The 502923-nt window shown below is 28.5% G+C and overlaps 14 protein-coding genes across 23 annotated transcripts; 4 read left to right on the top strand and 10 right to left on the bottom strand.

Moving 5' to 3' along the window:
- Positions 1-8405: 8405 nt before the first annotated feature.
- On the bottom strand, positions 8406-10696 carry LOC123301442 (chymotrypsin-like elastase family member 2B). Its single transcript, XM_044884180.1, has 3 exons — positions 10638-10696; positions 9658-9860; positions 8406-9082 (listed from the first exon to the last, which is right to left on the bottom strand). Exons 1-3 carry the CDS (start codon positions 10684-10686, stop codon positions 8537-8539), a joined length of 798 nt encoding a protein of 265 aa, XP_044740115.1. The 5' UTR covers positions 10687-10696; the 3' UTR covers positions 8406-8536.
- Positions 10697-15837: 5141 nt separating this feature from the next.
- Positions 15838-290396, bottom strand: LOC123299724 (unconventional myosin-XVIIIa). 4 transcript variants are annotated; one of them, XM_044882037.1, is made up of 23 exons: positions 290257-290396; positions 239523-239797; positions 231353-232354; positions 197207-197341; positions 124070-124315; positions 123583-123759; positions 122300-122969; positions 121699-121975; positions 120812-121106; positions 120261-120559; positions 119674-119848; positions 119412-119594; positions 118017-118268; positions 46119-46267; positions 41866-41989; positions 37698-37787; positions 20872-21234; positions 20112-20706; positions 19513-19766; positions 19031-19419; positions 18389-18574; positions 18004-18321; positions 15838-15962 (listed from the first exon to the last, which is right to left on the bottom strand). In XM_044882037.1, exons 2-23 carry the CDS (start codon positions 239685-239687, stop codon positions 15911-15913), a joined length of 6396 nt encoding a protein of 2131 aa, XP_044737972.1. In that variant the 5' UTR covers positions 239688-239797; positions 290257-290396; the 3' UTR covers positions 15838-15910. The 4 variants fall into 4 exon arrangements, with proteins under 4 accessions (XP_044737972.1, XP_044737973.1, XP_044737974.1 ...); XM_044882038.1 differs by lacking the exons at positions 239523-239797; positions 290257-290396 and adding an exon at positions 234561-234590; XM_044882039.1 differs by lacking the exons at positions 197207-197341; positions 231353-232354; positions 239523-239797; positions 290257-290396 and adding an exon at positions 173333-173582.
- Positions 79369-81070, top strand: LOC123299730. The gene is made up of 5 exons (XM_044882052.1): positions 79369-79493; positions 79586-79648; positions 80147-80251; positions 80526-80609; positions 80897-81070. Exons 1-5 carry the CDS (start codon positions 79425-79427, stop codon positions 81011-81013), a joined length of 438 nt encoding a protein of 145 aa, XP_044737987.1. The 5' UTR covers positions 79369-79424; the 3' UTR covers positions 81014-81070.
- LOC123299725 (interleukin enhancer-binding factor 2 homolog) lies at positions 197519-199264 on the top strand. The gene is made up of 3 exons (XM_044882041.1): positions 197519-197626; positions 197815-198107; positions 198177-199264. Exons 2-3 carry the CDS (start codon positions 197817-197819, stop codon positions 199065-199067), a joined length of 1182 nt encoding a protein of 393 aa, XP_044737976.1. The 5' UTR covers positions 197519-197626; positions 197815-197816; the 3' UTR covers positions 199068-199264.
- A 4068-nt stretch (positions 290397-294464) lies between the features above and the next one.
- LOC123299731 (probable fatty acid-binding protein) lies at positions 294465-331743 on the bottom strand. Of its 3 annotated transcripts, none has more exons than XM_044882053.1 (3): positions 331616-331743; positions 297268-297545; positions 294465-294634 (listed from the first exon to the last, which is right to left on the bottom strand). In XM_044882053.1, exons 1-3 carry the CDS (start codon positions 331695-331697, stop codon positions 294581-294583), a joined length of 414 nt encoding a protein of 137 aa, XP_044737988.1. In that variant the 5' UTR covers positions 331698-331743; the 3' UTR covers positions 294465-294580. The 3 variants fall into 3 exon arrangements, with proteins under 3 accessions (XP_044737988.1, XP_044737989.1, XP_044737990.1); XM_044882054.1 differs by lacking the exon at positions 331616-331743 and adding an exon at positions 326794-327100; XM_044882055.1 differs by lacking the exon at positions 331616-331743 and adding an exon at positions 304869-305063.
- An 18101-nt stretch (positions 331744-349844) lies between these two features.
- On the top strand, positions 349845-372170 carry LOC123301144 (calcium-binding protein LPS1-alpha-like). The gene is made up of 12 exons (XM_044883878.1): positions 349845-350286; positions 358449-358698; positions 363334-363477; positions 363729-363935; positions 364004-364060; positions 364305-364384; positions 369869-369931; positions 370197-370464; positions 370612-370755; positions 371059-371265; positions 371766-371822; positions 372112-372170. Exons 1-12 carry the CDS (start codon positions 350284-350286, stop codon positions 372168-372170), a joined length of 1539 nt encoding a protein of 512 aa, XP_044739813.1. The 5' UTR covers positions 349845-350283.
- On the top strand, positions 353062-355098 carry LOC123300274 (aurora kinase C-like). Its single transcript, XM_044882819.1, has 2 exons — positions 353062-353485; positions 354494-355098. Exons 1-2 carry the CDS (start codon positions 353062-353064, stop codon positions 355081-355083), a joined length of 1014 nt encoding a protein of 337 aa, XP_044738754.1. The 3' UTR covers positions 355084-355098.
- A 367-nt stretch (positions 372171-372537) lies between the features above and the next one.
- Positions 372538-378148, bottom strand: LOC123299727 (peptidoglycan-recognition protein LB-like). 4 transcript variants are annotated; one of them, XM_044882046.1, is made up of 4 exons: positions 378007-378148; positions 373757-374086; positions 373096-373310; positions 372538-373021 (listed from the first exon to the last, which is right to left on the bottom strand). In XM_044882046.1, the coding sequence occupies exons 1-4, from the start codon at positions 378029-378031 to the stop codon at positions 372884-372886; spliced, it is 708 nt and encodes a 235-aa protein (XP_044737981.1). In that variant the 5' UTR covers positions 378032-378148; the 3' UTR covers positions 372538-372883. The 4 variants fall into 4 exon arrangements, with proteins under 4 accessions (XP_044737981.1, XP_044737980.1, XP_044737979.1 ...); XM_044882045.1 differs by lacking the exon at positions 378007-378148 and adding an exon at positions 377118-377259 and having other exon boundaries at positions 372539-373021; XM_044882044.1 differs by lacking the exon at positions 378007-378148 and adding an exon at positions 376349-376469 and having other exon boundaries at positions 372540-373021.
- Positions 378149-382595: 4447 nt separating this feature from the next.
- Positions 382596-388697, bottom strand: LOC123299728 (peptidoglycan-recognition protein LB-like). 2 transcript variants are annotated; one of them, XM_044882049.1, is made up of 4 exons: positions 388615-388697; positions 385220-385398; positions 384493-384643; positions 382596-383987 (listed from the first exon to the last, which is right to left on the bottom strand). In XM_044882049.1, the coding sequence occupies exons 2-4, from the start codon at positions 385385-385387 to the stop codon at positions 383806-383808; spliced, it is 501 nt and encodes a 166-aa protein (XP_044737984.1). In that variant the 5' UTR covers positions 385388-385398; positions 388615-388697; the 3' UTR covers positions 382596-383805. The 2 variants fall into 2 exon arrangements, with proteins under 2 accessions (XP_044737984.1, XP_044737983.1); XM_044882048.1 differs by lacking the exon at positions 388615-388697 and adding an exon at positions 386112-386245.
- A 3494-nt stretch (positions 388698-392191) lies between these two features.
- On the bottom strand, positions 392192-394886 carry LOC123299729 (peptidoglycan-recognition protein LB-like). Its single transcript, XM_044882050.1, has 4 exons — positions 394869-394886; positions 393574-393761; positions 392939-393089; positions 392192-392513 (listed from the first exon to the last, which is right to left on the bottom strand). The coding sequence occupies exons 2-4, from the start codon at positions 393679-393681 to the stop codon at positions 392320-392322; spliced, it is 453 nt and encodes a 150-aa protein (XP_044737985.1). The 5' UTR covers positions 393682-393761; positions 394869-394886; the 3' UTR covers positions 392192-392319.
- A 28166-nt stretch (positions 394887-423052) lies between these two features.
- LOC123299726 (chymotrypsin-1-like) lies at positions 423053-424198 on the bottom strand. The gene is made up of 3 exons (XM_044882043.1): positions 424131-424198; positions 423855-424048; positions 423053-423618 (listed from the first exon to the last, which is right to left on the bottom strand). Exons 1-3 carry the CDS (start codon positions 424183-424185, stop codon positions 423091-423093), a joined length of 777 nt encoding a protein of 258 aa, XP_044737978.1. The 5' UTR covers positions 424186-424198; the 3' UTR covers positions 423053-423090.
- A 684-nt stretch (positions 424199-424882) lies between these two features.
- Positions 424883-434989, bottom strand: LOC123301143 (granzyme K-like). The gene is made up of 4 exons (XM_044883877.1): positions 434800-434989; positions 432900-433123; positions 432075-432531; positions 424883-424905 (listed from the first exon to the last, which is right to left on the bottom strand). The coding sequence occupies exons 1-4, from the start codon at positions 434987-434989 to the stop codon at positions 424883-424885; spliced, it is 894 nt and encodes a 297-aa protein (XP_044739812.1).
- Positions 434990-436106: 1117 nt separating this feature from the next.
- Positions 436107-438054, bottom strand: LOC123301142 (chymotrypsin-like). Its single transcript, XM_044883876.1, has 2 exons — positions 437932-438054; positions 436107-436679 (listed from the first exon to the last, which is right to left on the bottom strand). Exons 1-2 carry the CDS (start codon positions 438025-438027, stop codon positions 436107-436109), a joined length of 669 nt encoding a protein of 222 aa, XP_044739811.1. The 5' UTR covers positions 438028-438054.
- Positions 438055-486974: 48920 nt separating this feature from the next.
- On the bottom strand, positions 486975-489311 carry LOC123301141 (putative uncharacterized protein DDB_G0277255). Its single transcript, XM_044883875.1, has 3 exons — positions 489233-489311; positions 488799-489061; positions 486975-488606 (listed from the first exon to the last, which is right to left on the bottom strand). Exons 1-3 carry the CDS (start codon positions 489309-489311, stop codon positions 486975-486977), a joined length of 1974 nt encoding a protein of 657 aa, XP_044739810.1.
- Positions 489312-502923: the final 13612 nt, after the last annotated feature.

Raw genomic sequence — 502923 nt, 5'->3', positions numbered from 1 at the left:
TTATCAATTAATTAATTATTTAGTAAAGGTAAGCATTAAGTTAATTATGTGTATACTAAAAATCCGGATGGCTGTGTGTGTAGAGCACTAGGCTTTAAAACCAAGGTACGCTGGTTCGTATATTGGTGTGGTTAACATTTTTACTTTTAAATTAAACTTGAAAATTTTTCCTGATGTTAAAAATTTTCCACTCTTTTTATACTTTAAATTATCTATATAACCCGCCCACTTGCTATAAATTACGTCAATTATACATAGGTCATAAATCACTATTCTGTCGGGGTGGGAATTTAAAGAAGACTGTTAATGAGTTTCCCTATGCCCTTGTCATAATCATATGTACATATATACTTATTATATGTATTAGTAAGTGTAAGTATATGTATTAGACAAGGACGCAGGGGAACTTACTGGCAGTCTTTTCTCTCGCTTTGTATATCGCATCCACTTACGGGCTAGCGTTCGCTGTCTTTTTATTTCTATGGTTTACTTAGTAGTATTTATAAGAAAATTTTTTTAAAGGAATGTTCAAAAATTAACGCAAGAAGTTCGAATCAGACGTTAATCTTGGGACACCCTTTATTATTATACCATGTATATATGAAATATACATAGTATATTAAGTTTCGTCCCAAGTTTGTAACGCTTAAAAATATTGATGCCACGAACAAAATTTTGGTATAGGTGTTCATAGAATCACCTAATTAATCCATTTCCGGTTGTCCGTCCGTCCGTCCGTCTGTGGACACGATAACTCAAAAACGAAAAAAGATATCGATTTGAAATTTTTACAGCGTACTTAGGACGTAAAAAGTCAGGTCAAGTTCGTAAATGAGCATCATAGGTCAATTGGGTCTTGGGTCCGTAGGACCCATCTTGTAAACCGTTAGAGATAGAACAAAAATTTAAATGTAAAAAATGTTGCTTATAAAAAAATAAAAAACTTTTGTTTGAAACATTTTTTTGTATACATCACTGTTTACCCACGAGGGCGTTAATTAGGTGCAAATTTTATAGTATGTTATAATATAGGAATATCAAAGTGAATATCTTTTGTTATTTACGTGACGTCAAAAAAAACAATTTAACCAAGGTTTAAGGCGAAATTAGATTCATTTTCCTATTTTACTATTTATAATTTCAAAAACAACTCTTTGAGTAAATATGGTTTTTTCAGAATCGTAGGAACTGTTTTATCAAACCACATTTTAAGGAAAACGATTAAAAGTTTTTATCTGAGTATATTATTAATATATACTTGATTTCGTTAAAATCGCAACAATTACAACACATCTAAGTCACATAAACACTCATCACATGTAATGATAATCATTTTATTAATCATTTACAGTAGAAAAAAAAATTATTAATCATGTGAAATCTGTAAGAAAACTTTTCATACAAGAGACAGTTTTACAACAACATAAATGTAGTAAAACCGAGGAAAAACCTGATATTTGTAATAGAACATTTTATAATAGAAGCAAAAAATTCTTAATAAATAGGGTCTATGAATAGTTATTACTACACTGTATCCGAATGACTTAATGTGTTTCGGTTTAGAAGGATGTGTTGTCGGTTTATACTTATTCGGTTTTCTCACTCAAATCCCGGATAAGTATAAACTTTAATTTTTTTTTTAATGAATTTATTAATATGATTTTTTGCAAATCAATTAAATTAATTTGAATACGCATTTATTTTGGAATAAGTTAAATTTATTTATTCATTAGGTTAATATAATTTTCTCACTGATATTACCTTTTTAAATTGTATGTATATATATCGGGTCATATGGCGAAGTGGTAAGCGAGTTCGACTCGTAGTACCAAGATCGTGGGTTCGAAACCCACAAAAGTACAAAATTTTTTTTTTCCCTACATTATTAATTTAAGTTTGTGTAACAATCCCGCAGGTGTTTTAGTCACTCAAAGTTTTTCATTAGGTTTGTACAGCTTTATCACCGATAATGTCTCTTGATATTGTTTCATCATATAAGAGGTGTCGCAGCTCGGTGTTAAGCGAGTGCGACTCGTAGATCGAAGGTCTATGGTTCAAAGCTCGGGCAAATAAAAATTTTAAATTTTTTCTCTACATTTCATGTTCTGATTTATTCAAATTAATTTCATTAATTTAAATGCGTGTTAAATTCCGCGCTTTTTTCGGGTGTGGTCAATCAAAATTATTCATTAGGTCAGTAGTGTTTCATCGTTCATAGTGGTTAGTTGGTTACATTTGTGCTTTGTGTTTCACCTTCATTTGACTTCCAAACGTCAAATTTCATTTTCGAATTTGTTTCTGAGTAAGTTTTTGTTTTAATTTACATTTTTCTAATTCTTTTTTTGTACATTGTAAAATTCTATATTATATTTAATTTGTTTCACATTTTGTCCAAATACTTTTTTACACAAAACTTTTAATATTAATTTAAAAAAATTATGTTTGAATCATTTGTTTATTTTTTCCAATTGAAATCACATTCTAGAATTAGTTGTTTTATTATTAGTGATTGACTACAAGTATTTTTATTTGATTTCAAAATTTTTCGAGCTTGCGTTTATTCCCAAGAGATTCAATCTCATTTATACAAAATTTATTTATAATAAATATAACAAAATGAATATGTACTATGGTTCGATAAAATTTTTTGACGTTAGTGTTATTTTAGATGTAGAGTTTACTAATAAACACACAGTTTTAATCTTAATAATTATAATTTTTATTTAAAGGCGTTCATTCATCAACCTGTTTTGCTATGTGCGTTTATATGGAAACAGTATTTAAATTTGAAATAATTTTGAAATTTTATTAAAATTTTTAATAATTACTAACTGATAAAAGTTTCAAGTATAGTTATCGATATAATTTTTGAGAAATATCGATTTATATTTTCCATTTAAACCTATGTTAAAGATTAATTTTTGTCACTTTTTGAATTTAAAATTTAACATTAATTACGTTTCGATTAATTTATATAATTGTATATTTTTTCTTTCTTAAATCATTTAAACTTTTTTATCATCATAATTATTTTTATTTATCTACTTACAAGTCTCATGAATGTACGTCCTTAAATGAATAACTAAATATCTCTACAATCACTTGAACATTCATAATATTAATGAAATGTTTTAATATTATTGTTTTCATCAACAACTCCGTTACTAAATATCGAAAAAAATTCTATCAAAATAATAAATAAAACTAAACTTGTATTCAATTGATTTCAACTCTCCGCTCAATTCAAACAAAACAGATTCCTATGGACTTAGCAAATTTGTGAAATTTTTGATTTGATAAACCTTTGGTACAAATATCAGCCAGTTCATTTTTTGTAGGTATATAATCAATTTTTTTTTAAATTCTGATCGAATGAAATGTTATTTAAGTTCACGTACATGCGTGAACCTGTTTTGCTACGTGCGTTCATAGGGAAACAGTATGTAACTTTTAAAGAATTTTAAATTAATAGAAATTTTTTTGAAATTCTATTAAAAGTTTAAATAATTATTACCTGGTAAAAGCTTGTAAAAAAAAGTATTGGTATCGATATAATTTTAGAAAAATATCGTATTTATATTTTCCATTTAGTCCCATATTAAATCTTACTTTTAGTCAATTTTTTAAACTTAAAATTCAATGAAAATAATTCGATAACAGGTTTTTTTTCTTGTCTTAAATCATAGAAAATCATTTAAACTATCGCATTACCATATTGTTTTTTATTTCTCTACTATTATCGTTGACGCATGTACGCCCTTCAATTATTTGGAAATAATATATTTTGAAAATCTAAAAAACAGAATATTGCTGCATTAGCTAGCTGCGGTTTGTAAAATAAATGTTTTAATATTATCGTTAAACCAGTAATTTTTGAGGATAATCAATCAAGTATTCAATAAGTTAAGAATTGGGAAAGTAAAAGAAGTAAACATATTGGCATTAAATACCATTTCATTCGATCAGAATTAAAAAAAGATAATTTAAAAATTGAACATATACCTACAGAGAATCAATTGGCTGATATTTGTACATACACTAATAATAAAATTATTTTTAATTATTTTAATTATTTATCACTAAAATATATTTATTCATTAGGTTGGTCCAGTTTTACATCAAGTCGTGTGGCAGAGAGTATAGTGAGTCCTACTCCTCTTACACAGGTATGGAGTTCAAAATCCAGGTAAGTAAAATTTTTATTTTTATTTTCTAAATCTCATGTGATAATTTATTCTTAGTAATATAATTAATTTGAGTGTGTGTTTTACTATTCACTATGAATAGCTTATTTATTTGACATTTATCTATTCCCTTCATTTGAATTCCAAATCTTAAATTTCATTTTTGGGTTTGTTTCTAAGTAAGTTTATGTTAATAAAGGTAAATTAAGATTAAATGAGCCATCTTTAATTGTTTATGCATAAATATTATTGCAAATTAAGCAATTTTTAACTTTTATGCCCAGAGATATTTTTGTTTTTTTTCAATTTATTTTACTCTAAATATCAGTTCATTAATTTAAATTTGTAAAATCGGTCTGCCCTATATCCTGAGAAGCGACGTTGACTAACTAAGGTTAGTATGATGTTTCTCAGGAAAAACTCGTTCGATTTTTGCATGTGTTATAACACTATGAGAAATTGTGTAGTCAAAAATCAATTTTTTCTCGTTATGTCTGTCTATAAGCCAAGCGCCTCGATAGGGGATTGTATCAACTCATGATGACGTTGAGACGGAACTTGCAACGTGCGCAGTCATCACTTAAAGTGAGTTAGGTATATCTAGACAGATAATGTACGGAAAAAATGATCTTGATTGCATGGATTTTTCGCTTGTGTTATAGCCTGTGATATATTGGATTGGTTTCATTCTGGGGTAAGTCTACTTATAACTGGGTTGAAAAATTGCCTAATTTTTCTTTTTAAATTTTTTTTATTTTCTTTTTTAAATATATTATTTTAAATTTGTAAATTCGGTCTGCCCTAAATTCTGAGAAGCGACGTTGACTAACTAAGGTTAGTATGATGTTTCTCAGGAAACACTCGTTCGATTTGTTGCATGTGTTATAACACTATGAGAAATTGTGTAGTCAAAAATCAATTTTTTCTCGTTATGTCTGTCTATAAGCCAAGCGCCTCGATAGGGGATTGTATCAACTCATGATGACGTTGAGACGGAACTTGCAACGTGCGCAGTCATCACTTAAAGTGAGTTAGGTATATCTAGACAGATAATGTACGGAAAAAATGATCTTGATTGCATGGATTTTTCGCCTGTGTTATTGCCTGTGATATTTTGGATTGGTTTCATTCTGGGGTAAGTCTACTTATAACTAGGTTGATATGGTTAAGTCAAATGGACCTTCAGAAATATTTATGCATAAAGGTTATTGTAAATTAAGCAATTTTTATTTATTCCTTTTCTTTTTAAAATAATTGAATTTTTTTCCAGAGATATTTATGCTTTTTCATCTCCGACATTGTCATTTGTATAATTCTGTGTTTGTGACTTGTAAAATTCATATCCTATCCTAGAATTATCTTTTTTTATCATATCCTATCCTAGAACTTTCTTTAATTGTTTATGCATAAATATTATTGCAAATTAAGCAATTTTTAACTTTTATGCCCAGAGATATTTTTGTTTTTTTTTCAATTTATTTTACTCTAAATATCAGTTCATTAATTTAAATTTGTAAAATCGGTCTGCCCTATATCCTGAGAAGCGACGTTGACTAACTAAGGTTAGTATGATGTTTCTCAGGAAAAACTCGTTCGATTTTTGCATGTGTTATAACACTATGAGAAATTGTGTAGTCAAAAATCAATTTTTTCTCGTTATGTCTGTCTATAAGCCAAGCGCCTCGATAGGGGATTGTATCAACTCATGATGACGTTGAGACGGAACTTGCAACGTGCGCAGTCATCACTTAAAGTGAGTTAGGTATATCTAGACAGATAATGTACGGAAAAAATGATCTTGATTGCATGGATTTTTCGCCTGTGTTATTGCCTGTGATATTTTGGATTGGTTTCATTCTGGGGTAAGTCTACTTATAACTAGGTTGATATGGTTAAGTCAAATGGACCTTCAGAAATATTTATGCATAAAGGTTATTGTAAATAAAGCAATTTTTATTTATTCCTTTTCCTTTTAAAATAATTGAATTTTTTTCCAGGGATATTTATGTTTTTTTTATCTCTTTCTTATATTTTAGGAATACCTGTCCTGTAATTTTTTTTTAGGAATTGCGATAATGTTATCCAATTTGTCATGTTCCGGTCACGACAAATTGGATGATTATTTATCTTTCTCTTCTGTTTAAATGTAACCGGATGCACTTAAACAGAAGGAAAAGATCGTGGATTAGGCCTATAGGGGATACCACGTAAAAAAAAACGCGCTGATGTATCCTACCTCAATGGTAGTGTGGAAATGGATACAAAATTTTTTTTAACGATTCTCTTTTACAGAGGAAATTTTGGAATACAAATGACACTCTTGACTAAGAAAATATTACAGAATATTCTGTATTTATTAGAAAAAAATTCATTGAAAATTGAAAAGTACGAAGAAAGCGGAATATTGTAGAATGTTATGGAAATTTTGAGGAAAATTGATACCTCTGAAAATTTTACTAAATAGGGGATCGGACTAAATTTTTTTTATCATTTCAGATGAAGAATTCTCACTTTACGAATGGACAAGTGAAAATGTTTACTAGTATGCAAGATATGAACGTTATTCTGACGTTATTCAGTTAAATATGTCAGATATGTATGTATGTGAAATGTGACAGAGTTATCAACACTGCCTATACATGGTATTTCAACAATTAACTCAGTCAATTGTTTGTTTTCACTTGTTATTATTAATATTTTGTATAAAAACTCTAATAAGAAAAGAATCTCTATTAATTTGTTTTATGAAAATGTACAATATGATTTTTCATGAAAATTTAAAAAATTTATTTTTTTTTGTTATAAATTAATAAAAACCGTTATATATTTTAAATTTTGTTTTATTTTTTAAATTTTCTGTCCTATTTTTTCTTTCAGAACAAAATTATCAATTAATTAATAAGGTAGGTAAGTATTAAGTTAATTATATAATTATAAATAATCCGGATGGCTGTGTGTGTATGGCACTTGCCTCTAAACCCAAGGTACGTTGGTTCGTATCCTGGTATGGTTAACATTTTTACTTTTAAATTTTCCCTGATGTTAAAATTTTCCACTCTTTTTATAGTTTAAATTATCTTTATAACCCGCCCTCTTGCTATAAATTACGTCAGTTATACATATGTCATAAATCACTATTCTGTCAGGGGGCGGCAATTTAAATGATCATAAATATCTCTTTAAAATCATGTTCTCTTGCTACAAAATGTTAAAAATATGTACAAAATGGCTTGGTTATGCTAAAATAAGATACTTTCTAATAGGAGAACATGTCATATAGTATATCTCACTCATATTCTCCTATTACAAAATATTAAAATTTGTATTTATAAAATTAAAAAATCGCTCTATAAGACTAAAATTTGAAATTTTGTAACAGAAGAACATGTTATATATTTTATCCCACTTTCTTATAAACATATTCGCCTATTTATTTTGCTTGCTTTTTTGTTGTACATGCTAACTTATTCATTCTTGTTAAATGAAATTCAATAAGATTTTGTAATAGGAGAACATGTTATTTTACAAAAAAAAAATTAATTATGTTAGTCCCACTTTCCTACTTATGTCATAAATGTCATAAATCACTTTTCTTTCAGGGGGTGGGAATTAAAATAACATAAAATATACCTCGCTCTCTTACTTATTTGTCGCTTTTGGTTCTCATAACAATTATGTAAAAAAATAATAACTGATTTAATTAAAAATTAATCGGGACAGTGATAGTTTCGAACCGAGGTGTTCTCTATCTGGAGGCGACTAGGCTAGCCACTACTCCTCCTTTGACATACCATACATATCAATAATGTAATATATATACCTTTTACTCATTTTTTTTCAATAAACTTAACTATAAATAAATTGTAGTAATATTTTGTTAAAAATGTATGTTCTGTTTGATATTCCTGAAATCGATGTAAAGGATAAAAGATAAAGGTAGGTAGAGGTAGATATAATATTGAATAATAATAATTAAACCAGAAAAATTGATAAAAACGATATTTTATTATATATATTTGTACATATTTTACCTAAAATAAATATGAATGAATAATAGTTATTTTTATAAAATCGTTTTTCGGGATAAATAAAAATCATTTTAAATCATTTTTTTAATCAGTTTTTGTTAAGTTTTATTACGTGGAAGCCTTCTATCGATAAATAAAGTAGATGGCTTTAATGGTTCACTTAAAACAACGAGGAATCATTTTACCCTGCGGGATCATAATACGTAGCACTTGCCCCTACCTCAAATTTTATGTTAAATTGGACCAGGCGATCTATAATTGTATACTTAATTCTATTCCTCTAGCACCCGAATTAGATGGCATTAAAATACATTATAAAAATTTTTATTTTCTTATTGTATTTTCTATCCAGTTAGCATAGGGTTGATAACTAAGTTTGATATAGACGGAATAGTAAAATTTTTGTGATATTCCATTCTTGTGTAAGTGTACTCTTTGACTAGTGTGAGCTATTCCAATCAAAGTTTCAACTCCGTTAATCTCCATCGTCATTGGCCCGCCATTGTTGAGTATAAAACTAAATTGATTGTTTGCATCCAAATCAATACATAAATTATCACCATCACAAAAGCCGTTGGTATCTGAAGTAACTACTTTTAAACGAAGAACTCGTAAATTATCGGATAAATTCTTTCCCACTCTTTCGCCTTCCCAACCATAAGCTGTGACAGTCTCACCATCATAACTGCGATCTGTATATTGTATTCGTATTGGATTATAGCCTTTAGGAGCGTGTTCTAATTTTAATAGAGCTATATTTATACCAGTATTATATCTTGCGTCTATTTGTGGATATAATAAATATTCAGAGACTCTTATAAACTCCCCATTTCTAAAATCGTGGTTGCCACCAATGCTTACCATAATATTCTAAATAACACATTAAATAGTCATTAATTGAAGAATTAGTCTTTAGATGAACATAATTCAAGAAAAAGTGGCGTACTAATTATCCGATTTAGTCTAACTGCTTTTAAACAAATGAATCAACTAGATTTCTGGCAGAGACAAAAATGCTTCTTCAATAATGAGAAATTTTTTAAGGCAAGATATACACATCGAAATAAACTCTAAAGCCATTTTAATGGGCGAAATGTATTGATTTATGTATTCATTTCTTATCAAATTAAAAGAGAATTACCACACTTTTGGGAGACGTTCAGCAAGAATATGAGATATTTTGAAAAAGGTAAGGAGAAAGGCTCTTTTCGTAATTCACAGAGATTGTGCTCCTTATCTCTACCCTCCATAATTGATACAAAATTACAAACATTGTGTGAAAACTCAAATAAATAATATATTGACACGATACAAAAGTTTTAAATATCTAGTAGCGCTGAATTATGTTCTGCACGCAACCAATAGAAAACTTGATAATTGATTTTTGTTTAAATTTTCAATAATTAGAGTGTAATCTCATTATAAATATAAAATGATATCCTTACTTCACTCTTTAATTCAAGATTGTAAATTCCACAATGCCTCGCCGTTAAAATCCAATTTGATGCAATTAAACTTCCTTCACAACTCTCCCAAGGCCCAGTCTCTTGACTATAATCAAGGAGTATTCTTGCTAACCATGGGTAATTTCTATTCGCTCTCCAACCATTATCAACATATGTATTATTGATTGAGAAACCCATTAAAACTAATAATTTTATCATAACAGACAATTTTATTACAAAATTTTAGTAATAGAGTTGGCGTTAATTTTCTAGAATTATTTTTGAACGCAAGGACTAAAAACTTCCCAACCAATTCCTCTATAGTCGACAAACTCAACTCAATCAACTCGTAATTACAACAAGACTCTGTGTCTATTTTTTTCGATTACCCCCTAGTCTTCAAAGCCATACATAGAGACTCAATACTATTTATTCTATATGAAACATATCATAAAAATTATATTTTAACTTTATTTTAACAAATACACATCAACGTATTTGATTGAATGAAAATTTTGTTTTGTTTCCGAAACTTTACGGGCCTCGCTCTCGCATATTGGAGATCAGGAAACCAGAAACATATCAAAATATGTTCAGGATGATCAGATCTATCCTATAGCATGTGATTTCTTTTTAATTCGACGAGTATATAGCCTATAGGTAAGATCACATACAGCCAGCCGTGTGCGTCCTCCTTTTTAAATGCCTCGTCAGCTTAAACTTAATTGATTTACTTTTTGTCGGAAGTTAATAAGGAGATGATCGGCTCTCTTCTGTAGTTTGACACTTTGAAAACTACCAACAATCATAACTTAAGTGTAATAACACTACGATCACAACTTAAGTAGTGCAGTCCTCTCAATATCAACTTTGCTCAATGTTGTCGAACTATAGCTAGTAACTTTCCCGGGACAAATTTTTAGCTATGATAATATAATTCCAGAAAATGTATGCCAGGCACTAGGGATATTTCTACTTACATGAAAAAACACTAATAAGAATTATAAATAATATTTGAATTAGATACATCTTTATTTCTTCAAACTTATATTGACCCAAAGCTAAATTTACCAAAAAAAATCACAACTTCAATATTTATTTATTTACAATTTTTAATTGAACTAAAATCAATACCTATTAATAATTAGTCAAAATTATTATTGTTTTCTTTTTTAAATATTTAGGTAATTAGTGCTTAATCAAAATTCTGAAAAAAAATAGGCCTTCAGACAACTATGAAATTATATAGAAAATTACGAAACCGTGCCTACCTTTTTTAATCCTTTACGTCTTAAGAAAACAAATTTATTGAAAAAAGGAGAGTAAAAGGTTTGTATATTTCAATATTGATAATTATAACATGTCAATGGTGGAGTAATGGCTAGCCTAGTCGCCTCCGGCTAATGGGTACCTCGGTTCGTATCTGGCAATGTCCCGATTAATTTTTAATTAAATAACTTATTATGCTGGGGATAATTTCATTTTTTTATGACGGAGGTATATTTAATGTTATTTTAATTCCCACCCCCTGACAGAAGAGTGATTTATGACATAAGTAGGAAAGTGGGACTAACATAATTAATTTTTTTTGTGAAATAACATATTCTCCTATTACAAAATCTTATTAAATTTCATTTAACAAGAATAAGAAGTTAGCATGTACAACAAAAAAGCAAGCAAAAAAAGTATTTTTTTAATATTTTGTAATAGGCGAATATGTTATAAGAAAGTAGGATAAAATATATAACATGTTCTTCTGTTACAAAATTTCAAATTTTAGTCTTAACGACCGATTTTTTAATTTTATTAATACAAATTTTTAATATTTTGTAATAGGAGAATATGACTGAGATATACTAGATGACATGTTCTCCTATTAGAAAGTATCTTATTTTAGCATAACCAAGCAATTTAGCTCCGCGATCTTAGCACCTCATGTGCGGAATTTCGATTGACCAATTATACCATCTGAAAGGTCAGAAATTGGTCATAAAAGGTCAGTTGGTCTCATTAATTGGTCAGCATCAGAAAATTTTTTATTAAAGATTGAAAAAACTCCACCTATGCGCGATCGGGAAGCATTCGCTGATAATTGCTCAGCTAATATAAATTAATTGGTCAGTTTAATTTTATATTCAAAAAATAATATAATTTCGAAAAAATTTTCAATTTTTTCAACATTTGTACTAGGAGAACATAAGTGGGAATTAGTAGTTCCTGATAAGGAGAAAGGTGAGTAAGTGTTTTCACCCCGAAAGTCTAAAATTTTATTTTGGCAGAAAGTTATTGGTCTGCCCACTAGAGGTCACACTCACCAAACACGGGTGTGCAGACCACTAACTTTCTGACTTACGAGGTGACAACAATTACCTTGCTATCAGGTACTACTTATTCCGTCCGTCCTTGATGTTCTCCTAGTAGAAATGTGAAAAAAATTGAAGTTTTTGAACGAAAAAAAACTAATTTTTTCATCATTTACTAGGCAAACATGCTGTGGTGGAAATTTAAAAAAAAATGAAAATAAAAATCAGATTTTGCTTAAAAGATTTAATGAACTTTTTTTTAATATATGTCCTCACCTAGTTTCGAACCAAGGGACTTTTTATGCGAAGTCAGATACGCTAACCATTATACCATTAGGGCTCTGTTATTCGTATTAATAAATAATTATATTCATATTTTCGACTTTCTTAAATTATAACAAAAAGTAAAACTCATTTTGGGAAAATTTTGAGTAGTATTATTACAAAAAAAAATGGCAAACGAAGTTTGAAATACTTACCTATCGTGAAGTTCGAAATACTTACCTATTTTTAACTGAAATAATATTGTATAGCTACAGAGAGATGGGGAAAAATAAAATAAAAACAGGGTTTGAGTTTTCAACTTTATTTAAATGAAATCAAAATACATAAAAACTATTTACGAATTACTTGCACATAATTCCATATAATTAATTTCATCTTAAAAAAATTTTTTTGCATCAACTTTTTTTTTACAAACCAAATACCACACAAAGATAAAATGAAAATCCAAAAAGAATATTACGTATTTACAATCCAACTTCTTTATCTCACCTATATTTTATAAGAATTTGTTTGTACCTTTACTAAAAAAAAATTAGTTAGTTAATTAATAATTTTGTTCTGAAAGGAAAAATGGGATAGAATAAAATAAAACAAAATTTAAAATATATAACGATATTTATTTATTTATATTAATTTGAAAACGTTATCCCGAAAATTGATTTTTTACTATATAAAATAACCATTATTATTATTCATTCAAATTTTTTATAGATTTATGACATAATTTATAGCAAGAGGGCGGGTTATATAGATAATTTAAACTATAAAAATAGTGGAAAATTTTTAACATCAGGAAAAATTAATTTAATTTAAAACCAAAAATGTTAATCACACCAGGACACGAACCAGAGTACCATGTTTACATAAGCAAGTGCTATACCCACACAACCACCAGGCTTATTAATATACATATATACCTACCTTTACTAAATAAGTAATTAATTGATAATTTTGTTCTGAAAGGAAAATAATAGGATAAAAAATTTAAAAAATAAAACAAAATTTAGAATACATAACAATTTTTATTTATTTATAGCAAAAAAATTGTAAAATTTCATAAAAAAAATTAACAGAGATTCTTCTTTTTTTATTAGTTTTTGTACAAAATAAGTAAAATTTTTATAATTTATAATTATAATTTAAGTTTATATACTTACATGCATGTTGCTTTTACCGTCGCCATTAGTCCTTAGCATCGAAAAAGCATTTGACAAGATGTGATACCACAGACTCACCCACAAACTTTACAGATATAACATATTCCTCACCTAACTTTCTATTGGTAACATAATTTCTTATGGGTTCTCAAAACTATATCCATTGTTTATAAAAATGCTAAGCTTTGTTTAAAATAAGCAATATTTTTCAGCGTGAAGGTATCCAATGTATCAGGTCAACATTACCTCTAAAGTCCAGTTATGTATAAACGATCTAAGGTTTTTACAATTTTAACTAAGTTTTACAATTTATCAACAGGTAATGTTGACCCAGTTGACCTAAGACGAGGATACATATATGAACGTAAAATATTATGCTCTTTAAAACTATGAGTTAAGTTGATTTAAAACCAAATAACTTTTGTAAAGACCTTTTTCTATTGCTTGTCTTTGTTCTGAGAGAATTGTCCAATCCGGTAATTAGCACTCCGTATATTTTTAATGTTAAAAGACTTAAGATGTGTAAAAAATTCTGGAATATGAAAAAAAAACTACGAAATATGAATAACAATACGTTTTTTATTTTTTTAAATGAATCCACAACATATATATTAAATATCAATAAAATATGAATATTAATTATCATCTAAAAAAATTTAATATAATACAATTAAAAATTATACAAATAAAAATGATTTACAAATGACTTAATCTCGCATTATATAAAAAAATTATTTTTAAATATTACAATTATTACTTTTTTTATATTATATTTAATTATTTTTTATATTAATTATTATATGAATAATTATGTAAAATAATAATGTACTTATTAATTATTATTTTTGTTTTTGTTCTGATTTTGTATACAAAAAAAATTGATAATATAATTAATTAATTAACAAATATTTACTGCCGTAATTAATTATATTTATTTTATAAAATAAAATAAATAAACTCATTTTACTAATCAGTTGTTTTTTTTAAGCCTTTATTTAAATAATCTAGATTTATTTATTTTATTTTATCATTTATTATTTTTAAATAATTTCTACTTCAAAATATTTGAAGCGCCTAATGATTGAGTTATTTTTTAATACTAACAATAAGGAAATTGTTTTTTTTTATATATTCAAAATTATACAAACATTTTTTGGCTAATTAATGAATGATTTTGTAATCTTGAGCGAATTAAATTACCTTTTAAGCAAATTTATTGATGTAAAATTTTGTTAACAAGTAAAATAAGTACGATTAACTTAAAAACCGCTGACAGCATGTATAAAATTGCTGATTTGGTTAAGTACACGGGCGGTTATAACTGAGTGGAAATTGTTTTAGTATGTCAATTATTATACAGGTAATACTTTGCAAAGTACGCCAATAAACCAGAAAATAAAATAATATAGTAAATGCCAAATTCATGGAGACCTTTTAGTTCAAAATTTTTTGGAGTGGTTTAATTTTTTATAGAAAATTGTTTTGCTAAAAGATAACTAGGGAAAAAGATGCCATTTTAATCAAAAACAGCTTTACTACTTTGAGTTGAATAATTTTGGCATTCAAATAATCATGTTAAATAAAAAGGGTACTCTTAAAAGTACTTCTTTTATTAAAAAAAGATAAACTACAGCAAATGAGTATCTAAAATATATTTTATCTCTTTCTACGTGTATTGTTTTGACTTAGCCAATAAAAAATCTTTGATTTTGTATAAAAATATATATTTCTTGAAAATTTTAAGCATTTTAACTAGATCTGTGAAAATGCACTCCTCTAATAACACAAACAGAGGAGGGTTTTCCCATAATTTTACTTTGAATTTGGTATTTACTCTCAAAAAGCAAGTTGCCTCCATAAAAGCATTATATTTATAGAATAATGCGTAATGGAAAAGCATTTTAAATGATAACAAACGTAGCTCAGGCTTGATATATGCAAAAATACCGCACGTTCAATGCCAATCCTTCCTTTGTCCCATTAAATTTCGAAAAGCAAATTTAATGGGACATTCATTATTCTAGATATGGTTAAAAAAATTTTTTTAAATCAAAATAAAACATAATTGTTGATTACATGAATCTACATTAAAATATCAGCGATAATTAATTTATTGTTTTAAAGAATATATCATCGGAAAAAAATAAATAATTTTTCATAGATTCAGAAAAGAATAAGAAAAGATTTACGTATTTAACAAAATTAAAAACATATTTTTAAATATTTGCCTAATTTTTTTTACTTTGAAAAACTATAAATTGATTTATAATTATCAATATTTAGATTACAGTTATCATCCTTCTTTAAGTCAATAATTTTTTTATCATCATTCGATTTTAGAGTACTTTTCTTTTAAATAATCGCAATAAACTAATAATCATTATATTTTGTCTAAATTTAAAAATTAGATATGTTTACAAAATGAATAATTTTAATTTAAATAAAATTGTTAAAGTCTTTCTCTTTTTTATATCACTTTTTTTAGGCAGTTCTTTCTACATCTTTTTTTTATGCGAACGAATCTTCTGGTGTACCCACTCTGAGCCTTTTCTCATTTGATCTATAAAAGAAAGAAACTACTCATTTTGAGAATACATTTTGTTAGTAATAAAAAGCGCAAGCGTTAGAATTGAGGATTTAGTGAATTTTATTAATTTGAAAGTTATAACAAAAATTAAAAAAATCAACAAATCCGACTGCGTTAAATAAAAACACAGCACAAAAAATTATAGGGAAGATTTGAGCCGATCTAGATTTAAATGGGCCCCGACTGTTCGAGTCGCTATGTCTAAACTATACTGAACTTTTTTTTTATTTTCAGTTTTTATTTAACGCAGCCAGGTATTTTGATTTTTTTAATTTATTTTTTTATTTTACACTTCTTAGTTAGGATTTTAAACGCCGACTTTCAGTTTCAGCCTATGTGTGTATTCTTGGTACTTTGTGGCGCTCTAGAGACCAAAAACTTGGTCCGATTTTAATGATTCTTACATCAATCGATTTGTCTATTTAATACCTATTCAATGATATCCCAATAACATAGTTCGTCGACTTTAATTTGTTCCTTTTTCACAATATGGCGTCTGGATGCCAAATTAATGCCATCTTTAGTGGTACTCGCAAGATTAAGTCGAATCGATTGACGTAAGAATCATCGAAATCGGCAGACGTGTTTGGTCTCTATAGTGCGTAAAGGAACACACATATACAGACTTATAAACACATTACCACTCCCTTGCGTCATGACGCCGGTAAAAATAACGGGTATATTTTACGCAAAAGTACGCTCAGTATAAGACGGATACCGACACACGTGTAAACCAATATTAGATTGCCAACTTTAACTGGACAAAATGTATACTTAGATACGAACTGTCTCAAAATTTATCCGTTCCATATTTGCTAATGAAAATGAATTTAATAAACCATTGTGAATTCCTGATTATTTCAGCTTCCGTACCCAGTTTTAAGCGTCAAACGACTGAACCTTACTCATATATGATAATCGCTTATTGAAAAGTATAAAAGTTTTTAATTTTTATTGGTATTTTTATCAATTTTTGAGTTAATTCACTCAGGAAATAACGGATTTAGGAATCAATAAAAAAAAATTACTTTGAACCCTTTATTATTGTTGTTTTTCAATAGTGAATTCAAGAGCGATTTTTAAATATTAACTGATATTTCATACAAAAGAGACCATACTAGCACAAGGTCACTAGAAATATATTACGTGAAGAATTAATGCACATGATAAATTTTTTTTAAAGTGAAAGAAGACTACAAAGCCCCTGAAGAAATATTATCCCAGTAAGAATCTCATTGCAAAAATATCATTATTTATTATTTTTGTGTGCATATATGTACACAAAAATCACTTAAAATATCGAGACGATAGAAAAAAATTTGTTTAGGATTTATAAAAACTATAACGAAAGTTTAGCGAAGTAAGTAGGCATCTTCATAAGAAATTCAACAGTTTTAAATCGATTTCCGAAGGCAAAATTGGGGAAGATTCTATTATAAAGATATTTTTGCAATTGATTTTTGATAAAGCAACCTCTTTTAATAATAAAGAATGACTACAGCATTTCCTAAATGCTAAAATCTTTCCAAGCCTACTAGACCGTGGGACACCAGTGTTTTTTTTAAATAATGAATACCTATTTCAAACTTCGTGATTGAATTTGTCGGACACTATAGCTATGATCACTTGATAACATTAATAATTACTTAAGTACGTTCGAGGTGGTTGACGTGCCCATCGGTGCAAGTGACCATATTGTCCGACAAATTCCCTGTTGCGTTTTTTCCAGAACGATAACTCAAATATGACTTCGTCATGCTCATTTGAAAACGCAGCCTATTCGAAAAAAATCGTAGAGGAAAACTCGAGGTAGACTCATTAAAAGGAAGCCCTCACGAAGTTTCAAATATGTATTTATTATTTAAAAAAACTCGTGGTATCCCACGGTCTATATACTACGGTTTTATAATTTTGAATTACTGATGGTTATAAAATTCAGTAAAAACAATTGATTGAAAATTATAAAAACTGTACTTGCTTAAAATCAATAAATAAAGCACTGAGCATTACTCACCTTGGACTAGTATCAAGATGTAAAGACGATCGATCAGGTTTGGTTGGACTTAGTTTATGATTTGCTAAAAATGTATCAATACTTTCATCCGAACTATAACTGTCATTATCACTATCAGAATGATCCGATATTGTATCTTCAAGTTCACCTTGAATAGCCGCTTGTAAGTCATCAATTCTTTGTAATGCTAATCGTAAATCAGCACGTGCTGCTACTGTTTCTGCTTCTGATGATTCTAATTTCTTTTCTAGTTCTTTACGTTTTTGTAATGATTCATTTTCACGTGTTGCTAACGCTGTATGTTCCTCACGTAGCTCTCTGTAAATTTAAAACGAAATTAGAAGTTTTAACAAAACTTTCTATTCTTGTAAAATTAATAACAAACCTTAAACTTCTTTGTAGTTTTCTTAAGTTATCTTGTGCTTGTGCTTCTTTAGTTCTGGCATGTGCTAAATCTGTTTGTAATTTATCGGTGGCTTCTTTTAATCGTGTAATTTGAACCTCTAATCGAGCACGTGTTGTTTGTTCGAATTCTAATTTTGATTCTAATTCTTTTGCTCTTAATTCCATTCTGCAAAGATAAATAGTTAATTAATATATTTTTAATTAAGCATACCAACCCAGGTGGCTCAATTGGTTAAGGCACAAGCAAACGACTACCGTTCTCGACATATATCATGAATTATGGAACAAAGATTATACAAGGGAAAGATTCTTCAATTCTCTTATCGATTCTAAAATTAGGGTTAGCAGGTTGAATCACTTTTTTTATTCAAGGATGATTTCTTTACTTTGAATATAACTTTTTACAGTACATTATTTACTCTTTACATCTTCACACACAAGTCCTAAAATTTTCTTTTTTCATATAAATTGAGTAGCAAACGCAGCTCTGGATGTAATTCAACACACGTTGTCGAGATCAAATTTACGACCAATAGCGTTCTGTGACAGCTGTGTATCAATCTGTATCCACAGCCATGATAATTACATGTGATACAAATTCGTATAATTTAAAAATTCTTACCGTTTCGCCTGAGCACTAGATGAAGGATCGCCCAATGTTTCCATTGCTTCTAATTTCATAGTTAATTCAGCCAGTTGTTCTTTCAAACTATTTCGTTCAGCTTCAATATCAGAATTAATTGATATTTGTTCTTGTAATGCCATTTGTTCTGTTGATAATTGTTGCACGGTTGCACGATATTTCTTTAATACTTCGGCTAATTCTTCTTCATTCTCTTCAAGTTGTGTTCTTAAGTCTGTACGTTCTCTATTTGCAATATTTGCTCGTTCTTCAGCCTCAGCTTTTTGTCGATGGGCATCATCCAATTGTGACTGTACATCTGACAATTCACCTTCGAGTGTTTGTTTCGCTTTTACGGCTGCAGCACGAGCACATTCTAAGTCATCAAGCTGTAGAAAAGAAATAAAATTTTAAACAAAAGTTGCTTTTGAATTATATGACACATTTTCCGAGTTAAAAAAATATGAAATACATTTATTTACCTGATTCCTCAATTGTCGAATAACAGCTTTACCAGGATTATCAGCCTTATTACGTTCGAGCATTGTTTGTGCATCACGTAATAATGCTTTTGTTCGTCGGAGATCACGTTTCAATCTCTGCAACAAAGCTTCATCACCTTGTCGTTCTGTTCGTCCAGCCTCTGCGGTTTCTGCTAATCTTCGTTCTAATGAATGTTTTTCTCGCAACAATAATGTTCTCTCCTCATGTTCATTTTCCAATTGTGCTTCCAAAGCTATAAAACAGCAAAAAGGAAATTATATTATTTGGAAAATTTACATTTAATTGTCGTTTTTGTTTTGTGACCCTTTGTTTGTGTTATGAAATTAATTGCATAACAGAAAGGCAGATCATTCATTGACTTTTCCATATGTTTCAATATGTTAAAACGAACCGATAAACTGAAAATCCTATCACCGTTGAGGTTAAAAGATCACTTGGTTTGAAAAACGAAATGTTCTACTTTATAAAAGCTGTAAGTCCGGTAATATAGCAGTAAACTTGAATTTTTGTTTATTTCTTTTTATATGAAATACACAAAATTTAGGCAAAAGAAGTTTAAGAGCTAAGTAGTTATTACCTTTAACTTTTTTCTGAGCATTACACCGTACTTCTTCGAGCTCATCATCACGTTGTTGTGCTTCACGACGAGACTCTTTGCGTTGCTGTTCCAAAGACATTTCCAATCGAACTTTCGCTTGTTCTAACATTTGAACTTGACCAGCTAAATCATCCAATTCTTCCTCTTGTTCATGTACACGACGTTCAGCATCTTGTTTCTGCTTACGTAACGTAGTAACTTCATCATCAGATTTTCCACCAAATGTTATGTCATTATATTCTTGTTGTAATGAGTTCAATCGTTCTTCTTTTAATTCTAATTCTAAGCGTACATCAGCTAAATTACTTTCTAGAGTATATTTTTCCGCCAATAAAATGTCCTTTTCACGACTTAATCGATCTTTTTGTTGCTTTTCTTGACGTACTTCGTCTTGTAATAATTGGGTTTCTGAATCGAATTTTCGTTGCTTTTTCTCAAGTAAATTATTTCTAGCATTTTGTTCTTCAATTAATAATCGTAAGTCATTCATTTCTGACGTTAATTTTTGTACTTTACGTTTCCATTGTCCAACAACTTGCCGCTGTTCTTCGACTTCCTCATATGCGTCAGATAACTAAAAGAAACAATAAACGAGAAATTACTTTTCGGTATTGAAGATAAAGATGAGTCTCTCATGCTACCGCTTCGCGTTTGTTTAAATATTTAAAACTTTACTGGCGGTACTGCTGTAAGAAAAAACATTTTTGGGCAAATATAGACATCGGTTATTAAAACATACCTTTTTCTCTAATTGTTTTTTCAAACCAACAAGTTGTTCCAAATCATCTTCATGCTGTTGTTGCAATCGCCTTCGTGTAAATTCTAGTTCTCTGACAGCTCGTTCATATTTTGCTTTATACACACTAGTATCACCTTCACCTTCTTCATCTTCTTCCGAAATGACACCATTAATATCAGATCGTGCATATAACAATTCCATTTCTAAGCGTTCCGATGTCTGTTGCAATGTTTTATTTTTATTTTGTACTTCAGACAATTCACGTTCTAATCGAATTCTTTCTGACGTTTCAGCATCTAAACGTTCTGCAGCTAACGTTGCCGTTGAATGTTCCTCAGCTAAATCTGCAGTCATTTCGCTTAACTGAAATCAGAAGAAAATAATAATTAATGTAATGTTATAATCAATGGAGAGTATGATCCATAGAGATCAGATAAACTACTTCCTAGTTAAGTAAATTATTGTATTCATTGGACAAATTATAGTAAAACTTATTTTCTAAAACTTTGGTAATGGTAAATATTCTCATTTAGCTGTTTTTCCTTGTTCAAACCCCTCCCCGTTTTTGTAACCTAATTTAAAGTAAAAAATTTCAAAGATCTCACTATCTATCCAAAAAGGGTAAAAATATTGTTAACATATACTTAAATACTTAAACAATTATTATTTTAATTTTCCGGGTGAATACAATAATTTTCTGTCAGAAATTAAAAAGAAGTATGAATTTAATCTTAATAACCTCATCACATTCAGAAAATACGTCATCGGTGAAAAAATCTCGTACAGTTGAATTAGAACGAGATCTTGCTAAAGAATTCGATTTGCCAAGACTATTCGAACGATCTTTACTAAATAGCGTGTATCCCTTAATAGCAATATTTGCAGCACTTTTAGAACGCCCTAAAATACGACGTTGTTCTTCAGATTTTGGAAATGAATCTTCATCGTCCCCACGATGTCCCAGATTTTTCCACTCATCCATAACATGATCGGTACGATTTAAAAATTCCGATATTTTTGTACTCAAATAATTTGATGCTGTTGTCGCATCCATATGTGCGGCTGTAGTTTTAACATTTTGACGCATTTGAGATTTGCATCCGATGACAAAACTTAAATTTGCATCAAAAATTACTGGTGATGGTTCTCTTTGCCGTAAATCATCTAAGTTTATTTTCGTTGGTTCCTGTGGGAATATTCGCCTTGGCGTGGCTGAACTATTCGAATTTCGTGAATATGTTAGAGATTGACTTCGTGATGCTCGTGAAAGTGATGGCGAGCAGGAACGAGATACGCTACTCGCACGTGAATTCGAAATTGATGGAGATGGCGAACGGGAAATTAATAGACGACCAGTTGTTACTTTTTCTTCGTGTGATTGCGGTGATTTTATTCGAGGTATCGGTGAAGTACAACCACTTCTTAATGGCCGAGTTTGTAAAACAGCTGCAATTTTTTGTGTTGATTCAGGTAAATTTTGTAACGGTGCTGTAAACGCTTTTTTTATTGGTCTTGACTTTCTAGTTACAGGCGCTACAGGTGGTAATTGATAGTTCGCTGTTAAATGCGATTTAGCTGTATCGTAATTAGAGCTTGTTAAAGTTGATTGCGATTCATAATTTGAAGTTGTCATTGTATCATTCGAACTTAGAGACGATAATGATGGCGAAGTTTGCAATGTAGAGGATGATCCATAATTTGAATCAATCGATCCTTGTCGTATTTTGATTTTTTTGGTTCGTGTTGTACTAGAATCTTTTATTGGACTTATTGATTTACTTTTTGATTTTTTATCACTTTCTAATAAATTATCACAGGCAGATTTATTTAGATTTTCTTTACTTAAACTATTTTTCCCATTTAATAATTTTGAAGAAACATTTGTCCCTGAAATGTTCTCACCATTTTGATGAGTTTTTGAACTATTTTGAAGTAAATTTGTATTTTCTTTGTTTTCGCTTGAGTTTCCAATTAATTTTGATATAGTTTCTTCACTAATTTTATTTGTTTTAATTTGTCGTTCGCTAATTTTGGTTTCGCATATTTCTAATGGACTTAATTTCGCTGTGGATTCTTCAATTTTTTGTGTTCCATTTACCGTTATAGTCGAATTTTTCCTTTTCGTTACTTCCAAACTAGACCCATTTGATTGATTCGTCTGAATATTTGATTTAATTTCAGTTGCTTTAATTTCTTCTTTGCTGCCTCTTTTTGTTGAAGATGACGTTGACTTGGATGCAGATTCAGCAACTTTTTGATTTCCATTTTCTTGCAATATCAAATTCTGGCTTGTTCCATTCACTGTCGATTTAGATTTCACTTTTTCAATAGCCGTTTCAGATTTCAAGTTGATTGTGGAGACATTCGACTGTTTTGTTTCAAAATTTGAACTTTTTTCGGTAGTTTTAATTTCTCCTTGACTGCCTCTTTTTGAAATATAATTTGATTGGGATGTTGATTCTTCAATTTTTTGTATTCCATTTTCTTTCGAAACCAAATTCTGGTTACGTGATATTCCATTAACCGAAGATGTTGTCGATTTTATTTCTTCAACAGCCGTAGTATTTTCGATTTTAGAAGCAGAACCGTTTAACTGTTTCGTTTCAAAATTCGAGCTCTTTTCAATAATCGACTGAATTTCTTCTTTACCGTCTCTTTTTGAAACCGAAACTAATTTGGAATTGGATACTTCAGTTTTTTGTATTCCATTTTCTTTCGATACTAGCTTCTGATTACTTGATATTCCATTCACTGTTGATGTAGATTTTATTTCTTTAATATTCGTTTTCGAATCCAAACAATTTTTATTTTCTATTTTCGAAACGGAACCATTTATTGATTTATTTTCAATTTTTAAATCAGTTATGCTTTTTTCAATTTTTTGTATTCCATTTTCTTTCGTTGTCAAATTTGGTTTTGTCTCAATGGTAGAAGGAATATCTTTACCTTTGGATACTGCTTCCAAACTAGTTTTACTTTCTAGTTTGGAAGGCGATCCAATTAATTGATTTGTTTCAAAATTGCTTTCTAAAGTTGACTTAATTTCTCCATTACTGTTCCTTTTTGTAATCGAAATTGATTTCGAAGAAGTCTTTTCAATTTTATCACTTCCATTTGATACTATCGTTTTTATTTCCTTGCCAGTAGTTGATTCCAAAATTATGGTAGAACTGTTTGACTGTTTCGTTTCAAAGTTAGAATTCTTTTCGATTCTAGACTTGGATTCTATTTTATCACCTAAATTTGTTGTGCAATCTTCAATTTTTTGTATCGAATTCTTTTGTATTCCGTTTACGACTGCCGTTGAGCTTACTTCTTTAATTTTCGCAGTTGATTCCAAAACAGTTTTATTTTCGACTGATGAACCGTTTAGTTGTGGACTATTCTTGGATTTAATTTCTTTTTGTTTTGTATAATCAACTTGAATATTTTTTACCGTTGTTTTTAAATCATTCGAATTTTCCAAATTTTGTTTGGATTCTAGTTTCTCGTGAATAGAACTTTTTCTTTCGATTTTTGTCTCAACACTTTCACTTTTGTTAATTCCATTTTCCAAGTTTTGTTTGGGAGTATCAGTAGCTTTACTAACAACATCCCCACAATCACTATTAATTAAACTATTAACTAAACCACTCGTATTTTTCGTTTCTACATTATTATTTTGTTCTTTCGATTTTTTTGATAGTCCGTTTCCCATTTTTGCTTCATAATTTTTCGTCGTCGAATTCACTTCCGTTTCATTTTTTGTAACAAATTTATTACCCATTAAGGGTGTAATTTTCTTTACAACTGGTTTTGGTTTTTCAACACTATCACTTTTTTGTGCAAATATTGCTGGTATTTTTAATGAAGATACTTTTGAAACTTTATTCCCCGATAAAGGTGGTGGCATTTTATTAACTAATTAATTTTAACTTAAATTATAAAAAATGCATTTTAATTGGCAGTGTCGATATGTTTACAAATTTTGAAATATTATTGAAAAACAAAATTTTTGTTGACAATTTATTTTTAAAATGTCAAAACACTACAGTTTTAGTTTTTATTAAATCCATTTTTTTATTATTGCCAGTTTCGTGACCGGTTTTTGAATAAGTTATTATTATAATAATAAAAGTATTGTATTTTAAGAGGCGCTTCTTTCAGCGAGTGTTGGATGTTGTTAATAGTTGAAACGGAAACTAGAACTGACGATAATTTTAACATTTTAAAATACATTGAGTTAAGTAAGATGAAATTGGATTCTATTTTTATCATTTGCTGTTTTTGCTTTGCATTATAAACGTTATATGATTGTTGTGTATTTTTAAAAACGAGTTTTCTTTTAAGACACTAAATGTACACTTAAAAAATATTAAATATGAATAAATTATGAATTTATGATGTTAACTGTTTCCTATGTTAATGGAATTCACGTATTTTGTGATAAAAATATTGATTGTTGAAAATGTTATGAAAGTTTTAGACTTTTATAGCACATATTTCTTGCATCAACTCTCAATTAATTTTTCATTATTGAATTTGATAAAAAGAGTTTGATTTAAGATTTTTATATTCATTCCGTGCCAAAAGTGGTAAATTTCGCAAGAACTACTAAAATATTGAATTCCAAAAAATATCAACAACTCAAGCTAGGTTTCATTTTGTCACCTCAGCGTAACAAGATCCAATTCGATTTTATTTTACGTCTACTAATGTTGAATTGTCGTAATATGTTGGATTGATGGATTGATATGTGACATGTGTACCAACCGTTATTTTTTCAACAGGTAGCCTTTATCATTTCAAAATAATTACAAGGAAATCTTGATTTCAATATTTTTAATCCCTATACTTCAAATTATTCACTTGTTAGTAACAACCCTTCTTAAAAATGGATCCCTTAAAAATTTATATTGTGAGATAATTTATTAGGGTTGGGTATCTCATTTGACTTGGCTAGGTCAGGTCACAAAGTATATTTTATTCAAACGACTTTTATTATTATGATGCAATCATTTTTGCTTTCAGCAATCAAAAAAATACGAATTAGATGTAAGTTATGGGAACATATAGCGCATGATTAGTACAATTACATAAAATAAAAATTGTCAAGTGGACGGGATTTAAAAAATTTAAGTCATTTTTGTTCAGAAATGCTAAATTGCAAATATTTACGAAAATACGTATAAATATAAAACGTAATTAGTTTAAATAACATAAAATCCTTAATCTAAACTAATATTATAAAGACGAAATATTTGATTTTTTGCTTGTTTGTAATGGATAAGCTCAAAAACTACTGGACCGATTTTAAAAATTATTTCCCCAATATAAAGAAAGCTATAATATCAGCGAGTAACATGAAAAAATTAAAACCCATTAAGAACACAAGAGGGAATAAGTGAGGGCAAGGAAATAAGGGCTATAACAATGTTAAAAATAATACTTATTAAACTGTTTTAACTCAATAAGCATTTAGATTGCAGAATTATATTTGCAATCAAAACTTTATTGGGTAAAAATTGCCCAAAATTTATATGTTTTGTCACTTTGGAGGAAGCAAATGATTTATTGAATTTTACTTATCAAACACAGATATGGGCTAATAAGTTTCAGTTGATCAGATCTTTCTTTGAGGGAATGAAAATACAGTAAGGGAAGATATCCTATAATGACCCCCGTGAGAAAATGTAATTTATAGCTTAACTATCCTAGATGTATAATAATATAAACTAGATGTATATATATATATATATCTATACATATATAGATATATGTATAACGTCGAAATATTTTTGGTTTCTTTATTCAAGTGTTGCAATATTGGCATTCCAATTTCTTTTGACTTGTTCAAATTTTTAGCACTATTCAATATTTCTCAAAAGGGATCGTTTTACTGACCTTGTAAGAATAGGCGGGTTCCAAACAGTTCAAATAAAATATTAATTGTTCTTTTACATTGCATCAACGATTAGTATAAAAACAAAAATCACTGGTAAAATAATCTAAATCTATTGCAATTTTACACACGAAATAGGGATCATTTTAACGTATATAATGGTAATCATTTTACTTGTAACGACATTTTTTAATATCGCCTGAACTTATTATACTTCTATCACAATGTATTAAAAAATAAGGATTAAATTTTTTTTTAAAATCAACCTGTTTGAAATAATATTTATCTATATTTTCACAATTAATGAGAAATTTGTAACCAGCGGTTAAGTCGAACTCCTGCCTTTTAAATATCCTTTTACCTAACCTGACATAAACACCTCGAACACAAGAAATTGGGCCTAAAAATGAAGTTAGTAGTTGCCAAGAGTTTCTAGATTATATCATAGAAGTCTAGCTTACGCTGTGCATAATGCTCAAACATAAAAAAAAAACTTAGTTCAATGATCTTAATTGAACGAAAAAATTAATTATCTGTGAATAGTGCCCGGATATTTTTTTATTTATAGTTGAGAGACGACAATTAAATTTTGTTTATCTTTTTTGATATTAGAATTTGAAATAAAAAAGCCCTATTAACTGGCGCTGTAGAAATGACCATTTGATGGTTTTTGTTTTTATTTAAAGAAAAAAAAATTATGATTATTTTAACACTGGACCATCGCCAATTGTTGCAATTCATATTTTAAAAGATAATATTTTATATAGTTTTAGTTTCGCATCGTTTACATGAAATTCATTCTTTTTGTAACGGTGTACTACACTTAAGTGTAGAGAATAAAGGATAGTTTTATTGCTCTTCAAGAACACCAACCTTTTGTGTCTACACTTAGTGTAGTACACCGTGGCAAAAAGAACGTATTTAAGTTAAATGTTGAAATATACTTTTGAAAGTAATAAATATTATTGTGAATGTTTTGATTTGTTATTGATTTGTAGGCATTAAATTTTCATAAATAGATATTTGTTGCGTGTTTAAAATTTAGGGCAATTGGACTAAAATAATACGGGAACCGTCTATTATTATTAAAATGGATGGATGCAATATACAGTGTGTCCGATAAATCCTTATCCACCCTTTAACAAAAGAGTATTTTTTTGAAGGTTACAAATGATAAAATTTAACAAAATTGTAATTGACCTCAAAGTGGCGGATGGGGGGTCTCCAAAAAGAATTTGAAATTGACTTCACTCTCGATTTTTGAGGAATATTTTGTACAAAATGTTTCTAGCAACACTTATTTGAGCCAGGAATTTGATATTAATACTCCACTTTGCGGCTTTTGCTTTGGCAATGTGTATGAAAACGGCCTAAAGTCTAAGCTACTAGTATATAATAATTGTAAAGAAACTCAATGCATCCAAAATTCAAGTAGGAAATCAAAATCGAAATTATATAATTGAAACAATGAATTTATTTTAACAATAATTTATTTTTGGCGGCATTATAATATTATTCAATCAATAATGATTATGAATTTTCAAAAAAAAAGAAGTAGTCTAATGTAAATTGCGGAAAAGACAAATGACAAGCATTTTAGATGTATGTTTCGTTCGACAGATTGTTGGGCGTTTGTTGCTATTTATTGTATAAGTTGGATAGTTGCCAATTTTGATGCACAGCACTGTATTATAGGTTTACACCACAGGCCAGAACAGTCAAAACTACATTTCAATAATATATTTAAAAAATTTGTTTTAAGTAAATACAAAACTATATTGTAAATGATTCGATAGTTGTAAGTTTTTTTAAAATTCCGAAAGATAAAACCAGAAAGTTGGGAGATAGTGAAATTGATTTAACTATACCACCGAATTATAATACTGTTCGATAATTTCGATGTATAGTAAACTCAGTTTTTCTATCTTTCTATTTCAAGTAATCTAAAATAAAAGCTGCTCAGAATTGTCGAATTTATCTGCATATGAAACAAATAATCAAAAAATATCATTTTTTACTGAACTCTGAAGAATTTATGTTAATATCGGGAGTCAGGAGAGACTACACAATTTCGAGCGGACAAATCTGCAGAGGTGGCAACCCTAAACTAATAAAAAGTTTTCATATGAAGGTAGTACAAGCGCCAAGGCAATTTTAGATTTAGAGTTGAAATTATTTGTACCTTATTTTCAACTGTGATGATGAATTTTGTTATAACTTCATGAATGTAGACGAAAAATAAGAATAAAACTTTTCGATATCTGCCATGGTTTTCTAAATAACGAAAGCTAACTTCCCACTGAGCTGGTGGTTTCAAATTTTGAGTATAGAACTGGTCCAATGGCTGAAGCTCATATTTAATGGTTTTTTCGACGGAATTAGCTTGGATGAACTTTTGAGTGAGCATGTACATTATAAAAGCACACTTTCAAATTAATATGGTTTGTTCTATAACACTCATACGAACATTTTGAGCCAGACCCCATAAAAATCATATTGTTCCATAGATAGCAACCTTTTGGTCTATAATTTTTTACAGTAAATACTCTTGATAATTAACAAGTGAAAACAAAACAATGAACTGAGTTAATTGTTGAAACACCATGTATAGACAGTGTTGATGACGCAATCGTTTGTGTAATTGACGTCATGTAAGTAAAGAAAGATATCCACTCTTAGGTTGCCACACATTCATAACTGATATTCCCATATAATACATACTATAAAATTTGCACATAATTTGCGCACTCCTGGGTAAGCAGTGATGTTTACAAAAAATTGTTCAAGCAAAAGTTGTTTATTTTTTTATAAGGAATATTTTTTACATTTAAACTTTTGTTATATCTCTAACGGTTTACAAGGTGGGTCCTACAGATCCAAGACCCAATTGACCTATGTTGCTCATTTACGACCTCACTTTTTACGTCCTAAGCACGCTATAAAAATTTCAGCTTGATATCTCTTTTCGTTTTTGAATTATCGTGATGACAAACGGACAGACGGCAGACGACAGACAGACAGACAGACAACCGTAAATTGACTAGTTAGGTGATTTTATGAACACCTATACCAAAATTTTGTTCATAGCAACAATATTTCTAAGCGTTACAAACTTGGGACTAAACTTAGTATACCTGTGTATTTTTTATATACATGGTATAAAAATGATTCTTGATTTTAGTCTACGATTCCTAAAAATGTATATGAACTACCAACAAAAGCGGGAGAGCTCGATTTGAAAATAGTTTATAAAATGAAGCACGATTGACTTTTTGTTCCGCATACAATTATGACAATAAGGATGCCAAATTACAATCTTTTCTCTTACATGAATACTAATCCTAATGAATTAAATATATAATTCTAATAAATTTTGTGAGATCCCTCATCTATTTTATTGCAACACAAAATTTTTTTAAAAGTAGCCAATACAACAACGATTTGATAATGAAATTAGAATGTTGATTATGCCGCCAAAATATTTTTGATAGGAAATAGTTTTGGTTACATAAAACTTTTAGATAGTTTTTAATTTCATTGGACTTTATATTTAATGAATGTCTCGGATGAAGAAAATATAAAGTTTCAAAATAAACAAGCCAAGGCGGTTATGACCTTTAAAATTCAGATTTATAGTTTGCTGATCTATGATGCATTCGAACCTCTCTCCAACGACCTTCGATACAGCTCATAAGCCTGTATTTTCACATAACTAAAAACTTTAAACAAGAAGATTTATAAAAGCAAATGAAAGACTTCGAATTTGGACTGCTAATTTAATTAATTTTTTTTAGCTATCCAGCCAAAAATTAAATAGAAAAAAAATTGACTTTCTGAATAACATATTTTAAAGAATGGCCTTGAAACAAATTATTTTTACAAAAGTTGATTTGATGTCATTTATAAATGCCAACATGTGAAATTTTTCGATGTTAAAAATACAGAATTTTTTCTTAGATAATGACGATTAGATGATACAAAAAATTTTGCTTATAAAAAAATGTAAACATGCTGTTTAGAAAAGCATCTTATTGTTAGAATTACTAAAATAAAATGACTAATTAAAAAAATATTCGCCAGCATATAATTGACAAAACTTAATGAGCCTTATCAAAAATTTGCAATAAATACGTATTGTTTGAAAGCAAATTTATTTACTATATCATTCTACTGTACGAATTCGGTTATCTTATATATTACGCGAGCATTCTTCTAGGTCCAATCAAAAGCGTATAAGATATAGAAAAAGCCTGGAAATTAAAACAATTTCTGTTTGAAAATTTTCTACAAAAACTGCAATGTATAGACAGAAATTGAATAAAATTGAAGTACTTATCGTGAACTTCTTTGACAAGAAGTTTCAGACACATGCAATAAAAAAAAATTTGACATCGTAATGACGTCAATAAGTACTTGTTTTTGTACCTAATTTGAAGGTCAAAGTTCAGTATTAAATTTTATTAAAAAAGCAATTAAGAGACATCATATTATTATACCAACTAACTTTTCATAATTATTCATTTAATTGAATATTCTAATCACGTGTCCAGTAAATTTAATTAAATAAAATTATATACTTAAAAGAGGGTCAAAGTATGTTTATAACAATTTTCTTTTCTCTAATAATGTCAGTTTTATTTATTAAAAATATGGTTACCATAAATAATTTGAATTATAGGTATTCTTTGTTGAATTATACTTTGATATAATTACAGAGTGGAGCAGAGAAGTGTGCGATTTTGAAAGTGCTATATACAAAAACCTAACAATTTACCCCATTTGTTTTTAAACCATTTAAAAATAAATTTAAAAATATTCAAACACTAAATAAAATTAATTAAGTTAGAAATAAGTGGAATTTAACAACTTGCGACTTTTTCTTCTGAGTAAACCTACAAAAAAGAGAGATAATGAGCGAAACTGTATCATATTAACCCACCATCAACAGTTGAAGCACTGTAAGTAATGAAACTGGATAAACCCTGTGACATGTGATTACTGGTCGCCTGTCATAATCGCCTGGATATATGCGCTTGAATGAAAGTCATCTCTTACTCGAACTATTATTGGAACTCAGTTGTACTTAGTTTATTTTCTTAAATGCTTTTATATAATTTACTTAAAATAAAATTTATAATTCATTTGAAAATACAATTAATGAAATTTTTTACATGTGTTTTAAGATGGCAAAAAAATTGATAAAATTATTAGATTTGTTTTACAGTCTTTTCAAAATTGCACAATTCTCTGCCCCATTCTGTATATGATGGCTTTATTGGCTTTTAATTGATTTGCTTCAATAATAAATAAAACAAAATTGTATGTACAGAAATATCTGACCGAAATTTTAAGTCGTTGCGTTGATAGAATACAAATTGTTACTGTATTGAAATTCTTTTATAGTAAACTGTTAGTAGGTTAAAACGGTTTATAATTATTATTGTTTATGCAAGATGAAAGAAAAATTTTCAATTATGGATTTATTTCGAAGTAGTTAAATTTAATGATTAATGAATTCGTTAAGTTCGTGTCTTAAAATTTAATAAAAATTAGTAATGCAAGGATTTCAAATTCTGCAAGGATTGAATTGCGTTTATGCATTTAAATACTTTTGGCAAAACGAGCTTAGTATTTCTATAGGTGGTCAAAAATAGGAGAGAAAACAAATTGTTCCTTATAAAAAAAACAAACCTTTTTTGAAACTGAATACCTTAAGAGTTGCCTATCTGTCTTTCTGTGACAGCATCGTATGAACCGATAATAATTTTTGTTTTTTTGAAAAGTAATTTAAGAAGCATTCTTAGCTATGTTTCAAACAAATCGGTTCAGTTTAAAGAGAGCTACAAGGAAAAAATCGCATTTGTCGGAGTTTTTATATTTTGTAAATTTCACTTGTATTTTCGGTAATAAATTTGAAGGTTTGATAGAGTATTTAGAAAATTTTAGTATAATTAATATTAGCTCAAGAATTGTGATTTGAAAAAGTCTATAAGTTGAGTTCAATGTTTTTAATTTAAAAATTTAATGTGTGTAAATTTAAATATGTACAATTTATTCACAGTTTACAATTAAAAAAATTGATTATTTATAATTGAAATGCATTAAAGTAGTCCGGCTGTTGTGTAGTCAACTATGTAGTCAATTAGGCAATTTAGGCAATTTTTATGATGTAAATTTTAATAACGAAATAATTCAAAATTGTCCCTAGCAAGAGGCCCCAAAACTGTGTTTATTGTGATCAAGGCACTTTGAACTATCATTTACCGCAAGGGAGCGTCCATAAAGCACGTAGCCTGGTCAAGAGGGGAGGGAGTGAGTTTGAACGCTACGCTGAGCCACGTAACGGGGGGAGGAGGTAAAAGCAAAGCTACGTAGTTTTCTTCAAATGAAAACTTTTTGGGTAAAAAAATTTATAATTTTTAAATAATTCTATTTGAAACACAGATGCTAATTTTTGAGAAGGAATTATGAATAAAATAATGAATTGTTAATAAATTAATTTATTTGAGAGTGTATTTAAGTATATTTATTTAATTAATGTATACTAGAAAATATTGTGTCAAAAAACCACGTCCCAACAGGGAGAAGGGAATGGTTGCAGAAAAAGCTACGTTAGGCTACATGAAGGTAGGGAGGGGTCTAAGAAGGGCTAAAATATGACCACGTGGTTTATGGACGTTCCCCAAAAAAAATGAATGAACATTCACCGTTAGCGAATACAAAAAACGATGCAGAACCCCGCAAACTTTTGAAATTCGATATTTCGAGCGGAAATTATATATCGGACAATAAATGACTTGTATTTGCTTAAATATTAGAGGGGAGGGGCAGAAATATCCCTTTCTTCCCCCTTGAATTAATAAAAACAAAATTAATTCTAAATGAAAATTACTTCCAATGTTCATTATTTTTAGTCTTTTTTAACTAGCCTATTAACTTCAATTTAAAATTTATAATAATATTCATAAAATATTTAAAAAATTATCATTTCGTGTAGTATGAATAAAAAATTTTGGCAAGCATAAATATAGTTCACGATGGATTTACATTACAATTCCGTAATAAAAACATTTAATATATCATCAAAATTAAAATAAGATATGTTACTTAAAAAAAGACTATACTTTTTAAACATTCTTAAATGAAAGTAGAAAAATTTTCATGTTTATAAAATTAATAAAAACGAAATTAATTTTATCAAAATGATTCATAATTGAATTAATAATAGTATTTGAATACAATACTTGAATCCGTGGGTGTATTTTTTTATTATACAATAGACACAGATAAAATTTTTTTTGCTTATCTGGTTCTTGAAATGTATGATTAGTTAAAAAAATATTGTTTTTTTTTTTTCGTCATAACTGTGTGAAAATAAAATGAATTTAAAAACAAAATTTTGTGTTTGAAGAAATTTGAATTTGTTCCAATATCTTAACTTAACAAATTAAACTAATTTTCTACATAATTTTTAAAAGCTTTGTAATATGTTGTTTTTATTACTCTTTAAAATTAATGTCACATAATGTACATTTTCATTTAATTTGAAATTATAGTTTTTCGAAAAATTTCAACAATTAGAAAAGGCGCATTAGTTTTAAATTTACTCAAAAGACAAGTTTATTTTGAATCCCGGTTCTTTATTGAGCATTCAAATTGGTTAGGTTCACTTTAATACCCATGTTTAATAACTAAAAAAAAATGATATAATTTCTAAACCTCGAGTTTTATAAGCAATAGCCAGAATTTTGAATAGTTCTGCTCAGATTTTTAAGAGTAAGATCAAATTAATATTTATATAAACTATTTCTATTTTGTAGTTTCCGCAAGGAGAAAGTTAGAAAAATCCTTTTACATTGTAACAAGACAATTTTTACTACTAGTTACATCAAACACCAACTTTTGTACAAAATTAGAGTTACAGAACTCTTAATTTGTTAAAAGAAATTTTTAGAACTAGAAAAATATGATTTAGATCTGCACAAATCGGAAGTAGATAGCTGTACGATCTTCTATAAGTTCACTACAATTACAAGCTCATTGCTTAATCAATAGTAAGCAGTCTTCGAATGAAATTAATAGCATTAAGGGCGTTCTTCGGAAAATTCGTTTTCTTAGAAACATCATGAAAACGTCAATATGCAATAATGATAAAGTTTGCATTTGTAATTATCTTAGGAATAAATATATTTAAATTTTTATCTCTATCATTTTTATCAAAATTATCAACAATACCCCGTTTTTGGGTTGCATTGAAATTGATATGTCTCTTAAAAAATTACCATGTCCCAGGCAGGGACTTTAGACTTCTATGGTATTCCCTTTTTTGCCGTGGGTTAGAAAAGAATAAATTATTCTACTTTAATAATAAAACTAACTAAAGTGTCAAAATGTTTCATAAAATTCAATTTATCATAAAAATAGAATATAATGAAAAAATTGGCATCATCAATTTAAAATGAATAGCAGTTACATATGACGCCAATACTTGACGCCAACAAATAATTAACCCTGAATACTTCCGTTAAAGACAGAAAATGAATCATTTTTAATTCTAGTCGGTAATATCAGTTCTAGGCGTTTCATCGTTCTTGTTCTCTAAACAAAAATTTAATTCATTTTTCTTAAAAACAGAGGTCTAGAGATAATCATAGTTTGAAAATAAAAAATTTTTAAATGTAATTAAGGAATATACAGAATGTTCGATTTACATCTAGGCATATAACTATCACGAGTATGACAGAATACATTCGTTAATCAATGCATCTAAGTGAGAGGTATTATATACATGTGTTGAAGCTTCGATATGCCTTGAGATAGTTGTAAGATTTCTTAACGCATGTACTCGTGATATTTATATGCTTAGTAAATCGAACAGAAAATTTATATTTAAATCGAACATTCTGTATATTTCTTTCCTAGACTTTGTAATAGTAAAGTATTTTCATAGTTATTGATTTCTCTTTCAGGGGGAAAATTATTAACTGTGCAACAAGCTGAAAAATGGTGAATTTTCATTGAGGATGATTGAAAATGAGGATAATTGGATAAAAAAATTCCGCGTAAAAAAGAGAGAAACAGAAATACAAAGTGTTCAATTGAAAAAAAATATTGACGTCTTTTAAAATTTTATACAAATTATTTGTTTATAATTTCTTTAAACATATTTATTTCTAAATTATTGGAATCAGATCATAAGTAATTTTTGCAATATGACATTCATATTAAATGTTCAAGGCCACATTCGAAAAACAGAATACGCTTTCAACATTTTCAAACGACACAGATGTTTTTTATTGAGTAACAAAAATATTAAAAATTTCCTGATTTCCACTTAATTATTTGGTTTAAATTATAAAAATATTGAGAAAAGTTATTTTAGGTAAATTAATTTTAGGAACATATATTTTCAGAAAATTCATCAATTTACAGGTGATTAAACTGAGGCATGATAGTGGTCACGTAGAATTCAAGATAGAATTGAAAATATAGAACTAAAAGCTACAGGGCCGGATTTAGGAGAGGGCATTCGGAGAAACTGCTCCGGAGCCTTCACAAAAGAGGAACCCTCATAATATAGCGACTTTTTACTGTATTTTCGATACACGTTAACGCTATAATTAAATTTCAGACAATTCTTGTTTTGCTCGATTAAAATAAAATTCTTCATTTTATTTGAAAAATAATTAGGGGCCACGGGGCCTCCAAGCCTTCAAATCCGGTCCTTAGAAGCTATATAAAAATGTGACTGATTCGTTGTCTTCAAAAGACGAAAAGACATTCTACCAAAAGACAAAATTCTAAAATTCGACCAAAATTTCGGAATTTTCTTTGTGTAGGCGTATGAACCAAAAATTTTGTTGCAAACTGTGGGTGTGCAGAAATTATTATGCCAAAATCGGGCACAGCAATGATTCTGCATGAATACATTTTACTCATATAGTATTTTTCATAGGTAAAATATCGACTGTAATGAGATATTCAATTTTACGTAGGCTCTCGAATTATTTCGTTAATATACAAAAATTTGCCAAAATGAAGACTACAGTTTATACACTTTTTCGACTTTTTCGTTTTTGATGAATTTTTGTTATATCTTTTTCTTTGACAGTTAATATTTCGTAAACTAAAAGGTGGGCATGGGACTGGCTCTTCGTTTTGAAATTTTGTGTACTTAACATCATAAAAATTAACTATTATAAAATTAATTTTTAAACTTGTCTATTGTCCCAACCACCTTAAACAATTTTTTTTTGAGTAGTTTTACTATTTTTGTTTATTTTTGGATAAATAACCAGTTAGCCTAACAAACACAAAATTTGTATAATGTTTCGATAGAGGCCACGATAATAAAAAGAAATTATATTATACTAGCCATTATTCGTCCACTTCGCTGGGCAACTCTAACTTTATTTACAATTATCACAAAATTTTCCCCTCGTTCTCTTAGTCCCCATAAAGTCGTCCCTTACTAAAATGATCTCGAAAAATAAGTTTGCCCTGGGGTCGTTTTGATTGCGATATGGTCTTTGAGATGACTTCCACCTTAAGCCTCAGAGATTTCTACGCTTGGATGTTTACATGAATATGGGAACGATATGGGTGTATCGTAATATAGCAAAGAACCATCGTCTCGATAAAATATAAATTGTGTGAATAAATCTCGATCGATCAAGTCGTTTAGAAGTTACTGCACGATTACAAACGGACGCACCAATGATTATAAAGATTTGAAAGAAATATGTATTTTGAATAACAAACTAATAAAAACATATTAGTGCAATGTTTTTCAAATTCAACTGCATTTTATTATTTATTTTCAATGAAAGTTATTCGAATTTATTAGTTTGAAACATTTCCAAAAATGTCAAAGACGTTTAACTTAAAATATTGATTCAATAAATCAACATTTCAATATAAAGTTTAAATAAAAAAAAGTACTGACCTTTGCTTCAAGTTTGTCATTATCGTGTTTCAGTGTTGTTCGTTCAGCTTCAAGTTTTTCAACTTTTGCACGTAAAACTTCTAGTTCCTCCTGAAAATAAATTTTTTATTAATAAGGTACGCTAGATATGAAATTTTAGGAATAATATGGATTCTAATTATACTTTATTGTGTCTTAAAATACTAAAATTTAACTTTGGATTCATGTTTTGTTTAATTATGTGTCAAAAAAATTCAATGTTGATAATATTATGATGTTTGTGTTTATTTTTACCACAAAAATATTGTGGTTCTAATTTTTTTGTAACAGGCTAGAATTCAAAGCAAAATACTATTTTGTAGTTTGGAATTACGTTAACGAGATAGTAATTAACGTTTGTAACTTTGAAAGCTTCTGAATTAATATTAATTAAATTGAAATTTTGATTACATGCAAAACTTAAAATAAAATTTACTACAATCTTCTTAGCAGTTTTTTTCTTTTAACTAAATGTTTAAAGAGATATACGTTTGAACTTCTAATAAAAATTAAAAAAAAAAATTTTTTTGTCGACAAATTTTTAATTTACTATCTTAGAACATTGAACGCGAATATTCCCGTAATAATAAACTTGAAACAAGAGATAAATTGTAGTAAATTTTATTTTCTATAATTATATTGCTTATTATAAATATGATCCCAAATGCATGTAATTCGAGTTTGCACAATCCCAGGATATACGCATAAGTTTTGGAAGCCAAATTACCTCGAAAGTTTTGCTCTTTTTTCAGTTTTTTAGCTTGCAAAAAAGAAGCGATACGTTGGACGGAAAATATCAAATATCATGAGATATTTCCTCGGTTTCCAACCTTTGATTTCGTCTATACCACTGAACCGAATTTTAAGTTTTAGATGTTCATTCGATTCAGAATTTGATCTTTTTAATATTGAATGGGATGACATTTTCTGTCCGACGTACCATTTCCTTGCTGAGAAAAATAGCAAAAATTTCGCTGTCATTTGGCTTTCAAAGGTTATACACACTTTCTGGAATTACGCAAAGTTGGATTACACGCATTTAGGATCGAATCAAGGTATTAAAATGATTTTCAGCTTACTGGAAAAATTAGAACTCTTCGAAAAATTTTAGTTTGATTTGCCTAATGGTACACAGAACTCAAAAACTACAGCGTATCTTCTTCGAATTTTAGCCTCTTTATCATTTTCGAAATGCGCATATTAAAACAGGATGGTCTTATTCATAACAGTAGCACGTTTATCAAATGGATGATAACTGAATAATTATGACAATTTATCAATCAATTATAGCCGAGAAAGTGCCGTTTTCTAGATACAGGGTGTTTAATTTTCGGAAGAAAAAATATTTTGGTGAAAATTATCAAAAACCTTCTTAAAAAAGTAAATTTTAACAGTAAATATTTGGGACATTATGTGAAAAATTTCCATTGTTGGTTCTAAGCAGTGTTTTTAGCTATATTCATAATAATATCCTTTATTGTTCTAAAATTCCAACAACCTGTTTCTAGAAAAGGACCCTTTTCCGACAATAAGACATTGAGATATTGTTATTATTTTCCAGCTGTTAGAACTTGGATCAACGTTTTTGTATATCGTCGTGGAAATATAAATTATGTTAATAAATCTTAATTATGTTAACCTCATTGATCATAAAAGTTTTTACTGATAATAAAATTTAATAGTATTGCAATAATATTTCTGATGGGAAATACCTATCATTTTTTAAACTCAAAAATAAAGCAAAATTTTAATAACATTTTTCTCAATAATGTTACTTGTTAAAAAAAATTCAAATTTTTAAAATTAAATTGAATAAAATTTATGATTTAATTAACAAACTTGAATGTTTGTAAATAAACAAACCTAATTTTTCATGTTTATAAAACATTAAAAAATAAAAAGAATAAATAAATAATTAAATCAATTTCTTAAAAAGATATTCAATAGTGAAATTTAATTTCGTGAATGAATGTCTGTCTTGATGAGAAATCTGAACTAATTAATTCATAATTATCAATTAATGAGAAACAATGTCGTATATAAAAAATATTGGATATTGTTGACAGTTTATGAAATAAGTATGCTTACAAGTCATGAATACCGATTCATAAATGAATGTTTAAATTAGCCTTATTAAATTTATTTAATGCTATAAAAAATTTGTCTGATAAAATAAAAATTTTTGGAGCAAAAAGATTTTGAAATATATTGTAACTGAACGCGTGTTATGGTATATTGAGCAATATTTTCTACTAGAAAGCATGTTTGATCTCTTTGGAGTACATAAAAAGATATTGTACGACATTCATTTGTTTTATAAATATAACAATAATTCCAAATATAACAATAATTTTAACTACATTATATTTTCGTTATTTTTTTTAATTTTTAGTACATATTAATTTGTTTTGGAAAAGTTTTTCTTTTGAAGTCGGCTTTTCTTTTTGTTAAAAGTTTTTTTTACTTTGTGATTTTAAGTGAATCTGCAGTACACTAACTAATTTGTCACTAAAAAAAGAATAATCGAAATCGGTTGGCGTGATATTGAGTTATTCATCCTCTTGTCGTGCATACTTAATGCAAATTTAAGACTTTTATGGTTTTCTCATAGTTGCCGTTGTCAGAACTGAATCAAAATGAAATGGGACCACACGGAAAGTACCAGCTTTCAAATAGGTAAAGAAAAAAATCGGTTCACTCAGTCAAAAGTTCTGAGGTAACACACATAAAAAAAATACAGTCGAATTGATAACTTCCTCCTTTTTTGTTTGAAGTCGGTTAAAAATGGCATGTTAATAATCCGTTCACGGGGGGGGGGGTTGTTTGAAAGCCCGACCCCCCACACCAACCCCCGGAAATACGCCATTGCATTTGAGAAAAGTATTTATGGGTAGTAAAAAGTTTTTCTCTGTTTTGATTAATTTGTAATTTTTTAATAGATATTAATTGTTTTGTCTACTTACTAGAAAAAATAAACGATAAAAACTATTATTTTTTAAAAATAATTCACTATTTTTTAGTTTTAGAGAAGTATTAAAAAACAAACAGTTAATAAAACCAAAAGTACAAAGAATATTTTAAATTGACAATTAAATAACAAAATACAAATTTCATGGCTGATTAATAAGAAAGACATTATTAATTATCACATGGTTGATGGTTAGTTGACGTATAAAATGTTTTTTAAACCACAATATTATAAACTAAGTATAATTGTAGGTGACAATGTCACAGTTTTTTTTATTTATCAAGCAAATAACAGAAATAGTTAAGGTAGTATGAGAACAGTTGTTAGTTACTAGATTTAGCTTGATTTTTTTCCAAAATGACAGGCGTTTTAAAGTGGAAAAGCAGGAAACATTCTGCTCTTTTAAATACTGAAGATAGATAGATAGTTCCTAATGAAAAATGCGAAATTTCTATTCGGTTATAGGCGTTAGGTAACACAGGAGGGGTAAGAAGTAGCTCATGTTCGTAGGTGAGTTATTTTTGGTAAAAGAACAGATAATTTTTGTTACTTTATCAAGAATAAGGCTGCAATATAAATTTTCTACTATCTCTTATGAACATAAACTATTTTACTGCCCATTGCGTTATGAAACACCTTCGACCACATGAAATTTGGCATTCCGCACTATCTCTATTTTTAGTGTTCAATAGGGCAGTCTAAAATATTTCGATTTTGAGGAATTTTGAGTAAATTTAACTTTAGTTACAATTTTAGCTTTCCATATTCATTAAATTTCGTCGAATTCGTTGATTTGCTTTTGAATTGGAAACGATAGTTTTTTAAGTTAGGAAAAAATTTGAAACCACAAAAATAATATTAATAACTTTTTTGGAAACATTTTGCAGCAAACTTAAACGATTAACAAAGTGCATGTATTTATTAATACAGAAAAAAAACACAATTAATTTAATAAGAATAATTTAATGTAGCTAAAGAATAAAACGGTTTTTGCGATTACAATGAACCCGTCTTCGATTCCTGGCAGATGTACATAATTTTTCCTATCAATTAAAATTATATTTAACTCATAATATACAGATTTTTAATAGTCTAAATTTTGAGTTTTATGGTAATAAATTACAATTTTTATTAATAAATTAGCTACCTTAATAAATCAAAATATACAATAAATGTACTCACCGTTTTCTTTTTGAGTTCCTCTTCTGTACGATGAACATTTAACAGTGGCGTAACTCGAACAAGAAGTCTCCACCATGGCCAGTCTCGTACCGCCATAAAGGCCTTCACGTTCCGTTGAATACATCTGTAAATAAAATATAAATAAGTTATTGATATTATTTTAATAAATAATACATCAGTGTGGTATCGAATTACAATAATATTTCTTTTATTGATAAATGCAATGCTTATATATATAATTGTTGTTTGTTCAACTCACGCTTACGCTATACTTACCTTGTTTCTAATGCTGCCAGAGTACGAATTAGAAGTGACAATTGAATTACAATATTTAAATAAGTAAAATATGAATACAGCAATTAAAATTAAATAATAGGAGCAGAAGGGAATGCAATTATTTATTTTCACGTAACAAACAAAGATACCTGAAGGGTCTGTATGGAAAATTCTTAGCATGCTTTAACTAGATTTCCCGTCCCGCAAAAACTAGATTTCTGTGTAACTAAAAATATTTTCAAATTTTACGAGTTAATTCCTGCAGTGAAATACAGTAGAGTCTCGATAATTGTGACTCCATAGAACCATGGGTATTCCGATTACTCAGAATGTAAAGAAAAATTCATTAAAAATAAAATAAAGCATGGCAAAAACACGAATGGAATGTATGTATTTAAGCGAGTTTGTACGCACAGAATTAAACACATGTTTTTGAGACGTTATTGTGTTCTTAGAATCATAAAAATGAATCAAATTTATAGATGTATATACAAACAAAAAATATCATTTTTGAATGATTGGTAGAGTAGAGAACGTTCAGTTATCGAGTGTTTACCGATTTACCAAATATTGAGACTCTACTGTATTGATTAAAAATAACTAAAAATAATCTGAAACTGAAGAAAAATATTGAAATAAAGTTCGAAAATTTGATATATGCGTTACAAGGAGGATTCGATACTGTTTTTAGAAGTTAGGCTATGATTGTTTAAAATATCGAGCGATCTCACTGACGATGACTACATTGTAGCCGAAATTCCTATTTTAAACACAAGCAAGGTCCGGTATGAATTTGAAATTTGATTTCAAACACCCAAAGTTTTTATTAATTATCTCTGATAATAATTTAATATTATTCTGTCATTTCAGAGCCAGAATTTTGTCTGGGACTAGAACTTTATTTAGGAAAATATATAACATAAATTTCGTATACCCTAAGAAATAAAAAATATCAAAGTAAAATTAGTTCAATCCGACTTTGACAGCCTGGTTCATAGATACAAGTTCAACCTGATTCAAATTTAATAAGGAAAAACTAATTTCAGAGGTTGGTGAACTTTTGTAATTTGTAAATTGGACTTCATTCAGAATTTTTTAAATTATGAACTATGATGGTGATTGAACTTAGATTTTCACAGGCATAATGTTCTAAGAAGCTTTAAGAGAGATAGAGGGTGGAGGGGGGTTCAAATAGAAGGAAAACTATACCATCTTCTGCTCTCTTAAGATTGAAATAGTGAAAATAGTGAACTACAAAATAGTGATTTGTGATACTTTTCACTGTTTCGTTTTTAGAGAGAAGTGTGTCTATTTGGCGTAATATTTGCCTTCAGAGAAAAATCACTGGAATGTTTATTTTAATTGGAATAACTTATCTAACAAGGTGAGTGAAATTTTATAACACACGGACTATTTTTAGAACTTTATAGGCTTAACATTTAAAACAGAGAAAGTTATAATATTCAGTTTGATTAATAACCAACCTTGAATTTCATTTGAAAAATCAGGTTAAAGTTAAAAGAAGCCATTATTTAAAAAATAATAAAAAAAATCATTATTATTACGCCTTGAACTTAAATTACATCTTTGTAAACAATAATATTATTATTATTTAATTAAATTACAGCTCAGCTCCATGTAATAACTATTTATTTGTAATTATTAGAATATTAAATTAAACGTATTATTAAGTAGGTTTCCAATCGTTCGTGTCAGTTATAGATAGTTATAGTTACATGGTTGATGTGATGGTCAATATTGATACAAATCTGTAATACTTTGTATTTACATGGTGTATTCTTTTATTCTAGCGAAACGGAAAATTCTTTTAAAAACTCTGATTATGTCACAAAGCCTTTCCATTCTCATTTCATAAGTAAATCCATAAAAATCAAAGATAATTTTTTCATTAGAAGTTCCATTCAGATATCCATAAATAAGGTCATATTTCCCCTAATTAAATGCTTCTTATTATTATGTTTTTGACAAAATCGGAGTCGATGTTGTCAAACTTTGGTGGTGCCTCCTCAAAAACTGCTAAAATATATGATTTTGCGATTAAAAAAAGGGAAGAGGTCAGGCTAGTAAGTTGACACTTCCTAAAGACATTTTTTTGACACTAACTCTATCTTTAATCTACCTACAGACTTTCCACACTTGAGCTCATTTCCAAGGAGGTGCAAAAATTTAAAAACAGCAAAAATCCATGATTTTTCTTGCTAAAAATTTAAAAAGTGATAATGGAAAGTTCAGCTCATCCAAAAGTTTTTTTCCTGGGAATCAATCATCTCTTGATAAATGCAGATACCACTCAACGCATTTATACCATGAATAAAAGTAATATATATCAAGGTATACTAAGTTTTAGTCTCTATAGATTTTAATGCTTAAAAATATTGATGCTACGAACAAAATTTTGATATAGGTATTCATAACTTAATTAGTTTATTTCGGGTAATCTGTCTGTCTGTGAAAACGATAACTCAAAAACGAAAAAAGATTTCAAACTGAAATTTTTATAACGTGTTCAGGACAAAAAAGGGGGCCGAGCTTGTAAATGAGCAACAAAGGTCAATTGGGTTGTAAGCCGTTAGAGATAGAACAAAAGTTTACAGTATAAAAAATGTTCCTCATAAAATTAACAACTTTTGTTTGAAACATTTTTTAGTAAACATCAATGTTTACAGTGTAGTCGCAAATTGTAGGTGTGATATTTATGTTTGTGTAATGGAGCAGTGTAATCAACACTGTCTATACATGGTATTTAAACAATTAACTCAGTCAATTATTAGTTTTTGCTTGTTTAATGTTAAATTTTACATTACCATAAAAGTTATTTCGTACTTTTTAGTAAACATGTTAATAATATGCGTTTTTTTGTTTTTCTGAAGTATATTTTTATTTTGTATTTAGCCTCCAATAAATTGCGAACACAATACATGTTACATTTAACTTGATTCAATAATCACGATTCTAATCGTTTATCTCTTGCAGAATCTAACAGTTTAATGACAATATAAAAACAAAATCAAAGGAAGTCCTATGATTCTTTTTCATTTTTTATCACATAAATTTTGATTTATAACATAAATTGACATACTTAATAAATAAAATAGAAAAATGCAAATTGTTTTTTAATGAGTTATAAATATTTATAAAAATTAAATGCAATTTAATGAAATCAGTGACTCTTGAAAATTGTTTTATATATTTCATATTTTAAATGCTCCACAATTGAATTCATGCCTATAAATTAACCTAAAAATCTTATTTTACTGCGAAGATTTATTATATTTTATAATAAATAGTATTGATTTGACTAGTTTTACTTAATTATGATCATTTTCCATTCTTCAAAATTATCTGATAATTAAAGATTTTTATAGGTCCGGATTTAGAAATTTGCCGCCCTTGGCTGTTGTGAAATTACCGCGTCAAGCCAGTTGATTTTCGGTGGGCAAATACATTGATAATGACATCACAATCTAAAGACATGTTTATAAAAAAATTTGACATTGTTATCTATTTTCAAATTAAATTTCTGACGACAGATCGTTTTTAACAAAGGACTAAATTAGTTCAATTGCTTATAGTGCTAGATTTAAAAAATTTTGACACAAAAATATATTACTCTTATGTAGTTACTTCTTCTAGATTTCGCTAGCTCAACACCAACTAGTACGAGTGGGTGTGCGCGTACACCTTTGATATGTACCTCAATTGCATGAACCAAAAAGGTTAAGAAACTATGTCATGAATTCAGTGTCGTCCTGCTAAATGTCCTAATTGCACATTTCTGAAACTTCCTGCCTACCCCTTATTTGTTGAATTCTTATGTTTTGGAAAACTTTCATGGATACCAAAATAGAATTGAACCGTATAATTATAAATTATCTTAAAATAAAAAATAGCCTCAGTAGCCCCGAATGACGGTACTTTAATAGTTTAAATTGAAATTAACAATTTTTTACACTTACCGTACAGCTGTCTCTTGTAATCGTCGTTTTTGTAGTCGTTTTCTCGCTAAATATCCACGGCAATGTGCTTGTAAATGAATAACACGTCCAGTTAGTAATGAATCCCGTTGAGCTTCTAAATGTGCAAGTGTTCCTGGCCTGAAGAATATCTAAAAATAAACAAGACACCATATTAATAATGTTTATTTACAATAAAAATTATATTTAATTACTTAAGTAATGGAATTATATAATTTTATTCAAAACTTCCGTTATTACTAGTTAGTTATATTAGCTAAAAAAAACTAGTAATTCCACATTTCACATAATGCAGAAGTTCAAAATAATATTATTTAGATGTATATAAAGAAAGTAATCATGTAATTTATTTTTAATTCATAATTAATTTAAGGTTATTCAACCAATAATTATTTTTGCCACAAGAAGAGGCGAGACGATCAAAGTTTTTTATCTCGTTTTATCTCGACGCTTAATGCGTTTATTCTTGCCAAATTATTGAGTTTAGATGTATGGATATCAATACACGGTAAACTTTTCTCGAATTTTATGCATTAACTTGAATGTATTTTCTTTGGCAATCTAGGATGGCTAGAATGTCTGTGGGATTGACTGGATACTAGCGAAGTAGGTAAAATAGGGAAATTTTAGATTGTTTCATACCTAATGCGAGAAATGGAGGCGGTAAATTAATACTAGTGACGAGCAAGAGAAGTATTATAACCATATTTTTTATAAATTTGTTTGCCTTACACATTTACTTGTGTTTTGGTCTTCATGTATGCAGTGCTTTATTTGTCTTTATTCTTTATAATCTTTGTCGGTCAAACTGCACAGACGTAACGACCAGAAAGTTTCATCGTAACGTAGGTATGAGCCGACATTATTCTTAGTATTATATACATTTGCAACGTAAAGACTAAATATTTAAAGAATACCAAAGTAGATAGCTTTAAGATAACGATACTCAAATATTTTCTAATTTTGATCTAGGTCAGAAATCGTAAGAGGCAGTTTTAAGTTTACGATGTATCGAAAATATGTCAAAGTAAAAAAACAAGGCCATGTATTTGTAATTTATTTCAGCACAATTTAAGGACGTTGCTAACCTACTTTTTCTTACAGGTAAATTTAATACTTAAGTAGAAAATAAAAGCTTACTTTGGAAAGCTTGATCGATAAGGAAATGTTCATCTATTCTCAATTGGTAGCAGAAAGGTTAAAAATGGGTAAGTATTATGGTTAAAAATTAAAACAGTAGTAATATGAGAAAAAATCTCCTAAAAATAGATCCTTATTTTTGTTAAAAAGGAGAAAATAATGAAAAAGTTTGCTAAAAAGTTATCTTTTTAGTGTTAATAATAACACACATTAATTAATTCAATTAAAATTTATAAACTTGCATAAAAATATTTGTACAAATATTTAGAGCATTTTCAAAAATAATAAATTAATCGAAAATCAAGTTAATGTTATTACCACCGACAGCAATATATTTTCAAATATATGGTATTTAAATAAAAATTTGTTTTTTTATTTTTTATTAAAATATAAGCTTGTTGTTAGCTGTAGAATAATTTTGCAGATTATTATAAATACCATGGTAAAAAATTCTAACCGTAAAAATAATACCGATTTTCAATGCATTTTTAGTGCGTCAAATAAATAATTTTTAAAACAAATTGCTTTTAAATGTATATTAGAACTGTTAACAAAATTAATAATAATGTCATAATAAACACGAATAACTAACTATAAATAATTTAAAACTACATTAAAAAGGTAAAGTATAACGCAAACCTAACCTTTTTTTAACTAACGGTATATTTTTGTTTAAAAATACTATTTATTGATATTAATTAAGTAATAGTTAATATATTATAAATATTTATTCTATTTAAAATAAATTATTATTAATTTATTAATTTTCTTTTATTCATATAATGATTGAGTGTTCGGAAAATCAATATAAAATATCCAAAAAGAAAAATGTGTTAGATTTTCAAGAATGATTTGAATTGTTCGAAAAGAATCCAGAGTGTTTCAGAGTATTAAAAAATGTTATGGAATGTTCTACATTCATTGCTAGACTTATATAGTTTTTTAGATCTTTTTTAGATCAAATCATTTTGCGAATTTATGAGCTTGACCTGAATGTATGAATGTAATTTTCTAATTCAATTTTCATTCTCTTTCGGATGTCAGAAATGTCTGGGTATTTTGTACTGTTAAGTATATCAAAAATCGTTGAATGGTGGAGGCTACGTGAAGACATATGTTTGTTTGTTTAATGGTGGAGGCTACGGGAAGACATATGTTTAATATGATCGGTGGGTGGCTTTTAGTCTAAGATTTTAAATTTTATTTTTTTTTCAAAACTAAGAAAACTCGTTTTATTAACATAATAATTTAAAATTCAATCTTTTAATCCACAAGATGATAAAGCATTTCTTTTTTTTAGTTTTTTAAAACTTTGTTTTATTCAAACTGTTTCATTTTTAAATATTATGTTTAATCATCTATTTCGTTCAAACAATAGCCGATTTAATCGTGGAAACAATTACATATTTCAACCATAGAAGAACATGTAATTCGATTTTTTATGCGTTCAATACTTTTGCTTGAATAAAGATTTATTTTTCGTGATATCATGTTAACAATATATATGTTTTCATTGAAGAAAACATCAAAAGTTATTCTAAAATGTTTAAAATGATGAAAAATACCATTTGCAGGAATTCTAAATGACTTTTATTGAGGACAATTCAATTACATAAATATTGTAATTAATAAAACTAATAATATTAATTTCTTTTCTGCAATCAAAGATAATTATTTATTATCGTTATTATTTATTTATTAATAATTATGGACAGAAAAGTAAATTTTTACTTTCTTTATAAGAAATCAAACTCTTTACTGGGAACTAGGTAGTTATTTAGTATTCAATTATAAATTTGCTATTATATTTGCATATAAAATAAGTTTTGCAAATTTTAATTATGTTTGTAAAAATTAAAATTAATAAATAGTTTGAGATGATGTATAAAATATTTAAAAAAAATTAGTGTCTGTTTACCAATGAAAAACAGACAAAAAGGACTTTATTAACTTTGAATTTATCAATTTTATTTGATAGGTACACTGAAAAAAAATTCTTAATATCAATATGAGGTTATCTATGAATGTGATAAAACTGCCGTACGGGGTTGAGACGTGAAGTTGACACAAACGCATGAGTTGTTTCCATAAAAGTAATATACTGACTAACAAATTTCAAATATTGTTGTTTTGAAATGCAACATAGTTTGAAATAACCTTTTTTTTATTGGTTTTAGCACTTATACTCATAAATATTATAACAAAATAGTGATGTGATTGACATAACCACATGAGTAGGTTTATTAATTTTATTTAAAAGAAAATTATATTTCTTTGGGTCAAACTTGAACCTGCGACCTATGGATTACTATTGATATTAGTGTCTTAAGTCCACTGCTGTACCAACCACCGATGGTTATTATACATGTATAAAAAAATACTCTCTGTAAATTAGTAACAACAATCTTCATGTAGTTGAGACAACCACATATAGCCTAGACATGTCAGGTATGTGCTCGTAGTAACCAAATCCCTTTTATTCATTTTATTTTAATTCACCTATTCTCTTTATTTGCATGCATATATATTCCAACTAAGTACAAATTTATTTTTCATCAATAAAATCCATGACTTTAAAATCAATCTCTTCATAGAAATAATGATTGTGTTTATTTAACTTCAGTGATTTTGTATCAATGAATTCATATTTTAAATTCAATCCCATTGTATTGTAAATATAAATATTTAACTGTACTTGTTCCAATCATTAGGAAATTGTTTGAAAGTATTTTTACTACATTTTATATGAAACGGCCAACTTCGGGATGAGGTTGTCATTATTTTAATTTTTTTCAGTGTAGTACACGTTTTATTTAAATTTAGTTGAGCTATAGTAATTTATAAAGTACATGAAATGTTGTAATTTATGAAAACAAAAATATATTAAAAAAAACACGGATGTTGTGAATTATAGGCGGGTCTTTAACAAAATTGATTAGTACCATTAAACTTAACTCAATAATTATTATTCTAATTTAATTATTATGGAGTAGTAGCAACCAAAATAGGATATATACGTTTAAAATGTAATCAATCTACTATAATTTTAATTAATTATAAATCTTAATTACATAGAAGATTTATTTATATGTACAAATTATTTAAGTTGAAATAATATTTTTTTTTACACATTTCCTTAATTGGAAATGTCGTTAAATACATGATTTCTAGAAAGTATAAGTTTAAGTATAAGTGAGATTAATTATATTTACCCTGCATAATGTTTGTAATTGATTGTTCTTGAAACTAAGGTAGAAAATGAGTATGTTTTCGACCCGATATTTTTGTAAATTTTAGTTGCAAAATAAGTTTATTATCCGGAGCAATTGTAGTCGGTATCTTAAATATAGACGGAACGGAACTAAGCGTTTAATCTAAAAATTAACCAGATTTTCATTTTTTTTAAAGTTAATGGAAGATCTAGTGCGAATCTATTACCTAATCAAAAAATACTTGCATATACAGTAGGTACATATTGGCCCAACCAAAAAATTTCTGGTCCTGTCTGGTGCAAAAATGTCTGGTGCAATTGAATGACCTTTCATTTAAATTGTGTTTATAGAACTGAGCATTAAAATAATTATAGATATATGAAATGTCAAAATTATTTAAAACATCAGAAAACCACGTACTATATCTTTGTGTGGTCATTTAATTTTGAATATAATCAAATTTCCAGGTGTGTCGAATTACTATTTACGTGTGTATGGACGTCTGTAATCACGTGACCGAAGTAAATTGTTAACATTGTAGAATATACGCAATAAGATAAACAAAATTGTTTTTATTTTACTCGTAGATCCTAAGAAATGCAAAAACCTTGAACTCGCCAATGAAGAGTTTATGTAGATTATTCATTTTTTGAAAATAATATTTTAGTTGCTTGCACAGGCGTATCTGAACTCTGGTCTATCAAAAGATGAGTGGAATATTTTTGCAAAGAAAACATTTTCGTAGTTTTTATTCAACATTTTGATTACCTGGCTAAGAAACATTCAATCAAATGTGTTAAATGACTCCTTCCTTAGGGAAGTAATTTAATCTCTCAAAATGTAATCTCCATTTTGCAGAAAGAACCATATGCTTTTATTTAGAATTTATGCGAAAGAGAAACCTTCATATTATGTGAAGGAATAAGTGGCGCTGTCAAAGACTGTATCGATTCTGCGTGAACCAGTATCACGCCTTAAACCCCTTCATTTAAGCAATGATTTTACCGCGAGACAAGTGTATTCCCAAGGCTATTTGGTTAGAAGTGGACCCCCCAACCCACTCTTATGACAAGCAATTCAAAGAAATTATTTTGCAAAAATAAAATATTGATTCATGTGAATTAAATTTTGCATTGAATTCTGGTATTATTAACATAATTTAAAAGTAATTAACTTACTTAATTTTATTATTCCAAATTCCATTACATTATGAAAAAAATAAATTATAAATTAGATTATTGAAACGGATATGTTATCCTAATAATTTCCTGTATTTTTTTTTCTTTTTTGCATTGGATATTATTCATTCATTGTAAACTACTTAATTATGTGTAACTAGTTTTGAACTTTAAATGAATAATAATTGAAAAATGTTGCATTTTAATGAAATGTAATGTCAAATTTACAGTATTGTATACTTTCAATCGTAAAAATTGATCCTATATGACTTTAAAAAACAGTTTGAATCGATTTTGATTTTTTTGATTTTGTTTGAAAGGTAATGAAAACTTTGAATATGATTTTGACCCCTTTCAAAATGTCATATTAACTCGAAATTTGACATACATATCAAGGATCGATGACAATACAATAATTTAATAAGTTTATTTGATTATCGTGATCAGCATTTTCAGGATTAACGATTGCCATATCTGAAAATGTATACATTTATTTGCGCTCCCACCATATTTTATAGTGAATTTTTGATAAATAAATAATAATCTTAAAACTAAAACACACAAAATAAATAATAGTTTAAAAAACTAAAAAACAAGCTTTTGTAACTAGTTGAACTAAAAAGTAGAAAATAATCTACATAGATAAGCAACACAGGACTTTTTGTCTTAAAATTTTGTAAGGGCTGCTTTTGCATTTGGTCTGAAAAATTTAGGGACTCCCCATATAATGTGCACTTTATTTTAAAAGTTTAGACTTTATTTAATGAATTTTTCGTTTATTATTTACCTGATGAGAAAAATGTAAAAGCAAATGTCGAATAAAATGCAAATAAAATAGTTGATGTCTTTGCAGTATAGGTACATTTAAAAATCTAATTTAAAAGACTGAGATGACTTTCGTTTAATTTTTTAATAACAATTTTTATATCAGTTGAAATAATTATTAAAGAGAAAATTTTTATTATTACAATATAACAACAAAAACTACTTAATGATCTTTAACAAAAGAATCGACAGACTGAAAATAACTAGACACCACAGGCACGATTTTATTTTATTCAATAAAACAATTTTAATTTTACTTTCTCATTTTAACTTAATTTGGAGATTTTTAAACAAAAATCATGAAATTTTTATTATTCGACGATTGTGTAAAGTACAAAATTATAAAATGGAAGTATCTTTTTTAATTGACCGTAAAACTAACGCTGCTTGTGTGGAAATTTGATACTTCTTTGTAAATTGAAAGCCTTCAATTTCAAGACACGAAATTTTAATACCAACTCTCAATGAATTGATGAATATTGATGAGTGAAGAATATTGTGCCTAGTTTATCCTAGGGAGTGAAAAAATACGTAAATTTTTATTGAGATTTGTCAACTATTTTAATATTTATTTTAAATTGTGTGGTTTTAATTTCTATTAATTTTGATGACTAAAAGAATTAAAAAAAGCAGTTTTCAGGAAATATGATTCATTTACTTTTGTATATGATTGAAAATATTATATTATTATTAAACATTAAAGAGAATAGTAATATTAATATAACGCTTAATTCTAAAGCCATATTCACACTATCATTTCAATTACTTTGTATTCTATGCAATTATTTGTATACCGTTCCCAATATACTAAAAATCTGCGGAAGTCTTCCAATTGTTATCAATTATTACTCCACGCAGAAAAATGGAAAAAAAGAAAAAAGTAGCTTGATTTCCCAAACAGTTTTTGAAAGAGTTCGGACAAATCGAACAGCCTGAATCATATGGAAGAATGTGGAAGCACTACGAAAAGAGAGTTTTTGCGTTTTAAAAGGTGGTAAAATATTTATTCCGTATAAAATAATCTGTATGTTTTCACAAATTCATTCACGAATTCGGAGTCACTCTTTATGTCAAGAGCATGTAATGCCATTTTTGAGTTAACGTCTTAACGTGAAGATAGATACTGACTCTTAAAAATGGATTAATTTGTCGTTTTATGAATACTTGTATACATTTTTTGGTGATCAACATTTCTGATTCTAATGAGTACAAAGTTTGGACTACATATTTCTGTATTATTAGGCTACTATTAAGCAATACAAAAAATTCCATGATAATAAATATCTCGATTATGTCTCCAACTTTTGTCAAGAGGAAGCACTTTTTGGTAGTCATCAACAATTTTTGGCAGGCTTTCTGAAAATAATGTCTGTTGGTGTAGGCGCAGGGAAACATAGCAAAATGAAATTAATATTTTGCTTTGCAGGATAGTAAATATAGTTTTTAAAACAGCTGAAACATATTTTATTTGGGTAGTTGGATGGAAGTACAGTTTTGTTTTCACCAGCAACAAAGTTTAAAATAAAAATTAAAAATATACTTGCTTCTGTATATGTAATTCATGTCAAAAATGTTATCGTTGAAAACAATAGAATTGTTTTTAAAAAATATTAATTATAATCATAAAATAATATTCAAAATATGTTTTATAATATATAAATATTATTATTATTTATAAAACGTGTTGAAAAGTTCATTTTAAAATTTATTCAATGTCTATAACACCAAACGATATATTTATACGTATGAGTATTTATTGCATACCAAAGTTTATTGTACGCGGCTGCCTACTTTCTATAAAGGTACCTAATAAATTTCCTCATTCAATTCTGATTCAAAAAATACAATTTTTTTTGTGAAATGACTTTTGGTGTTGAAGTTGTTGTTGTAATTCAAGTAGTCCATTAGCGCAGGAATTTATTCAAATCTTGACAATATTTTAAGGTTAGATATTTCACTTTCTACAGAGTTTCATACAATAATGTACAAGTTCTTCTTAAATATTTTGTTAATTTTCCTTAAGGAGTCTGTCAATTTAAAACTTAAATTAAAAAGGTGCAAGCATTCAGAGTCATTCATTTTTTGCTGGGAGAATGATACCTGGAAAGAAAGAAACAAGTCCAGCAAGTAGTTTACATAGTGCCTTTAATAATCGGGGCCCACTATTGGGAAGATTTGAGCCGTTCTAAATTTTAATGGGCCCCGACTATTCAAGTGAATATGAAAACTACTGGGCTTGTTTCTTTCTTTTAAGAATTAATTTAACGCAGTCGGATTTTTTATTTTTTATTTTATTTTAGACTTTTTAGTGTCCCAGCACTTTTAGTGTCCCAACGATTGAAATTCGAGAAATTATGGTCTTATACGAGTTTCTTTCTATCAATGTTCGAGTATTTTGTGCCAAGCCAAACAGAGATTTATGGGGGTCAAAAACCTCAAATCTGAGTGGAGGAATACTTTGAGTTATGAAGTAGTCTTATGCACTGACATGAAAAACAGGTCATAATTTGGCCAAATAGTACATGTTTTTACCGCCCAACGTGTACTGTTTGGTTATTGTACAATACTATGTGTACATACATTTCTCCGTTTTGAATTGAAATAGAGGTTAATTTTTCAACTATTGCCAAAAATTCAAAATTTTGAATCAACTTTTCCTATTTTAGAGCTATATACACATTCCTTGGGAGATTAAAAGCCAATTGTAATTATGGTTAAATGGTTCAAAAATATTATTTTCGAAATTCCTTTTTTGACATATTTGTAAATATGTAAATGTGTCATAAAAGGAAACAAATCAAAATTGAAGTAACAAAAAACTGAAAAATATAGTAACACTATCCTAAAGATCAACACGTTCCAAAATAAGACTCAATAAAGCAGTCTACCAAAGAAGACCAATAAATCTTATTGGACTTAAATGTTCTAAGAAGAAACTTGGTTATAAAAATAAAAATTCGTTTACCTTCGCCTTTATTTCATCAATTTTGTTCGGCTTTAAGCTAACTTTAACATTATCCGTAACGTCTTTTTTCACATCAACAACAATACTAGTTTTTTCATTATCACTGATTCTGGATACGTCAAGATCATTACACTCTATCAACGATTCATCACTAGCACTACTAGTTTTACGTTTAGGTACCGGAATTTCCACTTCTTCATCCTCACAATCTAGTTCATTTTCATTCGAAATATTTCCCGAATCTTCGGAACAACGATCATCGTCAGTTTGATTATAATGATTTTTCACAAATTCGACAAAATTCTTATCCGTATTCTCTTCAGTTTTACTTTCGAGAGCTGTCAAAATAATTCCATCATCACGGACATCAGGTTTTTGAATTGATTCAGAAGATAATTGTGTTAAATTATCGAGAGTGATAACATTTGCTGATGTGTTTATTAACTGTTTATCACTTAATTGAGAACAATCGTTAAATTTGATTATCTCATAATTTTCTTTGCCTTTCTTTAATAGAAAATCAACTTTATTTTGTGTATCGATAATTTTCTTTGCTATTTTCTTTGATTCTTCTTGTTTCTTTATCATGTACGCACTTTTCAATCCAAATATATTATTTTTCTTTTTATCATTTTCCTCAAACTTTTGCACGGAATTCATCACAACACTACTATTTTTACGTTTTGTAACGGCTTCTTTAATTTTAATCGCTGGTTCAGTTTTTTTACTCACACCAGTTAAGGATTGTTTCTTTAATAATGCAAAACTTGTTACATTTTTTGTATCTTGAATATTATTCGCCGGCCTCTTATTATTGTTATTATTATCAATATTTTTTTGTTTTGTATAAGTTAATCGCCGTTGTAAAGCACTATTTACACCATTCAATTGTTCAACCTTTTTGAGTATCCGATTACCCGTTGTTATACATTTATCCAAAGTTTGTGTTTCGAGCGTGGTTTGATGTAAATCATTTGCAACAGAACGAATTTTACGTAGATTGTCGTTAATACCATGATTAACTTTTGAAACAGTGTCTCGTAATTGTTCTAAATTTACAGATGATTTATTAGTTGAGGCACATCCTAATTTTGGACGATCTACTAAATGATTTAGACCGATAGGAGTGCTTGGACTAAATGTCTTATTTAGAGGTGACGATTTTATTGGTATTCTACTAGGAGTTAATCGTTTTGAAGATACATCAAATGAACTTTTTGCTCGAGTCATGGTCGATGAATTTATTGGAGGAACCTTTGTGGAAGTTGTACTTTTGGTTTGATTTTGATTATCAAACATTTTTCGTACTTCTGCTACTTTATTATTCTTTTTTGTTTCAGATGTCGGTGATGATTTAGCTGCTGACGATGATTTCATTTCAGTTGTTTTAGTTGATAATGGTAATTTAGCTGGTGGCGATGGTTTTATGTTAGATGTTTGAGATGATTTTGTATCGGTTTTTATTGATTTCTCAGTTTTAACGAAAATACTTAAATCAATCATACTTTTTGTTTTAATTAAATCAATATCATTTTGTAAACTCTTACAATTCCGTTCTAAGTCTTGGGTTAATACTTCAGGAGGTGAATTTTGGGATGGATTTGGATCCGATACAGTCTTTTTTAATATACATTTCGATTCAATAATACTACATGACTTAGTTTTTTGTAATTTAGGGCGTGATGAATTCTTATTCGTAGTTTTTTGTTCCTTATATTCATCTAATATTTTATCAAAATTATCAATCACAATTTTTAATTTATTATCGTTAACTGTTGCTTTTGTACGAATTGTATCGTAATTCGTAGATCCAGGCACTTCGACAACAGTGACGTTTGTTTTTGTATCGGCTAAATTTTCATCTAAACTATCGTAACCACTATCGATTTTCATTTGAACATTTTCATAGACATGTTGATCATGATCGGGATGAGTTTGATGTAGAATTACATCCGGTTTTGGTGATTTAGTTATTGGAACGTTTTCGTAAATATTTCGTGATGTTTTTCGTGGCGTTACTTCGGGTGTGTTCGGTTTTGTTGTAGTCAGCCATGATTTTTTTAGTTTTTGTAATTTTGTTGTATCTTTATTTAATGTATATTTTGCAGATGGCATTTTTTAAATTTGTTTGATATCCTAGATTTTATATGGATAAATGAGTGATTTAGTACAGTAAAAATAATCTTTTTAGAGGTAAAATCAGTTATTGAAGTTATCCACTAGTACCGTATAATAAAATATTACAAAGTGAATTATTCAAAATTATTTAAAGTCGCACGGTTTTTTTAAAGCAAAAAAATTATCTGGATGGCAGGTACTCTCTTAGTCGTAGGGCGTAAAAATAGAAATGTAAGTTTCCAGAATTATTATTTAAGTAATTAATCGATTTCCGACTGGATACGTAACTTTTATTCATATTTATTAACTAAAAATAATGCAACTTATATTGTCTAAATAATAAATACAAATTCTCTCTTATAATTATGAATTTATATCAAAATATAAACGAAAGCTAATTTTGAGTTTGTGTTAACAAAATTTGTTTAAATATCTTAAATATCCAATTTTAAATAGTAAATTACACAAAAATTACGTGTCTGCTCTTAAACAAAAAAATTTTGATTGATTCACTTTTTATTAACAACATAGTAAAAATGTATATGTTTCTTTACAGTCTGATAGCGGCTGTATAGGAAAATCTTTTCATACCACTAAAGGAATGTATCTTTTAGGTTTGTAGCAAAATACTCGAGAAGTGAGTGTCCAATTGATTCTTTGCCAAAAACATTTTTTAATTATTTGTTAATTTTGGGTTTTAATATTTATAAAAAATACTTTTATCTAATTTTTTTATTAGCCCAAATAAAAGCACCTTTCATAGTAAAACAATAAGCAGAAACAGTTGCTTATTTCAATTTAAAAGACACAATAATCTTATATTTCTAAGAAATATGGGGATTTGGGAAAAAATAGACTCGGAAAAAAAATTCCTGTAATAGTCCCATTTTTTACGCAAGGGCTAAAAACTTCAGAACCCAATTAACTCCTCTATAGTCAACAAACTCAACTCAACCAACTCCTAATTACAACAATGCTCCGGGTCTATAAAATTTTCGATCTAATTTTTCCCGGTTTATTTTTCGTTTTTTTCGACAATTATAGATTTAGTAGACTAGTAGACTTTTAAGGATATTATTATTACAAGTATTATTCCAAAAACAAAGTGTTTTTCGAAGAATTTACACTTTTAGCGTAAGTTACTGATAATTCACTTTTCACTCGTTTCAAGCTAAGATATTGGATCAAAAATCTATGCAATTCTGATGCAATATATCCAATAATCAAATCTATAATGAAATTTTAAAATACGCTTCAAAATAGTTATGTAACTTTTGGTGGAAACGATGATAAATAATAATTTTTTTAGATCTGAATTAGAATCACGTATATTTTTCGAGTATTTGGTTACAAAATTAAAAAAGCTTGTAATTTCAGTAAGCAGAATAAAATTTACTGTACTATTTTCACATATGAACAACCATCACTAAGTTGTTTTCCGTCGAGATCTATTAAATAGTCAGAATTTAACTCGTCCAAAAATCACGTATAACATATACAAAATTGCAAATAATATATGCGCTGTATCTGACATGTTTTTTCGCACTCAACACTATTTATTATAATCCCGTTTCCGTAATTTTAACACAACATTAAAAACAACCGTCCAAAATTATTCGTTGATCGAATTGGATGAATTAACAATAACACTTAGCACAAAACACGCACCGTGTACAACACCGGTGATTATTGGGTAGTTATTACACACATGCATGTGACGATTATTGTGGAGAGTATGTTGTGGTATCATATTCAAGTTCAGTGTTGTTTGTTTGGGTTTTGTTACTGGTAGGAGTAATGTGTTATTATTGAAGAAGAAGGTGGCTTTCCAATCATGAAGATTTCCTTTCCTACTCTTACATTCATATGTTGTTATATGTCTGTATTACTTACACATATTAAAAACTATACTTATACAGTCATTTATGGATGACGCGAAGAGACGCGACTCTCAACAGTACACTTTACCATTCACCTGTGTGTAAGGTAAATCTTTGGTTTTAGTCCAAGAATCTAGGTTTGAAAATGGATATACAAGGTGTTTGTGAACAGACGACGCTCAATAATCAAAGGGATGGATGAGTGCGGCGAAACAAATAGTTGGGTATAAGGAACATATAAGTTAAAAGCCTCCTTGAAAACAGGCGCCGGAGACTTAGTGCATGGTTTCAGATCTGTGCTGAAGAATTTATGTTTTCGAAAAAATGTTATCAACAAAAGTTGATCGTATTTTTGTGAAAAACATGTTTGTAACTTAGGCTCTAACCGTTTTCAAACAGATCTCCCTCTCTCTCTATCTCTAACAAAATTTTAAATAAATCCAAGACTAAGTAAGAGACAGAACAAAATTTTATAAAAACTTCGAATAGGGCGGTTTTCCAGACACATGTGCCTTATACCAAAAATACTTGTTTCGCTAATCTTACTATTCCGTTGATTATTGACCATTTCACATTCCAGAGTCACTAATTTTTCCATACAGTGATATAGAGATTCAAATTTCAATCAGAAATTTCGCCTAGTAAAAAATTATGTCCTATGTATCATGCGCACAATAAAATTGCAACACTAGCACAATGAACCAAATATCTAAAAGAAAACATTGATGCCCCCTTTTTTGAGGAGTAGTTGGGGGTTTTAATCAGTTTTTAACAACTGTGCAACTGTGCAATTGTGCATATTTTTGTTTTTTTACGACTTTCTAGCTTCAAAATTGGTCGAGATATGTCAATTTAAAAAAGAAATTTTTTTGCTCTTTCAATCAAATGAAAAAATATCAATCTTGTAAACCGTTAGAGATAAAACAAAAGTTTAAATATAAAAGTTATTCCTTATAAATAAATTAAAAACTTTTATTTGAATCATTGTTTCGTAAACATCACTGTTTATCCGTGAGGAATAGGAAAAAACTTAGGAAAAAACTTTGTCCATTTTCTCTAAAATTATTTTTGTGTGTTGAAAATTTTCAGGTCAACTTCAACTAGCGGTTTTATGAAACAATCCAGAACAACAACAAAAAATTCCGGAAAATACTTTCAAAATTTTTGAAAATGTTATAAATCCTCTCATTTTGCCTCTTTGTATATGACGGTTGAAAATAAAGTTATGAAGAAAAACTAGTGCTATGAAGGAAATTTTATTTATAACATGCTTATACAATAAAAACGATAAATAATTTCCACCAATTTAAACATAAAACCCTTTCCATGTATGTGGCTATAAAAACTTGAAAATAATAATAATGTAATTCACCAGGTGGTAAGACAATTTTTATCTTTGACTCTTAGTCTATTATACAACGTATATGTATAAAGGTAGGTGCTATTGGTATCAGAAGCAGGTTCTTCTTAGCTTTATAAAGAAAGTGCATCTTTTTCAAGAGAAAAAAAGTGTACTTATAATACACCTACCCATAAAAATAATATTATAACAATTCAAGTTTGCAATCTGATTTTAAAGTGGTTTCTGTTTGAGTTGATTGCTTTCAACTTTTGTTTCAATTTTTTTTGTTAGTAGTAGATGCTGGACAATCTCTATACAAGATGATTACAACCAAATGTATTGTAGTTTGGTCTTTGATTCTGATCGAAAATCAATATTACAGTAATAACTTATTATTACAAGATATTACCGTATGACTACATTTTGGAGCCTGTTCTTAACAAAAATTTTTTTCAAATATTTAAAGGTTGAATCTCATTACACTTAGCTTTCAACCACAAAAATAACAGTAGAGTAATGGAGGTGAAAAAATTGGTAGAGTTTTAAAGTGAGCAGAGCTTTCGCCAATCAAACCTCTAGAACAGGCATGGGCGAGTTATTTTAAGTCGAAGTCACCATTATTATTATGTGACATAAAGTTTATTGTGTGTCTCTTTATCTAAATCCGCATTGCTCGTAGAGGAGGAAGCGAGACGGGCATAAGACTTTTCTACCTATCTCAGTTTCTCTAATAGTAATGAGATAGGTTGAAAAAAAATGTTGTCTCTCTGTCTTACTCGTATTTTTGGTTGTCACTGTCTTACTCGTATTTTTGTTACAGAAGTATGAGGGACTACTCTAAGTCACGTTTGCCCATGCCTGCTCTAGAAGACCAGATAGAGATAAGTAAGCAAGACAAAATTTGTTGATTGCGTCATAGCTTAATTGTTTATAAATTGTGACCGAATATTGGTAGAATACGACAAAGCAAATTACTGAAGCCTTGTCTGAACATGGCAAGTGGTATCCAGAAAACTGTGCTATCCGGTAGAGTCTCCATAACAGGGAATCGAAAACCATACTTACTGTAGCTAATGAAATGGGGAAAACCACTATGTATCCTGTGTTGTCTCAGTCTTGAATAACAGAAAGTCTCAGAAAAAGACGTGGTCAAAATAATAACAGAGATTAGGAGAGCTTTTCTAGAAATGTTCCAAAATAAAGATTTTAATGAAGTTAAACGTGTCATAGCATACAAGGAAGGTCGAGTATTCTTACATGATAGCCAGTCTCCAAACGAGTACAGGTGTTTGGATATGTAATAAAATTTTGCGAAAGAAGTTAAAATAGAAAAATGATTTTAAGTTGGACAAAAATGAATACGCAGATACAAATGCAAATTATACCAAATGATTAAAAGTGTAATCTGCTACAGAATTTATTATTATTATAAGAAAATTTTTATAGCTTCCCACAAATTGTAAAGTATTTCATAAATATATTTTAAACAACACAATACTACATTGAAATAAGTATTTCTTATATTTTAGTTATAAATAAAACAAGAACATTTTCGTGATTTGTTTGACTTTTAATTTGACGATTTTTAGTAACAAATTGAAAGTGTTCGTATGTTGATAATCTTGTTATAAATATATTGCATGATTTATAATGATATTATGGTAATCCATTTTAAATATGAAATTACATTTACATTTTCATATAGTAAAATAATTTTTAATATTTCAAAGACATGCATTTTGTTTGAACTTTCAAATTGCAACAATGTTTGCATGATTTTGTGAATTCTATATTTTTATAATGATTTGAATAAAAATAGTTTATGAAATACAAAGTCAAATTTAAATGTGTTCAGTGTTAAATAAAAATTGATCAATTCGATTGAAGCAAAAAAATTGTTTAATTTCCTGGGAAGTGCTAAATTTTTAATAATAGAATTTGAATTTTGATCTGAAATTTTAAAAAATATATTTATTTTTCAAACATTATGACTGAAATCTCTTTTGGTTCGTAAAAAATTTTGAGTCAAAATTTTTATAAAAAAAGTGAGGTTTCTATTTTGAGAATAGATGATTTTCAATTTTTGCTTGACTATAGTATAAATAGACCCTTCTTAGCAGCAGAAGTGTGTCAAAAAAATGTGTAATTTAAGCTAGTACGAGCGCCAAGACAAGTTTAGACTTGTGATTGAAATTATTTGTACCTTATTTTCCACTTTAATGATAAATTTTGTTATAACTTCATGAATGTAGACGAAAAATGGCAATAAAATTTTTCGATATTTGTTTGCCTTGATTTTCTAAATATTGAAAGCTAAATAATTAAATAAAGTTTTCGATTTTCAATATTTTGAAAATTACTCCAGATATCGAAAAATTGAATTCTTAATTTTCGTTTTATATTGTCAAGTTATAATTTAATTCACCATCAAAATTGAAAAAATATATTTTTTTAATTTGTGTCTCCACTATCGTACTCATATACATCCTTAATTAATCGGGCAAAACGGTTTTTTTTTTGTTTTCAATAATTTATTAAGATTTTAAATTTAAATATTTTTCTTTTAATTTCCATCGACTACTGTTTTCCCATAAAACCAATGATAAATAGGCCTACTTTCGAAAGTCATTTATTTATTTAAATAATCGGGCAAATTCCCTTAAAATTTCCAGTTTTGATGTAAACTTAGTACAACTTCATACAAAAATATCAAGCCTTTTATCCAAAATTGCCCTGGCGCTCGTAATAAGCTAGTACAAGGAAGTGATACATATATCCACCAGATTTTTACCTATAAATTTCAATTTTAGAGGTAAGAAATTTCAAATTTTTAATTTTATTATGTATAAATTATAATTTTAGCTAATAAAACGTCCAACAAAATTGGCAAGAAATCCATGTGCACTGAACACAAAATAAACGAGATAATCAAAATCGCATTATATAAAAATATTCTCACAAAATTAGAATAAAAATAGATAATTTTATCTATAAATACTATTACCATAAAATGTATAAATAGGCAAAGTTAATGAACCATACAACAAACTGTTAAATTGGTTATAAAACCACAAAATTATTTACTGTTTATAAAACAATATTATCAAATTTTGTATATTTATAATAAAAAATAGTAATCAAGAGCTGTTGTGTTTTTTTTCCTAGATGTTTTAGTTTTTTATCGTATAACTAATAATATATTTTAAATTAATCACATAATAATTACAAATATTTAATGTTTGTTAAGTTGATTACTTTTAATTAACAGACATCAAAATAAAGAGGTTAGCAATTGGCCTTTATCCATTTCTTGACATATGTATGCTGGGATATATGATTATTATTTATTAATATAGCAAAATCCAGACTTGTTTAAACGATTCAAGAACTTTCTTTCTTTCTTTGGAATGATATAAATCTTGCACTTGATATAATGCATTAATTAACTCTGGATGCGCGCTAGTGAAGCAATCGAACTTTTGCAAGCAAATTAAAATTAAGGTGGTCGTCTTTGTACAATATTGTAAAAATAGTGTACTACATTATACAGCAGTGGGATGTACGTATAGATATGCTTAGCACACTCAAATAAGTATTAATTTTAACATGCTTTTAACTCGAATGCCCATTTATCACGTATTCTGTATGATAATAGCATGATAATAAACATCTGTAGTTCTGTATATCTTCTTATACTCTAAATATAATTGTTTCTGTCAACAAAACTTTTAAAAAACTTTGAGTAATTATATCTCAAGAATGAAACTGTCAATAGTTTTGGTTTTTTTTTAGACTCACATGCACAAATTCATGAATGTTCAGTTAGTTTTTTGAAAATATCTTAAAACTAGTTTTTTTTATAATTAAAAAATTTCTTAAAAACACAACAAAATGCAACCTTTCCTATGCTCTCCATGTTAATTATCCGAGCTTACTAATTGTTTTTAACTCGAGTTAGAGACGGTCAATCGACTTCAAATTTTGGTTAATGTATTACCTATTATATTCCTAATAAGTATACACAAATTTAGAATTTTTTTTCGATATGCCCATAGCAAGACAACAAGCTTAAATTACTCAAAAAGAAAATCACATTTTGTATTCACAAGAAAAAATAAATGTTTCTTCTAGTTCACAATAAATTAGAGTTAGTATTTGTACTTAACATTTGTTGTTTTTGAAATAGGTGATTTTTGTTAAAAAAGTTCTTATTTCCATTACCATTTTTAATTTAATGAATATAATTTTTTTTGCTTTATATTATATGTTATAATGTAAAATTAGTGCAGTAATAATAGTTTTATTGTTTGCTAATTTTGTTTGAAATAACTGTAAAAATTAATTATTATACATTAAAACTATTATTTGTATTATTTGTACCTAAGTTTACCTCTAATTGATCGTTATATCGTTAAAAAAAATTCCCTAGGCAGAAAATATCTAGGATAGGTTCAGTATAGCGGGAGGAGGTTCAGTATAGCGGTAGAGTTGTCTCTAACAATTATATTATGCTTTAAAAAACATAATATAATAAGTTTAAAAATTGCTTAACTTGACTTCTACGCTAATGCCAGATTATTTTAGATTCGAATGATAATTGGAAAATAGGCAATAAATAATTACTTAAAAAATTTAAAAAAAAAAAAACTAAAATGGCTTTATTTTTCTGTTTTCTGAAATGCTTTTACAAATTTTGATATTGTAGCCGAAATCGCTTTCATTCACCGGCTAATGATTTACATATACTAAACTTTTTTAGGATTGAATTTGCGCCATATTTCTACGGAAAAATCAAGGCAGCCTTTTAATTCATTATTATGAATGCTTGTAAAAAAATGTAGGTTAATAGGAATTTTTAAAATTAGAAAATTCATGAAATATAAAATTGCTTAGATAAATTTAACTATCATGCGAATAAATTAATCATAAAAAAGGTGTTAAACCCACATATTCTATAATAATCATACTGGTAATTAGAGATGCTAAAAATAAATAATGATAATTAAAAAGTTACTTCTAATATACATGAAAAAATGAAAAAAACCCCGACACCGAATCAGGTCTGATAGACTCTTCATGGTATCGTAGGCCTTAAACGAATGTTCTTAGCTAAAATTCAAGAAAATTTACTCGGATGTTTGAAGTTCATCACCTTTTTTCTATTTGTTATCGGGTACGGAACCCTTTTAATCGAACTTGAAACATAGGAAAGAACACTCTTTTAATCAAATTACCTTACAAACACAAAAAAAAAATTAAAATAGATTAATGCGTTTGGGAGGTACGATGGTACAGACAGACACATCAAACTTATAGCAGCCCTCTTTGTTAGTCAACGGTTAAAAACCAATAACTTGTTCGTATACATTGACAGATTTAATACGATTTTTTCATTTAAATTTGCGATGGTTTTTAGTATTGCTTGACGAAAATCACTTTAACTGTTTAAATAACGAATATAGATGGACATTTTGTTATACTTACAATAAAAATAAATATAGTTTAAAAAAACTAAAAAACACGCTTGTTGCTTGTTCTAAGTATATATGTATATAGTAGTATGGTTATCGGTAGTATAATAAATGTATATAACTGATGATGTCCTATGCGTGTGTATGATACTAGAGAGTTACATACAAACATACAAAGTTACATACATTTATACAGGTGAAGCTAAAAAAATCGTGTTAAAAAAGTATACACAAATGTCTGCTTTCAAATTTTGATAACGGTAAGAGATAGAAAATTTAATTCTCGCTTTGCATTCCGCTAATCTTGTATTTTCCTAGTGAATTGTATGTATTTAAGGGGATTATTTCTCTCACGAATCAAAAAGCAAGTTGATTTTAGAACTTTCTAGGGAAAAAATTTAATAATATTTCAAACAATAATTTCGATAATAAAATTAATGGTTATTATTTTTTTTGGAAGAAAAAATTGGTTAATTTTATAATCACCCATGTAATATTTATTAAATTATATTTAATAATTTTGTTTTATTACTCATTTTTTTTGCATATATAATAAAAAGAGAAAATATTATTAACTGATTGTGAGAGACTAATGAAGTATATATATTTTTGTGTAATTTTTTGTGTAAATTATTGAATTTCACTTTTATAATTTGATTATATAACATCATATGACGTATAGCAATTATAGAAGGAAGGTGATCTATGGATTAATATAATTGTAAAACCACAAACTTGTATTGATTATTGTATAGATGAATGTATAGATCAGAACAGGTCAATAAACTTCTCTCATCTAGACATAATCTTTTTATTATATGTTTATAAAATTAGTTTTATTGCATATTAAAACTAAATTTTATTTCAAAGAATATTTTGTGTAATGAAACTTGCTTTAAGATGATGGTGCTAAAACCCAAACAAGATGCGAAATGCAGACATTGCCGAACCCAGTTATGTGTGCTATCACACAGAGAGCTTTAGAAAAGTGTTGAAAATTGGGGTGCGAAAATAAATACCAAAAACTGCTTAAGTTCAACTGCCCCACTGCCTGAAGCCTTGGATTAATTACAGATAATCAAGCATAGAGACTAGTTTTGGTAGTAGTTTTCATCAATCAAATTTCCACCGTCGCAACATAAATTAATTGAATAAAGAGTTGTGATGGGCTAGAGTAGCGCATGATGTATGCATAAAAGAGGTGTACGTACTCAGCCTCTCAAAATGATTGAGAAACTGAAGTTATCAGCAGAAACGTGATATCATAATGAGCCTAAGTGGGTCCCTCTTGGACAGCCAATATAACCCAATCTTGCCTAACCTAATTAGGATCAGACATGTCATTTAATTTCAAATTTAAGCTTGTTTCTATCATTGATCGTCTGCATTCAAGTATCAACGTTCGCCACGCTCTCAATCGAAAATTATCTGTCACAAAACATCGATTAAATTAAAATGACATAAAATCTTCGCAAAAAAAATCAAATATTAAACGGAATATATGAGGAATTACAAATGATTGAGGATGTCTTAAAATGGTGGGAGCGCAAGTAAATACATACATTAAACATATCCCATAAGAATATTCCCAGAACCCGTAACATAATCATATTAATTAATTTCGTTTAATTTGAGTGTATTTTGTAGAGTCGAGAGCATTTTAAGGTCAGATGCAATAAATCCTGTAACCCAAAGAGTTCATGGCAGAAACTGTTATTAATCTGATCATAAAATAATGTGTACATTTACTAACTGTATAATTATAATTATAATTTTTTTATTACTGACACATAGTAAAAATAAAAAACTATACCTTTCACAGGTACAACAATATTTAAAGTCTTAATTTTAGCCGTATAAAGCCATATATTATAATTTTTATTAATAACAGGGCACATATCGCTTTTGAGTTTGTAAATAATGACTGAGTGTATTTCTCTTTTTGAATTAACTAAAAAAGTGCTAGAAGTAAAATATATTACGCATATTCATACAGCCTTTGTCGTTATTCAAATTTTAGCATAAGAGTCGATAGGCAAAAAGAAAAAATCAATTTTTCCGCGGTTAAAGAAGGTAAACCATTAAATTTTATACAATCGTTAGTTGTTAAAAAAAGTTTGGTCCATGACTTACGTGAACGGGAGATTCTAAAAAATTTCATATATATTTACTACCGAAGCAAACCTCACATGTAATCACATAAATTGTGATCAATTTTGCGATATGATGAGGAGAGAGAAAACTGAAAGTGAGTTCCCTACTCAGTGAGTATCATTGGCTACATATTGTTTACATTATTGGAGAGACACAAAATCTCTACGACAGTTAATGCCATAGAATATTATACATAGAGAACGCAATGTGTCCTTCTCTATTGTACATGTCATTGGGTAGATATTGCATCATATGATTATGACATATGACTATGACAAGGACACAGGTATACTAACTGGCAGTCTTTTCTTTCATTCATCCTATCGCATCCACTTACAGGCTAGCAGATCCCTCGTGTTCTCTTTACATAAAATTCTATGGTTTGGAGTTTATTATTTATTGCATCTGTATTTCATGTTATAAAGTTGAAGATTAGAAGAATTGCGCTCAGTAGTTTTTAGGATACTGAAAACCGACTAGAACATCTCATCTACAATACTTGTTTTTTTAAACATGTTTTGACTAAACATTATTTTTACATGTGAAATACAAAAAAATAAATGTTATTACAGGTACCTTGATCGTTGTATTTCGATATAACCTATGCTATCTGTATTATATTATGTTGTGTATAGTTTTTATGTACCTGCATATATTAATGCATAATATATTATGTATGTACGAGTATAGTTCAAAGATTATAATAAAGGAAATTAGATTTATGCTAATGGTGCCCAAAAAAAAATTCATTGGTAACACAGATACATAATAATGCGATTATTACATATTGGAAATATTAGGCTTTTTGGATAACATCACCACTTTAATGGATTAAAAAATTCGTAAAATGGAATTATTTTTTAAGTGTCTAAACAATAATTTTTAGGAGTCCTTAACTATGCATGTAATTCAATATAGACAAACTGTTCTTTTAAAAAAATTCCAACTATTTATTTCAGAAAAGGATTGGAATATGCTAAAACGATAAAATAAATATCGGTTTTCTTTATCCGGGAATGGAAATATATGTAGTATTATTTCTAAAGGCGTCTTCTAGGTCAAGCGGTAGCCCGTAACCACCATTTTTTCTAAAGGAACTACCTTTTTTTGTAACAGATTCTGATTCTTTGCCTTAAAACAAAGGCTATTTTGTTTTTATTTAATACATAGATAATAGACAAGTAACAACTACAGCGCGTATATGAAAGCTGTTGGCCCGCTGAACAGAGCGGACCGTAAGTACGAAAAATATAATTTTTCATTGGCGTGACTGTGTAGATCGATCTCGATATCATTTTCATGTCGTTGATTTCACCGATATTTACGTGCTGGCTAATTATTTACTGAACCTATATAAAACAAGAGATGTTATATTTAAGGTAGAATATCCGTAAATCCACATTCGATAGAATGTAATTGCATTTTGGATAGTTACGAAGAATAACAATCCCCTTGACAATTGCTAGAACACAAATTTTTGATATCATAGTTGGAACTTTTTGTATTGGTTAAATATACCAGTTGACTAAAAGTGACACACTTTATATCAAGAGTTAAAATCTTTTCTACAAATTTTGTTCAAAATCAAAATATTAATACATTTTTTATGTTGAATTTCCTGATTTCAAGGAAGCGGTTCTTGCTCGTTTCATTAAATAGATAAGCAAAGTAACAACAACTTATATACATGTATGGAGTAGCGTCTGTATTGAGTATGTGTACATATAGTATGTCTAAGTATTACATACAAAAACGCGACTGCTGTCACAAATAGTGCATATTGAGTATAAACTTGACTATAATGGACATACTACCTTAAGTTTATTCTACATGCAACTTGTTTTAATTAAGCAAGGAGTTCAAAAGTTTATAATGGAAAACCATTTATAGCAAGATAAATCTTTGTAAATAATAAAAATATAACGATACCAAATTATTTAAGCGGAGATTTTTTTCATTGCAGAATCATCATCTTACCTGTAATGAAAAAAAAAATTAATTACTTGAAATTCAGTAAACGCCTCTTTAAGAAAATTAATAAATTAAGAAATTAAAAAACAATTTTATCAAGTTGAATACGACATGTAATTAATTCTTTGATGAATATCGAATTAAGTAGTGGCTATTACATACTCGTATGGTTAAAATAAGTGAATAACAATATATCAATAACACTAGTTTAAATGGCCTTTACAACCCAATTAAAAGTTCTTAATTATTGTTTATTTAGGCAAGAGTTACCCAGAAAAATATATAAAAATATTTACTCATTTAAAAATGAATTCCCTCCATAACATTGGTGAATCTGCTGATGATCACTAAAGTAAGACGATTTTACAAATTTCAAAAAACACCTAAGAAACCCACTTTTTATCTTGGCTCGCAACAGGGAATTAAAAATAATGAGGATATGCACTTTATAAGGAATTTACAAAGTTCTGATCTGATTATATTTTCAAAAGAGAGAATGAATAACCTTTTTTTGAAAATATTAACTGTCAGATCAGAACTGATCAGAACTTTGTAGACACTTTTTATGCTATATTTTAACTCAATTTAAAGAAGATATTTTTGTTTCCAATGAATTGAAAAACGTTAATTTAAAGTTACCTTGCACAGGGTAGTTGAAAACAATGATTTGATTGAAAAAAAAAACGACTGACGTGATGGAATATTTCTACTAATACTTGTCGATTTAAGGAAACCATATTATTTATATCAATTTTTTTCGGAGTATATAAAATATTTTTTATCACACTCTCTAGATTTTAAGATATAGAAATATCCAATTGAAAAGGATAAATTATATGATTCGTCATTTTTTCAGCCAACTTTGAACAATAAAATAATAATAAAAAGCCCGATGACCTAGAAATTTTTTGTGATTTTTTTAAACTTTGTTAATAAAAAAATGTATTTATTTATTGAAATCCGTAGTATTATTCAATCCTTGCATATCTCCTTAAGCGTGGATAAAAAAATATTTGGTCCACGCTAAAAATTTTTGAACAGTATTATTTTAAATACTATGTATATGTTATATTATTTTATAAACAAACTTTACAGTTATGTATTAAATGAATACATACATATATTGAAGCATATATTAAATGCAGAATACCGATGAATGTGAGTGTGTTCTGGTTTAAATAAAAAAAAAAAATTAAATTACGCTTTTAAAATGATAAAAAAAATAATGTAATATGTTCAATACTTTGATTTTATAATAACAGTAATAGATTTTTCTCGACAAAAAATACCTTGGTTTGGTATTATATGTAAATCATATTCATTAATCTTCTTTAGGGTTGTGTGAGCAACGTAGAAACTTTCAGTAGAAGGTGTGAATTCGAAAAATTTGAGAAATTATGAGCGATTATTTAAATAAATTATTGACTTCAAATGTAGGCAGTTAATTTTGACCGTAGAAAGCGAAAAAAACTAATTTATCAAAAGTCAAGGACAAAAGAAAGAAATAAGAAATTAATAAAAAACCGTGTCGACTGACGTCTTTATTTAGGATCATTATTAAAGTAATTTTCAGGTACAAAACTTAAAAAAACAATTATATTTTGAATTATGACGTTGAATCATTATTTTTCAAATTAGCATAATTAATTATTTTATTTAGAAATCGAAGATTAAATTATTCAGCCATCAATCTTCGGTATTTCAAAAATTAAGCCAGATCGCAAAATTTTATTCCTACTTTAAGTCTAAATTCATCAAGTTTTAAGAAAATTCATCATTAAAGCAGTTTGATCCTTAACTTAATCTGTATCTATTATTGCTCTTATTTTCTTAATAAAATGGATAAGTTCGTGCTCGGCCTTACTTCTCTGGTAAAAATTATATTTAAAAAAAAACCATTTTTAGACTTTTGTTTCCAAATTTCCCGTGACATTCGTCTAAGGTGAACAATTAGCTATTTGATATATTTTGACTACGGACAAACAAAAACAAAACTCAAATTGCAACAAAACTGCAACAAAAACTAAAACAAAACTGGAACTGTAATAGTCATTGGCTAATACATTACCAGTCTCCAAAAAGTTTGTAAAAGTGCAGTTTGGTTTTTTCGACTCGAGTTTCAGATTTGTTTTTGTTTACCCGTTGAGTGGAAAACCGTCATTTTATGGCAATATAATCGTCAAAAATGCGCGATTCCCCTACTTCAAAGTTTGAAATCTTCAAGGGAAAACATATGGCTAGATGGTGCACCCTATATTATGATATGCGTACAGCATATACAATCAAAATCTGTAATTAAAGAGACCAACAATTGTAGTCGTTATAACCGAAATGTACACTTTTATAATTAAGTGAAAGTATCTTGGTTGGTTAAAGCGTAAGCCTAGGGTAGTGGGTTCCATTCCCACAGTCACAACAAAAATTAATTTAATTAACAGTTGTGATAGGCTGGTGTAGTGCATGGTATATGCATGAAAGAGATGCATTCAGCCATAAATGAGGAGCTGATAAATGAAATTATCACTGGAAAAGGTGGTAAAACACATATATGCTATGACAATGGGCCCTATGGCCAAAGTGTGTCCTTTGTGGACAGCCAATTTATAAGTAAACGAGGTCGAAAATAAAGTTAATAAGGTTGAAAATATAGCTTATAAGGTTCAAAATAGTGTGTTATGACGCTGTTTTGTTTAACTGAAAAATAAATGTAGTTAACAAAGGTATAAATGAGTTGGTCGTTATTGCCAATATGACAGCTTTTAATTCCAAAGAATGTTGGTGGCTATATACGTATATTTACTTATATCCGATGTTGTTATAGCTGATACATTACATAGAAATTCGATTGGGACCGTTCTATTTCTAATGTCATTAAAACTGGTTTTGTAAACATTCAATTATTAAAAACACAAAAATTCCCGTAAATATTCTCTAGTTTGTCTATTAACATTCGTCATTGTCATTCATCTACGTTTATGACAGAACTATAAAAAAGTGACATCAATTGAAAGGTGTAAATGTAATTGAAAAGATTCATTGACTATAAACACGTATATATATATACCTACCTTATTACTATTGATCGATTGACAATCATGTGATTTATCATTTTTTATAATATAACATTATTGATTAATCAGTTAAATAATGGTGAATCTAACTGATTTATTTTATTTTATATAATATATAATTTCCTGTTTGTGTATGTATGTGTTGCGGGAATGACCTAACCTATCCTAGTAAGTCATTCATACAAATAAAATAACATGATAAATAAATAAATAAATAAACAAACAGAATTACATTTCAAATGCACAAAACAAGATAATCTAATCACTCCTTTAATTTATTACTTTCATACCTTTATAAAACACTTTGTGTAAAATAATACGTGATGTATTGATGTGTAAAAATGCCACGTAAAATGTGGGTAGTATATGAAAGATGTGAACAGTTTTGAAATGAGAAATGACACGAAATGTTTCTAAATGGAAAACAATCGCGCAGTGGAGTGTTTATATCTTTCTGGCCAAAATATAATGGTCATTTTTATGCTCAAAATTGATTCAAAAGACTATTTATATGCAAAAATACCTTTTATTTATCAATAATTAAAAAAAAATTTTAGTCATCTTTTTTTTCAAGTTTTAAATTTATTTTGCTTCTGAGACACTTTTGTCATATCTATGCTTGCTTTTGTTTCCACGCAACGTGATTCTGGAGTTATAAGTTGCAAAGTTTCAATGGAAAACTGCTTGCTACTTTTTTTTTTACTTTTGCCTTAAGCTATCTTAATCTATTCATATCTTAGCCTTAAAAGTAAAGGCACAATTTTGGTAATGTCGTCGACTGGTTTTTTCAGAGTACCATTCATTTATCATTTCTACTCTTTAAATATTTCGTGGATACTCTCATGTTGGTCCTAGTCTTTTGTCCCTTAGAAATTGGAACCATTTGATATTAGAAACCTGAAGGGGAAACCTTCTTATTAAACGTCTTACTTATTCAACTCTGAAGATAACACTAAACTACTTTTTGTATAGGAATCTTTTAAGAAAAAGCATCAATTTTCAAATAAATATAAAAAAAAACTTTTGGCTCGTAGCTGGATATTTTATAATAACCTTGACTTTGACACCGTGACTATTAAATTTAAAGGTAATTTAAAAATCAATCTTTGCTTATAAGTGATAAGGGATGTAGGAATGATTGAGAGTCAAAATCACCGCTAAGTCTCGTTTACTCTGCAACTTTTTTATCTAACTTTTTTTCGAAAATGATTATTTCTCGAATTAATTTGGAGTCCAGAACCATCGGTAATTTAAAAATCAATTTTTGCTTATAAGTAATAAGGGATGTAAGAATGATTGAGAGTCAAAACCACCGCTAAGTCTCGTTTAACTCTGCAACTTTTTTATCTAACTTTTTTTCGAAAATGATTATTTCTTGAATTAATTTGGAGTCCAGTACCCTCGGTAATTTAAAAATCAATTTTTGCTTATAAGTAATAAGGGATGTAGGAATGATTGAGAGTCAAAATCACCGTTAAGTTTCACTCTTTTAACTCTGCAACTTTTTTATCTAACTTTTGTTTCGAAAATGATTATTTCTCTAATTAATTTGGAGTCTAGTATCCTCCATAATGGTCTTTTAGAAATTGACTTTTGAAACAAGTCTTCATCATTCTTTCCAAAGAAGTTCTACATTATACTTTCTACTTTGTTAGAAAGAGAGCGTCTCACAGGATAATTTTCTCAGGGAAAAAGCTGTTTCAACTAAATATTTCACTATAACTTGATGAAATCCAGGAAAGACATACATTTTTTTATAATCAAATCTATACTTTAAAACTTGTACTTCAGATCTCGACAGAATCTCACATTTTCTAGCTCAACAGATATAATTCTTCCGCAAGCCTTATTCAATATAACTTGTTCTAATTGTATTTTCAATTGATTCTACTTTGTTTTATGTATGAATGTTGCATGAAGATCTGTATCTAGACTTTATTCTTTTTTAAATACTTACACACCATTTATGTAAACTTGAGTGAAATGTACTTACACATTGCTGTTACTGTTACAAAATGTTCAAGCTAGTACATATTATTTCCTTTAATTTTGCCTTTTTAAATTAAAGAAATTACTATGAATGATAACATTTTTTATCCAATCAAATCAATACTACTTTGATAGTTTGTATTGTGGTACAGTAAATCTGGCATTTTGACTGGAAAAAATTACAATACTGACTCTGAGGTTATAGATCGTTAAGGGGGCATGTAAATAACTTAAAAAAAAATTAAGAGAATTTTTCGTTCCGCTGTTTTTGAGAAAATCCAAAAAAATGGGAAAAAAAAATTTGGAATGCGTTTTTCTCGGAATCTATTGGTTTAAGGGAAAAGTTTTTCAAATAAAAAATGTAGAAGACACTGTCAGCTACATTTTATGTCATTGGAGCAACGTCATACGAGTTAAATTACAAAAAGTAAGTGGCGTTAAAGTATCAAAAAAAGGGTTTTCCACGGTTTTCATTAAAAAAAAATGATTTTTTTGTAAAAGTGTAAATAAAAAAGTTGTTTGACTCAAAATTAGCTTCAACTTTTATTTAAACAATTTTTTTGTAAAACTTACCGTTTTTGAAATACAGCTTGCTAAAAAATCTGAAAGTTAAGTTTTTTAAAATTTTGAAAAGGAGTACTTGATTTCCTTTTTATTTTCTTGGTTTATTTTAAACATACATTGTTTTACTATGGCTCGGAAACGGTAAGTTTTTCATAAAAATTGTTTAAATAAAAGTTGAAGCTAATTTTGAGTCAAACAACTTTCTCATTTACACTTTTACAAAAACATCATTTTTTCTTAATGAAAATCGTGAAAAACCCTTTTTTGATACTTTAACGCCACCTGCTTTTTGTAATTTAACTCGTATGACGTTGCTCCAATGACATAAAATGTAGCTGACAATGTCTTCTACATTTTTTTTTTGAAAAACTTTTCCCTTAAACCAATAGATTCCGAGAAAAACGCATTCCAAATTTTTTTTCCCATTTTTTTGGATTTTCTCAAAAACAGCGGAACGAAAAATTCTCTTAATTTTTTTTAAAGTTATTTACATGCCCCCCTAACGATCTATAACCTCAGAGTCAGTATTGTAATTTTTTCCAGGTCCGGCCTTTTTTTCGTCTATATTGACTGAATCATTGTATTTCTTTAGATTTTATTCTTGCTAAGAAAGTTATAGTCTTGCTAAGAAAGTCAGGCACGGTAATTCTTGGAAAATGCACTCCGCAAAAATAAAAACACACAAAGTTACAGGCATGTAACTTTGTTATACTTGGTATGGAATGTATATTAATTTAACTTTTAACTTTTTAAAAACGATAAGAATCATCAAATCAAATTAAATTTATGATTTGTTATTCGGAGGCAAAAAGGACGGGTATAGTTAGGTAACATTGACCCATCCCGGACATATCAATCAATTTTAAAGATCGTGTGCCAAATTACTTCAAAAGTAACAAAAATTTAATGATCAAGAGTGGTAATGAAAATTAAATGAAAACAATATTTTAAATGGATTGGAAAGAAAACAATTGAATAGTTTATTTTGAGCTTTAGCTTATAGCAATAGCAAAACCTCAAATACATTTTAGAAAATGTAAAGTATGTTGGCAACATCATTAAAAACAAATGAATAAATCAAAATATATATACAAAATCAATGAAATGAATAATTGTTAAGATTAATTATTTTAATTTTTTTTATCTCTCTGATGAGAAGACGTCTATAATATTAAAAATATCAGACATATTATAAAATATTATAGTCCAAGGCACCATTACAGTAATTGACTTCATAAACGGGAAAACGTTTTAAACGAACTGCTTGTGCAAATATTTTAAAGAATTATTAAATGTTATTAAAATAATTGAGATTTAAATAGTGCAGGAAATAGTTTTTAGAAATTGTGACATTATTTTCAAAAAGAGACTGTAGAAAAACCATAGCTTGGAAAAGTAGATGAAAGTCCGAAGTTCAGATTTCGGTTAAGAATCTTAAAAAATGTGACCCATCACCTTTTATAACTGTGCAAAATTTTTAAATTAAAATTCATCTTAAATGCGCTGCCTGTATATAAAAAGGCACAATGTGTTTAATATAGCAAAAGCTATCAAAATCATCTTGAGAAGAAGTTTGGTTACAAAATTAAAAGTCACATATTAGATATTATACAGTATCATTTATATTGCAGTGTGTACAAAACAGCCGTGATGACTGAAAATCGGGATCGATTCCGGGCCATTGTGGAATTTTTTCACTTCTGTCTGTTTTTTTGAAAATTCATTAGCCAACTTTGTTAAAATATTGTTAAAATTATGTAATATGAAAAAAAAAACTCAACACTTGACATCGGGATTCGAGCCATGAACCTTGTTATATAATGAAAATTATTTTAATGTGTTTTATGACGTATATACCACTGTCTTGGGAGCTTGGACTTTAAACAATTATTGTTCGTTTCGGTACAATAATAATGATGTTGAGTTTGTTTGTTGTTGGTTTGGTTCAAAGTAGGACATATTAGTTAGTAAATACAATACAAAACCAGGTGAATGATGATAAAAATGCTCCTCTATGCTCTTCATACATTATTATAATAATTTAAGCGATTCATTGCTTATTCAAGATTGTTTCATACAAACAAAAAACAACTTAGCTCGATCGATATAACTTTTGTTTAAATGTTCAATATACTTACTTATGTTTTTAATACAATGTATATTCGATAAAATTTACACTTTCATTACATGAAATGCTTATTTTGGATGCTTTTTATAAATATTGAATTCTGTCTTTATAAATAGAACGGGACAAAACAAAGTCCGTTTGCAAGTTCTTGCTTTTATTTTATTTCAATGCTTCGACAATTTAGCTGTGTGTTCAGATTCGAATAATTCACAAAATTTACGATTTGTTCAAATTATGATCATGTATTGTATACTCATAACTATCGACCAAATAACATGGGTTTTAAGTTAGACTAAGTTCAAAATTTTAAATAAATAAATTTTCTTATTATAGGTATACAGAAACGTACCGTACAGTTTTTCACCTTATTTATAAGTCCAAAAATTTGTGTGGATTCAGACCTTAGATCTAACAACAAGTTCTAGCCCGGCAAATTTTTAATTGCCCCACCAGTTTAAAATTTATTAGTAATCTACTATCTTTCATAATCTAATAATAAAATAACCAACTCTCCGACACTGTCGTGTTCAATAAAGCGATGTATGCCGCCCTATACTTTAAAATTTTCCAAATGCAGACTACAAACATTCCTCCGTTGAGTTACAGATAATATATATAGTGTCGAATAATTAGTTATCTTCTTATTAATGAAAGAACGTATTTAATTCATTATTTTCAAACTGGCAGGGAGTTTTTCAAATTTTTCTGAAACCAGAATCCTACAAAATCCTAAGACCTACATCCACAAAAATGTTACAATAAATGTAAAAAATTGTTAAAATAAGTCCTAAAAATTAACGGAAGCTTTATAAGTATTACAATTAAAAGAAAGAATGAAAAAAAGTTCATAAAAACTTTAAAATTCATAAAATATCATTGGAAGTTTGCATATAATAAAGTATCTGGTTTTAAGCTTTTATCGAATTTTTAGAGTTTCATTTGAATAAACTAGGTATATCCATTTGAACGCAAAACATTACGTCGTTAATTCTTTATATTTTTAAGTAAGGTCTTGTATCAGTATAATTATCCGAAGAAGATAATTTACCCAGCTACCATTTAGTTTCTAATCAAATTATTATCAACATCAATCAAATTTTTCCAAAAAACCAAAAATTGTTTTCGTAGGCTGACACGAATACCTTTTAGATGATTTTCGAGTAAAGTCACGTATATTTTTATATAAAAGAAAAAAATTTAACGCATTAATTCATACATTCAATTGAAACTAATTTAATTATTATTAACAATAACAAAAACTAACCTATTTTAATTTAAAAATGGCATTCAAATTTGCTTGTGTTTCATTGTTTGTATGTGTAATTGCTTGTAGCAGCATTTTATCAAAGGTAAGTTTTATTACACTAAGTCAACAATATTTGCATAAATAAATGCATTATTGCATTTAAAAAGTGAATTAAAATTTATGTATTATTTTCAGGCTAGTCCATTAAGTTATTTGAGAGAAAATGACCAAGGATTAGGATCTGGTTTCCCATTCCAGGTAAATATAATTAGACCGACCTTTCCTATTTTGCATTTAAATATAACATATTTTTTTGAAACGTTTAAATATAATGGAGTAAACAATAGTGTACCATTTTCAAAACACATTTTATTTTTAGTAATTTTCAAAAAGTGCGAAAATGTGATTTTTAATTTGACTGGATACAACATATATGTAAAATACCAAACTTTTATTGTGAAAAAATTTAATTTTTTATTAAATGTTATTAATTTCTCGTCAACCTTGGTAGCTTAGTTGGTTAAAGCGTAACCAATTCGGTTCGCGGTATGCCAAAGGGTAGCGGGTTCGATTCCCGACAACAAAACGTCACAACAAAAATTAATTTAATGAATAGTTATGATGGGCTGGCGTAGGTTTGGAAGAAATTTTACCTGAGTGAGATTCGAACACACAAACTTAGCCATTCTAATCTAGCTACCCAACAAATGTCTTCGAATAAATAGCTAATCGAAATTTTTTTATACACATTTTTAGAATCAACCTTCACTCACTTATCTTAATGATAATAATGGAGTCAATCAAGTACAACAAATTTTACCATTCCAAAACATTGGCTTCCCAAATGGATTGATTTATCCCGTAAGTATATTTAAATTCAATTGATTGTATAGAAGAAACATTTAAAAGAGCAAAAATTTATGGAAACGTTACTAACTTTTTATAGATTTTGAAAAAGTTTATAAATTAAAACTCATCATCATTAAGAGGCTGAAAAAGTCTTAAATAAAAACGAAACGTTTAGCAAAGAACTGATGTTATTTTACTTGTCTCTTTTAACTTTTGCACTCAGCATATCTAATTACGGACATTTTCGATAGTACAATATGTAGTAATTTTATTAATTTTTTTCTAGAATAATGTTGCTAGCACAAATATCATCAATAATGTGAACAGCGTCAATGGCATTAACACATTACCAATTGTTCAATATCCACAAGTGAGTTTCGTGACATTCTAAACTCACAAAAATTCAATTAATCTTATTAACTAAATTGAGTCGTAATTCCACTTAAAAATGTTATGGAAAAAAAAAATGACATGTCTCAGTCTATACGAACATTTTCAAACTGTTTTAAATAATTATGTTCAAGTTTGAAAATTGTCGTATTAGTCACATGTAAATTTTTTTAAAATAAAATTTTAAATGAAATCAAATCAATTTAATTAATTCCATACACTTTCTGCAAAGAAAAAGCTTACTACATTATTTAAATTTATTTATAGAATTTAATCCAACCAGCCATTGTTGGAGGATATCAAAATCAAAATCAAATAACAAATACACAATCCGCTCCAGTCCAAATTAATTATGGTGGTGCTTCAAACTATGGACTTTTCTAATAAAAATTATATATTTTTGACAAATGTAAATTTGTTGATCAAGAATAAAAATATTTATTTCAAAATTTAATTTTTATATATTATTATATTTCCCATATTTGCAAAGACCTAACCTTTTTTATTCCAAAAAACACGTGACCTACGAAGAAATGAAACAACTTTGAATGTGTAAGATGAGACTACCTTTTTATTCACCAAAATTAACTTAAGTATCGCTTTTTGATTGTGGCGAAAAAAACTATCGCATATTATTACAATACGTTGGAAACAAAAAATACTCGGATAAAAACGTCATTTTTATGGTTGTTTGGTACACAAAGTAGAGAAAAAAAAAGAAGTTATTATCGTGACTTGATTTTACCCTTCTTAGTTCACTGCCATGTATTCTGTACTAAGTTTGAACATACATTACTTACAGCAATAATCAGTCTCAACCAGCCAGACATGTTCATAACAAAGGAACACATAATACATTTTAAGCTAGTTTGGTTCTACGTCAAATCGACAATCAAATAATAGTCAGATAAAGGAATACATAAAATAGCCATTCTTAGGGATTCCTCAATGATAAGTTCGATTATGATGATTTTTTTTTCAAAATGATTCTTTTTTTATATTATTTCAAATCAGAAACATTTTAGATGGGAGAAATAATTTGGAGGGGGGATAGGCAATATTGCGACTGATATATAGACGCCCAGCCTGAATCGCTAATGATAGAAGTTTGGAATTTCGAGAAAATATTGATTTTATGCTGTAGGTGTCACATAAGAAAAATTTTTCGAAATTCATCCCCTAAGAAGGTGAAATGGTGGATGAAAGTTTGTATGAAAATATATAGACCGTCATTTTTTAATTCGGTTATGTAATGAACTCAAAAATGTCGGTTTATATATATTTTCAAACAAACTTTCAGGTCGGGAAATTTGAGGATATAGGTCGTTGTGGTTTCTCGTTCTTTATCGAGTAATATTGTTAAACTTATCATCAAATTTCGTCATTATCCCTGATAAAATATATGTTCAGAGAAAGTTCACGTGGTCAATTTTCACAAAATATGCTTATTTAAAGTTACTATACCAAACTTCCCAGAGTAAACTATTTGAAACGAAATAAATTATAAATCATTGGTTTTGTTTTGTGTTTTATTTATTTTAAAATAAAACGTTAATTAACAATATGTATATGTAAGTATATTTATTATCTTTTACCTTTAATGCAACTTTGCAATTGCAAAACTGTTTCTGTTGAACTGTTATCAACTAGTTCATCAATTTGTTATTAATTAAAAATTTAATAGAAAATCACACAAGTCATTAATATCAAACATTTATACATAATGAGTTCACAATTTGTTGTTGTAAGAAAAAATTACCATATTTATTAGTTATGAAAATTATAGGCCTAGAACCATGTGTAGTATTTGACAGTCATTTCTGAATGAATCGAAATTTGTCAAGCTTTCTCTCTCAAAGGATCTGACAATCCACCATGCTTTATTGAGTGTCAAGGAAAAAAAAATTTTTTATTTAATTATTAGTTTACTTGAATGTTGTCCTGAAGACGCCAACGAATAAGTATTCATCAAAATTCAGTTTGCCACGAAATGAAATTAAATAATCAAAGAGAAGACCACTATGAAATCTATGTGAATTTCATCAAAATTTCGCTTGCCAATGGAAATTGTTTGGCAAAACCAATCAGATTGTCAGATTTCCAACTGCCAGAAGTCAAATACGACGCCTGCTGTAATTATATAAGTTACACAGGGTGTTCTGTTATTGATAGCAGAAAATTATACCAGTAAATTAAGCTTATCAAGACAAATGGAAAAGCTCTTTATCAAATTTCGATCTGAGGCCTGATTCGGGAGATGTGGCTATGGGAAAAATAGGAAGATTTATGAATTCACACACTTCATTCAAATTCATTAAATTAGTAGGTGTCACTTTAGAATATAGAGGGGATAATCATAAAACAATGATTGTAAATTGATTTAATTGGGTAACAAATACTAAAAAAATATTTTTTTTGTCTTAATTTATAAAGAAAATAAAAAATAATACATATTTATCAAATTATTTAAACAATACAGAGATACTTTAATGTGGGAGATATCAAATTATATATTAACATGATAAGGGGGAATTAAATTGTGTAAAACATAACATACATATTACTAATGCGCATTTAACCTTTAATTATCCACTCTCAGATGCAAGACACACCTATCCTATAAGTTCAAATAAGGTCAGATATATCCAAAATTTAGCCTACTTAAAATAAACTCTCAAATTTGTTGCCAGCTCGCGTACCGGTTGAAGTTCATTTATATTTTACTTTCCCACCGCTCCAACAAAATTATATAATTGAAACAAAATAAACAACTAAAGAAAAGTCATTATTTTTAAGCAATTCGAAGCCATTACTAAAAAGAAATTGTTAATGATTTTCATTAATGTAAGAAAATAAACAGTATAGTCGTTATACTAACAATTATCTTTCTCCAAAAATTACTTCTGGTTATATAGCCGAGAATGGTACTACATACGTGCGCATTTCATATTCGTATATTACAGTTAATTAGGTAGGTATCCACTGAAAAATTTTAAAACATAATTAAAGTATTAATTGAATTCTTTAATACTGCACGACAACAATGGAAAGGTAAACTTATGTGATATGTACCGAACTAATATGTAAGTATTGCCTACATACAGGCACATACATACTTACATACGAATTAAAAATAAAATTTATTTGTTATACAGGGTGTCCCAAAATTAAGGCAAGATTTGTTTTTAACCTAATTTATACGATAAAGACTTGACAATTTAAATACTTTAAAATTAATTATTTAAATAAATAAATGACTTCAAAAGTAGACATATTTAACATTGGTTTTATGGTAAAACGATAGATGGATGATATGTTTTCATAGATTTCTTTCTCCAAAATTAGTCGATGGAAATTAAAAATAACTATTTAAATTAAACTATTTAAGGATGTATGAGCACGGCAGTGGGGACACAAATTTAAAAATATTTATATTTTCAATTTTGATGGTGAATTTACAACATAATTGACAATACTTGGCAATATAAAACGAGAAGTAAGATTAAAATTTTTCGATATTTGGAGTAATTTTCAAAATATCGAAAAATTTTGTTCGTATTTTTCGTCTACATTCATGAAGTTATAACAAAATTTATCATCAAAATTGAAAATAACGTACAAAAAATTTAAACCACAAGTCTAACCTTGCCTTGGCGCTCGTACTAACAAAGAAAAAATAAACCGCTATTGAATTATTTCCATGGAATATTATACATTTAAAAAGTGACAAAAGCAAGGTGATACATGGGACTAAATGGAAAATATAAATCGATGTTTCTCAAAAATTATATCGATAAATATACTTGAAACATTTATTAGTTAATAACTATTATCTAAATCTTCAGAATTTCACAAAATTTTTCAATTTTTTATGCATTCTAAATTATTTAAAGTTTACATTCTGTTCTTCATTACCTAACACGCATAGCAGAACAGGGTGGTATAATAACGTCTTTAAACCTCATAATATTAAATTAAAAATTTAGAGAAACGCCCGACATAAAATCAAGACTAATCGATTCGTTTGTGCCTTGTGGGATCTTAGCTACCAAACGGATAAACCGATTTTGAATACTTTTTTTTTTGTAAGGATATTTGATCGACATTATTTCAAAAAAATATCTTCACCTTTTTGAAAATCATCGCCTCTGTTATTATTGTTTACCCTAAACTCGCATTTAAAACATAGTTTTTCATAAGCCTTTTTTTATACAAAGCTTTCTCCTGGAAGGGACTTTTTTCATACTTTTTTTAACTTAAACAATTGGTGATAACTTTTGTTTCAGCTTGTATTTTTCTTTGTCCAATATAATTTAATAACGATAGAATGTATAAATGTTAGGTATGTACGTAAGTTTTATATACTAAAGTCTCATTGCCAAGGTTTCCTTTAAAAGTTTAAACAATCAAAAACATACGTGATTCTATGTGAGTTTCTAATCGGATTTTTATATAAAAAAAATAGTTATACACATACAAATTCATTATATTTATGTGATTATTATCAAATTATTAGTTACAAACTTTACAATTGTTATTCGTTTCAGAAAAAATTTTAGGATACAGTATGGTACGAAAGTTGGCAGTGTTTTCGAGAGTTATTTTAAGACGGCTGATTTTTTTTTTTGAAATTAGGTAAGGATGCAATAAGAACGTCTTCAGAAAATTAGTTAACGCAACCTATAAGCGATTGCGTACTTGGAAACTTGTTTAACCTAAATATTTAGCAAATACACTTATGTTTTAGAAACATGTTTTTCGTTAAAACTGAATATTTATTTAATCACTATGAGTTGCATAGTCAAGATCATTCTGAATGTTCCACTTTGTTTTTCATCTCGCTAAATTAAAACTAAAATAACAAGTGATAAACTTTGGATAAATAATATCTAATTAAAACTAAACAAGTGTGATTATGACTATCTAATCGAGGGTTATGTATCACATATTTGAAAAAAACAAATAGCATTTCATTTTATGCTATCCCAGACTGGGAACCTGTGTTAATTTATTTAGGGGATAATAAAAATAAATATAAAAATTGTAAATAAATAAATATACAAATTTTTATTATATTTTACAGAAAATTGTTATGATTAAAAGGACCCCGCAATATTAGATAGGAAAATGATCAAAAAATCTCAGTGTAGCTTCGAACGATCAAAGCTACACAAACATTATATTTAAAGTACCTATATGACTAGGAGAAAGGTTTTCTGTGAAAATTTTTCAAACCTCCAAAATGTTCTTCGGATCGTTCTGATCAAACGCTGTCACGGCTACAAAATTTTTAACGGGTAGTTTTCTAGCTACGAGCAATCATAGCTACACATGCATTACTGTTATATAGCCCGTAGCTCGTAACTACTCGTTAAAAAATTTTGTGGCCGTGAGATCTTTTGATCAAAATGATCCAAAAACATTTTAAGGTGGGTTAGAAAAAGTTTCACAGAAACCTAATTTCCTATCTAATATTGCGGAGACCTTTTCGAATATTCATTCTAGATTTTACGTTCGTTCTAAAAACGTATTAATTCAAAGAAAAACTACAAACGATTTTTTATAATTATTCTTTTAAGGTTTGAATAGATTTTTTCCTTCATTTTCTACACGGTAAGAAATTTATGGAATGTACTACAATGATGGTATGGTATAGACACAGAGACTATAGTAAATATCTATATTAGTAGAAGTAATATTTAAGTTTTGAATTGCGCTATCCACCAGAATTTTTGTGGGTATCGCCAATCAGTATGGGTCTGACACCCATACTGCATTGACTTGATCGCCATAACTATTGCTAATGTTACTATTTCCCCAATAGTCAAATCAGTATGGCGTTCACACTGATACTGACACAGTGATACACTCAAAAAATTTCTTACCGTATATAAATTAATAAGTAAAAGAATAATTTTCTCTTAGATAATTTTCGTTATAAAAGTATTGACACAGGAATCATTTTTAAAAACGAGAGATTGCATACCTGTAGTCACGCGAGCAATACCGCGACCAAAACGAAGACTTGAGTGTATTAGTCTAACAGTACAGAATCCTAATAAAACAAATTAAGGTTTAGATATTAATAATTAATTGATTTTATATAGATATAATATTTTGATTTGATATTTTTGTCTCTCATAAACCATCTGTTGTATGTATCTGTCAGCCAGTCCATCTATTCCATCGATTTACTTAATAAAATTCATAAAAATATTAAATGAATGTATTTAATAATAACCAGTTTATTGCCGATATAATCAGATTCACATAATATTATTACAGTTATAAAATTTATTTATTAAGTCCATATTTATGGAAACCCAATTAATTTTGTTAAATAATTTGTTTTTTTCATTTCAATATGTATCTACTTAATTATTAATAAACATGGTGAGAAAATAATTTAAGTTATACTCAAAGAGCCAGGCCATTTTTAGTAAAATGGAATTACAACTCATCGATTTTGTTTGTAGACACCGTTTTTATTTGTCGGGTTAATTTTTTTGGTGCCATCCGATTGAATTATAGCTAATCCATAAAGTCGGAGCCTCTCTTTAAACTCAGCCTCTCTTTAAATTTAAACTTTGTTTTTTATTCATTGGCTTTTTAGTTTGCTTTCACTTCTTCTTCAGGGAAATTTAGGAGCACCTTTACGTTAAAATACATCTACCTTATTTTATAAAAAACAGTTTTCTTTCTCTCATTTTGGCAGAACACTGTTTCCCTGCTAAATGATAGATTTCGCCATTCCGCTCTTCATTGAGTCTCAATAAAGTAGGTGGGTGGCATTTAGATGCTCACTCTAAACGAAATTATACATAACTTTAAGAAAGAATTGCTTTACGAATTACGATTTCTTGATATTCAAAATAAAATTTGATCACAATAGTGCGATTGATATTCATGAAGTTTCCAATGGTAGATCAGAATACTATGGAGCACGAATAATGACACTGTTTCAATCTAAATCTAGAGTTGTACAAGAGAAAGTTAAAACGACATTTTCAACCAAGTAGGTTAAATATCGTCAGTTTGTTGTTTATGGCCGAACCAAAATAAAATTGCAGTCACATATCTCTCCCTTAAAAAACTGTACCCTATCAGAATATTTCTCAAAGCTTTCTGCGGGTACCATCACGAGGTACTATAGCAGACTTTCGCCATAAATTCGCTAGAAAAGTATTACCATTTTCTTAATTTCTATAACTAGGTATTTTGACAGCTGTTTAATAGTGATATTTTGAAGATAAAAGAAGCTCTGGAAATAATTAAACTTCTTAAAACGAAAAGGTAGTGTTATCGTGCCTGGTAAAGTCATAAAGCCAATTTTTGCTATCAGTACCTACTGAGATCCGTGTAGAATTAATACATAATGCCTACCTTAAATATTTTATCGTTTCATACATTTCGTAGTAGAATATCTAAGCTTTAAAAGCTAAAAGGGATTTGTTTCCAAACTATCCTCCAAACTAGAAATAAATATCAATTGGAGTACTCTATTAGAAAAATCTATTAGAAAATTGGAAATCATTTAAATTGTGAATTGACAAAAGCGTTAAATGGAAAATTAATTTTTCAATATCTTATCCACGAGGTTAATTCGTTACTCAATTTATTACTCATTTTCAAAACTGAGGAAAGCTCGATTACATTGTTGAAGACTGTTTTGTACGAATTACGTTGAATTTCGTTCTAAGGATCATATCATATATGCTTAGGGTAGCGGGTTCGATTTCCACCGTCGTAACAAAATTAATTTAATTAATAGTTGTGATGGGCTGGTGTAGTGGATGGTATATGCATGAAGTAGGTGCACTCAGCCTTTGAAATTGAGGAGCTGATAAATGAAATTATCAGGGGAAAGGTTTTAAAACACATATATGGTATCACAATATGGGCTCTATAGCCTAAGTCTGTCCTTCGAGGACAGCCAACAATATAAACTAACCTAACCTTTCTAAATGCTTTTGATTTAACCCAACTAAAAAGACAACAAATTTAAAACACTTGAATAAATATAATTAACATTGAAATATAAAATTTTTTGATAAAAATCTTGACATTCTAAAATACGTATACTTATTTTAAATTGTAACAATTTAACAAGTTTAAATAATGTATGCATGATTTTAAGAAATTGCCAAGAAAATTATTTCACAACTCGTGAACTCATGTCAAACAACTTACTTGTATAAAGTATCAAGTAAGTAACGTTGTGTGAATGTTATGTTTTACACTTGAATAACCTAAATTTCAATATCATTTTGGCAATAATACTAAATACATGATCTTGTGTGTACAAAAAATTATTTTTATGGAGCATTAAAAGTCCTCCGCTTTTGTAAATGCTTATTGCGTGTATTTGATCATACTTTAAATTTCAATGGAGATTTCTTTGATACATTTTTCCAAAAAAACTATGATGTAATACACCCACTAGACTTCTATGTACAACATCTGCCTACAGTTTGTTAAAATTTCATTACATCTGTTGTATATCTTAATCTTCTTAAAAAGACGACCGTAAAGTTTTCATCAGCGTTTTCAAAGAGTAAGCACGACTACAGAAACTATTGTTTATTTTCACTCAGAAAGGACTGAATATGACCGACTCTTTCAATACCTGCCTGAATGAAAGCCTGAATACATTTTTAGAATTATTTTCAACAATTCAAAAATTTGTTTAGACATGGTTGTAAGTATAACAGCCCTTGAAGTAACAATAATACCGAGCAAGGATATTGATGAAACTTAACGGCAAATTTTAATTTGAGCTAGAGCTTTAAATTGTGGAATATAAGTTTTTTTGTTTGTTTTTCCAATAAGAGAATAAATCAAGTGTAAAAATTTTTTTAACCGACACTCGGTAAAATGGCGGGTGCCATACCAAAAACGCCAAAAATTGCATTTTTAGTGTGCTGGACTATATCTTTTCTTTCGAGAATAAAATTATCATTCAATTCAATTTTTAGTTTGTACCGAGATTAAAAACATATCGTGCCACGGGATATATAAGAACTAGGGCGACACATATTTGAAAGCTTTTAATTAATGTCACATGTATGTACGTGTGCCCTAGAATTTTTCAATCAAAATTTGATGCGCTTCCTGGGTTTCGATTGAGCTGAAATTTTGCATGTATATACATTTTTATATAGTAAATATGATCGGATTTTCCCATCGCTTCCACCATAATTGATATACATACATTTTTTTTAAATTTTAAATAAAAATACTTACGAAAAAGGAGAAACTTTCATTGTACTAAAACAAAAATTTTCTTATAAGGTTCTTACTTGACTATTTATAATAGCTGAAGTGTGAGGGACTCTTAGGAAAAAATATTTTTTATTTTTTAGTACAATAAAATCATGATCCTTAAAAAATATTTAGATTTAAATATTAAATCATAACTTTAATAATAAATAAATATCACAAGATTGAAAATCAGCTGCGGTGAGAAATGTTTTATATCTGCAAGCCTCAATTCAAGCAAAAGGAAAGTCAAAAATTTTTATAAAGTGTTTGTTGGCTCTTGTTATTATTTTGAACATGGAGGTAATAATCATTTCATCAAACAAAATTAGATATTTTTATACATAATAAATAATGTCAATCATAAAACAAATTATTATGAAAATAAACTGTTTGAAATTTTGATGGATGATAGTGGGTTTTTATTAATAAAAACTTATTAAATATTAATAAAAATCAATAATTTTAGGTAATATATTCTATAATAGAAAATTTCGTTACGAAATCTTTATTTTTAATCATAACACAAATCTAAAAACAAATTCTGATTCACAGTTCTGCAAAAACAGCTTCATGGGATATTTGTATAGCTTCATGGGATATTTTTGGTAAATTACATATTAATTAAGGCAATGAATCGAAAAATAATATCCAGTTCGTTCTATCACATCAGATTTTTCTGCAAAATTTATTAAAAAATGTCCAAGAGATGATACCGACTTACAAGAAGATCTCGAAATCTAGCATAGCATAACAGTCTTCATTTTCTCTCTCCCACAATTGAGCATAGCCCCTATTTTCCTCTTGAAATGCTCGAATTCAAATGAGTTTTGCAAAAAAAACTAGCGTAATAGAAGTTTTTTAACATATTACCAAATGTCAGTAGGTAAAAATCTGTAAAAAGCGGTTAAACAATCTTGTGATTTTTTTAGTAATTTAGTTTAATATAATCAATATTATATTAAACTAATCGCTTCATGGATTTCGAGGAAGCGATGGAAATCTATAGTATGGGGATTCAAAATTATCCGTCACAAATTAACAGCGTTAGAAATGAAATTTTTTAATGCACTAGTGTCAACTAAGAAATTAATGAAATGAAACAGAATAAAATAAAATAAAAACTACATACTGTCATAAAAATTATTTTTAAATAAATAAATCAACGTGTGCAGAATCTCGAATTAAATTCTAAAGCATGTAATGTGATTTGTTAACACAAAATTAAACTGTATAAAGTTATTCTAAGATTATTTATTTAATATAAGTTATTTCATTAAGAATGTCCGAACTTTAAACTTAAATATGTTATATATAAAATGACGTATCTTAAAAATTTTATTTTTTATTTGAAAGAGACAAACACTTTTTAGGAGAGAAGAGGTCACATCCCAAAATCTAAAATATTAAAACGCGAAATTTATACGACCTTATACGGTTTATACGACTTGATGTTAATTTTATTATCTTGAATGGAAATTTAAAAAAATTTGAAAATGCTGTTTAATTTAATTATTTCTAATTGAAAAATGTGACAAAGGCGGGAGGGGTGAATAAGTTACCTGCAGCCTAAATAGCGTTGCCGGTTATAATAAAATTTTCAGTGTAATTTTCTATGCTATTGTACTTGTACTTGTACATTCTATTGTACTTGTGGGATTACATTCCTAAATAATTTCTATTGTAATAAATCTATTATCTCATTTTATAAGCTTATACAATTTTTTGTTTAAGCTTATAAAATGCCACTAAATATACTTAAAAAAGAAAAAAATTTCCAATATATCTCTTGTAGGTAAGTACAACTTGGTTAATGGTTAATTTACGTTTAACCTTTGGACACTCTTAATGACAAACTCTTTATTCACGTTAAAAATGAACACAGAAAACACACGCATATTTATTTGTATAAAATAATTAATTCTTTGCATGTCATTCACTATTATAATATTTATTTTATAGTTAAGGATCATTTCTTATCATAATTATTAAAGAATATGATTTAATTTCTATTGCAGAAAATTAATCATATTACTTTTGTATCATTACGTTACACTGTGTGTGTGTGTTTGTCTGTAAGTATAAACTTTCTTTAAGGACTTTAATAATTTTCACTTAAGTGAAATTATTAACTACGTGTAATATTTTTTCTATAGTTAATTATTTTCTCATGTATCATATAATTTTAGTGATTTTCAAGTTTTCTATTTGAAACTATCAAAATAAAAAACATTTGGCATACAAAAGTAGGAATAAATAATGGATTGGAAACAGTTATGCTTGATTGTCGCTGTAATGAAATAAAAAATTAGTAAACATTAAACTTAATCAAGAGTTAAGCCAATAGAGTTTAATTTTTGATTTGGCCATATACAACTTTATAAATCGACGATTGGCTCTAAGGTTTTATACTACCATAAATACCAAAACTATTTGGCTGAAAATGGATGCATCGTTATAACTCTCCCTTGTGTTTGTTTGTGATATTACAAATTTTATTATCTTCTACTAAAAAAGTCATTTTCATCAGTCATGGGCGAATTATTTTAAGTCGAAGTCACCATTGTTATAACTTTATTTTGTGTCTCAAAGACGAGGAAGCGAGAGGGGTATACGACTTTTCTACCTATCTCAGTTTCTCTGATAGTAATGAGTTATATAGAAAAAAAATTTGTCTCTCTGCCCTACTTGTATTTTAGGTTGCCACTGTCTTACTCGTATTTTAGGTTACAAGTCCGAGGGACTTCTGTAAGTCCCGTTTGCTCATGCCTGGTTTTCATGCTAAAATCTTTTTATGGAGCTTTATAATAGTCTGAGATGGTTTCCAGAAACCAATAAAATATTCTATTATGTGAACAAGAATATATTTTATTTTTCTCGTCCAAAAAATTCCAAATCTCGTCCAAAAAATTAAATTCCTTAAATTTGAAATTTTGAACTAAAATATAAAGATTTTTCCAGTCCCCCAATACTCCATTCTATTAAAATAATAACAATAATGAATTAAATTTTCAATTGGTTTTTGTGACTGGTGAGGTGATAATACAAGTCGACTATCATTCAAGAGATAATTTCAGGGGGGCCATACCATGATCTACGTTTAGTTTATTACATACCAAGTTATTCACCTTGGGGTAAAACACATTTGTCCTTTCATCAATTTTATTTGTAGTTCATATACATATTACTGTGAAATTACAAGAGCCCTTTATTATGAAAAAAGAGATATTCTAAAAGATTTTAAAAACTAATTAAATTTTATTGAAATATTTTATTTCGATGAAGCTATTAAAATATCATTTTTGTAAGTTGATTACAAAATGTTTTACTAATTATAATAAAAATTGTCGTAAAATAAATTAAATTAAATTTTATTACTAAACACGAAAATGTGATACTAAAAAGTAACGAGCTCAATACACAGCTTCGTTAAAATATTTAGCAATTTAATTTTTTTGGAAAAGCCTTAAAAGATCTTTCGCAAGCTTTTCTCGGAAATGCCATGATCCTTAATAATTTCTTAATTTTTCTTACTGTCAACAAACTCATTCGTGACAATAAAAACAAATTTTTAAAGAGTAAAAGGAATATAGATGCTTTATATGCTTTATACACTGACCATCACTTTTAAGTTGGGCAAAAGTTTTTGATCAACAATATGCATGAAATATATACATGCTATCTTTAAGAAAAGCTTTGCGATTGTATTGTGAGGTTTAAATTTTAAAAAATAGCAACGAAATACTTAGGTTTCGATGTTGTAAACGAATAACTTAAAGGTGGGTTCAATGAAGAGAAAATAAAATGAAACAAAGCATTCATTATTTGATTAAAACCAGCCTCGAACTTCTTTGCAAAATAGTTGGTACAAATGTCGATAACTTACGACGGAAAACTATCACATTACGAATTATGAAACCAAAGTTAATTCGCAGAAAATTCTGTTTTTTTTTCAATCCAGTATTTTCTTGCATGATGATGAGGTAACTTAGATGGGAAGGAATTGTCTAATAGTAATTCAGTTTAGTTTTAAATCCAATAAATTTCTATACTTTTCTGTATTAAAAATTAGTCATTTGTTTCAATGCAAAAAACAAGAAGTTATTTATAGAAACTATATTCACTGCCCTGCGCCTACACCATCCCAGAATTGTTTTCTTTAAAGATCTCAGAAAATTATTAATCATTAGAAATAAGAGACTTTGGTTTGAAATGTAAATGAATGTAAATGTAAATGAATTTTCAATCTTCTTAAATGATCCTTCGGGAAAAAATTACATTTAAATCTGTATATTCTAGTCTACGCAATAAAACTGATAAAGCAATTTTACGAAATTTCCATATCTAATTAATATTAAAATTGATTTTATGAGCTAATAAAAACAGATAATAATTTTTTAGAAGTAGTTTTGATACACCATTCTGATTATTACAACATTTTATGTATTAATATAAAAATAATTTTTAGCCGTATTTTTAATGTAAATATAAACTTATGCACTGTATCCTGGTCAACGGGGATAGTCGATGGTGTTTTATAAAACTTTTTTGTAGCCCCTATCATACTAAATATTTTTTTTTTTCATGATACTTTCGGGCATATACAGCAACACCCCTTATTTCAAATGAACTTAAATTCGAAATATAACGTTGTTTACGAAGCAGGTAAATGCGATCGATGTTATTAATCTGTTGATTTCAGCAATTTTCAGTGAATTTCCAGGGGGGAAACCAGCTTTTTTGACATTTTTTAAAGACTTTGCGCACATGCAGAACCCCTCCAAATTGAGCTATGGGATAGAAAATCGGTATATAATTTAGAAAATCAGTATCAAGTAAGATTTGATGGTTTCAACTACCCAGGCTTCTCCGCCCTTTATATTATGCCGAAATATCATTGAATATTGAGTTGTGCTTTGCTCAATTCTACAGCCTTTCTAAATTTATCTAATTTAAAATCTGTATGAAGGTTGTTACCCCACCCCTTTATTAATGTCCTAAATTAATCATGAATTTCACCAATTATTAAAACTTTGGACACCTTTATATTCTCACAAAACATGAAAAATGAAAAGAAAATATGACCTTTGTGGTCGAGCCCTGTTGCTCATGAGTTTTTTATTTATAATTGTGAATGAACAACTAGAAATAGAGGAAGGTTAGGTGACAACTTTGCTGCATTTCCAAGTTTAGATTTTGCACCGTTTTAATAAATTATATATTCAGTTCAAATACACGAAGTGTGCCCACGTAACATCACTTCTCTATATGTTCTGATAAGCTTATTTATTATATTTTATAGTAGCCAACAATTAATTTTGTCTATTGGTAAATGTAGAACTTATCCTAGAAGTCTAATTAAATTAGCAATTCAAGTGCAGGTGTCAAAATTGTTGAAATTATGACACGTCATTACCAACAGAATTTTTATTAATGGGTCGATGTTTTTTCGGTGAAAGGATTCGAAAGCGATAGGAAGCCAACCAAGGTCGTCCTTCACATTTAAATTTTTCCAAATGAAAATTTTAATCTGTAACTGAGGGTGTAGTAAGAATTTATTTTTAGCAGATTAATTTCAAAGAAACTTTTTGAATATTTTTCAGAAATGTTTCAGAATATTTCATAATACACTCATCAAGATACTAAGTAAGAAGCAAAGAATATCGGTGGACGGCAAAGATGCAGGAGCATGACAAAGCGTTTTAAAAAATAATTATAAGATAGGTACACAACGGATTATTGTAAAATCCGGGAAATCATACTTCGAAAAAATTTCATTTCTTCATTATTTCTAATAGGGGTTAATCCTGATATCGAATTTCCTATAAAAATGTAAAACTAGACTTGATACCTTGACAAAATTTGAAAGTTATTATAAATTGGTTAAAAAATGAAGAAGTTATAAGCAATCAAAGATTAAATTCAAAGGTTTTATATGTAATCTTTATGGCGATACCCCCGTATGACGTCAATAGGGGATATCTTTTTCTTTGTTTAATAATAAATTTAACTCTTCCAGATCATACAGACTTGAAACACGCACTTGAAACATAGCTAAGAACACACTCCATTAAACTACCTCTAAAACTACGATGTGTCAGACAGACACACATAGCGGCCACTACTTATATCACCCTTTTTTAGTTCGGGGGTTAAAAATGATACTTTCAAGATCACACCCACCATCTTGCTAAATAAAATTCACTAATTTCGTAAAGTGACTAAAATAAACAGGTGCATAGTTACTCAAGTGATACCTGTTTAATAGACATAGACTATATAAACACTGAATGCATATGAGACGAGTTCAATAACTTTGTATATACTTTTAATATAATAATATATTTTGTTGTATAGATATATTATAAAGCTTTTCTATAAATGTGACGCTGACTGTGTGTCCGTTCCGTTATTAATATAATATAGGTGCCTTTATTTTTTACACGTTTTTATATGAATGTATTATGTATGTACACATTTGATATTATTTTAATACGTTACAACATGTAATTTTATTATTATTTTCATTTAACCATGCTAAATATTTTATTACGAAATGGTAAACCCGTTGAAAAATCATTAATTTTATTTACTCTATGGTTATTTTAATCCCCGGTAAAATAAATGAACAGTGAAATGACTTAATTTCTGGTTTGACTGATTCCAAAAGCGATAAACGTAAAGACAATATATTCAGTCATTTCAAAATTTTCATCTTTTTCTTAATAAGCGTTAAAGAACTTCATATGAAAGATAGCGAAGATCAATAATGTCAATATTTCTAAGTAGCACAAAATTAGACACATATTTTCGTAAGGAAATGTTAGTAAATCTTTGTTTTTTTTCTTTTACTTTTTATCAGATCGCTTTATTGTCTACTTGTTGTTTAGTAAAAATCATGTATTACAATTAAGATACTTCCGGTGATGGATTTACAGAAAAAGGCCCAGTGGGCAAAATCTCCCTAGGAGAACAAAAACTATAATTTCAGCTCCCCCCTTATCGAATTTTGTGCTGTACTATCTAGTTTTTATCGAAAGTAATAGGTAAGTTTGAAGAAATTAATTTGTAGAAAATACATTTATTTAATTTATTGGGCACTGAAGGACGCTTCATTCCTTTTTATACCAAGTATATTCACATTTTTTTGAATCCTCTATGGGGGGAGGGGGCAGTGGGGAAAATGCTCCTTTTCCACCCAATAAAATTCCCAATAAGAACTGGAAAACGCAGGATAATGCTTCCAGCATATTTTTTTATGCCTCTTTAAGTTTTTATCGCACTAAAATGAGATTGAAGGAATTAAAAAACTTATTTTTTACGTTTTGGTGAAAAAACTTTACTCTCCCGTTTTTCCCAATATATTCGATATATAACTTTTATTTTCTACCTCCCGAATCAAAAAGAGAAGTGTTATAAGTTTGACCACCATGTGTGTCTGCCTGTGGAATCGTAGCTCCGAAACGGATGAAATGATTCTGATTTTTTTGTTTTGTTTGAAAGGGAATTTAATGGAGAGTGTTCTTAGCTATGTTTCAAGTGCGAGGTTAGGACGAAAAGAGGGTATTATTAGCTATTTAAACATTTTTAAACATTTTGTCTGAAAATATACAGCAGGAATAAAACCAATAAATTGATTCGTACAAATAGATTATTTTCAATCTTTTAGTTTTTGAAATATAAGAAATAATGCACATTGAGGATCAAGCATCGAACAAAATGCAAAATTATCCGAGAGATTGTTTTGTTTATACTGTTTTGTATACATATAAAATTGCTTCTACTGTTTCTTTCTTTAAATAATAATATTTAATGGTCAACGAAGAATTATTTTTATAACATAAAATAAATTTATTAGCACTGTATGCTCGGTTTTTAATAAGTATTATTATATTGAAACACAAAAAGTATTGGTGTCAAATTGAAAAAAGCTTCGAGTTAAGTTAAAAAAATTTATTTAGAAATCGAATATTTTATCTTACCCAAATAGTGTAACCGCAAAGAACAACTTGAAAAAGTTACTAACCTGAAAATAAAAAAAAGAAATTAAAATACAATTCATTCAAGAAACTCAAAACTGTTTCTAAAATTGGCTACATCAAACATTTTTGCCTTAACTATTTTATCAAAAACCTTGTATGTACTGCATTATTATAACTTTCAAAAAAATGAAAGAAAAGTTGAATTTTGAAATTGATTCTTTACAATATTTTGTGTTCTTGAGAAAGAAACGTCTAGACATTAGCAAACATTTATTCTTCGCTCATAGATAACTATCAGACATATATCCACGTCATTTTAGACAATTAAAACTAGAATTTTGATTTATATAAAGAAAATAATTCAAAAATAATAATTTCACTTCATAAAAATAAATTCGATGTCAAATCATTGGAAGTTTACTTTCTAATAAAAAAATAGACAAAAAACCAGCTTATTACTGGTTAATGCATTTCTTTTGTAATATTTTGATATCCAAACAATGTACAATATATAATTATGTATAATTTTTATTATCAAATAATATCGACTAGTTTAATTAGACAGGCAGCTATCAACAAAAACTTTGTGTCGAGCAAATAGTATGTATCAGAGTTTTTACAAGCTTTTATTTAAATTAAATCTTACAACTGAATTTTAAAGCAAAGTTTTCCTCAACGGATTCAAATTTTGCAAACACGTTAAGTTTGGATGAAACATGGTAAGCTAAGTGAAGTCACTCTAAATAAATATGAAGTATTAGTTAGTTTTATGCAGGCCCATGATATGGGTATCATCCAATGAAAGAGTTGGCTGAGAAGAATACTAATAGCATATGTAAATCGGATTTACAACAATTTTCCAATTTTAATTTAAATTAAATTTATTATTAACTAGCTTTATAGCCTCAACCTCTCTTCAGCCAACTTATCCCCCTTCAATAACACTCGAATGAATTGTTTTTCACAGCTTAAATATATGCACAGTTTTCAATTATATTAAGTGTGAAATAGTCATAATTCATTTGGTATGTCAGAAATAAGATGGCCATGAATTGTTTGACATTTACTAATTTAAATTTTTACAGAAATCTTTAATTTATGGTTCAAGATAATGATCATAGATGGTGCAGTAAAATGTCAGATTAAATTTCATTTTTTAATTTTCTTTTAAATATATTTTTATAGCTAATGTGTTATTCTGATTCTGATGAGCTATATTTTTGTACAGTCTCATTCTAATCCATTCGGTAGTTTTTGCATGAAAGCGTTACAAACAAACCAACAAATAAACGTTAGTACTATAACATTTATAATATATAGGGATTAAGACGTTACGCGCTAATGAGATTTAGTACTTCGTTAATGAGCTGAATTACGAATAAGTAATATAAATAATTGTTTCTTGTGAGACATTGTTTCTTTTGAGAGAGAGGGGGCACAACAACGATATGCAAATTGAAAATTCAATCGGCATACAATTTTTATTAGTAGCTCTTGGTCTATGTACAAGATTGTGAAATTTATTATTAATAAATTGAATATTTAAACAAATAATAATTTGTAGCAATTTTAAATATCCCACGAAAACAAAAGATTAAAATTTTATATTCAATTTAATGGATGAGAAATAATATTTGTTTAAATACTTATTGATATTGAATGATTGACATTTATTACAATCATTTGCCTTTTATTAATACCATAATCGAAATGGCACAAATCATCTAAGCTCTTACATACAAAATTAGTTCCGCTAACAATACAATTCAAAAAATTTATTGCCGAAGGAAAACAGGCCCTTTTCTACTGGGCGCTCTGGGCAAGTGACCAGGGCCCCACAATAGACGAAGTTCCCAACCATCCCTCAAAAAAATCATTCTTTGCAGCCACCGTTCTTTTCCACATATTAAGTACAAGATACAATGACAAAATGATTGATTGGCAATGCGATTTGTGAAGCTTCTATTTCCAGCCTTATGAAGTATTAGTATTATGTATTGAAAGAAATTAGATTTCTCAAGTAAAAATTTTCTTTTCAATAATAATCGATTTGGAAATAATCGATTTTTCTACAATAAAGCGATTTGTTTACCTATTATTTGAGAGAATGCCTGCTTTTTTTCTTTTGCATATGTTACGATTAGTGTGATAAATTTTAATTTATTAATAACTATCTATCAATAATGATAATTACCAAAAATCGAGAAAAAATTTAGAGGTTAATCACTTTTATTGGTAATTTGTCGATCGGTTGGGCGGGTTGCCAATTGCAGACAAAAAAATAAATCGATTGAGATGTTAAAATCGATTGTCTTGTGAAAAATGATTTTTAATCGATTATTTTCATAATCGATTATTTTTTCAAGATGCAGATGCATGAAAAGAAACAAGTGGCTAAATAATCCAAGTTTACGATATCCAAGTGCAATTAAATAAAAAATAATGATAATTAAAATGATTATTAACTTTTCAAAAATAGATTAAAAAAGACACAAATCATATATTTTATATCCACTTTTCTTTTCATTATATTATTCTAACGCTAAGAAAATATCTTTAAAATGAAATTGAATAAGAGTCATATAACTTATTTTTTAATGTCCATAAGATAAATAAAATATGATAGTTAAAGCTATCAACATATGTATACATAGCACGTTGCGTTAATGTTGATGGGAAAAAGAAGACATTGTGCATAGAATTCTATTAACGAAACCACAATACAGGTGTTAAATGCATACACACATCTTCTCAAAGAGCAGCATCATCACTCTTTAAACAGAAGTAATTACATCTTTTCTATATTATTTTTATTCTTATTTTACTATGAGACTGTCTAGTTATTTTATTTGTTTCTTTTTTTATAGAAACCCACGTAAAGATATTAAAACATACACAAAGGTTGAATATATATCTATATCTTCCTTATTCAAGTACTAACTCTTGTGTTCGAAGTATTGCTTAGCCTCTTGAAAAATAACACCCAACTGTAAATGCTTTAAATCATTGTTTGCATTTTCTGAAGGAATCTTAACTTTTGGAAGCCAAAATTTGTGTACTTTTCCGGTAATTAAAAAAAATCGTGTATCCAACAAAAAATTTTTTTTGAAAGAAATTTTGCCTCTAATTGTAGGTTCGGTCAGAGTGGCTGTCCTGGGATGGGATACACTAGGACCATGAATCATTTGAACCTGTTTGATAACAGCAGGAGTGCTTTGACGTCAATCGACTTTCGGTCGGAGAGGTCGTCAAACAAGGGCTGGATCAAGTCAGTTCATCTCCTCATGGCAAGAGCTGGACATCGATTCCTCCTTCTCCTCACTGTGGCAGCTTTTGCAATAATCATGATACACTGTCAGGCCCAAGCATTCAGCGTGCCTGCCACCTAGCTAGTGTCCTGTAGAAGCCGCAACAATTTTGCTAATAGAGGTCCATGCAATTGATATAAGATCTTCGGAACGCCTAGGATTGTACTCAGACCATATCTGTATTCTAATACCACAAGTACGTTCCTCCCTTCATCTATGATTGACATTTTTTAAGATATCCTCTTTGAGGGGCAACTTGCAGCTCGCAAATGGAACTCCCGGCAGCATTGTGCCATTTCTAGCAAGCTCGTCAGCTTCACAATTTCCCGAAATGTCTCTGTGCCCAGGTACCCTCACCAGGTTTACCTTCATTTGTTACGCCAGCTTGTTTAGGGACGTTCGGCAGTCCAGTGCTACCATTGAAGTACGGTAGACTTAGCTGAAGGATTTTAGCGCTGCTTGGCTATCGGTGAAAATAGCAATTACGCTGCACAACAGAGTGTTCTGTCTTATACATTTACATACCTCATATCTCTAATAGTTTTAGTCTTTTCAAGTACATATTATTCACATTTGTTTAGTTATTCGAGTTTAATGATTATTTAAGTTACCTATATTTAACTGAATTATACTCTTAATTTAAATTTTAGCTCTTTAAAGCTAACTCAATTTAGACTGGGCCTTACAAACAAATAGAATAGATAATATAACATATTTATGCATACGTAATATTTTTTATTCTCTTTGTTTGTAAGGTCCAGCATAAATTGAGCTAGCCCTATCACTTACTGCGTTGTAGTTTATAAAAACTTAAGAAGGATATCGCTATGGTGTCCAGAATTTAATGAAAATAAGACTAAAAGCAGAAGATATGATGGTACAGCATAAGGCAAATGGAAGTAGGAAGCATAGGGGAACAATTTCCGGATAATACCGATATAGGCTTGTAATTCATGCACGAAGTCGCGAGCGTCAACTACTTTATTAAAAGTCAATACTCGTCGAGAGGTCACTTGCCTTGTTTAAAATTTACTTTTTGAATATTTGGAAAGAAATTAATTTACCTGAAAACATGATAATACTTAAAAGAAAAACATCTATTACATTATAATTAAATAAGTATTTAATTACTAAATAATAGTTAAGTTTCCAAAATAAGCAATGAATAATATTAATTATAAAACATATTAATAATTATTAATGATACACCTTCCTGTTTAAAAAATGAAAGTGAATAGCAACAGCAGATAAACAACAAACAAAAACAAGATAGTCAGTCTGATCTGGTCACAAGAATTAAGTAGCTAATAAGAGAGAATAATAAAAATCCATGGGGAAAAGATCTTTTAAAAAAAAAACATGGTCAATGAACTTGAAATTCAAGTAATACAAAAAAAAAAACCTTTAATAAGATTATTTAATAATAATACTCTCTCATATCCTCTAAAATGTAGTTTTGATTTCCGATTATGATTATTTTTTGTTTTGTTCACAGACAGTTTCAATAATTATTATGAAATAAATATAAAGTTTAATGCTGTAATTATGTTTATTATAATTGTTTAAAATTGTCATAATTCTATATTTTTTATTGTTTTAAATTTATTGTTCTTAATATTTAATGTCGTTGCTTAGTAGGTGAAAAGGAAGTCTTCCTAGAATCGATTTATATCACTTTTAAATAGCTTAAAATAAAAAGTTATAAACATATACAGGGTGTTCGTTTTTAATCGATTATGGTTATTAGCTCGTTTTGTAGTTATCCAATGAAAAATAGCTTTAAGAAAAGTTGCAAGGCTTGGTGAGGGGCATCATGTTCTGCCATCAGATTGGACATAGTTTTCCGAATAGCTTTAATAGTCAATTTAGATCCTTAAATATAAGAGATAGAATAACACTTTAAATTAGAAAGTTGATCCTCATAAAAAAAACTGACATTTCTTATTTAAAACATTTTTTCGAAAATCGCTATCTTTCGGAGGAAATGCGACTTAAAATTATGTCATTGTTGCAATTAATCGAAAGAAATCACGCTTAAAGTTTATCGATAGTTGTAGGTCGTTTTATCGATAATGCCATATTTTTAAGTCGCATTTACTCCGAAATTACCGTTTAGAATCTAAATTGACTATTAAAGCAACCCGAAGAACTAGGTTCAATCTGATGTCAGAACATGAGTACCCCCATCAAACTCTGTAAATTTTGTTAAATACAAAATGAACTATTATCCATAATATATTAAAATGGCCCAACCTATATGCTTATTACGAAAAAAAAAAGCTTTAAAGCGCAATGCTTAGTTTCAGAGATACACATCTAAGAATTTGAAAACTAAAAATATTTTTTTTCAGCAGTCGATATCCCTGCTAATTCCAAAACATTTACCTTTAACCGTAATATTGTAAAACGAACTAGTAATTAATCACAAAAATTGAAGGACATTATTTAAACACCCAACCTTTTGGCCCAGTTGGTTAAGTTCCCAGTAAAGGAAGCGGGTTTAATTCTCGCCGTCACAGCAAAAATTAATTTAATTAACGATTGTGATGAATGTAGTGCATGGTACTTATATGTATTAAAAAAGTCTCAGCCTCTCAAAATAATTGAGGAGTTGAGGAAGGACAGGAAGGAGAAACAACTGAGGAAGAAGGAACAGTCAGTAAAAAAGGTGATAAAACACAAACAGGGTATCACATTGGGCCTTTGCCCATAAAGTGAATGTCTGCAAAAAAAAAAAAAAAAAAAAATTGAGCATAGTATCTATGAAATTATAAATCATACTCAACGAATTGGTATTAAGGTTCTACACTCAACGAAGGGCTATCGAAATTTTATAATTTTTTTATCTCGAAACAACATATATTCCTGCACTATGGTTGGTTTAAATATTCATGGAAGTTTTGTGATGTCCACATCACACAAACTAGACAATAATAATAAATTGATGTCTTCCAATATCAATATTATTAAAAATAAAACAAACCACACCTATATTATTAAACTTTTTTTGTGTGTAAAAAATACAACAAACAACTTTTTAAGAGTAATGTTTTGTAATTTTTTTTTCATTTATTCTTACTTACTACTATTATTAATGCCAGATTATTATATAGTAGGTATAGTATTCTTGGCGCCTTCAGCTATGTCAATTTCAAACTATATTCTCATAAATATTTAACAGTCTAAAGTATACTCATATTCAAATATATTTTCTTAATATTATTGTTTTTAAAATTGGCAATTAATTAACTAAATTTCTTAAAAGATAGTTTTTAGTATATCCTGTCTTTTGCCAAGATTCATATCTGCACTCACTTTCTTTTAAAAATTTTAGTGGGCCTTCTATTATATATGTATATATAACTTGAGGCATAAAAAATATAAATTAAATTGGGCGTTTTAGAGATTCAAAATTTATATTTTTATTACAATAAGTTTTCTCTATTGTTCGAATAATAATTTCACGATAACTTCAGCTGGCAAAAAACAGTTCAGTACAGTTTTTTATGGGAAGGATTTTCTGGCAAGAAAAATGCGTTTTGAAAATTAAATAAAACGGGAATATTTTAAATATGAGCTTGAATAATCGAAAATTCAACTTATGGCAATTATGCAAATAATACAACTTCATTCAAATTTCCACTATAAATTCATTGTCGCAACAAAACCATGACTTTACCAAAAGTAAATTTGACTATTTTTTTCTTACAAACTTCGAATTTTTATATAACTTTCGCATAATAACCAAGCGTTTTTTAAGCGTATATTTTGTTATGATGAATTGCAAAGCTGCTCTGAAAAGAAATAACATCTACTGACATTACTGACTTTAAATTTTGCTACATTGAAATTTTAAGGATCTGCTATTTATAAACCCAATACTTCGATATTCTAAGCAAATTTGAACAGAAAAACAAATAGAAATAAATATTTCTGAGTGATACAAATTTTTGACAAAATTGCAGATTTCGCAAATATAATTTTTGTTGGTACTGGCCAAGAGTTTTAAAGTTGTAAGGATATTAAAGATTTTTTTATTTTAAAAAACTATATTCGATTTAAAAAAATAAATTTTTCATGAAGTAAGAGTTTAACATTACTCGAGAAAATGATTCCAAATGACAGTTAGATAAGTATGGCACGAAATAAGTATGCAGAATTATACTATTTTCGAGCCCACATGCCAAAATCTAAATAAAAAATAATACTTGGATCATTATCATAAATTGTTTACATGTTTTTTTAACAATATTTCCTTTCTTTTGCAATTTGTAAAGTTTAGTTTTTGAAACCTACTACATTACACGAGACAAGAATTAATTCAACGGGTTTTAGCGAATAAATTTAAAATAACTTTTTTTAATGTAATATTTTCTAAATTAATTATTAATAGGTATTAAAAATTATATCGTTAACTAGTTATTATTATGTTTTGATAAAGCTATTAAATCTTGTTATATATATTTTTATTATTAATATTAATTAATTTTTATATTAAATGTTTTTATTACTGATATCAATCAATAATTTTATTAATAATTGTAAAATGTTTTAATTAAATGTAGTATTTTTCATAATTAATATTATTTATGTGGATGGGGTAAACTTGGAAATATGACATGAAAATGTCACTTAACATTATTTATTTATTTTATAGGGATCTATAAATGCAAGCGAAAACCCACACGATAAGGTGCGCTTGATCTAAGCCCTGCCCGTCCTTAATTAACGTATTATCTTTGAAATAATTCATCATATTTCTAGATTTTAAATCACAGAGCTTTCTAGTTAAGGGGGATCCAATTTTTGAAGCTTCGTTCATTCGAAGAGAAAGAATATTTGAAACTTCTAGTCTAAAAGGCCTATCGAGATAAGGCAATTTTTTTAAAACTGAGCTTCAAGAGGAAAATTTATATGATAAGCTTTTAAGATTTTGGAAGTTTGGTTTTTGAAACATCGGCGCGGATTACGAAATTTTGGGTTCTTTTTCCCATATTTGATTTCTTTTAATTATTCGTATCTCAAGTATAAAATTTCACTTTGAATGGGTCTATGATGATTTTTTATTTTCAATACCATCTTTTTAAACTTTTATGGTTTATTAAAAAAGTTTTTTTAATAATGCTTCTAGTTTTATTTTGTACACAACTCAAAAAACCACCTTTACCTATTTTTGTAAAGTATTCAATTAAAAAACTTATTATATCAATTTACAATTTATTAATAAAAAGTGCAAAAAATGCAGTTAAAAATTTATTCACTAGAATGTAATCTCTACTAATAAAAACGAACGCCACCGCGTATCTCATTGTGCTGTTTGCGTTAATCGGAAACAGCTTATTTGATTGGGAGTTTCACGGGAAGGTTCAATTCTTTCTTGATCGTAATTTAGAGTATTGCTAAGGTGCATTTTTAAAACGATGAAATACAACTTAAAAAAATCAATCGAGCGCAAGAAGTTTTTAAGTTTTTATCAATACTACCGCAAAGAGATAATAATCTATTAATTGTAATTGAATGTTATTTTTGAATAAAAGTATATTAATAGGTCAATTAACTCTTTTAAAATATGATGATTTGCCGAAATCAATAACACATTGAACCAAAATCTATTATTCTTAAGCAGATCAATTGATTTTAAAATAGAAGAAGTTATTAATAAATTTTGATAAAAAAAAATTAATAAACTCATTTGTTTGAATTACGTGTACGAATTATTATTATTTTATTATGTCTATTCAAACGCTGACGTAAGTTTTTATGTCGTCTCATATAAAACATCTAAAACTTTAATTACCATGGAAATAAATTTTCTTTGAAGGTACTTGTCAATATATTTTAATGCCAATACAGAATACTCCTTTAATGAACAACGAAAAATAAAATTATGAAATTCAAGCAAATGATGAGATTAATAAAGAATTACCAGAATTATCTGTTTTTGGATTTTAATAACTAAAACAACACCCCATATTCTACGTCACTATTACAGAAATTTTTTCCGGGTCTATTTCCTAATCCATCGGATTATTTTAAAGACATTTTAGAGAGACCCTGTATAATAAGAAAACATTATCGTGATAGCGTGTATTTAGGCACATCGTTTTTTTAAATCTAAATCAGCAATTATTTTTGTATAAAATATTTATTTGTTTCTCATAGGTGCGGCACGGACGGTTATAATATGTAATTAAAAATATATATACATTACGCACTTTCATTTCTAAAACATTTTGTCAGATATCAATCAATATAAATAATAATAATATTAAATAGTTCATTTCAAATAATCTAACACTCGGAGGTAATCATTAATCAGTTTTTTTTTTGTTAACTTTATGATCGAAAGTTATGATCCTTATCCCGAAAATTTAAGTCATTTAATGACATTCATATTGTAGTTTAATGTACATTGATGTACACTCACTGTCAGAAAAAGTGCCACAGTTAAAACATTCTAAGCGCTCACTGTCAGAAAAAGTGCCACAGTTAAAACATTCTAAGCGTACGCATCATATGTTATGTTATAATAGTAACACTTAGAATGTTTTAAAACGAGCATTTTTTGTGACATTGAGTATACTATTCACTGTTTTGTCGGAACCAAAAAAAACCCAAAGATAAATAAATTTAAATTCATTAACGTACAATATGGGAGGGGGGTAGCTTAAGTAATTACTGCCTAAAACCCCTTGTTGATTGTTTGCAACAAAAAAGCATACCTTATTTTGCTCAGTAAAATTTTTAAAACGATTTAAATTACAAAAAAACATCGAGAGGTGTCGTGGTACACTCGATAGGAACTATATTCCTTTCGTACCTTGATACATTATAAATGTAGCGCTTACTTTTTTCATTTACAAAATATTTTTCTGAAAATTTAAGGTATTAATTTTAGAAGTCAGTTTGATTCTTTAAGAAATTTAATTGCATAGCTACTTTTAGTTTTTACTGTATGAAATAATTATAGTATTAATTTAAAAAAGATATTCTTCTGATTTGGTAGTCACCCCAATATGTGAGTACATTAAAAATTGCATTGTACTTACTTTAAATTATCTCTGTTTTCTTTAACTTCTGATAACTTCCAATTTTTTTAAATGATAAAATATAAAATTTTGACAATAAAAACAAATTGACTGTTATAAAAAGATTTTTGCATTTTTTCTAAATTCATGGCAACCTGAATCGATTAAGAAGTTTTAGTTTCCTAGGTAACCTAAATGTCGACTTTTGGCGTCTGTTGCAGTTTTTTTGGTTTTAACTCCCAACCAGCAAACAAATATCGTGCGATAAGGAACATAGTTCCAATTAACCATAGAAGTTGAGTCCAACCAAGAAAACTTTTCTTGTGGTAAACAATTTTTTAAATCAAAATTTTATACTTTAAATTCTCTTCGTTTATTGATGCAGAAATCGTGGGAAGAAATTTACTAATTACTAAAACCCTTCGTGTTTTCTACCAAATTTTTATGACTTTGATAAAAATATATACAAATTTAAGTCTTGAAACCAGAAAGTTATTAATCTGGTTTCTCAATTTCATATACACCACGACTTGTTTTATTTGTAACGGTATAAATAACAATTGACACCATGTTAGTTGTAAAGGATTGTTATCAATTCTAAATAAGTAGCAAAACAAAATGTTATTCACATGGTTGGTCTGTTATAGTTTAAAATAGTATGATTAACTGCTTTACATTCCAATAATAAATATTTTACAAATTTTATATTAACAAATTACATTTAAATGAAAATACTATACAAAGAATTTGTTAAATATTCATGGTGGAATTGTAACAATTTGGAAGTCAAACACGGCCATCTTTTCATAATGCTGTGATAAAAGGTGGTATAGTTAATTACAATATTTCTCTGACTCAATTTTGAAAAAATTTCTCCGGGGTCTTTTAATTTGAATAGAAAAGTAAATTAGGCGGACTATATTATTTTACCTAATCAAAACTGCTGAAGGTAAATGCGGCAATTATCACTCTTTAGGATCCCAAGTGTCTCAAGTATACGAATTAATCAAAAGATTTAGTTTCTTATTTTTTGCATACTCAATCCCCCTCAAAACCCAGATCTGACTTAATTATTAAAAATGTTTAACACTTTCTACTTATTTTTTTAAATTTCTTTGAAAGTATAGCCTACTAATTGTAATAAAGTATTAAATATCCAAAAATCACTTTAATTGATTCATGGGAAAATTAAAATATTGATTATTTTTGTCAATAAAAAGAAATGATTCTTGTCAAAGAAAAAAAAACGATTCATAAGAAAATTGATCATGAATTGTAAAAGACATTCTAGGAAGCATGACTTTAATCAAAAATCCAATTACTAGAACAAGTCATTATTAAAGAAATGAACAATAAATAGTTTGATTTATTGACAATTTAAAAGTATAAAAAAAGATTTTATCTCTTCTAATCTTTTAAATATATACTTCTAAATCTATACAATTTATATTTTAACTAATAAAAGTAATTTTTTTTTATATAAATTTCGATTTATTTATTCATAAATACGATTAGAATATGGGAATAAGTTTATTGAAATGATTGATTGTATAAGAAAAAAGAAATTTTGACGAACTATTGTTTATCTAAAGTTTCATTTTTAGTAAAATTATTTTTATCTTTAAAATTATTATTTTATTAACTCACTTTTCTAAGCGATTCTTTTTTGGTAAAGCAAAATAAAGGGACACGTTACTTTAGGGTAAATTTTTTTATTAAATCAACTTTTGAAAGCAGAGGTAGTCCATATTTTACAAATGAGTTGCTTCTATAGAATTTTTAGGCAATTCATCATATTATCAATCTTTCTTTAAGTCTAATATTCACAAGCAAGATAATTAAATTGCAAAAATTGCCAAAAACGCTGTTGACAATAGACTAATAGATAAAATAATAAGATAGTGAAATGAACAGAAATTATTTTCTACAAATTTTACTTCCTTTTTTTTCTTCGCATACTAATACTTGCAGCGTTACTTCCCGATTTTGCTAGTTAGGACTTTCAAATTTCAAAAATTATGATAAAATTCTTTATTTTTAAGAAAATTATGAATGCTATGTTAAGTCAAAGATGCATAGCATGCAGTAAGTATTGTTTAAATAATTTTTCACTTTGAGCATAAGTAATGTTGAAAAAGAAGCACTACAATGTCTCTGAATATATTAAAATACACTCGAAAAGTAACAATGGGAGCGAGGGGAAAATGTACAGATATAGCAAATTATTCTAGAAATTTTGGAATGAGAAACTTAAATTTTTGAGAGAGGTTCAAAGAGAACAAAGCCTTAAAGTCAAAAATGAGTATTCAAACGATAAATGCAAGTTATTTTGAAATATGATGCAAAAAGTTTTACAAAGTTTTTAAAACTTTTAAGAAGCCTCTATAACCATATCTTACAGTCCAAGGATGTACGAGCACCAAGGCATAAATAAAAAGCTTGACTTTTTTATATGAAGTTGGACTAAGTCTAAATCAATTCAGAAATTTTAAAGGGGGTGAGGGAGTGGTTGCCTGATTATTTAAAAAACTTCAAAAGTAGACATATTTAACATTGGTTTTATGCTAAAACGGTAGATCGATGATATTTTTTCAATGATTTCTGAAAAACTAGTCGGTGGAAATTAACAAGAGTAATTTTCACATATCTAAAGTAATTTTCAAAATATCGAAAATATTATTTAGCTTTCAATATTTCGAAAAACCACGGCAGATATCGAAAAATTTCATTTTTATTTTTCGTCTACATTCATGAAGTTATAACAAAATTTGTCATCAAAGTTGAAAATAAGGTACAAATAATTTCAAACCTAAATCTGAAATTGCCTTGGTGCTTGTACTGCCTTAAAGTGAATATTCCTTAAACCGATTATTTAAGCCAAAGACCAAATGTTCTAAAAATCTTTGAAAGTAATCCATGCAACGTCGGGTAACTTTACGTGTAGTATTTTATTAATTAATAATAGAAAATTTCTAAGCACGGCATAAGGATGGTAAAAACAAGTACATAAATAATAAATAATGATTACATTAATTTCTCACCCACATGATAAATGGGTGTAGGCAGTAAGTATTTAATTTGCTCGATAGACTAGAACTATCTTGCAGAATCATTATATTTCAGAGAAAGTATTATTAAAAATTATATCGAATTAAACGACTTTGTTGTGAATGAAGATGATAATAAATTAAAATGTAAAATAATACATTTATAATATAAACAGTTCATTAACTGCAAAAAAATACAGACTGAGCTGTGTATGCAACGAGTGACTGTAATATAGATCATTGTTTTCATAAATGCTTTTTACAGAACACTTTAAAAGATTAATCTTTTATTTCCCATCCAAAATACTCCCAAAATTTAATACAATTCATAATCATTCCCATTTCGATCCTAATTAATTACTTGAAAGTCAACTCTACTGTCTCGGTTAAAGCGTTAACTAATTCAGCACACAATATACCCAGGATACTGGATAAATTAATTGTTGTGATTGGCTGGTGTAGTACATGTTAAGCATGAATAAGGCTCAAAACAACTCAGAAGATGATATCTATATCTATACATATAAAATGCTTTGTCCTGAATGGCTTACTGACGGATCAACGCACAGTCTAAACCGCTGATTGTAGAGATCTAAAACTTGGAGGGAGTGTTATTTATATGAAAATATTCTTTATTTTCACCTCCTAAGAAGCTGAAAACAGAGGCAAAGTTTGTATGGGACAACGTAGTTCCTTGATCCAATCTACTTCAAATTTTACAAAAACATTCTTTAACAGAATTGATGGAAAACGTGTTACTGAAACTCATCGCCTAACTAGGTTAAAAAGGGATAGAAAATTATTTTGTTATTTAAAAGTTATTTTAACAATACTCCTTTCAGAGCTTTTGATTTAAATTACAAGCTATAACGCAGTGGTCTTTGTTTTTTAAGTTGAAATTACCCCCAGCGAAGCGGTGGATAACTGCTAATAATAAATGAAAAATATGGTAAAATTTCTTTTCTGGCTTCCGTGTGAGAGTTGACACACAACCTACTTCTTTTTAATTACTTGAAAAAGTTTCCTCCCTCACTTTTAGAAAGGATCATTGCAAACGGAGCTCAATGACATCTAAGTCACAATCAGAATTCTCTCTTGAAAATCGATAGGACTTTCTCTTATTTTAGGCCAGTAAAAATTAATTTAGATTTAAATTGGAAATAATTCAGGTCTTTTTTTCTTTTTTAAAGTTAAAAGTAGTTCAATTAAAAATTGTATATGTAATAACGAAACCTTCGAAGCAACTAAAGTTCATTTTAATCAATTTGTTTTATTTTTCTGGAAATATTAGTTGGAAAATTGACTTGACACCATTTCATTTCAGTGAATGGAGAGTAGAAATTTGTCATCTGCCAATATTATGGAGAGATCTTCGCTTATTCTGAATAAAACGAGGAGATAATTTTTTTAAATTAAATATGTGAGTTATTTTTAGGCATTTCTTTTAAAGTAGGTGGGTCTTCTACTGTGTATTCTTGCCAGCTCACTTTTTTAGAGCTTTTTCTATAAGGATTGTGTAGGGTTTTCTTCTTCATGTTTGTCAGATGATTTTAATTTCTTTCAGCCTTGTAATAATGCCTTCCTTATAACAAGTAATATTAATTTTCAATCATACGATGATAATAAAAATTATACAAGAGTACCGAAATGACGAATTGAGTAAGCCGTTTAAAGACTGTTTGAGTACTGTTTTGTTGGACATAATCGCATAAATTGTATAAATCGTCTATATAAATTAATCCAAATAAAATATTTTATTTATCTAAAACTGGATGAACAAGTTCATGATCTCTGTTTGTCTGTTCTGTTCAATGTTTTTATATACAAACAACAAATAAGTATAAGTAATAATATCAAACAAACATATAATACCTTAAGATATATTTTAACTTAAAACAGTAGAAATCAATCTGTGTGGTAGTAAAGTAATATTATTTTAATTATATTGCAATTATAAAATAATAATAAAATGACTATCACACAATGAGAGAGTTTTTATATTATTTATATTAATTTTAATTGAAAATTTTCCGATATATGAATATTTTATTTATGTATCAGATGAATAACCCGTCGAATTACCATCGATGACGTTCTTTCTTATCATGGAATTTTATACCCTAAGCGAACCGAAGGCTATCATTATCTGTTATCAAATATTATAAATTTTAATCTCAATTAATTTGAAGAAGCATTATTTAATATTAATATGCGCTGGGTGCAAGTGCAACAGACTGTTTGAATTGACGAAACGATAGTTCATCTGGGAGTGTTTGAAATTGACATTTCGCAATGGGGATACATATTCATATTGTATGTAATTGTCAACATTTATTCAATCGAAAGATGCTCCTCCGCTAGAATATTGTCAAAAAATTTTGGATTATATGAACTAAAATTGTGCCAAAAGAGATTTCACACTAATATTATAAATGCGAAAATAACTATGCCTGCCTGTCTGTATGTTACGCAATCACGCCTAAACTGCTAAACCGATTTAAATGAAATTTGGTAAAGAGATCGAGCCTGAGAAAGGACATATGCTACTTTTTAATGCGATAAAAGGGCTGTAAGGGATTGAAATAGGGGATGCAAGTTTGTATGGAAATTACTTCATTTTTAAAACTAGAAGCTTGAAACTTATTTTTTAGGCTTTTGATTAGGTAGATATCAATAAATATTACATTCAAAGTTTATGAAAATTTTACTCTAAAGAGGGTGAAAATAGGGGATCAACATTTTTTGTGTTCGCAAAAAGCCTACGGTCAACAGCATTCAAGATATAGGTGTAGGTACTAGGTACTCAACCGATTTGAAATATTATTGTACGTAAAGAAATCTTCATTATCAGCGAATAATATGCGCTGTTTTAAAAAAAATAGGATTCGGCACCAAAATAAATCGACGAAATTGTGAACAAAAAGAGGATAAGTGACGGCACATGAAGTGAAGGTTATAACACAATAATCTTTGTTTTTAAAATGGAAGTTGCCCAGCGAGGCAGGTAGTTCACAGCTAGTACTTCTAATATAGTTGTTTTAGTTACAACCACAATAGTCTACTTTATAGTTGCCTTGTTCACACTATTCTTTCCGTACCCCCTCCAATAAAATAATCGTGTTTGATTATTTTTAATTTTTCATGTGGTGAATAATTTTCAATTTTTTTAGACTTATATTAGTTTACCATAAAGATGATAATATTTCTGTCGGATTTTAAATTTAAAAACAGAGATTTAAGACATCGGACATTCAAGATAATGATATTTGTATTTGATGATTATGAGACGGAATATGTCATTCATTTTAATGTTACAAGAGAAGTAAAAGTTCCTTTCAGCAACAATTACCGCCTTATATTGATTTAACGATGTTTTTAACAACCCTACCTGTATAATCAACAAAAAATAACTGTCACTAAAAGTGATATTCTAAAGAATACTATCTTTAAAGAAAGTTAATAAGAAAAAGATTCTTTTTAATGATTGAATGTAATTTATAAGATATTAGAAAAAAGTCCTAGCCTGCAACAAATTGAATCAGAATTACTTTAAATTAGTCTCTCATTTTTTATTTTACACCTTTTATACATATTATCTGTCATGTTTTTCAAAATAAATTTAATTTATCGTTAGAATATTCACTTTGGATTATCAGATATTGATTTGATTCCTTCAAGTCGCTCAAAAAGATCCAAGAAGTTTCTCGATATTTCCAAAAAAAAAATTTTGTGCCATTCGTTTATGTTTATTGTTACACTTTTTCATCAATCACAAGTACTTTAATTTCATGAATTTAATAATACTGGGGGTTTCGAAAAATCGATCTAGCTAAGGTTTTATTTTTAGAAAATATCGTTTTATCCGTGTTTTCAGAAAAACAGAAACTTCAACTGCAAAATATGACTCTTCCTGACATCTATTTTCGAGTATACACACTGTACGTGGTTCGCTTTTTAAGTATTGTATAATGTGAAGTCCGTGTGCCTTTGTCAGTTTTGGTTGATAAAAGCTATTGTGATATCTATGTATATCGTGCTTTAACAAAATAAAGTACATTACGGGGACATTCAAATCGGTACTAACGTTTTAAACAGTTGTTATATTAGTGATAAAATTTGTGTCTTCTTAACTAAAAAAATACCCAGCACAGCTCGATCATCAAGATACTTTCATTAATAATTAAATAATGAGCCTATGACTCAACTAAAAAAAGGTTTTGTTCAGAAATAATGATTGCATCAGAAATTGTAAATTTGTAAGGACGATATTATTTTAATAAAACTTTGGAGATTTTTTCCCCCAAAACCGTGTAGTCAATCAATAATTAATAAACTTCTATGGATAATGAATCCTAAAATTTTGGTTATTTATTTTAAATTTTGACATCTATCATTTTAGGTATCAATCTTTGATCATGCAAAAATTTCAAAACATCGGTATTATTTTGAAAATCGGTAGCGAACCTCCTTAAAGCATCTCATAAAACATGCTATATTTGCAATTCTTTATTTTATTTATAATGAAATTTTCCATACAATCACAGTAAGGGGAAGCTTCATGCTTTTTATTGAATCCCGATTAAATTTAATACTAGCCAAACAAGGATTCAGGGAAAACAACAAAATTGGTCAGCTACAGGTCAAGAAATAAAAATGGTTTGTAAACCTCTCTTGCAGAAAATGAATCCTGTGATTTTCTGAGAAAGCTTTGCAAAAAGGTTTGTCTCATAACCGGGACCAGACATAACTTAGCTCAAATAATTGTTGAATGAATTTTTTCGCTGCATAAAAATTGCCTTATACTTATAACACATTAAGATTCAATTATTGACAATCCAAACAACGCAATATTTATTTTAATACATAATAATAATATAATAAAATATTTGCATTTATTTCTTTTGTATAAAGAGAAATTTTTTTTTACCAATTATAAATACAAATAAAAATTTTAAAACAGCTTTAAGGCACATAAACATGTGTAATAAATTTCACTTTCGGTATTGGTTTGGCAAATAATTTTTTTTAAATAAATAATCATGTTTAATATAATGTAAGCGACATAAGTTAATCATGATAAACAGATAAATATCTTATATTTTACATAATGTTTAATTTTTTTTTAAATTATGAATAATTGACTGGCCAGACGATTCAACTCTCGTTTTTTAATAAAGAATTTTGCATCAGATGTTTTATATAGTGAACTGTATGATATATACAGGATTTTTCAGTAAGATTAAATCGTCCAGGGCCGGATTAACCATAGCGAGGCCCCTATGCATTGCAAGTCTCGGGGACCCTTTCACCTGTTTGAGAATCATCAGCTTTTTGAAGTTGATGAAGAGACGTGAGTAAAATGAGACGCGGTTATTTTAATTTTAATTTAATTCTTGTAAAGGTTGTTGTCTCGCCATGGGTATATCGACAGAAAATTCTAATCAAGTGTATACTTATTCAGAATATAGTAATGCATTTATCATAAAAATTTGAAGTCGATTGACCGTTTCTTATTCGGGATAAATTCAATTAAAGTTCGGATAATTCACATGGTGAGCATAGAGAAGTTTGTGTTTTGCTGTGTTTTTAAAAAGTTTTTTAATTCCAGAAAAAAAGTAGATTTAAAAGTTATTTTCAAAAAATTAACTGAGCATTCTTGTATTTGTTTTGAGTTAAAAAAAAAATTATTGACCGTTTCATTCTTGAGATACTAGATGAAAGGTTCTCATACACAATATTAACTTTTAATCTCTGGTTTAAAAAGTGTGAGTCAAATTTTCACAAAACTTATTATTTTATTTCTTGAAATTTGACTAATATCTATTAATTACTAATATCTATTATATATTATTTCTGTTTATATTTTTTCAACGAGATACCCCTTAAAATCCTCAAAATCCAATTTTCATGAAAACATTGTTTTAAGCTAATCTGAACCCTTCGAAAACGATGCCCTTGATAAGACTTGCTTCAATTCATCGTTCTTGAGATGTCAACTAAAGGGTGTTTAAATTCAAAATCTAAGGGATTGTTGGACTAATATTTTGTAATACTATTTGAATCTGGTAATTTTATGCTGAAAAATCACTGCTTTTTTGCATTTTTTTTATCTACTAATGTCGCAAAACCTATCTTATCAATGAAATATCAATTATTTAGCCCAACTGTTAATAGTTTCTATAAGATTCCATCCCACGAAAAAAATATGAACAAATAAAAAAATTTGAAGGAATTGGATTAGCCTAAACTTCACGAAAGAAAATATTAGAGATATTTAGTTTCATTTGCAATATTATTCACAATGCCACCAAGTAATCGCTTGTTTAACATCGAGTATCAATCGCATATAAAAAACCAAATGTCGAATACGCATCTTCATTTAACTACTCACAAATCAGAAAATTTAACAGTACCGCTTTTAATTACTACAATGCGCGGAAAAACGTAAGTAATTCTAACCTGTTATATATACAAATCTAGCCAACAATAGGCCTTGATAGGTAGGGATATTGCAAGATTGTAAATATGAAATCAATTGTATGCTTTGAAGAGGGTGCCATATGGATTTTTCACCCGAAGGTTTAAAGAACCTTTTAGGTGCATGCATACATACAATTTTAGACGTGGTAAATCGCTAATTAGCGAGTAAATTTTCTCTAGAATTTGGTTTTATTCGCGAATTAGTATTATACATAAAATAGGAATTGAAGCCTTAATCATTCTACGTGGATTTTTTAACAATAGGTATAAAAAAAAAAACCTACCTGACTTAAACCAACTCGATAACTCATATGATCGATATCCACTTGAAGTAACATATCTTCAACAGCTTTACGCTCATCCAATACTCCATTCGTTGTATTTATTTCATTCAATGAATTTTGTTGTTCTGGTGTTGGTGTTGTACAAATTGGTGCTAATAAACTAAATCGACGACGGAATTCAGATAATGGTAAATTTTCTGGAAATCCTTGTTTGTATAAGCGTGTTGCTTCCAATATCTGACTGCCACGTAACTGAAATAATAATTTATATTTTTAAAATCAAGTAAATTGCTTTTATTTGTGTTACATTTATTTGTTATTTAGCATAAAATTAATGGCACATAAAATCTATTCAAAGAATTCATGTATTTGGAGTTTTGAAACAATTGCATAATGGTAAGTATATTACTTTATTAAAATAACAACATTTATGGTTTTTAAAATTTGGATATAACTTCAAATTATGTTGATTCTAGTCTCGCCAAACACACATTTGGGTACTCTAAAAAGACAACTTTATATTTTTGTTATTTTTCTATTAATGCCACGCAGTCATATTTTAATTATTCATAAAATTGTTGAAAATGTTCCACAAAATTGTTTTTCAGGCGCAAAATCAAAAACATTTTCGCCTTTTTTCAAATAAATATAGGGTTCAGCGTCAGTGATCAACGAAACCAAATAAAAGTAGGAGCATAAAAGGTATAAAATTATCAATAACCCCTAAAATAGTCATTAAATTTTCATATTCGCCCCACTAAACAATTTTGTAAACTAAAGTGATCAGCGTTCATTATAAATGTACTGCGAAATTTAAGTAGTGATGGATACCAAAAGGCCAAAACAAGGCTCATTTGACCATTTTTATCTTACACACTTAGGATTGAACTTTGCTCTGTGTCTTACACATTGATTTATGTCCTTTTGTAATTAACTGATTCTGCCTAGTATACTTGGTGTTGAACTTTGACCTTGCTCTTACACATATGGAAGATCAAACAATACATGCAAGACCAAGATCAATGATTAAGACAAAGATTCTAGTCAAATATAGTCTTGGTATTGGTATTGTTCTTGGTCTCGCTCTACTAAACTAAATTTAAGCACACTAAGTTTAAACGACCTAACATTATTTTTTTTCAATTAAATTGTAATAAGATTTCATAGTCTCATCCACTCGAACCAACGAGACTAACGTGGAGGGTTCTCTTTCTTAAAGACTTTTCAATCGAATACGAGTTAGCTCATATATTCCCAGATAATTCACCGGTCTGACATTCGCCTCACAAGCTATATTTAATAAAATTTTATGTAGAAAAATACCATAATGGATAAATCAGGCACCTTATACGTATAATTAGATAAAAATAAATAAATAAAATTTCAAATATTTACCTGTGATCTTATTAAGGGTAAATTAATTAAAGAATCATCAGCTTGACCACCAATAGATCGAACTGAAAGTAATGCTGTACGACTTTCGCACATTCCAGCACTGTGTTGTGGTAAAAAACAATGCACAAAACGTAATTTGGTTCTGCGTAATGTCTCAATAAGCCCATCAACGGTGAATTTAACCTTCAAGGAAAAAAAATGTGTAAATTTAATAAAATAATTTTTGTTATTAATTAGCATGCTAGTAAAAAAATTAACATACTTGTAAACAAATTGATTTTCTTTTAATTGCGGCTGTTCCAGCAGTAAATGTTCTACGTATACTTGAAGCTCGTCGTAATGATTGTGCTCCTTCAATACCACATACTGAGCCGCTCATATTTATACTTGATGGTCCCAGACCTCGTACTGCCACAAATAACTTACTTATTTCTTCCCTAAAATAATAAAAATAACAAAATAATTGTAATTGCTGAAATTGTCTGAGAAATAATATCCTTTTAAGAAATTAAGTATATTTATTAGAATAAATGTTGGAAACAATTACCAATAAAAATTTTTTCCAAAAGTGAAATTCGATTTTTTATGTAAGTACGTGCATTCTATAACATTAGTCTGGCTTCTGCACAGGAATCATTCAAGTAGGGGGAGGGGGTGTTCAAACTTTTGTTCATAATGTTAGGTCATAAAGAAATTTTAATTTTCGTCGACTCAGTTGTCACGAAAATCGTGCAAAATTGAAGAGAGAGAGAAATCTCTATTAATTCAAGTTTTAAACAACCAAAAATATTTTCTCTATCAACGTTCTTGGTCACATAAGGCATTTAAAATTTCAAAATAATATCTTACTTATTGCTCTCTTGAAGTACAGTAACTGCTGCTCTAGCAACAGGATTTTCTCGACTAGATTTAAGCCATCCATTTGCTGTATACAAAACTGGATTCGTTCCTTGTAAATGTTGTAAAATAAATTGATTAAATCCAGGTGCTTTACGTAACAATAGTTGATGATCCCGATCACCATAATGCGTAAATAAACGTTCCATAAATGATTCATCTGTAGAACCAGGATAAATGGCTTCCTCATCTAAGAGCCATAAAAATCCTCTTCGATCAGCATCATTAATATCCGTTTGTGAACTACGAATCTACAAATAAAATAATTTTAGAAATCATAATAATTTTTAGCATACATATTGAAAACGTATTCACTTGCTGTGTGACAAATAGCAAAGTAAATCGTACACAAAGAGACGACTTATTCCGCAGGACCAACTCATTTTAGTTTTGTATTGCCTGATTGAGCGGAAAAACGTTTCCTTCCCACTAAGGTGGGTAATTAACAATTTTGTGCACTTGTTTCACAAAATAACATTACAAATTTTAATGAAAATATTTACCATTGTATTTTGGGCAGTTTTATCTAATAAACTGACCATTGGTCCAGGATTTATTAAATTTTCATGTTCAGCTTCTCCCTCGAAATTATACTCAATATGTTCTTGTACATATCGATCTTTGGGTGCCACTAGGGTTGTATGGTAAAATAATAATTGTAATCTCTCTTGTAAATAATTATGACACAAATCTTCGAATGTTGCACCACTTTGGCGACCACATGTAGCTGGATTTTGAAAACCGGGTGTGTCAATTAATAAAATTGATGATACTGTATGAACTGAGGCCGAAATTTGTCTGAAAAATGATAAAAAATTCATCAGTATTTAAATTTAAATTAAATTAAATGTAAAGAATAAATATCTTCAACGTATTGTGATAAAAGATCACAGAACGTTTGAATTCGTTTGTTCTATCTCTTTTTGTTTCTAGTTTAAGAAAATTATTACTGGAAAACAAGTGTGAAGATGACTGAAATCTTCTCTGAGATAAACAGGAATCCTGTCTTCATATATATATCTAAGAAGTTTTTTTCTTGTTTTAAGTTTTTTTTAAAATTTAGAATCGAACATTAAATATCTCAAATTTTCAGGATTGAGGTATCGAGGTCAAAATAACCTAACATAATAGTTATTAAAGTTTCAAATCCATAACCTCTTTTACATTCCACAATTTACATAATACCCACTATTGCTTATTTTAAAAAATTGGTCAATTTTGCAAGTTCTTTTAATAACTCAAATATCCAGAAATGTATATTACTACACGATATAGATTTTTATATAGTTTCTGACTCGTTCAAATAATAATATTTCGAATTGATAACATCATACTAAATTTGGCAAAGTGATACGATAAAATTTATTCTATTTAAAAATGAAAAACATACTTATTAATTAAAGCCGCTACACAATTAAATACTTCAGCATATAATCCAACTAAAAATCCTTCTAAGGCATCATATCCTACAACACTGCCTTCAAAACCACGATCTGTTGGTGAAGGCGTTCGGAATGGTACTCGTGGTGCACTTGGCGTAACCATACCACCGGATGCTAAACCAAATATTATACGTGATAATTCTTCAACAGTTGTACCCAATAAATGTGCTGCTCTTTGCGCTGATTGAGGATTTGCAAATTGATATCGTGAATTTGAAGATCCAGCTAAAAATAAAGTCAATATATTAGAAATGATTTTAGCTTTACTCTCTAAAACAGATAATTTTGAAAGACTGTGCCAGATTTAAATGGATAATTTATTTTCTCGCTCGTAGATACAAAAATACTAAAAAGTATACAAAAGAGTAATATAAAATTTGAAGCTGGGAATGAAAATCTCTTGGATAATTTAATTTCTAAGTACATCCAACAATTTTCTCGGTTTTGAATTATGCTCTCTGTAAGATTAGAGCAACAAAAATCTTTCTTGCAGGATTGGAACATTACTAGATCCCATTTGATCGTCATCTGTGCATTTAAAATATTTACCTTTTACAGCGCCAGCACTTCCTAAATGATAAACAGCCGCAAGGCAAGACCAAATAATTTTTTGTTCCTGCGCTGTTATTCCTAGAGCTGTAAAAGCACTACACACTCTTGTGAATTCTGATTGTGCTCTCTGTTTATCTTCGTGTTTTTGAAGAGGTGTTATAAAAACATTTCCTTCATTCGATGATAACGAATCCAAAAATAATTCTTTCCTAAGTACACCTTCAACTCCAGCTAACATTCTATACATTATATGGAATGTTGGATCTGCAGTTTCCAATCGACGTGCAACCCGTGATCGTTCTAATAATAATATTTGGATACTAGCGGATGCAATTACACCAGATTGGTCAAAATCCAAACTAAATATTTGTGTAAATCGTGTTGCATTTTGATTCATTGGTGTTTTTGTATTACCAAAATTTTCTAATATTGTCCAAATGTGATTTAATTTGTCAACTGTAATCACTTTGTTTAATGAACCAGCTGCTAATGCTAAATAATGTAAGGAATGTCGAAAATTGCATGTCTTTCCGGAACCAGATCGTCCTAAAAATACTAATGACTGATCACGACGAGATGAGAGCATATTTTTATATGCGGATTGTGCCATTGAATAAATATGTGGTGGCATATCTTCAGTTTTACAACCTTTGAACATAGAAACAACCTAAAACAAATATCAGAGTTTAAAAAAAATCTTATATGCAATAAGCTAATTTTTATACCGAATTCGTAAGAATAACAATTTTTGAATAAGAGTACGATCAATATTATCCAGAGAGGAAATACCAGAACAGCATAAGTTTTATTTAAATTGGATTGGCAACTAGGTTAAACGATAATTATATAGTGCATTTTTCAAAGTGCTGTATATAAAGTGGCTTCCGTAAATAATTTTTCTCAAGGAATTATTATGGTTCTCGAAATATTTCTCCCACTTCTGGTTGTTCACATTGAAACATATTTAAAATTTTGAATCGGGCGGAAAATGTCAACTTTCATCCGGTTTTGCTAAACGAAATTGCCGCGAAGTTGAAGGAGGCAGTATAACACAATGACGCTGCACAAGAGTTAGTAAATAATAATTTTTGGTTCTTGGGATATTAAATTTCAAAACCACTTTAATCTCGAGACACTACGATACTTCAACCTTAGGACAAGCGGACAAACGTGAAACTTCTCTCATTTAAGGCATGAGATGGTTAATTATTTTAATCTGCGTTTATTGATTTAGACAAGCTAATAAGAAATAGTGATGTATATACTTGCTTGATACTTACTTTTTCTGAATAAATAGCAAGGGGCGCCATTGGATTAATAACAATCATATGTGGACCAGCATATGTATGAATTAAATTACTAGCATATCTTTGTCGCAATAAATGTAAAACACTTGATTCATTTAGGTAACGTAAATGTGCAATATCTTCAGCTCTGTCCAAACTTGGTGGATTTGCCTAGAAAAGAATGATAAAAATTATAAAATTTATATTACGATGTATGAGTATCAGAAAATATTCAGCCAAAATTTTTTTTTTGCGGATAATTAAACTGTTTGAAAACTTAAATTTGGTTCGTTTATTAATTTAAAAAAAAAAAATGTTCAAAGATTTTAATCAATCGACTGAAAAGTTTTGTTGCACTCTAACAAAAAGTGATAAATAAATCATATTTTCTGGATTCTTCAACGAACATTCCCCACCAAAATCCAAAAAAAAACTTTTGCCGAACACCTACGACACTCGTAGATACAATAATGATACATACTTTTTCAAGATCATCTTCATCCACTTGTAGAACTTCACCAGAATCATCCAATCGTATTGATATCTTTCCAGATTGTACATCAATACCACCATTTGTACCGTTTCCATTTGTCGTTGTATTGCCATTACCATTTGCATAATGTGATGCAGCTCGTCGGCATCCAGTAAATCCTGTACGATGTACTAACCATAAACGTTCAGAATCTAACCAGGCACGTTCGGATGCAACTTGTTCTTCAGACTTTGCCTGTAAAACAAATAAAAACACAACTTTTAATTAATTTGTTTATGTTTACTTAAATTTATCATACAAATTAATTATCTCGTAAAACGGAGTTCATGTCTCTGATTTCAATGAAATTTAAGTAATTTTGGTCTAAAAATCACGAAATTTTCAATTGACCACATAGAGAAAAACAAGAATAGCTCCATTCACCATTATTGCAAGAAGGTGGAAATTGTATTTAAAAAGATTAAAGAAGAGTCTTGATAAAAGGGCGTTTAAACAATTTTATCGTTATAAGAACTTCTTGCATCTTTAAAATTTTACGAGTTACATCTTTTTTAATAACGTTCCTCCAAGGAAGTTTCCAAGAGGTGATGAATTTGATCGAAATGCGAAAATTATGGGACACTATATAGAAAAGGCAAAAACTTTGTTTTTCGACCAAAACGTAGTGCACTAAAGTAAAACTTATCCCGTATGGCTAAAGATGTATATCGGATATTGTAATAGGGGTTGTTTTATAAAATATAGGTAATATAACACCATTGCGGGTCGTTATGGTTTAAGAGATCTACTTGTTTGTTTTAAATTGTTTATCATTTTCATAAAATGAATTCATAATATTCTTTCTATTTGTAATTCGATATGAATGTTAAAGTTTGAAGCGTACATGATTCAATTGTATAAACATTTAACGTATTTTTTATTTAAAACATATTTTTCTTATTTGTACGTTTTTTGAATGAAATATTTTTATATTAATTTATACCACACAAATACAAATAGTATACTCTTACTCAGTCATCAATACCTAATCAATATTTTACAATACTTTGATTATATTGTTTAAAAAGACAATGAGAATATTATTAGATTCCATTCATAGTTATTTTAACGGAAAATAGATTTTTATAATATTCGGAGATAAGCAAGCATATTTGGCAGTAGCGGATTTAAGGGATGGTAGGGGAGCCATTGCCCACTGGGCCCTCGAAATAGGACTGCAAAAAGGGACCCGTAGTGCATTTACGAAGACTAAAATAAAAGGGGAAAATCCAATTTGTGTAAAAGTGACATGGTGGCACGAAGTTCATTAACAAGGGAAAAGACAAATTTGTAGGTAAGGGCACCACAAGGGAGGGAGGGCAACAAGTTCATCAACGAAGACTAAAAAATTGCCCTGTTAATAGATTTTGCCCACTGGACATTTCCCCTTAAATCCGCCACTGATATTTGGCATATTTCACTTTTTGGACAAAGTTTCACTTTTTGACTTTGAAATTATTATCATAATATCCAGTCAAATCTAAAATATAAATTTGTATCATTTGAGATACGTCTTGTTCATCCTTCTCTTGAATCGACAATCTCAAATTCAAAAGTGTATAATGTTGATATAATGTTTAAAATAGAATAAAAATCTTTTTAAAGATACGCCCTTTTATCAAGACACTTCTTTAACCTTTTTAAATACAATTTTCTCCTTCTAGCAATAATAGTGAATGGAGCTATTCTTGCCCTTCTCTACATTCTATTTACCATGAAACAAAATAACAACCATGACAAAACGAAATTTTCAAATTAAATAATTATGTAGCGTTATTAAAAAATTGACAAGAACAATAAATCATTTTAATAGGTTTATTAGTGACTTGATTAATTGGTAAAATCAATTTTTTCATTAATCTATTAATCATATAAATATTAATCAAACTATGTATAATGTTTCTAATATGATATGCATTTTTCATATATTGAATGTATAAATAATAAATAAATTATAACTTGTTTGAAATACTAGATATAATTAAAAAATTGACATTGTTTACATGAAAGAGGCTGGTGAGCCATTCACGGATAGATAATAGATAACAGATTTAATTATGATATCGATAATTTTTAATTAATTAAAATGAAATTTGTCCGTGAATAATCGATAGAAGAAAAGAAAATTAGTGACACCCGTAGAATAATCTAAGTAAAAAAATTAATCAAAGTAAAGTACATACTATACAAGAAAACATCGTTTAAACTGTTGTCGTTTACAGATAGCGATTTCCTCTTTAAGTTAACTAAAATTTGTATAATACATAATTTGTAGCATTTTTTTGAATAAACAAACTTAAAAAAAACTTTTTATAGTTAAAAACAAAAGAGTAATTTAAGTTTGTGTTTTTGATATGTTAAAAATCTTTTTTAATTACGAAAGTTCTCAGCATTTTTTAAAACCAAACGTGTTTGTTAAAACGTACGTAATGAATTCATTAAATGCTTAAAATAATAAAACTCATTGGAAATGTACACAGGAATTATGTGTTCAAATTAGTTTATACCGAATGAGTGGTAAAATAATGCAAAAAAAAATTACAGATTATGTAGAATCCATCAAAATAAGAAGAAAATTTTACAAGAAAATGATGCCGTAAACATTGTGTAGTCGAGGAATGTCTATTTTTAAAGTGTAATAAGTTTGACCGCTATGTGTGTCTGCGTGTCAGTCTGCCTGTGGTTCCGTAACGCCTAAATGGATAAATCGGTTTGATTTTTTTTGTTTCTTTTGAGGCAATTTAATGGGGAGTGTTCTTAGCTATGTTTCCAGTGCGATTTTCGGGTGCCGTACCCGAAACAGCTAAAAAGTAGACGTTAATCTTAAAAATCGGTCAGTTTGGAGAAGGCTTTATGGAAAAAGTTAATTTAATGGAGAGTCTTCTTAGATACGTTCTTCGATATTTCGAAACTTCTATTTATCTCTTTAACTAGAAGTTCGCAGATACAGACACTGATTCGTGGATCTATTTGGGCTTTTCAGAAAAATAAAATAAAAAGTTATATATACCAAACTATCAAAATTCAACCGAGTTTTTCATTATCAATATTATCCGAACACCCGGTATTTATTTCAAAAGACAATATCGACATGAATTGTTAAAATTTTTTTGCTCATTAAAAGATGATATCCATTTAGCAACAGAAATTCCATTTATTGAAGTAAATGTAATAAATACTATTGTTCTTGGATAAGTGTGGAGATCATTGACATTTCGAATATAATTTAAGAAGTTTCAGTTGAGATCACTTATCTTATCTACCTGAAGAATTTCAAGAAAAATGTTGTTGTATTTCATTTCTTACAAACTTTTTATTATTAACAAACAATAAGTGTCAATAAAATGTTGTTAACAATATTTATAAACATCTTTAAATCTCTTGTTATCTTGCATAATTTATCTTTTAATATTGTGCAGAATTTTAAATTGGAATATTTATTTTTGGATGGTAAATAATTTCCTAGAAAGGAGTTTTAATTTTTAATTTAAGTAAAAGCAAGTTCCAAATAACATTTATAATTTCATTTTGATGAAATTGTAGTTTTAATTTTGATTTTATTTATTCTATTTTAATTTTAAGCCATGTTTCCAGGACAAGTTGATTTTTGTGAAAACGGGTGTGACAGAAATGAGATTTTTTTTCATTAATTTTTGTTGGCAGAATTGTATTGTTTTAGTAAGAAAAGTTTTTACAAATTTTTATGGATTATTTTAAATGTGGATTTATAAAAAATTAAAGATTATAATTTTTATGATAATTTTTACATAAAATCAAAAATCAATTAAGATTATTTCAACATAGTCTTTGTTTTAAATTTCAGATTTATAAATGTACGTAAGAATGTACGTAAATCAAATTGATAAATATATGATTCTAATTATTTTAATTACCCGACTGTCAAAGAGTGTTTAAGTATTTATGTTTGTATGAATGTATGTATGTTTGTATGTATTTACGTATATTTGTTTGTCAATTTCTTTATTACCTTGTATCTTCAAAACGGCTTGGTGGACTTCGACAGGTAAGGTATCGTTATATTCGTCTTAAAAACCGAAGTGTCCATAGATAGGTGTTTAAAAAAAGACAAAATTGCGATTTTTTGGTGCAAAATAGAAATACGTTAATATAAAACTAAAATTAACCAAACCTATCGAGTAGGGTATCAAAAGAAAGGAAATTAAAAGTAGAATACAAAAATATATGTATAAGTAACAGGTTTAAATTTAATAAGCAATAATCAATTGGTTAAAAAAGTTTTAATATAATAGAATAAGAGGGTTTCTTTTTAGTACCAGGACACTAAAAAGTCTAAAATAAAATAAATCAAAAAATATCAAAAACCCGACTGCGTAAAATAAAATCTGAAAAGAAAGAAACAAGACCAGTAGTTTACCTATCAAGTTTTACAGTCGGATACAATTATACTCTAGAATCGACTCAAATTTCCTCAATAATGGGCCCCGAAAGTTAAAGTTGCTATGTCAACTACTAGACTTGTTTCTTTCTTTCAGATTTTATTCAACGCAGCCGGGTTTTTTGAATTTCTTAATTATTTATTTATTTAAGAAGTTAAACAATGAATTTGTATCGTAATTTTCTATTTATATACAAATTGCACTGCCAGACGTTGCTTGGAAAGTTCTACAAGTTTCTAGGACATTCAATCCAACCACGCACTACAAAACTTGATGGCTGGTTGGGAAGAAAAGTCATAAAATCCTTAAATAACTAAATAGATTTTATAAAATGTAGCTAGCAAACCATCCAGATTTGACCACTTTTTATGTTACAACCTTGGATTCAACTAAACCGTTTATTAAAAGCTATGATGGCATTTATCTGTTTATGTGTCTTTCATGTTAATTATAAGTCTACTTTTCTTTTCGAAGGTAAAAATGAAAGATCAAGAAGGAATGTTCAGAATATTATTAAGATTTCATTAAATAATATATACAAAATCTTCCAAGCTCATGATAATTAAATCATTTTACCTAAAGACTCTACCGAATGGTAGACCTTTTGTAACTTATTTATTCTTCTCATTCAGATTGTTATCTACAAATTGAGTAATTTGTATGATTCAAATGTATTTTATTTGTTAATACGTGAATTTACTTTTAATGCAAATCTTACTACTTATAGGTGATGAAGAGTTCTTTTTAAAAATATCTGCACACAATCTGATTGCCAATGCACTTTTAATAAGATGAAAACGAACATATAACAAATAACTATGAGAACAACATGCAGAAGCCATGTCACATTGATAGATGGATGGACAGACGAAATTCTAAGAATATAAAAGTGAATATCACTTAAAAACATTTTACAAAAAGATATTGAATCAAAATAAGACAACATTAAAAATAAATTATTATATTATTTATATTTTGATATGTAACTCTTTAGCATACTTACAATGTGATTAAAAAATAAAAAGATTATATAACCAAGTTTTTGAGCTTTTAATACTTGTAACCCAACATTTGTTTTCAATTTTATTCCTAGATATAAAGGCTATGCACATTTTTTTGGAATAATTGTAACAGATCGAAAATTAGAAAAGGCATAGTCCTTAAAATATTATAAAAAGCTTCTATTACTAGGAATAAAGCTGTTGTTCGAAAGTAAGAATGACGCTCATTGTTTTTTTTTCGCTTATTTCGCCCATTGATATTTTGTGGTGATATGTCCATAAAATAATTATTGAAATCTTTGTATTATTTACCGAGATAGTTTTTCGAAATAGTGAAGATTTGAACAAGTGAATTACGTCAGTTTAGTTCTTCTATGGATTTTTATTCTGCTCGGACTCTTACATCAATGTTTTTAAGTCATTGTGAGGTTTGTAGAAGTAATGCGTATTTTTGTAAAGAATATTATTTAGGGATTAATTTTAAATCAAAATTTAACAAATAAACTTTACACCAGCACCAAAAAGCTTAAATCTTACTAAATATCTGCAGATGGCGTTAATTTTAATACATTTTCTTATGAGCAATTTAAAAAGTTTTATCAATTACCTAATTCATACTAAAAGTCGAAAATAAATAAATAATATCGTGTCATGTAAAAGATAGTGTAATATTATTTTCTAAGGTGCGTTCCTTGATGAACAAATGATTCATCCATCATTGAATATCTGTTAGCTAATTAATTACTTCGTGCTTTTAAAATGTTAATTATATACATCTTATTGATTAATCTTATTGATTAAAATAAATTATTAAGCAAATTAAATTCCAATTAGAAAAACTAATGAATCATTAAAACGTATTTATTAAACTTCCGATTGAATAAATTTGCATAAAACATATTTTACGAAATTTTGAGATTTAAATGATTAAAACATCGTGGTTATATTGATTTTAATATCGATATTTGATTTTTGAGTGGAATTTCGAATTATTTTTTTGTTAGCTGGTTCTTTTAGCGCGTCAATTAAAATTTTAGAATGTTTCTGTACATTTTGTATACTTGGTTACTTGAATGAAGCGAATAGCAACAAAAAATATAAAAATTATTAAAATAAAATAATTAATTATTTACAGATAATATACAGTTGGTAAAATTACATTAGTAATGCTTTATAAAACGTCTAGACATTTTAAATATGACGGATATTTAACGAGCAAATTTATATTTAAATTTAACAATAATTCACAGGAACAAAATAAATTAAAATTTCATTAAAATCATGGTAATTCATCTTTTTAGTCCACAGGCGTACCATTTTAATCATTGGCTTTTTGTATACGTGTTTTTGTATCTTAGTGGTTAGCAACTAGCAAAAAAAATTTCGGAAGCTGTAAGCTTTTCACAGGTTTCGAAAATTTTTGATAAAGGAATTCCTTCGCCTCCAAGCTCCAAACGATATAAATGTTTTTGTTAGTATCATAGAAAGATGATCCTGAGTGTCAGTTGACCGCCTTCTTAAAAATTGCAATTAAATCTGCATACGAACACCCTGTTATATTGAAGTTCGAAAAATTGATTATTCATTTGTTATTCGATTATATTTCTGTTAGAATAACAAAAAAAAAACGAATCGCTTTCAATTTGAAATTTGGAAACATAAAGAACACATTTACAAAATCTCAAGGTCGACGTTATCAGTAAGTTTTTTGGACGTAGGTAAAAAGAGTAATAAAAGAATGTTACACCTTTCATTAGGCTCCAAAGCACATAGTTATATGCTGAAATTCGTTCGCGTTTTATTAAAAGGTTAAAAGTTTCTACCAGGCAGATTTTCTTGTCAAAAATATTTCTGTAATTTTAAAGTAACTATTGTAACTATAGTTGCAAGAGGCAAAATGTTTGAAATAAGGACGTGCGACCTGGGTTGCCAGAGCGTCTTAAAATAAACACAATAAAAAAAGGACGTGATCCTTCAGGAAGAGCACTTTTTGTTTTTTAGCATTATTTTAGAAATATTCTTCTAATTAAGCTTGCAAATCTACCATTATCTTACGACTTTAAAATTTTGTAGTCTCTTGCGACCTATATAGGTATTTTTTATTCATAACAATAATTAATTATTCTATAAAAATAATATTTAAATGTATGTTGCAAAATTATAAATCAGAATAATTTATGTTGAAATATATAAAATCATGTAAATAATATAAAACATATTTAAACCAATTAGTAAATAAAAATTTCATTAAATATAAAATAAATAAATTATAGTACAGCAAATATGCTAATTTTACATTGAAAAATTAGAAAATTTTAAGAATACAGCTAGAGATTTACAGAATACAGTTAAAATTCTCAATAAAATTATTGAAAAACTCCTTTCTATAATTTTTTCATTTTTTTAAATTTTGGTGGTATAAATAGAATTATCGATATTGCAGAAGGTATATGGAAATGCATGTCAGTTCCTATATTGATACTTTGCTTTTTCTATGCTTTTTATTTCATTCTAGTGATTTTAAAGTCAATCCAACTAAAAAGAGAATATAGTTTTTCTCAAATCTTTCATGGACAAATATCGCGTTAACCTGTAATTATTACGAACATTTGCCTATTAGCCGAAATATAATTTTTCTTCAAAAGTTTCTGAAATAATTCCGGAATAACATATCGTGTTCGTCCGGTTTCCAAAACAAGCACTCCGGTCACAAAGTGTGATGGCGTTTTGACCGAAGTGTTTACTAAGTCACACTACGGTCCATGTCCTATATTAACCACTAAATTACGGTCATCATCATCTTCTTAGAAAAATCGAGAATTGATGAAGAGATTCGAGTGTGTACTAATTTTTACCAAGAGGATGTATATTGTTACTGGATTAAACTGATTAAGAGTAATATATAATATCCAAAAACGTGATTCAAACTATCAACAGAATAATACAAATAATCAAACAGAACAATTGCATTATAATAAATATAAGTTTTGTTTTTTATCTATTAAAAAACAATGTTTATTCTAGGCGCTCAAACACTTATTTCATTGCATTCTAGCCTGAATTTTTATTAAAACCAAATTAATATTTACATATTCCGAATAAATTTCCTATGCTTTTATGGTTTTTGAAAATAACTTCTACACAAAAAGTAAGTATGTAGCAGGTTATAGAGAAATTTAAAAAGATAGAAATCTGGAATATATTTTTGGTGGTCCTGAAGTAATGGCAGGACTTTATCAAACTTAGACAATGTTAAAATTTTTGTTTAATACAATTAAATCCAAGAAAGCTTACTTTTCTAGACACAGGATGTTGGAATTTTGAAATATTTTTGTGAATATTGCTAAAACGCCTGCTAAGAAATTAAAAATTTGACACTATGAGCTAAGAAGGGTGATAAATTACGAAAATCAGGGGTGGAAATATGAGTGTGCCTGTGTCATCACAATGTTTCGAGAATTTTGCCGATTGTCAAAATTAAATATCCTTTTATTCTACAACTTTAACGGCCTTGAAAATAACGCTTTCCTAGCTATAAGTGTATTGAAAAATTGACATTATTTTAACGTTATTTACAATTTGGTGAACTTCGACTGCTAGCAGGGACCCCCCTTTAGAATTGACTCGAAAATTCTTTTTATGATTTCTCTCTAATAAATGGTAGTCTAATTAACTTTGTCTTGGATAAATTTATCAGGTTTGTAGGGATTTTCACCCAAATGTTTTTCTTTATATTCAACTTGAATTGGGCTAGATATTAGTAATGTCTAAATAACTCGAAAGTTTATCTTTTTTCCTTGTCTTTTTATATATTGGAGTAAAGACTTTATACAGAGTATATCCTAGGTAAGTACAAAAAGATTATATAGCATAATCTTGAGCCAATTTTAAGAAAAAAAGTTTCACAAAAATAACTATTTTTATTCAGACGTTTATTTTAATAAATTGAAAACAGCATGAAAAGTGAAAAAAGCATAAAATCGAAAATGTACTAACATTAGTCCATATCTTAATAAGTCTTACCAATTTGTCCCAATGATAACAACTTTATAATACAAATTACAAAATACATTGAATATAACAAACATCATTTTATTAGAATTCTTGTCAACAGTTTATGAAGATTTAAAATTAATTTAAGTGCATATTCTACTTAAATTTATAAATATTTTTAAATTAATTGAATGTTGCAGGCATACAAAAATTCTGGAATATTCTTAAATTGTAACAAAATCGCCATTGGTTGTTGATTTGAGAACTAAATAACTATAGTCGATCATCAGAAGGGTTTTGGACGACATAATTACAATGAAAAAATAAACCCAAGAAATTAGATGAATTTGTTATAACCATGGTCCATGCGAGTTAATCAAAAGCTTTTGAAACTATTACTTAATATTTTCTCAAATTTCTTTGTATATTTAGGCACTCGGTAAGGAAGAACACTGATAAAATTTTTCAATTTCTCTGATCTATCTACAACCTTTATCATTGCTGGATTTGGGATTTGGCTGCTAGTAGGCACTAGAGATGTCCCTCCTACTTCATTTCACGTATTCTTAACGTCTTCCCTTTTTTAACACGCTTTTATTAACTTCATACGGATGCTTGTATGTTTGTATGTTAGTATAATTATTATGTAACGGAAACTTTGAACACGATTTTGATCCCCTTCAAAACCTCGGATTAATAATTTCTTTAAATTCAAATGTAATTTTATCGTAAAAAAACGTGGTGTTCTTTTAAAATATTTTATAATGACTTCCCTTTTACAAAAATCTGTCTGTATAATATTTACAATAACTGAAATTTAACACCCCACGCTTTTTAACGATAATTTTATATCTTTTTGTTCAGATAGTTACAAAACCGTGTTTTTTAGTTTTTAATTTGCACGTTTATTTAAGTCTCCGGAATACACGGTATTATTTATCTGCAACACCAAAATCATACGTCATTCACTCATACGTCCATTTTCTTACATCCACCGTACTATTTCAAATATTGGCCCCATCAAACGCTCTTAAATCTATAATTTTGACGGCCCTCAAATTTGCGTAGTAGACATGAGCCTACCGGTAAAGCCAGTGCTGGCTTTCACATAAGGTGTTAAAAACCATACATGAGTACAATGCTACCACGATGTTTTATCATGGATCTAGACAAAAGATTATTTTTCTAAATTTCTTTACTCTTCTGACGTTAATTGTATAATATGTGTATATTGAACGTAGCCTAATGGTTATGAAGAACTCAAACCGGTTAAAATCATTATTATAAATATGCACAGGTATTAGGTATAGATTATATTATTTTTAATAAATAAAACACGTCTATAAATATTTCAAAAATTTTATATAAAATGACAAAAAAATATAGTTTTAGTGTAAAAAAAAATTGTTAAAACTATTTATTAAAACGAATATATGTGTGAACCAATGTTGTTTGTAGAATACATATTATTTTGTTAAAGCTTATGATTGAACTGCTCAAATTATTTTATAGCAACAAGTGAGCAATTCATTTTAGCCTACGAGTGCGAAAATTTTTGACTAAAAGTCATTTGACTAATTAAAAATGATTCATAAAATAACACTAGAATACTAAATTGGAAAACTTGATTGTAACCTCATTCACTTAAGGGGTTATATTCAGTTAGAATTTTCAAAGAATCGATTTTTATACCATGTATATGAAATATACCAAGGTATACTAAGTTGAGTCCCAAGTTTGTAACGCTTAAAAATATTGATGCTGTCTGTCGTCTGTCCGTCTGTCATCACGATTACTCAAAAAAGAAAAGAGATATCAAGCTGAAATTTTTAAATCGAGTTGAGGACGTAAAAAGTGAGATCGAGTTTGTAAATGAGCAACATAGGTCAATTGAGTCCTGGGACCGTAGGCCCCATCTTGTAAACCGTTAGAGATAAAACAAAATTTTAAGTGTAAAAAATGTTCCTTATAAAAAAATAAACAACTTTTGTTGGACACACTTTTTCGTAAACATCACTGTTTACCCGTGAGAGCGCATATTATGCGAAAATTTTAGTATTATATGAGTATATCAGTTATATGTGTGACATGTAGGTATTTCTGTAAACACATTTTTGTATATAAAGACATTCTGTAGTATATTTAGTTTATCATTGTACGAAGCCGGGACGGGTCGCTAGTTTTTATACAAAACCCGATAAAGAAAATGAATCTACTCTCAAAAATTGATGTTTCTTATGAAAATTCTTAACAAATATAAGTAGATTTTTAACGGGATTAATCCAAGGTTTAATAAAAGTATGACAAAACACATAAACAAGAGATTCGTTTTACCAATGTAAGTATTTTCTATAATTATTATGTAAATAAAAATATGTTTACAATAAAAACAATTATAAAGTAGGTGTTTAAACTTCTTTACAAAATTAAAGATAAAATCAATTACTATAAGAATATTTCTAGTATATAAATAAATATTTTACAACTCTTCGTGTAAATGATTTGATAATTTTTATAAAAGTATTTAAAATAACCTTTTTTTTTTCTTTGCATACAAAAATATTAAATATACTTACAAGATTTACAATAATTTTATTAATGCTATTTAATTTAAATATTTATTGGTAATAAATTATTGTAAAATTATTTTATAGCGTTATTTAATAATACCAAATCATGAGAAAATTTTACCAGAAAAAAATTTTTAATACTAATAATATTTAAAATATTATTTAGGCACTAAATAAACAAGGGTTCCGTTTATTAAAAAGCTAAACATTTTCACTGCACCAACACCAAAAGACAATATTTTAAGCCCTAATCCATACTCTGTCGCCGAGTATGATATAGCTAAACTTAATAAGGCACTCGCGTTCAATTTCCCTTTTACAATAATATGTTTAAGAAAAATATGTAATCAAATTGGCTTTTTTATCAAAGTCAGGTTGGGCAACGCCAAAGTTTTAAGAACAAACAAATCAAGTCTGAATTTCCTCACCCCCTCTTGTACTTGTTTTATCTCCTGAACTGAAAACTATCGTAAAAGTAAGACTAATAAATTCCATATAATCACTTTTGTTGAATTAAGCACAGTATTATTGAGTTTAAGTTTTATACGAAGGTCCTCAAACTTAATAGGACCTAGGATCACTATATGGCCACAAAAAAACGAGAGGTTAGCGTCAGTAACTATTTAAACAGCCTGAGTCTGATTTGATCATAATTGTTTTTTTACTAACAGAATACGGATTGATATTCGCATTAACATGAATAAACAATACACTAAACGCTTGATTTTGATTGTGAATGAACACAATGAAAGCATTTTGAAATAAATCTATCATTTTATGATTATAAAATATGATTTTGCATATTATATAGGTAAATCTATGTATACACATTTATACACACCTAAAAAAACATTAAATAAATACCAGAAATGCATAATTTAAGTTAATTGTAGACATTGACAAAACGTTTTGTATTTGATTTGTTTATTACCACAAATATAAGATATTTATCTATTTAAACTTTATTAGTTTTTTGTATCGAACAATGTAGTTTATAGTTTATACATTTGGAATATTCTCTTTAGTATCCCTATTCCCAACGCTTGTTCACAGGCAATGTCCCAGAAATTGCACAAAAAGACTGGCAGTATCAATTTTTACAGTAGAGGGATGTTATAGGGTGGTCGAAATTTGTTATTTGTTAGTTCTACACGGTAAGAAATTCTTGGCGCTTACTATTTATACTGGAATGGTATAGAGACATGTAGACATAATATGATATAGAAACATATAGCATGGCTGCTATCCACCAGATGTATTATGAGCCTAACGCCCGGCCGCCATAAGTATTGCTAATGTAACTATTCCCTCTGCAATACAGTATACAATATGGCGTCCATACCGATACTGACATAGTGATATCCACAAAAAACTATGTTTCTTACCGTGTAAGTGAATTATATCTGAATTTAACTATTAATGTTGACTTTTAGGCGTTCAGTTCAATTGAAAGTAGTGATCTTAAATAGAGATCAAAGAAAATAGTGATCTTTAATCGTATGACTTTGCTTCTAGTTCAGAAAGCAAGAGAATAAAACTGTAATTACAATAAAAGTTGTAATGAACAGAGTTGGGAATCTACCATGGTTACGTACATCATACCTACTTACGAAAAAGAAGCTAAAAGTTTATTTCTAAGCGTGGAAATCAATTCGAGAGTTTCTACAGCAAAAGGTAATATCAAAAGCATCCTTTACTGAAATATATCCTCGCAGAGTATGACAAACTCAAAAAAATCTCTGTAATATAAATTCGTTGAGAAGGCACAGAAAACTTCATAATACCTTATTTGCAGACCACTAGGTGATCCGTAGGGATCATCTTCGATTTATTTTGGAAAGACATTAGATACTATGATAAATTGAGATACTATGGAAATAGTCTGAATTGAGCTGCAGTTTAGGTGGAAAAATAAAGAAATTCGAAACACTCAAGATAGAATGTGAGTTGTTTACAGAAATATTATCTACATAATCTTCAGATTCCGCATAAAAATCGCTCTATTTCTTAAGAGAGGGAATCATGATATGATTAAAAGGAACTCCCTTGCACCAATTACCTACATTGGGTACAATAGATATTTCATGTCGTAATTCCATCACTCCTGTACTTTTTTCGTTCCTTTATCAAATGGATTGACAAGGTAAAGATAAACTTTTGTACTTATATTCGAAGCGTTCAAATTAGTCTAAATTACGATTGTATTATTGTCATTTCAACGGGTTTAGTTTTACAATATGCTAGATATTTATTACTTAGTAAAAGATTGATAGGTGATTTTATATAAAAGGTATTTTATTATTTCTAAATACATGCAAATGTCAATATTTTAAAATATTATAATAACGACATACTTTATTATTTATTATGTGTAAAGCAATCAATTTTGTGTTCATTCCAATCGAATATGTATGTAATAGTATGCTGGTAAAATTTTATGGAAATCAAATTATTCAAATATGTTTTGCCATAATAGTTAAGCCTAAATAGTAAATTATAACATCGTATTATTTTAATCATGAACTAAAACTAGAAAATTATTATCTTAATCCAGAACTAAAAGTGACTCAAACTTCTTGGATAGAAACTCGATTTTTAGGGTTTAAACCATGGATTAAAAGTCCATATATATACTTTGGATACGTATACTTGAAAAAGCTTCACATCGCAAGAACTAATAGAAATGTAGCAACTCAAATAAAAATTATTTACGATTTTAGGATCTCAGCTTGAACTATTACAATTGTATGATTGTATATAATGATACCACCAAAAAAGCGTGTCCATATTTTAGAAAAGAACTTCCTTCTACTTATTTGAAAATGAAAATCTACCGCCTTATATGCATCCACAAGTATTATAAAAACACGGAAACTTTAATGGATTTACAAATAGGCTGATGAATCGTTTGAATATTCATGTGACTGATTATAACTGTACACAATAATATCGTAAGAAGTCATCTAAATCTCGTCATATATGAGTATATTACTGTCGGTAATTGACCTTCCGGTCTGTTATTGTTTTTATAAACAATTAAATACAGAAATAGTACCTATATTATGCATATTGTAATAATATTGATTTAAATAAACATAATAAAACTGCACTTGTGTGTCATTCATGTGTGTGTACGAATACATTTTACATTTCTACAGGACGTATGAGGAACTTTCCTCTGACAATGAGTGCCAACACTTGCAAGAGAAGAGACGAAGATACGGAGGAAACCAGATTTGTCTCTGGATTCATAGTTCTTGTTTACCGATGGAGAATTAAAAATGAGAAATCGAAAGATCTGTGCTCTGAAAATCTCATTTAAAAATTGATGCAAGCTGATTCGAAACATTAGATGTATTTGTACAGCCTCAAAAAAGTTAACTGTAAGCTCGGTAAAAGATAAAATAAAGAGGATACCAGATTTGCTTCTGGATTCATAGTTCTTGTTTACCGATGTAGAATTAAAAATGAGAAATCGAAGGATCTGCGCTCTGAAAATCTCATTTAAAATTGATGCAAGCTGACTCGAAACATAAGATGTATTTGTACAGCCTAAAAAAAGTGAACTGTAAGCTCGGTAAAAGATAAGATAAAGACTAAAAGATAAAAGATGAGATAAAAGACAGCGGAAAATTTAGGGAAATTTGTTAACAGACTCCAATTCCCTTAACCACAAAGTAATCATATGCTTGATTAACTATAAGGAGACCTAAGAAAATTATCATCCTTAGAACTAGGTACAAATTTTTTACTATTTAAAAGTAAACTGATTTGAGGCTTGGTTGATAACTACAGCTCTCGTCCTTTTTGGACGTATTGTGTTGTGACTGTTATATTACAGATCATCAGATGAGACACGATTTTTATGAAATTTAATTGACTTTTAAACACTCCTAACATAGTTTTTCAATCGAAAAGTGTTCATAACTATTTTTAATTAACTTAATTTCAAAAATTTTTTTCCATGATCGGTTTTTTGAAGGCAAGTCTACACCATTATTTTCGTAATTAAATTATCTTTCTTACCTATATTAACTTACCTGTTCATATAGTATGAATAGATCTACACAATTTGTTAATCAATCGAAATTGATATCAGAAGAAAGATAATTTAATTACGAAAATAATGGTATAGACTTTCCTGAAAAATAACCGTTCATGAAAAAGGTGATTAAAAGTAATTTAATTAAAAATAGCCATGAATACCATTTTAATGAAATAAAAATCAATAAAATTTCACAAAAAAACCGTCAATTAGATCAAAATACTGATGCACTCGGTAATAAAATACCATTAAACAATCAACACCAATCAAGCCTAATGTTGAATTTTATTATTATGAATGAGTGTAGTGATTAAAATAATGTATTCTGAAAATAACTTCCTTACGTTTTGGTATTATCCATTTGTAATTTTTAAAATCCTTTGACACATGGGCATTAAAATTTGAACTGATTTATATACAATCTATTTTTATAAACTTATTTAGGAAAAACATATTTTAAAACAAGTTGTCAAAATTAAGTAACTTAAATTATAGGTACTTTTAAAAAACTTACAAAGTAAAAATTGATTTATTTTAAACAACGGTGGTTCTGAAGCCGGAAAAGTGTGGTACAAGTGGTTTCCTTGCACCATAAGCGCCCTCGTAAAGAAAATTGAAAATGCACATTTCAATTTTTAAATATTTTACATTTTATTTGACATCTTTTTTGGCTGTTTTATTAACAATTAAGGCGATTAAGATAAATAAAGAATAAGTATTTTATCTTATGGAACGCGGCGATACAATAGAATTTCGATTCTTTAGGCACACTAAGTGCGATAATGAACTATGTTACGATCGGAGAATGAGTGAGAAAGAAGTTCTTATCTCGAGGGCATAGGTAAAGCATATTTTAGTCATACTTGACTGAATATGTTTTCGTTGGGTCGGTCTTTGAAAGCCTGTTACAAATTCCATAGCATCTCCATTTGAAAATTAACTTTAAGCATAGAGTACATAATTTTCCTGTTTTATATACACGGATATACAAAAAAATTTCTTAAGTAAGTCTTATATTTACCACAAACAAATTTTCAAATAAGAAAATAACTTAATTACTTACGTGTAAATAATGACTATTCAAAGTATAATTTCAAATACATAATGGTTTATAACTAGAAGCATTTTATTACTAAAACCTATGATTACTTTTTATTATAAATAAAATAGTAAGTAATAAATCTTTATAATAAGAAACGACAAATTTTTACATCATGATTTTAACTCTTATTAAACATACAATTGTGTGATGGTTTGATATAAAATTCTATTGGGTTTTTCTCCTGTAACTGTAAGAAAAACATATGCACGTGCTAACGATTTATTGCATAAACTAAATAAATAAATTAAAATTTTTTGATAGAAAGTTATTATTGTCTTCCTGAAAATGGGTAATATGGTTTTTATGATTTATGCATTTTGAGATTTTGTGTTGTCTGTAATGTTAACACCCGTCCAAAAATATTACATAAATTCGCTGAAAATTTTTATAACTTCTTGAAACCTTAATTTTAAAGCAAACATAACTAAAAATGCTAAAACATATTTTGATGCTTTGGACGATAAAAAAGCGTGCTTGTTAAGTAAAATGAAAATATTTGACATACGTTATGAAAAAAAAGATTTTACGATTATTATTAATTATTAATCAACTCATTTTATCAATTATTTTTTCATAGAGGTTAAGATTTTAATGTTTTTAAACACAATATTTGGAAACAGCATAACATGTAAAGTTTAGAATTTCGATATTCGTTTTTTTACTAGAATAGAAATATTTATTTAAAGCAAAGTTGTAAAAAATAAACTTTACTATAATTATCAATGTTAGTTATAGCTAATTTTCAATTTTTTCATTTGTTGTAATCAATCAAGTCCATAAAAACATAATCTTATATTCGTGCACTATTATTAGTGTAAAATACTAAGACATTCTACTTATACATATAAAAATTATGGACACTACGGTAATTGCCTGATGTCAAATTTTCTATATTACCCATAAAAATGTAAAACTAGACTTAATTCCATAACAAAATTGGAAAGTGAAATTAAAATCGATAAAAAAACGAAAACATTAGAAGCATTCAAAGATTGTTGCCCATTTCTTTTTAGCAAATGGTTTTATATGTAATCTTTGATGTGATACTCATCAATGACATCACTAAACTAAATCATCCTCTTTGTTTAATTAGGAATTTTAATCGTTCCTATGTTGCCTACTACTAAAGATTTTCAAGCACAGACTTTTCTGCCCATCTAGTGAGAATCCTTCACCTGAAGTGATAAATAAAATTTAGCAAACATACCTGGTATCAAAAATTCGTCATAAATTTATTTAGAAAAGTATCTATTTTTTTTCATCCGCGGTATACCTCCTGCATGCTAATTACACACATTTTGGTTATTAATATGCCATTCCACAAATGAAACTTCCCGAAATTTTATTAAATACATATAATAGACCTTAAACAGACAATTAATTATTAGTCTGGGCTCTGAAAGTCATATCTTTTACAGTTTGTTTTATATATCGTAATTAAAATAGTAACGTCCTATACACATATGTTTTTTTTATATATACAATACAAACTTTTAAAAATAAAACACATTCGCTTTAATTGAAAATATTTATTTTGAATAATCAGCTGTTGTGTTCGAATTTAAATTACTTATTTTTAAAATTATCTTTTGTTCTACTGTTCTCTGATGATTACGAAATATCTATGTTAAATGCAAGATCAATCAATTGTTGTGGCAACACGCATATTGGTCGATTAACATGAAACATTAGAACAAATATGCTATGACATGAACAATATTTATTATTTTAGATGCTTTGGGCGGTAAACGCAACAACGTTTATTGAGAATAAATTTAAGTATCTATGTATGTATTTATACATACACCCTTCTTTGGTATTTTACTTTTTTCGGACGTGTACAAATAAAATTGGAGTCTTTTCACCATGAATCTTATTAAGGTGATTGAAAAAATACAGTATTGTAAAAAAGTTTTGGTTTATTGCACGGTACATACATATAAACCCAATACATACTTTGTAGTCAAGTAATAAGTTATTTTTAGCTGTACAATACCACGCAATTACAAAAATATATAATATATTGTGTGCAATTGATGCTTATAAATTTGATAATATAGATATCGCTCTTCAATCATCAATACTCTAACTATAGTCGTCTCTGTTCATCAAATGATGGATCTTTGATAAACTCATAATTAAATTAAAATTTTGTTTTTATATCATCGGCAACCTTATATTTTTTTGGTATTATTATAAACTACAAGATTGTCTAAATATTTTAGATAGTTCACACTCTCTAGATTTTTTGATATAGAAATATCCAATTGAAAAGGATAACCTATATGATTCATCATTTTTTCAACCAACTTTGAACGATAAAATAATAATAAAAAACCCGATGGCCTATAAACTTTTTGTGATTTTTGGAAACTTTGTTAATAAAAAAATGTATTTATAAAGTTTTACTGAAATCCCTAGTATTCTTCAATCCTTGCAAATCTCTTTAAAGTCAATTAAAATACGATTAGCAATTTTTATAAAAAACAACCTGAATAAAAATTGTAGAGTTTGATGGGGGACATCATGTTCTGGCACCAGATTCTCTATCCGAAAACCTTTTTCTTTAAATTTCTTTAATACTCAATTTAGATCCTAAACGGTAAGAGATAAAATAACACTTTAAATTAGAACACACATGTGATTAGTTGTGACTTTTGAGACAACATTTGTAATATCAAAATAAAGGTTTGTACAAATATTTAGCTTATTCCGTTACATTTCGAGGTTGGCCCCTTTTCTTGACTAAGATGATCGGGTTTCAAGTTAATTTTGTCATCACCAAATCACTATATCATAGATATTAATGGCATATAAAGCTACTTAATTATATATCCAAAAAGTATTTCAATAATATTATGTATTCATCAAATCGTCATGATCACATATGTGAGCACATGCTGAGATGCCTATTTACATAAATCTACATAAACTTTATTGTTTTAATTATTGTTGTTTTAAATCTATATAAAGTATTAATACTGTGTTTTATGGAATTTAGAATAATGTTGAATTACGTAATTCTATACGTTACAGTCAAGGATATGTCAATGACGATTTCTTGTCGTGAATATATAATTTTTATTTAAAAATAGTTTTGAAAAATACAGAGAGATGCGTTAGTAGATACACATTGAAATACCAAGAAAACATTCGAAAATAAAATAACATCCTAAAAAAACTGCACGTTGAAGGGATTATAGTACAATTGCACTGAAGAGATTACAGTACAATTAAAAAAATTAATCAATAATTTCAAAATTTGACAATTGCTCTACGATAAGCCCAAGAAAACATATTACTGTTGAAAACGCCACCAGATAATATAAGACTAGCAGTAAAACATAATTGTTCTTAAAATGTTTGTCTTAAATATGATTTAAATGTTGTTGGATCAGTAACGGGCGTCTGTGGCACGATTTAAGAAAAGTCCCTGTGTATTATAAATGTTAAAGTAAGGCTGTTTGTGTGTTTGTTTGTTACGCTTTCACGCAAAAACTACAGAATCGATTTCAGTGAAACTGTACAAAAATATAGCTCATACACTAGACTATAACGTATATAAGCTATAGTGTAACATATAAGCTGTAATGTATTAAGATATAAAAAAAAAAAAAGAAAAAATTAAATTTAGTCACTGAATTTAGTCTATGAACATCATTTTGAACCTCAAATTAAAGATTTCTGTAAAAATGGCGAACGAGTTACAATTCATGGCCACCTGTTCTGATACATTCAATGAATCAAAAATATATAACATTAAAAAAAATTGAAATCTATAGATTTATTTTATCTGTGTAAAAAAATCCGGACCCTATTTCGTGGGTTATGGAAGGAAGATAAGCGAAAGCAAGAGAGGTGGAGGCTATAATGCGGTGGTCTTTGCTTTAAAGCCCACCGAAGCGGGAGGGTATCAAGGTAGTTGATAATAAAAAACAATGAAATGATTTTTAAATTTTGAATAGAGTCAACTTTAAGTGGCCATTAAAGAAAATTATTTAGATAATCGAATTGAATTTGACAAAGCCTTCGGTTTCATGATATCGAAGAAGTTTCCAAAGTATCCATTTCAATATCGTGTTAATATAACAGGATATTTTGATTTCTGTTATAAAGTAACCAACTTTATTTCGAAGACACAAGAAATTCTTGCAAGAAGTTTGATCAAACTTTAGCAGGTTTGCATTGAAATACTGTTTATTATAAATAATTTAGTTTTCTTTTAATTGTTCGATGTCACCGGGAAATGAATCAAATCTAGTTCGCAGAAGATATATTTTCTTACACACTTATAAAATCGTTTTTTTCAATCCATTCAATCCTTTCCATAAATATTTCTTGATCATCGAACAAAGCATTCTGACATTAAATTTATAGACACTAATAAACATAAAAATCTTGATGTCCTTCTAAAATTCAGTTAAAAAAGAACCATCCTCATTAATTTAGTGATGACCATTTCAATAAAAGTTACCAATGTCTCTTCAAATATAGCAGTAACATGTTAGTTATTTTTACAATAATCATGAATTATATTTTACTATTTTTACAACATGAGAATAACTTGTTTGATTTAAAAATAGATATATTAATTGTAATAAATTCTAATAAAACCAGCCCGGTAACCAGGTGGGTGCCAAAGGGGCATTGCTCTCTGGATTTAATTTAAAAAAAAAACGAGATAGTAAATGGTAGGTACGTAGGAAATAGACATTGGATTAAGCAAGCTGGATATAAATAAAGGACCAGGGCCCATTTAGGTTATTAATTATATCAAGGACTGAAATTAATCTATTTTCCAGATCGGATCTGGAAAAAGTTTATTCTACAAAAATTTTCATAACTGGAGACCCCTTTTTCGAAAGGTCTGGAGCGATATAAAAGTAACAAATACAAAAATGATTTTGTCCTACAGCCAACAAAACAGAGAGTTAGTTGCTCTTTACTTTGAAAATAACAATATTTTAGCTATCGGGCAACGAATAACTCGTTCCTTCGAGTGTCGGACAAAACTTATGACTCAATTATATTCTTATTTCCTTAACGGATATACATTAATTTTAAGCTTGTCTTACAATTAATATTTTCGGGGTCTACTAAAAGAAAACTGTTTGGTAATTAGCAAGAGTTACTAGATGCGTCATTGACAAAATAAATTGAAATTTTTGTCCTTGACAACGTGAGTCAAAATATATACTGGCCCTAAGTCTAATAAAGATATTTCCTTCGACAAATTTTTGTACTATTTTCATCTCAAAATATTATATTTCTTTCAAAGCTTTGGTTAATGGTTTAAATGAACACTTAGAAAACTGAAATAATGTACGGTATTTTATACTTTTTCCCATAAATTATACTTATTTTTAGTACCAAAAGTATTTAAAGAATTTGGGAATACTGTGTTTATATTTAAAAACTGTGTAATGTCGCGTAATGTCCTACGGAATTTAGTGCACTGATTTACTCGAAAATATTTTTGAATTCTTGAGGAATTCTATTAAGTCAGTTGGGTACAATTAAGTACATTCTTTAATGCTAAATATTCTGTTCAAATTAAAATACATTTACTCTTTACACGATTAACAAAATAATTACATTCATGTGATAAATAATCTAGCTATAGATAAAATTGATGTTTCATTTCGAAATTATAATAATGAATAATTTTACTGAAAAATATACTTTTTAAGCAAATAATTATAATTATAACTAAAAGTTGAAATCGGGTATTAAATAAATAATAGTTTAAAAACACTAAAAAGCAAACTTTTGTAACTAACTGAGCTCAAAGGAAGAAAATAATTTCTTTAAATTCAAAAAAATAATTTTATTGTAAAAAAGTGTGGGGTGCTAAATTTTAATTATTGTAAATATTTTATAAACAGATATTGATAAAAGTAAAGCCATTATAAAATATCTTAAAAATCACTCTACGTTTTTTAACGATAAAATGACTTTTTTTAATTTAAAAAAACTTATTTTCTAACTTTTAGTTCAGGTAGTAACAAAAGCATGTTTTTAAGATTTTTTAAACTATTATTTTTTGTTTTTTTAGTTTTTTAGACTACTATTATTTATTTGTCAAAAATTCAGTATAAAATATGGTGGGAGCGCAAATAAATGTATATATTTACAGATATTGAAATCGTTAATTCTAAAAATCCTGATCAGAAAAATCAAAAACACTTGAATTATTGTATTGTCAATGAAGCAAATAAAAGCGTGTTAAAAAAAAAAAAGAATTTGGATCTAAGATTTACCATTTACAAAACTGTCACAAATTTAATTACTTTATACCAATTTATTCTAAAAGTTAACCAGTCAGCAATTTATAAAAACAAAGAGAATTCGACCGTTGATGAAAAATGTCATCAAGTTAGCGTATTTTCCAATCAACGTTTTTAAGGGATACAAACATGAAAAATGGTTTACAGATCTTTTATTTGGATTTTTTACTATTTCGATTCTATTTTTATTTCAAATATTGTTAAAAATTAACTAATCCAAAAACTGCCACACTTTTAATTCCTCGAACGTAATCATTTAATTGATTTGATTATGTTAACTATTTGGGTGAAGCTGTAGCAATGATTATCAATATTACACCTCAGTTATATAATTAGTTATTTTACAGTAAAACCTTGAATAAAATTTGCAATAAAAGTAAATAAAAACTACAATAAAAAAATCTTCTTTACCGCTTGTAATTTATTATAAGAACTATAGATTATGTATATATTAGAATATAGTAGGCGATAAATATGCAAAAAATTAGAGAATCAAATCTATATGAGTCAACTTAAGGTATTTCCAGCATGAATGGCCTTGGCGACAGATTTGGCTTTTTTTTCACAAACTCAGAATAATGTTAGCTGTGAGATCCAAAATTTTTGGTCGGTTAGATCGTAAGATAATCAGTTGCATAGTTCGCAATTTTCCATTCAAAGCAGGTAAAATTTATTGGCCTCCCAGCTATTTTTACGATATGAAAAAATTCTCTCGAAAGGAATGTTTTTAGAATAAAAAGTAGCTTCAAGTCATTTTGTTTTCGAGATAATCATTTTGACGTAAATTGGTCCAAATTGGAAACGTAGGCATAATTATCTCGTGTTTTAAACGGTCGAAAATTCTGAAACTTTTGGATTTAACAATAAGCTCTATTAAGATCTTTTTAAATTCTCGTTAAATTCTATTAAAAAATTTTTTTACCATAGTTTTAGCATAGGAACGGCAAATACCACGCTAGAAATATCTTTACTGAACTTATTGTTTTTTGTTGTAAATGTAAAGGCTTTTTAACTGATGACGGCGAATACATGTTGATTCTGTATATGTATACTCAGTGTCACAAAAAATGCTCGTTTTAAAACATTCTAAGTGTTACTATTATAACATAACATATAATGAGTACGCTTAGAATGTTTTAACTGTGGCACTTTTTTTGACAGTGAGTGTACCTCAGTCAGTTGTCGAGACGATAAATTGCCGTGTGGATTAGATATCGATGGATCAACTGTCGTGGATTATATTGTTCTTGTTCTCACTTTTAACACCCCGAAACGTCGAGCATTTAATAAGTCTTTGTAAATGTTTGAACTGCTTCATACCGGCTAGAGCCCCTCAACCAATTGCAACAAATAATAATGAATTTAAAATGTATGATTCATCGTTTAATTTACAAACAATATTCTTTTACATGCAATTAAATGTACAGATGTTGATTGTGTACATAGATTTAATAATTCTATTCAATAAAAAATTCATAAAGTGAATGTATTGAATAATAAGGGAAAAAAAAAATTTTCTTTGCAAAATAATAAGAAAGAATAATAAAATTTAATATTTTATTATTATAAAAAAAAAAAGAAAAACAATATTTTGGATTTTAAATTTTTTATTCGATTCAAAAATATTATCAAACAGAATTCAGTTGCTTTTCCATGGTATTGGAAGTTAATTAAATTATTCTGTGAAGTTTGCTTATATTAAAGTCAAAATATATTCGCCGTCATCAATTAAAATGCCGTAACACCAAAAAACTAAAAACAGTAAATAAGAAAACAAATTTCTTAATCAGCATAAAATTTTGGTTTTTTGAAATACTTTAAATGTGTAAAAGTTGATTTTATATCCAAAACCATGTATTAATATTGTAATAATTAATCATCTTTATAAAAAATTTATTTACGACCATTATCCAAAATGATCTGAAACTGGAACTTGGATCAACATTTACAACATAACTGATCATTTTTTAAACAGATTTGGAAATGCTAAAAAAGTGTTTGTAAAATGGTTTGCAGTTCAATTATAATCTTTTAAATTATCACGGCAGTATTGAAATAAGAAACTGGTCAAAAGGTCTTGCATTTATTGTAAACCGTCTATTTATTTTAGACCTCTGGCTGTGGGAGTGCAAATTATTTCTACGTTTTGGTTTTCCAATGAAATTTGCAGTTTTTTTTGTCATTAAAAACATAGCTGCAGTTTATTCAGTTGGATAAATCTATCAGATAATAAATTCGGAAAATTTTGGGACATGGCTAATTTTTCGCTTTCGTTACATCTTTTTTTAGAATTGCAACTCAAATCCTTCATTTTTCGAAAAGTTATCAGAGATGGTTAAAAAAGTTATCAGTAAATATGAGGCTACTGGGATTTTCTTGAGATTTTGAGGTTACTTTGCTATGTTCAGGGTTCGATAGTAAGTAAAGTCGATCAATAGAAGCAGAACTATTCAAAAAAAACGTCACCAAACAATATAGAGATAAAAAGCGCGTGCAGAACGTCGTGAGGACCGTTTCGGAACCCGGTAACTCCTTTTCTGTATTTTTTCAACAAAAGAAACCTATTTAAAAAAAAATTTGTCATTGCCTAAAATTTATCGAATTTATTATCAAAATCCGGTAGATTTATCCAACTATAAGAAAATTATCAATATACACTCGGGTGCACCTTGAACGTAGCTTTGAAAATTCTTGCATGTTCCGAATTTTGCTACAAGTTTTTTCGTAGCATGCCAACTTTCGATGGTTGTATGTAGAAATTTGCAACTTTTGTACTCATAAAACAAGATTCCAATCTTTGCACCTTGTTGCATAACATAAAAATTAATTTCGTACTGCTAACTTCACAAGCATATTTATTTGAATAATATTTATTAACTGAATAGATTATTAAAATAAGTATCGAACTTTGTTTATAAATAAAATGAAGTAGGAAGTACGCAATATAACAACATATTATAAGAACAATAATTATTACTTAAGTTAAGCGTTTTATAATTGAAAATAATTTTAAAAGTACATTTATGTTGTGTTTCAAGAATATAAATATTTATTTAAATAATAATTATATTAATCTAATTTAAAATGTTTATTATATTATATGGTGATTTATCATAATAATTTGCATAGCATGTGTGTTTGAAAATTTTTGATACAGTAGAAATTAAGTTCAATTCCTAGTTTATACCATTTGTTGTCTTCTTATTCTTCAAGCTTTTGGTGCAGACCAACCGAAGCAGAAACGAATGCTTTAAGAAGCAGTTTAGGGAAAGGCGTGTACTTACAAATTTATATGGAAATGGCTTCATATTTACCAACGTTACTTACCTGAAACAAAATGAAAAGAATTTAAAATTTATAAAATTAAGAAAAGTGTTGAATTAAGAAACAAAAAAAATACGAATATATGAAAAGGGAAATTATTCCTTAACCACCGGTTGTAGATATTAGAGTCGGCTAAATTAATACTTGAGTAAAAATACCGGCGCCGGGAATACTAATGTGTGCATTCATATGAAAGTAAGGTTGTTTGTTTGTTTGTTATGTCTTCACGCAAAAAACTACTGAATGGATTTGAATAGAACTGTACAATAATATAGCTCATACATCAGATTAACACATGAGTTATAATTTATAAAGATATATTCAAAAAAATAAAATCTTTAGTCTTGACATTTCACATCGCCGTCTATGAGAATCATTTTGAACCATGATTTAAAGATTTCTGAATTAAAAAAAAACTTTCAACAAAAAGAAAAACTTTTTCAAAACAAATTAATATGCACTAAAAAGTAAAAAAATAACGATAATAAAATGTAGTTAAACTTATTGTTATTTTTGGAGTTGGTTTCAGCCAAGGAAACAACTCTGACAGAACAGTTTGCTACATTAGCTTTGGCTGACACCGACTCCAAAAATAACAATAATTTTAACTATATTATCGTTACTTTTTTACTTTTTAGTGCATATTAATATGTTTTGGAAAAGTTTTTCTTTTGAAGTCGGTTTTCTTTTTGTTAAAAGTTTTTTGTTTTTATTGTGATTTTTAGTGAATGTATACTAACTAATTTGTCACTAAAAAAAGAATCATCGAAATCGGTTGGCGTGATATTGAGTTATTTGTCCTCCTGTCGTGCATACTAAATGCAAATTTAAGAATTTTATGGTTTTCTCATAAATGCCGTTGTAAGAATTCGGCCAAAATGAAATGGGACCACACTGAAAGCACCAGCGAATGATAACCTCCTCCTTTTTGTTTGAAGTCAGTTAAAAATGATGAAAGAGATACAATTCATGGCCACCTGTTCTGATACCCACAATGAATCAAGATGATTACATTTTTTAAGAAAATTGAAATCTGTACATATATTTTACCTGTGTAAAACAATCCCTACTCCTATTTCGGAGGCCTTTACTCTTAAGCCCAACGAATTGGGTGGGTATCAAGCTAATACACTTATAATTTCTATATGGGTGAAGGTAAGTACAAGAGATAAATCGAATTAGAAAACAATCTGTATATTAAAATATATAACCCATAAAATATAAAATGCACAATAAACGCGCACTAATAATAACAATATAATGGGTGCGTAGGTTATTATGCAAAGACAAAAAAATTATATACAAACAGTTAAAAACGGTAACACAAGAATGAATAAAATTATAACTAATACCATTATTTTTATTTTTTTAAATATTGAATGTAGATCAATGCATAATTCTTTACTCTTCTTATTATATTAATCCCAGTCAGACCATACACATTTTTATGATGCTACCATCTGATTAAAACTTGGATCTTATGGGATGGGATTACTCTCGTTTTGTCTACATATATCACAGCTTATTAGCGAATTGCCGAAGGAAATGGAGCTATAATAATAATAATAATAGCCTTTCTTTTCCGAATTGTAGGTCATTTTTTAAAAATTTATACATATATCTCTATATTCGGTGTGCCTTTAAGGATAGGCCTCCTCCAACTGTCTCCACTGTGTTCAGTTTCCTGCAACTCTTGTCCAATAAGGACCCAAATTGAGGCGTATTTCATCTTCTCATTATTATTGGGCGTGGAATAAATTAAAAGTTTAAGAGATTTTAAATTCTATCAAATGTGTCGAATAAATTATATATTAATTTTTTAATTACATAGATTGAAACATATTAAAGAAATTACAGATCTTAAAATTTTGGAAAAAAATAGATGATATGAGTGAAAGGGTTTATCTATTAATTTAACAAGACAGCTCCAACGACGATTCCATTTGAAAAACATATTTAAATATTAACGAAAATATATGAAATCTAGAGTGATATCCACCCGCTTCGCTGAGTTTAAAAGTAAAGATTGATGAAGATTGCTCTCGCTTATTTCCTTTCTATAACACTCGATATAATGGTAAGGATTGCTTTACACAGGTAACATATATGAATGGTTTTCTATTTTTTTAAATGTATAATAGTAATTATTCATTGAGTATATCAGAAAAGATGGCTGTAAAATATTTTATATTGACTATTTTTACAGAAATCTGTAATTCATGGTAATGCCACATGACAACTTTTACAAAAATCTGTATTTTATATGGTAATGTCAAATTAAATTAATTAAAAATTTTTTTTATTAATATATCTTTATAAATCATATCTCATGTGTTATTCTGAAGTATGAGCTATATTGCTGTTTTAGCGTGAAAGCGTAACAAACAAACAAACAAACAAACATGCTTACTTTCGCATTTATAATATATAGAGATAGAGATTGACTATTCTTTCTTCATCGAATCACCGAAACTAGAGCATGGGAATATACTCATAATTTACAGGAAACCTAAACATTCTTAATTGTTTCAAATCCGGGGAAAAGGAAAATATTTTTGGATATTTTTCCATTTTAATTTTATTTATCACAATGAGTTCTACAGCATGAATTCCTTATATTTATTTAAGTTACACTAATAATATATTCAGTATATATATTATTATAATTAATGTTAATTATTAATAAAAAAAATTTATAATACATATAATTTGTATCTGTAATTTTATAATATTTTTCGTAATATTATTAATGAATCGTTTGTGATTGTAATGGAAATTATTGGTTGGGAAAGTTTTATCTATTGTTTTTTGGTTTATATAATTAAATAATTGTTTTATAAATTAGTTATTATTATCTGCTATCTGCTTAAATCTTTGTTATATATTGTTATTTCATTAGAATTATTATGATTTTTAAATCAATAAAGAACAATTACTTTAATTGATTTGCAAATTAATGTAGATTTTTGACATCATATGGTGACATCTTTCTAAGGTAGCTTTCTATGACTCAGTCCAAGTACAAATTTTTAACTTTGTTAACAAATCAGAAAATGGCAGAAGATTGTGTATTTTTCCTTTACCTATTATTCTTATTAGTCACGCACATGAGCTAGCTTTCAGCCCCAAACGCAACAAGTCCACGTCTGTAAGACGACAGGCTTCAATATTTTGAAAACTTGGCTTGATATCGGATATTTTTTACAAAAAAAAAATTATAGCCAAATTCTTCATGGAAACCTGGAAATTGTAAATACAAGTCAATGCCTATTTTCTAGGAAACCGTATAAAATAACGTTTTATAAGAATCAATCCAAGGAATTTAAGTCCAATGTTAAGGATATATGCAAGGATTGAATAATACTAGGGATTTCAATAAAACTTTATAATTACATTTTTTGATTAACAAAGTTTCCAATAATCACAAAAAGTTTATAGGCCATCGAGTTTTTTATTATTATTTTATCGTTCAAAGTTGGCTGAAAAAATGATGAATCATATATGATATCCTTTTCAATTGGATATTTCTATATCAAAAAATCTAGAGAGTGTGATAAAAAAACTATCTAAAATATTTGGACAATCTTGTAGTTTATAATAATACCATAAAAATATAAGGTTGTCGATGATATAAAAACAACATTTTAATTTAATTCTGAATTCATTGAAGATCCATCATTTGGTGAACAGAGACGACTATAGTTAGAGTATTGATGATTGAAGAGCGATATCTATATTATCAAATTTATAAGCGTAGTATTGTCAAGCTAAAAATAACTCATTAATTGACCACAAAGCATGTATTTGGATTATATGTATGTACCGTGCAATAAACCAAAACTTTTTTACAATACTGTAGGTTTGCAATCACCTTAAACCGTTTCTTGTCAATTTTATAAATATTCTAGACTATTCACTAAAACACAATAAAGACAAATGTAGACTAATGAATTGAATTGATAAAAATAAATCAAAATAAATATAAAAATTGGGTGTGGTGTAGTGTTTTCAATGTGAACACATTTCAATTACGAACAAAGATTTTAATCTTATGTGACAAAATAATAAATTGTTATTATTTTTGACTAATGTTTATAACCTGACATGACGGTCTTTATAGACACGACCAAAAAGAAAAAGTCTTTTATTATACACATTTAAATTTATATATTCAAAATCAATTTAGTGGTTGGTCATTTCTTAATGCTTGCATTGTTTGGGCAGAAATTAAAAGAAAGTCTACAGAAACTTTTTTATTATCCTAATCATTTTCTGATTTGGATTTAGGCAACGATTTTCTAAATCTGAAAATCGTGTTTTAAGTATGTTTATTGAAAAGCGATCCGGCCCAACTCCGCATGGCTGCAAACGAAATTTTAATAAGGATGTACTGTACATATAAACATTTCGGAAAATTTTGGAAAATATTATCTATGTGATCGTGAAAACCACTTCCAAATCTGTTATGTGATTCGAAAGAAGTCTGCAGATAAACAGATAGACAGACAGTGTTATAAGTTTGACCGCTTTGTGCGTGTCTGTCTGTGTATTTGTTGCATCGTAGCAGCGCCTAAACGGGTGAACTTATTTTGGTTTTTTTTTGTATCGTTTAAAAGATAATTTAATGGTGACTGTTCTTAGTTATGTTTCAAATGCGAGTTTCAAAATAGGTTCAGTTTTGAGAAGAATGTTTCAAGTGCAAGTGCATTTCCATACCAAAAAAATTTAAATGATCCAAAAAGATCATCGAAAAAAAAAACATAATATTCTTTATCAATTAATCATCCTCTTATGCGTCGTTGATGAAAAATTCATATCGATTCTCTCTATGGTTTAGGAGAAATTAATCATCAAAGTCAGTGTTTTTCGAAAAATAGTTTTTCATTTGTATGCAAAGTTCTTAATTTTGGTTTGATTTTAAAGCTTCAAGATTCAAGAAAACTACTATCATAGATTCAAGAAAATTTTTAAAATTAATGTAAAACAAGTGAAAACAAACAATTGACTGAGTTAATTGTTAAAATACCATTTATAGACAGTTTTGATTAGGCAATCGTTTGTTTTTGGACGTCACGTAAATAAAGAAAGATTTCCACTCTTGAATAGACGTAACACACACACGTAACTGATATTCCCATATTAACACATAATACAAAATTTTCACCTAATTAGCGCCCTCGTGGGTAAACAGTGATGTTTACAAGAAAATGTTTCAAACAAAAGTTGTTTATTTATAAGGAACATTTTTTACATTTAAACATTTGTTCTATCTCTAACAGTTTACAAGATGGGTCCTACGGATCCAAGACCCAATTGACTTATGTTGCTCATTTACGAACTCGACCTCACTTTTTACGTCCTCAGTACGCTTTAAAAATTTCAGCTTAATATCTCTTTTCGTTTTTGAGTAATCGTGATGACAGACGGACAGACTACAGACGACAGACGACAGACAGGCAGACATACGGAAATGGACTAATTAGGTGATTCTATGAACAGCTACACCAAATTTTGTTCGTAGCATCAATATTTTTAAGCGTTACAAACTTGGGACTAAACTTAATATACTATGTATATTTCATATACATGGTATAAAAATTATTGATAATTCCAAATAAACAATAGAAATAACATTATTTACAATAATTATAAAATTTATGATAACCATATGTCATAAATTAATTTACGTTATACATAAATCTTACAACATTAAGACATATAAAATTATTACCTATAGATAGAGACACCAACTTTATATAATATATGATTCAAACTTGACCCGATTTTAATTGAACATATGTAATTTAATTTTTTTATTTTTAATAGCATAATAATATTGTTTAATATTTTTTGTTCACTGCAAAATTAAAAAAAAAGTGTATTGAGAAAAAAAAAAATTAATTAACACTTTTTCAATCAATGCTAATTTAAAATGTAAACAAAATATCTGTCAATGACCTTAGTCTTAGTTCTATGCTAACTTTCTCACGTTTTGTAACAGAACTGTTTATATTTCTTGTAAATATTAACACAAATGTAAACGTCTTCAATAGCAAAAATTACATAATTCAATAACATAAATCATATAAAAACACATACACTAATCCAAAATATTAATAGAACAAAATTTTTACACAAAAGTTCAAACAGTTGTAATTTTAAATCCAGAAGGGTTAATTTTGCTTAAAAAGCGATTATCTTTGGTTCAAAAAGCTCATTAAAAAATTTAATTCATATCAAATTTAGGTATAACATTTTTCTCTGAAAAAAGCGGCAAGGAGTGATAAAAATTTTGGAGTAATAGATTCCAAAACTAGAAAGTACAAGTTTTCAAAAGATTTATTGAGATTCCAAATTTTTTGGTTTTTCGCAGAGATACAGCTGTTGGAAATTTAGTTAAAACTTTTTGTACAAATTTTATTCCTTTAATACTTTAGAGGAGTATTTTTGATAAACAGAGTTTGTAGTCCATTCAATTCCGATATAATCAATTTTTACTATATTTGCTGGAGGTAATTTCTAACATATTGTAGAACTTGACATGAAAAAAAGTTTTCCAACCATAGTTGCTGATATATATTACATTCTATGGTTTATTTGATTTCTATATAGGTATAGAAGTCGCTTTGCACTGACTAACAGAGAATCAGCAGAGAGCAAAAACTACTCATGATAGAAATATAAATTAGGAATTCCTTGTAGTGAGTACGATGTATGTAGATACTACAAGTAAATTTGCAAAGCACAATGCTCCAAAGTATGGGGCATTGCATATCGTTATTGACTTTACAACAAAGTCTGTGTGTATCGTTTTCTCGAAACGAAGTATTAGCCCCATATTTCTACTTCGTTTTCGTAATTTATCACCATAAGTATTTAATCATGAAAGATCCTTAACTTATACTGTCAAATTTCATGTGTTTTGACAATATTCACAAAAATAACGTTTTTCCTTTAAAATTTCGACAGCTCATATCTAGAAAAGGATGCTTTCCCTACTGTAAGTCTATTATAAACCAATTGATGAATTATACATTTACAAAAAGAAAACAAAAAAAAAAAAAAAAAAAACAAAATTAATAACGAACTACTTCAAGAAAAAAAATTAAGTTAAACATTAAGAAAGAAGTTATTGATTTAATTTTACACAAATCTAATATTTATTCTAATATTTTATATCTAACACTATATAATTACATTTTACAATAAACGTGATATTTATTAATTCTTCACACATTCTAACACCTATAATTATTTAAAGGCATACATACATAATATCATAAGAATATAGATGATTATTAATATCTATTATGTTCCTCCATGACTTTTTATTTTAAAATTATGCAATAATTTGTTATAATTGAATACTAGGTGTTTGTTGTAGGCTGTATCGTATCAAATTAAAATATCAACTACTACTTTAATACTTACTGAATACAAAATAGAACACGCGAAAAATACTTAAGTTAACAAGCTGTTCATGTAAGTGGGACCCTAATGGTCCACAAATTTCCCAAATGATTAAATTTAATTGTGTGTGTGTTTAATTTAATACAGCAAATTCGAGTTCGCGATCACCTTCTTTCATTCACGAGAAAATGTGAACGAAAAAATATCCCCAAACATATACAAACACCAGTGCACTCAGACTTCCATATAAAAGTGGTGATAAAACGAAGTGTGAAACGTAACCATATGTTAAAAATTGTGTTCTTCTAAAGAACTTCCTTATACAAGTTGAAAAAACTACGTGAAATGAAACTCAGTCTTTGATCATACTTTGAATTTTTTAAATGTAAAGCCTTTTCATAAGCAGGGCTCAATTAAATTCGCAGCATAAAACATCGAAATATCAATTTACCTACACTCAAAAAAGCAGGATGTCCGGTCGTATTGAAGTAACGGTTCTAGTGCTATTTGAATTTGTACTGCAAAGTATGTTTTTATGGTGGAAACGCAGAGAAGAGGCATATTGTATAATTATATTATATTATAAAATACATATTGTTTATTATTCCCGGTAACTCCACCTAATCATTTGATTCCTTAAAACAAGGATAAGAGGTAAGTCTGGTAAGTTTTATAAATAAGATAATTGAAGTTTTAACTATTGAATGTCAAGCTTAGGGCAATCAAATTTTTCGAATGGTGTTTTTCGATTATTATATGCTTGTCGTATATGTTAAAATAATTTCATTGTCAACACAATACGAGAGAATAATGGTAGAAACCCTGTCATTTTTTCACGTATTATATTGTCAAATGATTTTCTTAACATATAAAACAGGAAAAAAATCGCCGAAAATATGAAAATCAAAACACTTGACTCAAGCCACGGTTTAAAAAAAAATTATCCTAAAAACCAAACTTACCTTTAAAAATTTTCCAAAAAGGTAGGTAAAACGAATCAATGATTTTCACTTTCTTTTTGGAGAAGTGTCACACTTTCCGAATTGGGTTGCCATCAAATAAGGCATCAGAAATATCAATATTTAACAAAATCGGAACTATTGGCAATTTTCAACTAAATTGGAGTCATATTTTCATATAGAAGTACTTGGAAATTAAAGGTTACAGTGTAGCTGTATGGCGCTGCAATATCGATCTATTTATACAATGAACAAGCCGGAAAAAAGTGTCGATAGTGGAAAAGTTGAGAAACAGCACCGATTTTCATTCAACTTTTTGTAACGTGTTAAAAGGACCCAAAAGAATATTTAGAGAACTTAGCCTATTCATAGAGAAGCCGCATCGGGGGGCATACGTAGCTCAAAAATTTTTTGAAACGCTTATTTTAGCTTATAAGTGTCATCTAGTAGGTGTTTTTGCTCACTCTCTACAAATCTGTAATTGTTACTGAAAAATGGTGATTCGATCCACTTATATAATTTAATATATAAATATTATATGAGAATTAATATATATATTTTTAAAATTGTGCTTCATCTGAAATTATTACTACGGACCACAATGATTATAAAACACTAATGTAGAACGTCAATACATAATAATTACAGTTTTCCGTAAAATATATTTGTCATACTAAAAAAGAGAACTCACGAAAGCCGTAAGGCAGACGTTTTCGTTATTTGTCGACATGTAGTCATTACTATAATTGTTTAAAAAGAATAATAATTACTCTCATTCATAAAATAGCAAATCCCACGCCATGTAATTGCTAAAAGAAAGAAATTGGAATTATTATATTACAATATTTTCCTATAGAGAATTGTGATTTTAGGTTACACTTTATTTCTAAGACGTGGAAAAGGTATTAAAAAGCAAGTAAGTATTAAATATAACACAAATTAAACCGTTGCGGAACATTCAATAAATGAGACTTATGGCTGTATATTTATGGATGACTTGAAATAAAAGTTAAAGAATTGAAATAAATCCTGCATTTTTGACATTTTTTCGCCATATTAGGACGTTTAGGATTTTACAAGGACGTTTTCTGATATTTCCCATACAATTCAAAGTATTTTGTCCCTTCTAGTGGGATAGAAATCATATAGAAGTAGACAGAGTTTTGGGAGGACGGAAAAATTTTTTTTGTTTTGCCATTAACTGCCATAACAATAAAGTAACTTCAATTACAAACTGTAATAATACAGTCAGGCGATCAAAGTACCTACACATTGTATGTTTAGTTCACAACTGATCGAAGAAGTCTCGATCTTAAACGAATAAAGGAAAAGCGTAATGGCGAGGCGTATAACTAATAATAATTACAGGATTTATCTATTAGATATTACAATGCTTGAATCACACAAAGCTCAGATTGGTCCCATAATGAAAACCTTGGCATACACATGTAGGAAAACATTGTCCTTGCCACAAAATATATGAATTTAAAACTCATTGTTTGAAGAGATTAAATTTTAATAATTGGAATCAAAAAAATTGATTAAGACCAACTACTGTTACAATAAACCAACAAAATATAATTGTTTATTTATGTTAATTTCCTATGATAATTGTATATGATTACTTTGTTTATAGAAATCAAACTAATTATTATTGATTACTACTTATTGGTTAATTTACATATGTAGGTTTTGTTGATTTTACATTATAGGATAGAGTCTCGTACCATGAAGATAATGTACCTTGAATCACACCTCAATTTCTGGATTGCAAAGATATTGTTCTTAATGAGAACATAAGATCTCTATGAAGTCAAAGTTTAATTGCCATTCGGCAAGGTATATGGCCGAGAAATGTGTGCATTTCAGGTGGGATAAACAATTTGGCAACGTAGAATTGAGGGAATTGAGTTAAAAAATACGCACAGTTATGTACCTAGGATATAACAACGTCCTGAATCAGTGATCACTGAACACCATACATTTTAAATCTTCTGTTATAGATCACCAGATATGAAGTCGTTTCCTAGAGTGCTTGAGTGCCTTATCATCATCTCACTATCAATCATTTGGGGTGATCCAAGGTATGGTAATTATGATTCATGATACGTTATGGTCTTGTATTGTGGACCACATATTAATAAAACAAGTTGTAATTCAAGGTACAACAGTCTCCCATTAACATTACAAATATTTATAAAAAAAAATTGTATGTACTGAAAATATAAGCAATAAATTAATTTAATATATTGTAAATATTTTTCCTACACATTTTATTCATTTTTTCTATTCTCAAGGTAATTTCCCAATAAAAATTCATCAGGTAGTAAGAACTTGTAAAATATGAACAGCTGCAGTGGCATCTACAATTAGATTTTTTCAATAAAAATGCTATAAATTTTTTTATTAACAATTTAGTTTAATTTGTTTAGTTTTGATTTTCAAACTTATGAATTTTAATTGAAATTGAAATTTTAATATTTAAAATGTAATTAATTTTCTTGGATAAAATGTAAAATTTCAAAGATATAAATAGCTATCTATGGCATTAAATCTTAAAGTCTTTAGAATACATCTATTTTACAATCTTATGTATCATTTACTATTTACTAATTTATCTATGATAATATTTTTATGTAAAAATAATTTTTAAGGTAATTCGACCTGGAGTGATAATCAAAAAATAAAATAAATACTGCATCAATATACTACAGAGCTCAATGTTAGCGAACAAATCATTTAGCAAAATAAAATTATTCAGAAGGTTAGTAAAATTTAATTTTATGCATCTTGCAAAGGAGTTTAAAATGGCGAGTGTAAAATATTTTCAAATGAGTTATGAGAACGGTTTATTTTTGTCCCCCGACACAAAAATAGGGGTTTTATAACATAGTAATAAAGGTGTGTATCTGTGTGTCTGACTGTGGTATCGTAGCTCCTAAACGAATGAATCGTTTTTATTTGGTTGTTTTGTTTGAAAGGTGACTTGATCGAGAGTGGTCTTAGTTATCAAGAAAATTGGTTTAGTTTGGATAGCGTTACATGGAAAAAGCCACATTAGTCAGGGGATTTGAAAATTTCACTTGTAACTATAACTACTGCCAATTTCGTTCATCCTTTTATAACACGTTTTTATTAGCTTGGTATGTGTCTATGTAACGGAATCTTTGAACGTGATTTTCACCCACTTCAGAAGGTCGAATTGAATTGACTCTTCGCACACTTATTAAGGATCGATGGCAATAAAATAATTTAATCGATTATCCTGATTAGGATCTTCAGGATTAACGATTATTTAAAAAAATCTTTGATGGTGGAAGCGCAGATAATATTAGTGAAAAAGCTTGAACTTTTTTTGAAGTGTTTTTAATTTATGGTATCATTTCACACATGATAATTAATTTAATAAAATCACGACCACCTTAATAGATATTGATTATTCCATTAATTTTAAAATTTTCTCCTACGAAACTGTAATGCATAAATTATCAATTAATTCCGGTTTTTTGTAATAAAAATTTAACATATTTATTGCATTCAAAAAATGGCTACTAAAAAAATTAACCTGCTGACAAAAAATAAACAACTATTTTAATGCATATTTAAAAAAAATTAAAAAGTTGTTCTCCAACTGAGAGCAAAAAAAATAAGTTGCTTGTATAAAAATTTTCTTGTACTTGGCACTCACTTTTAAATAAACGATAAATTCACAAGGTCTTTATTTGAACTTGGATAAAAACTCCATATTTTAAGAAAATATTTTCCAGTCTCCAAAAATGTGAGAAAACTTTGAATGAACTGTGCTCACAATTAAGTGCCACGTTGTACAATTTTAGTTTGCTCAGATGTTCATCAAAAAGTTAAGAGTTTTTTTTTAATGATTTATTAAGATTTTAGTTATTTTGTAATTTTTTTTACTTTAAAAGGTAAAACTTGAACTATAAAAATTATTCATATATTATAATATTATAAATAAACAATTAAGAAAAAACCATAATTAAAATATCATTTTTATAAAACGTAAATTTAATAAACATTAAAGTTTAATATTTGAATAAATTATTTATATAATAAATATATATTTAATTTTAAAATGTTTATATTTATTTATGAAATAGATAAATTTAACAATTTTATCAGTTAAAATATTTTATATATTAGCCATTTCGTATACCTACTTATTAATAAATACATTACGAGATCTATGTAAGAGTAAAAGTCTGGTATGAGAGCCACAAAACTTCCATGTACACAGCTACAATACATATAATGTTCTGTATTTATTTCTTTCATCAAACAACCGTTGTCTTGGAAACATTAATTTTTGCATTAAGTGAAATTTACAAAATTTAAACAACTCCCGACAAAATTTTCGGGTACGGAACCCTAAACTCGCATTTGAAACATATCTAAGAACACTCTTCATTAAATTGCCTTTTTCCTTAAAGCCTTTTCCTAACTGAGTCGATTTGACAGATCATCGACAATTTTTAGTTTTTTCGGATACGGAACCCCAAATTCGCACTTGAAAAATAGCTTTAAAAAAATTTTCCATTAAATTTACTTTCAAACAAAATCAAAAAAATTAAAATCGGTTCACCCGTTTAGGCGCTACGATGCCACAGGCAGGCACACACACACACATAGCGGTAGAACTTAGTAACACCCCTTTTTTTAGTTCGGGGGTTCAAAGAACTATAAATTTGAAGATTTTTATTTAAAATACCAACCAAATTGTAAAATAGTTTAAAATTTCAAGCTTGAACATTAGCCTGGCAGAAGCATTATAATCAAAATGACTCTTTTTTTGCAAAATACGAGATGTAGAAACATTTCATAATGACTTAATGAGAAGCGTTATCTTGCAAACAAAAGATTAATTCGATAACAGATCATAAGAAGCGATTTTCAAATGTTTATCACTTCGTTGCTCATAGAGCCAGCTTTAGCGCGGAAATATGAGTTCTATATCTTAAAAATTATATTATTTTCATACAATGAGATCATCGTTTATGTAAAATTATTGCCTATATGTTGAAGTATATTAATTTTTTATTTTATAATTTTACTATATAAATAATGAAATCGCAGTCTGAAAACTCTCATATCAAACGATATAATGAAAAGATAAAAAAAATTCTGCGTGTGATTTATTTGACTAAAAATCCAAATCCTCCTAATTACGACTGAATTGTATGGAGGTAAAACATTAACAAATATATTTTAAAAATAACATAGATAATGTTATTTTTTATTTATAATAATGTATATTTCCTTGTGTCAATTAATTAAATAAATTAAGAAATATATAATTTGTTATAAAATTTTGTAGATAAATAAATAATAAATACATGGTATTTGTAATTAATAATTTCGTATAATTATAATGAGAATTTACTGTTAAATGTACATGGGTACTCATAATGTACCCGTTTAGATTTTTTTATATTACGTAACAGACCAGCGATCACAATCACCAAAAAAAAAAAAAAAACAGCAAAATTATAATTCACTGAGCATATGAGCATTTTAGAAAAATAAGAAGGATTATACTCTGATTAATTTAAAAAGTGCTTACGAAATTTAAAAACCTCCGACAAATTTTTTTCTATCTAAAAACATTCTCTCTTCAATTGCTTTTTCCTTTAAAGTCTTTTCCAAATTACATTTCAAACGATAAAAAAATCGAAATAGGTTCATCCGCTTAGGCGCTACGGTGCCACAGACAGACATACAGACAGACACACACACATAGTGGTCAAACTTATAACACCCCTTTTTTTTAGTTTCATATAAAATTGATTTTGGAAAACCAAGTACTTGCTCGAAGGTGTTCAATTCAATAAAAGTTCATCCAATATTGGGAGAATTATTTTCTCGACAATCGTTGGTTTAAAATGGAACTACAATAAAAAGCTTATAATATTGTTTTCAGCAGGCTTTGAATAAGTGGTAGGATATTAAACCATAGTATTTATACATAATATATAATAAACCATAGTAATTTATACTTAATAAAGCAAAGCCAACTCTTTGAATGGTCTAGTCATTCTGTAGATCACTGCTTAAGACTTATCAGCCCGTTTATGACTGCCAGGCTGCTTAACGTCAAAAGTGATTTTCTCAATACCTTTTTACCTAACACGTAGTATGGAACTGTGTAAGGTATCGTGAATGGATCAAACTTTATTAATAAATATTTGATTTTTTTTCAATTGTATCAAAATAAATTATTTACATTGCAAAAATTTCAATATTCATTTTAATAATTTACTCATCATTAATCAACAAGTAATGAAATTTTTATACCATGTATATAAAATATACCAAGGTATACTAAGTTTAGTCCCAAGTTTGTAACGCTTAAAAACAATAACGGCACGAACAAAATTTTGTTATAGGTGTTCATAAAATCACCTAATTAGTCCATTTCCGGTTGTCTGTTTATCGTCTGTCCGTCTGTCATCACGATTACTCAAAAACGAAAGGAGATCTCAAGTTGATATTTTTATAGCGTGCTGAAGACGTAAAAAGTGAGGTCGAGTTCGTATATGAGCAACATAGGTCAATTGGGTCTTAGGTCCGTAGGAGACACTCGTTTAAATATCAAAAATGTTCCTTATAAAAGAATAAACAACTTTTGTTTGAAACATTTTTTCGTAAACATCACTGTTTACCCTTGAGAGCGCATATTATGCGCAAATTGTAGTATTATATGGGAATATCAGTTATGTATGTGTGACTTGTATGTATGTGTAATGTGACTGGGTAATCAATACTGTTTATACATGGTACTTGAACAATTAACTCAGTCAATTTTTTGTTTTCACTCGTTTTTATAAAGTATAGTTATCCTGCTATCACGAGTGCGATCGATTTATTATTATTATTATTTATTAATATATGAATAATAAAATCAGTAAATTTTATAAATGTTATTAATAATAACGCCCTACTGTTTTTGAGACCAGTTTATTAATGTTTTTCTATTTCATAAAACAAACAAAAAATTAAATTAAAATTTAAAATATAAATAAAAAAAAAAACTATAATATTGATTTATTTATTGTAAATCCTTAACATGTATGATATTAATAATATAAAGAGGAGGTATTATGATCGTTATTACAAAGTTGCATCTTCTTCGTCTTGATAAAAACAGGTTCGTATTTTAAACAGTTTATGAATGGATTTATTTTCAATGTCTTGTCCTTTATAGCGTAAAACCAACAAAATTGAGAAAAAAAAAGCATTATTTATGTTCGCGAATCGTGTATTAAAAAAAGTAAAATTTGCAAAATTAAAAAAAAAATCTTCAACGAAGAACAAGTCTGAAATTTATTTATTTAAAAATTTTAATTTATATTTAAAATTATTTATTAATTTTTTCATGGGAGCGCAAAAAAGTAATAAGTTGTGGAATTTTCAATATACAGGGTGGTCCAATTTATAACAAGAGAACTTCAGGAAATGGTAGATAACGTTAAAATAATCATAATTGATCATGATTGCCATTTTTTCTAGATAGAAGTAGTTGAATTGTTGTTATTTTGTTGAAATTTTGGCAAAAACAATGCCATTTTTGAAAATATTACAAAACACAATGAACTTTGATCTATATAATCTTTTTTAACATATACCGGAGATTAAGCCCCAATATTTTTATTAACCCCCGAACTAAAAAAAGGGGTGTTATAAGTTTGACCGCTATGTGTGTGTGTCTGCGTGTTTGCTTGTCTGTGGCATCGTAGCGCCTGAACAGATGAACTGATTTTAATTTTTTTGGTTTCATTTGAATGGTAATTTAACGGAGTGTTCTTAGCTATGTTTTCCGAAAAAACTAAAAAATTTGCGATGATATTCAAAATCGATTCAGTTTGAAAAAGGAATGACATATAAATAATTACTGTGGAAATTAATGGTCAAATAAACCTGGTTCAATTCATTTCGAAAAGTGAAATGGTAAACTAATTAGGTAATTTAAAGCAATAATTCAAAAGAACAAAATCAAATATTTCAATTTCATTTAAAATATTTCCAAAAATTTGTCCCAAAAATGATAGCTCTCAAGTATCCTTTTCATCTCATCTAATTTCCTTGACACTTTGATATTGATCTAAGAAGGAATGTTTTAAGTTGAAAGTGTTTATCTGTGCGTCTGTGTGTTTCTCAGGGGCATCGTAGCCCCTAAACGGTCGAACCGACTCAATTGAGAACATTTTATAGCAAAGTTTCCAAAAATCGGTAACAAGGAATAAATCTTATTTGTCGGGGGTTTTTTAAATTTTGTAAATTTCACTTGTCATATAAAAAATTATCGATACTTCTATGACAAACTAAATTATGACTCCAATCCTGTGAAAAGCAATTAACTATCACACAAATAATAAAATAATTAAACATGGCGGGATGACATAGTAAAAAGTAAATTTAAATTAATTTTGTTAATTTATCTTAAATGATTGAATTCTTCCTTTTATATGTTTTAAAGACGACTTCTACGTTTAACGTACGTGTAATTGTAAATAAAATAAAAATTAAAGTAATTATTATTTCAGAACTATATATATTGAAGAAATTTTTCAATCAATAAAATAATAATAACGACACGAGGTCAACATGCTCAATAAAAGGAGGCTTCTCACTCACATCTTAAACTCAGACGCCGCCATAAGCCTACGGCAAAGTCAACACCACAGATATATACAATATATGCTACATACATAGTTTTATATTTTACAAGTTAACAAGACACAGTCTCAATATTATAAATTCAACCATTTACGGTTTTAAATTTATATTCATACTTGATTTTATTTATAAAATATATATTTCTACTTCCATTATCGTTAACTAGCGGGATGGTATGCCTGCCTTATATGTAATAATGCAAGCTGCGATATAAGTAATTCAGGATAAAGCTTTGAATTAAGTAATACAGAACTAACTGGGTTGTCCATCTATCTAGATTTGATAGGGAGACTCTAGAAACCGCCTCTAGATATTAACATAAATCCTCCAAACAGTTCAAGTTAATTCGACAGTTCCTAACAGCTTTTATTTCCAATTAGTTGAAAAATATTTATTGAAATTTTAAATATTGGAAAAACTGGATATAAAAAATATCGTACAGTTTATGATTCGGTGATATACTTATTAATTTTACTATTTCCCGACTTTCTGGTTCATCTATCATCCCGACTATTCGAAACTTTGAAGTGACAACCTTACTGTAAGTTCTAATATCTTCGAGGACATTGTGTTATTAAAAAAAAGTTGTTCACCACCTATTCTCATTGTTATATTCGATTCAGGGTTAGGATATATTTTGATAGTTAAATTTATTAAGAACGTAAATTTTAGAGACTATCACATCTAACAACATTTTCCACTACGAATTCTTAGCCAAAGATTCATCTTTCAGGTGCCAGCACCTGAAAACAAATTCAGAATTGCCTCTTTTTAATATGTTCGACAAAGGATCACATCCCAATCTTGCAAATGTCAGTCAATGCAAGTAATTTTTGCATTTATTATTCAATTATCATCTTATTTGAATATCGTTTTCAATGGACGGATCAATTTTAGGTTTGTCATCCAATGAAATATTATTCGCATTCCCTAAGAGTCACGAATAAAAGAATTTTCGTAGAGGTAAAAGTTCTCAGATACGAATTTAAAACAGCATCTAAAAGCTTACTTAATCAAATTAGTTGGTATAATATACCCTCCAAATCATCCCCAGAATTGAGAAGACAAGGTCATATTGCACATGATTATTTAAACGATTTGAGTATGTAAGGTTTAATTTAAATAAAGTTCGCCTTATGATCGAAAAATTCGAACATATTTGATTATGTCTCTAAATTTTTTTACTGGTAACAACTACATCTCGTCAATAGCTCCCAAACCACATAAAAGAATATCGGTTGACACACAGAGAAGACAAAAATGCTCAACAATTTTGTCTTTACCCATGCCTATATAAGTTACAGTTAGATTTTTACTTACGAAAGTATTTGAAAATGTATTTCCTTCATGTCTGACATAATTACTTACCTGAAAATAAAGAAAATTATACATAAATTTATTGATCTTAAGGAATACTTATAAATATCAGGTATTAATAAAACATTCTTATAAAAAGATGTAGAACCAACTGTAACCGCTTCCATGTATATATGAAATATATCAAGGTATATTAAGTTTAGTCCAAAGTTTGTAACGCTTAAAAATATTGATGCTAAAAAAATTTTGATATAGGTGTTCAAAAAATCACCTAATTAGTCCATTTTTGGTCATCTGCCCGTCTTTCTGTCAACACGATAACTCAAAAACGAAAAATGATATCAAGCTGAAATTTTTACAGCGTGCTCAGGACATAAAAAGTGAGGTCGAGTTCGTAAATGGGCAACATCAATGTACGTTGGACCCATCTTTTAAACCGTTAGCAATAGAATAAAAGAAAACAACTTTTGTTTGAAACATTTTTTCGTAAACATCACTGCTTACCCGTGAGGGTGCAAATTAGGCGCAAATTATACATATAGTATGTATTATATCTATGGGAATATCAGTTATGTATGTGTGACATGTATGTATGTGTAATGTGACAGGGTAATCAACACTATACATAGTATTTCAACAATTAACTCAGTCAATTGTCTGTTTTCACTTGTTATATTTAATAATATATAAGTATTTTTGAGTATTATAAGAAAATTTGTCGAAAATAGTTCTAATTTTTATCACAAAACGATAGAAACCTTTTTTAAAATTAAATGGTAGAATAATGGTAGTAATATGATTAATCATTTTAATTTCAATGAGAATAATATGTCTTTGAATTTGAACTTTTATATGTAAATAAATAAATTAAAAAAAGTAAAAATAAAAAATAAAATATAGAACAAATTTACTTAAAATTTTAGTAAGAACAACATTTTTATATTAATATTGTGAATAACAAGTTTTTGTCGTACTTACTGCATACACTTATGTACTATTACATACAGTTATCAAATGTATTTATGCAAAGGTGATTGAGTGATTTATGAGAATCATTTATCATCGTATGTTATTTTTAATTTTAAATAAGGTATTTATTACAAAATATTGACATGAGCCTCGCACGACCTCTATATCTAGGATCCGTATGCAAAAGAGTATAAATCAAAAATTCGTTAAATAAAGTTATTTCACATCTTTAATATATGAACCTTAACTTTCATTAATTTTTAGATAGAGTCTAATCATTTAAATCCGAGATCAAATGTCAACTGCGAGGAAAGAAATAAAATAATTATTACTTCTAAGATCTTAGAGGGTTAAAAAAGCTTACTTTAAGAAAAAGTCAATTGTTTGTTTTCACTTGTTGATAATGAGTTTGTTTGAGCAAAAAATATTTAACTTGAAGATGTCATGTTCAAAATTATATAGAAAATAGTTTACGTTGAAAGTAAAAAAGTACAATTTTTGTAGACAGAGGTAAAATGTACGTTACAAAGAGTTTATGAAAAATGTACACTTAAGAAAAATAAAAATATTTGAATGATTTTTATATAATGAATGAATTCTGAATATGATGATTTCAACCTTGAAAGTTTTAAAAGAACAATATAATATTATGTTTTTAATATTATTTATATGGTATGATAGTGGTTATTGTAGTAATTCAGTGGAGATAGCACACACATTAATATTGATTTACGATGGAAGATGGAGAATATTCAATTATATTTTATAATTAATAATTTATTGAAAAATTTCTCATTTATCAAATGATAATTGACAAGTTTGTTAAAATCATATTAGATAATTAACGCTTGAAATTATCTCTGATTTCGCCTTTTCAACCTAAACAATTTCATGAAAAATAGACCTAGTATTCTGGATTTGGTGTAACGATAAAGCACATTCATTTATAATAATATTAATTACGAATTTTATAAACCGATTTCAAACAAAAAAGGGGGAGGTTATCAATTTGACTGTATTTTTTTTAAATGTGTGTTAGCTCAGAACTTTTGACTGGGTGAACACACGATTTCGATGATTCTTCTTTTAGTGACAAATTAGTCAGTGTATACTTCAGATTCACTAAAAATCACAAAATAAAATAAATTTTAACAAAAAAAAACTGACTTCAAAAGAAAAACTTTTATAAAACAAATTAATATGCACTAAAAAGTAAAAAAATAACGATCAAATAATGTAGTTAAAATTATTGTTATTTTTGAGTCGGTGTCAGCCAAAGAAACAACTCTGACAGAATGTCTCCAAGGCAGAATTTCGGAGCCTGTATTCATGATTACCACAAGATATGTCTTATTGTTTGAACAACAATGCATTTCCATTTCACAACAAAGACGAGATTAGATCCACAACTCGTTAATTTTTAAGTACACATTAAGATGTTATTTTTATTTACTTTTACAAATTTTAATTACTCTTTCTGTTTAATATGGGCAAAACGCCAATTTCAAATTACATTTTTTTATATTTGATTAATTAAAATACATTTGATAAAATTACTCTCTACAAACGTGTATTTTCAATTAAAATGTTTTGAATGCAAATTAATTTTATTAGTTTATTATTGAATGCAAAATAAATAAAAAAAACTTGATAGAATTGAACTAAATTTTTCAATTTGCATATCTGTAATTTATATGTTTTTTATCCAAATACAGAAGTTATTTACAAAGCAAATGTTATCTAAATACACGAATTACTTAAAAGTAATTAACAATTTCTGGAATACCTTGTCAATTAATTTTATTTTATTTCACTTTTCTTTGACGAGGCTTTATATATATTTTTGGGATCATCATATAAAGGAATTTATGATACCTAAGGGTCAACGCGTATTGATGGAACAAAACGTACAGTACACAATGATAAAGAAAATATCCAAAATACACTAAAAAAGCCAAAGTTTGGCCGACGATCATATTTTCTCTATTTATAGGAATATAAATTTAAAATTTTGCAAAATCATGAGTGATGGGTATTTTGCCAAGCGTCAGAGATGGTTAAAGATATCGAAAACAAGTGGAAACAATTGATTGAGTTAGTTGTTGAAATACCACGCATAGACAGTGTTGATTTCTCTATCACATTACGCATACATACATGCACATACATAACTGATATTTCCATATAATACATACTATACAATTAACGCCTAATTTGCGCCCTCACGGGTAAACAGTGATGTTTACGAAAAAATGTTTCAAACAAAAGTTGTTTATTTTTTTATAAGGAACATTTTTTACATTTAATCTCTGATCTCTTACGGTATACAAGATGGATCCTACGGACAAAAACCCACTTGAACTATGTTGCTCATTTACGAACTCGACCTCAATTTTTACGTCCTGAGTACGATGTAAAAATTTCAGCTTGATATCTTTTTTCGTTTTTGAGTTATCGTATTGACTTAGTATACCATGCATATTACATATATGCATGGTATAAAAATTATTAGAAAAAGTTGCTTAGAAAATTTTTTAAAATTATTTCATTATTTTGGCACACACTCATAATTATTACAAGTTTATTGAAATATTTGAATACATAAAACAATTAAATTACCAATTTGTCCAATTTTTACAATCTATAGCACACTAGTTATAAAAGTTTATAACTAGTTTGCTATGAATTGTAAAAACTGGACAAATTGATATTTTGATAGTGTTATATATTCAAATATTTCAATAAGTAATTAATTTACATTTAAAAATATTAATTAGGCAATTTCGTCACTTATTTTTACAATATCTAAAGCAATAAGTTCAATTAATTATTATTTTTCAGTCATTTTAATTTGACATTTACTATACTATTTACATGTATACAATTGAAAACGCACGATTTATTGCAAACTTTATAAGATAACAGCGCTGCAATTTAGCTGTCGCCTCCACCTGATTTGCTCCCTGTCAATACTGTATAGGGCGAAAGTTATTCTTGCTGTGTGAAAAAGACAAAAATTTTGTTTTTACGATAAAAATAGGTAAGAGGGAACTTGAAATAGCAGGAAATTCCATAGTTCGGGTTTTAAAAGCTATATAATTTTAAAAAAATGCGTTTATTACTTACTTCCATACAATCTGCTTGATCTTCTGAAACGATTCCATTAGCTTTCAATAAATTAAAATCTCTTAACAACGAATCATAACTCCAACTACAATTCACTTTTTGATTCATTGCTAGATCCATTAATTGTGTCCATGAAATTGTTTGCACATTATTCGAAAATTTACGCTTATTCAATTTATTCCGGAAACTATTATTTGTACTTAATTTACGATTTAATGGCGGATGTATCGGTGGCGGATGACTATTAATTTTCGGTGAAACTTTACGAACAATTTTTGGTTTTGTAATTGGTTTATTATTATTTTTAATTAAATTATCTTTAATTGATTCCTCTGAACTATTAATATCTGAATTATGATTAATTGCTTCAATGACAATCACACCATTCTTTAAATGACGACCACCATTTGCTAAAGAATTTGGTGATACGGTTGATTTAAATGGTGGCCTTTGTTCTAAAACTTTACGTAATGACTCACGACGTTTATTTTTAATTTTCTTCGATGTTCCATTATTCTCCACAGTTTTAATCGCTGTGCTACCATTTTGATGTATTTTCGCAGTCTTCAAATTTGTCGCTCGTGTGGCTGTATTATTTAATTTCGTGGCTTTATTCTTGATACCTTCAATCATTGAATCGTTATCTTCTGTATCACTCATACCATCATAAGAACTAATACTTGGTGAATGTTTATGGCCACTAGTTGGTGTCACAGACTTATTTTCTGGCGTTGTATTATAATTACCAGTACCATGGACTTTTCCTTTGCATGAGCGATGTTGTAAAGGGGAAAATTTATTACGTAAATTGTTACCCGCCACTAACGAACCACCACGTAAAGATTGTTCAAATGCTCGTAGGTTGGACATTTTTCACTTTTTTAATAATTTAATGTTTTAATTCGAAATCATTTTAAGGTAGTTCTATATTCGAAATAAAAAATGTTTTATAGTTAGCTTTTTTTACTTCGAATGGCTTAAAACTAATAAATTTGTAAATAATTAAAAAATTAATTTAAAGTTTTGTGCAACTCAGCGTTATGAAATTTATTGTGTTTATGACCATAAGTAAGCAGATGAAATAAAAAAATTACCCAGGAATAATGGGATATCTATGACAAAAATAGCCAATGACAATAATAATCATAACAAAATTAATGACGAAAATTACTTGAAATTTCATAAAAAATTTTTTATGGTTATATTTTTGTTTGGGTTTATTACCATAGCTTTATTTGGCATGAATTACCCTTACTTGGGTTATTTTACTATTGAGTTTTGTCATTTGCTGGCATTCTTGGTCATAGTACTTTTGGCGAAATTTTTAAAGTGTGTTTTAAGAACGAGGAAAAATCAAATTACAGTTCCAGAATGGGTAATTTTTTCTCAAGTTGTTAAGTGGTTTTCTAATTTTTTACAAATTTATCTTAATTGTGTTTATGGACCCTCCTACTAAATAAAAACTACACAATAATCACTTAATCACAATAATCACTTAATCAACTTCAATATAAAGCAATTAAATATATGTTACTTAACATGTTATTTAAAAAAATTATTATTTACAAAGATGTTTGATTAATCAAACCCTTAGAGGATTTTTAGTGATCCGTACCAATACAAAAATAAATATTGATTTCAGGTTGAATTCAAACCATGAAATTCAATTTTTTCCTTCGATTTTCAACGTTGTGTTCAATTTTAAGAAATTTTTTTTTGAAGATTTTTTATGCAGGCTGTTTATGTTAAAGACAATTATTGATAGCACAATATTTCAAAAGGCAGGCATAAAAAAATTGTCGAAATACGAAAATCTAAACCCAAAATCTAAAAACTTGATTTTCTAAATATTCGATATTTGAGTCGCAGCTGACGTCAAATTTTTCAATATTAACAAAGTTACCTTTACCAATCCTACAAATGGCAGAAACAGAAGATAATAAAAATGTATTACTATGGACTCACGGTCTACAAGCCCATATGATATATTTTATCAGAGATCTATTACAGCTCCAAAACCTTTAAACGTCGACATAAAAAGTTCACAAAAGTCATGAGCAACAGAAAAGTGGTAGATAGAGAATGCAATTCTAAGACGTTTAATGTTTTTCGATATCGATACAATTTCGAAATCCTTAATGATTTCTCGATTAAATTGAACATAGTACAGTCGTATAAAATTGATCATTTAACCAATATTATTGCAATATCTATTTATTTAAAAAAAAAGTAAACAAACAAAAATTGCTATCCACAATAATTTATATACCTCTCAATTGAAAATACCTGCTGGTATCATAATAAATGTGTCTATATTTTATGATTCAATTTTTTTCTTTTCATTTGATAACCAAAGTATTGAGTAACCAAAGTTAGTCGATTATAGGTTCGAATTTGAAAAATGATTACAATTTCATTGTAATGACTACTTAAGGTACTAACCCTGAAATACTATAAATAATATTCAGCACTTCTTTGTAGAATTTTAATTCTGACTTAACTGCATATTTTAAAGTGACGTGGAAAGTGCAAATTATGATCATATCAAAAAATGCCCAACAGTAAATTGTGAACAAACAAAATTAAATATTATTTCCAGGCATATAATTAAGTTTTTGTTATCTTTTAGAAGAAAACAGGATTGATATTAATTATACATGCATACATTATTATTTATAAATTATTTTGGATTATTTTTCAAAGGTGTAACAACTATATCTTAAAAATGATTATTTGAAATGATCTAATTTATGTATATTCATTCTATAGTGCAATTTGTGTTAATTCCATCGCTACAGGCCACTTACGAATAATTTAAACTATCTTATAAATGATTTAAAAATTTAAATTCGTTTTGATTAATTTGCAAAAGGTTTACGAACGGCTAAATATGCAGAAGTATAAAAAAAATTTAGTTTATTCGCGTAGTTGTCTGAGTTGAAAAAACTTCGATATATCAATTTTGTGAATCATCAACAAAGAACGGTTAAATCAAAAAAATTTACCTTAAAATCCAAGCTAAACAATGTTTAAACAGGCACAAATTTAAAATGTCAGTACAGTCTCGCTAATAGGGCACTATTAAAAACCAAAGCGTGCCGGATCATTGAAATTTTCGGATTATTTAAACATTTCGGTATTTTTTTTTTTAATAAAATTCGATTTCCGGAGAGTACCGGATTATTGTACAAGTGCTGGATCAGTAAGGTTGTATTGTATTTGAATTAACATATATTATTTACTTATATATAGATTAGGATATTCAGAGTTAAAGCAAGAAGTAAAAAAAAATTTCAAAAGAAGCATTTAAATAGTGACAAAAAACAATTAAAAAATTTCTAATAAGTAGTTAGAATTGGATGGGATTTTATTTCAAAATTTTTTTGTATTTATCACAAAATTTAAACTACGCATTTATGTTATATCATCTCAAATAATGCTTAAGCATCAAAAATATTTCATTAAACTTGTAAAGAAAACTGATACTTGTACATCTGTATATTTTTTCTTCACACTTACAGTGTGTGCAAAAATTGCTTTAATTGCATTATTGCATAATATATCCCTTTTACTAATATCGTAATATTTATATATGATAGGAATTAATTTTAGCATAGAGTATATTTAAAATTTCGAACTTTGTCCTAAAGTGTAATTAATATATATAATCTGTTTAAAAAAAATTCAACAACTCATTTTCCATTCTCCGTTATGAACATTATATTTTCGATATTCTTTTAAGTGTCAAATTAACAAATGAAAATAAACAATTGACTGAGTTAATTGTTGAAATATCCTTTAAAGAAAGTGTTGAACGTCAGTGCTTGCATCATTCATTGTCAGTCATTTCATTCATTTGGTTTTCGAAAATTAAGAAAGAATTTTCTATAATTTTTTTTTCATCTTTCGAGAATGTTCCACAAGACCACTAGTTGAAGCTATCATCATATTTTCAATTCTCTATATTTTATAGTTTTGTAGAAACTGAACTAATATCGGGTAAATAGTGATGTTTACGAAAAAATGTTTCAAACAAAAGATTGATTTTAGTTACATTTTTTAAACTTTTGTTCTATCTCTAAAGGATTACAAGATGTGACCTACAGACCCAAGACCCAATTGATCTATGTTGCTCATTAACGAACTCAAACTTACTTTTTACGCCCTGAGCACGCCAACATTTCAGCTTGATATCTCTTTTCGGTTTTGAATTATCGTGCCGACATACAGACGGACAACTGGAAATGGGCACATTAGGTGATTTTGTGAACACATAGACCCAAATTTTGTTCGGATCATGAATATTTCTAAGCGTTACAAACTTGGGACTACAATTAATAAATCTTGATATATATTTAATATATACAGGGTATAATAAGAGTTAAAACTTAGATTCATTTGTGATCGAAACATTAATTTTATAAATAGCAAAAGCTAGCAAATGAAAAATATCTTGAAAATATTTGTAAAAACTATTTTTTACAGCTAATATCATTCAATTCCAGACCACTGATTCCAAATTGTGCAGATATAGGCTGGTATCGCAATGTAATCAGTTCAGTTAGAAAAAAAACTGATTGACTGCCCTGCGCCAACACCAACACATGAAAAATCTGTAAGTCAAGTTTGGCTCATAATCAATATATTCTGGCACATTAGACGATAATAGAAATTTTCTTTCGTAAAATGAGCTGTGCAATCTTAGATTGTCTATTTGAAAATTCTAAATTTACCCACTATATCAGAGAAAAATAAAGTCGGGCTAATTTTAACCCCAATAAAAAGGTTAAAAATGTTTCATAATTTTCAATTGAAATTTTAACTCCAATAAAAAGGTTAAAAATGTCTCAAAATTCTCAATTGGACACAATTTTCTTACTTTTTTGTAATAAATTCATATCTGTTTAAAATAAAACGATTAAAATGGATATTTCTAAACATTAAAAAAGTTCATGTGTGAGAATTGTAATCACCCAAAAAATTTGAAACAGATAAACTACTTAATTTATAAATATGTTGAAAGTAAAATCAAATCCAAACATTGATAAAATATAACAACAAAAATTATAAATAATTTCACGCTACCATAAATAGTCTACATTTAAAAACATAAACACTTTTTATCCAAACAACACATTAAATATATTATTGAATTATGTAACAATATGTGTTCATACATGATTACATCATCGCTCTTACTCGTAAATTGCATCATATATAAACATAATAATGCCCTTTTATTATTAAAATGTATATTATTAAAGATAATATAATTACAATGTATACAAATATACTTTTTTTTTAGAAGAAAGCCTTTTGGATACATTTACATGAGTACTAATATTTATACCATGTATATGAAATATATACAAGGTATATTAAGTTTGGTCCCAAGTTTGAAAAGCTTTGAAAATATTGATGCTACAAACAAGTTTGGTACAAGTGTTCATAAAATCACCTAATTAGTCCGTTTTCGGTTGTCTGTCCGTCTATCCGTCTGTCTGTCAACACAATAACTCAAATACCAAAAGAGATATCCAATTGAAATTTTTAAAGCGCGCTTAGAACGTAAAAAGTATGGTTGAGTTCGTAAATGAGCAACATAAGTCAATTGGATCTTGTAAACCGTTAGAAATAGAAAAAAAAATTAAATTAAATGTAAAAAAATGTTCTTTATAAACAAATAAGCAACTTTTGTTTGAAAATTTTTTTTGTAAACATCACTGTTCACCCGCGAGGGCGCAAATTAGATGCAAATTGTTTAGTATGTATTATATGGGAATATCAATTACATGTGTGTGGCTATCTAAGAGTGGATATCTTTCTTTATTTACATGACGTAAAAAAAACAAATAATTGGGTCATCAACACTGTCTATACATGGTATTTCAACAATTAGCTCAGTCAATTGTATGTTTTCACTTGTTTTAATAAATATTATGGATGCTTATAATAAGTTATTTTATTCATTAACATTAATTGTTTTAAGATTCATTTATTGACATAGTTAGAATTATTAGGTCAATAGTTTTTATGGTTACGGTAATCACCTTGAACGTTATTAGTTCATTTGATATATCTTAAGTAATGAACAAAATTGAGATATTGTACAGATTACATATTAGGTATATGTAATAATTACAAATTGTATCAAGTTGATATGTTTTATAAAATCATGATTCGCAAAATTTGCTGTCATTATACCCATTTAGAAACAGTTTAAGGCATAAAAGCTATGAATAATATCATGTAAAGAAAACTGAAAACATGCAAGAAGAAAATTTACTTGCTATTTTAATACAAGCTGTATTGGGAAAAATGTTTTCTACTCAAATTAAATAAATCATAGATGAGGAGGCGGTGCAAAGCTATCAACAATGCAATATTTATGTATTTGTACTAATCCTTTCCCTTTATATTATAAATGTGAAAGTAAGGTTGTTTGTTATGCTTTCACGCAAAAACCATTGAATGAATTTGAATGAAACTGTACAATAATATAGCTCATACATAAAACTAACACATGAGGTATAATTTATAAAGATTAGAAAAATTAAATTTAGTCTAAGACATTTCACTACGCCATCTTGAACTCACCACCACCATAGCACATTTTAAACTCTAAATTAAAGATTTTTGTAAAAATGGTAACGAGATACAACTCAGAGTCACCTGTTCTGATACACTCAATAAATCAAGACTATATATTATATGTCTTTTTTTTATTGTTGTCTGTACACAAAATTTATCTGTGTAAAACAATCTCTACCCCTTTTTCGAATGTTATGGAAGGTATACAATTGAGAGCAAGAAAGGTTAAGGCTATAACGCGTTTGTCTTTATTTTTAAGGGTATCAAACTAGTCCGTATATATAAATTTTAAAATACACCGAGAATAAGTAACTTAACTGCGAGTCTATTATTCTGTCAAAAATTTCTAGTGGAAAGGATCTCACCCAAACGATATACAGAAGTTCATTCAAATTGAAATTCAATTTATTCATTCTTTTTTAAACAATACAATATTGTACAGAACATGTCATAGGGAAAAAGAAAGGAAGAGGATAGGAAAAGAGAGGATAGGGAAAAAGAAAGGAAGGGGAAGATATGCAGCTATGGCGGACTTTGTTAGGAACTATCCCAGCATTAACCTCATGCAAACCTAATGGAAAATCATAGAAAACCATAGGTAGGATAGCCGGCATCTGATACTAAAAGATCAAATGCCTCCCGAATATCACTCATAGTGTGATTCTAGTATATTTTGACTTTTTGTTTGTCTCATCGATCAACTATATATGTGGAGACTGGCCCTCACATAATGATTTCGTTATCGATTCTGATCCTGAGTACACCTAAAGTCGACGGAGTCCAGTTTCCTGGCACTCCTTGGTAAAAGGGATATTCTCTACACCGGGAATAAAGTCCTCAAAAATGCATAGATTCGATAAAATCGCAATCATTATGTGTTACAACGATCGTAAGGAGATCCTCAACAGCTGTAGTGGATTATACTATTTGAATATTATTGGATTTCATATTTTACTATAAATACTTTTATAGTAATAATAACATATCTATTATTTACGTAATAGATAGTTATTTATTTATAAAATTAACTGTCTCATTTATGTTATAAAATGTGTACTTATTATATATATGTATATATATATATATATATATATATATATATATATATATATATATATATATATATATATATATATATATATATATGTATATATATATTTTTTGAAAAATAACTCATCTTAAATAATATTAGTATAAAGAAAATGTCTTCGCATAAAAGAACATGAATTGTAAATAAATATATCATCAAATCGCTCGCAGTTATTATTGTATCTATTAAGTATGATATATTAAGGAAGTTACATTGGTATCAAATGTTAAAAATAAAATGACACAACTTATATAAAAATAAGTAAGACATTCCAAATTCTTCTTGAAGCAGAAACAATCAATTTCATCGCTTCAAACTAGAAATGCGACTGGAGTCAAGTATATGCACTACACCCATCACAACTATTAATTAAATTAATTTTATTGCGACCGCGGGAATCGAACCCGCTACCCTCAGCATACCGCGGACGGATTGGTTACGCCTTAACCAACTGAGCTATAGGGCGACTTCATACTCGTAAGAATTCATAGAAAAAATTGTGGATACAAACATTTTAAATATCTTCACTAAATTAGCAATATCAATTATTAATTAATATGAAATAAAATTAAAATAAATTTTTGTGGCGTAGGTCACAAAGTCTTGCTTCATTTAATAAAAATCAAACTATACCTCTGACGATCAATTTATTCGTTCATTAATATAGTCAACAATTTAAACATAATTTATATTACTTAATTCGTTAAAAACATGTTTAGAACTCATGGGATCCACCTTAATATGTTTTTTTAAGGTTTATTATGATTTATGATTTTAGAAAGTGTAGTTATTTGTCATCAATGTTCAATAATATAAAAAACAATTACAGAAATTAATATTAATTATTATATGTATGCCTTTTTATATTATTATAAAGGAAGATATTAATTTATTTAAGTATCTACTTATTCATTATAATACAGGTGATTTGCAATTTCAATATAATTCAGGCAATTATTTATTTTTATTTGCCTAGGGTTCCGTATAAATAAATATCTAGAAATCAGTTTCATAAAGAATTAAAGCCGACTTGTATAAAGTTAAAGTTGCTCTTACAATTAAATCGACTTAATACTGGTTTTAAACAAATGCGCATTTTAAAATGTTTTCTTAACGTCTCAAATGTTAATTAGTTGAGGCAACTTGGCAGTCCTTGAAATAGAACATGAATAATTAAATAAAACTGGATAAAATGACCATTACTTAATTACTTAAAGATAACTTTAATTATTTTAATACATAGCAGTATGAAAAGCTTATTTAAACAGTGTTTTAAAATGTTAAATAATGATTCACAACAACAAATATACGAAATGGGCCACTTTGATGCAAGAATAACGCAGATTAGATGTTAGAATAGCAAGAAAAAAATTATATTTATCAAAAATGAAAATTTTCGCATCTAATGACGCACTTTCCATTTGCACAGGATAGATATATTTATATATACTTTATTTTTTGGAAAATAATGAAGATCGAACGGTTACTCGGCAGTTAGTTTTAAGGCATATATCACCTAAAGTAGAAGACATGGAATTTCAACAAAATAGTTAAAACGTTAGATCTTTAACGTGAAAAATTCAGAGGTTATATTCATTTGACATTCCAAGCATGCTCAAGCTTTATTTTACGTTTTGTTAATATCAATCTGTCACCCAGAATTTGTGACTTGACGCCATTATTTTTCGGGCTAGTCCATTTTTGAAATGTATCTATGCAAACAAGTTTCAAATGCTGGAGTATCATCCATCAAAGATTCTTCAAAACTGTAGATTTAAATCGCCTCAGGCGGAATTATGAAAGATAATTAATGACAGCAGAAAATATTCAATTAATAAAGGAAAATGTGAGAGTAAAATGAACTTCTTCGTTCTCAAAATAATAAAAAAGAAAACTGCTCAACTAGCTATTAGTTTTTTATTCAAAATACCTAGTTTTTTATTCAAAATTTTAACAGTCATCAATGAATATCGAGCTACTACTGCTATTTTTTTTCCGGAGGGTACAGGGTCTGTTAAAAGGTTAAATTTTCACGTGCCATGATGGCATCCTAAAAAGGTAAATTTTGAACTATCACGATCGCCGCCAGAATAATAATATACCAATAACCAGGAAACAATATTACGACCAACAGTAGTTTGTTTAAAATACATTTTATGTAATATTATTAAATATATCCTTTACATTTACATAATGTAATTACTATAAAACATTTAATTAGTTCTTTTTAAATAAAAATTATTATTACATATCATGAAATCCTTGTGGTTTTAAAAATTGAAAGAAAACACTACACGTGTGAGTATGAGAGTTAATAAACCACAAACTGAAGAGGGTCAAACCAAAAAGCTAATTTATATGATAATATTTAATTAATTAATTTTTTATATTTTATTTATATAATTTGTTATTTTAATATATTAAATCAAGGTAATTACTTCCTGTAATTTCACATTTAGAACCACTCCAGAATGGAGTGTGTACCGACCACCTTCGATACCCTTTGATTGCTTTCAACCCTTTAAAAATTAAAGATCACAAATGACTGATGATGGACAAGACTAAGAGACATTAAGTCTTGGTCCTGATGTAACAAATTTTACTTAGTTACACCTTCTTATTTTCCAAAACTTTAAAGAGAAACAAAAAGTCCATTTCAGCAAGAACAAAAGTTTGAATTTTAAACTCGAAATATGTTATTGTACAAATTTCTACATTTAAAGTATTTACAGTAAACTATTAGTTTATGTTACTGTAAATTCGTTTCAAATGAGACTGTACAGTAATGAAACATAAATCACTTGTAAGTGAAATAAAATTCGTAGTAGCAGAGTCTGATGAAAAGAAGAGCATGTTCTTGATACATAATATAGGTCTCTGGTCTTGGCCTTACAAGCTAATTTTGGTCGTTACTACACATGATCATATTTAAAATGTCTATCTCTTTGAAAGCAACGATACCAGCCACGAAGACAGACAAAATATTTTATATCTCCTTGTCCATCTAAATTAATGTTAACAATAACGAAAAAATTCATTTAAAATTTTCAAATGCTATTCCAAATAATCTTAAAACATATTTTTATTTCTTTTTGAACATTATAAATGGTTTGTTTCCACTATTAAAAGATAAAAATATTTCACAATAAAAACTATAATAAATATCTTTGAAAATATTTAAATTTGAAAAAATATTATACTATAAAATAGTTTATTATCAAAACTGTCAAAATTAATTACCTCCAGCACTAAATCCTTTTTTATAATTTGCCACGATAAATAACGGATTGTCAGATAAATTATTAATTATGGAATTTTATTGCAAACGCCTATAATTTATGCATTAACAAAAATTTGCTGAATCACTACCCAAAATTATATCCAATCTATGGCTTTTTTTTAGATAATTAAATAATAATTTATGGTTTTTATATGTATTGACAGTGATATCCACTCCCCCTGTACATTTGCAAAATTCATTGAACTTAAATAGACTTTGAAATAGCTTTTTCGATTATTTTTTTTTGATATCTGGCTTGTTTTTCAGTGATTCACAGTCCGCATAAAAATCAGTTATATTTCGATAATTTTAATCGTTCCAGACGATTTATTTTTAAAGAATACCACACATTTTATATGAAAATATTGGCACATTGTCTGATCAACAATATCAAATCAACCTATCGATTGATTATAGTATCTACTATATTGCACAGTAACTGACTGCCTAAAAGACATCGAATTTTGAGGTATTATATGTGAAAAGTACGGTCCGAAATTCGATGATGTGCATAGTTTATTGCCGTTGCCCGACCTACTATTAAATATTGCAAAATAAGCAATATCTATACCTATTGTAAAACAATCAATAACTTTACTTAATTGTAGTACTAATTATACCTAAAATAATGAACCGAAAGAAGAAAAAGATAAGAGAAGAGAAAACGATCACAGCACAAAATGAAATGACGTTGTGGACGTCGAAAATATGGAGGCAGAGAAGTTTTTCCACCAGTAAGCATTAATAATTGGAATCGACATAAGCTTCAAAACTGAATTTTTTTAAGAATCCTCGAACATTTTATCACTACCAGTATAATCTTATCTGGAAGACTTCTTTTGTTTTTCTAATTTTGAATATGGAAAAAGAAAATTTGAAGCCCGAGATCTTTTATTTTATAATTTGTTTGAGGTAAAGTGGCCTTGGTTATTTTGGACAGTCCATTTTAAATTTTGGAACAAGAAGTTGGACTAGCTCACACAAAGCAAAGTATCTAAAATCTTCTTACTCCTTATTAATTTTGTACTCTACGGAACAAAATAATGGAACAGTTTTCTATATTTGGTGAAGGTGCAAGTACATATTTAAATAAATATATATCTATTTTTGAAAGAGGGTAAATTCACTTGAAATCCTGAAAAATTAACATCTAACTCAAGATCACAAAATAACTAACACAAAAACATGATTTAAGTCAAACATTTCATAAATCACATGATTAATGGAAAAATTACCAAAGGGAAAACGTAATTAATCCTCAATTAAATATCAGACTTTAATTTTAAATAATAACATATCATTTATAAAACAATTATCACGTGTAATCAGTAATCAGTTTCTCCCCAGGCAAATATTACGTCAGACCTGCACTCCCAAAGACGTGATAGTATTTTCTTCGTTGGAAATTAGATTCCTTTTATCTTAATATGTCGAAATTTTACTCCTTTGTGGAAAAGAGTACTTTTGATTTAGTCATTTAGAACAAGTTGATCATTTTGTGGGCGTGCAGGCAAATCCCTCAGAAATTGAAAAAAATAAAATATTTTTCTTAAAATCGAATATGGCATTTTTAGTTTTCCAAGAACTTTTATTTCAAAAACTAAGCTTCTAGAGAAAAAATCACAAGAGTGTTTTTTTGCTTAAAACTGAAAACAATGGTCAAAATTCATCATCAGTACATAAGCAATAGCTTAACATTTCTTTAGACCATTCACTAAGAAATTTCAGTGTAATAAGATTTAAGCTAGGATTTTCTCAGAGACTCGTTACTTAACGGCCCTAATTTAATAGTAACGCATTGAATGTAAACGTAAATAGAGATAAAGCATTTACAAAATTTTTGTTGCTAATTAAAACCGTTTTAATTGACAAGAAAATATCATTTGTCAGTGTGATACTTCTTGTTTACTTCTTTGTTCAATGAGTTGCTCTTATATTACGGCCGTTAAAAAGCACCACCGGACTCCCAGCAAACAAAAAATTTAGATATTTATAACATTTAACTCAAGTAACGTATAATTTTAATTGCTTTAAAGAAAAATTGAAGAAGATTGAAAGTCTTCATAAATCACATGATTAATGGAAAACTTACAGAATGAAAAAACAAATAATCCCCAATTAAATATCAAACTTAAATCTTAAAAAATAAAAACGACACACAATCATTTATAAAACAATAATAATTAAATGTATTCACTAATTACACATAATTAAAATGACACTCTATATGATAACAATAAGGTGATTTTATAGAAACAAACAGTATTGTTACACGAGATTTTTAAATTAAATATTGACACTCGCACCGAGATCTCGCGTTAATCAACACAACAAACACATCAGAACAACAGAATGCATACAATTAACAAACTTTAGATGGGTACCAACTAACTACCTATTCCACTCAACAGTTGATTTCAAACTGCCTTGGTATTGTATTCATGTAGTGTGTATATGGATATATGGAGATATTGAATATAATTTTGTTTTGCTGGAGGAATCACCTCCAGTGTTCTTGAACATTGTTTCTGTCTATCCTCTGTAGCGTGGATGCACTAGATACAGAATGATCAAAAATAATAAATCCAAAAATTCATCTCCAAAATTTGCATTTTCGATATAGACAAATTGAATAATTAATAGCCCGACGGACGGTGCTTTGCCTCTTTCAAGAAAATATTCTGATTGTCAAATGATAAATATAAGTTAAGACTCAAGAAGTTCGTCTAAAAACTTTATTTTCTCATGTTATTGATATTTTGAAGGATTTTTCATATCTCGTAAAAATAGTGGGAATTATCATAGTATTTTTGAGAATTATTTCGCTGATACGATATGCTTCATTATCATCTTTCATAGTCGCATAAAGTATAAATAAATATCATTATTATAGATGCGGTAAAAAAAATGGTGGAAGCGCAATTAAATTATGCAGGATATATTCCTTATTAAGGTCTCTGCATTTATATGCGCTCCCACCATTATTTTACAATTATTGGAATAAAAAATATGTTACTTTTTACAACTATCGAATTTTTTAAGAATTCAAACTGTTCATGAAATAAGTTGTTAGTTAAAGTTTCATGAAGTTAGTTGTAAGAGAACTGCAGATTTACGAAGAGTCATGCGTTTTATTTTAAACATCAGTATACATGGTGTAATGGTTTTTCTTTCCTTCACCACACTTATTTGTCTATTAAGAAGGTAGCTTCTCTTGGTTGCTGTTTTAAGATATGAATAGGTATTTACAGTTTTAATAGAAGCTAAACAAAGTTTTATATATTTCAAAATATTAAGACAAATTGTTTTTTTAGCCCGTAATCAAAAATCAAAAAATACTTTTGAGATACCAAGTATGTAGATACTGAGCACTTTAAACAGTTGTTATATTATTCAACATTTTATTGTTGCAATGTATCAAAAATTTATAATATTTTAAAAAATCCATGTATGGATGAGAAAATATCCAGCTTTAAGTCGGTATAGTGTTCTGTTTTAATCCCTAGAAAGAATTATCTTTACAAGTACAACTAACTACATAACTCACAAATATATTGAGCATATCTAAACATTGGTGGTCTAAATATAAATAAAAACTTTAAATAAGTTTGTCAAACTTTAAATAAATTAAATTTATCGAAATAATTCTAACAGTTTTGTGTTGTCCTATAAAAAGCGAATAATACAATTTTTTGCAGTTGAAAAAGTTGGAGTTGACAAATTGTACCTAAGACTTATTTTTAATACTAATTTGATTCCGAACTGAAGGATAAATTATTTCAATACCGCCTTAGATAAATGTGGTACTAAATCTATAAAAGATATCTACAATCAGTTAATAGATGACCTTATTTTTATCTAATTGTTTAGGAATCAATAAAATTATAAATATCCATTAATTACAATATTAATGAAGAATTTTAAGCAATAAAATTGGAAATCGAAGCTCATAAAAAATAATTTCGACGATTTTTTGTATTTATTTTAGTTGTCACTTATAGTTATAATCTGACACTTACCGTTTATACTGTCTTAGCACCAATTTGAATAAACGGTATATTAAAAATTAATAATCTATAATTCTATACAATTAAATATTGAAAAGATTAAAAGAATAATTGTAATTAATTTAAAACATACTAACATAAATTTAAAATATTATAGTAAATGATTACTCTGTCAAATTTGAAAAATAAAATCGAGGACCTTTGCAAAAAAAAACGTTTTCGACAATTTCATTATAGCTTCGCTGATTTTGAAAGATATGTCAAAACTACGATATTTTATGGAAAATTTGAGAAGCTACAGCTTTAGAACCCTTTTAAATTTTTAATTGATAATTTTAAGCCCAAAGGTTAGCTGGCTCATTTTAATAATTTTATCAGTGCTGCCTCATGTATTAATTAATTTCTACACAAACAATGAAAAACCATTGACCTACAAGAATGACGCAAAACGCAGATTGTGAGTTTCTAGTTCATCGATACCCTCAAACAATGACCTCTCTCATCACAAAAAACAAGAAATCATGCAAGAAAAGAGTATGCAGTTATATCTAAACTAGGAAACATAACAATATTAAAATACCCATTTTTATTCACATTCTAAAAAAAGCCTGACGTAATCTTTGTGATACGGTTTAGTACACTTGACTTTTTTTTACATGAATGGGTGTTAAGTTTGCACCAAAGTAATCCGCCAACGCAGAATTTTTCTATTGCATTCATAAAAATAATTTTTTTACTACACATAGACGCCTCCACATTTGATATTAAATCAATCAATTCATATTTAATTAGTTAGTTTTAAGGTTATGGTTTAATTATACATGTTTATTATGAATAAAAGTGACGATATAGGAATTAGTTCTTTTATATGAATACGCAACTTTATTGGTTCTTTTATTTCAATACACGAATTTATTTTTCGTATCTATATAATAATAATAATAATAATAATGTGGTTTAATTTCCCATTCTGTGGCATATGCCTTATAACAGAGTCCACCCACATCATTATGTGTTATCTATATTTATTTAACTACATCGGTATATATACAACTACATTTTATGATGTGGGTGGAATCGGTTACTTCGTTCTTATCCAAGCGACGACAATGTGATCAATTCTGCAACCCCATTAATTATAATCTGTTCACACTACCGCTGCCTTGATTCGAACCCGCAACCTCCCAGTCAGTAGCCAAAAGGTCAAAGAATAACGCCTTAGACCACGGTGCCGGTTGTATTTTGAAGCACCGATGGTATACAATTAAGAGGAATCAAATAAAAGTTTCAAATTTTTTTATAATTTTTATCTCTTGTAATTTTTTTCCATTTTTTTATAAAGCTAAAACGTTTTAATAAAAATTTATCTGCATAGTACATCATTTTATTATACCAAGAAATTATTGTAAATTAAAAACATATATTATTGTTAAAAAAATAAAATAAATTGTTAAACAGCTTTGTGAGATATTTCTCGTTAAAATCATAATTGATTTTACTAGTAAAACTATATCCGTTAAAGGAAATTCTTTTACAAATTATTTTAAAATCATGTTTAAATAATAAAATTAATTATTCAATAAAAAAAAATTTGCATTTATAATATCACTCAACAGAAAAATATTTATGTCCTACAAAGTTCACCAATACAACAAATATTATACAACTTTATAGTTTTACTTTTGAAAACAAGTAAAATTTACAAAATTGAAAAAACTCCCGACAAATTTTTCGCTTACGGAACCCTAAACTCGCATTTAAAACATATCTAAGAACACTCTCTAATAATATTACCCTTTTCCTTGAAATCTTTTTCAAACTGAGCCGATTTTTAGTTTTTTCGGGTACGGAATCAATTCCCTCAATTCTCACTTGAGACATAGCTAAGTACACTCTCCATTAAATTACCTTTCAAACAAAACCAAAAAAATCAGTTCATCCGTTTAGGCGCTACGACAGACCACAGACAGACAGACACACACACATAGCGGTCAAACTTATAACACCCCTTTTTTTTTAGTTCGGGGGTCAATATTTTTAGATGCATTTTTTAGAAAGAATTTACCAAAAACTGTAATTTTCATTTAGTGGCAACATAAATATAGTTTAAATAACTTATTGAAATGTCACACCGAGAAGAACCTAAGTATTTTGAAAAGTGAAAAAACGCTGAAGTAAATGTCTTAAATCTAGTCGACTTTGAAGAAAACGATTGAATAAAGATTCTGTTATTAAATAATCCCCGGTTATTTCTTGACAGAGAAACATTTACACTTATTAATGTAAACAAATGGATGCAATATTTTTCGCTTTAAGAATTTACATTTTCTTAAAAATCAAAGTAAACTGATTAAAACATTCAAGTGAAAACTAATTATGTGCCTTAAGTGTGGAGACAGACATACACAATTAACTAGTCTTATTTAAAAATTGCACTTAGAAACATAATAAAATTGAAAATAAAATCAATTAAATACATATTATATTTTAAAATTAATTAATTGTTTTAATTTAAAGATATTTAAAATGTAATTTATATGATTAAAAATTCATGGAAAAGGATGGGTCTCATTTTATAATTATATTTTTAATTTCTAAGAATTATAGTGGTGTTTATGTAAGACCTATGTCTTTATATAGCAGCTATTTGTTCAAATAGTAATTTTGTTTTCGAAATTATTTTCATAAAATCCATATATGTAGTTTTAGAGGCATCATTTTATTATAAGTTCTTTTTTTAATTTATACTTCGTATATAATAAAATCATTATTGCTGCGCTGGGCAAGTCGATAAATTGGAAAATTGGCAAGAAGATTTTTATACTGGACAAAAATAATATTAATTTAGTAGTTCAAACTTTACAGAAAAAAATGCAACAGGAAAAAAGTAAATATTTATATTTAGGAATAATCATGATAAAAGACAAACGTATTCCAGATGTAATTTGATATCTACAAAATTAATTTTTAATAAAAAATACAATTCTTTTTTAAGGTAGTTTTCTCGAGACATCTGATTAATAAAGATATTTTATATTATTTACTTTCATTCATAGTACATTTATCCAAGGCACATACAAACATAATACGCACACACAAACATTAGAAGATAATTTTACTTTTAATTGATCAATAGACTTTGCATTTGTAAAAATGCTTCAATTCAAAAGTTTGTAAAAAGTTGCATTTTTGTTTTTTTCGACAAGAGTTTGTTTTGCTTTTGTTCGTTCGCTTAGTGAAAAACCGGCATTATTGATCGAATGCAAGATCAAGGAAATCCATAGTTACATATTACTTTGGTTACGCTAACAAACAGTTACGCTCAGAAAGTAGTTTTCAAGACGTCAATCAAGTTATTGTTATTTCTTCTCCACATTTCAGCATTCAAATTTAAGAGCAACCTCCTGCAAATGCAATAATTAAATACATAGCTAACACACAAAGTTCTCTCTTAACAACTTTTTACAAAATAATTTAAATATCAGATGACATAGAAAATCGATTAAATTAGAAAAAAAATTATAAGTAGATACGATTATTTAATTTCCTATTCCCTAACGATCATATCTTATCTGGATTGATTAATAACAGTGTGTTTTTTCAAAAAAAGGGCACAAACACTTAAGATCCGATGCAAATAATATTTATAATATATGATGGCGTAGCGAATGAACTACCTTATTTTTAGATTAAAACAATGTAAAATATTTATAAAAAAACATAAATATGTAATTATGTTGTTAAAAATACAGATTGAATATTATTGAACTAATTATAAATGAATATATTATACCTGTCAATTCTATTTATTAAAAAATATTGAATAATATTATTTGATATGTAAAATGTCCTTGATAACTCCAACGGATTTTCTACTTATTATATGATGTACAAATAAATTACTAAACAATTCCGTTTTATAATTTTGGTACCTACCATGTGTTTATACTACACGAAATCATAGCATTTTAATATCCCGTCGAAACACGTGGAAAATCAATCCAAGGGTATCGTAATAATTGAAGTAAAAACAATTTCGTTGGAATCATCGAATTTTTGAGAGGACACCGTTTATGGCTCTCATAGTATCTACTTTCATACTTACGATTGTCAGAACACTACCAAAATACTTCTTTTTTATAAAACACTATGTATAAGTTAAAATTTAAAAAAATGATTTATTTAAGGATTTAAAAAATTTCATATGTGGCTGACAAAATATTTTATTGAATTCAAACCAACATTGTCTCGCAAAAAAATTTATACAATATTTCACAACATTTTATTGTTGTTATTTAACAAAAAGGCTTGGCTAACGAATTTTTTTAAATATATTTATTTATAATACTTAATTAGCATATCGTTAGTAAAGATTAGATGAAACAAGTGGATAGAATTTTGAACTTTTATGAATAATTATTATGAAAAAACCGGTTAAGTGTGAACTATTGAGTGCCATGGGTATGTTTGAACAACATTCTGTAGGCATAATTCGTAGTTGAAGAATCTTTAATAATTTAGGTAATCACTGATAAGGTAATTAAATAAGAAAGAATCTGCCAAAAAATAAGTAGCTCCATTTAAACAAACAGAAATTTATACAAATAAATTCAATCCCCCCTCCACTATATGTAAAGACGGTTAAAATTAAAACATCTATCGTCTTTTTTAAGATAATTAATTATAATATGCATAATCATACAATTAATCAGCTGTACTGTGATCATTGATAAATAATATGAGACATTTAATAATAAATAAACATAGATTTTTAAACGACCCACACCTAAACTTTCACCTTAAATTATTATATGATATATTGACTTTATGCGAAATAAATACCTATCTATATACACTAAAAGGTCACAATTATTCATCATTTTTAAGTAAGTTTTAATATTTAATATCTAGCGGTTTAACGAACAAAAATTTAACTAAAGTTTTCAAAATAATTAACTGACAGAATTTCAAATCACCTATCTCAGCGGTGTTGTACTTGATATTTAAAATAATTTTCATCGCGAGTAAGATTTTTCTCAAAATTAAAATTTTAATAATCGTTTGTAAAATAATTAACTGCATTGCAAACAAGTTCTAAATTACTAGGTTGTATACATTTAAAAAGCCAAAAGTTGTATATAATTATTATACACAATGTTCGATTTACATCTAGGCATATAACTATCACGAGTATGACAGAATACATGCGTTAAGCAATGCATATAAGTTAGAGGTATTTTATACATGTGTTGACCCCCACTCTCTGGAGGCACACAACAGAAGAACTGTCGTACAGCTTAAGGGACATCGAGGCCACAATACAAGTCACTTTTGCAATTTCATATAACACCTATAATACCTCTTACTTAGATGCATTGGTTAACGCATGTACTCTGTCATACTCGTGATATTTATATGCCTAGATGTAAATCGAACATTGTGTATATAAAAATTATGTTATAGTATATTTAAAAGGCCGACTGTTACAATTTGATTAAATAATACGAAGCTCGCTATTTGTCTCGACGAAACTGTATTACAAGAATATTGACAAAAAAGATTGGACTTTTAACTGAGAATACAGCTACAATTGCTACTTAGATCTAAATATCAAAACAGAAATCATACCAAAATTCATACAAAAAGCATATTTCTAGGAGTTCTAACAGAACGTTCAACAAGAATATATGTTCAAAAGAAATGTGTATTAAAAACTTGACCACTTCACGAAGTTATTCTTCAGGAAGTATGAGGATTACTTTTGATTCACCTTGTAAATCATACTCTTGAATAATGTTTATTAAGAAACTAAATAAAAATAAATCATAGTTTTGACAAAATAAAAAAATATTTATTGTAAAATACTGATTGTAAGTAAATAGGTGTTACACAAAAATAAATGTGTGGGATTTGTTGATTTCCATACAGGAAATATCTATGAAATGAAACAAAAATATGTATTCCAATATTTTTTCGAAACAAAGTTGAAAATACCCACAATAGAATTGTACAGGATGTCAACAGGATCAATTTTTGTGCATTTGCGAATTGCAATAACGGTTGTCAGACTTCACCACTTTTTTTTCGTAAAATATCACTTTTATCGTTTTCAAAAATATTTTTAATTTTGAAAAAGCGCGATTTGTTTGGTGTTTTCCCAACTTTAACCCTGCACCTAATCTTATGGGATATCGAACAAATTTGCTAATATTGCGAGATTTTGTAAATCTTGGCATCCTGATCAATAGCCTCAATGGGCACGGCGGTCCAAATTCATACGTTTTTGAGTTATTTACGCTGGAATGTCAATAATCACTGTTTGTTTTAACTTAGTGTATGATTTCCGCAAGGGTAAAAATATATACTTTTACACAGTGATTATTCACATTTTAATCAAAAAAGCATACATTTATGTCGTCCTCATCAAGACGCAGATCTTCAAAATGGCAATAAGATCAAATTTGACAGAGACCCCAATTCCTTAAGATTAGATTTCATCTAAGTTTCAAGGCAAAAAATAAATACCTACGCTTTTCAAATGAACTTCTTCAAAATATTGTACGATACATTAAAAAATGGATTTTCTGAGTAAGAAGAAATTGATTGACATACCATACTGATACTGCGACTGCAACGTTCGTTTACTTAAAATGATAACACGAAAATTTGATTCATTTTGGTATTGAACGACGAGTTTTTGAAGTATTAATCGATATTTCCCGAGAAAAGGCCAATTGTATACGTTTTTAAGCGAAAAAACTACGATTCTAATAGTCAAATAAACCTGGTTTTTACTTCATTTTTGGGCAAAAAACTCTGGAAAACTATTTATCTAAATTTCCGATTTTCTCTATATCGGAGGCAACCAAAATCCCAGTATTTTTGCATTTTTTTAAGGTCTTTTGAAAAGAAAGTCAAAAAAGCCAAATATTTTTTTGTTTTGGAATTGGATGTAACTATTAGAAAAACAGACTGATTTTGATCCAAAATCGCGTAGATAACGACTGGAGTAAGATTTCGGCTACATATACTAGTATTACTTTCCAATTATCTAAAATACTTGACTTATTTCCCTTTGCAGCGAAAAACATTTTCTTGAATGCCTGTCTCTAGATCCACAATTCATGATAGCATAGCTTTTCTTGCCACTTGCACTCAACTCTCCTCAATGCTAATTGAAATTGAGGACCATGTTCTCTCAAGCATTTTTCCTGCAAGCAATTTTGTTAAGCAAGACATGCTCTCTCAAGAAGAAGGCATATTCACTATGTAGGATCACCTAATGTTTGAACTATATGTTCAAATAGATATGGAGGTGTTCGATTTGTTGGTGAAAATATTATTAAGGTCTCTTATTTCATTTCAAGTCTAATCTTTGTTATTTATTACCATCAATAAAATACATATCACACCTTTATGTTATTATTTAAATGTCAGTTATGTTTAAATAATAAGAGTGCAATAAATATATTTTTACTCTGCATTATAATATAATCACTAAATAAATAATTTTTGAACATATTTGGACCAGGCGCGCAAAAAAACTATTTATTTCCGAGCAATAATCAGTGCTGGTGCGCTTCTTCATCCTTATAAACATATTATTTTCAAATTAAATAACTTTCATTGAAAATTATTTACGAAGTTTTCTATTATATTTTACCAAGTGTTTGTATCATTCATGATAGAAAAGTTAAAAATGAGACACCATTTTGGGGTAATTAATCTAGCATATAATCGAAAAAAAAAGTTACTTGATACAAAAGATACATCTTTTGTTCTATTTTTAACGAGTCTTGAAACGATACATGCAACAAAATACATTGGGAGACATTTCCGAGGTTTACGAAGATAAAAATTGTTAGTCCCTAATAAAGAACATTTTCTTTTCCTCAATATAATAGTTTTTATTTACAAGAATTTTTAGAGAACAATTATCCTGATTTCTTTTAGATATTTAGTTTGGCAGTTATTGGAAACGACACAATTTTTTATTTTGAAGCGTATGTCTGACGATGCAGTAATTGATAATTTATTCATTTCTTAATTGAACGAATGATGGAGTAGTTAGTTCTAAGTGTTTCCGAAATTGAAAAAATCAAGCATATCGAGATTATAAAGATCATGCTTTTAACAATTAATCAAAGACTCTAAAAACTTTTTCTCTTGAATGAAAGAAAGACAAATAAAAATTTTGTCACAAAATATTAAACAGTCCACAAAATATTAATCAAACAATAACTACTGAATGAAATGAATGAAAAACAATACAAAATGAATTCAAATCACTTTTTGTAAACATTTGTACCAAAAATGCTAGTGCCTGAATTAAAAATTGCGCTGATGAGCCGTATCTCGATATCTTTTTCGGAGCTTATGTTTCAAAAATTTACAAGAAAAATATTTAATAAATAACTATGTTTACAAGAATAAAATATCTTTCAAGTTTAAATTTATATTAAAGTATATACTATATACATAACGTTAATGTAATAACAATAGCCTATACGACGGTATGTTTTGTTAAAAATAATACAACTATATAAGTATTTTGTAAATCAAAAAATTGTAATTGGTAAGAAAGATCATTATATTTAGACTGTTTCTATTTCTTAATAGACTTGAAGATAAATAGATCTAATTGAAGATAATTAGATAAAATTCCTCCTTAATTGTAAGTAAATGATGTACTTTATCTACAATTTAGACAATTTATTAAATACTGACAAAAATAGTTGTGTTTACTACACCGGAACGGTGATTATTCAGGTAATGAGACGCGAATATTAGTTTACTTAAGATATAGTAAAAATATATTTTATTTATGTATTTATAAAAGGAAGCCAAAAAATATAATTTAATTGCACATTAATCATAAATTTATCGAGGTGTGGTAATTCACTTACCGTAGTTTGTTTAAATCGTCGACTACCAGAACGTCGAAGTGTTCCACATCGAATATTACTATCGTCTAATTCAACATGACGACCATCGACTCCCGAACGTCGACTTAATTCTGATAATTCTGCTACTGGTTGTACCTAAAATGAAAAGAAAAGAAATATTAGACTAAATAAAATTTATTTAAAAAAATACTACAGTAATGTTGTTAAATTTGAATGTAGTTTTATAAAATACGAATAGATGTCACACTAGGTACGTTGCACATACATATTCTAAAATCCCTCTATGAAATTTAAAATGAACTACAATCGACACATTGATAATTCCGGTTGCCGTTCAACTACAGCGTTGAATGTGATTGAAGACAAACGAGACTCCATTATTGTATATCGGCGTTGTTTTTTACTTATAAGTGAAAAAAGGTAGGAATTGTGATTAAATTTGCTACATTTAAGTGATTAAAACCAATTTTTGTTATGTAATTATATTTTAGTTGTATATGAATTAGTAAATCACGTAAATTTTACAACTAAAAACCGGCATAACCTAATATTTTTTTGTAAAATGAAGTGTTATATTTAGTATTATAATTTATATTTTTCGATTTTAGATATGGCTCGTGGAAGTGGTAGAAATATGGGACGGGGTGGACGAATGAATCGTGGTCAATATAAACCAAAACCTTATGTACCTCGACATCCGTTTGATTTGACATTATGTGAAGCTAATTTTCCAAAATGTCGACCACAACCAGACGAATCCGCATTTACTCAAGCTTTGTTAAAACGTAATGCTGATTTAACACCAACAGCAGCTGAACAGACAGCGATATTAAATTTAGTCACAAAAATTCAACAAGTTTTTGATAACTTGGTCGTAGCTCCAGGAAATTTCAATGCTTGTGTAAGTAATAATAAAAAACATTTCATTTGATGACGTCATTTTTAAAAATTATTTATTTTAAATTTGTAGCAATTAGAACAAGTGCGTCAAGTTGGATCCTTCAAGAAAGGTACCATGGTCACCGGCCATAATGTCGCTGATATTGTCGTAATCTTAAAAACACTACCAACAAAAGAAGCTGTTGAAGCTTTGGGTCATAAAATCCAAGAAGATTTACGCGTACTTTTAAAAAATGAACCAACAACAAAACCCGAAACCATTCTTCATACGGTTACCGAACGTGGTCTCGAAATTCGTAATAGTGCAGCTTGTGTTCAAGTATTAATTACAACTGTGCCCGCAAATTTACGTAAATTAGATCCAGAATTGCATCTAGATCAGAAAGTTATGCAAGGGCATTTAGCAGCAATTCGTCACAGTTGTTGGTTTGAAGAAAATGCACATCATTCTTCCATAAAAGTATTAATTCGATTATTACGTGATTTACGAAACCGTTTCGATGGATTTGCACCCATGACTCCATGGATGCTAGATTTATTAGCTCATAACGCAATTATGAATAATCCAAGCCGACAAGCTTTACCCATTAACGCAGCATTCCGTAGAGTATTCCAATTATTGTCATCCGGTTTATTCTTGCCAGGATCGGCTGGTATTTCTGATCCTTGCGAACCAGGAAATTTACGAGTTCACACAGCCATGACCTTAGAACAACAAGACGTATGTTGTCTAACAGCTCAAACATTATTACGAATCTTGAGTCACGGCGGTTATAAACATATTTTGGGTCTAGAAGGTAATTCTATGATTGCTAAGGAAATGTCAGTTTGGGATGGCGTTGTTGTCTCACCTTTAGATAAAGCTTATGAAAAACCTCCAGAAAAGAAAGAGGGCGAAGAGGAAGTTGATGAAGAAATGGAAGCAGATCCAGTTGATGAAAGCATGGAAACAACGGAGTAATTTCATTTTTTCTATTATGTATTGCCTAAGTTTATGTATTTTATTTAATTAATAATAAGATAATTTTTTTTAGTTTTTATTTTTATTGGAAGTAGACTCCGAAAAATTTAAATGTATTTTGTGTAGTAATTGTGTATGAATGTACAGAAGTCAATTTATAAACCATTTTTCTTTAATAAAAAAATTTTTATTTAGAATTTTTTAGTTATTATTATTTTCATTTCACAAAATTATTTCTTGCATACTTGTATCCTACTATATTTCATTCATTTCCACCGTAAATTTTAACTTATTTGCCCAACTTTTTTTTTCGACGAAAAGAAAAGTCGAAGATTATAGTTGCATAAAAGTATTCTCACCAAATTTCCAATATAGCGTATCAAGTTCGAGTATTCTAAAACGTAAGATTTTTATTAAAATCCATTTGTTTGATAAATGCTCAATGTGTTTGATTTTATTGTTGGATTAAAATGTGGGTTCCCATTCGTTATTCAGTTTGTATTCGATTCACCGATTTCACCCAAAATCTTGGTCCATTGAGAATCCTGAATGAGCAGGATGCCAATCGATACTTGGAGAAGATTCTTTTTGTCTAATTGTGTTGTTAAAATAATTTCGTAAAGAAAAATGTAAAGTTTTTAGATATAGAATGTGAATTAAAATATAGTTTTATTTATCAGTCATAGATGACACTAGGTTGTTTTTGGCTGAATTTTGATATCTTTCTTTTTAAAATTAATATGATTAAACAAATTATTTTGGTTTTGCCATTGCCACCATGTCAATAAATTCTCTACAACTGAATGAAAATAAAATATGGGCACTTTTTTACATACCATAAAATTTTCATTTCAATTGGACTAAAATTGAGGGCTCTACCGAATGCTTATTATATTGAAATAACGGCTTTTTACAACGTTTTTAATTGTTAATTCAGTTTAATTTTTGTAAAACTAAAAAATAGTTCAAAATAAGGCCCTAGTTCGTATTTTGTTGTTCCCCTAAATCAACAAAAACCCGAAGATGTTCGGATTAAAGACTAGAGCATAGTATTTTTTGTAACAAATTCATAGCGTTTTTGTTATAAAATACAAATTTTTCCCAAAAGTGGTCATCTTTTTACAACAAGTAGTTCGCCCAAAAAATATTTTATCGTTATTAACGCTCTTTTCAAAATGAACTTTGTGAAAATTACAGCTTTATTGCATCCAGTTCTTCAATTTCCACACCTATTGCTTTGGGCACATTATTATCAACTACCCTGCTAAAAAAGTCCAATCGACATTTTTTGGCTACTGCTTCATCCGACCACACCGCATCAGAAATTCTGACCAGATCGGCGCTGTGTAAGTGTGAATTTTTCGGATGATGTGAAGAAAATTTCTGGTAGTGTAAATAAAATGATATTTTTGAGATTCTAATTTTTAAGCACACGATTCTGAATTCATGAGAAGCCAAAGTAAAATATTCTACAGGAATTCACACACCAAGTATTACTTTACGTAAACTAAAAAATATTACATTAAAATTTAATTATTCAGTCAGCGTTGACCTATATTCTTTTTAATTAACCTCAATTTTATTCTTTTCTTTTATCAAATCTAGGTTGTGGTTAGTACATCCTACCGGAAATATTATTACATAGTCTATAGATAAGTCCGAAAAAAGTGTATTTCTCTATTTAAAATCTACTTAGCTGAGTAAAATATTACAATTCTTATTATCTTGTGGTTTTAATATTAAAAGACTGGTTTACATGTAGGGCCGGTTTTGTCTTTATGTTTATTCCAAAATAAAAGTTTATGGACCAATATCAGTCCATTAGTTTCCTTACAAAATGTACCTATCCTGGTTATGAAAAAAGTTCAAACACATCTAGAAAAATCTTTATTATAAATTCTAGAAACATCTATTTAGAACTTAAAAAAACGATATATCTTAATTTGCCGTAATTTCATTAAAACAGAAGAAAAAATTTCACACATACTCAGTATGTACAAGACATTTGAACAATTAATTATGTTAAAAGTGATATTTTTATACCCTGCCCGCCTATCCTGTGAACACGATAGCTCAAAAACAAAAAGAGATATCAAGCTGAAATTTGTATAGCATGCTTAAGACGTAAAAATGAGTTACAATACGTAAATGAGCAACAAATAAACAACTTTTGTTTGAAACATTTTTTCATAAACATAATTGATTACCCGTTAGGGCGCAAATTTGGTACCCCTTTTCTCCAAAACTATAAAATATAGGGAGTTCAAAATTTGCAAGTAGCTTCAGCTAGTGGTTTTGTGAAAGAAAATTATAGAAAAACTTTTGAAAATTTGCCGCCATAATTCTGTTGATTTTTTAAACTTTTCTAATTTAATCAAATATAATGAAAGCACTGACATTCAACACTTGTTATACAGGGTATTTCAACAATTAACTTTGTCAATTGATTGTTTTCACTGTTTTTTTATTACTTTGTGGTTACTTCGTGGCTCTTACATTACATGATTGGCGTCTGAATTAATCTGAATTTAGGACAATGGACAAAAAAACTCACAATTTTTATAACTTAATTCTTTCACAAAACAATTGAGTGTTAATATAAAAAAATAAGTGCAGTAATAAATGAAGAAATTGGTTTAATTTGACGCATTACTGCACTAATAAAATAAAATATAATCATTAATTGACTAATAAGAAGTTAATTCTAATTAAAATGTTATCAAATTGAAAGTAATAAACTCTAAATAACGGTTTTTTTGCAAGTACAACAAAAAGAAACATTCAATTAAAACATTATTAATACATGTCGGAATTAAATTCAGTTTGATTACCATGTTAAAAATTTGATGTGGGTACCTCATGACTTCTTTGTACGCTTGTAAAATAGTCAGAATGAATTCAGAGAAAATCAAAATGGATATTTCTATTGAAATATGAAAATAGAAAATTTTCGATATTGGTTTTACAAAGAAGTATGGAAGGTGCACCATGGACAATTAGATGTTGCAAGAGTTCTAATTCCAAAATTTGTACAAGCTTTTTCGAATGCTTTTTGAGTTAGATATGTGAATAACCGAAAGATTTCGAAATTTTTACATACTAGCAAGAATTAAACAGGTGCGTATCTAGATGATAAAATAGCTCTAATTACATTATAGTCTAAAGGGAAGGATTCACTAGTTGTGCATGATAGTACACTCTGTGTCACGAAAAATGCACGTGTTACATCATTCTAAGTGTTAGAACTATAACATTAGGTGGGAATCACATATAATGTTGTAGTTATAACACTTAGAATGGTTTAAGTTTTGCGTTTAATTTGACTTAAAGGTACCTATCTCTAAATTAAAATAAATGCAAAACCTTAACTGTTCTAAGTGTTATTACTATAACATTAAATGTGATTCACATATACATAGAATGATATAACACGTGCATTCTAAACCCTCGAACCAAAAAAAGAGTCCTGTATCCTTGAAGAAAATTACAAAAGTGGGGAAAAATTTTTTTGTCTCAGATTTAGAAAAAAAATTTTGTAGGGTAATTTTGTCTAAAAATCGTTTTAATTTATTGGGCGAGTAATTTTAGGTATTCCCCAAAACCGTATACGAGGTCCCGGAGCAATTTCTGTTAATATCTCCGAAACTGTCGTTCAGTCGCAAAATGGACTAGATTACGGTTAAGAAGAGTTAAATAAAATAGAAATCCTTTTCCGTAGGGCTACAATAAAAACGCCTTGCTGATCAAAAAAACTGAAAGACACTAGACAGATAGTATGTTATTTGAGCCATATTTTAAGCGGAAACCTAAAAATATTCTTTATGTAAAAAGAATTACAATAAACTCATTTGTTATTCAAACACAAAACTTATTTAATAAATTCATATTTAATATTCAAACCATTTCACTTAGACTGCAGGCAGGCGGACGTTTAGTAGAAATTTCATTACCATCTCTAATGTTTCTTGGAATTATTTTAATATTAAGGCAGGTAAAAACAAAATATTAAAGATTTCTGAATAATGGTTACTGATACCGAAAACCATGTAAAATAAACGTCATCAAAAGACATGTATACTGGATATTTTAATTTGACAGAAAAAATTTTAAAGTTTATTGTTTAGAAAAATAAAGCATATTCCGACTCGATTTATCCTTCTAAGCACAAACATTGGGTATCCGTAACTAGTGTTGCTTCGAGATGAGAGTAGCATGTCTTTTGTATTACTTCAACTTGTAAAAATTTCCATAATTCCCTTGTCTTTGATGGTACCGCAATAAGTAATCATAATCCCGTGTTAGTATATATTGCCTTAATATTTAAATAAAACATTTTGAACACTTTAATGAGTTAAATATGTCACGAAATTTGTAATATTTTATTTCAGATCGTGATTCGTCTGTACATAGTTTCATCATCATATTTATTTTCTATTTATATATATTCCATCAAAACTTGCCACATCAGTGGCCATTACAAGCATTTTTTTCTTTTACCTGTATTATAACACACGTAAAAGGTTACATAATTTCATTAGGTATTTACGTTAAAAATCTTATCTTAAAGTTTTTAGGACATCTAAAGCTATTTTCATCAAACTCATAATCGAAAGTAATTGAAGAAGTAATATCTTTAAATATCTGAAAAATATCTATATAATATTTGAAAAGGGCACTGCAGTTCAATTCAAATTAAACATATTAAATTTTAATAAAATTCGTAAATGGTACGCTCAAAATAATTTTCGTAATTTTATTCATTTATTCCAAGAGTGTACTCCTTAGAAACTCGTTTAAAAAATCGTATCTCTAGTTTACAAGAAAACTCTACTTTGAGATAATTTTGATCCCCCAAAATATATGTCGCTTGTAAAAAAATATGAAATTTATTTTTTTAAATAGGCCAGTAGTACGTTCAAACGAATGGGATTTTCGTAAATTATGGGTTAAAATGGCCCTATACAATGATTTTCATATGATTTGTAAATACAAATTTAATTTTTATTCATATTTATTTAACGAGGTTGTACAATAAAATTCCTTAAAAATTCTGACAAAATTTTTAACAATTAAGGTGTCTGCTTTCCTACAGTATTGTAAATAAGTTTTGGTTTATTGCATGGTACATACATATAAACCAAATACATGCTTTGTAGTCAAATAATGTGTTACTTTTAGATTTACAAAACCACGCAACTACAAAAATATATAATATATTGTGTGCAAATGATGCTTATAAATTTGATAATATACATATCGCTCTTCAATCATCAATACTCTAACTATAGTCGTCTCTTTTCATCAAATGATGGATCTTCGATGAACTCATAATTAAATTAAAATTTTGTTTTTATATATCATCGGTAACGTTATATTTTTATGATATTACATATAAACTACAAGATTGCCTAAATATTTTAGATAGTTTTATCACACTTTCTAGATTTTTTGATATAGAAATATCCAATTGAAAAGGAGAGCCTATATTCATTCATAATTTTTTCAGCCAACTTTGAAGGATAAAATAAAAAGCCCGATGACCTAGAAATTTTTTGTGATTTTTGGAAACTTTGTTAATCAAAAAATGTATTTATAAATAGGATTGTTTCCAATTTCCAATTTTATTTCTACAATCCTAATTATGGAGATCCACAAAGTAAAGCTCTCTACAAACAATTAATGTATTTATAAAGTTTATTGAAATCCCTAGTATTATTCAATCCTTGTATATCTCCCTATTTACCTAGTAAGTATTTAATATAATCTGAAACATATATACCAAAAATTATGTGCCAGCGTATTACTCATAAATACAAACAAGTTTCCACTTGCATTAGCAAAATTTTCTTTTCTAAATAAATGTATTTTCAAAACTGAAATATACCTAAATACTATAATTATTGCAAATTATGACTAATTCCAAGGAGAAAAGTGAAGTTTGTACGCAAATAGTGTTTTAATAAATGAGTAAGTATGCGCTTTTGGTAAACTATCTCCAATTGATTATTATTCGCCTTGGCATTTAATTGATAGGTATGCCAATAGTTTACAGAATGTACATACAGTATGAGTATAACAGAATGGTTCTAAAAAAGTATCATCCTACAAAAGGTTGCAAATTAGTATTTCAAATTAATTTAATTTCCACAGCTTAACTTTCAGTTCTTCAGCTCCATAACTACCATACCTATTTAGATCGTCGGATCTCGAAGATACTTACCCGTACTATCAAATTTAATCACCATTAGGTAAGTGTTTCAAAAAAGTTCTAGAAAAATTAAGAGGTGATTCACATATACAATCTTTTTTAAGTTGACATATATGCTTAAAATTCGATAAATAACCTTTATCTTACGCAGACATTAAACTTGACCTAAATCCGTGCGTTTTTTGTGACACAGAGGCGTACCTATACATGTAGTTTGAGTATAAATATGTCAGTTTCCAATTGTTAGTCAAATTTTAGTACAGATACATATTTTTTCGTGTAAATTGAAATTTCTACTGGCTTATTCTTTTAAGTCTTTTAGTTAATTTACTTTTTCTTAACACGCTTATATTAGCTTCACCTGTATGTACGTATGTTTGTATGTCTGTATGTAACTCTCTAATATCATACCCATGCATATAAGACATCATTAGTTATATACATTTATTATACTACCGATAACGATACTATACATATATACTTGGAACAAGCAACAAGCGTGTTTTTTAGTTTTTTTATACTATATTCTTATTTTTTTCTTGCCTAGTTCAAATACAGCTTAAACGATGATTCTTATTTCACTTCAGTACTCTAACATAACAATAGTTTTCTTTACTAATTGTACAATGGATTCTTCAACGAGTTTTATCTATTAATAATAAATTAATAATAATAATACATTCGTGCGTCAGTCATTTTAATAAAAAAACAGTTGCAAGTAATCGTATTAAATTAACGATTTGCTTGGTATTAGTAGAGTTGTACACCTTCACCACGATATTCAATTTATTAATAATAATATTATTTATATATTGTAAATGAATTTTGAGGCTTGGTTTTGTATACTTTTTAACCTCTATATACTGAACTAAGAGCAGGAATAGCTGAAAAATGCAGCTAATTTATTATAGAGTGCAATTCAGAAAATTTTTGGACAAGACTGATTTGAACTTTTCATGAGAATAATAATATTAATATTATTTATTTTTCGATTCAACAAGTTTCTGACAAATCTTAGGGAAGCGAGCAATCACTTACTGCTGTATGAAAGGTACATTGATTCTGCGACTACTGCTTTATCCAGCAAACTCTATGGTCTAAGTGTGTCCCATCCCAGGACAGCCACTCTAACCTAACCTAATCTATCCAACGGCGACATAACGCTGTTCAAGATTGTCACAAAAATTTTACGATAAAAAAAATCTTCTTAATAAGGACGTTCATTGAAACTTAGTATACAGGGCAATTATTGCCAAAAAAATGTAAAAATGGTGTCTTTTTCACGATTGGATGAATCGTTAGTGAGATATCACCGAAATTCCTTTTCGAAATATACTCATTTAATCGTCAGTCAAATGAGGTAGATTTTTATGTTTTATGCGTCCACAAGAAGCTAAATAATCCAAAGACACGGAATTTGGTTGATTTTGCGATTGAACTACAAGTTCCCGAAGTATCAAATGAAGAAATTATTCCAAGATATCACTCCTTGTTTACGAATTTAGTCAATATCTCAGAAACAACTAGCCCAATCGTTTTAGCGATCCAATTTTTATATTTTAAGGATCAATACTATTCTGGAAAATTATTTTTTATCCAAATCTGGGAACATTTCCGATTTTTAACAATTTTCTCAAGGGGTAATGTTATTTAAGGAGGGAAAAATATTTTCATCGAGTAACCCGATACACTGATTTTAAACTTGTGCGAATTAAAAATGACAAATGCAGACAGAATTGCTATAAATTACTTTAAACAGACGTTCTTTGTACATGGAGGCTGCATTATTGTTCAGACCAGATTTTTTAAATTTACATATTTTACTTTGTCTACAAATATAGGTAGTTACGTAATACATTCTCTATCTATCTAAAGTTTATTCTACGACAAACCCAAGAATATTTTATCTACAATCTTTTTGTTATTAATTATATTTTATTTTATTTTAAATTTTTTGATTATACAATATTTTAGCTTCATTGATAAAGCAAGCTAACCTATTTAGATACTAAATTCATTGTAATTTTGATATTGCCACGCGACTCTTTGACAAATGTTTTATTCGTCCGGTTTTTGTCTGTTATGACACTGTATTAGTAAATGTTACTATTTATAATATTTAGAATATAATTTGCATTCTATAAAAATTTATTATTTGATTTTGAAATTTGCCACGAGATATTTAATATTAAGATGTAGATGTGATAAATACATTGATATTAAATAGTTTTTAAATGTAATAAAATAGTTATGGCAGAGTTATCGAAAAAATTTCTACCAGTTAATGTCATGGTTGTGCTATACGCTTTTGGAAGGATGTTCCTTTTCATTCGCCCGGCGGGTGGACCGACCGACACTTAATTTATATTTTATTATTTTAAAATATTAATATTATTCTCAATAAGGCCATAATCTAGTGGCTTCGATGTAAGGTTAGATTGAGTTGAAGGGTTCGTTCGGTAACGCCATATTTTTGGAGGCTAAAACTCTCCATCTCTCTTAACGTTTCATTTTAAAACATTTCCAGCTTTTAGGAAAGCTTATTTTTCTCTAAATATTCATTTACGTCGCTTGTTTCAAACCATTTGGAAAATTTAAGATTTTAAACCCCGGTTGTCCAGTGCCGGGCATTTACACAGAAGGTGTTCTTTTACCTTCGTTGAAATCTCTGCAGAAGGGATAATTTTGAGATACATTGTAAATTGTTATTTGAGAAACCATTTAAAAAATATGAAGCATAAGGAAATTAGTTTACACATCAAAACACTTCCGTATCTATTTTTAAGTTTGAAATATAATACATTCATTGATATTGTATTAATAGGTAATCAAAATAAAATATTTATAAACATTTTTTATAAGACTCATTGTTCGTGTAATCGATAATATAGGTATTATTAAGGAGTTTAGTGACAAACGACAGCAACAATAAACTTTATTAAAATTAAACTTAATGATAAAATTAATGATTTCTATAAATTGATTTCTCTGGCTCCTTAAACGCGGCAGTAATTTTGCTAATCTACTCTATGAAGTCCTATACATTGACTATCATTTAAGGTACAAATAATGCGTATCCGAGTGGGCAAATAGCGATAGGTCCTCTATAATTATAGGTTAAAGATGGTTTGACATGATCTTCCTGAATAAAAACTTTTTTTGTGTTCGCCAATTGGTAAATGCACATTTATGTTCACGAACCGGTTTCTGAAATAGAATTTGGCGTGGATCATTCTATTCTTCTTGTACAAAACAGAATGGTGAAAAACATTTTTTTTTTTTTACCGGTGGCGTCTTGACATTCCGAATAAAACAGTCGGCAATCCCATTGCGTATTGGGTGAAAATTAGACAAAAAAATCACTCCATTTACAGGATCGAAATACCTTGATAAATTATCATTAAAAACTTCTGACAAAGAAGTTTTGAGTGGAATCGCCTTAATACAACGTGAAAAACAATCAAAGATAGTGGAGATTTATTTGAGAACTTCAATAAGCTTAGGGGATCGGATTAAATTTTTTTATCACTTCAGGTGAATTCTCATTGGACGTGCAGAAAAGTGAAGTTGGTTTTTAAAAATCTTTTCTAGTATGCAAGATATGAACGTTTAAAATTCATAATAAAACAAAGAAGAAGATACCCAATAGTGACGTCATACGTGGGTATCGCCATAGAGATTATATATAAAACTTTTTTTTGCTAAAAGAAGGGTAACCTTTAAATGAAATCTTTGATTGCTAATAATTTGTTCGTTTTTTAATCAATTTAAATTTCACTTTCAAATTTTGTCATGGTATCTCAAGTCTATTTTCACATTCTTATGGGTAATATGGCCAATTCGACATCACGATGACCCCCTATTAAAGTTATATAATCGAAAAAGAAATCAAACTTTTATAGTAGCATGAAACTCCTTAACTATGAATGCTAGTTTCATTAGATATTCATTTATTTTAAAAATGTGTGGTTTGTTCGTTCGTTTCCAAACAGTGGTTTCATATTATAACTATAAGGTTAATTATATAAAGTCAACAGATTAAAATAATTAAATATTTATGAATTTATGGTTTTAAAGAATCCTACTAAATTATTTATATCGTATTAATCTTTTTTAAATCAAAGTGTATAGGATGGCTCCCGGAATATAAATTTTCTGTTAACAAAAATGGTGCTAAGATTTTGAAAGAAGTGATATATTTTTTAACGATATACAACTTTGGATAGTTAATAATTTATTTACAATAAAATTAGAGCGCTTGTTTATAATTTGGATTATAATATTTACGATTTAAACACTGATTTTGGTTAAAATTGCATTGAAACACTGCGTCTGTTGTAATTTAAATTTCATTACCGATTGGAGTATAAATAAAAATGATTAAGCTATTCCCGCGACCAACCAGTATCTTAAATTGTGGAACAAGTTAAATAAATTTGCATGGAGTAATATTGAAAAATTATGTTTTTATAAAAAGAATTTATCTGCAAAATAATATCATATTTTTATAATTTCCCGCATACATAAACTTAATTTTATACATTTTTGCAAAATGTCTCCTGCATAGAGGACTACTTACAATGAACTTCCCAAAATGTGGTTATGACGTGATATACGTTTTTTTTTTGTATATTAAAAAAAATTTTAATTGAGACTAACAAACTTTGAAAGTCAAAATAAATATGACCCTACTACTACAGTGAAACTTGTGAATACTTTTTCAAATATGAAGTTTGATTTGCGTAACAAATTTTGTGTCAAAATAAACCGCCCCAAATTTTTTTCGGATGTAGCAATTATCTAGAATTTTTCATAAATAATTTAATGTTGGGCAATAAAATTGTTTATTTTAGCCCTATACAATTATACATAAATAATTTTTTTTTAATTTGTCGAATTGGGTTTGCCATAAACATAAGTTTTATTATTTTTAATAAATTTTTCATTGCTGAGATTGCTGAGAAGATTATAGATTGGCAGGTTGAACACCCACATCTATTGTTTCCACGGGGCTACGCAAACATTAGTTGGAAGTTCGAGAAGGAAACTATGAAAAAATCTCACAAGCGTAGCTAGCTAAAACGTACAACGTCAGTTTGATGATTTAACGGATTCGTTAGTTCGAAATTATATCTGTTATCAGTGCCACAGCCAACTTTCACTGTAAGGCTTTTTACATAAAGAACTCATAACGAATTTAACTTGATTTTGATTGGTATATTCTCATAAAATAAATATTATTCACAATGAAATGATTTAAAAATAACAAATATTAAGAAAAAATATAAATAAATAAAATAGTGACGTCAACATCTGTAAATAATCGGAAGAAAAAAACAAACGTTTGCCCACATGTTGGATCACACATAAAATTTAGAAACACCCTCTAAAAATAACTTCAATTCTAATAAATTAAAATACAAAGTAAAAGAGTGGTGATGATTTTATTGAGTGTATCTGACTACATTCATAATAATAGATTTAATTTTATTAATATTCATAATTTTATTTTTAACATGAGAACATTTCTTTATTCAATAGTAGCAGTTACTCGATCGCTTCGCTGGACCTCTCTTGCCCTTACTTATTCCCCCATCCACAATATTCAAAATATATGCTACATTTTAATTATAAAACCATATTATTTTTATTTTAAATCGAAATTGTCCAGCGAAACGGACGGATATCTTTATAAATTTTTGTCTATGTGTTATTCGGATGTATGAGCTATATTATTGTTTTATAAAAATTCATTCAGTAGTTTTTGTGTGAAAGAGTAACAAACATCCAGACATCCATTTTCACAAAATTTTACGAATAGATAGAAGATAGATACGTCATGTTGATTGATTTAAGATATTACCTCCATATATACACACAAAACAAAAGTTGATATTGGTAGCGAGAAAAATAAATTTCTTAAGTAGTCAAATACTTACGTATTAAGTATTGAAATCGCTTACTGAAGAGAAATATTTGCTTGTTAGTAAAACAAAACAGTTAAATAAACTGGCTTACTTCAATCCATGTAATTTTTTTATTGTGTATAAATACGACTTATATATATACTTGAATATCTAATCCTAGGTTGGCCACAAAATGATCGGGTTCTTAGTTGGCTAATTTGCTGCCTTCAGTGTTAGTTCTGCTCATCACTAAACGAATGGAATAAATATTTCACATTGCTACCTGCATGTGGAGGTCACAGGAGGATTGCAATTTTATAATAAATACAACAAAGTGTTTTTTAAATTTTACAATATTATAGTCAAAACATATTAAGAAATGATATTAGATTGCCCTAATTCTAAATGTGGGTTCCATAAATTTAATTGTCACAAGCAAAATTTCTTCACAAAATGTATATTTTGAAGACATATAATTTATTTCACTTAAGTAAAACTTTATTTCCTGAAAACTAAATTTAGATTAAATTATTTAATAAAAATTATATCATAATTTAAAATAACCGTAACCGTGTAGAAAAGGAAAGAGAAATTTTCAATTTACAAAAATAACAGTTACTGTTTATTAGGATTTGATATTAATTTTGGCAAATGGCCATATGTAATGGATTGTCAAATATTTAAAATTGTCAAAATGATTTTCGTTTGAGATACAAAGTTGTAGTTTATTCAATTCTGGAAATAGAGATAATCTCAATTTCTCCAGTAGAAGGAAACTTTATTTATTCCACCAAAAGTTTATTGTATTTTCTGTTATAAAATTTAAGAAAATAAATACATTTTTTGATTAACAAAGTTTCCAAAAATCACAAAAAATTCCTAGGTCACCGGGATTTATATTATTATTTTATCGTTCAAAGTTGGCTGAAAAAATAATGAATCATATAGGTCATCCTTTTCAATTGGATATTCCTATATCGAAAAATCTAGAGAGTGTGATAAAACTATCTAAATAGATTTTTTAGATTATTTAGATAATCTTGTAGTTTATAATAATACCATAAAAATATAAGGTTGTCGATGATATATAAACAAAATTTTAATTTAATTTTGAGTTCATCGAAGATCCATCATTTGATGAACAGAGACGACTATAGTTAGAGTATTGATGATTGAAGAGCGATATCTATATTATCAAATTTGTAAGCATCACTTGCACAAAATATCTTATATATTTTTGTAGTTGCGTGGTATTGTAAAGCTAAAAATAACTCATTACTTGACTTAACTTGGCAAAGCATGTATTTGGTTTATATGTATGTACCGTGCAATAAACCAAAACTTTTTTACAATACCGTAGGTTTACATTCACCTCATCAAACTCCTACTTTACGAGTAGGGGTTCAACTTTCTACTCAATCAGGAAATATGCATCTTGATTTTTAAACGCAATATTTACACCAAAAAGGTAAACAAACATACAAGAAAGCTTGTACAAAAAGAAAAAAAGCTGGATTAAAATCGGTAATTTAAAATATTTCTTTTTTTATTTGCATTTTTCGTCGGTTCTATTTTTTGTAAAAATAATTTATATTCAAAACTATTTAATACCTTTGTGTTTTATTAAAATTAAATTTCAGCTATAAAACATTTATATCTCATACATATTTTTTAATTTACAATGATTGGAAATGATTTAAATTATCATCAATTAATTGAAAACTTGTGTAAAAATAAATGATTCTACTTATACATTTTGTAGTATAGTCCAATCATCTTACGGTTTCACCTCGGAATCTAATGAAACAAGCTGAATTTGTGTACAAACCTTCATTTTGATAGTACAAATGTTGTCTCAAAAGTCACATATGGTCACGCGTGCGTCGATATATATTCAAGAAGTTTCGAAAATCAGTTTTTTGTGAATATCTCGTTTCTTTTGCCTTCAATCGTATCAACATTTATTATAAACATTGTAAAAGTTAAAATTTTCTACAAAATTTGTCTGAAGCTTTTTATGTACGTTGAGCCGTTTTTGAAATGGAGGACGCAGAAGATGGTGCGCTCAGCTTAACGTACTTCAATGCTGGGTCAATATTTATAAATATATAATTATTTAAGTAGTATTTAGTGAATAAATAAGGATAAAAAGGGCATAATAGACTGGGATTCACGATTGAACCTGTCGACTATACGGTTTTTTCACTTAATGATCGATTAAATACTACTTGAATAATTATTTAATCCCTTATATTTATAAATATTGACCCAGCACTGAAGCACGTTAAGCTGAGCGCACCATCTTCTGCTCCCTCTATTTCAAAAACGGTTCAACTTACAAAAAAAAGTTTCAGACACAATTTGTAGAAAATTTTATGCTCTACAACTTTTACTACTGAATTTTAATACGATTGAAGGCGAAATAAACGGAGTATTCACAAAAAACTGATTTTCGCGACCTCTGACCTTGAATATCTAAGGACGCGCACATGTGACCATATGTGACTTTTGAGACAACATTTTTATTATCAAAATAAAGGTTTGTACAAAAATTCAGATTATTGCGTTAGATTCCGAGGTTGACCAATTATTTTGACTAAGATGATCGGGTTAGTAGTTAGTTATACGCAGATTGTATTTATGAATTATGTAGGTAATTATTTTTAGTATAAATGAAGAAGTTATTTCTCTATGTGCGCTAGATAAATATTAATACTTACTTTAACTAGCATATATTTATAGCTATTACCTGTAAATATATTATTAATAAAGAGTATTTAAAGGTATTTATACTTGAAACGTGTTTCTTGAAATAAATATTAAAACAATTATATGTATATAAATAAATACACATATACATATTTTATTAGTGAAATTAATCAATTAAATTTCACAATAAATATGTGTAACTTCTTTTTAGGGTTCTGTACTCTGGAAATAGTTCAATTCGTGACTAAATAGTGAATTGCTTATTGCTTACTTTCTGAACGGTTAGTTTATCCTATTGATTACTTTTTCGTTTATTGATACTGCCTCTCTCTACTCACAATCGCTAGCTTACTTTCACAATTATGGTTAATTTTGAATCAAAATTCTTGCTATTAAAAATGTACGAGGGAATTTTTGAATAAAAAGCTTGATTTTTTTATATGAAGTTGGAATGAGTTTAAATCAATTCTGAAAATTTTAGGGAAGATTTCCCGATTATTTAAATAAATAATTACTTCAAAAGTAGGCATATTTAACATTGGTATTATGGGAAACCGGTACATGGATGATATGTTTTCATAGATTTCTCCAAAACTAGTCGGTGGAAATTAAAAAAAAACTATTTAAATTTAAGTTAAAGCCGTAATAAATTATTGAAAACAAAAAAAAAACCCCGTTGGTTCGACAGATTCAAGATGTATGAGTACGGTCGTGGGGACACAAATTTAAATGGTAAATTATGTTATAACTTTACAATATAAGACGAAAAGTAAGAATAAAAGTTTTTAATATCTGGAGTAATTTTCAAAATATTGAAAATTTTAATTTTAATTATTTACCTTTCGATAGTTCGAAAACCAAGACAGATATCGAAAAATGGTATTCTTATTTTTCGTCTACATTCATGAAGTTATAACAAAATACATCATTAAAGTTGCAAATAGGATACAATTAATTTCAAACACTGTTCTAAACTTGCCTTGGCGCTAGTACTACCTTAAGATAATAATAATACCCTGCGGTAAAAAAAATTATTTTAAAATTCTTTCTTAATCTACGAAAATCGAAAACTATAGGTCATCAATTTATAGTTTTTGCATGACGAGAGTGTGTAAGACTTTTAGGCTGAACATGCCATAAGGATCATCGATATTATCACGATCTATTTCTTCATTCAATCCATTTTTGTACCCGGAACTGAAAATGACACTAAAAGCATATACATTATCACTTTATGTTTGTTATTGTACGTATCAAAACGACCTCTAAAAGCTCCCCTGAAATTTAGAATAAAAAGATATGTAAAGCCCCAAACTGATTGAATAAAATTGGCTCCATTATTAAATTCGTAAATGTTTACAATAATTATTGGATATCTTGCTGAAATACATATTTACTAGCCACGGACTCCTACTGTATTTGTGTTCCGGTATTCACTTGACTATGTTTGCTATAATATTGATTGCACTTATATAGTTTTAATTTAATTGATATTGAACTAATTAACTTATTTTTATCATTAGTTTTAAATGTATTTTATCCAAATGGCCACATTTTTATGGTAGAGGATGTTATTATAAGATGGCCGATTTGACAGGAGGCAATTTTTTTTTGAGATTGTTTTGCCATTACATAATGAATAGAAGCAAGCCAGAGCAACGCTTGCAAATTGTTGAAATTTTTTATTTTAACAAAATAATTGTATGATACTTTATGAAATTTTTTATTAATTTTACGCAACGGACCTTCAAACTTTCTTATCTAACACCATTAAATTATTTTCCAAAATTATATTAAAACATTAATGATCTTAAATTATCTTTTCAACAATTGAAAACAAACAATTGACTGAGTTAATTTTTGAAACATCATGTAGTAGAGACAGTGTTGATTACTCTGTTACAATACACATATATACATGTCACAAACATATAACTGATATACCCATAACCCATATAATACATATCATACAAATTGCACATAATTTGCTCTCTCACGGGTAAACAGTGATGTTTACGAAAAAATGATTCAAAGAAAAGTTGTTTATCTATATATATAAAAAGAGAGTGTTTGTTTGTATGTCCCCGATTTTCCCTAAAACTAACCATTGACCTTCGGTAGGGGATTATGTCATTGGGTAGCCCTTAGGCTCCCATTGTGAATAAGGGAGTTTGGTGGGGGTGGAATTAAAAATGATCTAGGAATTCATAGAAAATAGATTAAAAAAATAGTTCTAATAGTACAATAGGCCCCACTGTCAATAGTACAATTTTCACTAGATGGCGCTACTGGCGCAAATGTCTTTCGATTTTTCTCGAAAATTCTGGAATGTTCCATGGATTTCTATCGAATTTTCTAGAATTTTCTCGAACATTCTGGAATGTTCTATGGATTTCTATCGAATTTTCAAAGAACTTTCTCGAATGTTGTATGGATTTTTATTGAATTTTATCAAACTTTCTCGAACAATCTGGAATGTTCCATGGGTTTCTGTCGAATTTTCTAGAATTTTCTCGAACATTATGGAATGTTCTATGGATTTCTATCGAATTTTCTAGAATTTTCTCCAACATTCTGGAATGTTCTATGGATTTCTATCGAATTTTCTAGAACTTTCTCGAATATTCTGGAATGTTCCATGGGTTTCTATCGATCTTTCCCTTACTTTTCCGTACACACAGAGAGTGTAGACATAATATTGGGATCGGCCAAAAAAATCTTACTGTTCCGTACACACAGAGAGAATTAAAAAAAAAGTCTTTCATTTAACAATTTTGATATTTAAATGTGCAAAAACAACCCAGCGAAGCGGGTTTAACAGCTAGTTTTGTTATAAGGAACATTTAAACTTTTGTTCATTAAAAACTTTTGTTCTATCTCTAACGGTTTACAAGATGGGTCCTACGGATTCAAGACCCAATTGACCTATGTTGCTCATTTACTCACTTTTTACGTCTTTACGTCTTATTTCATACACATGATATATATAATAAAGCCAGTTTCCTTGCTATTAAAAATATGTTTCTTAGTTTTACTTTTAAGGACTGAGTTTCTAAGAAAACAATTACGAAAATTCTTAAGAGGTCTTTAAAGTAAAATTCAAAACAGGGCGGTAAATGAGATAATATTTTTAATATTAATCTACACATACAACATAAGCACATAAATCATATCTTTTGGTTGTCCAAGTTCCTAATTTATTAGACAACCGTTTTGAATATACATAATAATTTAACTATTATATAATTCAATGAAATGACTTTAGGTACTACTGATAAATGACTTAAGCGCGTGTAATTGATTTAAAATGAGATCGCTTTTGACAACATAGACTCCTACTCAAAAATCTAACTAACAAGACCGTTCGCATCTAATAATTTAATTCAGTTCATGTTTTTGTTTTGTTTATAAAACTTTTTATATTTCTTTTCATTTATGCTATTCAAAATTTACAATATAACATCTCAATAGTGCCCGATCGAAGCACAACGGCTTCGCCCACCTTCGGTCAAACATGAATTCAGACCGAAGCCGAAGGTTTCTAGCAAACGTCGGAATTGAACGAACTGTTCTAAATGTTCTTATTTTGAAATAAATTTCAAGGTAATTTTTTTTAATCATCTTTAGTTTGACTTCTAACTCAACTTCTAGAGATCATAATCTCTAGATCAACTTTAATATTAAAGTTTTAAAATCATGATTTTAAACCTTCGGCTTCGACCCGGCTTCGTCTTTGGTCGAAGGTTGTGGCGATAGCCGATTAATCTGCTTTGGCTTCGGCTTCGGTCAAAAATCGACCTTCGGTCGGACACTACGTCTCAATTGGGAGACCTTGTACTAAATAGAGCAAATAAAAATATTATATTTTTGGATCATGCAAAAAAATAAAACCGCAGAATAAATTCTGATCCTTTGAATATTTTTTGAAAAAATAAATAGTTTCTTATGCGAAATTTTAGCCGATCGTAGGGGTTATATTACGAAAAGGGCCACAAAAGTAGCTCTTAATTGAGTTTTTTCTGGTAAGGCCAAATTATATAACTGAGACCACATAATAATAGACCGCACATCGAATAAGGAACCATCTTGATTTTTAGTATTCAAGGGAGCGGGCTGTTTTCTGTCGTCCTAATTATTTGACTCGCCGGATCTATATATCAAATAAAATATTATGTTCATTACATGCATAATAAATTACCTACTGTTCTAAAGTAATTAAAATCTGATGTATTTTATATTTATTAAATCGTTTTATTTTATATGGAAATGAAATGCCTCTGTTTTTATAGGTACATTCTCTGTACAAAAAAATACTAGTTGCAACAAAAAATGATTTTCTTAGTAATACGCAAAAAATTTGGTAAACAACATTATGGCGCAGAAGTCTTAATTGAAAGTTAAATACAGATTAGCGAAAAGAGAAACAAAAATGCCCGAAGAAAATAAATTCGTAAAACGTTGGAAAAACAGTTCGTTTGTATTTTGACGTTACTACGCCACGAACATAGCATACTTTGCCAAGATAACTTTTCTAATCTGTGAATTCGTTTCTATATTTTTAACTCCCGAACTAAACAAAGGGGATGTTATAAGTTCGACCGCTATGTGTGTCTGCATGTCTGTGGCATCGTAGCGCCTATACGGATGGACCGATTTTAATTTTTTTGGTTTTGTTTGAAAGGTAATTTAACGGAGAGTGTTCTTATATATGGTTTCAAGTGAGAGTTTGGGTTCCGTAACCGAAAAATTTGTCGGGTGTTTTTTTTTTTTTTAATATTGTACATTTCACTTGTATTCATTTTAATTAAAAAATATTTAATTATATTTCGCTTTTAAAAAAGTTTTCTTGGAGAAGTTAGAAGTTCAATATTATTTATGATAAAGAATTAATACAAAAATTGATATTATAATTTAATTCAACAGCCCAATTGAAAATACCAGTTGAAATTGTTTTTACGTACGCCCCTGTTTCAATAGAAATATTCATTATGAGACTGTTCTTGAATTCACTTAGATTAGATTATAAACGTACCTACAAGGAGGTCATTTGGTGTCGATGTCAGATTTTTTCGATATTACTGAATTAGCTCATACAATATTTATTTAAATGACGAGCCCTCTGGGTATATTACGGTATTTGCATATAAAAATCAATAGTGACTAATCCATGCAACAATCCAAACCTCTACTGTAAATTGAATGCACCAACATTGGAAGTTAGACCATTATTTATAAATATTATTACAAAAATATTATAATAAATTTTAATGATCACTTTGTTGACATATTAAATAAATGTGTGTAACTTTCCTTAGTTAGTTTTTAATTACTTTATTATCATTTAAATATTTTAAAACCGTTAAACAGCGCAAGGTGTATAGGATACTTACATAAGAAAATTAGTGAAGGTTTTATTCAATGAAAAAATTTAAAAACTTTAAGGTTTTTTGTTTAAAACATTTCATATTTTCCCAAGAAAATCATAATTTATAATCTATTCACACCTTTACTATATTATTTTGTAAAATCTCTATTATAAATGTGAGGATGTTTGTTTGTTTGTTACGCTTTCACGCAAAAACTAATGAATGGATTTGAATGAAACTTAACAATAATATAGCTTATACACCAGAATAGCACATGTGATATAATTTATAAAGATATATTCAAAATGAAAATTTTTTAATTAAATTTAATCTGAAATTTTAAAATAGTAAATGTAAAAAATTGGCCATCTTTTCTGATAAGCTGAATGAATAAAGGGGGAATAGTGAGAGCAATGGAGGTGAGGGTTATAACACGGCGGTCTTTACCAATCTCTATTTTAAACCGAGCGAAGCGGGCGGGTATCAACCTAGTAAAAATATGAGTGTATGAAAAAAAACACTGCACACCTAATTCGTAAATCTGTTTATTGACTTAGTAAATGTTTAAAAATATTTAATACAAATATGTCACATGTTTATATTACATGGAACGAAAATAGCTCTAGTTTAAACGATTAGCAAATATGATTAAAAAACTAACAGTACAAATACAGACTCAAGAGACTTCCAAGAGTAATAATGATTAATTTTATTCAAGTATACTTCATTGTGATAAACGAATAATCCGGTGAATTTAAGTATAAAAACGTTCAGATTTTAAAACAAATCGAATTAAAGTATATTCGTTTTGAATTAGTCTCAGAAGGTACCTGGGGCAACGGTATCCTCGTTGCCTCCTGGAATTTTCAATGAGACCAATTTCGTAAGGATATTCTTGTTCAGCGACCCCAGAGTTTGGACTAATTATATGACGCTCTTACGAATCGAATGTCGAAAACCGCATTCAAATCCGACTTACTGCTCAAATTTTTCTAACTTTATTCTTTCGTATCTTCGTCCAAATACTAAAATTCACATATTAACTGGACTAAAAAATAGTGAATAATAATAAATATTTATTTATTTTGCATACAACAAATTGAGATCACACATCTTTTTGGTAAACAAAAGAGTTCTTTCTGGTGTGTTACACTATCTGAGTCATCAGTGCATTCAATGTAAATAAATATACAAAAATATTATATTATGAATAGTTTGCGATTTTGTTACACTATCCACCAAAAAAACTGAGCTAAGTTGATATAAAACCAGAAGGAAAATAATTTTTTTGGGCTATTTACTGGTATTTTTACCCGACGCAAAGGATTGGTAATGTGTCATCAGTCAATCAGTCTGTATGTGTGTTCCTATATGGCACACTAGAGACCAAACACGTGGGCCGATTTACATGATTCAGACATCAATCGATTTGTCTCAGCATGGCGAGTGCTGCTTAATGAAAGCTTATTGCAGTAATGAAAGTTCAATATGGCGACCACCAGACGCCATTTTGTGAACAAATGTATGCGTGTTCCTATGTGGCACACTGGAGACTTCAACTGCTACTGAAGATATGGCAGTAATGAAAATTCAATATGGCGGCCACTAGAATCCATAATATGAAAATAATGTGTAGGTGTTAATATGTGGTGCAATAGAGACCAAACGCATGGGTCGATTTCGATGACTCTTACGTCAATCAATTTGTTTTAACCTGGCAAGTACTACTAAAGATAAGGTAATAATGACAATTCAAAAAGATGACCACCAGACGCCATATTGAATTTTTTATTATGCTTACTACATTTCTTTGGATAATATGAAATTCAGTTCAGTTTTAATATGTAGAACTGTACAAAAACATCTTTAAATATATTCAACGTGTTTGTTTCCATAAACAATATAATAAATAATACTCTCACTAGTGCACACAAGACACCTATTACTATTTACTTACTATCTGTATCTAAGTAATGAAAACTGATACTTATTGACATACAAAAGCAAAGTTACTTTAACTATTGTTCTATTGTGGCCAAAGGTGAGTTTTCAATATACAGTAGTGTATTATAATGTGTACTTTAAACAGAAATAAATCTATAAACCTTCCATCGTGAGCCAAGACGTCTAAGTACAGTCCAACGCAGTACTGCTAGATTATTTCGAACAAAAAACGATATATGCCACCTTAAATAAACGGTTGATTCGGTAAAAATACGATAGAATCTTTACCGAATTAAAAAATTCATAATTCGCAAAATTAATGCTATAAAATTACAATAGGTAGAGGCTAAGCATGGTTCTTTATTATTATAAAGATAGATTACGAAAAAACAGTATGATTTATATGAAAAAATGGAAGATCAGGCAACACTGGTCGAGCAAACACAATTGCATGTATTGAATGATGATGCCGTGCCAGACATGGATACCATGTCTTCGGTCAAGAACTTTTTACAATTATTTACATGTAAATAATAGCCATTTATAAAGGCAAAAATACACACTACACCTAGATTTGATAGAATTTGAAGGAACTCGAGCAAATAGACCTGTCTTAATATATTCGCTCTACAGTTTACTTAGAGCACGTAAGGTAAAGATAAGTGATTTCAATGTACATAGAAGTAAGAATATCTAGTTACATTAATCTTGCAAAATTTAGAATAACGATTAGAGAAACTTCTCTATATGATATGTCAGGAGAACTCTCTTCTGTTCAAGCTAGAGAAAAGTACGGCCAAATCTAGGTTTATTGCACACAGCTCCCAAAGGCTGTTTGTTTGAGAAAAACCCGCTCTAGCTAGAAAAAATCTAGCTATGTATTTTTAGATTAACAGGTACTTACTAAGTACTAATTAATAAACGAATTTGTCACAACCGGCGTTTGAACCAGATAATTACAATAAGGTCAAACGCTTAGCGGAACATCTACTCGTTTGAACACTTTTACGCTCTCCCATATATTATAAAAATTTAAAAAATAATCAACAACAAACTTATTTATTTAGTTTTAGCCAAGATGGAGACAAAATCTGGCAAACAAAAATTTATGATTCATTGGATCTGAATATTAAGATAAAATAGTCTAATTCTTATCGAACGTCCATTCTAACGTGAAGCTTTGCAAATCAAATATTTGATTTGTTATCTTATAAGTTTTTAAGTTTACATCTGACTTTGAATTGAATACCTAATCGATCGCTGCGTTCTTATAATTTCCCATAACCAAAGTCATGACCCCCAGTTAATTGTAGTTAGAAAGAAATGATCAAAAACTATTTTTTTAAATATATACTAAAATATGAATTTTATATAAAAAGTTTATTGATAGAATAATATTCAATCAATAACATATAATTAGAAGGAAAAAAGCAAACACAAATTTAGAAATTATAACGGTATGAATGGAACAAAATACATGATTACACAACACTGCGTTTACTGTAAATAAAACACACACTACAATAGTATTAAAAACCACCACCCACGAAATATTGATTATTCTCTTAATTGTGGCGTCTAGTATTTTATATTATTATTAATAAAAGATACTTTAAAGGTCGTTGATCATGCATGCAAGCATATGTTTATAAGTAGTACGTGTATACATATGTATAGGCATATAAGACATTTTATAATGCAGTGCATTCACTAATAAACACCTTCTGCATATTTCAGAAAAAATATTGTGAATAGGCGTATGGATAAAGCGGCAAAAATATTTCAATTTATGTGTAACCATAATTATGGAGGTTGCACTTTATAACAGAAAGAAGCTTGCTAGAAATTCACAAGGCTTTCGGACATCAATAGGCATCTTGGAGCTCTGTTTGAGAATTGCAAGCTGCTACAGAATGAGGATATCTTAAGTGAGGTCAATTTAAGATTGAGGGAGGAAATATCTAGTACTCCAAGACAGATACGGTGGGCGTACAATCGATGGCGTTCCGAAGATCTTATCTCGCTTCAAAGGGCCGCTATAAGCACAATCGTTGCCTCTATTATGGGACACTGGCTAGGCAGCAGGCATGCTGAACAAGGGGGCCTACTAGTGCATCATGATTATTGCAAGAGCTGTCACAGTGAGGAGGAAGAGTCTTTCTTTGGCTTTCACTGACCTGAAGTGCGTATACGTCAAAGCACTCTTGCTGTTCTGATAAATCTCCAAATAGTTCATGGAGTAGTAACCGGTGATGGGGCAGCTCTCTTTTTAATATCACAACGGACCCTATGGGCTAAATGCGTCCTATCCCAGGACAGCCACTCTAACCTAACCTAATAGAAAAATTTATCGTCGATTCTAAACCTCTTGTGCTGGCTCAAGGATAATTCAGGACCACGAGATTGCGAGACACCACAACACTGCAAAAATGCTCATCCTTAAGTTAGAATCTCATATTTAAGTTGTTAAAAATTTATGACGGCGATAATCATTTTTTTTTTCTTTTTATTTGGGAACATTTGTATAACTAGAACAATCTACAGTGCTAGACCATTGTAGATTGAAAGAGTGAATAAAGCTGAGATTTGAATATAGATGATTTAATGGTGAGCTTCAAGCTATAATTCAGAAATGTCTAATGAATTATATACTTTATAGTCTGAACTTATGCTTAAGTTTCGGTTTTGGGCAGTTTGTTTGGGATATAGATTTATGTAAACTTTAATTGAGAAATATCCCTATATATTTGTGTGATGGGGAAGTCGATGTATAATTTCCAATGTGTGTTTATTAAAAATTATATAAAATAGAAGCCAAAATTTTTCAGTCAGTTGAAAATGTAGTCTTTTAACAAATTTTAGTACTTTTGTCTCTTTTTATACACACAACTGATATTACAAAATTCTATTTTGTACAAAGTTTTTATATTTGAACAATGAGGGGGCAGAGCAAACATTTAATATTGGTTTAAAAATTAAGGATTATTTCACAATTACCGAACCCTAAAAGAACACTCCCTCGTATAAGTAGATATAGTAGATAATTAGTGTCCTAATGACTACCATATATCCAGATATTAACAATAATAGTATTTTATTTAATTGCAGTATAATACTTAATTGTCTTTGCAACATTGAAAACAGAATTTTATGAAAAAAATGTCAATTAATATGAGTCATACTCACACTGTTTAAATTTATATAAAAATAAAGAACGTATCTTTGATGCCGGACAACGAACAATCTCATAGGACTTTGCCGGAAATAAAATTTATCAATAATTGTTGGTAAAAGTGAAGTTATTGATTCGTTTACAATAATATTTAATTCAGTTTTTACTCACGTGTAAATGATCAGAATTCTTACAGTAAATTATTGTCGGGATGCCGAAGTGTTATAGAAGAGGCAAGCGAGAAATCGGAAACAATTAAACTAGAGGATCATTAGAGTGGATGTTGGGATGCTGTAGAATTAAATAAGAGTAAAAGAAAAGACAGATACTGTTATTTGTACCAGATATATATTAATAAATGTAGTTTAGGCGCCTGCAAAATAGCACAAGCATACTTTGTTCGGTTTGCGGCAATTGAAATACTTTCGTAAATAAAAATTCCACTCGATTAATTTAATTAAAAGAATGTAAGTACAACATTAGCAGCAATGTTAGATCAGTATACAAGGTCAAACCGTTGTAATTTTTTTACAAAATATTAGTTATACAGAATAATTACATCCATAATTATAAGAAATATTTAATAAGTTTATAAGTTTAATGCTTTAAAATTTTATATTCGACATTTCATGAAAAAAATTTGTTTTGAAAAGTATAACCAAGTTAATTTTACACAATCTGATGCTCTGATTTTTTCTCTATTTCAGAAATACAAGGCTCTATTTCTCTATTTCGGAATATTAGGCTTAGATAAACTGGCAATTTTGTGTACAATCTAGGGCAGAGATTCGAAAATTTGTTTTGCTTATCTGACACTTCCCACCCCTCCAATAGGCACACACATTTTCTCCGATAGCCCATTGAAAAAAAACTATCTCCTTCGCTTGTTTTTCTTTAGCTAATATGTACTGTCTAAAATTGCCAATATTCCCACCCAGATCTTTCAAATTTTGAATGTTTTTGCTTATTTGGTAAATCCAGTCTTGCTTATGTTATAGACCTACATGTTTCTATAATTTTTTTGAAACAACTCCATTCTAAGCCTCCAATATTAACAAAAGAATTTTATCTCTTCCGCAATCCACTTAAGTCTAGAGCGTTCACAAGGTAGCATTAACGCCCAATTCTGGAAAAATTGTCCCAGGGCTTTCCGTAATGACCATGTTTAGAATAATATAAAAAATAAAATTCCAAGTTATTATTACCTCAGTTGGTATGGCTTATTATGTTACAATGTGTTCAGTAGAAATTTTGAGTATCCAATGGCTAGAACTTTATAAATGCAAGAGTAACAGAAAAAAACCACGTTCTTTTTTCTGCCACTTCCATATTTACTAAAAGTCGAAAATTTGGTCTTGTAATTAATCATATTTTAGCATTTTTATGCTTAATAAAAAAAAGAAGTTTATTTTGATTTAATCAGACCCGGATAAAGCGTGGGGTTAAGGGACTCCACCAATTCAATGTAGCTTGATAAATTTTTAGTTTCAAGAGTGATATTTTTAACGATAAAGCTATATTTCTACTCTATTCTTATAATAAAGAACTGTTATTACAAAGATTGCAGTTTTGTTGAAGAATGTTTACTTAATTATTAAATTTAATATACTTTTTATTAAAGATTAAAAAATCATAAAAATAAACACATTTAACATTAAAATATGGTGTTAATTGAATTCAAGAATTAATAAAACGAACATAATTTAAAATAAAAATTACTACTGTTTGCATTTTTAGCTTAGTTTACAGTGGCACATGACACATGAAAATTGATCAAAAGTTACATACAGACAATACCAGCAGCAGAGTTGTTTTAGCTAGATTCAGAGGCCACGTATAAATACTATCTCTTTAGGCAGAGTTATTAAACCGGTGAGTAAGAAATAAATACCTCAGGCTTAGGGAGCACATTAATTTTTAACTAGAGTTACTAATGGTATAGTATATATGAACCTTAACATAAAGATCCTCTAATCTACGAACTCTTATATGTTCTACCACCCAAAATAAAATGCAAAGATTCTGGCTAAATATACGGAAAGAAGAAAGAATCAAAAATATAGACATCATATATGAGAAATCATAGAGAAGTTAAAGTTCAAATGGGCTAGTCATGTTATAAGAACAGCTGAAAGCAAGTGGAGCAATAAAGTAACACAATGGATATTCTTCAATAAAAACCGGCGAAGCCAAAATAAAAGTTGGGCAGACAAAATCAGAGAAATATGCGGTAGCCTTTGGACAAGAGATGCGAAAAAAAAACCAAATGGAGAGAAATGGTTAAAAAAACCTAGGGTTGGAATATCTCATGATAATATACCAGCCTTCACAGAAGGAGGTCTCTGTTCTAAATAGAGTGCCGCAGGGCTTTATTATTATTACAGAATTTCAACGACCAATTATGAATTTCAGTCTTTTAGTGCTTTAATTGTTGGTCGTGGGTTATCCTGGAACAGTTTCTCTCTCTCTCTCTCCAGATACTCTCCTCTTTAGATTAAGTAATAATGGCTACCTCCGATTAACTTACTTAATTAACTTTATTTAGATTAACTTACTTAATCAAATTTGAACTACTTAAAAGGTCAAATTAGGTAATTTTTGAAATGATGGATTTGGATTTACACCGTTTTCAAAATCGAACACTTCCCTGCTCTAACTTGCATCATACAATTTTATTGGTCGGTTACATTGAAGATTATACGAAAACAAAAAAAATTCGTAAAAAAAGTAAAAGCCCAAATATAATGCAACTATTCTGACCCATATACGAAGATCAGAAAAAGTCGGTAAATGAGATACGTAACTCGAAATTAATAAGAAAATTTTCGAATTTCGCACCACTATATTCTAGATTAATGTAGATATTTCACGCTTTAAACAATAATTTACTTTCTTACAACAAATACAACAATTATAATCATATACTTTTATTCTATTATTTAAGATGAGCAACGAAACGTGAATCATTTAAAAACATGCTTGTTATAAAGACAACAGACTATTATTTTCATAACAACGCAACGCGCAAAAAATAATAAACATACAATAATTTTTTATTGCAAAGAAGAAAAATAAATATTTGCAACAAAGTTGCAAATTAATGATACTCCAGTGAATGTACCTCAAAACTCATGCCAAAATCCACATCGGAGGCGATGCATCCAATTACGTACTTAAAAGCAAATTTCAACAGACGCGAACTGTTTCAGTAGGCTCTAGTAGATTGTTGGAGCACCATTCGGTGTTCCATTTTTTCGTTTCTACCTGGAGAGCAAAGGAGTTTTCCGGTGCCGGAACGATCCGCACGACCTTCTGCGCGCGGTTTTGGGACAATTTATCTCTACTTTGTTTTCTTTAGTGATACTTTCTTGAATATCTCTACTTCTATTGTTCTGCACCGACCTTGTCTGCTATCGAACTCTGAACATAACAAAATAACCTTAAATCTAAAGAAAACGGCGATAAACTCATATATTCAACTTTCTCTGATAACTTTTCGAAAAATGAAAGAATTGAGTTGATATTTTGAAGAAATATGTAACTTTCATAAGTAAGTTGTATTTGCAATCATTGGGTTATTATATTTTCTATCTATTACTATAGCTTTTTTTCGTGTCATTCATTCAATCGCAATGAAGTGGTGAACACCTTAGCCTTGCACTCAAGATGCGAAAACGTTTTATCAAATCAACATTGAAGCACTAAAAATTGGATCCGGCAAAATATGGTTAAAATCCCACAAAACTAGGAATAATTTCAAGACCCACCTCTAAAAATCCCTACATCTATAGGCATACCTCATATGTTTACAGTTAAAATTCATAAGGAATTAATTAAACTTAATCTGGATTTTTACTTAAAAAAACAATATAATTTACTTCAATTAATTTACATTATCTTTATTTCCTTAAATGTTTGTTTATTTAGTTTAATTACGTTAAAAAGATAATTCGGAAAAATTGATAATAGTATAGAAATTGATGGATTTATGTTTACAGCGTTTTAAAATTATACCTCTCTATGCCCTACGGTGTATCGATAATTGTTTAATCAATAATTAGCTGTTTTAATTAAAATTATATGATAAAATACATGGATTTACTGACGGGTGATGAGTTTTGATACAAGTGAAATTTACAAAATTTAAAAAACCCTCTACATATTTTTCTGGTACAGAACCCTAAACTCGCACTTGAAACATAGCATGGAACAGACAGAGAGACAGGCCGACAGACACACATAGCGGTCAAACTTATAACACCCCTTTTATTTAGTTCGGGAGTTCAAAAAGGATAAAAACAAGAATTTTGCAAATTTTGCTTGTTTAAAAAATGGATGATATTGCGTTATTAGATTTAAATTATGTACCTACTAAAATTAAAAATAATTGTGATATCAATACAAAATGTATTTTTTAAATTTAAAACTATATCGCATTAGACATTATAATTTCATATTCATTTAATAATACAACAATTAATGATAATTAATATCTAAATGATTGTAATTTGTGGGAAGTATTTTAATGAATAGCATATATTTATTTATAGACAATAATAGATAAATATGTTAAAAAAAATGTGTTAGTTCAATTACAATTTTTTTTATTCTTTTGCACATTATTCACACTTATGAGAGAAAGTAAAAGTTGTTTTATAATATAATTTTTTTTTTTTTATATATATTTCAATTTTTTTTTTATAATAATGTTTGTAAATATTTTATTGCTGTTTGATTGGAGATTATGGAGATATTAAATCATTCAGAAACCAAAAAATTACAACATCTTACCAATAATAATAAAATTATGTAATAGATGAATAGTTTATATGCATTCAATATTTTAAATTTCTCTCTACTTAATTTTAAAAATTGACTCAAATCATATTTAAGAAATCCGTTTCATACGAGTAAAGTTCATGTTGAATACTCGACATTCGATAAATCTGGATCTCAGAACTGCGAATTAAAGCGTAGATTTTAGGATCTTCCCACAAAGATAGCTATGGGATACAGATGAACAGATGTAGCACTCAAATTTTAGAAAATCATTTAATTTTTGAATAAAACAATTAGATTTTTTTAAATGCTTGTAGGTGATAGTAACACTATTTTTAACCTCCGAATCAAAAAGGGGGTGTTACAAGTTTAACCGCTATGTGTGTGTGTGTGTGTGTCTGTCTGCCTACCGCCTAAACGAATGAACCGATTTTGATTTTTTTGATTCCTTTCAAAAGTAATTTAATGGAGAATGTTCTTAGCTATGTTTCAAGTGCGAGTTTAGAGTTCCGTACCCGAAACAACTAAAAAACAGGCGATGACCTTCAAGATCGGTTCAGTTTGAATAAAAGAAAGAAAAAGATAATTTAATGTTGTTGGATATGTCGTAAGCGCGAGTTTGTGATTCCGAATACGAAATATTTGTCGGTTTTTTGTTTTAATTTTGTAAATTTATCTTGTTAGATACATGGGTTAGACGCCCCAGATTGGTGGTATTTGATAATTAGGTAAACATTGGATATAGAAAATTCAATTGCGAATTTAATTCAATTCAATGATGAATTTAATTTTAAGTTTATTGATAAACAAAAAATTTTTATAAAATGGTATTAAATTCATATGAATAAAAAGCTTGGTTTTTGGGTAAATGAGTTTTTGGTTAAGATAATTTTTTTGCAATCTTCAAATGAACTATCTATAATATTATCCCTATTTTGTAAATTTTTTAAGATAGGCATATACACAATGAAAGTTTTTCAGGGTAGAAAAGATTCAATGTTCTAATATACGTCAGCAAATTTATTGGTGGTATAGTTTTTATTGGACTCTAATAGTCATTTTAGCATTCCAAAGAGAATTTTTTTGTACCTCAACCTATTGGGTCAGTTTTTTTTTTTAAATGTCCAGAAAGGTCCATATATCAAAATCTACATCGAACTTCTTCCCGCAAGAAAGTTTGGTCATTGCTATGGGCCAAATAGGGCCAATCATTAGAATCCTTTTCTGAGGTGTTCTTAGAAAATTTTAAAACCTTGAAAGTATGGGGTCGGGAACGTATATCCGGGGGTTTTCGGGGTCGCTGATCACTATTCCGAAGTCAGAATTTCGATAAAACCACGCTGGTCTAAAATTGCATTCTGTGAATATTCAAGATAATGGGTCAAAAATATACTCAGGTGTTTTTGGGATCACTGATCACAATTCCAAAGTTAGGATAGGGGATATACTCCCCCCTCTTGGGGTTCTTTGAACTTTGCTGGCCTAACACTGCAATTTTCTGTAAATATTCAACAAAATGGACCAAGTATACTCGGGGGTTTTTGGGGTCGCTGATGAGAATTCTGAAATCAGAATTCCGATTTAACCCTACTGGGGCAATATAAACATTACAAGATCCTATATCTTTCTTGTGTTTATTGTGGAGTGACAAGCCTAAATGACTGTGATATAACGTCAAAACTAATTTTTATTTTTATTTATTATTGTTTTTAAGTAAAAATATTTATTGAAATTATAATAACCATGTTTAGGTAGTTGTAACTATAATAAAATTATTTTGTTATACATTCTTAAGATTATAAATAAACTTCTAAAATTATTGGTTTAATAACTTATTATCAGCGGAGTATCGGACTGTTACCTTGGTTAAATTGGATACTTAAATTTATTTCCCCTTGAAATACCAGGCCAACTTTTAAAAAATTTTCCTTTAATTTTCACACTTACATTGTTGAAAGTTCTAAAATTATTTAAATCCAATCGAGCTTTAAATCATTCCGATTAATTATTGCTCTCTTATCTATAGAGCTTAAACACCGTATAACGATACAAATTGAACGTACGTTTTATTGAACATGAATGTCGTGATTTTTGGCTAAATTTAACGCCTATAATGTAACATAATCGTAAAATTTATGGTTCTCGAATTGTCATAAATGTTAAAATTAACTAAAGCTAATATTTATTAAAAAAATTATTACCTTAACTGTAACAGAATCCTTTGAACTTTTAATTAAGTCAATAATTTCTTCACGTGTTTTATCATCAACATTAACACCATTCACTTCTAACAACCGATCACCCGGTAACAAACCAGTTTCATTATTATTTTGCACAATGGCACCCGGTTCAGCGAAAATCACCGCTTTCATAACAACACCACTTTCATTCACATTACGTTCGACAATCATAGCACGTCGTAATGAAAAACCGAAATCATTTCGAGGTGCTGGTTGCCGTTGTATTGTTAACGTCCGCGGTTTCGGTAACACTAACGGCACTATATTTGGTAAGGGTAAATTCATATCATCAAAATTAGCAGTTCGTGTCCATCGATGAAAACCTTGTGATTCACCCACAGGACTCAAACTAAACGGAGGTGTTGCAAATGAGGAATTTGTTGTTGTATCGGTTAAACTATCTACACTGGGGGATGTTGAAGTGATTACTAATAAATTATTTGTCAAATTTTTGGAGCCGTTTGTTAATTCGCCATTGTTGCCGCCATGTTGGGATGAATGATGTAGATTTTGATTGGTTGGCGTTGCTGGAACATTTTGGTATGCAATTACTTCATTTTGTAATGTATTTCTGATTAAATTATTCATTCCAATTATATCGTTATTACTATGACTTCCATTTTGGATTGAATGAAATGTGGATGAGTCAATGGTAATGCTTGTACGAGGGCCTTTTAATATGCCACGTTTTGGTGGACGCGGTGGAACTGGAGGTAATTGTTTTGGTTGTTGTTGATTTGGATTATTTGTTAATGAGTTAAGACTGGCTTCAGAACTATCCGATTGTGTTAAACCATCTGCAGTGCGTATCCAAGTGGATGTACTACCGCTACCAGGTGATCCAGGTGGTTGGATATCACGTTCTAAACTTGCCAAGAATGATGCTGTATAGTCTGCCGTAATACCCGACGGCAGTTTCTCTTTTTCTTTTCGTCTGCCTCGTATTTTTAATGAACGTCGTACCTGAAAAAGAAAAAAAAATGGTTAATAGACTAGAAAATAAGAGAGGGAATTCGCCTTTTTTACTATGTTCGGTGTCTGTGTAACAGTTTATGCCATTAACTTAAAGAATCTTAAAAAAATGTAATTAGATAAAATGCACTAAATGTAAAAAAATGTAATAATATATGTATGGTTGGATCCAATTAGGTATCTGACAAATGCTTGAAATTTCGACACTGGCCTTTTTATAAAAACATTAATAATTTCCTGCCCTAAGAACTTGACTAAGAATTTTATACCAATAAATAGACAAAACCTTTAAGAATATTCAAAATATCTTTTAAGGTACTTTGATACCAAAAATATGAAAATGGTTTGAAATTTTCTTGATCAATTAATCATCCTTTTTTATGCCTTTTGTGAAAAATTCATATCAATTCTCTGAACGGTTTTGGAGAAATTAACTATCAAAGTCAGTTTTTATTAAAAAAAAAATTTTTATACACAGTTCTTAATTTTCGTATGATTTTAAAACTTAAAAAACTTGAGGAATATTAAAAAATTTTTTTTATGAAAATGGTAAAACATTTTTAAACTTACCACCATGTAAAAAGGGCTGTTTTTAATAATTAATTTCTCGTAAACCCTACAGAGAATCGACTTGAAATTTATACAGAACGCGTATTAAATACTCATTAATTGACACATGAAATTGCAGTTTTTTGGTAACATTTTTCTTTGGTATCGAAACACCTTATGTAGGTATACTCATCGTCACAAAATTTGCACGGTTTTTACCATTCTTATTGATATTACTATAACAGTACATGTAGCTATATCACTTAGAATGATAAAACCTGTGCAAATGTGACGCAGAGCATACGTTATGATACATTCCAAAAAATATTAAGTGAGTATCATGAAGACTAGCACCAAGAATTGAGAGCGGCAAAAATTCACTCAGTGGTTTCCAAATTAGGGAATCTGGGTTAAATTTAATCCAGAAAAATGTTTAGCTGTAATGTGACGCAGTTTGGTACTTTTTTTCCAACAATATGCTTGTATTTACCAAATTCTACCTTAAACAAAAGCTACAAGCAAAAATCAAAGAGGTTATCAACCCAGTCGCCATTTATAATAATATAAATAATAGATTTGCTGATTCAGATAACATTGAAATTTCGCAAAATTAAGACATACGTTTTAGAAATTATTTAAAGTACTCGTTTCGTCTTGCGATGCAAAAACGGACGACCAAATAAGTCAACGTGTCTTCAGTATTGTAATGTTTATGTTTACTACTTGTAAACTGTCTACTAAACGTCGGTCATAAGAGGTTATCTCAATTCGTGGGAATTCTGTTAATGATAAATGAGTTCAGACTCTATTGTTAGTAGATTTTAGTTTCAAACATTCATTGCGAAGGTCCGTTGATATTGTCTTCCGTAATTCATGTATTCTGACCATTTTAAAATAACAAAAAAACTAAATTACGCCTACTAATTATAGGCCCGTTATTTTCAACACAAACCATTATTTTTCTAAAAACGCTAAGATTTTGAATTAGCGCTTGTGTGTTTCTGGACTTGCTGGTCTTATTTTACTGTCAGAGTTAGCAGTTTTCTGTAATGTTGCTACATTTGCGATGATGAGTGTACGATTATTTTCAACCAATAATTATTGAGCTTTCGGTAGTGAAAAATAAATTACGAAATTTGATAAAAATTAAAATTTATGTAGAAATATACTTAAATATTCTTATTTTAAGTCATAAAAACACATTATTGTTTTATTATATTAAAATTAAAAGTCGTTATTATTAATCTGTATTCTCGTGACCTAAAACATGAGCCGTCAGGATGTGACATCATATAGATTACAATGAAATGAACCCACTCGTGAGTGTGTTAGTTATGAAGTCATACCCCCTCTGAACTATAGACTAATACTAGAATAACCTATTAGCGCTTAGTAGTACAGACTAACAACTGTGTGATTTTCTTTCATATTTATCACACACCATTCGGACACACCTACACGCAGGAAAAGTCACCCAGTTTATTACGCATAATTCAACATAAACTAGATCACACATACACTAATAACTACAATCACATCACAAACACTTTATTACGCAGACTCCCTTCGATAGTTTTCACTCGTAAAAAATTTTGAATGTTATAATTACTATGACAAGTTTTTGTTGGTTATAAAAATCATAATTTACCTTTTTTAACAATGTTTTCTTACAAACATTCAAATAATCCATACTATCATTTCCAAACAAACATAATTATTGGATTTGAATGATTTTTACACGTCTTCTTAATTGGATAAAGTCAAATAAATGTGAAAAACGTATAAAAGTAATAAGGAAATAAATAAAAATACACTGATATGATTAAAGTATAAAGATCCAGTAAAAAACATAATATTAAAATGAATACAAACAAAAAAATTACTGACACAATATCACACACATATGATATATTACAATTTTAATCCAATAAATAATTACTGAAAATAAATAGAATTAATAAAGTTCGATTAGTTGTGAGTTGTTACATAACTGAAGGTTATTCGATTTTAAAACTACTGATCAAATTCACCAGAAAACTTAAGCATTTTCCAAATTGAACCAATTTTGAGGATTATCGCCCTTTTTTACTTTTTTTCGGCTACGGAACCCTAAACTCGCACTTGAAACATAGCTATGAACATCCTCCATTACAGTACTTTTCAAACGAAACAAAAAAAACAATATCGGTTAATCGGTTTAGGTGCTACGATACCACAGACAGATAAACAGGCAGACAGACAGACACACACACACACATAGGGGCCAAACTTATAACACCCCTTTTGTTTAGTTCGGGAGTTAGAAACTACCAACTTTTGTTCGAAAACTTTTATTGAAAATCCAACAGATTTTGTAAAAATTAGAAATAGGTTGCTAATTGACGCCTGTACTTATAAACGCCTGTTCTTAATACTAAAATGCTTATTGTGGAGTACCCTATCAGCCACCTACATTGGCAATTTATTCTTATAAACCGTTTAATCAAATGAAGAGCTGTGGTGACGCGACGTACAAATCAAACTACGAAAATGGAAATTGGTGGTTTATATCTTCCATTAGTCGTAAATACCAAGACGATATAACTAGAAAAGCCGATTGAGAAAAGGCCACCATTGTAAACAACTGAAGAAGAACTTTAGTATGAGTTATCGGAAATCCAATTTACTATAAATTCAATAGGATGTGTCTGCAAGGATAGTGGTACATATTTCTGTCAGTGAGTTTTTGGAGCCAAAAACTAAAAAGGATAAATAAATATATCACCATTTGTAAAATATACATGAAAACATACGTGAAAACTTAAAGTAATATTTTTTACTGAGTATTTTTTTTTTTATAAAAAATATTGAGATAGCTGTCTCCATTTGTTGTTTGTTTGTCGAATAACCTTAATGAAATAAATCACAAATCAAATATCATCATAAATAAACACATCGATTTTAACTGTTTCACAATAATTCACAACACAATAAAATAGTTAAAATTGGTAAGGTAATTCGAAATAATATTTTATAATGAAAATCAAAAACACATGTGAACTACAACACACTTTAAATGGCTTTTGTTTGTTTATATTTGATAAAAGCGAGGTAAGCAAAAAAAATTTTTTAAATACCATTGATACGTTTTAATGTTTTATTATATTTCGACAAGCACAGACCGGCTTTGAGTATTCAAAAGCCGGCAAGCAAACTTTTAACTACTTGATACCGGTAAGTGTATGTTTTTATGATTCCTCGTTCCTTTAAAATCTCCAATTATCCCTATTCGTGTGATTCACTTGAAAAAAGACCGTAGAGATCCGAAAGACAAAATATCCACTAGTTCAAAAACGTACTGAAATATGCAGATGTACTATTGATAAATGGTAAGGAATCAGCTGGTCTAAATTGGAACTACTGAAAAAGCGCTCCATTTCCTGTTTAATAGTACAAATTTTTATCACCAGTTGGTGGATTTGTGTGATTTGAATTTCAATATTTGTATTGGCCCTAAAAAATGGTAAGTACTGCCATCTGGTGATCGTAACTACTGAATTCGGGTCTGTTTCTGATTTTAATAAATACGATTTTCTATCGCTAGTTGGCGAGTTGCAACTCCCAGTTATGCACTTTGTAATTCCCAGTTATCAATAGGTTTTTGAATACTCAATACCGGTCAACAGCTCTAAATGGTGGTAGGTATGTAAAATTCTAATTTTATTTATATGAGCATTCCTTGTTGATAGCATTATCACTAATTATAATAATTTATATCCATTTTATTTTTATTATACATGTATCATTATATGAATGATTTCATTTATAATTTAGATTAAGTAATAATCCAATTATAATCACTTTATTATTATTATTTTTACCTTCTTTATGGTGAAGGACATACTCCCCAACTTGGAAACGCTGTCCTTAAACATTACTTGCTTTACTAACTTGTCAGACAGACTATTCTAAACCATCATAGAGTTGTTCTCAAAGTGGGGATAATACTTGTGGACGTGTAGGAGATGACAGAATTTCTCAAACCCGTTTATTTAAGTAATTATATTTAAATTTTATCACATCATTTAAAATTAGGCCTATATTCTTAAGAAGCTCAAATTTACCATATAATTAGAAAAATTCAAAATATGAAGGGACATCAGGGAGTATAAAATCAGATGAATCCCTCTGCTGCCAAAACTGTTCCTCTGTTCCCAACAGGGATGATATGTTTTTAAAATGACATTGCAGCCAAATTTTAAATAGCAGGGCTAGGGGATGTTAAAATACACGCTTCGACAACCTTTGAATTAAATTTGTCCCAATTTTCTAGATTAATTTTTTGTATTATATAAATATGTATTTTGACAACTAAGCAGTCATCATCAGTATGAATTAGCTAACCGTAATTACTTTTATTGTGTATGTTACTCGATGCTAATTTGGTGGCCGACTGCAAAGTGATTAACAGCATTGGGGTACCTTTTGTGGTACTCTTTTGGAATTCAATCCGGTAATTGTTGTTTTCTTATTTCTCAATTGTTGAATTCGTTCAAATGAAAAAAAATTATGTTCGTATCTCAAATGTGTTTTTTATTTAGCATTAAACACCTATAGCACTTATTGAGAACGCTGTACTTATAGGAAAGATTTCATCTCGAGTGGCTAATTTTATGCAAATTATTTGAATAAAAATTTTTATCTGGGTCTTATAAGATGCTCATCAAATTAGTTCTCAATGGCCCTCAAACAAGTTGCAAACTCGTTTTTAGGTTAAAGTTCTAAACTATAATCAATACAAATAGTACAGGTTGTTAACAAAGTTACCACTTAAGGTAGTACTATCGGTAATAGACTGCATTCAGAATTTAATGGAACTTGGCTTAGTTGTACATTATTATATCATAATTAACCAGTTAAATTTTTAGGAGCTTTCAGGGAAGTTTCATTAAATTCTGAATGCAAAGTCTATTTATATCTTTTTTAAGGACTTATAAGAGCTAATGAATATGAATTATCGTCAAAGAATAGAAAATTGACTTCTTATCAACAAACAGATTAAAACATATTTTTAATACTTAAATAACTAAACAACAAATTGAAAATTGTTAAAGCAAAGAGGAAAGTTTTATGACGTAATAATAATAATGAAGCCTTTGTAGAAAAATAATAAAAAAAAACTACTAGAACATTTTACTACTTTGTACATAGGTACTATGTAAAATGTTAACTATTGTACATCATGATAATCATTTATATAATGTCCTGTACTACAGTTTGTTCAAATCTAAAAGTGTTCATTTTACATAAGTTATCTCATGTTTAAAAAACAACAATGATCAGTAATAGGCAGCCGGACGCACCATCTCTGTACATTTCAATCCAAATCATTTTTAACCACCGAATCAAAAAAGGGGTGATATAAGTATGACCGCTTTGTGTGTCTGTCTGTCGGTATGGGACCGATTGAGATATTTTTTTGTTTCGTTTGAAAGGTAATTTAATAGGAAGTGTTCTTAGCTGTGTTTAAAGTGCGAGTTTAGGGTTCCGTACCCGAAAAAATTAAAAAATCGGCGATGATCCTCAAAATCGGTTCAGTTTGGGAAGGCTCGAAGAAAAAAGATAATTTAATGAAAAATGTTCTTAGATACGTTTCAAATGCGAGTTTAAGGTTCCGTACCCGAAAGATTTCTCTGGTTTTGTTGTTGTTGTAAATTTCACTTGTATCTCTTAGTTATCCATTTGCTATCTTATTCAGGTTGAGTGAGCACTGTTTGACCAAAGCTCTAATTGAAGATTGTTATAACATACTACACAAAATTTTATTAATTATTTTACGATTGCATGAACATGAAATGAACGGCTATGAGACCCTCGACAACAGAGAAAAATTACCAAATATTACGAAATCTTAGGTAAATCCGTAGCTTTTCTTGTCAATAATTTTATTTATCGTATATTCCAAAGATCAATATTTTTACACCAGTATTTATCAATTTATTATTCAATAAATATGTTTTCTTTTTTGCTAATTTTCACTTTCTTCTTTCAGAAGAACGTAAATGTGCGATAACGAAATAAAGTGAATCAAATTTCTTTCCTAAATTTTACCGCATGCAATTGTCGATGTACCGAAGAGCGCACTAATCGAAGGTTTTCTGCATTTATATTTAGCACCGCAAGAATGTTTTCTTGAAAATGATACACAAGTTAAATGAGAATGTTCAGGGATCATAAGATTAGAGTTTTAACCAAATTTCTTAAATTTGCCATACAAAAAATAATATGAGCAGGTTGTAAAGAAGTGTAAGTCATATGACTCTTCTAGATCTCCAAAAATTATATTTTCGGGAAAAGTATTTAGGAGCAAAAACTAAAAATGGTTGAGAATGAATTTTAATGCCCAAAAACAATCGTATGGAAATTGTTGACCGTAACCCTTACTCATATTTTGAATATTGTGCTTTTGTGTGTTGGTAAATAAAATACCGCCATTTTAAAATTGAAGCAAAGTTGAGTTTGTTTGTAATTTTATATACCTGTTGTATCAGTTTTCTTTTTAAATTAAATAATTCGAAAACAAAATAATGATTTTAGATTAAAACAAATAGTACGATTATATGTAACTTACTTCGTCTAGCCTGAGTAATTCTTCAGCAGACATACTACCCCGATCACGTTTCTGTTTTTCCTTCCGTTCCTTTTTTTCACGTTTCCGGCGTTCTTTATCTTCTCTGTCACGCTCAGTAGAAGCCCCCGAACCACCACCAACACCTTTCTTCATAAAGTTGAACATAATAGAAGGAGTTGTGTGGATTGTGAGTGTTACAACAAAGACGATTCGGTATAGTTGTGGATGATATACACAAAAGTCTGTAGACCGAGAATCGTTGATGCTACTCGTTACTGTAAAAAAAGAACAAAAGATACAATATTACATGCTGATATCAAGCTTTTTTTTAAATTACCATTTTATAATTAATGCCCGGATTATTTCAATATGCTTGGGTAGTACGAAATATAATAATTAAGTATCATGTAGTAAAAACTAACTTATTTAAAAAAAAAAAGTTCATGGTATAGTAAATTATTAGCTCTTTTAGGCTTGCAAATCATAGCTGCCTTAGCCTATCCTATAGCTATCGTATTTAAACCAAGCAAGTGTTTTTTTCATAAATTTACTTTTTAAGCGTATTTCATCGATTTCATTAATGAACAAATCCTGCTTCATAAATTATTTTAAATTTTTTTCAATATTACTTAAATCTACAAAACTCACAAGGTTTTTTTTTTGGAACTATGTTCCTGAACGCACATTATAGTTCTGATTTGTTTACTGGTTGGAAGATAAAACTTAAAAATTTTTTTATAAAGACAGTAAATCCGATCTTCATTATGATATAGAGATAATTACTGAAAAGAATAATTATTCCTTTTCATCTGACATTTCATAATAAATAGAGCATTTGTAACAAATGTTTTATTGTTAATTAAAAAAAAAATTACCTAAATGATATTTTTTACCTCATTTACAACAAGACTGTATTATATTCCAACATCTAATAAAAAATTAACACCGACATTTTGTTTTACTTTGTAAAATAGTTGAGCACGATTGATCACTCGAATAGAGCAATTCAAGGCTTCGAAAATGTGGCTCTTTTCTATTCGACTGCTTCAGAAGATGAGGAATCAAAAAATGAGAAAAAAAAATGAAAAATATCATATCCGATTATTTTTTGAGCGGAAATCCAATGATGACCTTGGATTTGACCTTTAAAAGATCCACAAAGCTACAGTGAATAAAAAATCGATTTTTTAAATGAGATTCCCCTTTTTTATTCCAGATTTACCTTGACCATGATCCCCAAGATTAAAGTTATTTTTGAAATGACAACCCCTCACAACCACCATCTCCGACATATCTTTCGACGGGGAATCCAAGGGAGACCTTGGATTTGGCCTTGAACATTACCTTAAAGCTACCAAAAATCGATTTTTCAAATGGGAACCTCTATTTTTTATTGCGGATTTGGAAAGAGCTGAATATTGTCAAAATATGACTTTGACAATAACCTTCAAGGTTATTCTAGAACAAAGATCTTATTTTATGGGAAACTTCAAGGCAAGAGAAACAATCTAAATATGTTATACAAAGTATCAAATGGAATTCTTTTGGGTGATTAATAAAAAAAAATTGTTAATACTGCCTCCTTAAAAGATTAAAATTAAAATAATAAAAAAAGGTAAATAAAGTCAACTTCGTAATTTTCAACGAGCGGAAAAAATAAAGAATACACTAAAGAATCTAAAATAGTCAACCCTTAGACACTGAAAATATGCACCTGAACGCTTTTAATCTCAATGAACTATACAATCCTTCGGTTGCATTTAGGTTATTTCAGTACATATTTGATCCTGTTAGCTTTTTTGATTTTCTAACTTATTTTTACCATATTCCATTTAAGTTTTATTCGACATATCGTTGCTAATATTTTATAATGATCAGAAAATGAAATGTAAAGATTTATTCTTGATAATATCTACTCGTGACTGTGTCATTAAGCCACTTACAGGATCAAACAATATAATTCAATCCTGATTCTCAGATAAAGATTAATGTTATTGTAATATCTTGCCATATTTATGAGCATAAGCTGAGATTAATAAAAAATAATTAATAGATAAAATAAATTTAAAAGTATGTTATTAATAACATTCTCTTGAATTATTGATAATAAATAATTTTTTTAGAGAATAAATCCGTGCATTCAATAACAAAGACGCATATATGTATGTTTATTTAGATAAATTTAAAAGTTGAAGAAACTCATTTATCGGTGTTAAAATTACAATAATTCCATTCGAGTGTTTATTTATTGTATAGGAATCATAAATATATATAAATTCATTATTTTCGTGAGTGTACAATGTGCGACCTTCTCGTTTACCTATCTTAAAATATTCCATAAGTTGTACACAGATAAAGTGTTGAAAATAGTTAAATTAGGAATATTTTCATAATTTAAATAATAATTCGTATATTTTCTATCGTTTCCGATAAGTTAGCTTTAACAAAATTCTCCAAACGGTACTGGACTTTGGTATAATATACTCATTCAACTTGATTAGTTAGACCGTAAGATGATGACAGATGATGGTGCCTCATTTTCTAAGTGGAGACTGAAATTTATTCAAGTTTTGATCAAAATGAAAATATATTTGTGAGGTTTCTGCGTGGCTAATAAAGCAGTATAAGATGTGAAAACGATATCAATAAATGTTGTTAGTTTTAAAAGGATTTAAATAATCAAATGATTCTGTAAGGAATCATGGCAATTTTCTGCGTTATAGAATTTTCAACCAATCGAAGATATAAAAGTGAATACCATGAAGTAAACAAAATTTATAGGGATAAGGTTTTCGAAAAGTCAAATACCATTAAAGATCCGAAAAATATATAATTAATTTTTCGTTATGTTATCCACATGGATGCAAATCATAGCACTGTCAAATTTTTATTATTTTGAAAATAAGGCACTCAAACGTCTCCCTCAGATGATCCAACTCGATGTCTTGATGGGGGTCAGTCAAATAAATAGAAGTAGATCCAGAATACATTTTCTGGAATAGTATCTTCTTCTCAAAATTTGTCTCGTCGAAATTATTAGATAGTTCAACAATACTGAGCAAGAGCGGTATTGAGAGAGTTGCATTTCTTTTAATTGCTCCCTAAGCTTAAAATAGGTAAATATTTGCTGCCTTTATTATTTTAACTAGAATACAATCGACTCTCTTATCGATTTAGGCCTGACACTTAACAAAGAAGAGTGTCTGTTGTCCGACACTTCGAAAATTTGATTGCGACTAGAACAAAATTTGATGAAAATTTTGATAAACAAGTTTTTATGCTATGATAATTAAATATTAAGACGATTGCAACTATAAATATTTTACAAACTCCATTTATTTATGTCAATTTCATTTTTATTAATTCTGTGGTTATACAAAAATGTATTATGCAAATACACTTATAGGTCAGTAAGAATATTAAATGTTGTTTACTTTTAATAATTTCAATTTTAGATTAAGGAGTGTTTTGCACGACGCTTGAAGCAACTTATTATTTTATGTAACATCTTTCAAATTCATTGTTTTAATCTAATAATAATCGAGGTTGATCTTTCATTCAATTTGATTGTGTAGGTAGATTCTTCTTAACTTTCAGGAAGGCGAGTATGGGATTATTTACTTATCATAACAATAAGTAATTTCTTGCACTAAAAAGTGATTTACTAAGTTTGATAAAATACTGTATACCTAAGTGATTACATAAAAATTTGAAAAACATTTTCATACTTTCTCAAGAGCGATGCTTAATTAAGTCATCAGCTCAATTAGTACTACAATTACGAAAATTCACTACAAATGTTAAGACTTTTCGCGTAATCCAGTAAAAAACAATTTTATGAAAAATTCCCATATCAGTTTTTTTTTTAAATTCCTATATATTATAAATGTGAAAGTAAGTTTATTTGCTAGGTTGTTTGTGAATCTTTCACGGAATAACTACTGAATTAAATCTCTAAGACTCTACAATAATATAGCTCGTACATGAGCCTAATACATGATAATTTGTAAAGTTATACTTAAAATATAAATAAACTAGCGGCCCCGACGGACGTTGTCCCGTAAAAACGTAACTCCAATTCATGAATACCTATACTACGTTTAGCCTGTCCGCTAAACCCATCCCGCTAAACCCCAATTTAACTCCTATTTATTGGAGTGGCCTGACCTTCGACCTTTGGCCTGACCTTTGATAGTAGAGCTCGCTGCGCTCGCATATGGCTCTAATAAATGCCTATTGACAATACCTGAATACTATTAAAAATACATAGTACACATAGTATACATAATGTGATATGATTTATATGCGCTCCCACCATTTAATGAAATTTCATTTTTTTGGTACGGAGCCCTCAAAAACAGTTGTACTGGACCAAATTGTAAATCTAAACCATCCTCGAATCCCCTTGAACTCACACAAAACATTTCATCGAAATCGGTCCAGCCGTCTAGGAGGAGTTCAGTCACATACACACACACACAAGAAATATATATATTAAGATATGTACATCATTTTGAATCATAAATTAAAGATTTCTGTAAAAATACAATTTATGGCCATCTCTTGTGATATACTCAATGAATTAAGACTATTTTAGATTTAATAAAAATAAATTGAAAACTGTAGAAATATTTTACCAATGTAAAACAATCCTTATCCCTATTTCGAGTGTTATGGAATAACATATAAGTGATCTTTGCCAGTGTTTACTTTTAAATCCAGCGAAGCGGGTGGGTATCAAGATGGTATATAATAAATCATTGTATAATCGACCAAGCCAATTCTGAAAAACGTACAATAATTTTTTTCACACTTAGATAGATGATGGTTTTAATTTAACAAGTGAAATTTATAAAATTAAAAAAACCCTGGCTCATTTTTCGGATACGGAACCCTAAACTAACACTTGAAACATATCTAAGGAGACTCTTCATTAAATTCCAGTCTCTGAAATTGAGGAATTGATAAATGAAATTTACCAACGGAAAGGTGGTAAAACACATATATGATATCACAATGGGCTCTATAGCCTAAGTGTGTCCTTCGTGGACAGCCATTCTAACCTAACCTAAGCTAACCTAACCTCCATTAAATTACCATTTTTCTAAAACCGCCTTTAAAACTGAGCCGCTTTTTAAGATCAACGTTCATTTTTTGGTCTTATCGAATACGGAAGTCTAAACTCGCACTTGAAACATAATTAAAAACACTCTCCATTAAATTACCTTTCAAATAAAAAAAAAACAAACAAAATCGGTTCATCCGCTTAAGCGCTACGATGCAACAGACATAGAGATAGACAGACAAACAGGCAGACACACACACATAGCGGTTATACTTATAACACCCATTTTATTTCGGGGATTAAAACTAAAACTGAACACTCGATAAAGTGGAAATCAGAACATTACAGCAGCGACTTAAATTTGATTTCAGTATAAGGGAAAGAATAATTAAATAATAATAGAATAATTGAAGAATGGTGGAAATATCGTTTTTACTCGAGTAGATGTTACAGCAGGCTCTAATTTCTATAAAGCAATTCGAATTCTGATATTTTCCTATTCGACATACCTAGACAGACTTTAAAAAAATACTTTGATGTTTCTATCTACGAAATATCTTGAATATGTTTCGCTTGTCAAAATAAAACACACTTTGCATACATAAATAATATACCTATTCATCATAATAGTAACACGTGAAGTACATGATAATAAAACTACACCAAGAGCGTGAATTCTTTCACAATTTACATCAAAGAAAACGAAACGAAGAACAGTTAACGATGCTGGTTTACATCATGTTACTTTATACATCGGAAAATCTAAACATAGTGTATTTAATTAAGTCTGCTAGACGCACTCTTTAATCATATAAAACCAATTCAATGAAGATGCTAAATTATTTATTATTTTAGTAAACTCATAAAACGATTAAACCAATAACCGACTAGTGACTTTATTTTTAATTCAGGTTTCTTTACTTCCTTGTACAAAGTCACGGTTGTAGTATAATCGCGAAAAAATTCGGTATTGATTGCCAACTAGGCTATTTAAGCTATTTTGACTAGTTTTGGCGTGACAACTGTATACTCAGTGTCACAAAAAATGCATGTAATCCGTGCTAATAACAATACTTTATCCAATGCAATCCGTATATTTTTTGTGGCACTGAGTATACATAAGTGCACAGCTGGATCTGTTCCTTTTATTATTACAATAAAAACAAAACTTGCTCGTAATCGGTGCAATTTTATGTTATTTCATAATAAATATCCTGATCAAACCAAACGTAATGTACGCACATATTGGGTTGACTACTAAATCAGAAGAATGTCTTTTTTAAACTAATATTACAATTATTTGATACGGTAAAATTGTAAAAGCAGATAAAAAATTAAATTCTTTGAAGAATCAAACAAGTATTTGACTTCTAAAAGTAATACCTTAAATTTTCAGAATATCTTGTAAATAAAAAAAGTAAGCGCTACATTTATAATGTAACAAGGTACGAAAGGAATATAGTTCATACCGTGTGTCTACGACATCAATAGTTTTTATTATTATTTTGGCTTGAACACCCACTTTCTAATTTTCAAAGTTAACCGACAAGGATGTCGGTTGATTTTAGTACCTATCGACTCCAAATAAATAACCTACGATTTGATGTTCATTTATGTAGCTGTTAAAGAGTTTCTTCCCTTTCCCTCAGAGGATTTTCTTCTCTTGTTACTTTGCCTCACTTTTAGAGAAAACGAATCCAAAACTTTAAGTCACTTCTACAGTTTTTTTTTTTTTTATTAATACGTTTGTTACAGTTTATGGGTATTTAAAATAATGATATGCAAAAATTAAATAGCATTTTATTATTAAAACTTGATATTTAAAGTTGAATTACAACAATTTTGTTCTTGTTTACATATTTTTTATTTTAATATTCACCGTTACATGATACATCAATTGACTTACTGATCGACTTTTTGTTTTTTATTTTTTACTTTTTTAGTTTATTATTTTTTTTATTGGAGTAGTATTTACATTCGATTCATAAAATAAAAATTAATTTTAATTAGCCCATTCACTGCTAAAAACAAGATATCGAGATTGTAAGCATTGTAAGCATCTGTATCTAAACTGCCAGTTACGAGAAATCTTGTTTGCACTACGAGTTTAAGATTATAATATCTGCGATGGAGAAATTTTATTTTACGAATTTGATTCTGTTATAAAAAATATTGTGATTAAAAAGATTATTGTTAGCCTGTTATACCTGATTAAGACATCTTATGACTTCCTTATACACTTGACTTAACTTAAAAATGAATAGGGTATTCTACTATTTTTGAAAAAGTACCTCAAAATGTGGATTTTGCTAATAAAAAGCCACAAAAAATTTATTTCGGAAAAATACACACGCTTTCTTGCCAAGAACTTAAATTAAATTTTAAACTTTTTTAAACTGTCAAAAATGCGGGCATCCAATTTGATGACGTAATATCGGTGTCATTATACGAAATAACACAAATAAGTTTGACAGATATATTCATAGACGTCTGATTATAATAAATATAAATACTTATTATCTATTGATATATTATACCCAGCTGTCTACACTGAACTAACTAATGGTCTATGGCTCATACCGATATGACATCGCAGCAGGGCTTGCACACGTTTTAGGTTACATGATATACAGTTTAAAAATTACGATTTTTAATTTTAATATTTTAAAAGAAAAATGTGCTTTTATGACTCGAAATCAGAATATTTAAGTATATTTTTACATAAATTTTAACTTTTTTCAAATTTCATAATTTTTTTTTGACTAACGATAATACTCTATTTAGGGACCGTTGAAATGGATATATCTCAAATATGCAAGTTTTAAAATGGAGGTGCATGGCTAGATGTTACAACAGCCCTTAACCCAAAATTTGTACATTATACAGAATGTCTCGCCAAATGTGGTAAATAAATTAAGGAATGATTCACTAGTCATTTCCGACGTAACCTCCACGATTAATCCTTTCGCAAGAACAAAACTTTAAAAAAGTATATCGAACAGAAGACGTTTATAAAGAAATTGAATTTCCGATGATTGAACCGATGACCCTCAACTTGAAAAGAAATTTATATTTTAATATCTAATGTGATATCAAACGTAATTATTTTTGTCCCATTTTCTGTTGTTTAAAGATCTCACACAAAAATGACACGTTACTTGTTGATATTCTCTTGAGATGAGAAAAATGTCAAAGTTCAAAATAACAAACAGAAGAAATAATAAAATATACTTATAACAATAAAACTTATTATTATTTAAACATTAAAATATAAATACCTTATTATTATTAAATTGAAATTTTTCAACAAACGTAATTAAGTAAATATCTGTATAATTTTATATCAAGAATTGTGATTACAAGAAATAAAGAGACGGATTTATTTCTAAACTTTTTTATAGTTATGCTTAGAATATTAAATTCAGGGACAGTCTCAACTCTTGGTATGTGCGGTTTTTTTTTTCAATTCCCTTCAATTTTAATATAATGGTTTCCTCTAAGATTTCTCTAGAAAATAATTGGTACTTCTCCCTATCTTAACTTTTTTAGAGAAGTTAGTTTTTTAAGAAATTTCATCTTAACTTTTTTAGAGAAGTTAATGTAAATTCAATAAAGTTAAGGTATTGACTTGTGGAAGCATTAACCCTTACAGTTCGCTCCTATAAATTTTCAAAGTTGTCCTTATTTAACACGTTGCTTGCGTTACTGATGATATGATAGTAGACTTACTGCCCTAATGCAACTGATATTTAATGCAGTGTCTTTTTCTCTTTCTAAGATATCGCGTTGTTATTCATTCCGATAGAAATATCTTAAGTGTATAGCATTGATGATTTCATAGTACAACCCTGATTATTTTATAAACCACATCAAGTACCTAAGTATGATGTTTATTTATCCCTATATGTTATAAATGTGAAAGTAAGGATGTTCACTTGTTTTTTACGCTTTCACGCAAAAACTAACGAATGGTTTTTAATGAAACTGTTCAGCAATATAGCTCATATATCAAAATAACACATTAGCTATAATTTATAAAGATATATTATAAAAATTAAATTTAATCTGACATTTACTATTTCAAATTTTTACAGAAATCTTAAATTTATGGTTCAAAATGATCATAGATTTAGAAGATCTATGATCATCATTTTGACCCATACATTAACGATATTTTGTAAAAATTTAATATTGTAAATGTCAAACAATTCATGGGCATATTTTTTCTGATATACTCGATGAATTATGACTTTTTTACAAAAAAAAAAAAAAAATTGAAAACTGTGAATATCTTTTAGCTGCGTAAAACAATCCCTTCAAGTGGAGGCTATAAAGCGGTAGTTTTTACTTTTGAGTCCATCGAAGCTGGCGGGTATCAAGCTTGTAATGTATAAATGTTACTTTCTCATCCATGATTGTAACTTGGCTCTCTCAAATTGTCAAACAAGTACACATGTATAATTTTCAGAATACACAGTGACAAATAATTTATCATAAATGACAATTCAATTTATATAAATCAATAAATCATTCAATAATTGATGGTTTATAAGATATGTTAATTGGGGCCATCAAAATAACTGTTAATTTTTCTGACCTTTTACGAAGTTTACCAAAAATTATCTAACATATATGTTAAAAAAAATTTTTTTTCAGTCGTAGCCCCGATAAGAACAGTGATTTTAAATCTCCAATATTTTTCAAAAAACGTTGAAGAGGACCAACTTTGAGAAAATAGTGTGAATAATACATCCTCAAAAGCTTTCCGCGTATAACAATCAGTATGTGTGCGAGATATCAAATTGCTACAAAACGAAAAGGCAGATAATTTCAGATGCGGATATAGCATTAAATTAAAAGGGGGGGGGGTGTCTAACACTGAAGAAACAGATTTATTCTGGTAGAAGCCGTGAACGTTTTCACTTTTGTTTGGGAGGTTCTAAAAACTACGCGGTTCTAAAACTTTCCTTCACATCATTATCCATTTTTTTTGTTTCAGAAAATTATAATTTCTAAGTAGGTCTCTGATGATCTCTATTTTTTCGGATCTTTTTATGAGGGCTACATCTTGGTATATACTAATAAAAGTCCTAAGTTTCCTTTCTTCAAAGACATGGAAAATTAAAAAACATTGGCTATTTTTATCGAGTTTGAATCCCTAAATTTTGTGCCTGCCTAGTAAAAGTTAACTGGCGAACTAGAAACGAGAAAACCTTGACCTGTCATCATCTTATTAATCTATAAATAATAGGTCCAAACCTAAAACCATGAAAATATTTGTCCTTATTTTAAGTTGACATTGAAGATTTTTTAACTGTTTCAAATTAATTTAAACAAATCTCATAATGCATGATGCATTATGAAATTTTTTAGATGTGTCCAATTGTTTCCGTTTGATTATAATAAAAAAAGACAAAAAAAATCAATGATTAAAATTCAAGGTTTCGTAAAAGTAAACAAATAGTTTAGTAAAATACGGTAACTAATTTTCTCTGTTATACAATAATATCTGTAGTAGATTCCAACTGTGCCAATTAGTGGTTTTTTAATGGCATGTAATATGGGTATTAAAGTCTTTCAATAAAGCTACCGCACGTATTTGTTCATAAATTATTTAGTGTATCAACACTTAATTTAGCTTATAAATACTAATTAACTAATAAATACTAAAACTGTTGTGTGTATCTCCAATATTGTAGTAAATAAATTCCCAAACTTAATCCTCAAAGAGTAAGTAATTTCGAGTACGGGCCAATATAAGTGCTTCTATATTATGCTCGATAAGAATTTGATTAACCGTTAAAAGATTACTCTCCTAATTCTGTATATCTATCTATGTGAACCGAAGGCAGGACAATGGTTACATCTTTTTGTTAAATCAACGACCGAGATGAAATATGACATATAAAGTTTTGTACGTAAAAGGCGTATTATTAAAACACTTTAAGGCCTTAGAAATGTAAGATAAGCCATTTCTATGTATGAAAATCGACACTAATAATGTTGTGATATTTATATGTTTATTGTTTTCGCTAGTTTCGAAAATTGTTAATTCAAATTTACGGGAAAACTGACGGGATCATGGGTTCATGATGAAAGACGGTCATGAGATGGGTTATTGTATAAAAATTATTGGCAGTCTGTCTTGTTTTGTACATCAGTCTATCACAACTCAAAAATTCAGTAGTATGAAATTGTTTATACAGGGTGTTTGAATAACTCCATTAGGATTTAATTATTATACTAATAACTGTACATACTCATTATGTAAATAAGGTTTCGTAAAACGAAACAACAAACAAAAAGAAAGAATATAAGGAAGTGTATCATATTCGTAGCACAATATATATAAAAGAAAATATGCATAAAATTAAAAGACAATCATTCATCTTATGAAATATAAATAAAATTGTATTTATATGTGATATCAGGGCTGGCAACGTCACGAAAAAGTAAATTTCAATACCTATGGGTTTTGGATATTTCTTTTTTCATTGATATTAGGATGTAGTATGCCTGATAACGGATGCGTTTACTGATAATTGTAGATTTTAAAACCATTTTAAGGTATTTCCAGCATGGTATTTGCAGTTTCTATGTTAAAGCAATGGTACAATTTTTTTTTCGACAGAATTTAACGAAAAATTAAATTTAAGAATTTAATAATGCTTACTATTAATTCCCAAAGTTTCAGAAATTTTGACCGTTTAAAATGGGAAATAATTATGCCAACGTCCCAATTTCGATCAATTTACGTCAAAATTAATATCTCGAAAGTGAAAATTAATTTCTAAATTTTTTTTTTAGAATTTTATTGTATAAACATTTTTTTCTACTTTTTCTTCAATATATAATAATATCATAAAAAATAGTTGGAGAGACCGGACATTTTACATGCTTTAAATGGGACATGACCCTCAAAATCGCGAACTTTGTCTTTAAATATCTCGCGATCTAAACGGTCAAAAATTATGAAATTTTAGGAATTCATAAATAAAGCTATTATAAACCCGAGAAAAAAAATTCGGCCAAATCTGTCGAAAAGTGATTTCATGCTGGTACTACCTTAAGACAATTTTTTAAAATCTTTTTTTTTCAGGTCGTTATACTACTTAATATACATTATAACTATAACTGCCAGATTATTTTGTTGCCCTTATCCAATCTTACTACGGCTGTAATTTTTATGTTTTCATTTTATAATCAAATAATATAATTTTAATTTACCAGGCAGGCCACAGCCTTCGTCCCTGTGTACTTTCAATAAGAGAAGAAATATCGGAAATTCATTCGTCTTAAAAATGACTCTTAAAAACGCTGCCAGCGATTTGATACGAGACAATATTTTATTTGCTTAATGCACTTGAAAATACCTAATACTAAAAGTAATATTGATTGCAAATGAGAGGCTAGGTTGGTTGATTTACGTATGTTGGGACGTGCTTTTCTATAATGATTATATAAATATTTCATTTATTTTTATTAATATATTTCACTTTTTCTGTTTACTCTGTATATTATTGTTATATGTTTTTTTTTTAATATTTAAAACTGTTTATTATTTTTAGCGTTGGTTGTATGGCAGCATTCATTACAGTTCAATGTCTTGTGCATAAAATTCAAAAGAAGTATGGTTTATCTTTATTTGTAGCGGAGTAATCCCTTATAACGCAGTCATTTACATTCGACTAACGTTCACCAATCTACAAATCTTAATCGAAATCAAAATGCAAAAAAAAAATCATGAACTGCATGCGCAGAACACCGGGCAGAAATTTTCTGCATTTTCAAAATATTTGTTTTTTGAAAACGCATAAACACAAATTGAAAGCGAGGATTAAATCTCCATCGCCATACAATGATACAGATACCTTGTATCTAGCTACAATCCCTACCTCTATATATTATAATTGTGAAACTAAGGATGTTTGTTTGTGTGTTTGTTACGCTTTCACTACACCATCTATGAGCATCATTTTGAACGATAAATTAAAATTTTCTGTAATAATTTTGAACAAGATACAATTCATGGCCACCTGTTCCGATTCACTCAATGAATCAAGACTAAATAACATTTAAAAACCTGTGTAAAATAATCCTTACTCCTATTTCGAGTATTATGTTAGGGGGATAAGTGAGAGCAAGAAGGATGAAGGTCATCGAAGTGGGTGCGTATCAAGCTAGGAAATTTAAATATAGAATAAAACGAGGCTAATAGCTTGGAAAAATGTACCACCGATACTGAAAGCCGATTGAAAGCCAATATATCGATCTAGCGATCACTATTATAAATAAGAAATTAGAAAGGTAGAAAGTAAAATTAGATGAACTGTTAAAAAGTACTAACAAACTCTATCAGGTAGTATTATTAACCCACGAAACCGAGTGCAAGATTTCGGGAATATATTTAAAAGATTAGGTTTCGTAATCTTGATGTAGATTACCGCCAATAAATACGTTGCAGATTCTGTAATCATAAAAGAAAGAAATTTATAAAAGTGTTTAAGCAGAAAATTTTCATAAATCTGTTCATTCATTTATGTATAAATGGCGGTATGTTTAAAGAAATATCTTAAGAATACTATTAGGATTCTTATTTCATTTTTAAAATCATAAATACATATTTTAGAAGTATCATTGAGCTAGAAACCTAAATATGTAATCGAGCAATGAAAAATACCATAATATTTTACTTTCAAACATTCAAGAACTTAACCATCCGATCTTGTGTATATTATTGATATCATTAAAATTAATTAAAAACAACAGCGGCTATACTAACTAACACTCTAGACGGTAGTAATTAGTGTTATTAAATCAATATGTTTAAGCATCTGTTAATTATTTGAAAAATAGGCGTAGAGTAAAAATTTATTTACATGTTTTTCATTTCAATATAAACGTCAAGGTAGTACTATCGGTAATAGACTTTGCATTCAGAATTTAATGAAACTTGGCATAGTTGTCCATTATTATATCATAATAAACCAGTTAAATTTTTAGGGACCTTGCGTGTGTGGCCTTCAGAGAACTACAAAATAACAATAGAACTGCGTAGGGGCCTTCAGAGAACTACAAAAATTTTTAAGATACAAATTTTTTGTCACATTTTAAGGAAAAACGTAAATTTACTGCTTTTTCAGATGAAAGAGCTTTTAAAACAAAACGCTCTGGGAATGCTCAAAATCAAGCAAGACAATGGCAAGACCTGCTTGTAATGGAGGATATAGTGTTTGGGGGATATACCAATAAATAAATAATTAGGTACAAAGCGCATGTAGGTATAATTATGGAAACAAAATTTTCTATTTTCTCTTAAAATTCAAATGCCTCAGTAATACGGTTCCTTGCAATTCCCCGTTTGCTTCGTTTCTATCTATAGAAACAATAACCAGGTGAAAGTGAAGGGGTAAAGTTTACTCTCTTCTAAAGAAGTTTCCTCAGAAACATATATTTTTGCAGATAATGAATTATATCAATTTGAAAAAAAGTAAGGAAATTTAGAACAGTTGTTCTGAAAAAACTATCGATTTCAGAATATTATCGATTAAAGGGGAGGTATTTTTAATGCATTTTTATGTATTTGTTATCCTAAAATAATTAAAAACTCGTATAGTTTTACTTGATTATAATAATTGTATTTGTATACACAATTTCATTGTTAGTTTATTAGATAATAAAAGTTTATATTAGTAGATATATAATACAGGGTGGCGAACTAAAACGGAAACTTTTGTTAAATTGTACTGCAAGTAGTAAAATTGAATCAAGTCGACGATTTTACAATCCTTTTGAGATATTGATTCCCTCACATAATGCTAATAAGACAATAGGCCTCCAGCCCTATTAATTTTAACAGATACCATAAGTTTCTGAAAACAGCGACGATTTTTAATTAATTAACGACGAGTGTGGCATCTACATCTATTTTCACAGTTATGTGAACAAAAGAAAAAGCTTACAATAAACATACAATTTATGCATTTTTTTTTTGGCGGTTCGCCCTGTTTCCACGTTAGAAATATAAAACAGACACATACAAATAATAGAGACAGATCATTCAATTGAATTAAATAATCAAACATTAACTGTTTTTTATTATCAAATAATTGATGTAGCCCAATTTCGTAATTTAAATATCACTTTACAACAAATACAAATTCATTAGTTTTAATTTATAATAAATTCTAATCAGCATAGACAAAGCAATGCAAAAGTAGATCAAGCGCAGTTTATGAAGTCGTTTATATGGCGCAAAAACTAATTCTTTCTTTCAAATTGCCCGATGCTCTTATATTTTATTGACCTTTCATTTATAACTACCAAAATAAGTTTCGTTATAATTTTTCTGGCCATTAAAATAATTTTTTTATGAGAAAAATGAATATCGAATTGATGTACAAACGTCAATTAACTCGTGCAACACTTTCTCCGAGCAGTTTTAAATAATTTGAAACCCATTTGTGTGACGCTTCTTTAAGTTGATAGCTGAGAAAAGTAGCGTCTTTTCAACCAAACGCAGACTCAGTCGACCGAAATGTTTGTTGAATGTTTTTTTTCAACAGATCATTGCTTCAAAGGATTGATACGAGTATTTTCGTAAACGGAGACCAATAAAAAAGACAGCATATTTTTTCTTTTAAAAAGGGCTTAACATTTACACAGGGTATTACTTTTGTAATACCTTGTACTTGCACACAAAAATATCCAATTTAATTGTAGTATGTTTCAATAGGAATGCCAAATAATTTTAAACATTTCAATAATTGCCGATTCTCAAACGTTTCAAATACAAAATTATAAAATTGAAAAGATACTTTTTTATTGAAACTACAATTAATTTTTTTAATAAAATGTAATTAGCACTATTTGTAATAATTTGAAAGTTAATGACTCTGGGACATAAAATTCGATAAATTTAACTTTTTTTATATTCTAATAAAAACAATTGCACACACAAAATCAAAGTATGTACAATATTTTTACATTCTATTGTTTTAAGAAATATACAAGGAAGAGAAAAAAAGTACCTATTATTAAATTTGTCATCACATTGTAACTATTATGAGGTCGCTAATCGGCGTGGAATACAAAAAAATTAGTGCTGCGAAGATTCTCTTAATAGAAGAGAAGGAAATTATAACAAATGAATGCCAAATAAGTAAAATATGTGCGAGTGAATTGGGCAAAATTGCAGTATCATATTTTCATTATGATGATAAATTTACTCTCGATTCGTCAAAAAAAAAAGATCTCTCGTATTTAGCTTACTCAATTCCGCTCAACAACTAGTACTATGAAAAATCGCAGCGAATATAAAAATAAAACAATCAGAAACAGTATGGTGTAAATAGCTCGTATAATTTCTATATACAAGCAATAGCAACAGCAATAAACATTTTAGGAAAAAATGCTAAAACATTTCGACTGACTTTGTTGGATGAAATATAAATTATCTAAAAAATTTATACGAAGTACAAAAATGATTGAGTTTACCCACCTTTTGAACTGATTAAAATTTGAGTATAAGATCCAAAAATTATAAATCACTCTTAGCTAGTAATTCAGATTTAGAGCTATAGCTAGTAATTCAGATTTTTTGAGGAAATTTTCTTTTAATATTTCGGAAATTAAAAGAAAATAATTGAAATACGTCACTTTTTATACAAAGCATTGTATATGGAAGTTAACAATATGATATGTGTAATGAATGAGAACCAAATAATATGTAAAAATATTATTACATATTATATTATGTTGTACCTGTACGTGGTCTGACTTTAATAATGAATATTATTATTATTATTATGATTTTACTAAAATAATGAAGAGTTTTGCATAGAAAACGTTTATTTCAAATATATTATGTAATTTAAAATACTACAATTTAATATAATCAAAAATGATCTACAAAGTTAACAGTATGTAATATTTTTGAAAATTTTTGCCACTTAATCGGCATTTTCAGCTTAGCCTAATAACTAACTCATCCATAACAAATTAGTAAGTCCTTCTGGTAGCATAGTGGATCTTATTCAATTTTTATTATTTTGCGAAATTTTTATTATTATTACAATGCGAAAATGAACGCTTACTACAGCAATTCGTGAAAATTAGTTAAAGAAATATTCTTGAAGCAACTTATGTCGTAAACTTTTATTCTAACTTCTATACCGTTATCAAACGTAAAGAATTAAAGTGGAATATACTCAGTTTCACGGATTAACTTGCAAATATCTGCTCTAAACCAAGTGGGACATTGGGTTTAAATATCTGAAATGTCTAATCCGAGTCTTTGAGGAAAAGGCGAATTGGATATTTTAAACATATTTTGATTTGTGCTAACTTTATAGACTGTCGAACATAAAACGTATTATAACCGTACCTTTAAAATAAAAAATATGTTTCAAAAAGTTATGACGTTTTCATTTACACGGTGGGGCAAAAGTCACTACACATGTATACATTGTACTCAATAAGGTAATGGGTAGAAAAATCCTACGGAAAGATAAGCCAATGCCGCTAAATTATCAGCCAAAAAACTTTGATACCTGAGACTGATGCAACAATTTACTTGCACTGGCTTAAATAATCCTGAAACCACTCTAATAGAGGGTAGTGGCTTTTAACTCTCCCTGTATAATACATAAACTCAACCGTATACATTTTTGTTTTGGATACATATTATATGTTATAAATATAATGCATCTTATATCACAATACTTATATCATAATTATATTGTATGCATTTCAATTAAAAACGTTCAATTTATATTCACTCATTTGGCTTCATTTTCATTATACATATAACTGTTAATGTAGAAAAAGATAAGTTTGTTTAGCTTTCTTACAGAAGAAATAAGTATGAAATAAAGTGCCTTTGTCTGCATGCCTTAAGTAGATTATGTTAAAACAGCCATCATTTACTGACAAAATGTTCAAGTTTTAAGGAGATATGCAAGGATTGAATAATACTAGGGATTTCAATAAAACTTTATAACATATTTTGATTATATATAAAAACAAAATTTTAATTTAATTATGAGTTCTTCAAAGATCCATCATTTATGAACAGAGGCGGCTATAGTTAGAGTATTGATGATTAAAGAGCGATATCTATATTATCAAATTTAAAAGCATCACTTGCACACATTATATTATATATTTTTGTAGTTGCGTGGTATTTTAAAGCTAAAAATAACTCATTACTTGACCACAAAGCATGTATTTGATTTATATGTATGTACCGTGCAATAAACCAATACTTTTTAGCAATACTGTAGTCACCTAAAAAAAATTTTTTTTCATAGCCGCTCACGATATTAGATACAATATTAAAATACAGTTCAAATTAATATTGCCCAAAGTTCTCTTCAGGTATTGAGTTTCGGACAAATCTGTAAGACATATATTAGTCTTAATATCCACTCGTAGGACACGCTGTTTGATAATGTTATTATTGTTGCATTGGATCAATGTATTAATATTATTATTTTACGTTTAATACGTTTATTACTTAGGACAACAGTATTACACAGTAACTGAATATTACAAACAGAAAGGAAATCCGTTTTATAATACGGTTGATAATTCTTTACACTAATATTGTAAACGTAGGCATCAATCATAAATTCGTCATTTTGCTTAGTGACTACGAGATAAATCTAGATTTAGGCAAACTATCTAGCTCACAAATCCGTTTGTGAGATTCAGAATAAAACTAGTTTTAAGCAAAATATACAGGTTAAAAAATGAAAATAAATATATATAGGCATTAAGGCACGAGTGTTTAAAAAAACCAAAGTTTGATGTACTTATTTCCGGTTAATGTAATCAAAAATTTAAAAAAATTCAAAACTGTGACTATGAACCAATAAAATTAAGTTATGATTTTTACTGTAAAATATATTGAGTTATAATTTACTGAGTTAATTGTTGAAATATTCTGTATAGAAAATGTTCAATATCATCAGTGCTTGCATAAAGTTTTTTATGAATTAAAAAGTCATGGCCATTTATTTGATTTTCGACAGCATTTTCTAGAGTTTTTTTTGGTTTTTCAAGAATGTTTCACAAGACTTGTTGAAGCAACCTGTAAATTTTTAACTCCTTTTATAGTTTTGGAGAAAATGGACACCAAAGCTTTGTCCTAATTTGCCGTACCATTTACGACTGACGTGCTTGCATTATTTTATTGTAAGTTAGAAAATTTTTAAATACCTTTCGTGCAGATTCGCCACTCTCTAAATTTTATAGTTTTGGAGAAAATATATATAATTTTGGACACCAAAGTTTTGTCCTAATTTGCGCCCTCACAGATAAACAGTGATGTTTACGAAAAAATGTTTCAAACAAAAGTTGTTTATTTTTTTACAAACTTGGGCCAGTATTTTTTTCTAATAGTAAAAACAAGATGACTTTGTTCATTGAAAAACATATGGGAACTAAAATGTCTAGCCAACCAATTATTTACCTGAGTAATTGCATGCTTACGACATATTTAAACGTATGCATTTATTCACTCACCGTTAATAATAACATGTATTATAACATTTTATGACTTTTGATGTGACCTATGATGCCAAATATGGGCAACCAAATTATAACGTAACAAATATATTACGGTTTATGTTTAAAACTTATTACAGTTATGGTTGTTTACGAGAATTCTTCACATGAAGTGATAAAAACAATTTAGTCATCAAGCCAATTGATTGTTTGCGGATTGAAATGTATTGAAAGTGAAATTATTGTTACCAATCCTTGAAAACAAATAAATTTCGCAAGAACTCTAAAAACTGCAAGAACCCTCGACGCAAAATAGCAAACCACTAACAAAGTATATTTCACCAAAATTTTATTGTATGTTAATATGTCAAATAACAGGATGCCATTTTTTCCGAGAGTTAATTTTACAAGGATTTATTTAATTTTTATATGAATTCCGAAGGTAAATTTCAGTCACTTATGGGCTTCCACCATATTTTATATTCGTTTTTAAAAACTTTTTTAGGGACAAGCTATTATCTAACTAAAGTAGAAAAAACTTTCTTATGAATCACATAACTATTTGTAAAAGCTTAAGGCATTCCGAATCATCTTTGATATTTTAAATGGATCACATCCAGGTTTTACAAATAGTCATATCATGTATGAGTGACCCATAAAAAGAAGTATTTTTTACTTTTTAGCTTAATAAAAAATTGTCCCTAGAATAGTTTATTAAAATTTTTTCTAAGTTTATTGCCGTAGCGTAACCCGTAATACGTTAAAATTTTACATTTAGGACATGTAGTATACCTTCTTTTGCGTAGCTATACTTATTTTTACATTTTCATCTGCCAATATGTCATCGGTTTATGAAATTACTCGAGAATAAAAACTACCAACTTTTTCCATTAAATGCACAGTTTAACCTTCAAAAGTCCCTTATTTATACAAATGATTTCATGCAACATATAATTGTATACCTTTATATATTCTCTCCCTCAATATTTAAAATAAGTGTAATGTAATTGAATTTATTCTTTTATACACCTGGACAATTTTAAATGACCTTTGTATTCATTTCAAGTCCCTTAGTCCTCGTGTGCACTCGTGTACCATTATATAAACAAGTCAAAACATGTAAGTGCATAAAGTAAAATTTTAATTTTTATTGAATGTTAAAAATATCTAAAAAAATAATTCACATAAAAATTTGAAATTTCTTTGGATTTTATTTCATGAACTTAAAGCGATTTTTAAAATTAGTTTTCTTTAAACTTGGAGATAATAAAATATTATTTCCAAATTTTTGCAATTTGCAATTTGAGTACACCACGTAAATTCCTTATACTTATAAATTAGTCAAAAAGAATTCAGGGATAGTCAAACAGAATATTTTATTGATAATAGGCTTGGTGAATTTGACTTTTTATCACTTCAGGTGAAGAATTTTTACTGCACGGGCAGAAAAGTGTAGTTGATTTTTGAAAATCTTTAGTACGCAAAATATGAACGTTTAAATTTCCTAATTAAACAAAGAAGAAGATATAGGTTACTGACGTCAGTGTCCGATATCACCATAGAGTTACATATAAAATATATATAAAACTTTGTTTTGCTAAAAAGAGATGGAAAAACAATCTTGGAATGCTTACAATTTCTTCGTTTTTAATCTATTTTAATTTCACTTTCAAATTTGGTCACGGTATCAAGTAAAGTTTAACATTTTTATGCGTAATATGGCAAATTCGACATCAGGCAACTAACGTATTGAAAATCGGAAACTTTTCATATCGCAAGGAACATGGAAGTAAAAACAGGAAAATACAAAACGAGATGTTTCAATAGCTCTAAATCCAAAATTTCTATACTCTAGTGTGAATGGCTTCTGATCTACAAGAATATATATCGACGCTGCACAGGCCAGAAATCAAAATAAATTCAGAGATGAATTGATATTTTCGTTGAAAACTCAACACCGAATATCTTCGCAATTATATTATTTTGTAAACTTTGTAAAAGCAAAGCTGTTCTTCTCTGGACGGGTCCTAGTATACTCAGTTGGCAAATTATGTGTTTATAACAAAAATTTGCCATTCGATTTATCTGAAATTTATTTTATCTCCCCTAGATGTAAATGATGGAGACGCCTACGTATATGTCATGTGTTAATGATAAAAACGTATAAGATGATATTTCAATATTCAGAATAGTTCAAACAATCTAAGTAAACAAAATAAACATTTTTTTATTAGTATTAAATAAATAATGAAAACATTAAAGTAAATACTTTAACTTGACAAACTATAAAATAAATAATTATAAGATAAATGATGAAGAATTTAATTCATTTACGAATACATTTATGGATATAAACGTTAAGATGACAACCTTAACTAGAAAATTGGTAACGATACTCAATATAATCAGGGAAAATTCATTTCTGAATATAAATATATAGATGGCAACCTCAGTTAGAAAATCGATAACAATACTCAAAATAAAAGTATTATCAATAATCAGAGGACTCCACTGTAAATTCGGCCTGGTTTGTAAGACGATGACAAAGTTTTACAGAAGTAGCGCTCTAATAACGAAACTATACAAACTATGATATACTTGGAATTTTTAATGTACTGCAGATTTTTCAACAAGATATTTGTCTCGGAAACTATTTTACCTTGAGCTTCTAAGAGTCTGGAAGAGTGCTTTTTTGTATACCTACACTTGATGTAAGTAGAAGATAATAGTTTTATAGTATCACTATCATTTTCGGCTTAAAGCAAATGTAAAAAGTGTGTGCAAAAAATCATCGCTATCGTGTCGTTTTAAAAATTCATATTTTAAAACTTATTTTATACCAAAAGGTGAATATGGAACGTCACAATCAGTAGACAGTATAAATTGTTGTCTCGTTAGGTAATAATTGTAGAATAAATAATGAGCTATAAAATATATTTTTTACTACTGTCCTCTTTTATATCAGCCACCATGACTATGGAATTTACTGTCGTAAAAAGTAAATATACTTGGCAAATAAATAATATACCTTGAAATGGATGATTAATTTAAATAAATAATCTTATATTTGTATGCACAGCTTTAGAGACTTTCATTTTTATTGGATAATTTATTGGTTCTGAGACAAATTTTGCCTTCAGGATAAAAACACACCGGAGATAATTATAGCGTAGTGATTAAATGTCATAGGGCTTAATATTGTTTAACTTTTGTTAAGCATGCGATTTAAAGTTTTGTACGGGGTTGAGGGTAGTTTAATTTACATTGCCTCACTTAGTACTGAACACGAAATTACGGTAGACTATTAAAAATTGCTAAAAAAAACCGAACTCGGTGGATACTGCTTGAAGGCAAGACGAGGCAGAACCAAATCTCACCAAGATCCTTTTTTAAATTAAAGATTTAATGACTCTTCATGCAAAACTCATTTTGTGTTTTTGAAAACCGTATAAATTCGACAGAAATGTCACGAAATTTATCCATAATTGTTAAAACAAGGAGGAAAACTTTCTAATTTGAAATATTCTTCTATCTAGTCGATTAACTTGAAATTGGATTCAACGGCCCATCATCAGGGAAATATTACCAATGAGAATGACACGTTAAAAGTGACGCTTGTAATATGCAGCTAAATCTCATCGATCTACAGTTATTCAAAAACTCCAGCGCAAGGGAAATACTAAGCAGACGTGGAACATGCTTAAAATACATATTTTAATTTGATGTTTCAAACGTAGTAATACTGTAGTACATATGAAGATTTTCAGACGGATTCGAAAGAAGTAAAAAGTAGGCCTTAGGTAATCCAACAATACTGTGCAAAGGCAACATTGACAGAGCTTCCTTTTTTAAGTTATGGGCTTGACAAACTTTCAATTGCCTCGCCAGCATAAAATTGACATTAAATATAAAATTGAAAGGCACCTACTGAAACTGAATATCTTCTTCTTTTCTATCATAATAGGAAGATAATTGACTATTTGAACACTGACGCTTTGAAAATTACATTATGTCGACCCCTACGGATATGCCACAATGTGTTGAGTATCGATAACTTTACAAACTTATAGCGAAATTTACAAAATTTAAAAAGCAACCTACAAATTTTTCGGGTACGAACTATACCTAAGAACACTCCATAAAATTACCTTTTTCCTTAAAGCCTTTTCCAAATTGATCCAAATTTGAAGAACATCACCATTTTGTTTATAGTTTTTTACGGAACCCTAAAGTCCCACTGGAAACGTAACTAAGAACAATCTCCATTAAATTACCTTTCAAATGAATCCAAAAAAATCAAAATCGGAACTCCTTGTAAATAAGTTAATAGGGATCATTTTACGTCCTCTAGAGGATATCATCATCATCAAATAAGTCAAAACCCTATCTACAGTTTTGGCGACTAAAATAATTAAACCACGTATACAATAGTAACTTTTCACTGAAAATTCCTTCTATTTATTTATTAATGAATTAGTCATAGTTGAATTAATATTAAGTTAGCGGACCACAATTATTATTACATGTACGAACAAATAAAGCATACAAAACATATCACAATGTGTATGTTTGTGTGTGTGTGTGTGTATAAAGTCATACCTGTGTATATTGTTTGTTGGCCTCTTCAAATATAAAAATTGTGTCGATAACCTCTATCTTGTTATGTATGAAAAACATTCATTTTTTATATAATTTTATTTTGTATAAAAATGATACTATAATAACGGTGTACAGCAAATAACACGGAAATGTATCCACCATTGGATTTTGAAAACCGAAAAAAAAATATCCGAAAATAATATTAAAATCATGATAAAGACAAGACAATAGAAATACTGTTCTAAAAATGTTTAGGGAATAAACTTTCCCAATAACATCAACATTTACCGAGAAAATATACGTTTTAGTTCTAAAATACAAGATGCTCGAAGTGAAGTTTCACCTTGAAGCATTTCCAGCTTTTAGCAAAATTCAGTTGTTGTTAAAAGGACTTTCGCCAAGATAATAGAACGCCAATGATTTATCACCGGGTACGGGTATTGAGTCAGCAAATACTTTTTCGCTTTTTTCCTCATTTAATTCCCCGTAGAATGTTGTCATTTGTAATTCCCATTTTAAAAATGTTCCGAACAGCACAGTTTCTCGTGATATAGCGCTAGGAGATACATATCAACACACCTTAATCACTAAATTGTTAAAAATACAAAGGAGTTTGGAAAACACCTGCAACTAAAATTGTTGATTTTTTATCAAGAATCTCGAATAATTTAGGTATGCTCAAAGTGCAATGAAAGAAACATTTTGTTTATTTTAATTGGCCACAAGGCAAGCACGAAAACATTGTTACATTCTGTAAAATTTGTGTGATTTTGATATGATGAATTGTCATGACTTTAAACTAGATACATTAGATAAATTAAGAGATACACGAACAAGACTATTTGCCAACCATTTTACTCAGTGTATGGGTTTTTTAACATTTTACTTTCATATACATTGATACTAATCTGGAAGCCCTACAAAAAATATCCTGCTTGTCTTTTTGTTTTAGCATTCAATTTTCTTCAACCTTGTATGCATAGCCACTGGAGTCATTACGGGAAACTTTGGCTTCGAGATCAAACTAATAAAACGGAGAAACACAAATAGCAACTTCTGCAGAGAATGCGATAAGAATAAGAAACATTAGAATATATGTTGTGCGTCGAAGACTGGTACAAAAATAGAAAACTGACGTTCTAAAATATTAGTAGGAGGTTTTCGAAATGGTCTCGTTAAAGTAACGGAAATGGATATTGAGAAAATAATGAGCTTTTTGTTTGAGCATTCAATTTTTTACTCTCAATCAGCGGAAGATGTAAATTCAAAAAAATAAGATGAATTCAGCAGGAAGGAGGACATTGCTGGACCCAAGAGCTTAGGTATCCAAGTAACAACTTAAATGCTTTTTAGCTTTATGAAGTTTTTTAATGTTTTAAGAAAGTTGTGTACGTTGAAAAGTGTAGAGTAACTTGAGGATTAATTTATTTTTTGATGTAGTCCAGAAATCGGTCTTACGTATCTCATAATTGAAAACATCATTTTACTATCCGTCCATCGTTGGCTTAAGACAGAACTACGATAACAAGAAAGCATAGTAATTTACTACAAAACTGTTCAAATATATGCATGAACTGTCTATTAAAAACTCTACCCCTTTAACGATTAAGTTATTCTATAAACCACTGTAGTTTTTTTTTAAGATTGAAGCCGGCTTATGACTGCTTGACTTCATTAGTTATTTTCCCAATAAAGCTAGTCGGACAAGTCTACAAATAAAGAGTAGGAGCTCCAACAAATTGATTTTCCAACAAATTTTCTAATATCGTGCACAAATTTAGACAATACACACTAGTAGTGTGAGCATTTCACATCAAATATTATTTTTAGTTAAAGTTACGGACAACAGTAGTAAATATTTAGTACCTTGTAGTATTTATTTATAAATTTCGTCACATCATATTTTAAATTCCATTAAATAAAATGTAAAATAATTAATAGTTTTGTTTAGCATATTGGTGGTATTCATATAGTTGTTATATTAATATCAACATTTGTTCTGTTACAAAATATAATAAACATACCACTGCGTTTAGTATCTTAATTTTTAAAATATCTATTTTCATATCAGCGTTTGTAATAACCACTCTCCTATTCAATAAAAATTCTTATAATACTTCCCTTAAATATCAAACCCAATTCAACTATTAGATTCATACGGCATTGATGCGTATATCATTGAACTTAAACATCATTTACAGCCCCCACCCTTCTCCCTGAAATAATTTTTTGGTATCATTTTGCTCTTCTAGAATCTGTATAATTAATAATATGTAGTTCACAAGTCACAGAGCCCAGAAATTTTGAAAATGTTACAGTTTAAACAAGTAAAAGCAACTAGTTTGTCTTAGCGGAAAAACTTTGTTGATTGTCTTATGTCTTTTGGTTGATTGTCTTATGCGCCTGCACTTCTCTAGTTATGAAATGTTTTATGCATAACAGGTAAGTTATTGGCCAGGGAAATACAAGTTGGGAACTTTTTATCTATTTATTTGTGTTGTGAATATAACCCACTCTTTTAATGGCCTATTTATTAAATACATTTTTTCCCAATATGTAATAAAATTAATATTGTTAAAAATTGATTATAACACCATATAACGAACTGATTCATAACAATAATTTGAATTGCCAATTTTATGATATCCGGAACACATTAGTTCATGTTTAAAATAATAAGTATTAGAACTGCAAATACCATTGGGTACTTCTATGTTTGATCATAACACTATTTTAATTTCCGGTTCATAGGTTTTATGTGACATTTCACATCCGATTTATTTTCAAGATGAACCTTGGCTAATTCTTCCAATAGTGAACACCTCGCAATATGTTGCTTAGCTTAGCCACGTACCTTTAAATTTACTTAGGAAAATTTATACAAGCTGGACCATTTTAATAATGACTTATGGCTCGTTTACAAAAACTGTAGAGTTTGATGGAAGACATCATTTTCTGACATCACAATGAACCTAGTTCTTCGGGTTGCTTTAATAGCCAATTTAGGTTCTAAACGGTAAGAGATAGAATAACAACTGAAATTAGAAAGTTGATCCTCATAAAAAAACTAACAATTTTTGATTAAAACATTTTTTCGAAAAGTGTTAACTTTCGGAGGAAATGCGGCTTAAGAATACGTCAATATTGCATTTAATCGAAAGAAAATACGCTTAAAGTTTATCGATAATTGAACGTCAAAGTCATGTCTTCCATTGCCCGAACAATAAAATAATAACAAAAAGCCCGGTGACCTAGGAAATTTTTGTGATTTTTGGAAACTTTGTTAATCAAAAAATGTATTTATAAAGTTTTATTGAAATCCCTAGTATTGTTCAATCCTTGCATATATCCTTAAACGCAATAATGGCATATTTTTAAGTCGAATTGGGACACAGATCAGTAATAACAGAGCGTTGCTCCTAAGGTATTTAGGATAAAACCTTTTGAGACACATTCATAGTGGTATTTTTTTGATTGACGATTTAAAGATTGCAATGTGCACATAAGTATGTCTAAACAATTTTGTAAATAAAACAATACAAAACAAAATTTGATGAGAAATAACTTCAACACTCAAAATATTGTATAAAATAAGTATAAGCCTGTAGGTGAGCACAACCAGTAATTAATAAATAGCTGCATGCAAACACACAAACACACAACAAACACTATTATAATAATATTCCATTAGATGTTTTCCGGCATAGTATGATGTTTGTTTTATAATGTGTGCAACATTTATTATGATGTATCAAAATTGTACGTTCTAAAAGTTCATTTCAATTAATTTGTTCTCTATTTTATTATTTATGTAAGTTCACTAGAGAATTCATAACTAATTTTCCATCATAATTAATAATAATCATTTAAGATAGAATAGATAAGATATAAGTTTGATGATGAGACAATAGAGGTGCTTACTATAAAGAAGATTAAAAATACAAAAGTAATGTATGTTGTATAGGTAACGCAAGTAAGACAAAGAATTACATAAGAAGAACCTTGTCAGCATAACCACTGGAATCATCACGGGAAACTATGGCCTTGAAATCTACCTGATAAAATGGAAAATCACAAATATCAACTTCTGCAGAGAATGCAATAACGAAAAAGAAACATTAGAATATATGTTGTGTGTCGATGACTGCCACAAAATTAGAAAACTGACGTTCGAAAATAATGGTAGAAGGTTTTCTAAATGGTCACGGAAATGGACATTGCGAAAATAATGAGATTTGCTAAGGACTGAAAATGCTTTAAAGGAGGGGTTTAAAAGAGGTCAAGGGTATTTATTTTTGACTAGAGCAACACCATTAGCCTCAGAGTCTCTCCACTGAGTATCGGTATTGCCCAACAAACCCTTCAGCGTAACCTCACCTAACCTAAAGGGGGCATATTATACTTAACTTCAAATATGTGATCTCTGTTCTCTATCAGAAACAATTGATTATACAAAGACTTTCGTTTTCACCAAATGTGCTTTAGCAAACATGATTTCTGATTTATCGTTTTGAAAACGATGAACAATGAAGTACAAAACATTTTCAAAATTTTAGCTATTAATACTCGACATTACCAGCAATCAAATGAATATAAACTGTTTAATTAATTGAATTTTACTATAGCTATTACTCTCTTTAAATAGTACACATATATACGATGTAAACGCAACCTTCGAAAGAATTTATGAAAAGCAATTTATCTTCTCATCGATATTTCCAACATATACGATATTCAGTGGTGGATTTACACTAGGGGCTTTCGGGGCTAGTGCCCAGGGCGGCAAATTTTCTAGGGCGGCAAAATTTGGAAAGTGGAAAAAAATTTCTTTTATAGTCATCAAAAGTTCTCTATAGGAATTTTTTATTCTTTCAATTAATCATTTATTATTTAGGGGATAATTTAAGAAATTCAACTTACCTATACATTATTTGTCAAATCGTGGGTAAATTATAATTTTGGCACCTTAAGTAAAAATTAATCTTCGAAATAATTGAATTAATTTATTTTCTTGAAGATTTGATATAGTAATATTTGATTTTTTCTTTTTTTGGAATCTAAAAATTTTAATTCGGATTTTCTTTTTGAAAAATTAACGACGTTTTTGGGTTATTCTATATTTAAGAAAAAAAATATCTGGATGACCGAGCTTTGCTCGGTTATTCGCCAATAGATGTCAGCAAGAGTCATATTTTTCACTTTAGACTACTCAAACGCCTCCTTTTTGTTATGTTTTAATTTGCATTGTATTTCATTAACTACGTTATACACCAATAGATGTCAAGCACAGTCCTATTTTACATTGTATGTTTCAATTTTTCATGAAAAGACGGATAAACGACATTTCTGATAAATGAAACCTAGCTAGATCGAGTTATCGCTCCAAAAAACCCCTACATACTCATTTTCATGAAAATCGTTGGAGCCATTTCCAAGATCGTTGATATATATATATATATTTTCATTTTTCATATTTTCTTACATTGTATTGAGTATATAATAAGCATAAAAAATTATTTGCAATTCATTAAATATTTTAATTTTTTTTAAATAAGATATCAAATCTATATAACTTTGAGTGAAATTTCAGTGATGGGGCGGCATTTATTCGACTGCCCAAGGGCGGCAAAATTTTAAATCCGGCCCTGACGATATTTATAACACCAACAATACAATCGCAGTTTATGTACAACATACAAATATATCTTTCAGTTAAAACGATGAAAACTGCTTTAATGCCAAAAAAAAATAAAGAAAATGGGCTTGTATTCATTCTCAATTATTAGAAAGCGTCATACCTACACACTGAAGTTGCTGTACCATTTTTTTCCCGCACACGTTTCTAATTTTTGTTTCGCAAACAATCGCTGAAAGAACTTAATGCTGTTTTTTTAATAACTAACCTAGAATGGATACATTAATGGGCCCTATCGTTTTCAATTTTTCTGTTAATAATTCGTGGGTGTTTATGAGAGTTTCGCCTTTGTTGGGTTTCACATACTTAAACATAAATGAACGATTTCAACATTGATTAACTTTTCAGCTTAATAACGTATCGGTGTTTTATCAAACTGTTCCTTCATCAGGTCCCATGAAAAGTCTCTGCGTTCTGAGTAATTTAAGAAAGTTAGTTTCTTTGTGACACAGGTAACAAATTTTGTTATGTTTGTCGTCTTTTAAGCTAGACAAGACTGTTTTTTTTTTTTTTTTGTAATTTTCGTTTCAAACAAATAAAACGACTTTTAAAAGTAAAGTTAAGGTCTATTTTTATATTTATAAATTATCGAAAAGTAAAATTTATGGAAACAGCAAAGTTAAAATGTAATAATACGAAAAATTCAGTTTATGACATTCTGCGATATTAAACACTTTTTTAACTTAATAATAATTTATAAAAAAGTAAAAAACGTAAAACTGAATAATATAATTCCACCAACAATAGTGATCGTGCTTATTGTTAAAATAATTTAAAATTTAAACAAGGCATGAAATTAACCAACTGTAATTCCTAATTACTTGACACATATGAAACATTCAACATAACAACGTGTACTACAAATCTATTGGTTAATAATCAAAAAATATTTCATTGAATATGAATGCCTATATGTTGGTTTTCTAATCAAAAACAAGATTTGTAAAATTCTGGCAAAGCCATTATATTGAGAAGACTTAGATAATTTAAATTATAATAATTTTTCTCTGATCTTTAAAGATAAACTTTTGTAGTCAAATGAATAATTGAAGATTTTCCATTTTAACTAATTCTTCGCAGAGCAGGCGGTTCACATGAAGAAAAAACTATTGTGGAAAATTTTACGACACTGCTTTCTTATGAACCCGGTTGAAGTTTGACATATTTCACACGCATGTTAAACTTGCAAAGTTATTAGCAGAATTGGTTAAGAAACAAACGATTTATAAACATTTGGAATGATTCCAGTTTTAGTCGAGAAAACTTATACCATACGTACATAAATGCACAAATTTTTAATTGAAAATACAATTTTCCTGCCCGGCATATTGCTCTCGTAATATCTAAGATTGCAGAACTTTACTATAAAACTGTCATGAAAATGTAATAAAAGTATTGTAGAAGACAATTTTGATCATATGACCACAATATTTAGTGACCCGTAAACTACATTACTTATACAAATGTAGAATTTATTGAATTTAGTTTTATATCAATAAATTTCGTATATATATCTTGAATAGTCGAATAGGATTGAATGGGGGAAATAATATTGGATTTGGAAGAAAATATATTTAATATCAACCAAATACTACCACCAACGCATAGCGGTAAGGTGTGGCATACACTGTACATTAACAAACTTCGATGTTGGTATTGAGTGGTTGTGTATTTCGAAGTTGAGAGAAGAAGATAGAATAGTGTTGGGTTGAAGTACTATCATTCGTTTATTCTTCGATAAGGAATTTAGGAGACAGAATTTTTTTTTTTCTTCGAGCCCTTTTCCTATTAAATATAATCACATCTAGACAAACGCAAAGCGAATTACACAACAGATACCCCGTTTATTTCAATCTTGTTCCTGCAAATGAAAACTTGATCTCCGCGAAGAAAACGAGAATTATCTCAGAGGAAAAGCTGAAAACCTAAGCATAACTAAGCTTAAAATTTCAAGAAGTGTGTTGATCAATGATATTATATTACGATGACGAGCATTTAGTTTACAAATAAGATTTAAGCTGAATGTGTTAAATCAGAAACTACAGTTGAAAGCGATTTCGACTACGATAGATTTAGCTTTTTAATACTAAGAGATGTGTGTCTTTTTTAACAACAGTTATTGTAAAAAATGGGGAAAAATTCAGTTCAGAGGTTATTTTGACGATTTATTATACTATAATTATTACAATAATGAGTTTAACCTCCGTTTTTCAGATATCTATCTATAACAGAGGCCACTCGCAACATTATATTTTAATATTTATTTATTTATGTATTTTTTTGAGTGGGAAGTTACTTCTTTCTTATTCAAGCGACGCCAATGTGTCGCTGCCTGGATTCGAACCCGCAATTTTATCGAATCCGTTATTTTGATGATTTCAATGAGATGACTCAAATTTTTATCCGTCTACAGTGCCATGAAACATAAACTTTAACAAATCTTAAACAAACTTCAAAAAGATATTTTCATAAATCGTCTAAGTTTCTGAATCACAATTTCACAGCCCAACACTGTCATGGAGAATAAACATTAATAGTACCTTGACTGTATGATGTGATGCATTTATCCACCGGCACTAAAAACATACCATACTGTGATCGCTCTGTTCAAATGAGCTAGACACGTCATGATAAGGGTTGTTGTGTTTGAAAATTATAGTCATTGCTGTTCCAGACACTCCCTTACAAATACTCTACACGATATAGTATGTGTTTTTCATAAATAAAATGCATTTTTTATACATTTTTCTTGAAAGCTGATATTATTTTGTATACATATATACGTAAACTTCTTTTTACGTGAGATGTGTTTTTAAACAATATTATACTTGGGGAAAATTTTTTTTAATGTCTAACAAAAGACTTAAATCCTTAAGTTTTCAGCATTTTTTTTTTCTCTTGTATTTACTTTTCATTTTTTCGCATTTTAATTATTTTTCCTACATTTTAAATCTTAGAGACCAGTTATACAATACATGGCGTATTTCATAGCGCGACAAAGTATAACAGAGAAGAAGAGGATAAAGAAACGTAACGCCTGCAGTTCATTGCCTTCTTTTTATCTTAACTTTTTTCTTATTTTTTTGGTTTCTTGCTTGTTTTAAATAATAGATCAATTACTTAAAGAGGAGATTTAACTTTTCGACATTATATTTTTTAGAGGTAAGTTTTACAGAAAATGAGAAGCTGGGTCACGAAAGTAGGAGGGGTTCAATTTCTAACTTTTCAGTAAAGAATATATTTTAACTAATTTATTTTTCGGTAAGGTCGCATTTTTTAAAATAGTTGGGCAATTTAGTCAAGAGTAATACTTTTAAAAAAATCCTGTGTCATCAATGCCCAAAGTTTAAAAATTTTGCCTAAAGCTAATCAATCAAGTATTGTACAAAATTAATAAATCCAGTCTTAGTTTTTAAGACAACGTTTTTATTCACACCCAGGCTTGAGAAATGTCGTCTCATTTTAGCCAAATTTTATTCGAATTTATTTCAAGAATATGTTTTCCTCTATAAGCTTGGTTCCATTCACAACAATATCTTTCCAGACATGAAATAATATTGATCCAGTTGTTCTTATAAGAACTAGAAAAAATATTTCAATAAATGTAAAAAGGTTATAATCTTTAAAGCTGAACAGATTGACAGACCAATACGTCAAATCTTTTTTGGTAGAGGTCCGCTTGTGTTAAAAAATTAGACGGGAACAATCAATCTGTGAATTGATACTCCCATCAGATTATTTTAAACATTAGACTTAACTGACATCATTATTAGTATAACATTAAGATTCTCTCAAACACTAATTTTACTAACAAAAAAACTATTTAATTGGAATATAAGTATCAAAACAATTTACAAAAATGGCTTAAGGAAATTATATACCATTTTCAGAACATAAATATATATTATTTCATACGGTAAAATGTATATTAGAATATATATACCGATACGAGTGTACGAATGAATAAAACCCGATAGCAACTTATCAAATTGTTGACTATAAAATTTTTATTAAAATGTAAGGTCTGTATAGCTGCTGCCGTGAGCAAATGTCTATAAAGTTCGGTTATATAAAAGATTGATAATAAAAATAACTATTGTTAAACATTCCTGAAAGTAATTAAAATTTTATTGGATAAATATGTCACAAGGTAATAAATTTATGAGCAAAATATTGCAATGTGATCTCATTTATTTGATATTAGAGACCAGCTTATATCACAGAATATGATTGGTCTGGGAGAATGTTCAATGAACATGGGGGAGATTATGAATGAGCTAAATAAATATAGGGAAAATGAAAAACTAATATTAAAATTATCAATCATTATGAACCAACAGTGAAAAATATGTGTTTACCTATGCGAAGGTAAGTATAGGTACTCTATTTCCGCACTGCTTCTAGTGTTACAAATGAATAATTGTTCCTTGCGCCAAAGTTACTTGACGTACGAATGATCATTTGTGAGTGAAGAATAGATTTTTCTCCCTCAATGAATAATTATCTACTTGCCGTAGTATGGAAATGGTGCAAAACGAAAACTTGGCCCCTGATTCGTAGAAAAAACAGTATGTGTAACTCGTGCGGACTGTCTAGTCTCTACTCGTGCTTCTTTTAATAATATAAATGGCAACAGGAGGTGTAGCGAAGATGATTCCGTGGCACATACGCCTAAAGGTTTTAGGAAAAATAAGCTATAGCATTCTGCCGAGGGCAGAGACAGTTTTTTGTCGGAATTACCCACATAAACATTTGATATTTGACTCGCTGCAAGCTTTTATAAGCGTAATTAGCATGCATAAAGGTTTCATCGTCCTCACAAAAGCCTTATGAGGCCTATTACCTCTCTCTGCTGTATCGTAGTCAGTTTCAACCGAACACAGACAAATGGTCTAGCTGTTGTTTGCAGTTACATCTTAGTTTGTCGAATGACATGTGTAAAATCCCAGTAATCAAGGGATTGCGATAAACGCGCTTTGATTTTGCAAATTAAGGAGCATCTTGTTTAATAAAAGACAGATTCAGACGTGAAATGCGTTTGTGCCCTCCATTAACAAAAAGATTCTGAAGAATGGGAGTGGATAAAACTTAAAAATAGGTTTTTAATTTATAAAGCTTGAATTCAATTCATAATTCTAATCATGCTTCTAACAATGAAGCTATTTCCTATAGTTCGTTGTACTCTCATGTTTCCCAATGATCTCTAGATAATTTCATTCGTAGCGATTACTTTTCCTCTCAATAGAGTAGAATTGCCAACTTAATAGACTCAGCACAATAAACACATTGATTCGACTTACATTTTGTATACAATATTTATAAATTGAAATAATAATCAAACAACAATAATATTTATGAAGAAACGCCTACAACAATATTAGTTATAAACTAATATTTAATACAAAAAAACAGTTAATATATTACATGACTTGGATTTAAATAATATTATGAGTACACACATTCACTCAATATATAGCTATGAGTATATGTTTAAGTTGATTTGTTGGTTTAGGTAAATCAAATATCAAATCAATCAACCATAACCTTCATATTATATATACATTACTTCAATTGTCATAATATGTGAATAAATAACACTCACAATAATTATTAAAGAATTATACCGGGTGTTTTATTTAAGGATATACCTTTGCAAACACAAGAGTAGTCCAAAAACCATCTCTAATATGGCAGTTTTTGATAGTCAATAAATATCAATTGAAGACTGTCTCAATTGACCAACAAACAACGGGGCTTTATAAATTAAACAGCAATTAAGAAGACCTTCTTATCTTCAACGTTGACAAAAATTTGTTTAAGACATTCACATCGGGATGCTCCTTTGTTTGCATGCTGTTGAAGTAACCACTGTATGCAATTGGAGCTGGATGTAGTTCAGAATTTCAATTAAATCTGAAGATTGATTTCAACTGTCTCGGTCTGGATTGTAGATTAAGTCTGTATCTTGCTCTCATACACATAGTCTTTGCATTAGCATTTTATGATTAGTCTTGCATGTAAGAACTTAGAGCTCGAAAAATGGAGAATAAATTTCCGTTAGGATACTAAAATGAACATTTTCAAAATGTAATATAATTGTACAACCAAAAATATGATTATCTTATCTCCTCCTGATGTAGACAGAGTATACAAACTTTTATCCGACCATATCCAATATTCTATGAAAGTATAAGGCTTTGAGCCCCTTTGACGGTACTCTGTGCTTAAATACTAATTGAATTTAAGTCTTGAAAAACGATAAAAAAGACTTGGTCTTGTTCTTCAAACCATGTAAGGTATAAGGTTTCCAACTATCCAGATTTGATTGGGGGACTCCTGAAATCGTGTAGTCTCCTCCGACTCCCGCTATCAATTTTGAGCAGCTTTTATTTTAAATTATTTGAAGCATATTTATTTAAATATTTAATTATGGAAAAAGTGAGTAAACAAAACATCAAAAATATCAAACAGTATTATAATTCGGTGCTACAATTAAATTAATTTCACTATCTCTCGATTTTTTGGTTTATCTCCCGAATTCCTGGAACTTTGAGTTGGCAACTCTACATTGTATTCTTTGGTCATGATATCGAGGCCAAGAGCATAATTTTTAAACCACAATTTTCATCACAGTTTCTGTAGTCAATACTACTTAAATAAATTAGAAATAGAAAGAATTCGTAGCTTTAAATGTCGAGATAAATTAATACTTTTAAACCACCTTGTAAAACTATATTTATGAATCAATAGTTTTCAATTTATATTTGCTTTCACAAACCGTATGTTAGCCAAAGTATTTTAATAATTTAAAGCTTGATCAGATTACTTAAATTATTTTTCAATACAATTCATTTTGTTACCAAGTTTACTAGACTTCTATTATTTCTAACCACGTTTTTCCAAACTTTAATTTAGTTTTTACTATCAACACCGTCATTTGAAAGTAAAGTACTAATTTAGAAATTAAATTTTGAATACAAAATTATCTTCTTTTTGCGTCAATCAGCTTATTTTTGTCCAATCAATTCTGCACTCATGGAAAGAGAGAACGAAATAAAGGTATTTGAATGCATTTTGAACAATTACCAGTTTCTGTATTCTGGTAAAATAAAAAATAAAGTAATCTTAAGTATAATGAAAAGAAATTATTCAAACAAATTTGCTTTCATCTGTTAAGCAAAAAATTTTATAAACCCAAACATTTTGATTATATAGAAAAATTACCATTTTATGAAACGGAAATCAAACAATCTTGTAGACGCAAACTTCCGGACATAAGTATTATATTCAAAAAGCAATAAGCATTAACAAAATATAAAGAAAACAAAGTAGAAGCCGGTTAGTTTGAATTATAGGTATTATAATTTAATAACTATACACATACCAGGAGTCAGTCGCGCCATGTGCCATTAAATCAAACTTATTTATGTACGAAATATCTTAACTATACATATAAGAGCCCGATAAGTAATAGTCCTTACTGTGGCATCAAAAAATGTACCTGCTTGATTAATGCAAGGCAACCGTACAAAAACGATGTAAAGTGGGGAAACGAAACGCCGATCGATCAAGTAGCAGCTATGGCCGTAGTTTCAGCAAGTTCTGGTAAATTGAGAAAATCATACAGTTGAATCAAGATGATATTTTTAACGAGTGTACCCAAATATGATATATACATAGACCCATTGTTAAAAAAAAGCTATCCGTGTCTGTCTGTCTGCCTGTCTATTTATCCCCTAACTCATTCTAAATCACGAAAACCACGAGTACATACATTTATTTGTGAAAGGCGTGTGCCTACGTGATAGTAAACCGGATTGATGTTGCCTTCTCAGGGCTTTGGAAATTTCCTGTGATAAATAGTTTTTTATAATTGACAAAGAAATTTTTGCTGCCTTTAAGGGTGCAGTGATTTTATTTACAATCATTTACCAACCAAATATCTGAAAGATTTGCTTAAAAGGCCATTCACATGAAAATTTTAATTGCAGATTGCTCCAAACATGAAGTCGTATTCTAATACAACCAAAGTAATTTCGTAAACGGACATTTTTTCCAAATTCCATAGTATCTAAACTAAAAGAAATTGCTCTACTATTTATATTTTGGATTATTAAATAATACACTTATTCTAACTGCTTTCATGTTAATAGTCATGTTGACTATTAACATGAAAGCAAAATTTAACTAGTAGATAAATTTAATTGAAAAATATAAATTAAATTTGTAAAATAGTCAATTTGCATTTTTCACATTATTATATAATTGAAAAATCCGGTGACTGAGCCCATTTTATATAATAATTATATTTAGTTAATAATAATAATAACAGAAATTATAATTACTCATGTTTATTATAATACCTTACCAAAGTTATGAATACGAATGGTAAAATGAACGAATGATGAAATACGATGCACATTAATTCAACTTCTTGGGGGTTTACTTATGACTCAGTCAGTTTCTATTTATTTGGGTTTTTTAGCATACATTTATAAGGCAGTGTAAATGGTAAGCATGAAGATTACACGTGACGAAATGACTAAGATCAAGACCTGATTTTGTAGGAAACAATGTTTTGCTCTAAATGCATTACTAAACTTGCTGCTATAATATAATTTTAATGTCACCACCATTCTATTTTGTGCATTTTATTGTCTCTTACATCGTAGAAGAGAACACAGATCCACAATTAATTCGTTTTATTGATCCGAACCTTCTATATTTTCGAATTCGTTGACTCAAACTTAAAAATTTTTTATTTTATTATGAAAAAACATTTCTTTAAAAAATTTATTGCAATCATAATAAAATAATTGTAACAAAATAACTGTACAATAATTATAATTTATAAACCAAAATATTTGTGTGTATTTTGATCTAATCAAAAATATTGTAGTCCAAGAGCTGATAGCACAATTTTGAGAAAGTCTTATACGCACTTGCAAACAAATTTTATAAAGAATCGAAAATGTCAAACTGCGGCTCAATTTTTCTGCACGCTAACGAAGCAATGTTTAATTAATCTTGATAATAAATTTTATTAATAAACGTCCTGTATAGCTGTCAAAATTTGTTACATATACAGACTAAGACATTTACCAATCATCCTTTCCTAAGTTTTCGGTAACGCTGCACCCAAATATATCAATCCTTGGTTTACTAACATTTTCCCATGTGTTAGCCTAGGCTAGTAAATCAAGGCTTGGTTGACTGACTAGCTTTGCCCAAGGCTAATTGATCAAGTTAATTTACATTTTTTTTTTCTGAAGAAGTAATAGAAAGAAGAAACGAATGTTTTAATAATCTAAAAATTTATTATTTGATCTAATTATTAGACATATTAACCATACTATCCCTAAAAAAAAAGATTATCAAAGAAGTCGATGGAGGTAAACTCTGCTACAGGTAAAAACTACTTTTTACTTGCACTTTCCGTTCTTGTACCGGAAACCAGAATTTGGACATCTGACACTCAAAGTTATCATTCGATGTTAATATAAGATTGAGTTGTTCTTGGATTCCACCTGACTTCTTAAAAATTTCCAGTCAGACTTCAATCACTATTGAACAGTTATTCTTTCCTCTAAAAGGTGACTCAATCATGGTGGTATAGCGAAAACCAAACGAATTAAACTTTGAGTGATCTTTCGGATAATTAAAAAATCACAAATATCCCTTTTTTAAAGTAGGTAGCATGTGAAGAATTTAAACCGAATTCTGATTTTGTGACATAAATAAGAAGAAAATTCGAGAATCAAAAGAAAACAATTCGTATAGTTAGGCGATTTGAAAGAGGCAATATTCTAAAAAAACTTTCAGATTGACTAAACAGACAACTCTCTGGCTATAACATAAAAAAATATGGTCCAACAGATCAACACGGAATTATTATATTATCATATTTTATATTTTAATTAATGTCAAATGTTTAATAGCATTTTATTATTATTTCAATTGCATGTAATGTTTTTATCATTTGATTGAATTCATAATGACTAACTGTGTTTGGTATTTATTTGAATATAATTATTATTATTTATATAATTTTAATTTTTGTTATATTATTATTATAAATTTTTATATTACATACTACTTTAAGTAGTTTAAATATACAAAGTGTCGTAAAATTTTAACCATATCTTGTTTTTATACCATGTATATATGAAATATACATAGTATATTAAGTTTAGTCCCAAGTTTGTAACGCTTAAAAATAATGATGCTAGGAAAAAAATTTTGTCATAGCTGTTCATAAAATCACCTAATTAGTCCATTTCCGGCTGCCCGTCCGTCCGTCCGTCCGTCTGTGGTCACGATAACTCAAAAACGAAAAAAGATATCGAGCTGAAATTTTTACAGCGTACTCAGGACGTAAAAAGTGAGGTCAAGTTCGTAAATGAGCATCATAGGTCAATTGGGTCTTGGGTCCGTAGGACCCATCTTGTAAACCGTTATAGATAGAACAAAAGTTTAAATGCAAAAAAATGTTCCTTATAAAAAAATAAAAAACTTTTGTTTGAAACATTTTTTTGTAAACATCACTGTTTACTCACGAGGGCGTTAATTAGGTGCAAATTTTATAGTATGTATTAATATAGGTATATATCTTTTGTTATTTACGTGGTACGTCATAAAAACAAACGATTGCGCATCAACACTGTCTATACATTTTTGTATGTGTTATGTGATAAAGAAATCAACACTGACTATGCATGGTATTTCAACAATTAACTCAGTCAATTGTTTCTTTTCACTTGTTTTTTATATGTGGTTAATTTTACGAAAAAGTATAGAAATATTACAATAATGGTATATTACCACTTTCAGTAATACATAGTTCTAAAATATTTTGTAATTGTACTAATTCATTATTTATATAATCCAATAGGAGGTATTTTAGATCAAACTGGTCGCAGTATCAAAGATTTTACTTAGACTCCTTATACTCAAATTTAATCTAATATAACACAATCGTCAAAATTTTACAAAAGTTTCATTTCAATGAAACGTCTAAAAAAAGCTTTACTCTAGCTCATACGTTCAAGGATAAAAACCAGAAATTGTATTTTTCAGACAAGGTTAAACCACATTTCCAATCCATAAAAAATGCAATCTTTTAACTCAACAAAAAGAATTCTTGGAAAACTCAAATTAATTTTGTATCATTTGGTTGACTGCACACCACAACTTCCGTTCTGGATATTAATAATTAATTAAAAGACAGTATACAAGTATAGTAACACATTTAAAAGATAATAAATAAAACAATAGCAAACTCTTAGTTTAGAACCACTAGAAATGAAAAACAATGCACAAAAACAAAATTATACGTAGAAAAAAATAATAATTTTAACTTCCTTTCAGTATTATCAACACTGTTGCGTTGATTACATGAAAGATATAGCGGTCATCTCAATCATTTTAAATAATGTTACTAAGTTGATTGAAGGTGATGATAGTTTAATTATTTGTATACTTTATGCCACATGAGATGAGTATACTTTGAATGCTTTGACGTGATTTTAACTGACGTGATTTTAATGAAATCAAGTATAGAAACTTCTTTTTTTGCTCATTCGACATTCGAACTTCCGTATAAATAATGTTTAAAGAAACCGGGAACCTTTTTATTGAGGTTTTTCGTACGGTTTGTGGAGGCTTAGCCAAGTTTCTACCTACAAAGATTTTCGAGGCTTACAATCATGGAGATTGCGTTCGTTATCCAGCTACCAGGTGTATCTGCCGTTAATGTGCTCGTAACTTGTAAAATATATTATATTTTCGACGTTTTCATAAGCTTGCTAATCTGATTTCAATTTGCTTTCTGCTACGTCGCGAAGACGCGTCGTCGACACGTTTACTAGGTTACAAAGCGATGATAGAAAAAGCTTAGGCTTAATGTATAATCAAACAATACAGTGTGACGGATCACCAGCTAACTACTATCATGGTTAAAAACTTTCCTCTTAAATTCCGTGGTATGTGACTAAATAAACTGAGATTACCAACTTGAAGATTTAAATGGAATACTATGACTAAACTGTTAATAGCCTCAAAAGTTGTTAAAAAGGTTCATAAAAAGAATAATATTTATCGCAAGTTATAATAATCATAAATATATTTGACTTTTATATAAAGTTACAAAAGTCACGCAATAATATTTTCTATAAAGACTTCTTGAAACACCAGGTAGGCATAAGGAAATTCAAACAAATATGGTGATTTCATTAGGCATGTGCTAAGAGGGTTGCAGTAAAAGTAGTTTACTAATTAAATAGAAAACACAAAAATTTAGTTCATTTTACGATTGAAAGATTAAACGACAAGTTTCTTAAGTATTGTAGGAAATTGCTTAAAAAAAATCACCTATCGTACGCGATTCTGATCCATATCTTAGAAACGATGCGCTCAAGCTCATCATATAATATATTTGCCGATATCCAAAAACCAGATTTTTTTAGCGTTTATTTAATTTTTGTGACATCACCTAAAATCTTTTTCGAATCGATTCTGGTATTTCGGAGCTATGCAAAATATTTTTCGAATCGTCAATGAAAATTAATTTAAAAATTTTTTTTTATTCTATTTACCCTAAATAATAAAAAAACTTGAAAATCTGGTTTATTTAGTGACGTATTTATCATTATTATATATTTTGTCTAGAGGCTGCAAGCTAATTATTAATTACTTCCAGTTTTAAGAATGGGTAATTGCACCGATTGTAATTACGAAACTTAAAATGTCTAGTAAAATAATTATTTGTCTAAATTTGAATACATGTTAAAGTAAATAAAATGAATATAATCCCTCCTGAATTTTATTAAAAATAATATATGATTGTGTTTCCTTACCGAAAACGAACAAATGAGTCATATAATACTACTTTATAGTACTATAATGAATATTTATTTTGTCTTTTGCATTAGAATATTGATATTGAAACCAAATTTGCAAGGTTAAATAAACAAAACACCGTTATTTTTGCTTTCATTGTCAAGCAACTTTATTAGACTTTGTTGTTTACGTACATCATTCAAATACAGGTGCAGTTTAATTGAAAAATACACTATTCAGGAAAAAAAACAATATATGTGTTTGATAAATTAAACAGGGCCGTAACGAGGGTACATAGCGCCGGTGGCAAGTATGTAGATTGCACCTTATATATATCGGGATCGGCTCTAATGATTTTGATGAAAATTCGTAGATTGATAGTATTTAACATAAAAGGAAAGGCAAAATGGGGGAGAGTTGCCATAATCGTGTCATTTTACTTTAAAGAGTCTGTGCATTTAAATGATAAACTTTTTAAATTTATTCAAATGATAGAATGTCAAATTAAAGTGTTGATTTCTCTATACGATTCCGAAAAAAACAAGGAACTCGTTACTCTTTTAAATGATACTGGGGTATGTTGCACAAGGAACTGATTAACGTCGAAATTTTGTTGATAATAAATAAAGTAAATACTACAGAGTAATACAAACAAAATTGGCAATTTTTATGTAATCCTACTGATTTTGCACTATCACATCCAAATTTTATCCAATTTTGATAAACCAAGTATGTAATCCTACTAAATTTGGGTCATACTTTTCAAATTTGTGATCAAAATTAACCTAGCTCTAATAGATTTCAAGAATGTGGAGTCCTGGTCCCGGAATTAAGCACATTGGTGATAGCTAGCGAAAAATTAACAACACAGCTGAAAAGACTGGCCCAAAATCAGTGGGTTTCAAAAAAAATTCCAATAAGATCGGATTAAATTTGCCTGTGTTACCAAAAAAATCAAATTTTTCTACTTTATGACGTCATCAAAATCCAAAAAATTTCATTTTGCTCTATCACATCCAAATTTTATCCAATTTTGATAAACCAAGTATGTAATCCTACTAAATTTGGATCATACTTTTCAAATTTGTGGTCAAAATTAACCTAGCTCTAATAGATTTCAAGAATGTGGAGTCCTGGTCCCGGAATTAAGCACATTGGTAATAGCTAGCGAAAAATTAACATCACAGCTGAAAAGACTGGCCCAAAATCAGTGGGTTTCAAAAAAAATTCCAATAAGATCGGATTAAATTTGCCTGTGTTACCAAAAAAATCAAATTTTTCTACTTTATGACGTCATCAAAATCCAAAAAATTTCATTTTGCTCTATCACATCCAAATTTTACCCAATTTTGATAAACCAAGTATGTAATCCTACTAAATTTGGGTCATACTTTTCAAATTTGTGATCAAAATTAACCTTGCTCTAATAGATTTCAACAATGTGGAGTCCTGGTCCCGGAATTAAGCACATTGGTAATAGCTAGCGAAAAATTAACATCACAGCTGAAAAGACTGGCCCAAAATCAGTGGGTTTCAAAAAAAATTCCAATAAGATCGGATTAAATTTGCCTGTGTTACCAAAAAAATCAAATTTTTCTACTTTATGACGTCATCAAAATCCAAAAAATTTCATTTTGCTCTATCACATCCAAATTTTACCCAATTTTGATAAACCAAGTATGTAATCCTACTAAATTTGGGTCATACTTTTCAAATTTGTGATCAAAATTAACCTTGCTCTAATAGATTTCAACAATGTGGAGTCCTGGTCCCGGAATTAAGCACATTGGTAATAGCTAGCGAAAAATTAACATCACAGCTGAAAAGACTGGCCCAAAATCAGTGGGTTTCAAAAAAAATTCCAATAAGATCGGATTAAATTTGCCTGTGTTACCAAAAAAATCAAATTTTTCTACTTTATGACGTCATCAAAATCCAAAAAATTTCATTTTGCTCTATCACATCCAAATTTTACCCAATTTTGATAAACCAAGTATGTAATCCTACTAAATTTGGGTGATACTTTTCAAATTTGTGGTCAAAATTAGTCTAGCTCTAATAGATTTCAAGAATGTGGAGTCCTGGTCCCGGAATTAAGCACATTGGTAATAGCTAGCGAAAAATTAACATCACAGCTGAAAAGACTGGCTCAAAGTTAGTGGGTTTTAAAAAAGATCTTTGACTTTATGTAAATTAATGAGCGCCTTTTACATGATTCTTTACTAAGTGTTTGTTTTGCGTATAAAACATACATTTTGTTTTGCGCCTCTATTTCTGTTGCGCCGGTGGCGGCTGCCACCTTTCCCACGACCTAGTAATTGTGTATACATTTTTTGAGACACTATATGTATATTGAAGAAAATTTTTTTCTCGATCTAAGTAATTGTATTTCTGTGTACTTGTGCGTATCTGTAGTTTATGTGTTAATTAAGAATGATATTAAAAGACGACATATATGCTCCAACAATTTCCTGCATAAAAAAAAATAATAATAATAAATCAGCTACCTTTAGCAAAAGGATTACAACAATACCTGTCTAATTTATCAAAGTCTGTTATACCCTCTATTTTCAACGAGGGAAAAACTTTAGTTCGTACATACATCAATCATTGTTGTAACAATACACACATCTTTTTATGCTTTTGTATAATTTAGAAAAATTGTTAATAAAAACATTTTTCCTTAAGAATTTTATTTGCCTTTAAAAGATGTTAGAACGTATGGATGTGAGACAGTGAAAAGAGGGGATATATTAAATCATTCAAATACATTATCTACAATGAGAAAAATTTTTTTTGCCAATATATAAAAAAAAAAAAACTTTTTCAACGTAGAAATCGTATTATCTTAAAAATTTAATATATAATTTCGATTATTTTGCCACCATTCACCCGTAGTCGAATGCAGCCCACGAAGTCGATGAGAATTCTACGCATTCTTAGGTTAGGTTATATTGACTGTTCACGAAGGACACACTTAGGCTATAGAGCCCATTGCGATACTATATATGTGTTTTACCACCTTATTTCCGCTGATAATTTCATTTATCAGCTCCTCAATTTCAGAGGTGTAGTTGATATACTATGCACTACACCAGACCATACTTAATCAACTGAGATAATATGACGACTTCTTAGTATTTAAAGAAAAATCTTTCCTCCAAAATCCAATGTGTAATTTCAACGACCATATCGCAACAATCATAACGCAATATTTGCAGAGTAATGTTTCCGTTCACCGATAGTCAACTATACAACGATGTCGATGACAATTAACTTCTCTTAGTGAATCTATCATCTCTCTATCATCAGAGTAAAAATGAACTAAAAAAACTTTGATTTTTATTGACACATAAAAACCCAGAGACATGTAATAAAATTACCATAATAATTTTTTGACTTTGAATGTGCACTAAATTTTAATCTGTTTTATTTCATTTCATAAAATTTTTATGACAAAATCCGACATCGATTCGCTGTAATGAAGTCTGACATTTTTTATTACAGATTCGATTGAATGCTAAGGAGTGTTTTCTTTAGAATTTATATAAAAATAAAAAAATACCGAAGTAATGCTTTTCTGAAAAGTTATTTCTCGCTTTAAATAAACAAAAATTAAAACAAGTGAAATTTACAAAATTTAAAAAACCCCCGACAAATGCGATTTATTTTTTGCAAATCGATTTTTGGAAACTTAGCTATAAAATGTTGTCAATCAAGTCGGTTCGACCGTTTAAGGGCTACGATGCACTGAGAAACACACGGACACACAGACTTACTAAACACTTTAAACTTATAACACTCCTTCATTAATCAAAGTGATGGTAAAGATACTTAGAAAGCTATCATTTTTTGGGAGAATTTTTTGGAAATATTTTAATTGAAATTAAAATATTTGAGTTGACTTTGTTCTTTTGAATTATTGTTTTGAATTACCTAATTATTTTACCATTTCACTTTTCGAAATGAATTGAGTCATGTTTATTTGATCATTCATTTCCATAGTAATGATTTATATGTTAAAATTATATGTCTTGCCTTTTCCAAACTGAATCGATTTTGAAGATCATCGCAAATTTTTAAGTTTATATATTGATAGAAAATTTAGACATATATATTTAACCATTCGAAGTGAATTTATTAGCTTTTTGAGGACTCTAATAAAGAAAACTTTAATTGCCTATTTTACTGATAAATGTAGCCATTATCTTTTTAATTAAAATAAATTGACATTGTAGGCTATTACCTGTTAATCATTAATAGCTTCTACTTTTTAGAATATGGTTGACAACTAATTTGCATATTCTAATAGATTGAATGATGTATACAAAATGAAATTCTTTGCAAAAAAAAAACACTGATACGCTAAAAAAATTATAAATGTTAAACGGATGTTTGTAATCACTTTCTAGTTAACAAAATATATAAACAAATTTTTAAAAACATAAATATTTTTGCAAACATTTTTTTATTTAATATAAAATTATAAAAATGCAATATATTTTGATATAATAAAAATATTATAGAACAGGTTTTAAGTATGCATATTTTATTTATTTATTATTATTATTATTATTGAAAAAAAAATGTTTATAAAAAGAAAACAAAAATGTATGCCAAGTTACAAAGTTAAGTCAAACTAAGTTACAAACAGCCAAAAATAATAAATTTTCTTTCATAAAACATAGCGGTCAAACTTATAACACCCTTTTTTTTAATCCGGGTGTTAAAAATAAAAAATTTTTAAAAAAATAATATTTATTTTAAAACTTCTAATTAAGTATTTAAAAAAAAATTTTATCTTAAGAAAAAAACATAATATTAGAGAATTAACAAAACGTTAAAAAATTATCAATACATATTATAAATCGGCAAAGTATATTATAAATCGGTTTAGTATGCCATCCAATTTGATGAAGTTTTTACTAATGATTGGGCCTCAAAATTAATGTGTTCACGAATTCAAGTTCGATATTATCAAAATCATATAAATAAACATTATACCATTATAATCAGTAAAATAATATTATTAAAAATATTATTGCAAATATAAGTACCCACATAAAGTCTGATAAGAGTACTAATTACTTTAAAAAAATTTATAATCCAAATCATAAACACTTAAAATTAATCGCAAACTCATAAACATATGAAATTTTATTAACTAAATCACAAAATTCGAATTAATGTTGGTACCTTCATTTAATACCTAACTAAGTACATTAGGTATTTAATTTTTTGCGATCATAGTTTCTTTATGAAATTCTATATTGAACGGTTTAACATAATTTTAAAATTTTTCCCAAAGTCACTCCGAACTAAAGATTTTATTTTATTATAAGAAAGAATTTTCTAAAAAATTTATAAAACTGATGAAAATTACCAAACGTTACCTCTTCGAAATGAACCTAAAAATTTGTATTTAAAATCGCCCACGTTGGTAATGCTTTTTAATAGCAGCTATCACTTCACTCCGATATCCTTCTCGTACATTCTGATACTCAAAAAGACTCCTATTATTTTTTACCTCCCAAATCAAAAAAAGGGGTGTTTGACCACTGTGTGTGTGTCTGTCTGTGTCTGTCTGTCTGTCTGTCTGTGTGTCTGTCTGTCTGTCAGTCTATCTGCCTGTCTGTCTCTCTATCTGTCTGTCTGTCTATCTGTCTTTCTGTTTGTGATTCTGTATGTCTGTCTGTCTGTGGCATCGTAGCGCCTTAACGGATGAACCGATCTAGATTTTTTTTTCGTTTGAAAGGCAATTTAATGGAGAATGTTCATAACTATGTTTCAAGTACGAATTTAGACTTCCGTAACCGGAACAACTAAAATATAAGCAATGATCCTCAAAATTGGTTCTTTTATGGAGAAGGCTCTAAGGAAAAAGGTAACTCTTCGATAGACTAAGATAAAGTTAAAGGTAGACTGTTCTTAGATATTTTTTAAAAGCGAGTTTAGGGTTACGTACCCGAAAAATTTGTCCACGGTTTCTAATTTTTGTAAATTTCACTTGTCTTTAAGAAAAATTTCGAAATTAAGCTCTTTTTTTAAGTAGTAAATAAAGGTACTAAAATAAAATCCACTTTGAGGTCAACCTAATTAGCTTATTCCAAACATGATAATAATTATTTTTACTACATTGTTAGATACTAATAATATAATATGCAAAATAGAATATTATGTCCATTTATGGCTAAAACTGACAAATAAGGATAAAAGAGTTGTTTTACGATCAAAAAAATTGAATCACATGTTTAGAAATACAAATGGTAATAACATAGTAAGTACATTCGTTTATTGAGACAGGTACTACAATTTAAAATGCTATATCCCCTTTAAAATATTGAAAATTTAAATACATTTAAAAAATGGTGAGTCGACTGTGTAACATCACTCTAGGCAACACATCTCATATGGAATGCCATTTTATAACAAGATGTCTATTTGCAGGTTAACGTTTTACATTTTCTTAAATAGAGCTTATTCTTGGATTAATCTTGAGCTTGAAAATACAGATACAAACGCAGGAAATAGCGATATTTTATTTTAAAGAAGAGGAAAACGAAATCCTTTCATCGACATGAAGTTTATAATCTCTAAGTACGCTATTCAGATACCATCAGATAAATAGAAGAACTTCGACACGGCTCTATCAAAGGTAGCACGGAGATATATGGGAAAATTTTATAATATCTTCGAATTCACAAGATGTTGGACAGTTCAGGGTCACATTTAATTCAAAACCTTTCAGAAATCAAAAATCAGAACACCTTAGTCGCCGAAAAGGTAGACGGATATGAGAAGATAGTGGATTCTAGGCTATTTCAAGGAACTCGAACTTATTAAAATGAGTAGCCCCCCAACATTATCAATCCACGATTGGATATAGTTAAAGATTTGGAAGCAGTAGATAAAAATCAAAACAGTGAAAAACCAAGTGGAAATCTATTACGGCTTTGGAGAGATTTTGCTTAGCATTTATGACAAAGGAAAAGAAATCCGCATAGGAGTCATCTATAAGGCATAAATCTGATCAACCTTAGGAAATGAAGTTAGGTCAAAGTCATATCTATACCTAAAGTAGGGCGACTCTACCAACGTACCGCTAAAATTTTTCGAAACAATAACACTCATCGTTTCTACTTAAAACACTGGAGATACTTCTGGACAAGTCTATTAGGACAAGTCTGTCGAGTCAGGTCTACACTCACGATATGTAGAGATAATAGAGAAACCTTTGGACCTTAAACAATATTACTTAATACTTCGGTAGCCATTCAGGATATTGAAGGTGTCTTATACAATACTAGGCCCTCGACGAGCTTGCCAAGAATGGCACCATGCTTCTGGGAAAAGCTTTTAATTTGTTATAAGGGCTTAATTTATATAACTATCGAAATTATGTTTCCGCAGGTTAACATGCAAATACACTCAACTTTTTATAAATTCATTTCATACGGCTTCTCAAAAACCAACTTAATCAGTAATGTGAATTTGAATTTAAAATGTTCGAAAAAATTCTCAATTGAAACCTGTGAAAAACTTCCGGACTTAAAATTCAAAAATTTGAAAAAAAAATTTAAAATATTCATACGTGGAATATTATTTGATAAAATTAGACCAAGAATGTTTTTTTAAATCATAATACAGTTACCAACGATATTTAAGACTTTCTAAAAATACCATAGGATTAAAATAATAAAAGGTTAACTTAGGTTAGGGTCTTTTAAAAATAAACATGGGTTACAAAGTTCGTTACCTATACATTTTTGACTGTTTTTGTACAAATGACTTTGAGGAGTAAAAAATAAATGGTATCACTGTTTGATAAGCTGTTATCTCTGATATGAAGATTTCTAATTTTATGTCATTTTCCCTTCAAGTAGGTTTCACTGCGTTCCATAATTTAAAAAAAAAGAAGATATCTTAACAATTTTAGAAATCGATATACGCGATATACATTCTAATTATTTGATATAAAAAAAAATTTCGAATGACTTATATGACTTAGTTTAAATTACTAATTAACTTACGAATTCAATTGTTTTATATTAAAAGTGTATCCTATAGTAGTTGTCACATTAGAAATGTCAAAATAAAACATTATTTTTTAAATGTCACACTCAAAACACATAAATAAACATATCACTTTTTCAATAACACAAAAAAAACACAAATTTGGATGCACCCTGAGTTTAAAATCACACAATATATTTAATTTTTTTATATGACAGATTCAAAAAAAAAAAATTATTTTTTTTTTCAAAAAAGTTACTTATTCACTGTGTTTACAACCAGCTAAACTGGCAACATGATTTCGGCAGACATGATGAATAAAACTATCGTAGAAATTAAATGTGTGTGTGTATATTCGGATGCTTGTAACACACTATAAAACATTGTATTGCTTTTCCTTTTACTCTTATTACTATGTTGCGAATCAAAAGTGAGAAAAGATATGGTGAGTGTAGTAGCTTGTGCCTGCATGTATGTATATCCCGTTATTTTTATTATTGACGATGTGTGTATTTAAAATTTTATACTAAAGTTAGTACTCTGCCATCTATACGCATTTGCTTAAACTGTTTCTTTTTTAAACGGGTTTGAGCCTCAGCTACGTATGTAGACTTAACTAAATATATATGCAACTGTATTTACGTTATTGCAAAGCAGATTACATACCAAAGAAATAGAAAAAAACTTTTTACGATCAATGCTTTACGTTAGTTCTATTCATGGGCACACCCTTAAAAGATCATGAATAAGAACTGTTTAGTCGCAAACGATCAGTATTTCTTAAATATAGTGGTACATAAGCAGAAGCCAATGTTAAGCAGTTAATTAATGTGTGAGCTGTCCGGATTTAACAGTAGTGGTGAAACTTGCCTTAACAGTGGCGAATTTAAGGATAAAAACCCAGTGGAAAAAATCTATAAACATGGTCGTATTCTTCGTCTTCGTTAATTCAATTGGTGCCCCCTTGTGGTACCCTTCCATAAAATTTACATTTTTCCCCCTATTTCTTTTCGCCTTCATTTCAATTTCCTCCAATTTCAATTCATTTATGGAATTTGCGCCCTTTTATATCTTGTTCCCCATTTTTTTGTGGGCAACTGCTCCTTTGACATCCCTTAAATCTGCCACTGGTTACTTATAATATGTACAAGTGAAATTTACAAAACCCCCGACGAATTTTTCGGATACGGAACGAGAGGAGTTGCTTGTAATCCGTCTTTAACGTTTATCAACAGATCATATTTTACCTCGTATTAGGAGTACTTTGCAAAGTTAAATTGGCTGCAAGTAGATGTTAAGAATTATGATTTCAAATTAAAAATATAATATGATCCATGTTTACCGCGACTTCTACTCTACAGTATACGCAATGTATGGCTAAAATTATCCGTAAATTGAAAAATTTACAACTTTGGTTGCGGTGGTTGATTTGTAATCAATAACTGATGCTAGCCACCATTTCTAAACTCACGTAACATGCAAATACTCAAGTGAGTATATGCAATTGAAATGACGTTACTGTCGAGTTGACTGTAAATCAAAACAGTGTTAATAATAAAGCATGATGCAGAGAATGAATTGAACAAATCAATCAATTCTAGATATTAGTTCGAGTGTAAGAGAGGTATTAGAAAAACAATTTGTGACAAAAATGCTTCGATCTTGAGCAAATAGGTTGTATCAGTTGACTTTCAATAATTGATTGATACTGGTCAATGTATAAATCAAAGCTCAGTTAAAACAGAAATCGTTAATAAAATTAGCTATTATTAATGTAGGTATACAATTTTATTTACATTCCTGCCAAAATTATATTTACGTTACTTGCAGTAGAACAAAAATCAATGCATTTTTGCTTTCTAGGTACACACTTTTATGCATGGCCTTTATCTGATAAGAATACATGCGCTAGTGGTAAATATTTAGATTTAGCGTTTTTTCTGGCATTTAACCCAACAAGGATTTCTTAATTAAGATAATTATTTACAGCTAAGGAATTTACATTTACTAAAGACAGTATGCCAGCAATTTTTACCCAACAAGGATTTTTTAATTAAAATTATATTTTATTTATTATTTACAGTAGGTATTTACTTTTACTTAGACTGTATGCCAGGAATTTATAGAAAATATGGTTGAAAATATTTTCCTCTCCACAGAAAAAAAATATAGCAAACTACATTTATATATTTTAAAATTTGGAGCAGTAAAAATTAATTGTAATTTTTGCGAACAATAGTGCGCTTTTGTCGATACAATGCAGAGTATATATCGGTAAGATATAGTCTCTGATACAATGTATCTTCCATACACAAAAATTCAATATAAATGTTGAAAATAAGGTACAAATAATTTCAACCACAAGTCTACACTTGCCTTGGCACTCCTGACTACCTAAAATAAGTATATGCAACTATATTTACATTACTGCCAGGACAGCTGCATTTCAGAATGAATTAAATAGTATATTCAAAATAATGCTGTACTAAATTGCATCAATTTGTAAACGAAATGTGCAATAGATTCTTTATTTTCGCAACATTGATACTTTGAAAAATACATTTTTAAAGTATCTGACTAACGATATACATGGTCTACATGGTTTGGGGGGGAGGGTGCAAAATACAAAGTTTTAAATTTATTTTAAATAACAAATATTTTTGTATTTTTGAATCAGTTTTAAGGAGAAAAGTATTCTTATGATTTTTCTATAGAAGCTTAATTTTTGAAATAAAAATATTAAAAAACTAAAAATGACATATTCGATTTTAAGAGAAATGTGTTATTTTCAATCTCTGAGGGAATTCGCTTAGCTAACGCAGCTCCTGTGCTACGACTTTTTGAATTTAAAAAAAAAATCTGTGTTGGCTCCTCATGGCAAATACATATTAAATAACAGAAATATACGCATTGTACGTGAATCAAGCCCGAACCGCCCTCGTGGTCTGCGAGCATTCCACTACTGAACCAACATGCGGTTATACTCCGTAAGGTTATATATTCTATGGGTTATACATTTATACAATATATATATTCAAAATGGATGGTTGATCAGTTTGGTTTATTTTGAAATTAAATATTATGTTTATATATGTATATATTAGTCGCGGAAACAAAACACTAAAAACAGTCGTTTGAAAAATTTGAACAAGAAAGACCTTTAGGAAACATTGTGATCTCAATTGATTTACAAGAAATTAAAAATATGAAATTTGCATAAAAAATGGGTTCGCTGAACACGAATATCGCGACAGAAGTGTTGTCCAAATTAAATGGTACCCAGAGCAAACGGCATCCTAGTTATCTCCTGGATTTTTCGGGAAATTCGTAATAAAATCGAATATCGCGACAGAATCTGTACCTGGTACCTGGTGCCCATAGTAAATGGCAATTTCGTTGCCATATCCGTGATCAACGATCCCAAAAACCCCCGAGTTACGAGTTTGGACTGATTATATAACGAATTTACCGAAAACTCCAAGAGGCGGCAGACACCCTGGTCATCCTGGGCATCAGATATCTCGTAGACCAATTCTTTCAAAAATCAACCACAAACACTCCCGAATAACAAGTTTGGAATCATTTTCATCACTATTAACCAAATTGTGAATTTTGTATTTACGATCAATTTAAAATGCAATTACAGAAAACCGCATTCAAATTTGTCTTATTGTTCAAATTTTCAAACTTCAGTGCTTCGTTTCCTCGACTATATAATTAAAATACCTATACTATGTTATAAAGATTCATTCATCTGATTGGTTTTTGACTATGCCATATTCATATTCTTAAACCATCATTTGATAGTTTCTATACAAAATAGTCGATGTTTCCCATCTTCCAGGCATCCAACGATGGCTTTGATTGCTTGACGTCATTAGTGATATGTTTAATATCAAAGGGCAGTTCTTCTCCGAATAATAAAGGTAATAAAAAAGGGTTAAAAATTTAAAAAAGAAATAATTTTATAAATTTATTTTATTGATATAATTTTTCGATAGTGTTTTCATTACCAATACAAATTACACAAGAATACAAAAAATTAATAAATATTACGAACGACAAATATATATTGGTATATAAATTTTTAGCATTAACAATACTTTAATAATAATAATCATAATCATAATAGATTATTATGTTTAATTAATTTATTTTTGAGAATATAATTAATTAATAATTATTGATTATCTAAAAAAAAAAAATGTGTTGCTTTTGATATTAATCAAAAAAGTGTAAATAATTTTTTATCACTCCATTATTTTATGTTTCAGCATTCTTCATTGAATTAAAAAATATAAACGTGCAAAATATTTTATTATAATATAATTGTGCACACACTTAAGCAACTATTGAGTAAATTCGAGTGGCAGTAACGTTATCGACCGTCATCACCTAAAACAGAAATAAAAATTTATGTTTATAAAAATTGATAAAAATGATAAATTATAATTATTCTAAGTAATAAGACAGGCTTAAAAGTCATGAAAACAGACTATTATCTAGCTAATACACAATTGAAAATTTTGTGTGTAGTTCGACATAAATTGTGCAATTCTAGATTATTTTTCTATAAACAAATTAAGAAATTGTAATTGAAATAATTTTGTATTTCATTTTTAAAATTTTCTACTCTATTAATAATAGTTCACTTTCAACATTTTCTAAGTAGAATTGAACAAAAAAATAATTTATGCAGTTTTTAAAATATCTTATAAAAATACTGCAATAGATAATCGCAGGGCCTAGGATAAGTGACAAAAGGTAAAAAACTGGCGACGCACAGTATCTGACTAAGTGTAGTAAACTGGATCGATTTTTATCAGAAATAAAAAAACTTTGCATTCAATTTTTAGAGTTAACAAAAATCGTCTGAATTCAAGTTAAGGTTGTACGTGCGCCAGGGCAGTTTTGGATAAAAGGTTCGAATTTTTATATGAAGTTGAACTAAGGGGGAGGGATTATTTATATAAATAAATGACTTCAAAAGTAGTCATATTTAACATTGGAGTTATGGAAAAACGGTAGATAGATGATATGTTTGAATAGATTTCACCAAAGCTAGTCGATGGAAATTAAAAAAAAAACTATTTTAATTAAAGTTAAAACATTAATAAATTATTGAAACAAAAAAAAAACCCGTTGTACCCTACTAATTAAGGATGTATGAATTTAAAGACCAAAAGTACGAATCAAATTTTTCGATATCTCTAGTAATTTTTAATAATATCGAAAATTGAGATTTTTGATTAATTATCAATAATTATTATTATTTCGAAAACCAAAGCAGATATCGAAAAATATTATTCTTATTTTTTGTATACAATAAAGTTATAATAAAATTCATCATCGAAGTTGAAAATAAGGTAAAAATAATTTCAACCACAAGTCTAAACTTGCCTTGGCGCTCGCACTACCTTAAATCACTGATGAAAGAAATTTGTCAGGAGTGATAGTGCATACTAAAGAGTTAGCAATGGTCCTCTACGATCATCGATTTTATTTAAGAAAATTGGTGTACATTATTAAAATTAGTAAAACAAAGTCTTGGGTTATCACGGATTTACAAACGTTTTTTCATCACAATTATTCACTTTCCCATAAGTCGGTGGAAAACAGCACAAGGTATGTCTTTTTGGGGGCTTTATTTTTGGAATACCAAACCAAGAACGTCAAATCCAGCGCTTGTCTATTAAAATTTTTATTTACTATTCTTATTTAAAAGTACATTAATCTGTCATAGCATTCCAAAAAAGTGATTGCTCATAATTTCGAAGGACCACGCCTATTGTAATTCAAGGACAGTATTATGTATCTGAAATCAATTTTATTGATTTTTGAAATTGATCAGCCACTTGCAGTAGAAATAAGACTTAAACTAATTATCTTGTTACTATAGCTGTCTGTTACTTATCTTGTACAAAAAAAATGTGAATTAATATTTGAACTTTTAGTTGAGTCACCCTTATCAATTTTAATTGATAAAAAGTTATTTTTAGAGACGGTGATTTTAAAAATATTTTGAATTGAATTTTGCAATGATTTATCGTACAATTTATTGTTAGTTCTAATCAATCTACTTCAAATTTTTAAAGAACTTCCATTTTCTAATTTTATATTAAAAATATGGATTAAGAATTTAAATACAAGTGCTTCTGCAATAATTTTTAAATATATTCAGTGATATACTTGTCAAACGGCCAATTGATCGTGTTTCTATAGGTATTATTTACACATAATATTTTTTATCCAAATAGAAAACATAATTTTATGTTGTTTACATGTTGCAATGTTTAATAATTGTCTTAGTTTTTGAATTTTTAGAGTAGTTAGATCCAAAATTCACGAAAATTCGAGCTCATTTCATTAATAGATAGAAAGTTTTCTATGAAACTGTCACAAACCCGATATGTGTACTTTTTGGGTAAAAATTATTTTGTACACTAGTATTATCGAAATGAGAGTAAAAAAAATTTTCCCTTTTTTAAATTTTCATGAGAGCTTGAAGAGGATCAAAAATAAAAAACGCAGAAACTAAGTAATTGAAAACATGTTTTCCTTTAACTTTAAATTGATTGAAAAAGACAAAAAATTGAAAACAAAAGACAGCCTGATGCGCAGTACAAAGTACGCGACGGTCGAGAGGCCTAGACATCGCCCAGATAGGCGACTTTTTTTGCTACCCTCTCCACTCAAGTTTTACGTATATATATAGAAATTGGATATGTTTAATGAATTGTCAAATCCTATACAAGCATATCTAATTTGGAGAAAACTTCGGTGGTATCTCGACAGCTACACATCTAATCATTGGACGAATTGGATTGTGATTTTTGAGTATTCTTTACATTTTGCAAACTATTAATAAAAAAAAAACCGATAAGGTCGGAAAAAGTTTTTGATTTATATAAAAAACAGAGACAAGATATATTTTATTCATATTGATTCAATGAGAAATAAAACAACCCCGCGGTAGAATGTTAAAATTGATAACGATAAAATATTAAAATTTATAACGATAATCTTACCATTTTAACTTGATCAGGAGTAAATTCTCTAGTGATGAGTGTTTCTTTGCCACTACCATCTTTTTGCGTTTCAATTAATTTATTACCATCGATTTTAATAAGAGCTTTCACTTTTCGGCCATCGGGTGTCTCTTGATCAAATTCAACATCAGGTTTGAATTTTAGCACAACATTTTTAAATGTTGATGAACTAGTTAATGTGTATTCATCATCGTTCTTTGTTAATTCGACGACTGGTGACACAGCATTACCCATCTTACGGGTAACAAGGCCCACACCTGTAAAAAGAAAAGAAATTTATTAATTTATTTTAATTTCTAAAATGATTTAGTCATTGTTCTTTAATTGAATTGAAATTCTTATGAAATGATTATTTTGATGTTGATGTTAAGATATGAGATTAAATTAATATAAATAGTGAATTTAGTTGTCAACAGACTTAATAGACAGACACAACAAGGAAACATATTTAAAGTAAATATCGTATATTCTCACGTATTAAAATAACGAACTTCAACCTTTTTTAAAAGATAAGCAGTAAAGTAAATAATTTGACCTTTCAACCTGTATGTATGTAATAAACGTTGACCTTTTATGAAAGTCTATTATCTCATTAGTTTTAATAATAATTACTGTTGCTGTTTATTCAAGAATTCGTCTAAAGTTATTTGTTTATATTTTTTTATAATTATGAAATTAAATTCTTCAAAGAAATAATAGTATACAGTAAAAGATCGGTACAAAAATCGGTTAATGAAGAAAAATGATCGAAACCGCTCGCATTTTCCTAAATCCTCATGGAATGCATCCTCATATTTCTATTTGTTAATAAACAATAAATTTTTACTTCAATGAAATGTTTAAGTTCGCTTAAAAATTAGTAAATAGGCAACTTGTATGACGTAAATGTTAAGTGTTTGTCAAATAATCGTCAAATTATTACACTTGTATAACGTATAGGTAAATCAAGTTGCCTATTTATTAATTTTATAAGTCAACTTTAACATTAACAATACCTTACTAATGATATTTGACACCTTAGATGCATATTCCATGAGGTTTTAGCAAAATGCGAGCGGTTTCTTTCATTTTCCTTTATTTCTAACAACTTTAACTGTACTTTAACTTAATAAGTACTAATTCATGAGTTATAATACTTTAGAAACGTTGTCAAAAAACGAAATGATTATCTCGCATGCACTAACACAGGCGGGTTAAAAAGTCGAACTTACGACTATTAGGGGGTTGGTTTTGAGGGATAAATGAGAGGTTTAAGATTTTTTAAAGTTATGAAAGCATGATTTCTCCCTCTTTCTTATCTCTTGATAAGGTTAAAAAATGTGAATTCATGAAAAATCATGAATTAATAATTTGATAGAAAAGTCAAGAGTGAACTAAAACTATTAGAACTGAAAAATTACTATGGCCAATTGATAAAATTAGAATTGTCTGAGGTAAGGAATAAAACATTAAATTATAGTCTCTCACATTCTTTTAACCCAAAACTTCTCATCAAATGAGTTTTCGGCAAACTTTTATAAGACATTTTCTTAATGTATCAAATAATAACTTGAAGCATAGAACACTGACCGTGCGAATCCTATTGGCCCTTTTATTCTCATTTTAAGATTATTCGATGATTTAGTAGAGTGAGTCTTCTTTTATCTACATAAGAAGCATAGGTACTTTGAAAGTTTGACAATTACAAGCTACCATTCTTCATTTCTTTGTACTATCCAAATTGAGAGTTTGGTATCCAAAATGGTGGAAGCAACGGGAAGGTTTTTTTTCAAATTAATATAGGTACTTTCATTTAACTTATTCCCATTATTATCTATGGGAATATTTACTTTATTGATATAGGAACTAACATCAGTTTATTAAGAAAAGTCTCAAAATGTTTCAGAATCATTTAGTATGAATTCACCTAATGAAAAGCGAAATGAGTGGAATGGAAAAACGAAAGTTTTACGAAAATAACAGAATGTTCTAGATTGTTTTTTAACTTTCGGGAAACTATTTGAACTTGTGTGAGTAGAAGAAAGAGAACAATACCTGGGGATCCAAAACGAATATTTAAACGATTCATTTAGGCCATTTTGAAAACATAGCATATTGTTCTACAAAGTTCTACAAAGTGTGAATAAATAATTTCGTCAATAGTTCAACATATCCAACAAGTTTTAGAATTAATAACTAAGATAAACATAAAAATAATTTTTATTTTAAAATAACTTGACAAATATTTATACTTTCGAATGTTCTTTTTGTATTTTGTATATTTACTCTGTGAGTGCATGTAGAAAAGATAGTCTTATGGCAGTGTATTATCACTATTTTATGGTACTTACACATAATGCACTACACCGAAGCAAAAAGAACACACTTTTAGTTTTTGTCGTGGCTTATTTGTTAATAGATAATTATTATTTGTTAATTTATGAATGTTGATTTAAACACCAATAAAAACCACTTTTTAAAGAATGTTTACTATGTTGTTTTTAGGTGAACGTTAATACTTTTAAACATTGAAGTCATAAAACACATATTTCTTTATTTTAGAAAAAAAATTAAGTTTAGATAGATAAATGGTAAAGCACGTAATCCATATAAAATTTCATTATTCGTGTTATTACATCAGGAAAAATAAAAATTTAGTCATAATGTAAAAAAGTCATTCTTTAAAATTGCATCATACAAATTTTATTTAGGTAAGAAATGGAAATTTAAAAATAGGATGAATTTACTTTTAAATCTAAGAAAAATTTATTATATAGTGAAAACAAACCATTGATTGAGTTAATTGTGGAAATACCATATATAGACATTGTTGATTATGTATTCGTTTGATTTTTACGTCATGTAAGTAAATAAAGATAGCCACTCTTAGGTAGCCACACGTACGTACAGGTCACACACATATAACTGATATTTAATAGGTACATACTATATTATTTGCGCCCTCATGGGTAAACAGTTTATAAGGTACATTTAAACTTTTGTTGTATTTCTAACGGTTTACAAGATGAATCGTATGGACATAAGACCCAATTGACCTATATTGCCCATTTACGAACACGATCTCACTTTTTACGTCCTGACAACGCTGCAAAATCATGTTGTCAGGCAGACAGACGGGCGGACGGACGGAGAGAAATTTAAACGGACAACCGGAAATGGATTTTCTGAACATCTATACCAAAATTTTGCTCGTAGCATCAATATTTTTAAGCGTTACAAACTTGGAACTGAACTTGTATACTTTGATATATTTCATATATACATGGTATCAAAAGTTATTTTAATACTTTTAGAATTCAATAAAAGGAAAATTTAGAAAATTTTACTTTTGAAAAACAGCTTAAGAGTTCAAAATTGTAGAATATACTTTATACGTGCGAGTTGTGATTAAGACAAGGTACTTTTAGTTTTAGAAAAAATCGAAAAAGGTAATCAATTTTAAACATTTCGTTCCTTCACCTGCTAAAGAATGGAATTACTCTAATCAGGTTCATAAAAATTCTTCTATTTCTTACATCGACAACAAATAATTGTTTGATATAAATTAGGTAAATCAAGATCCTGATCGTATAATGGAATTATGGAAGGTTGTTTCTATAATAATGGTTAAATAGTTTTGCTATAAATGTCATATACACATCAAACTATTCGACAAAAAGATCTTCTGAAAAAAAAGCATAAAAAACAGGTATTTTGTATTCTTGTCACAAGTGTAGTTTAAAATTTTATATAAATAAGTGTTAAAATAACAATGCCACCATGAAGTAATAAAAATTTATTTTATAATACTACGTACTTAAAAAGAATAAAGTAAGAAACAATTCATGAAATAAATAGAAATTCAATAAGAAATCAACTTAATTTTTTCTCATTTTAAAAAATTTATCTATATAAAGATTCTAAATTTATAGACTGTCAGTTCAAAAGACATATAAAAAGCCATAAGGAACAGAAAAAATGTATAAAATAACATTCATAACTAATGCGTTAACAATTAACTATTGTTTGTAAAACACAGAGAAAAACTTTTTACAGCCTGCCATTCGGCTGCGGAAAATCTGATTTTAGGAACATGGTGGAAACATTAGGAAGTCTAAGATATAGCAACGTCCTGAAAATTAATTTTATTTTAAAGCGGCTGTATTTTCATTTTTTATTGACATTTGTATGAGAACATAAAAATACTTTTAACAAACAAAAAGAAAACCGCTTTCAAAAGAAAACCTTTTCCAAAACAAATTAATATGCACCAAAAAGTAAAAAAATAACGATAATATAATTTAGTTAAAATTATTGTTATTTTTGGAGTCGGTGTCAGCCAAGGAAACAATTCTGACCGAACACTTTGCTACATTACCTTGGCTGACGCTGATTCCAAAAATAACAATAATTATAACTACAGGATATTATCGTTATTTTGTTACTTTTTAGTGCATATTAATTTGTTTTGGAAAACTTTTTCTTATAAAGTCGGTTTTCTTTTTGTTAAAAGTTTTTTTTTTATTTTGTGATTTTTAGTGAATCTGAAGTACACTAATTTATCACTAAAAAAATAATTATCGAAATCGGTTGGCGTGATATTAAGTTATTCGCTCTCTTGTCGTACAAACTTAATGCAAATTTAAGACTTTTATGACTTTCTCATGGATGCCGTTGTCAGAACTGGACAAAAATGAAAGAGGACCACACGGGCTTTCAAAGCACCAGCTTTTAAAAAGATAAAGAATCAGCAAAATAGTTTCACCCAGTCCCAAGTTCTGGGGTAACACACATAAAAAAATATAATGTTTTCGAACTTTAAAGAAACTTCATCAATCCTCGAGAATGATTTTTTAAAAGGCACAAGTAACTGCAAATCTATTGGGAATATTCATTCGATAAATTCAAATTCTCTTGATAAATATGACATTATAGAAATTTCTGAAAATATTCTATTGATAATCACCGATATTTTGCAAATCTATATAAAGTAAGAATTGGACGAACAATTTTGAATTCTAAAAACACTAGAACGACATGGTTTATTTATACACAAGATAATTTGTAGGCCTCATTAATCGACACGAAAGTGACAAATAAATAAATAAAAATAAATTATCCCATTATTATAAAAATTCCTATACGAAAATCCCACATACTACAATTGACTACTATCAACTATCAAGTATAGTAACTGCATGACACATCTATCTTTACATAGAAAAGTACTTTATTGTGTTCTACTTAAACTTTGTAATATATAGGAATAATCCTATTATTTGCTTTAATTAAATAAATTATTCTTAATAAAGATTAGTGCAATTTTTATTCATTAATAAAGCATTTTTTATAGAAGCATTAAGAGAAGAATTTATAAAAAGATTTTGTTATAACTAATAATAATAATTTATTTGAATCTAGTGATTTAAAATACTTAAATCAATTTGTAAAATTATTTACTTAATTTGAATAAACATACCACATATAATATTTATTTTAATAAGACGATTCAAGCAAGTAACGGAAGTTTTTGTATAATATAGATTACTAGCTGTACCCCGACACACTTCGCTGTGGGATATTATGGTTGCATGGAAATAGATGAGAAGTATCTAGTTTTTATGAAATTTGATAAACCCCGATAAAAGAGTTCATAAATTTTAAACGGATCAACTTATTTTCATGCAACTTTCAGTTTTTTAATGTACACATAATGCCCTTTTATTCGATACCACCACTTGGGTATATTTGAAAATATGCGATTGTTCATGAATAGGAAGAACATGCGTGTCATGATACGAAAGAAAAAATTTAGTTGATACAGTAGAACGCCGATTATCCGAACGCCAATTAACCGAATCGCCAATTATAATGGTGTAACAAGAAGGAACTCGTTGGAGTCAAGATATATTTCAGTTGTTATGGTTGAAAGCTAGAGGTAAGACACTACATATTTTGCGACGTTGAAACGTTTGTTTTTTTTTTCAACTTAATAGCATTGAATTACTTTTTAATATTGAATTAAAGTTTTTAATATTTATTTTATTCCAGTGACAGTTCGCTTTTCTTTATTGTCAGTCTATGTCTGATTATCCGAATTTTGGATTATCCGAATCGACCCCGGTCCCAATTAATTCGGATAATCGGCGTTCTACTGTATTGTATAAAGCCGTAACTATTAGTAGTTAGTTCTGTATCAAATATTGATTGCATTATATTTGATTTTGTAAGTAAATCTTTTATACTGTATTTGCTTTAAATATCTGTAAAAAAGTTCAAGTTTCTATTTTCAATGATTTGCCAATTTCTGTTGGTTGGAACTTTACGTGTATAGCTTTATAACCATTGTTTCAAATTTTTTGTAAAACGATAAAATATAGTTTTAGATTTTGGATTAATAAAGAGACAATAACATACTGCTTGTGAGAATAATAATAAGATTATTCGCTCGATTTTCTCGGTTTTGCGGGTGATTTGGAACCGAATGTTGTGGTACTTTGTTAATTAGCGCCATACGTACCAGGAATCCAAAAAGAAATTCGTGAACTCTCATATTTAATTTCTAGTTTAAGTACTTCGTTATGTGATACTTATTGAGCGTACTCACTTCGCTGGGAAATGAAATACATGTACAGTTGTCAAATCAAAACGAGTTAATTTTTGCATTTCATGCGAATAATACGGCAAGAATAACCATTCTCCGTATTTAAAGCAACAATGTGAATATCCAACACCAAAAATTTCACTGGTAGACGTACTAGTGGATGAAATGATCAAGATATGGCCTTCAAATCGACATTGGGCGAAATGCTCGAAGAAGTTGAAGACGTTATCTTATTAACTACAGAGACTTTTATAATGTTATAGTTTTTAGTTTGTTCTATTTCTATTCATTATTTTTGTAAAATTTATTTATATAAACGATAAAAAAATGATGTTTTGATAAATATGGATGTAAAATTGACAAGCTTTCTGATTTTAATATAGAGCTTTAGATATAGAAGTTTGGTAGTTTGAATACGTTCTAATATTATGAAAAGCTTAACAATTTTTTTTAAAATACAATTTCTGCCAAGATACAATTTTTATAACATTGGATCAGAAGAAATAACTCATTAAATTTGAATTATATTTCACGTTAAATGTTCAACGGTAATAAAAAAATTTAGGTTTTTATAAGATGTTCTCCTATTTTTGGAATTAAATTTTTTGCTAAATTTTATTATAACAGTTAAATTTTAGTATGTTTTTGCAGGTATCGCCTGGCTTTCTAAATAAAAAAAGGACCAAAATAGTTTCCGTTGATAAATTATTAAGACAACGAACTTGGTAAAAAATATATGATTCATTGCAATGAAAGACCTAATTTTCTTATAAAAATTATTAGAATTCACACACAATTACAACCTAATTATCATAATCTTTAAACAATTAAAACTATCATTTAAAACATGCAACAAAACATAATTATGTTAATTAAAATAATTAAAATCATGAGTTAGTTGTTTAATTACGCATTTAAAGTATTATTTCCGTAAAACAATTTTTAAACAAAAATATTTATGTATATTTAAAAAAATAAACAAATTACGTAAACTCACCTAAAGCTTTCATATAATCATCAAAATTTTCACTTTTGGCTAATTTATATTTTTTATTTAAATATGAAAGCACCATTTTAATTTATTTTAAGTACGAAATTAATGTATTAAAAATAAATCTTAAGTTTTTAAATTGTTGAGTTAATTTTACTATAACTGAGGACGAACGCGAACTAATCAAATAAACTTATAAGACAATTGTGTTACTACAACTTATAAGTACTATTATTGACTAACAGTTACTGATAATAGAGATAGTCTATATTCAGTGATCTATGGAACATGTAATAAATAAAATATTAAATAACAGAAATAAATTATTTATTAAATTGAAATTATTTAACCCTTTGGTGTTTAATTGCTGATATCATCGATTTGGAATTAAAAGAGTTCAAAAATTAAACTTTAGAATTTGGGTTTTGCTTAAAAAAATTTTAATATTTGTTGCCAGTTGATAAATTTGTGATAGCATATCTTACGAAGCAGAAATAAAAAAATTGTAAATGTCTAGCACTTAAGGATGTCGGAGATTTTTATTGCAATCAAAATAAAAAATATTTTGGATCTATTTTAAGCAAAAAAGTACTCTTGTGAATTTCCTCTAGACCCTTAGTTGTCCAAATAAAAATTTTTGGAAAACTAAAAATGTAATTTTCGATTTTAAGAAAAATGTGCTATTTTTTTAATCTCGGGGGGAATTTGCTTAGCTAAAGCAGCTCCTGCGCTATGTTTTTTTATTTATAGAATATGTAGCGTTCTCCATTTAATATCAAAATTGATATCAGCTTAATGGTGGCCTTTACACCTTCTACAGCAGTTTATTCCAGGAAAATTTCTTTTCGTAAGCTTTTAAGTTCCCTCTGTCGTAGGTTTTTCGATATAGACGCGAGTCTTAAGAAAATCCCACAAAAAGATATAAAATGGTGTATTCTTGACTGAATACACGCTACGATGATACAAACGCCTTCCCTATCTTCATTGATTACAGTTTCCTACAACTTTTGCACAATGATACGAATTATTCATTCATTAGGACGATTAAATTGGGCATAATCTTCTCGTATTCTAAACATAGTTCTTATAGAATTGTTATTTCTGTAGAACGCAGAAAACAAGTGAAAAATTTAAGTGTTAGTTCGAAATGATTAATATCATAAATGGAATGTTTCAATCTAACCTTTGACGTTTGATCAAAGGAATGTCCAGCATTCTAATTTACAGAGTTTCAAACATAGGAAACTGAATTGGATCACAATTAAATTTTAGTTTGAACCATTAACGAAAAAAAAAACAACATTTTATACTTAGGACGGCCTAAGCAATGAGTTGGTAATTAGGGAAGAGCAAAAGTATTGAGTCCGAACTGCTTCCTTATGCACACTTTTCGTCAGAATAGTAAGTTTAGGTTTTTTTTTCCTCCAACAAGAAAAAGATAGCTGGTTGGTAAAAAGTTGGGAAAAAATGAAAAGGTAGAGCCTGCGGTTAAGAGATATTTCCATGAACTGTATTGATCTATGGAGACTGTTGCGAAATAAAATATTTTTTGCTTGGTTTAGTTCATAAAATATCATAAAGTATAGATATATTAACCGTTGTTCATTCGTGAAATAAAAAACGGAAAAGTATTCGAGAAATTAAACAAAAAGAAATGTGTTTTATCGAGCGACTCCCAGAAAAGCGAGGCTTTTTTGACTCTTGATAAGTATATCTACACGGAGGAGGATACATTCCATTAAACAATGAAACAAAGATAATATCCAAGATCAAATTGATATGATTGTTTTTACTAAAGCCGTAAAAAGTATTTAATATTTAACACCTGTATTCTGTGCAAACAATATACTTTAGTGAATATGGACGATGAATAATTGAATTAGCATAAGTGATCATTATCTTTGAAGGAACAAAATAGATCAAAATACAAAATATAATGCTTAATCTATTTTTAATTACCATTATGATGGAATTATGTATTTTTGTTGACTGATTTAATTAGTTTCGCAAAAATATTTTTGACCTTGATATAATATAATTACAATTGTCAACAAACAACAATTTATATACCTTAATATAATTGTCAGGCCACGTTAATTTAAAAATTTCTGCTGGGGTTTATAAAATGGGCACATGCCCTCTGATTTTAAAATATATTATTTGGTCTTTTAGGAAAGGGGTATTATTTAAAATGAAGCCAGTTTTTAAATAAAAAATTCAAATGATTATAAAAAATAAGATGCCTTTGTATTTAGATAAGCTAGATTTCAGTTAGGAGTATGTCTTAGAAAAAATTTTGCACTAGGTCTAGTTTGATTAATTATAACTTCTATGCTTCAAAGACGCTTCAGTGTCGTTTGAGACAGAGATTTTTGTATTCACACAGAATATGCACTTCATTTTCTTCCTCTTTACGATAAAATTTGCGAGATCGATTATTAAGAGTCTGCATGTTCTTCGCTATTTACTTTATTTTGGTCTTAAATTTTGCCTTTCGCCTTTTAACTATTATATTGCCATTATACTTGAACTTTTTGAATAAAATATAGAACGGATTGACCTACATAAACTGTGGTCGCACATTTCTGAAGAATTATCTTCAGTTCGTTTTTGCCTCAACGTATCCATCATCGTGTTTCATATATGTAATTGTTCTTTTATAAAATTTTTTAAATACACTTCTACGTATCTCGGGAGTGTTTTCGTGAACCGATTTACTTATTATCTGTTCTACTTTTCTAAACGACCATTAACATTCCTACCAAACTTTCTCAATTTTTTAACACCCTTTACATTCGATGACAAAAGCGAATAGTTGATAATATTTTCGAAACCAAAGATTTTTATTAACAATAACTTTTTTTCGTAAACCTTAAAATAAAAAAGTTTTCCATATGTAGCCAACTTAAGTCGACACCCTGTATAATCTGTAAATATTAAACGTTGTCTGTATATCACTACATAGTATAAAACAAAGTCGCTTTATCTGTCCCTATGTCCCTTTGTATGCTTAAATCTTTGAAACTACGCAACGGATTTTGATGCGGTTTTTTTTAATAGATAGACTATAGAGTGATTCAAGAGGAAGGTTTATATGTATAATAACATCCATTAAATAGTGGAGAAGTACTGCTATTTTTGAGGTTTCTAATGTGATGTCGTAAATAATTACAATAAGTAAATAAGTAAATAAGTAAAAATGTAGTGTATGAATTTAGATATTCCAAAGATAGCAGGAAATCTTCATGGTATAGGGAAAGGGGGATTGTTTTACTCCAAATTTAACGCGTGCGGGCCACGGGCAGTAATGAATAAATCAAAACTACTGGATCGATTTTAATCACATAGGCTATATATTTTATATCCGTGCGAAGCCCGAGCGGGCCGCTATGTTTTTATATACAACGTTCACAGTTTTTCTGTAGTGTATTTAGTATCAGCATTGCACGCGTGCGTAGCCGGGGCGGGTCGCTAGTTTAAAAAAAAAATTATCCATATTTCTTTTAAGTTCTACCAACTGGACATTATCTAAGATGTGAGAAATAGAAACCTCTATAAGACAGTTAATTGGAAAAATATGACTCGTTTTACATCTGTGACATCAAGTGAGACTTAGTCACACTCTCTTTTCTAAAAATTTTGTAACTTTGCATCAAAATTCGAACTTTAATTTCTAACTTCTCGTTATTATATAAAAAAATTTTCAAAAAATACAACAATTTCCTTAATTAAAAAGATATGGATCTTCTTAAAATGATGACCATGGATAAAACACTACCATGTTTTATTACAATTACTTTTTTACTGAGCCAAAAATTCTTCGTAGCAACAACAGCGGAATTACATAGATTTTAAGTTAAAAAACTTGACCTACCGAATTATAAATAGTTGAGTATACTTAATTTAAATAAAATGCTCTTGAATGGTTAAAATTATTAATAAAATTTATAAATTAACTAATAATATATAAATAATATAAGTAAATATATATTGTATAGTATTTATTATTATGAATAGAGAATAAAACATGGACATTGAACCGTTTTTCCCTATCATCATATTTATTTAACCCTGGACTTTTTTAAGGTCATATTTATTATTATTTATAAAAATATTTTTAATAACTATCCAACATGTGTTTGCAAACAATAAATAAATAAAGACTAAGTATACTGCAAGTTTTATTATCTGTGAATTATTAATTTAAATTTTATTATAATATAATACATAATCTTATATTGAAACTAAAATTACAAACGTTTACTTCCAAAATTAGTGTTACCATGATTGCTAATATTCGCTTCCATGGTAACGATACCCTACTTTAATTATAGAATTGTATGGATGCATATATAATAATTGTATGGATTGCATTTAAGACTTACATTGAAAATTTAATATTATTGTCTCACAAATTTAAATAAATAATTATGATAATTTACATTTTAAAAATAATATTTGTGCAATTTGATTTCTTATTTTCACAATTTGTAATGCATTAAGTTCAATTAATTCGTGTTTTACAATAATTTTAATTTGACATTTCTATAACATTAACATGTAATTTTTCACTGGAAGCGCTGGCATCGATTTTATTGTCCCTACCATGACTACGATCACAACGAATAGGTAGGTACCTACTGTTGAAAATTTTTTGTCCAAGCTCGTGAGAAATTAAGTAGCTATACTTTTCTCACTCAGTATGCGTAGGAAAAACAGTTCATTACCGACCTAGTGTGATAATGAATTCAATCTCGCAAAAGGGCGGTAATGAATTCAAGTACTATAGAAAATTTTTTAATTTTCTATTTTTCTCAATAACCATGACACATTTTAAATAATAATGATAATTTTTAAACAATAACTATCGTTTATTTTCACATTTTAAAGGCGTGGAAAAAGTTTTGTATCATATACGTGTGATAACGAATTATTCAAGTGCTGATTTCGCAGGCATACGTTAAGAATGCTTTTATCCCACTTGTAAATAAATTTTATATCAGTGGCAAATGCAGCCTTCATTCCTTCATGCTTCTAATGAATCTTTAACAAGTCGCTAAGAAAGTTCATGAACTTGTTTATTCTGAAGTTAGTGTTGAATAAATACATAATGCGCATCGTAAAAGAATGCTCACCAAAAAAATCCCACCCTTTCATCGTTTCCCCCAAAAACCAAAATGTAAGCCAAGAGTAATTTTATAAATACACTAGCTGGGAACTACCCGCTTTGCTGGGCAACATCCCCACTTGCACCCCTCCCTCCACATTTCCTTGCGTTGGATAACAGTTTTGTAATGTACACGTCATGCTCTTTTATTTGATACCCCACTTAGGTATATTTGTAAATATTCGATATTTCCTTCCCACTTTCTCGCTTCGCCTTTCTACTCTCCGAAGGTTAAAAAAATTTCTAAATGTAATTTAAAACATTCTGATCAAGTTTTGAACTATTAAAAGCCATAATTGAAAAATATGAATTTTTTATTCATGAACACCCCCGCAACCCCCCTTGTGGGTGGAATTTCGTAAAATCCGTTCTTAGCTTACCTCTACTTGGCAAAAGGAATATTCCTGCCAAATTTCAAGTCTCTAGGTCTTATAGTTCCAGAGATATCGTGATGAGTGACTATCTATATCTATAGAAAGTCTCCTATATATTTATAGAAGATAATTGCAAAATGTTTATTGGAGTAATGTGATGCATTGAAAATTTATTTTTCTATTATATGGAAATTAACGTTTATACAATAATTACTTATGTAATTAATCAATAGTTATTTGTACCTTGATTTACATTTTTTTCTCGCATATTAATTCTTTTTCATTTTAAAAGCAAAACGATGATACTTAATAATTATGTAAACATGTTTCACTATATTGTGCCGCCGATTTTCCGAACATTCGTGTAAATTCGGATTTCGAAATACAAAAATACTATAATCTTAATAATAAGTTTAATAATACACTAATAACAGTAATTTTAGACTAAAAAAAATTATTGTGAAGGTAAAACTGATCATTTAAGTCAATTACTTTCAAAAAATGAAGTAACTTTTTCTATACATGGTGATTTTCTAAAAACTTATTTCAATGATTTTTTCCGGGTCAAAGGGTGGCCAACGTTTTTTTCTTTAATTAATTTATCTATTTTCTTGGCAGATTCTAATTCATTTTACCTCAAAAATTTTTTTTCCTATACATGAATTATCAGTTCTTGATTTTACTGTTTTTCAGGGTAAAACTGTAGAAATTAAACAGTATACCTACATTTTGTAGGAAAATTTTGTAGGCTATAGATTTTCTTGATAGAAACTTTTAAATCTGAAAATACCTGAAACCATGTGGCAAAAAGGACAAATAGACTTCTTCAAAAAGGATGCAGTGCTATTTCAAAAAATAAAATTTACCCCGGTGTAACTCGGAAGGGGCCCTCAGAAAATAAAACTACACACATTTTTGCATTCCCCGAAAATAAGAAGATTCGTATTTTACTGTTTTTTATACTTTAATTCGTTTTTGAAAAAAATAGCTGAAAACTTTTTAAAAAATCACCCTATATATTGCAAAAACATAACGATTCTGAGAGTTTGGTCGTTTTTCACCTCAAACATTAGACCAAAATATAGTTTTTTTTTTTTCAGTTTGAATTACAACCTTAATTAAAAAAATTTAAAAAATATATATAAATAAAAGCGTTCTATTACATCATCCAATTGGAATGTTGTATTTATGAAAAATAATGTATTTACTATATGTAGGTTATTTAACTTTTTTATAGCAAATAGAATCAATAGTAAGAAAATTAATTAAACTATGTATCGATATCAATTATCATAAAAGTCAACACGAAAAAATTATTTAAAAAAAGTATTTCTAAAAAACATTACACTAGTTTTAGTGAGCTTTTTGAAATAGGTTTACGTTAGCAACTAAATAAAAAAATTTTTCTTTAAAACTAAAAACAATCGTATTGAGAATGTCTACATCTTTGTTTGAAGTCAGTTTGAAGTCAAATTCAAACAACAAATATTTATGATATATTAGAGCTAAAGCTAATTAACTTCAATTGAAAAATTTTACTAAAAGAAGAACATTTATTTTATTATCATGATTTTTCATTTATTTTATTAGCAAGATGAGTAATAGTTTTGAATGAAATGAGGCCCTTGGAAATAAAATAATAATAATAATAATATAATTATGATTATTATTTATTAAAATTTATGATTTTGTTACGTATTTGTTAATTTGATCGTGTGTCGTTCGTCTATTGACATCTATTATTTTAATACGCAAGTTATTATTAGTTATTTAGAATTTTATAAATAACTGTAAGTACTTAGCAATCCACGATTTAGTAGGAGGTATTTCAACTACGAAATTTCTTTCGCGCATGCATTTTCTTTTGACTTAATGGGTATTTATTTCGAATTTTTCAGTATAAACATTGTACAGGAAATAATCTAGAAACTCTAATGGCTATCTACAAAATAACTTCCGGAAGCCTGTCGAATATGCCAAATTCAGTTTTTTTTCACTATGTAGATACCAAAATTGCAAATTGACTGTATTATATAAATCAATTATTATGGTTTAGATTTGCATTATCACTCAAGTGAAAAAATACAAATTCGAAAATCATATTGAATAGGAATTTGTTGGCTTTTAGTAAATTTTCTATGCGTATAACCAGCTTTAACTACGTTAAAATTAAAAATCATTTTTAATGTTTTTCTACAATACGGAATATTACACTTGTTAGCATTATTATATTACCTTCTAAAATTTTTATTACTTTGGGTTGTTTTTAGTTTTTATACCATGTATATGAAATATACCTAGGTATATTAAGTTTAGTCCCAAGTTTGTAACGCTTAAAAATATTGATGCTATGAACAAAATTTTGGTATAGGTGTTCATAAAATAACCTAATTAGTCCATTTTTGGTTGCCTATCTGTCTATCGCCTGTCGCATGTCATCGCGATTACTCAAAAACGAAAAGAGATATCAAGCTGAAATTTATAGCGTGCTGAGGACGCAAAAAGTGAGGTCGAGTTCGTAAACGAGCAACATAGGTCAATTAGATCTTGGGTGCGTAGTACTCATTTTGTAAACCGTTAGAGATAGAACAAAAATTTAAATGTAAAAAATGTTTCTTATAAATAATAAACAACTTTTGTTTGAAACATTTTTTCGTAAACATTACTGTGATATCGCATATTATGCGCAAATTGTCGTTTTAAATGGGTACATCATTAATATATGTGTGACATGTATGTGTGTGTAATGTGACAGAGTAATCAACACTGCATATACATGGTATTTCAACAATTACTTCAGTCAATTGTTTGTTTTCACTTGTTATCATTATATATATGCAGGTTATTACAACCTTCTCTATATAATTAGTTATGCATAAATGAATCTATTCTCAATTATCTGATAAGCTATTTTATAATATTGATTGTATATTTTCTTAAATGCTTAAAGTCTTTTTTTTTTTAAATTTATAAAGTAAAATTCAAAAATATTTTTTCTGAAAGTCTTTTGTATTATACCACCAAATTTTACCAACAGGTTTTGATTTCTGGAGATCACCTTGAACTTTTAAAAATTTAAAATAAATTTTCAGTACATATGGCTAATTTGAAGAGTTCCGTACCTCAAAAAAAGGCAGCCGATTCGATCAGATTTGATAACTACAAGAAATTTAAAACAATATCGAAAGAAGTAAAAATATATACACTAAAAAAACTAAAGAATTAGAGACCGCAATCCCTGATCGAAATCAGGAACTCAAAAAAATATTTTGTCATTGAGATATTCTGTTTGTGGAAATAAATTTTTGAAAAAGTACAAAATTAAAATTTTCCGGTCAAAAATCTATTAGTAATTCCAATGGTGACCTCATTATAACCTTGCCTAATAAATATTATGTTAACAATTTTCTGTATGAGATAATTTGTACTACAGCAACGGAATCACATGGAACTATACTTCATTATGATTATTTACTATGGTAGGCGTAAATTATGATAATTGATAATAATTTATAAAAAAGTTTATTTATGTTATAAATTTGTGTGAAAAAAATGCAGAACCATAAAGAAATTCTGTAATTTTGTTCACTAATGTTAATTTTGTGATTTTACGGTAATTATACGTTCCATTTATTAACTTGAATTTTGGAAAGAAGTTTTGACTTGGGAGACAAACTTGTATACGCAAAAATTCATTTTGAGATATAATTCCAAAAATCGCATTCACAACGGAAAATTTTTTTTTATTGGATCGATTTCGTATGGATCCAATAAATCGAATATCTACAAATTTTCAGCTTTCTTTCTTTTATATATATTTTGGAATGCAAAACCCAAAATTTGGAGCTGTAGTTATTTCCCCTGGCTTTACGACAATAGCTTTCAATAACGATTTTTTCATGAATGGAACTACGGAAAAATTAAACTAAATTTGTCTTCATTTTGAATACTTGGTTCCAGAAAAAATTTCTTAGTTCAAGAAATCCTTTTTTATATAAAATAAGTGAGCATTTAAATGAAAATTCATAACAATAAATTATGATTTTATTTATTTTTCTCGTATAGTCAGTTTTTATTTCATAAGCATTACTATAATTACTAGCCTTACAGGTTTGAACTTGAATTTATTTAGAAAATCAGGTTCTCGAAGGTCAAATTGCCGACAAACTTCATTCATTAGTAAATCAAAAGAGCAAAGTTTTAAAAAAAATAGAAGTTTTATAAAACAAATAGCTAATGATAATATTAAATTAAGAAACAATCGAGATAAAATTAAATCCTATTGATTCGTTTGTGGCATCGCAGCTCCTAAACAACTGAACTCCGATTTTGATTTTTTTAAAGCCATACCATGGTAATGAATTATTCTAATTTTGAACCCCTTTTTTAGACGACTCTAAAAATAACAATTTAGATGGCGGGTTAATTTAGATCTAGGGTAACGGGTTTGATTCCAGCCGTCACAACAAATATTATTTTAATTAATAGCTGTGTAGTGCATGGTATATGTATGAACGTGTACTCAGCCTTTGAAAATAATTGAGGAGCTGATAAATGAAATTATCAGCGGAAAAGGTAGTAAAACACATATGGTATCACAATGGACTCAATAGCCTAAGTGTGTCCTTCGTGAACAGCCAATATAACCTTACCGAGTTAAAAACAACATACTATGTTCAATAGAATAATACTGTAAAGCTATTGGTTCGCCCATATAGTGGCGTGATTCAATAAATCTGCCTCGAAGTCCAATAAAGAATAGTTATTCTCGATATATTTTACATAATAATAGTGATTCTGTTACTAATAACTTTATTCAAGGAACCCTTAGCAATATAATACAACTTTTCCGTCTATTTCGTTAGGCTGCCATGGCATTGATTTACCAAATATAAGTTTACCAAACAACGTAAACCTATCTCAATTAAAAGTAATTCAGTAAAGAAATTTTTTCCCGTAAAAACTGAAATTTTTGCTTAAAAATTTAGATAAATTTTTTTTTCCGAATTTTCGTTCAGCTTGAATGGATCTCAATCGGACACGTGAACTGGCATTTTTGTAAAGAAGAATAAGAATTTATCAAGCTATATGTAAATTTTTTATAAACAACAAAAACGCGTAAAAACATTTTTACGGTAATGAATGAACAACAACAAGTTTGAGAGGAAGGAAAGTATTCAGATTACATACTTTATTCTGACAAAATTTGGTGCCAGCTAAGCTAACCAAGCCACTACTAAAAAGTAACTCTTCCAGTTTAGAAAAATAACTATAAGGCTTAAACCGAGTCCAATTTTTCTGTGCAATACTTCCGTAAATTGGGAAACAGTAATAACCTCTTGGAAGACTATATTCGAAAGTAAGATGTTGACGAAATTTAGACAAATAGGATTCCGATTCTAAGAGAATTAATTCCTGTAGAATTCCAATAATTACTTTTAATTGTGTGCCCATTCGGTAGTATTTTCAGAAGTTTTGCCTTTGCTGGAGAATTAATGGAGCTCGCTCTTAAAATAAGTTTAAAACATTGAACTGCAAACCACTATGCCAGTGTAGTACTTTTCGGTATGCGTTTGTTTTATGAACAAGAAACGTAAAAATACAACGGGCTGCAGGCAAGTTAAATAAAACGACAAGCGAGTACAATACTACATGCAAGGACGACCAACTAAGGTCATTGACAGATTATATAAATCTCTAGACTCAAAAAGTATTTATTCCCCGCGAAGTTGGAGGATACAGGCTACAGATTTTCCTTCGGCTCGCTCATATCGGGAAACTGAAGGTAATTAGTTACTTTATCTGGAGTAGAGTTGTATCCTGCGTTAAATTAATTAAAGGTTACTGAATGTTTTCAAACGAGCTGCATACTGGCCTTCTGCCTTCCCACTATACTATCACTATTTAGTGATGAGCTAAGCTTTAGAGATGAGCTTATCACTATTTAGTGATGAAAAAAGCTAATTTGACTGTCTTTGCCTTACATACTTAGGCATAAACTTTTCTAGGTGCCTTAAACATTGGCCTTGATTCTGTTGTAATTAACTGCTTCTGTCTAGCATACTTGCTGTTGAACTATGATCTTACTCTTACACATATGTAAGACCAAATAAGACTTGCAAGCCCAAAACCAGTGACTGAACCAAAGATGCTAAATCTATTACACTAAATAAGTTAAACAAAGATTGTCAAATACAGTCTCGGTTTGGTCTTGGTCTCGCTCATCACTATCACTATTACCTCTATTACCTCGATTAAAAATAAGCAAAATTTTTTTAAGAAATTTAAAAAAAAAAATCTAATCGAATTAAAAATTATATAATTCTAAGATTTTGAAGTTTTTATATCGAATCTAAGTAATATATAACAAGTTGTTCCTGCAGAACTTGTCTTGGCTACCTTAACAGATTTCACAAAGTTGATTATTAGTTCATAATAACAAGATTGTCAAGAAACATCACCATGTTTATCAGTCAACAACAACAAAAAATGTATCGTTACATATTTCTGTTCCCCCATGATTGTCTCCCAGCTCTAGTACGATATATATAAATGACAGTGACTGACGTAACTTATCGTATACAATTTGTATCTGTGTATGGTGTTATATAATAATAACGTGATGCGTACAATTCATTGATCTCTCTCAGTGTGTATCAAAATTATAATTATGTATCTGCGCACATACATGTTAGGGAACAAATATGCGACCATGACTTCATTGTAAGTTATACGGGATGTTATAGATAGAATATTCCAAATGGATTCAAACAGAGGAAATACAGTTTTTCGAATTGGGAAAGAATATTTACAGACTCGTTTTTTTCAGAACACTTACTTACAGGCTTACTGCTATGTGTTTCTATATAAATATATTTAGAAGAGGATATTTTAAAAATTCCTAAACAAGTGAAATTTACAAAATTTTAAAAACCCCCGATAAATTTTTCGGGTTCGGATTCCTAAACTCGCACTTAAAACGTATTTAAGAACACTCTCTATTAAATTACTTTCTTCTTTCTTCAAACTGAACCGATTTTGAGGATCATCGAATATTTTTTAGCTGTTCCAGGTGCGGAACCGTGAACTCGCACTTGAAACTTATAGCCAAGAACACTCTCCTTTAAATTACTTTTCAAACGAAACTAAAAAATCCAAATCGGTTCATCTGTTCAGGCGTTACGATGCCACAGGCAAATTCACATAGATGTCAAACTTATAAACACCCCTTTTTTTGGTTCGGGGTTAAAAATTGGCGAGAATCGTTGCCTAAAGATTAAAGTTCCAAAAAAGGTTAAAGATACTAATTTATGTAAGATAGGTGTGGTTTGAAATAAGAATCAATAGACTTACTATTTAAAGCTACGTACAAATTGTAAATTTTCTTCTATCTTGTATAGCTTTTAACAAAAGAGCTCTAATCTGCACCCTTACAGAAACTCGAAAAAATGTTTAAAACAAAAGTTGTTTATTTTTTGTAAGGAAGATTTTTATTCTACTCTCTAAAATTAAATTAGTGAAATTTCACTAATTCACAGTGAAATTTCACTAATTTTTTTAATTGAAATCCAGCAACTTAGAATTAGTGAAAATTCACTGAATGATTCAGTGAAAAAAGAAATCACTAATTCATCAGTGAAAATAAGATTCACTAATTGATAAATAGAAATATATTTCACTAATTTATAAGTGAAAATTTAAATCACTAATTTGTGAGTGAAAATAACTAATTTAATGGTGACAGTACTTTTCACTAATCCATTAGTTACATCAAACGGTCTATTAGTGAAAATCGCCAATTGAATTAACAGAATTTACTAATTCTTTTATTGTTGTGAATTAGCAAAATTCACTAATTTATCAGTTAAAAATACTATTCTATTCAATTGGGTACTTGTAAGTAAAATAATTTTTTATTAGGAAAAGAAAAAAATATGTTCATTTAATAAAAATTTTATTGTCTTTGTTCATCATATATTATAAATTTTCTAGTTGAAGCACTAGAAGAAAGTTATCGGTTACTGTAAAAGTACATTTTTCATTGTTAGAACTTATGTTAAAACTATTATGAATTTCATTATTGATTTTAATGAATTATATAGTTATATGAATAGCTGATACAATATTTTTGGGTTTTACTCCCATTTTAAAAATAAAATAATCGATTAAATTATAAAAATTCATTAATTCCTCTGGATACTCCAAATATAATACATAATAACATCTGTATAGTCAATCAAATGCAAATATTGGTTCCAGTTTTTTGCCTACTTCCATCGCCTTGAATAAATGAACTATTTCCAGATTGTCCCGATTCTATTATTATGTAGGGTTGAATGTTTTCTTTGGAGTTCGCAGTTACTTCTTCGGAAAAATTTTTTCAAATTCCTCCCTTCCTAGAAACATATAAAAAAACTATTGGATTAAAAAATTTATATTTTACTATTATAAACTTAAAAAGAGTAGAACTTACGTTTACTTACTTACTTACTTACTTACTTTTCTTGTATTTTTGTATACATAAAGTACGTGTTTAGAACCAAAAACTTTGAAAAATCACATTAGGTCCGGTCAAATGCATATTCCACTTACTTTTTTATGTGTGCCGGTGCTATAATTAAAACATTGCAATGTAACTAATTACAAGAGAAAAATCTTCACTTAACCTGGATCAAAATTTTTAAATCAAAGTTTGACAGTCTTCTTTGCACGAAAGATCATTTGAAACTGTTGAAGTAATGAAAGAATCATAGGTCATAAAACTAAAATATTCTTTTATTATACTGTTATGTCTTGGTTCATACAAGTTTGTTATATGTCTCCGTTCGTACAAGTAAATAAAGAGCATACTTTAAATAAAAAGGGGGAACTTTTCACTGATAAATTAGTGAAAATCAAAGCCATCAATGCAATTAGTCATAAAATCACTGATAAAAAAGTAAAAATAACTGCATAATTAGTGAATTCTAAACTGACTAATACAATTAGTGACAAAGCAACTGCTAATTGATGAAAACTACTATTGAATTAGTGAAAATTGAAATCACTAATTGAGATAGTGAATGTTTCACTGATTAATCTAGTAAAATCACTAATTTTACAGTGAAAAAAATTTCACTAGCTGAATTAGTGAAAATTTCACTAATTTAATTTTAGAGGGTATTTTATTCTATCTTTTACGGTTAAATGACGAATCCTACTAACTATTTACCCAATTGACGCCTGAACAAGCTTTAAAAATTTTCTGCTTGATATCTCTTTTTTGGTTATCATGATAGCCAACGCGATGGATAGATAGACAAACGGATAGGCATTAATTAAATGATTTTTTGGACTCCTTTACAAAAGTTTTGTTTGTAGCATCAATATTTCGAAGCGTTACAAACTTGAGATTAAATTTAATATACCTTGATAGATTTCACATAAACAGGGTATAAAAACTAGTTGAGTTATAATTTATGATTATGAATTGTATTTCCATGAAATGAAAACCATTGATATTTTCCATTTTTAAATGCACTTTTTATTATACATTGATAGCCATTTATTTAAATGATAATTGTTTTCCTCATAAAACTCACGAGTTAAGTGATAAAATAAAAAGATATTTTTATGATTAGATACAATTATTATACAATATATCTCACATAATGGTAGATCCGGGTCTAGATGAGCTCATCATGAATTATCGAGGAAATTCAAGCCTTTTTCTTCTTCGTGCAAATTTTTATAATATTCGAATTGGAAGACTCTCAAGCCAACGTTAAGATGGATTTGTGTACTTATACTAAGTTCTTACATTAAGAAGGCTTTTAATGCTTAAATGTATTTTCAAATTAGTTAAGGAACGAAACGAGCTATAACTACCTCTAAATATCAAAAAATATGGTAGAGGCTAGTTTTTATTGGGACTTGATTCGTAAGGTTATGTTGAATATTTATTATTAAAATAAATAACAATAAACAGAAAATTCAAGTACAAAAATATTTAAATTAAATCAGCAAAATATGTCTACTGCTTGATTATTATTTCCGTGTTTAGTGTATATAAAAATTAACACTTATACAAATTAGCACGTTAAGTTAGAAAAAAAATTAAACAAAAATACAAACAACAAAAATCAAAATGAAAGGAATTCGAACCCTAACTAGAAATAAAGAATATGGTGATATAAGGAAAATGGAAGTATATCTTTGTACAAGGACGATTAAGTGTGCATTGTTTTGAATTATTTCTCATGAACTTAATGAATATTCAAATTTAAACTTTTTTTTTATTTAAAAACTTGAACACTTTATAAAGATAAAATTGAATTAATTTAGCCTTGAATATTTTTTGTTCCATTGCAGCATAAAAGTTTTTTTTATAGTTCTACATACTACAAATTAAAAATTAATAATAACTGTTATACCCGCATTAAAATGGTAAGGGTATTAAATGAAAATTATTTCATAAAATTTCAATATATATGCTCTAACAACTTACAATGTGTTACAAAATTTATAAGCTAAATTAGTGCAATCAGGTTAATCTAGGTATTAATATAGGTAATAAAATTGCATCACCTTATAATGAATTCATTTACGCTTGCTCATATATAGGATGTGCCAAAACTATTATTTTCAGAAGCAGAGTAACTTAGATAATATTTTCTTTGCAGGTTTTTAAGTCCGATCCTTCTTTACTTTTATGGTTTGTAATTTTGAAAATTTCGAGATCAATATTAATGAAATAAAGTATACATGAGGTGTGAAAACGATTTATGGACTGGGTATTTTGAATGGAAGCCAATGTGATTCCTGATACTGACACTGCATTTGTGAATAGTATGTTTTGCCATTTTAACATTCATGAGACCTAAAAGACTTTGTGTAGGTAATACAGAATCACACTAAAATTAGTCTTTTTATCGCCCATGGGATGAATATCTGAGTCCAAAGCCGCTCAAAACCTGAAGTCCAATCACGATGCTCAATCATTTCAAAAGTGTGAAAATTTACTCCTATACTTTAAGTGGACATTTTTTACTGGCATGCAAAGACGGTCAATTTCTTTAAAAAGTATCTGGAGTTATTTTAACTCCCAGAGCAACTTGGTTATGTATATACTTTATAATTCGATTTCACTGTACTTTATATAAAATTATAGATAATGGAAATAATTTAGTAACAAATTTAACACGTTTCAAACATATTTTCCAAGGAAAATTAATGTCAATACATTATGTGCGTTTAACATGCAATATGCCAGTCAAATATGGAAAGTTGTTAATAATTTATATAGTTCGATTTTAAATAAAAACAATATCAATATAATTAATTATTCATATCTCACATTTATATAAAAATAACGAACATGGCTAAAAAATACAAAAAAATATATACTTTGAAACTGTTTGAAAATATTCACACAAATAATTCAACATGATTTTAAAAAATTAGAAGCAAAACAGGAAGTCATTCTGGCCTCACACAAAAGGTGTATTTTTATTAACAAATAAAATATGTAATGCTATATTGGTTTCCCGTCGCTATTCCTTAGATAATCTGATTTCAACAGATTAATAATAATTTCGGCAATAAGATAAATAATAAATTAGGAGCATATTTTGAGAGCGAGATATATCATCTCTTGCAGAATCCAAAATACGTTTCTGCCTCTATTTAATATTACAAAAGGTACTCCTGCAGGATGCTTAGTGGATACTTGTATCATTTCTAGGGATATGATTTACACAAGTTTACACAAGTTTTGCATTTCATAATTCCGGTGCAACTAAGTTAGATATAAAGCTAGCGTGTATGTTTTTGACTTATTTGCAACAAGTCTTGTTTGCAAAATTTGAGTGGACGTAATCCTTAGTATTCCTACAACTGAGCTGCCCTTTTTCAGTTCTACATCAGAGAAATATTAAATTGCCCCGCAAATAAATATGTATATGCTTTTTTCTTGCCCTCCTTAGATGGTAATCGGCTGCCCAATACCCTGTGGACTTTGGTTCGACAATAAACAAAGCGGTGTTCCTAAAAAGTGTCAGACGCTTTGTTTAAAGTCAGACCAAAGTCTACAGTACCGAAGAGTCTATTGTCTTCTTATTAAAGTAAGCACATATTTCTAAAACTTAAAAATAATGATTAAAAAATACGCTTTTGAAACCAGCTGAACTAAAAAGTAGAAAATAATATCTATAAGTTAAAAAAATACATCTGAAAATCATTCAATTTTTTTTTAACTTATAGAAATTATTTTCTACTTTTTATTTTAGCTGGTTACAAAAGCGTGTTTTTTTATTTTTTTTTAAACTATTTTTTATTTTCAACTTTTTAGTTCAACTTTGTTTTCTGGTATAGAAAAAAGTTCTTCCTGAAGATCCTGATCCTTGTTAAGTGTGTGAAGATTCAACTCAATTCCACGTTTTGAAGTGGGTGAAAATCTCGTTACATTGAAACATGTCAACATACCATAATAATATATAAGTGTGCTAAATAGGGCAGCTCTCTAAAAATGACTCAAAATGCACACTAGTTTTATACCTATGCAGGTAAATAATTTTAAAATAATTACAATGTAATTTTTGATAAAAATAATAACAATTTATGTAATAAAATAAATACAAAGTATTCAAATTGTTTATTTTAGATTTATCAACTAGCACCAAACAACAAAACAGTGGGACGGCTAACATTTTAACTATATGGTTCGTATTTTTCAAAACATGTAATTTTAACACTAATATTCAGTGTTAAAGGTAAATGCAGTTTTATTGATTTTACTATGTAATTTAAGACACGAACTAGAGGGTTAAAATAAATGAATCAAAAGGAAATACACAAAAAATATATATGGGGAGTGCAAAAAACAAGTAGAATTTCTTGTGCACTATTTGCTTATTTTATTTTATTTCTTATATGGTTTCGTTCGATAATCTACTGAGTATATATTTATTAAGACCATTCTTGTGGTTTTGTATCACCGGAAATCTGTTCATTTTGATTACTTTGATAAAATTCAACTGAAATTGAATTTCCTGAATTCTTTCTAAAGTAGAGCTTATTCCCTATTTTCTTTAGAATTATATTTCTCTGATTTTTCCCCCATGATACTTTTCAATTGAGATATATTAAAAAAAACCATAGATTTCTTTCTCAGTTTCCATAGATTTCTTTCTCAAAATGGAGGTTTTTTATGAATTCAGAATCCGATTCAGATGATTTCGAAGACATCATGATGATGATGACGATTCAGATGATGTTTATTCTTAAATTTTCTGGGTGAACTATATTTCAGACATTATGCATGTAATCGTAAAATAAACCCGATTTTGTTCTTTTTTGGGTCAAAACTAGTTCAATCGAGAAATTGAACCCAAAATGTACACTGACTTATCGAAATTGCAGATGAAAGTTGATTTTTGTCGATTCTTTGCAATTTTCTTAAAAAAAGAAAATATTTTCTCTTTAAAAAATATTACAAACAACTTTTCATTTCAGAGTTTAATAAAACTTGTTATATAGAGAATAGCGTAATTTTGATCCAAAAAAATACGAAAATCGGGGTCATTTAATGATAAGTTGAGTATTTCTATTCTAAGTTATAGCTAAGAATCGAATATGAAGAAAACCCTTAAATAATCAATAAAATATCACTATATAGTTAAAATCGCTTATAACAACATTTAAGTGACCCATATTTATGGTCGTTATAATCGATAGTCGTTATAGCCGATACATTCATAGATGTGAATATATAGGGATTCAGATGAAATTTAGTTTGGATTCTTTTAGAAAAAAAGCGATAAGTCGGTAGAATGGATAAACAAGCATGATATCGACCTCTTAAATCATGAGATTCGGCAACCCTGGCTATAGTTTAAAACAGCATTCCAACATACAACACATTAGTTACTGAACAATATATTTCAAAAACCTTGAAAGTTGAATTTTTTAAAATATTGAAAAATATAGTTAATGACACGTAAAATAAAATTATTATTTTTATTATAAAATGTTATTTTATTATATAAAAAAAAACTAATTCAATTTTTAAAATATCGAAAACAAAAAAATTTGAGTTATTTTTTTTTCAAAATAACTTTAATGTAATAATGAAAAAAAAAAAGATACTGAGTGGCCGTGAATTTTATGAATTGAATCAATTCATCAATGAATTGAATCAATCAATAATGTAAATCTTATACTTCTCTTCTTGGGATTTCCAGGCTGTGTAGATGCTTCAATAGCCGTTTTAAACACAATTTTAAAAAGATAAACATGATTTATAAAACTAAAATACGATGGAGGTACTGAATACATTTAACTATTATGAAGACGTTAGTTTGAAGCAAAAAATGAAAATGGTGCACTATACTACCATAGCTACTTTAAAAAATATAGATAATAGTTAACAGGTTATTTAACGAATTTGACTAAGATATACCCCGATTAAATCAATTCACACATTCTATGCTAGTTCGGTTAGCAATATTGACACAAGAATAAAATAAATCGAACTAAAATTAATAATATTTCCTACACAATAAAAATAACAAGTTAATATTTCTTGAGTCAACGATTTCAATTGTTAATTTAAGAAAATAAGTATAGCAAGTAAAAATTTTCTAGAATCAAGAACATATTTACTTGCTACCATGTTTTCTTGCAACTAGTACTTTTTCTTGACTATGTTCCAGATTGGCGATTAACTGTAGGTTATCGAAAAATGTTAAAATAATATGGCATAAAATTCAAACTAATTTCGAGAAAATGTACAGGATAAGTGATCAGCCAAATATTTTACATTCGAATTTTCGCGGGTTTCATGATTGTAATTGTTAAGACACCCGGTAATATTTATTTCATTCAATACATAATTATCTACCGAATCAGAAAAAAAAGTCGGTTACCTAAGAAACACATGAACAATAATAATCTCTATTGAATAAATTCAAAAGAGCAAAAAACTTTGTAAAATAGTAAACAGGTAATTATCTTAATTTAAAAAATTTCTTGTTTCATGTATATTTAATAATTATCTAACATCCATTGTTTTAATATTTCGTAAGAAACGTACCCGAAAAAGTTACACTCAGTGTTACTTTTTTAGTTAAATGATCAATACATACTTGAAACTTCGTGAGAGATTTACTTTTGAGCAGTCTACCAAACTTTCTCTTTACGACTTTTTTCAAAAGAGCTGCGCATTTTCAAATTAGTGAACCATATGTATGTATTAAAAACAAAAATACTTAAGTTAGGCTTGTTCGAGGCGGTAGGCAAGGTCATTGGTGCAATATTTTTGACGGACAAAATATTATACTGTTTAATAATTATTATTGTTATCAAGTGGTCATAGTGTTTGACCCTATCATGCTCATTTAAAAACACAACACTTTCGAAAAAAGTCATAGAAAGTTTGGTAGACTCGCCAAAATTACTATTCACGAAGTTTCAAGTGTGTATTAATCAGTTAACAAAAAAAAGGTACTATGTCACGGAATAATTGTATTTCATGAGGAATAATGCAAACTTGCAGAGTTACTTTATGCTCAAAGTAAATAAATAAGTATATTCTACTATAAACTGCATTGTCTTCCTGTCGCTTCCACCATCAATGCATAGATACTTTCATTAATCTTTTTTATCATCAAAAGAAAACCCAGGATTACTGTACACCAAGGCCCATGTCATTAAACATGATTCATAGCAATAGGTGGTTGTGATTTTGTGCAGAGGTAAGGGTGTGTGTATATTTATTACAGCATATATTGATTAGTATAGAGTAGCATTCGAAGAACTTGTAGTATTTGAGATATTATAAATGCAGCCCATGGTAAATTAAGTATATGCACTCATTTTTTGGCGCCATTTGTGTTTTACTCCATTATTTAAATAATAAATAAAATTCAAGTGATGCGGGCAGATAACAGCTAACACTTAATGTTAATAATTTTTGGTTCCCACGTGGATATCACATTTTAAATTATTTCATTTTCGAATAAATTACCATAACAACAATTTAAATATTTTTAACGTAAAATTTTTGAGATTATTTACAACATTTTAAACATTTTAATGTCCCCTTTTGATGGTTATTATGCAACATAATTATGCAACAAACACATGTATCGGTTAAAAATTATGTTAAACAATAAATAAAAAATATAATTTAAAAAAACCATGAATAAAAATTAAATGACCTTAACCTTACAAACATTTTTTGGCAATCAATAATCAAACAATTCAAAGTTTAATGAACTATGTAAACAAAAAAAAAGGGTATTACTTGGATTATATTTTTTTTCAAAATTGATAAAATAAAATACTTTTTAAAATTTAAATTCATATATATAGAGCATGCGTATAATGCCAAAAAAAAAAATAGGAAACTCACCGAGCTGTTTCATAAAATCATCAAAATTTTCACTGGATGATAATTTGTATTTTTTATTTAAAACTGCTTCTAATGATGCCATTTTTATTTAAAATTTAGTTTTTTGACAACTTAATAAATTTTTAGAAGAAACACCGGTGTTTTATTTGATGTTAATCTCGTGATATTTAGAGTAATACTGAATATTATGAAAGAACGCGTTGGATGGACTGGATGAAAACACGACGCGACGCTGATATTATAACGAAGGAGAGAATGTGAAACCGGTGCTTGTAATACAACTACCACTGCGACCAGTTTTTTGTATTCTAGTTGAATTGAGTTAGTAGTATTTGGTATATATGTAGTATGGTTTGATTCCAGTGTGCGTTGTAATAATACAACAGCACCAATATTACTGGGTGTAACAATATGTAATTCAATGAAGGTAGATGAAAATGTAAGTTTGTGGAAACAAATCCAAGAACTTGGTGTTGGCACTGAATTTAATAACATAGGTTATAGGGTAGGTACTTTACCCTATACGAGAAATTATGTAAAAATATATTATTTAGATAATATATAATATATTTCGAGCTTAGGCAAAGCAGTCGCAAAATTTTAGTTTAGTTCATAAAATAATAAAATAAATTTAAAAATTCAATTCAAAGCTTTCAAATAGTAGCCGCCATTTTACTACGTTATACACCTATGTATGTAATCAAGAAAGTCAAATTTTAAACAGATATCAAACAAAAGAGGACACTATTCAAAAATGGATGTTATACCTTCTTGTAAATAAAACGATATGTTAGGTGAAATGATTAAACGTGGTTAAACGATGAAGTAAGACACTGCTATAATGACAGATATGGGTGACTTTTTCTTGATTCTGCCTTGAAATGGGCTTTACAGTTTTTATGCTATTTGGAAAATATAGGTCGAGTAGAGCCTGTAACTCAAAAATTACGCATTTTTATACCATGTATATGAAAAATACATAGTATATTAAGTTTAGTCCCAAGTTTGTAAAGCTTAAAAGTATTGATGCTACCAACAAAATTTTGGTATATGAGTTCATAAAATCACCTAATTTGTCCATTTCCGGTTGTCTGTCCGTCCGTCCGACTGTGGACATGATAACTCAAAAACGAAAAAAGATATCAATCTGAAATTTTTATAGCGTACTCAGGACGTAAAAAGTGATTACGTATTTGTAAATGAGCAACATAGGTCAATTGGCTCTTGGGCCCGTAGGATCCATCTTGTAAACCGTTAGAGATAGAACAAAAGTTTAAATATAAAAAATGTTCCTTATAAAAAAATTCACAACTTTTGTTTGTAACATTTCTCGTAAACTTCACTGTTTATCCGCCAGGGTGCAAATTAGGCACGAATTGCATATAGAACGTATTATATGGAAATATAAGTTATGTATATTTGACGTGTATGTATATGTATATAATGTGATAGTCATCAAAACTGTCTCTACATGGTATTTCAACAATTAACTCAGTCAATTCTTTGTTTTCACTTGTTTCTTTTTCATATCGAATGAAAAGACGTACAAATACAAATATTCAAGATTTTGAATATTCAAGAAATTGATATTCAAGATTTTCATACGATTTCCTCTTTTGAACGCAATATTTATAAAAATTTATTCGTTTATTCCGGAAATTGAGCGGTGTAAACCCGAACATTTGTTACACCCGGTATATTAAAATGTCTTTTTATTAGTATGAATTAGAATATAAAAGCCCAAGGGTTTTTTTTTATATTTGTTATTTACTACTAATATACATTAAAATATAATAGTGAATTGTTCAACAATCATTGAAGTTTTTTTTTCAGTAGGGGGTACAGTTTTTTTATTATAAGAAGAATATTGATTAAGATACCAACGAAATTAATCATTAATTTTAATTTATTTTAATAATGACGATGTGTGAATAAAATTAGTTTCGGCAGTTGGTCAGGAGATGATTTGTATTTTCAGTAGCCAATAAATGACAGAACTGCAACGAAAAGGGATCGAAATTATTACTCAAATTGAAAATATGATTGCAAAAGCTTCACTTCTCATTAATGAACAATAAATTGGAAAATGTGCCCAGTTTGTAATCGTCACTGTTCACCTGTAAGGGGCAAATTAGGCCAAAACTTTGGCTACCATTTTGTCCAAAACTAAAAAAGATAGATAGTTAAAAATTTGCAGGTAGCTTCAACTAATGGTCTTGTGAAACTTTCTCCAAAACACTTTGGAAAATACTTTCGAAAATTTTCGAAAACCAAATAAATGTTCATTTTTTTTGTTTGATTTCTAAACTTTTCTAATTCATAAAAATAATAATTCAAGCACTGACATGAAACACTCTCTATACAGAGTATTTTAACAATTAACTCAGTCCATTGTTTGTTTTAACTTGTTTAAAAAAAATAAATCAATATCGTTTTATTGAACACCTATTAAAACCCAGTTTAAATATTCCATTTATGCCTCCTGTTATCGCATCACAAAATTATTTTTCCAATAGAGTTATTCTTTAAAAATACTATTCTTTTGTATTACGAAATAAGATATTACTATTTTTGTTACATTTATAAATAAAAGAATCATTAAATAATCTGTAAAAGAAAAACTAGAGTAATATGAATTAAAATAAAATTTAGACTTAAGACTTTGAACTATAATCTAAAATACTATTTACTTATGTGTTATTAGTGAAAAGAACTTGGCAATATTCATCATAAATAGGTACTAAGTCTAGAATAAAGCGGTGCCGATGTTTCGAAATAAATTGGATAAGCTACTTTTATTATTCTCAGTTAAATATTTGATGGTCAATAATCTGAACCGGCTAATAAACAGAAGAAAATGAATCGCAGAACTTTTACCAATTTATTCTTGTTTATACATTTAGAATTTATTTGACACTTGAGTAACGATAATTAAAAATTCAAGCATATACGTCTATCATGAAGAAGTGTTAGAAAAATACTCACTTATAGATCTATATACAGCCTTAGAGTTTTCAAGTAAAAAATCTTCAGAACTTATCAGAATATCCATAAGAGATAGTCATTAACCAAATTACTATCCAATGGTATTTCCGTTTCCTTTGGTTTGGATTCGCCATCAGTCTCATAATATAGAAATTTTTAGTGCGAAACCGGTAAATTTGAAAATTTTTGTTTATATAAATAAATAAAAAACTTTGAGAGTAAAACGTAACAATTCGTTATATAGCAACTGCAACATATGCAACTTTAGAAACGAAAAATTTTCGTTAAGTGTTATTTTGTTTAGGAGAATGGGTGGCTGAAATCATTTGGCAATCGGTTTGTGATTGTTTCATTTTTCATTTAATATTATTGTGAATAATTTTCGATAAAAAATTTTCGATATACGAACGCCGTAGAATGCTGGTCTAATAAATATTATGATAAATATAAACAGTGTTTATTATTAAACTAGAAAAAAATAACCAATTCTGAAATATTTGCCCGACTATTGATCCATTTTTTGTAATTAATTTTAACATAGACGTCGAGTTTTTTTAGAATAGGAATTTATTGCTTATTTAGTTTCAAAATAAATGTCTCAAAAACTATATTACTCCAATCATCTTAGGGTTGACTCTCGGAATCTAACGGATTAAGCTGAAATTTTGTTCAAACCTTTATTTTGATCGTAAAAATATTATCTCAGATGATGCAAAAGTCACATATGGGTCACGTGTGCACGTCCTTAGATATTCAAGGCAAAAGTTAACAAAAATCAGTTTTTTGATAATATCTCGTTTCCGTTGCCTTCATTCGTATTTATATTTATTATAATAGTTGTAGAGGACAAAATTTTCCATAAATTTTGGCTGAAAATTTGTGTGTGTCTTGAACCGTTTTTAAAATAGATAGCGCAGAAGATGGAGCGCTCAGTTTAAGGTACTTTAATGCTGAGTTAATATTTATAAATATAAGGTTTTAAATAATTATTTAAGTAGTATTTAATGAATAATTAAGTATATACTACATAACTAATTATTGAATACCTTATATTTATAAATATTGACCCTGTACTTAGGTACGTATACCCAGTCCAACGTATAAATAAGGTTTCAGACAAAATTTGTAGAGAATTTTATCTTTTACAATTTTATCATAAATGTAAATACGATTAAAGGCAAAGGAAACGAAATATTATTAAAAAACTGATTTTCGCGACCTTTGGCCTTGGATATCTAAGTTCATTTTCATTTGTGACTTAAGAAACAACATTTGTACTATCAAAATAAACGTTTTTACGAAAATTGAGTTTTTTTTTTGACTAAGATCGAGTTAATATGCATGTTTGTGATCGTCAAAAATATCAATTGTTTATTAAAAATATGTTTACAAAAGGTTTAGTTTTATTTTATTGGAAATATTTCCGAAATTGTGAAAGCATGATCTAAATAAATAGATTAGATGCGATTTTTTTTGTTTAAACCTTTGGAAATTTTTTTTTTTTTTCGTTGTTGAAATTCAAACATTCCAAAGAAGAAACCAATTGGGAAGCAGTACTCTATATATTCTCAGTAATAAGTCAATATGCTATGAAATGTTTTGACTTCCCAAATTAATTTATTAATTTTTCTAGCCAGTAGATGAAAGCGCTACTTGTAGAAAAATTAAATTCTGCTAAATTCTACTGTTACAAATTTTTCTTTATTATCAATGGGCGATCATGGCCAAACTCAAACTCAAAAAGCGGATGACTAGCGATAATGGAAGTTCAGGAAAATGTATCTAATTGCTTAAAAAATCAAATGCCATGGAAGTTTGAAAATAAATGTTAACTCACCAACAGCTTTCATGTAATCATCAAAATTTTCACTTGATGACAATTGGTATTTTTTGTTGAAAACTTCTTCAAGTTTAGCCATTTTGAAAACAAAATATTCACTTAAGAATGAAAATTTTCTTGTTGTTATTTAATTCACTTTAGTTTTTATCATTAGTTACACGGTTGATTGTTGATTATTGACTAATGTAATTATTTTAATAAAAGTCTTTTATTAACTATCAATTAAAGTCCACGAAATTTTTGATAAGTTTCCAAAATATTTCTTGTCAAATTGTTATTCGGATATCTGAACTTCATGTATAAACAACGCTCAATGTATTAGGATTCATTATCAAAGGTAATTTAATTTTTGAATTCTTTTTATAAATCATTTAGATTGTAAGATGATGCAAGGCCCCAGTGCCCCATTTTCTAACTGATGTTTTAGAGAAGGCAGTAAAAGGGGTAAAAGAATTTCACTGAATGGAATAATAGGAAATTTGTTAGGTTCCTGCATACAACACAATTTTCTTTTTTCGAAATATCTGCAATTTGGACGACGAAATGATGATAGGTGAATTTGTGAGACGGTATGGAATTTTTCTGCGTTTTTAACGTTCCTGTCAATTAAAAGAATGAAGGTATATACTGTTAGGTCCAAAAAACCGAATCAATGGGAAGTTCTTAAGGATTTTTATTATTTGAAAGGATAGTCTTGTAACCTAAAAATAAATTATTTGATTTATTTTTTTGAGTACCTTGCTGCACTAATTTAAAATAAAGATCACCCAGTACGGGGCGTGCAATATTGCATGCACTTGACCCACATTTAGTCAATTTTCGTGTATGATTTTAACTCTTGTGTGGAAAATTATAATGTCAATTACATTACAAAGTTCATTTTCTATTAATTGCATATTGTTAATGACTGACAAACGTCACAATGATCTATATATTCGATCTACAAGGTGATTTTTTATCTTGGAAATATGATTATCTACTTTTGGGAAAATTTTCTAGCTTGTAACACATCTGCTTTCTTTTCTTGTCTACTATCAAATAAGGATAATAAAATCAAAATTTTCGGCATTACTAAAAACTTCCGACAATATTTGTATTTATAGTGATTTAATAATAAACATTTTCTATGGCCTACAAAGAACTACAAAGTGTAAATAAAAGAAAATATTTTATCATTGAAGAAATTTATAAAAACTCGACATTGAATTAACGATTGAAAAATCTAGAGCAAGAATAAATGTTATTTAGATTTTAGAATTTTGGTGGCGGCGCTAAATAAATTCAATTCTATTATAAAAAGATATGTTTAATGCAGTTAACTGCGCTCCCACCAAATCAATGCCATAAGTTACCTTTTTATATTTATTAAGAAGGACTAATTCTGTTTAATCTAGCTAATGATTTTAATTTAACAAACGTAACTTGAAATTTAACAAATCAGTGACAATTCTAAAATTGGGAAAATCTAGTTATTGGAAAAACAAAAAATGAGTATTCATCATGGTGGTCATAAGCAGACCTAAATCTTAAAAACAAAAGCATAGATTAATGGAATTATTAACCCATTAAATGAGCAGGTTATTTTGTATTGGACAGTTCATTCATGTATTTGAACAGTTTTGCTGTAAGTTACTATGGTTTCTTAATATACTTCTATTTATTTTACGCTGAATCCCAAATTAAGCGTATTATCGTTGTTCCATTCGAAGCCAACGATTGTCCTATGAAAAAATGTATTCACATTTTCACAGTAATAGTATTCAAAATTTCTAAAGAAAATAAAGCCGATGCAATGTCAGCTTAAAATAATATTAATTATTTAAAGTTTTATTTGAAACAAGAAAACGGTATTCACAGATTTTGTATTTATATTTTATTTATATAAATTTACACACCATTAGCCAAGTATTACAACATTATAAATATTCTAATTAAGTAATTTTAGTTCCGTTCAATATTTACAATACTCATTACACTTTGAATAGGTCGTTGGTAAACTGAGTATAAAAGGAATCCATGAAATTCCATAAAATCTAGCATCATCATAAGGAAGAATTGATTGAACAATTATATTTTTCCCATATATACTTACACCATTACAATTACGCCAAGTTAATTGAACCATTCTAAAATTTAAACTAACGGCGTTTGGTACTTATTCTAAATAAAAATTTTATACCATTTCATTCCATTTTGAAAGCAACGCTTAAATTTGGGTTCGTCAAACAATCTAGATTTCATAAAAAGATACTTAGCTTATTTTGATACAGAAAAACGATGTTGCTCACTAAAAATTCATACGAAATAAAAAAAATAAAAAAAATGACGTAACGATTGGAAACTATTCGTTCAAAATCATAACGTTTAGCTTTTGAATAAGTTAGTATTTCAAATAAGAAATACGAAATAATTTTTTGGTCTAATAGAAGATAATTTAATAATAAATGCAAAACGATTTTTGCATTTATAATTAAATTATCTTCTATTAGACTAATGAGCAAGAACGGATCCGTCATAAATAAGCTTGCCTGAAATAAGAGAGAATTTGATAAATAAACTGAGGAAATTTTCTTTTCTTTTAAAATTGTATTAAGTAACACAGCAATGAGTTAAAGTGCTTAGTTTACCGGCTGTTTTCATATACCAAACTTTATTTTATTAAAGATATAATCGTCTATTCAATTTTAATCATTATTACAGGTACCATATGTTTAATGGATTTATTAATGCGACTTAGTTTTAAGATTTTTGGATAATTTGATTAATTTATCATATAAAAAGTTAAACTCTTAAGATATTTTATACAAGGTGCCCATGAATCGATGGACATAGCTTAACAGCGTGTCCTTTAGGTAGTGTTAAGTTGAAACTGCCTTATATACTTTTTTACAAAAGGCAATAGTTAAGGAGTTATATCCACTATTAAATTTAACCAATAAAATAAACACTTTGTTAAGTAAAGTAGTATGTATATGTTTGAGAAAATTTTGTAACTTATTCGCCGGACATTATAGTTTTAGTTAATATTTAGTTAATACTAAATAGTATATATTACGTATCTATTTACATTTGGATTATTTAAGTCGTTTTATAATCCAATCAAATAAATATAACTTGAATATAAAAGACTTGAAATGTAAATATGATATAAATAATATAGAATACTAGCTCGACCCGTGTGGAATTCTGCTACCGTAGATACCATAACTCGTGGCTACACTGTACCCGTGGCTAAAAACAACAAACAACAAATTTCCTAGAAAAGTGGTAAAAAAAATCAAAAGTTCTTAAATCTATAGCACATCTGTGTAACATGTTTGCCTAGTAAACTTATTAAATTTATATCAATTTATGATATTTTTTCGTTTAGTTTAGTAGTAAACTAGTATTACTTATTAAATTTATATAAATTATTTGTCTAGCGTGTTTTCTCCTAAGCGGTATATTTTTAGAGCGTAAGAATATGTTTTGCCAAACCTAGGAATAATAATAAAAAAATTGGCAGTCATAGGGATTGCCGATAGAAGTGAACTTTCATAATATTTGAATTAAAATTATAAACATCAATCTGGTTTTCACATCTATTGACACTCCGTGCAACAATTATATGCATGTTTATATGGTTTTCATTATTTTAATATATTACGGGCTTTACAATATTATGACAAAATATAAATACAATTCAATTGAAATAACAATTAATAATACAATCATATGATTTGTGGATAGTATTTGTATTTACATAAATTTCAATGTACTTTTTATATACGCAGCACTAATGTTAAACAATATGTCAGCTGTATAGCTACAGATATACTGCTATAAGCTTGTCGGTGACGCGAACGCACGAGATTTCACCCATCCAAAAAGCGTCTCGCACAGTCGCACAGCATGTCGGCGCGCTCACACCATGTCGGTGACGCGAACCTATAACATTTTCCTCTACCAAAAGTGCCCAACATTGTTAAAGAAGTTTTCACTTCAATAAAGGAATTAGGAAGATAAGGGTAGGACAGAACATAGCTTGCTAGAGTAATATATATAAGATACATGATGGACTTGTTGTGATCAATGTAACATAAAAAGATCATAATAAAAGAAAAATTATTTAAGAGAAATAACATTTTTTTTTTCATTCATTAACTATCTTTCACATACAATATGCATTTATAAGGTCATTGTACTAATTGAATTAAATCAGACGATATATGTATATATGAATATTCCTAATACAATTGATATTAATTTACTTACTCTAGTCAATTCGGTTATGCATATATTGTGTATAACGTCGTCTGATAATAATAAATATTATATATATTATGGTTATTAAAGAAAGACTACGCTATCTGTGTGTGTATGTATTATATCCGGTGATTCTGTCTGCTCGAATTTTTTTTTTTGCTGCATTACATTGTAATTTGTAAGATGTAGTTTGGAAGAATCAGTGGTAAATTTGAAATTACAATTAGTTATGCCAATTTTGGTATATAATATTATCTTCCAAGAGCACAGCCAATCAAATTTGATCGTGAGCACTACTTACGCTACTTACGAATTAGTGATGTAGTTAGCTCCGATGGGGTCTACATATCAAGATTTATATCGGGAAGCCTTTACGCAAGTGTAACGAAAGTTCGGCTTCTTTATAATTTAAAAGATCGAAAATTATTGCTCATAGACGTAAATAATAGAAAACGTTAAAATAATTAATTAATTAATAGACACATGTTTCGAAAAAATATCTTTCAATAAAGTCAGTACCGGACTTTATTGAAAATGAAAGATTATATTTGAAATAAGGTCAGTGGCGATAGAGATTTTTTCGAAACTGGGTTATGGAACAATCTCCATCATATCTTCTCTGGTTTTCGAAGTTTATTTATTTAAAATCATTAAGGATGCTTAGTTGATACTGTGTGCCAAATTTCAAATTTTTCTAATTAGCCGTTTTGGCAATATTTACAAGACGTCATTCCAAATTTTCCACACTCTACATTTGGAAAAGAAGGCTTTCCCGGCTCTAAGTGTTTCGAGGAATTGTCATTATTTTAACGTTACCTACTATTTGCTGAACCTTTTGTTATAACTTTAACCAGCCCTTATATTCCTGTAAAATCACAAAATTAAAAATAATATAAATTACAAATGACAAAATTCGTTGAATTTATTTGGAATGAGTTTTTATTTATAAATCATCTTTGAAATAAATCAAATATTATCTTAATTTTTCAATAAATTTTATTAGAAGCTTGAGACTTTCTTCTCTGACGAGTGTGGGGTTAACCCTATCACATAAATATTTAAGGATGGGTTGAAAATATACAGCAAAAATAATATAAATAAATTAGTTCGAAAAGTGTACAAAAATGTATTGTTTGTATATATCTATCAACTTAGAAACTAAAAAAAAATGTTCTAAGGAGGTTTGAGTGACCACCACTCTAATGTATTTGGAATATTTTTTTAGTTGTTTCAATAACTTGAAAGGTATCTAAATCAAAATAATTTATTACATTTTTCCATTTTTTATTAACGTATATCTTTTTTGTATCTATATTTTCAACTTACCTCTCAAAACTTTTGGGGTACTTTTTATCGCTATTCAAAATTATGTGACTAACAATATTTTGTAGATAAAAGATTTTCATAAAATGATTGGATTTTAGTTATGCACCAAAAAAAAGATCAACTTTCAGAGCCACTATTTGCAGACATTAACTTAACTGTAAGTAAAACTTATCTATTTGAAGGTACTTATGCAATAAGTCCAGTTCTGTATCAACATTTTGCAGACTATGCATTTCTAAGACTTTTTCAGAATTTCTTATTCTTTCTTCAAATATTTTTTCCACCAGGGTCTATCAGGCATATGAGATGTATATTGACGAGATATCTCAATAGATAATTTCGCAAGGGCTTCTATTGCATGAGCTACCGGAATAAAAAAGAAAACGAAATAATGAAGACTCAGTCGTCTATATTTCTGCCCAGCTACTACTATGAAAAGCCTGATACATTTGGATGATCTATTCTTTTTTGTTCACTCTATTTTTGAGATCGACTCCAAATACTTTTTATAAATTTTCTCTGCTAAGAAGTTCTAGGAATAGGCTTTCAAATAATGAAATATATATTAGAAATTGGAATAATTTCATATAAAATTATGGTTATATCCGTTTTTTAATCATTTTTAATATCTGAATTTGTATCTTTTTTTCTAAAATTGATTTTTATTTCATGTATTACAAATGAACAAACATTATCTAAACCTGTTGAACCTATAGAAATTTTTCAAGATGGTAGAAAGAGATTCCTATGAGATAAAGCACGATTAAGAAAGTCATTATACTTGTTGGCTATCAATTTTATCTTAAAAAAATTTAATTCTACAAGGTGACAAAAAAGTCATCTACTTACCTAATTTGTAACAATATAAATCGGTTTCCGTATGCACGCGGATTTTTATAGATTAGCAGAATGATTCGATTTTTCTGTTCCTGAAACAGGAATAGTAAAAGAAAAATTTAAAAGTCTTAAACGTATTACTATATATTTCACTTATTAAAAATATAATTTTGAGATACCAAATACCCTTATATTGAGATACAAAAATTTCTGTAATTTAAAGAAGGTATTGATTTCTCCAAACTTCCAAAATCAACGAAATGGCATCTGTTAGCACATTATCTAAGCTGAGGTGCGAATTTTTTTATTTACACAGGGAAGAAAAATTTACTTGAAAAATTGAATTACTTTAGTAGAAAGAAACACTTCTGAGTTTTTGTCTTTTACTATGATTTCAGCAAATTTAAAAACAGTATGGCCAAGATAATTTAATAAGGTAAGCACAAAATGGCTTAGGAAATGTAAATTTTTCGTCGTTTTGTATGAAATTATATTTTTGTGATTATATCGTGGTTGAGATGGGCCAGAAAAGATGCAAAGTGTGTAGATATATTGAATATGCTTCATACTTCATATTCAATAAACCAATATTGTTGAAATATATGTAATGTATAATATTGAAATGATATACAAGTTGCCTATTGTAAAAATTGAATTATAAATTATTTAAATTATATACATACACAAGAAATTTTTTTGTGTGTGAAATAAAGTTTACTTTATCAATAAGATATTACATAGCCGTACTGCACAGAAAATCACAAGGTTCACTTTACTTCACAGGTGTGTCTTTTAAATTAAAACATTAAAGTTAAACCTCAAAATGCCAGACAATTAAGAAGGAATTTGGTTAATAAACTTTCCAATTTTGTCTATTTTTTCCTTTAAAAATTCGTTTTTTTGGAAAAATAATTTTTACTAGAAAGCTGTAGATATATAGTTACAGTAAGTCACATAATAGTAGCATTAATTTTTTTTTAATACTTGCGTACAAGTTTATTGTAGGTATCTTACAGATAGCCGCGAGCCGCGAAAAACCATAATATCAAGAGTTACTCAAAGCGAAGGCTGGCTTTTGCCACTATTTCGAAAATTAAGACGTATATCGATTGGCTTATAAGAAATAAACTTTCAGTTTGAATTTTGAACAAAAAAATTATATTTTATTTTTACGATTTCAAAGGATATGAAAGACACATAATTTTTACAAACGAACAAATTTTAAAACTGTTCAAATAATGTGAAAATATTGGAAAAATATTAAAGAGGATATTTTTCTTTGAGTACGGCACTGCGAATTTGGTTTAAAATTATTATTTACATTTAACCACGAGCTTTAAGTAAATATTTATTATTTATTTTTTACCCAAGTTATTTATTTCTCTTTTTTATTATAATTTAAAATCAAATTTGTTTACTTTAGTTGAAATGCCTGCGGTATCAAAGTCGAAATAAGAAAATTATTTTTATTGACTTGAACAAACAAATCATCCAGTAAACAACGGCATCGAGGCATAGTTAGGAACTAAAAGTGAACCAAATTTTTGTGTGGAGAAAATTCAAATCAATAGTAGGTACTTTTCAAAATAAATGTCATAAAAACTTTAGAAGCCTCAATTTTTGGCTTAAGAGATACAACCAGCATGTTAAAAAGACTAGACTTAATATAAAAAGTCTCAAAAATACACTATTGACGACTTGTAAAACTCCATTTTCAGGGGTTTTATATTTATGACTCATCTACAAATAATATAATACATTCAAATTACGGGAAGTTGTATTATTTGGCCTAAATACTTTTCAGTAATATAGAAAGCTAAGGAGCCGGGGTATTAAAAAAATATTTTAAATTGGCCGATATAAACTATATGAACCCCAAATAAAATTTATACTCAAACATATTTTGTTTACGGGTGTGAAAAATGCCACGCTAAAAAAGTAATTGTATTCATAATTGGGATTATTATACGTCATTGTTCCACAAAAATTTTACCACAAAACGTGAGCTTACTTTTTTGGAGGTTTTAAATGCGCGAAATACAATTCTGTGCTCAAAACTACTCTAGTAATAAATATAAGAAAACCCCTATTTTCCATTGAAAAGTTTTCTTTCTCAAGAAATGCAAAAAATAACATGAATTATTGGCAACCATATATAATGCGTGTATCAAAATACATATTATATTTATAATAATTAATGCGAGATATTGCGATTAAACGATAACTTGAAGAAAAATTTGATAAAACATGCTTTTGAAGTGAACTGAATGATATTTTCTATTGGTTTTGTAGAAAAACATTATTTTGCGATATCATATGACTTCGAATATGTAGATGCAAACTGATTTTTTCTATGCTTAGACTTCTTGAAGAAAAATGGCTTTTTTTAGGAGGGGGGGGGGTGGAAGTAATTAATGGTGTTTTCTGTTGGCGTAAATCGTTAGGTAAAAAATAAGAGTATAGAGCAAGAAGTCTATTTATCATTCTTTCGGATCGTTTATATATTGCAAAATTTTATTGTTCCGTTTTTTTTTGCAGATTATATTGCGAACCGTGTATTATTATCAGGTATAGGTAATCGTGTTATATTTCAGCATAAATTGAATGTACACAATTTTATTGTAGATTTCACAAATCTAACAAATAAGCTTAAACTATAATAGAATAGCTTTTATAATAAAGAAATATGTTTGTATTTAGAATACATGAAAGGATGCAGAAAATGTATCCAGAATAAATACACTTTCTCAATAGCTTTTTTTTTTTATATATATCTTTTATGAATGTATTTATCTATCTAGATGTTTACAAATCTATTGAAATCGAATAGTAGAACTCTTTTTGATCCTTCTGGGAATACATATATAATGTTCGATTAATATTGAATATTAAAAAGATATTCTTATTTCATTTTACATAATATAATTTAAAAACATATATTATAATCGAATCTTTTCAATAAAGTCTTCATTAAGATGTTTTAATAAAGTAAAAACCTACTCTCAATATCGTGTTGACATTTCTAAATATTAGCGATTACTAAGTAGTCCTTGAGGCCTAAAATTGTAAAATTTTTTTTCAAAAAATAGATACGACAACAAATATACAAACAAGAAAAAAATAATTTTAATTAAGTACTGAACCTTATCAATAATTTCCGTGCGAGCAATTACGTTTTAAAATCGACGCAAATGAATCAATTTTTAGCATCGACTTCGAAACGTAATTGCTCACAAGGAAATTATTGATATTAAATCTGTGAGTGAACAATAAATCACTCCTATTTCCCACCATTATATAGGGTAGGGTTTTTTCCCCAAGTTTATATGGGACCAACTTCGAGGTATACCCTATTCAATACAAAATGAATGATCAAAATCGAATTACTTTGTAAATAGTTATGCGTGGTATGCATAAAAAAATAAATCACCCATATTTTCCTACTCTTAGGGTAGAAATTTTTTCCCCAAATTTATATGGAACCAATTCGAGGTAAAATCTGTAAAAAGGTATGTGTAATCATACATAAATTTAAAAAAATAATAGTATAAATTATCCTCTGTTTTTGTATTTCGTCGGTTACGAATAGGAAACTATTAAAATATTATACACTTTAAAATAAGAAAAGAAAAAGTAGAATGGTGAATTCTTGAATTCATATTCGTTGTTCAAAATGTAGAAACATTATTTTATAAAATAGCTTAGTTAGCAAATGTACTCACTAGAGATTGGATTGAATATCGTGAAAATCGTGGCAATTTCAAACTTACAATCTATTACTAGTAGCTGTTAAACGAATAGATTTTTGCTTGTTGCCAACATTTTGTTGATAGGTATGACCTAATCTTTAAATAAATGCATTCAATTTTTATGATAAAACTATCTTGATACTCGCCTGCTTCGTTTAAAAGTAAAGATTGGTAAAGACCACCTCGTTATAGCCTTCACCTCCTTTGCTTTCACTTAATCCTTTTCCATCACATTCGAAATGATGGTAGGGATTGATTAGACTTACCTGAACTCCTACCAAAATGAATAATCTCAGAGACAGAAATAATCTCTAATAATACTCAGTAGGAAACGAAGCAAATTAAAATAAACTCATGAAAAGTAATAAAGAAATTTATGGACTTCTGTTTAGTAGACTTCTGTACTCAAAAAAGCTTCAACAAAAATTTCTGGTTTAGATCAACTTAAAGGTTTGATTGATTTTTGAAAGCTATTTTTTAGCTCGTTTTGAACTAAAATTTGTACGAATAAAAACTATTGAATGTTCAGTGTAAAGATTATAGAATCACTCATGTAGGGAAAAGCCAACATGTCCACATCGAGATGTTCAAACTAAACTAGTTTTGAAGTTTTTTGAAGTTAAGTTAATGTATTTAAAATAATATTTGGTTATTTGATAAAGCTGTATGAAGTTAGCACATTTAAATGCAATTTTCGAAAAATTTTCTTCGTAGAAAATTTTACCAAAAATTTTGCAAAATAACAATTTTTTAAAGTTATCCTTACATAATTTTTCCACATAAATCTGCTACAAAAAAATTTTAGTCCCATTTAAGAAACTAAGTGTAAAAAGGGAACTACATTTCAATTTCCCCTAAAAAAAAAGGTTTACGTATATTTTTCAGTTTATTATTGAATATTACTTGCCATTTCCGTTACGAAATATGGTGGAAATAAGTTGGAATTTTTAAAGAAACCACCTTATTGGTAGGTATCTTCGAGTTTATAATCAATTCGAACAACCTATCCATCAAATAACCCATTTCTATTCTAATAAAGCTTTAATCGAAGCCATAAAAAAAAAAATAATTACAAGTTTTTTTTTGTTTGAAAGGTAATTTAATGGAAAGCTTTCTTAGCTATGTTTCAAGTGTGAGTTTAGGGCTTCGTAACCGAAAAATTTGTTGGGTTTTTTTTATTTCGTAAATTTTACTTGTGTGTACTCGCCGACTGCCTGATCTAGCTATTTACCTGTTTCATGGTAAAAACATTTAGTAATTTGTTTAAACTGAAAAGTAAATGAAGACATTTTCAGTCCTTTTAAACGTTTGTAAAATCACTAACATTTCACATCTATATTATAAACTAGACAGCCTTATATGCCAATAGAATGATATTGAATTAGAATATACAACACTTGCCAATTAAAGGTATAATTAATTCAATTTGTAGTATATTTACTTTATAGGAAAAGTTTCTTCGTTTGAATCAAAGGCGTTTATTAAAGGAACTTTACGAACAACGTGATGGGTAAAATAAGAAATAATCGAATAAAACATTATACTTTTGATATGGCGAAAAGTAAATTGTAGAATCTATTTGTAAAAACTAGAATATGTTATACTTTTGAGAAAGGCTGTGGAATACATAATGGATTCAAATTTTTAAATAAATAGTTTCTGAGATACCCTGAATCAAGATCCTTATCTTCTAATGAGATTCGAGTATTATAATTCAAGTTTTAACGAGTTATTTACTTAATTATTCAAAGTGTACTACCTCTTATTTTTCAGACAAATTTTATATACATTGAGTTCGCGGAATCAAAACAAATTTTTCATTTTTATTTTCATGAAACTCAAGTACAATCAGAATCACTTATAATGACATATCGGCTATAGCGACTGATATTCATTGGAATAACAAGGCGATTTATAACGACCAAAGCATCTACATACATCAGAGGAAATAAAATCGAAAAAAACAGTCTACAAGGAATGAACTTGTGCTTTTTGAGTTATCCTATAGGGTGGAACAGAAGTACTCTGCTTGCGGACACCATTTTCTCTTTCTTACATTAAAAAAAAATTATTGTATTTAATATTATGGACAACTTTCAGTATTTTTTGATTCTTGGCACATTTTATCAAGCCTCGCCGTTTTCCAAATATAAGCATTTGAAAAAATAAAATGCGGATTTTCGGAAAAAGCTCGTTATTGTGGAAAATAATGAATATTTTGTGGTTCTGGTCAAAAATTTAATTTAAAAGCAATTTGATATTATATTTTGGACGATTCTTCGAAGTATTTTTTGAAGTGCGAAAATTTTTACGATGTCTCAGTGTTTTCGATATATAAGCGTTTAAAAGTACGAAAAGTTTTTGTCGAAAATTTGTTATTGACGAAAATAAAGATTATTTTGAGGTTCTGGTCATAAATTTGATATAAAAACTTTACGACTTTTTATTTTGAACAATTCTAAACACTTTTTGACTCTTGATATTTTTTATCTTATGGGCGAATACTTATAACGATTATTTTGTGATTCTGGTCAAAAATTATATATCGAAAACGATGATATAAGGTAAAAAATGTCCAGAGTCAAAAAGTATTTATAATTTTCCAAAATATAAAGTTATATGGTTTTCAAATCATATTTTTGGTATAGGTACTGGTTCAAGAACTATTTTATCGTACTAGTTCTTGAATAATTGTTGCTCAAAGTTAGTATTTTTCAAAATTGGAAGAGTAGGTTCAATAAATTGAGTCCCTGTTATAAATTTTTAATATGGCCCGCCATTGATTGCGATGAAATAAAATTAATTATGTAGCTGTAGATTGCTTAGTTAGTAACTAAGCTATACTACCATATAACTATAAAATATACACAACATCCATAGTAAAAACCACAGTACCCAATTTATGTCCCATAATATAAATGTGAATAAATTTATCATCAATAAAATATAAAATGAATGTTATATGTACATTTTACATAATATGAAATATTAGTATATCTAATATGAAAAGCTAATTACTTTATATCGTCATTTTATTGCATTTGACTGACTGTTCATTTGTGGCAGACATCGTGAGACCATAGTGATCCAAGTATCGTTTTTCATAAAATAAAGATTTGGAATGCGAGCAAGAATAATACATAATTCTTTCAAATGCCTCTCATTTCATGAATAATTAAGTTTTAAATGTGTAAAAACGAAAATTATTATTTTAAAAAAAAATTAATTTAATAAAATATTGTTTTTCATTATTATAACAATAATGAAAATTTATTTTAATAAATATAAAACAGTAAAAAACATTAATTTCCTTTCTCTGCGGTCGCCAATGACCTAGGCGTTAAAAGCGACCTTAAATAAAATAAAATAAATTAATTTCCTTTCAAATTAAAAACGTACATATTTTCTCAGGAAAATAAAAATGCTACTTGGACCACAAGGGTACTACTGTTTTCTTCAGTATTTTTATTTAAATGATTCGAACAGCTCTATTTGTATTTGAAAAATGTTCGTAAAAACTATAGTGAAGGTCGTCAAAGTTGGCCATGCTTTATTCATATCTGTCGTTATTCTCACTAACATTATTAAACCACTTCTATACACGCCAGAATTATGGTAAAGCCTGTTTTTCACCATGGTCTGTGTTTTCCTATGATGGGGATCTATGGTCATCTAGAAAATCAAGATCCGAGCTGCCTTATCGTTCAAAAGATTGAAGTAAAGTGGGAGTTAAGTGGGTGGCGTGCTAAGCGGGAGCAAGCTGGATAAGGAATATCATGTGTTGAATTTGTCTTTAAAATTGGCATTTTCTATATTGCGAGTGATATATAAAGAGGATAAGTGAGTTAATTCACTAAATGAATCATTATCGCGGAGAGCTGCGGGAAAAAGCTAGTGGCTGATAATTTCTGAAACATACGACGAAAAGTTCTAGAAATATTGCCTCAAAATGATTCAAGGCACCTTCTAAAATGTTGGCAAGGGACAGAATGCATGACTTTCGAAATTGTTTTGTCTCATTTTCAAAAATTATAAACTTAGTATCAATGAAATTGCAAAACTTCTACCTATCCAAAATATCCAACACTCAGCAAACTATACATTTCAAATACATTCCTACCATGATTGTTTCATGTTTCACCAGTTTTCCTTGAAAATACTTGCCCATCGCTTCAAATTGAATTACCAACATTGCACCAATTACAATTTACATACAACGCCAATTTACGGTGTCATTTGTCATTGAACGAAAAATCGTTCCCAAATAGAAACCAATCCCATTCGTAAAAAAAACAATATGCTCAAGCCGTGAGAATTTTCTATTATCTGCTTGAGCAGTAAAAATAGGTCACTTTAACCATGTGAAATTGAAAACCAAAATAAGAAATAAATAAAAAATGTTAAAATTTAAATTAAAATTTTGCTGTTATTCGTAACTAAATTATAAATGTATCTATTATCGAAGTTAAAGTTTGGTCCACTTTAATTTCTGAATTAAAATAACCTACTTTATTATTATAACCAATCAATTAGTAATCCTTATATATTGACTGGACATAAATTAATAAAATATACTTCCTAATATTTAATAACAATTAGTTTAGAAATATAATTAAAATATTCAAAATTAATTGTATTTTTGGGCATACTATTTAAATTTATAGGTATGTGATTAATTTATGATATGCGTAAAAAAATACGTAAGAACCTATACATATAAGGGTCTAATGAACGTCATAAATAATTACTTCTAATTACTATAAAAGTGTTAATTTATTTCCTACATTATTTTTGGGCAAGTCAGATATATTCATTTGTGACAATATTTAAAAATAAGTCTGATTTGGGGAATTAGCTCGTAGTTTTAAGGGCCTAGATATGAGCAAGAGAGCAGGTTAATGCATTACACATATCTACTTGTAACATATTTGAATGATATCTGCGCTTCCACCAAAACTGTATTGCATTGTGTAATGGTTGCATATAGTTGGTTATATCAACCGGATTTAGATAATAAATCCGGTAAATTTTGGGAAAGCTCTAGTTTTTTTTAATAGATTTCTTTCGATGTAAAAATGTAAAAAATACAGAAACAAAATTTTCCGGTTCCGGAACGATCAAAAATACATAAATTGTTTTATTTCATGACGTTTTCTCGAATAACTCTGCTTCTATTGATCAGGCGAATAAAAAAAGAGTTGTTTTTTAAAAACGTCTGCATCGACCTTGCTTGCTATATCGAGCTCTTAACATTGCAAAATAACCTCAAAATCGCAAGAAATCCGCAGTAACCTCATATTATCAACTTTCTTTGATAACTTTTCGAAAAATGAAGCAATTGTGTTGCAATTATAGAAAATGGTGTAATTTATGATCATGAAGGGTGGTAAATTTTAGCTCGGTACATTTCCAAATTGTTTCAGGTTTTGTACTTTTTTTTTTATAAAACGTGATGTTTACTTATGCGATTCTACCTACCCCTGTATTTTAGGACTTTATGTCTGCAAATACCTGAATTTTGAGGACTTTTAGTCTTAAGAGACTTTTGATTTCTTAGCTAGTATTTTAAGATAAGCATTCAAAATTTTTTCAACGAGAGTTTTTTTATTTATTTCGTTTCGAACTCAGTCTAAACGATTTATTTTCTCTATTATATACTTATCAAAATAATTCATAAACACAATCAATCAAGAAAAACTTGTTCTTATTTATCTTCACGTAATTCTGACATGAAATACGTATCGGATATAATGGAAATATTCAGAATGATATGAACAAATGATCATAGGAGCTATGATTTACTTTATTTTATAGTGGTGAAAAATTGTTGAAATTAAATACGTATAATATTTCATTCATATTACCAACGCTTTCCTTTCTTGATATCAAATGAAAAAAGTTTAAAAAGGTCACTGTACATTATCTAAAAGCAAGCATACTTGACAAACTTTTTAAAAGGATTCTGTTGAAGATTTTATTTTGAACGAAAGAGATATAATATACCTATGCAGAGCCTAATAATTTTTAAACTTTAAATTTTGTATTTATCTCTAAAAATTACAAACATGAATTCAAATTTTATGAGAAATGGTTTCTCGTGAAATTTAATTTGTTTAGATTTTAAGATCAACAAATTGGGTTTGAATTTTCCACCCTATATGAACGAATTACTTTTTGGAAAACCATAATAATATTTTGAACTAAATAAAAATGAATTTTTATATATTTCTTTCAAATCTTTTCTCAAATCAAGATTTTACGAAATGGTTATGTAACATGGAAGAAGATCCATAAATATGGATTAAAAGACATATCCAGCTTCAAATGTTGAAAAATATTGATCGAATGAAACAAATTATTTTCGGTAGATTTTTATTATTTTTGATTCAAAATTAGGACTATTATAATCACGAACAAAATGTTTGTTTGTGATTTTCCTGATTTTTGTACATCAGAAAATGCACAGAATTCAAAAGCATCTTCTATCATTGTATACACCAACCTCTTCTATCATTGTATACACCATTTCTTTACATAATTTGGGCCCACGGAAAATAGCAGTTTGTTCTAAATTAATATTAGTCTGTAGTTTTTGTCAAATTTGAAATTTGATTGTAAGAACGATTTATATTGGTTAAGCATTTTTAAAGAGACAAAAATTGTGTAAAATGGGAAAAAGATTTTAATATATTGATTTCGTTTAAATTTTAATGTTATTTGAGCAGAAAAGGACTGTCAAATCCATCAAATCCAGACACTATAATTATATTACACGGTGAATATTCGAAATGAATATCTGATTTCTGATTTTTCGATATAGCATGCTGAACTGTATGAGTTCAAATATTCTTTTTAATATAAATTCGGGTGAAAGCATGTTTAAAATTAAAGTGAAAATGAAATTTAATATCGTTAAAACAAAAAGTGTAAGTGAGATAGAGAAATGTGAAAGTATCGAAATAAATTAATCAGAAAATAGTTAACTGACGTATTTTTTACAATTTGAACAAATTTACTGGAAAAGCTTGTATAAATAAATTCCACATATTGTCAAAACAAAAATTTTAATTGCAATATCTGTTGAAATATGTAAAAAATTTAATTTCACTCATTTATAGAAAATGTAACAAATGATTGAACAAAAGTTTATTTTCATATTCAACAAGATACGGGTGTCTCGTCTTTTATTATTTTGTTAACCCCCGAACTAAAAAAAGGGGTGTTATAAGTTTGACCGCTATGTGTGTGAGTCTTCGTTTGAAAGGTAATTTAACGGAAAGTGTTCTTAGCTATGTTTCAAGTGCTAGCTTAGTTTACGGTACCCGAAAAAACTAAAAATTGGCGATGATTTTCAAAATCGATTCAGTTTGGAAAATGCATGACATATAATTTTAACATATAAATAATTACTATGGAAATGATGGTCAAATAAACCTCGCTAAACACAGAAATCGAAAAGTAAAATGGTCAAATAATTAGGTAATTCAAAACAATCATTCAAAAGAACACAGTCAAGTTCCAAATTTTTGTCCCAAAAAATGATAGCTCTCTAAGTATCCTTTTCATCTCATCTCATGTCTTGGGCCATCACTTCGATATTTATTTAAGAAGGAGTGTTATAAGTTTAAAGTATTTATCTGTGCGTATATGTGTTACTCAGCGACATCGTAGCCCCTAAACAGTCGACTAAGTTTCCAAGAATCGGATTGGATCGAAAAGGATGTTTTTTAAAGTTCTTTTGGGGACCAGAGTACTATTTTTGTACCATTACAATAGTTTATTTGCCATATTTTCTTGTAACAAAACAAAATACAAAATAATAAACTTAAAATTGCTCATTTCAATTATAGAGACATATATAATACAAGTAGCGAATAATAATTGTAATATTTTCTATCTGCAGAATAGAGCACATACACACACTAAAAAAATAAATAAATAAATGGGAAAACCATGAACGTACACACTTCCACAAACACACGTCCATAAAAACCAATGCGCAATCTCAAACTAAACATTTATACAAGCCGTAACGTCCGTCCTAACCCTCCTATAGGTGTACAGAGACACTATATATCAAACCGAATGGATTAGCGATGCTGCAGTGAAATTCGTGTACCGTTTTCATATAAGACATCATAGTTGATTAGATCGTCTCCTCAAACATACGCCTAGTCAGGATACACTTATTATTTTTATTATTGTTTATTATTAGTAGATATTAACACCTTCGACATACCTTTTTATTCAGTGAAAATCAGTATAACGTCTTGGAAACATAATTCATTTTGTCATCAACTTATGCAATAGTAAAAACACAAACGTAATTAACATAGTATATATTTTTCTTTATTTGTTTTTATTTTATAAAAATAAAGTGATTTTGAACAATTGTGTCTCAGTTTTCATCAAATTTTTGTCAAAATTGCCAAGCTCGAAGGAAAAATTTTTTCTGCCGTTAATAATTTTTTTTCGAGCTCGCCTTTGGTGACTCAAATTAAGGATCTAATGGTAAGAATATTATTATTACTTTCTGTCATTTTTATTAAAGCATGTAATAATTTTACTGATATAATTATATTCTAATAAATATGACAATGCTGTTAATGTTTACATATTCAGTGGTGGTTGTATCGAAAACTTATTGATACCCATGCCATAGTGTGTATCGTTTAATAATTTTTTATGTACAAATGATTTAAAAATTACATTTGCTTAAAACAAAAGTCAAAAATTTTTTTTATATTGGGGTAATTGAAGCAAAACGATGTGAAGTTAAGTTTATGTAAAAAACCAGGAATTTCTCTGGAAGATTTTCTTTGCTAAATCATTTTAAATGAAAAAGCGTATTTGCGGAAATTGTCTTCACAATCTTTGTGTAAATACTAATCTGTCGTAGTACACACACACTTGCATGCATATTGACTCATGTCAGTGTGATTTCTGATTTAAATACCGCTGAAAACTCACGGGGTGATTGATGATTGAACTGGTGAGTTTTCAGCGTATCAATCCATCTATGAATGAAAGGCCTTAGATTCGCCACAACATATTTCCAATTTTCACATAAACTTTTATAATCATTTCATATATCAAGTGAATTACAAAAGAACTTATTGAGAAATGAGAAGTAGACAAACTTCACGAACATAAGAACATTGTTGCGAGAATGCAAATTTTGAAACGAGTTGAAAGAAAACTGTCCAAAAGTGTAAAGAGAGTTTGGACTTCTAAATAAATGCAATAACTTTTTTAATTTTAATCAGACACAGCAGTTTAGATGCAGAGGGTAGTCTGTTTTTACACCAATAATAGGACTTTCTAGCTTAAAGAACAGGTGAGATGACATGGTCGCCATTCTTTGAGCGTGGGAAAACTGCCTAATTATATTTGTTATGGCCTGTTGAAGGAGAATAATATTTTTCGGAATATACATGCTGCTATGTTTATTAATAACAATAAATTGGAGTAGGAATTGATTTACTGCTTAAAAAAGAGAAGATAAATTAAGGCATGAGTAACCACGCTCAAAGAATGACAATCAAAATAGCCGCTACATGAAACGAGGCGGTCATATTTTCTTTCTCGCCTCATCTGATCTGTAAAATGAAAAAAAAACCTATTATCGCTTGAGAAACAGACTGCTTTCGGCATCTAAACTGCTGTGTCAATTTGACGAAAAATACTCCTAACACTGCAGGAGTTTTTACAACGATATCATCTTCTCGTCTGCTTTCTTAGTGAGAAAATTGACATATTTAGGTCAGCCATACAATGGCGACCTCTTGGAAATCTTTTTAAAAATTCTAAGTGGTTCTAATCAACTAAATTTTTGATATAGATAATAATAAGAAATTTTTAGAATATTGAACAGTCCAGGAATCAGGAATTTAAATTAAAATTTAATATTATTAAAATTAACAATTTTATTTTAACATTAACATTGTGTAGACTTGGAAAGTTATATAATCGTTGCCTTCAGCAAACGATAAAGACAATATAATATTGTACGTACGGCTTTTATCATGTATTATTAAAAACAAAGAAAAGTATTTTATAATTAAAAGCTATATCTAAAACATTTTTACTCCTGTGAAGAATTATAATGCAAAACTATATAAAATAAAGTTTAGGAGTATATTTAAAACTTTTTATCTTTACATGTAGACAAAAATGTATCAAGAGCCAGTCAGAGCCTTCAAATTATCATTATTAGCTGGCCTTGTCGACTATTAAGGACAAATTTTCTCTGGGGGGAATCATTTTGCCATACCTGACAAACTGAAAGTAGCCCTAAGACAACAGGCGCAAACTGGGTCTTTGTAGATGATTAATAAAAAGAAGGATAGATTATAAAAAATATTGTAATTTGTAAAATACCTATCTTAAATTAAATATTTGTAAAATATTATATAATATAAACAGCGATAAAAAAACCGTATTAACATTTTACCAATTCATGATACATAGTATTAGATCATAATTTACCATAAATCACATCCTAATTTGCCATGAATCATCTTCACCTGTTTTATTTATCGTAACTATCAAATTTTTTTTGTTAACATTATTTATTGTCAATGAATCCCTTTTTAGCTAAGGGCATAGACTTTAAAAGAATTAGCTGACCAACAAATTATTGATAGAAATGTTTTTAACACGCTTGTATTAGCTTTATCTGGGTGGTTTGTATATATGTATGAAATGAATGAAATGGAATTTTGGGATGTAATTTTCCCCAACTTGAAGACGTCCGATTGGCTTAAATATTTGTACTCGTATCAAGGACCGATGACAATGCAGTAATTTATTAACTTTACCCTAGTATCTTCATTAAAATCACCAGGAAAAACGAACGATATTCTGATCTCTATTACTTTAATAATATTATCTCGAAATTTTCGTAATATAACGGTTAGATGGTGTGGTGGCGATTGTGACCGCTGCTCATGCGGAAGGTCGTGAGATCGAAATCCATCCAACTATTAGATTTTTTAAATTCTAGTTTGATACCCAAAGAGAACACAATTTTTAACTTAGTGAGACAAAATTATCCAGTTTTAGATTCAATAAAGCATATTTTTAAAATTTTTTTAAAACTTAATATTTCCTACATTTTTTTAAGTCGATTCTATTTTTTTCAAAAAAATATTTAAAATCAGTTAGTCAACGGTTATATTGATAGGAATTGTCAAAGGTAACCCAGGAAAATATTCTCAAACAATGAAATAGTGAAATTTTTAAATGTCTTGATTCAATAAACAAAACAGAGAGATTATAGGTAATATGAATTTCACTGAAGAAGAAAGAAAAAAATTAGGTTCCAATAATTTAATAGCTCTTGAGGCCCAAATTCATGATGAATCAAAATCAGAAATGGTTGGCCTAATCAGAGATATTGTTAATCATCCTGCATATGGTAAACCATATTTGTGGTCATTAAATGATTTTGAAATTGGTAAAAGACTTGGTTCTGGAAAATTTGGTCGAGTATTTTTAGTACGTGAAAAACGAAGTAAATTTATCTGTACATTAAAAATATTATTCAAATCAGAACTAATAAAATGTAAATTTGAAAAACAAGTTCTAAGAGAAATTGAAATACAATCGCATCTAAGCCATCCAAATATACTGCCAATCTATACATGGTTTCATGACGAACGACGTATTTATTTGGTATTACAGTTTGCAGCTTATGGAGAACTGTACGGTTGGTTTAGTAAACTTAGATTTTATATCGCCCTATGTGGCATCATGATTTTTAGACATATGGTAATAAAAATCAGACTTTTTTAGGAGTGACTTCGTTTTATGAAGGTACGTTATACGTTTATTTTATAACGTTGACCAAAAATGTATGAAAATAGTAGAATATAGTAACCAAACAAGTGAAAACAAACAATTGACTGAGTTAATTGTTAAAATACCATCTATAGACAGTCTTGATTACGGAATTATTTGTTTTGTCACGTCATGTAAGTAAAGAGAGATAGCCAGTCATACATACATGTTACACATACATAACTGATATTCCCATATAATACATACTATACAATGTTCGAACTTTATTTGCGCCCTCACGGGAAAACAGTGATGTTTTTCAAGAAATGTTTTAAACAAAAGTTGTTTATTTTTTTATTAGGAACATTTCTTACATTTAAACTTTTGTTCTATCTCTAACGGTTTACATGATGGGTCCTACCGACCCAAGACCATATTGGCCAATGCTGCTCGTTTACGAGCTCGACCTCACTTTTTACGTCCTGAGCACGCTGTAAAAATTGCAATTTGATATTTTTTTTCGTTTTTGAGTTAACGTGTTGTCAGAACGTGTTGTCAGACGGACACACAGACAGGCAGGCAGACAGACAGAAACAGAAGGAAATGGACTAATTAGGTGATTTTATGACCACCTATAACTCAAAAACGAAAAGAGATATCAAACTGAAATTTTAACAGCTTGCTAAGGACGTAAAAATTGAGATCGAGATCGTATATAAGCAACATTTGCAAGGTTTTGGATCCGTAGGACCTAAAAAATGGGTCTTAAATTTGCTTTTAGTTGTTTAGTTTTTTGTTTCAATTAGAAAACATACAAAAGAGAGATGGAAGTTTGCATGGAATAATTTGCAATTTTTCTCCAATTGTACCCAAGAAATCATGATGCCATAAAATTTATGTAATTAACCAGAGAATATAAATTAAATTCCTGGATTAGGTATAATACAACGATCAGCTATACAACGTTTAAACGACCATTTCGCAGCTAAGTACACCTATCAAGTTGCAGATGCATTGCACTATTGTCATCTGAATCATGTTATACATCGCGACATTAAACCAGAAAATTTATTGCTAACTTATGATGGTAATGTGAAGTTAGCTGATTTTGGCTGGTCGATACGGTCATGCAGCCGGGAACGTACAACACTGTGTGGTACATTGGATTATTTACCACCAGAAATTGTTAATCATAAATCGTACGATTCGGCTGTGGATAATTGGGCTTTAGGTGTTTTATGCTACGAATTTTTAGTTGGAAAACCACCTTTTGAAACCCAGTCAACGGATGAAACATATAGACGTATTGTTGCGGTTGCATTTAAGTATCCAGAATTCGTAAAGCCTGGTGCACGAGATTTAATTAATAGTTTATTGGTATTGGACCCAAAAAAACGTTTGAGGTTACCATTAGTCATGCGTCATTATTGGATTGTTGAAAATAAACGAGAGGTCCCTGATGTGAAGATTGAGGGACAAGGAAGTAAAGGGAGCGAAGAGATACCGAATTGTAGCGGAAAGAAATAAAAATATTTTTAGACCGTTGTGTATGATTGAAGTATCTTTTGCAATAAAAAGCCAAAAATTATTCTTAAGTTTATTTCACTGACTAAAATAAGTAGGGCTTAACTTAATTATTTGTTGAACTTTATAAGACCAAATATGGCTGTGAAAGTCTTTCCAGAAAAGCTCCATCAATTTTCACTTAATTTTTATTGCTCGCTTTGATCGCCTTATTTGTTGACGGTTGGAAACCTATGGTCTAGGTATATGTTGGAGTATATCAGTATCAATCTGTGCTTTGCAACCATTTGGTAGCTTCCATCATCTAGGATCACAACATTTTTTTCCTATTATGATATTGTACTTGGTTTAAAAAATGCCTTTTTTTCAAAATAGATGTTAAACTTAAATTCCTGTACTATAAAGTTTCCTGTTTTATAATAATATTTGATCAAAGGACGAGGAGTGAAGAGTGTAAAAAAGGTTTTAATCCACCATTAAATATTTAATAATGATTGTTTTAAATGAATAATTGCTTTTTTGATAAATCTGTGTTATTAATTTCAAGAATAATAAATAAATTTGGTTAGTAGAAAGGTAAAACGTACGATATTTCAAATATTTGTAGATTGAGTTAAATATAATAATGCCAGAGAAATACTAGCATACTTTTCGGTGAACTTTGAACTTTTCACTTATTGTACAAATTATGATATAATGTCGAAAACACATAACGAATATGTGTAATCTAATACATTTACGTGTATAAGCGAAACGTAATATGTTGTAGGTTAGAATTTCTATCAGGCCATAATCCAACTATCCAGATTATTATTTGTTTTTAAATGTTGTTCCAGAACCACTCGAAGCCATGCTAATTGTATTGTAATCATTTCCAAAAAATTGTTGCCATTAACAAAATTTTTTATAAAAATGGTTCTATAGGTACAGTTTTATGTATTATTTTTCGAGAAAACGAAATTGAAAGTTTTAACTGATGACTCGTTTTGAGTATTTTTAAAAGAAAGTAAAACTTAAAAAGTTCTGAAGTTTGACCTGAAAGTGCATGACGTGTAAATTTCAAAACTGTTATTCCGCAAGGAGATATGGGCGGAGGGGTGATAGTGGGGATGAATGATCGAATATTTTCAAATATATCCAAATCTGGTACCAAATAAAAGAGTAGGATGCAGGAACGGATTTACGAATTTACCGCCCATAGGCAGGCATCGAAGTGCCGCCTTTTTTATAAACAAAAATCTGTTTTATTTATTTGGAAATTAAAAAATATTTAATATTCACGCAAAACTGACTAAAATTGAAAAAAATTGCTTACCCATTTTTTTTGCCGCCGTAGGCACAGGCCTACTTTGCCTACGCATAAATCCGCCCCTGGTAGGATGTGTACATTAAAAAACTCGCTTATCGGGGGTTTATCAAATTTCATAAAAATCTCAGATACTTCTTCTATTTATATGCTACCATAATGTTCCACAGCGAAGCGTGGCAGGATACAGCTAGTACAGTTTATATATCAACATTATTATACCTAGTACATACAACATTCCATCAATTTCTGCTTGGAATATTGTTATCCGAGAAACGACAATTAAATTAATGAGTATGTTTTAGTTATTCACCTGATAATACGAGGTAACTTGCGAAAATATAATATTATTTTAACGATTTGTAATATCTTTCGTTTATTATTCGACAAATCGACAGAAATATTTATATTATACATTTACATATAAACGCCTAGGTTTTCCACCGTACATTATCAATACACTTAGCCAATCGGCTTTATGGAGCATATCGATAATATATTAATCGGTGTTCTTAAGGAGAAAATGAATTCTATATCTTTGTCGTTTTGACAATAGATTCGATAATGGTGTGTTTCATATTTTAATATTTGGTATATGGAATCTATCAATTTTATAACAGCTTACAAGTTCTAAGCGCCTAACGTGACGTTTGCGTTTTATATTTATTTAATAGCAAAACGGTTGTGATTTTGCCAGTTTATTAAAACTCCATTGCCAAAAGTGCAAAAATTAGGTCAATAAACTAGACAGCAATAAATTAGATTTGTATATTGCAAATATCTTGGTTTCTATCACAAATGCGGCAAAAGTCATTATAAATGATTATATAGAAAATTTTTATGTCTATTTTTTATTTAAAACTTTTTCCTATACCTTTGTATATTTTCGAGATACTTTCAAAAAAGCAATTTTGGGAATAGTTTTTAATATTTTTCTACACTCTCAATATAATTCAATATTTCTTAGCTATGTATACTTTATATTTGTCAAAACGCGTTTACATAAAAAAAATCCGGGCTTCCGATTTGATGTTAGTTCAAATTTTATTGGACAATTTTAAATATTTAAAATGGTTTTATGTCTCTTGTCAGTTTAAATTTAAAGTATAATCCGAAGACTTTTTAAGATACTTCGCTTTGAACTCAATACTCTTAATAGAGAAGAAATATTGTTCTGTATCTTATTCTTCAAAAAATTTGTCATTAAGGAATACTAAGACCCCCACATCTCACGCCAATGAGCCAATGATACATTTATCTTGATTTTTAAATGGATTTTGAGAGTGTGACAAAACAATTTTTCCATAATACAAATTCCAACAACACCTAACACTTCGTTTCAGGTATTCACAAAGTGTTTTTCAATATTTCAATTTTAGAGCTCTGAGTATGAATACTAGGATTAGATTAGCTAAATCTAGTTTGAGGTGTGATTACGTCTCTACGTTTTAGAGTCCTCCTGTATATTTTTCATCCATGATATGCATACATTACATTATCTAAATGGATATATTATGCTTTAAGTACGTGTTTTATCCTAAATGAGATTTATAGTTTACATCTTTATTATACAAGCTCACAGGTAAAATGTTCATAAAGTTGTTATGTCTGCTTTTGTTATTAACAGTATAGAAAAGTCCTTGCAATAGGTCTGAAATTGCAAATCGAAATTTTCATCGTATCTTTACGTTTACTGGTCACGACAATGTATTAATACCACTTTTAGATTGATGCCTGTGTATACGCAAGTGCATGTGAGCGCTTGATAGCTAAATAATATTTAAGTGATACACACATATTATTGAAATGGTCAGATAATAAGATAAACTGGAAATATATTAAGATAAACTTTTCCAATTGAAAGCGGATTTTTAAGAGCAAAGTCATTCCACTCACGCCTTCAATCATTCTAGTGAAAAATAGGATTAACTTATCCTAGATTAACTTTTGAATTTTAGAGTCTCTTGATGTCATTTGAGAGCATATTGCAGTATAATTTTTGTGATTAATATCAGAAAATATTTGAAATTGCATTAATTTTAAAACTTACATTGTATTTCAGACTCGCCAAACCAATCAACCTGGGGTGTCTGACCCAAAATCATCACCCACAAGCGATGGTACAGATGCACAACGTCAAACAGGTTCTTCAACTACAAATGAAATATCACTAAATTTACAACAAATAACAATAAATGAACCACAAAGTCATGGATTATTAACAGTCGATTCATGTCATCCTGGTGGACATCAAACACGAAGTGATTCAATCAGTGTACGTCATCCAGGTGTAACGAAAAGTCAAATGAGAGGTTTGTAAAATGTATTCATTAAATTTTTTTGATTCCGTATTTCTCCTCAATTGCCATGTTCTATCAGTAATTTTCCTATCAATAAATTTTTAAACCGAAAATTGTGTTTTAAATAAAAATTTACAGCTATTTCTTAAAATACATTCGAAAAGACACATCGTATATATTTGAAATGATCTGGTAATATAATGTATCTGCCTTTAATGCATTTAAAGCATTAAGTCAAATCAAGTACCTAGTTGTGAATTATATAAAAGCCTATTTGGCCTTTTGAATTACTAACCAATTTCAAAATTATTTTCAAGTTTCGGATTGTGTTTATAACTAGTTCGTACTTGAAACATATTGTTGATTGGAGTGATATAATTATATCGAAAATTGTACTTAATGCTTATATCCTTCTTCTAGTTCTAGTACCTCGTTTCTACCTCGATACGTTTTACCATCAATTGAATAATTGTCTGTTTTTTTGCAACAACATGCTAGTTATAGTATGAGATAGATACTCAAATATCGCAATTTAATTGTGGTGAAGAATTCTCGTTGGTGAAATTTTTACTTTGTTCAATAAGCAATCAATATGTCTTAACCTATTGAATATTTATGATAAGTCTCAAATAGTTTCGAATATTTTTGGGGGGAATCATAAGTGTTAACAGAATGTTCTAGAAAGTTTGGAACCTTCCAAAAATTTCTTGAAAAAGAGAATAATATTTGATGTTTGAACAATAGTCTCAATCGGTTGTTTCAATCTAATCATTATGAAAACCTAACACAATCTTTTAAAAAAGTTTTGAAGTCGTTCGATTTTCAGAAGTAAAACAAAGAATATCTGATTGTCCAAAGTGATTATCCAAATCAGTAATTGAAACCATTCTGAAAAACACAACCTTTTATGCCTGATTTATTTTAAATAACATTTAAGTAATTTTTTCAGCGTATGCTATGGAACCATTGGTGCAATCGTTAAACTCCATGCATAGTCGATTTTTTTCCTATTAACTTCAAATCATTTTTATATACGATATAATTCGAAATACAATAAAAATTTTTTTTTTCTTCGTTTGATGGGTTTTTTAAACTATTTTTTCCTTAACACTTTAAATATTTTCTCCCTCAATTGTTCGAATGCTTACCATTGTAAAAAGTGATTGGTTGCAAAAAATAAAGTTGTAATATATTTTTATATTCCACTTACATTTATATCTCCAATTCCATTTCCATTCTTCCAATTACATTTATATCTAGTTGTGATACCATTTTTTGGATTTTATGAGGAAAAATTATTAGTTCGTAAAAATAAAGCATATTTAATCTGCATAGAAAAACGATATATTTTGTTCGAAAAAACCCATTTAAGACAAAAACCATTGCGTTTTTTGTCCCCGATTTATCCTCTCTCATCTAAGTGTATTTACAAAAGAAGTTGAATTAATGGTGAAAAATCAAACTGGAGGTGGGATACATCGACGTCAATATTTTGATATACGTAGCGTTTTCCTCTAACGTTATATAATCTTCTAAACAAACTTTCATTAACACAGAGAGTTTTGTATTTACAGTTTTCATCTGTGTTGGTGCTTTGACAGTTTATACTGTATTGCGGTTACTCATTACAAATGGGTATTTAGTCCAAAAAGTGGCTCGAGATTCCATTCGCATCAATTATTAAAATTTCTTATTGATAGGGGCGATACTTGACGAATATTCATTATAAAACTTTTTCAAATAAATAATTTATACGAAAAATTCAATAATCGTTACTAAAATTCGTCCCATGAACATTTCTGGCATACTCTGATAACTTTCATTTCAAAATTGTCTCTTAAATCTGAATGCCATCTATGTCAATACAAAAATGAAGTGCTTGATATCATATAGGAGTTAGTTATTCAACTTAAATTTTAAACGGATTCAAAAAAAGCTAAGAATTTGATAAACTTATATTTTTGCTTTGAGAGCCTGCCTCGCTTTAAAATATGAAATTTGTTGATTCCCTTTATCACGTTAGTTTCGTATCTTTTATCGGCTTCAATATCTAATTTGAGTAACAAGAAAAAAACAATCGTTTAATCGTTATTTTTTTAAATTGAAGGAAATTCTCATAGTTGACTAGAAATATTTTTAGAGGGTCTCTATCAATGGATGCCACTTTTTGGGCTAAATATGAGAGTTACCATGAATCTAAAGGTCTGGTCGATGCTTAAAATAATTTATAAAGTGTGTCTAATTAATTTAGTACCATATAGAAAAAGATACCTATTTTGTTATTTGTTTTATGTAAAAAAGTTATTCGTGATAAAAAGATGTGCATTAACTAAAACACAAAATAAAACAAGCCCTGAGGTGGATCTGGTATGAACCTTCAGATGCACAAGAATAACTTCCCATTGTATAAGAAAAAGTTATTAAAAAAACAATAGTAATAATAAAAAAACTGGATCAAATGTTACGAAATTCTGTTTGGATAATATTACCGTATCTGTATGCTTCGATCGACACCTCAACGAAGTTGGTACCACCTTTTCAGTATTAGAATTGATAATTCTATACAAATCGACATTTAATTATAGGATACACTGATAAATTCTGTGTAGTATCAATTTGTATACAAGTCGATATTTAATCTGGAAAAGCTATAAAAATATACAATATCTGTTTTTTCATGGTAGATGGATAATAATGGATCTGACCTTCATTTTCAATTAGGAACAACTTTTTTCAATAAATATTGAAGATTGTGTAAAAAAGAGGTACTTTACTTTTGGGCAAAATTTACATTTTTCGACAAACCTCGTATACGAATGCAAAAAATTGATAAATCGTTATTTCATATTACGTTCTAGGCCATGCAGAATTTGGACACACTGTATATTCGTAGAGTAAAAAATAAAATAATTAAAATTATATTGAGATACAGACAGCCGTTTTCTTTAGATTCTACATCATTTTATTGCTTGTAATTTGTGTGTATTTTATACAAACGATTATAATAAAAATGGTGATGTTAATTAAACGGTTACGAAGTACATACTTCATCTTTCATTTACAGGATAAAATTGTATTTTTCAAGTTAATTGAATATTAAACCATGTTATCTTAACGAAACAAAAATTGTATTTCTATAAGAAATATTGCTTTTTCTGTTTTTTATTAAAACAATTTTCTGTAAAAAAAGAAAATTAGAAAAATCTTTCCTAAGACTATATCTAGGCTGTACAATTTCTTCGGTATCATAAAAAGTAATTATTTATGATGCATTTCGTTTTACAATCTGAAACAATCACAACGTGTGTACTTAAGGACGTTAGTTGCAAAACACAAAAAAATCTTCTTTTCTTAGGAAAATCTTTAAATCGTGTATATGTGTTCTCATGAAAGCCTTTTAAAAGCTGGTTATTTATTTTTTAATACCCGGTGTTTTTCTAGATATGGGCTGTTAACTTTTGCGTTGAGTTGTTAAATGGATAATTTTCTTATGAAAAATTTGGAAAACTAATATTAATTAGTTAGTTAAAATCATGAAAAATATTTTCCTATAATGAAAGTTATAGCAAATTGCACTCGTTTTTCCATAAAATACATTTAAAGTGATGAAATGTCATGAATTTGTGTGTATACTGTATATATATCCAAATATTTTACTCTTAATTTTCTTCTAATTTTTGTGTATTTCGAATTTTTGATGTAACAAGGTTTAGATACCCAACTGCGTCTTTATAATATTCGAAAATATATCAAACTATGCCTACACACAAATACAACTTTAGTATGAAACCGTATGGGTCCTAAATTTTTTCCTGCAATTCAGCTTCGAAGGTAAATGAAAGTTTAGTGAGGACCATCTTTATTAAAAATGTGTTTTCTGAAATTTATATTGTAAACCACATTTTTCCTCGTCCTACGCATGAAATTAATTTTCGTTACATGTCATTAATGTCTAAAAATGAGAGGTTTTATTTATTTATTTGATTGCTTTTCTTACATTTTCTCTGACAGTCATAAAGATAACTAAGTTTTTATTTGGTTAACTTTATGTAAATAATATAAAATAATTAAATTCAATTATATTAATGTCCTTTTTTCCTTAGAAACAGAAACAAAATTATTCAAAAAAGAAATTTTTTATAGAGAGTAAAATTTCTTTTTATACCGGATAGTATATTTTTATATAGGATGTAACTATCTCTACATAAATTACTACTTTAGCCAAAAAGGAACAGAATTCTAAGATGCTAAGCTTTCAGAGAGGTATAGTACTAACTAATTTGTTCACCGATTGAAAAAAAACCGATCGAAAAACGAAGGTGCGTGATGAGAATATAAACGTCTAGGTCTCTGTGAATATGAAATGGTAAAACGGAATGATGGATTTATTTTCTACAATCTTGCTTCTTATAAATAAAATATTTGTAATATTTCAAATTTTTTTAATATTAATATTGATTATCGAAGGAATATATCATATTACATCAAATCGAAAAAATTCTTCCTCGAAAAATACGTTTTCACTTACAATTTAATTATTATTTATAACTGAATTCTCCAAATGTGGTAGTTATTAACGAAGCCATATTACTTGTACTATAAAAAGTCTTTCTTCGGTCTATTAAAAATAATTCAACTTTTTTTTAGAATTTCGTGAGGCTTTCCGTCTATTTGACAAAGATGGCGATGGAAGTATTACAAAAGAGGAATTGGGACGTGTCATGAGAAGCTTAGGACAATTTGCCAGAACGGAAGAATTACAACAAATGCTCCAGGAAATTGATGTTGATGGTATGTATAATTTTTAACGTCTCCATCCAAAAAAAAAGGTAATAGTAAAACTCGTAAGGAAAATCGAAATTTGGAAAATTTATTTCCAAATTTTAAGTATGAGTAGTATGTTCAATGCTAAAACAGTTTTATTTCTTATCATTTTATAAAGCTCTAATCCAGTTCTAATCACATAAAATATTCTTTTGACATTATTTGAACAAACAGGCTATTTGATTAGGGGCCCTTGATTTAAATTAAATTTCTTGTAGGTGATGGCAATGTTAGTTTTGAAGAATTTGTTGATATTGTTGCAAATATGGGAACAACGGAAATTGGATTAAGTGATGCTGCACAAGAAGAACAAGAATTGCGAGATGCATTCCGTGTATTTGATAAGCATAATCGTGGATACATCAGTGCATCCGATTTACGAGCTGTTTTACAATGTTTGGGAGAAGATTTATCCGAAGAAGAAAGTATGTTTGGATTAAAATGATTAATTAATAATTATAATTTATTTCATTTCATGCGTTTTCCTTTTTAGTTGAAGATATGATCAAAGAAGTAGATGTCGATGGTGATGGCCGTATCGATTTTTATGGTAGGTGATGCTAGTATTTGATCAAACTTATTTTGGAGGGAACCTTAAAGTTTCTTAAACCTTTCTATAAACCAATCTTTGGGTTTTAAAATTGAGTCTTGATATTCCTGGAGCTCTGAATCGAATCGATTTTTAGACAACCCCATTATTTTCTGCTTGAATCAATTTGTTTTGAAGAGATTTAGAGAACTTTTGCTATTTGATATGATTATAGCAAAACTAATATGAATTGTTGTTTTTACAGAATTCGTGCATGCATTAGGTGAACCCGGAAATGAAGACAGTTGTGAAATTGAAGATGAAGATGAGGAGAATTTAATTGATGTTGCTCTATAAATAACAAGATGTTAAATAAAACTTTACCAATCAGAAAATAATCATAATTTTTAAATAAAATTAATTATTAAAGAAAAAACTCATTTCATAATTAGAATAATGTTATTTACATATATTAATTAAATAAAAACAATCTTTGCTTCAAATTCCCATTCAAGAAAAGAAAAAATCAATTATTTAACAACAACAAAAAAAACATATCAATTAATTAAAATATTATATAAAATGTTATAATAGGCATAATAATAAACATATCAATCAACTTAATGTATCTATTACTTATTCAATTGGACTTTTTTTGCGAGTAGAACTGCAAGCGCCAAGGGTGGTTTATTTATGAATTGCACACACTAAAAGACACAAATTATTCCTAATTACTGAAAAATATGGGCAATATTACTACATGAATGATGACATTATTGTGTAGAAACTCTTAGCATTCTGGATATTGAAATTTATTAGACACTAATAGTTAAACATAAAAGATAATGTTATTTAAATAGAAAATATTAAAAATTTGCTTCTCTTATTCTTATAATGAATAAATACAGAGTGAAATTAAATATATTTCTACTGTTTGGCGCTAAATAATTTACTGCACGCAACGAATATCGGGGGGTACCAACTTCAATTTTAGTAAACACTAAATATAACGTACTTATATGATGTACTTATGCATGATTTTGAATTTTTTTAATCATTCACTTATAAGCGTGTCAATTCATGAACAACCAGTAATGTTTCATTTCCATTCTGCCAATAGGTTTTTATCCTTTTTGAAAAAAAAATAGTATTTTCCTTTTGTATTTTACATTTTAAAAAACCAATTAAAATTTACTTCTAAAACAGTGTAGAGGCGTCTTGAATGACATCAAACCATGACATACAATCATTTGTGTGTATACAAGTTACAAGTATTTGCAAGTTTACATGTTTTTTGTAAGCTTACATAGCCTTTCATATGACGTGACGTAGTACCTTCAAAGTATGGTGTTTGCTGTCACATGATCGGATGATTAATCATTCAAAACTTTTATCCAACCGATTTATCCTTAGTGGAGGATAAAAGCCCATTGTATATGAAGGAATATATAGTACGCAGAAGCTGTAAAGGTGGTCTCACGTACGCAATCAACTGATTAGAAGAATTTCTGATAGGAATTTCTGATAATGTTATAGTAGGCATCAGAATGATACCCCTAATATTGAAAACGTTTGTGCGGCTGGCTTTTATGATCACCATTTTCAGAGTCTGGTTACGATTTTCGCCATTTTTATTAACAGTTAGGGAGAGAAAAAATATATTACTCACGCGTTTAAAAGTTTTTGTAAATAAGGTGCACCAATCACTTTTTCATAACCAGACTCTCCTTGAAGTGTCTTTAGTCATTTTAATGAGCCTTTTTTAGAGATAAATACCAAAAAATGATTGAACCAACTTATTTTTCTTAATATATCAAAGAAATCTTTTCATGATTTTGTAATTCATTTTTTTTATTTAGTGGAGCCATAGCACAGTTCTATTATCAATTGGAAATTCTACTAATGAAATATTACTGGATTTTAAAAACAAAATTTAATAATTCTAATGTAATTATGAAACAAATATAAATCAAATTTAAAAATATTCAAGAGCAAATGATTAATTTATCAACAGGAAACTTGAATTCATTATAGTTGAGATAATTTATTATAAATATTTGTAATATTTTTGTTTGTTTGTAAAACGGAAGGTCTAAATTAATGTTTTTATTGTTAAAATGGCTAATTAATAAAACGTACCTGTGTATGTTTTTTAGAAATTAAATAAAGCTTTAAATGTTTTGGATAATGGGTATTTTACATTAATGTGTAATCATAATCTATTTATAAATATATTGAAAGAATTTAATCATTATATAAATACCCTTTATTATATTAATCCTTTATATCACTCTCCATGGTCACAGAGCAGGATTTCACCATCCTATTTTAGGTCAGAATAAAGGGCTTAATTCTTCTAGAAAAAGTTTTGTTGAACACCTGTTACAAAGGAGTTGGTGTTCAAAATAATACAAAGTGATTCGTAATGAATCTATTAGATGTGACCTTAAAATCCAATCAAAATTCAACTTCTAAAACCTGGAAATTGTATTTTGGATTTCTCGTTTTTAATTTCTGACGTTGTAAAAAATAAAGAGTCTTCATCTTACCACCATCTGCATGTTATGTATAGATTTAAATTATTTAGGTCAGAGTACCTAATTAAAAACTGAGTTTGTTTACTACATATGAGGATTTCAAAGCTTTTTTTTCATTACATAAGTTGTTAAAAGTTAACATGCAAAACTAGTTTTAATGATGGTTATTCCGTAATTAAAATGAATAATCCAAATTGAATTATCGAGTGAAAAACCCTTTTAGTCTCCGATTATGCCCTAAGTAAAATGATGCTAAAATTTTTATCAATGTTTTGCGATGTAAAGAACACAGATACGTTCAAAAATAATATTTTCGATAGCTAATGTAATGCGCTAACGATGACACATTGAAAAAATAAAATCATTTTATGAGAATCCCTTGTCATTTCAATTCATTTCTAAAATATTGATAACAAATATGCATCCAAACATTTCGATGAAACTTATCTAGAATTGAGGTTTATAAGGAAAAAGCATTCAAAACTAGTTGCACTTTTATTGAAAGTGGGTGGTGTTTGTAGGTATAGGAAGTGAAATAATTTTTTTTTTTAATTTACATATTTTGATTAAATTTCTTAGTTCATGTTTCACGAGACAAACCCTTTTTTCGACTACCATTTTATGCTTACTTATTTTTATATAATTGTAGTTTGATAATAATTTAAAAAAACTATTATGACCATAATTTTTGTGATATGATATTTCTGTGATATTTTCATTTGGCTTTAAGTATATTCATATTTAAAAGAAAGCATCTAAAAAGCTCTTGTTTCAATTATTTTGTTTTCAAATTTATAATCATATGACAATCTTTCTTAAACTTATCAAAAATTCATGACCAAAAATTACGAATTTATTATGCTGCATGAATGTAAAAAAATGTAGATATTTTGTTGAAATTTAATTCGATAATTGCAGATTATAACATTTTATTCAAATTTTAAACAAATTGATTTGAAAACAAAAATAATGGAGTCCACCAATAATTATTTTTTAAAACCATTAATATGAGATCTGTATTATCAAAAAGTCGAAAAATTTTGATGTAAATATATATTTAAGAACGTGGAAAACACACCGAATTTTTTTACTTAGAAAATGCAAATAACTCAAAAAAAGTTTTTTAACCGCCTCAGTTCAAAAAGACCAAAGTGAACTTGTGAGCTAGTAATAAACGTTAAATAAATATTTGAAAATCAACTAAAGTTCATAACCACTAAGGCCCTCTAAATTGGAAATTTAAAATTATATAGCAGTTAAACTTCTTTCTATATCTGAATCAGAAATGGAAGAAATTGAATAAGCTTCGAGTATCAACCAGGAATGATTAATTCAATCTAACCATAGAATAATTTCTTGTAGATCAATCTCTATGCTCTATCCCTATTCCTATCCCTATATATCCCTATATATTATAAATGTGAAAGTAAGGATGTTTGTTCATTTGTTACGCTTTCACGCTAAAACTAGCGAATGGTTTTTAATGAAACTGTACAGCAATATAGCTCATACTTCAGAATAACACATGAGCTATAATTTATAAAGATATATTTAAAAAAAAAAAAAACTAAAATTTAATCTGATATTTACTATTTTAAATTTTTACAGAAATATTTAATTTATGGTTCAAGATGATTATAGGTGATTATAGATGGAGAAGATCTATAATGATCATTTTGAACCATAAACTAAAATATTCTGTAAAAATTTAAAACAGTAAATGACAAACAATTAATGGCCAACTTTTATGATAAACTCAATGAATTATGACTATTTTACGTTCAACAAAATTGAAAACTGTGCATTTCAAGAGAGGTGGAGGCTATAAAGTGATAATTGTGGTCGTATTTGTTTATTAAAAAACTTTGATTCGACTTATTTACATTTTTTTTCAAGTTAAAGAATTCTTATATGAAAATATTGACAGAGAAATGATTAAAAAATGCCCTAATATGTTGGTTGGTTCGTACGTACCCGAACTTTAAGACATATATTTATTTCAAAATATTCTTACTAGTTATAATAAATGTAATTATTAATATTATTAAAAAAATATAATAAAATACATTTTTCATATAAGTGTTGTCTGTTGCAAATAATATTAATTAATATTTATATAATTATAATAAAAAAAGCCTATAATTGTGTATCCAAAATTATTAAATCAATTATTTAGAACAATTTTTGTAAAGATTTATTATGTAGAATTGAAACTTTACGATCAGAAAAATATAAAAAATTTCTTGAAAATCATGTCAGAATTATTCTAAGTAATTATATATTCTTGAACTTCAAATAAAAATCTTTATCTTAAATGTGAATTGTAAAAATTTTAAAATATATTCGATTTAAAAAAAACTTGCTGCGACTTTTATTTGATGGCTCTTCGATGGGAGGTCCGAGTTTTAGATTGAATAACTCTGTATTTTATACGTAGGTTTCTAGACCGTGGAGTTAAATCTCAAGCCATTTGCTACAAGAACGGCGACACTCCATAATAGGTCAAATTGAAAATGGTTGAAAGGAAAATGGTGATCACAGCAAGGTACAATTAATCGAACTTTTTTTTTTACACTAGTTATTTTTGAGCAGTAAAATGTTGTGGTATGGGTTTAATACCTGAAGCGATATCTGAATTAGGTAGGTACTTGACTTTCCGGAAGGTTACTGTGCACACTATAATCATTTTAATCTAAAATTATCGACCTTGAATTTTCTTATCATGAACCTTTTAAATCTTTTTTGTCAAGTTATTTTGAAATTAATTTTATGCCTCAAAAATTAGGACCAAAACTGAACATATTTCATTTAAAAAAATGTATTATTTATTTTAAATTAAAAATAGCCAATTTCAATTTTAAATTATTATATTACTTTTATGAACATAAATGCTAGCGTCCATGTACACAAAAAAAAGAAAAAACAATTTTTTAAAATTTTTACTGGTTGATTTGATCTTCTTGATGTATTTTGGGAGTACAAATGCGTTTCTCGGTAACAACGGATTATCAAATTTTAATTCACTGAGTTGCAAATTCATAAATGGTAAGGTGAAAAAAATTTTATCCCTTCCTTTCCTTTTTTTTTAATTAGAAAAATAACTAAGAAGTCATTAACTCACAGTAATAAAATTGTGTAAGACAAGTTTCATTCTAATAAGATCATGCAACAACGGTGTTTCTTGTAGTATTCTTGTATACGGAGGTGCAAAATAATACATTGATTTTCGAAACCTATAAATACTAGTAAGTACAAAAAATACAAATATTTATTTAAATAAACTTGGATTTTGAAAATGGATACCAACTTTTACGAAGAAAACGTAAAACCGCTTGTTCGTAAATTTGGAAATTTGGTATGTCGACTCAAAATACGCTTTACTTATACTAAATGTATAATAATTCAGAGAAATATTTTTGATAAGTCGTTTAAAACATGGGCTGTAAATATCGATTGAGATGTTATACCTTATTCTTAGTTTACCTTGTCCATAAGAATAACATTTCAATATTTTGGAAATATATACGCCACTATTTTTGGCACATGCCTAAATTATCCGCCAAAAAAATTATGTGTAAAATTAAGCATCGATTAACATTTCAATTTTTATCTTTTTGCAGAATAATGACAAAAACGTACAAATTGAAAGAGATATTTCAAATAAAAGTGAAAAATTATTAAATTTTGAACAAATTGCGAGAGACGAACCACAGTATTCTGGACTAATTACAGCAGATATAAACCATCGCGATGAACAACAAATAACAACAAATGAGGCACAATATTCTGAAGTACAAACAGAAGATTTAAGTTTTCTTGATGGAAATAAAAAACAAACTGATTTAACTAATACCCAAGTTTTAGGTGTAACAAAAAAACAAATGAAAGGTATATGTAAAATAGTATTTGAAATTTTGTTTTATAATGATCCTATGTCTAAAATTAAGAAGAATCCACATTGATATCTCATACCGTTTTGCTATTATTACAAAATAAAAATATATGTAAACTTACTTATCTATTATAAATTTTTAGAATTTCAAGAATCTTTCCGTCTATTTGATAAAGATGGAAATGGTAGGATTACAAAAGAGGAACTGGGATCTGTCATGAAAGGTTTAAGACAGTTTACCAGAAAAGATGAATTACAAAGAATCATACAGGAATTGGATGTTGATGGTATGCAAAAATATACTACAATCATATTATTTGGTCAAGAATAGGCTTCTTAAAGAGAATTAAATATATAAAAACTTGATTTAGTAATATATCATGCCCGGAACTATCTTGTCCAGAAATAAGTCCAAGTATCCCTAAATGTCTATTTAGCTGATATACAAGCTAAATGAACATTTAGGGATATAACTGTCACATGTAGTTTTAAGTAGATAAACGGCAGTTCTAACTATTTGATAACTATTTTTGAAAGAGTCTGGAAATTTGAATGAAATGAGCTTGATTAAATTTAATAATTACATAAAGGTGATGGCTGTATAAGTATTGAGGAATTTGTTGCTATGGTTGGAAATGTTGAAACTACAGATAAAGGATCAAATGTTGCAGCTCAGGAATTGCAAGATTTGCAAGATGCATTTCGTGTGTTTGATAAGTATGATCGTGGATATATCAGTTCATCAGATTTACGAGTTGTTTTACAATGTATGGGCGAAGATTTGACTGAACAAGAAAGTAGGTTTGAATTAAATTCCTCAATGAAACTCTTGCATCTGAATTTGTTTTAAATCGAATTCTAGGTAAATTTTAATGGTATGTAGGGTATTCATTCAGAACAGTTTATCCCTCGGGGTAATCTTAAATTCAAGGCTGAATTCAATTATTTACGTAAATTTTAGTAGAAAATGATAATTGAAAAGAGGATCAGGTCAAGTGAAGTCTTCTGGTGACACCCTCAATTTGTCATCGCGGACAGCGGACTTAAATTTAAAACTGACTTAAGTTGTTTTTAAACTTAGTAAAACTGTAATTGGAGAACGGGTTACTTCTGAACGGCTTGACCGATTCTGATCATTTTCACACAATGTTTCATTGTTTTATCGAGACTATCGTGAATAACTAAGATTCGATATTTGGCATTGTAATCAAGTTATAAGTGTAATTTTCTATATATTGTAAATTTTCAATGATGCGGGCTGCTATAGGCTTATAATTTTTCTAACTTTCATTTCTAGTTGAAGATATGATCGAAGAAGTTGATGTGGATGGTGATGGCCGTATTGACTTTAATGGTAGGTACATAATAGTAAAAATTTGATTCTCAAATAAAAATGCTTCCTTCTCTTTTACGAGCTCCTGAAAATGTTTTATTCTGTTATCAGAAAATCTTGTGGTGTTCAAATTCTATTTGAATATCAAAGACTAGAAATATGTCTGCCTATTGCAAAATAGTAAAAATATGTTTAAATAGATCTTATTCACCACAAAATCCTTTCCTTTTTGAAACTTGTTCGGATGACATACGTACAATTCCGGCAAATTAAAAACTTCAAAACTTATTATTCATTGTTGGTTTTACAGAATTTGTAACTGCACTAGGTGAGCCAGGAAATGGAAATAGTGATGAAGATTATGAATAATGACTTTTTGTTTAAATAAAAGAAATAAAATAAATTAAGCTTCAAACAACTTATTATTAAAAAATCTCATTTTATAATTTATTTCGAATAATGTTATTTACATGTGAGTTTGGTATAATGTTATTGATGTATTTGTGGTCAAAAAAAATGCGACACTTTGCTGTTATCAGATATATTTGGTGGCATTAAAACACATTAATTAATCTTTATTTTTCAACCACCAAATATATCTGATGTACAAGAAAGTGTCGCAGTATACAATTACAAGTGAAGATAACAACTGACAGAAATAATTTTTAAATACCCTACTATATGATTCGATAAATTTTTTTCGGTATCCTTATTTTGCTCTAAAGAATAATATTTTAAAATAAAGAATAAATTTATTTTTATAAAAATAAATATATTTACTACAATACTAGGCTCTAACGATCACAATAAAACAGGAACAAAATTGATAAAACATTGAGCTTGTACAGCAGAAAATGCCCGCTGTAAAAAAGCGTCCTTTTCTGGGAATTTGACATGCATTATCTACCTCTTACTATCTACAGAAAAAGTATTTTAAAATAATTTTACTAAATTAACAAAATGGGTGCTAAATTAATAAAATACGCGAACGCTTTTTATAGTAGGTAAGTATTTGCTGCTGTACGCGAAGAAATTAAATTAACTACCTTAATAAAATCTAGCTCGCCATCACAACCACATCATCAATCTGTGATATATCCAAAAATATTGTTTATAATTACAATAAATAAGCAAAGATATAACTTGGATGACATTTTTGTATCAAACACAAACCGTTCATTTATATGCCAGAATGACGAAACATGCTTAAAATCTGACGTCTATAACAAAAAGTTTAAATTTTTCAATAAATATTATATATATTTAGAACAAATTAAGCTGGAATATCATTTACTAAAATATTATGATCTTCAATTATAGATTGATTTGGTGTTGGTGAATAATGTGGCCATGTTTGAATTTCTTTATATAACGCATCACCCGGACATTCTGTATCACGTACTTGACGATGCCCCATTAATATGTAATCACTTCGGATGTAACCATTTTCTACACCACACTGTATTAGCTTCTTAACAGTCTTCAATTGTTCAGGTGGTGGTAAATCGTCTATAAAAGAAAAATTTAAAAATTATTTTACTTAGCGGCCATTTTCCTCGAGTATGTTGGGCTATCACAGGGCAACTATCTGAACTTGTTACAGGCTAATTTTGTTTTTAGTTTATCATTTACAAATAGTTATTCACGAAAATAATCATACGACTCTACCGTGGCCTGAAGATAAGTGTCTCTAAAAAGCGTTTTTGCACTGTATCAGTGAGGAGAGGATCAGTGCTGTGATCACTGTTTCTCTTTAACACTTTAGATGATTACATATCGACCTATTAAGGGTTTCCATATCCACTTGTGACAAATGTGTCGGTAAAAACTTGGTAATCATTGACTACTATCAGTAATTCGTGCTGCGAATTAATATTTTGGATAGAATAGTAATTTCTTTATTGTCCTCTAGAAAGAATTGAATAAATACACTATGTATTTTACTCCAATCTTACCTCTCCAATCTCCAATCACACATATCCCAATACTTTGGTTATTATATTTTGGTGCATGTGCTCCAACAGCACTCCAACCTCGACCTTCATATGCATTCCCATCGCTACCAACTCCAAAACTATAGCCTATATCGTTCCATCCACGATCATCTTGATGAAATGCTTGCATTGATTGCATTGCACTAATACATTCGTGCTTTGTGTAACATGCTGCTGGTATATATGAATGGTGAATTATAACATACGGTACAGGATTTGGCATTGGTTCCACTAATTTTGGAGGTTTTGCTTCCCAACCTCTGCGGGATACGATTTCTAAATCACAATTGCCTAGAAATAAATTATTTTACTTTAGATATTAATATTTTACTAGATTTTAACTCATAGCACTGTAGGTAACCATGGGAGTGGTTTAAATGCCAAAACTTTATATAAATCGAATAATTTTGAAATATGTGTAAATTATGTTATTATGACGTCAGTATTGGTATAAAGTTAAATACACAGCAATGAAATTTCAAGCTATACTGGCATGTACATAGTGTGGCAACGAGGTGTGCACATTTGGTAATGCTGTAAAATATTGAAGAAAAAAATCACTTTCTACAACTTTAGTAAATTGTCTTTGATTGCATTATAAAAAAGCATTCATCAAAATTAACCACATGCCATGAGTTAAAACATTCAGTACACAATCGCGAGCAGGCCGTTTTCCAAACTGTCTAGTTATTCTTTACATTCCACAGGATTTTAACTGCTTAAAAGTGCTTCAACCTTGGTAATCGGTAAATCTTGTACAATTTTTCTTTCTCTCCACTGATACTTTTTTTTCAGATTCAAGAAAAAGAAAATGTCGCCATTGCTTAACTTAAATAACTTTATATACTTAAATTAAATACAATTTACTTAAAAATACAATTTTGTAAATTTCTTAAATGGTTTATTATGTATTTTAAGATGATAAAAAAATAACTTTTAAAAATAAATTAATTTGAGTTTTGCATCGTTTTCAAAATCATACACTTCTCTGCCTCAACCTTTATATAGGCGTTGGAGCTTAAAGATAAATTTAAAATAACATGATGACTTGTATTTGGGAGTGTCATAAAAACCAAAAATACCCAAAAATACAGAATTATTCCAGTTTTCCAAAAGAGTACTTTTTAAATCATTACAAAATAAAAGAGACAACAAATAAAATTTATAATTAGCTCCATTATACCTAAGATATTTGAGAGAAGACCTTGAGAAATCAATTTGAATCATAAAATAATATTGCCAGTTTATTGGGCAAAAAAAATCAAAGCTAATATTAGAATAATTTATAATAATAACCATTTTAAAATGAAAAAAACTTGTCAATTTTTATTCCGCGTATTTAATATTAGTTAGTATGAGTTATTAAATTTTAATCATTCGAGTATTTTTAAAAACACAATCTTCTTCTATCTTTTTTTATGATTTCTTTTTAATTTTAGGCATTATTGGATCTCCACAGTATTTAAATTTAAAAATAATTGCATCTAAATTAACACTTCTTCGATGTAACAAGATGGATATTTTCAACTCCAAAAAATTAAATCTATTTACACCTCTATACTAGAAACCACCCCAAACTGTAAATTTTTGGGGATGTAAACATGATAAATGAACTGTGTTCTTATCTCCAAATCGGTAATTTTGCGTATTCAAGAAGCCATTTAATAAAAAAACGCATCGATTTTTTCATCAAATATCATGTGTTTTTGTGAGATGGAAATGTAATTGGATTGCATGTTTGAAAATGAAAATAGCCTTGTACGTCTAATAATATGGTGATTCGCTTAAAATCATCATTTTTAAATAAAAATTAGTGATGGGTACCAAGACCAAAACATGGCTAATTTGACTGTCTGTATGTTACACACTTAGGCTTGAACTTTGCGCTGTTTCTTACATATTGATCTTGGACCTTTTGTAATTAATTGCTTCTGTCTAGCATACTTGGTGTTGTACTTTGATAATGCTCACATATGCTCTACACTAAATTCGTTAAACAAACAGTCAAATACAGTCTTGGTTTCGCTCAACACTAATAAAACTAATTCATTATCTACAATAAATAAAAATCCTATTGATATCTTATACAGTTTTGTTTTTAATCCAATTTGTACAAAATGTATGAGTCTTATCCGATTGCCTTTTGTAAGATTAACTTGACCCAGTCATTATTTTGTTTATAATCAAATGACTAATGCGTTCAATTTCAATTCTCTAGTATTTATAGCTAGAAAATTTAAAAAATCCCCTACTTATAAATCAATGTATTTAAGATTATGTTTTACCAGATATTTTTAATGTTTTGGTTTGTAATAGACTTGGAGACATTGAAAACAAATTTCGAACCATTTGTCACCTCCCCTATTCTCATTACAACATTTCCCTAGCAATAAAACAAAAATTCTACTTAGACAAGAAGTCCGGCGGACGAAAATTAGACAGGTATATTTAGACTGGTATTCTTAGAATATTTAGAGCATGACAATAAATTTCTCACATTTTAATTAACAGGAAAATAAACGAATATATTAAAATTAAGAATTAAAAACTTACTTAAATAAAGAAGACATGGTAGAAGAACATTCATCTTGAATTAATTATTTAACTATTTTTAACTAATTTAGCAATTATTTAATTCACTAATATTTTTAAATTATAAATTAAAATATTTGTCACATACTCCAAGTTTTTATTTCTGTTATTATCAAAAAATTATTGATTAGAAATTATCAAATTTAAATCAATAATTATTATTTACCAATTATTTAATTATTTTTCAAGATATTAATTAATTAAAACATTTGTAAAATATAGATAAATTTTTTTAGTATTATTAATTTATTGAATAATAATCTTGTCTACTTCTGCATGTTATGATATGGTATGATGTAGATTTTGATTAATTCACGTGTCCGGACATCATGCGAAAAACTGTGCTTATATTAATACATTTTTCGTATTATATTGGAAGAGAGAATGTTATGATGTCACGGTATTGAGTGTTCTAAAATTTAATTACATATCAAAAAATATTTTTATATTAATTAAGAGGAATACTTGTAAAGGAAATGATATTTGACTGTGTAAATATTAACAAACATATATGAATTATTTTAGATGATTTAAGTTAACAAGGCTCTAAATTTTGTAACCTCTTTAAATAATAAATCTACAGGATGGTCATTTTAAATTTTTAGGAATAACAAATATCTGCTCAGTTGCAGAAACTGTGTCTATTTTTAAATTAAAGAATAAACAGAGAATGAAAGATTCAGACAAAATTTATAGTCTAATATTAAAAGAAAGCAATAAAAAAACTCACCAATTTTTTGTGAGCCAATGACCATCTCGGACAGCCATTGAAACCTAACGGAAGAGGTTTCAAAAAATTATTTTTATTTACACTTGTAGGTGTGGCGAATTAAAATAAGTTGATTCGTTTACATCTATTTGAAATTACTATAGTTGAATGATTCATCAAAATTACAACACTTAGGTCCCAGTTTTTCTATTAAAAAAATATTATTAGTTTGTTATTGTAAATTTTTTATATTGTAAAATATAACCAACTTGCTGCTGAGTTAACCACGAAAGGCTACAGAGTCTCATTGGATGCATTTGTCGTTGGTTCGCTCGGGGCCTGGCTAGCTAATAACTACAGGATTGCGAAGTCTTTGGGAATAGCACCCAAATATACGCAGACCATGGCTCGGTTGATGGTGTCGGACACGATCCGCTGGTCGCGCGACATCTATATCGAACACCTAACCAGACAGAGGCAGTACCATGATCAGCCCCCGTGACCAAGCACAAAGGTACTGGATGGCCCGAACATCTGAGCCATCCCCCCCCCCCATCATCAGTGCAAGTTAAGTGATGTGCATCTGTGATAAAATATGTTAATTTTTTTTGTGATATTTTAAAACTGTGATATTGACACTTGCTATTTTGTTTGTGATTCCCTCTTTTTTTTTTTTTAATGTGTAAAATTCAGTGCTCTTTTTTTTTAAATGTGTAGTCCTTTTATTTATTATATAAGTTTTAATTTATAACTATTTTTTTCAAATGTATTTTACTATATATTTTTAAATTTTTTACTACACTTGTTCGACTATTTCCTATCTATTGTACAAATTTTATCTATGTATCTTTTAAAGATTATTCAAATAAAAAGCTTTAATCTATTAAAAGAAAGCAATAAAAAAACTCACCAATTTTTTGTGAGCCAATGACCATCTCGGACAGCCATTGAAACCTAACGGAAGAGGTTTCAAAAAATTATTTTTATTTACACTTGTAGGTGTGGCGAATTAAAATAAGTTGATTCGTTTACATCTATTTGAAATTACTATAGTTGAATGATTCATCAAAATTACAACACTTAGGTCCCAGTTTTTCTATTAAAAAAATATTATTAGTTTGTTATTGTAAATTTTTTGAATTCTTAAAATTTGACGTCATAAAATTTCGGTGTTATTGATAATTTTATTACAAATTGATAAAAAGTCAAATGTATAAAATCAAAAAACCCCCCAAGTATAACAGAAAATTGGTGTGTTTTATCCAACAATTTAAAACAATTTTTAGCTACAGGAACCAAACATATTGTACACTAGACGGGAAGTCATGCCAACCTTGTTTTTACATAAATCAACTCAAGAAGTTTGCATGAGTGTTGGGCTGAAAATATTATTTTGATTCTTTTAGTAAGTATCTATATCGGCCATTTAATCAATTTACAGTGTAGTTTCATATACATAACGAGAAACTTTTGGAGATATTGTAATCGGAGGCCTATTGTGGTAGCCTGTGCGTGCTTAACCATCTTTTTCGCTGATTATTTTAACTTCCCAATTTTCTTGAAAGGCTGAGTACATCGACATTAGTACATGTACGACGGGGATAGACACTTTACCCTAGGCATACCGTGAACAGAATTTATTACACTTTAACCAGCTAAGCTACTAGGGGTTATATTTTTTGAATTTTCTTCTTACAGAAAAATAACACAATTTTGTACCTGCATTTTTTTCCGTAAAAATGCCAGTTTTAACGTATCTGTATTACGAAAACAAAGGGATTTGGTATCTACCTAGATTTATGGGTTAAAATGCATTGATGTCTCCTACAACCTTTAGGAGTTTGTCGGTAGGTACATAAAATACTTTGTATATCTTAAACAGTTAATTTTTTTAAACTGTCGTACATCTTAGAGCACAAAGATAATTCGCTAGAATTTTTAGTATTTATTGCTGCTTTATTAATGTATACCTACGAATTGATACTAGGTGTCTAGTACTCGGACTAAATTTGGTATATCCCGCTTTTAGTATACAAAAAATTTGATGAGAAAGAAGAATACATTCATTTTTTATACAAATAGTTTACGTGGACTTGTGCTCCTGCCCGTATAAATGAATCTACAACAAATGGCAAGCATAATTGCAAACTTTTTTCGATTAAAATATGATAATTTGATAGAAGTACAAATTTTTTAGTTGTTTTAGTTGTTATAGTAATGTAATGAAGCCAATTCTGTTGGCACATCTTGTCTATACGCGCAACAGTAATTATGTTATGATTATAGCAAAGGTGTACCAGTAATCCGATGATGAGTGAATAAATTTCAATTACTTTGAAAACTTGTATCTATTTATTGTATTTGAAATTTTGTGACAAGATGTAATTTATGTAATATAATTTAAATAATAAATGGTGGATGTGGCCTTTACAGTCAGATCAATAATGTTGTGATTTATTAAATTTTTGTATTTCAAAACATTAGCCGAGAAGTAAAAAAAGAAAATATTTCAATTTTTTTTTTAGTAATTTGGAAAATATTTTAATTTTTTAATATGAAATTCCAAACTTTTCAGTCGTATGTGTGTAATTTTAGAAGTAGTTGCTACAAATTTATTGTGTAGCTATAAATTCAAATAAGAAATGAAATGCAAGAAACACTTCAAAAATTGTATGCTTTTCTTCAAAATTGGATTATCTTGGCAACTGTTACTTACTTAATGAATAAATTATATTGTTTTTATAAAAATTTACTTATCGTAATTACTTTCATTTTCTTATTAAAAAATGGAATGTTTTCTTTTCCACCTCAACCCTTCAAAATACATCATTTTTATCTTCAGCTTTGCTGTCACTGAAATCAGATTGATTCCCCATAGAGTCAGTTAAAATTTCGAATTCATCAAATATTTGGTCGAATGTTTGTTCGATAAACAGACCGCGAAACACTCGCTTTTTTTTAAGGGCATCCTAAATCATAAAGATACATATCAAAGGATTTAAAATTTTATTTCGATTTTCGGTGTCAAAACAATAATCAACTCTCAGAAAGTGAATTATCCAAGCAGTAATTTTTTTATATACATTCAGGAAGTGAATTTTCATATTTATTTTCTAACAAAGGTAAAAACAATACAACCGAGTCGATTAGTTTCTTAGCAGACATTTTGTAGTTTTTTATTGGTTTCACGAAATCAAATTTTTGAGATTTAGTAATTAGTGTCAAAAATAATGAATAAATACTGTTAGTATGTGGGTCTAGATCTTTTGGCGTTTTGTACGAGCATAAAATACACTAATTAATCAATATTGCACAAAACACGATGAAAATTACTCAATATTTGTAAATATTGATTATTTCCTTATTATTTGGAAGATCTGACTAAAACTCGGAAATTATTACTTTTAATGAAAATTTTAATGGAGAAGAAACAATTTCCTTGTGTAAATTATTTTGTTTTCCTTGCAAATATTTGAAATATTTTCCTGATTGATATATTTTGTATAAATATTTATACATAATAAATAATAATTGTATTTTATGTTCATAATTTTACCTGTTTTTTCTGAATAAAAAAGGAAAGAATGAATTTTTATAACCACTTAGAAATTGCACCTTATCTTCAAGTTTTATTTATTTATAAAAATGATTCTTAATTATATAAAATAGGTACTTGAAATGAAATCATAAAATTAAATATTGATAAAATAATTTGATTATTTATTTAAAAAATTAGTTTACTATTACTATTAAATTAAATTACTATATTAAAGTTACTAAAAAGCAACTTAGTTTGCATAAAGGTTTTAATAACGAAAGGTGTTAAACTAGACGTAGTTATTGGACAAAAGTGAGAGTAAAATATCAGTTTTTTGATATGTGTCACTTAAATTTCGAAACCTGAAAACTAGAAACCAAATATTTTTAAGAATTACGTTATTTAGGTGGAAAAATAATGCTTGTTCGTCTTTTGATGAAAGAGTGTATCTCAGATTATTTTCTGTATATTTTCTTGACCACTGTCGATGGTTGTACTTTTCTGGAGATTAATTTGTCATACCTGAAATTAATAAATACTATTTGCTTGAATAAATTGTACGACAATAATAAATTATACGAAAATTCTCGTTTAACCTCCAGGACAGGAATGTTTTGTAGAAGTCGTTAAAAAAGTTAATTTTCAAAAATTTTAAATCGAAAAATACCAAAATATCCATTTTTTACTTACACAAATATTTTTACTTATTGTGATTTTAAATTAATGTAAAAACTTAGTTCCAAAGAGGTATTATTTAATCCTTTACGAACATTTATAAACTTGATATGTAGGTAAGACATCTTAAGGAAACGTTCTTCATTTGGGATCGTACCTACTTAAGTTAATAAAATTTTATATCTTACCCGTAATAAAGATTATCCATGAATCTCCACTTATTTACACTAAGATTTAAATTTATAAGTAGCTAAATAATTTTATCAACAATAATAAAATACGGCCGCCATATGTACACTCACTGTCAGAAAAAGTGCCACAGTTAAAACATTCTAAGCGTACGCATCATATGTTATGTTATAATAGTAACACTTAGAATGTTTTAAAACGAGCATTTTTTGTGACATTGAGTATACTTTATGTCTTGCAAAGCATTTTTCTGGATTATAAAATTTATTAATGAAATTCGTTTTAGTGTTTCGTACTCGAAGGGTAATAAACGGAATCACATAGCTAAGACTCCGCTTTTAGTATGCCCGTCCGTCCGACAACGTATCTGACGCATCAGACCGTATCTCACAAACCGTAATTTTTATACAGCTGAAATTTTGAGTAAGTTTTATTATTGCTGCTATAACAAAAAAATCACAATGACAAATTCAAAATTGACTGACATGTAAAAAAACCATAGTACATAATAATTACATATTGTTATAGCGCTTTTCTTGTTTCTTTTACAAAGGTATTTGAAAAATGTTAAATATTTTGTGCGATGGTACGGAACCCTTCGTGTGCTAGTCTAACTTGTACTTGACCGATTTTTTTCGGGGATTTTATTGAAATTATGTTAATACGCCATCAATGATCTTTAAAGCCAAAGATCAAACTATTAAATACCCATATTTAAACAAATTTATGGGTTCCTTTCACCTTGCTCATATGCATATTATTATGAAATGGATTCTACCTCAAGCATATTAATCCACCATCTTTCAATAGAGTAGATAAATCAGAAATGGAATCAGTTAATAAATTAGAAAAGGAAACTTCTCCCTCATCGAAAAAATTCTTTTTTTTTTTTGCAGGATCAAAAGTTTGTTCAACGAAAAATTTTACTTTTTAGTATTTTTCAACTTTGTGTAACTGACAAACGAAAATCTATACGAAAAATATTATGATAGAATTTAAAAAATTATTTAAAATAATTCTGATCTTCATTTACGTCAGATAAGCTCCTAGTTCTTATTTTCTAAACAAGAATATGCAAAAAAAAACGACTTATTATATTTAATATTAAAATATTTATTTTGAAAATAAAATCATTTATACACAATTATATGTAGGGTGGCGCATTTAACTTGAGACAAATTGCTACTTTAAGAAAATATTTTACAAAAAAAAAAAGTTAAAAAAAAAGCTAGAGCAGAAAAATTATACTGATTAAGTATTAAGAGATTGACCTGGACTAACAAGCTCTTTTAAAAATCGTACCTGGTTCGTTAATGATTAGAGATGGAGTTATAGTTTAAATTGAATAGGTATTCGCCTTAATTAGATTTATCTAAAATATTTCAATATGTTAATAAATATTTGACTTCCGTATTAAAATTATAAACTTTAACCTAAGTGAACTAAAATACGACCTTTAATACAAAACAAAATTTAATACCTATCATAAATTCTCTTCAACTATTCTACTAAGAATATAAACTTTTTTTTTAATATTTCTGGCGGATGTATCCCATTTTTCGCAAAAGTGTTTCATCAAAAATGGTAGGGCTTGGTAAGATGAACAAGCTTCCAACTGAAACTTTGCCTTTATCTTATGCCATTAAGAATCCAATTGTGTTGGCTCTTTTGTTGTATTTTACTAACTTTTTATGCTCTAAAATTATTGTTTTAAACTTTTTGATATTATTATTTATTTTTAAGTCTCAAAGCTCAGTTTCAAGTTAAATGGAACTTCCTGTATAATAATAATACTAAATAATATAACAATAAAGCATCTTCACTGTCAGAAATTTTCCCGTCATAGTTGGATAATCTATGTTAGGTGACTTATTCCGAAAGAGTCGAATTACATGGAATATATTTAAAATTTGTATCTTAAAAATCGAAGTTCATCGATACCTTACTACGTCTGTCCTTGACTAAATCCCTTTGTACCTGACAACCAAGAAATATTATTATCGTAAATAAGTATATATTTTTGCATGACTATTTTATTTTATAACAAACTAAACGATTTTTTGGATTTCGGGATTACAGAAAATAAACAAAATATGGAAGATATGGCACTATTTGAATTCGATGAAAAATTCAATTACTTGCATAATACTGATCTATAGAAAGCTAATAAAAGTCAATTTGGAATAACTCAACAAATGTTTCTCAGCAATCTTTGTTTAAATGTGTTACGGGGATCTTTATTCCTGGGATTTATAGTGCAACTGTTATTTTTTATTCGAGAATAATATTTTTCTAATTTTTTGTTTTTCAATTTGGTGAATAATGTGGCCATGTTTGTATTTCTTTATATAATGCATCTCCCGGACAATCTGTAGCACGTACTTGCCGATGGCCATATAATATGTAGTCATTACTGATGTAACCATCATCAACACCACATTGTATTAAGTCTTTCACAGTTTGTAGCTGTTTACTTGGTGGTAGAATCTCTATAAAAATAAAATAAGTTCTTTTTAAAATATGTTAGGCTTATATTGGTACTTGTCCCAGGAACAAAGCATATGTAGTTTGAAAAATTTATAAGTCGGATTTGAATGCGGTTTATAAGAACCTAAAAACATACTATTAGAATAAATAATTATTGCATTTTAAATTAACCAAAAATATACTAAATTAACAATTCGGTTTCTGGTGCTCACGATACCTCGGATTACAATTCTGTAAGAATTGTGTACAGAATTTTAAGACCAATTTAATTGTCCTTATGTGTGTTTCCGACGGTCTTCCAAAAGCCATTTAATTTTATTTTAGTTAGACTGTTCACTTTAAATTACAGAAACCTCACTCGGTGCGCTAAACTAATGAGCACATAAAAACTTCCGCTTACTATAGTAAGACTTGAACGTCCCCGAGATGCGCCTCAACTTGCACTTTGCCTTATTGTTCAAATGCAATTACACGAATTTTCAAATTTTAGTAAAATTTTATACTAACTTGACCAGTTTCCAATCACACAAATTCCAATACTTCTACTGTTATAGTTTGGAGCATGTGCACCAACTGCACTCCAACCTCGTCCAATATATGCTCTATAATCACCTCCCACTGCAAAATTGTATCCAATATCATTCCATTTTTTTATTTCCTATGTTAATGATAAAAATTATTATTTTAGCTCACGATAACGAACATTTTTTGACTGGAGAATGGAATTTATGTTACTAAAATTGTGCTTCAACTACTGTATGCAAAACTAATGAAACTATATTTGATTGCTTATTGGATATCCACTTTAATTTCCTTAGCTAAATTTCGACAACACTCTTCGATTACTGACACGAGTAAACATTTGATCTACATAGAGGAAGAGAACTTAAAAGGATCTCAAAGACCATAAATTTGATAAATGTTCAACTCATATTCTATTAATGATAAAAGATTGAGGAAATGTTTATCTAAAAAAATATTAATAATAATAAATTCGGTAGAAATGAAATTAAACATTTATAAAAAATGTTTGTTCTTTTTTGTTTACAAATTAGGAATTTTTTTCAAACAATGTTTTGAAAATGGCCTACATTTTGTAGAAATTGAACAGCATATTTGTTGATATTTTTGCTTTCGAAGTTCGTCAAAACAAGGTTTCCTATTATTTTAAAAAGTATGAATTTCTAATTAATTTAATAGTTTTATGGGTAATAAATGTTATAAGAAAACTTACTTGATGATAATTTTGCATTGATTGCATTGCACGAATGCATTCGGCCTCTGTATTACATGCTTTTGGAGTTTCAGAGTGATGAATTATTACATAAGGTACAGGATTTTTCATTGGTGTTACTTCTTTGGGTGGTTTAGCGTGCCATTCTTCGCGAGAAACCAGATCCATGGTACAATTTTCTGTTATAATAATTAATATATTTTATTGATTGTTGAGAGCTTCAATTTGTGGAAGTCCATGATAATCGTTATTTTGTTTAAAGGTAAAATAAATTAATTTTACAACTTTTTGTTTTAAGTTTGCAATTCCACTTTTTATATTTTATATGCAAATTTACAACTAAATGAGAGAAGAAATTAATAAAGACACTTTTATAATAATATTCTTCTAGCCGTTTCGATTTTTGTTAAAGTAATAAATGGAAACAACATTTGTATATTATAGAATATCAGAATTATAGAACGAAAATTCTCGACTGCACATTCTTTTGCAAGAAGTCGAAAGTTTATACAGACTGAATTGGGTATTTTCATGATCTTGCAATCCATTAAATAGTTATATTTTATATTTTGTTTAAATTTTTAATAATTTTTGGAAAAAAAAATTTTCAATCTTATTCCTAAATATTAAAATAATAAAAAAAATTAAAACGAATAGCACATTGCGTATGCTTATTCAACCTCGCTTATAGAAAGTTTTACACTACTTGAACAGACCAGATCTTTGATTTTGAACAATTACGTGTAGTATAAGTATAAATGCGTTGTGTTTTTTCGACATGTTTACTATTGCAAGAAGTATTGCTAACGACGAAAATTTGGAAACCATCTTGGTAACACAATCATATTTAAATGAAACTGAAAAAAGTATAACGTAAAACATAATCACTTACGTAAAAGCAACAATGGTAGTAAAATAGTATACATTTTACATGCAGTAGTAGGTATTATTTTATGCAACGATGAACCAAGGATACTTTTTTGTTCTTAAAATTAATTGAGGAGTAAGTAATTTAAAAAAATAAATTTTAATTTGTAAATGTGACCATTTTTTTCCGAAGTACGAATATAGTTTCCGTATTTAATATTATAAAAAGTTGAAAAATTAACTTTTGACACAATAATCAATTGTATTTGTTATAATTTAATTAATAAATTATGATAATTAATTCAAATTGATAGTACACACTGATAGTATAAAATTACATGAAATAGAAAACTCACAACTGATTTATATAGCAGCATTCTCTGTAAGTTGAGATAATTCCGACGTATTTGCTCATGAATCAGATATAAGATTAGTCACACACTCAGTAAAGAATAATAAGGCACCAGGAAGGGATGAAATTATTAAATTCGTGTATTCAATATCATGTTTTATAATACGAAGTACCCAAGTAACTGGACCACAGGTTTAATAACATCTTCAAAGGAAAGGGAAATTCCAGCGATTTTGGTAATTACGGAGTAATAACGCTTATGTTTAGTCTAAGTAAAATTTACGCAAAGCTTTTATCCTAATGACTATGGCAATGGATTGGCGATAATAATATAATCAATGAGGATCAAGCTGGCTTTCGTAAAGAATATGTGGTACAATAATAATGTCCTTTCGAAGACAATTATAGATAAACCTTTAACCATCAAGCGCACGAACTTGTGCTTCATTAATTTTGAGAAAGCTTTCGAAGCATTGAAGTACCTGGTAATCTCTTAAAACTGTTGATTCTTATTTCTTATTGATCGTATGCAAGATCAATGAGATACATGGTTACCATCTCGCATATATTCATTTGGTTACACTAACAACCAATTACTCTCAGAAAGTGTATTTCAAGACGTTAATGAAGTTGTTATTATTTCTTCTCCACATTTCAGAATTCAAATGCAGGAGCAACCTCTTACAGCTTATTCAATCTGTTTACCAATCTACGACTTGCAATACTCGCTCGGGTGTTAGAAGGGTAAGTATCAACTGTGAAATGAAACAAAGTATCAGGTAAGGTTGCCATTTATCTGCACCTTTTTCCCTGTTGTATATTAACGATATGTATGAGTGGATAGATGATATTATACGACGTCACCATGTATTAAGGGAAAAGGTGACGTCATGTTTGTGGCAAAAACCGTTGGTTGGATGCGCTGAACCTTAAATGCTCCAGAAGAGTACTGTGAAAAGTGAAAACGAAGTGTCAATGCGAATAAAACAAAATTGATGGTTGTGTCTGGAGAGAATCAAGTATGAGAAAAATATAAGCAGTGTATGATCGAAAATGTGAAATAATTCTATTATTTGCGTTTTGTGATAATGAGCCATAATGAGAGATAGAATCAACATGTGCAGCATATGATTGATAAGAGTAAAAAAGTTTTAAGGAATATGAGGCGATATGTGTATAATAATGAAAATTTCCCAATAGTGATTGTACGAAATTTGCAAAGCCTTGGTATTATTTTTTCTGAATCAAGAAAACGAAATACGGGCGAGTAACAGCACTAACTGTAAACAACACTTAAAATCTTGGTGGTGCGATTTATTTACTTTCATCCAAGTAAATGAGTCGTTCAAAAGGTATTTTACCTGGTTCGTAGTGAAATAAATTAAGGATAAATATACCATTTTCTGTATTATACGACTTTAATCGTGTTATGCGTGTTATTTTTTGTCTTATGTATTTATAAAATTTCGAGATAACACCGTAACGTACAAGTGCATCAAAGATTTATATATGATTAATATATATATATATATATATATATATATATATATTTATTCTATTTGCTATAAAATACTAAGAAAAAATATTCATAAACAAAGAATTTACTTATAAGGATGCGGGTATTCGGTACGTCATTAAAAGTAAGCTCTGTATCAATTGTTTACAAAAAATTTGATTGAGACATTTGAAAATTGATGATAAAACACAAAAAAAAGAAAAAAAAACTTTTAAAATCCCCTAGATAAGTATTGATTCACATATTACTAATAATTTTGTGTATTTATCTCAAATATGTTTATATTAAAATCAGATTACGACCTCAATTTCTTAATTCATGGATGTATGAGTAAGGAAATTTTAAAATATTAGAGAGAATAACGTTCCAAACTATAAGGGTGGATTCTGCCAGAACTTGGGAAAAATAGTCGGAAATTAAGAATACATTTTTTCGATGTCTACTATATTATCAGTTCTTTTCACAAAAGTATTGCTTTTTTTTAAATCTCTTGTTGAAATGCCCTGTACAATGAAACGATATAGAAGTTCCACTAAATCCAAAAATATTCCACTAGCAGCGCTGGATCAGGCAACGGCAGATTATATACGAGAAGTTTGTTTACTTGTTATAAAATAATTATTTATATGAGTATTTTTGACAACAACAAAAATGACTTACTAATCAAAACTCTCAAAAAAAATCACATTACACTCACTAAGATTGACGTCATAACATGCGATTACTTACTAAAAGATAAGTGAAACTAACACTCTGTTTCACTAAATATAAAAAAAATTTAAAAATGTTTTTGTAGTATTGAAGCAGTAAGTAGCTATGCGATTCTGAGTATTCGATTATTATCATGAACTATTTGTGCCATAAGATGTTCTATTTGGATAATTTTTGGTGGGCTATTGTTTATTTTGTGATTCTTTTGCCATATTGTAATAAAAAATCACAGCCACTGTCAGTTATTTCTTAATAATTTTATTTAAAAAATTTTTAAAAATTTCTGTGATTTATTAACATTGAAATGAAGTAATTACAAAATTTGTTTCGTATACTCCCAGCAGCTAAGAGCTTCATAAATTATTAAAATAAAGATAATAAAATTAAAGAGAAGCTGTATAAAATGGTTCTGTAGTTTTAAAAATGTGGTGTTTTCATCACAATTAAATTGACAATAAAAAAATGAATTAAAAAAATCAAAAAACCTGACTGTGTTAAATAAAAATTGAAAAAAAAAACAAGTCCAGTAGTTTACATAGCGACTTAATTAGTCGGGGTACGTTAATGGGAAAATTTAAACCGGTCTAGATCTTAATCCGACTTTTAAGTCCCTATGTAAACTATTCGACTTGTTCTTTTCATTTTTAGTTTCATGTTCGTACCTTTCTTGGCTCTTTGTGGCGCTCTAGAGAACAAATGCGCTAGCTAATTTCAATGATTCTTATATCAATCGATTTGTCAATTTAATAGCTATTCAATGATACCCCACTTAACATGGTTCATCAAATTTCATTTTTTCTTTTTCGCATTATGGCGTCTGGTGATTACCGTATTGCATTTTCATTACTGCCCACGGTTTTACTCACTAGTGTGCCTAAAAAGAATACATGTATATATAGGCTGATAAACACATTACCACTACTTGGCCATGAAAAACCGCTATTCAGGATCGATCAATGATACACAATTTAAAAGATTCAAAATTTCAAAAAATATTTTCTAAGGTAAATCATTAGAATAACTCACACTATTTCGCATATTGTTTTTTACCTGTTAACTTACCGACAATTTTTCAGCAGCAGTATACTGCAATTTTTAATTTATTTATACTGAATCATAACGATATTACAATGAGTCAGGAATTTTAAAATTGTAATATTTGTGTCTCGCTCAAACAAAAATCCCCTTCAACCACGGGCGTAGCCATTGTATTTTTCCACATAATGTTGCGACACTTCGGTGCCTTTATTGTTTTAAAAGATTGACAGTTAAAATAAGTTGCCATATGTAATTTCCATTAAATCGCTAAAAGATAATCGGAAAAATCAAAACGAATAAAAAGCCAGCTTACAAGAAAATACCAAAATAGCTTTTAGAAAATACCAAAAGTCTTGTTTTTCAATTATAAGTGATGGACTTTTATTTATAAATAATTCATCATTGAAAAAAATGGAATGAATTATTAACTTACAGGTGTGGGGACTCTATATTATTGCTACCACTGATGTGACGGTTTGTACGCTCCTGCATAAAACAACACAATTAGTAGCAATACAATTATTATATTATATATATATATTATTTGTACAGATTTATTTATACGCAGATGGTGAATAATTTTTATTCACAGAAGTTTTTAGGAAAAATGAAAGGGTCGAAGCTTAAAGGTCAATGATACTTCAATCGTTTGCTTGAAGACGTTTTAAGAAATTTTAAATTCTTCAGTTTTTTCTCTTTAACAAAACATCGGTAATTTGGTTACAATTCTAAGGGGGTCGCAAAAAATTATTTTGCAAAACTTATATTTTGCAAAGCACTACTATATTCGTGTGAAACTGGGACATTCATTAAAAAATGTAAATGAAGCTAAACTCAATGCATTTGAAACGTGGTACATCAGAAACAAAAATTCCATGAAAACAAGTCGTAAATATGTCAATGATTCATGTGGGCAATAAGAAACTAGTTTTCTATTTGATAATCAGAGTAGTTATACATGTTGAAAACTTCACTCTTAGAACTTTCTGATTGAATTTCAAGAAACAATCATCTCTCCTCCGGATGGAATTTCTGGTTACGAGCTTGATTTATAACATTTGGTGTAATAAATAGTACAGATCACATAGTATTTACATATTTACTTTGATAATTTCAATCTGGGGAATCCCATATGTTTATTAAAAAACATTCAACTTTTCAACATTTTATTCAAGGTGATTTGGTTTATTTATCATACTTTTCAATTGAGATATAACGTCTTCTTCGATAAAACAGTTGTTTTTTGTTCACCAGTTTTGTGTTTGGTTTAATAAATCATTTTTATTAGATTAAATCAAATTCAAGTTTCAGTATTGCTTTTATCAAAATACTTTTATTCCTTGGAAATAAATAAAACAAGGATTGAAATTTTTTTTAAATCGAATCTTAATGGAGTATTTAACACGGAAGTGTCTAAAAACAACTGATGTGTATTGACGTTGTTGTGAATAACAGATTATTTTTCGTTGATATGGGTTACTCTTTAAAACGCTATCTAGGTTGAGTATCCCTTAGCTGGAAAACCCAATAGGTTTATTGTATCTATAATTTATTCATGAAGTGTAAGTATTTTCTCAGCTATACCGTACTCAAACTCCTACGCCGACTTCTTTTACTTTTATCATTGGATTGGATAACTTTCGATAACTATTCAAAGACTTTTAAGAATGGAAACGAAAAATGTTGGGCGTATGTAACTGGTAGTTTAAAATAATTTTTTGCATTTTTGTATAGGTAATTTTCGTCGGTTCTATTTTTTGAAAAATTTTTTTTTATTGTACCTTATCTGCTTGCAAATAAAGGCAAATGTATTGAGTTGATAAAAAAACTTTTCCAAACAAAGGTCCTTTGTTCAAAAATAAACATTACTTTTTAGCGAATTGCTGAAGGAAATGGAGCTATTGCATTTGTACTGATTGTGACTGGTGAAATTTTGGAAAAAAAAATATTTTTGTATTTTTTGACCAGTTTTAAGCAAAAAAGTACTCTTGTGATTTTTTCTCTAAACGCTTAGTTTTCGATATAAAAATTCTTGAAAAATAAAAATGCAATATTCGATCTTATTTAAAATTTGTTCAATCTCTGAAGGAATTCGCTTAGCTAACGCAGCTCCTTCGCTACGATTTTTTTTTATTTTAAAAGAAACAAGCTTAACGGTATGTACATATTTAGGAAATTGTCGAAATTATTTTTTCCCATAGTTCATATGCAATGATTCATAATTTCTCACTTTATTTAAATAGAATCTGGTTGGGTTGACATGGAAGTAGGTATAATAAAAATTTAAGATACTTATACATTTGTAAACCCTAGAAATACCCTATAAATACCCTGGGAAACTGCTCTCTCAAATCGCAGAAGTATGAGCTTGGGATATTATGAAATAAGACACAGATGAGGATTAATGTAATACTATAATTTTCTTATTTTTAATCTAATATGGAGCTATTGCTATTGTATTTATCAATTTGTTCAATATGGCGGCCGTTATCGATGCACAAAAAAATTTTTTTTTCTGTACTTAATGGGATCAAGAAATTTATGAAAAATTTCAATTACATTTATTTTTTCTGGAAACAATATAATCTTTTTTAGAGTTGATTGTGCACTTAAACGCTATGGTGTAACAATGGATGAATAATGTTCCCATGTTTGTATTTCTTTGTATAATGCATCACCAGGACATTCTGTATTGCTGCGTACTTGACGATGTCCATATAGCGTATAATTGCTTTGAATGAATCCTTGGTCAACGCCATACTTAATTAATTTTTTGGTAACCTCGAGTTGACTTTCGGGTGGAACAAAGTCTAAAATTTAAAAAAAAAAGGAAATAAAAAAAATTCAAAAAACGAAGTTTCGGTACATGCAATAGGAAATTTAAAATGATAAAATGAAATTAAAATTTTTCTTTGAAAATTCAACAAGGTGCAACAAATGCTAAGTAAAATATAGACCTAGAGAGTTGTTTTTAAATGCATTTTCGGATGTGGCGTAGGAAAAATCGGAAAATTTTGGACAATATTATTTTTAAATGGCATACTTAGTGAGTGACCTACAGAAGTTATCACAGTGGTGAGGAGGAGGAGACAATAGCTCATCTTCTCTGTCACTGTATACGGGTATTTGAATAAGCAAATCGCAGATTGGGAGGCTTATCAAAATTTACTTTATGGTGAATAATCGTTGACATTGATTTCCTCGAAATAAGGTAAAATACTGTTTGTAAACTTACATCTCCAATCACCAATCAAACAGATTCCAATACTTTGACTATTGTAATTTGGAGCATGTGCACCAACATGTCCCCAGCCTCGGCCTTGATATGCTCTGCCGTCACCACCCACACCAAAATTATATCCAATATCATTCCATTTATTAACCTCCTGTATATATTATCAAAGGCATATTAACGATTTCACTTTGAAAATTAATGATAATATATTTTCTTGACTTTCGAGGGATTTTTGGGATACAGTCACGGAAGTCAGATTTTCTGAAAAGAATTAGCGCGAGGAAAATGTATATAAATTTTCCTAGGCTCAAAAATTATGGGAATTAATCTCTTATTTTCCGATTGATACAAGGATATTATTATTCCTTTCAGAGAAAATTGTAGTTCAGAAAATTAATGGAAAACCCTTTCGTCTTTGGAAATTTTGTATGAAAATGTACGCTCCAAGGTGGCTTAGTAAAAATCTGACTTTGTGTGGGGCAATCATCCTTCATCAGAACAATTTCATCATGCGCTAACAAAAATTCTGACATGAGGCGTGGTTTATCTATTATAGTATGAGTCATACAGTCTTGAAGCCAAACTATTCTTAAAATTTTTAAATTAAAAATTGATTAATTAAGTTATAAACATACCCGATGATAATTTTGAATTGATTTCATTGCATTAGCACATTGCTTTTGCGTGTGACATTCGCCTGGAGTAAATGAATGATGAATAATTACGTACGGTACTGCATTCATTACAGCATTTATAGAAAATACAGGGGTTGCGTTCCATTCGAGTCGTGTAACAATGTTAAATTCTTCGTCATTTGAAGTTGCTTGAAAGAAAGAAATAGTAATAATATTAAATTCAAAATTTTAGAAAATCCCCAATACAAAAGAAAAACCTTCGCACTATTTCAATGCTAAGCCTATCTTGATAATTAGGTGTAGTATTAATTTGTTGTCACTTTAGGGGAAACACTCCCCACTTTTCGGGAATAATTAGTATTATGATCTAAGAAATAATTTTTCTATCGATATAATCATAATTTTTCTATCGAAAAGTTTTCATGCATGCCTACACCATTATTTTTGTAAATACATTATCTTTCTTCCGATACCCATTTCAATTGGTAAACAGATCGATGTATTTACCTAAATTGACTTACCTCTTCAAATGGTATGAACAGATCTACACTTTTCTGTTCATCAATCGAAATCGGTAACAGAAGAAGATAATTTAATTACGAAAATAATGGTATGAACTTATCTGAAAAAAAAAACCGTTCATGGAAAAAATTAATTAAAAATATCCATGAAAATTTTTTTGGAAAAACTATGATAGGAGCGTTTAAAAATCAATAAAATTTCATTAAAAAATATGTCTCATCCCATCTGGTTACCAGATCGATGAAGATCGACCTTTAACCGTCTCCTGTACTATTAACTGAGCTTAAAAAATCAAATTAAAAATTTAATTCGAAAAATTTTGTTTTAGTCCAAACATCAAGCTAAATATTGAATCACACATAAAATTTTCAATTTTGTAATTCGATTTAAAAACTTTCTATCAAGTAGTAAATAATGATTATGGACTCTACGTCCAATGTGAATTTAAGGTTTTAGGGTTTAAATAAATTTAACTAACTCGCCGTTTTATAATTTTATTTAAGGAACTCGTTCGCGTCGAAATTTGTTGATATTTAATACATGGAAGCTACATAAAAGTTTATTCTTTAAAAACGTTATATATATATTTAAAAAGCAGACATTATCTTCAACGAACGTAATAATAAATTAATATATTTGTACGCGCCGGAAAAGGGTCATTTTTTTAAATATAAGTATATAACTTTTGTATTACCTCCAAATTTTCAATATTTTGGCGTCTAAATAAATCCAAATAAAATATTGGAAATGAAATATTAACAAAACAAACATACTTTTTTTATGGTCATAATAAAAATTTAACAACATTATTATAAACAAAACAATAATCCATATTTGGAAAAAAAACATATTTTTTTTAAATTAACAACTTGTCACCCAAAAATATAAGTTTTCTATGTTATTTAAAATAATTTTTATAAATATCTATAAAAAATGTTTTCAAATACGTAACAACTTTCATTATGTTTTAATATCGTAATTGAATTTTTTCTTTGTTATGAAAATAGTTCTATAATTAGAATCCAATTATGAAATATTTTAGATTCTTAGAAAGCTTTTGCCATTTTTTACATTTAGATATTTAACTATTGAAGGTCTAACTTAAAAATTCCTCGATTTTCCTGTGACTTTAGGTTTTGTTATTTGTCAAATGATGTGCTGGATATCTATGTTCGTATCCTCAACCGTGGAGAATCTGAAGTCGATAAGTGATCTTATACGGATCATTTGAGTGATATGTGTGAGTATATTAATCTAAAAAATTATCGACGTATCACAGCATGCAAGTCTATTTATAGAAAATAATATTTTATTTTTTTTTTGTTCATTAATCTTGTTGGACATAGTTTGAACATGCATCGAAAGAAATTTGCAGCTATCAATCAAATTCTATCTTTCGACATCAGTAAAAACATTAAACTTCAATAATTTGTTCGCATTTGTAATAACTTAATTAACATTATGAGAGCACACAAAAATCTATGGCACGCCATTTTACTATTTAATAGGCAAATTTTTATCGAGAAAAAAATTAATTAATTATTTTTTTTCAATCAGAAATTTTATATTTTATATTTTATATTTTGTAAAATAAATCTTAGTAAAAGAGAGATTGATATAAGATAAGATGAGAAAAGAGAGACGAGAATTAAAATTATGATGATAACATAATAAAAATGTATTTTTATTATGTATCATCATAATAATAATGTATTATTATTATGATGATACATAATAATAATACATTTTTATTATGTTATCATCATAATAAAAATGTATTATTATTATGATGATACATAATAATAAATCAGTTAATTTTATTTGAATTAGATTAAAAAAAAATTATTGAATTAAAATTATGTACATAATGGAAATAGAGAATTAAAATTATGTACATAATAAAAATGATTGAATTAAAATTATGTACATAATGGAAATAGAGAATTAAAATTATGTACATAATAAAAATGATTGAATTAAAATTATGTACATAATGGACATATATCGCACGCCGTTTTACTATTTAATATGAATTAAAATTATGTACATAATAAAAATGATTGAATTAAAATTATGTACATAATAAAAATGATTGAATTAAAATTATGTACATAATGAAAATGATTATTATTATGATGATAACATAATAATAATGTATTATTATTACGATCATTTTTTTTCGGACATTAAATAGTAAAATGGCGTGCCATAAAAATCCCTAAGACGACACGTTAATATTAAAATAAGAAAAAAATATAAATGTTAAAAGCTGAAATGTAGTAAATTTTCTTTAAATTTTAATCTTCTAATTTTATTAATAGAACAACACAGCACAAGCTGCACTAAAAGAAATCTTAAATCTGCAAAAACTTTAGTGATACATTAAAGGATTGTAAAAATCAGCCAATTACGGATATTCAATGGTTTTGATGAAGATAGGCAACATGTTTTGGACTCGGTAGTCTAAGAACAGAAAACCTCAATATACATCGATGCCATTGCATGCGTCGACCATATTTGTATACCTTAAGCTTCCAGCGTCAGAAATATTACTGGAAAAATAGTGGCAGAAGTTTCCACCGATCTAATCACTAACAAATATTATCGACGAAATTACAAAGTTAAATCAATGATTGATATTATTATATAATTTCTCGAAACTTATGGCTGTAAATCGAAAATGCAAAAGAGTAAATAATAATAATTAATAATAATAATGGGAAATCATGTCATTGAAATGAATCTGAAAATGGATTGCAAATGGAAAGCAAATATTTAAGAGAAGTCAAGGGACTTTTATCTTTAAATCGAGTGAGTCCTCCTAGTGAGTATCATCACTGCCGAACAATCCATCAAATGGACTCTATAGCCCAAACTATCAATTGACATTTTCAAACTTATTATCAATAACTAATTAATGGTACATCAGATTCAGAAACTTCAAAGGAACTTTTATTTTTATTCTTCCAATGTGATAATTTTGTACCGCCCCGTATACTCGTATATCCGTCTATTAAAAATCATTTTCACATGTGTAATTATGACATATTTTAATTATATTATAATCTGTATAGTAAATAATAACCATCGTCCACTAGATTAAATAAATATAATTGACTTGAAATAAATTGCTCTTGACCTTCATGGCTATTTTAATTGTATAATTTGCAAATTTCAAAAAAAAATCCCCTGAAACTGTTTACATATTTTTATATAAAAATAAATGTACACATAATTATAATTTATATCTGAATTTTATATAAATTAATTATGAAATAATTTAATAATTTTGTGACTAAATGTAGACCAGGCAGTGATGGTGAAGTCATATCGAAAAATCTTCATGATGACATTGATTATCTTCTCCTTTTTATAATTCTTAAAAGAAGTACTTTTTACTCTAACAACGTTTTTTATGAAAATGTAGGGACAAATCATGTAACAATGGACATTTGGAAAAAGTTTAAGACCATTAATTTCTGCATTATATGATGATTCGTTTCTCTAAAAGTGTCACTAATTTTGTTTTTGTTTTAAAACACGATTTTCTAACCCGCTGTAACTTTTTCATGATTTTACCCATGGATAATTACTATTCACCTGTATCAATAATCCAATATTAAAAAAAATAATTAATTAATGGCTGAAGTAAACAATTAATCACTTAAGGTGAAACATTGTCTAATGTCTTGGTGTTTTTATTTAATAAATATATAGTTTCAAAAAATAAAGCTCCAATTCGTACATACATTTTTTAAACATCTAATTACCTGCAAATTAAACGAAAAACATTAACATCTCTTTTCAGGGTCAATAAGCTAGTGGTTGAACAACGTGAATTTATGATAATTGGTCTAAAAAACTATATAATTAAATGAATTGTTATATTTTGCTGTTTTAAATATTTTAGTTTAATAGGCTGGCCCGAAAAATGGATCGTAATGCTGTAAAACATTTGCGGTCCACGCCGATAAATTTTCAACCACTTATACTTAAAAAAATTTAATTATTGTTTTATTTTGCTCGCATATTTGATTTTGACGCGACTGAGACTATCGCTAAAAGATACAGTACTGAAACCAAACTGGATATTAGGGCGAGATAGATTATTAAGTAAAAGTTTATATATATCAAATTCTCGATCCTTTTTCAAATCTGTGTTCAATTTTAATCAAATAACTAATCCAAATTAGATTTGTCATTTGCCACACTCTTTCAGTTTTGTATTAAGATAAATAAAGCTTAGATTTAAGAAAAAAAAAATTTAACACTATATTTCGAAGTAAACGTGAAAAAAAATTATCGGAGAAGGCTCTACATTTTTTTGCACGAATTTTTTTGCAACGTTAGATGTATCGACTGGGTTAGTTGGAAAGCACCGTACAGTTAAATATGCCTCTATCTTTACGGCTGAAGCTATGGCTATATTTAGTACTCTGGAAAAATTCTTTCATATTAATGCAAACGATTTCTGTATTTTTAGTGATTCTAGAAGTGTACTCACTTCTCTTAAAAATTACTTAAAATCAGAGAAGCAAAAACCAATCATTAAAGATCAGCTTTATAAACTTAGTTTGTTACATAAGGAGGCGCAGCTCCGTGGTTTAAAAATTTTAAATTTCGAAGAAAGTCAATAGTTTCTCTAAATAGATTAAGAAGTGAGCATACCTCTCTGGCGAGTAGTTTATTTAGATTCAACATTGTAAATTCAGATCAGTGTCTTTGTGGTGAGGCATGAGGACCCAAACCACGTTTTTTGGCAGTGTAAATTGTATGAAAAAGCTAGAGAATCTCTAATTAGTGATCTCATAAAAGTTAAATTCTATCCACCTTACAATATCGAATCCTTTCTAAGTGAAATGAATCCTAGCGCTGTAATTCCTATCGCTAAGTTTATTAATTCAATTAATGTAAATATCTAATATTAAGTATATTATTATTACTTTGCTTGCTATAATCTATATATATATATAAAGAGAGTGTTTGTTTGTATGTCCCCGATTTTCCCTAAAACTAACCATTGACCTTCGGTAGGGGATTATGTCATTGGGTAGCCCTTAGGGTCCCATTGTGAATAAGGGAGTTTGGTGGGGGTGCATTGTGAATAAGGGAGTTTGGTGGGGGTGGAATTAAAAATGATCTAGGAATTCATAGAAAATAGATTAAAAAAATTGTTCTAATAATTTTCAATAGATGGCGCCACTGTCAATAGTACAATTTTCACTAGATGGCGCTACCGGCGCAAATGTCTTTCGATTTTTCTCGAAAATTCTGGAATGTTTCATGGATTTCTATTAAATTTTCTAGAATTTTCTCGAACATTCTGGAATGTTCTATGGATTTCTATCGAATTTTCTAGAACTTTCTCGAATATTCTCGAATGTTGTATGGATTTTTATTGAATTTTATCAAACTTTCTCGAACAATCTGGAATGTTCCATGGGTTTCTGTCGAATTTTCTAGAATTTTCTCGAACATTCTGGAATGTTCAATGGATTTCTATCGAATTTTCTAGAATTTTCTCGAACATTCTGGAATGTTCTATGGATTTCTATCGAATTTTCTAGAACTTTCTCGAATATTCTTGAATGTTCCATGGGTTTCTATCGATCTTTTCCTTACTTTTCCGTACACACAGAGAATGTAGACATAATATTGGGATCGGCCAAAAAAATCTTACTGTTCCGTTCACACAGATTAAATGAGCAAAAACAACCTAGCGAAGCGGGTTTAACAGCTAGTGTATATATAAAAGTTAGTGCCTTTCACGTGACTTATCACGTAAATGAATAGTTCAAATATAGTACGTAAGAAAAATTATAACTCTGTTTTTTCCCGAGAGGGAGCGTAGGATATAAGAATTTTGTGTTCCATGTATTAACGGCAGAGTGAGCTATTAGCTCAAGCCATTTATATTTTGTCGATAAAAAAAAAACATCCTCTATCTTAGACTCATTGATTATTATAACATATTTATCGCATATCATGTCCACACACTTAAATTATTTATTACAAGAGACCTCTATTATAAAACTATATAAAAACAAGTTCCGATATAAAACAAAAGACAAACAAACGTGTATTTATTTCTACTTGATATTTTGCTGCTTCAGTTAAACTTCTCTAGATGTCATACTCTATACTATATTATATTTATCTTATACAAATCAAAATTCAAAATTTTGCACCAACCAGTGACCAACAATTAATCATATAAATGTTTGAATTTAACTTCTAATTCGAATTATCACAATTGGAATGTGGAACTAACTACCATATCATGGATTCATAAACTGAATTTTATTAATCTTGTATTAAACTAGCAGCTACTAAAATATTCTATAGATCTATATTTCGATCAGATCAACACTGGTGTTCGAAAACAAATGTTGTATTTTTTAAGGTCCCATATGACTATATAAGTGTTATATCGTTTACCACTAAGAACTCGTAGCCTTCAACAGGAGAGATATAAACTTCTAACAATGCAAAAAACGCGGAAAGGCTTTTTTCGACATATTTGCATTGCGAAACATGAATATGGAAGGTACCGAAGAAGATATATGTTCCCCAAAGTTCTTTCAAAAATCGTCAGCTTCATGATGGCAGGTGGACGAAATTGGTTGCAAAGTGATAAACAAGTCCACCTAAATTTATATGCCTATCTTTCGCTATGTATTTATGCCTAATTAGTCTCCACGGAATTTCAATTGTGGAGGTTTATATCTCTTTCTGATTGGGTTAATTAAAGATTCGACTATTCGACTGGTATTAAAGATTCGACTATTATCTCTCGGATTATTAAATTTCATGAATACATTTTAGTGGATAATAAAATAAATTAATCCCATTTTGTATTCCATTCATTTATGGCTAATAATATTGTGTTGGCAAATTGTAATAATAATGTTTTTTTACAAAAAATCAACAATTTTCTTGTCTTTTGTCATAAAACAGGCTGCATACTAATTATAGAATTTGTATTACATAATTATTAATACACTGTAAATACAACTTGTATGGTTTAAGTAAGTGGAGATTGAATTATTCTGTTATATAAAGCATATTTACAGTTTTCGCTACAAGAACGTTCGAAAAAAATCTTGGGAGTTTTTCAAGATCTCAAATGAATATAGTAAGTGGTATGTTGTTTACCACCAAGAACTTGTAACTCATACCAGGAGAGATATAAACCCCCATAATAGAAATAATACTAGAAAGACTTTCTTCGAAATATTTGCATCATGTTTCACGATCATGGGAGGTATCAATTCTTTTTTTGCTTCGTTTTTTTGCAAAATGCTCTTTTTCAGTGCACTTTCTTGGAATGATAGCAGGTGAACTTAATTTGGTGCAAAATGGTAAACAGGTCCACGATCGATTCGATTCCGGGGGCTTATATCTTTTCCGGATTCAGGTTATGAAATTCAGTCTTGGTGAACAACTTGAGAAAATATTTTTAACTGGTATTAAAGACACGACGGAGGCACCTCGCATGGATTTTTCCCGTTTGAACTTTAAAAACAAATTCTTATAGTCTTTAACGTACAGACGACAAAAAAAGTACGATTAAAGCCAATTTTTTATTTAATTGAAGATATGAACCTCAACAACGTTGTGGCTAAAGTCTGAATGCTGTGCAAAACCTGTTAAGCCTAGAATTTTTATTTATTTATTTTTTTTTTATAAAATCATAAAAATCCGATATCTAATTATTACATATTTACAATTTGTATTACATATGCAAATTAACTTATTACTTTTGTTTAGATAGTAACCATATTAAGAAAGAATATTATGATTATGAAATACATATTATGATTATTACGAATATGAGCGTTGAATTTTAAGTACAAAATTTCTGCATTTAAGTTACTAAAAAAGTGGTATGTATACTTCTATAATAGATTGAAACCAATTTACTGGCGTCATAAATATTAAAGAATCGTTTGATTAGTAATTTGTCTCCCCAGCAGTTGATAAAACTATTATTCAATTTGCTTTGCAGTTTGCCTATACTTGATTCAAATTTTGTAATTGTTTTAGTTAGAAATCAATTTGAAAATTTTGTTTGAATGAATAGTCGAATTTAAAAATTGACAAAGAAACACATTTTTGTAGTTGCAATCTTAAGCATGTACAAATGGTGGAAGCGTCGAGAAATTCAGTTAAGTTGCTACAATAAAGTTTAGCATTTAAAAATTAACTATTATTGCAACAAACTTTTGAAGACAATGATCAATACCACCTGTTTTCCTCTTAAATTAAATTCCAGTTTATTGTGCTTAATCAAATTTTGACTTTTTCCCGGAACAAATGCAACGTTATTTAAATATCAAAATATAATAAAGTATTTAAACTTTTTGAGTGCAAGAAAATTTATCCCAAAACTATCGAAATCATTTAGCTTGAGTTTTGATCTGCATTGTAGTTTATCGGCTTGTAAATAACACTGTTGCCTTATTATCAATTAAAAAAATATATGAGAAGTTTAATAAGACAATGTTGAACGGAAGTTTTGTTTCTTTTTTAAATAATTAAACTAAGTTCTTACATCATAAATTTTTCTATCCTATGAAAAAGTCTTGATCAAAACTTTCTTGCCGAGCAAATTTTTCAAGATATACAAATTAAACCAGAATTTGAAGATAACTCGTTTCGTTTTTAGCTTGTGTATATTCTAGGAGTCAGTTATAATATAAAAGTCAGACAGCACCGTTGAAATAGTGTAGACTACTTTAATATCTTGTTTTAAGAAACTAGGCAAATTAATAATTTCGGAGACATAATTGAGAAAATTATTGAATGAAATATGTTAGTAAATTATAATTTATTTGGAAATTTACTACCGCAGAATTTATTCTAACTTTACGTACTTAAAAAAATTATTATTTGTACTTTTTAAACATCATATGAACTAAATTATTATTAGATCTTATGCCACTTAGTGTCCCATTACTTTTCTTGTATTGCCTATACAAATCGAATTAAAGAAGACATAAAGTAGATATGTATACATATTTAAATTATATTTTGTTATACAACAGAATCATATTATATATTTTATTATTCAAATCATTTTAAATCATCATATAATATTATTTAGAAAATTTCACTTTCTATGTAAAAATAAATATTATAGTTTTTTTTTTTTTTACGTTGAAAGGAAGTTTTTGCATTGCCCTCAAAAATGCTATTAAAATTTCGTGATAGCTTTACATTTCTGATTGTCTACTATATTATTCTTACAGTATTTAAAAAAAATCGGTCAAGCTGCAGTACTATGTAGGCTGCTGCGAACTATACGAATTGTCCCAAAATTAGTGAGTTAAAAAAGCTGATTCCTGTAACTTATAAATTATAGTCAGGAGACTGCTTTTCGATTCAATGGATCATTAATGCGAATGTAGCCTCGATATTTATTTTTTGAGGAATAACAATTCTTCGATACCCCAGTCGTTTGTAAGAGTGCTGTGGATTTGGCGTGTTAGACAAAATCAATTCCTATATTTTTGACCTGACGAATCGATTTTTATGGTTTTTGAATCACCTGACTGGTCAGTTTTCCAGTATCTCCATTGATTTTACTATTCAAAAAACATAGAAAACGATCCATAACTGAACTTAACACCTTCAACGTCTGCAGAAGCCTTCTTAAGACCAGAAAAAATACAAAGCTGAAAATATTCATGTTACTTGGTAGATGCTACCTTGGTACTGACCTCTAATACTATACAATTGCAACTGCTTAGATTAGAGTGGCTGCTCTGAGATGGGACACACTTACCATGGGGTCCGTTGTGATACTAAAAAAGGGTTAGTCAACCCCCGGCCTCTACTTTATGAGCCATTTTGAGCTGTTTAAGAACAGCACTAGTGCTTTGATGTCAACGGACTTTAAATCAGATAGGTCGTCAAAGAGAGGCTGGCTTAAATAAGACCACCTCCTCATGGCAAGAGCTGGACAGTGGCAGAGAATATAAGACATCATCTCTTCTTCCTCTACACTGTGACAAATGATTTGATTTTGGGAAGAATCCTTCAGGAAACTTTTTACTTTTTAACTAAGAGATTACATAAACGAATGTGGGTTAATGGAATAAAGATTATTTTTGGAATCCTAAAAAGGGGGTGGAAGATAAATATCCAGATAGGCAAGTCGAAGCTATGAAAAATAGATTGTGTGCGTAAAAAAACTGGGGAGGGGTTTGCAATGTGTCAACGAAGAGGGGGTGGGATAAAAATCATAAAATTGTGTGACGAAATTTGTGTATGGTCCCATTAATTTGATCAGTTTTCCAAATTTGTTTGTATCAGTGAAATGGAAATAACCACGATAATTCATTGCATCTGAAAGTTCCAGGTGTGACATAAAAAGATCATATTCACGTCTTATCTTTAAAAAGACTTTTGTAATAAAAGATTTGAGATTTTGTCATATATGATTTTACGTATATCATCATCACAGGTTAATATATTCATTTGTATATTATAAAGATGTCATTTTATTTATGGAAATAAAACTTTCATGTAAGTCTTTTGCTATTTAAATTTTGTCGTCTTCATTTTAATAATAATATAAAATAAATTTCATTTTATTTAAAAAAAATATATTTTTAAATAAATAATATGAATATTGTCATGATGTGAAAGTAGTGTATTTATGATAGTAGAAGGAAAATAGATAATCTGACAACTTAAGAAGAACTATAACTTCGATTCGATTGAAAAAATGAAGGTAATATTAATAGTCCAGTAGTAGTTGTCCGTGGTGCCATGTGCATTCAAGAGCCATTAAACATAAAAATTCATTTATATTTTTTGGAGGACTGAATTGAATGGAACTCCGAGGTCGGAAAAGAAAAGCCAGTACTTTATTCCTAAATTATATATCGTATTTTGGATCCTGTTCTATCCAAAAGGGGAAATTTGTGGGAGGTAAGAATTTTCTGAAATGTGGACGGCGAACAGATCCTAATTTGGAAAAATTCCGATTTACACTAAGAAAGTATTATTAAAAAAAACACTATTTACCTTATGTATTTTGCATTTTAAAAAACCCATTCAAATTTACTTCTAAAATCCTGTAGAGTCACATGGCGTCTTGAAATGACATCAAACCGTGACATGCAATCATTTTTGTATATGCAAGTTTACAAGTATTTGCATGTTTTTGCATTTTTAAGCTTACATACTTACCTAGCCTTTCATATGACGTAACGTAGTACCTTCAAAGTACATCTGATTGGTTCATTTCTGTCACGTGGTCGGATGTATAATTTTAAAGAATTTATATAAAAAAATAATAATAATCCTTATATTTTATAAAAATTAATTTTATCTACATATCATGATTAATTAATTATTAGAAACTTTTATCCAACCGATTTATTCTTAGTGGTCAAAAGCCTATTTGTCGTTATGTAAAATGGTTCAGGAAATACATTTTTCTAACTCTTTTAATTCCTATTATGATAAATAATAGAGAAACCTTATCATATCATAAAAAAGTCTTTGAAATTTGATTATTTTCCTATAATTTTTCAGAAAAAATCTGATTGCACTTCAATGAAGATATTTATGAAATGCAAATCTGAGAAAATAACAGGTAAAATTGAAACTTTGGTCCATTAAACCGCAAGTGAATACTCTGAAAACAAATTTTGATTCAAATAAATAAAACAAACAGTGACCATGATTTTTTTAAATATACATATTTACGTGAGTAAAATCTTAATATCTTTATTTAAGATTTCGAGAATAAGAGATTGGTAACGTTTTATGACTAATAAGAAATAGATAAGAATCAAATTTTTAAAAATTGCAACAAATGCATAACCTTCTCATAAAAATGTACATCCATATATAGTAATTATTATTTTGTAGGTGTATAAAAATATTTTTGAAAAAATATTGAGGATGTTGACAAAAATTCAAGGTAATTATTACACAGAGTGTCACCCTCTCTTTTGTTTTGCAGCAAATATTGAAGATGATTTTTGTAAATTAAAATTATGGTCCATTTTCGAAATGAGATAAATGTCCAAATTCCGAATATTTCAATATTTATTTTGTAATAAAGAAAACTTGGGTTTCAACTCCCGAGTGTGTCAACTGTCAACGCTAACAAATGCTCCAGTTGCAGCTTCCAAATGTGCACCATTTAAGATAAGAAATTTGTTGAAAATGAGACTCCCAATCAGAATCGAACGAATGCATAGAATGATAACGCTAACCCATTATATAACAACATAGTTTCTAACGTTGGTTGAATGCCACAATCTGGCACCGGATCGATACTTTTTTATTTATTATTATCGTATTAGTAACAGGCTTTGTGAAAACTATGTTCTTGGCTATATGTTAATTAAATTCTAGGAAACTGTATAAGATAGCCATGATATTAAACTTTGATTTACAAATTCATCCATATTTGTGTCTCTTTACAAACAAAAATTTTGACCCAATTAAAAACTGGTACGATAAAACCAACTTGTCCCTATATTGCATACATAAACAACCGTAAAAATACACGAAAATTGTTATGGAAATCGAATAATATGATTCCCATAAATTCGACACTCAAAAAAGTAAAAAATTAATCAAAGAAATCGTACTTGGCATGGTGGACTCTCTGTAATCGCCGCTCCGTGTAAACAATTATAATCATGATAAAAATTAAATATATTAATTAATTTTTATGAAATAATTAATTACAATTTAATAATTTAATTTCTTTTAAACCAACAAAATAATTTAAATTTACAAAATTTTTTAATATACAGCGAATACATCGGGTACACATTGTTGTTTTTGTTTTTTGGGTTAATTGCTGCTAAGGTGTTTATCATTTTAATTATTATAATTTTTTAAATATTTATTATTAAATCAAAACAGAATAAAAAATATAAATGAACATGTCGTGGAGGATACGACTTTTGGAGATTAGACTAATAGCTTTCCGATTAAGTGGATTATTTTATCTAGATAAAGGCAATTAGGTAGATGATTGATATCGAATTTGCCACATTACCCATAAAAATAATGAACTTCACTTTTCTGTCCGTGCTGTGATAAGTCTTCACTTGAAGTGATAAAAAACTTAGTAATCATCTCCATTGTAGTATTTTCCATTTTGGTTAAAGTTAATCTCTGTAAAATGGGAATATGAATGATTTTTTGTTGTTGAACAAAATCTCATTAATGTAACAAACAGCTTTCGAAAATTATTTTTCGATTTTCCTTAAGCAACCAAGATAAAAGCCATCAAAGATTTGTTTGTATCTCTTTCTAATAAAACAGAATTTATCATGAAGTACCTATGGTAGCATATGACGTAGTAACCTCTGACGTCACTGTCCATGTCGGATCTTTTTTTCTATTATTTGTCTTATTAGTAGTTTAAAATACATATTTATATCATCCGTATATTTTGGCCTATTTTAATTTTCACTTTTAGTCATCTCTTTTTCGGAGTTTTCATATTTTGTTAAGAAATGTGAAAAAATGCATATACCCATGCATATTTGGGTGAATATTACGGCATATAAACGACTTCGTAGGTATATTGCTTAAATTTTTCTATTTTGACTCAAAATATCTCAAAAAATGTTCATTTAAAACCGTCGAGCTCAGCAATCTTTTAATCAGTGTTCTAAGAGGAATTTTTTACCAAATTTTCTGACAATTTAATCGAACGATTTTTTTCTGTTTTTATGTGAGCTGTTTTACATCAATCAAAATATTTATTTCTACGCCTCAATCGTTCGGCAAATTTTTGGTACAGACAAACACCTACACAAGAATACGAGAGACACACACTATTACATACATTTTGTTAAAAAGTATTTGCTTAACTTCACTTGTTTGTCTTGGAATTTGGATCCATTTCTCGGTTTCCAATTGTGCTGAAATTTTGCATGCATATGTAATATATATTTGTAAAAGCTGGAGGCGCTCAATTTAAAATATCAAGGATAATTCAAAGCTCTTTAAATTTGTAGAGCTAGTCAAGTATGAGTGGCTCATGGAAAAAATTATTCTGCACTTTTTGGTCCAATAAAAGCTTGTTGATTGTAGACTATTTAAATCAAAAAAATATCCTATTTTTGGTTACGATTTTCAAGAATAACAAAAAAGCGTCTCTATCAGAAAATTAATACAAATGAAAAATACATAAATGTGTATAAAATGTATTTAATATTAATACATGAAATTATTCTACAGCTTATATTATTTACGATGTTGTAATCGATACTGAGAGTTTGAAAATTTTTAATATAAATTCTGTTTGCACCTTTTAAATCATCCAGTAGAAGGTTTTCAAATATGATGGCAGTCAAATTTTGAATAACAGACATGTCAGTTGAATTTTACCTCTTACGGTTAACAAAATGCGTCCTGTAACAAAATGGGAACTTAAACTCACTTTTAACGTCCTGGTTTTCAGTTATCGAAGTGAACCAATTATAAGTGATTTTATGAACACATTTATCAAAATTTTTTCACACTTTTATCAAAATCAAAAGCTATTGCATTTCAAAGATTTGGTTTGAAAATAGTTGAATTGTTGTACCTTTTCAGGAATGCTTTTACTACAACTATTGAAATCTAAAACCTTTGAATTTGGATTTTGATCTGCCATTTTATTTTATGCAGGGATCCATGTTTTATTTAGTCGATTTTTATAAAATAACAGCTTTTTATTTCATTCCTTTTGGTAATGCTTAAGCACAAATACGATATATCTTTAAGGCAGTAACTTTATTGCATACATTTCCTTACATACATACATATACAGTGTTAAAATCATAGTCCTGCGTTTTGATTCGATTGACCATAATTGTATTGATTATCAGATCAGTCGCTTGACCAAGAAAAGTAAGTGTTTTAATTTAATTTATTTTTATTCAAAAATTATGGATACCATTTTCTCAAGCATACACACAATATATTAATTTTCGAATACACTGTATTTCTAGACGATATTTATGAACATAGATAAAAATTATAATAATTACTATTATGTAGAATGTTTAGATAGATGTAGGTCTATGTGTCTGGTGTGTTCGTCCGGTGATGATGATGATGGCCACTTTGTCACGCACCCGCAATCATCATCTTTATCATAATCTATATAGAAGAAGAATTTTTTATTTATTTTTTTTTTAAATGAAATGTAAATCATGCCGGATACACATCATTTTAATACTATTTACATTTTTTACATTGAAGGTCTTACGTAACTTGCTTGAATGTCATTAAAGATAAAATAATATTTAAGACATTTTTCAAAGAAACTGTTATGACGTTGTTATCAAAAGTTTTCTATGAACTATTACGTATTTTGCGATTATTAAAAAAGAAGTTATTTTTTGAAAATTTATCAGCAGGAAGCATGCCATTAATTTAAAATAATCAAAACTATTTATCAATCATGAAACAGTAATTTATTCAAAGTTTTTATATTAAGCGTTGAAAATTTTAAATTAAAAGTTTAAAGAAACTTCCAACTTAAAATCAGGTCTGATCGATTCATTTATGACATCGTAGCTCCTAAACGGATTAAATATTTTTTTGTTATTGTGTTCTTAGCTACGTTTCAGGAAAATCTACTCAGCAATTTGAAAATAATCACCTCTTTTCTAGTTATTTTGGATACAGAACCCTTAACTTGCATTTGAAACAAAACAAAGAACACTTTCTATCAAATTATTTAAAAAAAATCTAAATCGGTTCACTCGTTTAGGAGTTACGATCGACAGGTAAACACACAGATACGCAGACATATAAAACTGATAACTCCCCTCTTTTTAGTCGGGGGTTAAAAATATGGCAAATCATTCCACTAGTTTTGTAAAATAAAAATAGTTCACAGAATTTTTACAACATTTTGGTAGTGACTGAAGATTAACTAACGTTAGATCCACCAATGAGAAATATCACATATTATTCGATAATCATATTATCGGTTCAAAACGGAAATTGTTAGAAGTAATTACTGTGTCTGTCTATTCAATATAAAATTAGTATAAACTCAGTTAAAAGGTATAGAAAAATTATTTTTTGGTTTGCAACTTAATGTTTCTGTTGTAAAAACTTTTGCCTATTGCAAAAATGCATGGTGGTAATGGTACATTTTGAAATATTGGCCATTTTATATTAAATTACTGTTAATAAGTTATTAAGTTTTCCTTATGCAATTCTTATTTTGACAGCAAAATTTACCTACTTAGCTCTAACTGAAAAAAATATTTTTCATTTATTTTCAAACAAAACTTTTGTATTTTTATCTACCCCTTTTGCTTCGGAAAATACCCATTCAAAATAAGTAAATTGTAAAGAAGAGAAGATACATTGGACTATAATCAAATTATTTCAATGCCAAAAAGGGCGTTTGATTTTGTAAAATCCATAAAATCAAAACATTAATCCCTGTGAGTACGTTGCCCTTCCCCTGTATCAGTTGACACCATGACACAGCCTGTTAAAAAGAATATACGAATAAATAGAGCACCGGGAAGACAATATGTTCAAGTGTAGTCAATATGTAGGCCAGTTTTTCCAGAAAAACTGGTTAAAGTAAGTGGATTTTCGTATGTTACATAATAAAAATGGAGCTCATTCTTGGCCAATTTTCATGCTAGAAATTCGTTTAAGAAACGAAAATCAATGAAAATTCGTTTGATAGAGCTGCTTTTGTTTGAAAATAATTTTTGATTAATATTTAATTGTTAAGAAGAAAATTCGATACCATCGTGACGTCGAGTGTTTGAAAACTATGTATGGGGTCCATAGAACAATCAAACCCAAGGGGAATCGCGGAGGCATTTAATTCAGGGTCGCTTGATAATCTGGCACTTATTAGACCAATTTTACGAATAAAGATATTTCAGAGACATTTCAGAGATATCCGATATCTGTGGAACAGCCATAAGAAAATTAACTAAGACTGAAAAGAGGATGCCAGTGATTTGACTTGCTTGTTATACGATAATCATATAACGATAATAACAATCATTTGTAATGTAACAATGTCGATGTACTTGGCGTGATCTGTGTAGGTATGTTAGTATGTTTTGAAGCTCTTTTAAAAAGTTTGTTGTAATAGTAATGTAAGTGGTTTTACATAAGTTGAATGTTGTCTATATAAAAACAATTTTTTCTTATTATAATAAAAACATCCATCATAAATATTTTTAAATATTATTTATTTTTAAAATAAATTACGTTTTTATATTTTTAAATCCATAATATGATCATTTAAAAACAGTATACTCACGTATAATTGTTGTTTTTCCTGTATCATTTTGGAATTCATTCCGTGATCGGCGCCAGCAATAAACATGTTCATTCAAGTATTATTGCAGTATGAATACCGCCACCGGAAATTTTGTTAGTTATATGTTAAAAATGCGTTCTATTATTCTAACAAAATGACTCAAAGCCACGTTATGCGGTTTTCAGGATGTCTGATATAGTGGAAATGCCTGTGGCCTTCTTTACAGAAATCGGGTATGTAGGGCAATACTAGAGATAGACTACTGTACTCTCGCGGAGCTGCAGAGTAGCATCGCCCAAGCTAAATACAACTGAAGCATTTACTACCACACTATCGTTTACCTCGCAAATATTTCATTTCTATGACAGATATAGAAGTGATAACATAGCTTTGCCTTGAATAACAATTCTGCACAACTAATCACGAGAACTTTCGAGATGAAGCCCGTCTGTTCTTGTTTGGATGGTTTATGTTGTCTTTTATTTGGGTACAAAAAATCGATTTTTTAACAAACCCGGGCATTAGACGAGGTTAGAACAAGCATATCATATCCACATTATCATGATTTGTCCGACTCCGTACAATTTCGCGTAGGGTGGACAAGACATTGGCCGAGTTTCCCCAACTGCATAAGACACTGCAATATTAATGATCGAAATTACTATTTTACAGCTTCAGTAAAATAGAGTGTCCGTTTGACCTTTTGTTTTTTTTTTTTTTGAACCGACATATTCCAAATATTTATTACTATCGGTAAACCAGTACCCGATTATATTGAGGTTCGAGCAAAATTAGTTACTCGACTACATTTCTATTAAAATAGCATAAAAACGATGAAACGAAAAAATTGAACGATCTTTCAATTTTGAACCTTGAGGGAGCAATCAAAGATTTTCGAGTTACAGACAAAAAGAACACATTTTACCCGATAATTTTTTTAATATAAATCACTGAGCGGCAAAAAGAACTTATGGACAAATTTTCGATACCTACCAACCCCCCAGTATCCACACGGATTTATTTATTTTGCGGAATATCCTCGCCAAAGCTAGCCGAAATGAAGAACTCCGCACTATCGTCTCATTTAACAAATCGAAGTCGCAACCGCTGCTAACGTAGCTCTCTGTGTGTCGTGTACTCGTGTGAATGCCTCGTGTTGCCTTTATGTGGAGATGGCTTAGTTTTTGTATGCATTTTGAATCTGTTTTTAAAACCGAACAAAACCGTTTTTAATGTTTGTATTTTCTTCAATACATAATATTATCGTTATTTTTGTATAACTATGCTATGACATAGTTTTAATGACATAAGTAAATAAACCTAATAATATAATATGAAATGTTTTTATTTTATTCTTATAACATACACATAATATTTTAATAATAGTGATTGTTATTTCAAAATTAGATATGATCAAAGTATGAATTTATAGAAATTTCCCTCAATGCTGATACTTTCATACAGCTCTGTTCTAGGAAGTGTAATTTCTATTAGGTACTCTTTTAAAAAGTCTACCATTTGGAGAATTGAAGCCAGGCCCTCCTTTGAAAAAACGCGAAAAAAGTCGAAATAGTTCGTCTTGAATATTGGAGATAAATATTTTTTACGGTTATTTTAAGTTTGACTCAAAAGAAATTCATTTAATAATGACGAAAAACTGGTTCATTTCTTCCTATGGCCTATGTTTGTTAAGATATTAATAATTTGAAAGATTCAAGAATGAAAATAATTGGATATTACATTACACCGAAAATTTATCTTTTTTTCTAGACAGTGGCAATAATTCCTCTGTGTTTAGATGTTTTTATATAATTTTTTTGCGATTTTTTTGTGCTTAAGTGACTAGCTTATGACTTTGATAGAAACTAGAAAAAAAATTGTATATGATACTCTTTGTAATTATTTTGCATTATACTTTGGACAGGAGGGGTTTTAAAAATATATTCTAGTGATTATGTGGGGGGGAGGGGGTGCTAAACTCATTCTTACGTAAGATTTTATGAGTTGAAACTTAATATTAGAAATAATGTATGTACATTGCGAACTATAATCTCTGTGCTAAAGAATAAAAATCTTTTCTAACAATGTTATATTATTCGACAATACGAGATTCAATCTTACGGAGGAAGGAGGAATTCGAGAAGTAATTTGTATGCTTACATGGTGGGAGAGGGGAGTCAAAAGCGTCAAAAATCATGCTTACGTAATTAATAAACGGCCCCTTTTAGTAGAAGATCCAATATTTAATGTAACTACTCTAGAATATTCGCATATTATGGAAAGAACACCGGAAGTAGTATGAATATTGCATATATTATAATTTTATATTATCTCTATTTAAATAAACACAAAATAATATACATATAAATAAGTAATAGATGTTACAATAATACTAAAAAATTATAATATTTAAAAGTTTTACATACTTTGTTGTAAAAATTAAATTGTGTTGCAATATTATACTTGAAAAATATGCATATTATAAAGTAGTATGCTGGATTCACATATGACATAAAAGTTTTCAATGAAAGGTTTTCAAAAGTATGTAATTTTAATATTTGGAAACTTCAATAAAGTTTGTAGAGTACATAGACGATAACTTAACTTGAATTAGCCTACAGTTTCTTGAAAGAAGCCAGGAATCAATTGGGTTGTATAATAAAAAAATAACCAATTTTCGTATTTTTTTTCAATTCTTTATCATAAATAATAATGAACTTCGCCTGGAAAATTTTTTGAAAGCCTATGTATAGTTTAATTACATTAAATAAAATCAATAAAATATACAAAAGAGTTCACAGATTATAAACGATATTTAGGCCAAGTGTGCTATGTTCGTGACGTACCAATGTTAAAATACAAAAGTCTATGTATAAAATAAGATTCAATAATCAAAATACAAAAGTCTATACATACATAATTAAAATTTCTTACACGACGATGTATTACAAGAATTTTTTTCGTTTTCATATCTCTTTTGAAAAGTTTAAACTATTATGAAAAAATAAAAACAGTTTTGTTGAAAAACGTATATGCGATCTTTCCATATTTGTGAATAGCTCAATTCTTCTTTGTCCAAACCGAAATCGTCAGGGATTCAAAATTCTTATTCATTTAGATAGTGGAGAGAAAAAAGTAAATCGAATAACAGCGAATTCGCAGCAAGTGTAGAAAAATTGTATAAAGAATCTCAGAACATGTATCGTAGACATTAACTTCCTAAATGATTTTAATGACCTATGATAATAGATTATAACTTGTCCTTCAGTTGTAATATTGTTATTATTACCATTGTTTTACGTATATTTTTGTTGTTTTATAATGCTGCAATATTATACATACATATGACGAAGATGGATTACCGAATCAGTTGTTACAAGAACGTTCAGCTGGATTACCATCGACCAACGCATGTAAAACACACTTTTTTACAAGCGCATACTTTTTAAATTGAACCAAACAATATAGTAATACAATTTTGAACCGCGTAAACTTATTTTGATCCTTACTAACTCTATTTTGGACCCTATTAAGTCATATATCGGTTATAGCGACTAATTGTCATTGGAATTAGTTAGCAATGACGAGTGACATGTACGATACTTTCACTTTATTATAAAAATGTAAGTACATATCGCTTAAAAAGACTATTCGTTATATGGACGAAATTTGTCGGACTTTTCTATGTCGTTATAAGCAGTTTTGACTGTATAGATTAGTCATGTTAGGTTAAAGTATCCCGTATAGAAACTTTATAATATGACTACTGTAGTTTTATTTTAATATTCGGTGTTGTCATGTAAACTGGGTTACATAACTTTAAAAAACAATTGATTGTTTTAAGATTCCGTTGCAATCAGTAGATTAATTACAGTAAGGAGTCAAATCAAACAAATTGTTGAACTAAAAAACTAAAATTGTAACGATTAAAAAAATAATCTCGAGAAAGTTGCTTGCATATTTATGTCCTGAAGAAGGAACAAGAAACATGCCTGCCTAACTATAACGGGATCTAGCGCATGTATACACTCAGAAGAGTTAGATTTATAAAAGCAGCTTAAATTTTACAATGGTTGCACTATTATCACACGCAAAAATATTCGCAATAAGAAATACCGTCGAACATCAGATGTGATATGATCAATTAATGGTGATTAATTTTTCGAAAAGTCATGCCTTACGCATCCCAAGCCCAATATTTTGAAGGAAGTGAAACCAATGGGCACATTGGTGAAACAGACAGTGGGAAATTGAGAAGTTTACGCTACCAATAATAATAATATAAACCGAGTATAAACCGAGCCATAAAAAATATAAATTCTCAAATCAATCAATTCAATCGTAAGTAATGCAAGAACTTTGCGAGAATAATAATTTAAATCCCCCTATTTTATTTGTATCCATGGGTATATCAATAAAGAAATTTACTAAAGGCTTCAATATAATATTTGCGGTACATTTTTTTGCAATATTGTGGCTTTAAATTTCGCATTATGAAACCCTCAAATTTTAAAATCATTCATACTTGGCTGATTGAAATATATCATTCTTTTAAATGCAAATACTTTTTATAATTATTATTTTAAGTCACACATTCCGCAAAATATACAGACTTATGTACTCTATTCGAGAAACATTGTTTTTTAGTTACATTTTGGAATCTTAAGTGACTCTCTTTTGTTCAAACCAGCTGAAGTTTACTATGTAGGGTTGTTTACCTGCGATTTTAAGGGGACTCGCACAGGAAAAAGCACTTTTTTGACATTTTTGACGTATTGTGCAACTACATCTTGTTTGAAGATAGAGATCGTGTCAAAAAAGTACCTTTTGACGGTTAACTTTTGAGCTGCTTTTGCCTTTTTTAATGTAAAAATATTGGGTTTTGGCGATTTTCAAGACTTGCGACTCTAAATGGAGTTTCAGAAGAGGCGACATTTGTATGTAATTTGAGTTAAATTCCAATGCTATATTAGTTTTCAAAAAAATGAACAATTAAAAATCTTATTTCTTAAAAAATATTTAATATTAAGAAATATAAGTGATGAGGGGGAAATATGACTTTAGTGATGGAGTTCAACTGGCCACGAATTGTTTTTAAATTTAATATTCATACTTGGTAATATTTGAAGATTATGTGTATGCATTACCAAGCTTATGTGTTAACATTTTATTATTATATGAATTTGCTTGGGTCATATCCATAATACTCCGAGCACGTTATGGTTTACAAACATAATTTATATATTACCGGGTGAGCAGAGTTTTAACGATACACCCTCTTTTTTTCACCCAAGTCAATCTAGAACTCTCAACAACACAAACCAAATCGACTTCACCCTTAAATTTAGTGCTATTTATGTGCGATGTGTTTTTATTTTCGATTTTCTTGTTAAAATCGTTTGGCTGGAATCAATCAAGACTTAAAACTTGCTTGAGCATTGGTGGAGCTCCGTTTGAACAGCTTCTTAAACAAAATAAAATAATTTTGACACTAAACTGAGTCAGTCCGAATATTTAGTTCATATTTAAAAATGCCCTAATTTTCGAAAATCATAAGCAATTTTGGTAAAACCGTTGTTCTTTTAGAAGCTCAAGTAATTTTAAAATCTGTAAAAAACAATATACATCCTATTCCCCAAAATTATGGCCCAAAAACAAAAAAACCGCTTAAAACAAACTAGATAGTAAAATATTACAAAAATGATTAAATGCATATATGTACTTGATTTTTTCGCACCCTGATCACCCTGTATATTTGTTTCGTAAATAAATGTATTCAAAACAAATTAGGGGTAAAATTGAAATCAATCACAAAGCTTATATTGTCGGTTTTAATGCCCATAAATTTCTAGGATGCTATCTATCGTATTTTAAGCACCTATTTTCATATCATTTAAATATTCACTTTGGATTTTCAGACATTATTTCTTTGAAACGCTCAATTTTCATCAAAAAGTTTCTTTTGGAATGTGTCATGTTTCTTAAAATTTCATTAAATCTTCCCTTTCTTTCAGTTTTTCGAAATTTAAGTCTTAAAGCTTACCATGAGCAACTTATGAGACGGTACGAATTTTTTCACAGTTTAATTTCAAACAAATAGAAACAAATAAAATATAAAACAAATTGGAGACACATTAATCTTTTGTCTATTTTGTATAATAATTTTTCTTTTGTTGTGCATATCAATTGATTTGATCTCTTTTTTTGAAGTCAATAACTCTAAGTTATTGTTTATTTCAAATAAACAATAAAATAGTTTAGTTTCATATGCGATACTTGTGATGTGATGTGTTTATTAATTGATTTATAAATTTTTCTGTTTAAATTCAAAGTTTACAAAGTTGATATAAAGTAACGTAAAACTATCGCATATCATGGAATTCTAAGCAGGAGATTTTAGATCTTATTTAGAGAATAAGGCTTGTCGTTTAATTTCATTATTTTAAGTTATAGAAAACAATTTGTCCTTTAAACATGTTTAAAGATTTTTTTTTCTGAACTAAATATTAACAGAAAAATTTTTGTTCAAAGGTCCAAAACTGAAAATTTGATTTTATTCGAAAAATTGAAAATTTTATATTTTAGAATATAGAACGTAAATATTTCCGTATAAATGAAACTTGCTAAGGATCCTAGGAGAAAGAAAAAATGATAAAGATATATCAGTAGAAAATTCATATTAATAATTACGATATATTAAGACTAATTCTTATTTTTATTTCGCTAACGAATTCTTATTTCGCTCAGCATGTATGTTGTCATAGTTTTGAAACTATCTGTATACCCATAAAATTCCACAAAATTTTGAATTTTTTCAAAATAAAATCAGTTTTAAGAGTACTCTTGTGATTTTTTCTATAGTTTTCGAAATGAAAATTCTTGGAAAATTAAAAATGAAATATTCGATTTTAATAAAAATATGTTATTTTTTTCAATCTCTGAGACAATTTTCATAGCTAACGCAAATCCTACGCTCCGAATTTTTAAATAATAGGATTATATGGGACACCATGTTAACAACGGCAAAACTGTTTAGGAATTAGAAATTTATATGGCTAAATGGAAAATTATTTAAAGAAAAAAATATGTCTTAAAATGATTTTGAATGAGAACTTTTCGCGTTTTTTTTTTGAGAATGCGCCCAAATGTCTTAATCCCTACATAATTTCAATCAGAAAACATGTCTCCAAAGTTCAACTATTTTGTTAAATTGGTATCTGTATCACGGCCCATAATCAATTTCAGTATTTGATGAGAATCATTTCAGTCTATATTATCACTGATATCTCCGAACTACAAAAACAATAAAATACATTGCTATTAGATCCTAAGATTATTTTTTTGATTGACACCAAACATTTATGACTTCATTTATTGTTGATGAAAAAAATATTAAAAAAAAAAACTTTCCATTTACCTACTCATATTTATTTGATCGGTCACTGTCGTGGAATGCAGAAAAAAATTAGATGTTTTGATGTGTGTTATTGTTTTTTTACATGTTGTTTTTATAACTAAATCACTGAGGATTGGAAATTTTTGTTTACAATATACAATAATCATAGTCGGGTGGCTTATGGGACCAAAAAAAAACGATACAACACACGATATTAATAGCTACATAATCTTTCATAATTACTTGCAAAGCCGTGCTATTGAGCTCAAAACATAATTTAATGAAACTACTGACAACACAAAAAAGTTATCAGGAATAAAGGAAAACCTTATAAACCTTTTAATATACGAACTAGAATTATTATTACTTTTGCCTACCTATCTCATGTAAATGACTGTGGTAAGTTATAAATAGCTTTGAAAGGTGGCGCTTATTTTTCTTCTGCACGAAGAGATTATAATTAATTACTTGAAAATACCGGATGTTCCACTTTAGATAATCCAACGGAAACTTTGGAAAGAATGACTGAAGTAAAAGTTGTTCTACTCGAAGGAGGGACCTTGACTTTCAAAGATGCATAAAAATCAATTCTTGTTCATAACTGATAAAAGTAAACTAAGAAGTAACCTTTGTTAAAACTTCTCCTTAATTCTAATAAATTCGATAGAAATCGAAAGAAAAAATCTTTATACTTATGCCAAAATCAGGTGAATTGAGTTTCTGTAATAGTAACAAATAGAGAAAAACTACAAAGTAGGTCTTTATAAAGAAAAACTTACCATTTTATGCTGAAAATTTTATTTGGATGTTGCTTATATTCCTGAGAAACAGAATGCCAAATACAAATATAGAAATAATTTTGCATTTGATTTCCGCTGAATTTAATGAGCTTACGAAAAAAGGTTTACAACTAAAGTTGTTTTGTATTTTATTAAAAAAAATGTCTAATTGAAAATTATCTTTTATCACATATCGCTTAACGTATTCATGCTCTCCTTTTTATGAGATGTCCTCCTTAAAGTAGAACAAGTTTTACGTGGGTTATTTCTCCCGAAAACTCTTTGTTAAAGAAACATTTAGCTAGAATTGATTGAACGGGACACTTTGTATTTTATTAATATTATGCATGTTACTAACAATTTTATAATTAGCGAAACAAAATAATTAATAGATATTGATTGACTTATGTTTAATTAATACTATTGCATATATATTCTTAATACTTGAACCTCAGGTTAAATATATGCATATTCTGAATTTTCTACGAAATTTGAGTTAAATTTTCCGCGTGCAATAGAGGCTAAAACTATTAAATATTATTTGATTATATTAATTATAACATCTTTATTGTATCTGTGAGGTACCTATTTCCATCAATTCTATTTAGAAGAATACATTATTTTTCAAGCGGCAACTAAATTTAGTCGTTCGCAAGAGTATTTTAAATAAAAACGGTCAGAAAAGTAAATTTTTAAGCTTTATTAAAAAAAAATGTATTTTTGGCTCTCGCCTAAGGATTACAAATATCGATTTTGTTGTGTAAAAACTGTTTTGAGTAACGTTTGAATGACAAATCAATTTCTATTTCGATACATCGAATATCGATACATTGATATTGAATTATTTTTTTCCGAGGCTCTCGAATAAAGGTGAAACGATACAAAATGGTTTGTAACTGAATAAATAAATTTTTTTCAAATTTGTAGTAAGAATAAAGAAAACATATTCATATGGGAATATCCCAGATATTCGAATGCCGAAAAGTGAAAACATTCTTTTCGAGAGTGAATTTTTTTCAAGCTAAGACCAGAAAAATAAAAGTGTCTCGCTATGTGATAACACTACAAAATCGATTACCGATTTGCACAGGTAATGGTCATATTTTAAGGGTTAAAGGTACAGTTTTTAAAAGTTTTCACTTTAAACCGAAAAATTGTACTTAATGAAGTAATATTTCTGTGTTTTTTTTTGTCTATGACTTGGAGGATTGATAAAGGTAAATTTGGTGTCGTATTCATCCTTTTCGAGAGTTTCAAACTTTTTGCAGTTTATGTTTCAGCACATAATGCCAAAATTTTTTATCATAAAAAAGAAGCAAAAATATTGCCAAAATAAGCAAAATTGAAATGCGAAATTCGAAAAACTGAATTTCCACAATTTTACTACTCGAGCTAAGGTTAAAAACTCATTTGTCTTTATAACTAAACTTTAATACTAATAGATCCTCCAAATTAAAAAATAAAGTTTATATATTTCGCTTCATCACAGTCTTTTCAGTACAAACAAGTGTGATCTATTAAGTTTTAGTAGTTAAAACTTTTAAACAGGACGATTACCTTTAAATTCACAGCATGGCAATGACACGTGAAATTCTTACTCTTTGACAGATGTTTATATATGTTTGTTTAAAAAAAATTGATTAATCATTACAAGTTTTGTTTTATTTCATAAAAATTTTTAATATTTTTTATGTTATTAAACTAAATGTTTATTGAACTTAATGTCGTTTTTTGGAATAAATCAAAATTTTATAAAACTGTTTGGATTACTGAGGTAATAACTTTTTGATTTATGTTTGTCTGTCTGGAATAATGGTTTGGGGTTACGGAAATAATTTTTTTCGTTGTAGTTTTGTAAAATTTATATAAAAAAGTAGTTGTTTTTATACATAAATTATAGAAAAAAAAAGTTTTATTATATTTTCAAAATTTTAAGTATAAAATAAAAAATTGCAAAAAATATTATGAAATTTTTTGAGGAATGGAAGGTTAATTCAGTTTACTGCGTAAGCTTTTTAATCTTTTTCAAATACGTGTTTCCAATAAAGCTTAAGTTGATACAAGATCCATAAAAATGACTACAAATTAAAAATAAAGTCATTGAGTGTTTAGACTTCGATATATCATTTAACATAAAAGATTAAGAAGGTATTATATAACTACTACTTAAATTTTATAATATATGTCCAACTACTGCCTTTGAGACATTTTCTTATCATAATCATATTCGATTATCATAAATGTTACTTAAAGCGGGCTCGGCCCATGGGCACTTCACAAAAAAGGGCCAACTATTCCCAAATAGGTCGTTGTTTTGTTATTACGGTTCATGCGAAATACCGTCAAGTGGAAACTAATCCACGACAACTGATTGAAAAAAAATTTTAATATACAAAAATTAAAACTGAAAATACATAATCTACATCGAAAAGATCATAGTTCCTACCGAGTGACCGCGGTAACAATCACTCTTTTTTCAGATAGTTTCGACTGTTTTACATCATGACTTCGCCATTACATACAAGTAAGTATTGTACTATGCATTTTCACGTGTTAATAGATTTATTTTCCTTAAGGGGACAGAATAATAGTTTATTTAGAATCGTAAGTCACATTCTGCTTGGAATGTGACTTACTTATACGATAGATATCTATCTTATGTATATTTCAATATTACATAATTTTAACAATTTAATTATAGTGTAATTTTCCAATAATCTGTTATGTTTATTGTATAATTATTTATTTCAGAGAACAAATTAGGTAACAACTTATTTATTGTAATTAATGAAAAACATTTATGTCTACAATTAATTGGAAAAATTATTCTATATAAATGTCTGAGCCACTCACCTGAAAGTGCATTTTTCAGTAGAGATTTGAAGCTTTATTTATGTTGTTTTCGAAGAAAATTTAAAATAAGTTGATTGGGGGCAACCAAGAAAGAATTCCGAGATTTTGATTCCGAGAAATTTTTGTATAATGGCATAAGTGCTCTGTTGGAGTGTTGGATGTGTTACGTGTTGAAGTCTATGGTAATTATTTTTCTTGGAATAAAAAATTTTCAAAAAGGAAAATTTCGTATGTACTAATTTATTATTTCAACTTATTCAAGGAGAAAATAATTACGCTAAACGTTTCGCATCTCCATTTGCTACTTTATTTTGGAACTTCAACGTGTTTAAAAAAACACTAAGACTTAAAAAATCATTTCGAATTGGCTAATAAACTTCCAAAGCTACAAGAGCTGTTGAACAGTAATGTGGTATAACTCAAGGATTAGGAGGTTTATAGGTAGAAAATAAGTAAAGATTCATTGTACGAATAAAAGTTGACAGTGGTATATTTACAAAAATGTAGATTTTACACAGAAAAAAATGGCACACTAGATACATTAAACAATGACTTATATACTAAATAAACAGAACGCTTACTACCTGCGTTAAATTAAAGGAATAACCTTGTAGGAACCAACAATGGATGAATAAACATTAAGCTTATAAAATAATTAAAAATATTAGAAACAATAATACCATCTTTCAATAATTTCGAATGGTACTTCGAATCCAATTAGCATAATATGGTACACTCATATATCCAGTTAGAATAGCGCCAGAACACAAAGGTTGTGCCGAAACTGTGGACGTAACACCGAGCAGTACTTGTTCATTATTATAATTATAAACCATTGGACCACCACTATCTCCAACACAGGCATTTGTACGGGTAAGATTTGGATCAAAACAAATTTTATTTGGTTCACAATATCTACGATCAACTAAAATCACTGATGTTGCACGTAAATCAACTGTTGAACTATCATCATGTCCTGCGCCTTCGACTGTATGACCCCAACCATAAATTGTTGCCCACATACCGCCATAATCTAAATTGTTTTGTAATTGAATTTTAACTGGTGTTACGCCATAAACTGGACGATCTAATTTGATTAAAGCGATATCATCAGCTAAATATTGGAATTTTGTGTGACTAACGAAATATTTTGCAGCAACTCTTCGAAGTTTTCCTCGTGCATAGTTATTGTTGCCAACTGCTATTTGTTTTACCTACAAAAAAGGGCAGAATAAATTAAGGTAAATTTAGAAATGTGGTTCTAAAATAGCAATAAATGGAAATTGTTTCAGATAGTGAATATATCAATCGTAATGTAATATGATTTTTACGTTACATAAAAGTAAAATTTTACAAAATGCAAAAATAATCACAAGCCCCGGACTGGTATACGTCTTGCTATTTTCTCGAAAAAAAATGAATAAATATATTTTGAATAAAAAATAATTACCCCAGAATCAGTGCCGTCTGGATTAATGAGACAATGTTTGGCCGTTAACACCCATTGTGCATTGATTAAACTTCCTCCACACTGGCTGTAGATCATATACCCCGAATTACTGGTAATTAATCTAGCGGCCCATGGGACAGAAGGTGCTAAGGTTCCATTAATGATTCGTTTAACACGAATATAATCAGCTTCACCTGAAAAAAATAATAAATAGAATTAGAAAAAATCAATAATTTATATACGATTCAATTTTAAGCTCAACAATGGCTTACTTACTTGTCGCAACAAATAAAGCTGTGAGTAAAGCTGTTAAGAATATTCTTGTATGCATTTTAATGGTTTTGGATGTGAATGATTTGTGATGTATCATCAAGTATCATCCAAAGTATTTATATGAATTTTTTGGAAACAACTGTTTTATATTTCGTGTTAATGAACTTGAAATTCTTCAAAAAACTTTAATTGGTAAATATAAAATTTCCTTTTTGTGTATATACCTGCGGATGAGGAAAATTGGGATATGTAATATACATTCAATTAAAAAATATATGTAATAGTTTAGTTCAGCAGATTCAATGCACTTTTTATGTATGGGAATATTGGGTTGATGACCAAAGTTTCATATTTTAAACAACTTTTTTAACCAGGATTATAATATTGATCAAATCGGTTTGAAAGCATTTTTTGAAAGATAAAAAAAATATTAGCCCTAAAAACGAGCAGCAACCTACTTCAACACTTAGTGACTGGGCTAGTGATGTAGCAAATTTTGGTTATACAATGTGTCGCATTTAAGATGAAGACACCCCTATATTTCCGTTATTTATAGTAATATCGATTTGAAATTTTGAAAGGTCATACAGGGTGATGGGTCATAATTTTGAAGGTACTTAACCGAAATCAGAATTTTAAACTCAGCCCACTACAAATTGGCAAATATACCGAATTCCTTATATATTTTGCCTAGCATCAAAGATGGTTAGAGATATCGAATAAAACTATAAGGAAAAGTTGCTTAGAATATTCTTTTATAACGATAATACTGGACTTTCTGCAATTAAAAAACAAATTGATTTGAAATAGATATGTTTTTGCGAAATCTACGATTTTAAAATTACGCTCTCAGAAAGAGTATGTAAGTATTCTATGGTTTTTTTAAATTGTCTAAACTAAACCACAATAATTGTTTGCCGTAAGCGTATAGACTATGCGATATCATGTAGACTGAGAGTGACTCATGAATAAAAAATAATAATTCATAAAGTCTGAGTGGTGACATAAAAAGAAATTTTTTGGGAAAGAAAATTTCGTTGAAATCAGTAACCATATTTTTACTTTTAAAATATTCCTCTTTTAATAATGTATCATGCATTGCAGATGGATCATTATTTAAAAAAAAAATTGATCTTGTAGGCGGTGGGAAATTTGCTACAGTTATGATATACAGGTTGTAATTAAAAATGTGTATATGCAAACAATTTTGTAATTTAAAGCAAATTATTGATCAGACATGCAATGTTTTTCAATTGAATTACCGCTCGATAAGTAGGACAAATAAATTTTTCGGAATTAAAGCAAAGTGCATCTTATTTTTCAGAATATTTGTTTCCATAAGTATTTTTCAATGTAAAAGATGTTTTTCGGTTGGGTAATTTGCATATATGTAATACTAATTATAATACATTTTCAGAAACTAATTTCGACTTTTTTAGAATCGAATATTTTGTTATACTAATTGACCGGAAATTCGTAATTATGAAACTCTCTAAGTTGTGGTGAATACTATCTAATATTTGAAAAAAAAAACCCAAAGATAGACTAACCTCACTGAAATGTGGTTGGCTTACTTCCATCTCACACCAAGATCCATATTTTTCCAAAGTCCGTTTTCATTTCATTATCCTCCATTCAGGTGCGGTAGATTTATTCTCTAATTTGATAAAGCTTGATTTGAAGTCCATCGCACAATTTTGCCTCATCTTACCAGTTATTACAGTTATTACAACTTCTCTTCCAGGCGGAACAAAGGAATTGCACAAATGACTTTTCAGTAAGATTTATTTTCTACATTTTTGTACAAATTTTCAATTTATTGATATAAACTGAAAAAGTTTTTTCCAGTTCTGGGCGCTCCAATTACCAGTTTTTTCAAGCCGTTATTACAGAACGATGGCCTTATTCTCATTTCATTACAGTAAGGAATTGAGTTTTCGCCAGAGTACTCTAGCGATTTGTCGAAGGAAAACTACTTTAATAAGTCAATATGCAGTTATATTGTTTCAAAGATATACTGGCCATAGAATAAATATGCCATAGCATAAAATAATTCCCAAGTAATTAATTTTATCATTAATAATTCACCCATCATTACATTGTAAAATTGAAGTACCCGCATGGGCAGTCCTTCCAAGTAACATTATTCTTTAAATCTATATATCAAACTGTTATTTGCTTAGGAAAACGCAATTAAATTTTGTGTGTATTTCCAAGAAATACCGTAAACTTTTTGATATACCAGCACCACAGGTGAATCATTTCATTTGACCGCTTAATTTAAATAGATGCTTTTATTTTTGTAGACAGATTCCAACGTTGCTTGTTAAAGATGCCCATACATTAATGGATATTTACGAATGCAAAGAAAAAATTGTTTTTAGACTTTCATAATTTAGCGTAAAAACTCAGTTTTGAAGTATAGTGAATCGTTAAATACAAAACCAGTGAAATTTTAATGGAAGGTAAGATTTGCACACACTCTTGCTAAACACACTTATATGAAATTGTAAATGAATTTTTCTGCTTGGGAAGTGAATTTTTTGCTATGAACTATTTTTTTAAATCTATCAAGATTTGGTTTGGAAAACTTAACTGGCTTTGGTTTGATAATTCAGCTGTATGTTTTGGTAATGACATCCAATTTCGCACATTTATGTATATCTCATTTATGGAGATAGACATTTGAAAGTTGCACAAGCCAGATTATTTTTTTTTTTTTATTTATTTATTTATTTGATATGCCCTATTGGGCTAATCAATCCATACATAAGTACATAAGCTCTGATAAAACAATAAAAAAGTATATTTACATCACAAAAAAGAAAACTTCAAATTCTTGAAACAATTAATTAATAAATACTACTATAAATATCAAAACAATGGATTTCGGAATTATATTAAACTAAATGAAATGAAACGTTGGGGAAAGAGTGTCAAGTTATTTTCCCCGTTTTATTAATCATAAATTATTTTCCCCGTTAATCTTGCTGCTCTGTTGTTCAGTATTTCTTTCAAAAAGTTGCCCACTTTCAAGACGAAGTTATCCTTTTTTTCGTCAATTATGCACGCTACAATTTATTTACGCGACGACAAAAAACTCTGATAGTGCAATGGTCCCAATTATTTTGAAATTGCTACCTAATTATTCTTGTCTGGTAGCCTATAATTCTTGTATATATATGTTTTGACTAAAGAGAGATTTTTTCCTGCGGGAATATAAAATCAAATTGTTGCATAAAAACTAATTGATATCAACCATAATTTCAACATGACACGAATAAGTTTTCAAGCTTTACTCTATTTCTTAGAATATGTTTTTTTGGAGATGAGAAATGACTTGCCTTGAACTGCTATTAGTGAATATTATATATTTGTGTAAAAATCTGTACAAAATATACGCACTGTTTATTTGGAAATCGGAAATCAAAATTACTTTTATATATTATACGAAAACATAATATTACAAAATACTGTATGGAACTTTTCTGTGCTAAGACAAAAAAAAATTGTTATGGTTTTTGTAGGTTATTACTAATTTAATTTGGAGATCAGACCCACCAATTTTTATGAGTCTAATTCAAAATTATTACTAGTTGCGTGGTAGACGCTCTGGAAACAGGTTTTGTAAGAATTAATTATTTTGGTTTGATAATTAATTTGATTAATTAATTCAAAACTGTATGTACAGGGCTATTACAAAAGATTAAACGCAATTTGAAAGCCTGACTGTTGCAAAACTATAAGGCATAGTTATGTATATCAAAAACCGTCAAAGACACCAATTTTCCATTTTTTTTTGAAGTTATTGATAGATTCTCCAGTTCTCCGATAATAGTTTGGAAAATTATAATTGATCAATAGATATCAATGAGCAATTCAGAACAAGAAAATGGAATCCATTATCAACGTATATTATTCGGTTTTTAAGATAGTAGAACAGCCTTGATATCCCCAAAAAAGACGCCTGGAAATAGTTCCACAGACGCCTGGAAATAGTTCCAAATCTATTTTATTTTGTTTATTTTGTAACACAGACAGTTTTCAACAGCCAGTTTTTTTTTATATTGTAACACACAAAATTTTTTTTTTGATTATTACCTTTTTGAAGTGAAAACTTCTATATACTCAGGGCTGGTCCTTGCAAATGTTAAGGGTGATACGAGATATCTTTCTGTAGCTACCACCCTCTCCTTCTTGTTCACCTTATTTTTTAGCTATTACTTCACGGCTGCATGAGCCCAGTTCAGGTGTGACATTTTTCTTAACCTATTGCCTACTGTTTCAATATTCAGAAGTTCCCAAACGGTTAAGCCCCTCTTTTATGTACAGCCTAAAATATAAAAGGCTTATTCATAATTAAGCTCCTATGTGTATAAATAAATCGGTGCATTTATAATCATTTATGGTGAAACTTAAAAAAACTTGAAAAAACGGTATGTTTGGTTGTTGATACAAACAGGCTCATAGTATTGTAAGTGTATGTCTACAGAATTAGATTTTTCATTTGTAACAACCCGGTATTATAAAATTATTGTGGACGCAGAAAATATTCCAAGAAAATCTGCTAAAGTTTTTATGGTGTAAAACGGGAAATATTTTGTTGATTGTACGTGGCATATGATCTTTAACACTCACCACGATATTTTTTTTTTAGTTTTTGTTTGTGTTATTGATTTTTTTGTGTTTTGGTTTGTGTAACTTTACGGATCTCTCTCTTGCGCCCTAGGGACCTCCAGAATCTGAAAAATTTGAGAATAAATTTGGGAGAAATTCGAATTTTTTTGTCCTCAAATGGAGTTTATAATGATTTTATTTCTTCAATGACTTTGATTATTTCATAATAATACCTCTCAGCTTCCAGCTGTCTTCAAAAAGCGCTTTGTTCTTTTTTTTTAGGTTTACTGCACTCACTGTATAAATTTGTATTATAATATTTAACACTTGATAACACTTTGTTGAGGTAGTTTATTTATTTCGTATGGATCTGAAAGTATAGGTACCTTATTTTTACACTATATTTGAATTAGTAATCGAAAATGTCAACATTAAATCTTTTTAATAAACACTTTAGAGTTTAAGTATCACCAATTCTTCATAAATTGTTAAACAAATTAAAATTGTTTCACTACAAGTTTGGTGAGAGTATTTATCTACCTGATTAAAATAGTGGGCGATAAACAAGTGCATCCTAGTTGAGACGATTTCAACCCTTCTTGTAAAAAAAAAAAAAAAAAAAAAAAATTAAAAATTTTCTTGTTTAGTATGATTACTATACAGTGTGTCGCATTTAAGATGAAGAAACTCTCATATTTTCGTTATTTATAGGAATACCGGTTTGCAATTTTGCTCAGTATAGGGTGATAGGTCACATTTTTTAAGATACTAAACCGAAATCGGAACTTGAAACTCCGCCAACTATCAATTGATAAATATGGCCGATTTGTAATATTTCGTCTAGTGTCAGAGATGATTAGAGACGTCGACACACTTAGCGACACACTATATAAAGGAGACCTTCCAATTTTCTAGCTCAATTTGAGCAAGACCTTAAAAACGTCAACAAGTGAATTTCCTCCTACGAATTTGAGAAGCCCAAATACTTGGAAAAATAGTAAATCAATTTAGGTCGAAACTATTATGTCTTATGGTGTGCATCAAAAGTGACCTGCGTGCATCTTTCCGATTGGAAAGTTTACGAGCTCTCTGAAAGAGTGTAACTCACAAATTGAATACGTTGGATGATAAAAAAAGTAAGTATATAGTTTCTGATTCAATCATTCTACTATGATAAAATTGAATGGGTTTTTCCTTATGAGATATAAGGAACGTAAATTTCAGTGCTGTGACAATCAATATACGCCAATGGAAAAAAACTAAAAACAGAATTTTTTATCTTCCTGTATTTCTTTTGGCTTTGACGTAGTCAAAGTAAACTGACATTATTAATATTATTCTATGTAAATATTATTAGCAAAAAAATTTTGAAAAATGGGCCGTGATGCCTTAAAGACACGAAAATTTTATAATTCACTTGACGTGCCTTTTGAAGGATTGATGATTGAATGAATTAAGAGTTTACTCGTGGCTTGAGTGTCAAATTTATGCAAATCGAAAATTTATATTTTCATGTATTTCACGATTTTTTGTGTCTATTGTCACTTCTGGAATGCATTTATACAAAAAAATGCCATTTGGCATCTCTTGGTAATTGTTTATTAAAAAAAACCACGATAAAAAAATTAAAATAACTTCTTTATAAACAAATTAATTTTTAACCTTACTAAAAAAAAAAAAAACTATTCGCTTTATTTTGGATTCTTAATATAAAGAATTTTAATCTTATTTCCGGGAGGGTATAAAAGTCGATAAGAAAAACATGACCGAATTTTCTAGAAACTGTTGAAGAAGTGCTTGAATTTTTAAGGTAAAAAAATATTTTCACGATTCTTTTAAATCATTTCGAAAAACATAATTTCTAAATTCATAAATTCTAAAATGAGTTTTCTAAAAGAAAATATGGTGCTTACTCGAACAGCGAGCAATACATATAGTGGCTAATATAAAAGAAATAAATAAATTTCACAATTACTTAATATTGAAGAAAAAAATTATCTTTTTTAGGAAAAAACAATAAATATTAATCAGTATGCAAGTTATAAAACTTTTTAATTTTTTAGCAATATCCGAATTCAGCAAGTTTTAGTTCCTAAAGGTTATAGTTTAATGACTTGTTTATTAAATTTTAATACAATTTACACAATAGGAAATATGAAAAAAAATTTCAAAAACATTCATTTCAAATTATATGTTTATTAGAACATGAACTGTCCAATGATCGGCTATTAGGTCGGACTGATCGGACAACTTTTACAAAAATAACGCCAACAAGAATAGCTCAAATGCTATTTATCGTATGACAAAAATAGCCCATGTCCACAACGATTAATACATTTACTGTGATGAATCCATTTACAGTTGAGTTGCCAATTTTTCAGGATCTCTCTCTTCATTTATGTGGAAATATGATGTTTTATTGCGATTTTTAAGACATTATTTATATCTGTACAATCTATTCAAGTTGGTATATCCGTTTGGTTGTGGAAATGCCTTTTGGCAATATTAACTTCTCAACTGACTTTCCCTAATTATGTTGAAATATCATGTTTTGCCTGGATTTTATTGCCTTGTACATTAGTGTTAAGGTTTAATTTTTCTTGGCACTAGCTGTTTTAGGGTTTAAGCTCCTTGAAATTGAGTTGATAGGTTTTTAAATTTGTACGTTAGCCCAGTCTCCTGGTAGGTTTTGTTGAGTTTTGTTGCGAATGACAGCTAATACTATTCTAAGGGGTAATTTTGTACGCTGATCACGAATTTTAGGGTAATTTTACTCCCCTATCCTGGGCTCAGTATTGGTGTTAAGAAAAAATTCAAAATATGGGCTGTAGGAACTTGGCTGTTTAGGCACTCTTAGTTTAAATCCAATTTGCGACTGCGTAGCTATCAATAAAAAATTCTACAACACTTTGAAGTTCAAAAAAAAGTACGCGAGTTTCACTAAATTGGTATCTTTTTCTTACCATTAATTACCACGATCCTATTTATACATCTTCAAAGCCTATTGAAGGCGCCGAGCTCCTATGCTTTAATTTTTACGTATAAATTTAATGTAATAATTAAAAATGATAAAAATTATGGCTCCAGAAAATTATAATGATGATACAAGATTTGATTTCACGGTTTCTAAAGAGTGTGGTGAAGAAGTTTTAGATTTATTATTCATTTATCTAAATATCAAAGCAATGAACCATCCACATATAGTAAAATATATCCCATACAGGTAAAATATATTTCGTTAAAGACCAATTTTCTGTTTTATCCATCTGGCATAGGGCTGATAGCCAATTTTGACATAGACAGAATATCCAAACTCTATGTAACTCTTACCAATCTGATATGTCGCAATTTTCTCAGCGTGAGCCACTCCAATAAGAGTTTCAACTCCATTAATAACTAATGTCATTGGTCCTCCACTATCTCCTTCCGCCATATCCTTTTTATTGTTTTCTACAGGATTGAAACATATTTCATTCTTCTTACATACACGAATTCCTTTTATATATGAAGTTAATGTCACTCGAACCATTCGTAAATTAAATACTCCGGAATCCGGGTCATTAGGATCCGTAAGTCCCCATCCATAAATAGTGGCATTTTTCCCTTCATAGTTCATATCTTTATATTGCACTGTTTTTGGTTTTATTGTTTTTTTAGGAACGTGTGCTAATTTTAACAGAGCTATATCGTGTTCATCTCGATTTGTTCTCGAAAAAAAGAAATACTCATCAACTTCTACAAACTCCCCATTTCCAAAATAATTGTCACCAATGCTAACGTAAAAATCCTAAAATTTCACAATGATTTGTATATTATTAATTGTGTGCGCATGGAACCTAGCGACTAAACTTAAGATCGAAAACTAACAAAATTAGTTCATGGGTCCGTGGTACCCATTGTTTAAATCGTAATAGAAGGAAGAATTTCACTAAGTATGAGAGTTTTTTGGGCGTAGGCCAGCAGACTATTAGATTGATTATGGTGATCTTTTTGCTCGGATTACAAGACTAATCGTTTCTGCTAAAAATAAACATTTTACACTCGATATAAGTAGAAAGTTAAAGTCCTAATACGCTAGATAACATCTGTTGATCTTTTATATTGAATCATCATACCGGAGGGAATACTAATAGCAATCCAAAAGGATATCCTTACTTCTTCATCATTCTCTTTTCCAAGATTTTCATCCATTAAGCAATGTTTCGCTGTCAAGACCCATTTTGGTGCAATTAAACTGCCTCCACAATTTGATATTACACTTGCCTGATCATTTTCATCTTTTTTAATACTGGTGATTATTCTGGCTATCCATGCATGATTACTTTTTGCCTTCCAACCATTGATGATGCGTGTATTATTGATCGAGGAGCTATTAATGACTAAAATAAATAATATTTTTGGTATTATTTTAGAAATAGACAAATAAATAGGATCAAGACAGAGCAATTTAACAAGCTGTCTCAGTGCAACACCTATTATCCACTTATTCAACTTCCCTGAACATATAAGTAAAATTTACATAATTTTAAAAATACCCGACAAAAAATTTTCGGATATGGAACCCTTAACTCGAACTTAAAACATTACTTAGAACACTCCCCCCCCCCCCCCTTAAATTACCTTTCAAACGAAACAAAAAAAATCAAAATCGGCTCATCCGTTTAGGCGTTACGATCCAACAGACAGACAGACATGCACACATATAGCGGTCAAACTTATAACACCCTTTTTTTTTTACTTCGGGGGTTAAAAAATAACTTTGCTGTTTTAAAATGTATTGATTATTAGTACAGGCTGAGAATTTTCATATTAAAATTACCCCGTTCATTTTTTCAACGAAATAATTGGGTTGTTATAAAAAATGGAATAATTGATTGCATATAAGTTTTAAAACTGTTTTTATTTTTTCATAATAATTTCAAAGTTGTAGACAGTTAAAATCATTATTTTTATCAACCGAATTAGTGGAAAAATAGTAGATTTTAAGAAAAATACTCATGCAGTTCGTTGTCTTGTATGGTATATTGTTACTTACACGAAAAAACCCACAGAGCTGTAAGAAATATTTGGATTATCATGTTTATCACTTCAAGCCCATACTAATATTTAATTAAATTTCACATAATTTACCAATAACTCGAACATTACTGTTTATATTTCAAAAATGCAATTAGTGTGTGCTTATTATTAACTCATATTGGAAAATATCAATAAAAAGTATAATTATTTTTCAAGTTTAATAAATATTTACTAATTGATTATAAACAAAGGCGACCAATTATGTTACAGGAGTGTCATGAAATTTTTATAAATTATCCGAAAAATTAAGGATGATAAGTAGTCAAAGTAGTAAGCGAAGATACGTTAAGAGTAAAATTTTCCTACTATCAAATTTGTCTACTTTTTTAAATATTGAGCTTTTATAAACTGTAGGACCGATTCTGATCTTCGAAACTACTTAGGTAGGTACTTACTGTAGAAGAAAAAAGCCAAGTTAAAAGTGGGTTATTTTGGTGGGATCGGTACAGGTTTTAATTGGTTGTTTAATATTTTAATATTTAAGAAAGCTTCGCAGTGTTGAGGTATAACAGTGGCATTAAGGGAGACTATTTCTACTGAGATATTTAAATTGATGTCTTTAAAAAACAAATAAAAGTTTTTGAGTATTAGGTTTTCAGATAAAAATTTCCAATTTTTTTTTTATAAACGATAACTTTCTAATAGAAAAATTTGATTTGTGATTTGGAAAATTTTCGATCTTATACATAAATTCAAAGTAAAACTCATTCGATTCTGTAATTCAAGGTCATCTATTATTAATGCTAAATAAAAAACAATTACTCAAATTAACTCCAAATGCATTTCCTAATTATCAAAGTACAGAAACATATTTGTTAAAATATTGATCTAAAAATATTTTGTTTTAATATATTGATCTATTTTTTTATCGTTCGTTGAATCCATTTAGCATAAGGTTGGTAGCTAATTCTGACAAATGAGCTTAGTTTAGTCAATTTTTGGACCCTGTTTTGGACATCAATCAGTTTAACAGTACTTTGTCCGTGAGCTACTCCAACCAGAGTTTCTACTCCATCAATCATTAACGTCATTGGTCCTCCACTATCTCCATATCCTATATCTTTATTTTGATTGTCCTTTGAATTAAAACATATCTTATCCTTACACCACCCAGTTAAATTTGCACTCTCCCTTATAATTCCTGAACTTAAAACTACAGTAACCATTCGTAAATTTTGAACTGACGTACTTGGATCACTTGAGATTCTTGCCCCCCATCCATATAATGTCGCGATTTTGCGTTCATAATTAACGTTATCTTTATATTGGATTGGGATTGGATGAACATTTTTTGGAGCGTGTACTAGTTTTAAAAGGGCTATATCGTTATCATAAATATTCTTTTTGGAATAGAATACCAATTTGCTGACTTTTATGATTTCTCCTTGCAGAAAATTTTCGTTACCAATGGATACTCGAAACTCCTAAAATAAAACTTGTATTTTACGATAGATTTTTAAATCATTTCTAACTTCCTAGTATATAAGAAAGTTATTTTTATCGATTCGAAAATTCAAATTAAAATTATCAGCATATCTGTGCGATTCATGGTCGGTGCAATTTATTAACATCACTTTTAAATTATAAGCTATACAGGGTGGACCATTTTAATCGATAATGGCTTAGAGCTCTTTTTTTAGTTAATCAATCAAAAATTGATTAAGTTTGAGAAGGGACATCCTATTCTGACATCAGATTGAACCTAGTTACTCGGGCTTAATAGCTAACTTAGATTCTAAACGGTAAAAGATAAAATAACACTTTAAATTAGAAAGTTGATTCACATAAAAAATTAACAATTTTGGTTTAAAATATTTATATTCGAAGAAAATGCAATTTAAAAATTTGCCATTATTGCAAGTAGTTGCAAGAAAATACGCTTAAAGTTTATCGATAATTATAGGTAAAAGTCATGGACATAGGCTAATGTCCGCTGTTGTCCTCGATAATTTTAGTTAGTGTGTTTTCTTTCGATTTTTTCCAGTGTTGGGTATTGATATCAGTACCTTTTGCATAGAAAGCGTATATTATAATTTTTATATTGTAGTGTTAGGCATTTAGGGAAAATAGGTGACCTGAAATTCAAGGTTACCTATTTTTAACAACATTAATTATAGGTGACCTTGAATTTCAAATAAATGAATTAATACAATAAAAAACAATTACTCAAATTAACTCAAATAAAAAAAAATTACTCAAATTTCTTTTTTATCAAAGTACAGGATATTTGTAGGATATTTATTTCTTTAATGGTCTAAAAATATTTTGTTTTAATAAATTGATTTATTTGGTTATCGTTCGTTTAATCCAGTTAGCATAAGGTTGATAGCTAGTTCGGACAAATGAGCTAATCTTTTCTGATTTTTTGACCCTTTTTTGGTCATCAATTAGTTTAATTGAACTTTGCCCGTGAGCTACTCCAACCAGAGTTTCTACTCCACCAATCATTAACGTCATTGGTCCTCCACTATCTCCAAATCCTATATCTTTATTTTGATTGTCCTTTGATTTAAAACAAATCTTATCTTTACACCACTCAGTTAAATGTTCAAATCCCTCTATAATTCGTGAACTTAAACCTACACGAACCATTCGTAAATGTTCAACAGACGAACTTCCATCCTGGTCATCCAGATTTGTTACCCCCCAACCATATAATGTAGCGTTTTCACCTTCATAATTGACGTTATCATTATATTGGACTGGGATCGAAGCGTCAATTTTTGGAGTGTGTTCGAGTTTTAAAAGGGCTATATCGTTATCATTTACATTTGCTTTGGAATAGAAAAAAAAATTTGTGACTTTTATTATTTCTCCTTTCAGATAATTATGTTCACCAATGGATACTCGGAATTCCTAAAATAAAACTTATCTTTTACGATAGAATATTAATATCATATTTATTTTCCCAGGGTATGCAAGTTCTTGTAATCGGTTCGAAAATCCAAATTAAAACTATCACCATACCTGTATGTTCCATGGTCAGAACAAGTTTTTGACATCATTTTTAGATTATAAGCTCTTTTCGGGGACATATTTTCGCTCAGGTTTTTTTTTTTAATGAAAGACAATAGCGATTTGGAATTTTAACACCAATCAAGATGTTTGGGGTGGGGATCGCTAGTTAAAGTTTTTTTGTTAATATTACGAAACTGTAAATTTTTATATTTAGTAAATTTGTAGAAAATCGTTCCAACAGGATTTTTATGAGTTCATATCACAATAAACAAATTTTCTTCAGGCACTGATATCAGTACTTTTTGCATAGAAAGCGCGTATTTAACCTTATAGCTAGACATCTCAGTTTAAATATGATTGTTATTTGTAAGGTTAAGCATTTCGGGAAAGTTATATTCATCATATAGAAACTTGAATATGTGGACCACCATAAGGGTCCATCCTTGAACAAATTTAAATGTTTGCAGAGTTATTGCAAAGCGATACATTGAGCTATGAAAATCACGCTCTACTACTCTGGTGCTCCCACACTGTGCTATGATTTTGTTACCCTTTGGCATGCCGAGCTCAATATAATAATGAGGTTTAACCTCCACCTCTCAACTACGTCTATAACAGAGGCCACACACATCACTATTTTTAATCTTTATTTATTTGTTCAACTAAATTCGAATATACAATTAATTTTTATGACGTGGGTGGAGTCGGTTACTTCGGTCTTATCCAAGCGACGACAATGTGATCAATTTACCACCCCAATAACTACTTTTGTTCATACTGCCGCTGTCTGGACTGTAACCCGCAACCTTCTAGTCAGTAGTCAATGCAAACAAAGACGCCTTTGCTCGCTTGGCTACTCAGCCGGATGAGCTCAACATGAGTTTTCAGGCACAGAATAAAGTCATGAGGTAAAAATTAGCTCTTGGAACATAACTTTAGGAAGTTGAAAACCAAATAACGCCCTACCTTATAAACGTTACGTTTTAAATTTGGTTGCCATTTTCATGATCAGCAAAATACATTTGATCCAAAATTGCAATTTTAAATACGGTGTCTCAAAAACATTCTAAATTGCAGCACAGTGTAATTTGTACAGTAGGTAACTTCCCAATTAATATTTATTTAAATGAATTATTAATGTTATTCTTACGTCAGAAAATAATTTAAGATTGTCTTGCATTAAACAATGTTTCGCTGTTAAAACCCATTTGGATGCAATTAAACTTCCACCACAATCTGTACTCATACTAGTTTCTTTATTACCTCCAACAATTTCAACCTTATATTTAATTATTATTCTTGCTATCCATGGATAATTTTTCTTTGCTGGCCAACCATTAATAATACGTGTCTTATTGATTGAGAAGCTCCTTAAAACTAATAATATTAATAATTTCTCCTGTTAAAATAATTAATAGGATAAGATGTAGTATCCAGACTTAACGACATTTATATTGAAACGAGGGTATTTTATGAGAATGCAGAAGATCTATTGTCAATGTAATATTTGTTTGTCAATTCCAGTTCCAATAAAATTTTTTTGTTTGTCGTTTGTCAATTCCAATAAAAATTGGAATTGGCTATATAGCGAGTGCGAAATAAGTTGAAATAAGTTAGGGCATGGAAAGTGAATAATATTATGGGGTAGTATTCCTACTTACGTGAAATAAGAGTTAAAACTACAAACAGTCTTTGAATTAAATGCATGTTCATTTCTTCAAGGTTGGCACTAAACTAAGTTTTCCGATAATTGACTAATAGTTTATATTTGTTAACTATTATTATTGGTTAATTAATTTATTATTGCCAAGCTGTAGTAATGTGTCCGAAAATCGAAATTTTCAACATATTTTTAGGTCTTATGTACGCATTTTTTCATTTGATAACGATGTGATATCTAATATTACTACGTCAATCGTTGCGTTTTACATATTAGATACTAGCCGTTTCTTGTTCGTTTCGCGGTATAATTTCAGGGTTATACCCAGACAAAAACCATCATACAATATTACTCTTCTTGCCGTTTTGACGACCATAAGGGCTCTTACTTCGTTTCTTTTTCCCACGAAAGAAGCTTCTTTATCGGAAGTCCTTTCAATATAGTATATATATGCCCTGTGTTCGCATTTCTAAACCAAGGACAAAAGGGGAAGGGTTGGTAAAGAAGTTTTCAGATACTTAAAAGTTAAGGGATATTTTTACCACTTCCATGAATATTGGCCCGATTAAAAAAGCAATAAGATTTTAGTAAAGTTTTTGAACAGTAAATATCTGAGAACCTCTCGCGATCAGCTATACGCTATTTACGTGCTGGCTTTTCGATATTCCTTTCTTAAAACGGTGAAATATATTATGCAAGTTTGTATGAAAATCCGTCATTTTGGAGTCCACTACTTTTATTTTAAAAATTATTTCGACTATATAATATTATAATATCAGCAAGTCAAATATGCTGTATTTTACTTTCAAAAGAAGAGCTTTGCACCAAATTTAAATCCATTAAACTCTGAACAAAAGGAGAGTGAATAAAAGGTAAAGGAATTGAAGGCTATAACTTTGTTTTCGAAGTTGGAATGGTTCAGTGACGCGAGCGGATAGCTGCAGCTATATAATAATATCAAATTGTGCTCATCGTAAAAAGTTACTTATCTCGTATTATCTCTTATTTTGAAACTAAAAAGTCGTATAAAATAACAAAATTAATTAATTTTTCAACTGATAGTTAATTTTATTTTCGCCGTTGCTTGTACTATAAGACGCAGGGTAATATTTTTATAATTAATCATAACTATATATATTGAATCATATATTATATTTATTTTTATTATTACGTCCACTATGGTTAATGCAATCAGTCGGTGCATAACAATGGAACTGGACACAGTTATGTTTTAAATGAACTAACAAAACTACTTGTTAGATGCAATTCATTGCATATGAAATTTATTAAAAGTTCAAAGCATACACAACAGAACATACTAGAAATATATCAAAAAAATATTTATTAAAATTATTATTTTATTGTAATGGTTTTATTCATTTTTTATTATAAATGGAAATTGTTGTACAATTTAACTTTCAAGTACCTTATGGGTAATCAGATAAGAGTTACTCATTAATTGAAATAAATACAATACGGTATGGGTTATCAATATTTGTTTTTGAACTTTTTATATTGTACCACAAAATCACAAAAAATTCCTAGGTCACTGGGCTTTTTATGATTGTTTTATCGTTCAAAGTTGGCTGAAAAAATGATGAGTCATGTAGGTTATCCGATTCAATTGGATATTTCCATATCAAAAAATTTAGAAGAGAGTGTGATAAAAAACTATCTAAAATATTTAGACAATCTTGTAATAATAATATCATAAAAATATAAGGTTGTCGATAATATAACAATCAAATTGTAATTTAATCGAAGATTCATCATTTGATGAACAGAGACGACTATAGTTAAAGTATTGATGATTAAAGAGCGTTATCTATATTATCAAATACATAAGCCTTACTTGCACAAAATATATTATATAGTTTTGTAGTTGCGCGGAATTGTAAAGCCAAAAATAACTCTTACTTGGCTACACAGCATGCATTTGGGTTAAAAAACTTTTTTACAATACTGTAGGTGTACAATCACCTTAACAACCTCTCCTCTTCGAGGAAAAAACAACACCTGTTTCATTTTCAAATACACCAAACTGTTAATGCTTATGGATCTTTTCGTTATTCATGAACATGGGAGTTTATTAAGGTTATATGTGTTTGGGGATTTTATCTTCAACAGCACGAATTTCTGTGTTCAAGTAATTCTATTTTTAACCCTCGATCTAAAAAAAATAGGTCTTATAAGTTAGACCGCTATGTGTGTGTGTCTGTCTGTCAGTCAGTATCATCATAGCCTAAACGAATGAACCGATTTTGATTTTTTTTGTTTCGTTTAATGGATTTTACTGGAGATTGTTCTTAGCTATGTTTCAAGTCCGAGTCCATACCCAAAAAAACTAAAAAAATTGACGATGATCTTCAAAATCGGTTCAGTTTGGAAAAGGATTTAAGGCAAACCTCAATTTATTATAGAGTGTTCTATTTCATACCCTTTTTTCTTTTATTTCAAATTAAAATTGTATGGAAACCTCATCCATTGGATCAACTTAAATTTGGAATTAGTGTTTTGAAAAATGAATCCTGTTTTCTTGGTATAATTTTTAACGTTATTCCAAAATAATAAAGATCTTCATATTAGATTTACACTGTAATGTGCAACGGTAATTTATAGAGTTATATTTTCATTTAATATTAATCGTTTATTATATCGATATTAATGATATGATTTTATATAATTAAATCATAACCTTTATTTAAACCGTAAAGCATTAATATACCGACAATTTCGTAAATACAAAGATTTAAAAAATTTTTTTTTAAATGCCATGATTCAGATTAAGATGGACATAATAAAAAGCACAATATACATTTTGTTAAAGTATACCTCCTGTAATCTAATAAGAAAATTAAATATTAAAATTAAATTCTAAGGCAGGATTTCGAAAACTCAGCAATAAAATAAAGGTTTACGCCATAAAAGATTATTATCGTAATAATAATGTAAAAGAGGTATATGATAAATATTAAACCCTTTAACTACCCTTTAAACATCAAATTATAAAATATATAAAAAAAAGTAATAAATTTAAAAAAAAAAAAAATTACACCAAATTTAGACCTGAAAAATTTAAAAAAATTCGACCAAATTTTGTATTGGTGTAGCTGTAACAGAATAAATAACAAATTAAAATTAATTTACAATTGGGCAGTGTTTCTTGTTTATTTGTTTTCATTTGTGTTGCCTGGAAATATCACATTTTGCCTTTATTTCAATTTAATTTTCTTTTGCATTTATTGGGTTTTAATTGTTAATTTTCATTTCAAATAATTTGGTTTGTCTATTACAGGATTACGAATTTAAATGCAATACATGCTTTGATATTATCCCGTCTGGGTGATAAAAGCCTACCACCAAGGTGATGAGAAAGCAAGTAATCATAAACTTTTCTTCTTTAAAAAATATACCTTTCAATTAGTGTTTGTCAAATGTTTAACATTTTATTCCATTATGGTTGGAAGTATCGTATTAAAAGTAATATTTTATTAAAGTCAATTATAGTTGAATTACAATAAAACGTTAATTTTCAACAGGTTTTCCATCTTTTAATCCCTATATATTATGAATATAAAAGTAAGGAGGTTTGTTTGTTTGTTTGTTACACTTTCACGCAAAAACTAGCAAATGGATTTGAATCGAACTGTACAACAATATAGCTCATACATCAGAATAACACATGAACTATAATTTATAAAGACATATTTAAAAAAAATTAAATTGATTCTGGCATTTTACTGCTCCATCTATGATAATCACTCTAAACCATAAATTGAAGATATCTTAAAATTTATAATATTAAATGTCAATCAATTCATGGCCTTTTTTCTGAAATAATCAATGGATTTATGATCATTTCACCCTTAAAAAAATGGAAAATTTTGCAAATAATTTAGCTGTGTAAAACAATTCCTTCGAGAGTTATGGAAGGGGAATCAATGAGATCAATAGAGGTGGAGGCTATAAAGCGGTGGTTTTTACTTTTAAGTCCAGTGAAGCGGCAGGCGGGTATCAAGCTAGTATCATATAAAATGATAATTAAATGAATTCGAAATATTTTAACCATTATTATTGCACTAGAATTTTGTTTATAAATATAAAACGGTTGATTGTTTTTTTTTTTTATATTTTAATCTTAAATTAATTTAAATGTAAATAAATCAGCGTGCGAATTATTCACATGAATTCAGAGTAATATTATTTTATTGTTTTTATAAAAGATGATTATATTATATTCTTTGGTGTTCTTTACCTCCATATAGAAAAAGCTTCAGTTGATCGATTCTTAAATCTTTGACTTTTAAATAGACTTTTAAATTTGTTTGAAAAAGTTTTCTTCTAGACCCCAACTTTCGGTATCTGATTTTACGGTTTTTTAAAACGAAAATAAAAGTGCAAGAAAAAGTTTTTTAATCCAAAATAAAAATATAAGAAGTTATTATTATTTGACAAAAGATTATACCTGAAAATTAAGATCGAAAGTTGGGGGTCTAGAAAAAAACTTTTTCACGTATAAAAAACAGGTACTGTATTTTCGGCACACATCAAAATTCCTTTTTCGAAATGCAAGGCTGTATAACTTTTTTTTAACCCCCGAACTAAAAAGAAGTGGTTTAATATGTTTGACCGCTATGTGTGGGTGTCTGTCTGTGGCATCGTAGGGCCTAAACGGTTGAACCGATTTTAATTTTGTTGGCTTCATTTGAAAGGTAATTTAACGGAGAGTGTCCTTAGCTAGCTTCAAGTGCGAGCTTAAGTTTTTGTACCCAATAAAACCAAAAAATTTGGCGATGATCTTCAAAATCGATTCAGTTTGTAAAAGGCATGACATATAATGTTAACATATAAATAATTACTATGGAAATGAATAGTCAAATACGCCTGGCTCAATGCATTTCGAAAAGTGAAATGGTAAAATAATTATGTAATTCAAAACAATAATTAAGAATAACAAAGTCAACTCAAATATTTCAATTTCAATTAGAATATTTCCAAAAATTTGTCCCAAAAAATGATAGCTCTCTAAGTATCTTTTTAATCTCATCTGATGTCCTTTGACATCACTTTGCTATTGATTAAGGAAGGAGTGTTATAAGTTTAAAGTGTTTATCTGTGCGTTTGTGTGTTTCTCTCCCTAGACGGTCGAACCGACTTGATTAAGAACATTTTAATAGTTAACTTTCCAAAAATCGGTTTGCAAGGAATAAATCGCATTTGACGGGGGTTTTTTCAGTTTTGTAAATTTTCCTTGTTTAAATTCAGCTCTGTATATAGATGTATTGTGGCGTTCATAGCAGATTTTTCTTTAGTGTTTTTATGTATGTCTATCTCTTTGACTGTGTTAATATTATTATATATTGTTCAAATTGTGTAGTTTTTCACTATGAAGTGACATTACAAAGGTTTTGTTGTGTTTTTTTAGAAAATTGTAGTATTATAATATCATTGCAAATAATAAGTTCATTCTCACACGCGATATGTGAGTATAGAATTTGAATTAGAAAATAATTGGGTCTTAACTGTATTGTTTATACCCTGTGTGCACGTTACATATATGTCACATAGACGTTTAAAATCATCATTAATTTTCTGGCTAAAAATGTACTTAGTCGTATAGGCTAGCGCTGATTGTTTTCAAAACAAGTGAAATTTACAAAATTTAAAAGACCCCCCGCAAATGCAATTTATTTTTTGTATACCGATTTTTGGAAACTATAAAATGTTCTCAATCAAGCCTGTTCGATCGTTTAAGGGCTGCGATGTCACGGAGAAACACACGGACGCACAGATAAACATTTAAACTTATAACACTCCTTCTTTAATCAATTTTAAAGTGATGATCAAGGACATTAGATGGGATAAAAAGAATACTTAGAGAGATATCATTTTTTGGGACAAATTTTTGGAAATATTTTAATTGAAATTGAAATATTTGAGTTGAGTTTGTTCTTTTGAATTATTATTTTGAGTTTCTTAATTATTTTACCATTTCACTTTTCGAAATGAATGGAACCAGGTTTATTTGACCATTCATTTCCTTAGTTATTATTTATATGTTAAAATTATATGTCATACTTTTTCCAAACTGAATCGATTTTGAAGATCTTTGCCAATTTTTTAGTTTTTTTCGGGTACGAAACACTAATCTCGCACTTGAACATTCTCCGTTAAATTACCTTTCCAATGAAACCAAAAAGAATAAAAATCAGTTCATTCGTTTAGGCGCTACGATGCCACAGACAGATAAACACACAGACACACACATATAACATTCAAACTTATAATACCCCTTTTTTAATTCGGGGGTTAAAAACCCTAATAATTCCAATTCTTGATATTATTCTCACCTTGTTAAATTAAAAGTCTTGGTTAAATTAAAAGAGGATTTTAAAATTTCTCCTGAAAGTGATTTTAGTCCAAATAGGAGACAGGCCAATTTTCCCAATTTGTTAGTTAGAAGAATAAAAAAATCATTCAAAATCAGCCGTGCTAAGTTTCCATTACGGAAAAAGAAGTTAGTTGCAAGAGAATATGTTCTTAACATGAGATGGAAATACAGAGAAAATATAAAGTAAAACAATCAAATACATATTTTCTTGATTTCAGTGTAGAGATCTTGACTCGTTGAAGAAATATCACTTGTTATATGAACATCAACTGCCAAGTAGACGAGTTGATTTCAATCGAGTAAATTTTTTTAACTGTGCATTGGTTAAAAAAGTAAACAATCAAAGTTATTTTGTAAATTTTTTTCTTTTATTTGTAATGGGTAAAAAGTTGGAACAAGAGCTAAATTCATCCAATGCGAATAAAACTGCATATTATATTTTGCATGTCTTAGAAGGACATTAAAAGTATTATATTTCTCACCTATATACTTATGAATGCATATAACTGCTCCAATTACCTTTAACCTTCACTATTCACTACAATATTAACACGTTAAAGGTTGACATTTATTGTGCATTATCATTTTTTTATCATAATTTACTCAATAAATGTCCCTATTCATTTAAAGTTCAGGGATTGCAAACAAGCTTATGACAGCAAAAGCTTAATGAGGGGAATGAAAATGCTAAAGATACTAGCAAAATTGATTTAAAAGCTGAAAACTGAATAAAAAATAAAATTTTGGTCTTTGGAGAGATTTCAAAATGACATAAACGGGTTAACGCAAAGAGATATTCCTTTCATACTCTAATATTTGTTGTGGTTTTCGAAAGTGTAAATAAAGAAAGTGGAAAAAACGCCAAGGAAATCTTTGTGCTCATAGAAATTTTTATGAGAACGAAAAAAAACTAATAAAGAGGCTGCAAGATCCAAAGGGTTGAAGATAAATAAATAAAAGTGTATGTAACAGTTAACAACGGGGTAGCTAATTAGTTCGAGAAAGTTGTAAGGTTTAATTTATTGTGTGTTATTACTTCTAGATATATTTACATAAATTTTGTTTTAAACCTGATCACCATTTAAACCGAGGGCTCCGTACCCGAAAAATTTGTTGAGAATTGATAAATTTTGTAAATTTCACTTGTTAAAATCGGTTTATTAAATAACATGTTTTTAATAAACCGATGTTCATAAGTACAAGTAACTGACTTGATATTAAAAATTATTGTATTTTCATTTGATAATACGCCCCAAATTATTTGGGAATGTATATAAAAAAATTTAATCAAAAAGTTACAATTGCATTTACGCATTTACGAATCGATATACCATATACAAATCAGTAGGATATACCTTGACTCAGGGTTGAATTTATGTTCAATTCATATGAAATTGAATTGAAGTTGTTTCTTTTCGTTTCGAATTTTTAATGAATAGTACAAATTTTGCATATCATAGCTTTTGTGGAAAGGAATTGGCTTCTGGGTTTTTGTGACGTGTTAATGAAAATAGATAAATAAACCGATTTTAAAACAACTCTACAAAAATTATTTTTCTAGAATTAAATTTTTGCATAATTTTAAATCCCTGTCATACTTTTGTTGCATTTTTTTTTAAAAATGTTATCTGAAATTTCACCCTCATAATATGTGATTATTATAGTGGCTATTGTCTCAAGGGAGATATGTTAATTTTCCTCCACGGAGATTACTTTCTTTGGGGATATGTGTCTATGCGATAAACTATAGACGGTTGAATACTTGGAATATAAAATTCGACGTAATTTTAGTGAAATACAATCGCAATTTCTGCGAAAAATGTATGAAAATTGAACATACAGATTGTGCTGTCTACCTACGCGTTTCCGCTTTTAAAACCTTTAAAAAAGACCCGTTACAATGTATCTATTCATTACTTTGTAACATCTTTAATAAAATATTTAACGGGTGTTTTTAAAGGGAACAAATTTTGAAATAAAAGAAAATGGAACTCAGTCCTGAAAATGAGGATACTGGAATATTTTGACAATTTTTGAATATTCTGCAAGTTGTATTTTTGACCTTTTATCGAGCAGTTAGTGGCGTATAGCGGCAATTTCACGGAAAATTTTGGATTCGAAATAGTCTTACGTGTATGGTTTATCAGCGCAAAAAATGGATGATCACACACATGGAATATGTCGCAGAAATTTTTGAAGGGTTATTCTTGCGTAGGTCTGTTTACGGAGGTATAGCAAAATATATTCACAAAACTCTCACTAGAACCAATAGAGCACAAAATTCTCACTAGAACCAATGCATGTCAGATGTGGCTTTCGCATCATGCATATTTTACGCTTGCGCACGGTGTCCATAAGTCCAAAATCATACAAATGGCATAAAATTTAGCTTCCTAATGAATCCAAGATGATGGCGATTGATATTATTTTTATGTGTTTAATTTCGATTTAAAATATATTTCTCTAAAAAAAGTGAATTATTAAGTAGTCTTTACAAATTTTGGAAACAAATTAGATAGAAAGATAATGCATTCAAAGTATTTGATTTTCCACATTTCATGGTAAATTTCTGATCTGACCATTTCGAAACGCAATGTTATTTCAAACAAGTTATTAATTTTTGATTTATGAAAATAAATCAAATGAAACTTTGGTACTTACATATTGATAATTAAAAAAAAAAAATTCGTTACTAATAAATTTAATTTTACGTTATATAGAAAGTGATATGTGATCAACATATTATTGCGATAATAATCAGATATTAATTACAAAAAAAACTTGAAATGGCAGTCAAGTAATTTATATTCATAGATATATGGATAAAGTCGGACAAGATGGAAATATCGAGCAAGAAAAGAATATAAACATTACTTAATGCATTAATTATTGTTATTAACAAGTGAAATTTACAGAGTTTAAAAATCCCTCAACAAAGTTTTCGAGTACGCAACCCTAAACTCACATTTGAAACACTCTCTATTTAAAGCCTTTTTCAAACTGAGTCGTTTTGGAAGATCAACGCCAATTTTTAGTTTTTTTTTTTTTTTCATAATGAAACGAAATTTCTTTGTCTTTTTGTCTACTATTTGGAGAATTCATTCAGGAAAGTTTTGTTGTTAAAAAATATATATTGCAAAACGTGTATTAACTGAGAAATTTTAGTATTTAAGAAAAATATTGTTTTTTAGATAAGCGAGCTTATAATGAATGCCTTTTGGAAAAAGGAATGTTTGGTAATAAAAGAAAAATTATATATTGATAGTGGGTCAAGAGTTGAATTTTCATGCTCGACAATTTTTCTTTGCCTTGTTTTGTTTTGTTTGGTTTTTCTATCAAAATAAATCCAAAAAACAAACATAATTATATAAAACCGATATCAACTGACATAAAGTGAGCAAAGCCGAAAAAACAGTAATTTATTTCGAAAAATTAAAAAATTGCACTTCACTTATTCCTTTTGAAAGTTGTAAACTGTGTGCATATTGCGTTACCAATGATATTCTCTTAATAAGTAAAAATCTTCTTCAGTGGGAAAAGTAGGTAATTACGGAAAAAACGAAAAAATAATTCCATAAATTCGATAATCGAACCACGGCTAGAATCTCGGTTTTATTTGTTACAAAAATTTACTTTTATTAAATGGCAGCCAACACCCAAAAATAATCAAATATTACACTGGATGGGCTCTCGTATCTGTATTCTATTTGCTTAAACTTATTTAACCCCAAATCAAGGAAGCACGTTTAGTACTTTTTTTGTTCCAACACTTATCAGATACATCTTGCCCGGCCATACCATCTCTATGTTCTTATTTGTATACAGTTGCTACTGCACTTATAATAGGTGGGATTAAATATTAATAAACTTCTGTTAAAAAATATAACTACTTCAAAATCCAAACTAATACTATAAATGTGAAAGTAACTCTAAAAGGACATAGAGTACTTTTTGTCGCTAAAATAAAGTTTATAGGAGGAGAAATTCGGGATGAAAGTTTGCATGGGGAATCAATCAGTTCTCAAGCTATTATTATATTAACCAGGTTATTAGAATTATAGTTTATATATCAGAAAATAGGCCCTAGACTAAAATCTTTTTAAATACTTATTTTTATATCTATATCATAGCTCCCTTAAAATAGAAAAAGAGTCCTCAATGGTAGAAATCAAAAGAAATGTGTGTATTAGCAAAAATACATAACCAAATTATATATGCTAAATGAAATAGGAAAACTAAAGCTTGGCTTTGAAACTATGGTTAGCATTAGTAGTATCACCAAAAATCATCGAAGAATATGTGTAATATCTAGAGATAATATTGTGAGTATTATCAGCAGTTAGGACAGTAACTACTGGCCTGTTCATACTGATAATGAATACATTGTAGCCGAAATATTTATTTCTAATGAAAAAAAAATTCATACATGAATAAACCTGCTGAATAAACCTTAAAACTTTTTATTAAATTACCGTAGGATAATGTAAAAGAAATTATTATGCATAAGAATCTTTGTTCGTAAACAGTTAACTACAATTTCGATAGCATTTAGCATTTCTGCAGCCTTAGATTACTTATTTCACCCATTTTCATATTTCTTTTATCCTTGCTAATACTATACATTCGAAATAATTTCTGTCTGTCTAACTGCATGGTTTTCACGGCTAAACGGTCAAGCCTATAATACTAGGGATGAAAATCGACTACTTTCTTTTCTGAAAATCAAAGCCTAAAAGACTGATGGTTTGTAATTTGTATAACATATGCATACTATATTTTAAAATACTATATCGAAATTAGAAGCTAAATCGAAAGTGTCCTTAAGAAGTCAAAGATGTTATTTGAGAGGCTTTAGAGAATACTGTGTAATGTATATAGAATCGGAAAGTCGAAAAAAGAAGGCAATGCTTGTTTATTGAATACTTTCCAACCTGGCAGAAGAGAAACGGCTGCTAATAACTTTATTTCTATCCTGAATATATAAAAATTTTAATTGCAATCCCCGGGTTAAAAAAAATTTTCCCACGGATATATTATTATTGTTAAAAACAGTTAATAAGAAAGTATCAGCAAAAAAAAACCAATCAATGCTACAAAAAAAAATTATTAATTAATTAATGAAATAAAAAACTATTTACAAAAAAGAAATTTAATTTTTTTTAACTTAATTTTTTAAAAGTATTTAGCTGCTTATTATTTACTTTTATTGTTAATGCGATAATAATTATAGATAAAAAATATTAGTATAAGTGCTATTAATGATTTGCAACTTATTTTTAATAAAAATATTTAAAAAATAAATAAAAATTTATTCGTAGAAAAAAAGTTATTTATTAATATCCGACTTAATAATCAATTGTTCCCCTACCAAATATTATCACACCTAGATTATTAATAAAAATTGTCTGATCATCCAGTAGGCAATTACAACATCAAAAGACTTACAAAGTTTGATGTGACGAATAATCTTTAAAGAATTATTTGCTGTTTAGAATTGTGATAGACCGTTTTTATCCCGCAAAGATATTTATTGAAGAATGATACAATAAATTCATCATTTCAATGAAAAAATAGAAGGTATTTTGTTACCTAACTTAATTTTCAAGATTATCTTAAGATTGAAAATCTTCAGAAATAAACAGCCAAAGTGTCTTACAATATATAATTTTGGCTGTACAAATCATATCCGATTCATAAAAAATATCTTGCTAATGAAGAATCCAAGAAACAAATCTATGAGAAAACTCGATATTGTTTACAATTTTGGTAGAAAAGATAGGAATTAAGATATTTTATGGAAAAACGAAAACCACTGGCTTGAATTTTCATATAGAGGAAAATTAGGCTTATAGCTATCATAGGTACATGCTTTTGAAATATTTGCAGTAAGTCAATTTCTGTCGGCATAGTCTTTCATTAGATAGTAAATAATTGAAAAAGGGTACAATTGATATAATTTTTTTATAAGTTCGGGGCACGAGAAAATTTAAATTACGCCTCCAGCTTAAAATTGATGAATATCACTTTTTTTTTCTTATAACGTATCGGAAGTTAATCGATTCTCCTACACCATCAACCATTCAGTCATACTCTAAGAGACTTAAGATGTACTCTATAACAAGTGAAATTTACAAAATTTAAAAAACCCTAGACAATTTTTCTGGTTATGGAGCCCTAAACTCGCACATGAAACATATCTAAGAACACCCTCCATTAAATTACATTTTTCCTTAAAGCCTTTTCCAAGCTGAGCCGATTTTGAAGATCATTGCTAATTTTTTAGTTTTTTCGGGTACGGAACTTTAAACTCGTACTTGAAACATAGCTTTCAAACGATTATTACCTTTCAAACGAAAGCATAAAAATCAAAAATGATTCATCCGTTTAAGCGCTACGATGCCACAGGGAGACAGATAGACAGACACACAGACAGGCACACATACATAGCGGTCGGGTTCTTTTATTTTTTAATTATTTATTTGATTTTAGACTTTTTAGTGTCCCAGCATTAAAAAAATCCTGTTATTATACTCTACCGAAATTTTGAACCAATTTATTATTCCTAATTACATTGAAACATATATATTTTTGTAATACCCTTTTAATTTCGTTTATTTTGATACCTTATTCGATAGTTTTTGTTAATTTTATTTATTAATGTATTACTATTTCGCTTCAAAAATCTGTCATTTCGTTTTGTTTTTTCAAAAACCTATCTTAAAACACTTGGTTTTTTGAGACAAATATAATGAATGATACCTTATATGTTGAAATCTAGCCCTTTGGTAGATACGAGGCAATAAAGAAAGTTTACAAACAAATATACATACATATATACTGACTACTGATACGCGCTTACAAGATACGCCCGAAAAACATAACCACTCCAGTCGGGTAAAAACGGCGGACGGTATATTTTTTTCACCATGCATTTAGTGTAATCGAGTATAATACATTTAAGTACAAAACAAGTAAACACAAACAATTGATTGAGTTAATTGTTGAAATACCACGTATTAACAGTGTTGATTACGCTCGCGTAATCGTTTGTTTTTTGACGACTCGTAAGTAAAGAAAGATATCCACTCTTAGATAGACACACACATGTAACTGATATTTCCATATAATACATACTATAAAACTTGCACCTAATTTGCGCCCTCGTGGGTAAACAGTTCTATTTACAAAAAAATGTTTCAAACAAAAGTTGTTTATTTTTATATAAGGATTTTAACAGTTAAATTTTTGTTCTTTCTCTAACGGTTTACAAGATGGGTCACACGGAACCAAGACCCAATTGACCGATCTCATTAACGAACTTGACCTCACTTTTTATGTCGGCACGCTGTAAAAATTTCAGCTTGATATCATTTTTCGTTTTTGAGTTATTGTATTGGCAGACAGACGGACAGACAAACCGAAAATGGATAATCAGATGATTTTATAAACACCTATATCAAAATTTTGCTCGTAGCATCAATATTTTTAAGCGTTACAAACTTGGGACTAAACTGAATATACTATGATATATTTCATATTTACATGGTATAGGAACATATATTTTATGTTGATGAAAGTGTTTTATTTGTTTTTTAATAATTTATATTTATAATAATAATAATAATAATAATAATTAAAATGAGGCTGTGAGAATTTTTTTCTCATTAATATATTTCTGATTAATATAATAAAAAATGTAATTGAAGAAATTTTAAGCAATTTTGTTAATCAAAAAATAAATACAACAAGATAAAATAGACATCACAAGGTACTTTTATTTTTTAATTTACTTCCTAATTAGGCAAATATAATTTGTATTTACCGCAATTTGATTAGCGTGTCGATAAATTTTACACAAATTATCAAACGATATAACTGTATGGCTGTGTAATATTCACGACAGTTCTCATTAAGGAATACTTAATTGTATGATGTCACATGCGATTGGATGAGTTGGGTTTGTTATTAATGAAAGTACCACTAATACCCATCTAGTACTTTTTAACCCCCGAACTAAAAAAAGGGGTGTTCTAAGTTTTTATTCATCGTAGCACCTTAACAGATTAACCGATTAAGATTTTTTTGGTTTTGTTTGAAACGAAACTTAATGAAGAGTTTTTTCAGCTATGTTTCTAGTGCTAATTAAGAATGCCGTATTCGAAAAAAACTAGAAATTGCCGATGATCTTCCAAATCGGCTCAGTTTAGAAAACACTGCTCTTAGATATGTTTCAAATGCGAGTTTAAGGTTTTTAAAAATTTGTCGGGGATTTTTTAAATTTTGTTTTCACTTGTTAATTAAGCAAGTACTAACTAACTGAACTATCGAAGAATCACTGTCCGTTCGGGTTGAAAATTAAAATACTTTTTATATCAAGACCTTAAGGGACCCGAAAAGGGTTGGAGTGGAAAAAAAGTTTATTTTAGGATATAAAAAATAACACTGAATTTCACTTCCGAATATTATCATCTAGAAATCGCTTTATTGACGCCATTCGTCGATTTAAAGATGTGATTGCGCATAAAAAAAAAAGAAAATTATTTAGCATAATGAAGAAAGAAAAGCATTAGATTTTCAGATCTATTAAATCAATTTGAAATTTATAAAGTTTGTCATTTACAATTACTCTACAGAATAGTTAATTGCACAGAAAGCTGATTACTTTATTTAGACTGTTATTTTCCTAAAAAAATATTATATATATAATCTATTTTACTAAAAATAGTCATCTAATTAAGGAACATTAAAATAAATGGTTGAATCAAAATTTTAAAGTATTAATAGGTAATCGTTTTACTAACAAAAAAAGATTGAAATATTTTTTATTTTTATATTAATAACATATTATTAAAATAATGATGTGTTATAGTTAAATAAATTCGAAATGAACATCATACCGACATGTGTATTCAATGAAACACTTCCTCAGATGAAGTGCTATTGCTCTAGCATAGAATTTCAGGCCACAAACTCACGCCTAAAATCTTACTGATTCTAACAGCATTGGCACTTTGGCATTTATGTCTTAGTGGACCACATATAAAATAATTCGCGGAAGCGAAGTCTAATCACTGCCTTCTTGATATTCTAATATATAAAAATAATCGAATAAAAAATAAAAATCATTTTTCCCGATGTTCAAAAACGGGATGAGAGTTGATCGTCACCTGGATAATTCTTAAAAACAAGCACCATGTTTTATTGAAAATGATTTTTTATTTGTGTATTTGGACTGGGTGAAAATGATTTTTTATTGGTTATTTGATTAAGAATGACAAAAAACGATTATCTTTCAATTTGAAGTTTGAAGGCGCAATAAAAGAGTACGTAAAGCCCTGCAAAAGCACAGTTCCAAGCCCCATAAAAAGAATGCCCCATTATACTCCTGATATTCTTGATATGTAAGACGCGTCCCACCATAATGAAAGCATATACAAAGTCTCAACAGTGCTGAAATGGATAAATTTTCGAGTAACGAAGGCGGAGTAAATCAAAGGCACATCGAATATAAATTTCTAAGAGCTCATAGATCATGAAGAAATGTTCTTTTTCAGAATGTAATTAACCCCCCTTGCTTTAAGCTGACGCGTTCGAGTATTTCTAACGATCAATTTATACTATTCTGATACGCTCCTTTTGACACCCAGCCCAAGAAATGCCCGGCCCCCCACAATCTTCTTTTGAGCTTTCCTTCTATTGGTAAAACATAACATCCACTTCATAATGAATCAAGTATACAAATTTTTTATACACACCGAGTACCCAGTATTAATATAAAATCTTTCACCAATTTATTATTCACATTTCAATTGCTTTAGGCTTTTTGTATTTGATTATCGTTAGTCTCGTGCGAGAGAGATTCTTTCACTTAGCCAAGAATTTATAACAATTTCATGTTTGTTTCCGTGTAGGTCCTAAATGCAAATTAATTGCTTCTTTTAATGTTTAAAAATTGAAAATGACTTTAATGATTCGTAAGTGCTGCTGTGATTAGTTTACCAGCCAGTACCTATTATATTTTAACATAAAACACCGGAATATGACTTAATTGAAACAGGACTACTCTAAACAAGGGCATTTACAGCGAAATTTAGTTTAAATAAGTTAATATTCGATGTGGAGGTGTGTTATCTAGGCGGAACGATGTTGAAAAGTTAATTATTATTACAACAATTAAGGGGAGATATTTAGAGGAAAAAACACTTTTTTCGAGGTTTCTGAGGCTTTGTTCACTTCCACAGAATAGAGTTAGAAAATTTTATATAAAGTAATTAGACTGAACTAATGTCAAGAAAGCCCCTTTTCGTTTTTTAAGTCAAAATATGACAAACTTCGTAGTTTTAAGACTTTGTGAGTTGAACGTATATGCTTTTCACGAGTTTTAAGCCATTAAACGAGTTTTAAAGGATACATCGTTGACAACTACTTTATATGTTTAGCTTTCCAACTCCTTTTATTCAATACATTACAATTATTACACTTTTTAAACGAAATATTCTCGATTAATACTGCTTTTTAATTACTATATTTCCTTTTTTTTTAATTTTTGTATATTTTTGAACACTAGTCATTTCATAAAATATAAAATAAGCTTTGATGCGTTACTATGACTGCGGTCTCATATCATCACTACATAGTATAAAACAAAGTCGCTTTCTCTGTCCCTATGTCCCTATGTCCCTTTGTATGCTTAAATCTTTGAAACTACGTAACGTATTTTGATGCGGTTTTTTTTAATAGATAGAGTGATTCAAGAGGAAGGTTTATATGTATAATAACATCCATTAAATAGTGGAGAAGTACTGCTATTTTTGAGGTTAATAGTTAAAAATGTAAGGGTCGCTAGTATTAAATATACCATTAAAAAACTAAGCCACTTTTATCACAATGGTTCTTTTAACTCGTCTTCGAAAAAAAAAGCTTAATGCTCTACAAACTCAATACACACTATTTCTGTCAAGCGGATGTTCCGTTTAATCACAACACCTAAAATATTTTGACAATTAAATGAATTAATTAATTTTACGGATTATTAATTTACAAAATATATAATTGTTTGCGTTCTTCTTTCTTTAGTTAATTAAAATTGGCAAATTCCATTACAATTTAAGCAGTTATATTTCTAGGTGTATACCTCCCCCCCTTCCTCGTCCACTTGTATAGCATGTATAAAATAAGTTGATCAGTTTTACTGAAATACTATATTGAACCATTATTATTGGTGTAAGATGTTGTACCTTGTTGATAATTCCGGCCAGAAAAATGTTGGATGTGTAGGCGCACATATTACGCAGGCATTAAACTTGACCTAGATTTTCAAGCTTAATGAAAAGCTCACTCTGCTCCATAACTGGTATGGATATTTTAGATAAGCAAGTTGTTATTGATTAAAAAAGTAACTTTTTTGTTCGAAACATTCTCCCGCAAACCGTACAGTACAGGCAAAAATGAACTGGAAAGTTTTATTCATAATTGTTTATTCGTATCAAAATTGTCATTTCGTATTATGGTTTCTGCGACAACTAAGCTCTTTTCGAAAAAAGTTTTCCTATAATTCAATAAAAGTAGTTTTCTATGAGGCCCATTTTTGTTCAAATTGAATGAACCAATGCATAAAAAGCTAGATTTTTGTTGTAAATGGCTGTTTAAATTATTCGGTTTACAAAAATTTCCGGTTTTCTTATTTGAAGCTTTCATTTAATATTTATCAATTATGAATTAGAGTTAGGTTTTAATTAAATTAGGTTTTTACTCGATTAAATTTATTTACCGAGGTTCAAGCAGATGTCAACTTAAAAAAGACACCATGTGTAAGCTTTTGTTTTTAAGTAAAGAGAAATGAAAATATTTTGTGAAAAGTAAAAAATTTGGTTTTTATTATTTATTTTTCAAGAGTGTGAGAGAGAGAGAGAGAGAGATTTTGGAGAGTTTTTTATTTTTGTACGTTGAAAATTATTTTGTCCTTTGTTATAGGCAAGCATGCCATCCGCATAGCCAGACTCAATGTCAATGTTCTTGTGCCATGGATCATTATTTCTTTAAAATATACACATAGTTTTTATCGAGAGAATAACGGTGCTGCAAGAAGTCGACTTTCCCCGTTGATGTTGTGACTAGAAGTTGTGATTCAAGGTACATCACTCTCCTATATATTGAACCATTATTATGGTATGTTTTTTGGAGGTTCGTCTGCAGAAAATAATCAACTTTCTATAATTCTGCACTACGCTAAAGCAGATGTATATTATACGTGTATTAACTAAAGCCATTGTATAGGTAAGTTTATACATTTTAATCAAAGAGATACCGCTTTAAGGTATATGAATATAATTTGCTGAAATATTCAAAAGAAAGTTTTTGAAAAAAATAAAAAACACAAAGTGTTTTTAATTATTTTAAATCATTCAAAAAATAATCTGTGGTGAATATAGGTGGCGGGAACAAGACCAATAGCTTTATGATTCTGTAATTTATTGGAGTTCTGGTCTCGGAATTAAGCATATAAGTGAAAGCTAGTGAAAAATTGATATCACAGCTGAAAAGAATGACCCAAAATTAGTGGGTTTCAAAAAAAATTCCAATAAGATCGGATCAAATTTGCCTCTGTTATCAAAAAAATCGAATTTTTTAACTTTATGACGTCATTATAATTCAAAAACTTTAATCACATTCCTACTAAAATTGGGTCATACTTTTCAAATTTGTGATCAAAATTAACCTAGCTCTAATAGGTTTCAAGAATGTGGAGTCCTGGTCCCGGAATTAAGCACAAAAGTGATAGCTAGCGAAAAATTGACATCACAGCTGAAAGAAAGAAAGTGAACTCCAAACATCAATCAAGTTATTTTTATTTCTGTCCAATATTTATCATCATCAATATTTATCATCATCATATTCAAAATTTTTCGGAACAAACACGATCACTTTCTATCGGAAAAAAGCATTATATTTATAAATGTTTTCAGTCACCGAATTAATCAATCCAATTTTGAATATAACATTTTTTAGCTTTACGAAATTATACAAGATATTCGGTAATTCAGTTGCTTCTAGAGTTACGAGACATGAACAAATGAGGGAAAATTATTTCTCGTTCTGTGGAAATAATAGTTGCTTGAGAGAGGTCAACTTGAAAATCTTAATATATATATTTCTTGTGTGTGTCTGTATGTGACTGAACTCCTCCTAGACGGCTGGACCGATTTCGATGAAATTTTTTGTGTGAGTTCAAGGGGATTGGAGAATGGTTTAGATTTACCATTCGGTCCACTACAACTGTTTTTGAGGGCTCCGTACCAAAAAAATGAAATTTCATTAAATGGTGGGAGCGCATATAAATCATTTCACATTATGTATACTATGTGTACTATGTATTTTTAATAGTATTCAGGTATTGTCAATAGGCATTTATTAGAGCCATATGCGAGCGCAGCGAGCTCTACTATCAAAGGTCAGGCCAAAGGTCGAAGGTCAGGCCACTCCAATAAATAGGAGTTAAATTGGGGTTTAGCGGACAGGCTAAACGTAGTATAGGTATTCATGAATTGGAGTTACGTTTTTACGGGACAAAGTCCGTCGGGGCCGCTAGTATAAATATATACCATAAATATCAAGGCTAAGAGAACATCTTTTTTTTTTAATAAAAATATTTATGTGAAATTTATGTAAAAAATATTAAAATTATAATTATTATTTATTTCTATTTCTTACGATTACTTAATAAATGTATTTTACCTCAATTGATTTTAAGAAAAATTTATACTTCCTGACAATTTATCAACAATAATAATAGAGATTCATGGTCACAATACATATATCTAAGATGATCTTCGATTAGTTTAAAAACATTATTGGTATAATAATAATTTAATTGTTTCTATTTACAAAAATGAATTAATTAATAACAAATGAGATAGAAAACCTGTTGAGGAATTTAACTGTATCTTTTTATGGTTCAGTCTGTGTAATTTTTCTTAAAAAAAGATTAAAGTTTTTAATTTGGTATCCAAGACAGTTTAGATAATCGTACCTGTAATCTATAAAAAATTTGGGAAAAAAATATTTCATACCTTTTCAGACCTGTTATTTTAAGTTTTCGACCTATAAAGTCGATATGGCATCCGGAGCTATAATCAAGTTACTAGTTGTACAATTTTACTGATTTTAATTCATAATTTTGCAAAAAATTAGTTATTTTAAAGCAGAATTAGATGATCGAACTTGATAAATTGTGAGATTTAAAAACGTATCTTGTTTATTTAAAGGTTGCCCTCGTTGAGTTGCTTTAAGTATACATATGTTGTAATTATGTCTCGATGGTTTTGAACATGGTTTAGGTTTTTAAACCCCAAAATAAAAAATAGAATTGTTATAAGTTTAACCGCTATGTGTGTGTGTGTGTCTGTCTGTGACATCGTAGCGCCGAAACGAATGAACCGATTTTGATTTTTTTTGTCTCGTTCGAAAGGTAATTTGACGGAAAGTGTTCTAAGCTATGTTTCAAGTGCGAGCTTAGGGTTCCTTACCAGTTAAATTTGTCGGGGGTTTTTTAAATTTTGTAAGTTTTACTTGTGTTTTATAAACCTAGTCTTGGTATTGATATTTAGAGTTTCACATTTTATTAAATCATAATTTCTGACTATTTCCATTGACATGCACTTTTTTATTTTTCAAAAACTCTGAAGGTAAACGTCCATGGAGGTAAGTTTAAATATATCAAATCTAAAGGTTAAATGACTGTTTTAATTTATTTTATTCTATGCTAAGCATATGAACTTTTTGCTGATTAAGTAAACACCATTAAGTCAAACATGTTCTCATATTTTGACAACGCAATCTTTCGATGTTCCAAATATGATTGTCTTATAACCTCGCACATCGGATAAGCAATAAAATTCATTTATAGTGGACCCTGATTATTAGTAAATGGAAGAATGTTATCTATGCATGAAAATTTCAAGTCGATATGAAAGAATTTTTTTGTTTGTTTCTTAATTATACGTTTAAAATAAAATACTAATCAAACAATAGCAAAACTTTTTTGCTTATTTTGTTCCTGTTTGAATTAAACAATAACAAAATTTTTGTCATACATTTTCTTTCTGTAGATACCGTGTATTTTAAACATGTGAAACTAACTTTTTTTTGAAAATTTTGGAAATCTTTGTTCTCGGTTACAGAAAAAAGCTGTAACCACAAAGCATAAAAGTTCTTAGTTTGCGTAATATCAATAATGAAGGTATAATAATATCAATAATATATTTCCAAAGTAATACTGCACCAAAAGTGCAACACATTTAAAAAATAACATCCTTAAGGTGATTGTAAACCTATAGTATTGTGAAAAAGTTTTGGTTGATTACACGGTACATTCATATAAACCAAATACATATTTTGTAGCCCAGTAATGAGTTATTTGTGGCTTTACAATACCACGCAACTACAAAATTATATAATATATTGTGTGCAAGTGCTGCTTATAAATTTGATAATATAGATATCTCTCTTCAATCATCGATACTCTAGCTATAGTCGTCTCTGTTCACCAAATGATGGATCTTCGAATTTTAATAATTAAATTAAAATTTGGTTACTATATCATCGGCAACCTTATACTTTTATGTTATTATTATAAACTACAAGATTGTTTAAATATTTTAGATAGTTTTTTATCACCCCTCTAGATTTGTTGATATATAGAAATATCCAATTGAAAAGGATAAGCTATATGATTCATCATTTTTTCAGCCAAATTTGAGCGATAAAATAATAATAAAAAGCCCGATGACCTAGGAATTTTTTGTGATTTTAGAAAACTTTGCTAATCAAAAAATGTATTTATAAAGTTTTATTGAAATCCCTATTATTCAAACCTTGCATATCTGCTTAATGAAATACTATTTTTATTGACTTTTCGCACGTTTCAATGATACTTATGCTATGATTTCAATTTTCCCATCGTAAATTATTAGAAGTGTAAATAATATTTATATAATTTTAGATTAATAAAATATTTTCTAGTTTATTACAAAACAATTCGATAAAATATGATTTACGAGTTGTTTTTTTTTCTTTTACATAAACTTATTATTATCTAATAATGTACAAGAAATAAGATGAGTGCCTTGCTTTAAAAACTATTACGCCTGGTTGGTTTGAATAGTATTTTTTATTTTTAATGATAATATACCACACCGTCTTCTTCATCTTAGCAGGTATATACACCGGAAATTGACTTCGTAAAATATCACATATTTAACCGCAAATGCAATAACTTGTTTACTTGTACATGCATCAGTATTATTGTTGCTATGTCTACAATATTGTGCATCGTCTAGATAACAAAAAAAAATCATATCGTAGGAGTTGCGTTAGCTAAGCGAATTCCGTCAGATATTGAGAAAATTACACATTTACCTTAAAATAGAATACTGTTGCATTTTTTATTTATCAAGAATTTTTATTTTGAAGAAAAAATCAATGTAATACTTTTTTACATAAAACTGAAAAATACAAAAATATTTTTTATTTTGAAAAAAATACAAAAATTTGTACTTTGCGCATCCCGTACCCATTGTTCTCAGTTGATTTTGCTGATTAACGAACTTGACCTTTCAAATACAAAAACCCTTCTTAATACCAAATTTTATTCAAATCAGACTTAAATTGCGACCGCTAGAATCTCCTACCTAATAGATGTCAAAAATGACCATCGTTATAATTTATATGAACATTCGAAGTAATTTTTTCAAAATTCCATCATCAGTACAAAAGCAATAGCACCATTTCCTTCGGCAATTCGCTAATATCTAAGCATATAAAAGTTAAGTGTGTTTGCTCTGATTTACAGCGATAGTAAATAAAGTCTTGGCACGTATCTTCCATATAAAAGGTACTACTAGGAGCCATTTTAAGGCTTTTGTGTCAAAAATGAAAAATGGTACTCTTATAATTTTGCCCTGTCAATTTTTGCTACAAAAATCAAATCACCATCTTTAATCAACATTAACAAATCGAATACCCCTATAACTTTCTTTGGAGAGATTGAACCCTTAACGGAGCTTTTTATGTGAGTATCACGCAACGCGTTTAAGTCATTTTCATTTTTATACCTGAGCTCATCGTTTGATAAATCACTTTAATCGAATAATAATTAAATCACTCAAATAAATATTAATCAGATAGTAATGTTTGGATAATGTGGTTGAGGATATATAGAAGAGAACAAACTTAAAATATTTCAATACTATTAAATCTTTGACTGAACTAAACATAGGCGAGTATAAGTTTTAAGCTATTTAGTTAGATATGAAGGATATACGTTGCAGTTATTACCACTTTTCAACTTCAAATATGAATCCAACCAGCCGAAGTATAATTTAATAATTCACTTTTAATTTATTTTTATATCTAATATTTTATTAAATATAATTATTATTAAGTATTATAATTTTTATTTACTATAAAAATTTATTGTTACCCATCATAATCGCATCGTGTGCATTGTATGTTTGAAATCATTTCCGGACAAAATTTTTTCTACCAGCAAATACATATAAGATATGATTAATCAATGTAAAGGACAATAAACTATGATGAGAATTAAAAAAAAAAAAAAAATTCAAAATTCAGAATTAATTCAACCAGTCAAGTATAGATACAAATTCGATCGGAAAACTAACCATTTTTTGTATTCGTTTGCACTTATATTGCGATATTTACTTGTAAACCGTTTAGACTTAGGACTGTGGTAACATGTATAGTTTCAAAAGAATTACACATAGCTTTTTTTGCACCTTAAGAAAATCATGCATTAATAAGATCGTTTGATTTTTAAATTTTTGTACCCACATACTTTTGTCAATCAATTCAAAGACAATACTAGGACTATAGTTAGTCCTAGTTCCCCAAATTATAAGAGCGTAGAAAAGGGGAATACTCAAAAATTTACGATGGCGAAGCTGTGTGTGAGATATAGTAAATAATTATACGCAAGCAGTAAATAACATTTTTTAAACAAAATTTTTACTGAGAGCAAAAATAATTGAAACAATTTAACAACAATTGGAACAATCAATTATTTATTTTATAACTTTTTCGAACGGTTTATTGTCTATCTGTACTGGAAGCTACAAAAAACTTGTTCCAAAAATCATTAGAAATCATATCATGTGTAAGATTATGGAATTGTTGCCAGCCTGAAAGAATTTTAATTTTTATGAGATAAATAAGTCGACTTCACAGTCCCATTCAAATAATTATTATCGCTTCTAATATAATTTTAGCTGTTTTTTTGGAAATAATGTAGTAATAGCTAAAATGCGAGAATTTTTACCCAGTATACAGAACACGCCTCATTATTAGTTGTAAAGATTAAAAATGGTAAAGGAGCAAAATCTTAAAATAATTTTTTGTGGTCCTGCAGTATCAGGCTTTGCATAAACACTAAGAATAGAGAACATTAAACATATGCTTGCACTGTCTCATATAATCATTGTGAACAGAAAAGCTTCGGACACACTGTACAAAAACAATTTTAAATTAATCATAGGAAAACATATACCTCAACTAATATAAAATTTATAACTCTTAATCTAAAAATTAGCACACTGCAAAAATCATTTATCCAAGAGATGGATATAATAATTCATTTCATACACACAGAAAATATATGTAACAGCACATAAAACTTGTCAGGGCATGGTATATTGGCGTATCGTAGTTGTACGATCACGTACTTGATACTGAAGGCTAAACTGACTTTTGAATCCTAGCAGTGACCAATCCACTAGACAGCGAATTAGACGACAATGTTAATTGATAAGACACAGATGATTCAATTGCCTTTAAAATATCCTATAACTTGAGGAACATAATACTCAGTAGTCCATCATATTTTTAACTAGTCATTTACAATAGAAAGGTATATTTCGATGGCTTCTGAGCTAATCATTTTTAAGCATTCCGTAGTCAATGATATCTTTAAATTATACAGAAGACAAAGAAATCGTTTAAATTAAAGCATTCTGACAAATAATGCAATTCCTGAAGCGTACATCCATTTGAGCGTGGCATTCATTTGAGCGGCTCAAAATTTTTATTAGCAGTTGTCAATTCATAACCAAAATTATGTAAGGTAAGTAGTTTTATTCCATGCGCCAATAGTTTCCAGACTATGAGCTATTATTATTACAGATTGTTATATGGATGATAGTGACGTAGCCCTCCCATGATGTTTTTATTATGATGAGTTTATAGAAAATAATTTCCTATCAGGAATACAACAACAACAACAAAAGTTAAAAACAATAAAAAATAAGATGATTTTTTAAAATAAGATTATCTCTTTTGCAATGCTTATTGTATTGTCATATGTATGTACTCACGCTTTTAAATAGAGTAAACATTATGTATGTCTGTATTACATTTATATTGAGTGTCCAAAAACAAGGAATGTTTCAGAATAAAATGTGGAAAAGCAAGTAATTCAGAATTTGAAATTACTCAAATGTCTGTTTTAGTTTTAATGTTTTGATTGAGCATCTTTTCAATAATTTTCTTCCGAGATTGCACAAAAAAATATTTGCCCCCATGATTTAGGCCACAAAAACGAAAAGTAGGACAAGAATGGTTGGAATAACTTTCAAAACGTAATAAAAATATTTCTTTACGTAAACTAAAACATAATTCAGCAGCTCGTGATGAGGCTTTTAATCTGTCTCATATTAAGAAGAAAGTGAAGAAGAAAATTTTCCCAATAACTATCAAGATGATGAAGAGGACTATCCATCCATATGTTGATAATTATGATTCATAACTAGCTAAGGTTAGGTTAATATTGAATTTCTACGAAAGACACACTTAGGCTTTAGAGCCCATTGTGATGCCATATATGTGTTTTACCACCTTTTCCGCTGATAATTTCATTTAGCAGCTCCTCATTTATTTTCAGAGGCTGGATTGAACCTCCATGTACCATGCACAACACCAACGCATCCCAACTATTAATTAAATTAAATTAATTTAATACCCTTAAACATACCGGAACGGAATTGGTGGACGCCTTAACTAACTGAGCTACTAGGGTTGAATGAATATTAGATTTCATACAAAAATTACTAATGATAATTGGTGTAGAATATCATAGTGCTGTGATTAACCAACAAAAATGTATGCTCCTAAAATAAAACCATATGTCATTTTGTACGTATTTCCCTTACGCTATACCTATTCTATTGTATTGGACGGACATACATATTTTTTGGATTGTCTCACTTATTTATTTCATATTAATAAAGTAGGTAAAATTATTACAGGTTTTACTTCAATTATTATTATACTCTACATACAAACATACATACATACATACGAATCTTGTAATTGTATTTGTGTTAATTCTTCTTCTTTTTGATTACTCTTAAATATATTGGGTGTCTTGTCTAAGATTATATATATAGGCAAAAAGAAAAAATTAATATTTTTTATTTTATTTTTTACAAAGAGGAGGTGTATAATTTTTACGCGTCTGTGTGTCTGCCTGTGGTATCGTATCTATTAAAGAGATATGCAAAGATTGAATAAGTAATACTAGGGATTTCAATAAAACTTTATGAATACATTTTTTAATTAACAAAGTTTCCAAAAATCACAAAAATTCTTAGGTCACGAGAGTGTGATAAAAACTATCTAAAATATTTAAACAATCTTGTAGTTCATAATAATGCGATAAAAATATAACGTTGCCGATGACATAAAAACAAAATTTTAATTTAATTATAAGTTCAGCGAAGATCCATCATTTGATGAACAGAGACGACTTTAGTTAACGTATTGATAATTGAAGACTGATATCTATATTATCAAAATTTATAAGCATCACTTGCACACAATGTATTATATATTTTTGTAGTTGCTTGGTATTGTAAAGCCCCAAATAACTCATTACATGGCAACAAAGCATGCACTTGGTTTATATGTAGGTACCGTGCAATAAACCAAAACTTTTTAACAATACTGTAGTAGAATAAAATGTTTAAAAAGCCAAAAACATCATTTAATGGTTTGATTGGTTTCAATTGGTTTTTTGTTGTGAAATGTTCCATGGCTTGTAGACCCAAGTCGAATTTGTAGCAAAACTTTGCCATTAAAAAGCAATTTTTTGCTTTTGAATAATTTTAATTTAAAAACGTTATGGGTTTTTGTGAATGGCACTATATTTCTATCCCTAATGAAAAGTAATCCACCCGGTATACACTTAATTTATTTATCATCTTTTTATCTCCAATGCATACCTGCGTACAAACTATACAATATAATAATACATTCATACTCTATAGGATGTTTTCTAAATCACATTGGTGCGAAAACGGTTTACATTTTCGAGAATGAGTTTTAAAAAGAATGCCTTCTGATGATTTCAAAATCAACAATTTTTGGAGTTATTTTAATGCACACTATTAACGCACACTAGGAGTACGTCCTATTTATTTAATTGAAAACAACTTTTTCGTGACATTGTGAGGTAGCTCTTTTCCCATTTAAAAATTTCTGTTTTTTGGTGTTACCAAAAAGACAGTCTTCAAGTATTTGTGTTATTTTATATAGGCAAATGTTGTCAAAAGTAACTATAGAAAATACTTAAGAATTATTTCAAAAAAGTTTATACGGTAAAGTATGATCGGAACTTCACTATACGATAGATAAAGAGTTTAACTGTTATACAAAAATTATATTTTCCTTTTTATCTAATATTTTTTAATTAACATTGCCGACGAAAGGACTGCCTTAAAGAGAATAATAAATTGACTTACGAATCATGCTGTATAATAATATTATTATAATACATTAATACTTGTTGTGTGGCGTAGTTTTGATAATCAACTTTCGCCAATGACCAAAACAAGTGACTGACTGTACATGTATCTACTACAACAGTGGTATAAAATTATTTATTAGTACCACTTTTCAATTGATTATAATTTTTTTTATAAAAATATTAAAAGATGACAACAATATAACAGTTATTTTATGAAATATAAATAAATATTAGCAGCTTCTTTTGTATTTTGTATACCATGTAATTATAAAGGGGCCCAAATTTATAATGGTTAAAAACTTGTAATATAAGCTTATCATAAAGATGGGTTAAATGAATTTTTCTATTGAAAACTCAACATTGAGTTTTTTACTACTCTTCGCAATGAAGTAAATCGGGTGATACAATGTGCGAAAAAAAAATTTACTTAACTCTAAAGTGAATAACATATATATATATATATATATAATAATAAAATAGTCTAGAATGAGAATAGAAAGTGTCAGAACTGAAATTTCGATGTGTGTATCATCGAGTCCTATCCATCCTGACCACCATTTTAGCTAGTCAAGTTTCTTTTGATTAAACTTTCAACATATCTTCTTGATGAAAATATAACTAATACATTCTAAATATACCAATTATTTTATAGGTCTTAAGTTTTTCATCCGGCAGTTGATAAGTTAGGTGCAGAATTTAAAAAACACTTCTCTTCCAATAGCGCCCTCACTCCGTTTTGTAAGAATACCTAAAGACTTCGCTTACACAAAATTTTTGCTTGATTCAAATCAGTCAAAAAGCCATGCTACCTTTATACCTATTAATTACGCTGGTCGGTTTGTACCATTGTGGCCATAGATTACTTTGTATAGCTTTTAGAGTGCTGAATTCTAATTCGGCTTCAGAATTTTTTTAATATATAAGCTTTTCGGAATATTTTTACCTAAAAAAGTGAAATATCTTAAGGAAATCTGAAATGAGTGGTATTTTCTGATGGCGTTAATTTTTTTGTGAGGAAATATTATTCACCGGTGAAACATGACTTCGAATTTGGGGGAAAAACTAGTTTTTTCCATATTAAGGGTATTCAGCACGTCAAAAACCTTTCAAAAAGTATACTCTAATTTTCGGTTTAAAATATGTTTAATATATTATTCACTTGAAATTCGTCTACAGTATGTCCAAAAAATAGTTTATTAGCAAAAAAACCAAAATAGTGTTTTAATACTATTAATTTTATGTGTAGAAAAAAAAAATACTGTATACATTATAAAAGCTAAATAGCTAACTTGTTTGATATAACCAGCGGTTAGACGCATATAATAATATAATAAGAAAACTAAAAACTGACTTTAAAAAATAAGCGAGCAATGTTTGTTAGTTATAGATTTATTGTGCGGTGTCTGTCCGTAAAGACACATTACTTACGCATGTAAGTATATAATGCTTACTTTATACATTGAGTGTATGTTACTTTACAATGTGTTACAAAAATCATTGTCAAGCAAACAAGCTGTTCGCGTGATTGAAACCCTTTTGGTTCAACTTTTTTTTAACATATTAAATTCTCAAATATAATAAATTATCTACTTTCCTTTAACTGCCTAAAACAGTTCTATATTAATTTGAAAAGCAAGTTATTTGGCTTAGGGGTAAAATACTCGTGTTATATGTAAAAGGTACTGATATCAAAACCCTGCTGTTAGGGAAAATTTTTATTTAATTACATACATTCATAAGATCATTTATCTTAAAACTATCAAGGGGTAACTTCCAGAGATTTTCTAGAACTTGCTGATTATAAAAATTTCCAGCTGCTCCATTAACAGAAAAATTTCAACTTCTTATTTCTTCACGCTACTTTTGGTAACGAGTGGCCCAAATTCGAGATTGCTATCAACTTTCATTCATTAGAAATCGTCAACGAAAAACAGTTTCCGAACACTCATACACAATGTCATTCGATTATTCAGAAATTTGTCGTTAATTCGCAAAATGAACCCCTTGTTTTTTTCAAATAAGTCTCTTGTCAGTAGCCCGACTAGAAATTTTCACGTGCTCCCATTTGGGACCCAGCTTGGTTGCCCAATTGGGACCCCAAATTGGGCTGTAACGCAGAAACTTATTTGGGGCCCGGTGGGGCTATCCCAATTGGTTCCCAATTGGGCAGTCCCTATAGGTTCCCAAATGTGCAAGCCCTATGGATTCCCAATCGAATAATCCCGGTCTGTTCCCGCTTAATTTACCTTATTGTAAATCATTTGCCCCTTGTTAATCAATACAATCATGATGTAGCCTATAGCTTCAAATTAAAAATAAACTGGAAATTACCAAGCAAATTTTTTTATTTATAAATTTATAAAAATACAATAGATTCAGTCAATAGAATGATCATTTTTTTAAACGAAGAAGACGATGGCCATCCCAATCTCGAGCACCTTGTATCACTGCTGTCATTGCCTTCAAAATTTCTTTATCGTCTAGTGGGTTTTCGGGACTGGAAGCTAGTTTTTTAATAAAGACATCTATAATAATTTAAAAAAAAAAATTATTAATGTAAGAACTATTTTTTTAAATAATTACAATATAACTTGTGATCGAAATTTTTACCTTGTATACTTGAATAAAAACTTCTGGTCCGTAGAAGTCCAAGTTCACATTTTACATAACCTCACTTTCAATTACACTCAAAAGTTCGTTACACATATGTCAAAATAATATAATTCAATTAAACGTAAATGCACTTAAAAAATTTTATGATATAGTATGATGCTGAATTTTTATAAATTAAAATAACAAAAAAAAACTATAAAAAATCTCTTATTTTCGATTCATACTCGATCGTTTGTTAATCACAGTGTTTTTATTATGACAAATAAAAAACTTCTCGTAGCGCCATCTGTTGAAATGTTTTAAATAAATAAAACGCGGAAAATTCAAAAATGAAGAACTGATACTTTTGATTCAAATAGAAGGGAAATAGGAATAACAGAATAATATTAAGAGAAAAAAATAGATTATGTAAAAAACGAAAAGTTTATAAATACTCAAAGTACAGAGTTAAAAGTGAAGTAAAGCGTTTTGAATTAAAACTTTTTTAGGGAAATTATTTTTTTCTAAATTTATAACTATTTACTTACTATAAAAAAATAACTTAAACAAAAAAAATTAATTGAAAAATTATGATTGTTTTTAATAAAGTAGGAAATTTTTTAAATCAATTAACTGTACTAAGATTAAGAACATATATATTTGCTTTATTCAAAGCAATCAAATTTTTCAAAATCCGGTAAAAATATAGTAAAGATTATTTAATTTTTACATCGGGCTATCCCAACGTGTTCCCAACCAGGTCCCACTCAAACAATTAAACCGTTGTGTTTATCATTTAATTTAATTTGGGCTTTCCCAATAGGTTACCAAATAGGCCCCAGTTGGGAAAAACTATTTAAAATCGCCTATTTTTACATTGGGCTATCCCAAAAGGTTCCCAATTGGATCCCAATTGGGATAGACCTATTTTAATTTAATTTGGGCTTTCCCAATAAGTTCCCAAATAGGCCCCAGTTGGGAAAAACTATTATAAAATCGCCTATTTTTACATTGGGCTATCCCAAAAGGTTCCCAATCGGATCCCAATTGGGATAGACCTATTGGGACATGCCCCAACAAATCCCAAGCGGGCCCCAATATAAGTACTGGGACAATTTCTAGTCGGGAGACAACGATACCATCTAAAAATTTAATTCAGATTCTTCTGGATGACTCCTTTGATGGTGCCACTGAAAATTTTAATTTAGAAAAGTCATAAATAGTTTAAAAAAGTGAAAAATAAATAAATTAGGAAAACAAATATCTGTAAATAAGATTTTCATTTTATTCACAAAGCTTCTGCAGGTATGGTTTCTTTCTTGTTGGAACTGGGAAGTCAAATTTGATCCTAACTAGCTGTTTTGATACATGCAGTAAACATAGGGATCGAACCAAGTTTGTGTTTAAAACAAGTTTACATAATTAACATAGCTTAATGTACATACATTGATATACAGGGTGCGGAAGAGAATTGTGCGATTTTAAAAACGCTGTAAAAATAAGCAAATTCAGTTAAAAATAAGTAGATGACGTTCGCCTGGATGTAGAAATTTTTGAAGGTAAGGCCTGTCGTTATTGAGTAGGAACATGTTGGAGTATTTTCGTTGAGATTTTATCACCTCTTGTCGGATCTGCTTTTTCAGGGCTTCAATATTGTTATGATAAAATGCATTCATCAACCCAATGCTGAGGTATTATCACCGCACCATTATGACTAAATTCATCACAAACGTAACAGACAAAAGGAAAACATGGAATTCTGATTTCAAATACAATTTACTTAACTAACAATCTTTACCTAAAAATATGATACAATTTGGTTTGAAACTGAATAAAGTTCTCAAATGTTTTTGTTAAGTTTAAGAAAGTAAAAAGATAATTTGGAATTTAAGGAATTTGTTTTACCACGCTTTCAAGATCGCATACTTCTCTGCTTCATTCTGTTTATGAGTACACATACAGACATAATATTTAAAAGTAAGCACATTTATACGGATAAAACGGCTTTTGTACCACATATCTGGGAAATAAAATCCAACATTAAAAATATTTATATCAAACATATTAGGCCGTGAGCTCATAACCAGAGAAATTTTCACGATTATTCTTACTTGCTAATTTAAGGGCTGATAAAGGTAATTAAAGTTATAAAGAAAGAGTTTTTCGATTTTCATTAATTCAACACTAGAGGCACGATTGAAATATCAAACTTTTTTATTACCAAACTTACCTTGATCAATTCTTAAATAGGGCAGAGACAAAGAATTATGGATAGTTCGCTTCATTATGGGCTCCCTGTCTAATATGTAGATTGTTTAGTAGTTTGTTCTATTTTATATAAAACTTGATTATAACATAGAAAAATATTTGAAACAGAAAAATTTAATTTAGAACGAGAAATGTTTGAACAATTTTATAATTATTTTAACATTTTTATACAAATAGTTTTACTAATTAGTAAAGGTATTTAACTTAATGGAAGACTTTTGTAGTTTATGAGATGATTATATTAGAGTTATTTGTATAATTCATCTAAGCTCAAGAAGTATTTAATAAATATTTGAAAAATTGCTCATTTATTCTCTTAATTGAAAATGACATAATTTTTCTTGCAGTTGATAAGAATGAATATAGAAATTATATCGAAGAGTCTATTTTAAGTCGATTAATTTCCTATAGAATCTATGAGATTCTATAGCTTGAAGACACGTTTAAAATACCAGTTATAACGACATCGATTCTATTGACGAAGCGGTTACAACGACTAAATTGAAAGGTCTGAAATTAATCTCTCTAAAAAACAACATTTTTAACACCGACTAAATGTTTTCATGGACACATACACACGAGAAATAAGTTTTGATAACAAAATATTTATAAATGCGGTTAATAAGTTATATAACCGTTTTATTTTTTTAATAAACCTTGTGGTAATATTTTTATTTAACTAAAAATTAATTTTAATATAAATATTAAATGTAGAATAATTAAATGATTTAGTATTATTTTAATTAAAACAAAAATAATTGGTTATAACATTCAAGTTATTATATATTACACAGTATTTCTTTTACACGAGCAATAGATTTTTCTTACGAAGTATCATAATTTCTCCAATGGGGTTTAGTTGTTTGTAAATCAGAATTGATAAATGGGATATAATTCTTGTCGTTAGTGGCTAGTTTGCTCAAATCATCAAAGCTTTTTATCTTATATGGCTGGTGAGAAATGGAAACAATGTATGTCTCGTGTTGTTGGTAAGATCTAAAAAAATCACAAACACTGACCAACAATTCCATAACAGAAGCTACTGAGATACTCTTATTGTAAAAGTTTGAGGCACTCAAGGTCTTTAGTTTTAATGTTCGGCGCCTCAAACCAGCATAGTTATGGGTGGCTCGGGGTACGTATCGGGACGTATCTTATCTTGAAATATACTAATTTTCAAAAACAAGATAGGTGAGTTATATGGTCAGATACATTGAGCAACAAAAAAAGGAAAATTTAAAGAAAACACAGTTTTGTTCTACCTCAACTCAAACCTACCTTCAATTATTATGAAATATGAGACGATGAAATGTTTTTCATACTTCTACGAAAAAAAATTATTTACAAAGTAGGATTATATTTCAATGTAGCCCAAAAATAAATACTAAAAACTCAAGTGTTGATCAAATTTAAATTGTAAAAATCACTAATTTTTTTTAGATATGTAAACAAATCTAATATTTGCGGTTTCGTCTAATTAAATATAGGTATATGATATTTATTAAATATATAATTTTAACAAATGCAGCAAATTTATTTATTGAAAAGTCCTTCAACAAGTGTGAATATGATATTTTTATTTACCATTGTCATTAACAATATTATAATCACTGAAGTGAACAAGACTTTAAATAAATATTTCTAATAAGTTTTTTGGTAAATTTTTTATGAAAAATCAACCACAAGTGTTTAAAAAATGTTTTTAAATAATTTTTTGTCTCTTCGGCGTTTTCAAAAAAGTTTAAGCTTATATTTATTTAATATTGCTTATTAGTAAGCTATACATACGTTGATGATCGCCTTGAATATCAAAGAATAGTAAAGAAATTTCAATACACAAATGAACATTAGCCCATTAATATGGATTATTATTGATTTAAGTGTCCTAAGTCTACAGCTTAACCAACTGCCCTACCGATGCTTGTTATATAAATACCAAAAAATATGGTAAATATTATAAAGATGATCAATAAGTTTCTGTAAGTTAGTAACAACAATCTTCATGTAATTGAGTCAATCACATATGGACTAGACATGATAGATATGCAATCTTAGTAACCAAAGTCTCTTTTTAAAGCAAACGCAAAGATATTTACTTTTAACACATCGATTCGCTTTATTTACACCATTGTATATTGCAACTAAGTACAATTTTTTTTTCCATCAATAAAATTCATGACTCTAAACTAAATCAACCTCATTCATGGAAGTATTGATTTTTTTATTTATCGTCAGTGATTTTGAATCAATAAATTCATATTTTATATTCAATCCCACTCTATTGTAAATACAAATATTTAGCTGTACTTGTTCCAATTGTTAGGCGATTGTTTGAAAGTATTTTGTCTTTATTTCAATATAAAACGGTCAACTTCGGGATGACGTTGTCATTATTTTATTTTTTTGGGTGCAGGCTATGCTCAAAACATCAATTTTCTTTGTTGCTAAACTTACGTTTGTCAATCGACCGACGCGATAAACTGATTTTCAACTTTTGTCGAATCCGTTTGGTTCTCAACGAATGTTTGAAACAAACAATATCAGCTCTACCCAAAACATTTTCTCGCGTATACTACGATTGACGTAATTAGTGCAACCAACCAATTAAAAAAAATATCAGTAAAACATATTTAAGAAAAAGTGATTATCTGATGAGAATTAATTCTATAAGTATAATATTTTTTCGATGAAATTGTAATTGGCGATTGGCGTCAATATTATTACTAATTTTATATAAATAATAGAAATTTTTAACATATTTCTGATTTATTCGTATTGAAGACAGACTGATGCGTCTCAATTATAAACCAAACTTACCTATACAAGTAATTAAAACAAAACGGAGCTGATAATTTAAAATAATTTAAAAAAAAAGATAATTCATCTTGGCTCTTGTAAATAAGTAATAACAATATAATAAGCACTTAAGTCTTTTTAATATAAATAGCGGTAAAAATCTCATTAATCTATTACTTAACTAGGAAAAAAATTAGCTAAAAGGTGATGATTCAATTTTTAAATTTATTATACATTGATTGCCACCGAAAATAAAACATAATTGAATAAAAAAATTAAAAAATGCAGCAGTTATCCCACACTAAAGTCATTTTTTCCCTCATCAAAAGCTTCTTTTTTTAAATTCTTTCTTTTACCATGACACTTTTTCTTTCATTTTTTAAACGCATGAAATACATAAAAGAAGAACAACATTAAAGTGCAAGAGGTAGTGCGGAGTGTAGACGCTTTTCGGCAATACTTTAACACCAGCTAAACTCTCATACAAATTTTCTAGCTTAATTTGAAGAAGCTGTGGAAACCTGAAAAATTCGTGATTTTGCGACATATAAAAGGTAGATGATGAATTGGGTTCAACGTACATACCTGAGCCAAAAGGTTGAAAATCGAAAAATATTTTGGTCGGCGGACATGTATCTCCCTAGCCACCATTTTCTGGTCAATTTGGTCTTTCAGAGACATAAATAACCGATTCCATATGACTTACTTAGTAAATAGCCAGAAAAACGACGTCTTGGTAGTGAAAATTGTCACCGTTTCGGTTACTCCGAATTGTGGCAAACCTTAAAATAGTTGTGTGTCTAGGTAAGCCCATATTAGTGTCCTCTAAAACGTCTCGATTGTACTTTTACCTTGTATCTCAGTACTTCAAACATGTTTCTCTCCCCTTTGACGTCTCTCCTTGAAAAGTAGCTTATTCAGGAGTGTATTACAATTCACAAAGAATACATCTAAAAAACTGTAAATAGTCAGTTACATTAATTTCTGAAGCTATCCAACTCTTCTGCCGGTCAATGTAGTTTTATAGTCCCAATAAATTTAAAAATAAATATTTTTCGTATCTTAAAGCCATCATTGATTTAATAGTAATTATTATTGGCAAGGTCAAATAAATATGTATATTTTTATACTATTTAGAAGATAATAACTATTAATCACGCATTTGGTGAATAAAATGAAGAGAAAAAAGTTTGTGCATTGCCTATTATTATACTTTCAAAAAGTTAACGGTCAAATTCTTAAAAGTGTTATTTTTAATATTCTTATTTATAGTTTTATTAATTAATTGTGAGACTTAATTATATTTCCAAGAAATATTATTAAGACTATAAAGGGCTGTGGTACAAGATTCAACCTCATTAATGGTATGAGAAGACATGGAATGTTTGGAAATATTCTAGTAAAGTTTAAAAATATAATAAACCATAGGCACATGCCCATAAAAACTTACTAATTACCAACATCACCGTCGAGACTTTATATTAAATGTGTTCTTGAGAAACTGGCATCTCTTGACACAAGAAAATTCTCTTAAGCGGAGCTTTTTCTTGCCTATCTCATTTTTTTGCCTCGGTCTCTGAAAAAGCACATAAGTGTTTCCGCATGGATAACGTATATTTATTTTTTGAACTCCTAATCATAGGTAGGTACTTACAAGACTTATTCCAATATTTTTTGTAGCTTCCCGGTATTTACTTTCATACTTTGATTTCAGAACACTAAAGTAAGATATATTTTAACCGTTTTGCCGCTTTTGCCTATAGTTTTATAATGCTAGATCCTATCCTAGAATTCTTTTAGGAAACACGACAGAGACGATAAAATCATGGCGAAGATTCGACGAAATCACGGCATCATAATTTAATTTTCAGCCACCTCGGAAAAAGACCCAAAGAAAGAGGGAACTGTGCAAAACGAAGTTGCCAGTTTCTGCCTCCGTCTTTGAGCAAAATAGTATACACAACAAAGTAGAAGGTAAAAAATGTCTCAAATCTAATGTTTTTCACCATCGGCTTCGCCTCGGGCGACAATAAACAGAGATCTGGGACATTATTTACTTTAACTCCCTACGTGTGTAATATATACTATTCACTTAAAAATTGGAGCTTCAGGTCCACTTATTGAATTTAAAAGTTGCTACTGATTTTAATGTGGTGTAATACATGGTACATGCATGAAGAAGAAATGGGCTCAGTCTTGTATAGGCCATCACAATGGGCTTTGACTGAGGGTTGTCACTATCAAACATGTCCTTGAACCCTATATACCTACCTATAAAACATGTTTATTGATTAATGTTTGTATACTTTAAAAAAATTGAAGAAATAAATGTAAATTTTTCTAATAAAATTTCAAAAATGAGATAATCTATTTACAAATAATAAATTACACATTGTTATTTATTGTTGTAGGTGATTTTATAAAATGCTATTCATTCTTAATCAGAAAGTAGCCATTTACAATATTATTATTTGAAAGAGAAAACTGTATTCAATTTTATATAAATTTTTAATAATACTATACAAACATACAAACTTTCTTTCAATCAATGAAAAAATATTATACTATAAATCGATGTTTCAGATATAAATCATCGATATTTATACAATGTCTAGGTCAAAATAAATTTATAAAGTGGATCTGCTGAATTTCAGTCATAGTTTAAACAATTCACTTGTCTTAAGAACTTCTGGTACCTTTCAAATATCATTGTTCCAAGCACAGGTCAAGTAACTAAGAGATAGAAATTTTCCAAAAAACAAAACTATATTTGCAGCACTTTCTAAACAACTAATGATTTTTTTAGGAAATACTATATTCGATATTGGTAAAACTAAGTCTAAAAAAAATATCTTAAAAAGCACTCACGTTTTTTTACGATAAAATGTTTTTTTTAATTTAAAGAATTTATTTTCTACCTTTTAGTTCAGCTAGTTACAAAAGCGTGTTTTTTTAGTTTTTTTAAACTATTATTTATTTTGTATTTTTTAGTTTTTAAGTCTATTATTTATTTATCAAAAATTCAGTATAAATATGGTGGGAGCGCAAGTAAATGTGTATATATTCAGATATGAAAATCGTTAATCCAGAAAATCCTGATCAGGATAATCAAATAAACTTATTAAATTATTGTATTGTCATTGATCCTTGATAAATATGCCAAATTTCGAAATAATGACGTTCTGAAGGGGTTCAAAATCATGTTGAAAGATTCCCTTACATACTAACATACTACTAATATACGTATGATGCTAATAATAGCGTGTTAAAAATGAAATAAAGTATAAAGCAGAGAGCTTTTTTATCTTCAGTAACTGAAAAAACACACAAATTCTATCCAATAAATGTGATCCTAAAAATCGTTATGTCTATATACTTACATAATTTTTGAAGGGCGTTCAGACCTGCACTGTTAGATTTTCCCGACTTAAAACGTCTGAAAAAACTACAACAAGAAATAGTTGTATATAAAAGGCTGCAGGCAAGTCAAATAAATATTGTTTTAGTACAGAACTGCAATGCAAATCTTGGTTTTTGGAATAAAAGCTAGAAAGATATTAAATGCCTTACCGGTACTGTAGACTCACATAATGAGGTGTTTAGTTTTCGGTTTAACCAAATTGAATTAATTCTGAATGAAGGAAATAAAGTGGAGCTCTTTACCGACTGTTATAAAAAAGACTTAAGGTAAGACAGCGACCAGAAAAAACGAAATAAGCATAACAAATTGTGGATTCAATATTACTACCAGTACTATTTTCGATATTCGATTCGGCAATGATACTTCCTAAAATTAAATCACAAGTGACTTGATTGGCCGATTTCCGTACAATTTTGCTTAGTCTTAAAAGCCAGTGCATCGATTAACCGATTTCACAATACCCTTTCAATAAATACCAACGTCAAATGCATCCATACAGTATTTTATTCATATTGATCGTATAAATAATGTATCTACTCAAAAAGAATTTATTTGAAAAAAGAAAGAATTGTATATGGTTAAAGTTTTGACATGTAAATTGCCTGCTTCAGTTAGTACTTAAATATTTGCATGTTCGTTATTTTTATAGTTATGCTACCTATAATTTAAATTGTAATTTCTATAACATTTCCGATAGCAGTAGAGAATGATTGGTAGGAGGTAAATATATCATTATAGTTCTAAATGATTTCACACCAAATAAAGTAATTTGCATGTTATTTAGAAAATTGATAACAATTTTTGGAAAGTTATTATTTTAAATCAATATTTATTTAACAATGTTGGTTAAAATATCATTGGTTTTGATTGTAAATCTAATCCGATCACGATAAAGGAAATTATTGTTACTCTAATACAAACTAATTTTATTTCTTATAGATTTCATTTGATTGAAATTGAATTTTATTGCGAAATTGAAATAAATTAGAAGTTATATTTTCTTTTACGGTGTTTTCTTTTCGACCTACTTCATGCAATAGAAGATTAACAATTTATTAGAAATTAATAAGTCCTTTATTATGCCTTCTAAAAATGGCTTTAGAAAATTTACCAATTATTTTAAAAAAATTTAAAGTTATTTTCATTATGTTATATCGAATTCAGATAGGTTAACTTTGACTACACAAAGGATCCAATCTTTCCAATACCTAATCGGCATTGATTTCCCAATATCCTAATATAGAAAAATGGAATCGCACTATAATAGGTACAATGATGTTGCACTAAAATTCTACATGAATCACAAACTTTTGAAATAAGCTTTTTTTTTGCAAAATATAAGTTGTTTTAAAGCACAAGCACAAGTTGTTATTTGTGCTTTTTTATTTCTTCAAGGATGGCCTCTCTAAAATAATCTGCAGTCTTTGCAGCTTTGTAAGAGGAGATTTTTGACTTTAAAATACCTAAAGTACTTTCAATATAGTCATGAAATCCTACAAAATAACTCGCCTCACATGTTCACCTCACAACCTTTTGTTTGCATCTTTAGAGGCATGCCTCGTCGGTGATATGGTATTGGCAAAATTATTATGGCGTTTTAGTTCAGCCTGCAGCTTTGTCCATGGAAGTTTCGAATGAGTTTAGTTTTTAAATTTTCCTCTCCTTTTCTATTTAAGTAGAATTTCAGAGTCATTTTGAAAAAATTTAAGTAAATAGTCTTTAACTTACCTTTCATAACTTACCGTTAAGAGACTTTATTCTTCTACCTCAGAAATAAATATAAACTTGAAACAATAAGCACTTACTATATCCAAAAATTATAGAATTAATAAAAATATGTTGTTTGACGATTTTGACATAAGAACAATTTGTTGTACAAGTTGGTTAGTTTTTAGCCTTCGCCTAACAGCATATTATTTCATATTTAAATCATACTCTTCCCCAAAGCATAGTTTTCTCTTATTAAGAAAGAAACTTGAATAATGAAAAGAAAATATGAATTAAATCATAAAATTTATTGAAAATTATATAAACCAATTTAAAACAGTACTATGAACTTAGCAGTTATAAAACCGTTGCTAAGTGTCAAAGTTTCACGAGAATCCTACTCAGAGTGAAATACTTGAATAAATAATTGTTCGTTTTTGATCGCGTTCGAGTTTAATTATTTAGATCAAGACAAAAAATTTCACTCTTATTTTTTTTGTATAAATTTTTTAACTGAAATTCTAAAATCCCTGAAATATAAAATATAAATAATTATAATAAAAATTTTAAAACAAATAAATATATTTCACAAAATATTTATTTTTAATAAATTTTTGCTACAACTAAATAACAAAAAAAAATTTTAAAGAAAATGAAAACATGATACATTTTTCAACATATTATTTATAATAATAACAGGACTTGTTACAATATATTTTTTTTATTGATTTTTAATACATTTATATATATTTAGCAAATACAACACATTTACAAGAATAATAACTAGTAAAAGAAGTCTTATTTTGTAAACTATTTTTTTTTATTAATGATATAATATTTGGTATAACATAGAACATTATTTATTTATATTATTGTGTAAGTCTAGAAAACGAAAATATTACAAACATATAACACAAAGGTTTTATTTTTTAACATTTTTTAACAAAAATATAGAATGATCTATTACACTTACACGTAATTAAGGCAGTAAGTAAGGTTGAAGGCTAAGCTTTTTTTTTACTTTCTTGATGAGCCTTTTAATAGTTAAAGCATGATAATAAGCGTCATGAAAACAAAACTATAGGACTGTATTTTTGATACTATTGAAAGCTTACTTAGTTTTGATACTATTTCATGAGGATGATACAGAAAATGGACCAATTTTGATTTCTTCGAGAATAGGAAAGATCAAATCAAGGAAAATAATTGCATAGATCCAACTGGATCAATTAAGGTGTTTCCTTACAGTATTGTAAAAAACATTTGGTTTATTGCACGGTACATACATATAAACCAAATAATACGCTTTGTAGTGAAGTAATGAGTTATTTTTGGCTTTAGAATACCACGCAACTACAGAAATATATAATATACTGTGTGCAAGTGATGCTTATAAATTTGATTATATAGATATCGCTCTTCAATCATCAATACTCTAACTATACTCTTCTCTGTTCATCAAATGATGGGTCTTCGATGAACTCATAATTAAATTAAAATTTTGATTTTATATCGTCGATAACCTTATATTTTTATGGTATTATTATAAACTACAAGATTGCCCAAATATTTTAGACAGTTTTTTACCACACTCTTTAGATTTTTTGACATAGAAATATCCAATTGAAAAGGATAACCTATATGATTCATCATTTTTTCAGCCAACTTTGAACGATAAAATAATATTAAAAAGTCCGATGACCTTGGAATTTGTTTCATTTTCCTCACCCTCTCTAATTCAAAATTGACTTTTCGGGTATCCTGTTTAATCATGAAACAGTTTAAAAACTACCCCTGCTTTTTAACTACTAAGAGCTAGGATACAATGACTTGATATCATTCACTATAATTGCGAAGATGCATTAACGATAAAACGATAACATGTTCCCGTCTTTCAGAGCACTTCAAAATAAAATAAATAGTTTTTATGAACAAAAGTTTTTTGCTTATGAAATGTGCTGGTCCTCCAGTGAAAAGTTCGTTTTCCCTGAATAAATGAGCTTAATATCAGGAGAGAGTATTCATCAAAATTATACTTGGAAATTGCTAATTTAAATTCTATAATACCTTGTTTGCAAAAAAGTCTTTAAAGAAATAGTTATTACACTTTAATTATCAATAAAAATTATTCTTTTACTAGCTCCTAGAGAGCTATATCTTGAAAGCGGAACCTTTCTCGGCCAATCTTAATAAATTTTTTCTATACGTCTAAGGTTGCATACTCAAGGGTTGCAAATGGGAATAAAGGTAAGTTTTGTTGCAGGCAAGGAATTACAAGGCACGATATACAATGAGAAATAAATCACTGAACATTACTGTAAAACAGTATTTCGAGAATTAAATGTTTGAGACTAATTAATTATTCATAATTTGGGTGTCTTTGTGGCATTCATTACCTACATTTATTTCAGAAAGAGAAAAAGAACCTTCAGGTATTTGAAAAATTGCTGTGAAAAAAATAAGAAGAGAAGAAGTAAATACTTTAAAATACATTTCAAAGCATTTCAAAAAATTACACAAATTGAATTTTTACTTTAATTGTAAATTCTATTTATAACTAAATAAAGTTAATAAAGTAAAAGCAAGATATAAATTGATCGAATCTTACAACTTTGTGATTATTTTTGTGTATAGTTTCCTAAAAAAGGGACTTTCAAGAGAAAGAAAAAAAATCTGGATAACCGACTACCAACAGTTTAAGAACTGGCAACATAATGTTCAAAACTTGCGGAATGTGATTAATAACTTTAATTTAAAATTTTTAAGCTAAGTTAAAAATACAATTTACTTAATCTAATTGAAAATACAACTTACAATTCACATGAAATTACAATTTATATAAATTTTTTAAAATGTTTTTTAGATAGTTTAATTTGGAAAAATTCATGGATATTTTTCTTTTAAAGCTAATTTTTCTACCACATTCTGTATCAACAAAATTTGACAAAGTTAAAATGCCTTATTAAATAGATCATTCTGTATAATTGTTAAGTAATTTGGTAAAATATACATAATTCAAGTATTTAGGTTTTTTATTTTTATTTTGTTATATTTACAAACATTTTTTTAAACATGTAATAATATACAGTAATTAACTACAATTTAATATTTTTTTTCATTATTAATATATATTAAATGATTATAATTATAATTGTGACTTAGTGTCTAGACCAGTAAAATTTTTATTTTCAAATTTTAAAGAGCAATTATTTATTTCAATACTAACCATCAATGAAAACTTGCTAATCGTAGGATTAATATTTAACATCTGAACTTTTCTTCATACTTTTCGTCATCTGATAAGAAAAGATAAGCCTCTTAGCGATTTCGTTTATCATTATTTTTCTAATTTACTTTTGTAATAATTTAATTTTAAAAGCCAAAGGAAGTATTAACATCAAGCATTCACAATGTATTCTGCTTTTAAAATAGATTGTTCGCCTTTTTCTAAATAATTAGTTTGTAAATAGTTTGCAAAAGTGGATTGCAAATAAAGATTCAACTTTCATAGAAACAAAATGATAATAAACTTCCCAGTATAGGAAATTATTGTAATATGTCCGATTTTAAAAATCGAAATTTTTAACGTACCTTTACATTTTATGGTCAGGAAAAGGCATTAACACGTATTTTGAGCAGAAGTATATGTGTGTATGTGTGTATGTGTGTGTGTGGTCATTTTTCATTCTTCGTTGGAGTATTAATCGAAGCGCATTATCAGCAATATGATTAGAAAAAAATTTCGTAATATTCGGTCAAGTCGTTTCAAGTCGGTCCAGTTTTATTATTATTTTGTTTATAACTCTCTGTTATACTGAGAAATTATTCGTGTGGACTTCAAAGGTCGCACCAGACCCAGCTCACGCCTTGTTTTATTTTAAGATTCGACACAATTTACTTGTAACCATGAAGTAGATAAGTCATTGCAATCTGTTTTGAAGAGAAAAGCTTCTTATTAAGAATGAAGACTATGCTTTTTTGATTTAAAGCTCTAATTGCTGCGAACGGATTAATTTATTAGAAACAGTAAATACTTATATTGGCATATTAAAATAAATTAATTAAAGTGCTCCAATTACGCCGAAAACACCGTCAAAGATCTATACTCCAGTCGTGTCGACTATATGACGACACATTTCGTGAAAGCTTTATAGAATGTTTGACATTTTTGTAAATCCACTATACAAATAAATAAATAAATGTTTCAAAGTATTTATTGGTTATGCTACTATATTGTATTTTTTTGCCTTTAATGTTCAATGGTCATTATTGTTTTAGGTTTAGTTGCTTGAAGAAGTCTTATAGTTAAATAAAAACGAAACGTGATTTTTTAAACAAGACTCTCATTGTTTTGTGATTTTTCCATCTAATTTCGGTTAACCTATATTATTCTGGTATTTATTCTGGCTACTAGGTAAGATTATAGACTCCTGATAAAATTTTTATGGTGATACAATTAGGTTGGATTTCAGAGATTTCTAAAACTACTGCTTCAGAATTTTCAAGCTGTTACGGACGTTATTGGAAGTTTGCATTGCGTCCAATTCATACATATTGTCAAAAGAATGACTGACAAACATATATTATGTCTTTTAAGAGTAAGATCGTAAGAGAAAAGATCGGTAAACGTTTTTTCTTCCTCCTCTTTATGCCGGGCAGCTTCTATTCTAAAGTTATGTTGTACTGATAGACCCAATATTTCGGCATTAAGATTAATGGGAATTTTAAAATATTTGGAGTTCATGGTTGAAACAAATTGAAAAAAACAATAATCTATGGTGGAACTCTTTTAACTCAATAATTGCTTTACAACTAACATATTTGAAGATTCTTATGCAATAATTTCTTTTATTTTTTAAAAGTATTTCAAGTATTGATTTCAAAATGACGTCATTCACTTTTAAACAAAAAACAAAAACCATAATTATTGAGAATAAACACAAAAATTTGATAAAAATATGAAAAATATATATATTTAAAAAAAAAATCTTTTGTTTATTACAATTGTTAATTACCAATTTGAAAGAATGAATATTATGTGTAGCATAAATATTTTGTGTTATTATATTGGATGTGAAAATAAAGTAATAATTACTTGTGTTTTTTTATTGTATTTATTATTATTAATGAATAATAATAATGATAATGTATATTAATTTAGTACACAGAGAATTGTGCCAAAAATATAATTATTTGCAAAATTTACAAATAATATGGAATGTAAATACTTTTACTTCTTTTATTATGCATAAAATAATGTCAGGCCCCCTAGGAATGTCGTCATTTCTCAGACAGGCAGGTCAAGAGTGACGGTGATTAGTTGAACGCGTAACGTCTTAACGGTAGAGCAAAGGAACATTGTAGACGAAATCATACAGAAAACGGTATAAGATATGAGATTATTGTGTTATAGCTTGAAACTTGGAACCGTTGAGTAGCAATTGTGGAATCAATGATTACTAAAATATAGGAACAAGTTCAAAACCTCCAGAAGTAATTTAAGGTAGAGAAACTGTGCTGTCAGAATCAAACACAACAAAATAAAAAATCAAGGAATATGAGAAAGGATAATTTTCTGTATAGATGGCCGACACTAAAAACACAAGACATCGAGAAAATAAACCAGTGTTTTCAACACGAAGGGTTTAAAGAATTTAACAGTGAGCGGGGTAATGAATGTCAGATCTCCGTCGAGGAATATCATTGCTAACTTACCACTTTAACCGAATCCAAATGAACAGACGTATAACATGGAAGAGACATGGGATTGTGGGAATAATTAAGGCCAGGGCTTTCCGTGTTCAATGATACTCATTCGCATATCTTTTTATTCGATAACGGAGGCAGATTGTTAAACCTATAATTTTCAGTATCTAATTAGGCCAAATAATCTTTCTTATAGTTGGCGACTAAATTAGAAAATAAATTCAGAATGGTAGACCTACGTTTGGTTTTACGAAGTGCATCCAAATCTTAGCAAGCAATAATGAGAAGACTTGAAAATATGTGCAAAAAAGTTTACGTGTTTTTTTTTTTCGAAGATATTAATTACAATATAATAAGAAACTTATAAAGTATAATATCACTTAAATAGAAATATGGCCGATATAGTCATAAGTGGTAGTCAAAGTCAATATTATTTAAATTTAGCTTTGCACCATGGTATTTTAATCATCAAATGCATTACAAATACACTGCTAGTGACTATAGTTGTATGAAGCATTAAGAATTTGTGTTGGAAATTTATGTGAAAATATAATAACGTCTTTCTCATTAATGTAATTTTCGTTTGAGGCTAGTATTGAAAATATTATTTTGCTCTAAGTTTTGTGTTAATCAATGAAAAAACACTAGATTTTTTCGATAAATTTTTTTTAGGAGGAAACAAATAATCAATTAACAATGGATCAGCCTTATAAAATTTCAAATGGTCTGCTTTTATGTCTTGGGAAGTATAGACAAAAGTATTTCGAAAATTCTAACTTCGAAATACTTTGTCTCAACAAGCAATGAGAAAATGAGACCATTGTATTAAAAGACAAGAGTTTTCTACAAGAGTTTTTCTTTCTTCCCCAATATTTTCCTTTGACTAAATTTCTCAAGATAGTTGCGATAAACAATTAAATGTTTATTTGGACGTTGGACGGAACATACTGAGAAGTTTTGTAGGCTCATCCATTGGCATTGAATATATTTAGTACGATTAAAATACTTGACTTCTACTATTTAATCTTTTTTCTTTCTTATGATACAGAGCCCTCAGTTTCATCATTAGGAACGATTTCAAAATTTAACAGTAGGCAGAAAATTCAGATTGTTTGTCGCTAACATATTTTGTATGCTAAAACAATCTAAAACCTTTCCATGCCTGCTTGCTCATCTGAACTATCCTGACTGGTCTTTGGCTGGTATACTATTTCATCGCCAGTAACCACAAAAAAAGAGAATGAACTGAAGGTTTCCATCTAAATGTACAGTAAATAAAAGCAGAAATTTACAAGAGAGGCATAGCTATCGTGCCGCCAGAAGATCTTGCTCTATGTCGCTAGAGGTTCAAAAAAGTGACAGATTATTGGCCGCACGATCGTTTTCTCTCTTTCTACAGAGTGGACAATTTCTTGAGGGCATTGCTTAGTCCATTCTTTATGTCTGTGAGCATAACCAACCAGAAAATTTCTATAAAACTCGTCAAATAGTTTGTCCTACTAAATAAACCTAAAAATCATAGAGTTTTATTTTTCTTCATCTTTGCAGAAACTGTGCCACATGTTTTGAATACAGAAACTATTTAGTTAGCCGAATACGAAGACTTTTAAATTCAGTAAGCAGCCTTTAGATTGCATTCACTTTTCTAAGTTTAGCTTGTATTAATGCCCGTATGCTTTATCAGAATTACTTAGGCTTTGTGTACCATTATCTTTCTCGCAGGAACGATTATTCGTCCGGCTGATTAGGCTTATTAAATATGATCTGCTAATGAATTTCATTCAAATATAGTAGCATTTAAATATTTTAATCGTACACTTAATTACAAAAAAAACAGTTTATACAACTTGAACAGTTGCAAATGCACTAAACGTAACTTTCTTTTCATTACTATTCTTTTGATGTTTTTGCCGATCATCACTTTTTTTAATAACACTTTTTAAATTAGCACCATGATGATGATTAATATTATTATTATTATTAGATGTTTGATTTAAGTCATTATTATTTGTACCATAACGACTTGTTAAATTGGCAACATTTGTTTTATAATACAATTCCCCTAAACTATTACGTCGATGTTTTGATCCACCATTCATAGATGACGTTGATATTGATTGGGTGGATGACGTAAGTGTATTATTACTACCACCATGATTATTACGATGTAATAATTTATTTGACGACGTTCCATTTAAATCGTTATTATTATTAATAAACCTATGATTCGTATTCACAACATTTGTACTAAACTCTTTTAATTTCTGTGATAAACCAAATAAACGATTTGATATTGTATTACTATTGGTTTGTGACGATAAATTATTATTTACAGTTGGTAACGTGTGTGTTGAAAAATTATTATAACGTTGGTGACTACTGTTTGACGTATTATTCGACGTAAAAATTAATGGAACACCATTTGAATTTAGCGTCGTTGTATCAACATATTTATAGGGGTTATTTTTTTGATAACGATTCTCTGATCGACTTCGTATTGGTGGCATTATTTTTTTTGGTATTCGTGGTACAGAATTTGTCCATTTATTGGAATTCTTTACTTCACGACTTTTACGATTTAGTGTAGCCGCTGTATACGCTCGATGATGATCAATGTATTCTGTATGGAATTCTGATCCAGACGATTGATTTTTAAATGAATCGTATGACTGTGGTTGAACGGGTTGTGAGACAATTTCGGGTGTAACAACGGTGGTAAGTACCAACGACGAAGGTTGCTGTTGCGACGCAACATAAACCCAATTTGAATTATAATTGTCTAATTTATTTGTTTCGAATGTTGTGAGTTTTAAATTTGATTGAGGTGTTGGTTCAGTTTTTTTGTTGGGATCAACACTAACTCGAACATATTGACCTTTCATTACATTCGGAGGAGGTGGTGCTCGACCTTTTTGCTTACGTCTTCGTTCGGGTTTCTTTGGAGGATCGTCACTTGTTGGTGCATCTAAAATATCTTCCGCGGAATGCCATATTTTTTTCAAAACCGGCGAAGACGATGCGGTTGTTTCCTCTTTGTGATGTAAATTAGTGTTAAGTGTTTTAATTTCCTTTGAATCAATATCACTTCGAATTATAACGCCATCAATCTCCTGCCGTTGACGTAATGGTTTCTTATATTGACTATCATCTAATAAATTAGAATTTGATCTTGATTTTTCCACACTATGAGTTGTACTTACTGTCCTCGTCGTATTGTTGTTATTGTTATCTTGATTTAATAAATCTCCATGGGAATTCGATCGTAATTTTGTTAAATTCGATAATTTAAAATCAAATAACAAATGACGATCCGTGTGAGTATTTTCTGGTGTATTTATACTTATTATACTGGACGGTTGACTTGATTGGTTTGAATTGTTACTAACAGATGCTGTTGTAGAATGGTGATGATATAAATGGTTTGAATCCCTACTAATTTCAATATGTGTTACACCATTTTTATCAGTTCTCTGGACTAAATTAAATTTATGATTATTTTGTAAATTTTTATTAATAACAGCATTATTTAATGAATTAAATGCGTAACGTACACGATCGTAGTTTTCAATTGTTAAAAATTCAAATATTAAAAATTGATTTTGTTCATTTGTTTTATGTACAAATCCAATAATTTTTGGAAAACGGATATTTGTGTAACATACAAGGCTATCTAATTGAAAGTGTTCTATTTTTGGTGTTTCAATTAATTTTTGTTGACTATTTGTATTGACTGTTGTTGATGAACTATGTTGTAGTTCTGTATCAGAACTATCTGAGGCACTAGAACTATTTGCACTATCACTATTATTATTATTAGCAGTACTATTTATTACATTTGTTTGATTATCACTAAATATATTTACACTATTATCACTACCACCGTCACTTGACAATAATGATGCATTATCAATATCCGATTCGAAACCTTCATCAGTTGGTAATAGATTTTTGTTATTGTTATTCGTATATTGATTTATTGTATTTATAATATGCTGTGTGTTATTTAATTTCGTTATTGTTAATTCATGTTTTCGTGATATTATTATTGAATATAATTCATTGTTGCGGTCGTTTGGGGTACGTGATGATAACAAACGTTCAACGATTGTTGTTAATATTTGATGACTACAATTTGTTACCATTTCACGACCAATTAAAAATGCTGTTGGAGACATTTTTGATGTCTGCTTGGTGTGTTGTGATATTAATGGTTTTTGATTGATGTTTTTCAGTTTGGAATAATTGTTGGATGTTGATGATGGTGGATATTATCCATTTGTTCAATGGATTCCATTTTCTGAAACAAAAATAATGAAATAAGTATCAAGGCATTATGTATTGAGTCCTTAAATATGAGGCCAAGGTTGTTTGATTAGGAATTGTTATGAGGTTTATAGAATTGTTCAATATAATTTTTTTTTATGCTTATACATCAGGCTCAGTAGCCAAGCGAGTTAAGGCGTCCTTATTTGTTTTGATTACTGAATCCAGGACGCGTAGAGTGGACAAAGATAGTTAATGGGACGATAGATATCACACTTCTCTTGGATAAGAACAGACTCCACAAACATCATAAAATTTATTGTATTATCGGGTATAAATTAAAATTAATAATGTAGAACAAAAAATTCATTTCAAGTAGATTAGGCAACTTTTGATGGTGAATAGCAGCTTTATCCCTACCCCTTCTTGTTTGTCTCATCTATCACGGAATCTCTAGGACATACCATGCAAAACAAATTATATTCGCCTGAGCTCAGTTTCAGTTTTTGACCCAAAAGACTAAGACTTTATCATCACTAATTGAAAGTTAGTAAATGGCCACTGGTGTACTTTGTGACCCTTCAAATTTATTCTTGTTTTTACTTAATTGCATTCTTAATTTGAGATTGTTTTCATCAACCCACAAAAAATTAAGCAAATAAAAAAAGCGTAAAATAGTTAACGATATTTTATGTATTACTTCTAAATTCATATTTCGTAATTTTCGATGATTTCCAATTTTTTAATTTTCTATTGACATGAACTGTCATGATTGGTGGTTAAGAACTACGTTCTGTTTGAAATAATACAGAATTAGTGGCAGCAGTAATAATAGAGCTCAGAGTAAGTTGTTATACCTGCAATTCTTTGAATAACCAAGCTGGTAGCAGAGCGTGGTTGTAAAGAAAGTTGTAAGAAAGTATAGCGAGGCTGTAATGCCTTGTGCTTTGCGTTTCCATTGCAAAGGTACTTTTTTCAGAGAGACAGAGAGAGTGATTTAACACGAATTTATTCTTCGTATTTCTAGCAGTCTGCGTGCTTCTACTATGAACTGATTATTTTATTTTATATTCATTTCATTAAATGTGTTTCTTTCGAAGAAACCAATATGGGACGTAAAGTTAAAAGTCATTACTTCATAGTATTTACAAATATATTCATAAATATTATCTAAAAGGAACCACCTGGACACTAAACGCAAACCAACCGTTATTTATAATATACTCCTTATTCGGTTGGTACTTGGTATGTATAATATTTTATCTATTACTGCACATCTAAATTTTTATTTTTTAAATTTCTGTTCATGCAACGATACAATATATGAATATAATATCTATTACTACTTTATACTCAAAAACCTACGTGTATTTTCTAAACCAGTGATGCAGAACTATTTTTAAGTTGTGGTACGGCTAGAACTAGCCACTATCATAGTATTATACTTTCTGGGTGCATGATAATATAACGTTAAGGTTGGCATTACTGATATATTTTATATTGGTTTTATAAAAATAATATAACTGCAAAGTTTATATTGCTGGATACTACATAGAAATATTTCTCGTATGATTTATCACTGGTGAATGTGTGAATAACATCGACTCGGTGTCTCGAAGTACATTGACTCTTTGAAAAATTTGATAAACATAACAAATTCTGTATTGAGTTTCATACATTCGAGGGAAACAAAATAGACTGTAAGGCTTTTTGCAGGTGTATAGAATTATTTATCGTATGATTTATTAAAAATGAATGACGTTTGAATAACATTAAGTTTTTATTTTCGAAGTACAATGACTCAATGAAAAATCTGGTTAAACATAAGGATATAATTAGGTGGTTACATAAGTTACTATTGGGGGGATGTTATATATTTAGGATCGATGGCAACGAAATGGGGATTTCAGTGGCGTATGTATGTCAATAAATCCATAGTATGAAATTTTGATAGGTGGCTTCTGGTGGTGTATATAGGGTGCACGGAGTTTTTTATATCAGTATGTAAACTTTGACTGACTTAAAAAGTTGTCAACCGATTGAGCCAACCGTTCCAATGAACTAGTCGAAGAGCTCAGAGAGAGCGTTTCCCAGAATCTACAAAAGCATCGTCACCGCGGTCAACATTTTAGCGTGAGTGGAACCACTTTGATGAATTTTGAAGGATGATTTGCATTTGATTCCGTATAATGTGAAATTAACCCAAAGAATATCGTCCGGCAACAAAATCATCGCTATACCATGCGAGATGCTCGCAAAAGTAATGGAAAATACAGCAAGGTCACATTTTGTTTTGGCCGATAAAGGCAGCCATTTGATTGATGTTGTAATTAATCCAAAGTTAGGCCAAATAAATTGCAAAGGACCAAATTGAATAAAAATACCTCATATACAGAAATCGGTTGTTGTTTTTTTTTTAAAGTTATTCAATGTTTACATACCGCCATAAGAAATGGCGCACCCGATTTATTAACTGACTTATGAGCGGGCTGTTTGGATCAGTTGATATATGTGTGAATTAAGACTTAAGATGGCATTCCAATGCCGCAAATCACTTTCGTTTTGTGATTGAAGTTTCCTGGTAGACGGAATATTAATGATTGAGGTAGATATTTTTGATCGTATACTTGGGGCAGGAAACATAAGCTTTTTAGTTTAATTCGACCTTTTTGATTTTTTTTTACATCTTTAAGGTTAAATTTCTCAATTTGATAGTCGTTTGATGTATACATTGGCCGTTTATACTTTATATATATATGGTTTTTTATATTATATGGACTTCTATGTGTGTTTTATATATTTTATTATTATTATTAATCTTTTTAAATTCCTTAAGTTACATCCAAGTGTAACAATAATGATGTAGAGTAAGAGCCAGCGCCTGCCAGACACACATTAAAGTATAAAAGCTGAAATTTTTTTTGCGTATTCTCACTGGTGTAGGGACCAATCTTTGGGGGCTACAAACCTTGACTAACGGTTCCTTCGGTAGGTAGCAGGTAATCAGGGGCGCAGTACCCGAGCTCGCTCACGTTAAAGTATAAAAGTTGAAATTCACACAGAGTGTTCAAATGACCATTTTAAGTCAATATTGAAAAAGACATATCAATCCATCCAACTAACATTAGAAGACATATCGGTCAAATATTCAATAAGTAAATCGTCATAGTTGTATAAGCCATAAACGGTTAGTGATACAAAAAAAATTAGTTTACAAAAAAGTAGGTAATTTAATTATCTACAATAAAAGTTATTACCATTTTTGGTCTAAAGCGCACGGTTATGGAGATATAGCCTAAAACGGTTTTCCTTAAAATGGAGGCACTTCCCCCGCTTATTTTTGTAAGGATTTTGTGCTTATACATTCAGTACGTGATACTGAACATTTTTAAATAATAAAATAACTCTTGCAGTGAAATAAGTTCATAATCATGGAAGAATTGTGTATTTTTGCATTTGACCTTCTACCACGTCTGGGGGAGTGTTAACCCCTTCGGATTGATCCGTCTTTTTCAATATTGACTTAAAATGGTCATTTGAACACTCTGTGTGAATTTCAGCTTTTATACTTTAACGTGAGAGAGCTCGGGTACTGCGCCCCTGATTACCTGCTACCTACCGAAGGAACCGTTAGTCAAGGTTTGTAGCCCCCAAAGATTGGTCCCTACACCAGTGAGAATACGCAAAAAAAAATTCAGCTTTTATACTTTAATGTGTGTCTGGCAGGCGCTGGCTCTTAGTCCAATGATTATTATTATTTTTATTATTATGATTTTATGAAAGTTTTTTTTTTTTTTTTTTTTTTTAAACTTCAATTTTTTTAAATAATTGCTGCGTTTTATTGTACTTCCAATATGTGTTCAATCTTTCTACCTCTATATACATACAAGAAAAGAGTATCGATTAAACCAAGAACCAAGCCCGCCAAATATTCGTTGAATTTCTTCAATATGGTTTACCCTTTAGAGTTAATGACTTCATAAACGTGTTAATAGTTGTGATGGGCTGTTGTAGTGCATGGTATATGCATGAAGGAGGTGCACTCAGCCTCTGAAATTGAGGAGCTGATAAATGAAATTATCAGCGGAAAGGTGGAAAAACACATATATGGTATCACAATGGGCTCTATAGCCTAAGTGTGTCCTTCGCGGGCAGCCAATATAACCTAAACTTACCTCAACTAACCTATTTACTGTACATACTGAAGGCATCACTGTACATTCTATATCTATACGTATTGGTTTACAACATATTTTGACTCCTTCTTCCCTTTTATTTATAATAATTCACTTCTTTTTATAATAATTTTTATTTATTACCAATTATTATGTCTATAGATTATTACTTCCTTCATGGTGTACGAACTTATTTAATTATTGTTATTATCGATTACAAAAGTAAATTTTTATTATAAAAGAAATTATATTAATCAATTTTTATTGTTGAAAAACTATTAAAATGTTCAAATAATTTCTTCAGTATAATGGATTCGATTTTTAAAAAAAGTATCAAAATAGAACATGAAATAAGGGCAAATGAACGTCCTCATGGCAAAAGCTTGAAAATGACCGAGAAGATCAGACATCGTTTCTTCCTCCTTCATACTGTTTCAGGTTCTGCAACAAACATAATGCATTGGCAGGCCCAGTCGTTCCTACTGCCTGCAGCATGCTTACCTGCATTATGCTTACTGCCTAACCAGTAGCCTGTAACGGCCGCAAAGATTTTGCTTATAGAGGGTCTTTGATGCAATATAAGATATTCAGAACGCCTACGATTGTACTTAGACCATATTTATCTTGTAGTACTACAAATACTTTCCCTCCATCTAAGATGGCTGACCTTTCATAAGATATCCAGATTCAGAGTAGCTTGCAGTTCACAAGCGGAACTCCTGAATGCTAATTGATGCTTGTGCCATTTAACTTTGTTTAGTTTAAAATATAATGTGCAATTTACTTAAAAGTTAAATTTGTATACTTTTCTGAAAATTTAACAGAGTAAAAAGTAATTTTAAAATTGGTGGATTTTTGTTTTTTAATTCGTGCACTTCTCTGCTTCACCCTATTGTTTAAACTTTTGATAAATTCTAGGAAATTCTAGGACCATTGAATATTCTAGGAAATTCCGATGTCTACAAACGCGCTAGAAATGCCACAGGACTATCGTACGTCAGAAAATCTTGACATATAGGCATACCATTTGTGAACTGTCAGCTAATCCTCAATAAAAACATTCATTAAAATGCCTATACTTAATGGAAAGAGAGCCTATATAATAGAGTAGAGGCTGTTAAAGTACCCTGGTAAACAGCTTCCTCCACTGCAAAGAAGTGTTTATAAAATAGTCTAGTTAGTCCATTTTCCACGAACACGATAACTAAAAAGCAAAATGGAAATTATTTTGAAACTTAGTTTAAAAGAAAAGCAAATAAAAAATTGAAAATACAATAATAGAGTACCAAAAAAATGGTCTATTTTTAGTTCTTATGAATGCTCATTCAAAAGTTACTAAAAAATATATATTAAAAATCTTACCTAAAATAAAAAACGCACAATAATAATAGACTTCGATTTTATTATAAATAATATAATAAATAAAATATATTATTATAGGGTACTAGGTGTATGTGTATGTATATGTGTATTGTGTTCAAATTAAAACTTGGTCAAATTTCACTCTTTTGATTATATAGAATCATCTCACCGAAACAAAAATAGTTAACAACTAGATATAATCTATCATTCATCTATCTACTATCTAACTATATTACAAACTTACTACACTTGTACTTGTATGTACAAGATGACATAAAAAAGGTGGTCTGTGAATCGTTTAAATTTGTTTACCATTTATGTATGCACCATGTTACTATTTTTGATAAATCTTGTCTGGCGGCTGTTGATAAAAAGGCTATTGTTCAATAAATACTCTTGCTTAAGATGATTGTAAACCTACAGTATTGTATAACAGTTTTGATTTACGATACATGCATATAAACCAAAAAACTTTTTAGTCAATTAATGAGTTATTCTTGGCTTTACAATACCACGCAACTACAAAAATATATAATATATTGTATGCAAGTGCGACTTATAAATTTGATAATATAGATATTGCTCTTTAATCATCAACACTCTAACTATATTCGTCTCTGTTCATCAAATAATGAACTCCTAATTAAATTAAAATTTTGTTGCTATATCATCGGCAACCTTATACTTTTATAGTATTATTATAAACTACAAGATTGTTTAAATATTTTAGATAGTTTTTTTATCACACTCTCTAGATTTTTTGATATATAGAAATATCCAATTGAAAAGGATAATCTATATGATTCATCATTTTTTCTGTCAACTTTGAACGATAAAATAATAATAAAAAGCTCGATGACCTGGGAATTTTTTGTGAATTTTGGAAACTTTGTTAATCAAAAAATGTATTCATAAAGTTTTATTGAAATCCCTATAATTATTCAATCCTTGCATACCTCCTTAAACAATTTTTCAAAAACCAAGATTTTAATAATACCAGTTGCAGGAAAACAGAAATATTCTTATTTCAAATTATCTTTTTTGTCGATTTATAATAATATAACAATAATCATAATAATATTTATTTCCCAATAAAATATACATCAACAGTTATTAGCTATAAACATTATTTTACTTTAGAATTTTTCAGAGGTATTTGAACCGGGCAGGACATTTTTCTGGATAGGCCACATTCGGGAGTTGTATGAAGCAAAAGTACTTAACCTTCCAAAATAATTGAAGAATTGATATAATCAGCGAAAATCGTGGTAAAACACATATACGATATCACAACAGCCTTGCAACTAACCTCAACTCACACTTGTTTCAGTTAGCATCTTTTTTTATTTGATTCTAATAACCAAACACTACCGAAATGTTTCAAGAACTTTCAGCAAGTTTGTATTTTTTCCAGGGTTTATGAAATAAACTGTTTTTAGTGATAATATAAGAAATGACCGAAATATTGAATAGACAAGTCTTAAATTTAGACAAGCAAGCCAAATTTTTATGATTTCTACACAAGGTTTTTTTGTTGGAACAGCCTGTAATTTAAATATAATATTTTAATAATAATTATCGTTTAAAAAAAAACACAACAACTTATTGTAAAGGGTACCTTCTTTAATGAACAATAATATCCGTGAATCTTCGTGTTGTATTCTTTTTTTCTTACTGTTCCATTATTCATTGACTATTATTAAGTATTCACATACTTTTTTTTGTATTTAAAAAATGTATTTATGATGGATGCAATGATGCTATGACGATCATGATGATCGGCAGGCTTTGTGTCACAAACATTCAAGTCATCATCATACTAAGATAATAACAACAATAATGAATCGGTGTATTCTTTTGTGTATTATCATGAAAATTGAAATGATTGAATATGTATAATGGATTAAACATGGTATAAAAAAAAAAGAAAATTTTATTTGTTTTTCACACATTGTTTTGACCAAAGTAATTATGATTATTGAGTGATACAATGAGGAGGATGATTTTTAACTCTGTATGTATAGCGTGTCCTACGAAGGCCACATTCCACGAACAGAGGAATATTGTAAATTGATGGTCAAAAGGAATAATTATTTTTGTTCCGAATTTTTTTTTAGAGGCTATAAAATACATAGTCCGTCAGCATATGATGTCTTAAATACACCCCTAGTAATTTTTGATCGATTTAACTTCTATCTTCTTTTGCTTCTTTGCGAAAACAGCTAAGAATATATCTGGTAACTAGAAAAATTTTTGGTATCCTTTTGGGACGGATATGTCATGCAGTCTCGATGATCGTCTGCGTATTATGTGATTGATAAATTACCCGAACAATATTTAAATTCCGAAAAAATTCTTATTAGTCCAAGAGCATTTTAGCTTGCCATACTAATAATTTATCCTGGTACGTAGTAATTACTTAACCTGGCAGAGCAATGTCATGTATTTGAAATAAAAGTTAATATATCTAGTGAAGCCAGCCAATCCCTGACCCTACAATTAGAATGGTTATAACCGATCAGTTAACCAATCGAAATTGGTATCAGATGAAAGATACTTTAATTCCGAAAATAATGATATAGGCTTGCCTGCAAAGAACCGTCAAGAAAAAAAATGATTAAAGTTATTTTAATCTAAAAAGGTCATGAACACTTTTCGATAGACAAGATTTCATCGGCGTCTTTATCAAGCTATAAAATTTTATAAAAAATATGTCTCATCTGGTTGTAAGATGGGTAAAGATCGAGTTTAAGTCTCTCTTTGATGTTGCTTGGGCATAAATTTTGTCAATTTGAATTATAATTAGTGATTTTTTATTCAAACCTGTATGTTTCACTTCAACGGGTATTATTTTATCTGTGGCATCGTAGCGCCTAAACGAATTAATCGATTTTGACTTTTCTTGTTTCGTTTGAAAGGTAATTTAATGAAGGGTCTTCATAGAAATGTTTCAATTGCTAGTATGAGGTTCCGTACCCCAACAATTTTTCGGGGGTTTGTTAAATTTTGTAAATTACACTTGTCTAATAAAAACTAGAAGTAAACTTTTAAAGACCTTTTGTCCTACTAGCAGTTTGATTATATTTTACCTTATTCTGTTCAATAAATGTTTTATTCAGTATGTATTTCAGGAATTTAACAGTCTTTGCTTTACGGCTAAATCCGTTAAAAATATATCATCAATTTTATAAAATTAGTTTATATAAGAAAATGAATTTAATCTAATTTTTTTTTTTTTTTTTGGTAAATAATTGATTACCATAAAAATAACTATGATGGTTAATATCTAGGTAAATAATGTTTAAAATCTGTGTTTTCAGAATCCAATTGAATATATATAATCGTAGCCACACATTCAATAGTAAACGAAGCAAATCAAAACCAAACCACGAGAACTGATCACACACATCATATGTGCTTCATAATATATGTAATTACATTGTTAATAATTAGGTGTTTACTTATACATATAAAATGTATAACACTTCTTCTACTCTTTATAAAAATTATATTAATTTTGAATAATCACTTTAAAAAGAGAATTTACACTTGTGAACTTTACACTACACCTTGAATTAGATAGTCCATATATTTAACAGCATTCAGTTGTCTGTATAGAAGCACAATCGAATGAACCCGGTAGCATATGAATGTCTTCGACATGCGAAAAGCTAAAAAGGAGTCGAAAGTACTCCAGAACACTTAATTATCTGGTTATCTAGAGTATTACTGCAGGAACTTTGTACTGTTAAATAGATCGACTGCATCCAGGCACAGTCGCAAAAACGAAACACTAAAAACGGCCAAAGTTCGAAAAATTTGAGCAGTAAGTCGGATTTGAATGCGGTTTTCAGCATTCGATTTGTTTGTCCGGCAGGAAGTTTTGTGACCTAAATTGATTTATAAGAAATCAAAAATATGCAATTTGTATAAATAATATGCATTTTATAATTGCAATTTAAATTAACCATAATATACTAAATATACTAAATTCACAATTCGGTTAATAGTGATGAAAATGATTCCAAACATGTCGCTCGAGGTTTTTGAGGTCGCTGAACACGAACATCGCGTCTGGATTGGCATCCGTGATACCTGGGGCCCAGGGTAAACGATTCCACCGCCGTGTCCTCTTTAGTTTCGGGAAATTAGTTATATAATCAATCTTAACTCGTTCCTCGGGAGTTTTTGAGGTCAGCGAGAAACTCCCGAGCATTAAGTTTGGAATCACTTTCACCACTATTACCTGAATTGTGAATTATTTATGCAAATTGGTCACAAGATTTCCTGACGCTCTAACGAATTGAATGCAGAAAAATGCATTCAAATCCGACATACTGTTCAAATTTTTCGAACTTCATTGCTTTCATGTAGTTGCTGTAAGACGAAGTAAAGCAAATAAAACAGTGAAAGTATACTACAATAGCTTTTTTCTATTTTACGGATACTCCGCGAAGAGTATATCTTTGGGGAAAACTTCTGATTAAACTGTGAATATACTTCCTTGCAGTATAACAAATACGTTCTGTTTCTGAGGACCTTATGGGTTCTGACGTAACCTCGAATATTCAAATTAATTTAGAGGCGAGAGAAGATTCTTTGTAACTTGTCTTGTTGATATTTGCTGACTGTAAGCTGGGCTTTCCAAAGTCTTTAGCTTAAAAATACGACTTATCTAAGACAAATTCTAACCCCATTCCCACCTGGATAGTTTATTTATTGAGCCCTAGATTGCAATGTTGGGCGATGCTTTTCCTTTTTTATTGCAGTGCCAAGTTCATGCAATTCAAAAGTTTAAAAAATGCGTGCGTGTTATATAGTTTTACACGCGGTGGATACATTATTATAATTTAGTTTTATAATTTTTTTTTTGGCTATTTTAATAAGAAATTTTTTAAGCAGTTAATACAATTATTAAAATTTATAAGAATGTTATTTTATTATAATAAAAATAAATAAAAAAATATGTAGGCCACTCACAAGAAAATTCTTTAAATCGGCATCGTTTTTTTTTTTTAAATAAAATATTTTTGTCTGCTTGAATGTGTGTAAGCAATTACAATTATTTATATATTTTTTTATATTTTTATTAGTGGTTTCGGATGATTTCATTTTAATCTCAAATAATGATATTTAATCGATTTTATTGTATTTTGCACTTGTTATTTAAAGTTATTATTATCGTATTGTTATTTATTTTGGAATTTGAATTGTTAATCTGTAGCAAATTGTGACATTGAAATCAGTCATGTTATTGAAATTATTATTTTGTTATATTTAATTTATGCTAATGGAATCTTGTGTGAAAAATTTTCTCTCTAAGTCAATAATAGCCTTTACTGTGAATGGAAGGAATTTTTGTTTAAGGGCTTGTTTGTTTTGCGAATATAAACGACAATTAGATCGAATTTGCTAATAAAAAAATCTTATTCCTCTATAAGAACAACAGATCGACATTACCTAATAAATGTTATTTTCCAACACAGTTGGCTAGGAATCCCTGGAAATGATACGGTGCAGATCGGAGCTCTTAACCAAATCATGCTTTCCCAAATTACGCTTTAGATTTTACGTTTTCTGGTTTCCAATTATTGGACCAAAACTTACAGTTGTGATATGTTAAAAACCGTGAATGAAATTCTAATTTTAGATTCCTGAAGTCCTGAAACAATTACAAGTTCAATATTTTTTCGAATTTTGAAGAAAACGATGGGAAAACTGTACATCCTATTGGAATGCGAATAATTGTATTTTTAAATTTAGTTTCTTTATCTTTTTTTTCAACTGAATTTTTGGTCAAATATTTTTTGCACAAAACAATACCTCTTGCTTACACGTCTATATGGTTCTTTCTGGTAAAAGTTTAAAAAATTTTTTGCAATAAAAATCATTGAATTAACTTATGGTATGCGAATTTTCTTTCTTATGAACATCAAATTATTTCAGTGAAAGTTATAAATGAATTTATTATATACTATATATATTATAAAGTGATCTAGTTATTTTCTAATAAATAATTATTTAAATCGATATAATTTAAGAAAGTGGACATTAAAAAATTATTTAAAATTCCAAATTATTATTTTTTTTTAAACTAACCATACAATTTAATTCCAAAGTCGTTTAATTTGATGGTTGGCATTGATTTAATTTGTTTATTAAAAAAACACGTGACAAGTTGTTTTGAAGATTATTAACATTTTTAATTTTATTTTTATCATTAATCTTTGTAATAATAAGTAAAATTGCTTTCATTTGTCAAGACTCCTTTCTTTTTAGCAGGGACAAAGACTTTCGCAATCATTTTTCCCAACTCTTAAAAAATTTTTTAAAAGCTTTTTAAGGAAAAATTGCTGCTGTGTTTCTGCAGGTCTTATAATTCTCTTAAACATCAAGCTAAGATTCATATTATTTGCTAATGATGATAGATGATTTTACAGCAAATTTGAGCTTAACAAATCGAGCGAAAGCAAACACGTTAAAAAACTTTATTTTCCTTTTTATTCTAGCAAAAAAAGTAAAGTATAGAAAAAGTCTTCATCAAGTCGTGATGTAGCCTTAGATCGAGCAATCGGTGAGCAAAACCTAATAAACGGGTTCACATGAGCTTGTATACGGCACGAAATAAGCCAATAAAATGAAGTACTGCGGCCGCGTTAGCCTCATCACTAAACTATTTTTTTAAAAACATTTTTGCTTTGGGTTAACGTTAAACAGTTAAACTTTGGGAGAAAATGCGTCCCAAAAATATGTCATTATTGTATTTAATCGATAGAAAACTACCGCTAACTACGGGAAACTGCTTTAGCCAAAAGTTGTCAATATCAATAGAGGGCATTTGCCTGTGTTCCCGACTTGGATCTACAATTATCGATAAACTTAAAGGGTATTTTCTTTCGATTAAGTGTAATAATGGCGTATCAACTGGCGTATAACTTTATACGTATTTTTAAGTTGCATTTCCTTCGAAAGTTAACGTTTTTCGAAGAAAAATTTTAAACAAAAACTGTTAGTTTTTTATAAGGATCAACTTTCTAATTTAAAGTGTTATTCTATCTCTTACCGTTAAGAATCTAAATTGGAAATTAAAGGTCCCATTTGATGTCACCGCATTATGTCCTGCATCAAACTCTGCAACTTTTGTGCTGCAAGTTATTTTTTCATTTGCTAACTACAAAACGAGATATTTTGATGTATATATTAAAATGGCCCATTCTGTATATGCAGTGCATAAGTGTATTTTTCTAGCAAATATTACTAAAAAGCGGGATCAAATTAAAATACCGTTGAAGTCAAACTACTTTAAGTAGGTTAATTAAATAAAATAAAGTTCATTTCTAATAAATATCACCCAATCAGTTTTATTTAGAACTACAATTCTTTACCATCCCGTTTGATCTTCAACACATATTTTTAATTAACCATCAACCACAATAAATTCTCACATAAATAACATGATTCTACACTCACAGAGACATAATAATAATAACAATAAAATAAACAATTTTCCACAAAAAAAAGTCTCTATAAATATTTTTAATAAAAAACTACAATAGCGTAATTAAAGTTTTCCAAGATTCAAACCAAAAAAAAGACAGTGAAGATTCCAAATATTTTATTTATTTATTTACTAACAATAAAAATAAATAAATTAAATAAATTTATACAAAAAAAAACGTAAGTACCTTATTGTTCATAAATATTTCATCATTGAATAATAGAAAAAGGAAATAATTAACTTGGTGAGGTTACTGGCGTTTGTAATGAATAATAATAATAAATATATAACTACATATCCGTTTTTATTAACTAGATTTATTTTTTTATATAAATTTTTATTAATTAACTAATTTATTTAAACATTTATGTCACATATTTTTGTTTTGTTTTTATTTTTGATGAACAATTTTTTTTATTTTATATTTTAATTGAAGGATGATTGAGATAAAATATACTGTGAAATTTATTTTATATTGTTTAGAATTTT

This window comes from Chrysoperla carnea, chromosome 5 (genome assembly GCF_905475395.1).
Source record: "Chrysoperla carnea chromosome 5, inChrCarn1.1, whole genome shotgun sequence".
In the NCBI taxonomy this organism is placed as follows: domain Eukaryota; kingdom Metazoa; phylum Arthropoda; class Insecta; order Neuroptera; family Chrysopidae; genus Chrysoperla; species Chrysoperla carnea.
This window is presented reverse-complemented; position numbering and strand designations above follow the sequence as displayed.

Excerpts from the sequence above, each read along its gene's own strand:
- LOC123300274 (XM_044882819.1), top strand. The coding sequence starts at position 353,062 with ATGAATTTCACTGAAGAAGAAAGAAAAAAATTAGGTTCCAATAATTTA. Across the intron at positions 353,486-354,493 it reads AGCTTATGGAGAACTGTACG|GTATAATACAACGATCAGCT; the intron begins GTTGGTTTAGTA and ends TTCCTGGATTAG.
- LOC123301144 (XM_044883878.1), top strand. Across the intron at positions 363,478-363,728 it reads CCAGGAAATTGATGTTGATG|GTGATGGCAATGTTAGTTTT; the intron begins GTATGTATAATT and ends AATTTCTTGTAG. Across the intron at positions 371,266-371,765 it reads AGATTTGACTGAACAAGAAA|TTGAAGATATGATCGAAGAA; the intron begins GTAGGTTTGAAT and ends TTTCATTTCTAG.
- LOC123299724 (XM_044882037.1), bottom strand. The coding sequence starts at position 239,687 with ATGTTCAACTTTATGAAGAAAGGTGTTGGTGGTGGTTCGGGGGCTTCT. Across the intron at positions 121,107-121,698 it reads GTAGCGGCTTTAATTAATAA|ACAAATTTCGGCCTCAGTTC; the intron begins GTATGTTTTTCA and ends ATCATTTTTCAG. Across the intron at positions 119,595-119,673 it reads GAAAATCAATTTGTTTACAA|GTTAAATTCACCGTTGATGG; the intron begins GTATGTTAATTT and ends TTTTCCTTGAAG.
- LOC123301143 (XM_044883877.1), bottom strand. The coding sequence starts at position 434,989 with ATGGTTACTGTAGTTTTAAGTTCAGGAATTATAAGGGAGAGTGCAAAT. Across the intron at positions 433,124-434,799 it reads TGGAGTAGCTCACGGACAAA|TCATTAATAGCTCCTCGATC; the intron begins GTACTGTTAAAC and ends TATTTATTTTAG. Across the intron at positions 432,532-432,899 it reads GAAAAGAGAATGATGAAGAA|GATTTTTACGTTAGCATTGG; the intron begins GTAAGGATATCC and ends GTGAAATTTTAG.
- LOC123299727 (XM_044882044.1), bottom strand. The coding sequence starts at position 376,382 with ATGAATGTTCTTCTACCATGTCTTCTTTATTTAA. Across the intron at positions 374,087-376,348 it reads ACCATGTCTTCTTTATTTAA|GCAATTGTGATTTAGAAATC; the intron begins GTAAGTTTTTAA and ends ATTTATTTCTAG. Across the intron at positions 373,022-373,095 it reads TTGAAGATCATAATATTTTA|ACGTCAGATTTTAAGCATGT; the intron begins GTAAATGATATT and ends TTTTTGTTATAG.
- LOC123299728 (XM_044882048.1), bottom strand. The coding sequence starts at position 386,145 with ATGTATACTATTTTACTACCATTGTTGCTTTTAC. Across the intron at positions 385,399-386,111 it reads ACTACCATTGTTGCTTTTAC|AAAATTGTACCATGGATCTG; the intron begins GTAAGTGATTAT and ends TTATTATAACAG. Across the intron at positions 383,988-384,492 it reads TGTGATTGGAAACTGGTCAA|AGATTCTACCACCAAGTAAA; the intron begins GTTAGTATAAAA and ends TTATTTTTATAG.
- LOC123299729 (XM_044882050.1), bottom strand. The coding sequence starts at position 393,681 with ATGAATGCAGTACCGTACGTAATTATTCATCATTCATTTACTCCAGGC. Across the intron at positions 393,090-393,573 it reads CAATTCAAAATTATCATCGG|GAGGTTAATAAATGGAATGA; the intron begins GTATGTTTATAA and ends TAATATATACAG. Across the intron at positions 392,514-392,938 it reads TTTGATTGGTGATTGGAGAT|ACTTTGTTCCACCCGAAAGT; the intron begins GTAAGTTTACAA and ends TTTAAATTTTAG.
- LOC123299731 (XM_044882053.1), bottom strand. The coding sequence starts at position 331,697 with ATGGCTAAACTTGAAGAAGTTTTCAACAAAAAATACCAATTGTCATCA. Across the intron at positions 297,546-331,615 it reads TGATTACATGAAAGCTGTTG|GTGTGGGCCTTGTTACCCGT; the intron begins GTGAGTTAACAT and ends TTCTTTTTACAG. Across the intron at positions 294,635-297,267 it reads CTCCTGATCAAGTTAAAATG|GTGATGACGGTCGATAACGT; the intron begins GTAAGATTATCG and ends TTTCTGTTTTAG.
- LOC123299726 (XM_044882043.1), bottom strand. The coding sequence starts at position 424,185 with ATGCATACAAGAATATTCTTAACAGCTTTACTCACAGCTTTATTTGTT. Across the intron at positions 424,049-424,130 it reads AGCTTTATTTGTTGCGACAA|GTGAAGCTGATTATATTCGT; the intron begins GTAAGTAAGCCA and ends TATTTTTTTCAG. Across the intron at positions 423,619-423,854 it reads CAGACGGCACTGATTCTGGG|GTAAAACAAATAGCAGTTGG; the intron begins GTAATTATTTTT and ends CCTTTTTTGTAG.
- LOC123301142 (XM_044883876.1), bottom strand. The coding sequence starts at position 438,027 with ATGAGTACAGATTGTGGTGGAAGTTTAATTGCATCCAAATGGGTTTTA. Across the intron at positions 436,680-437,931 it reads ATCTTAAATTATTTTCTGAC|GAATTCCGAGTATCCATTGG; the intron begins GTAAGAATAACA and ends GTTTTATTTTAG.
- LOC123301141 (XM_044883875.1), bottom strand. The coding sequence starts at position 489,311 with ATGTCTCCAACAGCATTTTTAATTGGTCGTGAAATGGTAACAAATTGT. Across the intron at positions 489,062-489,232 it reads ATTAACAACAATCGTTGAAC|GTTTCGAATCGGATATTGAT; the intron begins GTTTGTTATCAT and ends CAACTGATGAAG. Across the intron at positions 488,607-488,798 it reads ACTTTCAATTAGATAGCCTT|AGAACTGATAAAAATGGTGT; the intron begins GTATGTTACACA and ends AATTTAGTCCAG.
- LOC123299725 (XM_044882041.1), top strand. The coding sequence starts at position 197,817 with ATGGCTCGTGGAAGTGGTAGAAATATGGGACGGGGTGGACGAATGAAT. Across the intron at positions 198,108-198,176 it reads CAGGAAATTTCAATGCTTGT|CAATTAGAACAAGTGCGTCA; the intron begins GTAAGTAATAAT and ends TTAAATTTGTAG.
- LOC123299730 (XM_044882052.1), top strand. The coding sequence starts at position 79,425 with ATGGCATTCAAATTTGCTTGTGTTTCATTGTTTGTATGTGTAATTGCT. Across the intron at positions 79,494-79,585 it reads GTAGCAGCATTTTATCAAAG|GCTAGTCCATTAAGTTATTT; the intron begins GTAAGTTTTATT and ends TATTATTTTCAG. Across the intron at positions 80,252-80,525 it reads CAAATGGATTGATTTATCCC|AATAATGTTGCTAGCACAAA; the intron begins GTAAGTATATTT and ends ATTTTTTTCTAG.
- LOC123301442 (XM_044884180.1), bottom strand. The coding sequence starts at position 10,686 with ATGTATCTAATTCAAATATTATTTATAATTCTTATTAGTGTTTTTTCA. Across the intron at positions 9,861-10,637 it reads TCTTATTAGTGTTTTTTCAT|TTTTAATGGGTTTCTCAATC; the intron begins GTAAGTAGAAAT and ends TAAAATTATTAG. Across the intron at positions 9,083-9,657 it reads ATCTTGAATTAAAGAGTGAA|AATATTATGGTAAGCATTGG; the intron begins GTAAGGATATCA and ends TGTGTTATTTAG.